The 487587-nt window shown below is 33.6% G+C and overlaps 6 protein-coding genes across 8 annotated transcripts; 1 reads left to right on the top strand and 5 right to left on the bottom strand.

Moving 5' to 3' along the window:
* The first annotated feature begins 1350 nt into the window (after positions 1-1350).
* On the top strand, positions 1351-243108 carry Rhp (GTP-Rho-binding protein rhophilin). 3 transcript variants are annotated; one of them, XM_085825895.1, is made up of 15 exons: positions 1351-1506; positions 140030-140145; positions 188935-189063; positions 193260-193335; positions 200488-200565; positions 201545-201669; positions 204901-205009; positions 209629-209778; positions 211763-211858; positions 214995-215151; positions 218396-218515; positions 227406-227600; positions 231396-231472; positions 237699-237848; positions 241916-243108. In XM_085825895.1, the coding sequence occupies exons 1-15, from the start codon at positions 1459-1461 to the stop codon at positions 242285-242287; spliced, it is 1998 nt and encodes a 665-aa protein (XP_085682021.1). In that variant the 5' UTR covers positions 1351-1458; the 3' UTR covers positions 242288-243108. The 3 variants fall into 3 exon arrangements, with proteins under 3 accessions (XP_085682021.1, XP_085682022.1, XP_035209715.1); XM_085825896.1 differs by lacking the exon at positions 1351-1506 and adding an exon at positions 61458-62041; XM_035353824.2 differs by lacking the exon at positions 1351-1506 and adding an exon at positions 92367-92550.
* Positions 243109-245058: 1950 nt separating this feature from the next.
* LOC118184186 (uncharacterized) lies at positions 245059-253743 on the bottom strand. The gene is made up of 2 exons (XM_035353825.1): positions 253503-253743; positions 245059-245570 (listed from the first exon to the last, which is right to left on the bottom strand). The coding sequence occupies exons 1-2, from the start codon at positions 253636-253638 to the stop codon at positions 245125-245127; spliced, it is 582 nt and encodes a 193-aa protein (XP_035209716.1). The 5' UTR covers positions 253639-253743; the 3' UTR covers positions 245059-245124.
* Positions 253744-276169: 22426 nt separating this feature from the next.
* Positions 276170-289162, bottom strand: LOC118179287 (uncharacterized). The gene is made up of 2 exons (XM_035348470.2): positions 289007-289162; positions 276170-276923 (listed from the first exon to the last, which is right to left on the bottom strand). The coding sequence occupies exon 2, from the start codon at positions 276921-276923 to the stop codon at positions 276285-276287; it is 639 nt and encodes a 212-aa protein (XP_035204361.1). The 5' UTR covers positions 289007-289162; the 3' UTR covers positions 276170-276284.
* A 10344-nt stretch (positions 289163-299506) lies between these two features.
* On the bottom strand, positions 299507-334378 carry LOC118179288 (techylectin-like protein). Its single transcript, XM_035348471.2, has 6 exons — positions 334118-334378; positions 326410-326570; positions 315310-315476; positions 310348-310453; positions 305110-305274; positions 299507-299879 (listed from the first exon to the last, which is right to left on the bottom strand). Coding segments are annotated over exons 1-6 (900 nt in total). The 5' UTR covers positions 334120-334378; the 3' UTR covers positions 299507-299580.
* Positions 334379-344991: 10613 nt separating this feature from the next.
* Positions 344992-376429, bottom strand: LOC118179286 (techylectin-like protein). The gene is made up of 6 exons (XM_035348468.2): positions 376273-376429; positions 370771-370931; positions 368009-368175; positions 361695-361800; positions 359316-359480; positions 344992-345509 (listed from the first exon to the last, which is right to left on the bottom strand). Coding segments are annotated over exons 1-6 (900 nt in total). The 5' UTR covers positions 376275-376429; the 3' UTR covers positions 344992-345210.
* Positions 376430-399309: 22880 nt separating this feature from the next.
* LOC146995208 (zinc finger BED domain-containing protein 5-like) lies at positions 399310-400095 on the bottom strand. Its single transcript, XM_085825168.1, has one exon. It carries the CDS (start codon positions 400093-400095, stop codon positions 399310-399312), a length of 786 nt encoding a protein of 261 aa, XP_085681294.1.
* Between the last annotated feature and the right edge of the window lie 87492 nt (positions 400096-487587).

Here is a 487587-nt window from a genome sequence, read left to right as displayed (position 1 = left end):
TCATGTGATAGATTGGGGGAATAGTCACACATCGAATGACTTATAAACGTAGAATAAAGACAGCCAAATTCAAGTTTATATTTTTTTGCATTTACTGTAAATGTAATCATCCGGATATCGGAACTCCAATAACCGGATCGCTTGTTTTTTTCCTAGACTATATAAGATTTAACTGTGTTATTGATTTATTTAGTGTTTCTTGATTTTTGTCGCTGAGTTAAATAATATAAAAACATAATGAAATACAGTTATTATTTAATTAGAATATTAATAACATAATAACATGCATTATATTTTTATTATTTTACTTCAATAAAATGTAGTATCTTAATTTAATTTGAAAAGAAACCCCGGTTATACACTTGTCTTATGCAAATAAAAAATACCCCTTCCCCCTAAAAAAACGTTGTTAAACATTCTAAAGAGGTGTTTAATGTTTTCAGCAAGCGGAAAGTGTAACAGTTTGATAAAAATGTTTGTGATGAGCCTCGTACGCAAATAATCCAATTAAATAAATGCGCAGTAATTTCTTGAATAATTAAATAATTCTGGTTATTAGACTAGTATCCATGTCTCCATACAGCACTAGCTTACGACGAACTAATATCACAGCATTTGGCTTTGCCATTTCGAAAAGCTCATTTTAAATATAAGATTTTATGTTCTACATCTTTAACTCGTAAACCTGTAAACATATCATTCGTAAATTTAGAGTAAAAAAGAGATTACCTGTTCAGATTTAGAATTTATTTAAATAAAAAATTTTTAAATGTATAAATTTTCTGTTTCTTTTCTTTTTTAAATGTATTTATTTATTTTTATTCAGTTGAAAGAAGAGTTAGTATTTTATATTTAAACAAATATAATAATATGTATATTATATTGAAACAAGTAAAAAATCATTTTATTGTTTAATTTTGTTAAAAAATTTTGTATTACGCTACTAGAAATAGAAATATTCCCCCTTTTTTAAACTGTATGATCTTTTTTGAAATAAACCACTAGAGGAAAAAAATCTTCATTTGCATTATTAAACAGATATTTTAGTCACCAGAAAAATGCAATTCACTAATCCAGTCTTTCTTAATACAGAAATATTTAATAATTAGGAGCGAGGGAAAAAGATTAAAAATTTATTGGAAATTCAAAATAAACTTAGTATTACTAAATTATCCTGATCACATTATACATTTATTCGTTAAAAGAAAACCATCTATTAAGTTTTAGTGTTTTTTCTTCACCTGTAGATGTCGCTGTTCGTATTTGTATTTCCCTCTTTTGTTGAGGTTGTATGAGTCAAGGTGATAAAAGTACGAGTGTTGGCTTTTGAATGGGAATTGGGGAAAGTTGGAATGCGTGGTGTGAATGCGCAAAAGAGGGTGCCCCGCCCCCTTTTTCCCCACCTGTTGTGCAGATGATACCGCACGACGTTAAAATTTCACTTCACCGAAACACTGAATGGAAGAACAAACGGATAATTCCTACAACTATTTCAAAAAAGTGCGAGTGAGTAATCCAATATATTTTGTTTATTTAGTTTTATAAATTGTTTTCTCGTTTTAGGAAGTTCTATAAGTGTAATTATATCTGTTTCCAAAGATCTGAAGAAATCATATGTTCTCACGTGGGTCTCCTGATAGAATTTAAAAATGTAGAGCTGTCAGTTACAGTTACAGTTTTAACCTTTTAACTGCTCATACAATTGGAATATGCAATGTCAAATTGTCTTAAAAGAACGCGAATTAGCATTTGGTTTAATATGAACAATTATTAATTTAGAACGAAAAAGAGAAACACTTCCGCATAAAAAGCTTTGTAACCATGGAAATATTCAGAGAATACTTTTAAGTAATTCTGCTTTAATTTTCTCAAATAAAAAAGAATTTAAACTTCATGCTTTTTCATTTAACCGAAGAAAAGGAGTTAAAGTCGTTTTCAAAATGTGGCAACAAAAACTATTATTCTATTGGAATTTTATATACTAAAAGGAATTAGAAAACGTTAAATAATTTCCAACTGAATTAAATTAAATAGAAATTCGTATAACTTATTGAGCATAATAATAATCATAAGCCTGAAGGAATTTTTTAAAAAATTGATTTTCTTTTCTGGAGATAAATGCGGTTAAAGGTTTATCTCTAGGAAGTGACTTTAAGAAGCGTTTTTGCTAAACAAGTGGTTCCAAAAAAGAACAACGTAAATACTGAATTTCAGAAACGATTAAAAATTCATTAAGCACTCCTTTCCTTGCAAGGAAGTGCATAAAGTATCAATCAAATTTTTGGTATTCACTTTGGAATGACTCACTGTATTTTAAAAGCATGTTTAAACTGCCTTTCAGCTATTTATTAAATTCTTTATATACTATAATAAAAGTAAGTTTGGTTATTATGAATTTGTTATTTGATTAGAAGTAAGTAACTGACTTCCTATTTTTATATAATTTCTTAAAAATTTATAGCAGTTTAACTTCCCATTCTTTATTTAGTCCGATTACTTTAATTATTATAATCTGAATGTTAAATTTAAGGGAATTTTGATAACTCAGTTGGTATTTGAAGCTCTTTGCTATAAAAAATAGTTTTAAATAAAGTAACAAAACAAGGAATTTTATTTAAAGTGTTTGCAAAGAAATTAAAGAACAATAAAGTTTACTAAGTTAGATAAAATTGCTAAATTATATAAATTTATTAATCTGTATAAAAAAGGGGCTAAACTGTACAGAAATTTTAATTTCTGGAATTAACGAGAACAATAATTGGATGTAGTGAGTTCCAGTGCCTTACGCTTAAATTTTTTATATGGGAGTAGTAAATATGGATTAACATTTTATTCTTTCCATCAAATCCTTTCATGAAGTGACTGCCCAAGTAATCCGAAATTTAAAATGTCAAAAAATAATTAAATATTATGCAGAGCTATAAATGATTTATTAAAAATTTTTTGTAACAAAAATGACTGAAATATGGGTTTAGTGCTGAAAGTTTACTATATTTTCTTTGGTGCCGTTATGTATAAAATAATCTTCGTAGGTAAAAAAACTGTTGGCTTTATAATTTAAGAAATAATAACTGTTTTGAGAAAAAGTTTGTTATATGAAAGTTGACAATTTATGTACAAATCTATTCATATTTTTGACTCTAATTAATTTCATGATTTATTGTTAAAAGAATCTGTTCAGAGTTATTATTCTGATTAACTGTGAACGAATAATATCAAACCTGACACCTAAAGAAGAAAAAGAACCACTTTAGTTGCCGTTTGCCATAAAACAATAATCTCCACCTGACGGGTCTTATGCGTGTTGATGCAGCTTCTTCGCGTAACTGAAAAATGAAAGAAGAAAAAAAAAAAAAAAGATGAGTGTTAAATTCGGAGGGGGGACAAGGTTTGGGGGGACTAAATGTTTTCACATTAAAAAAGCTATGATCATATTTTCTTACCTGATAAATATCTCTTCGATTAAAAAGCAATCATAATGTTATCTATCAAACGCATAGCAATATAGTTTATGTTATCATCACTAAAAAATTTTAAGTTCTGTACGTGAGCTATATTACATTTTATCGAAAAATGTAGCCTCTGGAATATCTATGTTAAGCCTGTGTCCCAGAAGCAACGAAAGATTAAATACTATGGCATATTTATAGAACTTTGAGGGCATTCTTCGAAATCATTTTTTCGGGTCAAATAAAACTTGGGGTTTTATTAAATTTCTGTAAGCAGTTAACTAACGTTCATTATCTACTTTTTAAATTATTATTTTTGAATCTGAAAACTCCAGATACTCAGCATAAATTTTACAAATTTGTTAGAATCCTATTTAAAGGATATATTGCATCAAGTATCTGAAAGAAATCCTCATCTGTTTTACAAATGGGACGCATTCCTTCAAATCTGTCCGCGATAATACATTGTGCAAATTGATGGGGGGCCATTTTAATCAAAGTTAGTCTCTATTATCGTATTCAAAATAATGAAATTATTTGTTACATAATTATCTTTATTGAATAAAAACTTAACACTACTTGTTCTGTTACCCAGTGTTCTATATTGTAATAATGCACGAACAGCCGTTAAACCTGAATTACTGCACGTAACGTTTGAAGAAGACTCTGCACACACACACAAAAAAAAAAAAAAAAAAAAAAATAAAAGGGATAGCTTTATATCTTCTGTTCTACTTTGCCGATTGCCGAAATTTAACTTATGCTTTACATGTCTCGAAAGCTCGACTTAGGATATATATTAGATTTATATCTAGCATTGTACTAACATAGGTATTTTGATACCAAAAATCGGACTTTCCCTGAAATGATATATGTATTTCTTTTCCCTATTTTGATTCAAAAACTCAAATTATGCCTATCTGCTAACGTTTGTAAAATTTTATGAGAAACTTGAGAGAAGTTCCAAAATTTATTTTGGCGCACTTTCTTCAGTTTGCTCCAAGAATAATTCACTCGGCGAAATTTTTAATGCCATGGTAACTATTTCTTTTTCCCTTTCATTGTGCACGAGCGGGTAAAAAAGTTCATCGTTCATTCTTTTAAGTAATTTAATTTATATTCTATTTTTTAATCGCAGTTATTTTTCGTTCCGTTAATCGGATTTGGCGTTATTATTCGTTAAAACAAAGTTGTCAAATTTCAAAACGCACTAATATATAGATTCATGTTTACCTTATGGAAATTTTCAATAAAACGCTCTTAATTTTTTGCAGGTGTGCTTAGAAATACACCTACTTTAATATGATGGTAAAAATTTTATAGGTTATAATTCGAAAACGTTTTTGAAAATTTATAAAAATTGCTAAAAAATACCAATTAAAAAAACAAATGAGAAAATATTTACGAATTTTATTTGGATTGAATCTAAATTTCGAGCTGTGAAGGAAGGAATCAAGTAAGTTTAATAATAATAATAAAAAAGATATAAATAAATATGTATACCGAATTCAATTTACATTGAGGAGATAAAATTTTGAAAGCTAATTTTTTGAAGTGCGATTTTTACAAAACTGGCAGTTTGGCCTAATTTGAGTCGTAAAGATGAAATATGGAAAAATTTCGGTATGTCATTTCAGGAAAAGCCCGATTTTTGTGTTGTTAAAATACTTGAACATTGCTGTATATAAATCTAATATATATCCTAAGTCCCGCTTTCGAGATATGAAAAAACGCAAGTTAAATTTCGGCATTCCGTCCAGTACAACGTTTAGATATAGAACTGTCCTTACCCCTCCTCCTTCTTCTTGGGTGGAAGGTGTGCATACTTTGTGCTCAGTTACTTATATTAAAAATCAGCAGATTAAAAATCCAGCTATTTAATTTCGAGGAGTATTGAGTAGACTTTTAATTCGGAGAATATTTATTTATTTTACATGAACAGTTTAGAGCATATAGGATATACTATGTAGGAGTATATGTTTTTTAGCCTTTTTCCCCCAGTGCATAATTTTTAAATATATTAAAATTCTAATGTGTTCTGCTTCTAAATAAATATGAAAAATTTCAGGTATATATTTTATTTAATCTTTTATTTTAAGGTATATATATATATTTTAGTCTTTTATAAACCTTAATAAATTAACCCATTCAAGCTATATTAATCAAGTTGTTGATCAAATTTTCTCCATTCTTTTTTTAACATTTCTTTATTTGCATAAATAACTTTTAAACTTTTATTAACAGTCACTGAATATGTAAAACATATCCTGGAGTTCAAACATTAAATGCAAATTTACAAAATGAGTATTAATTTAAAACATAAATCAGCAGTTTGTTAAAAATAGCATAGTATTCTTATCTACTACTAAACTAAAATTCCAGTGTAACACTGAATTGCAACTCAAGTATGCTGCGTTGAAAAATGATTCACTAAATAATGCATGAGAGCAATTTATCGATAATTTTTTTTTCCTTATAAAGATTTAATTAATCTGGTGCTGAGTGTAATAAGAATCATTGAAAACATGATTTTAAATGAGACCAGAATTCTGATCTCATAAAGAGAATAGTATTTTATATAAAAGATAAAGGTTTCGGATTTTAAATTACGTCCAAAGGGGCTTTTTTTTTAACACTTTGTATGTTACCTTTATTTATTAAATATGATGTTCTTCGCATTTTAAAGCATAAAATTCAGTTCAAGAGCAATATCGCAAAATAATTTTAAAATAAGCATATCTAGAATTTCCGATACACAGTCTCACGCGCGGGAGATAAAAATGTTTTTTCTGTACAACTTTGTCATGGCTCGCATTGAAATCCTTAAGTTTTACAAAATATGAAATCGATAATAAAACAAATTCCAAATTTCAAATTTGGACTTACAGATGCCCATATTCGAGTAGGATTATGTCATTTAAAATTAGGTGGCCCTAAGTACCGTTGTTTTATCTCAATGCGAGAAACATACATACATTTATGCAGATTTTTTATTATTTAATTTCTTCAACTATAATAAAGGGGGATAATATTTTGTGGCAACAGTTTGAAAAGTGAAACGGACATTTATAGTGATTCGATGCAAAATTGCAAAACGAAAACAATAGTCCCTCGGGAACAAAGCCCCTTTGGAATAACAATATCCTATTGCAAGAGACTATTGAAAATTATGTTGCAATAAAAATCTTACTAGATTGAGCAGTTTAATTTACTAAAAGTTATGAAATTTTAAAAATATGATAATAGATTAAAACAGGTAGGATGCAAATTCCATACACGATATACATGAATATAGGAGAAAAAGACACTGTATATGAAAACATAAGTACTGCCAAATTCTTTTTTACTTTCAACAGTTTTATCTGATGTATTATGTCCGAAACTTTTGCTGCAGTAATGCAAATTTCTAAATAGCTTAATTTAGAATAAACAGGGCGACTGAAATTTACGACTGTTTTTCTAGAGTCGGAAAGAATGGAAATCTGAAAATAAAAGCATATTATAATTCTTAGATGTTCCTAAAAATTTTTTACGTGCTAAAAATTCTTCTATGACGTTAAGAGATAAGGTAGTAATAAATACGCATGTATTTATTTGGTTATCATTTTAAGTAAAAGAACATTTATCACTTTGCATTGCCACTGTACTTGTTTCCGACGTTCTGCATCTTGTTGCTAAAGTTGCACTATCTTAAAATTATCGCATTAAATATCATATCTGACGCGAACGCTAAAAAGGGTGGATTTCAGAAACTAATCCAGGAAATAAATCAGGAAATAATGCTCAGTCAGACAGCGGTAATTTGACGAAAAAGAAGTGATTTGACGAAAAAGACAGGAAAGAAAGTTCCAACAGCCTTACGGTTAGATTAGTTTATTGCATATAAACTACCTCGCTTGCTAAGCACCTGATTTGAGTGAATATTGTGGCAAAAGCCAAGGCGGATAGGAGAGTTCAGTTAATCAACTATTACTAAAACTAAAGAATTGTCTCGCGAACTAATTGCCGCACTCTTTTCTGTATAAACACCAGACAAATAAAAGGTAACTTTGTAGCTAACCATATAAGTTTGGAAAGCTTAGAAAGAAAGAACTCATTCGATTGTAGAAAACTCATTCGATTTCGAGGGAATCAGACAACGATATCATTCTTATTCAAAGAGTAAAAGTATTCTTTCTTGGGAAGGTGAAACGACAAATGAATAACTGTTTTATAAGAAATTGCTCTTGACAATGACATTTTATGAAATCAACGCAAACCAAACCTTGATTTTTGCTTAATTTTATATTCGATATTTTGCAGTGTGTGTCTCTTCCTTACTCTAAATAGTTTCACCCATTCGAACAGTAGTTAGTTGTAATAATCGAATTGGAAGAGGAATACGCCAAAGAAAATTTTTAATTAGGTAAAAAGAGAAAAAAAGGACAAAATTAGACATGTATATTTTGAATAAAATTTTATCTATTTTGAGAACAATCTGATCCCTTTTCTTTAGGAGTTTAAGAAGCTCTACTCCAGTTTAAGATTGCTTTTTTTTCGGGAGGAGGGGGGTTTCCAGTTTTAAATGTGTTAATCACGTTACGCAATTTATAACTTCAGTGGACGCTGAAGGCACAGCTGTGCCTCAAATTACATACGACGTTTTGTGTTTGCAGTGAAGGATTAAAAAAAATCTGAAAGGTTTCAAATTTTAAATTACGTCCAAAGAGGCGTTTTTTTAACGTTTCGTATGTTACCTTTATTTATTAAATATCATGTTCTTTGCACTTAAAAAACCATAAAATTAAGTTCAGTAGCAATGTCGCAAAATAATTTTAAAAGGAACTTATCTTTAGAATTTCCGATACGCAGTTCTGCACCCGGAGATAAAAAGGTCCCCACCCCCACCCCGCCGTAGAGTGCTGCCATTCCTCGCTTTTAAATCGTTGAGTTTGTTCAAAAATTCGTTAAAGATTTACAAAATATGAAATCATAAAACAAATACCAAATTTCAAATTTGGTCTTCCACATGCTGATATTCGTAGGGGGATTACGCCATTCAAAATTCGATGACTCTAGGTACCGTTGTTTTATCACAATGCGAGAAATAGACATACATTTATGCAGATTTTTCATTATTTAATTTCTTCAAATATAATGCAGGACTCTAATATTTGGTGGCAACAGTTTGAAAAGTGAAACGGACATTTATAGTGAATCAACGCAAAATCGCAAAACGAAAACAATAGTCCTTGAGGGACAAAGCCCCTTTGGACTAAAAAAAAAAAAAAAAAAAAAAAAAAAAATGTCTCACGCTTAAAATTTTTCTGAGACTGTAAAAGTGTGGAAAATGTCACATTTTTTAATATGCTTCAATACAAAATCTTAATTATTAGCATTTGGTTATCTGAATCACCATCTGGATATAACGAATCGACAAACTCGCTATTTGGAGAAAAATCGGATACACTTTGCTACGCAATTTGTTTAGGAAAAAAAACTGAGTTATCGCTTCTGCACAATAATTGTGCATATGTTTTTTTTTTTTTTATATGCAGTTTTCTTACAGATTTACACTTTTACACTTCCATTTAGATCAGTTGAAAAAATATATAACATACAAAATGCATGTGAAAGCAACACAAAATGCAAATTCGGTGTCTGGGCATGGTAGCCTGTAGTTCTGTTTAAAATAAAGGAACTTACGTCAAATTTCCTCAAAATTAAAAATTTTTATTTACATGAAGGTTGATAACGCTTCATAACAGTGCATTTAGCTGAACTTTTATTTATTTATTTATTTATTTATTTTTTAATCTCAAACTCGAGCAAACTCTCACTAATATTTTTTTCTTTTAAATAAATTTCAATTTTCATTTAATAATTGATATAATGCTGCTACATTTTTCCGGAAAAAATATAAGTAGGGGAGGATACTTATTCTGAAGCAGGAAAGGCAAATAATAACGTGGATGGAATTTACTCCTTCCTTACCATATGCCATTGTGATGTAGTAGTAAGCACGTTCGGCTACCAATCGGAAGGCCTAGCATTTGAATGCAGGCGAGGGCTTTGCTTATTTTTACCCTTCCTGATCCAAAATAAACCTGATTATTCTACAAATTAAATAAACGAAAATATTTTAAAAATAGTAGAAATCTAACAGCTGGTAAAGCTTGATACTTTGCTATAGGCATTTCAAAACCATTACTGGCCTTTCTCGTTTGCAGTCGCAACTCGTTTCGTCTTCACCGCACAGCATTTAGTTTTTCCACCTCATCTGAGACTAGCTCAAAATTTTTCCAAAATTTAAAATTTAATTTCCGTGCTTCGCTAAACATGCTAAATGGAAAAAAAAAAAAAAAAAAAAAAAAAAAAATTAAGCAACTAGACCTTTTTTTCGTATGTTTACGAGTCAAATCGGGCAGCAAAAAATAACTTTGATGTTCCAGTTTTAAAGTAATAGACTGTAGCAGTAGAAAGTTTTCAGCTAACTGTTAGAATAAGCCCGCAAATTTGAGAATGAATCCCTTTGAAGTTAAAGATGTGGAACATAAAATCTTATATTTTCACAGGAGCTGTTCGAAAGGCAAAGCCATGCGTACGGTACATAATTTTTTTTTCTGCTACGCTATTTTATTTCACCATAAATTAACGGTATGGGACGACCTGCGCCCTTATTTAACTAAGGAAAGATTTAAATATCTCAAACGTCGCTTTGTTTTACTGGAACACTTGCACACAAGACTTGCAACAATTACACTCTTAAGAAGGGAAAAAAAAAGACGCATTGAGAAAGAGTTATCCGAATGGAAAGAAAATCGGTAGATGTGATGTACATGTACAGAAAAACAAATGATTACAATTTCAGAAAACTTTTTATGTAAGAGAAAGAGCTTTATAAAGTGATCAAGTTACCCCTTATGCAAGCAGTTATTCGGCTCAGCATTGTTTTGTAGAGTTGGGGGATGTCCTCCTGTGGGATATCGTGCCGGATTCTGTCTAATTGGCGCTTTAGACCGGCAAAATCCTGAGCTGGTTGGAAAACCCTGCCCATAATGCTCCAGACGTTCTCAATGAGAGAGATCTGGCGACCTTGTTGGCCAAAGTAGTGTTGGGCAAGCACGAAGCTAAGCAGTATAAACTATCGCCGTGTGCGAACGGGCATTATCTTAAAGGAATGTAAGCCCAAGATGGCGAAATATAAAAGGCAACACAACGGGGCATCGATTATCGTCAACATACCGCTGTGCTGTAAGGGTGCCGCAGATGACAACCAAAGGGGTCTTGCTATTAAATGAAACGTCACCCCAGATCATCACTCCTGGTTATCGGACCATATGGTGGGCGAGTCAGGTTGATATCCCACCGCTGTCCCAAAAGTCTCCAGACACGTCTTCATTAGTCATTGGGGCTCAATTCGAAGCGGAACTCATCATTGAAGACAATAATAGCGACATTCCAAGTCAAATGTGACCGACACCACTGCAGAAGGGCTTGTCAGTGTACAGCAATCAATAGTAGTCGGCACAAGGGGCTCCGTGAGCTCAGCCGCTTATTAATGATCCTTGAGCATCAAGCACTGAAGCACCAAGCACGTAGGATAGATGATAATGATGAATCTGGGGCTGTGAGTGCTTCTCGTTCTGTCATCCTTCTAGGCCGACCGCTTCCTTCTTGACGCTTTATTTGGCCATGGTTCACATATTCCTGCCAACATCGTCTAATAGTGGCATCACTCCTATCCCAATGTCGAGCGATTCGCCGATTAGAACAATCGACTTCCTTGAGCCCAACTACACGTCCTCTCACAAATGTTGACATTTGTGCATATTTGTTCGCGTGCCTGTATGCGAAGCATAGTTACTGTCTATTTGAATACACAGAATGAAATTCGCGAAGTATTTATGACATGGAATCTTGGATCGTGGTAGTGCAAAAGCATTTAGTCACTGTGGTCTTTAACCTTTCTTTGAAATTGCTCCTAGGCAGATGTATAGAAATATGGTATGTATAGAAAATAAGCGCAATCGTTAAACGGCGATGGAATAAGGCTGGTGAGTCACTTAAAAGGTGCAGGCAGAAAATGGCAGATGTCAGATTTCTGTGAAGCCAACTAGAGTGATTCAGAATAGATGAATTATTGACGTGGAAATTACGGCATAGGAGCGGTGTAGGATACATGTTATGTAAATACAAACAAATTGATTGATAAAATTTATAGATGGAAGATACGGACAATACAAAAATATAAAAATAAACATATTTACATAATATGCACGAAGTGGTAGTGTATGGAAAGTCCTTTTCCTGCTTTTCTAGGATTTATAAACTTTATCGCTGAAAAGCTTGGAGCAGGACTAGATAAACTAGTAAGTTGGATTATGAAAAGTCGCGTGAGGTCTCTTGAATAGTTGTTCAACTATGGGATCATAATTTGCCAATTCGGCAGTATAAGAGTAATTTGAGTTCATCACTTTGGTGAAAAAGTTGTTGGAATGTAGTCTTGAGCTTGCGGAAGGTCAAAATCATTGTGAATGCGTTAAGTTTCTCACGAACCAAGGCGATTTAGTGATGGAACGGAGAATTTTATTTTGGAAGGTCTATATTTTTTCCCCTGTAGGTTCTGGGTGCTGTGGCCCAAACTGGTGCTCCATAAAACAATATTGGGGATATCAAAAAGGGAAACGTGTAGGGTTCTCTGTACTTTTATGTGGAGTTTAAATCTTCGTCTTATCAGGCTGTACATAGCCATATATGCTGCATGTGCTTTGCTTAATGCATATACATGTTCTATGAAGTTCAGCCGTTCATCCAAAGACGATTCCTAGATATTTGGTAGAGCTTGCTGTTGGGACTAGTTGATTATCAATTTGTAAATTAAGACCGACTTGTTGATTTTTGCGATATCATCTGAAAAGTACGACATAGTATTTTCCTGCATTTAGTTTGATTTTTCACAGTTTGCACCGATTACTGTTATACTAAGTCCAAATGCCGCCCACACGGTATAATGGTTAGGGAAACCAACTGCGACAATAAAAGGCCTGGGTTGGAATCCCGGAGCAGGCATGGCTGTAACTGTTGGCTCCTTCATAGGAGGCAAAGGTGGCTCATCTATTGTGTGCCTCCATAATAAAGTGACCACTGCTTCTGGCCTTAGTAGTGGCCAACGTCTATGATGACCTGTGCCCGCCATTGGGGAAAAATTCTTAAATTCAAAGTGCAGGTTGTCAACTTCATGTTGGGAGCCTGATTGATCTGGACATGATAACTGTGTCATCTGCATATTTGGCATCTGCATATTTGGCATCTGCATACTTGTCATCTGCATATTTGGCATCTGCATACTTGTCAGCTGCATATTTATTTAGAGGCTCCGGCATATCATTTAGATATATATTGAATAATGTTGGAGCTAAGACCGAGCCTATGGTACTCTAGTACGCATGTACTTCTTTTAGAAAGCGTATCACCGACTCTTAATAGGAAAGTATGACATTTTATATATGAAATTAAATGTATCGTTTGCTTGGTAACTCGATCATAATAAGTTTGCATATGAGGCCTTCAAGCCAGGTTTTATCGAAAGCCTTCTATATATGTAAGAAAACTCTGCGACGCTGCATTTGTTTGTGAAGGCTTCGGCAATCATTTCAGCTAAATTTACAATTTGTGGGGTAGTACTGTGATATTTTCTGAAGCCAAACCGGTTATCATTGAGAACATTGTTTACAGTAAGATGTTCGCTGAGACGGATATGTATCACACGCTCGAAGATTTTTCCAAAGCAGGGAAGAAGGCTTATTAGTCTATAACTGGTTGGAATTTTCAAGTCTTTATGGTTTTCAAGTCTATAACTGGTTGGAATTTTATTTTCAAGTCTTGCCCGGTTTCATGTTTCCATTGTTGAGGAAAATCTGTTAAGCTTAAGCATTCGTTAATGATGTTTCTAAAGAGGTTTTCACACATGGCTACAGACCCTGCTAGACGGGACTTTTCTGAGAAACGAGATTTTGGTAGCACTGGTTTAAACGAGAGGATTTCTAGAAAAAAGAGCACCGCCTGAATGAAGTCCCGCCTAGCTACGCAAACAATGTTGCGGCTATGCAGGAGTTTTTCAAACCTCACCGAAAATGTCTCGGCTGGACCTTAGTCCCGGGTAGAGACAACCAATCAGACGAAAGTTCTGCTTCTGAAGCCTCACGTGATCCCAATCTGAGCGATAATCGATTAGTGTTTGGCGTTCAAGTCTTTGTAGTAAGTGAAATAGGTAACCTAGCTACATGGATTTCCTAGAATTGGGCGGGTTCTGAGAATTGTCCCTTTCGACGTCAAGTCCCGTGTAGCCGAAACATAATGTGATTGGGACTTAAGCCGGATGGAAAGTTATCTTGGAGTTTCTTTCATTGCTTTGTTGGATATGTTGTCATATGCGCGAGAATTTTTAGTGTCGAGTTATTTTGAGATTTCGCTGGGAGTTGAATACGGAATGCTGGTGGAGTCATTGTTTTGCATATATGTGAGTAGGTGATTTCGAATTTCTTCATCTTATTGTTTTTATTGTGAGCATCCCACTATGTTTGGAGCAAAGGAATCCTCTAGGATCGAATGTTTCGGCAATTTTCTCTTCTGACTGAGCAATGCTATTTGCATGCTGTACTGGTCCAGTGTGATTGGATCTTTCTGATCTTAGAGATCTTGCAGTCTTCCAGACTGTGTTGTGATCAAACACCATATTTTCCAGGAGTGCGTCCCATCTTTCTGTTCAATAATCGCTTATTAGTTGTGTTATTTCTCTCATAAGATAGTTGAGATGACGTTTATCACTGGGGGTCCGTGGTCAGTTCCTATTTTTTTCTGGCTGTGCTTTTAATTTTTTCAAGTATGTGGTCATTTGGGTTTTCTTGATTTACGTACTTGGTAGAATTATTCAGCGCTTGAATAATTTTGGCATTGAAGCTTGTAATAGCAAACTCAATGTGGCTATAGTATAAAGCTGAGGATTGCATTGTATAATTTTCTAGCTGGGCTTCAAACTAATGACCTAGAATCGAAATTTCTACTCTTTATTATCCTGCCAACTGCGCTGTAGTGTCCATGTTCCTGCATTTGCCTCCAAACTTTAAAACTTTGCATTTTCCGTCAAAACCTTGTATGTACGTATATCAATTTGTGTTCGATTTGCATTACTCCTTCTTAGTGCGTCATTTGTTTTCTCTAAGAATTTTATTTCTTTGAGGTGGCAGGACTGTCTATTTTATCTAAAAGCGAAATTCGTAAACTGAAAACAAGAAACAAGATTTACGATATATAGGTTTTTTTTTTCAAATGGCAATACTTTTTATTTTGTGAGAGCGCGAAATCGGAGAAAGAACTGAAAACAACAAACAACTTAAAGTTTTCTTCAAAGAGTGTTGTATTTCTTTTTCCCCTTTTAAACGTAAGTCAAAGAAAACAGAAGAAATCTACCGTCTGAACTGCCTACTATAATCAAACACCAAATCTGGTGTTTGATTATAGTAGCAAAAGAATTCAAAGCAAAAGAATGAGATCTGCTATCTTTAAAAATATTGGTGACCTAAAAACCTGATTCGACGAAGAAAATACGTAATCAGTCCAACGACCAAAAATTTCGTCAAAGGTTCTTTAGAAAATTTTTCGACAGAGTGCATTTAAGCATACCTTAGCCAGCGGCATTCAAAATAATTCACCAAGACTTTAAAATAACCTTCAGTGCCCCACCCATCGCCGCCTTTTCTATCTCTAAATTTAACCTACCGATATGAGAAGACAATTTCAAGCGCTTTTATGAAGCTTATTTTACGAGAAAAAATGAAAAAATATATTAAATGAAGCATGGCTCTATTTTATCGAACTGTGAAAGGGGAGAGGAAACATTTATTTTATAAATGTAGCAGAGGTAATTGCGATTTTGACAAAAGGGAAGTTTTCCGAGAAAGTTTATAGTGATAGATCTGTTGGTAAAGGTTTGCCTAAAAATTCAATCTGAAAACAAAATTTATTTTTCCACTTATTATTAAGTAACTGTCTTAAAGCAATATTTTATCATACTACTGTGCAATATTTTATCATACTATATTGCGATAATTAAAAAATATCTGGCCTTAAAATTAAGCCTGCTATACTGAACATCACGTTCAATGGACCGCTTTTACAAAACCCAGGAAATCAAATAAAAATAAAGTATTATTGCCTTTATCCGCATCCCCATTAAATTTCTGGATACTTGCAATAAATGTTTACATTTTGCGATCTTTAAGCTATGAGAATTCATGAAAAACAGATTTTTTGGGTTGTAATTCAATTTATCTAAAATTTGAATTTTAAGATAAAGGCCTTCTATTCTTGGAAAGGTCTGCGCAGTGTAGATACGGATCAAGAAAGATAGATACGGATCTAAGAAAATTCTCCACAAAGACATCCCAGTTCTTAAACAGAAGAAATTTAATGGGCAGTTCTTAAGTAAATAGCTTTCGCTTACCTTGTCGTAATTAAATAAGCAAATTATGAATGGATATGTTCGTAGTTTTCTCCTTGTATTACATGAATACAAGCAAATTTTTATAAATGTTCTCCACGAAGGCATACCATTTTTCCTTTTTAGCTGAAAAGGGACGTAATTCCGTATGGGATATTTCAAAGCATTTATAAAAATTTACTTTTGCTATATATAAATAATTTTATGATAAAGTGCAATGAATAAATATTATTATATAATAATTGTTGTTATAATTAATTGGTTAGAATCATTATACGATAATATTTGTTTATTATTGTTATTTAATTAATTATAATAATTATAGTAAATGAATTATTATGTTTCTTTTTTATCTTTGAGCTAATATCTATACGCATTATTATACATAGTTGAAGTTGAAGGGAACCTAATTTAATTTATTTTAAAAAAGAACGAAAATAGTTCTTTCGTAAAAGATCACAGTATTAGCAAATGGCACCTTAAATCAATTACGATCACGGAAGACCCCGCTTGATCAGGGAAGATACCTGTTGACATTTATTTTTTAACTACAGAAAGAATATTTCAGGTAAAAAATATTGTTTCATTATTTTTAAGGATATTATTTCTAAAAATAAGCAATGAAATATGCACTGTTCACGTAAAATTCATATGAAAAAAACGAAAAAAATGTTATGAAAAAAATGTTTCAACATTTTTGGTTCCCAGCGTCGCACATGAATGCGAATCTTCGTGTTCATGTTTGCGAATATGAAATAAAGGCGCGTAAGATAACTGACGACAGCATCACTCGATAACACAGGGACTTTCCCTCTTTCAATAGTAAATTCTTTCTGGAGAATAGCAAACTCGCCCCCCCCTCATCAGCTCCTCACCCTGCGACACGTAATTAACACCTTTTTTGGACGATCCTTAAATATTTTGGCAGAATGCTAACCAAGGTTTTGTTTAACGCGGTCGCTCTGTACCTAAAACTCATGACCGTAAATTCTCCTCCACTCCTAGCCCAACCCAGGCTGGGGTCCCCCGGGGTCTCTTCTTGGGCCCCTTTTATTCAATCAAAACACGAACGACATCCCACAGACACCACACACCACTCTTGCAATTTATGCAGATGACACTGTGATTCTCTCGCAAAATGCATCTTTCAGCTCAGCCGTTTCAACACTACAAAATCACATTCATTCACTGGAATCCTGACTAAATGCCTGGAAAATCCAAATAAATGTACAGAAATCAGATGCCATCGTATTCACAAAACGAAGAAAGGACATCAACCTGGAAGTTCAACTCCAAATGTTTGGAGAGTCAATTCCCTGGACTAAGCACACCCATTACCTAGGCGTTGTTATAGATGATCGACACACATAGTCTCCACACATTACACATATACTCTCTAAGTTCCGGGTACGTAAAAGAACACTTCACCCCTTAATTGCTCGGAACTCTGCCTTATCTCTAGAATGCAAGTTGCTGATCTTATAAAACCCTTTTGCGTTCCATGCTTCCTTATGTCTGTCCTGCCTAGGGATATGCCTGCCAAACGGCAATCAATAAGATTCAAGTTGCACAGAATGTTGCTCTTAAAGAATTGGCCAAAAGCCGCTGGTTTATTAGAAACTCGGCCATTCATCGAGAATTAAAAATGCCTGAGATTTAGGTGTACATTGCCAAATTGGCAAAAAAATTCTATGACAATATGATGTAACGTGCAGAATCCCACTATTCCCATCCTTTACTACGACCCCGTTGGTAGCGTTAACAAAAAAAGACCTCAAGCAGTGCTCAGACACCTCCCTTAAATTTGGCATATATTATAAATAACTTCTGATAAAAATATATATTTATAATCCTATTTTAGTTACTCTATTTATAGTACTGTGCATTATCTGTGTACTTACTTACTGTTGTACTCTTGTGTATTGTATGTGCTACTATTTTATGTAAACAACTAATTGTATGAATGTTATATTTGGTTAATTTGAGGCATTTCTTTTTCGCGCACTCTTCACTTCTACGCGTCACCACAGGTATAGCTATTGGACTCGTTCGGCCCACAAGACTGTTTAGGAACTTACTGCATCATTTTGCACCTGTGACATCTTGTTCATCGCTTCACCCCAAATTTTTTATGGACCTTTCTCACATATTAGAACTTTCACATGTTAGAAAATCGGCATAAATATTATCCTCGGAGTAGCGCTCCTGCGCGAGCACCTGTATTGCAAGCAAACTTGCCTCAAACGCCAATTCTCCATACTGTTTTTGATTGGTCTCTGCACAGCACTTTTTTTCCTGGTGAAATAAATTCTTAAATATTTGGAGATACTATTTTCAAAACTGATTATTCTGAAATTGAGTATTCAGTGGTAGGCGAATTGTGTTTTAACTAGAAAGTAAATGTATCAGAAGATTTTTTTTTAAAATTATAATCCTAAAAGTTTCTCGAATAGTTTGAATTTCAAATTTCTGGTATCTTGAGAATTATAATAATAAGCAAAAAGAATCTTGATAATAAAAGTTTTTAATCAAAGAAAAATCTGAAACCTGCGTTAAACGGGAACAGATTTAAGAATATAATTTTTAAAAATATATCTATATTTATTAAAAAGATTCGAACGAAATTCGATAAAACAAAATATATAACTAAAACTCTTAAATCATGAAATTCATTTTCTTAATATAATTTGATCAAAAATATTTCATTAATGTTACAGATTTTTTTAACATTTTTTTTTTTTTTAGGATCGTTTTAATTCAAAACAAATAGTGATGTTTCAGGTTCACTGAAATTGCAACATTCGCGTTCTTTTTCAAACGAACATTTCTACTGGGCTCAGTTAAATTAATATTTTCGAAATTTTGTATTAAGTGTTTGGTGGTTTTTCAGGTTAGAATCTGAAATACTCAAAAATGGCAAAAAAGGCACGAAATTTCGAATTTGTTGAGCCTGGAATCTTTTTTTTTTTTTTTTTTTCAGATTCGTGAGATTTGATTATTAAAAAGTTTCATCTCCAATTTCAATCCTTTGTATGCCTTAGTAGGTTAACTGTTTAACTTCTTTGTCTTCAGCACAAAAGTATCTGCTGAAAGGTATTTAAGTATAGTGCGTGATTTCAGTCATAAATGGAACACGGAGGGGTGTTTACGAAGTTTTCGCAAGTAGTTCTTTCTTGATAAAGTTTTTTCTTGCCAATCTCCGGCTGAAACTCGCATTCTGTCATATTCCTGTGTGTCTTCGTGATAAGAAACGGGAGATAACAGCTTTTGGGGAAAATGTCACGTGAGGTTTTCGTTGGTGACAGTATGTCGGCAAAGATATTTTTTCTGTCTTTTTCTAGTATTTCTTTTCTATCAGTTTCTTGTTTGAGTTTCTAGATTGTTATTGAAGTTTGAAGGTAGATGTGTCATTTTATCACGTACGATCACGAAGTGTATAGTAGCCATAATACAACAGCTATGAATGATGTCTTAATGGAGGTAACTTGGAATATATTAGCGAGAAATTTATTTTAAATTTATTTTTAACTAGCAGCTTCGCTGCCAGCCTTCGTCTGGATTTTAAGTGTACCAGAAAAATGGCAAAACGTTAAATTTAAAAACTGCGTAGAATTTTACTCCAACAACTTCATAAAAAAAAAGTTATTACGTATAACAAAATTACAATGAAATAAGCAATATCCCTTAATACAAATATTAATTATCCTAATAAATAAATTAACCAACTTCTCTTTGCAAAATATTAAGAACTCAAATGGTATAAAGGAGGTCAAGCACTTTCTTTCCTAAAAAAATCACTCAGAACTTTTCAATATTTTAAAAACAGTGAAATGAGCAATAAATAACATAAAAGAATACAAAAAGCAAAAAAATTCTGAAAAGCAAAGTATAATTAATGATATTTTATCTTATATTTTCAAGAGAAAAAAATTACAATGAAATAAGCTATATCCCTAAATACAAATATTAATTATCCTAATAAAAAAAATTAACCAACTTTCCGTTGAAGAAAAAAAATCATGCAAAATTTTTCAATATCTTACAAAGAGTGAAATAAGCAAAAAATAACATGAAAGCAACTCAAAAAACATAAAGTTCCGCGCAGAATTTTACTCTGCAGAACAACTTTATAAAAAAAAAATCAATAAAAATGTATTATATATATATATATTGAAAAAGGACAATGAAATATGCCAGTCTCTTAACAGTGACATACGATGAAAAATTGTTGTCAAGCCCATATTTCTAAAAGAATGAAACTATTCAAAATGATGCGATTTCATCAAAAACCTATAAACAACAATAAGACAGGAAAATTGTTTCCAAAATCACATTTTTAAAGCTGTGAGATGTGAGAAGTGTACTCGGAAGCTTCATTTAAAAAATTGTTTAAAAATACAAAATATTATCATTTTCCAATTTTTTTTTTTTTTTTTTTTTTTTTTTTTTTTTTTTTTTTTTGTAAAAGCAGTAGCAAGGATGAAAGTTTAACGTGTCCAAAAATCAAAGAAAAATAAAGTGTCCATTTTTAAAAATCCCGTTGAAAAGGTATTAAGCTCACTTTGTTAAATAAATTCGTATTGAATCGATTTATTGAAACACGAAATTTATTTTAAGTTCGTAAAATAGCTAAGTGCCTACGTTTCATGACGATGTGAAAAGAGTGTGTAGAGTAAAATCTCGCTTTCCTATAGCCCATTATGTCTCAAAATGACGCGATTTCGTCACAAAACATAAAATAAAAAAAATTCTAATTCGAATTTCGAAAAAATCGCTTCAAGGTGCACTGGCTCTTGTCTAGATGCACCTATGTACCAAATTTCTTAGCCGTGGGTCTATTAGCTTAAGCGCAGCACGAACGAAAGACGCACACACACACAGACTCTTTCTTTTATTATATGTTGAGATTTATTAAATAAAATTTACATTAAAATTTTAAATTCTCCATAGAGAGGCTACTCTTTTAATTGCTAATTTCTGAAAATTCCACTTGTTTAAATTTCTTTTTAGTAATTCACCACATTATTTTTTGGCTTTGACTTTTACCCTTATCTACATGGATGACGAAACACGAATTGAATGATTGAAGAGTTAGGTTTGGAGGCAACTTCCCCTTCATAAGTCTGTCTCCTGCCTGCTCAACAATCATTCACTTATGCATTTTTATAAATAAATTTTTTAGGATTAAATAATTTTTTGAATTTTATATTTATTCATGGGTTTTGATACTAGCGTTTGATTTACATACTCTCAGAATTTAAATGATATTGTAGATTAGTTCGCAACAATAATTAATCATTTATTTGTTTGCATTAAATTTCATTTAAATTTATTAACTTTAAATTTGCTTTTTACGAATAGAGAATGTTTGTTAAATTGAAATTTCATTCCTTGCAGCAATGGCGCGAGAGAATTATTTAAAATTAAATTTTACTTTACTTTATTTTTTTGAAGCAATATATATATGTAAGAAAAATGAAGAATATATAAAAGATTAAATTAGCAACGTAAATTTTCTTTCTCAATTCTAAAAACAGTAACCTCTATTTCTGCACTGCGTCATTTCATGTTTAATCCATGTCATATGACTCTTACATAATTCTGGTGATGTAAATGAAATTAAAACTCAAGCAGCCAATAGTAATTTCACAGCAATATTAACTATCCAATCAAAATGCATTGAGAACCAAAACTAACTCAGTCTGAATTAAGATTTCACCCTGAACATAACGCACTTGCGCTTTGGCCTAGCTGTACTGCTGTCTGTCTGCTCCTTTTTTCTTAGTAAAATGTAAACTTCCATATAAGCACAATTAATGTGTCAACTTGACTATGGCCGCAACATGTTTACTGAAAAAATGAAGATTTAATCTGCCTGCGCCTCCAATTTCCTATTCATTATGGATCAACACTTCTACGCCATTAAAATTCCTGCTGATCAGTTTACTTCTGAATTTGTTTTTATTGCGCATATATATATGTGTGTTTGGTACTGCCGACTGCAACCAAAAAGGGAGGTGCGCAACTACATGTTATAGAAGTCCCATATACAAAATTTCAACGTTCTATGATTACTCGTTTTAGAGTTATGCGAGATACATATGTACGTGCGTATGTACGTACAGATGTCACGTAAAATTTCTTTTGAGTGCATTTTAAAAATTTTTTACTATCCGTTTTGGAAATAGAGTCTTTTATTCTGTCTGTACGTGCAAATGTGACGCAAAAACATCGTTCAAATGGATTAAAGAGAGGTCAAAATGGTTATTTTCGTTGCAACATGATACGCAACATTTTTCGCGATTGCAATCGCTTCTTTACTTCGTACAAAGAAGTAAAAATATTTCTAAAACAAAATTTAATTCTTAGCATCAAGACGGCAATGAAGGAACAAATATTGCGTGCTACTATCTTTAAGTGATACTAACTTTTTCTTTATCAACTTTTATTACTTTACTTCTCAATTTTTTAGGTAAGTAGGACAATTATGTCTTCACCTGTCAGTATTACGCTTGTCAGCGACTACGAATTATTGTACAGAACTTTTCTCCAGTTCTTAATAAGTTTATCAATTATAGAGACATTAGGTATTTTTTGGAAGCAGGAGAAATGAAAAATTAACAACGCCTTCGCTGGGAATCGAACCGCGGACCTCTGGAATACCGGCCCAGTGTGCATAACCACTAGACCATGAAGGCACGCTAGGAAAGCGGGGGAATAACCTTATACCCTAATAAAATATAAAATATGTCTAAATAATTTCAGACATGTATACTGTAAAACAGTATTCAAAAATACAAATCGGTAACATAGAAGCGTTTAAATTAAACTTCTCCCAAATACAATTGGTATATCAACAAATATGTAGTTTTTTATTAAATAAGTTTTATAACTTACATAATTCTCAATTTAAGAAGAAACTTCGCATTAATATTATCATTAATCTTTTAATGAAAGCATTTAATTTTGCATAATGTCTAAAATAAAGCATTTACTGAAAGAAAAGCTGTGTTAGTTGATAATGTTAAAGCAATATCAGCGTTCCAGAAGAAGCTGAGAATTTTTGTTAACTAACAAAGCACATTAGTGCCATTCGCCCCCCTATGTGCAAGGAATGACATTCATGAAAGACTTCCTAAATTAAAAATCGACTTAGGTTAAATATGAAACTTTCCGAAGTAAACTGATTCTTTTTTACATCTTACGTGAAAAAAAGCGCTATAATAATATTCTTGTAGACAACCTGATAGTTCCTTGAAGAAATTCACTCGTAAGTTTAATTTCATTAGAATGTGTACTATATTTTTTATTATATACAGGGTGATTGTAATTAAAGTTCTACTTTCAAAACGCTGCAGAAAGGGAAACTACTGGTCAGAATGCTCTGAAATTTGACCTGACAACGTAATGAGAATTTGTTGGGCAAACAAATAAAACAAAATAGTTAAAAATTTCATCAATACACGACGATTATTTTCATAATATGCTCGTTAAAACACGTAACATGCGCACTACATATTACACTTCATAAATACACAGTACATTCCAGTTATTCTGAGTCTCAGAAGCCGTATCATGTCAGTGAACGATCGGGCTGTGCTTGTGAAGCTTTTTTTTAAAGAATGGTTATTGTGCTTCATCTGCTGTAAAGAAGTTCTGGACAATATTGGGTAAAAGACGCAATTCTGATCCAATGTCTATCAAGGGTCTGTGGAAGATGATTCGTGATTCGTATATTCGAAGAGACTAGTTTGTAAAGACATTAGGTATTTGTTGGAAGCAGGCAAGATGAAAAATTAGCAACGCCTTCGCCGGGAATCGAACCAGGGACCTCTGGAATACCGGCCCAGCGTGCAGAACCACTATTCCACGAAAGCACGCTAGGAAAGCGGGAGAAATACCTTATATACTCCCCTTTTTAAAGGGCGACTGGGACCTCAGGCCCAATTTTCAGGGGACCCAATCGCCAAATCCTGAGTGTAGAGAAACCTCATCCAACACCCTTTTAGTTCGGCCGCTATTGTAGAGACATTAAGTATGTTGTTGGAAGCAGGAAAGATGAAAAATAGCAACCGCCTTCGCCGGGAATCGAACCACGACCTCTGGAATACCGGCCCAGAGTGCAGAACCACTACACCACGAAGGCACGCTAGGAAAGTGGGAGAAATACCTTATAGCTTGACAGGAATTCTGAGCTCAGTCTATACAGAAAGATGCATATTTACCTGATCATTACTAAGCCGATCATGTGTTATGCTTCTCCGCCCTGATCTAATTAATTAAATTAAATTTAATTAATTAATTAATTAATTATCATTTATTTGTTTGCATTAAATTTCATTTAAATTTATTAACTTTAAATTTGCTTTTTACGAATAGAGAATGTTTGTTAAATTCGTATATGTATATATATACGCATTGTTACCATGCTCTGTGAGCTCAGTTTTTTTATTCTGATATTTGGTAAATTCTACATTTTTTTGCTATAAAATTGATTGCATGTGTTGTACTTATGTTCCTGTTAAGATTTTTTATGCCTTCAGTTAATCTGCATGCAATAGTTATAGAACTATCAACAATTTAAAGTCGCGCTAGGCCAAACGTGGTGCTTGTTTGTTTACATTTGAAACTCCTAACAGCATAGTGAATTAAATCAGTTAGTACACTAACTTCAGTGTCTTTTTGCCCAGTGGAAACATAAGTTAATTTTAAATTTTTTGCACCGAAAATTTCGGCTTTCTGCCTGTTTTCCTAATTGCATGATTTTGCGTAGAAACTCTAAAATATTGCAACATTTTTTTTAAAACTCTTTTAGGTTTTTCTGTATTTTACAGTTTTTAATGAAGATGCTTTGTACGTATTTTTGTCTTGTCGCGAAGTAAGAACTGAACTGATCGAATGAGAAATATATCTCTAATGAAATTCGAGTTAATAAGTTTTAATGAAGTGCAGCAAAAAATGTGTATCATTTAATAAGCAGTACAACGAAGTCATCTGGTGCCCACGTTAGATATTTTTTATTTCTTTTGTTTTTTAATTTGTATTCCTTCGATTAGTATTAAAAATGTGAAACATACAACGCTAAACAGCATTTTGTTTCTCAACAAAAGAAGGGTAATTAACAGAACTGCTATTAAATGTTTTATCAAATGTTTCCGAAACTGCTATTAAATGTTTTCAAAATATCTCAAATCATATTTATGTTTATCTATATTTACTCATTTCTGCACATTTAATATTAAAAAAAAAGTCTTTCGAATGCTTGTTATTGACCTTGAAATAAAGCATACGTTTTCCTCAAGGAAACTGATATATTATTTTTCATGCTTTCATGAGCTTGAGCCACGGTGAACTTCTGTAATTTCAAAACTTCACGGAAAAAGAGCGGATGGACATTTGAAATTGAATTGACCTTGCTACGTTGGCGGAATCTTACGGCGATTTCATGAGACATTGTTTTGCTTCTTTCCGTTTTTCATTTTTTCTAAAATTCAATCTTATCATGGCGGCTTTATGTGAAGGAAACACAGATATTCTCATATAATGATAATTCTAAAAGCTCTTCAGGGCTATTTCGACTTCCTCTTGTCTCATCTTGTCACAGTATGATAAATGTAGATTGTTACATAGATAATGAATATTTTAGAATGTTCTCAGATTTGCTGTGATCGCGCATACTGTTTTTTAACGCAATATCATGTAACTGGATGCTTTGGTTCACTAAGCATGCAGGTTCCGCCTCCTGGTGGAAGTAAAGGTGATTGAATGATTTTGGTTTTCTTTACATTTTAATCGAATGATCACACATTCTTTCTAAAGCGGGGATGATGAGAAAGATCTACAATTACCAGTAAAATGCTGTCTGTGGGTCACTTTTAACATCAGGAGCTAAAGCACGGATGCGTGAATGATTGAAATGTTCTACAGCTCCAGTAAAATACTGTCATGTGAATTGTTTTCAGATAGAAAGAAAAGGAAGGATATTTCCACATTTTCAAGTATAGTTCATATTAATAATAAGATAAGATGTTCGAGAAGCATGTAGTGGTATGTAGGTGAATTAGATCTCATAGAATCTAAACTTGGACATTGTATAAAAGTAGAGAAAACTGGACATTCTTTATTGGACAGTACAAACGAGACATTGTTCTGAGTAAAAGTAAGGATACAAGATTAAGGCAGTTTCATTAGACAGAAGAAATTCTAAAATTTTAAATCAAGTCACTCAATACTGCAGTAAGTCGAGTATATCGATTACATCATCGTATCTGCCTTTTTAGACCTTTATTTATATTCTTACTGACTGCTGTTAAAAGTACTTTTGGGGTAAAATAAGATAACGTTTGTTTAGATGATACGCATCCTTTTATTGTACTGTCATGGAAAAAATTGTAGTTATCAACACATCCTTAAACTGGTTGTTTATATTGTCTCTATTTTTTGTGCAAAAACCGTTGTAATAGAGATGTTGGATTTAATCATGAAGTACAGCTTGCATTAAAAAGACAAAAAAAAAAAGGGGGGGGACAGTTCTATATCTCTCGTTCTACTGGGCCGATTGAAGATATTAACTTGCGTTTTTCATGTCTGGAAACAAAAATTCGCAGATATTTTCTGATTTTGTTTTCAAAATTTCTAATTCTTAGTAACTTTCATAAATTTTTCGAAAATTTTTGGTATTATAACCTACAAAAATTTTACCATCACTTTAAAGTATATATATTTTTAGGAATACCTGCAAAAAATTAGTTAGTTTTTTATTCGAAATGTTGCATGCTAGACATGAATTTATATACTGGTGCGTTTTGAAATTCGGCGTATTTGTTATAAGTGATGAAACCGCCAAATGTGGTTTACTCACCTTATTAAAACTGTTTGATAGAATAATTTTAATAAGGGGAGTAAACCACACCGCTCCTGCACATTGCAAGGGAAAGGAAAATAGCTTACCATAAATTAAGAATTTCTTTGAGTGAATTATTTTTAATGCAAAATGAAAATGCTGCGCCAAGCTAAATTTTGAAATTTCTCGGTAAGTATATTTCTAGGCACGTATTCGTACCAAATATTACAAAATTTAATATGTAAGCATAATTTGAGTCGTAGAATCGAAATATGGAAAAAAAAAAAATCGGTATGCGATTTCAGAAAAAGGTCACGTATGTTAGAACAACGCTATACATAATCTAATATATATCCAAAGTCACGCTTCCGAGAGATGAAAAGCACAAATTAATTGAACGGGAGATAGAGAACTGGTCCCCCCTTTTTTTTTGTGCACAATGGATATACGAATTTTGAACGGTATTGCTCGTATACTTTTCCTTTATCCTATACCAATGTGGGTGTTACTGCGACCACAATTTTGATTACATTGCATCAGATAGGCTCTAATGCTATGTCTTAAAAAACTGAAGACCGAAAAATTTTCCAGCAGCATTTTCACTTTAAATTTAGGCGCTTCAGTTTTTGAACGACGTAATTACACACACAAAGTAACGGAAAAAAATAAATTATTATTGTAGATTTATTTTCCAACTTCCAGATGTATTTAGGAATTTTTATAAAGCTTCATTGTATTAGAAAGAAAGAACTTATTATAAAATATCGTATACGCTCGTGATATGTCCGCAAGCTTTGTTTAAACATTTCAATGTAAATTTCCAGTCTTAGACATCACATGAGTCGTTAAGTACTTGCAGTTAATTTCACAGGAGAGACCATGATAATCTTAAATAAAAAACATGTGAAACAAAAAAGGGGGAGGGAAAAAAGAAAGAAAACAAATTAAAATACCTGCTATTAAATATACTATACAAAAATGGAAAATTCCTGCCTACTTTCCTATGTAGTTTTGACTACTTTTCTTGAAAATAAACTATTAGGTATTTCTCCCACCTTCTTGGCCTTCGTGGTGTAGTGGTTCTGCACACTGGGACCGTATTCCAGAGGTTCGTGGTTCGATTCCCGAAGGCGATTGCTAATTTTTCATCTTACCTGCTTCCAAAAAAATACCTAATGTCTCTACAGTGGCTCCCGAACAGGGACCGACGAAATGCGGTTGCTAATTTTTCAATCTCTCTTGCTTCCAAAAAATCCTAATGTCTCTACAGTGGCGCCCGAACTAAAAGGATGATGGATGATGACTCTCCACACCCAGGATTTGGCGAGTGGGTCCCCTAAAAACCCCACTCGCCCTTTAAAAGGGGGAGTATATAAGGTATTTCTCCCACCTTCTTGGCGTGCCTTCGTGGTTCTGCACACTGGGCCGGTATTCCAGAGGTCCGTGGTTCGATTCTCGGAGAAGGTGATTGCTAATTTTTCATCTTACCTGTGTCCAAAAAAATACCTAACGTCGTCTACAAAACAAGAAGCATTTACATTCAGCAAAAATATTTAAATAGTATTTTTAAGTACATTTATTTAAAGCATTTTTTAGTTTTACATTATCACAAAAGCATACACGCAATCATGGAGGCTAAACGTCTTTTTTGGTGGTGGGGGGGGACATAATTAAATGCAAATATCTGATGTGCACACCACATGAATTCCTTGGAACGGCCTTTAAATTATCCACATTTTTTTTTTTTTTACTGCACTTCAATTAAACTTATTTCCTTGAATTTCATTATAGATATATTTCACATTGAATCAGTTCAGTTCTCACTTTGCGACAAGACAAAAATACATACCAACTCAAAGCATCTTCATTACAAATTGTAAAATACAGAAAAACATAAAGCACCAAATACAGTTATTTTTTTTTTTTTAGTGCAAAGGGGCTTTGTCCCTGAAGGACTATTGTTTTCGTTTTGCGATTTTGCGCGGAACCCTATAAATGGCATATTACTTTTCAAATCGTTGTCACCAAATACTATCGCCCTGCATTATATTTGAAGAAATTAAATAATGAAGAATCTGCATGAATGTATGTTTGTTTCTCGCATTGTGATAAAACAACAGTACCCAGAGGCATCCAATTTCGAATGACCTAATCCTACTGCAAATATGGGCATCTGAAAGCCCAAATTTGAAATTTGGAATTTGTTTTATGATCGATTTCATATTTTGTAAAACTTAAACGAATTTTTGATATTTTCCGACATTGCTGTTGAACGGCATTTTTTGGTTTAAGTGCAAAGAACATGATATTTAATAAGTAAAGGTAACACACAAAACGTTAAAGAACTTTGGACGTTCTTTGGACGTAATTTAAAATCTGAAACCTTTCAGATTTTTTTTGTTTCACATTAAAATTAGATTTTCTCCGCAAAAACAAGAAATTCGGCGAGCGAGTGAGAAGACTAATTTTTCGGTGCATAAGTTTGAAAGTTTGCTTTTGGCCCCACTTTGCAAAAAGACACTAAGTTGGTCAAATTATCAGGGTCAATGTTCCTTCTCTTAACCTTTTTCGGGAACATGCAAGGACCTGACTCGGAATAGAGAGCTTACTAAAGCTATGTTCAAAACTGTGGGAAGTAAACAGGATACACAAGAAGGGTATACAAAACCCTTTACTTTTCTCTATTTACAATGACTTCCGTACTTCGGAATACACCGACCCGCTACTTGGGGTCAAAACGTAAAAGTATAAAGATAAAACTAAACTCTAATTTAACTTTAGAATAATAAACGTGGAAGATTGGCCTTATAATAACAGGAAGCGTATGTAGTACAGAGAACTGTGAACACTACAATACGTTTAAAATTTATCAAGAGGATTAAAACCTCTGGCCTGGAAGGCAACAAGCAACTGCGTAACTTCTAAGGTAAGCGGCCTGCGTCGACTCACTGCTTCCTCTCTCTCGCTTGGCAAAAAGCCATAACTTAAATACTTGGCGTTCGCCAGACAAACTTTGCATAAAAACCTTAACGCTTATAATTCTGGCCGGAAGTAGAAAATAAGAAGTGATAGTAAAGATTTAAAATAAAATAAACGTTAGTAAAACTTAAGATCCTTACAAAATGACTTAACTCACTATTTTACTATGAGTTTGAAATGCAAATATACAGCAACCTCGTTCGGCTTACTACATTTAAAATTTTAAATTGTTGATAATTCTACAACTACTGCAGGCAGATTAACTAAAGGCATAGAAACCTTAACCGGAACATAAGAACAACAGAATTCAATCACATCACTTTGAAAGCAAATAAGGCACAATTTACCGACATATAAGAATAAAAAAATGAGCTGACTGAGCCGGGTGACAGAGTGGCAATATATATATGTACATTTGGTGCGGCTAATTGCAACAAAAAATGGAGGTGCACAACTACATCTTATAGCAATTCTATATGCAAAGCTTCAAAGTTCTACGACTACTTGTTTTTGAGTGATGCAAGCTATATATGTACGTAGTATGTGCGTACAGACATCACGAAATAATCTCTACTGAGTCCATTTTAAATCTATTTTACAATTTCTTTTGTAAAAAAAAAAAAAAAAAAAAAAAAAAAAAAAAATCTGATGTGTACACCACATGACTTTCTTGTAAGGAATATTAAATTATACGCATTTTTTCTTGCATTTCATTTAAACTTATTAGATTGAATTAAACCTACTTCGCCGACACCGCATAAATCACAATAGAATAAATGCATTCTTTAAAATTCACTTTGTTTACCATAGCGACACTCTGGCGCTAGGTTCACATAACAGTATTATATTTCGTTCATATTATAACTCAGACTGCACAAAATTTATATCATTTAAGGAGTTATCTAATCGTTGCCACATATTCTATTCAAATACTATAATAAAGCTAGAACTATGTATAAAAGAAATTAAGCAAACAAAACAAAAAAGAAACAGTTCTTCACAGACGATTGAATATTTCTCATTCAATTAATTCAGTTTTCTCTTCGCGACAAGGCAAAAATACATAAAAACTCAAAATATCCGTATTAAAAATTACGAAGTAAATCTTAAACTCTTATTTCCTCGAAAAAATTCCAGAAAGGATTAAGCATGATTTAAATAATAAATGAAGGCGTTATCTTTGTTGTTGCGAAGCTAAGTTTCTCTAGATTGGCAACAAATCCGCTACTCAGCTGTTTCAAATGTAAACAAGCGCAATGGCCGTCATCAAATTATACTTAGCGGCACTTAAACAATTTTAAAATTGTTGATAATTCTAAAAATATTGCATACACATTTACTAAAGGCATAAAAACCTTAACTGGAAGATAAGAACAACATAATTCAATCATTTTTAAAGCAAAAAATGTACAATTTACAAACATATAAGAGTAAAGAAAATGAGATCACTGAGCCGGGTAACAGAGTGGATATATATATGTATGTTTGGTGCGGCCGATTGCAACCAAAATACGAGGTGCACATCGACATGTTATAGCAATCCTATATACAAAATTTCAACGTTCTGAGGCTACTCGTTTTTGAGTTATGCGAGATACGTACGTAAGCACGCACGTACATACGTTCGTACAGACGGCACGAAAAATTCTCTTCAGAATTCATTTTAAAGCAGTTTTATAACTTTTTTGGAGGAAATGACTATTTTATTCTATCCTTAGATACAGATATCACGGAAATACATCGTTAAATTGCATTTGAAAGAGGTCAAAATGGGATATTTTCGTTGAAATATGCTGCCTGAAACTTTTCGCGATTACAATACTTCCTTTTTACTTCGTACAAGGAAGTAAAAAGAGTCCCTTATTTTGTCCATGCGTACAGATGTCACGCAAAAACGTCGTTAACTTGCATTCGATAGCGGTGAAAATGGATATTTTGTTGAAATATGATAGCCGAAATTTTTCGCGATTACAATACTTAGTTTACTTCGTACAAGGAAGTAAGAAAGCAAAAATGCTTCGAAAGATATAATTTTGTATTTAATAATTTTTCTCTTCCTGAAAATCAAAGTGCGAACATTATATGAGGGCAAACAAATATATTAGCATAATTGGTAAAAGGAATTTCTTTTGCAAAAACTAAAGTGAAAAATAAAATATATATATATATATATATATATATATATATATATATATAAACTTTAAATTAACGTTCCTTTGTTAGACTATTCTGTTTCGGAGAAATTTCAAGCTTTCTCTGCAATTTTTTCACTAGCTAAAGCAAAATATGGTTAATTAAATTTTGAAACAGATCGAGCAAATTATTGCAAAATTACAATATAAATTTGTTGAAAACTTAACTTTTATTCCAATTAATTTTGTGCTAAAATTTTTATGTTTTGCCACAAATTTTTGACCTCTGATCTATACAACAATTAAAAAAGAATTGAAAATCCTTGCTCCTTTTCATAAAACTGTAAAGACCTTAACACTAAATCGAGGAATCGAATCGTTATTCTCTTGATCTTAAATACATACAATACCATAAAACCACTATTAGACCTGCTTGCTACTTTCAACTGCACGTCAAAACAAGCATTTCTGGAATCTTCGCATCCAGTAAGTCTAATTGGTTGATCTTCGTGAAGACCTCCCAGAATATTCTTTCCCTTCTTTCTTATTATGAGATAGGTAGCTTGCGGGTGAAAATTTTCTTCAGCCTTGTAAAATGTACGAGGTACTCACGCGCCAAAGGATCCCTGAGTGGAACTGCTTAATCTGCAAATCTCCCTAGTGCTGGGAGAAAGTGTTTGTCCGAAAAGTTTATTTTAGTGTTGCACGTGGCTATATATTGTTCCGTTTTTCTTTTCTGACACCAGTTGTTACGTTATTTGCTTCCTTCACGCTCATACGGGATTCGTGTGGATTTGGAGTGAATAACGACGACAGCATTTGATGGAATATCGAAACACACTTTATTTACCAATATTAATCACGACAGCTCCACGTTTTACAGTCGTCGAAGATTTACTGCACGCTCGGTGGAACAATCAGCGACACAGCCTTTAGGTTATGAGGCTATAACGCTGGAGACAGCTTCACTGCAAAGCACCAGAGTACAGCTCCCGACTGTGCTCTATCGTTCTCGGAACTCCACGTACTCTCGAGACTCTCCGCGCTAGAACTCGCGATGCACTCGACGACACACAGAGCACAGCTCCCGACTCTTCGGTTCAGTCGTTCCCGGAGCTGAACACACTTTCTCGACGATGCACTAACCGCGATACACTAAGAGACTCTTCGATGCACTCGACGACCAACTCGGAGCTAGACTTCGAGACACTCGCTCAATGACTATCAGCTCGCTACACGAGGCACACACACTGACTGCGGACCAGCAGGGTTTATATAGCTTTCGGCTTATGTTCGATAACATTCTGGGCTAAAGCAATAAGAATTCGTTCCAGAAGGTTCTCCATCCGTCCATGGCATATCGCCAGTTTTGTCGCCAAATGGGATTTCTCGCCAACCCTATCTTCCCTTGCCATAAAATGGTTTCGTTTCCCTTGCCATAAATGGCAAGGGAAACGAAACCTTCTTCTTCTTCTAAACCTTCTTTGCGGGGAAGCTATCTCACCGCGCCAGTACATTTCGTAACAATATGATAATCCTATAATACGGAGAAGTTAACTATCTTCAGATAATTCCGACTTAAGAGATTTGACTTTTGATTTTATTTGACTTTTGATTTTATTTGACTTTTGATTAACTCATGTGAGTGGGTTCTTCCCTCTTAAAATTTTTGACATTAGAAATGTCTTCGTTAACGAATCTTTCCATTTCTGTGAAGCTTTGCATTACGTTAAAATTTATATTATGCTACCAGATTTGTGTAGGGAAAGTGTTTCCACTTCAACAATATTGCGCTGCTCTATACATGGTCTTTGGAAATTCGTATATCACCAGAGAGCAATAGATTGATGGCTACCGGTGGCCACGAATTTATTTTTATTTATTTTTAACATCTTATCTAAATTTATTGAATTGACTAACACTGATGATTAATGAGTTGGTGTCCGGATGATTTTATGAGTTGGATTTAAATTTTTGCTGTTGTTTCACACTGGTGACCCTCCAGTTAGCTGAATATATAGGTTGTAAGGCTTGTCCTAAGTCTTTAACAGTTAATTTTTAGTTAAGTCCTGTCGCTTCTAATTTCTGCTTTCAAATTTCCTACCAGAACGTGTTTTCAAAATCGCTATTAAATTCAAATGAATGAGGAGAAAGTATTTAAAGTTGAAGTTCTACTGATTTCGTTAGAGAGCCAGAGATTTTGACCAGCTGTTCTAACTGTGACTAAACTGTTCTACAAGGGGTAGGGCCTTCGGCCCAGGTACCCGGGTGTTCCAGAACACTGCTCTACCAGGAGGACGATTTTGACCAGCGCGCGTTCGCCTTTTAGGCTACACTCTCTCTAAGCTATTTCTACGCTCGTCCGTATTTCAGGCCCTGGATAGCTTCGCCGTTTAGTTAGCGTTAAGGGGCCAACTCCTGTAGAATTCTGATAACTTCGGCTATATCTCTTTAGTTAAGTTTAGTTAAGTTTTATTTCTTAGCATTCTTGAGTTCAAGACAAGTAGCGGCTTTTCTATACGTCCTGAGAAGGTCCCATCTGGCAACTTTATTTTGAACAATAAAGGGTAATTAACCCTTTGTACGTTTACGTTCCTATCTTTACGAACTAAGTCATTATTCACTTACCATTTCTCAAGGTTCCACACATTTAGTTGTAAATTCCAGTTTGGAACATTACAAGGTCACTAGCAAGTAACAAGCTCGATTGCCGGTGGTAGGTTTAATTTTAATTTTGATTTCAAAAATCTATCTAAAATTACTTCAAAGCTCTACACTAGTGAATTATTGGTATGGATATGATGTGTTGGCTGTCAGTCAGGTCTTTAGGTGTCCAACAGACTTAATGGACACCGGTATGCTTTTCATTAAATACTTATAGGTAAACAGTAGGTTTCTGCTTCCTTGAACATCCAATTTCTTTGAAGGCCATCAGAAGCCTTTAATTAAATTTTAACATCGAAACCTATTGCAGTTTATTGCACTACAGTATAGCAATGGCCTATGGATTGATTGAAAATCTCCATCAACCTCTATCAACAAATACACTTGACAGGCATTAAGTAAAGTTGCGGACGTCTTAGCCAAAAACATTCAAAATCTTCGCCTTTAACTAGTCCTAACTTATTTGTATCCTGGTGACGGCTAACCAAAGGAGAACTTGTAAGAATTCTAAGTTTTACTAACATTTATTTTATTTTAAAACTGTACTATCACTTCTTATTTTCTACTTCCGGTCAGAATTAAATGCTTTAACTTGTTTATGCAAATTGTCTTGATAACGCCAAGTACTTAAGTTGTGGCTTTTTGCCAAAGAGAGAGAGAGAAGGAGTTATATTAAGCAAGCCGCTTTAGTTTTACGAGTTTTCACTCTGTTGCTGGTTGCCTTTAAGGCCAGAGGTTTAGCCCTCTTGATATGCGCAGACGTATCGCAGTTTTAGCAGCTCGGCGTACTACATACGTACCTTTTTTAAATAAAGCCCAGTCTTAGTGCTAGGCATTTGTATACTAATACAAAGTTAGCTTTTAGTTAGAGTTTTAGTTATAGTTAGTAGTTTTTATATTCTTACGTTCAGACCACTAGTGGTTTGTCTCTGTATTCCTAAGTTTCGGAAATACCTGTAAAGTATTGAAAATAAAGGGTTTCGTTTATCCTTTCTGCTTGTGTTGTCTACTTCACGCCTTCCTGAACATAGCTTGAGTAAGCTCCCTGTTCCTATTCAGGACCATTCATGTTTCCAAAGCAAATAAAGAGAAACACAAGTCCTGATAAACTCATAGTACAGATTCAAGTCATACAAATGGGTTAATTAGCAACAATTACATTATACATTTTAATTTTATCTTAAAAATTTATCTAAATTTACTGCACTGCCAGACATTGTTGACCGACTGGTTGACACCAAATGACCTTCAGACTGCAACTCAGGAGTAAAAAACAAGTTTGACGGACACTAGTGCCCTTCAGTTTAATTTTAATTCAAAAAATCTATCTCAGTCCCACTGACCCGCACCGGCTATATACCAGTTGACCAAAGCTTTAACGAACATCAGTGTCCTTCGAATTAATTTCGATTTAATTTACAAATTTATGATCATAAACTATAATGCATAACAGGACTGATAATCTTCACTTTAATTTTAAATTTATTAGTCGATAGGGGCGTCAGCCCAGAAGAGCTATTAGTTTCGGAACGGCATTTTGCGTCGAATTACTAAAAACCGTTGAATCACTTTTCAGATTGTTGCCACCAAATATTATCGCCCTGTATTATATTTTACGAAAATAATGAAGAATCTGCATGAATGTGTGTATATTGCTCGCACTATGGAAAAACAACGATACTTAGAGCCATCAAATTTTGATTAGTGTTTCACCTGCAAGCTCGAATTTTCAAATTTGAATTTGTTTTATTATCTATTTCGTATTTTGTAAAACTTTAACGAATTTTTTATTGAAAAACTGGGCGATTTCAAAGTGAGCAGTGGCAACACTGTTCGGAATAAAACATTTTTATATCCAGCACTCGAGGTTGTCTATCGGATATTGTAAAGATATGCTGATTTTAAATATTTTTAGACCAAAGGCTCTCGAAACGTGCATGTGTGTGTAAAGGATAAAAACGCCCGTTTGGGCTTAATATAAAGTCCGAAAGTTTTCAAAATGTTTTTATTACTCGTATTATTGTTTAAATTTACTCTTCTTCTGCATACCAGTGATCTATGAACTGACCTCCAGTGACTATCAGTTTATAAGTCAGAAGGAATCAACAGCCAGAACATTTTAATTTAAAATACTAAGCACTTGGTACAGTGTTTTTTAAAAATATTTTCAGTCGATACATGGTATTATGTTATTATTTTTTTTTCTTATTTTATTCACGTTTCCAATATTAGCAGCAGAGAAAACTTTTGAGATATTTTATCGTTACGATCTTTGAGTTAGAAGCAAGCAGTATATTTCTTCCTTAATAGATTGTTTAAAGGCATGTATAAAAGAATTAGTTAAACGTATTTCCATTAGATCAAAACTTCCTGTATTGGTATATTCTTGAAAAGACTATGTGAAGAAAGAAAAGAAAAGGAATTTGTTTAGCTGCATGTGTTTTGTAAATAAATAAAAGAAATCGAAATATTTCAATGCTATAAACATATACGTTTCTGTATGAAAGAAAAGTCTCTGCAAGGTCTTTCAGGATGTTGAATTTTCTTAAGCTATAATGAAATGTCTTTTTCCTCAATGCTTGCCTTCATTGTGTAATTGGAAGCACGTTCAGCTAACAACTGGAAAGTGCCGAGTTCGGATTTTGGGGTCGGGCATGGCTGATTTTTCATGGTTTTAACTCAAAAAGTTCTAAATAGACTATCCAAAGTATATATAGTCTATCAAAAATGGCTCTGAATTTATCAAATTATGAGTATGATTCTCGATAGGAATTGGTTTATCTAATGTGGCTGACTTTGAGAAGGCTAGGGAGATTTTACAAGCTACAATTTGAGATTTAAGCAATGAAAAGGTTTTGAGAATCTTCCTAGAGGAAATTTTACAAATCTAATATTTTGGTAAAATAATGAGCTCATGCTATTAAGATGATTTTTATTATTAAAAATTTAAAAGATCTCTATAATATAAAATGGAGTATAAAACTACTCAAGAAATAGAAACAAAATAGATAAAAAGAAATATAACTTCCACCCCCCCCCCGAAAAATAAAACGAGAAAGAAAGGGAAGGGAGGCAAAAAGTATTCTGTAATGCTTTATTTAAAAAGCTTTATTAACCCAGATAATATTTTAACGCTATTTGTTTCAATTATGCTCTTAAAAACGTTTCAATTTAAATTAAGACAATCACTTAAAATGCTTCAATTTCTCAAAAACGAGTTTGACAACTAATTTAACATAGTAAATCAATTGAAAATTCCCAGATGAAGATCAAAATTCTGAGTCTATTTTTCATCTCAAGTACAAATTAATGTGTCTTTTTTTGCCATTATTCGTCATTAATAAAAAATAAAGGTATTAGAAGAGTAATAAGTAGTGAAGAGAGAATAACTATAATTTTATTTAATATCCAAAGATTGATGAAGATTATATTAATGTTTTAATGCAATGTTTAGATATATTCAGATGGTAAAAATAAGAGATAATAATATATTTAAAATTCATAATCTGTATTCTTCGTTTGAAGCAAATTTTTTATGATGACATGAGTGGAGTTCTGAAAGCATTCGCAATGTTGATTTTTTTTATCGCATAAGAATACTACATGTTCCATTACTTAAATCATCCAGATTTTAAGAAATTTATTGCTTGCTGTGTGAACACTTGCACTGTAGTGGTGAAATAAGAAATTACCCCAAGCTGCAGACCCAGAATGGAAAGCATATTGTAACCAAAACTTTTGTCGTAAGCTTATAAAATTCTAAAAGCTTCGATTTAAAATAAATCAAAAGCGCTAAACCCAGAAAGTGAAAAATAACCTTAAGCCATTAAGAAATTGCCTTTAGAATCCTATAGCGACCAATGCACTCACTCTTACGCCGTTCGCCAAACTTTTATTGAAATCCAGAAACCCGTCGACGTGTCACATCACTATGAATCGTCGTTTTATGCTCTGTAAGACTTCTTCACCGACTATAGCATTTCTTCACTGACTCACAAACTAGTGGCAATATTGTTTGCATCGTTCCAGCAACACTGGACGTTGGTGGGTGCAATCAACAGCTTTTAGAGAGTGGCACGACAATGTGTAATCACCTTGCAAAGGATAATCTCAAACATTATTCCGAGTTTTATGAAGCCATTTACAATTGTTGCTAAAGCTATAAATGTTTCAGTCGTGTCGATATGAATTGTAACAATATCATTTTTCCATTCCTGTTATTACTGTTTAAAACGTTGACATATTCTTTATTCAAGCGCATAAATCCCTTAATTATCCTAAGGACACAATTTAAATCCTTCATCACTCTTCAGGTCTTTGTGTCTTAACTCGGTCTTCAGATCTTTTTGCGTCCTAATTTATCTTTGAAATGTTTTTAGATCATTTTTATTACCCTGTATACTTTTCCGAGCTACTGGACATGTTCCTTTGAGTGAGGGAAAAGAGAAGTAACTGATAGAACTACAGTTTCTCTTATTTATTTAAAATAATTAAAATTTAGTAGGAAGTTTGTCTAACAGAAAAAGAGAAAAGAACTTTAAAATTTTATTACTTTTATTTATTTTTTTTTTAACTTTTAAGATTTCCGATTCTTTATAAATTTGTAGAATTTGTCTGATTTTATGAATTTAAATATCAACGAGTAATATTTTTCTCACGGAATGTAAAAGGCTTGTCAGATTATGGGTTTGGTCAAAATATATATCATCAAGTTGAAAACATCCATGAAATTGACTAAGAAGTGGTTAAAGTTGACTGAATTTGAATTTAAATTAGGGCCGAAGGCCAATCTTTTAAAGTATACAGGAATTTATACCGAAATTGTAAAGCTAAATTTGACTTTCTTAATGTTTAGGTATACTCAACGTATAACGCGCCCCCTTTTCTTTACGAAGAAACCTGAAAGAAACATGTGCGATGCTCTTATGTTTTAAAAAAATCTCTCAATCGAAGGCTTTCGAACAATGGTATATTGAACAGGCAAGCAATAACGTGTGGGTAAATGCATGAAAGAGTAAATAATTCTACAAAAAGGGTGCGTTGTATTCAGTGCAGCTGTGCACAAGAATGTTATTCTATAGTTTAGAGAAAAGGGGAGATATTATTTGAGGTAAGAACGCACGTCCAACCGGAATGTATTCGAAGAATTAAGAGAGATATTTTCTCTTTCTATAGTCATTTGAAGCCGTTATTTTGGAGTGAACATCGAAGTCAAGGTAGGATAAAGAAGCCAAATGCGTCTTGCCAGTCTATAAATAGTGTGTGAGTAGATAATAAAAGCATGGAGTGAATTTAAACCCGACATTAGTCATTTAAAATTTGTCGTATATTTAACAATTTAGATGGAACGGAAGATGATTATTTATTTATGGATCAGTGCAACAGTGACGGTCGCTGAACGGTAAAGTCGCTGAACGCTGGTAGTTCGTTCCGAAGTTCGAATCCCGCGAACGGGCTAGTTGCATGTGTGTTTTCGTGGTTTTCCCCATGTGTAACGTGTATACGAGCCAGTTTCCCTTAGAAAGTCCTCCACGAAGGCATCCCTCCCCTTAGGCAGATAGCCCTAGTGTGCTTTGCCATAATTAAATACACACCAACACTGCAACAGTGACTGTGAAGATGAAATAGAATTCGATGACGTGCCTGAAGATATAACGGAAGACAAATATGACGAACTTTTCATGTTTTTTTTTTTTTTTTTTTTTTTTTTAAGTTTATAAGAAAGACAAAGAGCATTTAGCTACATGTAGAAATATAATTTTTGCGTATCTATCATTTTTATATACGGCATTACCGCGCACCGTTCTCATATTTTGTATTAAAAGTGCACGTTATAGGTGGGAATATACGGTATATGGATACGTTTGTGTGTGTGTGTGTGTGTGTGTATAAGCATGCTTGGGTGAGTGTATGGGTGTGTTTAGTTATCAGAGGTTAAAATTATCAGTTTCTCACAACAGATCAAATGTTTAAAACTTTCTCATTTTCAGAATTACAGCATAGCTTTGTTCCTACGTTTCTGTTTCTTTCTTTACAATGGCGAAATTGCATCAGTTGCTGAAATATCTGCATAGGTAAAGTTATCAGTTATCAAGTTTCAATTTGAAAAATACATTCTCATTTGAAGATTCAAAAGAAATAAAAATTTACCAACCAGTGATTACCAAACCTGTGATTACAAATCTTCTGAGAACTGGGCAGCTAATTATACTCGTATATTTAAATTGCGAAACGTTTCAGTCCCCCCCCCCCCCGCAACAGGGACGTTAGTTACGAATGGGATATTACTCTCAAAACGGCATTTTCCTTCGAAACACTTAAATGCGTTGTATCACTTTTCAAATTGTTGTCACCAAGTATTATTTCCATGCATTACATTTAAAGAAATTAAATAATAAAGAATCTGGATGAATGTACAGTGGTGGCTAAAATTGTGGACACTTTTAGAAATTTTTATGTTTTTGAACTTTGTATGCTTATAGAAAACGTTACGTTTCACAAAATGCAAACTTGTATATATCATTTTAAAGAGAATTTATCACTGAATTCAATACAAAACACAAAATTCAATTATTTGCAATACAAAAAAAGTTAAACGATAATAGTTATCGATATACATTAGATAGTGATGATTGCAGTGAGTTATCAGTACTTAGTAGGGTACCTTTTATTTTTGATTACACCTTCACATCGACGTTTCATTGAGCTGAGAAGAGTTTTAAGCTCTTCTTTCGTTATTACATGATGCCAGGAAACAATGATAGCCTCAATTAGTTCCCTTTTATTTGATGGGCACCTCATTCGGACAAGAGTTTTCAAACGGTGCCACAAATTTTCGATAAGATTGAGGTCAGGACTGTTTCCTGGCCATGACAACAATTTAATGTTCTTTGTACGAAACCACTCCTTCGATATTTTGGCCGTGTGGCAAGGAGCAGCATCCTGCTGAAAAATAAACGAAGCATTGTTGCGAAAGAGATCTCTGATGGAAGGTAGAAGTTTTGGTTCTAGAATAGTGTCAATGTATTTTCTGGCATTCAGTGTCTCATCGATGACATGAAGGTGACCAATACCATCTGCTGTCATGCATGACCAAATCATAACATTAACTGGGTTCTTCACAGTTGCTTGAATGCAGTCAGGATGTAGCTCTTCTCCTATTCTACGTCTTACATATTTCCGCCCATTACTACCGAATAACAATATGTTAGTTTCATCACTCCATATAACTTGTGACCACTGATCATCTGTCCAATTAATGTGTTCTTTCGCCCACTTTAGTCTTTTTTTCGTTGCTGAAAATTAAGATAAGGCTTTTTTCGTGGAATTCTACCTCTCAGTCCAACATCTGTTAATCTTCTCCTGATTGTTTTTGAACTGACAGAAACACCAGCATCATTCAGGTCACTTCTGATGGCCGCTGATGACATTTTTCTATCTTGGAGACATAGTCTTTTTATTCTTCTGCCATCAATAGATGTGGTGCACCTTTTTCGGCCTTTTCCGTCTTTGTTTTTTATTGAATTTGTCTCCTGATATCGTAAACAAAACTTTCGGACTCCAGATGTAGTCACTGAACCACCCACCTGTCCTGCAATTTCAGCATAGGAAAGACCACTTTCTCGTAACACAATAATATTACATCTCTTTCTAGGTGTCCAATCTACTCTTTTATTTGATGTCATTGCTTCTTGACTAAATATTAAAAATGTTTACAAAAATTCTTACTTGTAATTGCAGTGTATAAGAAACAGGTCCTCCTTCTGCAGAAGAAAGCAAAATAATGAATTGTTTCAAGTGTAAACATGATGTCTCTACTGGCAGTTGCTAACATTTGATTGGTTCTCAGAACAAGAACAGTGATTGGCCAGGAAAGCTAGACATTACAAACCACTTCATAACTGTGTTTTTTATTTATATTAAAATACATATAACTTTTTTTGTATTGCAAATAATTAAATTTTGTGCTTTGTATTAAATTCAGTAATAAATTCTGTTTAAAATGATATATACAAGTTTGCATTTTGCGAAACGCAACATTTTCTATAAGCATACAAAGTTCAAAAACATAAAAATTTCCAAAAGTGTCCACAATTTTGTCCACCACTGTATGTATATTTCTTGCAGTGTGAAAATAACAACCATACCTAGAGCTATCAACTTCTGAATAACATAATCTTCCATCCAAATAAGGGCATTTGGAAACCCAAATTTTGAATTTGTTTCATTATCTACTTTATGTTGTGTAAATCTTTAAGGAATTTTTGACTAACAAACTCAAAAATTTCAAAGCGAGCAGTGGCAACACTGTACGGAATAAAACATTTTTATCTGTAGGGTACGAGACGGCCTATCGAAAATTCTAAAGATTTGCTGTTTTTAAATATTCTGTGATTCTGCTGTTGAATCGAATTTTATATGGGCCAATAACGTGATAGTTAATGAATAAAGTAAACATAAAAATGTTCATAATAATAAGTTTTGTAAAACCATTTTAGGAAGAAAACTGAACATTGATAATGAGGAACTGAGAAAAGACTCCGGAAAAAAAAAAAAAAAAAAGTATGCCGATACCTAATGCTGCATCAGGAATTCTAAACCTGAAGTGCTGCTTTTAAAATTTTTGTAATTTTGCTGTTGAATTGTATATGTCGCAAGATCGAAGAAATTGATGTTTAGTAATAAAGTTCAAAAGACATAAAACGTGGGTTTGTAGAAGTAAGTGTAACAGCAAACTGGTAGAGAGCGTAAATAACGTTAACAAAACCTTTTGGGCAGCTGTTAAAATCCGAAACTTTTCAGATATTTTAAATTTAATGGCACTTTATTCCTTTTTACTACCTTTCACCTGGATTTTATATTATATAGTCGGTATAAGCAGCAGTTAAAGAAGTAGACAAAATACAGTATGTATTAATAACGCGCACATTTTATACAAAAGTCACAGAGATTGTATCACACAGAGTGATGTTGTATTTTGTCATAGAAACAAAATACAGTATGTAAATATTTTGTGGGATCTGGAAGAAATTTAATAGGAAGAGAAATACACCAATGCAAAATATAAAATAATGTTATGAATTTTGTATATATGTAAATGATTTTAGTAAAATTATAATATCCTAGCTATAACGTAACATAAAAAGTCTGAAGAGACGAAGCTCTGGCGGAAAAATAAGATTATAGGGGCACATTTATTTAACATCGAGAGAAATGGCTATCTCTCTGCTCCTGTAATCTTATGTTTCCGGTGCAGCTTCATCTCTTCAGCCATAATATGTTACATTATATAAAAAGTAGTATAATTTCATATTCCGTCGTATAACGCGCACCTGTAACTTTAAACTACATTCTTTAAATTTTTAGTTATATTCGCCGTATAACGCGCACCCTTTTCGTTACGAAGAAAATGCATGTGTGATGCTGTTATTATTCAAGTAATTCACTGAAAGATTTTTCGCAGGCTTTCAAACAATGGTGTACTGAACTGTCAAGCGATAAGGGGAACATGTGAGGGGAATGCTTGAGGAAGTAAATAATTCTGCAAAAAGAGTGGGTTGTATTCAATGCAAGTGTGCACAAGAATGTTATTCTATGGTTTCGAGAAAAAGGGGAAGTAATTTGGGATACGAATATACTTCCGAATGAATTATCGGAATTGTGAGTCAGATGTTTTCTCTTTCTGTAGTCATTTGAAGTCAAGATTTGAAGTGAACATCCAAGGCATCTCATGTAAATCGCATTTGCTTTAGTTGAAATGCTTTTAGTAGTAAATATGGCTTCTGCCATAGGAAACATAGTGTTGGTTTCAAATGCAGAGTCGTTCAGTTTGCGAAAGAAAATGGAAATCGTGCTGCAGCAAGGATACTTGGTGCCGGTGATAGCTCCATGCATGAGTGGAAGAAAAACGAAATTACAATAATTAATACGAGTATAACGAATAAATGTATTTTGTGGAAAGAAGTAACGAAATGGCCTATCGTAGAAGACAATATGCGAACTGAACCCTAGAAAATCGCCAGTAACAGCATTTACGCACGACAGAAATATCATTTGTGTATGCGCGCCCCTTAAATTTAGATCTAATTTTTTGGGGGGGGGGTTATTAGATGTGCGCGTTATTTCTCGGAATGTACGGTATTTATATATGTGGAAAATTCATAACAATAAACAGTTGGCAAAAATTATTAAGTAAAATTCATTAAATTTTGAAGGCAGTATGACGTAGGTCTGTCTTCGTTAGGAAAAAGAAAACGCCTAAGAAAGGGTTTATTTTTTTAGTATCTGAGAATCAGTTATGTATTATATTTTAAGTTTTCTGATACAAGTGGAATTCAGCTTTCTCAAAGCACTTTCAACTAAGCAAGTGTAGCTGTTTAAGAATTCGTGCCATCGCGCTGATGTGGATTGAGGCAGATACAGTTAATGCTTTTTGAGGAGCTTCAGTCAGGAACGAATAATTCATTTAAAAAATTTTGTTTGCAGAAATTACCATTATTGAAGTAAATTGTGTAACTAAGACTGCCATCTGAAGAATTTCATTTCCATTAGATTCCTTTATATGCTTACAGTACAAAAATATGTTTTACTTTTGCAACTATGGCAGTTGAGAAAAGGTACGAGACTCACTCGACAAAATTCAAGTGATGAATAATCGTTGACAACATTTTAGTTCGGGCGCCATTATAGAACATTGGAAAGCTTCTGTACAGACCTTTATCCCTTTCCAAGGCAAGAAACATTTAAAAAAAATTGAAACTGTACCATTGCTAAGATTCGAAAACGGATATTACATATTGTGATGGGACTGCTATGACATCTGGTGATGCATTACTCTTTTTCCTTGCAATCCACCAAATGTGTGTATTCCTACTCTGTTACCCGGCTCGGTGAACTGTTTTTTCGTCTTATGTGTTGGTAAATAGTGCATTTTTTTGCTTTAAAAGGGATTGAGTTATGTTGTTCTTATGATCCGGTTAAGGTTTTTATACCTTTAGTTATTCTGCATACAACAGTTGTAGAATCATCAACAATTTAAAAGTTTATGTGGCGCTGGGCTTTATGAGGTCGCCGTTTATTTACATTTGAAACTCTTAGTAGACTTATTTTCATTAGGTAATCTAATAAAGCTGATTAAACAGTATAGAAAAATTAGCGTTTCCCGAAACAGAACATTCGTGAAAATGTAATCTCAAAACAAATGAAGAATTATTTTGGAGCAAATAAGCAATGCCATCCAGAATTCCTCTTTTCTAACTGATTAGTCCAGTCGATCTTCGTAACATTTGTTTATTTCAGCTTAAAAAAAAAAATCATTCTATAATATTTTGGTATCATTAACGGAATTTTTAATCGCAATAAACTGTGCATGCTTTTCTACAAAAATGGTCGGGATTTCGTCAGTTTAATAACAATATTATGAATGATAACATTAACCGAGATTACATTAAGCGGTGTCTACTGTATGACAACTTAAGATTTAAATCTTTTCCAGTTTTTTGTCACACAGATATTTGTTGAAAAATGTGAGCAAAGCATATAAGAAATGGTACCAAAGAAAAGCTATTGGAAATTAGATTTTACTCCAAAGGATATTTCATTATGAAAAGTTTAAAAAAAATTTTTATACCGATATTAATCCTATACAAAGATTTTTTTAAACTCATTCTGATTAAAGGGAGAAATGAAGAGAATTATAAATGCAATGCTAGCGTATAGAAAACGACATCTGTTTATTAATGTGATTCATATCGCAATTTGTAGTATCTTCCATTCAAATGCTAATAATACCAACCTGATAATTTTTATGATAAAGCAATTTGTCAAAAAGATTAAAACAGGAAACTTTGAGGTCGAGCAAGTAGCCTGAGGAAACAGCTTGTAAATTCACTAATTGCACATAAAAGGTATTTCTCCCGCCTTCTTAGCATGCCTTCGTGGTGTAATTAATGGTCAGCACGCTTGGCGCGTTATTCGAGAGGTCCGAAGTTCGAATTCCGGCGAGGGCATTGCACATTTTTCACGTCTCCTGCTTCGGAAAAAAAATAATGTCTGTACAGTGGCGCCCGAACTAAAAAGGGTGGTGGATGATGGTTCTCCACCACCGGGATTTGGCGATTGGGTCCACTAGTCGCCCTTTAAAAGGGGAGTATATAAGCTATTTCTCCCGCCTTCTTAGCATGCCTTCGTGGTGTAATGGCCAGCAAACTCGGTGCGTATTTGAGAGATCCGAGCTTCGAGTCCCGGCGAGGGCATTGCATATTTTCAAGTCTCCTGCTTCGAAAAGAACCTAATGTCTCTACACTTTCAGAAAAATAAAATATTCATAACTCGGGAACTTCAAATCTAGGACCAATGAAAATAAAAATAACAGGAATGCCTTATCAGAAATTGTTTTTCACGAGCTGAATTAGTTTTAATTTATTCATAAGACTCAAAATACTATAGAATACCAATTATTTGATATATTGGAAGTGGATGCTATCTCAAATATCTGCAAACGAGTATTAGACGGTTGCCTTTCGGCATAGGAGTATGTGAATTTTTTTATATGCTTTAAGAATTTTTATTTCTATATAGCCCTTGTTTCCATCTAAGGAAAGTTTAGGGATATAAAAATTTTCGTAATTAAAAAATTTACGTAAATTGTATGCCTAAGTCAATGACATTTTTCCAACATTCTACATCACTTGGCAGATGTTTAGCTATTCCACAAGTGGTGTTTTCTTGATCAGGGTTATTTTAAAAAAAATATCTCCCTTTTTAACAGAATTACGATGTCTTTTGATATAATATATATATATATATATATTTTAATATCTTGTGTCATTTATTGAACAACATTGGAAATTACGTTTCGTTTGGGAAAATAATGTTGTAATCTTCCATTCGTATTGCAGCTTTGAAGAATTACACCGTCAGTCAGTAACTGCTAATGATCTCTGACTCATTAACAGTTACTCATTAACAGTTAGAGTTAACTCATTAACAGTTAGAGTGTAATTTGTTTTTCTTTCTGATAATTTTTTTTTTTTTTTTTCCAGAAGTTTAAATTGCAGCTGAAAATGAAGAGCAAACTACAGTTTTTATTTTCTATTAGGAATTTATTAGCAAAGGACCTAGTGAAATGTTATCGAATGTAATGTGTACCTCATACTTCTCCCCCCACCTCAAGAAACAATTTTTATCTTGCTTTCGTGCTTCCAGTTCTAAATTTTAGCAGGACAGGTTTTAATTTGTTTAGTTAATTAGCTATTACATGCGTTTTTTCCCCTCAAAAATTGAGAATCAGAACAGTTATAATAACCTTCAAAAGGAAAAGATGCATCAAAAAGGGAGGGGGGGGAAGAGAAGTTCAATCTAAAAACGTCGGATTATAGTGTACCAATAAAAGAAATCTACATTAACTATTTAAAAAAATGAATAAAAAAATAAATAAGAAAAGAAAAGAAAAATAAATATTTTTTAAAAAATTTAAATGTTAAAAACTATAAAAATTTAAAAATAAATAAATAAGCGAATAAAACAAATGATTCTGTAGTTGTGTATCCTTTGAGTTAGAAACGTCTTTTATTAATTAAAATTATGCTATTAATGTTCACAAAAAGTATCAGTTGAACATATTGTAAATTATATATAATATATATATAGATAATATAATAAATATTTCTTTAGTAAATAAATTATATACTTATTGTCATGTATCTGACTGCGGTGAGCCAATCAGCTGCCTGGCAGAGCCCAGCAAGTGAGAGAGACGACAATTGCATGTTAGCCTCAGAGGAGGCAGGTGGTAGATTAACTATGTTGTGGGAGCGAGGTAGTGCTCCGAGTTTACCATTATTCTTTGAAAGTTAATTTTTAATAAATGTTTGTTTCGTTTTCTTTATGGTGCCTTATTCATCTGTAAAGCCATTACAACACGCTCTCTTTCCAGAACCAGAGCGAACGAGGGTGACTGGATTTTGAGAAAAGGTGAGAATTTTTTGTTGTAATGGCTTTACGGATGAATAAGGGCACCATAAAGAAAACGAAACAAATATTTATTAAAAATTAACGTTCAAAGAATAATGGTAAACTCGGAGCACTACCTCGCTCCTACAACATAGTTAATCTACCACCTGCCTCCTCTGAGGCTAACATGCAATTGTCGTCTCTCTCACTTGCTGGGCTCTGCCAGACAGCTGATTGGCTCACCGCAGCCAGATACATGACACTTATAATTGATAATATTAATTTATATCAATTAGATATATTATGAAAATGTAAATTAAAGATTTAAAGTATTAAGAAATGCTTTTATTTCTTATAAATCAATTATTTTTCAATGAAGAAGATACTGATACAATTTAACGTTAAACTAAAGATCTTATGCATTGTCGATGGCATCGTTCTGACAAATGGCTATGTTCATGGCACGTGAAAGATAAATTAAGAGGTCTTATGTTTCTCACAGTACCTAAACATGCGGAGTGCTTCTTCTAGATACTGAAAACTTTTCTGACCCGTCAACTTCCGAGGCAGGATTGTGTGTATGGATTTTATTTTGCCAGCATAGGGTTTTAAAGGGAAAATACTATATTCGCAATTTATACAGATGTTAATTTTACAATAAAACACGCGGTTGTGCAAATTTCGGAGGAAAGATAATTTTTTAGCAAAATGCGCGATATCCGCATGGAACATGATCCATTTGCTGAAATTTTAATTTCCAGATCTCGCAGCTACGATAATTTTGGCTGAAATTTTAGCATGATGGAATTTTCGATCTGCATCCATGAGAATCAGCGTATTTTATCAAAGAGAATCAGCACAATTTTCTGCATATATACAGTGAAATTCTGTCTAAGATGACTGTCCACTCTTTTAAATGATACTGGTATGCTTTCGAAGGTAGTCCTAAAAAAATGAGTTTCAATATTGATCGATATTTATTTTATCTTCTCAGGAATATTAGCCATTTCCAGAGGTAGAGAGAGTTCATTGTGCGTACACTTTACCTGCAGTAATTTTTAAAACTGCCAATAATATTTATTCTTATTGCTCATTTTCTGTGGCACAAAAATGACTCCGTACTGTTTAAAGTCTTAGTATTATTCCGTAAGGATATTTTGAGACATGAATTTGCAAATATAAAGAACTGTATGTTAATCTGTATATAAAAAAAACTGTATAATTTTTAAAGAAAGGAAATGTTTGTTAGAATATTCATTTATTTAGTTGTGAAACCATCAGCATTTTAATCTTAATTTTAAAAGATGTTGAAGAATCATTCATGCATTCCAAGATTTCACTTCCGTAAGCGCAGGCAATTTCGACATTTCTCCCCCTTTTTTTTCTTTTTCTTTCTTTTTTTTTTTTTTTTAGCATTATAATCCTTAAAGCGATTACTATATCGTTCTCCGCGCTTGACCAGTTCTCATCGCCATTTCTACAGCCTGCGAAGATACGTTTGCACGCTATGAAGGTCGCGACATCCAAGACCGGGATTATTGGTAGCTGATTCGCCAGATTTTGTTACTTGGGTTTCGGTTCCAGCTTCCTGGCATGAGGAAGAGCCGCTAATGAGTTAAAGAAAGCAAAGAAATGGTATTCAAAATGTGATGGGGTGGGAAAGACGTTCACTATTTTGAATATTTTTATGACTCTGCATTCCTAAAAGATATAAGTTTTTGGAAAAATAACTAATTTTTATGCGGTAAAAACACTTTTTTAAACTACTGTTGCTAATTCAGTATTAAAGGACTGTCCAAAAGTACGTAAAGGATTCCATCCCTCTGTGTTTTTTTAATTGTTTAATATTGTAAATTTTTTAATATATTTAAAATTTTTGAAAATGTGCAAATGTAGAACCTTAGCAACACCATTTAAATGCAATGTAAATTGAATGAATATAATAGGGTAACCGGAAAGTAATGTCGCTTTCTTACATTAAATTCAAACGAATACACTTTTAACAAGTTTTATTTTTAATCAATAATATAATCACTCTCGTTATCAACAACCTTTTGCCATCTAATGTGCAGATTTTCAACCCCGGACCGATAAAAAATCAATTGGTTTTTGAGTAAAATATCTCGAGAGGACATTTTGGACATCATCCAAATTTTCAAATTTTTTGTAACTAAGAAAATGTTGTAGGGCTCCGAATAAATGGAAATCCAATGCTGCGATATCGGCCGAGTATGGTGGGTGAGTATGGCAGTACCTCCCACCCCAATTCATTCATTTTTTTCCAGTGTTCGTCTTGCACAGTGTCTCCACTCATCAAATGATCAAAAAACGGTTCTATAGGATGCCGTTGAAGCAATACGTTGCATGTGATGGATAGGTTAGCTTTGTTCTTTGGAGGACTCAAACACCTGCTTTGCTTATTTTTCCATTCTGCTTTAAATGTTCTTGGATGGTCGACCAAGGTTGGTTAAGAGTGTTTGACATGGATTTGCTTCCACTTCTGCCCTTAGCATGTTGTTGTCGACATGCGCAGAAACGACATTACTTTTCGGTCCTCCTATTATTATAGCGTTTCGTATTCTTTAGAAATATACAATGTTAGAAACATTTAAAGAGGAGAAGTGAATTCTTATGTTTTGTAAGAGGCACACAGAACAACAGAGAAAGGGTGTGAATGACTCTTTATTTAACTCAAATAAAATTTAACAGATGGCAACACTCGTGTTTAGAAAATGTAGGCAGCAATTATGGCTTAAATCAATATTGAAATTTACTTAACTAAGTAAAAATAAATTAACGTCACGGCTACACATTTGAAGTAACGCGCAAGTTGGCTCTTACCTAAAGGTCGGCGTGACAAGCCTAATGGCGAGAATAACGTAACGCCACAGAAAACTACGCTTGGGAGAAACAAGATTAGCAACGTGACCTTCAACAGGGTGAATTCGCTCTGATTCTATCTTCTAAAACCTCTTTTTAAATACTTACTCCTTTCTATCTCATCTGTATATTACGCGATCTAGAAATTTACATTCTGGCAGGAAAATGAAAATGAGGAGGATAGGAAAGTTCATTAACATTAAATAACTGGTTAAAACTAAACGAGACCTTACAATATGTATCGAATAATCGTATTCACTCGTGCATGTTTCTCCTTGTGTACAGTCTACCCACCGACAGTACATCTGTTGTTAGAAGTGAGCCAGCAGAGTTCAATTCCCATTTTAGAGAAGAAAGGAAGATTTCTAAGATTTCCCCTAAGTAAAATTGCTGGTATCAAGTAAAATTGCTGGCAATTTTTATCCTGGATAAAGAAATAATCCATGAGGTATTACACAAATTTATAATCAACTCCCTTATCTGCATTATTCAAAAAGGCTGGAGCCTTTTTCAAAAGAATAAAATTGTTTATGAGATTAAGCAGATTTATTAGGAACTACGAAAGAAGCATATTTTTAATCTACATTGGATCACAGCTTCCGCTCTCCATTATGGGAATGAGAGGGCGCATGCACTAGCAAAAGATGCCGCCCGGGGGTTTGGGATCGAAAAGGTTTCTATTCAAGACTCCAAAAAGAAGACATGTACTATAATAGATGACGAACTTATTAAAGACTAGAAAAATCTGTAGGATCTCTCCCAAAGAAACAAAAAGTATCTAAGTGTCTTAAAAATCAGCAGGAAAAAAAAAAAAAAAGTATGCGAATTTTAGGAGATGTAGATGTCGATCAAATTCTCACTCCGCATGTAAGGTTCCCTGCTTATTTAAAAAGGTTCCATTTACAGGGAAATGATATAAGTAAACTTTATAATAAATTCGGAGATTCAAAGCACTTCGTCGAAGACCTTTGCCTGACTCGGAGTGTGAAGGGAAAATATAAATTTATAAATTTAGTAACTATAAATTGTTTAGAAAATTTGCAAGATATATTATGCAAATTGTAAATGAGAATAAGAAGAATATTGGTATCGAGGATACTTGAAAACAGATATAGCTGAAGTGAACTAATAAATTTAAGATGAATTTTGATAATGTAAGAAATTTTGAATAATAATAATTAAAAGTAAAATTTTTTAAAGGTTTAAAACTTAGAAAGGAATATAGAAATGGAAACGATACTTCTATTACACTGATTTCACTAAGAGTGTTTGGGATACATGTATTTGTTTTACTTGTTGTGATTATTTATTTATTTATTTATTTCTTCTTTTGAGTTTCTTATGTTCATTTTGTGTATTGTATGATCTGGTGTTTATATTAGCTTTCCAGCCTTTCCCCAGATGTTTATCAAGTTCATTATGTTCCGTTATTTGACCATTTATTATGTTTCGTTATTTAACGTTTGTTTGTTGTTATATTGGCCGGCCCCCTCGTAGCCATATGACAGGCTTCGCCTGCTAGGTGGACTGGGGGGCCAGTGCTTAAAAACGAACTAACTAACCTTATAGGTTCTTTACTTCTGCGTGTTAAACAATTTTTGGAAGCAAATTCTTACTTCATCTGAACCCCCCAAAAAGTGTTGCCTTAAATTTAATTAAGAATTTAAAAGTCTCACATATTCACTAGTCAGTATATTTCATTTCATTCTTTACATACTCTTTAGTATCATGTTACTGTAAATAAAATTGTTCGTAAAAAGTACATCGAATTCTGCTCATTCAACCATTTACCAGTCTAAGACACTTACAAGCGTAGACAGATGTCAGTATATGTTTGAATTAGCAAACATGTAATAATGGAAAATTTGAGGCAAAATCAGTGATCGAAGCAAGTCAACTGAGAGCATTTAAAGCAGCGAATACTACGCGATCTAGTACAATACAAAACAACGAAGCTTTTGGTCGAACGATTGCTATCGAGTGAATCATTTAATGCTGATTCCTAGAGGAGATTTAGATTCAGATCTATAAAATGCGCCTCGAGGGTATGCCCTTTTATCGGTTCTTTCAAATTAAACAGACTTGATTGAAATCGGTTCCACGCTAAATAAAGGCAACGATTATGTAGAAGCAGAATGTGTACTATTCCATTGTTCTCGACTCTTAACAATGATAAATGATGAAAACTTCATATGTGGATGCCTCGCAGGACTCACCGTTCGGTACGACAATCATAGACGTTTGGCTACATATAGAGAATAAAAGAAACTCTTGGAAATATTTCGAATCTGTCTTTACTCCAAAAATGTTAATGCCTACTATTATTATTATTTATGTGCTCTGCCCTTAGGCACTTAGGCACTACACATGGGAAACTCGTGTGCACATTACACATGGGAAAAACCAGGGAAACACCCAAGCAGCCAAGCCCGTTCGCGGGAATCGAACCTCAGACTTAACTACCAGTATTCAGCGATTTTAGCGCTCGGCCGCTGGTGGGCTAAGTTAATGCTTACCGTATGATTTTTTCTGTTACGTCATATATTGTAAGGATTATGCTAATTTTATTAACAGTTAAATTTTGAGTTATACTTCCTTTCCTATCGCTTCTTAATTTCAACTTACCACTTCTGGCCAGAACGTAGTTTTAGAATCACGTCTGAATGCCAATGAGGAAGAGCGGTATTTAACCGCAAAGTTCTACTGTCTTAGTGAGAGAGATACCAGATATTCTGACTGCACGCGTCCGTTTTTTTAGGCTACTCTCTCGTAAGCTATTATTATGCTCGGTCGTACTTTAGACCCTTGCAGCTTCGCAGTCAATTAGCGTTAAGGGACCAACTCCGTTAAAATCTTGATAGCTTCGGCTATATATCTTTAGTTAAAATTAGTTTAGTTTGATTCTTAGTCTCTTAAGTTCAAGCCCAAGTGTCGGCTTTATTGTACAACTCCAAATTCTGTTAAATCTTATTTGAATAATAAAGGGTCTTTTAACCCTTTCCAAGTTTATTTATTGTCTCACGAACTCAAGCGATTATTCGCTTACTAGTTCTTAAGATTCTTCACTTTTAACTGTAACTTAGAATTACACAGTGGGGAATTCTACAATATCATTTATGGTTCCACGGGAGTTAGACATAAGAACTTAGGAATACTATGCATGTAAAAGAAAAATTTAAAGTAAAAATCTGAACATTAAGTAGCCTGTTTTAGCTAGCAGGTATGGAGTTTTACTCTTCTAAAATTTCGATGTGATCACCCGTATCCCATTCCGAGTGGTGCTAAAGACACACTGCCGCAGCGAAACGGTGTCTCATTCTTCGACCTCGTGTAGCAGGTTATTATTTTTGCTTACATTTGGGCTGTTTTCTGTCGAAGAAGCCCTTTACCGATAACACATCTATTTCTCATGGAACTGAATAATATCTCTATCAAAGATGACGAATTTTTGACATTTAATTAAACTACTTGCTCTATCTATTGACGGCAGAATATTTAATGCTGCTGTAAAATACTTTTTTATTATTACGTTTGCTATTTTATTTACTGTTCACTTTTTCAGTATTTTTTTTTTTTTTTTTTGCAGCAATCTAGTTTACGGTTCATTCATTCTGGAATTGAGAATTATCGAGCAATATAATTTTAAATAGAATCCATTCATTCGAAATGAATCAATTTATTTATTAAGGGTCATGTGTTAATGGAGAGCATTATAAATAGGTCATTTTAAAGCTATTTAAATCCAATCTATTTAATGTTAAATGGAGCAGACTAAAGACTACCATACAACGATGAAAACGCAGTTGAGAGACGTACGCAATGAGAAAAATCATTCAGATTTCTGTTGCGTTTAAATCAATGCATGATGCTAAGTTTTTATATCTTCTGCATTGAGACCAGCACAGTTTTTATTCTTTAATCGAGCTTTAGATTGGGTTCTAAATCTTCACCTTAACGTAAATCACAATACCGATTAACTGCGTATTTATGCAATTTAAAAAAATATATATTATTTTATATGATTTTAGACGAAAATATATTACGCATATCGATCTAATAAATATATGATATTTTGCATAGACATCTTCAATATGTTAAACGTGTACATAGCGCAACTAAAACATTTGAGCATTACTACTTTGATGGGATATGCATACATATTATTAACTGCATTAACAGGATATTAATACACAGTCAGAACATTCCATAGCAAAGCATTTAATTTTGATCTTTATGATTAGCAATCAATATTCATACTTTCTTTAAGAAAATCGTTTCGAGATTTTGTTTTCTTTCTTGGGGGTTATGTGTCTTTTCCTTCGTATCATGCATCTTTTCCTTAGTATAATTGATTTAAGTTTTTTATGAAGAATTCCGTTATTTTATGCATGCTATTGACGTGTTAATTCATTTATATGATCCATTAAAAGTCACATACATTATCGCCATTTTTTCTTAAATTTTGTTTTCTAATACTTCAATAATTAAGATACAATAACACGTCGAACAAATATTAATTTAGAAGTCAAACAACAAAAAGCAGCGTTATATCTTCAAATTTTCAGAGGACTAGTTTCGATGGTTTTACCGAACCACCATCCTCAGCTGCAAAACTGCAAATGGCATATGTTAATAAAGAGCAGTACTTCATTTGCGCTTTTGAAGCTGAGGATGATGGTTCGGTAAAACCATCGAAACTAGTCCTGTGAAAATTTGAAAATATAACGCTGATGTTTGTTGTTTGACTTCTAAATTAATACTTTAATAATTGTTTTAATGGATTCACAATTTCTTAAGGAGGAATGCTGCAAAATAATTGTTTAGTTTTCATTTGGAATTATGTCGCTATGGTAAATGAATAGCATGAAAATACCAAGATAGCTTACAATCGTGAAGAATTTTGGCGTTGAACAATTATCTCTTGAATATATGTTATCAGGCCACCTAATCAAATTTTCTGGTTATGTTACCTTACCAGATGCGTGACGTAACCGCAAGACAGCAAGCACAGAAAATATAAAAGAAGAATTAAACAAAATTGCAACCTCAGACATTTGGATGGAATATAATTTCTTACGCTGGAAATGAGTATGTCACGCAAATAAAGAGACTGCTAGCGTGAACGGCAAGAAGTATTGCTCATCGCGTTTAGTTCTGGTAACTTCATCCTATTCGTGACAGAAGAAGCATGATTAACTTGGAAATTCTGTAAATGGGAAATCAATGATGCATCAAACTGTTTTAAAAATCACAGGGAAAATAATATTTCATTTATTACGATAAACAAAATGCTTCCAGCTTATTTTGTCCAGCATAGTATTTATGTCGGAAAAGAAACATTCTAATAATCACAACAGTAATTTCATATTTGTAAAGTAGTAATATAATCGGTTTATTTGCTGAAAATATTATAGTATTGATAGTTATAATATAGCAGCCAACACAGGGAAATTTTTCTTCTATAAATATATTTATTCTGATTTCTAAAGAAAGGCACCGATCTAATAGTATCACTTCTAAAACGTGTGAGCCTATTTTAGGTTCTTGGTGGATAAAACTCCTTAGCAATGAATTCAGATTTACTCGCGAACGATAGCACGGTGTTAATTTTTTCAGTAAAATCACTAATTTTCCCTCTAGAATCCATAAGATGTATCCTTTTGGATTGAAAAAAGTCTATGTGTACACCATATGACTTCCTTGTACGGAATATTAAATTATACGCATTTTTTTCTTGAATTTCATTTAAATTGATTGGATTGAATTAAATCTACTTGGTCGACAACGCATAAACCACAATGAATAAATGCACTCTTTAAAATTAACTATATTTGTTTACTATAACGACACTCTGAATGCACAAAATTTATATCATTTGAAGAATTATCGTTGCCACATGTTCTATTCAAATATTATAATAAAGCTAAAACGATGTATGAAAGAAATTAAGCCAACAAAACAGAAAAGAAACAGTTTTTCACAGACGATTTAGTATTTCTCATTCAATTAATTCAGTTCTCACTTCGCGACAAGGCAAAAATACATCAAAACTCAAAATATCTGCATTAAAAATTAAAGTAAATTTTAAACACTTATTTCCTCGAAAAAATTCCAGAAAGGATTAAGCATGATTTAATTCGCAATAATAAATGAAGGCGTTATTTTTGTGTTGCGAAGCTTAGCCTCTCTAGATTGGCAACAAATCTACAATTCAGCTGTTTCAAATGTAAACAAATATGACCGCCATGTTATTTAAAACTTAACCGCACTTAAACAGCTTTTAAATTGTTGATAATTGCACAAATATTGCTTCCAGAATTACGAAATGCATAAAAACCTTAACCGGAAGATAAAAACAACATAATTCAATCATTTTTAAAGCAAAAATATACAATTTACAAACATATAAGAGTAAAGAATCTGAGATTACTGAGCCGGGTTACAGAGTGGATTTATATAGAAATATATTTATATACGTTTGGCGCGGCCGATTGCAACCAAAATACGAGGTGCACATCTACATGTTATAGCAGTCCTATATACAAAATTTCACCGTTCTGAGGCTACTCGTTTTTGAGTCATGCGCGATACGTACGTACGTACATACGTTCGTACAGACGCCACGAAAAATTGTCTTCAGAATTCATTTTAAAGCAATTTTATAATTTTTTTGGAGGAAAAGAGTCTTTTATTCTGTCTTTGCGTACAGATATCACGCATAAACATCGTTAAATTGCATTCGATAGCGGTCAAAATGGATATTTTTGTTGAAATATGTTGCCTGAAACTTTTCGCGATTACAATACTTCCTTTTCACTTCGTACAAGGAAGTAAAAACATCCAGGAGAAATGTTCGTTCGAACGAAGATTAAAAGAATTAATTTATGCCTCGTAGTTATTCCCTTTAGTTGACGTAAGATTGCGATTTCATAAATCTTATTAAAATGTAAAAGTTATCTGTAAAATAAAATTCTGTACGCTGCTGACATTGGAACATCTTCTAACTCAAAAACTGTAATTCAACAAACATTTATCAAAGCACAAGTATTTTGGTGCATGCTATTAAAATCATCGATGAATAAAAAGTTTTTTTTTTTTTTTTTTTTTTTTTGTTTCAGAGGTTTAATAGAGGTTTTTTAAGAGTCAAAATATTAATATTGATAACAAAAGAACGTTCATTACTCAAAGTGGAAGTGTTTTTTTTTTTTTTTGGGGGGGGAGGGTTTCTGTAATTCACATTCCAAATATTTGTTACTGTTTTGTTTACCTATATCTAGTCTCGACTACGCTCGATAGGCTTTCTGAAAGCATGTTAAGTATGTAAACGGCAAAGTAATTTTTAATAAATAATAAGAATTTTTAATTTAATTTATTTCAGCAGCAACCGTGGAAGATCATCAACCTGTAATTTTTAAGTTTAGATTAACGAATCCATATGAGAAAACGAATCCATATCAGAAAACATGGTTTAATTTGTCGGAGGCTATAATTAAATTCTGTTAGGTTGAGGATTTTAATTACGTTTTAATATTATGTAAAAAATATTATAACTTTTTTAATATACTGCTAGTTCACATATTGCTTAACGGCTAAAGAAAGAATCATATTTGAAATTTTGGAAGCCATCAAATATACTTTCTGGGCAGAATTATTTTTATTCTATATTATTTGATGCATAAAGCTTAATTTTTCTTTGCAGTTACAGAGTTTTACAAAAGCAGAATTTTTAAAAATTCCATAATTAACCTAATTCTGTTGCATAATAAATAAAAAAATCTGATGTGTACACCACATGACTTCCTTGTACGGAATATTAAATTATACGCATTTTTCTTGCATTTCATTTAAACTTATTGGATTGAATTAAATTAATTTCATCATTACGCATAAACCACAATAGAATAAATGCACTCTTTAAAATTCACTTTATTTGTTTACCATAGCGACACTCTGGCCCTAAGTTCGCTTAACAGCGTTAAATTTCATTCATTTTTTAACTCAGGATTCACAAAATTTATATCATCTTAAGAATTATCTAATCGTTGCCACATATTCTATTCAAATACTATTATAAGTCTAAAACGATGTATAAAAGAAATTAAGCAAACAACAAACAAAAAATGTTTTTCACAGACGATTCAATATTTCTTATTCAATTAATTCAGTTTTCACTTCGCGACAAGGCAAAAAAAAAAAAAAAAAAAAAAAAAAAAATCTGTATTGAAAATTATGAAGTAAATTTTAAGCACCTATTTTCTCGAATAAATTCCAGAATGGATTAAGCATGATTTAATTCACAATAATAAATGAAGGCTTTATCTTTGTTTTTGCGAAGCTTACTTTCTCTAGATGGGCAACAAATCTACTCTTCTGCTGTTTCAAATGTAAACAAACATTGCCGCCATTGCAAAAGGGTTAGCGGCACTAAAATAACTTTTAAATTGTTAATAATAATTCTAGGTTAGGTTAGATTAGGTTATTTAATTACGGCAAAGCCTCGAGGGCTATCTGCCTAAGGGGGGGAATACCTTCGTGGAGTACTTTCTAAGGAAAACTGGCTCCTATACACGTTACACATGGGAAAAAACACGAAAACACTCATGCAGCCAGCCCGTTCGCGGGAGTCGAACCTCGGACCGAACTACCAGTGTTCAGCAACTTTACCGCTCGGCCGCTGGTGGGCTAATAATAATTCTGAAAATATCGCATGCAGATTTACTAAAGGTATAAAAACCTTAACCGGAAGATAAGAACAATATAATTCAATCATTTTTAAAGCAAAAAATGCGCAATTTACAAACATATAAAAATAAAGAAACTGAGATCACTGAGCCGAGTAACAGAGTGGATATATATATATTTATAAACCAAAATACGAGATGCACATCTACATGCTATAGAAATCCTATATACAAAATTTCAATGCTCTGAGGCTACTTGTTTTTGAGTTATACGAGATACATACGTACGTACATACGCACAAACGCCACGAAACTTTCTATTCGATAGCGTTCAAAATGGATATTTTCGTTGAAATATGATGCCTGAAGTTTTTCGCGATTACAATACTTCCTTTTTACTTTGTACACGTAAAAAGACAGGGGTTTTCCTCTCCGTCTCCAGACGCAGCTGATTCGGAATTCTGATGTCTTAAACAGAATAAATTTAAAAGCAAATCTCAAAAATCAACTAATCAATTAAATTAAATATGTTAGACTCAATTTTTTTCAGTTATCAACGAATTCCGTGTTTTTATTGCGGTATCTAAGATGGCTATCCAATTGATTTGACGTTTGGTATCTCTGGTTTTGATTATGAAACGCTCTGGTTACTTCTCTTGCGTGCGCTGCTGCGCTGCAGAGTGCTTTCCGGTTGACCGGTTCTGAGGAAAGGGTTCCTTATGGGTACCTTCGACCGCATTCTTCACCACGCCGTATGGACAATTCTTAACTCTTCCTCGTAGTCAATGCTGGATTCAAATCCTTCTCAAGAGTGTGTTGCTTTTGATTTTCTAAGTGGTGTGATTTCAGCGCGTGTGTTCATCGTGACATGATTGGAGATAATAGAACTAAATGATATGAGTAATTTTATAGTAAAATAACGCGTATACTTCTTGAGTTAATGTTTGTAGAGTTTCCCAAGCATGGATAGAGACTTATGTTGCTAACAGAGATATGCACCCTTCAGCAATTGTGTGCAAGTACTATTTATGAGAAATTAATTGTAGCTGAAATGTGATGTTTTTTGGTATGAAATAATAATTATTTCACTCGAATAAGTATATTATTTTGAAACTGCTTATAAAAGAATTAGTTATCTTTGAATTATTTTAGTTATTTTGTTGTGATTTACGTACGTGCTGAAATGCAGTACCATTCTACTAAAGTAGGAGTTGTGAAATTTTTTGACTTAAGGATTTTATAAGAGGAAGCTTCCAATTTATACATCTATTTTGTTTGGTCTCAGTTTCCAGAGTTCGTATTTTGACGGAATTTGCTATTAAAATAAAAGAGGGCGACTTGCTGTTACTTTCATTTCGAATAAATTCTTAAATTCTTAAATTGAATTCTTAAAGTTTGAATAATCACCAAAATTCAAGGATTATCTGTCATCATATATAAGAATCTCAAGAAAATGTGTCTTTCGTTTCTTCGGAAGTTATCTTCCTGATTGTAAATTTAGACTTTGTGCAATTCCGAAAAACATTATTGAATATTATTCTGCTTTTGCAACTATATTTGAGCAACGCTACTCAAAGTACATAATATACATGCATGCATGTAAACCACTTCGTAATTTTGTTTTTCTGCGCTTGTAATATCACGTGAAAATTGTTTCACGGTTTGACGAATTTATCGACAGTTGATTATGGGAAAAAAAAAAGTTTCTTTGATGATTTCTAATGCTAAACAAACTGAAGATAAAGCCTGAGAAATGAGGAAATGAGAAATGAACTGTGATTTACTGTGTCCAGCTATCATTCCATAGTTGTCAGGAAGTAATGTCAAACGATACCTGCTCCTTATATTGACTCAGGCTGTGCTCTCTCTGTATCAGAAGAAGATAATGCGCAATATTTTGTTGCACTTACACAGGTGACTCATTACTGTAGGTAGAGTCAAAGACGATGCAGGACGTAATTCCAGAAGAAGATGACGAGGTATGGTATACCTTTAATCATTAATTTTCGTTAGGAATTATATGTCGTGTTTGATAGATATGTTATTCCTTTAGATTTGCTTCATTATATTTTCCGAATGCATTTGAATACATCTTTTATTAAATTAATTATAGCTTATAATATTTTACATTAAAAATATGACTATTACATAACAGCAAAACTGTCAATTTTCCTCTTTGCTTCTCATGTGAAAATATGAAAAATAAATCATTTTGGGGACAACAGGAAAGAAAAATTTTAATAAAAGGAACGTATAAAAAGTCGCTAGCAATCAATAAATTTCGTATGGCATTTTCTTAAATTGGTTTAATTGGTTTTGTAAGGTTTTTCTTAAATTGGTTTATTTGGTTTTGTAATAGCCGTTTTACATAATCCGACTATTTATTTCATAATTTTTTAACTCCTTATACTTCTCTTTTAGATTTTTCATGTTTTACTGTTTGGTAATTTTAGATGACAACAATATACCTTTTCTATAACTGTTGTGAATCAGTGAGCCTATCACGTGTCATGTCAGCTATTTTGAGTGAAAAACTTTTCTTTTAAATTATTTCTGTTTTAAATATTACATTTACGCGTATTTCGTCTATCTACGTAATCTAGGTATTTATTTATCTACGTGTCTATCCATTTATGCATACGTATGTGATATTTCTTCAGGAAATTATTGATGGATTCGGTACAAAATATATTGCAGAGTCAGAATTATGTACAATTTAAATGAGAACAAACAAATAAAAAAGGCTAAATAAATTATATTTTGGAAGAATATTGTTATGTTAACAAATGTGTTCATCCTCTGACATGAGAAAATTGTTTAAATATATATATATATATGTGTGTGTGTGTGTGTGTGTGTGTAATTTGTAAATAAATACAAGGTGGAAAAACCTTAAAATTAAGGAATTTTAAAATTCACTTTAAAAGGATTGAAAAGAAAAATTCTGCGCTAACGCTGCTAAGACTTAAAATTTCATTTAATAGAGAATATATCATGACAAATTATCTCCTAAGAAATGTTAAGTAAAATTTAGATAATAAATGTGTACGTTTGTGAAAATTTATTCTTATTTTTTTCATTTGTTCTTATTTTTTAGTATTGTACTGAATGAATATTGCCTTTATCTATTTTTGAAATGAATTGTCGTTTGTGAATTTTTTCACATTTCTGAATTAATTTAAGATACGAATTCAGACACATTATAAAACTGGAATAGGGATTTTGTTCACAAATGCGAAAAAACGAAATGTGATCCTTATGAATTGTTGGTGACTGATTATTTGTGAGATAGCATAATACTAACCGTATTTCTGAACTGAAAAACATTTATTACAATTACGAGAAGCTCTTTACATCTATGTATAATTCATGGATAACATAGAATAATTATTGTAGTGAAGTAAAAGCATTCTGTTCAGATAGAAAAAGACTACAGAGTGAATTAGCCACGCCTCCTTAATTTTTCAGTTGTATTTTATACCCTCTAATTCGTTATATCTGGAACAAAATCAGAGGAAAACAAGATCATTGGTTCGTCAGCCCTCCCGAAATCAAGGAGCTTTGACGACAAAGTGCAAAATTCTAAAATCTCTTGAAAAGAGTGAAGTTATGTCTCTTGCACTGTCAACTGGAACGAATTATTACGTCTGCGATGTCAGATCATGTCGTCTGGCACATCATAAATGCTTGAAAACAGTGACTTGCGGGGACCGCACACACGATTTTCTCATCCCTGTGGGATTCCAATTCTCCGTGAAACTTCGGCATCTTTCTGTGGAATCAGCAATGATTTTCTTATATTAATTGCTTAGATTTATTTTTTATTAATTTTAAGCATTTTAACAGCATTTTTAAATTACGAATTTCAGTTTCATTAATAACAAATTCCAATTTTTGAACAATAGTACACACTTACTCTCTAAATTTTACTTCACATTTCCCAGAAGATAATTTTTCATTTATATATTCCCTGTCCCTGTACATATATATACATATTCTAGTCAATATCTTATTCTGTTAATGTTTGTAAGTGTATAAGGTATTTCTCCCGCCTTTCTAATCAGCCTTCGTGGTGTAGTGGTGAGCACACTGAGCCGGTATTTCAGAGGTCCGTGGTTCGATTCCCGGCGAAGGCGTTGTTAATTTTTCATCTTGCCTGTTTCTAAAAAATCCTAATGTATCTACAAGTGTTTGCTGTTAGGTTTTTTTTTAGAACACGACGACATGAAACCTAATGAAAAAAATCTGATCTCGACACCACATAGCTACCGTATACGTCCCATTAAATAATGCATATTTTTTTGCTGCATTTCATTTACACTAATTTACTCCAATTTCATTAGAGTAATATTTCTCATTCTAATAATTCTGTAGTCACGCGAAAATACATAAAAACTCAAAGTAGCTTCATTAAAAATTGTAAAATAAATAAATAAATAAAAATTAAAAAATTTTTTAAAAATCTGAAAGGTTTCAGATTTTAAATTACGTCGAAAGGGGCTTTTTTTTTTTAACGTTTTCTATGTTACCTTTATTTATTAAATATCACGTTCTTTCAACTTAAACTTAACTATAAAACTATAAACTTAACTATAAACTATAACTTAAACTATAAAATTCCGTTCAATAGCAATGTCGCAAAATAATTTTAAAATGAGCATATCTTTAGGATTTCCAATACACAGTTCCGCGCGCAGGAGATAAAAAAAAGTTTCACCCCTCCCCCCCACCGCCGTAGGGTGTTGCCATGGCTCGCTTTTAAATCCTCCAGTTTGTTAATCAAAAATTGGTTAAAGTTTTAGAAAATATGAAATCAATAATAAAACAAATTCCAAATTTTAAATTTGGGCTTCCACATGCCCCTGTTCGCAGTAGGATTACGTCATTCAAAATTCGATGGCTCTATGTACCGTTGTTTTATCACAATGCGAGAAATATACATATATTTATGTAGATTTTCATTATTTAATTTCTTCAAACATAATCCAGGACTCTTAAAATTTGGTGGCAACAGTTTGAAAAGTGAAACGGACATTTATAGTGATTCAACGCAAAATCGCGAAACGAAACAATAGTCCTTCAGAAACAAAGCCCCTTTGGAGTCAAAATAAATAAAAAATCACCAAAAATAGTTAAAAAAAAAACCAATTTTTACAATTAAATTTAGCGTTACTAAGCAAAAATAAGCAATTCGGCCAACGGACAAGAAGGCAGATTTTTCGGTCCACCTGTATGTGTTTACTTTTGCTTCCGCTCGGCAAAAACACACTGAATAAATTAAAAATCCATTTTACAATCCGTTTTGAAGAAAGAGTCCATTATTCTGTCCGTATGTGCAGATGTCACGCAAAAATATTGTTTAAATGGATTTGAGAGCGGTCAAAATGGATATTTTCGTTGAAATATGATGACCGAAATTTTTTGAGATTACAATGTTTCCTTTACTTCGTGCAAGGAAGTTAAAAAAAGATAAATATGAGTATTAACTTCAGTGTTGTCATGAGTATTGAAAATTCGGAAAATATTATTGGATTCTTCGGGTGCCATTTATTGTTTGGTTTTAATAGTTTTTTAATATATAAAAGACTGACTCAGGACGATCAAACAATGAATCATTACAATTAAATAGCAATATCTGTCATGATAAGGAAATAATATATAAACCTGCATGCACGCAAAGTAGTTTAATGAATAGAGATTAGAAACTTCCAATCTAGTAATAAGAAGAAAAATTTATAATTTAAGCATAACGTTATTAAAAAAACAATGAATGTATGCGTCTATATTTTTTAACTTTTAATAGATTAATAACCAATAACTTTTAAAAAGTCATTAAAAGTAATTATAAAAAACTTAAAAAATAATTATGATGTGGGATGGCAGTAGGATGGAAAAATAGGATTTGATAAGTTCATTAATTTTCATCAAAATACGAGGTGCACATCTACATATTATAGCAGTCCTATACACAAAATTTCAACCTTCTGAGGCTACTCGTTTTTGAGTTATGCGAGATATATACGTACATACGTACAGACACCACGAAAAATTCTCTTCAGAATTCATTTTAAAACAATTTTATAATTTTTTTGGAGGAAAAGAGTCTTTTGTTCTGTCTTTAAGCACAGATGTCACACAAAAGCGTCGTTAAATTGCATTCGATAGTGGTAAAAATGGATATTTTTGTTGAAATATACTGCCTGAAACTTTTCGCGATTACAATACTTCCTTTTTGCTTGTTACAAGAAAGTAAAAATATCGGCGAAAAGCTGTCAGTAAACGGCTAGGAATGATATTTCTTTCTTAAACAGTCCGGAACCCGCCAGCAGCAGAGAAGTAAAATCATTGAATGCTGGTAGTTCATACTTGGGCCGCTTAACCGGTAGAGTGGTTAGCGTCGCTGACTGCCGTGCCGAAGGGTCCGGGTTCGAATGCCGGAGAAGGCATGGATGTTTGTAAATGTATAGTGTCGATGCGGCATGGCGGCACACTAAATATTCGGAGAGTCGAAAGTTCTGTTATGTGGTTTGGTGGAATTGGAGAGCGGTGGGAGACCCTCAGACCCGTCCTTCCCCACCCCCGAGGTGCTCTCCATCAAAATTAGGGGCGGAACTGAGCCAAATCGCACTGTCGCCTGTTAGGTGCTCAAGGCTGTTGCCAACGGTAGGCGTAATCTAGCGTTCCTTGCCACGGGGATATTTGTGGGTTTGGGCTGACTACGTCAGACAAGTGAGCATAAGCAACAACATCAGGAACATTTCAGACTTGGGTTCGATTCCAGGCGAACGGGCTGGATGCTTGGGCGTTTTCCTGATTTTACCCATGTGCAACCTTTATACAAGCCACTTTTCCTTAGAAATTCCTCCACAAAGGCACCTCACCTCTTAGGCAGATAGTTCTAGTGTACTTTGCCAAAATCAACTAAACGAAAACAGAAAAAAGTGCCATTTCGAGACTAACATCCCGTTCTGGACCAATGTCCCTTTTGGGCTGAAAATAAAAATAGAAATAAAAATTTATCGAGGTGATATATTTATGTATTGTAATGTTTTTAATGTGAAATTCTTTGCAGTGAAATGAGGAGACTGATTATGTAATTATCATATGACCTACTTTTTTCTAAATTACATAAAAAAATTAGTTCATTTTGAAGGTCATGTAAGTAAGTCTTTGGCTAACAAACTGATTGCTGAAAATATTACCGACTGTTTCACCAAATAATAATAAAAAATTGTAATAAAGTTCAAAAGCATAAAAATATGGATATATTATAACATACTTTTTAGAAAACAATGATACAATTGAAAGCTACTGAACGAAACGCCGTAAAGCAAACACTAGATGATATATCACTCATATGTCGAAAGTTTTGTGTATTCTAACTCAAAAACAACTTGTCATGCAGTTGTAGTATATAATAATTATTTATTTACATAACGCTAAACAAAGTGCTTGGTTCACAGAAAACTGCGCTATTTAACTTAAAAATTTAAGAAGAAAAAAATGATAATAATGATTCTGGGAGCTTTTTTTATGTCCGGAAGGAGAGACTAAAGACAATGCCTATGCTTTAACGGCTACGCACGACAGACAAATATATCGTTTAAGAACCGCAATTTTCTTCTCGTAAAGTTCTCGAGTTTTCTTTTGTTTTGCTTTTTTTTTAACTAATGAAATAACGAATACCGGAAATAAGGAATTTGCTTGCGTATAATATTTTAGCGGCCGGTGTAATAGTTGAATCGAAGTTCGCACAGCTGTCGTCATCATTTTTTTCCTTCCCTCCTTATGTGCTTTTAAAAGTGAACGGTTAATGAACTTTTCTTGTTTTGTGTGCGCAGTTGTCATTCGTCTATATATATATATATGCACGTTTTCAACGAGGTTACCATGTGCAGAATGATTCACTGAAATTCTACATATTCTTTTCTGAATGTATATCGCTTTGTTTTTAGCTATTGTTTCTATTAATAGCATCTACAAGTATTTTTATGTAAAATTTAATAATTGTTATGTATTTATTTTATAAGAATTAAGAAGAAATAGTTCGAAATATGCTATTTAAATGCTTTTAATTAGATTTTGCCTGATATGGTTAATCAAAGTCCGATTAGTCAATCATTTCTACTCAAAGCAAAGGGATCAAAAATTGTTGACAAACAGAATATGGCAACTCATGTCAAAGCTTTGGAAAGACGACATCAGACATTCTCACAATGTCTGACTAATTTAGAATCTGTTACTTTAAAATAGGCATTTCAAGGTCGTGCAACTCTTCCCTCATTTACAATCGTAACGTCTATCGTCGTCATCACCACACAGAGAGATTATATCATTTTAATAAATGAGGACTAAACTATCTTCCGCAGTAGTCGTTACCGTGGTTACGATGCAAGCCAAAAGAAGGAATGACCTTGAACTGCCTATTCTAAAGTAATAGACTACAGCTGAGTACAACAGACGATTAACTCGTTCCGTATAGGTTTAACTGACAGATAGTTTAACTTACAGACAGATAGAGGGCACGTTTTTTGTATGCTAAGAAGTTAAAAGTAAATCTCAGCTGCTATAATAAAAAAAATGCAAACAGAATTCGAGGGAGCAACTTTATTTTGTGATAGCGTACTTAATTTTATCAGTGCGCCTGCATGGCTTATCAGTAGCCAAGGAATTAACACATCTGAACTGATATTTCGACGCGCACTCAAATCCCTGTGAACGAGCTGCTGCATGGATGTTTTCGAAGGTGTCCGCATATGTAGCTTAAATTCGAGGCAGCTTTCCTTAAAACATTCTGCACGAAAACATCATTCCCTTCCTCCTGGAAGATAACTCTCATGTGCTTTGGCGTATTAATAAATGATGGAGTGTGTGCCTAATTTCCAGGAATAAATAGAAGGGCTAGCTCATTTCTTTGTTCGACTCCTCGCCGACGCGAGCCTAGTGGGGGGACGTAACAGGCAATAACCTGACGTCACTGTGATGCCACCTGTCCTGATTTCCCGCGTTTAAAACAGTAGTTTCATTGAGCTGCGAGACGATTTTCTAGAGGTTACATATCCCAAATTAATTTTAATAATATATATATCTGTTTTCTAATAATGTATATATTTAAAATAATTTATATATATGTAATTTTAGTCAGTTTTTATTTTAAATTCTATAAAGTATCGTTTACGTAATATGGCTTTTTGCGCTGCAGTAACGAGCCGTAGCACTTACAGAAGTATGAAAGGATGGGATATTTTATTTCATGGGACCAAAGGATCCAAATGAGGGTTTGCTTTTGACGAAAGAATGGATGCACAAATGTCAAAGAGAAGATTCTATTAATGTGAAGAGCGGAAAAATCTGCAGCGAACATTTTTTATGCAGTGTTTATGAAGATGATATGAAAAATCGCTTGTTTGGATAGCCACAAAAAGAAACTATTGAAATGGAATGCTGTGCCGAAAGTAAATTATGATGACAATAATGAATCGAAATTGATGACGGCAATAATAAATCAAATTTTAATGATTTTGAAATAAAACTCACAAATGAAAATGTAGATCATCCTGAATGTTTAAGGATAAACAAGAATGCATTGATAATTTGAAGAACAAAATAATATCCTTAGAAAATTGTATTAAATTGTATTAAAGTATTGAAAAATAGAGAAAAGAAAAATTTTAGAATGTTTGTTCAGCGACAAAGAAGGTGGACGACATCTAGACAGAAATTGGTATCAGAAATTAAAATCTCAAATAGCGAAATTTTGGGGGGGGGGGGAGCACAAATCGGAGAATTTGGAAAAATGTCTAAAGCTTATTTTTATAAAGACGCAGATTAATGCATTACTGAAAAAAAGAAAAAAAATCAGGTGGACTAGTGAAAATATCTCATGTTGCATTGTCATAAGAGCTCTGTCATCTTAAAGCTATGATTTTTGGAAAGAAAAAAAAAATAAGAAAAAAATTGGAATATCTTTACCTAGTATTATCAAATTAAAGAAATGGTGTTTATTTTATTTTTTAGTGTTTTCTAAATGTATGTAGTCCAAGAATTCAAAGTAATGTTCTTACTCTAAAGAAGCGAATATTTGTATTCTGTAGAAAAAATATGCGTTCTCAGTTTCGACGAAATGCATATAGATTGAAAACTCTGCTAGGACTCTAAACTGAACTAAGTTGGTTCTTTTCAAAATGTGCAGTTTGTTTTAATCAGAGGTCTCATTTCGCGCTCTGCCTCAAATCAAGGGTCAAGGGAAACGAGAGACAAAAAGTTGCTCCAGAGAAAACATTATTTTCAAAAAGTACCGCAAAAGGTATACTCTACCTCACAGGAAATCAGAAAACATCTGACTTCTATGAGTTAATCGATAATATCTTCGGTATTATGAATAGTACCAAAATAGTACCAACAAGAATAATAAGTATTTAACAAACTAATTTTGTTAAGTACTTGTTAAAGTTATTCTTATTGTATCCTTTGTAACTAATTATTGATTAGACTTTGCGCTAGATTAGCATTCTAGATAAAATATAATAGTATAAAACATCAAAGTAATTGGCATAAAAAGACCTGCTTCCTTTACTCACACTTTTGAAAAATTAAATAACTGTTTTAGGTACTCTGAATAAAGCTATTTTGTCAATATTAAGGTAACAATCTTATATACATTTATTTAATTGTAATATAGAATATAAGTATAAATTACAAAATTATTTAAAAAATATCTATTATATTGAATCGGAAGAGAATTATAACAATGTAAAATTTACAATTAGGCAAAAAATCAAACGTAGGTTAGCAGAAATGTTGCCATATATGTCATATATGTTTAAACCTATGTCAGTTGTTTAAAAGTTGTTTTTTGAGTAAATTTAAATAGCTGCTATTATAGTTATCTTAGAAGCAGCATAAAAATTCTCTGTTAGCATGCAAATAAAGAAATGATTAGAAATAAACGTGTATTAAATAAAAAAAACCTGCAAATAAAAATAAAAAAAAAAAAACCACGGAACTTTATGTTAAAAGAGTAGCACATTTTATCTATTATTTTTAAATTGAGTAAGCATTATTAATTTTTTTAATGGTTCAGTCTAAAATGCATAAAGCAGTAACATTGCCTCTTCCAAATTATAGCTATCTTTCACACACAGCTCATTTTAAACGCTGGTTCAAAAACGCTAATTTCCAAGCTGTGAATTATATTGGCGCGCTCAGTGTCATCATGGCTACGTCATCACTTCTCACTTTCTGCTTCAGGGGGAAAAGCTCTATGAGCTAGCCCTTCTCTTCTAAGTCCTGCTAATTTCATAGTACTGTAGTCCACTCCCTTTTTATTCACTGTCATCATATGAATTTCTAATTGGGCACCTACTGAATGGAAATTGTGCAGCTACTGAACGTGAAGATCTTGATGAATCAAGCAGATGGAAACCATCATGGAACATCGCAAGAGAAAGCAGCGTATATTCAGGGGCTATGATTCTTCCTGGAATTTTATTGGTCTCGTAACAGGTTATTCTGCCCGGTGTCTTCCTTTTCCCGCGATTTCTGTTTGCGCGGTTGTCAAAAACGTTCCTGTTTCCGCGAAATCATCCATTACCCCCTTCCCAAAGGGGTTACATAGTGGGGTGTCAAGTGGATCTTGGCCTCTCCCGAAATGTAGAAAGGCGAAAAATTTTTAGATTTTAAAAGAAATAATCGAAAAACATTTATGATCTCAGATCTTTGCATGAATGAAGCTAATATTGTATTTAAAAGGAGAGAGAGAGATGTTCAAACTCTGCGATGATTTTGGCAATGAACTAAAAGATTTTTTCCTAAAGTAAAAAACAATATTCTTACAAACTTCTGCATAAAGGTAAGTTATAATAAAATCTTTCAGAAAACATATTCGTTCTAAAAGTACGTTCTTTCTTCTAAAACGACAGCTTCTTTGGTCTTAATTGCGCTTTTTGCAGATCTAATAAGCTACATTTTCCTTCTTTTTATTCTAAATTCGATTCTGATAACCTGTAAAAAGGCTAAAGGTTTTTCCTTTTGGTTCCAATAATGTCTAAAACATCCACATTGATTAACATAAGATGCGAAAATAACAGATAATATTGTCGCAGAATTACAAATGGAATGAAACTAAAGATTTCGAGAGGAGTCTAAACTAATACATGTCTTCAATCTAACGACGACTAACTTATTCATAAAGAAACTGCCCCGCTCTTATTAATGACTCATCGTGACATCTCCATGGAGGTAGGAAGTTCTTTCTTACCTCCATGGTAATTTACGTATTTTGTAATATAAAAAGGCAGTAAAGGCATGCTTTTTGGATACATGCTTTTTGGAAGCACATGCATAAATACCCATACATATTTCATATTTTTCATTTCTGGCATGTAGAAATCTTTAATTTCTGTGCATTCACTATATTTTTCGAGTAAAGTAATTTACACTACTTTTAAAAAGTACATGTTACAATAATATGTGGATGAGAAGAAAATTTATTTTATTTAAAACATTTTGGCGTCTGAAACATAAAATAAAAGTAGCGAATACTGTATTAAGGGTATCGAAAAATGTATACAATTTTAAAGGTACGGTGAGGTATTTTTCATTCTTTAAGCATAACGTTTTTGCTAAAATCTATATTTTTATAGTTCAACAGCTTAGAATTTTATGAAACAAATTCATAATCAAATTCGCTATTGTTACTTATCGAAAAATAACAAAGATGTGATTTTTGCGTAAATGTTGCTAAATTATACAAATTGCTATGATCCGTCATACTAGGAATGTTTTTTTTTTTTTTTTTTTTTTTTTTGTTATGCGGAAGTGTCCTGTTTTTCGATTTGTATGGAACTCCCATGTGTCGAAATACTATCAGAGCGCTGTCAAGCGAGCTTCTGAATGTAAACAAAAAACACCCCATCTGGTGACAGAAGCTTCGGAGCAGTGCTTCACTTCTAGTGCTGATTTGGCCAACTCTTTCATTTCTTACCTCCATGATGGGCATCTGAGGATCTGTGGCATGGAGGTAGGAAGTAAGCCTCCTTTCCTACCTCCATGATCTGTGGGAGGGGGACTGTACTCTCCGATTTCGCGGGAACAGGAAGAATTTTGCAAAACGCGGAAAGAGGAATCGCGGAAACAGAACTAATTCACCTTCCCCTACCGCTTATTCTTATTGCTGCAGAAACATAGGACAATGTGTAAGGTATTTTTATCCGCTTTGTGTAATTAGCAGCACTTCAGGCTAATAATCGGAAGATCCGGAGTTAGAATCCCGGCGAGGGCATTGCACATTTATCACGTCTCCTGCTCCGACCAAGCTTAAAGACTTTACAGCTGTAGTTATGATTTCAACCTTATTAGGATGGCCTGATCAGGATGATGATTTACTATGCTCTGATCAGGAGGATGAACTATTGCTTTTGTGTCTTGTCACATTTTTCTGCCAATGACAAGGTTATTTCTGTGAAGGCAGGATTAACTCCTGCACGCGGAGGAGACTCTCAATGAATGATATAAGGCTATTTACTGGTTGAAGTACGTGATTCATTCTCATAGCATACACAGGCCTAGATTATGTATTAAGAGGGATCGAAATGTTTTGGAGGTCTTGTTGTTACGTTTCCCACTGCACTCTTGAGGATTCAATTGAAATATTTCCGTTTTAGTAAAACTAGATGTGATGCTATTTATGGAAAATGCGTGGATGAAAGTAGCGTTAAAGATAATGAAAATCATAAAGAACTGCTTCTATTTCGATCAGGGCTGTGGAGTTGGTAGGAAAAATGACCGACTCCGACACCTAGAATTTTAATGATTCCGACTCTGACTTCGACTCCACTCCAACTCCTTCATATATATGTAGGTAAACATATACACATCGGTTACAGCTTATTTTTTTTAATATAAAAGAAGTAATAGATGCTACAGAAAAAATTAATGGCATAGCACATTATTTATATTAATTAGCATTTATTATGAAATGGAAAAACTGGCATTAGTTATTTCTAAGAAACAGTATAACTTCGGCAAGATTTTCTTTGTTGGAGGGCCATAGATCCCATTTGATAAACTTCAGAGCTGAGAAGAGTCTTTTCACACTAACTTGAGTAGGAGGAAGAGCTCTTACTGTTAGGGCTACTTCTTTTAACTTTTCAGGATATATTTTTGTAAGTTCTAAAAGAGGCCGTGTAGAAATCTTGTTTGTATTTTTTCATTTTTATATCTAAAGGCTCTTGTTTTTTTATTTTCATTCACTTTGCCTTAGCTTCTTCGATATTATTCAAAAATATTTCTCAAAATCTAATTCATCACTGGAAGAGGATGATAGAGACTCAGTTGCAATGTCTGCAGTTTGACTGTCCTGATTCGAATTCTCTAATTGTTCTAAGAATAATTTTATTCTTAATGAAAGTTCATAGATGACTTTCTTTGTCTTTTTAATTTGTTCGTCATCCAAGAAACTTCGGTGTTTCGGATCTCCATATATTGAACCCAGCAAGATCACATTGTCTAGCAAACTAGTTTCTCTTTTCTTCATTGAAGAAATGATTCCTTCTGAAATAAACCCTCCATTTCAGAAAGAACAACCATCCCATTCTCGCCCCCTGTCAGTTCTTCAGATTGCAGTTTTTTTGTGGCTATATAGGGTATAGAAAGAAGAATTTCTAATTTTGCAAGATTATTTCACAGTCTTTCTGTTAGTGAAACATTAGGGTTATCTATGTACATGCCCTAAAAATTTCTCAATTCTAAAAACCTCATTATCATCCAATATGCACTTCCTTATCGCGTTGCTTGATCAGTAATTGCTACTTTTCCTGCTCGCTTCCTAAGAATGGCATCAATTTTAGGAGTTTTTCCTGCTATTGCAGCTTACCTAAATTTATGAGATTTGTAACTAAATGAATCAGTTTAATCACTAATGGGAAATTTCACATCCATTCTCCTCCCTTATATTTATTTATTAATAGGCCAATAAAATAGAAAATAACTATTTATTAATATATACAGTTTATAAATAAAAGTAATAATTCAACTTGTCATTAATTTTTTTCAATTTATTTAAATTTCATTTCAAACTGTCCAACGAAAACTGGAGTCGGAGTCGACCTGTTTTTAGCGACTCCAACTCCGACTCCTTTTACCCCAAAATCTGCCCGACTCCACAGCCCTGATTTCCATCACGCTTTCTAAAATTCAAATAATTTAGTTCCTCAGCAGTTCCAAATGAGTTTTAAAGTTCTGGAGTGTAATTGCTCTATGTTACCAATAATCCATTAATTAGTAAATATTTGTTAAGAAGAAAGTAAGTTTTAATCAGTATGCAAAGTATATTACAGTATCAAATGCAATATATTGATAGAAAGTCTTTAGTTCCTAATATTACTGCTAAAAAGCTTAAATTGCTCAGGCAGTTCTTGATTTTTGAGATAAATCGTATTTGTATCCGGAGCGCACCGGAGCCCAAATAAGGGTGCTGCGGCACTTCTTTTATGTAACTGAAACACACTTTTAGCTGAAAATTGTTTTAATCTCGAAAATTTTACTTTAGAAATAAGACGAAAATAAAAATTGATTCTAACTTCTGAATGGATGCCTTGAAAACACACCCTTGACGGAAGTTGAGATTTGACGGATGAAGAAAAGCCCCCACCCAAAATCAAAGACTTATTTTTCTGGAACTGCAATGAATTTATGATAGCGGATAAATTTTTCGTTCCAACGCTAGTGTTTTCTCGCGGAAAAGAGCGCCTACAGACTTTTTGGAACGGCGTTACCGAATACGGAGCTACGAAAATATTCATTTGCTACTTTACTCTCAGTTAACTTTCGTTTTCGAAGAAAATTTTTTCTCCCTGTAACGTTCTGTTTGACTGCTAGAATTGTATTGGCAAGGAATCGTGGTCAGAAAGTTTTGGACTCTTCCTTCTTGTTTTCATATCTACACATGTCCTTTAAAATTTTCTTTCATAAGCTCATATAGTTTTTAGTATTCCCTCTATTCTAATTAGTGGTGCTTTAACCGTTTTACCCCTTTTTAATGGTGTACTGGAAAAACAATGGTCTTTGTTTCTGTCATCCTATGAAATTATTTATTATACATTCAGGGAGTCAGTTCATCCAGAACCAACACAGCAGAGCTATTTCTTACTTTTTGGGCGAAATTGTAAATCCAGTCGTAGCTGCAAATAAGAGTGGATTCATTATTTTACTTTATTTTTAACTGTTTATTATTAATTTAATAATTTATTAAATTTTTCCATTTTATTAGCCCAGAAGAGCTATTAATTTCGTTTTGGCATTTTGCGTCGAAATCTTTAAAAGTCTGAATCAGTTTTCAGATTGTTGCCACCAAAAATTATTACCCTGTATTATATTTAAAGAAATTTTAAAGAAATGAAGAATCTGCATAAGTGCTAGAAATATATATATTTCTCGCATTGTGATAAAACAACGGTACCTAGAGCCATCACATTTTGAATAACGTACGTCTCCACACGAATATGGGCATCTGGAAGCCCAAATTTGGAATTTGTTTTATTATCTATATTATATTTTGTAAAGCATGAGTTTTTGACTAAGAAACTCAAAGATTTCAAAGCGAACAATGACAACACTATACGAAAAAAAAAATTATGTCCAGCGCGGAAAACTGTGTATCGGAAAATCTAAAGATATGCTCTTTTAATATTATTTTGCGATATTGCTGTTGAATTAAATTAAAAAAAAAAAAAAAAAAAAAAAAAAAAAAACACTTTTGGGCGTTATATAAAATCTGTAAGCTTTCAGATTTTTTTCCTTTTTTATTACTAATTTTGATTACTTTATTAATTAGCTTCCATTCTAATTATTTTATTAGATAATTGATTTATATACTTTTGTGCCTCTTTCCTGACGTTTTTCCACAGGCCTCCGGCATTTAATTTTAGAAATTAAGCCCTTTGCTAATATGTACTAAAAATGTTACTTTTAAAATTCTTAAGTATACTTCGCCAATATTTCTGAAACAATTCTTGTAATGAATTGAAAAATGTGTTAAGTTTTGTTAAGTTTTATGCATTTTTAAATGCAAAAACAAAAATTTTAAACTATCATTTAAGAATATAAACTACTGAGGCTTGAGAATACTTGAGAGATTTAAATACAATTGAAGGGCGTAGAACCGCTTTGAAATCGAAGAATCCGTTTTCATCCGATTTGCGCAATTTACTTCTTATCTTAAATATTCTATTAAATGAGGATTTTTAAAGAATCTTTAAGGTTACATATGATGGAAATGGTGCAGGAGATCGCCAGTTTGCTGCTTAACGCTATTTTGATTATACCTTCTGAAAGTAAGATTCATATCACAAAAAAGTGGAATAGTAGACCAAAGGTTAAGGAATAGTGGACCTAAATATAAAATATCAGTATAGCTTTTAGTCACGGTCACATTTCTTTTACAGCTTTTTTTATAATTTAATGAGCACTTAATCTGTCTTTAAAAAATGCTAGTGTATATATATGATAAGCAGAATCAATCCTTTAATTAAGACTTGTGTTTATTGCACATTTGGATTTTTGTAAACTTTATAATTATGTATGTAATAATTATGCACTTCAGGTAAACGTTTTTGCCATATAATCTTATAATTTTAACATCTTCTGATACTGAGATGTGTTTTTATAGAATATAGTATACTGTATTTAACCCTATCGGGCTCAACACCTCAGGAGTTATATTACATAGTGTTGTTTCAGAGAACTGTTTTCATATAGTCGACCGAATTCATGTTCATTATCGTACTTTATAACCTCTTCTTACGCTGTTTTATCTGCATAGTTCTTGAATTATTGCATATTAAAAGAAAATGAAGACAATTTCAATTTTCGTTTATTGTTATGGTAAAATTACCTACTGAAATAACTAAAAATTACTATTGTAACAAATAAAAATACTTAATGGCTTAAAACGATTTCTTGTGGTAGAACAAAATGTACAAGTATTTGCGAAAGTGTGCTTGCGCCTGCAGCTCAAAAAATACTTTAAACGAGATTAAGGAGGTAGAGATTTATTCAATTCCGAATGAAGAGAAACTTTTTTTTCCTCTCCCACATTTTGACAGCTAAGCGGTGGCAACGCTACTTCGTGATGTAATGGTTAGAACATTCGGCGCGTACTCGAGAGGTCCAAGGTTCGAATTCGGCGAGGGCATTGCTCATTTTTCATCTCTCCTGCTTCGAAATAACTGAATTTCTCTACAAACTAATCAGTGAAATCTCTCTTGGAAAGTATCGGCTTTTCTCCACTTTTGTTGTGTAAGCTCTTGCAAGCTAAAAATTCATTTATGTTTTTGGGCCCACCAGCGGCCGAGCGGTAAAGTCGCTGAACACTGGTAGTTCGATCCGAGGTTCGAATCCCGCGAACAGGCTGGCTGCATGGGTGTTTTCGTGGTTTTTCCCATGTGTAATGTGTATATGAGCCAGTTTACCTTAGAAAGTCCTCCACGAACGCATTCCTCCCATTAGGCAGATAGCTCTCGACGCTTTGCCGTAATAACCTAACTTAACCTATTTATGTTTTTGAATAAGTTTACCTTATCGTTACTTTTAATGCTAAAAAACAGGGTAAGAGATAAAGAAATTTTAATGAATTAAAATTCTTCATGGAGATTATAAGAGAAGGGGAAGTTCGTATGTAAGTCTTTATACGGAATTTCATAGAGAGATTGCATTGAAGAAGATTTAAGCATGTTTACACTCATTTATATTTGAAAGACAAAACATGACCTTCGGAGGTTCATAAAAGACAATTCATAGGCCTTGTGGAAAGCAAAACAATGGCTTGTTGATTCGCTGACTCATTCGTTTGGGTTTTGAGCACACGAACCCAATTATTTTGCTGTGATTTAAAGCTAAGCTATATTTCGAGTAGTAACGCATACTTCCACCACTGTAATTTCTAGATAGAAATGCGGCTATAATCTGAGAGCATAGCACCAGTCAAATACGCTCCTCATAATATGTGGAGTTGATCTTTACATTTTTCTCTACTCTCTTTATTTCTAATTTGCCATTATATGAAAAATCAGCAACAATCATGAATCCCTTTGAAAAACTTTCTTTAGATTCTTTAAATCAAGTTTGAAGAGTTTTTTTCCTCTTTGATGATAATAAATGGCTATATTTTTATTGCAGTCGTTTAATGCACTACGATTCATCTGTTGCGGCAACATTTATCCATTTCTGTCCGGATAAGTGTTTCTTATAGAGAATTTTGCAGCGCGTTCTACGTTCTGCGATATGTCTCAGAAAAAGACTATGAGTTGAGTTTCGCTTTCAAATTGTTTGAGCTTACAAAGTTACTTTAACTACGTAAAACGTATGATCTTATAAATAAATTTTATATCATTGGAAAGCCTAAGGCGACAGAAATTGATTAATACAAGTGCCGATACAATTAAACGAACTACCTGCAAATCATTAGCTTTCAATTTTACATACTGAATGACTAAATTTTCAACAATATTCTGCAGTTGAAAGTCCGACTAACGTTTAGGTATTCTGAATTGAAATTTAGTGAAAGTTGTTGAGGATATTATGACTAATTTAAAATAGATTTATAGTTCAAAAAATTACCTTTCATCTAATACGTTTTACTAATACATCTAATATAATTTGGTTCGTTATCTAAAAATATTGAATTTAAAGACAGTTTTTACAGTATTTTCTATAAATTTTTTAATATTTGAATTCGTGGAAACCATTGTTAACAAACCTCATGCATATCATAACAAACGTCAAAGTTTGGCTTTAAGAAGAAAAATTGCTCAAAATACATATCCAAGGAAAAAACGGAATGTTTCAAAAGTTGCAAAGATAAGGTATTTAATGTTAAAAGAAAAGCCGTTAAGTCAAAGGACAGTTGCAAAATCATTAAAATGCTCAGTGTGAACTGTAAGCAAAATTTAATTAATAAATTTAACACACAAAACGTTAAAAAAAAAAAACAGAAAAATGTATGCCAACACTTAATATTTCATCGGGAATTCTAAACACATGCTACTTTTAAAATTTTTATAATTTTGCAGTTGAACTATATATATGGCGTAAGTGCGAAGAAAATGATGCTTAATAATAAAGATAAAACGACAAAAAGAAATGACTGAACAGAGGAGTCAGTGCAACAGCAGATTGGTAGACTGCGAGCTCAGCGACAGTGTAGGAAAACCTTAACAAACTCTTCTGGGCGACCATTCAAATCTGAAACCTCTCAAATTTTTGTTATTATTATTCTTATTATTAAAGATAGATTCACTTTTCCTTAAAAGTCCTAGATATTTTTATAATCTTAGCTTATTGTCCTTGCGCGAGCATTTTCAGAACAAATTTATGTTTTATTGGTGCTATTGTTCAATGCCTTCGAGCTCACAGTTATCTGACTCGACGAAATGTCTGAAAATCACCATTTTTTTAAGATATAAACAGTAAATCAATAAAAGATAGGAATACTGATAGAAGCTTCAAGGCATATTGATCTAACAATGAATAAAATTATATAGCAATTTTCTATAATGTAAAACTGGTAGAGAATATCATATGGAATTATTTTTTAAAAACGAAGGAATTTAAAGATGAATTCCAAGTTAAATTAAAACTAAAAGAGAAATTTAAAAAAAAAAAAAAAATTAAAAAAGAGGGAGAAGAAAAAAATTTAAAAAGTCTTATGAGATCATATGAATACAGTTTCTGATCTATGGATCTGTAACATATATTATTATTATTACTTATTACAGTAATAATCATTGATAATACATACATTATTATTAGAAACAAATCATTTTTTAGTGGCTTAGTCCTATCTGAGAAACAATATATACGGTCAAAAACTGTGACTGTAACCTAGAAGTGAAAAATGTTTCAAGCATGAGATGTAAACGGACTTGTAGAGACATTAGGTTAATTTTCTTATACGAGAGATGTAAAAAATGAGCAATGCCCTCGCCGGGACTCGAACCTCAGACCTCTCGAATACACGCCGAGTGTGCTGACCACTACACCATGAAGGAATGCTAAGAATGCGGTAGAAATACCTTATATACTCCCCTTTTAAAGGGCGATTAGGGATTAGATGACCTGGTGGTGGAGGAGAATCATCATCCACCACCTTTCTTAGTTCGGACGCCACTGTAGAGACATTATGTTATTTGGAAGCAGGAGACATAGAAAATGAGCTATGCCCTCGCCAGGACTCGAACCTCGGACCTCTCGAATACGCGCCGTGCGTGCTGACCCTTACACCACGAAGGCAGGAGAAATACCTTATATAGTTTAATAATATCACACTTTAAATCCGTTTTCAAATGACACTTTTTTCATCGCGTAGAAACTAACGCTTGCAAATGAACTTTAAAAAGACTTTTTATCAAAAGGCATACTTTGTGAAATAGTTAACAATTTTCTTTCTTATTACTTCTATTTTCTGCTTGTTTGAAAATCTCCTGAGGAATGCAAAAATTTTATGTTTATTTCAGTGTGAATGTACTTGATATTTTTAAAGTACATGCTGAAATAATTTACTGATAATATGGAAAAATCAAAATGCGAAAAGAAAAATAGGAGGTTATAGAATATAACAAACACGAGCCTTGCCAATGTACCCGTGCTAGGACTTATTCGCCAAATATAGTTCAAAACTCGCCAATGACCCACTTAATAGAGTTGCCGTTGGGGTTTTTCTTACCGTCTGGTCCCTGTCAATTGAGAAGAAGCAGACAACGAACTTTAACCTTGAGTACCCATTTCTGTGAATGTCATTCTTCCTGATCGTATGCCCATATGATGAACTATGATGAACTAGGGAAACACTCAGCACGCAAAAGGAAAATAAACCGCTGCGGGAGGCGCACGTCTGAAAACTTTATGAGGCGGCGGATGCTTAAGTTACGTTTATAGGGTACGGTAAACAAAAATGATGGCTTCTAAACAACGATTCTCCGTTTCGTTAAATATGATTTAAATTTTAGTTTGTATGTGAAAAATATGTTCTATAAGGTATGTGCCTACATACGAAGCACTTTTTTTAAAATATATAAAATTTTAATTAAACACACGTTTTTGAGTAAGATGGGAAATAAAACTATGAATTTAAATAGAATTTTACAGAAATTTTCATTAATTTTTTAAATATGAGCAATATTTAGAAAAATTTTAGTGAAAATTTTGGTTTACGCCACATCCCCTATAATAGATTCTAATGAATATACTACTTCAATAATCTTTATACAGTATATAAATAACGTACTTACCTGTGTTATGTAGCAAAGATTTGCTGTACTTTTAAAATTTTTTGAAATGTTCCAAACTTGGTACAAAAACTCAAAATTTAAAAAAAAAAAAAAAAAAAAAAAAAAAAAAAAAGAATCCTCTTTTCTTCAAAATACTGTTAATAAAATCAATAAATAAATACAAAGAGTTCAGATTTTGCTACAGAACACAGCTAAAGATGAATAAAACATTTTGGCAAAATTTCATTTCAATATTCTAAATACATTTTGAGAAATGAGCGTAATCACAATCAAAAGTAACGAAAAACACAGTTTCTCAGAAAACGCACTTAAAGATTTTAATACAGAACACAAAATTTTGTAGTCACTTTAGACCTTTAAAACTCGCCATATTTGTATATTAGTCCCTCTTTTGCTTCATTTTTAACTAATTTTAACTTTTAGTTTTTTTTTATAATTTTGTTGCTTTTAGAGATTGGCGTTTCGATTTCTGAATTCGCTGTTTGTCTATTCCCATGTAGCTTTCAAACACAATAGAATTAATTTCTATTTCTAGATACCTGAAAACATTTAAAAGTACTAAATATCCTAGATAAAATAATAACACAGCAATATGTGTATCTAAAAGCAATGTTTTCAGATGGACAAAAGTTTCTTTAGGTAAAATAGTCCACCAAAAGGTTATTAAAACGCTCATTATTGTTCTGAGTCTTCCCATGTAGGCATTTTATCAGCAAATTTTTGTCACACAGTGAAATATATGTTGCTTTTACAGCTTTTATATTGTTTAATAATTAGAAAATAGCTGTTTAAACTTATTAAAACATTTTTACGTTCCTTTAAATGCCAACTTCTGGCATCCTAAACTTAACTTCGGTTTATTATTTATACTATAACTTTGCTTCTAGTTATCGTAAAAGCAAAAATAAACCATTTTTGGAAACCTAAATGTGTGGCCTATAAAATGTATAAATGAAAAAAAAATTCGAAAAGTTTCACCAAAACGACGATTTTAGGGTAGACACATCCTTTTTTATCATTTTGTTCTCAAGGTAGCTAAATGATTTTTTGGGGTCATATTTTTCAAGCAAGATAATACGATTTAACCTAGAAAATAAAACCTGATTGTTTGAAATAAGCATAGTTATTTATAACTTTGAAATAAGCATAGTTATAACTTTCTTTATACCTAACAGAAAATTAAATTATATTAAATGAAAGGGGAAGAAAGGAAAAGCGTAAGAATACGAAATGGAAGACTTTGTATTTGGTTTGCTCAAGTACTTAGTACTCTTTCAATATTCGCATTTAGGCTGTATGTATAATTTCCTCCCAACCGTAAGCAACTACATTCTATAGTCGGGCACGTAAACGCGATTAGTTAGTTACTCGTCGGCCTAATGGCGAAACGCATCAATCATATTTCATTGGCTTTATACCGAGAATATTACCCGAGTGCAATGCTAGGGAACAGGCCGATACTGCACTAGCATAAAAACGACAGAGACGTAACAAACATATTTGACTTACATGGGTATCGAAGCGGTGCTTGGGAAAAATATCCCGCGAAGTATACCCAGTAAAAGAAAATCTGTGAGAAATATATTCAGAGTAAAAATATCCCTAGAAAATAAAACCTCGGAAATTTATATATATAAATCAGATCGATCTGAAGCTAAATATGAATAATTAATTTGCATATTCGCTTAAAATATTAAAAAAAAATTGTCAAAGAAATTTATTAAAACTTTTTTAAAAAAATAATTGTACCTTTCAATTAGCATCTTACTTTGTTATAAAATTTAATAGTTTCTCTTTTTTTAATTCAATTTAAAGAGTTTTTTTCAGAATGGTATATCATATATATGTATATTATAAATAAATTTGTTTTAGTCTCTTATGCCTTAGTTTATATTAAATTTGTCTTATTCCCTTTTAAAACTTCATTCTTCAATTTTAAACTGTCTTTTTTATAGATATGTGATAAAATGATTTGGAGTAAGCTGCAACGAATTAACGACGGTTCTTTTGAGTTATAATCCCGGGGGAACTTTACTGTGTAGTTAGAAAGCTGAAACTCGAAGGCGAGACTCGAAGACAGTGGCCGAATTGCATGTAATTTTTATTGGTGGATATGGACTAATTATCGAAAATATATTCTTCATCACACATGATCATGGACGTAATACGCACCCCACAGTTTTATATAGAGTATCACATTTTAGATAATGGCATAGCTAGTATAGTTCGACCGCCTCTCCGCGACGATCAACGCAAACACGCATGCGCCATTCGGGCCGAATTATTCTCAAAATAGGGTGGAAGAATGGGGATTTTCTTTCCCTCCAGCATAGCTCTTTCCGGAGAAGAGAAAACCTTTCACATCGCAGCAAGAGATACCGCCACTTTTGGACGAGTCTATGTGTTTTGGCAGAATGCCAACCAGGGTTGCGTTTGAGACGGTCGAACTATAGTCAGACCAAGAAACGGAGCGAAGCAGTATCTTGACTGCAGGAAAGCTGAAGCTAAATGTGCGTAGTTAATGCAATATGGAATCTCACCAAGAGAAGATTTTTATTTAGATTAGAAAGGTTTCAGTTCGCAAAATTTTGAATTCGGGATCCGAGTTAGCTGCCTCATCAGCGATACGCAAGCCATGCAAGATGGATTGATCTAGAAATGACGCAGTCCAGAAAAGCTATTATTATGACAAAACAATGAGGTTACCTTTGAAATAGACAGGCCAAATCCCCTTTCTAAAACGAAATGAGAACTTGTCCATTCTACCAGACTCAGACCTTTGAATCCAGCAAATGAATTTAAATTATCTGTTAGAAATAATAAAATAAATGTTTCATTCAAAACTAGGTAAATTTTATTTTCCAAATTATGCATTAAAATTTCATAATATTACAACCCAATTATGACTTAACCTGATCAAGACCTTAAATGCCAATATAAAACAATTTTATTCCGGAATTTGACCTTTTCCCAGGCTGGCTTCTTTCCTATCTTACCCTTTTCTTCTTCCCAGAGATTTTCCGTTCAAAATTTGTTGTATACCTCCCCACTAAGGCTGGAGATAAGAAGAGAGAAAAAACTCTACTCTTTGATTTTGCAGTCTGGATTAACAAGACGAAGCGTTTTATTTGATAATCTGACCCGAGGTTTCACATTACGGGTATTGCTCCTTGCATTTTCTCCTTAGGAAGGATACAAGTAGTGATGGCACACGCCCGCTGTTCCACTAGGAATACTCCTAACTTCCAAATTAAAAAAAGAAAATTTTAGGAGAGTCACTAAGATGAGAGATCTGGCTGAGTGGGAAGTGCGATCATTTCAGGCGAGGACGTTGCAAATAGAGAAGGATGAATCGGTTTACTAACTCAGTTCCTTATGGACATCTTGTATGACATTTTGTGGAAAGAGTGTTGACAGATCTCATGCTTGACGCTTTAGCAGCTACACGCTGAAACAACTGGTTTCAGCATGATGGAACGCTTGCACATTTTAGCAGCATTGTACGGGAATACCTCGATAGCACGTATCCTGATCGCTGTATTGGCAGACGTGGACTAGTAGCATGCCCACCGCGATCTCCCGACCTATGGAGATACATGAACTGCATGGTATACGAGACGAATGTAACATCGGTCATGGAATTCGTTGCCAGAACCCTGGATACGGCGGCACGTGTCCGTGACACACCTGTCCATTTTGAAGGGGTCCGTGAATCTATGCGTCGACGGTGTGAAGCATGCATTGTGCTCAGTGGCAGGAATTTTGAACATCTATGATTTAACTTTAATTTCATGTTCTTTAATAAAAGTCTTATTAATACCTCTTTTAACATCCTTTCTTTCTTCTCCTCTATGCTTGCGAACATTGCTCTCTAGCGGTCGCCGAAGCGAGGGTTATCTGTCTAAGCAAACAGATGCCTTCGTGGGGAATTTTTGAGACAATCTGCTTGTATTCTTGTTATACATGAAAAGACCACTCGAACTTTCGGGCAACCACGCCCGTTCGCTGGGATTTGCAGCCGCGTCGAACCACCAGTGTTCATTAGTCTTACTACTCGGTCATTGTGGAGCCAAGTTTCTATAGATTAATTTGTATTTATAGTTTTTACAGCAGAAAGAACTATGTTTCTCGCCAAGTCTTGGAATACTGTCCGAAAGTATTTAATTTAAATTTCAGATAAGACAAGTAGCAGTTTCAGAGTAAAATTTCGAGAAAAGGCAACATTTCCTTCCCCCTTTTCTTTTTGAGGCAGAGAAAGTTGAAAAATTTTAATTATATTTTGATGCATGACTATTTTTTAATACAACCAGAAAAACGTAGGTAATTTTTTAAAGTAATCTGAAGAATTGCTTTTCCTGTAAAATTTGTTAATTTTCTGAAGGCAAAATTAGAGTACTGTTTAAGTGTATCCTTTTTCAGTTACGAAACATAACTTTAAATAAATGCTTGCTGCTTGAATAATGAACAGAGCAAAATTCTCTGCTTCGGATTTTTTCCCTGTTGCATAAATTGCAATGCATAATTTTTTTAAACTTTTGTTGAAGTAATAATGCTCGGGAAGAAAAAATATATTTCAAAGGATTTTATGCATTGCCTTTAAAATTGTAGGATAAATGACGGTTAAGGAACATTTTCTGTATTAAATACAAAGGCTAAGAGAGTATTTATGTTTTTAATGACAAAATGAATTTATTATTAGCACTCCATTTCAGTTAAGAGTAATTTATGAAATGGCTTTTTAATGATAATGTTTAGAACGGTCAGCCTTATTATTTCAATTATTTCTTTTATTTTAACGATGCGAGTTGGCGATTTTTCGTGTTGACCTAAATATAAATTTTTATTTATATAACTAAGTGTTTTTTATTCGCACGCTTATTAATTTACTTTTGAATTGGATTGCGAAAGAGACAAAAACTTTAATCTGAAATTTTAATTGCGAAATCGTTTTGCTCTAATTGACTTAGTTTCACCATTTCCTTTTCATAATACTGTTTATTATATTTATGTGACTCGCTTTTATAGAAGTGAATAACTTTAATAAGCATAATTTAAGAACTGAAATAGCTGCTGTGTAACGTGCTTTGTTTATTACCGTGGTACGTAACAGATGGCTAACAGCGTTAACCCTGAAAGGTTGTAAAAATAGGTGTCTAAACTTTCAGCAAGGATTTTTAAGCTTTTCTTTTTATGTAGTAATTCATTTAACATACTTGTTTGAAATTTCATATTGATATTTATTTATTGTTTCTTTTGAGTATCAAGGTAATATATTCTATAATTCGTACTTTTAGTATCACTCCTTCAGAAGTGTTTCATGAAATACGTAAAATTTATCTTTTCTTGGTATAAAATATTGTTCTTTACGATTTGGTAGTTCTGCTTTCTTTACTTCCTTGTACGAAGTAAAAGAAGTATTCAAATCGCGGCAAATTTCAGGTATTATATTTCAACGAAAATATCCATTTTGACTTCTCTCGAATCAGTATTAAGGATGTTTTTGCGTGACATCTGTACGTACGGAAAGAATGAAAGGACTCTTTTTTTTCCAAAACGGATTGTAAAAGGGATTTAAAATGGATTCAGAAGACATATTTTCATGACATCTTTACGTATGTTTCTATCTGCCTCGCGTAACTCAAAAACAAATAGCTATAGAACATTAAAACGTTGTATATGAAACTGATGTAACATCTGGTTGGTACGAACAGAATGAAGGACTCTTTTTTTTTCCAAAACAGATGGATTTAAAATTGACTGAAAAAGACATATTTTCGTGACATCTGTACGTAGGTACGTATGTATCTTGCATAACTCTAGAATGGGTAGCTATAAAACTTTGAAATTTTGTACATGGGACTGCTATAACATCTAGCTGTGCACCTGCCTTTTTCGTTGTAATCGGCCATACCAAACGTACATAAATAAATATATATATACACACATATACGTAATAAAATGACTTTGAGTAAGTTGCAACGGATTAACTATGGTTCTCCTGAATGATAATCCTGAGGGAAGGGACTCTACAGCACAGTTAGAAAGAAGAAACTCAAAGGAGAGGCTTGTAGACAGGCGTGGCTGAGTTGAATATAATTTTTATTGGTGGATACGAACTAATTATCGAAAAGATATTCTTCAGGACACATGATCATGTGCGCAATACGCACCGCACAATTTTATATAGAGTATCACATTTTCGATAATGGAATAGTTAGTAGCATGGCCGAGCAAACGGAACGAAGTAGCATATTAACTGCAGGAGAGCTGAAACTAAAAGTGCGCAATCATCCAGTATGGAGGCTCACTATGAGAAGTGGTGTAGATTAGAAAGGTTTCGGTCTTCAGAATTTGACTTCAGGTTCCGAGTTAGCTATTACGCCTCCTTGTTACGCGGCTTGGTGAGCTCAGATTTTTGTTCTTAAATGTTAGTAAATGTTGCATTTTTTGCCTTAAAAGTTGATTCAGTTAAGTTACTCCTCTATTCCGGTTAAGGATTTTGAGCCTTTAGTTAATCTGCAGGCAATAGTTGTAGAATTATTAGCAACTGAAAAGTTTAAGTGGCACTAGGTCTAACGGGGTCTCCATTTGATTAATTTGTTTACATTAATAGAATATTGAATTAAGTCAATTTGTGAGCCAACTTTTTTAACAGATGGATCAAAAACAGAGTTAGGCGTAGGAAGTGCTTATTGCGTTTTCAGAAATAATAATCTTATACAAACCTGGAAAACAAAACTGAATCATACAAATTCAGTATTTCAAGCAGAACTGTTGGCTATAAGAGAAACAATAACATATGCAAAGCAATTCTCAGTAACCAGTGCTATAATTTCTGACAGTGCCTCAAGTATTCATGCAATAGCTGGTCATAGTCGCTCTCCTTTGGTTCAAGATGTACAAAATTTACTCGCGTATTTTCCAACTGGACAAAAACCTAAACTACATTGGACGCGTGCCCACGTAGGGACATTGGGCAACGAAATGGCAGATAGCTTGGCAAAAGAGGCAGCAAATGGTACTAAACAGCAATAACCTATTTACCAAATCCAATATCACTTTTAAAATCAAGACTTGAACAAGACTTGATTTCTCAATGGAAACTCATGTGGTCACAAAATAATACGAGCAGACGAACTTTTATGTTTCTACCAAAACCAACACGAAATTTAGTTACATCAAATAATGCAATAACATATCTTCTAACAGCACGCAGACCCTTCATATCTTTTTCGTTTCGTCTTGTATCATACAGACAGCTGCATATGTGGATCAACAGGAACACTAGATCATTACCTGTTTGAATGTGCAATCACTAAAGACCTCCACTTTCGTCCTTTCACAAGTGAAAATGCCCAAGGATGGTTCAAACAACTACTCAGAAGTAAATCTCTCCGCAAAAAACTTCATAATTTAATGGAATATCTCATAGAAAATTGTGATAATCTAAAGGCAGCATAAATTAAAGCATCACAATTCCACATCAGCATTATTTCGACATAAATAGCATCACTTCAAGACAGTACAACTTCATTCAATCAATAAATATGAAACTTACTTCAGACTAACTATTAACTTCAACAGATAAATAAACTTTAACAGACTTATGAGTGAATTTTAATGAATAGTGAACTATTTATGAATTATAAACTATTTATCAACTGTGAACTATTATTACATTTCAACAAATCATCAAAATCCTATTTTATTTATTATGTACATAACCAAAATTTTGTATTCTGCATTATGCATTCTATATTCTATGTACGTACCATCCAAATTTCTGTTAATATTTATATGAATTCTGTCAATGTATGTCAAGTCTATGTCAAAATTATGTATACATCAAAATCAAATTTTTATTATGTAAAATTTTAAATAAAACTGGTCCCACTGAGGGTTACGTGGTCAGAGCGGACGTGGTCTGAGCGGACAGTGGCTATAGCATACACGTGAGGGTAGCTGGGTGGGCAGAGCGGACGTTCTTGAATCTATTGTGTTGTTTACTTAAGCAGTCTCATGTCCTCTATTGTGTGGTTTCGAGCTTTGCACCTGCTATAGAGATAAGCCGATAATTTTAAGAGAAAAGGTTTTTCTCATTTTATCAGTAGATGTTTGATCCTTATGAAGTGTGTATGTCGTTTTATAGCCTCGAAAAAATTTGTGATGGAACCCATAGTCATTTCAACAAAATTACTCTCTACAAAAAAGGAAAAGCACGTTTAGTTGTAGATGATTACCCTCACCGTTTACACCGAAAAAATAAATTAGGAATGAGTTGGGTGTGCAAGACAGATCGTTGTTAAGGAAATGTAAAGACAAATTTTCAGTACGAAGTACTGAAGAAAGCTGAACATTCCTGCGTGCCCAAGAAGTTGAAAGGAAATTCGAGACTTGCAGACAAGTGTCCAAGAAGAAACATCAGTCTCCGTTCCCCAAATATTTCAAGAACTTTCAGAATTATATGAGAAAGGATAGGATTTCGTTACTAAAATACCGACATACGCCAGTGCCAAGAGTAATTCCAGTGCCTTGTAATTCGATAATCGAGTGCAAAAACAGAAACCTTCAGTAAAAAAAAAAAAAAAAAAAAAAAAAAAGTAATTCTACTTGAAAGAGATTTGCCACTTAAAATATTGTTTTAAATTATATTTGTGATTATTAAAAGTATTTATTTACTTATTTATCTGCACTCTTCATCTGTTCTAAGATGGGGAAAACATGTGTCCGCTCTGACCACGTCCGCTGCAGCCACACCACCCCCCACTGAGTGAGCAGTGAAGCTGAAAGTCTTCATGGCGGCGCAGCTGCTCACCCAGTGCTCCTCCTGTCTTTTTGCCCAGTGGAACCAAAAGATAACGTTCACCGAAAAATATATCTTCTTGCCCGCTGACCGAATTGCTTTTTTTTTGCATGGACTCTAATTTCAGTTGTTAAAAAAAAAAAAAAAAAAAAAAAAAAAAAAAAAAAACACCACTGTATTTGGTGTTTTAGGTTTTTCTGTACTTTGCAATTTGGAATATAGCTGCTTCGAGTTTTTATGAATTTTTTCCCTGCCGCGAAATGGGAACTGAATTCACTGAATGATAAATATATCTGTTAATAAATTCGAAAAAAGTTTAAATGAAGTGCAGCAAAAAATGGATATAAATTAATAGGCCGTACAAGGAAGTTATGTGGTGTCCATATTAGATATTTTTAATAACGCATTTATTTGCAAAATTAAAAAATAATCTTCCGCATTTTTTATGTAAAGGAGGGAATTTAAAAGAGATTAACCAGAATATTTCTAGTTGTCCAAATACATCCTAAATTAATTTAAAATCATAATTCCATTCAAAAAACAGAACTGCATTTTTAAAACGTTTTTGCTGCTCTATCACCGGGAAGGAAAGGTTAAATATATTTTAAACATAATTATTTTACAGGAGTGAAAATTTTAAAATGTGTTTTCATATCTGAATCAGATACTTATATAAGTGTAAACTAAAAATCTTGACACGGAATTCAATATAAAAGGCTAACCAAAAATATCAATAAGCAAAAGGAAAGAAAATATAACTATTCCAATGGAATGCTAAATCTTTATTTTAAAATTACAATCAGATTAAAATATAGAATTCGTTTTCGTATGTGACTGGGACCATAAAATTCTTATCAAATGTAGAATGTTTTTTCTTATGAATTCATTATAAAAACTGCACAAAGATATTGTAAACAACTATTGTAACCCTGCAAAACTTAATCGGTCATGTTCAGATTTTATCTTCTTCGTCTGCAGAGCGTAGGGTGTAAAAATGCGTGACACTCCATCGACGTACAAATTATTGCTATATCTTTATAAACAGTGCTAAAATTATTTAGCTAGAATACTAAACTAAGCAAACTGCGCTTCTTGGCGTTTTTGTAGCAACCCTAATTTCGAAAAGTGGACAAAGAGGTCACTGGGCCTCGCATCGGAAAGAACGGAATCGCTTGGCGTAATCTTCCCCTTTCACACGATATTACAGATGTCTTTCGTTTTCATCCCTCCTGACATCTCTCTCATCATTTCTTCTCCGAACGCTCAGAAACGAGTCCTTTGAGACCGCTTGTCTTGAAAAGCAAATACGCACGTGGTTTTACTGTCTCGTGCGATGTTGGCCACAGATAGATTTCCTATCAGCGAGAGCAAATGGAATGAAATGTGCAGGGCTAATTTGGTAAGATATAATTATTTTAATGATTACTTTGCATGTGAAAAATATATAAGTATATTTATATATATAAGCTATAGCATTTAAGCGCATAAGCTTATTTACATCAAATAACTAACCCTGCTTGAAATTTAATAATTCAGCTATAAATCCCAGCAAATGTTAAATTTTCGATCTCACATTTCATTAGTTAATCGACGAAGAGAAATGGTATTTAGAGAAAAATCGCTACTACTAACAATAGAAAAATACTAATAGCATTTTTGCAAAATTGCAAGTAATTAACTGAGTAATTAATTTACAAAAAGAAATCCGAGACCAATTTTATAAGAAGAAAATTGTTTACTGTATTAACTGGTTACTAAATAAATGCGATTTACTGTATTAACAATTACATAATGTGGTTACTAAATAAATGCGATTCTAGTAATTATTGTAACATGTTTAAAATTAGGCAAACGAGTAACCCTAGATTGGCAAAGGTTTTGATAACCTTTATCGATTTCGATTGTAGTCAAGCACAGGTCCCTCTTCTTCAGGAGCAAAAAATTTTTTGCTTAATTTTCAATTTTGTATTTTGTTATTTTATATTTAAACGTGTTTCTGTTCAATTTAGATATTAGAACATATATAGAAAGTATGGAATTTGTGAGAAAAAGTAGACTTATAGAGAAAACAGTTGTAATTTTTTCGTTTCATCCTTAACGTTAGGCCCAGCTCCAACGTTTTCAGTGCCCAAGACGGTAATGATTGTTGACACCGCGTATAAATTAAATATATTAATAAATCCAAGGAAAATCTGTTTTTATTTAGCTTTCACCTTTGATAATAATTTAGTTGGCGCCCTTCGAAAACAGCCGCTTATATTTGAAACCGGCCCTCTTCGTTTGCTCTACCAGTATTTGAACTGTTAAATCCGCGAAACACTGGTAGTTTGTCCTGGCTACGATTCTCAGTGGTAAGGATCAACCCCCCTGTGCGCGCTTCTATTAAGTGATTAGCTTAATTAACACATAGAACTAGCATTGGAAGATCCATGACTCGAATTTTTGTGAAGACACAACTGAATTCTCATGTTTCATGGCTCCGAAAAACATATGAGAAAATAAATCTCTGATAAAACACTAACTTAATTAGCAGTGGCTCTTTAAATTTCTTCTTTAAATTTTTATTTGTTCTCCCTCCTAGTCGCTATCTGCAATGCATCAAAATCATTCTTGATCAATGCACATATATGACTTGATAACGCTCATGACGTAACTAATTCGGAATATAAACCGAAACTTTCTCTTAATAAGCGACTTAAACCGAAACCTTGTCAACCTTGTCTTGGTGAGCTTCCACACTGGATAACTGCTCACTTTGCTTCTAACTCTGTTCTCGCTAAGACGACTTCTTATCATTACATATGTAATAACAAAATACGATGGCTGCTTTAAGAATAATTGGCGAGCTCAAAATTAACTATTCTAGATTTTATGCTCTCCCCATAAATTCTCTCCGTTCTCACAAATTCGAGATCTTTCCATATTACATAATAACCTAAAATTAACCAATCACAGATTAGCTGTACTTATGAATCATACTTAATAGAAATACTCTTGCCACAATTACGTCATTCCTTTACCTTGCAACGTTCACCTTGCAAAGAACTCTGTGCCGCTTATGCTATCCTGTCCAAAATGCTTATGTCATACTTTTAAAACCCGTGTACATGAAAATTAATGTGTTTTCACTATGATTAAAAAATTTCTTGTCTGAAAAAGGATGATTTTTGATATGTGCGAAAATGAAGATTGGTGATTTGTAAAAACCCAGTTACGTCATTTTCAGCCATGACGTATATCGGAAGCTGTTAAAATCTCCAGTGATTCCTTCTACGCATTAAATTATGAGGTAATATGTATATATATATATATATGTCTTTGCAGTGGGGCCTGAACTAAAATTGTGATAACAATTACTTGTCTCCACCAGGATTTGTTTGAGTAATAGGTTGAGGTAAAGAATTATCACACCCTCCGCGTGTGTGCTTCTATAGTAAGTGGATAACAGTTATCTTTGAAGAGCCATGATTCGCATCCCGGCGAAGACAGAGTTGTATTTTCAACTTTTCTTCTCCGAAAATCCTAACAATATGTAGATCGCAATTAAACAAGTTGATGTAAGGAGCTTTCCATCAAAAATCCTTGACGAATATATTTTTCAGATTTTTTTTGTTTTTTTTACACTTTTAGAGATTGTGTCCTGTTACTTGTGGTAAATCCTTGAGTAGACCAGTACGGGGCTTTTCAATGTGTCTAAGATGAAACGGAAAAGGAGAGTGTAAAAGGCACTTTCATTCAGAACTCAAAATAATTTAACAGACTGCACTTCTTGTGCTTACAAACCAGCCAGCAACTACGGCATAACTCAAGTGATGATTTCAAATTAAAACTAAACTGAGTAGTAGGTTAGCAGAAGGGTTACATAGCAATGAATAACGCGTCAGTTGACTCAAACTATATCGGTGAGACAAGCACTATTAGCAAGAATAACAAAACGCGAAGAAAGATTGCTATCGAAGAATTGCAACTAGTAACGTGGCCTTCAGCAGGCGAAACACGCTCTGATTAAATATTCTAAAACCTTTCTTTAAATGCTATCTTTTTCTACCTCATCTGAATACGCACGAACTAACAATTCTCATTCTGACAAGAAAACCGAAAAGGAGAATGACATAAAGATATTTAACGTAAAATAACGGGTTAGATATAAAAATGGATAAATCCTTACTCCTTAATCGGTTGATGTAACTCCTGGTTTCTCTGAAGCAGACACCGAAGACGCATCAGCTTTTATATATGTAGGAAAAATAAAGAATATGTAAAATAAAATCCTATTTTTAATTTATAATAGCCCCTTAAGTTTTGTATTTAATTTATTTCCCTTTTGTGTTCTAAAAACAGTAACATGCTCATAATAAATCTCTTAACTGCGTCATTTCAAAATTAATTCTTGTCATAAAATTCTTATCTGATTCTTATGATGTGCTTGCGTAATTAGTAGAAGGTCGTTTAGCCATACTATTTTTTCCTTCAAACTTAGCTGTTGTGCGTCAAATTTCAGTGCAAAAATAATTCATTTCTAAAATAGCTTTCCTTTTTTTCACGTTTTTAGCTACATGTTAGCATAGTACCTATGCGTGAAATTTCGTCTATTGCTTAAATAACATCAAAAAGTAAAAAAATTATGCCCAATAATCTTTTGTAATATGCTACTAACTGTTGCTTTCCAGCTCGACGGCCCTGTGCCCCCAGATTCTACTCATGCACTTTTCATTTGTTACATTTGCTCACATTTGAAGTCATTAACTTAGTGACGATGAATTCTCTAAATCCCAAAAATATTTTTAAAAAAATTAATGAATTATATATATATATATCTATTAAGTTACTTTTACCTATCGTAATTTCAATTAATCTGTTCTACTTGGGGTAAGGCTTTTAGCCTAGGTATCCTAGGTGGCTTGATGCACCGTTCCACTGGAGGCGAAAAATTATGCCTGGAGAAGAAAAATAAATTACACGCTATCTGTTTATGTTCAGATATTAATTTCAGAAAAATGAAACAGTGATCTTGCACTGAAAAAAGCAAACGAATATGCATGCACTGTCTCGCAAATAAAAGTACGAGCATCAAGGTTAAAAGGATAAAGACTTAAATGTAAAACTCCGTGATATTGCATTAATTACTTCAGTATAAAATGGAGAAAAGTGTTTAGATTAAAATTCAATGATTTTTATTTAAAACTTCGGAGAGGTGTTAATGATTTCAGTTAGCAATAAAACCTTTTTTCTTCATTACAAATAAAGATCAGAAATATGAGGCCACGTAGTTGCCAGTTGACAGTGCATAAGATCTTTTCGATATTATATAGAATTACATCGCTCATCGACGTAATAAATTGAACCATTTAGAGAGTTATTTTAACTACTTTCTCATTAACATTTTACGTAATATAGCATGAAGGCTGCAATCTTCTTTATATATTTCTTTTTTGAATTTTATTGAAAAATTTTAATGTATTTTTACTATAATGTTTTTAACCTCTTGTTGCGACCATTTGTGTGCGATAACCAGTATTTATGAGCACGCGAAAGAAGATCAGAGTATCTGGAATTATGTGTGGTCGACTTAGAGAGGGCATTTTGACAATTTTCTGTTGATGCCATTTTATATTTAATAAATAAATAAACTGCTAGGAACCGAGTGTTTTCTAATAAACATTGGTAGTTCGACCAAACGTTTCATTAGTTTTCCTATAAGCGACGCCGCTCCCACCAATGGCCGAGCATCAAGACTGCTGAATTCTCGTAGTTCGTCCAGGATTCGAACTCAGATGAACGGTTTGACTGCATGTTTCTTAGTTTTCTCCATATGTAACATAAATACGTGACCGTTTCACTTAGAAAATCCTCCTTGATGGCGTCTGTTCCCTTAGGCAGATTGCCAAACCTATCACTGATGCGAATACGAGCGAATTTCTATTAGAAACCCCGCCACGAAAACATCTGTTCCTTTAGGTAGGTAATGATAGTCTATGATCGAATTAAGAAACAAGAGATGCAAGCATTTAGAAATAGAAATTTGTTTAGACATGAATTTAAATTTTCGTCAATAATGAAGATTTATTATAAGTTTGCAACAGGAGATGTTATTTTATTTTTGAGCATGTAAGGTTCTAATTTTAAGCTAATTAGTTACTATGATTTTATTCTTTACTTTAACTACTACTTTCCGTACTTCTCACCAAAAAGCAAAATAGCTTGTAATGTATTTAAGCTGAGGATTTTGGTATCTTGGAGAGAGAGAAAGAGTTCCTGGCACTGGCGTAGCGTTGTTAGAATTCTGCCAGCTCTAGCTAAATATAATTACCTTGGCTTTGCATAATTTCGAAGCCGATACTTTAAATTTACGAACCAGTAAATTATTTGAGCCAGCTTAATGACTTGACTGTGTAGGCTTAGGCTACTGAATCAACATTCAAATTTATTTGACTAATTTGCATATTATGTAATTTGCATCGCTGCAAGTCATGGTTATCTGTAGGACGAACCATCCCCAATTCGCCGCCACGGGGGGGGGATGCAGTAAACTCGCTTAACAAACCCGGTTTTTAATAAACTCTCGAATATAACGGACAAACATTTTGGACCCATCCAATTTCTCATACACTTAATGTTATTTTGTATGTCTACTGTAAGGTTATTACAGTAGACGCTCGTTTTTACGAACTCGTAGGGACTACGAAAACAGTTCGTTAAATCGAGAGTTCGTAATTTAGAAAGGCATCGGAAATTGTTAGTATTTCACATTTTAATGTTTTCGAGACAGGTTAGTGATACTATTCCATGCTTTTATTTATGTATTAGGAATTATTTTTAATAGTATTACTACTTAATATATGATATCCATTCTATTAAACAAACAAGAAATATAAAATATTTGTAAAACGTACCTTTATTAAGTCATTGAGCAACAAAATAATCACTTATCTTTGTCTGTTTTAAAACAACAGATTGTACAATGCAAGACTCCATCTTCTCTATATTTGTTAGCATTTCACAATTATCACTGGCCTCAAAAAATCGTCTAAGTTCTGACAAGTATTCAGCAGCTTGTTTTAAAGTCGGTCTTGGTGTTACTTCATTTTCTTCTTCTTCTTCTGGATCTGAAAGTCTCTCATTCTCGTTGATTATGCTGCTAATAATATCGTGATCCGATATTTCCTCCGTACAGATGACATTAGAATCCACATTTAAAAAATCCTCGAATGAAAGTTCTGGCAACTGTGGATTTGTATGGCGAAGTTCATGCATGAGAACCTCATCTTCGTCGTGAGATCTATTGTCATGGATTTCTTCAGTTACGTCTGTTTCTTTAATAAAACCTGCATGTCGAAAGGCTTTAGAAATTGTTTCATCTAAAACATCATTCCATGCACTGATTGATAAATGCATTGCACCAAGAATATCAATCTGATAAGGATTACTCTTTGCAAGAGCACTGTCTTATATTTTCGCTTGAAACTATTGATTATCCCCTGATCCATTGGCTGTAAAACTGCAGTTGCATTTGGTGGGAGGTATTCCACACGGATTGCCTGAAGCCCAGTGACTTCCATGTGTGCAGTACAATTATCCACGATTAGGAGAACTTTGCGCTTCTCTGCTGAAAAACGGTTATCTAAATCTCTCAACCATTTTTCCTAGATGTTGCCAGTCATCCAGGCCTTATTATTAGCATAATATGCAGCAGGAATCTTCTGAACATTTTTGAAACACCTTGGTTTCAGATATTTTCCAATAAAGAGCAGAGGCAATTTTTGTGACCCAGTCATGTTGGCTGCAATCAAAACTGTAAGTCTCTCTTTAGCTTTATTACCCCCAACACATTTATCTCCTTTGTAAGCTAATGTTCTTTATGGCAAAATCTTAAAAAACAAAGCCGTTTCGTACGCATTAAAAACGTCATCTGCAGCGTATTCAGAAAGAAGCAATTTCAACTTTTCTTCTTTCCATTCATTTGCTGATGACGTGTCTACTGCTGCACTTTCACCACACACTTTCCGGAAACTCAAACCATTCCGAAATTTAAATTTCTGTAACCAACCATCCGATGCTTTAAAATCTTTGATGTTTAATTTGGAAGCAAAAAAGTGTGCTTGTTCTTTAAGTACATTTCCATCAATTGGAATGTTTAAGCTTCTCATCTTTCGAAACCAAACAAGCAAAGCCCTTTCCAAATTTGGGTGTTTTGATTCTCGAAAATATTTTCGAGAGGAGGGTCCACATTCATCGTTTCCGATTTTAGCTCCAAAGATCTTCTCTCTTGCCTTTAAAATCGTCGATAAACTATTTTTAGGAATTCCATATTTCTGAGCAATTTGTGTCTTGCTTAATATTTTTTCGTCAACTTCTTTTAAAATCTTCTTCTTTATTTCAACCGCTAAACAAATTCGTTTCTTCATGTGCGACATAGCTCTAAGAATCTTACTTAAAAAACTGGCCCAATCTCCCTCTCGACTAACGAGACTTCACTGATTCAGTTGTCCAGATCAAATGACTATGACATTACAAAAAGCAACAACTCTCTTTTAGAAGCAACCCAAACCCCTTTAACACGAATGGTCTCACCCCCACCCAACAACATCAGGCCGATGCTCTTCTGAGAGCCTCCCACAACAAACAACACCATAAATTTGTCATAATTCCCCCTCTTCTCTGCCCCCTCCTTCCTTACTGTACTTCTTCGAATGTTTCGTACTTGCTGCCTCAAAATAGTTGGAGATTTTATTTGACCTTCACACTTCGTCCCAATGAAACACGCAGAAGTATGAAAACTGAGTTCGCAAAAAAGAGATTTTCCTGATTTGTAGTTCGTAAATAAGAGCGCAAAATTACATTACATCTATGGGAGTGTATTCGGGACCATTCGCTAGTTCGTCAAATCGACAGTGTTCGTAAAAACGAACGTCTACTGTATTTAAATTTTATAGCAATTATTTTAATTTCAAAATTCTTTTCTACCAATTCTTGTTTCTACTTACCAGAATGAGTTTTTAGAATTGCGTTGAATGCAAATGAGTTAGAAGAAATATTTAAGGAATGTTCAACTTAATTCCATAGAAAGTGGCATCCTTAGTAGTGCATGTTTGCCTTCTGGCTAAGTCGCTCTTGAAGATGTTACGCTCGGTCGTATATTACGCGCCTTTTGATATTTGCTGGCTAATTTAAATTAGAGGGTCAACTACGTTAGATGCCTATGTTTAGTTTCGTCTAAATCTTCTTTAGTTAATTATAGTTTAGTTTCTTATTTCTGAGTTAAAGCCTGAGTAGAGGCTAATTCGTATTTGAGCGAATAAAAATCCTTTTTATTCGCTCAAATAAGAATTAACCGTTCTTTTAACCGTTCTCGAGTCTACGTTTTAGCTGTTTGAACTCAGCGATAAGTCGCTACACAGTTCATTAGGTTCCTCGACGTTCATTTTAGACAGAAGGAGTGAGGAACCCTACATACTTTATGGATATTTTGGACTGAAGCTACTTTTTACTTCCTTGTACGAAGTAAATAGGAAGTATTGTAATCGCGAAAAGTTTTAGGCAGTTCATTTCAACGCAAATATCCATTTTCACCTCTATCGAATGCAAGCAAACGATGTTTTTGCGTGATATCTGTACGTAAGGACAGAATAAAGGACTCTTTTTCCCCCCAAAAAAAATTGTAAAACTAATTTAAAATGAATTCTGAAGAGAATTTTTTGTGACATCTGTGCGTATGTACGTATACATATGTATGTACATACGTACGTAGTTATGCGAGAAACTCAAAAACGAGTAGCGTCAGAACGTTGAAATTTTGCATATAGGACTGCTATAACATATAAATGTGCACCTTGTTATTTTGGTTGCAATCGGCCGCACCAAAAGTATATATATATATATCTATATATATATTCACTCTGTTACTCGGCTTAGTGATCTCAGTTTCTTTATTCTTATATGTTTGTAAATTGCGCATTTTTTGCTTTAAAAGTGATTGAATTATGTTGTTCTTATCATCCGGTTAAGGATTTTATGCCTTTATAAATCTGTATGCAATATTTTTAGAATTATCAACAATTTAAAAGCTGCTTAAGTGACGCTAAGCCTAATAATTTTTTCCATGGCGGCCCTTGCTTGTTTACATTTGAAACAGCAGAATAGTAGATTCGTTGCCAATCTAAGAGAAAGTAAGCTTTGCAATAACAAAGATAACGCCTTCTTTTATTATTTCGAATTAAATCATGCTTAATCCATTCTGGAATTCGTGGAAATAAGAGTTTAAGATTTACTTCAGAATTTTCAGTTCAGACATCTTGAGTTTCAATATGTTTTCGCCTTGTCGTGAAGTGAGAACTGAATTAATTGAATGAGAAATACTGAATCGTCTGTGAAAAACTGTTTCTTTTTGTTGTTGTTTTTCTTTGCTTAATTTCTTTTAGACATCGTTTTAGATTTATTATAGTATTTGAATAGAACATGCGGCAACGATTAGATAATTTTAAAGATGATATAAATTTTTTGCATTCTGAGTTAAAAAATGAATGAAATGTAATGCTGTTAACTGAACCTAAGGCTTGAGAGAGTGTCGCCATTTTAAACAAATGTAGTAAATTTTAAAGAGTGCATTTTTTCTATTGTCCTCAATTCGCTATCGACGAAATAGATTTAATTCAATCCAATAAGTTTAAATGAAATGCAAGAAAAAATATATTAATATTCCGTACAAGGAAGTCATGTGGTGCACACATCAGATTTTTTTTTTTTTTTAGAACAAAGGAGTGTTGGCCCAGCAGGGCTATTTTTTTCGAAACGGCATTTTGCGTCGGTTCACTATAAACGGCGTATCATTTTTTAAATGTTGCCACCAAATATTATCGTTCTATATTACATTTAAAGAAATTAATGAAGAATCTGCACGAATGCATGTATGTTTCTCGCACAAGTGTTCAACGGTTTCTTAACCCTAGATTAAGAGAAGAGGCACAAGATACGACTGGTGAAAAAAATTCGCAGATTCGAGTTTTCGAATCTCAAACCTTTGTCGAGATTAAATGCATTTTATTCGTTAATAAGTACCTAATGCTTTAAAAGTTTTTTCTAAGCTACATCTATTGTCTGCTAAATATATTTATTGGAAAATTCTGCCTAAGATCGATACCACTCAGTTTTTAACCGGCGTAATTAAATAGATCCTATTCTCTGTAACATATATTTTTTCGGCTTTTCGTCAAGTGACAACACATGGAAGAACCTCCTCCGAAAAAGAAATAAGGGGGGGGGAGATTTTCCGTAAGTACACCCTTGACAATATCATTCTTCGCCTTATCAGTTACACGGGGATTAAAGGAATGAAATCTGGCAAGTGTCTGCAGCCTGCAAAAGAAACAGGAGTTCAAGAGTTCATTACCCCAAGAAGCCCGAGTACTTCCCTTCAGTTCTCTGATTTAAGATAGGCAGTTTTTAAAAGGTAGTTAATTTGTGTTTAGTTTTTTTGCTACTGCAATTATACTAAATTGTGGGCTACTATTATTTTACTGTGTCCCTTCTCGTGTGTTATATATCGTCCTAAGCAAATTTCTCCGGTACAATTCATATCTTTTAAATAATAACCTCAAAAGGAAAGGAACTGGAGATCGAAAATAACCAATGAGTCATCGTTAAGAAATCTTCAAAGTAAGGCGGGATCTAAGAAACAGCGGGGGTTGTATGCTAGCAGGATACAGAAGCTGAGAAGAAATACATAGATTACAATATGAATGTTAGGGTAAAAAGTTTACAGTTCCACTTTTTCCTAATGCTTAGTTTAAGTTTGGGTTTGCAAAATTTATCACAATCGACTGTTCGGCCACCTATGATGATGATAATGAAATAATACCTTGAAGCATGCTTTGCGTTTAATTACAAAACATGAAAGTGCAGGAAACGGTGACATAAATGCATATTTGAAAGAATTTAAAATGAAATTTTAAATGTATAATAATTAGTATGTATTGTTGTTATTTATCTCGAATAACAATATACATACGTAATATAAATTAGGATGTTATGACATAGAACATAATGGCAGAGTTTGTACATAAATAAACATAAGATTCATGGCCTATTTGAACATTTCTTTACTCTTGAAAAAACATTCTTGAATATAAAATACAGCTGTCGGAAAATGTGCACAGGTTCTTGAAGATAACGTTCGGACTTTTCACGCTTTTTATAATGCATTTGGAAATAAGAAAAAGAAACAGCGGGGTGTATGCTAGTAGAACACAAAAGCTGGGAAAAAAAAAAAAAAAAAAAGACAATAGATTACAATATGAATATTAGTAAAGTTACAGTTCCACTTTTTTCTAGTGCTTAGTTCAAGTTTGGGTTTGCAAAATTTATTATTATTATTGGATATAGGATTATGCAAGTACATGTGTCATGCTAAGAATTGTATGGTAGAGGTAATTTTTTAAATGACGCCCTTAAGAGAGCTATTTAACAGAAGCATACCACTATTTTTGTGATAGAAATGGAAAATAATCTAATTAAAAATGAGAATTAAGGATTCGAAATTGGGACTGTATTTTACATAAATGAAGTTGAAATGATTACATATTCTATAGCTGCATATAAATATTTCGAATAATAAATTGTAAAATTCATTGAATTCGAAAACGAGAGTTTTTCTAATACTTGCGCAATAGCTGCAAAGTAAGATAATAATAATTTATTTACTAAAGAAATATTTATTATATTATCTCCTAATATAAATTTAGTAGAATGTATCAAAATGAGGGAACTCATAAGTAGGAAGTTAAATTCCGAAAATTGTTTTTTAAAGGTACTTGAATGTAAATGAATTTAAATCATGAAATACAAAATTTCTAACATTAAAAAAGAAATTAAAAAAAAAAAAAAAAAAGTAATTATCGCTATCGATCCGAAATTAGTTGACTTTTCAAGGGGAACAAACCAACTCCCGTTCAATGAACAATAATTAATAAATGCGAAGGTGATTCGTCTTTTACTCAAGTAAGAATAAGAATGATGATGCCAAACTGGCAAATTCCTTTAGGCCAAAATTGTAGTTCCGTGAAATATATATTACAAATTAGAATGCATAAACACACATACAACATGTATGTCAACATCATTCATTAAATGGTATCTTTCAGCTTTTTTCAAAGCGAATTCTGTCATTAACATTTTCATGTTTTATTTAAGCCATATTATTTCCCGTTGAAAGTTATGTTATTCAATTTTAGTTATATTTTTAATTCACCTGTATCCACGAAAACTTTAAATTAATTTTGGTTTCGGCAAAATTCTTTTTTTTTTTCGTTAAAGAGCGAGTGCTTACAGGATATTATTAACAGTAGTCATAAACCTAAATTTTAATATGCTTCGATCAAGGTTTTATTAATAAAAAAGAACACCTTTTGAAAAACAATTTGTCTGTCTAAGAGTACGTATATTTACTTCCTTGTACCATACAAAGGAAGTACTGTAATCACGAACAATTTTGATTATCATATTTCAACGAAAAAAAAAAATCCATTTTGACCGTTCTCGAATCCATTTGAACGATGTGTTTGGGTGAAATCTGTACGTACGGACAGGAGGAAGGCCTTTTTTTTTCCAAAACATATTTTAAAATGGATTCAGAAGAGATTTTTCCGCGATGACTTTACGTACGTGCATATGTTTGTATCTTTCATAACTCAAAAATGAGTATCCTCAGAATGTTGAAATTTTATATATGGGACTGCTGTTACATGTAGTTGTGCACCTTCGTTTTTGGTTGCAATCAGCAACAAAAAACGCGTATATATATGTTGCTTGTCTTCTTTGACTTTTCTTTTAAAGATGTGTGTTGCTTTTATATCTCCCTGCTTTAAAATAATTTAAAAACATTTACAAATAGCTAAAACCATTTATATTATTGCGCGCGTATCGTTTCGTAATGGATCAAAATGTCGCCAAATGATCGCGAAGTTTGGCGACTTCTGACAGCGATAAAGATTAACGCCAATACCATCGCCAGCGTGGCGATATTTCGCCAGTTTAGCATACATGTAAATGATAGCCGTTTATCCTTATGTTAAATAGACTTGCCTTTGTAATCTTACTTTTGTGGCAGAGCTTCGTCTCTTTCAAACATTTCATGTTACGTTATACAAACTATACTACAATTTGGCACATAATTTCACTAAAATCATTTACATGTATGCAAAAGCTCGTAACAATATTGTTTCAATATAGGCAATTTCAATCAACAGAAAACAAAGCACAGTACACCATGTATATAATACATATTTTAATTTTTGACGTTTGCTAATTTTCTATGCTCGTCGCCTTTGGCAATTCTGGAGATGCTAAATATGTTACGGAGGTCCTGTTTTTTTTTTAGAATTAAATTAAAAGGAATCTGTCAAGCGCACTGAAGCAGATCTGAAGTAAAACAGATCTTTCTCGATTCAGAATTGCTTTGGTGTCCATGTTTGTTTTCGATAGAAGCATTTTCATTTGGGGAGATAGATGTAAACTTTATGATTAAAAATCTGCTGAATTTCGTATTGTTTACGCATGTGAGTATGTCATGAAATAAACTTGCAGTCGCCGAGCAATGAGCATCAATAAAGTCCTAAATTTTTGCGACCACTCATATATTGATTGGTCATATAGTTATAGAATTATATGACTTTTTCTGATTAAAAATTTACTGTTAACTCTTAAGGTTTGTAACCTGAATTTTGCTAATCAATGTATCAGGACTTGTACTTCTATCTTCTAATCTGCTTGGCGAACATGACGTACCCTGACTAGACAGTGAGTTTGACTACAAACTACGTCCTATGGAGTGTAGCAAAGAAGACGGCAAGATGAGAAGGGTTAAATTACCCTTTATTTTCCACGATATTACAGGCGCTCCCGCACTTCGGGATGCAAAGACTAACCACTTGTGGTCTGAACGTAAAAAATATAAGACTACTAACTAGCTGAAATTTAAATAAGAGCTAACTTTTAATATTTTACACAGATGACTAACACTAACCTTTTAAATTACTACATATGTAGTACGCAAACTGCGGAAAGCTACAATACGTCTTTAGCTTTTAAGAGAACCTCTGGCCTTAGGCAGACAGACAGCAACTGATTGAAGGTGGCGAGAAGTATAATCGCAAGAAAACTTACTCTCTCCCCATGTAACTATGCTCTTGGCAAAAAGGCACAACTTAAATACGTAAGCGTTAGCATAAACATATTTACGCCCGATTTAGAGATAGCTCGTAATTACTGGATGATTACGATTTTAAGACTGCGTAAACGCATTGCACGGTTGTATTACGAAGAGGCAAATTTAGTCGTTAGCGGAACTCAGAATTATTGGCAGTTCTTGCAAATGATTTAATTTAACGCTTGTTGATTAGAGCTGATGAAAGTTGTCTACTTTTACTTACTGTCTTTGTTTCAGAGCAAAAAACCGTTGGCACGCAGATATTGTCACCCAATTTACATACAGTTAGACGTAGACACTTAGATATACTGAACTATTGCCTGGCGCAATGTTGCCGGTTCCTTAAATGAAGCCCTGGGGCACATGACATAGTAAAATCTGGACAAGGATACCATCTCAGATGAGTAATCGGAGGAAAGGAAAAGGAGAGAGGTACCAAGAGAAAAAGGCCAAATTTATTTGGCAGGTGATAAAACATGGCAGAATGGAAAAAAAAAGATCCATTGACAATTCTACAAAATGACCAATGCAAGAAGAGATACAATAAATATTATACAGCAAGAGAACAATACTACAGAATAACAATACTAATTCAACCCATACAATTTATATACAACACAACATCAGTCAGTACAACATCACAATGAAAGATCCAAACAACTTAGAAAACAACACAGTTTGAATCTGATGGAATGAAAGCATGAACAGCCACCGAATGAGGAGCAAATAGAAGAACCAGTGGTCTCCTTCCATGATATTACGTGCTGCCAGTGGACGTATTGTTGCGTTTTTCTTTTCTGACACCAGTTGTTTTGTTATTTTCTTCTTTCACGTTCGTACGGGGTTCGTATGGATTTGGACACACTTTATTGGCCAGTATTGTCAGGACAGCTCCAAAACACGTTTTTACAGTCGTCGATGAACTACTATAAACGTGCTGACACGATCAGCGACACAGCCTCCATGTTATCAGGCTATCACAGTGGAGACAGCTTCACTGCAAAGCACCAGAGTACAGCTCCCGACTCTGCTTGGTCTTTCTCGGAACTCCACGTACTCTCGAGACTCTACTCGCTACAACTCGCGATGCACTCGTCGACACGCAGAGCACAGCTCCTGACTTGTTCACTCGTTCCCGGAGCTCAACACGTTCTCTCGACGATGCACTAACCGCGATACACTACGAGACTCTTTCGGTGCACTCGACGACCCACTCGGCACTCGCTGCCTGGCTGTCAACTCGATCGACTCCGCAGGATTGACTCGCTAGACGAGACACTATCTCGCATTCTATGCGAGGCACACACTCTCGCCCTCTCGACGAGGCACACTCTCGATACTAACTGACTGATTGCGGACAAGTAGGGTTTATATAGCTTTCAGCTTGTGTTCGAGAACATTCTGGGCTAAACCGGTAAGAATTCGTTCCAGAAGGTTTTCCATCAGTCCATGGCATATCGCCAATTTTGTCAACCATAAAACTGCTTTGCGGGGAAGCCATCTCACCGCGCCTTGACATTTCGTAGCAGTATATTGCGATCTTCGACGAGAATTTCGTAGTTGAAGACTTGAGAATAGTTCACAAAGTCGCACTGGACTGCTTTTGTGAAGAACTTCTCATTTGTTCTTTTAATGTATGCGGTGATGGTCTCAAGCTTAAGATCTTATATAGGATTTTTTTTTTTTCTTTTTTCTTTTCTTTTCTTTTCTTTCTTTCTTTTTTTTCGAACAGCTGCGTGCTATAAATGATGTTGATGTTGTGACTAATCTCGCTTGTCTGAAGTCAGAGCAAACCCACGAAATTCCTCGGGACACAGAGTCAAGATTGCACCTGTCGTTGGCAAGAGCTTTTGACACCATACAGCACGACCTTGCTCTGTTCTGCCCCCCCCCCCAATTTTGAAGGAGAGCGACCCGGAGATACAGGTCCGAGGGTCTTCCTTCCCCTACCAGCAACCTCTAGAGAGGACTATCGACTCCCTGCATATTTAGAGTGTCCCCATGCCGCACAAACACTACACATTTACAAACATGCATGTTTCCTCCAGGATTCAAACCAGGACACTTCGGTACGGTAGTCAAAGTTACCAACCCGGTTTGGGCGCCACTATAAATGATATTTTTAGTATCGTTTTAAACACACATTATATATATGAGTTTATATTAACTCATATATTTCTTACCTGTTGTGCATCCCCCCCGTAGTTTTTGTAGAATATAATTTAGAAACTTCTGATTTATGATAAAAATGTAAAATATGTGCACAGTAGGAATGTGTTTCGTATAAGTAAAAAGAATATTATTGAAAGTGGTAAATCGTTCGATATGCCATAATATACTAATATTAGTATTCTTTCTAATGTGCTATGCTTACCATTTCAGCCATCTGTTCAAAAATAGTATACACCAGGGATTTTTCTCCCTCCGTTTTTCAAGCGGTTACTTGTGTTTTGGTTGGGAAAGCACTCGAGAACTCGCCTAAGAAATGTATGCCGTCATGGAGGACTTTCTAAAGGGAACTGGCTCGTATACACCTTTCACATGAAGGAGAGCGACGAAAACTCCCACGCAAACAGCCTATTCGCCGAGGTTCTAATCCCGGACCCAATTAATAGTTCAAGCAGTAAAATTAGCAGGAAAAGCGGGGGATATGAGAATAAATACGGTATATGTATAAATCATGGGAAAAACGATAAATCAAATAGTCATTACTTTGAAAAAATTCTGCATAGAAAGCTTAGAGTTACAAATAAGTAAGGTAAGATTTTTAATTAGTTTATATGATTTATCATACTTAAAATGCATTTCTTGTGTCTTATACTCTGACACCGAGATCTTACTAAAATTAGAAATTGAGTAATCCGAATTTATAAAATGTGTCATTGTGAGTAATTTGCCTGATTCAGTGCATGCATGAATCAGAGTTCACCAAAAGTGCAGCGTTAGCAGAATAACACCCAGTATAACCGCAATGAACCAGCGCATCGTTCGCATACCAGTTCAAACTCCATGCGGTTACAGATTTGTTAATATCGGGTTAAAAATTTTCAAACTGCAAGCAGTCTAAATAAGCAAATTTCTTGTCATAAGTTATTTTCTGGATCTTTTTAAAAAAACGAGAAACACACAATTAAAATGTTCTCACATTTGGATAAAAATTAAAGGTTATGCATATTAAAACGCCTTTTATTTCTATTATTACCAACTTGATTCAGCGATTTACTCTCATTTATGTATTTGTAAGAAGCGATTTTTCTTTGTCATGTATCCTATTTCTTAAAAATCATTTCGAAGGGACGGACAAGAAGAAACAAATTAATTTTGTAGTAAGATACGTAATATATGGTGGTAGAAATTTTTGTTATCATAATAATGCCGAAAATTTCGATAAAAATTATTAGATAGATTAGTTTTGCTATGTCTGTAGTTTGTAAAAAATGTTATGGTAAATTAAACGGCAAATTCTGAAATTTGGCTATTTGCCAAGCAGTATAGATGATACATTAAAGGTCTTCGATTTCGCGTGATGGCAAATCTTGAGAGATCATTTGGATGATAAATGTATAGTAGCATAACGTAACAGTCCAAATTTTTTCGAAAGACTTCTCTAAATATTTTTCTATTGTAGTTCTTCAAGACATATAAAATGTGAAAATTATATTCATGCATAAAATTAATTTGAAAGAAATATGATTCTTTGTTCACCAGGGGAAAACAATCATCTTATCTTTCTAACTACAATTTTCATTTAGTAATTCCTTATTAGATATTTATTCTTTGCCGAAATACTTTTTTTTCTTCCTGAAGTTAAGCCTTTCTCCATACGTTCAAATTTTACGATATTTTCAAAAGGTGATCCATTTAAATTCTTCAGATTGATTGTCCATTTTCTAAGTATAAATATAGCTGGAAATTAAAATCTAAAAATTCTTTTAGAATTCAAGTTTTTTACTCCAAAGGGCTTACAATTACAATTCAAGTTACGAAAACAATAGTCTCTTTTACAATTTAAGTTACCAGGGGCTATTGTTTTCGTCTTGCGATTTTGCGTCGAATCACTATAAATGTTCGTTTCACTTTTCAGACTGTTGCCACCCAATATTATCGCCGTATATTATACTTGAAGAAATTAAATAATGAAGAATCTTGCATAAATGTATGTATGTTTCTTGCATTGTGATAAAACAACGGTACCTAGAGCCATCCAATTTTGAATGACATTATCTTACCGCAAATATGGGAATCTGGAAGCCCAAATTTGAAATTTGTTTTATGATCGATTTCTAGGAATTTTTGTTTAAGAAACTCAAGGATTTCAAAGCGAGCCATGGCAGCGTTGTACAGAAAAACCCTTTTTATCTCCAGCGAGTGAGACTGTGTATCGGAAATTCTAGATATGCTCATTTTAAAATTATTTTGCGATATTGCAATTTTATGGTTTAAGTGCGAAGAACATGATATTTAATAAATAAAGGTAGCACACAAAATGTTAAAAAAAATGCCGTTAATTTAAAATCTGAAATCTTTCAAATTGTCTTTTTTTTTCCTTTCTCCTCTCTTTCTATCTTTTTTTTTTTTTTTTTTTTTTCACGAGTTCTTCTTTAAAGCGTATACCTAGAGAGCAGGGTTGTTAGATTACTAAATGCATTTATGATTCCACGAAAACATTTTCTTAACTTAATGGAGCGCCATTATTAAAATTCATATCAGCGGTATTTATAAAATTGAGGAATATTCACAGAATGGTAAACATTTTCCGCGAAAAGTCCTGAGGCATTCATTGTCCTGCACAATCCGAGATGTCTGGGCTGTATTATTTGAACATATCTTTAGCACAAGATGATAAAATTATCCTTATGGAAATCAAGCGAACATGCCGACAGAAATTTCTAATTTTAAAAAATTGCCTCACAGAGGTGGTGTGGTGTGGTTTTAACAGACATTCAAAATTTCGAAAACAAGAGGAGTTTTTCTTATTTGGTTCACCGGCCTAGATAACCTTCGTTATCATGTCTTTTCTAACTGTATGCATACTACCATTCGTGGCCTTTGGACATCCAGGTGTTCTTTAAAATAAATACGACATGAAAGGTGCTCTCGAAACACCATCTGTATGAATAAATCATATTTCCGTAGATCTCACACCGGCATAAAAACCTAATTAATGGGGGCAGTTTAAAAGGCCCCGCCGTCATTTATAATAGTTACGATTAATGGTTGAATATCATTTGCAGTAGCTGAAGCGGTCCTATTTAGGTAACCCGTTTCCTCCAGTGTTAAAAACGATGGTGAGTTGAGAGTTGCTTGGTAGAGGATGGAAGTGCTGTTTCGATGGTGCCCCCGTTTTCGACTTTGTATACATTTCGTCTTTCCCTTATCATACGCGTGCTTTTGCCAAAACAGGTCGAAAGCCGGCCTTGGCATTGGCCCCAATTGATGATCTTGATCTACCATTTGAAGCTTTTGTTGCATTTAACGGTGCCATTCGAGAAACACGTTGCTAATGAGAAATCACGCCAGACGTCAATTTATTTCTTCTTTTTTTATTTTTCTTCTTAAACCTGGAGTAGTGCACGTTTTCTCGCGTTCTAATGTTCTAATTATATATTTGTTTTCTAGTAGCGTTTACTTTTCGGTTCGCCGTGAATGATAGATTTGACATGTTTGTTTTATTTCGATTTTTAGTAAGTTACGCCAAATTTTTTTTTTTTTTTTTTACATAATAATTTGCGTATTCTGTGGTGACCTGGCTGTCTTTTTACGATGTTTATGAAAAGGCATGTACTCTGATTTAATTTCTTTGACATCGTATTCTCATTCAGTAAAGCCAAAATGATTTGTACTTCAATTTCTTATTGAATGAAAAGAATAATATTAGTTTATAAAACTAAACTTTATTTTTAATTTAATTCATGCTCCATTGGAAGTGGTGTCGATGAACGTTCGCACAAGCTTGAACTCGTTTAATTTTATTTATAAACACTTTCTGCTTATCTGTTAGTGATATGTGATGAAACTGTAGAGTTATTAGTTTATTTTTGAAGCGGGCGAAATGAAAAATATGCAATACCGTCGCCGGAAGTCGAATCCTGGACCTCTTGAATATGCGTCGAGTATGCTTCCAATTAAACCACGAAGGCATGCGCAGAGAACGGAGAAAATAAGGTTATTTAGATATAGCTGAAAATTAATTTGTAGATTGTGCAGCAGAGGCAATCAGAGAATAATTCTTTCGTTTATGGGCATGTCGCAGTACGAAGTAATAGTTCCACAAAAAATTCAATCTACATCACTCAGTCAAAGTCTATAATCTAAACAATCCACAACTACGTACCCCCCAAAAAAAATTAGTAACAAAATTAACGTAATAGTTTCTTCCTAGAACTTTATTTGACAAACATTTTGAAATTTATTTAGGGAATTAATCAGGCTGTATCTCATGTCTTTCTAAGAAAATGGGTAGCTTGGTTTATTGTAAAAGGTAAAGCATGCAAGGACTGTCTACCTAAGGGAAGGGATGCCTTCGTGGCGGACTTTCTACGTCTAAGAAAATGGAACCCTGTGTCTAAGGTGAGGGATGCTTTTGTGGCGGACTTTCTACGTCTAAGAAAATGAAACCCTGTGTCTAAAGTGAGGAATGCTTTTGTGGAGGACTTTCTAAGAAAATAGAACTCTAATACTTATATCAAAGTGAAACTAAAATAACGAAGTTAAACATGAAGAAGACAGATATGTCTAGGAGTTTATTTTAACTATTCTGACATTAGTTCATATTCAGTTTATTCATTTCATTTGGAGATAACTAGGATTTAATTCAGAATTAGTGTTGGGTGTGATGCTCCAGCCATATTCATACAGAAACCATATTCATTTACCATATTTTTTTATATTTTTTAACAGAAATTATTCAACAAAGCTTTGTAGTTTATACTTAAAATAACCGACCTCGTTAAAAATGCTTTTTTCAGAATGTATATTTATGAATTTATGAGATTTTTTGTTGGATTGCACTCACACTTAAATAATCACTGCAAAAGTGATCAAAATTCATTATTTTGCGTGAAATTTGTGCAAAAAATTGAAAATTTTAGATCGAAATTAGCCAAAACATCAACCATCTCTGACAAAAAAGTAATGATGATAAAAACATATTTTGGACTTACGTTATATAATATACTAAACATAAGCATACCGTAAAGCAGAAAAATAGGAGAATGATGACTAATTAGTAATGTATGGCCAAATATGTTAGTTACATTTAAAAATTTTTAAAAAAAGTACATACTCTATTGAAGGAAAGGTGATATAATTTGAATTCTCTAAAGTTAATTTTTTAACTCCTACTCTACATCATGTATAATAAATGTACAAATTTTATGTGCAAAATTTCAAATGATTCTTTAAGTAACTTTTATCATGGTTGCTCTGAACATAAATCATAAAAAAATAATTAATCAAAAATCGCATTTAAAGTTTTCAGATTAATGCTACATGATATATATATATATATATATATATATATATATACAACTATTCACGTTGCCAAACGAAATGAAAAAAATGCATACTAAAATACTTTTTTTACTAAAATACTTTAGATTTTGCAGACATATTGAAATGCTTAAAATTACATAAATAAAAATTATCATAAAAAAAGGTTAAAACTGCAACTTTAATTTGCCCTATATACCTAGACTTCCGGTGTTGCTTCTGGTTTGTTGTCTCTCAGAAAATTAGTATATCTCCTCTTCTAATCAAAAAATCAAAAAAGAAAGGTTATTTTTGATAGCTAAAAATGTGGCCTTTAAAGATGTTAACAAAGATTGAAATTTTTAGTAAGACAAAAATTGAGATTTTTAGCTAAAATTGGAATCGTTTAAGTCTTAGTAAAGGCTTTATAGCAAGGCCGGTTAAAAATTCAACCCCGAATTCTAGTTTTAAAGTGGATTATATTAAAATAATGTCTGGAAAAATGGTATCTAATTTACTACCGTCATCAACATTACTATTACTTCCTTGATACCTATACTATACCTAACCGGCCTTAAGCAAGCAATTACATAATTAAAATAAGTATCGTAGGTGGTAATAGTATCAGAGTCTTCCATAATGATAGATAGGTTTGAATATAGCCATTGTTTCGCTTTCAGATTACTTTTCAAGGCCAGTTGTTATAATGAAGCTTTCTAACCAAATTTAATAATTCGTATGATTTTTAAAAATGTAGCATTTTTAAGCGAAATTGTCTTACAGGTTTTTGAAACTAATGAAAAAAAAAAAAAATATTTAATCGTCACTTAAAGAAATAAAATTTATGTGATCAAATAATTTTTCTCTTTAAATATAAAGCATATCAGAAAGAATGTGGCCAACTAGCTGCCGAGCGGTCAAGTCACTAAACACTGGAAAATCGGTCCGGGCTGGCTGCATCGTGCTTTCCCCTCCATGTGTATACGAGCTTCTTTTCCTAAAAAAGTCGCCCCACCAAGGCATCTCTTCCCTTAGGCAGATAGCCCTCGAGTGCTTTGCCGTAATTAAGAAAATCAAACCGGTTAGGAAGGATGTACTTTAAAGTCTTTTGCCCAATTTTAGTTTTTAGAATTACATTCATTATTCCACACTAAAAATTGAGAAGGGGTTTTCAGTAATCAGATTCAGTTGAATTTTTAGGCGCATTAGCAAAATTTCGTATTTTTGAAGATTAAGAATTACAACGATTGGAGACAGATGATTACATCAATAAATTTATATTCAATTATTTGATATGAGCATTCAAGAAAGTAAACTAAATTATTTTAAAAATACCAGAATACATGTACTATACATACAGTGTCTCACAAAAGTGATGGGACACTTGTGCTTTACAAAAGGAAACTGTAGTAAAATAAATTTAAAAAACGTGAAAATGTTTTGTGGGTATGTTTCATACTTAAATTTAGTAACAAATATTACATAACATACATTTTCTCAAAATATTAAAATATTAATTTAATAAAAATACAATTGTATAGAACGGAGCAAAAAATGGCTCACATAAGTGATGGGACACTTACTTTTCCATCAAATATTTATCCAAAAATTTTACTTTTTAAAAGGTTTTAATATTTTGTTGGATTTCCTTTTACATTTAAAACATGATTTAATCTTCTTGGGGTGGATTCGACTAATTTTTTTGTGATTTCTTCAGTGATTTTACACCATTCTTTTTGAAGCACCGATTTTAATTGTTGTCTTGAAGAAATGGTGTGTTTGCGAATTCTTGATTCCAATTCTTACCATTCTCTATGGGATTTAAGTCTGGAGATTGTGGTGGTGTTTTTATTATTTCAGGACAGTTATACAGCAGCCAGAGTGTAACGTTCAAAGCAGTGTGCTTGGGGTCATTGTCCTGGTAGAATTTAAAATCGTTATGAAGGTTCAATTTTCGTGCTGAAGATTTCAAATTTTGATTTAAAATGCCAATATACTTCTACTGATCTATTATATTGTCAATAAAAACAAGATTACCAACTCCAGCGGACGACATGCACCCCATACCATAACTCCTCCTCCACCATGTTTTACTGTTGGCACCAAGTTCTGTTTGCGAAATTCTTCCCTGGGTTTTCTCCACACCAAGATTCTACCGTCAGAACCAAATATATTAAATTTACTCTCATCAGCAAATATAACTTCATTCCAGTAATCAGAATTCTTATTTATGTTAGATTTTGCGAAAGCCAGTCGGAGTTTTCTATTCTTTTCACTTACGAAGAATTTTTTCCGGCTGCTCTACCGTGATATCCAGCAGATCGAATTACTCTTCTAATAGTCCCAGGATTAACAGTTACTCCATGTAATGCTTGTAAATCAGCAGCAACTTTAGGAGCACTCATTCTTGGTTTTTTTTTTTTTTTAATATTTCGAAAGATAATTCGCTTTATTCCATTGGATAGCTTTGATGGTCGGCCAGGTCTTTTTTTATCCTGAAACATATGATTTATTTTATATCGTTTAATGATATTGAAAACTGTTGAATGACTCAAGTTAACTGTTTCAGCAGTTTCTCTAATAGATTTTCCACGTTCAATATGTAAATTAATAACTAATTTTCGAATTTCAGGCAAAATTTCTTTTCGTTTAGCATTCATGGCTGCACAGAGCTAAAAAACACGAAAATTTCAAAGCAAACTGGAGAGAAATACTGCAGATAATTTTACAAATTATTGCCAATTGCTTTTGAGCAAAAATAAAAACCCAAAAAAATATTTTTATTGTAGTACTTAGTAGTATCTAATGGTGTCCCATCACTTATGTGAGCCATTTTTTGCTCCGTTCTAAACAATCGTATTTTTATTAAATTAATATTTTAATATTTTGAGAAAATGTATGTTATGCAATAATTGTTACTAAATTTAAGTACGAAACACACCCACAAAAAATTTTTACATGTTTTTTTTTAATTTATTTTATTACAGTTTCCTTTTGTAAAGCACAAGTGTCCCATCACTTTTGTGAGACACTGTATATTATACATCTACAATACATGCATAATCATTATCATTGTCATCCATGGCCATGACAACTTATATAGTGATGGACTAAAGAGAGCGTTCTTCCAATATGTTCTGCTGTTTATTTAGTATTTTTTTATTTTTAATGTTTGTGAGCTTAAATTACCTTCAGCGTCCTTTAACCACCTCAGTGTGGGTTTTCTATATGATCTGCTTCTCGTTGGTTTATAGTTAAAAATGATGTACGTTAAACCGTTGGTTTATAGTAAAATATGTTTCATTTTTTTTAATTAACCAGTTATTTTATGTTAATTAGCTTTTCTGTCTTTCTCACTTTCCATTTTCCTGCCAGAATGTTAATTTCTAGTTCGCGCGTATTGAAATAAGGTAGAGAAAGATAGTATTTAAACGAATGTTTTAGCCGATTTTACCGAGCCGATTGACGAAATTTAACTTCCATTATTCATGTTTCGAAAGCGCGAATGAGGAGATGCATAAGATTTATACATAGCATTGTTCTGCACATAGGTATTTTGACACAAAATCGGACTTTTTTTAAATGATGATTGATGTTTTTTTTAGTAGAATAAGAGCGTGTTCCCCCCTGCTGAAGGCCACATTAATAGTTGATTCTGGAGAGCAGTTTATCTGCGGCGATGCGTTATTCTCGCCGTTAGGCTTGTCACGACGCTATTTCGGTCTGAGACAACTTGAGCGTTTTCTGTCTGTGTAGTCATTAAATTATAAATGTAAATATCTTAGGCTTTGCTGAGTAGCAATACGTGGCTTTTAAACCACAGAGTTTGTTCATAAAAATTTTGCCAAGTTCTCGCGAAGCATAAAATTAAAAAAAAAAAAAAAAAAAAAATTGGAAATTCAAAACATCCGCTATACATATTCTGTTAGGGGCCTACATATGCGTTCACAACTTTCTGCTCTTGGCGCTGTTTACCCACAATGCGAAGAACATACATAAATAATTTCAGGCGTACATAGATACATATTTGTACAGAATTTTCATAATTTAATAACAGAGATCATGTACTTCTAGCGATTGCGCCTGTAACTGAGTGTACTTGTGGCAAACTCTTGAATAGCCATGTAAGCGATTTATCGCTGTGTCTAAGACAAAACATAACTTAAAAAGGGTGCACAAGATCCTTTTTTCTTAAGAACTCAATAATTTAACAGAAGGCACTACTTGTGCTTACAAAAAACAGCCAGCATTTACGGCATGTCTCAAAAGTAGTGAATTCAAACTAAAACCAAGTTGAAAGCCAAAGCTTACGCAGAACTGATTAATGCGTAAGTTGCCTAAAACTTATACTGTCGTAACAAGCACTACTGGAAGAATAAAACAACTCAGCAGACAGACTACTATAGTAAAATTGGTACTATTAACGTTGCCATCAGCAGGAGGAACACGCTCTTATTAAACAATCTGAAACCTTCCTTTAAATACTATTCTGTTTCTACCTGATATGAATGTAGGCGAACTGAAAAGTATCATTCTGACAGGAAAACGAAAAAGGAGAATGACAGTAAAGCTACTTAACGCAAAATAACTGGTTAGAAAACAAAAAAATTAATCCTTGACACACTCATCTATGCAAGAAGGGATTTTTCACCTGATTGTATGGGGCCTATTCTTGCGTTTGCATCCCCTATCTCGGAGTGCCGTGCTCACGACGAGGTTTGGAAAATACTTGAGTTACATTAATGCACGTTAATTAAATGAGCGGGAAAAAGTGTACAAGTACACACTTCACCTTCCCCCCCCCGTAAAAAAAGGACAATTTTATCTAATTGCTATTTTACCGAGCCGATTGACGAAATTTAACTTCCATTATTCATGTTTCGAAAGCGCGAATGAGGAGATGCATAAGATTTATACATAGCATTGTTCTGCACATAGGTATTTTGACACAAAATCGGAGTTTTTTTTAAATGATGATTGATGTTTTTCCATATTTCGATTCCACGACTCATATTATGGCCAAATATTAATTTGTAAAATTTCGTGAGAATCTTGCCGAGAAATTCAAATTTATCTTAAAATGTTTATCTTGAAATTGAATAAATTTATCTTTATTTAAATCTATCTTTATTTATTTTATTCAAATTAATTTTCTTTAAACACATTTTTCAATTTGTGTCAAGAATAATTCACTCGGGGGAAATTCTTAATTTATTCTAATCCAGTGGCTCTCAACGTTTGACTAAAGCGTGCCATCTGAACAAAAACTGAAAAACTTCAGTACCACCACTACATTTTAGAATGGTTATTTTTCAAATTCTCAATAGAAATGTTTCAAAAAATATATTTTGCTATTTGCACAATCGTTACTATTTGTATTAGATATGCAGACATAAAAAATATTAGATTAAAAATTGGTTACCATTTTAATTATCAAAATTTCAGTTATAATACTTTAATTCTAAAATTTAGTGTGAAATTTGGGCCTATTTAAGAGAGGTAATTTTTTTTATGCCTGGTCTTATTTCATTTAGTTTTAACTGTCAATCAGAATCCACTTTTAATTTTTAAAATTTCGTTCTGTATTTATTTTTCAAATATAACATGGAAGAAAATCCTTGTTTAATAATAAAAATTTAATAAGCTTTATTTGAAATTCCTTTAAATTCTTTTTTTTTTCGGTTAACAAGGCTTTATTTTTGAAATCTTCAGTTAGAGTTAAATCAAAGGAAATTGTTGTCAATTATTCTTTTTCTTCACGAGATAAAATTTCAGGTCCATTTGGATTTTTTGGTCCATTCGGGAACAATTTTCTTTCTCATAATCCTTTCTCATCGGAAAAGTACATGTTGAAATAATTTATCAATGAAAAACAATGGTGTTTAATGTCGGGTACTAATTATTCTTTTATTTGCAAATTATTTTCGGTTAGAAATCTTTTTAAAAGTGGTACAAAGCTTAAAATATTATTATCTATTTCTTTGATTATTAGCTCGTGATTTTTTATTATTCCATTTATTTTATCTCTAATGGTAAACAAATTAACACTTTGTCCCCGTAACCCTAAATTTAATTCATTTAACTTTCCAAAAATATCAGCTAAATATGCTAAACGCGCCAACTATAATTCATTAAATAATTAATTTTTATATTCAAATTTTGAATCACAGAGAAAAATTTGATTTCTGATAGAAGTTCAGAGAGACGATTTAAAACTTTGCCTCTGGATAACCACCTTACTTCGTAATGTTAACAAAAGCCTCTCATGTTCACTGCCTATCTCTTGGCATTAAATCGTAAATGTTCTTGAATTTAAAGCTTAGCTTTTAATAAAATTAATAACCTTCCCAGCGTGATTCAAAATAGTTTTCTGGTTTTCCGGGATAATTTTCACTACTAAAGCTTCACTGTGAATGGAGCAGTGAGTAAATTTAGTTTCATGTGTGACTTCCTTTATTTGAGAAATAACACTGGAATGTTTTCCTGTTACTCCGTTACTGCATACGGCAATGCACTTATTCCAAGGAATATCGTTCTTAGACATAAAATTGTCAATTACTTTGGAAAATATTATTTGCAGTTGCTCTATCATGAAGAGATTCACAAAATAAATACTCTTCGGCAATTCGTTTATCTTCTTCGAAACGTATATGAACTAATAATTGAACAAAGTTTCGTAATATGAGTACTTTTCCCCAACTGCAATGCGAAATACTCATTGTGTTTTATTTTTTGAATTAAGTATCTCTTTTTTAGAATTTGCCATTTCATGAATTCGTCGACTTATTGTATCATTTGATGATGAAATATTATTAAATTCATTAGCAGCTTTTTCGTTCAATAATGCTAAAACGATATCTTTAGTTGCTGGTAATATAAGATTTTCTTCAGTAGTGTAAGCCTGCCCAGTCTTGGCAATTCTTAGGCTTACTAGGTAACTAGCTTCCAAAGCATTTTCACTTGAAATAACAAAAACTTTTCATTACTTATGATACTTACGTAAGTCATACATTACTTATTTACTATTTCTGAACTCTGATAATTTCTTCTTAAAGTATTCTTCAGATTCATCCTTTAAATTGGCTTAGATTCAAAATGTCTTTTAAGAAACGATGGTGTCATACTTTGATTGGATAATAGTTCACCGCAAAAAACACACTGAGTTTGAGGGTCGATTTCATCTCCATTCCAAGTAAACCCAAATGATAAATAACTTTCATTGTATTTTCTATAAATATTTTTTCTTTTCTTTTCAATATTCTTACTGCTAGTAATAATCGTAACTAAAAAACTTGAACAGGATGTTGGGCTATCTAGTTTTTGAATTTAATAGTTAAAAATACTTTGTTTATTTGCGTACCACATATTTTTCTCTTGTGTACCACCTGGATGAGAATCGCTTGCTCTAATCTATTTTCTTTCTCTTTTATTCAGCACGAGCAGGAAAAAAAGGTGTATCCTTCATTTTTTTAAAAATATTTTTAACAGCTCGTAAACCGCATTTGGCATTATTTTCGCTGATAACAAATATGCCAAATTTCAAATCGCGGCTAATATATAAACTGTATATCTTGCGAAATTTTGGATAAAAAAACTCTTTATTGTTTGTAGGTATGCCTAGAAATACATTTATTTTAAGACGATGGTAAAAATTTCATAGTTTACAAAGTTTTTGAAAAATTTATAAAAATTACTAAAATGCACAAATCGTAAAAATAAATTAGAAAATATCTACGAATTTTGTTTGGACTGAACCTAAATTTCGAATTGTGAAAGAAGGAATCAAGTAAGTTTAATAATAATAATCATAAAAAGAAAGATTAATAAATACATACCAAATTCGATTCACACTGAAGAGGTAAAATTCTGAGAGTAATTTTTCGTGCGATTTTTGTAAACCTCGACACTTCGGCATAATGCGAGTCATAGAATCGAAATAGGGGAAAAAATAGGTTATTTTAGTAACCTTTTAAGATCCGTCCGTTCGAATACCTGTGTTAGAACAATGCTATATATAAATCTAATGTATATCCTAAGTCGCGCTTTCGAGACATAAAAAATGCAAGTTAAATTTCGTTAATTGGCTCAGTAAAATAGGAGATATAGAACTGTTCCCCCCTTTTTTTGTGTGCAAGGTGAACGTAGAAAAGATAAATACTAATGTTAAATAAATAATATAAAAATATGATTAAACAAACATTAAGAAGCATTATCAGTGTATAAATTAAATCCAAGCGGACTCAGCGGCTAATCACCAAAATCTCAAATGAAGTTTAACAAAAACTTGCCGCCGTAATAAATAGGCGAGTTACTTCTTTAGCGAAACGATTTTCATTACCATCGTCTGCCTCTTTATAACTGCAGGGTAAATTGGCAGTTATTATCTTTTCAGAAAATGGCGTTTGTTGTTCGCGATGAACTGTGTTAGTAGATCTGGGTCGAAACTTTCATTGCTTGCCTGGAAACGATTATTTTTATTGTGTTAAATACTGTAATCATTTCTTTCGCTGGATAAACACGCAGAAGGAGCGGCAGTTCGATTATGCCAATTGCTGTTTTGTTATTCGATCTATAAAAGACATCGAAAATTGCAGAGGTCTGAATGAACCGTTAATAAATTGCTATCTTTTTTTTAAGTTGAGGTTGGCCGTTTCATTAGTGAGTAAATAAAATTCTGCTGAGTTTTAACGGCTATGGAAATATGTTGATATGCTGTCGTAATATATTGAATTATCGATTTAAGAATGAAGAAATGGGTAAATATAAAGAAATGGGGGCTATCAAAATGTATGCATAATGTTTATTCGTTTATTATTGTTATTAGTTATTAAATAATTTTTATGTTATTTACATATGTGTAACGAACTTTTAAAAAATATTTTTGAAAGTACTTTTAAAAAATAATGTTAAAATAAGGATTTTATTTATTTATTTATGTTTAAAGTGAACAAATAAAGGTTAAGTAATTTCTTGGTTAATTTGAAAAGCTATATACTGATATATATTCGCTAATAAATCATTAATTTTAAAATATTTTATTTTCTTCATATTGTATGCTTAAACAAGCAACTCAAAAGCTATGAAGCACTGGCTTCTGCAGCCTTCAGTTTCAGTATCACACGATTAGACTTTAGCTTTTTTCCTGCTATTTCTTTACTTTTTACACATCCTTGTACGAAGTAAAGGAAGTACTGTAATCGCGAAGAATTTCGAGTATCTTCTTTCAACGAAAATATCCATTTTGACCGCTTTGGAATCCATTTGAAAGATTGTTTTTCGTGACATCTGTACCTACGGGCAGAATAAAGGACTGTTTTTTTCCAAAACGGATTGTAAACTGGATTTAAAATGAATTCAGAAAGGATTTTTTCGTGTGACACGTCTTTTCATACGTATTTACGTACCTACGTATGTATCTCGCATAACTCAAAAACGAGTAGCCATAGAGCGCTGAACTTTATATGTGGGACTGCTATAACATCTAGTTTTGCACCTCTATTTTGGGTTGCAGTCGGCTGCACCAAAGATATATATTTTGTTCTCATTTGTTGGTAAATTGTGCAGTTTTTGCTTTGAAGGTGATTGAATTATGTTATTCTTATGCTTCGGTTAAGCTTTTTATACCTTTAGTTAACCTGCATGCGATAGTTGTAGAATTATCAACAATTTAAACGGTTAAGTGGCGCGCCGCTATTATATTTGACACTCTGAGTAAAAAGTGAATTAAGTCAATTGCGCGCTGACTTCAGCGGGTTTTTTTTTTTTTTTTTTTCCTTCCCTGGTGTAGGACAAAAAGTTAACTTTCAGTTTTGTGCACCGAAAATTTGGTCTTGTCCGTTGGCCGGATGGCTTGTTTCTGTGTAGAAACTTTAATTTTAATTGCGCAAATTGTTTTTTTTTTAAACTGTTTTAACTGCATTTATTGTTTTAAGGTTTTCTTTATTTTACAATTTTTAATGAAGATGTTTTCACTGTTTATGTATTTTTACCTTGTCGCGAAGGGAGAAATCAATAAATTGAATGAGAAATGAATATATAATGGAATTCGAGGAAATAAGTTTTAGTGAAATGCAGCGAAAAAATGTGTATAATTTAATAGGCCGTACAAAAAAATCATGTGGTTTCCATATCACATGTTTTGATGTTGCACATTTTCCGACTAAATCCTAAATCTTCTTAATCTTAATGGAACGGAAAAAAGTCACCGAAATAATACAGTATATTAACTCCTGGATGACGCTCATACCTTTTTCACTGGAGGGGGAAAGAGAAATGAGAAAATATCTGTTCCCCATTTTAAGGCATATAAGGTCCCACCAGGGATATAAGGTATTTCTCCCGCCTTCTTTGTATGCCTTTGTGGTGTAATGGCCAGCACACTCGGCGCGTATTCGAGGGGTCCGTGGCTCGAGTCCCGGCGAGGGCATTGTTCATTTTTCATGTCTCCTGCTTCGAAAAAAAAAATCTAATGTCTTTACAGGGATAGCCCTCTTATCAAGGATTCACTAAATTGCACAGCTATATCATTTGCATGATTTCCCCACGATTAACTATATTATTACTGTTACTACATAGGCGTGAGTTATCGAGGATTCGAATTAAGTACATTTCCGACTTAAAGCCATTATTATGAACATATCTCGTTCATAAGGCTTGTGATTAACTCTGGGAAATTTTCTCAACAGGCTGCGTTAATTATTGAGACTTAACTAAGATTCGGTGAAAGCTTTTTTAAAATAAGATTTTTTATAGCTCACTTTATCAAAGTAAATAATCTTTAAGCAGTTATGAGCTACATTCTTGCTCTCCTCATTTAAATTATTATAACATTTTGTCGGATCTACACGTACATCTTTCACAATAGTGAAGGGGAAAAAAGGAAATTAAAAAAAGTAGTAAAAAAAATCTGAAAATTATAAAACGAACGAAACGTTTAATATGCTTGTAGAGGCATTAGGTTAACTGGAAAAGCTAGAGAGACGAAAAATGAGCAACCGCCTTCGCCGGGAATCGAACCACGGACTTCTGGAATACCGGCCCAGCATGCAGAACCACTACACTACGAAGGCACGCTAGGAAAGCGGGAGAAATACCTTATATGCTAATGAAAATGTTTTATATGTTACCCTTATTTATTAAATATCATGTCCTTCGCACTTAATTCAGTTCAACAGCAATATCACAAAGTATTTAGAAATAGCATATCTAGAATTTCCAATAGACAGTCTTGCGATTTCGAGGCACAAAAAACGCAAGTTAAATTTCGTCAATCGACCCAGTAGAATATAAGATATAGAACTGATTTTTTTTTTTTTTTTTTTTTTCTTTCTACAGAGTGTACGTTGATTACATTTGTAAACTGATGAAGGTCAAACCTTATGTTAACTTCAATTTCCTTTTTCAATTCCTATAATTATAGAACATCACTTAATTTTCATTTTGAAAATCTGTACCCTCTATAATGCTCGCTTGAAATCTGTGTAGATTCATCAGTCCATCAGGGTCATCTTTTATTCTTTTCGTCCTCGTGGAAAACGAATGATCAAGAGCAGCCATTAGGGCTAGGCATGGAAAAGACGTAGGGATGAATTTATGATTAAGGATAACAGAGTTGACCTTTTCCACGCTTTTGAAAATCACAGAGATTTTAGTTTAGCTGTTTTCTCGAAGCATATTTGAAGTCTGGTAATAAATCTTGTAAACTGAATGACGTTTTATGTGATTTATTCGCTTAATATGAATTGATTGGTGCTTCTCTATCTATCTACATTAATATCAATGTGAATGTACGTCGGAAATTCTTTTAGGAATCGTGATAATAATAGTTACGTAGAGCATAAAGTTTAGATCATAAAGGTGAGAGAGATACTACGAAGCTTCGAATGCAGTAGAAATTCATAGTACTCTGAAGTATAGCGGAGCATGTTAACTAATAGTAGATAAAGATTAATCGATGATTTTTTTGCTACGCTTCTTCTGTCCGAATTTTATTGATTGGAAATTTCAAACACAGTTTCCTTAAATTTTTTGCGGTAAATTCATGAATTTACTGGAATGTCCTCACCATTTTAGCCATTCAACGTTTCTGACAAAATTTTAATGTCAAATAAACACTTTTATTTATATATTTATTATTAGCTGAAATGAATGTTATTTTCTCTTTTCAAAAACACTCTAATCTAATAAACTAGAAATTTATTGCTAATTTATGTGGTTAATTTTTCAAACTTTCCAAATAATAACAACCCTTGCTTATTAGAATAACAGAGTGAAACGCTTTATAATGTGGACTTTTTAATATTGCTTTTTTCTAATTGATGGTATAATTTATTTTTTGTTAACGTTATGTCAATTTTATTAATATTCGGCCCACCAGAGGCCGAGCGGTAAAGTCGCTGAACACTGGCAGTTCGGTCCGCGGTTCGAAATTCCGCGAACGGGCTGGCTGCATGGGTGTTTTCGTAGTTATCCCCATGTTTAACGTGTATACGAGCCAGTTTCCCTTAGAAAGTCCTTCACGAAGGCATCCCTCCCTTTAGGCAGATAGCCCTAGTGTGCTTTGCCATAATTAACCAAACCAAATTATTAACATTCGTGCCAGCAACGTAATTAACATATTATCCTAAAGCCATGTGGTACGGATTCTCGATTGCAAAATTTTCGTTTTTTACTCGTACTTTCGCTTCTGTGTACACTCGTCTGTATTAGAAACAAACCTTAAAGATCTCAACAAATTTCTTCTTAACTTATGGATGGGTATCGCTTTCTGTAACTTTATCTTTCTTTTTCGTTCCCCCCTTCCTTTATTTAAACTCTAAAGCTGTCTTTGCTCACAAAATAGATTTGTTATTATTAAATTATCTATTTTTAGCTATTTTTACTTCCTGTACAAAGTAAAAGAAGTACTGTAATCGTGAAAAATTTCGGATATCAAATTTCAACGAAAATATCCATTTTCTTCGCTTTCAAATCCATCTGAACGAATTTTTTGCCTGACATCTGTACGTAAGGGCAGAATAAAGAATTACTTTTTTTTTCCAAAACGGATTCTAAATGAATTTAAAATTGATTCAGAAGGGATTTTCTTCGTACGTACGTGCAGACGTCATGAGTTATGCGAAATACATACCTACGTACAACTCAAAAGTGAGTAGTTATAGAACGTTCAAATTTTGTATACGGGATTGCTAATAACATTTAGTTGTGCATCTCCCTTCTTCATTGCAATCGGTTGCAGCATACACATATATATATCCCACCCTGTTACCCGGCTCGGTGAGCTCAATTTATTTTTTTATTATTATACAATGGTAAATTGTGCATTTTTTGCTTTAAAAGTAATTGACTTACGTTGTTCTGTTCCAGTTATGGTTTTTGTGCCTTTAGTTAATCTGCATGCAATAGTTGTAGAACTATTAACAGTTTAAAAGCTTAAGTGGCGCTAGACCTAACGAGGTCACTATATGTTTACATTTGAAACTTTTAGTAGAATACTGAATAAAGTCAGTTTGTGCACCAATTGCAGTATCTTTTTGCCCAATGGGACAGAAAATTAACTTTTATTTTTGGGCACCGAAAAGGTGATCTTCCTGCCCGTTGGTCGAATTGCTTGTTTTGGCGTACAGGCTCTAATTTTAATTGTAATTTTTTCATATATTGTATTTGGTGTTTTATGTTCTTCTGTATTTTACCATTTTTAATGAAAGTGTGAGTTTTTATGTATTTTTGCCTTGCCGCGAAGTGAGAACTGAATTAATTGAATGAGAAATATATCTGCAATGAAACTTGAGGAAATAAGTTTAAATGAAGGGCAGCAAAAAATGTGTTATTTTAACAGGCCGTGCAATCATGCAATGAGGTGTCCACGTCAGATATTTTAAGATTTGGTTTTATTAAAAGTGGGCTATATTTGGACGATAGCTTCCAGTTTCATCTTACAAATTACGAAATCTTTACTTTACTTATTAGTTTAAGTTCGTACATTAAGTTTATATAACCCCCCAAAATGTTGATATTATGTTAAGTATTTATCACTTCCAAAAAAATTCTATGCGCTCTTTTTTTGTCAGGATTGACACCCGTAACGACGCCAATTTGAGACATCTTTCAATCAGTTCTTTCAAAATAAAATCCGAAAGTTTAAAACTGATATTTTATTTTATTTATTTATTTATTAACATTTAAATTTGCATCGTAGTTGAATGATGCAAAGAAATAATTATTTTTGTTGGAAAGATCAGTCATTTGGTTTACATGTACATACTTGAATGTGAGAAAGCACTGCATAATGACCGGCTATAGAAGCAGCTTCGATATCTGTTTTGTATTTTTCTTGTGGTTAATATGTTCAGTGTTTAAGTCTGAAAATAGAATTTAAAATAGGTAGACGGTTGGAAAGCTACAGATGTTTTTCAGCAGATTATTTTGCTTCTGTGGATTGCGTCATGTTTTTGAAACTTGTGGTACTCTTGACTCAAATTACCTATCAAACATATCTCTCTCAGAACAATCTGTTTCGAAAATGTGCTTTGAAACTACTCAAAGTCATTTAGAAATTTCTGCTGGTTGTGTAATACTGCAGATTGGTAAAATTCTTGAAACCATAAAGCTTTCTAAATTTGATCTGAGAGAAAAAAACACGGTTACAGTGTAGAAATGTAAAATTGCGCTAGAAAGTTAATTTCATTTCAAAAGAACAGAATAAAATTTCATTAGGTGAATTCTGATAGTTAGAATGTTGTCATCCACAACAGGGAATTCTATTTAATTAGAAAATGCACAGATTATAACGGCACATCGCTCAAAATTGCAATAAAGGAAGCCACATAACTAAAATTTGCCGTTACATTTTTTACGAAATTAAGAAACTTGTAAAAACTGAGGTTATTTACGCATAAATTGATACAAAAATTTATTGAAATTCCGATCACAGCTTTAATGATTTAAGAAGAAAGTAAGGATATTGGGATCGTTTTTACTTTCTTACGAGGTAAAGGAAGTATTGTAATTGTGAAATATTTCGGGTATCATATTTCAAAGAAATATCCATTTTGACAGCTCTCGAATCCATTTGAATGATTTTTCCCCCTGGGTCTCTATACGTACGGATAGAATGAAGGACTTTTACTCCAAAATGGTTTGTAAAATAAACAGAGAAGGTTTTTTTTTTAATGTTTTTTATCGTACATACATGCGTACGTATATATTTCGCATAACTCAGATGCTATTAGCCATAGCTGAAAATTTATATATGGGACTGCTATAACACGTAGTTGTGGACCTCGCTTTTTGGTTGCAATCGGCCGCACCAACTCGTTCAGCTCCGTATTTTTGTTCTTACATGTTAGTAAACTATGCATTTTTTTGCTTATTATGTTGTTCTTATGTTCTGATTTTATGTCTTTAATCTGCATGCTGTAGTTGTAGAATTATCAACAATTTAAAAGTCTAACGAAGCTGCCATTTGTTTACATTTAAAACGCTTAATAGAATGGTAAATTAAGTCATTTAATGCATCAAATTTAATGTCTTTTTTTTTTTTTTTTTTTTTTTTTTTTTTTTCAAATTTGTCTTCCTGCCCGCTGGGCGAGTTGCTTGATTTTGCGTAGAAACTCTAAATTTAATCGTAAATTTTTTTAACTGTTTTTAACTGTATATGGTGATTCATGTTTTTCTGTATTCCACAACTTTTAATGAAGATATTTTTGCCTTGCCACAAAAGATTGAATGAGAAATATATCTCTAATGAAGTTTGAGGAAATAAGATCAAATGAAATGCAGCAAAAAATATGTATGATTTAATAGGCCGTACAAGGAAGTCATGTGGTAGCCACATCAATTTTTTTAATCCAGTATCCGTAAATTCTCTTTGATAAATATTTCTTGTGAATATTACAGTCATTTATGTAGCCATTTTTTTCTTCCTTTTCCTCTTAAATTTCCTGGTACTATAGATATCTGAAGCTTTCATCAAAAATATTTGAGAAATATTAATGAATGCATGATAATTAATGAGAATTATCCGTCATTTAGCTGTCTTATCACTTGCCCATGGTGCACCACGAGCGGTAATCCGATATTACATAAAAGGGGGAAGGATACACATGACCAACTAAGCCTCACGCAGCAGTCTTACCTGATATTAAGGGCAACTATTCTTGTTTAATTCAGTGATAACATATAATTTGAACCCAGTCTAAAAGCAAATCATCTGCATGAAACTTTACCACAGCTGCAAAGTAAAAATTTCAACTTTTCAGACCACAATTAAGTGTACGGTGAAAGGAAAAAAAATCGCTTGATTCCTAACATATAACTCTATCGATTTCCAAGGCGAACTTCCTTAGATCTTCTTCAGTAGTAGTTCACACTTGAAATCGATATTGTTCATCTAATATCAATGCCAGCATAAAATTTTGGAAGTAATTTCCCCCAACTGTAGACATAGTTTAACATGGCGCTGCATTTTCGCGTATGTTTCTGCTAGAGTACAGATAGAACAGTGACGAAGCGTTGTTCCACTTGTCAGGATACGTGAACTAATAAAGCGCACATTTATTACACAACCAGCTTGCGATCATAGAGCTGTAATGTACTAGAGAGAGAAACGGCAACCCTGAAGGGGAACAGGAATGCGAACCACGTGACATTTGGAACATTTCCCAGATCCTATTTCCCGCAGATCTTCCTTCCCATTACAGTTCTATGGAATGAATTCTATGAATGAGAAGCAAATGTTTTGCGTATACGCGCATTGTTTCGGACTTCAAAAATGGTACTTTCGTGCTCCGCATATAGATGAAATTCCAGATACGTGAAAGGTGGAGGAGTAACATTTCACAGCTGGGCTTTTTCTAATGTTTTAAACGTAATTATATAAAATGTAGAGGTTTTTTTATCCACTCTACTTGCCGTTTTCTAACAAAAAATAGATTTTCTAATTTTATATAATATATGCATACTTGAAATAACATTTAAATAAAAGTATCTTAATATATATGTATGTTTCTAATAACTGTGTTCCGAAAAAAATGTTAAAATTTTAGTAATACAATATAATTTTAATTAGTCTAGTATTCTGCTTTGGCGACATTTTTCATACGCCAACAGACTGCTTTGAATGCGTTTGTTTATATATTCTTTGTATGCGTTTGCTTATGCGGACATGTGCGAAGTAGTAATGTATGTATTTAATACTTGGTAATGTTGATGTAACACTGTGTAAGAACTGCATAAAATTATGTTTTTTTTGGGGGGGGACATGAATGACTTTATTTTATCCCCTTTTCTTGCATCCAAATATAACAAATATGTTTACTTTCAATCACGTATTTTCTTTCTTATATCATGTTTCTGGCATTTATTCCAATATTAAGAATTAAGTATTAAGAAAATAGAAATTATATAGCAGTTAAATTTCAAAACTTTAATAGTTTTAAGTTTCTTTTTAAAAATAATGAACATTATTTAAATTTTACCTTCTAAAATTATTTAAAATAAGTGCGACTACATTGTGCAACGTGCATAATATATATATATATATATATTTTTTTTTTGCTAGTAAAAGGAAGTCTTAATTTACCACCTTTTAGTTTCATAATTTAATTATTTACCACTCTCTCTCTTCCTTTTAACTTATATCTGCTATATTGACATTCATTTTTAGTTCAATTAATTTAATATCTTTCTCACTTTGATTCGCCTACTCTGTAGTTCTCTGTAATACACCGTATTAACATTAAATTTTCTTTTCGTATTAATATTAAATTTCCTTTTTGTACTATTTTCTGTTTTCACTCATTTTTCTTATGTTATCTATTTTTTTTTTATTCTGTCCTAAGTACTAAAAAACCTTCTTTTTTATTTATTTATTTTTTAGTTTGTTATTAGTTTATTATTTATTATTTAGTTTATTATTTATTATTTAGTTTGTTCTCTCCAGTTTTTATTATTTTATCTTAAATTTTGTAGACGCCGAGGAACATATTACAAAATATTATTCTACAGCATGAGAATTATTTAAATTTTAAAAATTAAAAATTTAAAATAAAGTTAAATTTTAAAATAAAGTGTCCAATTTTAGGGAAATTAATAATTTTGGCTGTTTATCGATCTAACCTCTTCTGCAAATTCAACGGCAGCTTCTGCGAAATGACGTCTTTCCAAGTCCGCATTTCGAACTAAGAGAAAAGAGAGGAAAAAATCGCCAGCCGTGGCGATAGTACGCCAAAGTCTGGGTTCAGTTCCATTTCATGCCCAAACTCCTACAGCTCATTCCTGTGCTGCTTTTTCACCCGGTTTTGAATGGCGATACTCCGTCTAGTATATAACAGGTCTATGCTTGCGATCGTCGAGGAACCCCTTCATTCACAGAAGATGGGTGTGCTCTGTGTATTATCACAACGGCGCATCATCGGGCCAATGTTGTTGACATTACTGTGACTAGTGAAGTTTATAAATCACTGTTTCATGAATTTGTGAACCATTTGGATGATGAGGAGCTGACACTTGTCTGGTAGTAGCAAGATGAAGCAACATACCACACGTATGTAGCGAGTATGACTGCCGCGGAATCATTTTTCCAGGCTTGACTACCCTTGACTTTTTCTGTGGGGTCGCCTCAAAGGTAATGTGTACAACTACAAACCACGCATCATCAATGAGTTACGTCAGCAGATCCGCCGTGAAATCCAGGCAGCGACGCCCAATACTCTGGCAGCAACATACGCGAACATGCAGCGCTGTGTTGAACTATGTGTACAGATAGGGAAAGATCACTTCCAGCACCTCTTGTAATGCACTTTCATTTCTCAAGCATAAAAGTATGTCATGTAAAAATTTGTCTTCATTATGCTTCCTCTCAACGGAGAGCGACAGCTGTGACTTAGGTTTTATTACCTGTAAAATAATGATTCTTGTGATTTAGGTTTTACTCACATTTGTTAAGATGACACTTCAAGGGAAAAAAATTATAAGAATTTGGTAGCAAGATCTTCTTCAGTTGAAGCAGCAAGATGACAGCTGCCAGGCAAGCTATCTTTAGGAAAGAATGGCAGGCCTGGTAAAGCTGAATGCAAGGAAGATAACATTAATGGACTTCGGTTTTACTACCTGTAAAATAATGATCCTTGGCATAATAAAATAATGATTCCCGTGACTTCGGTTTTACAAGTAGTAAAACCTACGTCACAGCTATTTAGAAAACACTTCAAGGGGAAAAATTATAAGAATTTCGGCAGCAAGACCTTCTTCAGCTGAAGCTTCAAGATGACAGCTGGCAGGCAAGTTATCTTTGGGAAAGAATGGCAGGCCTGGTAAAACTAAATGCAAGGAAGATAACGCAAGATTTTTAAAAGTGATGTGAGCACTCTTGAAGATAAGATAAATGCAAGACAGATAACACAAAGGATCTGAAAGAACATTTAAACAGAAAACTGTTTGCTTCTCCCAAAATTTTTTAGATCGCATTTGCTAATTCCTGAGAAAACCTTTGTAGGTTTCTAAGTAGGTACACCTGATTTAGTTGCTAAGAGTGCGCAGTTTTCGTGAGTTAATATCCCGGTAGTGTCTGAATTAGAACTTGGCAAATGTGCGTTTCTTGAAAATTCACAGCTGTCTCTTCACATACATTTTAGACTTTTTGGTGAGTTAAAATATTACATAAACCACCGAATTGTTAAAACATTTTTAATCCAGACGTGGCCGCTATACCTAACATTGTATTTAATTTAGAGGCCACTCATCAATCAAAACCTGAAAGAAAACACGTACTCTCTCTCTCATCCTCTACCGTTTTTCTAAATTACTTTTATTGCTTAACGTGGAGACCTTGCTGCATTGTCAGTTTAATTAAGCTGACGTGAGAAACGAAAGTCAGAGAAAAGGATATGCTCTTTTCGTTTATTTCAGAGCATCGTCACTGGCAGCCGCTTATCCCAGCCAAAATGCGTTGTATTCTACGTCACCGGTGGATTTATTACTTTCTCATTTCGTCTACTTCCGGAAAGGCGAAAAAAATCAAAACGCATTATTTTCTCTTTCCGTAGAGTCAAAAGCCAAGGCTAAACACTTGAATAGATTTCCCGCTTCATTCGCACGTGTTTTCGAACGTCTGCGTAGTGAAGTAACGCACGAGATTGCATGACCCGCTCATATTTTGTGGTCTCAGTAGTATAAGTTACGTTCCTTTTATGTTAACGGATAATGATGTCATAATAAAAAAGAGTGTAATGATAGTAATAATGGTTAATTAAACTTCAAATTTATGGAAGTTTCCTGTGGATGCCCATGTCCAGAAGTGAAAAATTAACTTCAGTAATTAGAGAGCTTACGAAATGTAAATTATATTGTTGTGCATATCTGGAAAAAAAAAAAAAAAAAAAATCATCTCTACTGAAACTGGTGAACGCTGTAGACATATAGCCAATTTTGTCAGCTTGATTTTTAAAAGTGATGTGAGCACACTTGAAGATGCTGGATGAAGACAGCTGTTTATTTTCAATGTTTAAGTGTTTGCAACAACAAAAGCAAAAAATCGGTCTCTGAAGTTTTCTTGCTGCATTGCCAGTTTAATTAAGCTAACGCTAATTAATTTCCTCTAAATGAGAAATTCTCGTTTTCGTCGTTGCTGAACTTTGCTTAATATATTGACCTTTCATCCGATAATATTCATGTACGTCTGCTCAGTTCTGCATTATCATATCGACAGAGTTTGCACTTTCTTCGAAAGCTTGTTTAATGAAGATATGAATATTCATGTAAAAAGTTAACAATACCCACTTAAATATTTTTCCTATTCCTTCTTCTTTTCTAGTAGTGTAAAGAATTTATATTTACCTCAAAAAACTGACCTATGTTCTGGAAAAAAAAAAGAAAAAATGTTCCTCATAAATTTCACCATTTTATGCAAATTTATTTAACAGTTGTTTTGATTAAAAGAGCACAAATCTACAGTGGAAACTATTTTTTAAGCTTATTTTCCAATTCAGATAATTTCGTGAATCTTTCTGTTGTAAGTGTAGAACTGAACTCCACTGCAGTTTGAAATCATTGTACAGTTTCGCTGAAAATCAGAAGGCATGTTTAATGTAGAATATACAGAAACTGTATAAAGAAGTTATATTTTTGTAGAATTTTTTAAAATTATCTGATAAAATCTTTGGACTTGTCCGTTTAAAACATAATAATGTCATAATAAAAAAGTTTATTTTAGAATTTCAAATGTATCTAAATTTCTTTGTAGTGTAGAGAGTAAGTTAATTTAACAACTGCTATGAACCAAAAATTGCTTTATATTTAGTACCCACAAATTCTAGAATTATACTAGTTTGGTGGTGACTATGCATGTCAAATTTTTTGTATATTTTAATTACTATCAGTTTAATATCGTTAATGAATAATTATATTCAGACTGCAGCGGTCTGAGTACAATTATTTACTACTAGAAAGCCCGGCAGTCATACGAAATGACCGCTGTTCTAGATATTATAAATTGTAATTAAAATGATTTGTGCAAAGGTGTCTGCTAATTCATACTGAATTACCCAGGGCAGGCGGCGAGGACGCCCCTTTGCTTACTGCCCCACGGGCTTTCCCCCTTCTAACTTGCTTAATTGCTTCAAGTAGAGTGCAATGAAGGAAACCACTGGCGGTACATTTCTTAGAGCCACCGCTAGCTCAATAAATAAAGGCGATTTAAATAATAAAATGTTAATTCACATGTCAAAGATCTCTTTGTACACAACATTTCTCGTGTAGATCTTTCCATCATTTTTAAGCTCGCCTTGCAGAGCACCATCGATTATTTTTAATTTTACGTTCGTTCTTTTACGAACTCTTGAACAGGCAACATAAAGTTGACCATGTAAAAATGCAGGCTCAGGTAAAAAAAATGCCAACACGCCTAACCGTTTGGCCCTGAGACTTATGGATGGTCATAGCAAAGGCAAGTTTTACAGGAAATTGTCTACGCCTCAATGAAACGGCAACCCTGTGCCATGGAAACGTCACCCCATTGGCTAGTACAGCTACGCAAGCAATCCATAAACTATCGGCGACAAACAGACACTTAAGCCGCATATAATAAAGATATTTATTTATTTCATTTTATTTGTTTTTTCATCGTTGCGCCGGTTTTTGCCGGTTGCATATTTCCGAATTCTATTATATATAGATGTTAGATTTATTTATTAAATGTTAAATGCACGTGCTTTTGTATTTTTAATTTTTCCGGCTTAGCTTTCTCATAATATTCGTCACGCGCTGCACTGCACGGGGAATAAAACAATTTACAGTTACGCAAGCAACCAATAAACTATCGGCGACAAACATTTAAGCCGCATATGTGTGCCGAGCAGGCGATGTCTGGAAAAAGATAAAATAAATTATTTTCAATCTTTCTAAATATATTTATAGAGCTTAGCGTTCTTTGCTAGCATAAACTAAGTCCAAATTCCCAACAAACTTGGGCCCACCAGCGGTCGAGCGATAAAGTCCTCCACGAAGGTATCCCTTCCCTCCGGCAGATAGCCCCCGAGTGCTTTGCCATATAACTATGTAAACCAAACCTAACAGACTTGAAGCGATAATTCACTCCAAGTCTGTTATCACTTCGTCTGAGTAAAACTATGGAGACTTAAGAAGGTATAAAAAACTTTTTTATTAAATCATAACTAATAAAATAAAACATAAATGCGCTACTAATGCTTAAAAATTAGCCAGTCAGTTATGGCGATGTAACAAAATAACAGTAAACTCAAAATTAAAACTAAGTCTAGTAACCAAAAGTGAAACTGACTCAAATTTCTCTCCGGGATCATAATTTAAATGTCGGCAAGTATAATGCAAAGCCGAAGAATGCAGTCTTAACTAAACTAGCAGAAGCCTAATAACTTGGCCACTTAGAGATCGAAACATACTCTGTTTTACCAATCCGAAAAACCTCGGCTTAAATATTGTCAAAACTGATTTGTATTCTGGAAGAGAAATGCAAACATAACTGGCAGTAAAGATCTAAATCATGAAATGACTGGTTATTCAAAATAATAATTAACCTTACATATTTTTGTTCCTTCATTCTTTTGTTTAGAAAATTTGTGTTAGTGTTATCAGCATTGTAACATATCATTTTTTAATCAAGATAATTTTCCGTACATCTTTAAAAGACAGTCACGCAAAATGTCTGAGGTTTCTCCTAATATTTCTTCAAAATATAATTGGTTCGCTCATGATCTAAAGTAAAAAAGAAGAAAAAAATGTACAGTTATAGAGATTAGTTCTATGTCTTTGTGAATTGAATTATAAATCATTACAGTTATAGAGTCAAAGAGGTGAAAAGAAGTTCAATACTCTCGCCGGGACTCGAACCCTGGACCACGCGCATGCGCGTCGAGTATGCTTCCAATTACACCACGGCATGCGAAGTGGAGGAAGAAAATACCTTATACAGTTAGACAACTGACAATTTTTAAAAGCGTAAAAAATTTCATTGAAAATTATTTGCGATCACATGTGTAATTGTCTCCTCAGTTTTAGTGCATGCGGCTGCTGAGACGTTCGGTTCGGATGACTTATTAAAAACTAATGTGGTATTTCTTGAAACTAATTGCATATATAGAAAAATGGTAAGAGGATAATAATAGTACATTTAAGGTGATCATTAGTAATGTCGTTCTATTTTTTGTGCGATTCCGAAAGTTTCATTAACCTATAAAATGTTTCTCCCGCCTCTTTAGCGTGCCTTCGAGGTGTAGTGGTCTGCATGCTGGGCGCGAATTCCAGAGGTCCGTGGTTCGATTCCCGGCGAAGGCTTTGCTCATTTTTCATGACTCTTGCTTCCAACAAATACCTAATGTGTCTACAACCCAATGTAATGGGTTTACACGATTACTATCACAGCTAGGTTTTCATTCGCTTAAAAATCTGATGTGTACACCACATGACTTTCTTGTACGGAATATTAAATTGTACGCATTTTTTCTTGCATTTCATTTAAACTTATTAGATTGAATTAAACCTACTTCGCCGAACACCGCATAAACCACAATAAAATAAATGCATTCTTTAAAATTCACTTTGTTTACCATAGCGACACTCTGGCGCTAGGTTCACTTAACAGTATTATATTTCGTTCATATTATAATTCAGAATGCACAAAATGTATATCATTTAAAGAATTATCTAATCGTTGCCACATGTTCTATTCAAATACTATAATAAAAGCTAGAACGATGTATAAAAGAAATTAAGCAAGCAAAGCAAAAAAGAAACAGTTTTCACAGACGATTGAGTATTTCTCATTCAATTAATTCAGTTTTCACTTCGCGACAAGGCAAAAATACATAAAAACTCAAAATATCCGTATTAAAAATTACGAAGTAAATACTAATTCAGAAGTCAAACAACAAAAATCAGCGTTATATTTACAAAATTTTCACAGGACTAGTTTCGATGGTTTTACCGAACCATCGAGTTTAGTTGTTGTTGTTTGACTTCTGAATTAGTATTTATTCGGCGTGTTATTGTGTCTTAATTACGAAGTAAATCTTAAACGCTTATTTCCTCGAAAAAATTCCAGAAAGGATTAAGCATGATTTAATTCGCAATAATAAATAAAGGCGTTATTTTTGTGTTGCGAAGCTTAGTCCCTCTAGATTGGCAACAAATCTACAATTCTGCTGTTTCAAATGTAAACAAATATGTCCACCATGTTATTTCAACCTTAACCGCACTTAAACAGCTTTTAAATTGTTGATAATTGTACAAATACTGCTTCCAGAATTACGAAAGACATAAAACCGTGGAAGATAAAAACAACATAATTCAATCATTTTTAAAGCAAAAAATGTACAATTTACGAACATATAAGAGTAAAGAAACTGAGATCACTGAGCCGGGTAACAGAGTGGATATATATATAAATATATTTATATACGTTTGGTGCGGCCAATTGCAACCAAAATACGAGGTGCACATCGACATGTTATAGCAGTCCTATATACAAAATTTCAACGTTCTGAGGCTACTCGTTTTTGAGTTATGCGAGATACGTACGTAAGCACGCACGTACATACGTTCGTACAGACGCCACGAAACATTCTCTTCAGAATTCATTTTAAAGCAGTTTTATAATTTTTTTTCAGGAAAAGAGTGTTTTATTCTGTCCTTACGTACAGATATTACGCAAAGACATCGTTAAATTGCATTCGATAGCGGTCAAAATGGATATTTTCGTTGAAATATGTTGCCTGAAACTTTTCGCGATTACAATACTTCCATTTTACTTCGTACAAGGAAGTAAAAAACGCTAGAAAACGCAGAGGGCGTACTGTGCTATGATGTCTTGAAAATCGTAATACGCATGTTGTGTAAGAAGATTTTCTAAATCTCTTTCCAAAATAACCATGCTAATTAGAGACATTTACTGCCGAAACTGATAAACTAGAATCTAGAAATCTATGGTAGAATCTAGAAACAGTGCGAATTTCAGTTCCTGTTGTTGTGACTAATCACGTCATCAGAACAAGCCCACGAAATTAGTCGTGGCCAGGAGCGCAAGATTTTGCCTATCGTTGGCTAGAACCTTGGGAACCATAAAGGTGGTTTACGATTTTTCCCACTTCCAACCCATATTTTGTCGGTGAGCACCCTGGGTGTGGCCCCTCGCTCCATGCCGGTTTCTAACACCAAACCACAGCTAATAGGTGATAGTCGATTTGATTCGGCTCGCCACATATTTAAAGTGTCCCCATGCCGCAAAGACACTCTACATTGATAAACACTCATGCCTTCTCCGGGAATTGAGCCCGCGGGCTTCGGTATGGTAGTCAGAGTCATTACCCACTATCCAGTTTGGGCGTCGATTTCGATACTTAATGCACAGATATTCAGAAACAGACTGAACTTGAGGAGAGTCGAAAAATTGGCGACATTTCGCAAATATTATTCGAGAGTGTTCTAAGTATTTCCTGACGTTAACAACATAATTTAAAAATTGTTTGCATATGACGTTATTCATATGCAAACAATTTTTAAATTATGTTGTTAAATAATAATTCTATACATATTTACACGTATTTACGCTAGGAAAATATAACGCTAGAGACTGGATATAAAGCTAGCGAGGGCGTTGCCTTTAGTTTTTCTCCCCAATAGACATAAATAATTACGTTTATTTTTATTTTTTATTTTTTTTTTTTTTTCTGTTTTTTAGGGCTCTGATCCACGGCTTGCAACATGTCGAGGCAAGCAGCAGAATCAGAGAGCAAAGCTCAATCAAGAAATAAACAAACAGATTATGATTCGAAATGGAGCTGAAAAACTTTACAAGTGAGTTTTTCTTTAGTATTCAGCTATAGTTCATTCGTTATTATTTATTGTGTATATTGTAGTGTTTGCATTTGGTAAAACTTTGTGTTGCTCTTTTGCAGAGGGTGAAGATATTTATGTTTCAAATTTAATCGGAAATCTCGGCGTTGAAGAAGTGTGTTGCCATTCGAAATATATTTATCTTTCGAATTTAATAAACAAACTCAATAATAAGAAGGAAATATGTTGCCACAGTCTGAATGAAATGATTTTAAATCTTCCACGCAGCAATGGCTATCGTTAAACAAAGCTTAATACATCAGGGTGTTTATAAAGCCCCGGACCCATTTTGATGTTTAATAACTCATAAAATAATAAAGATACATTAAAATTAATAACATTAATGGTTTAGATAGACTCAAAAAGCTTCATGATCCTTGTCAATGAACTTCCACATGTGCCCCCTTCTTCGCACGGAGAATATCAAGTCGATATTCAATTTTACGTTAGGTACCAGCAAGCATGTCGGCATCCACAGAGGCTATTCCCATTGTAATTCTGCCTTTAGGTTATGAATTTTCAACACTCTCCTCCTGTAAACGTTGTCCTTTACAAATACCCAAAAGAAAAATTCCAGCGGTGTTATATCAGGTGATCTGGGTGGCCAAAGAATTGGACCTCCTCGTCCAATCCATCTTCTTGTAAAATGGTCATTCAAAGAACTACGAACGATGGTACCCCAATGAGGTGGTGCACAATCTTGTTGCAAAAAGACATGTGGCTGAAGCTCTTCTAGTTGTGGAAATACGAAGTTTTCCAACATGTCTAAGTATACGACTGATGAGACCGTCTTTTCTGTAAAAAAGAAAGGCCAATGACTCGGTCGTGCATTTGTCCACACCACACATTAACCTTTGGGGTGTCCCTTTGTGCCTCCCGGTATTCATGGGGGTTTTCAGATACCCATAACATTGCAATAGTTGTCAAAAGCAAAAGAGAGAAAAATGCAATTATTAAGCAGACCATATTTAGAAAAGTACAGATATTTAGAATGGAAAATGACATTATCTGAAATTAATCACGCGCACAGACGATATTTACAAAAGCAAAGATATTCAAACCTGAAAAGGAAAATATATAAGTTATTCCATCAATAAACGCCATACGTTTGTTTATATCTTCATTATTTTATGAGTTATTAAACATCAAAATGGGTCCGTGACTTTATAAACACCCTGTATATTAAATTTTCTTTCAAATTTACTCTGTTACTAGCGGAAGTAAACGATGCCAGTAAAATATCTAAAACAACAGAGAGAACGATTCTGCTGTAATCCTTCTCTAATAACAATGCAAAAAATACGATTTATAGTCATACATGTTTCAGTCTGATGCGATGCGAAACCCACATACAAAATTTCGAGAGCAAAATAAGCTAATTCTCTCCCATTATATCAGCAACAATGGCACACAGTTTTGAATGATTTTCATCTTTCTAATCAAATAGTTATAAAAGCTCCAGTTCCATCCAATATTTCACCTATATTCAATGTTGGCAAAAAATTGATCATAATTCATCAGAAATCAATAACACGAACAAACAAACAGATATTCTTTATATATATATAGGAGATAATATAATCAATATTTCTTTAGTAAATAAATTATTATATATATATAATGATTTTGTAGAACTTACAAATTTTTGATTAACAAATTCTACGACTTGAAAGTGAACAGTAGCAACACTTTTCGAAATAAAGCATTTTTATTTCCAACGCGCGAGACTGTTGCCATTCGGAAAAATGAGTGCGAAAATTAGTGTTTTCAGAGTTTTGATTAATATCTCGGCTGATTAAAGTCGTACGAAGGTATTCTTAGTTAATAAGTGTGCCCAGGAAACCACTCTAGCGAGATTAAAATCATCTTTATATATAATAGTGTCCGTTTGTATGTACATTATGTCAATGATGCAAATCTACAGTTATAATGTATTTCTCCCGCCTACTTAGCGAGCTTTCGTGGTGCAGTGGTCTGCACGTTCAGCGCGTAATTGAGAGGTCCGCGTTGCCTATTTTTCATCTTGCCTGCTTCCAAAAAATACTTAGTATCTACACAGTTTTATTCCAATTTTGATGAAATTTTGCACAAATGAACTTCAAAATAAGAGGATGGTCACCGTCTCCATAAGTTTTCGAAAAACCACACATTGGGTCACTCAGGACATTTATATTAGAACGTCGCGCTCACGTCACCCATCCTAGGATCACTCAAAGTAAAAAATCGCACGGTGTTAGGTCAAGTGAATGTGGAGGCCAACCAAAAAGAGCGCTATCGTCTCGACCAATCCGACGATCAGGGATTTCGACGTTTAACTATTCTCGTTCAAAGAGTTTCCAATGGGAATGGGCTCCACCTTGTTGCCAAATAAAGTTTACAGGCTCATCCTGTATTGATTGGGGAAAGAGGCATTCTTGTAATATACCAAGGTAAGCCATATGAGCATTATGGATATTTAAATTCCCACTAAGATGAAAAGTTGACTTATCACTGAACACTACACGATCAAACACGCCATCTTCCCGCTCAAACATTGTACTTGCAAAGTTAAAACGTACACTAGTCATCTGGCTTTAACGCTTTGCGGCACAGTGTGTCCGGTCTGGACCCACCTAAAACTTTCCTTCACAGAAAAATTGAATGAAAAAGGATTTATAGGGTTACTATAGGTTACTCTGAATCTTCTTTATTTATAGTAGATGGCAGCTCAACACAAACCAGTCCATATATTTTAGCCATGTTTAGTTTTTTAAGACCCTCGTTTTTCAAAGAAATCTTCCAGATTTTTTTTAGGGTATAAAAGGAACACCATTTGTTGCACATGGTTGCGGCTGTGTGCAACAACAAACTATGAGTACTGGAATTTGCCAAAGCTTTTAAGGATGAATTCATAACATGCCATAAGAGCCAATTTTTAGATAACAAAAACATTTAATAACATTACAAGAGTAAAACTTAATTAGTACAGTTGACAGACAATCACGTTGGAGGAAAGCGAGCGACCAACCGCACCGACAACGAGACGTGACTGTGTGTCGCCGAAATCACCTTCGGTTACAGTTAGTGATAACGGCGCGCGGTTGGCGAGTAGAACACAAGTTTACAGAGTCGCCACACTAGGTGTGCCCAGACCGGGCTCACCGATAATCTAGGCTAACTGAGAGTCTGTATTCTTTGTTTCTCCGCATCTCGTCTGTCAGTTCATTGACAACAAGGCTCGTTTCAGCACTCCTTTCGAAGCTGTATTCAATCAGTGTGCCCACTTTGGGCACACCCACAGAATTAAAACGATAAGTGCTATCTTCACAAAATTTTACTTGTGTACTCCTCTAGGTCTAATTAGACTGCCTACCTTTTTTTTTCATCAAAACACCAACTTTAAAAGGTAGCGTGCCGGAAAGGGTTAAAGCATTAAATTAACTAAATATCATGATGCTCGTAATAAGGATACTAATACTAATTCAGAAGTCAAACAACAAAACTCAGCGTTATATTTTCTAATTTTCCCAGGACTAGTGAAAGGACTAGGACTAGTGATTAGTCCTGTGAAAATTAGAAAATATAACGCTGATTTTTATTGTTTGACTTCTGAATTAGTATTTGTTCGGCGTGTTATTGTGTCTTAAGGATACTAATGTTTGAACATCACTATTTATTTTATTGTATTATTTGATTTTTTACTTTTTACGTAACAGAATGTTTGTTAATGTAGGATATTTTCCTTGTAATACTGTTTAGGTAACGTCACAGAAAAGTTTCATAGAGAAAGAACCATTTCATATTACAAAATTCTTAACTTTTGGTCGTGAGAACGCGAACTTCTTCGCAAGACGTTGAAATCACTGAGGATGGAATAATTTATTTCATTCTTCGTGGCTGAAACAGCTCAGCAAAGGTATGACTGATGTAAGTTTTGGTGGCACGACCTTCGTAGAAGGACGTTTTAACCTACAGTTAGTGAGGCCCGTTGTTGCTCAGAAATGCATAACCGGAACCGAAACAAAAGGTTGATTTTTCCCAGGGCAATTATGATTGTATCGCTATATCATCCGCAAGCATCCATTTAAAGTGGTTATTGAATAGATAAAACAGGAAATAAATATCATGACGTTTGTTTGCTTTACCTTGAAGCTGAAGATACTTACTTTTGTTAAAGTAATAATTAAGTAAATAAAATAAATGCGAAATTCAGTTTTAGTCTTAGATTTGCTGGTTTTACCGAAAAGATTTTTGCATGTCTAGAGAATCTGAAACTAGAATTTCTTTTTTAATGAGCAACATTTTCTGGAGCGTTTTTAAAAATATTTATAATGTATCATTTGAAATTCTAACCAGTTATTTTATGTTAATATTCTATCGATCCTATATTCCTATCGATCTATATTCCTATCGATCTGATTTCCATTTTCCTCCCAGAGTATAAATTTCTAGCCTGCACGATATTCAAATAAGCTAGAAAGAAAAGCCTATTTATTAAAAAAAAAAAAAAAAAAAAAAAAATTAGAGAGAAGAATTAGAGCGTGTTCTGCCTGCTATAAGTTCACGTTGCTAAATTTTGTTCTCTCGTGATTAGTATTCTGCGGCGTTGCATTAGTCTTCCCATTGGGCATTTTACGCCGACCTTAGGTCAGAGCCAGCTTGCGCATTTATTAAAAATGGGAAGCCGATAGGCTAAACTTATTTTCATAAATTTTAGTTCATTCATCATCTTTGATTTAAACTAAAACTGTTGGCTTCTGTTAGCACTAGTTATTAAACTTTATTTGAGTTTCCGTTAAACTTTATTTGAGTTAATAAAAGGGCCTCTTACACCCTTTCCCTCTCCTAGTGGTACTTAACCAGTTAACTGTGGCGCCCTCGTTTAAGAGTGCGCACCGTTTTGTGTCGCCAGAATCGAGCCGAGTATATTCGTCAGTCACAGAATAAGTTGCGCTGGTAAGATACTGGCTGAAAAAGATTGGTTTATTTTATATAATTGAAAATTTTATTACTAATACTTACTTATTTGGTTAACATAAGCATATATTACATACATATTAAACTAAAAACGCAATCAATTAAATTAAACATTATACATATAAAAGTAAGAATTTAAATTCCTGCTGTGGAGTGATATTCAGCGAAACAGGGTACTATACACAATGGGACTTTGCAAATCGAACAGCAGTCACGCGATTCCTTCTTGATCTTACGTTTGTAGCAATGCGAACACCTTCGCGTAGGGTTTTTTTTTTTTTTTTTTTTTTTTTCGATGTTCCGTGTCTATAATCCGGAACATGATTCCCGCCTAATGGGCTTATATTAGGTCTAAATGGCCGAGTTTTGTTTCGATTAATTTCTTTCAATTGAATACGTCGCAAAAGTATCTTCAATAAATTTGCGCAAAAAGTTGATACGCGATCATGTTCCATTATTTTTTTTTATATAATATGAATGCATTCAGACACATAATGTCTAAGAAATGGAGAAATATCTTTTTGTAGTACTTTTTGAGTCGTTTTCTGTGGAGTACGCTATAATAATTCCATTGCTTATATCCACTACACCTATTTTTTTATTATAATCAGTCACTAGCTCCGGTTCCTTTGTTATTATTTTTCTTTTCTCTGTTTCTATTACGTTGTCATTATGTACAGTACTTACTAAATAAACCTCCCTCTTATATTTCCATTTCATTAACATCATATACGCATGACAAGTATACTCGTCAATGCACAAAATCGTGTCGCTTCTCCATAACGAGTATTCTCGCCAATCACAGTTAATTGCTTAAAAGACAAATTAGTTAGAGTTCTGGGTATAATTTATGTTACTAAAGAAAACCGAATTCTATAAAGTAATGATAATCTATGGAGGCAATTGTACATTTTGGTCCATTAAAGGAGAAAAATCAATCATGCCCTCACCAGGACTCTGACCACGGATCTTCAAATTGGTAGCTGGACTTTCTTTACTACATATACGACGCAGGGAGGAAATGTGAAAATTCCTTATAAATCTGAAAGCGAATTTTATCAAATTTCTAAGTTCCAGTTGTAAGAGCTTCTTTCAGTCTATCGCTGGCTATTTCACTAATGTAGAAATTATTGAAGCTAAGCAGTTTTGTAAATATGTATGATCTTTGAAACAGTCTCTTACAATTGCCATGCTGTTTGGGATATCAGTCAGCGATACTGGTTATCGTTGGGCTTGGATTCAAATTACAGAGAAAACTTGGATGTTGCTATTGCTTGGGTGGCAAGGAGCTGTTTAAAATACGGGGAGCTACGACCTTTTGAATACTTTTCAGACCTTTGGTGATAAGGGAAGAGGGATGAGAGATCTCAGATCTCTCCGCCCGAGCTTTCTTTTAAAAAATTAGGCAGAGCATTCCTCTTGTCATGAGTATGAGCCTGTCATCTCCTATGGTCCTGGGTAAAATCTTCGGTAATGAAACGGCTATCAGACTGATTGGTATTGACGATTCGCGATGCAGTAAGTTGCAAGTATTCGGCACTTACTTTGGAACAACAACACTAACAAGCTCCTAAAATTTATTGATACTTTTTATTCCTTATGTTTTTATTTTATACCCAATTTATACATGAAATTACAAGCACTTTAAGAAATAAATTTGAAGGCATCATTCTTCGTAGCAACATTTCTCTTCAGAAGGAGCAAAAGTAAAAGCTCTGAAAGTAATGGCAATTTCTTTTGCGAGTTTTTGTTTCTTCATATGCATCATTAAGTACGAAGTTCCGTTAGAGATTTTCGACGAATATAGCCTGTGCAATGGAATTTAAACACCCTTGTTATACTTCTCCAGAGTCAGTACCCAAGTTATACCTTCATCCAATACTTTAAAGTTTTCTTTATATTTCCTACATTTCCTAATATATTTCATTTTAATCTAAATTAAAATATTACCAAAGAATTTTTTTTTTTTTTTTTTTTTTTTTTGCGTGTGTGTGTGACAGGGAGGGAGGTGAAAATTCTTAAGCAATGAGAGACTGAGGTATAGTGAGATTATACACTGTGTCCCCAAAAGTCCTTATCCGGCCTTAATTTTTGCAAGCGTCGGTCGTAGATATGTACTCCTGATTACAAAATGTTTTTAAATGACGCAAAAATTCATGTTTTGTATTTTTAAATTAAAAACAAATGCATAAAAACATGCATGTTCCTCCGAACTCTATACTTATATTAAGAGAAATGTTTTGCTAATTCTAAAAAATAAAACGCAGAAGGTTTGACTCCTGTACAACAGAAACTCACCGATATATTTAATACTAAAATTGGTTATCGTATTCAGGGAATTTACACAAATTGAAGAGCGAAATGTTTGAATTTGTACATTACTAAAAATAAAACATCCTATAGAAGAAGGTTTCTGGTACTAAGAGATTACCTGACGAGCATTTCTATGCAGATTACTGTGAAAAATATCGATCGATATATTTTTTTTTTTTCCAAAATTGAGATCTTATTCATAGAATCTTATAGAATTTCGCGTTCTGGAAAAAACTGGCAGGCTAAGGTATTGGCACGTAGCCAATTCATAATATTATTTGCATTAATTAAAAATGAAAAATATTTACTTTAATGAATTCTTTTACGATGACAGATAATGATATAAAATAATAAATCTTTATTAGAATGTTAATAACGCATTTTTAGACACTTCGGAAACTTATAAATTATTTAGGTGAAAATTCCTTCGGCGTACCAAATATAATGAATTTATAAATTAAAGACACTAGCAAACCACAAAGAATAAGTAGCATTTAAGGGGGGAGGGGGAATCAACCTCGATTTATTCTAATTTATGTACTAACTGACCACTCGATGCACTGAATATGACGTCAAAAATTGTAAATTTTAAAATGAAACATTTCCTTCAGTTTTTGTGGTATAGAAGTTAAAGCTTTTGTTTTTCATTTTTTATAACGAGTATAAAATTTTCCTAAATTTCCTCATTTAAAAAAAAAATAATAATCCTGTGGATATTAACGTTGAGTTTAATTAGAAGTAATAATTTGTGTTGGAATTAATGGAGAATTTAAATTTAGTTGGGAGATTTATTTATGTTAATTAACCAGTTATTTTATGTTTTGAATCTGTACTATTACTTCTTTCCATTTTCCTACCAGAAGTCAAAGTAGCTCACGCGTATTTAAGTGAGGGTTTGAGATTGCTTAAACAAAGCGTGTTCTACCTGTTTAAGGCCACGTTGCTGGTTTGCTATTTTAAGATAAGAGTTCCTTCCTAAGAGATCTTCGGCATTGCTTTATTCTTGCCAATAGTACTTTCGCACCAGTGTAAACTTAATAGTCAACTTTTCGCTGTCGAATTACTCTGTGTAGCCTTTGCCTAATTGATATTATTATTTAGTTTCAAATTTGAAATTCTACTTTGAGTTCTCGCCGTAATTGCTGGTTGATCTGCTTTGAACTTACTTAATTTTAAAACAAAAAAGGATTATTGAGGTTTTGCCCCAAGTCACATATAGTAAAAGGCATTCTCCTTACATAGTTATTAAAATTAGCTGCTTTTCAATAACAGTATTTTTATACTGGAGTGTGATAACGAAACTAAATAAATGTAAGTTAATTTAAACTTTAGAATTTTTTTTTTTTTTTTTTTTTTCATTCACGTTTAACTTTGTAACAGAATAAGTTGTTAAAACATTTACCGCTATGTACTAATTGTTGAGTTTGGTAGGTATAATGTGAATTAACATTTATTTTCTGATAATATGTTGTTAAATTGTCAATATATACTTTAAGTATTAATAAGAACTGGTTATACAAGCTCCTTGTACATATACCACATGGTTTATTCTTCTCATTTTAAATGCCAGTTCATTACCTTGGAAAAAAGGATATTTTCTATTGTGTAGCACACAATCAAGCAGTTTCATACTACGGCGGTGTCTTTATTACTTTGTGCAACTCTTCAGATAATCAGTATTATAATGTGTAGAGAATATAAGCATTTTTTCAAGAGACACAGGACGCCGTCGGATGTAGCTTATGAACTTCGGCGATCAGAGATCGGTGACTTTTCCAAACTTCCTCTGGCTGTTGGTGTCTTTATTTAATCAACATTATCTTTTTCTCTGAAGACAATTATAAAGACTAAAGTTCAAAGCTCAACAAAAGGGGAAAATCCTCCCTTCCATTGTGGTAAATGATGCGCGATCGTTTGCAAAGTTAACCGATACGCGGATTGTATCGTTTCAAGGTTTTTATGTGATCTGAATAATCATTTTCATTATTCCTGTAAGATGTGATGATCCTTAGATTGTATACCTATCATTATTAACGTAATTTATCGTAAAGCCATAATGAATGACTGAATTCCTTCCAAGTCAAGGTGCCATTAACCTCTTTTCGGCAGTGTGTCCGCTGTGGACACACCTAAAATTTTCTTTCTGTACGCACAGAAAAATTGAATGAAAAAGAATTTATAGGCTACTATAGGTTACTCTGAATCTTTTTTATTTATAGTAGATGGCAGCTCAAAACAAATTGTCTATATATTTTAGCCATGTTTAGTTTTTTAAAACCCTCATTTTTCAAAGAAATCCTCCAGATTTGTTTTTAGGGTATAAAAGGAATTGTTTGAAAAGAAATGTCTATGTTATTTTTTGGCTGCATGCTAATCTCCTTATTCTATATTAGTTTTAAGTTTTTACCTTGAAATCTTGCTTAAAATCCAACGGCGAACCCTAAGTGTGCCCAGACCGGGCTCACCGATAATCTAATACAACTGAGAGTCTGTATTCTTTGTTCCTCCGCATCTCTTCGGTCAGTTCATTGACAACAATGCTCGTTTCGGCACTCTTTTCGCCGCTGTATTCAATCAGTGGGCACACTCACAGAATTAAAACGATAATTGCTATCTTCACAAAATGTTACTTGTGTACTCTTCTAGGCCTAATTAGACTACCTACCTACCCTTTTTTTTTTTTTTTTTTTAAATCAAAACTCCGACTTTAAAAGGTAGCGTACCGGAAAGCGTTAAAACCGTTTTAAGAATCATTTTAACAAGAAAATATCCAGTTTTTTTTTTTTTTTTTAATTAAAGGTACGTTTGTGCGTTGAAACTAGAACTGCCAGTAGCATAAGCAGTTAAACAGCTTCCATGTAGATGAGACGTTTGATTCCGGCAGCTAATGAAGATTTACAACTTACTAAAAGATCAAATACTTGAAAGGGCGGGCGGCGTGTACTTTAGTTCCAGTGTGATGACTGTCGAAAAAGAGCTTTTCATGCAGAATCATCAGCAGTTTCAGTTTGAGATGACATTGTTAATAAAGATTTAACACTGTCATTGTAATTAATCTTATAATTTCGTATGGGAACAACTTTATTTCTTTGCTATGAGGAGTATATATACATATATGAATTTAACAAACATTCTCTATTCGTAAAAAGAAAATTTAAATTAAATTTAAAATTAAAATTTTATTCCTTGCAGCAATGACGCAAGAGAATTATTTAAATTTAATATAACGTTACTATTTATTCTTTAGAAACAAATATATATATACAGAGAGAGAGACTTAAAGATTCTAAGCTTAAAAGTAAATTGGAGTCAAAGCAAGGTTATTCCTCAACAATATTAATATTAGCAAACGGGTTGTAGGGATTTATGTTTATTTTAAATAACCAATTTTATTTAATTTTAAGTTCCTTCCTATAAGCCTTTATTCTCCTAATTCTCAATGCCAGAATATTTAAATTTGGTAGCGCGCGTGAATAAATGCAAATTCTACCTTGAGGAAAAAAAGTTTAAATAGCGAATTTTATAAGGTAAGTTCGAGAGTTTTAGGCTATTGCCGTCACCTCGGTAGCGTGAGCTTCTACTTCCGCAGTTATTGCGGGTTTAGGTGGCATAACAGCTTTTACTTTGCTGCCACTAGTTTCGACGCGGTTTTAAATAACAGGAGTTTTCTGTAACGTGTTTCCTACTGCTTGTGAATATCTTCGACTTTTTATTTTAGTTCTTGTGATTTGAGTTACCGCCCAAGTGAGGCGTAGTGTGTTAGTTTCAAGTCGACGCAGGGTGAATTTTAAAGAGTTTAATAGGAGGTACTTTTAAGCTTTCTCCTGTGTAGTTTCTACAAGATCTTACTACACGTACAGCAAATGATAAAACGTAATAATTTATAATTCATCTCCTTTTACTGAAATCCCAGCTCAGAACTCATCAGGGAAAAATGAATTAAAGCTTCACAAAAGTCTGTTAATATATTTCGAAAACGTGTTTCGTTCTCCTGGTTCATTTGAGATCAAAAACTGAAAAAAGAATCTATTAACTTTTTATTTAAGGCACTAAAATTGATATAAAGCCGGAAACTCGAATCTCAAAATGTACCAGGATTTTCCCTACACGCCTTCGAAACACTTGGTAAAACGCATAAATCATAACATTATGTGCTAAACTGACTACTAAAAAAAACCACAAAATTTTACATTATGTAAAAAGATCATTCAAAAAATTCAATTGGTCTAAAATCATTATATGCAGATCCGAGGCCCACCAGCGGCCGAGCGGTAAAGTCGCTGAACACTGGTAGTTCGGTCCGAGGTTCGAATCCCGCGAACGGGCTGGCTGCATGGGCGTTTTCGTGGTTTTCCCTATGTGTAACGTGTATACGAGCCAGTTTCCCTTAGAAAGTCCTCCACGAAGGCATCCCTCCTCTTAGGCAGATAGCCCTCGAGGCTTTGCCATACTCACACACACACACACACACACACACACGCAGATCCGAAATTCAAAAGCAAATAAATATAAAGAGTAAAACCAGCATACAGGGTGATTATAATTAAAGTTTAAGTTTAAAAACGCTATAAAAAAAGAACCACTGATGAAAATGATGTGAAATTTGAAAGGAATGTTATTGAAGAAGGCGGAAAGCGTATGGCAGAAGAAAAAATTTAGTTTTGAAAGTTAGCCACAGATGGCGCTGTAAGCGGCCGAATCACGACTAGAAATGATTCGTAAAACAACGGCTAAGGTGGAAGTTACACATTAAAACGTATTGACAAATTAGAATTGTTGAATAATTTTATTTGCATGACTGTACATATCACATCGAAAGGGACAAATCGGTTTCATGAGTTTTGCGGCGACGTACCGCATAAGAACCATTCATCAAAGAAGTTCGGAACTGTCACGAGACTGGCGCAAAACATGTTCAATATGGTGTCCACCATTGTGTGCAACAAGTTGAAAGCGACAAACAGCATGTTCCACAACGGATCGCAGTGTCTCTGGGGTGATGTTCAGAATGTGTTGTGAAATGCGTGCCTTTAATTCCGCTAATTTGCAATTGGAGCACGGAACACAACATCCTTCAGATATCCCCACAGCCAGAAATCACACGGAGTAAGATCAGGCGATCGGGACGGCCAGGCTGTAGGGAAATGACGGCTGATAATTCGAGCATTTCCGAAATGGCGCCTCAGCAGCTGCTTCACGTGATGTGCAATGTGCGGAGGAGCGCCATCTTGCATAAAAATGATTTCATCCACACATCCATGCTGTTGCAGAGCTGGAATCACGTGGTTGCGCAAAAGAGACGCATACCTCTGACCAGTGACGGTTGCGGTAACAGGATCGGAAGCACCCGTCTGCTCGAAAAAATATGGTTGTAGGATGAATGATGCCGTAAAGCCACACCATACAGTGACCTTTTCAGGATGAAGTGGTACGGGGTGCTTTGCCAATGGATTTTCTGTTGCCCGTATTCGACAATTCTGGGTATTCACGTATCCTGTCAGATAGAAATGGGCTTCATCTATCCACAAAATTTTCCACGGCCATTCATTATCCATTTCCATGCGAGCCAGGAATTCTAACGCAAACATCTCCCTAGCTGTCAGGTCAGACGGAAGCAAATCCTGCACATAGCCAATTTTGTACGGATAGCATTGCAGGATGTTTCGTACAATTTTCAGCACCGTGCTCGTAGGCCTGTCCAATGTTCGGGCAATTCCTCGTGCACTGCACGGTTGCACACCACCGGCCGACCCCTCCTGTAATGCTGGGGCCACTTCTTCAACTACCGTCGAATGCACTCGTTTTCTCCTTCTACCAGATTGCACATCAAACGAACCTGTCGCTTCGAATTTTTGCATCATTTTCTTTAGACATACGGCACTCATTGGACCAATGCCTTCTTTTATACCCTTCAGTGTCCTGAATTTTTGCAGAGCTACTCTTGCACAATCATCATTCTTGTAATACAGCTTTACCAGCAGAGCGCGGTCCTGCAGTGAAACACCCATGGCGAACGTCTGAGACGCAAAATGAGGAACAGCCTGGTACCTGACGGCTTTATAACACTGAAATTTAACTAACATTTTAATTTACGTCTTCTTCCGCTTGCAGCGCCATCTGTTGCTAACTTTTGAAACTAAATTTTTTCTTCTGCCATACGCTTTCCGCCTTCTTCAATAACATTCCTTTCAAATTTGACGTCATTTTCATGAGTGGTTCTTTTTTTATAGCGTTTTGAAACTTAAACTTTAATTATAATCACCCTGTACTTTAAACCAAATTGTCTTTTGAATAACACTTAAGTATTGGATGGTCCCCGACAGGACGGATATAAAAATTTGCTGTTAATTTTAGGATCTTATTATGTTTCGTTATGTATAAAAGTAGAAAGACAATATATATTTGCATGTGTATGTATATAAATTGATGCGAAACTTAATGATTATTATTTCGTACACGAATAGGAGTATAGTTTCTAAGTAAGAACCACTATTTGAAGCTTTCAGCTAAGATTTTAGCTCTTTTAGCTCTAGAAAATGACGAATGAAGCTAACAAGAACAAGGAAGATACAAATTTTTAATCCTGTGTTAGCATAATAAATGGTTGTATGAAGACCCTTCAGCAATAGTCTGAAGGATGCAGTACAAATGCGGTAAATTTTAAAACTGACGTCAAACAGGATCTTCTGACCACAAACTGTCTTTAACCTAGTGAAGTATGCTAAAAACAATATTAGAGTTGTGGTTGGGGTGTATATTAGGGTAAGTTTCAGCCATACTCCAAACATTATAATGAAACCTTAAAACTGCAAAAGGAGGATAAAGCTCCTCCAAAATTATCAAACCCACGTCTTCAAGATTTCTTTCATTTTAATTTCAAAAGGATATAGTTGGCTATTGTGCGGTTCAAAAATACGAGTAATTAATTTTTTTTTTTTGGTGTCTTTTAAAACAGAGCTGAAAGAACATAGTAATACTTAAAAGAGGTACGTATACTTTGGGATACTGGATGAGAAACGCACCAACATAAAACTTAAAATTAAAACCTTTTGCGTTGTAATAATGTTCATATTCCACTTATTAATATGTATTTTATATTCTTTATGGCGGCTATTACAATGACAACTTTCCTTCATCGTATAATAAAAGATACGAACAAAGCATAATGAGAGCTTTTAACCAGTTAACTGTGGCGCTCTCGTTTAAGAGTGCGCACCATTTTGTGTCCCCAGAATCGAGCCATGACGAGTATACTCGTCAATAAAAAAATCGTGTCGCTTCTCCATAACGAGTATACTCGTCAATCACAGTTAACTGGCTAAGCATTTTCCTCTCCTTTTCAGATGCCTCCGTGGTGTAATTGGAAGCATACTGTACGCGTATTCGAGAGCTCCCGGGGAGAGTACTGCACATTTTTCACCTCTTTTACTTCAAAATAACTCTACAAGTGGTGCCCGAACTAAACGGTGTGGACGATAATTCGTCATCACCAGCAGTTGGCGACTGGATCCTTTAATTTCTAGTTATCCTTTAAAAGGGGGAGTATATAAGGTATATCGTCCTTCTTTTTCGCATGCCCTTGTGGTGTAATTCGAAGCATAACTCATTTTTCGAGTTTCTTCCTTAGACCAAGGATGTTAGAATAAATGGAATAAGCCTCTGCCCCCCGCATGTACCGGACAATAAAAATGAAGCCATGAAATGTCACATATGACGTCATGACTTATCATGGTCGTTGCCATAAGCCGACTTCTTGTTATTTTAATACTTAGCATGAAAGATTTTCTACGTAGTATATAGAAAAATCTCAAGGACTGCAAAATAACTGTTTCAAATTTAATCAAATCTAGGTACATGAAAATGTGTGAATGATAACTGTAACGCCTGTAACGTGAAGTACATGGTAAAACGTAGAAGATCAGTGGAAATTGTAATGGTATGTTATGTAAATTAGGACTAAAGACACTCTTCTGAATCCGGAACGTTGGTAGTTGCTCTCAAGGTCGAGGTAATTTTATTTAACAATATGTTTCATTGTTTCATCCGTACATTGTATGGCGGCCATGATAAATCGTGACGTCTCATTGCTGACATTTCTTGAACTTCACTTTTATGACGTCAGGCTTAATCCTTCTATTCTAACCTCCTTGGCTTAGACAAACCTAGTGACTCCCAAACTGAAATGCGGTGGAGATAATTCGTCGCCACCAAGATCTGGCAATTGGTTTTTCTCCTCCACTGTCTTTCTTTCTTTAAGTGGAGAAAATGTAATATACTTTCACTCACTAAGCCGCCTGCCTTCGTGGTATCACTGGGCAGCACGTCTGGCTGGCAGTCGGAAGGTCAAGAGTTCAAGTCCCGAAGAGGGCATAGTTCATTTCTCATGTTTCCCACTTAAACAAATCTAATGACTCTACAAGGTGTTGTAGGCCTAATGAAATTGCAGCAATCATGTTCTTTTGTAATAAAAACGTCTATTGGACGTCACTGAAACTTACCCAAAGGGTTGTGTTAAAAAAATCTTTGATGATTTTTCCAATTAAGATTCAAAAGATTCGAATGTTCGGCGAAGTCTCGGGCAACAATTACTATGAAGTTTCGCATGAAATTGCAGCCAAGTACCTTTCGAGGTAAACGAATTGCCAAGTGGATTCTACTGGCATAATGTAGCAGTTTATATCAGTCAAGTTAATAATCTGTTGTTTATCCTTTGTTTTTAACACATGTCATATTTCAGATAATACCGGAATGAAAAGTATAAGATTCGGAAATCCTTCTGAATGCATCTGCTCTAGTCGTTGCTTATCTTGAGACGGTGATCGCAGTGTGATTTTACTCAGCCTTTATGGCGATTTCGATTGAGATTACTGTAAAGGATGGAATTCGATTTCAGCTTCTCGAAAGGACTTCCGTAACGACGAGTTTTATGTACCTCCTAATACTAACACCCCAAAAGTCGCTGCCTTTCTAGGGTCTCCAAACTCTAAACCTTCTGCTTGGAAGTATCAATGATGATTGCCATACCAATCGAGGAGCTCTGCAGAATACTTCAACAGAATATCAGAAAAATGAGGGGTTTTATCTATGCAATACCTGAGCGACGTTTTGGTGACAAACATTTAAATATATTTATTTACTCTTGTTAAAGTGGGTTTTCATGGGTTGAAATGATCTATTCTGAACGAATCGAAGAATGAAATACTCTTAATTAAAATAATGTAAATCATATATGGGGAAATGCGTGCCATTTTAGAAAAATAGCAAAATTCGATCTCTTATTCTTCTGATATTAATTTACTTAAAGTAAGCCACGCACATTTTAAACGAAATCATGATTCTTTTTTCGAGTACATCAAAAGCATCACTAGTGTCCTATTCGAATCAGCATATGTAGCATAACTGAATTTTGATGTCGCTTCAAACTGTAATTTTTATTTTACCTCATTACTGGAGTATTTTGGTATAATACCCATTTATCACATTTCTCATTGGTTATCAATAATAAAAAACCCGTCGTTTTCCAAAATTTAAATCTTCCAGCTATTAAATAATATTTTGTCTATGTGATGTAAAGTAAGGATGTAATGAAGCTGTAAAAGTTTTGTATGCAATAAAAACAATCGACTGAACGAAATTATGCGTAACAAAAGAAGCTTTGTCATGCTAGTTTCATAAAAGAAACTTTTTCAGATTGACGATAATATTACACTTGGTATTATAGCTGTTATATGCTTGATTTTATTTATCCAAACCAGTAGGGCTTGAAACCTATGCTGGGGCATATTTTCATGTAAAATATTAGTTCTACGGTGAAATATTTTTGCCTTGAATGAGGTAAGAAAAATGAAGTGGAACTGAGTAAAATCGTACGCTTCACTGAAGTCTTTAAACAGGGATAATTGTTGATATCTACTTTAAAGTTATGTTTATAACTAGGAATGATGTAACGTTTGTTGTAACTGAACCATGTGTCTGTTATTTCGTGTATGGTTATTGATCATAATTGTCAACTGAAACGAATTGCCTGAAGTATTACATGCTTGTGTATATGATTTTATCTGAACTACTCACCTGGAAACGTAACTTTTAGACCTGTTTTCACTTGTGTTATTATCTGCATTACATGAAAAATGAGCACAAATTGGACATTTTTTCCTTGGCCCATAAATTCTTATGTTTTGAAGGTAAATATTTGTATTAAAGTTAACCTCTTCGTCGTCCGTAACGCGTCTAGCGCGTTTAAGTGAAACTTACGCAGGGCGGCCGTAACGTAACCTCAAGCGTTCTTCTTGGTACAAGTTACAAGCTTCAAGCTACATTTTAAAACTTTTAAACGTTTGAAACACTTTCTAAATGTTTACTTGTTTGTGTAACAGTTAAATATATATAAATCTTAGTTTTAAGTTGGCAATTTTTCGTGGGGTAGGCCTACTGGGATCCCCCCACGTTCAATAATAGTGACGCATCCCAGTACATAATACCTCACAGGTGATGGGGAAATCTGTGTATGACAGATTCGTCGCTGACTGGCACTCTATTTACTGACTTTAAACTTAAAAAAATTACATTAATTATCAATTCGAAATTAGACATTTCGTCCATATAAGAAGTCCAGGTTTACATTCAAATAGATACTGTGCCCAGCAAAGCGGGCGGGTATCAACTAGTGTACATATATATTGTTGCGTTTTTCTCGTCTGACATCAGTTGTTACGTTATATTCTTCCTTTACGTTAGTACGGGTTTCGTGTGGATTTGGAGTGAATAACGACGACACTTGATGAAGTATCGAAACACACTTTATTTAGCCAGTATTAATCAGGACAGCTCCAATAACACTTTTTACAGTCGTCGAAGATCTACTATAATAACGCTGGAACAATCAACAACACAGGGAACAATCAGGACTGGCAGGTTATCAGGCTATCACGGTGGAGACAGCTTTACTGCAAAGCACCAGAGTACAGCTCCCGACTCTGCTTGGTCATTTTCGGAACTCCACGTGCTCTCGAGACTCTCCACGCTACAACTCGCGATGTACTCGACGTTACGCAGAGCACAGCTTCCGACTCTTCGGTTCAGTCGTTCCCGGAACTCAACACGCTCTCTCGACGATGCACTAACCGCGATATACGAAGAGACTCTTTCGATGCACTTGACGACCCACTGGGCACTCGCTGCCGGACTGTCAACTCGATCGACTTCGCACAAAGTGAGTCGCTAGACGAGACATAGACATTCGATGTTGTTGTTGCTAATGCTTACTTGTTTTACTAATAGTCAGCCAAAGCCCACAAAATTCCTCGTGGCAAGCAGCCCAAATTTACGCCGGCCGTTGGCAGCAGACTTGAGCACCTTACAGGTGACAGTGCGATTTAGCTCACTTCCGCTCCCAATTTTTATGGAGAGCACCACGGGGGGGCGAGGTTATCCCACCCCTCTTCCCCTACCATCAATCTCTCGATAGGACTTTTGACTTGCCGCATATTTATGGCCTCATGCCGCAAGGACACTATGCATTTACAAATATCCATGTCTTCTCCGGGATTCGAACCCTGGTTCTTTGGAACGGCAGTCAGCGACACTCACCACTATACCAGTTGGCTTAGGTGTTGGTAACCCCCGGAGGTCCACGCAGAGAACTCTGTGGCTAGAATTTGTACCTAGACGGTCTCGGGCAGGGGGAGCATAAATCTTTGAGCTTGGCGGTTCCCTATGATCTGTGGGTGTTCACAGGTAAAACTGCCCTCGTTTATTTAAGTGGCCCTCAGGGTGAGGCGTAGTACTGGCTGGTCGTACTTTTTGACGGCCAGTCAAAACTCCAGGTGTGCGTCTTCCCCACCGTTGTGAAACTTGGGAACTGGAAGTAGTGACCCCTAGCACCCAGGAGGTAGTACCGGCTTTAGAGAAGTCTATGACTTCGGATTGGGACCCCGGGTGGCAGCATGATTAGAGTACATTTCAACTTTTTGATTGGCGACCCACCCCCTGCCTTATATAGGAGCCCCTCAGTTGGGGCTGGTCCCTGTAGTGCCGAACAAACGGAACACGCAAGACAAACATATTATTATTATTATGTATTGGTAAATTATGCATTGTTTGCTTTTAAAGTGATTGAATTACGGTGTTCGTATGTTCTGGTTAAGGTTTTTAATGCCTTTAGTTAATCTGCTTCCGACAGTTCTAGAATTCTCAGCAGTTTAAAAGATAAAGTGGCACTAAGCCTAACCAGGCCGCCGTTTATTTGCATTTAAAACTGTTAGTAGAATAGCGAATTAAGTCAGTTGGTGCACCATCTTAGGTGTCTTTTTGCCGAGTGGGACCAAACTTTTAGTTCTTTGCACCGAAAGTTTGGTCTTCTCGGTCGAATTGCTTGTTTTTGCGTAGAAACTCTAATTTTAATTGTAAAAATTGTTTTTTTTTAACGTTTTAACTGTATTTGATGTTTTCGGTTTTTCTATATTTTACAATTTTTAATGAAGATGTTTTGAGTTTTTATGTGTTTCTGCCTTGCCGCGAAGTAAGAACTGAATTGATTGTTATGAGAAATATATGAATTCGAGGAAGTAAGTTAAATGAAGTGCAGCGAAAAACATACGTAATTTAATAGGCCGTACAAGGAAGTCATGTGGGGTCCACATCAGATATTTTTTATTTGTGTAGTGCCGTATCTTGCTTTGACAGTAAACTGAATCTTAGTTTGTGGCAGTTGCTAGGAAGTAAATAATTCGAAGAGCGAAATAATAAATTCCATCGAGGAGAGGTCGATATGGATAATTGGGGACTCGTCCTTTCTATTTTTTTAATTAATTATTTTTCACTTTTACTTTATTTGCGTAGTGGTTATTACTGATGCAAGCCATACAAAGTTTTTTTTTTTTTATGAAATTGCCTAGTAATGCATTATTTTTCATTTAAGGCTGTTTGGGTAAAAAAGCAGTTTCACCTTTCTGAAATTCTTTCTTTCATGTTTTTGTTTGTTACGTGCTGTATGAAGAAGCTGATACATTTCAAACCAGAGTTTGGGGTTTCATAATAAGTATCTCCTCTTTTATTATTTGGTGCTGCTATTTTGAACGTCTCATTTTAAATATATGATTTCATGTTCTATATTTTGATTTCCTCTTGTAGGATTCTAATTAAAATAGTAAGCCAGTCATAATTGTTTACCATATTTTTTTTAGTTCTAAAAAAACTGGAATCCGGAAACGAAGAACAAATTGCAATTTTTTAGAAAATCGTGATTTTTAAAATTTTAAATGTTCTGCTACGTATTTGAGACTTCAGTAAGTACAACGGAATGTTAGAAAGCAAAATCAAAATTTAACATTTACGATTTAACTTTTTTCCTCTTTATAACGGTTATATTAAATTAGATTATTGGAATAACAGACATCCGGCTATATACTTTATAATGAAAAATGTTAGTTAACTTTCAGATGCGTTAGAAATTGATGCAATAAAGATGAAAAAAAATTTATCTTCCAATGACATGACTGATATCATTTATTATAGCTGAGGTATTCCGATGCTGCTGTATAGAGTTATCTTCCCCGTCTGCATTGGCCATAGACCTTTATAATTATTGTTACGATTCTCGTAACCATATGAAGCGGCCAGTAGCCATCTAAGTAATAATTTAAATTAATATTTTTATGATCGATTGTAAATATTTTATTACATTTCTGCATTTTGTTTCCTGCACTATACAAGTTTCGTAACATTTATTTATTAGTCCAAAGGGATTTGAGTCCCGAAGGACTATTACTTTCGTTTTGGCATTTTGCGTCGGACTCCTATAAATGTCGGTTCACTTTTCAAACTGTTCCCACCAAATGTCAGAGTCCTGCATTATATTTGAAGAAATTAAATAATGAAAAATCTGCTTAAATGTATGTATATTTCTCGCATTGTGATAAAACAACGGTACCTAGAGCCGTCGAATTTTGAATGACGTAATCCTGCTACGAATATGGGCATGTGGAAGACCAAATTTGAAATTTGGAATTTGTTTTATGATCGATTTCATATTTTCTAAAACTTTAACGAATTTTTGAATAACAAACTCAACGATTTAAAAGCGAGCAATGGGAACACTTTACGGGGGGGGGTACTTTTTTATTTCCAGCGCGTCGAATTGTGTATCAGAAATTCTAAAGATATGTTCCTTTTAAAATTATTTTGCGACATTGCTATTGCACTAAATTTTATGGTTTAAGTGCAAAGAACATGATATTTAATAAATAAAGGTAACACACAAAACGTTAAAAAAAACGCTTCTTGACATAATTTAAAATCTGAAACATTTCAGATTTTTTTTAAAATTATTTATTTTATAACTTCTTCGCTTCTAGACAAGTTCCAGTTATAAAAATATTTTAAATGACGTAAGTATTTACCTTTCCGTAATTTTAAATTAAAAAAAAAAAAACTATTTTATGTGAAAACACGGAATATAAATTTTTATACGGCCCCCCGGTTCCTGTAACATTTAGTAAAATTTTATATTCATTATAAAAAGCACAATGGGGAAAAAAATTTGAACGAGATATTTAACTTCAAAAATTTGCTATTTTTAACGTTATTTTCGACATGCCTTGAATTTTACTAAATAAACGAAAACGGTCAAGGTTTATTTTTTCACACATTAAATGCCGTTCAGTCCTTTAGTGATTTGCTACTATAATGATATAGCTGACAGACTAGCGAAGAAGGGTACTACCATGGCTCATGTTTATGCTGAACCCTCTGACCTACCTCTTCGAAGGATTTCGCAAACTTTAAAAAGGGATAATAATGGGCATAAAGAAGCCTATTGTAAAGTGGGGGGGAAGGCAGAAGGAAGGGTTCGTGAAAAACTTACTCTAATTCAGAAAACTTTTAACGATTCCTTATCAGCAGTACGAGATTTGGGCCTAGATTTCGCTGTAGAAACCGTATACTTTTTAAGCTTTACACTGCATTCTTGTCTTTTGGAAACTTAGGTATATGAAGTAATATTAAAATCTATCACATATATTTTTAATCATGTAAAACCTACTTTTGTACATAAAGCTCTGAGTCTTCAGATTTTAAGTACATTTAATATTGCTCTAATTCGTCATTCATAAGTAGTAATTTTAAGTATAATGATAGAAAAATTATTATTAATTTGTTGAATTTTAATTTTTACTTTTTTATGCGTTTTGTTTTATAATTGTTAAATGAGCATGGACGTAGGTAAGTTATATATAATAGCAATATATAAAAAACAGTTACATTTATAAACAGCTGATTAAATCTCTCTTAGAATAAACAGTTATTTTTTAACTGTAATTTGATCAAATTTATTCCATTGCCTATTATAGAATAATATAATGACCATTTCCCTAAGGCAACACTTTCGAAAACCGACTGGTATTTTTTAGAATATATACATTAGAACTAATATCACTTCTCTAAAACCATCATATCCCATAATTCCAAAACCCTCTAGAACCGTTCGCTTTTAAAAAGGACTCATTGTACTTTTAATAAACATGTACAAAAACATACACGTTAGTCTTAAGTATATGTTTGTTGTGTTTTTATTGTCTTTCAGAATAGTAGAACTGTAGTTCTATAGCTTTAAAAGTACGTGTAACTAAAAAAAAAAAAAAAAAAAAAAAAAAAAAAAAAAAATTGACACTTGCAACAAAATCGTAACTGGATTCAAATATACATGTTTTGATCATGCCTATAATTCATTATTTTGCAGAGATTCATCATCTAAGGGAAATATTTATATCAAATATTAAAATTCGAAATCTAAGCCAAACCAAAGCAGTAACGGCAACCTCGTCTAAACTATAAGGGCGAGTCAAATGAAAGTGAGCCAATGCGAATATATGACAAACAGAGTACTTTATTTAAAGGTAGTCTCCATGAACATTGAGACATTTATCCCATTGACAAATAAGCCGCGTGATCCCCGTCTCATAAAACTCCTTGGGTTGTCGATTCAAAAAATCTGGAACCGACTTCTTCACGGCGGCGTCCGACACGAATCTGGTACCCTTGAGATGTTTTTCAGTTTCCCGAAAATGTTAAAGTCGCATGGCGACAAATCTGGGCTGTATGGAGGATGTTGCAGCGTGTCCCACTTGAACTTTGCCAGTTGTGTCTTAACCACATCAGCGACGTGGGGACGAGCATTGTCGTGTAGCAAGATCACACCATTCGTCAATCTTCCAGGTCGTTTGTTCTTGATTGCGACACGCAGCCGATCCAGCGTTGCACAATATTGCGAACTATTGATAGTCTCTCCACGTTTAGCAAATTCAATCAGTAATGGCCCCTGACGATCGAAAAAAAAAAGTCAATAGCACCTTTCCCGAGGAAATGACAGCCTTTGCTTTCTTCGGGGGTGGTGAATTCAAATGTTTCCACTGTAAGCTTTGCCGGCGTGTTTCAGGTTAGTAGTGGTGGCACTATGATTCGTCTCCAGTCACAATTGCAGACAAGAAGTCGTCACCCTCATTGTGATACTGGATGAGATGAGTCAAAGCAGCGCCGAACCTCTCCGTCTTCTGGCGGTCGTTCAAAATCTTGGGCATCCATTGAGCACACAAAAGCCGATAACCGAGATGATCATGAATTATGGTGTGAACCGAACCGTGACTGATGTTCACACGCTCTGCCAGTTCATCGATGCTTATCCTCCGTTCTTGTCTAATCAGCTTATCAACCTGTGCAATTGTGTCGGGGGGGATTGCAAGGTGGCTTTGGCCCAGTCTTGGATCGTCTTTGCAACTTTCACGTCCTTCTCTGAACCGTTTGCTCCAACGCTTCACAGTGGCCAATGCGATGCAATGTTCACCGTACACAGCAGTCATACGGCGACTAATTTCATGTTGGGAAACACCTTCAGCTGTCAAAAACCTGACCACACCACGCTGTTCCTCTTTTGGAGCGTCCATTATGTCACGCTACCGTCTTCAACCCAGTGTAAGAGCGCCTTAAAGAACTTTAACCCCACACTTTCGCGCCACTTTCGTAAATGAAGGCTGTCTCTGTGCTACGCGCATGCGCCGCAGATGATGGACCGAACCATTCTTGCTGAGGAGGGGTTGGCTCACTTTCATTTGACTCGCCCTTATATTTTAATTGACGAAACTAGTTGTACGGTATTAGTTATTTTTCGAAGAGCGGATGATAAGTAAAATTGGCAATCGACCAATCGGACACTATTTTGAGCTAAGGAGGGAACTGCACTAAGCCGTATTCATTAAAAAATTATTTCTCCAGAAATTAAATAATATAACGTAAAAACTTATGTTAAAAATATAAGCTGTTCAAAATGACGAAACCAACTGGTAGAGGAAAAATAAATCTTACGATGATAGTATTTGATCTTAAATTTAATTTATATAGAGAAACTTAAGCCTAAGGCTGTTCACTATAAAAATGAAATGGTCATAAGAATTCATAATGCTTGTCTACAAATTTTCACATTTATTTGTCCAAAGGGGCTTTGTCCCTCAAGGACTATTGTTTTCGTTTTGCGATTTTGCGTTGTGTCACTATAAATGTCCGTTTCACTTTTCAAACTGTTCCACCAAATGTTAGTCTTGCATTATATTTGAAGAAATTAAATAATGAAAAATCTGCTTAAATGTATGTATATTTCTCGCATTGTGATAAAACAACGGTACATAGAGCCATCGAATTTTGAATGACGTAATCCTCCTACGAGTATGGGCATGTGGAAGCCCAAATTTGAAATTTGGAATTTGTTTTATTATCGATTTCATATTTTGTAAAACTTTAACGAATTTTTGGTGAACAAACTCAAGGATTTTTAAGCGAGCAATGGCAACGTTGTATAGTAAAAAACATTTTGATCTCCAGCGCGCGAGGCTCTGTTTCGGAAATTCTAAAGATAGGCTCAGTTTAAAACTATTTTGCGATATTTCTCTTGAACTGAATTTTATATTTTAAGTGCGAAGAACGTGATATTTAATAAATAAAGGTAACAGACAAAATGTTAAAAAAAACGCCCCTTTGGATGTAATTTCATATTTTCTTCTTCTTCTCCTTCATTTCTTTTAAAAAAGTATAAACTCATGGAATCATATAAGCTAGTAAAAACTATCTATATCATTGTTGCATGCGTATGGGTTCGTAATAGATAAAATGCACACAGAATTGATGATAGCTTGATAAATTAATTTTACCAAAAGGAACCCTTCACAGTTATGAAACTTTCCTCAAAAATACTCGTGCAGCTCTTCACAGTATCACAGAATACAATCAGTAGTTACACTTCAAACTACTAAAAACGTTAAACACAACGCAATGCAAAGCGCATCTAAAGAGCGAAGCTAACATGGAAACCTTGGTACTCCGAACCACACCGAACTAAACAACTACTACTCCTACACTTATGCTCTTTCTGGTCTTATACAGCCCCCCCCCAGCCGCCGAGAAATTTCTAGTGCTTCTCAAAATTCCTGGAAGGCATATGAGGGCCGGATACGGTTACAGCTACACATAGCATCAATTACAGTTATTGAATTACAATACCCATATAGTTATACAGGGGCCAAAATTTCGCCAAGTTTGGCGAAATTTGACCGCAAATTTGCTGAAAAAAAAAATGAGTGGTCAAAACCGATGCCAGCTTGGCGATATCTCGCCAGTTTAGCGATATAGGCGTTACTCATTACCCCTGGTATTCTTACTTTTCCGGCAAGCTTCGCTTCTTTAGATTTTCATGTTTTATTGTAGAAAAGTACAATAGTTTCACATATAATTTCATTAAAATTATTCATGCGTGTACAAAATTCATAACATTATCATGCAAGTTAACGAGGTCCTCTTTTTGTATTTTTATTTAGCTGTTTCAATGCAAAAAGTAATAGCTCACTTGTGTATACAACAAACATTTCCTTCCAATGATAATATTTTCAGCTTTGCAGCGAGACGAAATCGTTGAACTAGAAGCCAACAAACACTTGCATTTCTTACAGAAATTGTTTGAGAATAAGTTTTATTTATGAATAATACTGCATAAATAAGTAGAAGAATGTAAACTATGCTCTTAGTGCGTATAAAAATACTACTAAACCATTGGGCAATTGTTGTTTAAATTCAATATTTCTTAGTTCTTTTTCTACGCCCTTGTTTACAGACTTTTCTTTTTTCCTATTCTGACTGTTATATCATCCGAAAATATTCTGGATTGAAAAAGGAGTTTTCACTTTCACGCGTTATGATTACATTCTTCCACCAACTGTGAATAAACAACAACAACAACAACAAAAAAAAAAAATTCCTTAAAAAAAGTGCATACATTTACAGAACTAATCTATCTATAAATATTTTTATTTTTCTACGAAAAAAATGTGTGGCAGCAGGTCAAGCGAGTTCGTTTGTCACCCATTCATCCCGCTGTGAAGTTAAAATTGCTTCCGAGAAAGAAAGGAAAAGAAAACTGAAAATAAAGAAGCGAAAAATTGATCGTAAAAATGCATTATTGAACATTGCTGTTCATTTAAGTATTTCTAGAAGTTTATGTTACTTCTCTGTGTCTTGGGAAGACCGCCTGAAGTCGTTCTTTTGTTGAGCTATTTCTTGATTTGTTTTGCGACTGTTAAATGGTTGTTCTATTCATGCGGGAACTTATTCAGGTGGGATATAACATTATAAACACTATAGAAGGTAAATTCAGATATTTCTTTCAACTAAAGAATTTTCTATTCAAGAAAATTCTTGAATAGCTATGCAACAGAAATTATGAGGATTGTGAATGAAAACAAGACTATCATAGGAATAGGACTTTAAATATTTTATTCTTTTATTTTATTTATTTATTTATTGATTTATTTATTTATTTTTTCCTTTGTCTGCGTCGGGTGTGCTGCGTTAACCATGAGGCCGATTATTGTCGGCCAGGAAGGTTGCAGCATACTCGTAAACTAAACTAAATAAGGCTCAAATTTGTCACACATTCGATTATCTCATTTATAAGTGTTTGTGTCGCATATTTTCTAGCGACGAAGATTCGGAATGGAATTTCCATTCAGAGTGCAGATTCTCGAGCTTATTTTATTATATTGATTCTGCTTGCATTGCAATTACCGTGGAATCGGCCACCAAATATTCGGCTTATGGATGAAATAATATCGCTTTTTAGCAGCGTTTGTAAGTTGTTCAGGTATTTCTAAGACATGAAAAAAATTCGATTCAACAGTGACATTACAAATTATTTAAAAACAGCGTATCTTTAGAATTTCCGATAGACAGTTTCGCAAGCTCCAGATAAAAATGTTTTTTTTTTTTTTTTCGTACTGTGTTACCACTGCTCGTTTTGAAATCCTTGAGTTTGTTAATCAAAATTTCCTTAAATTTTTACAAAATATGAAACAGATAATAAAATTAATTCGAAATAAAAAATTCGGGCTTCGAAGTGCTGATGCTCGGATGGAGGACTACGTTATTCAAAATTGGTTCGCTCTAGGTACCGTCGTTTTTTCACAGTGCGAGGAGCATGCATACATTCATGCAGATTCTTCATTCTTTAATGTCTTCAAATATAATACAGGTCGATAATATTTGGTCGCAACAACTTGAAAAGTGATACAGCGCATTTAAATGTTTAGATGCAAAATGCCGTTTTGAGATTAATATTCCTTTTGGATAATAATAAGTAATAAAATAATAATTAATAATAATACATAATAAAACAATTGGTTAAAATAATTGAAATTACCTAAATGTTTAGAAATTTTTGTACCACCTGTTCCAAATATATTTTGAATTCTACTTGTATTTTAAGCAATTGTTTACTATAAACAAGTAAGAGATTGAAAATACGACTTATGAACGCTATTTCTAAAATTTTATGCATAAATGCAATGAAGAACTTGAACTTTTGTACTCAGAATTTATGAATCGCTCTCATACAAAATCCTGCTTCCGTAGAATTGACCTCCTAATTGCAAAATGTCTCTTTCGAACGCCTTTTTTTTGTTCCAAGATCCGCTTATCTGAAATCAGTGGGCAACCCAACAATTACAGAACGACACTCTCTTGCAACAACACTTTTCCTCCTTTTGATCTGACGTCATGGTTTTGTAGTGCATTCCTTGCCTTTTACCTGAAGTATTCTTTCAAAGTAGCTGACGTAAAATCTTTTGTTTAGTGAAATTTGATTTCATATTTCATTGCATCAAAGAAAACTTTCTTCCAAGATTGCGTTATTAGGATAACTGCCTGGTGCATCATATCTAAAGAAATAGTCACGATATTATCTGTTTTCGGTGTTGAAATTCGCCTAAAAAAATCGTAATCTTGCTTCTTTTTACAAATTTTGCCAATATTATCTGATAAACTCTGTTCATTTCGGCTAATTTTTTTGGTGTTGTATTTTTAATATCTAATATATAAGTACGATAACGTCGTTCCCAATTTTTAATCTGTTGCATTGTGCAGGTATATTTATCCTTATCGTTATCTTATCATAATACTGATAATGGGATGTAATTCGAAAATTTTTTAAGGATTCTAATGTTGCGTATTCACATTAGAACACACATGTGAAGTACACACATGTGTTTCTCCTCCCTAGCTACTTAGGTTCTTTAAGCTGTTAGAATTATTGTTTTCTTCTAGCATTTTTCTTTTTGTTTGAGCCGGAATTGTTGAAATAAATATTACTATATGTTAAGTAGTGCTTTTTCCTTCGTAATATCCATAATATCCATTTTGACCGTTCTCGAAACCACTTAAATGATATTTTTGCGTGACATCTGTATGTACGGATTTTTTTTTCTTCCCCCCCCCCAAATGTAATGTAAAATGGATTTAAAATAGTTTCAGAAGAATTTTTTTCCGTGACGTCTATCTCGTTTAACGCAAAAACGAGTAGCATTAGATCGCTGAAATTTTGTATATGGGAATGCTGTAACACGTAGCCGTGCACCTCCCTTTGCCGTTGCACTTGCATATATATATATATATATATATATTTAATGAAACTATGCTTGGATGACACGACATGAATGATTTGGTCGAGAATGCGGCACAAACTTGCCTTAAAATTTCCCATGAAACAGGACTTTTCATTGCGAACATAGCTTAACAAACTGGTGTAGAATTTTTCATAATTATAACGGGCCGAAGAATGTAAAGACAGAACACTTTTGGAGTCACTGAAATAAGAACACTGAGACGTAGATGCGTAGAAATACTAATTGCGTAGATATTTGAAGTTAAGACCGTCCATCCATTTTGAAGAATAAGCAATCCAGCTGGATTAAATTCCTTTTATTTATTTTAATCCACTACAATTCATTTGGACTTTACTCGTGCCTATTAAAGAACATTTTCAATTTTGATATTATTCCCATAGAAGCGAAAGTAGCAGCACACACATAATTGCACAAAGACGTCTAGCCAATAGGAGAGCACAAGCAAAAAGTGAGGTATCAGTTTATAGAAAGGGAGGGAGTTAATTTTGGTTTACAATTTGATTATTGGTCAAGAGGCATCTGCATTAAGGGTTACGTAAGATCGTAGGATTAATTTGAATGACGCAATTTAGACTTACAGCGCTATTTTTAAGACAGATAGATGAAGTTCCCAAATGAGATAGAAAATAAAAGAGGTTATAGTGAAATTATGAAAAAATAATGAATAGTTTGCTTTCATATTTTTTATCTTACACAACACACACACACATATATATATGTATTGCCATTCTGTTTCCCAGCTCGATGAGCTCAGTTTTTTTTGTTCTAATATATTGGTAAATTTTTCATTTTTTACTTTCGAGTGATTAAATTATGCTATTCTTATATTCCGGATAAGGTTTTTATATCTTTAGTTAATCTTCATGCAATAGTTGTAGAATTATCAACAATTTAAAAGTGTTGATACACCTAGCGAGGACATGATTTATTTACATTTGAATCTGTTAGTGAAACAGTGAATCAAGTCAGTCTCTGCACTAACTTCAATGTCTTTTTACTCAGTGTGACTGAAAGTTAACTTTCAATTTTGTGCACCGAAAATTTTGTCTTCCTGCCCGCTGTCCAAATTGCTGGTTTTTGCGTACAAATTCTAATTTTAATGGTAAAAATTGTTTTTTAATACTGTTTTTAAACTGTACGTGTTTTTTTAATGAAATTTTTTTAAAGTTTTTATGTATTTTTGCCTTTTTGCGAAGTGAGAACTTTTGAATTAGAAAATATCTAATGAAATTCGAGAAAACAGTTAAATGAAGTTCAGCAAAAACTTTGTCTACTTTAATAGACCGTACAAGGAAGCCATGTGGTGTCCTGATCAGATTTTTTCATAATTGTAATTTTCCGTAGGTTTCTTGCTTTTCTTCTATTTTTGCTATTAACCGAGTGATTAAAATCATTTCTTTGAGTTCAGAATGTTTTTTAAACTACATTAGTTTTTTAAGATTTAAGGAATTGTGTACTTTTGCTGTTCGTTTTTCTTTCTTTTTCTTTCTATTGTTAACCGAGTTGTTAAAATCATTACTTCCTATTTAGTAGTGTTTTTAACTGCATTCTTTAATAATTATTGTTTTCTTTCGGTGTTTTGATTTTCTTTTTCTTTTAATCACATTCGTTCTTTTAAATTTTAATAATTGTTATTTACTTTTGATGTTTTGGCCGTGGGTTTAAAATGATTAAGCAAAATGATTTCATCCGAGTTTAAAATGAGATTTCAGAATTGTTGTTTACTTTTGGTGTTTTGCTTTTCTTTTACTTTCTGTTGTTGGTTGAGTTCTTAAAGTCAATATTACATATTTAGGAGTATTTTGTAAACCAAATTTAATAACTATTGTTTTCCTTTGGTGCTTTGAATTCCTTTTCTTTTCGTTTTAACTGCGATGATTAAAATTGACATTACGTGTTCTTAATCAGTATCTATTCTGTAAACTTTGACAGCTTTCTATAATTAATAATGTTAATTTATTTTAGTGTTTTTCTCTTCTTTTTTTCTACTGTTATCTGAGTAATTAAAACCAACGTTGAAAGTTTAGTATTGTTTTAAGTACATTCTTTCTATTAAACTCTATTAATAATTTCTATAAACTTCATTAATTATATTTTTTGTTTTCTTTTGATGATTCTGAACGAGTGATTAAAATAATAGAACACAGTTTCATTCAGGTTTCGAATCCCTATGGAACATGGCTGCATGAATAACTTTCATAATTTTTGCTTGTGTGTATTGTTAACAAAACTTATTTACTTCTAAAAACCCTCTTTTGAGATAAATAGACATCAGTTACTTTGCCTTGATTAAAAGCATTATAAGGCATTTCTCCCGCCTTCTTAACATGCCTTCGTAGTGTAATGCTCAGCACGCTGGGCGCGTATTCTAGAAATTGGTGGTTCGATTTCCGGAGAAAGCGTTGCTCATTTTTCATGTCACCTGCTTCGGAAAAAAAACCTAGTGTCTTTACAGCATATTTGGTTTTATCCTGTCGTGTGTTGTTACCAGTTTTAATTGTCTGACAATGGCCAGCTCAAGCCCAAAGTTTTCATCGTGGCAACGAGTCAAATGCGCCTGTCGTAGACAAGAGCTTTGATCGCCATTTAAGTGGCAGCCCGAATTTAACTCTTCTGACTCCAAATCTGAGAGAATTTATATTTAAAGTAATGAATATTTTTCTGTCAATATAATTTCATACATTAGTTAGCGTTTTTGATGAATTTCTTGCGACTTACAAAGGCTTCTTTTGCACTTCCCTTGTTCGTTTTAAAACAATTAAGTGTACGATATATTAAATCTTGGTCAGCGATTGAAATTCGGGGTGTCAATGCTATTTCAAAACTTTATTGCAATTTGACACCTCAAAAAAGAATTTACCTCCAACAACAATCCTAAAAAGTTTAAGAACTAAAAATGATCTTGATGTCTGGAAATTTCAGAATTACCTAACACTTCAAACAAAGTGAGTTTATTGAACACATTTAAAAAAATGTTAGTAAAATATTATGCAAATATTTCTCTCTTTTCCTTTAAAGTAACATCTGCTGTTATTAATTTATAAACAAAATATAATTAATATTAAATTGAAGAAAAAGTTCAGATTTAAAGTCCGCGTTATTAGCTTATGCATCTCTTTTTTTGAGTTAAAAATGATAGAAATGAAAAAGTGCCAAAGTATTAAAAAAGTAATCACGAAATGAATAAAATTTAAAAGAAATATATAGTACTGGGAAAAAACTGCAATCCGTACATTGCAACGAAATGTCATCATTACCATTTTGGGTACAAATGAAGCATCAGAGTTAGAAATTTTGCAGTCTGTAACAAGTAGAGGTAGAAATATTGCAAATAATTAAGACGCAAGGAAGTAATTTTTTTTTATGGAGTAGTATTAATCGTGTTGCCAAAAAAAAAGTGTATGTACAATAGCTTTATAAATCAGTTATTTACACGGATGAAAAACGTTCTTTTATTTTATAATATCGAAGATAAATAAAACACCTAGTGCACCGTCAAATGGCAACAACATGCTGTTGTGTTATTTTTATCTTTGTGCGTAACTGATGGAGTTTTATCTCTAACTTAAAACAATAACATGTTTTCCTGGTGTTAAAAATTGTTTTCATAAACGTCCATTTCATAGCAATTCTACTTGAATAACTTGATCCGTAAAATGTGGCGAATCGCCCGTCTCTGCAGAAGAAATGAATTTTTAGAAGTATCTGTGCAATGTTTTTTTTTTAGCCCAAAGGGCGTTAGTTAATTTCGTTTTGGCACTATTAATTTCGTTTTGGCATTTTGTCGGTTAATATTTAATGTCGGTTCACTTTTCAAATTGTTGCCACCAAATATTAGAACCCTGCATTATATTTAAAGAAATTAAATAATAAAGAATCTGCATTAAATGCATATATATTTCCCGCATTGTGATAAAACAACGGTACCTAGAGCCATCAAATTTTGAATAACGTAATCTTTCACCGAATATGGCGACTGTTTCCCCTAACTGGCATAAGGAGCCCTAATTTGGAATTTGGAATGTGTTTTATTATCGATTTCATATTTTGTAACACTTTTGATTAACAAACTTAACAATTTAAAAGCGAGCATTGGTACAACTTTAGGGTGAAAAGAAAAAAAAAAAAAAAAAAAAATCTCCAGCGCGCGAGACTCTGTATGGGAAATTCTAAAGATATGTTCATTTTAAATTATTTTGCGATATTGCTGTTGAATTGAATTTTATACATATTATGTAACATCAGTTTATAAAATACATGTTCAAAATTTCAATTTATTTTAAATTAAAAAATTTTAAACCAATAATTAATTTTTTAAATAAAGATTTAAAATGCTCCTTGCGTGATAATTTTCAATTTTTTTCCCTAATTTTTCCTTTTAGTTAGTTATAAAGATTTGACAAAAGTTTTTGTGTTTTCTTTATTAAATATGATGGATCAGAAATTTTTAAATAGGATTTTTGTGAACTTAAACCCAGTTCTCGGGGGGAAAACTCACCTTTTTGTTAAACATTATTGCAAATTTAAACGTCTTAATAATCTCATATCCAAAAATGCATACACAGATCTACTGTAACATATAACAAGATGGTTTCTTCCAAATATCATTCATTTTTATCTAAAAATGAGACGCATGGACCATTTTCAAGACCTACGAACTGAGAAAACATTTGTTTCCAGAAAACCGAATTTAAAGTTTTTCTTCAAACTTACCTTTAATACATGGCCATGAGAAACAGCAAATTAACTTTAAATATGAATTTATAGACACTGGATAACATTTTTGTATCATTTAAATATTTTTAATCTCATAATATTAAATTTGAGAAAAATAAGCATATCGCAAATTGGTATGTGATTCGAAGTTAGAGGTAGAAACAATTTATGTATTGTATCCAATGAAACTTTTAAAATTCACCCGCGTCATATGTTTTACCTTCATTTGTTACATTTACATTATTTTTTAATGCTTTAAAATATTTTTTATTATTTCTGTTTTTTTCCAAGCAGGTAAAGTTCTCTTTTTGCTTTGGCTCAATCGACGTTGATCACGACGTTGATCATTTTTTTTTTTGCAACGAGTTGGCTTCCTCCTGTTCTACGCCTATAGCATTTACTTAACAAAAGTTAAATTCAGTAATAGTTGTCAATACTTTTTGACATTTCTAGCCTTTTTAAAGAAATAAACACTTCTTTTGGTCAAAGATATAAATTATAACGTCAGTAAATAACTGTTAAAATACATTTTTTTACATTTTCTCCAAAATTTAAAGGGCAAATTTTACGCTGTTTACACATTTTAAATGCTTGTAACTTGTTTAAACAGGGTTCGTAGCGGTCCTTACAAGTGCTTATAAGTCCTTATATTTGAAAATAAAATATAAAGGCCCTTATAGGTGCTTACTTTTTCTTTAAAGCCCTTATTTTTTTTTTTTTTATGAACGCGCTATTTTCCCCCGTACCAAAGCCGAAACTAAATAAACAACTTTTCTTCCTAATATGGAATGTCAGATGGTGAGTCATACTCCCGAAATAGCTTTTCCCCCTTTCTCTGCATTAACATAACCTTTGGTGTGCACGAAGAGTAGACAGGTGCCCGTTGTTCTATTGGTCAAAGAATTGCGAAAGCAGTAGAAAATTCCGCTACATTCGGCATTCTTTTCCTCCCACCCAAATACTACACACGTTTGAATTTCTATCAAGATCTTAAAAAGATTTGCATTCTCGTTCTGCTTGGTCAGTTCATATTCGTGTTTATTTTGATCGTTATGCTTATATTATGAGCATATGTATGAATGTTTATAATAACATAGTTGGAGTAACTGCTGAAGTATAGTAAACTTCTAAAAATGGTTGTGTTTTAACACAGATTAGCTTTCTAAGGAATAATATTCGAAATGGCTAAAATAAAGGGAAAGTAATCGAATAGTCAAAATAGTTTCATTTTTTTGGCCAATACATTATACACGAAGGTTGGTAGGTCTCCCCTTTTCTGCAAAATCTTGAATATTGAAACTGTTACAGTTCGCTGCAAAACAAGCAACGAACCTTTTTTTGGGGGGGTAGGGGGTCACTTTCCAATCTGGATTGAGTAGAACTAAAAGTTCTGCGGTCTATCAACCCAAGCGAAGAATGATTCTATTCCGGAAATCTAACGCCGTCTGTTGAAAATTAGAATGAAAAACACTCCAGTTATTTAGTTCTTTTTTCTCCCAATACCAGCAGTTGTTGATTCCGATTGCGTAATATCACGTAGGGAAGAAATACGGCGCACGTATTGCGCAATAACGTTTGCGATATTTTGCAGAGATAATTAATTTTGATGTTCAGTCCGAGATTTGTTTATGAGCACTTAAAAGAGTTTTACTGTGCTTGCTAAGCGGAATATTTTTTAGTTCGGTTGGTTTATTTTTATATGATGCACATATTGAAATGTCAAAAGCATTTATTTAGCGGAAAAGTCTAAAGAGCGGCTTCAGTCTAACCCCCCCCCTCCGCTCCTTCAAGTTACGCTCGACTGTCCGAATATTCGCCAATTTCCAAGTATTAGTTAAGCTTTTACTGTTAAAGATGACTGCATGAAGCAAATTTCTGTCTTCTGATTTCAGAAATGTTCCTCTTTTTTACTTAAATTACCTTGCTTGCAATATCTGTTAAGAGAAAACTGATATACAATGGAAAATTTAGAAAATGTTCAGAATTTAGATTTAAATTATTTAAATATCAATATGAGTGGAAAAATAAATTGTATTTATTATTAGGTTCAAAGCGAATACAATAAATATGCCTTATTATTATTTATTTTCTCTATTTTGAACTGAAATTTCATCATTAAATCTTGTAATGTAGTTTAGTTCTTCATAGTTTTTTTTTCTCTCATTGTAAACTAGTTCTGTAAATTGAACTATTATTTAAAATTAAAAAAAAAAAAAAAAAAAAAAAAAAAAAAGTAATTATTTTCCATGCTTGAGGTAATGCGTATTCTCTCTTAATAAGTACTTCATTTCTCATATTTTAAATGACAAGTCTAATTTTTAAGGTTATGCAGTTGTGTATGATGTAATTAGGCAGGTGCTTATTTTTTTCTTAAAATGTGCTTATAGGTGCTTATTTTTTTAACTAAAATGTGGCTATGAACCCTGTTAAAAATTAGAATATTTGAACTCTTTTTTTGCAATATGATGTAGTTACGTATGTGGAATATTATAAGAGTAAAAAAACAAATTCAATATTTTGGTTGATTTTTTAGTTAAAAGTGTACTGTCCCCTTAAAAAAAAAAAAGTCCTTTTGGGCGTAATGTAAAGTCTTAAAGCTTTCAAATTTTATTTATTTTCTGTGTGTTTTGTGTGTGAGATTGTAAAATATAATCCCTGCCATTTTTGTATAATTAAGAATTCGATAAAAAGGGTGAAAAATATAATATTAAAAGAAAAAAATTATATGCTTAATAAAGTGTTTGTCTAATGCTTGAACCAGATATAAACATTACCGTTTAGTATAATTCTGTGTGTTGTTATAATAGGTGGCGTTCATTCTCCATACGTTTCCTCAACTTATTTTTCATTTTTCATTCGGGCAGTTTATAGTTCGCTGCAAGATATTTGTTTTTTTATACTCACTGTTTAAAATTTTAACAACTGATAAAATTCAACGTTAATTTCGTGTAAATGCACGCTAGGAAAGCGGGAGAAATACCTTATATACTCCCCGTTTTAAAGTACGACTGAGGTTTTAAGGGACTCAATCGCCAAATCCTGTGTGAGGAGAATCATCATCCAACACCCTTTCAGTTCGGGCACCACTGTAGAGACATTAGGATTTTTTTGGAAGCAAGAGAGATTGAAAAATGTGCAATCGCCTTCGCCGGGAGTCGAACCACGGACCTCTGAAATACCGGCTCAGCGTGCTAGCCACAAAGGCACTCTAGGAAGGTGAGAAAAATACCTATACCTTATAGTTTTTTATTCAAAATTTCGAAAGATATGCATGAATTTCTGTATTGTAACGTTTTGAAATTTAGCATATTTTTTATAAGCGATAATAACGCTATATGTGGTTTGTTAAAATTATGTGAAAGCACGAGGGATGGAACTTTTTTCCGCTCGTGCACAGTGAAAGAGAAAGGAAGATAGGTTAGCGTAAGTTAAAGAGTTTTGCTAAGTGTAAATTGAAAAAATATGCGCCAAGAAAAATTTTAAAATTTGCCTGGTAAGTTTCTCACCAAATTGTGCAAAATATTTCGGTTTAATTTGAGTCATAGACTCGAAATATGGGAAAAAATTGTACGTCACTTCAGGCAAAGTTCAATTTTGTATTAAAACAACTACGTTAGAGAACAATACTGCACATAAATCTAATACATATCCTACTTTCGAAACATAAAAAACGCAAATTAAATTTCGTTTATCGACCCAGTAGAACGAGAGATATAGATCTGTCACATTTTTTTGTGTAGGGTGTACAAATATATGGCTACATAGGAGCGAGAATTAAAGATCGAATATAAAATTCGTTGTTGTTGGGCGAACGTTTTATAGGATTGTACAGCTCGTGTGGTATACCGCTAACAGCGATAGTATTAGTGCGAGCAACTACTCTAGTAGTATCGACAATGGGAGCGAATAAGAAATCTAAATACAGAAATATATTCTTTTTGGATTGATAATAAAAAATTTTTCTCAATGTGTGATGTACTATTTTCCTTTTACCTGGTTTCACACGTCCAAAACGGGGGTTGCAGATGGTAGGCGGGCTGTCCGCTGCTTATCCTTTTAATTTTATTTTATTTTATTTTTATTTATTTATTTATTTATTTATTTATTGTAATTAGAGGCAAATTTAAGGGTTCGGCTTATACACGTGAGAATACGCTATCTTCTGCATTTGTCATTGTGACAGTATTCTATAATAATGAAACAATTTATGTATTCTGTAAGAAATTTGAATGAAATTCAGCAAGTTCCCCATTAATAAATCCTGAACACAATCTACTTAATTTTTGCTTAGCTTTTCTGTGAAATCTGAAACAAAGTGTAAAAGACACATTTTGCTTTCCAAAGAAAGTAAAGGGAAGAATGATGGTTACATAAATTATAAAATATCCTCACTAAAATTCTCTTTTTGGTACTATTCAGTTGTTTCTTTTTTATCCTAATTTATATCTTACCTTTCCAAGGAGCAAAAACAACAGCTAATTTCTCATATGCCACTTATTATCAGGCACGTTTCCGTGAGGTGATATATGAATCACTTCTTGACGTTATGTTTAACTTAGCGTTGCCACAGGTAAAACAATCCTTGATGAAAATTCATGAACATGACCTGGGAAGTTGTTTACGTTTTTCCTTGTCCGCATCACATGGCAACTCTGATTCTAAATGGCCGTGAAACTTCTTTAGGTATGCTTAATCAACTTGGAAAATTATATATGTAATTATAGGTTATAACTCTGAAGCAGTGGTATCAAAAGTGAACTCAGCAAGTAGGTCTTCAATACTTTTTCTAAAAACAATTTGTTAAGTTATAAGTACATGTTTGTCATTTTATCAATTACTTAACACTGCTGTTGACATTATTCCACAAACTAGAAATTTATGATAATTTATGGGGTTACACGAATTATCTTTTTTTTTTTTTTTTTTCCTTTTTTTGTCTATTTCATAAGTTAAGTTTTTCTTACGAATATTTGTGCATTCAAATTACCGTACCATTTATTTTCATCTCACGTTTCTTCCAACTTCGACTACAGAATTTTGGTTTAATTGTTTAAAAATACCAAATCTCTACTCTGAAATCATGAAGAATCTGTATGTATAAATATTTGTATGTTCTTCGCATTGTGGGAAAACGGTAACACGAAGACCTATCAAATTTTGAACATACATAGCCCTCCGTAAAGCATATATATCTCAAAATCCAAATTTTGAATTTCGAATTTATTTATTAGTCCAAAGGGGCTTTGTTCCTGAGGGACTATTGTTTTCGTTTTGCGATTTTGAGTTAACTTTAAAGGGTTATATCAGTTTTCAAACTGTTGCCACCAAATGTTAGAGTCCTGCATTATATTTGAAGAAATTAAATAATGAAAAATCTGCATAAATGTATGTATATTTCTCGCATTGTGATAAAACAACGGTACATAGAGCCATCGAATTTTGAATGACGTAATCCTACTGCGAATATGGGCATCTGGAAGCCAAAATTTGGAATTTGTTTTATTACCGATTTCATATTTTGTAAAACTTTAACGAATTTTTAATTAACAAACTCAAGTATTTAGCAATGGCAACGTTGTACAGAAAAAGCATTTTTATCTTCAGCGCGTGAGACTGTGTATCGGCGCGTGAGACTGTGTATTGCGATATTGCTCTTGAACTGAATTCTATGGTTTAAGTGCGAAGGACATGGTATTTAATAAATAAAGGTAACACACAAAACGTTAAACGTCAAAGGGGCGTTTGAATTCTTTCAGATTTTTTTTTGCTACTATTTTTTATTTATTTATTTCATATTTTGTACGAATTTCAGGAACTTAAAAATTGAGCAGTTTAAACGCTTTGTATTACTATTTTGCAAAGCGTAAAATATTTATGTTTCAAATTTAAGCAGAAAATTTCGAGATAAAAGATGTGTGTTGCCACTTTGCAGAACACAATATATTTTCCTTTCGAATTTCATCACATTGTGGAAAATCGGCGACCTATATAGTCACCAAGTTTTGAACACAAGTACGTATTTTGAATTTCGAATTTGCTTCATATTTTGTGCAAATTTAAGGAACTTTTGTGTAAAAGCTTTGTGTTGTCGCTGAGCAGAGCGTAAGATATTTATGATTCAAATTTGATCAGGAAAGTCATTGATATAAAAGAGCGTTGTCACTCGGCAAAACGCAAAACATTTGTCTTTCGAATTTAATCAACAAAATCAGCGATGTGAAAGAAATGTGTTGCCACTATCCGAATGAAAATACTTTTTTTCGGCTAAGCGTCACCTAAGCTTCAGATATTTGGATTTTCTTCCAAATTTATTCTGTCATGATTTAACAAATTAAGCGATTTAAAAGCCATAAACATGGATTTATTGTCAATTATTATTAACTTCTAGTTGCAGCTGTAAAATTACATTAGCACCATTCATTGAAATCATTATATGTATATATATATATCTTTTCTTATGTATAATAATTATTTTAGGCGGCTGATTGCGCAAGCGGCTGTTGCAAAAAAATTGTTAAATACAACTCTCCATTTCTTCTTTGCGCATTTTTTTAAATTTTCATTTTTTTATTCAGATTCCAGTTTAATACCTACAGACATTAAGACAGGCCTACTGGTTTTAATTTCAATGAGCTGTTTAAATTAGAAGTACCAATACGAGAGAGACCTGCTGTTATATTATAATACTAAAATTAAAGTCTCGCGAAAATTTGCAGAGATTTTTCAGAAATAATAATAATAATAATAATAATAATTACTCAAGAAATGCAGATCTGCATTTTTTCTCCATTGAATTCCATTTACATTAGATTTGCTACAAATATTTCCCGCAAGTAAACTGGTTACAATGCCTGTTTTATGCGAAAACGAAATTCGCTGAGCATGAACAATAAAACTTGATTTTAGCTATTTGTGAAAAACTTGAAAGGGAAACCTTGAACCTGATTTCTTACAAAATACATTTAAAAATAACGTTGTTGTCAAAAATAGCAAAAACGAGCCCCTACCCCGATATAGAAATGAGCCTAGCTTGGATTATTCGACAAGACTTCGTTCCTATCAATTAGGGTAAACAAAACTATCCGAACCAAATTGTTCGAATCCGTAAGAGATGCTGGCATTGTTGTGTACTGTTGCGAAGACTAAGATGAAAAATTCTGATAACAATTTTGTAAACTCATTTTCTTTCAACTGCTTCTAGAGATCCAATCTTGAATAACGTAGTGCTCCACCCGAGCATGGCCACCTGGAAGCCCGAATTTCGAATTTGTTTTATTATCTATTTCATATTTTATAAATCTTTAACGAAATTTTGATTAACAAACTTATCAATTTCAAAGCGAGCAGTGGCAATCCAGTACGGAATAAAATATTTTTATCTCCAGTGTGCGAGACTGTCCATCGCAAATTCTAAAGATATGCCGTTTTCAAACAAATATTTTGTGATTTTGCTGTTGAATCGAATTTTATGTGGCGTAAGCGCCAAGAACGTGACATTTAATAACTAAAGTAAACACAAAACTTGAATAACGTAAAGACAAAAAAAAAAAAAAAAAAAAAAATAGTTTTGTGAGGCCATTTTAGTAAGAAAACTGCGCATTGATAAGGGAATTCTAAATGTATACCGCAATGAAATTAAAAAAAAAAAAAAAAAAAAAAAAAAAAAAAAGGTTAGTAGGTGTGAGTGTAACAGCAGACGACTGCGAACTCAGCGAGAGCGCAAAAAATCTTAACAAGCGCTTTTGGGCTACCGTTAAAATCTGAAATCTTTTATATTTTTTTTTCAATATTTCTTATAATTTATGAGAATAAGAAGTATTGGTGTGAATCAACGTCAGGGATGAGTGATAAACGTAAAATCAGTGGTAAGGGAAGCCCGAATTAAACTCATGCAGATCAAATACATTCTAATCGATTTTTGTATTCGGAAAGAGTCCTAAGAGAACTTATTTTTAATAAATGATACAATTTCTCATAATTTCGTACAATTTCTCATAATTAATTCTGTAATTATATAAGAAGAAACTACATTCTTACAGAATGAAGTATATTTACAGTATTATTATTTGGAAATATTTGCACAGTTTTGGTACGAAACAGCTTGTTTTTCTATTTATGTATATATTCACTCAGTAATCTGTTATTTAGATTATTATTAAAATGGTAGAACGCAACCTATCCGATATTCGGATATGCATCCGAAATGCAGATAAGAATAATAACGCATATAGCGTCATCTGTCGTAGCATATAAAAACTATTGAGTTAGCCATTAGGGGAATACAGGTTTTGCTTGACAATGCAGTGATAATTAAGTGGTCAGTCCTTCATGGGGCATGTCTCCCTTTCCAGAGCAAATTATGATACTACTACTAATGATATTAAAAATGAAAAATTTCAGTGGTAATTAATTATTACTAATCTAAATGTCAACGCGTGAACTTCGTGAACATGTGGTGCTGCCATCTATGAATTACTCGGTTAACTAAATAGCTGCCACGGATTTACAAATGTGACGCAGAGACAGCGACTGTCAAAGAAACTGAGGATCCCTTTCATTCGAGGCAATTTTCAGAACACTTTCTTGTTAATTTGCATGGTATTTTTATTATGTCTTCAGAATAAAGTTAAATATCGAATCAAATTTTAGTTGAAAATTGCACTTAACTTGCTCATGATTTACGTCTCTTTTCTCTGAAACTTTTGCATTGATTTTTCTATCAGTGTCCTAATCGACTCTATAGAATTAGCTTTTCTCTTTCATGCCATCTTTAGCTGTACAGATGGTACCCTGTTTAAAGTTTCCACGCTATAAGTATCAGAGCATATTTAATATTTGAATTTTAGGCTATAATTTAATTACTTACTTTACTTTAATGTCAGGTCTTAGAGTACGATGTCTAAAGTAAGGCAAAGTCTTTCACATAAAATTTTATGTTAATAAAAGTTTCTCTACCATTTATAACTCTGTATGGGTTCAAAATTCCACTGATGGATTTCTGTCAGCATTTCATTCGAATATAAAAAAGTATGCATGCTAATTTTATTCAGTATTTCCTGTTTAGATAAAATTCACTACTTCACTTTTTTATCATTTTTCTTCTCGAAATATGCATTTGTGCTTGTTTTTGCTTACTGGGGGGGGGAGGAGGGAGAAGCCTGGACTATAAAGAGTTTTTGGCTTTTACAAAGAAAGAAAAAAAAAAAAAAAAAAAAAAAAAAGCGTTTAACGTTTGCTTTAAAATCTATGCAGAAAAGTATAATTTTAATTTTGAAAGGCTGCATAGATTTACGTTGCGGCACTGCATAGCAGCTTGCATATAGAGGCATTGCATAGCAGCTTGCCGCGTGCTATTCTTTTATACAAGTATACAATTTTTCAGTACTTAAGAATGCAAATTATGTCAACCGTTAAAACAATCAGACGACTTATTGTCCCGTCTAACATTCTTACTCCAATAAAATCCACAAACCTAAGGTGAATGTTTAAAATAAACCTGTTTTATTAAATAGGTCTATTAATAATTGAATTAGCGTGAACCTGACGGTTACACAAAATTGAGATAAAACAGATACATAATGCCCGCAATTTGCGATGATTCAGAATACATGTTCCAGTTAAACTAAAATGTGGCATATAAATTAACACGCAATCCTTAATCCTAAGTATTCGCGAAATAAATGCGGCTTATCGAGGCTAACGCCATTAAATCCATTCTAACAGTATGGAGGTGTAACGTCAACAATGCTCTGAAGATCTCCCAAACTCAAATATTCAGCATTTACAATCATTTGTATTGCTTTAATTAATTTGAATACTGTTGAGAGCTGACAAAAGTAGATATTACACTGAACCCAAAATATTCAAAACGTTAAACAACTCTTTGGCAGAAAAAATTCGTGAATCTGAGCAGACAACTAAGCTATTTGAACTGGAGGTTTTAGGGACGATTTCTAAGGTTGCAAATAGAAATTTGGGAGCCCTATGGAGGACAGACGAAAATGAGTTCTCTCTTTATTATTTCTTCCAACTTAAACCACTTTTTACTTCCTTGTGCGAAGTAAAATGCTGATGTAGAGCTGTTAAGTGAACCTAGGGCCAGAGTGTCGCTATGGTAAACAAATATAGTGAATTTTAAAGAGTGCATTTATTCTATTGTGATTTATGCGCTATCAACGAAGTAGATTTAATTCAATCCAATAAGTTTAAATGAAGTGCAAGAAAAAATCCGTATAATTTAATATTCCGTACAAGTCATGTGGTGCACACATCATACTTTTTTACTTCCTTGTACGAAGTAAAAAGGAAGTATTGTAATCGCGAAAAGTTTCAGCCATCATATTTCAACGAAAATATCCATTTTCACCGCTATCGAATGCAATTTAACGATGTTTTTGCGTGACATCTGTACGTAAGGACAGAATAAAGGACTCTTTTCCCTCAAAAAAATTATAAAACTGATTTAAAGTGAATTCTGAAGAGAATTTTTCGTGGTGTCTGTACGTACGTATTTGTCTCGCAAAACTCAAAAACAAGTAGCCTCAGAACGTTGAAATTTTGTGTATAGGACTGCTATAACATGTAGATGTGCACCTCGTATTTTGTTTGCAATCGGCCTCACCAAAAGTATATAAATATATGTATATATATATATAGCCACTCTGTTACTCGACTCAGTGATCTCAGTTACTTTATTCTTATATATTTGTAAATTGTGCATTTTTTGCTTTAAAATTGATTGAATTATGTTGTTCTTATCTTCCGGTTAAGGTTTTTATGCCTTTAGTTAACCTATATGCAATAATTGAGGAATTATCAGCAATTTAAATGTTTTTTAAGTTCGGCTAAGCCTAATTTCTGATTAGTATGCCGTCCATGTTTGTTTACATTTAAAACTTACCGTAGATTTGCTGCCAATCTAGACAAACTAAGCTTCCCAACAGCAAAGTAACGTCTTCTTTTATTATTGCGAATTAAATTATGCTTAATTCACTATAGAATTAATATTTAAATTATTAGCTTATTTTTATACTGAAACTATAACGTTAATTGTAAAAATTGTTTTTAAATTGTTTTAACTTTTCAAAAAAGGCCTGTAGTGGATCAGCAGAAAGAAAGATACAATGCACTAACTCAAGGTAAATTGAGTTCAGATAATAAAAATAAAACTAAAAAAAATTGTCATCAGGATTTAATTCGCAAAGCTGGTTTCATAGACCTAGAAGTCCACGTCCCGATGATAAATATGAAAAACGAAAGACACCACAATGCTATCAGTGTGGGTCCTATCAACATTTAAGACCCCAATGTCCAAAACTTAAGAATAGTACTGTATCTCCTGCTAATCTTAACAGGATTAGGGCAAAACCAGAAGATAAATTTCTATTACTTTATACTAGTATGGGTTACGTAAATGGTCATAAAATTCCTACATTAAGGGATTCAGGTGCTAGTATTGATATAGTTTGTCGCAAATACATCACGCCGGAAATGCTGACAGGTGAAAATGTGTGTGTGCAACAGCCATTAGATTTGAATCCAACTTGTTTACTATTGGCTGTGATCGAACTAAATTGCGATCTTGGGTGAGTAATAACTAAGGCTGCCATTATTAGAAATGAACTCGACAAAGGAAGGTATTTATTAGGCAATCGAACTTTTGCACTGTTGAATAAACAAGGAAAGGAGCCTGATAGTTGTCCTCACCAGGTGAATGCTGTCTCTACTAGAGCTCAGAGGAAAAGAAAAATAGCTGAAGAGAACATCTTGGAACCGATGAAGGAAGAAAATAAAGCATCCAGAGATGTCTTTGAAGAAGAAGTTAAATCAACGGAATTAAACGTGGAAAATGTTCACGAAAATTTGAAAAACGATAAAGAAATGAATATTGAGAATCATTTTGCAATGCAGCGTTATCATCATCTTTCAGCTTTTGATTTAATATCAAAGCCGATACTAATAGACGAAGAAAACAATTGTCGAAAGCAAATGACAATTGAATATTATCCGAAAGGCATAGATGAACTAAGGAAAGGCTTTGCTGTGAATTATAGCCGAGGAACTGGTCCAACATGGAAGAGATCTAGGCGCCGTCAAGAAAAAAAAAGGAAGACTAATTTGAACACTGTCCATTTTCTTCCTATTTAAATGGTGTAAAAATATTTGTTTAAAACTTGAAAATTTTGGCCTGAAGTTTGGGAACTTATCAGAGAAGTTACCTTTTCTCTTTAAGCAAATGAGCAAGCCGAGCTTATAAAATTTCGAATTTTACAGAACTTTTCCCTTTGGAAAAAGTCTCTCCGTAGGGGAAGAGGTTGTAAAAGCTTTAAATATTATTAAAATCTTGTAGTTTAAATAATTTAAATAGATGAACATTAAGGTATTTGTGAATAGCAATATTTGAAACCAGACTCGAGTGCCACGTGCGACTCTTGCACGAAGAATGTAATTTATTTTTAAAATGTGAGAATTCATTTTTTCCCTTGTTTTTTATGTCGCCATTTGAGTGTTAAATAAAGTTTTTTTCTATGTTCAATCATTGGAGTTGCTTCATATTGCCAAAAAAGTATCACATTATGCAGCTTTTTAAGATCTTGTAAATAAGATGGAAGAGAAGAGTGTTGTCGGATGCGTCTTTTCACCATGTCCCATATATTTTCTATAGGGTTAAGATGCGAGCTATGCGGTGGCCAGGAAGGTGTTGAAACGATGTTCAACAAACCAATTTTGAAAACTTCTGGCAGGATATTTAGTTGAATTATCGTCTATGAAGGTAAAAATGCAACACTGCAAGATCCACTTGATCTGTCAGTATATCTAGGTAGCTCATGGCTGTTTGTTTACCCTCGAAGAACGCTAGGGCACCACTTCCATGCCAGCAGGACATGCCCCATATCATGATACTCCCACCAGACCCTTGCACAATGCGACTAAGGCAAGATGGCTTCATATGGTCCTCGCCAAATTCGTCATCTTCCATCAGTGCAGAATAAGCTGAAGCGTGATTCATCCAACTATATTACCAGTTTTCAATCCTCAGATGTCCAATGTTTTGTTTTCCGACAGCACTCCAAACGAATTCTTGCATGTCGGGGAGGAATGAATGGTTTTCGCACAGGCACCGGACTATGCGTTCATATCCTCAGCAATTCTCTGCGCATGGTTCGAGCTGAAATCTGCTGAGAAGAGCAATTCTTGATTGACGATCTGTGTTAACTAAAGCACAGTAGGTTTCCTATTATGCCGTACAATTCGTCGGAGACGACGCCGATCACTCTTGGAAAAATGTCCTCGAACCGCAGTTACGTCTTCTAGAGAAGGATTGTGGGTTCTGATTCCAACTTTTGAAAAACCTTTGATATGGCTGCTTTTGAGAACTCATTGAGATTTGCTGTCTTCGAAATCAAGGCCCGCTAAACGGGCACCAACGAAAAGCCCTTTTTTCGAATGTTGAATGTTGAAGGATCATCATTTTTCCCATGTTACTTCATTCATCGTTAAAAGAATACTTACACCTTACGTATACTAGCATTCTAACCAAGTGTAACCCATGTCATAAAAAAAAAAAAAAAAAAAAAAAAAAAAACTGCATACTTCATCGATAGCACGCGTTCAAATGAAAATCTCAAAGGTTTCTAATTTATTGGCCAGTGTGTGTATGTGTATATATATGCAATGGAGGAGGTGGGGAGTCCGATTGTTGCCATGTTCATGCAATTCTGAGTTTATAATTTTGCGTTTTTACTTCCTTGTACGAAGTAAAGGAAGTATTATTTAATCGTAAAAAAAAGTCGGGTATCATATTTCAACGAAAATATCCATTTTGACTGCTTTCGAATCCATTTGAGCGATGTTTTTGCGTGACGTGACACGTGTACGAATGGACAGAATAAAGGACTCCTTTTTTTCCCAAAACGGATTGTAAAATGGATTTAAAATGGACTCACAGTAGATTTTTTCGTGATGTCTGTACGTACATATGTATGTATCTCGCATAATTCTAAAACGAATAGCCGTAGAAAGATAAAATTTTGTATATGGGACTGCTATAAAAGCTAATTTTCGTTGCAGACGGCTACGCTTAATCTATATATATGTATACTTCCACTCTGTCACCCCACTTGGTGAGCTCAGTATTTTTATGCTTATATGGTGGTAAAATGTCCATTTTTTTGCTTTGAATTATGTTGTTCTTACGTTCCGATAAGGTTATTCTACGTGCAATAGTTAAGAGTTATAAACGATTTAAGTCGCGCTAGGCCTAACGTGGCCGCCATTTATTTACATTCGAAACTCTAAGTAGAGTAGTAAATTAAGTTAGTTGGTGCACCAACTTCAATGTTTTTCGCCCAGTGAGACCGAAAGTTAACTTTCAATTTTGTGCACCGAAAATTTTGTCTTCCGATCTGTTGGCCGAATTGCTTAGAAAAAACTCTTATTGTAAAAAAATTTTTAAACTGTTTTTAACTGTATTTGTTGTTTTAGGTTTTTCTATATTTTAAAATTTTTAATGAAGATGTTTTGTGTTTTTAATGTATTGCGTTTTTAATATATTTATTTATTGTGTTTTTAATGTCTTGGAAATAAGTTTAAATAATGTGCAGCAAAAAAAGTATGTGATTTAATAGACCAGTACAAGGAAGTCATGTGGTGTCCGTATCAAATATTTTGTCTGCTACTAGACTTAAATTTGAAGCGAATAATGAATTTTTGTACCCCATAAAATGATCAAACTATCTAATTCTTATAGCTTTATTTTCTTCTTTTTTTGCAGAGTTACGACGAACAAGAAGCTCCGAGAGACAGTTGCCTTGGAGTTGAGTTTTGTCAACTCCAATTTGCAGCTACTCAAGGAGCAGCTCGCAGATCTGAATAGTTCCGTCAATATTTATCAGAACAAAAGGTATTGTACTTTTCTTCTTTACCTTTGTCGCTTAAATTTCTTTATAAAGTGTGTTTGCAAGAAAAAATTATTAAATTTGAAATTATTAAGTTTAAAATGTTATTTCGAAATTAAAATGAATTCTTATTACATTTGGAATTTGACAGTGAGTTTTTAATTTGGAAAAACTCAGAATTAAAAAATACTTTGAAATGTATAAGGATATAAAAATATAAGGAAAAAAGTTTATTTCAGGAATTCCCAAGTCTTTTTTTTTAATCGACACTTTTTAGAAGAATGATTTTTTTTTCCTTCGGCCTCCTTACATTTTTTTGTTTGTAATATACAGCATACAACATCATCATATTGCAAGAAGCCACCCAACTGGGAAGCGTAATGGCAAACCGCACATTGAGTTGATCAATGTTAAACGATTTTCGCTTACTGCGCATGCCCAGAAGAGAATTTGGCGCAGTTAGGACTTTGGCGCAATCTTAAAAGAAGATAAATATGGTATATGGTTGAGATACTGTGTTATTTTTGGGGTAAACAGTTCTGGTTTTTAAAGCGTGTCAGGTTGTAAGTTGCTTCATTACTTGGAGTGTAAATATCGATTATAAACTACGCAAATTTTCGTTTAAGGATAATTACAAAACAGAAAACATTACAAGCTTCTTCTGAGAAATAATCCCTTCATATATACTTTAATTAACTAAGGATTAAATCTAGTTTAAATTACTGAATTAAAGTCAAAGAAATTATTGTAAAAAAAGGTTATATTTAATGCAACGTTTATGAACAAAATAAATCAAAATGAAATGAAATAGAAGCAAATGCAATAAACACAAATTCCCGCAGTGTTTGCAATTGTAAATGGAATCGAGCTTGTTCGAACAGGCTTGTGTAGGGTTGCTTTGTCGCCAGCATTTTCTCCCATGCCAACGTACACCATTCAGCATGCGCAGTATGCGAAATTCGTTAACATTGATCAACTCAATGTGAGATTTGCCAATAAGCAACCGGGTTAGCGACGCTGACTGCTGTATTAAAGAGCCCACGTTCGAGTGGGCGTGGAGAGAGGGCCCACGTTCGCTTTAAATTTCAGTTTAGTCTAATGGATGTTTGTAAATGTATAGTGTCTGTGGGGCATGGGGGCACTCTAAGTATGCGGCGAGCCGAAAGCCTTGTCGAGAGGTTAAAGGTCGGGAAAGAGGAGTGGGAGACCTTCGTACCCGTCCCTCATAGCGCTCAAGGCGCTTACCAACGACAGGCGCAATCTTGATACCCTTGCTACAACGAATTTCTTGGGCTTTGATATCAGAGACCTGATATGATGTTACTGTCAATCGGGTGTGATAAGCCAAAAAAAATGATGAAGAACGTAAAGGTAACAGTTAGACTAATTATTTCTGTTATTAGTTTTAATTTTATAAATATAAACAAGATTTCAGAAAAAATAATCGCAGATTCTATTTGCATGAAAATAATTTAAATAAATTTTAAATAATGTGATACTTGCGCTTGATGTACTGATGCATTTAAAAAAATATTTGGTGCATTTTTATGTTATGTTTTATTATTTATGTTGTTATTATTTTTAATTTTAACAACATAAGTAATATAATAAGTTTTCAGAAACAAAATCACAGATTCTGCTTTCACAAAATTTCGATTTTAAATAATATTTCTTGCGCTTGAGATACTGATGCAATTTTTTTTAACATTTGCAATAAAACTGCTCGATTTTTAAAGCACGTTGTTCGAAAATATTCACCTTGTTTTTCGTTTTCCGTAGTAAATTATTGACTTGAAAAAAGCCTGCTTCCACTAGGTAAGACAAGAGAAAAGTCAATAATATTGGTTGGGTAAAAGATTTTATTTTGTATGACTTTCAGAATTCAAATCTTCGCGTGTGCTTTTAAAAAACGTATGCTTGAACATTTGTTTTCGATTCAATCAACAGTTTTTGCAACATAATATCGATTTTTGATTATGTTTTCTTGTGTTCATGCACTTTACAGGGTGTTTCATATTGAATGGGACAAAAAGAATGGCAGTAAAATTATGTAACTAATTTATTAAACCGAAAAAATTAATTCTGAAACTACAATTATATAAGTTTTATATGGCAACAGCGAAAACTTTCCGATTACGAAGTACTCCTTAGAAGCACTGCTAATCAAAATGGCGCCATCCATGCAGGAGAAATGTTCTCCATGTTTTAGAATACATCAAAACATCACCGTTTATCGTCGTTCTTCGCACGAAATTTAGTAAAGAACCACTGCATCGTCATAACATCGAACGGTGGGTGAAGACGTTTCAGAACACAGAGCTGCTTGTGCAAGAAAAGCAGGATTAACAACAGCCAAAACCAAAGTGGTTGAAAAAATTCAGGAAACATTTTTACGAATTTCCGCAGAATCAACGCATCGTACGAGTTCTGGACTCAATGTGCCTCATGCAACGGTGTTGCGTGTGTTACGAGAAACGTCTGCAATTCCAGCCATACATCTTTCAGACGATGCAGGCGTTAAAACCTTTCGACAAACCATTGCGTAAATCTTTCCGTGAGAATTTACAAGATAAGTTGGAGGTAGATGCTTTCGCGAACTAACTTGCATTTACGGATGAAGCCACTTTTCACGCTTCTGGCAAAGTTAATAACCTTAATTTACTATTTGAGGGAAAGGGAAATCTGCATGATGTAACGAATCATGAGCGTGATTCTCCAAAGGTGAAAGTTTTCTGCCGCCATTTCCAAGAGTAGTGTTTTTGATCTTTTTTTTCTTCGTGGAAAAATCGATTAGCTGGTGTATTTCCCAAGATACGTTATCAGAGTGGTGGTTCTCTCAGTTTGAAGAAGCGGTTCTAGGCTTCATTTTGCAGCAAGAAGCTCCACCACATTTGGATTAAAACATACGCCAGGACCTAAACGATAGCCTACTCCATCGTTGGATTGGTCGCGTTGATTGAAACGATAGCCTACTCTATCGTTGGGTTGGTCGCGTTGATTGAAACGATAGCCTACTCCATCGTTGGATTGGTCGCGTTGATTGAAACGATAGCCTACTCCATCGTTGGATTGGTCGCGCTGATTGAAACGATATGTCATTGCTTTGTTGGTTACCAAAATCCTATATCTAGCAGCTTGTGATTTTTTCCTGTGAAGTTTTATTAAAGACAAAGTGTTCTTGCCTCCATTTTCTCAGGACTTAAACAACTGAAGTAGAGGATTACTGAAGTGCTGGAATCATTAACAAATAATATTTAATCAGGGATGTGGCAGGAACTGTTGTACTGCATAGATATTTATTTGCTGTGTCATCACAGGGGCAGACATAAAACATCTACAGAAACTAGGATAGCTATAGTTTCACTATAAATTTGATTTATGAAAACAAAGTAATTACAGTATTCACGGGTATACTTTCTTTTTGTCCCATTCGATTGGAAACACTCTGTTATATTTTATATAGCACTTACTGGATAAAATATTTATATCTTAAAAATCTTTTTAAAAAAATATTCATTAAATAATGTATCAAGTAACTTTTGTGTACGTTCCCCTTTATATTTATTTTATATGATTTTTTCCTTACTATATGATATAGTTTTATACCAATAAACAATTATCAGTTGTATTAATAAATATTTTGCGCCCAAAGGCTTTGATCTTCATTATGACACCCACCAGTGGTGGTTAGTTTCGAGCATGTCTAGAACTTAGTTGCCAGTCATAGTTATTCAGGACGCACGCATTTTCTCACAGGATTATGTTCAGAAAGTGTTACTTTTTGGAGAGTTGCAATACCGTATGTCCTTTATAGCGTGTGCAAAACTCAGATTGCACTGTAATCACAGATCTGAATTGTTCAAAATGAAGATTACAGGAAACTTTCTCCAGCTGCTTCAACATGGCCGGCGTTATATATAAACTTATTACATGTAAATCGGAAACGTTTTTTATTATGCATCTGTAACGGTAACTTGGAATTCCTTTTCCTTATCAACTGCTGCGATGAAGTCATTAAAAAAGAGCTTATGATAACTGATTTTTATATTAAATATTACACATTGGCCCATAGGTTATAAAAAATCCATGACGTTTGTTTCTAAGAATAATATTTTTGTAGTTTATTTGAAGTCAATTTGCCTTGTAATTTGTATTAAACTTATTTACTATTTTAGATGCTCAAAATTTTATTTTATTTTAGTACTCCTCAGCTTGTGCCAATGATACCCTTAGGACTCAAAGAAACAAAAGAAATCGATTTCAGAGAACCGTTCAAGGTAAAATCTGTTTGTAAATAGTTTATGATATTGTGAATTCAGATGAAATTATTTTTCTTTATATAAACGCAAATTTCTAAGAAGTATAACATAAATAAACCAATAAACCACTAAACAATATTTTGTTTTATTGCTTCTGTTCTGAATTAATACTTTATTAATCTTTATGGCATTTTCTTTCTCAATTAACCCTTGACACAATTTTATTGTACCAAAAATGTGCAGTGAGAATCATTTGTTATAACAGACTCTTTTAAGTTTTAAGAATATTATCTTTGCCTAATTTAAAAATTTATAATGACTTAAACTCAAAATCGCCTCCGAAATGTATAAAATACACTAACAAAATAACAGAGGTAAAATGTGTATATCTCAAAATATTATTAGCAAATATGAATATATGAAATCAGAGCAGAAAAATTTAAATTTTGATTTGATTGATTGAAATTTTGATTGATTTTAGGACCAACAATGTTGGGCAACAGAAGACTTCTGTGTTTCCTTTTTTCTAACATATGCCTCATGTTCCTTGACGCGAAATTTTAAGGCTCTCTTAGTTTGGCCAATGTAAATTAAACCACACTGGCAAGGAATCCTGTAAATACCCCAGAATTCATATCCGGAATGGGGTCCTTGAGTATGGAACTCGGAATTTTATTGATGGGAGAATAAACGACCCGAAAGTTAAATTTCTGCAAAAATATGTGCAACTTTATAGCTAATTGATGGAAAGAAGGGAATGACAACAGAATTTTTATAATCTTCTAAAACAAGAGTGTGCCTTTTAGTGTGTTGAGATGAGAATTTTTTAACTGCTTGATTAATAATGTTGGGTGAAATGCCCCTGTCAACAGCTATTGCTTTTAAATAATTTAGTTCTTCATCAAGGGATAGTTTGGAGGAGCAAACTTGAAGAGCACGGAAAACATAGGAATAAAATGAAGCTAACTTTTGTTTAGTCGGATGACATGATTTAAAGTGTGGTGGAAGGCAAACCGATGAAGGTTTACGGTAAACCGTAGTAATGAAGTTGAATGTGTTACGTGTGACCACAATGTCGAGAAACGGAAGAGAATTGCAAGTCTTAAGCTCAAAAGTGAGCTGAATAGCAGGATCAATAGAATTCATTGTAGAAAGAACTTTATTTAAATCATCTTTATTGCTTTCAAACAGGATAAAAGTATCGTCTACGTAGCGGAACCATACCGGGAAGTTTAAAGTTTCAAACAATTTTGATTCATAATAATGCATGTAGATATCAGCCAGGATAGGACTGAGGGGGCTTCCCATGGCTAATCCCTCATTTTGCTTATAATATTTATTTTGAATTAATGAATTTTCAATTATGAATGTAATTTGGTCTGAAATACTGCCATTGTGCCATGAAGAATAAAAATGTCAGTATGGAACGAAACGGAAGATTAAATTCTTGAACTTCCAATTTTAGGAGACAATCTTTCAATAAGATAAGATAATAAGATGAGATAAATAGTGAACTTTTCTAGTTTTCTGAACCTTCTAGTTTTCTGAACCTTCTCAACGATACTTTATGCTGTTTTTTGAAAATTATTTATCACAATAAAACTTACTCTTTCGATTAACTCATACAGAGTCCTAACAAGAAACTGATATCATCTAGTATCTTATCTTGAGCCTCATAAATGCTTTTATGGGATTGAGGTGCGGAGAAACTACAGCCTGTCTTCAGAGTAACCGCTTGAACAACTGAACTCAGATTGCCGTGATGCATTCTTTCGTGAAAATAGATCCAAGTCCAATGAGCAGCACATGTCTGCTACTGTAAGACACACGACAAATCCTTCATAATATCCTATATTAGCAGATACATAAGGCTCCAATGGCACCACAACAAGGCATCATGAAGAGGGCGCTATTCCTCTTAGCTTTTGGCAACTGCTTTCTCTCCATCGACGACGTGAGGCAGTATTTGTTTCTTTCAGTACATCATGAGTGCGTCCCATACCATAGTTAGCCGTTCTTTTCCACCTTAATAGCCACTTCCTGAGCAAAAAAATTCCTGGCAAAAAGAGCGTGTATTTCGTTTACGGAAGATGTATTCAGTACCTGGGCTCTGTATATCGGTTCATTATAGAAGATGACAGAATCTGATCGTCATTGTATCCAGAAATTATATTCGAATACTTTAAGAGATAAATTTTCGTTTGGAAGGGGCTGAGGTAACACACATTTAAATATTTCATTGGGCTCAAGTACTTTTTATGAGACAGTTGTTTATGTATGCTGTTAACTAGAATATAATATTTCTGAAGCTACTGACGAACTCAAGAGAGAGCTATCTGGCTATCATCTGTCTAACACTTTCTCTAGAAGATATCTGGATTTGAGAGTGACCTCAGTATAATTTTCTGATGGTGTTATCAGATTCTTGTAATAGTTTTAGGAACATGCTTCGATTTTTCTGAAACCTGCAGACATTAGTCACATTGATTAGCCAGCTCAGTTCTAAAATTCATGTGAACTGGTGATAAAAATAATTGTGAAAACTCATTTTAACGAACTGTGATTTCTCTGAGTATATTCAAAGCCCCTCACATAAGAGCCAAAGGAGTAGTATAAATATTGCTTTTACATTTGCATCATTAATAAAAAGCCATTTACATATCTAAGTAGATTTCGAATTCATTTAGTTTTGGAAATTAAATGTAATTGTCGGCATATAAATTTTTGCTAGTAGATATTTCGAATAATTTCAAAGGTGCTTGTCAATTTATATTTTACCAAAAGTGTACCTATAGATCATAAGAAAAGTACTATGTAAGTGTTACTATGTTTCTGTTTCTAAGAAGCAGACTGAAGATGAAGTCCATAAAATTTCGAAGAAGCATATAGAAATGATTTTATTTCTCCAGCTACTCCTGAAGTGTGTCTCATCCGAAAACTTAGAGTAAAGAAAGCTACACGTTTTAGCGCCCTTCCTAACAAGGCTATCAAAGAAACGCTGAAAAATGTCATCATTCTAATAACCAGTACTTTTAACTCATATCTTCGACATCAGTATTTCCATCAGTAGTGAAACCATGTTGCCGTCATTATTTTCTCTAAACCAGGAAAAGACCTATCAATCTTTTCCATTGCTTAGGGAAGCTTTTTGAAAGGATTATCCAACGAAGTTTCATTGAGCATAGGAAGAAATAGGATCCCATTAGTAAAACCCAATTCGGATTCCGCAGAGGGCAAAGTACATTAGTTCGTTAACGTGGTCGATAAAATAGCGAAAGTCTTCACGTGACGACACGTTCAGTTCTTCTTCAGACGTCAGTCGCGGCATGTTTTCTTGATTTTGAGAAAGCACATGATCTCGTCTGGCATCAATTGTTAATTTTCAAATTCATAAAATTTTTATTCCCTTCCAATTAAGTTAAAACTATAAATTTATACTTAACGCACAAAACTTTTCAAGTCCGTACTGAAGACGAGTTTTCAACTAGAAAGCTTATTACAGCTGGAGTTCCTCAAGGCTTGGATTTAAGTCCAGTTTTTTAAATCTGTTTGTTATCGATCTGCTAGATCCCTCTGGTAACGTATGAAGCGTAATATGCTGATGATATAACAATTTTAAGTGTTTCACGTAACCTAAATCATGCAATGGTCAAGCTCCAAAATAGTGTTTGTAGTATTTCTCCCTGATGTTCAAAATAGCGTATCAAAATCAACTCACTAAAAGCTGTGTTATTATCTTCATAACATATGAGAAAAATTCCAACATATTAAAAGATATTTTCATCAATCCTCAACACAATACTTTTAGTTATTTCAGATAGCCAACTTATTTTTAAATAGCATGTTGAATATTTATTCATTAAGGCTAACTCCGCTTGCATGTCCTTATACAGCCTGCTTGGCAGTAATTCAAAACTTCGTTTTGAGAGAAAAAGAACTCTCTATATTTTTTATAAAGCCAGCACTTACTTAGTCCGTACTAGCTTGAGCAATCGTTCTCAAATTCCAGCGCAAAGAAAATTACATCGTTTGCAGAATAAGCTACCGAGAAATATAGTCCATACTCCATGGGTTAGTGTAACAGTATAAATTTAAATGAGCTGAATACAGTTAACTCGCATGACAATATTTTAACAACTTGACATAACTTCTTTAACTTCAGAGTTTCCTGCCATTGCTGTACTTATAGCGTATCATTAAGTAACGAAATTATACTCTGATGTCTAATCATAGAGCATAAGTATTAAATAATTTTAAAAGACTAAGGACAGTGCATCTCGATTCTAAGTGGTGAAGGTTGACCTAAAGTAATGAAGTGAATATTTTTAGGACTTTTCAAGTTTTCGTGTACTATATCATTTTATCGTACATCCAGGGATTGGGAGTGATTCTTGTTAGTCATTTATATAAACGTCACTTAGTGTCTAGTGATGTCTGTTAATGATTATAATCGAATTAGGACGGTATTTAACACTTTCATCGTGGCAATGGCGCGCCTTTGTCCAACCCTCAGCGCTAAGTCTGCGCCGCTTCTCGCAGCGCTAAAATTGAAACAAAACACGAATTCTTTTAAAACTTGTTTATTTTACTTTGGAAAATGACAATCAATTGCAATCAATAAAAATTCTCACTATAATGATTTATTTGTGTTTACAGACATAAAAATAATAATAATAAAATAAAAATCCTAAATATTGCATAAATTAGAATCTCTCTGAACTGTAATATTTTTCAAAACAACGTGCTACACATAATGCTGACTTTGATGTGCATGTTTTGTACAGATAACGAGTGTCTCTCGGCGAATTACATACGACCCACTTCCGTCTTTGCGTAGCTTTACTTGAGGTTGCTATTATTATGTCCAAGTAATGTTGTACTTCCATTCGCGACATATCGGAGGATTTATGAGAGAACGAGAAACGTAATGAAAGTGAAGAAAAAACGAGAAACATAATAAAAATGAAGGAGAAACGTAATAAAAGTAAGAAGAGAGAAACGTAATAAAGAAAGAAAAAGAAAGAGAAAAAGAAAAACGAGAAACGTAATAAAAGTGAAAGAGAAAGAGAACCTACGAGAAACGTAATGAAAGTGAAAGCACTACACATTGTGCTCCTGGCGCCACCTTGTAGAAATGTTGTAAAGACAAAGTATTAGAATCCGCTATACGCTAAAATGTCGATGAAATAAGTCGCGGAACACGCTGCAATAATACACAAAAAGCTTGAGTAGATGATGAGTTATCTCGTCCCCCGCGCATAGAAAATATTCTTTGAAGACGCGTTATTTCGTCTCTCGCGTTAAAAGTGTTAATTCCAGGGACTTTTTATTGTTTATATCCTCCAGCTCGACAGTATAATTCACTCTAGCAGTGCAGCTCTGTGTGCATTGATAGATATTTTCGGCCAACTTTTTCAGAGAATATGTCCCGAGATTGAGGTAAAAACCCGCAGATGGGTATAGGCCTGAAAAAGTTTGAAGTTTCCAGATTTTTCAGTTGCTTAAGCGGATGAACTAATAGCTGCTGGATATGAACAGCTATCACAGATTCAGCGTTATCGATCCTGATACAGGATGCCATAGGCAAAATGGCGAAATAAATATCAACGCGACACTCGCCACCACCCACTTACCTCAAGTTCCTATTTCGTGTGCCAACGATTGCATAAAATGACGCAGATATTTTCGGCAATGCTCAGTGTAATCGGCCTTCTAATGTATTCTGTATTTGTATGATATACTTGCATGGTATGAAATGAAGAATTAACATTTTGTAATTTACAAAATTGTCCAATCTTCCTGAGTTTCGTTTTTCATAATGCACTTCTTTTAATTTAATTTAAAATAACACCCCGAATAATGATTATTACTTATAAATATTACGTTGATTCTTGTTGTTTGACTTTTCCAATAATCACTTCTTTTAAATTGATTAAAGACCGATTTTTCATATCCAGAATCTGAAAAGATATCCAACCTTGGAAACCAATTCGAAACAGGATTTGGACGGAATTCGAAACAGGACTCAAAACGGAACTTAAAATTATGGCTAAATTTTATTTCAAAAATTCAACTTTGTAACTGGCAGTTACTAAAAATAAAATGATATTTGTTTGTTTTGGGTAACAAATTATAAAATAGATTATTCAATATTTGTATCTTCGTAACTTACACTTTGTGATGGCTCTGTGGTTGAATAAGGCACCATTTAACAAGACAAAACAAACATTTATTTAAAAAAAAAATCCGAAACCTTTCAGATTTTAAATTACGTCCGAAGGGGCCTTTTTTTTTTTTAAGTTTTGTGTGTTACATTTATTTATTAAATATCATGTTCTTTGCACTTAAACCATAAAATTCAGTTCAATAGCAATGTCGCAATATAATTTTAAAATGAGCATACTATCTTTAGAATTTCCGATACATAGTTCCGCGGCGCTGAAGATAAAAAGGTTTTTTCTCCCCCCCCCCCGTAAATTGTTGCCATTGTTCGCTTTGAAATCCTTGAGTTTGTTAATCAAAAATTCGTAAAAGTTTTACAAACTAGGAAATCGATCATAAAACAAATTCCAAATTTCAAATTTGGTCTTCCACATGCCCATATTCGTAGGAGGATTACGTCATTCAAAATTCGATGCCTCTAGGATTTGGCGATGTGAGAAATATACACACATTTATGCAGATTTTTCATTATTTAATTTCTTCAAATATAATGCAGGACTCTAACATTTGGTGGCAACAGTTTGAAAAGTGAAACGGACATTTATAGTGATTCAACGCAAAATCGCAAAACGAAAACAATAGTCCTTCAGGGACAAAGCCTCTTTGGACTAAAAATAACATTTAAAGAATGATATTAAACTCAGAGCCGTTCGTCGCTCCTACAGCATAGCAAAGATCGAGAACCTTTGTCCTCCGAGGCTAATATGCAACTCCTAAAATACAGTAACCCTCTCTGAAGAAGAGGCTACACGCGCGCCAAGCGCGCTTGTTGATCGTCAAACAGTCACCAGATACTACACATTTTTATACGTTGTTAATTAATTTCAAATTATTAACAATATCATATTATGTAATCACCTAACTTAAATAATATTATAATATTCTTTCAATTTTCGCCAATGTTAAAACAGAAGTATTTATCTTTCTTACAAATTTTAATGTTTTCAGGATTTTATACTAGAACATTACAGTGAAGACAGCAGCAAATATGAAAATGCAATCAAAGAGTTCATGGAGATTCGACAGGTAAGTTTACAGCTGACGACCTATGTTATTCCTTTATATTTTTTAATTAAAATGTAATTAAGTACTTATTTGCATATTGCCTTTTGAAGGCAATTTCGGAAAAATATGCTTTCTAAAGTCGTACATGTAATGGGGCCCACCTCAACATCCCGACACCTGTAAGCCCGACATCCAAAATCCTGACGGCCGAAAATCCGCATGTGAAAATCCAGACGTTATTGTTGCGACAGGTTCGTGAATTTGGAGTGATTGGGATGACAACACTTGATGAGGAGTCAAAACACAATTTATTTGCCAGTATTACACAGGACAGTTCCGTTACGCGTTACAGTCGTCGAAAAACTACGACGAACACCCTGAAACAAACAACAGCACAGCCTTTAGGCTAATCAGGCTATAATGGCGAAGACAGCTTCACGGCAAAGCACTAAATTACAGCTTCTGACTTGGTCGATCGCTCTCAAGCTAACCTGTGTACTCTACTATTCTGCTGCTGAAATCAAGGTACTCTACTACACTAAATATAGGTATATATACACTAATATAGGTGCAGGCATAGGTATATACACTGGGGGGGGGAGAGATTCATTCACTCGTACATCACAAAGGTGTTCATATTCTGACCCTGATGAAAAGACTTCTTTATGTCTTTGCCGCTTGGAATAACCTTCGAGACTGCAAACGGAATCATTAACAAAGGCAGCTCATTTCAGAAGGATTTCATCTATGGACTGAAAGAGGGACCATTGCATTCTGAAATCATTCATCCTAGACAAAGAACCTCTATACGACCTTATCATAAGTAGAATCTTAAGCAGATTTACCATATTTTCATATTTGGTGATTTAAACCAAAATTTATATGTGTTAGCCTACGTTCTGTGAAGTATGAGGAAAAAAGTAAATAAGTAACTAGATTATCAAAATCTTAAACAATTTTATGATATTTTAAGATCTTGTTTATCTTTTTTCTTATTTAGGCTGTCCGGACTCCTACCAGGGACTACAATGGCGTAAAGCTCCTGTTTGGCTACTATAATTTGCTGTATTATATCGACAGGAGGTTCTTTCCACCACACCGGAATATGGGAATATTTTTCGAATGGTAACATTCATGGCATATAAAAATTTCACTTTTTTATGTTTTAAAGTTTCCAAATGTATAAATTAAACACTTCGATGCAAAAAAAAGGGTATTGAAGCCTTTTTATCTCAAGGACAGGACAAAGTGTCTCATTGGCAAAAACCGGTCATTGTATCTCAGGGCAAGGGAAAAAAAATACAATATTTGCTCACTTATCTGCCCTTTTGTTATTAATTTTGCCCTTTAATCAGACGGTCATCTTTTATTTGGCAGTTTTGCTAACCCTAAACACATTGCTCACACTTTGTTCACTCTACCTAAACAATTCATCATCAACATAATTAGTTTAGGTCATTTAAAGTTATTAACTTATAAGGTTCCACATAATGTAATGATAGATACTGATATAACTATGGATTTACGTTGTCAATCGCTCTCAAGCTAACCTGTGTACTCTACTATTCTGCTGCTGAAATCAAGGTACTCTACTACACTAAATATAGGTATATATACACTAATATAGGTGCAGGCATAGGTATATACACTGGAGGGGGAGAGATTCATTCACTCGTACATCACAAAGGTGTTCATATTCTGACCCTGATGAAAAGACTTCTTTATGTCTTTGCCGCTTGGAATAACCTTCGAGACTGCAAACGGAATCATTAACAAAGGCAGCTCATTTCAAAAGGATTTCATCTATGGACTGAAAGAGGGACCATTGCATTCTGAAATCATTCATCCTAGACAAAGAACCTCTATACGACCTTATCATAAGTAGAATCTTAAGCAGATTTACCATATTTTCATATTTGGTGATTTAAACCAAAATTTATATGTGTTAGCCTACGTTCTGTGAAATATGGGGAAAAAAAGTAAATAAGTAACTAAATTATCAAAATCTTAAACAATTTAATGATATTTTAAGATCTTGTTTATCTTTTTTCTTATTTAGGCTGTCCGGACTCCTACCAGGGACTACAATGGCGTAAAGCTTCTGTTTGGCTACTATAATTTGCTGCATTATATCGAAATATAATTAACTTATAAGGTATTTTATCTCTCCTTCCACAATGCCTTCGTGGTGTAACGGTTACACACTCGGCACGTATTCGAAAGGTCCAGGTTCGAGTTCCGGCGAGGGCATTGCTCATTTTTCATGTACTCCTGCTTCAAAAACTTAATGACTGTACAAACTGATTCTGTAATAGCATAATTAGTTTACTCATGCAGTATTGCAATATTCTTATTACTTCTTTCATATAGTAATGCAGTATCAATATATACATTTCAGCGTAAATACAACAGAGCTACCTAGCATAAATGCATAACAGAAACATTATGCACACACAATACATACAAAAGAACAGACACACAATATACGTAATACAACAGACCTACGTGATGTGAATTACAGTATTTATACAAATACATATTAGAAACATATTATGTTTTCATGTTACCACGTTACGTTATTGTGGCACGCAAAAGGTAAGGATGGAATAATTTTCATATGTGATATAGCGCAGCATTGTCTCAAATTGGTACAAAGCATTGTTCAGGCTAAATTTCTCACACACAAAATCTAACATAAACTTCACTTGAACTTTGAATACTAAAGTAGTTCAATCACGACAGTTAAACTTCAGGTAAAATAACTATACTTGAAATAACAATAAATTTAAATGGTAAAGATGAAGTGCACTGATTAAAAATAAAAAATAGAAAAAGGAAGGAATCCAATATATGAAAAGGATCTCTGTTCAAATTTGGGTTCTAAACATAAAAGGATAGGCCCGATGGCGCAGTGGCTAGCGCATCGCGCAGCAGCACGACAGGTCCGGGGTTCGATTCCCGAGCTGGGCAAGGTCGACTCAGCCTTTCATCCCTTGATTTCCATCACTTGAGTCGATAAAATGAGTACCAAGTTCGCTTGGTTACTAAACACAGGGGGTCCTGCGACAAGCTGACTACTTCCTCAGGGCATATGCTTACGCAACATGGGGGCCCATGGTCAAGAAAGCAAATTTTGGCCACTGCAGGCCTTGGCCCATTAGGGCTATTACACCACTGAGTTGAGTTTACATAAAAGGATAGGAGACAGAAACGTCAATGAAATTGACGTCAAGTTAACAAAGGTCTGAGTAGAGGATATGACCATCTCCTAAACATCATCAGTTTAAAGCAGTTAAAACAATTTTTTCACTTAAAGTTTATGCGCCAAAATGAGCAATTCGGCAAACTGGCAAGAAGACCAAGTTTTCAATTAACGAAACTGAAAGTCAACTTTTGATGCCACTGTGCTTAACAACACTGAAGTTGGTGCACCAAATGATTTAATTCACAATTCTACTCAGATTTTCAAAGGTAAACAACTGTCGGCCTCGTTAGACAAGCGCCGCTTAAACTTTTCAATTGTTGATAATTCTGAAACTATTACATCAGATTAACTAAAGACACAAAGAGCTTGACTGGGACATAAGAACAACCTAATTTCAACTACTTTTAATGCAAAAAATGCACCATTTACCAGCATACAAGTATAAAAATACTGAGTTCATCGAGCCGGCTAACAGAGTGGGAAAGAGTGAGTATATATATATATATAATCCCATCCTGTTAGCACTATATTTCCATCCCCGATTGCAGTGAAAATGGAAGATGCACAACTACATGTTATAGAAATCCCATATACAAAATTTCAACGTTCTACGGCTACTCCTTTTTGAGTTATGCAAGACATATACGTACGTACGTTCAGACGTAACGAAGAAAAAAACTTCTGAATCCATTTTAAGTCCACTTTACTGTCCGTTTTGGAAATGAGAATCCTTTATCCTATTCCTACATACAGATACCACGGAAAGAAAAAAAAAAAACCTTGACATGGATTCAATAGCGGTTAAAACGGATACTTTCGTTAAAATATGACACCCGAAATTTTTCGCGATTACAATACTTTTTTTACTTTGTACAAGGAAGCAAAACGAGTATTTAAATTTGTCCATTGTTTCCTTAAACGTATGAACTTCATTTTCCTGTTTTCAGATTTGGAATTAAGCTTTACGTTAGTTTCTTTTTTCTTTATTATTATTATTATTATTTCTTTTAATTTTACAAATTTTATTTTCATTAATTGTTATTTATTTCATTCGCGATTTGTCCATTTATAACATTTTCCCGTAACATGTTACTTTTTAAAATTTGAAACATAATTTTTTGTATTTATTACATTTTGTCTAATTTGTATAGGTTTGATTCATTGACTGGAGTGCCAAGCACACAGAAAACAATAGCTTTCGAAAAAGCAAGCGTTCTCTTTAATATAGCTGCTCTCTACACACAAATAGCTGCCAAGCAAGTATGTTTCCGAAATTCGCTATCATACAATAAATGTTAAGAATCTTATATTAAAATTTTTACTTTATCTAGAAATGCTGATACTCTGAAATTTACAGTTGGAAAACTTGTTTTAATCAATCAAAATGCTTAGTGCTTTTTAAATTTGCTTCTTATTTTGAATTCTCTTTCGATGATATAGCTGGCGAGATGTTTATATAATACAACAAAATGCATGTCGAATCTAATAATATGCGTTTCTGCAACCTAAATATCTGAGATATGAGTTAAATGTACTGAAAATACATTAAAAAATTTAATCTTTTTTTTCCTAATTGTTTTAGTTTTTCTTAACATCATAATTACTTTTTTTTTTTTTTTTTTTTTTTTTTTTAAGAAATGAAAATTTTTTGTACGAAAAATATTTCTGCAATTGATTACAATTACACATAACTAACTCATAGTGCATTTCGTAAACATCGATGACGCATATCGAAATCATAATCACTGTATGTGTGAGCATTTTGTCAGGAAAAAAACTCGAGCGAATGCAAAGCAAAATTAATTTCTCTTCGAGACTTGCATACGGAAGAAATCAGCGTATTTATAAATTTTCAAGTATATAAAATTCCTAGAAATATATAAATTAGTAATCGAAATATATAAATCAGAGTAATTAATTACATTCTTCTAACTAAATAAATTTAAAAAGGATCTTTTGGAAAGAGTGTTGAATTTTTGTTTTTGAGTTTAACAATTAAAGTCTATTTTTGTAAGGTTAAATCTAGCTTACTACTTGTAGCTTACCTACAATTATGTCATTAATATATTGGGTTGCCCGAATGAAAGTTCGTACCGATTTTTGGTAAGTGACGTAAGAGTAGGTTTGAATAGATCTGAATAGAGTAGGTCTGAATAGGTCTGAATTGAAAACAAACGACATGCATACATATCGTAAAAAACGGTACTTAGGAACATTTTGAAAAACATTTAGTTACGATACGTTAATTTTTGTTAGTTTTCTACGCCTTTGAATACGGAAGAAAGCAAAGTACATTTTAGACATTTAATGTTTTTCTTTTGCCAAAGAGGCAAAAGTGACACACAAGCTAGCTGAACGAACTGTGCAGAAGTGGTTTGCTAGGTTTAAAGTTGGTGATATAAACTTTAAAGATCAAGAACGTCGGGGTAGGCCTTCACCGCAGATGAAGGTCAGACTAAAGCTTCATGTCAAAACCTACCATCCACGAGCATTTTGTGGAGCTTAGCAACATAAACCGTTTTGATGCATGGGTTCGCCACGATTTAACGGAGAATAATCTGATGGATCGCATGCTGTATAAAAGAAACAGGGAGACACCATTTTTGAAGCAGTGAACAGGGTTGAAAAATAAATATTTTTTAATAATGTTGAGCGAAAGATTTTGGAGAAAGCGGAATGAACCACCTTTAACCACCCCAAAATCTGGTCTTCGTTTAAAAGAAGGCCTTGCTTTGTATCTGGTGGCATTAGAAAGGGATCCTGTATTATGAGCTTTTACCAAACAATGAGACAGATGAGAGGTGACGGAGGACGGGGACGCCTGATGTTTAACAGAGGTAAACAGGCATATGTCCCGCGCCCTCTCCTATCTAGTGACAGCAACTCCCAGGAGCCTCATGAGGCAACCTCGGGAGTTTATTGAAGAATTTTACGTAATTGTACATGGCCATACAGAGGCGTCTTAAGAATACATTAGTTTTGATAGATAGGCGAATGATTTGTTACGTCTTGGTTTGTCAGCTACTAATTACAGCATATACAAACACATACACTTACACTTTCACATATAAAGACTCATACAAAACACTTGTAAAACACATATATAACACATATAAAACATGTAAGCACATTATAGAATAATAGAAATTAGATACTAGTTTGCACACAATTGTACATGTAAAACATATAATGAAACATAATTAAGCTAATACGTATTATACCCTTACACTAAAGACACATATAAATCACATAAAATATATAAATAATAAACATACATAAAGCATGCAGACACACTGTAGAATATTAATTTTTTTTTATTAGATTGTAGTAATTACAGATGAAACTTTACGCTGTAGAATACATTATATCAGGTATACAATACTTATATAATTTGAATAGATATGGAGCGCATTTTATATAGACAATGCTTACAGAATTGATACACAATGTAAAAACAGATACACTATGCTTGTAAAGTATTAGATATTAGGAATTATACTGCGCACAATTGTACAAACGAAATAAGACACTATACTACTATATACAACACAGTTATGTTGTACAATTATGCAAACACAATTATACTAACGTATTAAAAGACAGAATAAAACACTATACTACCATATACATAATAAATTCGAGACGTATTGTTCCTATTCAGACAAATTAAAGACAGCAATTGAATAAAAACGTCCAGAAATAGCGAATCGAAAGGGCGTCATGTTTCATCAGGTCTATTCCCGGCCTCATGTATCTTTGATAATATGAACGAATCTACCATATTCACGAGATCTCGCGTCCTCTGATTTTCGTCTTATTTCGATCATTACAAAATTCCTTAATGGGAAAATCTGCAAGTCTTTGGTCGTGATAAGAAATGACGTAGAAAAGTTTTTCGTTAAAAAACCTGAGAGATTCTAGAAGGACGTAATTTTCAAGTTTCATGAAATATGGAGAAAGGTAGTAGAACAGAATGGCATCTGCATAATTTAATGTGTACTAAAGATTATATCTCCAGCGTTTCAACTTTCCTTCAAAATTGGCACGAACTTTCCGGACAACCCAATAGTATGCATACGCTACAATCGCGCTCCATACTTTTAACTCCGTACTTCTAAGTAGAAGGTATTGTTCAGATTAAGAAAGTATTACATTTTATATTATATAACCCTTAATAAGTAGGTGCATGATACAATTATATTTTTAAAACGCTGGTCATTTTTGCTAGGAGCAGCGTCTGGTGCAACTCATTTAACGTTTCGTGGGCAGGAGTGCCATTTTCAATTCCTCTCAAAGTTTCTTCTTTCTTCAATTTGAATCCGTCTTTATTACAGAATTAATAGATAGTTCCTGTGCCTTTATTAAGACCTTACGTATCTTCTTGTACCTTAAAAGTTCTTTATTTTCTATCGTTGCTTTCACCGTCGGTTGGTGTTTTAAAGTTATCCAGTTCTTATTTTGTTATTTTACAATGTCTTTCTCCACTAATTCTTTGATTTCTCCTTCTTCCATATCCAAAAATCCTTTGCTGCCTGTTACTTTTATAATTTGTATGATTTCCTTGGTTTCATTTTCAGTCGATGGAAATCCTTAAAAATTGTTGACAGCCTTTCGCCAGAGCTGATGCATAGCATTTGTTTGTTGATGAAATGATTTGTTCCCATGCAAGTTTAATCGTTTAATCACTGGCAGCTAGTGGTTAACTCCCGCTGGGTTGTTAACCAATTTTGCATGGATATATCTAAACCTGGGTCGGAAGCCAACTCAGCGGTATACCGCTTCTAACCAGCATACCGTCTGGACGACAGGTTATGCTGTTCTAAGTAGTTTTGACTTCTTTAATGAATGAATTTTCAAACCGATTATTAAAGAGGGCTGTTGCAATGCGGCCGACCCTCTCTAATGTACTACATATAATTGAAATTCTTACATTGAACGAATTAGTTGGAAACAATTGAGTTGAGGCGTATGTGCAAAATCGCGTTCCGCAAATCCACGTTCGGCAAGGGTTTTCTATATTTTCATCTGAAGTCGCTATACTAATGAATAAAAACGATAGTAGAGTCCAATTAAACGTTTATTCACTACGAACTTGCTGTTACAACTATTAGGCTTATAGAGCTTTTATTAGGTAGAACTAATACCTAATAAAAGGACTCGTAATTATGCTCGACCTTTAAGTGTAAACACAATCATATAACAAAAATATTTTTATGGAAAGCCAGGACAACTACCAGGAAGTTTAGGAGAGAAACAATTCTCTAGGTGCGTTGCTAAACTATTTTCCATAAATTTATACCTTCGTTCGCTATATAAATGCCATATGATTTACATTTCTCTCGTGGATGACGCAATATATAGAAGTATAGAGCAGATTAAACACAGAAAATTAACGTATTAATTAACATAACCGTATATCTTACTGTTAAAAAATTAACATAAAACTTAAAATACTTATTACATAAAAGTCTACTTAATTGATACGATGTTTAAAACAACTATTTTTTATTTATTTAAGGCCTTTTTTACATTGTTTCATTCATCTGTTCATGCTACTATATGATTTATTTTCACACGAACCAAATCAGGTACTGTAATTTTATCGCACTTTGTGTACAGAACTAGTATACAATTTCTCTGAACACTATATTTAAGTAGTTTAATTAGGAAGTACTCTCAAATGCGGTGTTCGTTTTCATGCAGGAAATTAATTAATGGCCTGGTAAAATTCTACATTTTCACCAGCACAGCTAACATGATAATAAAACGTTTTATTAAAATGTGTTGCGTATTTATATGTTTATCGTATTTTTTATTAATTAATTTATTTTTCACTAGAAGTACCTCACATATTAAAAAATTGTATTTGTAAATTTTAGGATCGGCTGAACAGTTCAGGTGTAGATGCAGCTGTCGACAATTTCTTGAGGGCTGCTGGAATGTTTCGTTACATCCGAGATAATTTTAGCAACGCTCCCAGCATGGATCTGTCGTCAGACACGTTAGATACCCTTATCCAACTTATGCTGGTATATTTTCCTGCATTCATTTGCTGAAGATGAAATGTTTTAATTAAGTACCTAATAATTCAAATGAAAGTTTATTAATTTCTTGGTTTTTGTCCGAATGACTAAAGAAAGTAATGTTATTTTTAGAAGCTATTTTGTACGGTTCCATATTACTTAAATGGTAACTCCTAAAACGGTACAGGCAGATAGATGACTTAACGTTCTGTTGTAAATTCTAAGTAGAATTACTGCAAATTCTGATGAAAGCTTAAAATAAACATTTTTTAATTAATATTATCAGGTTCAGTGTTTCTCCTTACTTGCTTGGGGAACATTCAAGAACCTGACTCGGAACAGGGAGCTTACTAAAGCTATGTTCAATAAATGTGGGAAGTAGACAAGATACACAGGAAGGGTATACGAAACCCTTTATTTTTCACTCTTTACAATAATTTCCGGACTTCGGAATACAGAGACCAACCACTTGTGGTCTGAACGTAAGAATATAAAAATATTAACTAAATTCTAACTTAACTTTGGAATAATAAACAAGGGCCTACGTGGAAGATTGGCCGTAATTTAACAGGAAGCCGTATGTAGTACAGAGAACTGTTAACACTACAATACTTTTAAAATTATAAAGAGGATTAAACCTCTGGCCTGGAAGGCAACCAGCTACCGAGTAAAAACTGCTAAGGCAAGCGGCCTGCTTCTACTAACTCCTTCCTCTCTCTTGCTTGGCAAAAAGCCACAACTTAAGTACTTGGCGTTCGCCAGACAAATTTGCATAAAAAAAAATTAAAGCTTTTAATTCTGGCCAGAAGTAGAAAATAAGAAGTGATAGTAAAGATTTAAAATAAAATAAACGTTAGTAAAACTTAAGATCCTTACAATATGTCACCCTGACGTTTACACAAAATTGACAACACTAACAGAAAATCAAATCTGAAATGGGAATTCAGAACAAAAGTTCAGATAGTTCAAATGTTCAGTTTGCATCCTAATTGGAGCTGACGAAAGTAGAAATGAAAGTAATGGCAAAATAATAAGATAACTGGGTTAGTTAATATAACTGTACTATTTCTGCGAATATGTTTAATTATACAATAGTATTAATTAATGTTTATGTACATTGCACAAGGATCAGAAATTACACATGCAAACGTCTGCCCTAATATTTATTGAAATTTCAAGTACTGCGTAAATTACTTGAATCATTTTGGTACTTTTTGTTGTCGCATTTATAAACTAATATAAACATTTAAGAGACCAACTGTAATTTCATTATCAACTTCAATTTCGTTTATTGTAAATTTTGAATTTGTTTTTGACACCAAAATGTTCTGATATTTATCAAGTTACTGCATTGTCAAATGAAAACTAGCACAAAGCCCTCAATCTATGCAGCTGTTTATCAGAGCAAGAAACATGAAGAATGGGCAATGCCGTCGCCGGGATTTAACTTCGCATTTCCCGATTGCTAGTCGCATGTGCTTTCAGTTACACCACGAAAAAAAAATCTTACAACCCAACTCCAGAAACTCTAATGCACTCGACTATTTTGCTCTCTGCTTAATTAAGTACTTAAAGTATATTTCATAATAATTAGATTCAAATAGTGTATAGGAATTCTTAATGCTATTAAAATGTTTAATACTAATGCAAGATTCCATTTGTTACTTCAAAAGGTTTCACCAAACATGTTTTTTTTTTTTTTTTTTTTTTTTTTTTTTTTTTTTTTTTTTTTTTACATATAATATCTTGAACTTAATTATTGTTACTTTAATTTCATATTACCAGAATTTATTTATTTATTTATTTACTTGATTGCTCTCTACGTGTTTTTACTATAGTATAGTTATAGGTAGGTATCTCTAATTATAGATCTTATTTTACAAAAGTGCAGAAACCATTTACTTTCATTTTATTGAAGTTTTCATTCGTGAGGAAATTCCTTCTCATTAAAATAATCTGTTCTTTTTAAAAGAAGTGATTTTTCATTTAGGCTCAGGCAAGAGAATGTCTTTTTGAAAAACTAGTGCCTGGTGTTGAAAAGCTAGGCCTCCAGACATGTTTGGAAGTTGCTCAAGAAGCACAAGAGGTAAACTATTTTGAGAACATAATTTCAACAAAATAATAGATTTATGCGTTAATTTCTGTTTAGGGTAGTTTAATTCAAACGTAAAACTAATATTTCAATCCTAATTGCAGTGAAGCAACTAAATTTAAATGGATATGGAAATACTGTAGAATTACTTTTTAAACTATCACATAAATTATTTAATTATTTGAAAATTCCTAATTGCAGCAATGACTTCATTAATCGTGTTATAAAATCATATACGGGTGGCATTAAATATCCTTTTGTAGTTAATGAAATATGAAAATGAAATTTAGAATGAAATATTGGAAATGAAGAAACAAGATACATTATAGCTACACAAAACTATAGATGCCCTTTCAAATTTTAAACATTACAAAATAGCAGAGCTCAAATTTATTACTAAATAATTAGAAGTAATCAAAATATTTAATGCAAATATATTGTTTTATAGCGATTAACGTGTACTGAGGGTTATGTATTGAACAAGAGATACACATGCTCATGACATCGCTACTATAAAATATCTCCAAAGCTGCTTAATACGTGAATCCTTTTGTTTGTCTATCTACAGGGTAGGGCCTTGAAAGGAAGTAAAATTATATCGGTGCTGCATTCCGTGGTGCTGTGATATCCTATTTCACCAGTTACTTTTCATAATTGCAATTAAATGTTATTTGGCTAACTTCCATAAAGGTATTGTTGCGTTATTTTCTGACACCAGTTGTTACGTTATTTTCGTCCTTCACGTTCGTACGAGGTTCGTGTGGATTTGGAGTGAATAACGACGACAGCACTTGATGGAGTATCGAAACATACTTTATTTATCAATATTAATCAGGACAGCTCCAAAACACTTTTACAGTCGTCGAAGATCTGCTATAAACACGCTGTAACAATCAGCGACACAGCCTTCACATGATCAGGCAATAACGGTGGAGACAGCTTCACTGCAAAGCACCAGAGTACAGCTCCCGACTCTGCTCGGTCGTTCTCGGAACTCCACGTACTCTCGAGTCTCTCCGCGCTACAACTCGCGATGCACTCGACCACACGCAGAGCACAGCACCTGACTCTTCGGTTCATTTGCTCCCGGAGCTCAACACGCTCTCTCGACGATGCACTAACCACGACACACTACGAGACTTTTTCGGTGCACTCGACGGCCCACTCAGCACTCGCTGCCCGGCTGTCAACTCGATCGACTCCTCACGTACTGACTAACTCGAGACACACTATTTCTCATTCTGACTCTCCGCGTACCAGCAGGGTTTGTATAGTTTTTGGCTTGTGTTCGAGGACATTCTGGGCTAAACCGGTAAGAATTCGTTCCAGAAGGTTCTCCATTCGTCCATTGCATATTGCCAATTTTGTTTCGCCAAATGTCGCCAAATGAGCAATTTCTTACCAAATGTGGCAACTCTGTCTTCCCTTGAAGTTCATGGCAACCCTAAAACTGCTTTGCGGGGAAGCCATCTTACTGCGCCTGTACATTTTGTAACAATATCATCCCGCGACAATGTACATTCTTATACATGCAAGGTCGTAAATTGCCTTTAAATGGAAAATTTCTAATCGCGTCAATTCTTTCATCCTTGGATCTTTCGCTGGAAAGATCTCTGAAAGGCAGACCACACCAATAAGTTGAAGAGTATTTCTGTCAAATCTTTTTATGATGCAATTAACGCTTGTCTGTCAGATGGGTATTTTTATCTAGATCCTTCGTTTCGAATGCTGCAAGTGCTTGTTTGCTACCAGATGTCGCTATTAGTGGAAACAAGTTTTTCGAACTTCATGTGTTCAATAATCGACAGACATTGTTTAACCTATAAGGTATTTCTCCCATCTTCTTAGCGACCCTTCGTGGTGTAGCGGTCTGCACGCTCAGCGCGTAATTGAGAGGTCCGCGGTTCGATTCCCGGTGAGGGCGTTGCATATTTTTCATCTTGTCTGCTTTCAAAAAAATACCTAATGTCTCTACAAACCAAGTAATTTCTCCATCTTACATATTCAGAATGCTGTACGCATGCGAAATATGCAGTTTTGGTTTTAAGCATAATAACACTTTAAAGTTGACATTACGGTAACTATAGTAATAGATGAACCCAAGATCTTCAAGACGCAATAAAGCAAAGGAAGTACGGTTAAAAATGTTATTGTCTTCCCCACCCAAACATCCAAAGTCGTGGATTTCTTCTACAAGCTCAAACTACTAATGTAGAATGCGAGATTTTTTAAAACATTCTAAAGTGTTTAAAGTGTTTTCTAAAGTTTTAAAACATTCTAAAGTGTCTAAGAGAGAAAATTCGTCTCAAGTGGCTTGAGCAGTGATAAGAAGACAATTCAGTGCTCCATTACAATAGCTTATCCGCTCTTGCAGTGTGGCCCACCAGCGACCGAATGATAAAGCCGCTGAACACTGGTAGTATGGTCCGGGCTTCGACTCCCGACGAATGGGCAGGCTGCATGGGCGTTTTCGTCGTTTTCCCCATGTGTAACCTGTACACGAGTCAGTTTCCCTAAGAAAGTCCTCCACGAAGGCATCTTTACCCTTAAGCAGATTGCCCTCGAGTAATTTGCAGTAATTATATAAATAAACCAGATCGCTCAGACAGCATTCAAAATACGTTAGTTATTAGGCTACATTTGTGAAATCATTGAATCTTAGCTTCTTTCTTCTCCAGGTCTGGCCTAGCATACTCTACGTCATTTCTCTTTCCCGAATTGAAATTCAAAGTGAACGATTGGTATTTTGGTACTGTGGAAGAAATTGAGCTAAAATCGCAGATATTGTACTATATACTGGAATCACGAGACTTCTAGGCAGCTTGAACAAGGACAGAAGCGTTGGCAACAATATTTTCAGCCCAAAAAAGGAGCTATTTCGAAGATAAAGCATGGCCAGTTTAATAACAAACGAAATTTAATAATATACGAATAAAAGAAATTTATCTTTTATTATTTAATGCGGTCTGGGAACTTTTTGATTTTTTTTCTTCGCTTTGTTAGGTTTTACTGTATAGCATTTTTGCAAGTTATTAATACAGTATACATTTTAAGCTTTGGTTAAACCTTAATGTATATAATAAATTCAATGGATATCTCCTGTTATGTAACTCATTTTCTTTTTCTCAAGGTCTCATCTGTGTACAATATAGTCCACAAAGTCATGAGCAATAGTTCTGTGAAAGATTACGTACCGTATTCATGGATCAGCCTCCTCTTGGTCAAATCTGAACATTATAAAGCTTTGGCTCATTATTATGCTGCTGTTGGCTTGCTAGAACATAATGGTAGGTGTATTTTTAAAACTTCTATAAATATAGAAAAACTTGCTCTTTCAGAATTAAAATTAAATTATTTGTAATCAAATTGGCGATCAAATGTAAAACGTTCCTCTTATAATTGATTGGCGGTAGCTATCTTAATTTACAGGCAATTTTCAATCTGTGAGCTATTTGACATTTAGCTGAGCACGATATCTTCAGTTCCCCATTCTTTTCATAATCGAACAGTTTATCTTAATATAACATTTAGCTTGCGAATGGGTAATATCAAAGCCAGGACATGGGTAAGGCACCTGGCACTTGCCTCAGGTGAATCACTAGAAAGGGCGCCAAACTGGCCATACGAATTCGAAAATTAATTAAGTTTTTAAATTTGTTAGTTACTCTTAGCGGAAATAAGCTTCCGTAAACTTAAATTAATAAAACAATAGGAAGAATTGCAAGAAAATCTGGATATTAATGCAATGTGCATTTCGATGTTATTTCTTATTTATCAAAAAGAATTTTTTAACATTTTCATTTGAAAGTTATAAATAATTAGCTATAATTTTTTTCTGAATTTATAAAGCTACGATTAAAAAATACCTTAAGAATTATGGTATAAAAATTATGATATTTTGAGTTAATACATTTACGTTTGTTTAATACAAATATAGCTATTTTGATATATATACATGTCGTTGCGGAATGTACATATATATAATATATATATATAATTGTACATTCCGCAACGACAATTAACCAGAAATTAATTAATTTCCTTTCACTAGTCAGTATAATTTCAAAATTTTAACAGACGCATTTACACTCGCAAAAGGGCTCTGCAACCACTTTCCTCCCATATTCCTTCCCATATTTTCAAAGGTTAACCGACTGTAATAATTCAAAGGGTCCCCACTGCTGCTCCACATCTCGGATTGCATACCACACTCCTTCTAAGTAAGAAAATAGACGCGAACATTTCACCGTTCTCCCATTAGAAGTTAATTAATTCATATTCTGGCCTTTTATGTATATTACATACATTTCTTTGTACCTTATTTTATAAATATCTTTCAGTTTTTTAACTTATATTTCATTAATTTTGCAAAGATTGTATTGTTTGTTATGCTTATTATGTTTATAACGATTACTTTCAATTCTATTTCATAAATATGGCAAAGATTAAATTCTGTTTATACTGTTTATAAAAGCAGCTTTGAATCGAAATGCATGAAAGCGAGGGTGTCGGGGGACACTTTTCTCAAGTAAATGATAAAAACTTTTACCACCACTTTATCCAGCAGAGAAATTTATTTACTCCTACTCAGTTTGGCAGTAATATCTCGAGATTTCTAAGAACGTTCAGTAACTTAACGGAACTGCTACATTCAAAATGAATTTTTTATAGTACTTAACTTTAATTCATCTCACTCTGATGTCACTAATTGGATTGAAACTCGACTTACAAGTTTGGCTTTAACTCAAATCGCCAGTTTGGCATTATACTTCTTACTTGAGTAAAAAGACGAAGCACCTTCGCATTTATTAACCACTTGCGCTACGACTAAACTTCACGGTTGCGGTGCGCTACAATATAACAAGCGGTAAAGTGTCTCATTTACGCCGCTCCGCGTCTGCGAGTGCAGTCTAGAGCTGTAACTCGAGAAATAAACAATCTCGTTGTTAGGCGACGTGTGGACCACGTTATTTTCATTTTTTCGATAAATGCCTATCGACGTGGTGTTCACGTCGCTCGCGGTTTGAGACAAAAGCATCTCGACGTGCGTGGCACGTCTTTTTAGCGCAAGTGGTTAATTGTTGTTAATTGAACTTGAGTTGGTTTGTTCCCCTTGAAAACCGATTTCCGATCAATGACAATAATTACTTGGTTTATTAATTTTCATTTTAAAAGTTTCCATTTCTATTTTTCATGATTTGAATTCAGGTTCCTTTAAAAATATTATCTCCAGGATTAAATTTCAATGCTTCTGGGGTACATATATAGGGGCGCGCATTTACCTTTTTGCCTCAGATGAAAAAATATCTTGGCACAGCTCTGCTTAATATCATAAAACTGTTAACAGTTTCAAACAAATGTCTATGGATACATTTTACAGATTGAAATCTCTTTAATGCAAATCTGTTCTAATTTAAAATTATCTTGTAAAATCAAATTCCGAAGTAAAGGACACTTGCAACTTAATGCAGTCGTTTGAAGTTGCGAAAATAGACGGAACTTGTCCGACCGGCGCCGCCAACCTGCACACATTTTACACGTTGGTTCTTTGTTAAGCCACTTGGCGTGCCTGCACCCTTATGAAGTTCATTTCATACCACATAGAAAGCAGCATTCATCAAGGTGGCGGGATGTTCATGTGAAGATCTAAGTAAATAGTCGCCGACTCGAATAAAAGTGCCAGCACCTGTTTGAAAGTTAACAATTGTTTTAAGAAAAAACAAGATGTACCCGCCTTATGAAGTTCAATTTATGCCACGAAGAATACAACTTCCATCAAGGTGTCAGGATGTCTATGTGAAGATCTAAATAAATAGTTGTTGACTTGTTGTGATTTATGAATCTTCGACAAGTTACGACAACAAGGTTAAGACAATGAGTTTAATACGTTTACCTTTAGTTTATCTTTTAAATGTCAGTTTTATCTGTCGATATCAGGAGAGAAGGCGTACTCGGGAAGATTCCTGAATTCTATATAATCCCATCTGTCCCTGTAAAAAATCCATCTGCCATTTAGCAGTCTCATCACCGAGAATGTCGCTAGCTGTGATGCAAGGAGCATCAGAAGAGGTGATCGTGCTATACCTGCGAGAAAGAAGTTCGGTTTAGTTTTGATGGAGGACATCTTGAAAACGGATCCGTAGATCATCCTATTTCCTTACCACAATATTCTCGAGAACTTTCGGCTCTACAGTATTTTAAGTGACTCATACCTCAAAGACCCTATACACATTTAATAAACATTTATCCCTTCTCCGCGATTCGAACCCGAGGCTATGGTATCCGACTGTACTTCCAAATAGGACGGCATTTATAGAACCATGAAGGAAAACACTTTGATTATTTATATTATTTTAATTTATTTCTGTTGTAATTTTTCTTTGCTTTTATTATAAACTTGATAAAAAAAATTTTATTTTTATTTATTTATTTATTTATTTTTTTAAATTTTATCATTTTAAAGAAGTGTCTGTTGTTTCTTTTTCTAAGAGTCATAAATTTTCTATAGAAATCTTTTGTTTATTTTTCTAGGTGAAATCAATAAAGAAACCGAAGCTTACTTAGAATTCGTACACGATATTAATGCTAATAATAGCTCCACATACATTGAGATCAAAGTGCCCAAAAATGCCGAAGAAAGGCGACAACTTGGTAAGATCATTTTACAAATCGTTTAATAAAATTAAATATTCATACGAAAAGGACTTATTAATCTAGCGCAATATTATGAAAAATAAAATATATCTAATAAAAATAGCAATTTGAGTCTTTGGTTCCTTATGAGTTTTTAATGGTAATTTCAGCTAAGACATAATAAATGTTAAATAAAATAAATGCTTCAACTGATATGAAAAATATATAGCTATTAAAGCATTCCAGTAGCAAGTCAAGTTGATATTACAGATTTTTAATGTAGCTAATGCCAATTTAATATGTTAATATAATCATTAAAGTATTTCGATAGTTAGTTTATGTATTTTTACAGCTTTTGAAATAAATACATAAACACTGTATAATAAAAAGAACAAATATTAAAAATGCTAATAATTAGGAAAAGGTTCAGCATAACATGCGTAAATTTGCAGGATTGTAGTTTCAAAAAGCATATGAGCTTTCTTCTTCAGCAACAGGGGGGAAAATGACGAAAAAGAAGCATGTGTTCGTGTGATAACAGCAAACAAAAATTCTAGAAGTTTTCAGATTATGGAAGAGAAAAAAAATCTGATGTGGATATCATATGACTTCTTTGTACGTCCTATTAAATTATACAAATTTTTTGCTGCATATCATTGAAACATATTTCCCCGATATTTCTAATAAAAATCGAGGAAAATTTATATAAATTCAGTTTTCACTTCGCGGTAAAGCAAAAATATGGAAAACACAAAACATCTTCATTAAAAGTTGTAAAATGCAGAAAAACATAAAACCCCAAATAGAGTTAAAGCAGAAAAACCAAATAAAGCAGTTAAGAAACCAATTTTTATAATTAAAATTAGGATTTCTACGTAGGAACAAGAAATTTGGCGAGCAGGGAAGAAAGCAGATTTTTTGGGGCACAAAACTGAAAGTTTACTTTTGGCCCCACTCGGCAAAAAGACATTGAACGTTTAAAAACTGACTTAATTTACTATTCTACAGAGTTTCAAATGTAAATAAATGTGTTCGTTAGGCTTAAAATTTTAAATTGTTGATAATTTTACAACAGTTGCATGCAAATTAATTAAAGGCATAAAAGCCTTAACCGGAACATAACTGCATTTATATTTTAGTAACGATTGCTGCAGCCAATTGCAACAAAAAGGGAGGTGCACAACTGCATGGTATACCAGTCCCGTATACAAAATTTCAACGCTCTACGGCTATTCGTTCTAGAGTTATGCGAGATACCTACATACGTATATGCAGACGTCAAGAAAAAAATTCCATTTTAAATCCGTTTTACTATCCTTTTTGGCAAAAAAACAACCCTTTATTCTGTCCGTACATACAGATTTCACTCAAAAACATCGTTTAAATGGTTTCGAGAGCGGTTGAAATAGATATTTTCTTTGAAATTTGATACGCCCAAAGTAGAAAATTAGCATTCTGATAAAAAATTGAAAGCGAGAAAGACAGAAAAGCTATTAACATTAAATAACAGTGAAAATAAATGAATATTCTATAAAATATGTAATTTAAAACTATTATTATTTCTCCAGCTAGCTACAATTATCAATGTGAGTTAAACTGATAGGTAATAAGAAGTTTATTCATTTTTGCTTCCTTGTACGAAGTATTATAATCCCGAAAAATTCCGGGTACCATATTTCAACGAAAATATCCATTTTAACCGCCAGCGAATGCAACTAAACGATGTTTTTGCATGACACCTATATGTAAGGACAGAATAAAGAACTATTTCCCTCCAAAAAAAATTATAAAACTGATTTAAAATTCATTCAGAAGAGATTTTTTCGCGTGTCTGTACGTACGTATATATGAATGCATCTCGCATGACTCAAAAACGAGTAGCCTCAGAACGTTGAGATTTTGTATGTAGATCTGCACCTCTCTCTCTCTTTTTTTCCCCTCAATCCACTAAAAGTATATATATATATATATATATATATATTGAATTATGTTGTTCTTATCTTCCGGTTAAAGTTTTTATGCCTTGAAGTAACCTGCATGTTATTGTTGTAAAATTAACAACAATTTAAAACTTGTTTAAGTGCGGCTAAGCCTAATTTTTTTTTACCACAGCAATCATATTTGTTTACATTTGAAACTTAGCAGAGTAGTGGATTTGTTGCCAATATAAAGAAACTAACCTTCGTAACAACAAAGTAACGTCTTCTTTTAATATTGTGAATTAAATTATGCTTAATCTATTCTGGAATTATCATTTACGTTATTAAACTATCCCTTACTTGCACCCTTACGTTGAGGTAAAATACACCCTTACGGTGGTTTACGTATTTCACCAGAGAGTTTCCACAAAAATCGATTCCTGTATCATGAGATGTAAAATTTTCATTAACACGCTCAGATGGCAGGTTTCCAGATCAATTGAACATTTACGTTATTAAACTATCCTATATATTGACTCAGCAGTTCGTCCACAACAATTTGAGTCAGTTTCTACGCCTTCAGTGTCTTTTTGCCGAGTGAGACCAAAAGCAAACTTTCAGTTTTTTGCACCGAAAAAACTGCCTTTTTGCCCGCTGGCCGAATTGCTTCGTTTTGCGTAGAAACTGTCATTTGTCATTTTAATTGTAAAATATTTTTTAAATTGTTTTAACTATATTTGGCTTTTTTTATGTTTTTTTTTTATGTCTTTCAATTTTTAATATACATATTTTGAGTTTTTATGTATTTTTGCCTTGTCGCGAAGTGAGAACTGAATTAATTGCATGAGAAATATATCTCTCATGAAATTCGAGGAAATAAGTTTAAATGAAATGCAGGAAAAAATGCGTTTAATTTAATATTCCGAACAAGGAAGTCATGTGGTGTACACATCAGATTTTTAAGGAGGCTAAAACATGCTATAATATGAAAGGATATCCAGATAACCATAACATTACAAAGTCTGCGCGTTAAAATTAAATGATGATTGTAACTATTCAAACTGATGTCATTATATAGTAGGAAAAATGGTATTTCCGAAAATAATTGGCAATTACTTGTGTATGCACGTGTTAAAATAATAAAATAGAATGTTCTTTTCTTAGTTATTATATTTCCTTTCCTACTTCCTCCTTGAAGATTTCAGCTGCCTGAAATATATAGTCATTGGTTTTAATAGCATTCATTGCATTATGGAGGAAGTGACGTTCAGAATGGGATCTTGCATAACATTTAGTAAATGCGTAAAATGTTGTAGTTCTATAAAGATTAATTAGAAAATGTGTAGTATATTTAGCTCACCGATAATATTATTAGTTTTTAATACTTGTTACAAAAAATACTTATTTGTTTCCTTGTATTTTTTTTATTGTTATAAAAATAGACATGTGAAAATAGACAGTTTCAGCGGGACGTGTTCCTTTTCACTTCCTTCCACGAAGTAAAGGAACTATTGTAATTACGGAAAATTTCGGGGATTATATTTCAGCGAATATATCCATTTTGACTGCTCTCGAATCTATTTGAACGATGTTTTTCATGGCATCTGTACGTACGAGCATAATAAAGGACTATTTTTGCCAAAACGAATTGTGAAATGGCTTTAAAACGGTTTCAGAAAACAGTTTTTCGTGATGTCTGTGCGTATCTACGTGCACCTACGTTTTGAGTATGCACCTCGCATAACTCAAAAACGAGTAGTCGTAGAACGTTGAAAATTTGTATATGGGAATGCTATAACATGCAGTTGTGCACCTCCCTTTTTCGCTGCAATATAAATATATATATTGACAGTAAATCAGTAAAAGTCGGAACGTAAATTAAATAAAAATTTGGTTCCAAAAATTGTAAAGGTATATAAGACAAAAAGTAAGAAATTTAGAACCAAATTCACAAGACACGAAAGAAATGAAATTCAAAACAATGAAATAAAAATCCAGAATTCCCTATAAATACGTGAACAATAATAACCAATTATGACCAAACCAGAAGAATTTCCGAAAAACTATAGATATATAAAATACAAAAATTATAATAAAACTAGGAAGAGGAATGCAATCAAAATCTGATTCAACGTTATCAAGAGGAGGTAGATCAGATTCAACTGAATCCTTCCCTCCACGTAGAAAAACCACTTCGCGTCTGTTCAAATATTACTTCTAAAATTCCACTTCGTTTCCAAAATTAGCTGAAGATCCATTCTAAATTATTTAATTATAACAGTTCACCCGAAAATTTTGAACTGCTCCTCGATGCAGAGGAAATCTGGAAATGAAATAAAAATATTCAAAAACATATCTATATGTAATAAACTCAGTGCCCAATAAAGTAAAAGTGTTACATTTGCAACTCTTAGTAGCACAGTGAATTAAGCCAGTTGCTGCACCGACTTCAGTGTTTTTTTGCGCTGTGAAATCAAAAGTTAACTTTCAGTTTCATGCACCGAAAATTTTGTCTTCCTACTCGGTGGCCGAATTGCTTGTTTTTGCATAGAAACTAATTTTAATAGTAAAAAGTTTTTAAACTGTATTTGATATTTTAGGTTTTCCTGTATTTTACCATTTTTAATTAGGATTGAGTGTTTATGTATTTTTGCGTTGCCACAAAGTGAAAACTGAATTGATTGAATGAGAAATACACCTCTTATGAAATTCGAGGAAATAAAGTGCAGCAAAAAATGTGTATAATTTCATAGGCCGTACAAGGAAGATATGTGGTTTCCACATCAGATAGTTTTATTAATTATAGTAATTTTTGTAATGGTTATGTAAAGCAAGATAGATGTCTTCAAGTAATCTACTAAACAGTCCGATCTTAAGTCTAGGAAAATTCCTGGACAAAATTCTTGAATTTTTCCATGATATCCTTTCTGAAACAATAAATGTTTTATTTTGGCCACTAAGACAAGAATTAACGCTCTTTCTGTTAAAATTCAATATGCTAAGCGTGCCTTCTTAGAAGAAAAAGAATATAATGTCAGGTGTTCTGCAACTAAAGCTGTAATTCGCATATAACCAAGAGGGCTTTAGATCGCATGGACACACAGTTTATGAGCACGTTCCCATTGTCAGTTAAATATCGCGTATTGAGATATGTAGTTTAATGAATAAATATCTCGTACTGAGAAGTTGTAGTAATTGAAGAGCTATTACATAAACCCTCTGTAAGGAAATTAAAGCTGATGTTCCTATTTCTGGAGACGATAGAGTAGACATCCTGGCTGTTCAAATCGTTGGAGATAGCATTCATTTGAACTCTATGTACCAAGTGAAATATTGGAAATAATACAGCACCTGTTGTTGAAGAAAGCAAACCTCAACATAATCACACTAAACACCGGGGCCCTCACTTTAAGAGGAATTTACATAGGTGACCTATAGAAATCAGATTTAACTTAAGAAGGATATAAAAGTATTTTGTACGAGAACATGTGTCAAATCATAATTACATATCGAATGTTTACTGTGAAGACATGAACGTAAGATCTCTCTAGTTGCTTAAATTGCGGGCTTTTTCATTTTGTTGAAACCTCTTAAGATTATTGTTTAATTCTATATTGGAAAGAAGTTTTTTGCTGATAACATCGCTGTGGCCTTAAACTAAGTCAAACAACAAAAATCAGCGTTATATTTTCAAATTTTCACAGGACTGGTTTCGATGGTTTGGTTTTACCGAACCATCACCCTCAGCTGCAAAAGCGCAAATGAATGACTAGTTTAACTTTCTCACTTTTTCCTGTTAGCTGAAGACACAGTAAGAAAGTTACTGTCCATGCTGAAGGAATATTTAAAGAATTATAGACATTCCAGTTTCATTCGCTGCCGCATTCAAAAATGCAAAGACTGCAAAATTGAGGAAGATGATTGAAGGTTTCCCAAGAAAATGTGCCTCCAAGAGAAGATGGACACTTTCAGTATTTAACTTAAGAATAATCATCGCTCCAATTTAGACATTTATTTTTTACAGATAAATTTTTAAATCGAACCAATGCGAATATTTAATGCAAAAAAAAACAAATATTTAAATAAAAATAATGTTCATGAGACAATTTACGCAAAAAATAATTTTCTTTATTTACTCATTGCTCATTTTTTGGTAGCTAAGTTCATATAAAGTCGTGCAGTTTTTACTCATAGTTTTCGTAGAGTCGCACCATATTAGGATACATAAACCCCTTTGAGACTCACTCTGAACGTAAGTGACTTATCGCTGCGTCCAATAAGGAGACAGAAAACATAGTGTTGCCATTGCTTGCTTTTAAATCGTTGAATTCGTCAATCAAAAATTCGTCAAAGTTTTACAAAATGTGAAATCGATAATAAAACAAATTCCAAAGGTGTAAAAGACCCTTTTATTAATCTCCAATAATTTAAAAGAAGATATTTCTTACGTTTACAAAACCAGCCAGTATTTATGGCGTAACTCAAAAGTAAGGAATTCAGATTTAAACTGTTAGCCAAAGGCTACACATGATGAATAACGCGCAAGCTAATAATAACAGGCTGCTAATTGGAGATATTCAAATAGTAATGTGGTTTTCAGAGGGCGTAACACACTCTAATTCAACAATCTTAAACCTTTCTTTAAATATTATCTTTCTCTTTCTACCTCATTTGAATACGCGCAAACTAAAATTTCTATTCTGGCAAGAAACCGAAAAAGGAGGAAAAGAGTAAAGCTATTGAACATAAAATAACTGATTAGATAAAAATAAGTAAATACCTGCATTTTTTAGTTCAAAGGGGCTTTGTCCCTGAAGGATTATTGTTTTCGTTTTGCGATTTTGTATAGGAACCCTATAAACGGCGTCTCACTTTTCAAATCGTTGCCACCAAATACACTCACTTCCAAAAGTTAAGCACGGAGAGGAAAATGCTAATTTCCGGAAGCCAACCAGAATCGAAGAGGATGCAATTCGCTGCAGAGATAGGTGGAAGTATGCAGATATGTAAGGTAACAGCCAAATCGCGCTTTCATGTCAAGAAATATGCAAAAAAGGCAGTCTTATAAGAAGCCAGCTTTATGAAGGGTTACAGAAGTTGATTGTAAGTGAAGGTGTTTAAAACTTTCGTACAATTTGTTTTCAAGACATACGTGTTTCTATGACTTCCAGAAGACGAATGGAAGATTTTGAGCGCTGGCATGCTGAAGAGCACATTGAAGCAGGACGGTCGATCACAGATGTTTCTCTTTTCTTCGGCGTTCATCATTCTGTAATTTCATGTTTATGGAAACAATTACAAACCACACAGACAGTTGTTCGAAGACCCGTAGCCGGTCGCCCAAGGGTTACAACCCCCGCGGAAGATCGATATATTGCTATTGTAGCCAAGCTGAATCGCAGAGCGACCTCCACACGTGTGACATCTATGGTAACAGCGTTCATTGGTAAGGCGATATCTGCAGATACTGTACGCCGAAGATTACATATGAGTAGACTGTACGCCCGGGTACCTCGAGTTTGTGTTTCCCTATTCGTCCAATCAAGAGGGGCACGATTATAGTGGCGCCGGGAACATGTCAATTGGAATGTGTCTGACTGGGGCAATGTCATGTTTACTGATGAGTCAAGATTTGCTCTGGAGCCAGATGACAAGCATTATAAGCATATGGCGTGAACAACAAACATGCAATCAGTCCCAAAACATCACCGAACATCACGCATTCCGAGACGGAAGCATTATGGTGTGGGCAGGGATTTCATTAGGATACCGCACTGACCTGCACATCATTAAACGGGGTTCTTTCATGGCTGTCCGGTATCGAGATGAAGTCCTAGAACCCATTGTGAGATTGTACGCTGCAGCAGTTGGGCCTACTTTTGTTTTAATGGACGATAACGCACGTCCCCATAGAGCTCACATCGTCGATGACTACCCGGAGAGTGAAGGGATTGCGCGTATGGCGTGGCCAGCATATTCGCCCGACCTTAATCCCATTGAAAATTTATGGAATGCTCAAGGCCGTTATGTATCTTCACGTTTCCCACCTCCAGCCATTCTTATTGAGCTGGAAACTGCTCTATAAGAAGAATGGCGATTGCTTAATTCTGCGGTGGTTGACCATCTAATTGAAAGCATGGTCACAAGGTGTAAACTTTGTATACACTTGAAGAAGGCTCACATACCCTATTAATGTCCTTTTTTTCATTTTGTGCTGTTTATTTTCACTTTATACATAATTCTGTATAAGTCTCCAGTATGTCATTATCTGATAACTTACAAAAAATTAATATTGTTTTCATTTCTGTATATAATTATTGATTTTGTTTTATGCATAAATATATATGCTACTTTCCTGCCGAATTCTGTGTCAATCAAAGCAGTATTTGTTGATTTTTTTGCATTTTACATCTTCGTGCTTAACTTTTGGAAGTGAGTGTACTATAGCCCTGTATTATATTTGAAGAAATTAAGTAATGAAGAATCTGCGTAAATGTATGTATGTTTCTCGCACTGTGATAAAAAAACCGTACCTACAGCCATCCAATTTGGAATGACGTAATCTTTTTGCGAATATAGGCATCTGAAAGCCGAAATTTGGAATTTGTTTTAACAACGATTTCATATTTTGTAAAACTTTAACGAACTTTTGATTAACGAACTCAACGATTTACAAGAGAGCAATGGCAATACTCTACGGGGAAGAAAACCTTTTTACCTTCTGCGCGCGGAACTGTGTATCGGAAATTCTAAAGATATGCTCATTTTAAAATTATTTTGCGACATTGCTGTTGAACTGAATTTTATGGTTTAAGTGCAAAGAACATGATAATTAATAAATAAAGGTAACACACAAAACGTTAAAAAAACGCCCCTTTGGACGTAATTTAAAATCTGAAACCTTTCAGATTTTTTTAAGGTACTTTTGTTATTTAACATTATGTTTTCTTATAAATGAAACTTTTTTTTTCTCCCGAAAATACGTCTAGGCAAAGCTCATTTGCGTGAGTCATTGCTGCTACACGAAGAAGCTCTGCGATTGCATCGGATGTGCCGGCAACTGCGACAGATCGACAACCTTCAGGAGCGTCTACGGACAGCACACGACGCTTCTCTGGACAGGTATGCCAGATATGAACAAGAGGACGACTTTCAGGAAATTCTCGATGCCCCTCCCATACAGGGTGAGACATTGATGCTGTTGAGATTTTTTCAACATTACATTTTTGTTTAAGATGCATTAACTGTAAATTTTAACACCACGAAAACTACCTCGAAATACTGTATTTGCCGGAGCATAAGACGACCTCCATTTCTGAAGCTATTTTCAAGAAAATTAAATACCATACTCACACGCGTATTTTCTTCCTTTGCTATTTTTTCCCTTTAGTTTTACCTCAAGTCGCTGAAAAATTTTAAATATTCATGTAATTTTTTTCCATTCTTAAAGACGTTCGGGACCGAAATCTGTCTTAAATTTTTAAATGGATATTTGTTCACGTAATGATTGTTTTCGTCTTACGAAATATTTTTTTTTTCCAATTGCAGATTGTGTTACAGTTTGTAACAGAGTCCATTAATCTATGCTGAGGCCAGATGTGGTGAGATTATTGAGGCACTTAATAGATGGGACACCATTGCCTCCTATGAAGGGATGGACAGTTACAACCATGCCTTGAAATCCGGATTCCGGGATTCGAACCCAGGCCCTTCGGTATCGCAGTCAGGCTTCCCTAACTACTATACCGTCTGGGCAGCTCTTACGAAATAATTTGCTCGTGGAATTTGGATGCGTGCGCTCTGACTGGTAAAACAATAATAGTGAAGAATTTCAAGAAAACGATGATAGCGAATGTATTTCTGATAGTTCTGAATATCATTGCACTTGAAATGACAGCCTGAGCAGTGATAAAGCCGATGAAAACGATCGCGATGGCAAAGACTTGCAAGCTGTAGCAGACTACTTGGTGTATACCGAAAACATCTGGAAATACATCGCGGAGAAAATAAAGCAAGGCGAAAACGTGGTCGTATAAAAACATCGAGAGGAAAAGGAAAGCAAAGAGAAAACATCGCGGTACAAAACACCGTCATCTAAAAATGAAACGGTTAAAAAATATGGCAGTATCAAAACATCGTCATAAAATATATTGCACAAAATAAAGCACCTACAAATCATCATATGACGATAACATCGCAGACATGTTTTTACAGGCTTTAAAAATTCGTATATTAGCATAATGATTTGTGAGCGCAAGAAGGAAAATAAGAAATATATTTACTTTTATATTTCATATTTTTGAATTAACTAAAAAATTTTTGATGAAGGAAAAAGATGAAAATTTAAGCATTCAAATGCTCAAAATGAATAGAAAAATAATGGTAGGTATAGCAGTTAACAGAATTTCAAATATACATAGTTAACTAATAATGGTCATTAATTAATTAATATCTTTCATAAAGTTTTATTGGTAGTTTTCCTCGAAAAGTATAGTCTGTAAAAAGATTAGAAAGAGAAAGATGAGTAACTACATGTGGTTATTCTCTATTAAAATTATTTAACTATTTATCAAATTTTTAAATCCTGTTAGCTGCGCTAAGTAGCCTTAATTTTCTACTTATTTTCAGTTTTTGAATGCTATTTTCAGTTTAAGTTCCATTTTAATTTTTCAGCGAAAATTTATCAGTTAATTCAAAATATAAAAGTAAAAGTTTTCCTTATGCCTTTTTGTGCTCAGAACTCATTTGAAAAACTCATGTAAGCAATGTTATCATGACAATTTTTAAAAGTGCGATGTTTTTGAACTGCTTTATTTTTAAAGCAGTTTACCACGATGTTTTAGAATTCCCATGTTTTCTCCTTGCTTTCTTTTCTCCCACAATGTCTTTTACGACGATGTTTTCGCCTTGCATTGTTTTCTTCACGAGACGTTTTCGTCCGCGATGTATTCGCCTGTAGTCCCGCATCGTTAGATTAGCAATGGTTTAACGGTGGACATTGTTGTCCATAACAACAAGAACAGGTGAAATTCAAGATACAAGGTAGACCTGCAGGTAGTATTAGATCAGATAGTGTAATGTAAATATTACTATGCATTCTTGTTAAAATGTAGGTTTATTTTAATTAAATAATAATATGATATTTACCGGAAGTTTATTCATGAATATTTCTTATTTATTTTGTCTTCACTGTAACCGCGTCCTTTGGAAATGAAATTAAGATAAAATTAGTGAGAAAAGGGGGGTATTGGTGTAAGTACGGCAATTTGCTTTTAAAACTGCTTTACATATATGAACTTGTTATATAGAAAATATTTAATACTTTTGTTAAGTATCTTTCATCTGTCACAAACTGAATTCTTATTTTTCTCATCAGTTTTTTTCCCCCCTTAAATTTGAATGTTATTGTTTTTTCTGAGAGAAAAGTTCAAAAATCCAGATTATCCCAATCCTTGATTGCTACTTTATTTGTTTGATCTTTTGTAGTTTATATCCATCTTCTTAGATTTTCAGGTAATTTAAATAAAATATAACAGGAACTCTACATAAAAATAACCACTGAGGAAGAGAAAAAGGAATTTTGGCAAAACGAACTGACTGAATTAAATGTTTTATGAGTTTCTTCATCAGAAATCTCCCTAAACGTTTCTTTTCAAAACAATAATAACGAAATATTAAAAAATAATTCCAGTTTTAAGAAGAGCATTGCCTTTAAGGCTAATTTTGAATAAGGAGAACAAAAGGATTATATCTGTTGTAGGCAAATTATGAAATCTGGCATTCTATAGAATACCTAGGCACTCTACAGAATGCGGAAAACTGTCTGGCAGTGTATGAAACGATTAAACATTTCACACGTTATCTAGGCATTCTGTAGAATGCCAAATGACAAACCGGCGAAGTATGAAATACACCTGCGATTTTCGTTTCAAATAACGAAATTATTTACCAGAAGTTAATGAAAAAAAGTCAAAGTGATTAGTAAGAAGAAATCACAGGACTATTGGTTGCTAAAACTCTGTGACGTGATGTTTGTGGAAAATAAAAGTAAACTCATTTATCCTGTTAAAGAAGGCGTCAGTGTTGCGTCACCGATATCACGGACGGAGTTATTTTACTACCTCATGAAACTAATATGGCTATTGGACATGAAAGACTGACAAAATGTTGAAAGAATTTTCAAGCGCAAAAACGTTGCGCGCAATTATATTGAACTGGACATCTTTGTCGGCCATGCTAAAAAAAACAAAACAAATATGCTAAAAAGAAAATAGTTGTGAAACCGCAGGACACATTTTTTTCCTGAACTTAATTCACGTTGCCAGATAGATCTTATTGATTTTCATTCTGAGTCAGATGAAGAATATAAATTTATTATGGTATACCGAGATCACCTCACTAATATTTTTACGCGTTTTGAATAAAAGCATTTTAACGGCAGTCTTTCATTAGTTTTTTTCAAAATAAAATTTGTATTTTTTGAAAAATGAACGTCTTTTGAATAACAGCCTTATCATGACTTTTTTCTTTGATACTTTGCCTAAAGAGCTTTTAGCATTCTATAGATTTCCTAGGTATTATATACAATGTCTAGGTAAAGTATATAATAATTCTCATATTTCATACTTTGCCTAAAAATGTCATGCATTCTACAAAATGCCTTGGTATTTTATAGAATGAAGGCGTTTCATACATAGCCGGTAACATATCCGTTAAATTCATGATTTCGGGTGGGAAAAATCTTGCGTAGATAAGGGAAAAAATGTGCTTAAGATGTTTATATTTTGATAATCATGGCTTTAATGCTTCAGTTTTGATTGGCCTTTGTTTAATTTTCTTTTATTGTTATTATTTCTTGGTTTCTTTCTTTTCGATATCTTTAATCGAAATGATGGAAGAAACAACAGCCGTTGACTTAAAAAGGATGTTTTAAAATTATTATTTGTTTCGAATTATTGCATTTGTTTACATCTTTGCAGCTGCTACGAAATATCAGTTGACTCTAATGACACCTGAATTCTGCGAACACAATGTAAAAGATCTTTTCCGAGATTTGGTAAGTAATTTATCTCTGGATATTATTGAAATTTATTTTTTAATATGTAGTTAGTTCATCATTACGAAATATCTATATTTCTATAGTTTAGGATGACTTTTTTAAGGAATGGATGGTTCAGTTTTTAATGCTTTGGAAGAGATTAAAAATTATTTAATGATTTTTTTCCCAGCTTGAGGAAAATCCATGTACATTTCATTGAATATAACGTTACCGATCCGATTTCAAAATACAATATTTTTTAGGATTCTTTAGTGGCATAATAACGGTATGAATTTTGTACATGTGAATACTTTTTAGTAAAACTGCATGTAAAACTTTTTTTTTTTTTTTTTTTAATGTAACATGAAAATCTGAAGAGACTAAGCTTTGCAGGAAACGTAACAATACAGGGGCAAGTCTATTTAACATTTAACATTGAATAAATGGTTATCTCGCTAAAATGGCGAAACCGCCAAACGTTGCCAAAATCGACGACCATTTGGCGGCATTTTGGTCCGGTCCCTGCATAACTGTAATGGCTGTTGTAATTGAATAAATGTAATTGATCACTATATGAAACCGTATCCAGCCCTTAGTTGTAACTTTAGCCATATATGTCTTCTAATGGTAAAAGTTTACAGTTGGGTGCCTCTTGTTTCTTGGCGATTCTTTTTTGACGCCAAGATCGGCGCCAGGAAGGCACAATTTTAAGATGGCCGCTACACAAAACCAAAATAAGAAGTCAAAGAACTGCGCAAACTCTGTGTCCGTGTATTACACATTAATCTATTTTCATTTAAATAAAATCAGGAAGCTAAAGCAAAGTTAAAACTATCATGGTAACCATTCATCGCCAAAATTAAAAAAAAAATTGTCGCTAAGCGAAGGGGCACCCAATTCTACACTAGAGCCCTTCCAGTCATTTCGAGAAATGATATTTACTAGAGATTTCTCGTCGACCGGGTGAAAACTATATATCACCGGAGAGAGTATCTGCTCTCAATTGTTAGTTCAGAGCTGAATTCGGAGTTTTGAGATATACGTGTTTGAGATACCATCTTTAAATGCGCTTTGGACTGCGTTCTGTTTAGTGTTTTAGTAGTCTGAAGTGTAATTACTGATTCTACTGTGTGATACCGAGAAGAGCTGTACGCGTACTTTTGTGGAAAGAATTGTGAAGTCCTCCTTTTGGTAGAATAAATGTTACCAAGCTATCTCAATTCTATGCGCATTCAGTCTATTACGAACCAGTATGCACGCAACAATATTACAGTACAACTCCAATTATCCGAACTTCGACTATCCGAATGGCTTTCAGAATTTTTCAGAATCTACTGAAGAAGAGAAGGAAAAGGAGGAGAAAAAAAGAAAAGAAGCTCAAGGAAAGGAAAGGGAAGAGACAGGAGAAGATGAGGATGTCGTGTTACTTGAGGAATTAAGCAACATTCTTCTGAAAATTCCTCGGTGTTCAGAAGTGAGTGCTGAGGATACAGCAGAATGGATGGTGTATGATTCGTCAGACTCTGGGTTGGAAATTCTAAATGATGATTGAAAGTGTGAGATTACAAAGTGTCGAAGAGGAGGATGACTTTAATGTCGAAGTTGAAGCAAACACGGGAGCATCGGCTAGTGAAGGGTTTACCGGTCTTGAATCTGCGTTGAAGTGAATGGAGCGTCAGCCCGAGTGTAACCACATGCAACCTACCGTTGTTCAGCGGACGCGCGACTTGGCCACATTTAAACGGATAAGACAGTCAAACAGCTTACTTTGACCGAGATATTCAGCAAACAATAAGTACTGCACAGTACGCTATATACGTAAAGGTGTTGCCTTTTCATTTTAATCAATTAAAACCTCTTTTTCTTTAAAAAAATAGTTTTTTCTCCCGTTTTCAACATATAGTACATACAGTAATTAATTAAAGTGTACGTAGATCCTTCCTTCGGAAAAAAATCCACTTATCCGAATTTTTGATTATCCGAATGGGGTCCGGTCCCAGTTGATTCGGATAATTGGAGTTCTATTATATTATTAACAATGCCAGCTAAAATTTTAATAAAAAAATAAAACCGAAAAACAGTCCTTCTTCTGAATATATTAAAGTGAAAGAGTATCAGTTTAGTAACTCTCCGATTTTGTGCAAGCGTTACTTGACAGTAGCTAAAACCCTCAAATATTTTAGCTAATCAGTCTTCTGAGGAGGGAAGACATGTTTCAGCGTAAATCTTTGGCGAAGTATGTAAAACGAAGTTAGTATGTAGAGACATTAGGTTATTTGGAAGCAGGAGATATGAAAAATGAGCAATGGCCTCGCCGGGACTCGAACCATGGACCTCTCGAATACGCGTCGAATGTGCTGACCACTACACCACGAAGGCATGCTAATAAGGTGGGAAAAATACTTTATAAGTATAGAGCCAGAACTTCCTATGAAAGATGCATTTCAGATGAATTATTAAATTTAACGATATTTAGTTTCACAGAGTAGGTAAAAGAAGTTGTCAAATGAGTTCCGAATTTCGGCAATAAAAGAGAAATGGAAAACTGAACAAAAGGAATTCTCATGATTTTTTTTTTCTTTTTTTGTTCTAGTTTAAATTCTAATTGTGATGAAAAGTTATTTGAATTTTATTATTACAAAAACAATTTTTCTGAACTGTGACCTTTAGAAACGAAACGTTATAATTATATACGGAGTATATGTTAAAAAAAATTGGCTACATATTTTATGTCTAAATGTTTCTCATAGATTTATAGTATTTATCTTAAGGTTTAAAAAAATAAAATTTGGAATTTAACGAAAACAGCCTCAGAGGTATGGATTGGGAGGCAGGTAATTTTGAAAAACAAATTTAACTTTTTATACACTTCCTGAACTATAAAAAGTTCAGTCAGCAAAATATTAATTGCATTTTATTTAAAAAAAAAAAACAAAAAGTTACATACTTGTATGTGCAAGATTTGTGGAATTATTTGAATAAGCTTTTATTAATTTAGGTAACTTTTCTGCGCCTCTTACGGAATTTAGGAATTTCAGGAACAAATTTTAGGAGCTGAAACATACGTTACCAGACCTCCCAATTAATAATTAAGCGAAGCATCGTTCTTATATTAATCCTTTTATACACGAGGAACTTACTTGTTAGGCTAAACTCTGTGTATTTTGTATATTAAAGTTTCATTTTAGTTTCCTATTTAAGCTATTTAACTTTATTTTAAAGGGACCAACTACAAAGTTATTTTTTTAAGTGGTTCAAAGAATGAGACGGTTTTCGTAAAATGTTGCACCTTATTTTAAAAATATCTGATGTGGACACCACTCGACTTCCTTGTACGGCCTGTTAAATTATACACATTTTTGGATGCACTTCATTTAAACTTATTTTCTCAAACTTCATTACAGATATAGTTCTCATTCAATCATTTTAGTTCTTACTTCGCACAAGGCAAAAATACATAAAAGTCAAAATATCTTCATTAAAAGTTGTAAAATACGAAAAAAACCTAAAACACTAAATACAGTTAAAAACAGTTAAAGGAAAACAATTTACGCAATCAAAATTAGAGTTTCTACGCTAAACCGAGCAATTCGGTTAAATTAATTAAAATTACAAATTAGAATTTCTACATATTTTTATTTTTGAAATTGAGATTGATTTTTAAAAATTTAGCATATTTATCAAGCACGTTCCAAATAATTATAAAGCATAAATATATTATGCTTTCAGGACTGGATATTTTTTTAGCTTTTCCTATGCTGTAAGGAAATTTGTAACTGCTTTTAGAAAATAATATTTTAAATCTGAACTAATAGAAAATTTCAAACAAGCAATTTTTCTCTTGTAATTTTTATGCTTTTTATTGGTGTGAATAAGTAAAAAATACTAAAATATTTAAAAACCAATTTTTGAAAGTTTTATTTGAAATTCTAAATTGTGCTGCATTTTTAAAATTATAGATGAGTAAGCAGAATTTCTAGAAAGGAATTTTATTTCAATTATATTTCATAATACATCACAGTGATAAACAATTTTGACTCCTTAATTTTTATACATTTATATCTAATATTAAAATTGTATTTAACCGTAATAATTAATTTTGCTTGTAGTTTATAGTGATTATTTTTTAAATTTGCTTTTAGTTCTGCATAAGATTTTTTTTTTACTTACTGTTAATTTAATTTATTAGTTCGAAGCAGCATTTTGCGCTGTTTCACTATAAATGTCGTGTTTCCTTGCAAATTGCTGTTACCAAATATTATCGCTCTGTATTATATTTAAAGAAATTAACTAATGAAGAATCTGCATGAATACATGTATGTTTCTCGCACTGTGACAAAAACGACAGTACCTAAAGCCATCAAAATTTGAATATTGTAATCCTCCACCCAAACATGGGCATCTGGACGGCCGAATTTCGAATTTGTTTATTTCATATTTTGTAAAACTTAACGAATTTTTGATTAACAGACTCGACGAGTTCAAAGCGAGCAATGGTAACACTGTACGGAAAATAACATTTTTATCTCCAGTGCGGAAATTCTAATGATATGCTGTTTTCAAATGTATGTGGTTTACGGGCGAAGAACATGATATTCAATAAATATAGGTAACATACAAAACGTTAAAAAAAGGTTCCTTTTGGGCGTAATATAAAATCTGAGTGCTTCTAGATTTCATTTTATCTTTTTTCCCCCTTCGTTACACTCAGAAAATTTTATGCTCCGAATCTTATAAATTACTAAAATAAATAATCCACTTTTAATGTTAATAATTTAATGATGATATAATCAAATAAGTATCGTTTTGTAATGTTATTATAGTTTTGAAAATCACTGCCTGAAAATGTTCATTAATTTAAAAAAAAATTACCAGATCTTGTTTAACTTTACCTTATTTATTTCAAAGCATCACGTACTATCAATCTTATTTAATTTTACTTTATTTTTTCGCAAAATTAAGTTCATAAATTTTGTGCTTAGAGTTTTTACCGTTTTGCCAAAGTAAAGGTGTTTGTACAAGAATTACGCGTGAAAACAATTGCGCGAAATGTAGTAAAAAGTGCTTTAATGAGATATATTAAATTCTATTTGAAAAAAACTGTGACTTTCATAATCTCATCATTATACAATGTATCGCATTTAAAAATTAAAAACAGTTATGTGATACAAACGCCATAGGTTTCAGTGTTAAAGTAAACCAGATCGTCCCTACTCTTTCTTGCGAACATGTCGGTGACTGGGTTAGTCTATCTCTTATAAGGTCCATGGGACATTATTGTTGATGTCATAGACAAGTAGTTTTCTTTCTGAAACAATCATTTATCTTTCGCATCACTGCCCATCCAAATGGTAATTCCACAGCAGTCAGCCCGTTTTCTATTTCTAAATTCTTCCGATTGTAGAGTTTTTAGCCTGCTACTAGTCATTCAAATTATACATAAGTTATTGGAATATATCTTCAAATTGTGGTGAAAGTTATTGCTGTTCATGAAAACTATAAATAATCGAACTTCCATTCCGAGATCTGTTGTTTGATGTGGTAAATTGCAACGGAAAAGGGAAGTGCACAACTGCATATTAAAGCAGTCCCATATACAAAATGGAATATATCTTATTGGAATATATCTTCAAATTGTGCTGAAAGTTATTGCTGTTCATGAAAACTATAAATAATCGAACTTCCATTCCGAGATCTGTTGTTTGATGTGGTAAATTGCAACGAAAAAGGGAAGTGCACAACTGCATATTAAAGCAGTCCCATATACAAAATGCACATGGCTTTACCTAATCCTTTAAGATGGGGATTGGTACGGACGGAAAGATTGCCATGGAATTTCTTTAACCTTACAAAGCACCTTCAAGATATTTTTCATTGTTTGGTTTTTGATGTGACTCATTTAAACCCGTGCTTGTGTAAGAAAAATTCTTCGATGAGGCGTGTTAGATCATCACTGAATGCCGATGTTTTATCTCTTCCGCCCCTTCCCCGATTTTTGTTTTGTTTGAGACTGGTCTTATATTTGCGTAATATTGCATACATTAATCGATAAATCTATAATTAGAGTACCCGAACCTAAATGTATAATAAGGTGTATTAATTTCTCATCAGGGATGTTTGCTGTTTCTCCATAATTAATCCATCGATACGAATAGCGAATAAAAACAAGGCAATAGTTTAATCTGTATAAATTGATATTGAAAACATTAATAGATGTAATAAGTTTATGTACTTGTTATTATAGGGTCCCTTGAAAGTATTCAATTCTCGGCGTCAGTGGACTGCTGCGAGATCAATACAGCTGAGCAAGGAGACAGACGGAAATTTTGGTTTCAGCGTCCGTGGAGATGCTCCTGTCATTGTAGCTGCAGTGGATGCGAGAAGTTTGGCTCAGGTGATGTGGTTACATTCTGAGTATCAGTTTGGCCTTTAACAAAAAAGTGATAAGAATGTTTCTCTCATAGTGTCAGTTTGGAATGGATATGGTGTTAATTTACATGTTAAGTAATGTTTCTTGAAAATGAATGCTGTGTTATAGTATATTTCATAAAACAACGAAATTAACTTTTAGCTTTTTACCTCAGTAAACTGCGAAATATCTAAAACGACTATTTCTTTCCAAAATATTGAGTTTAATTAACTCGAGTCGTTACACTTTTGCGATACGCAATTGTGTTTTCTAAATCACACGAATCTTTTCTCTAAAACATTTTTAACCTCAGCCATATACAGGGTGGTACCTATTACATCTACGAGCATTAAATAAAAAACAGAAAGTTTGTAATTGTTCGCAGTAACTCCATGGGTTGTGGAAGAAGAGTATATCCACAGGTAACTTAATGCAATATTTGATGCGGAGCAATAGAAACATTGAAAATATAACCAACTAAATTTCCTCCTCCTGGGTGAATGCATTGTCCGAAAATATATAGAAAAACCTCCATGAGGCGTCTTAACACGTGCGGTGGAATAGCTGATGATAATTTTCAGTTCCTCAGTCGTTCGCTAGTAATGTGCAAAAATTCTGTCATTCAAGTAATTCCAAAAGAAGTACTCTGGATATCAAAACACAACCAGAGGTAACCACTGACCTGACCTTCAGGGGGAAGGTCCTACAGTGTTTTATATCATAGCAGCAGACAATTTATAGGATCTAAGGATAAAATGCACGGTCATATAAGGCCTCATATTGATATAGACACAAGTAATATGAAATATTATTTATAGATAATGTTTGTACAAACAAAACATATACGTTCAGAGAGAGATGATGCATTGTTCAAAAGTTATTACCAGTAAACAATTGAGAATCAATGTTTTGTTTCTAAATTACGCAATATATTGTAATTTAACAAGTTATTCTAAAAACGAGACACGGTACAATCCGTTGAAACATGTTATACATTCCAACATTGCAACAAGCATTTTCTAACACAATGTAGGAAATAAATAATAAAAAAATGAATCTTTGAATGTATCAATATCCCTTCCTTAATAATCTGTGGATATATTCAAATATGGAGAGCTGAATGGCCGAGTCAAAGCGACAAATCAGATGATTTCGAATATATATCGGAGTGCACTAATGCTTGTACTTGCCGTTCTTCCGTCCCGTTGGAACTAAATTGTATTCATCAACTATCTTGCCCACAATTCTGGTGATTTTCATTGTTTTTTAACAGTACTTACTGATCGTCTATGACAGGACATAGTTATACCACGCGAGTAGTTGTGTATTCTGGCAGGGTTGTCAACTCAAATTAGTAGATACAATATGCACGCATCACCCTATACGAATACTAGCGGAAGTACCCAATGCTAGTTAAGTTAGATTAAGAGTAATGCATCTAACAACAAAGAGAATGATACAGCAGTAATCCTTCTCTAATAACGATGCACAAAATACGATTCCTAGTCATATATTTTTCAGTCTGATGTGATATGGAACCCACATAAAAAATTTCGATAGAAAAATAAACTATTCTTTTTCATTATACCAGCAACAATGCCACGCAATTTTTAATGATTTTCGTCTTTCTAATCAAGTGGTCGTAAAAGCTCAAATTCCATCCAATATTTCACCTGTATTCAATTTTAGTCGATTAAATGTGACAAAAAAAAGATCATAACTCATCAAAAATCAATAACGCAAACAAACACACAAACAGACATTCTTTGTATATATAGATTTTGTAAAACTTAAAAAAGTTTAATTCAGAAACTCTACGATTTGAAAGCGAGCAGTAGCAACACTTTTCGAAATAAAGCCTTTTTATCTCCAACGAGCGAGACTGTTGCCGCTCAGAATAATGAGTGCGAAAGTTAACTTTTTCCGAGTTTTTAATGAATTCGGCTTATTACAGTCGTACTAAGATGGGAGTAGTCGAAATGGCTTCCCACGAATTTTTGGAATCGGGAAACATGTACTTAACGTTTCGCAATGCTGTTTCTATTTCATCGTGAAACTTAGAAATGTTTTATTAACAAATTCTAGGATTTGAAAACGAGCAGTGGCAACAACTTTCGAAATGAAGCAGATTTTCATCTCCAGCTTGCGAGACTTGCCACTCGCAAAATGAGGGCGAAAATTATCGTTTTAATTAATATCTCTGATTTTAGCTACTTTTTGGGGGGGAAGTGGACGTTGACCTTTTCCAGGACCCCCAAAACAATTGTAGAAAGTTTGGTGGCGATAGCTATAGTAGTGACTTATAGTGTAAAGGTATCAGTATATATTTACGTATCCTGATGAAGGTATGTTGATTTCTAGAGATTGGTTACAAATTCAAAAATCGAGGACACAGGTTTTTGCATAAGGCATAAATATTTGGGTGTTATTTTTTTCTTTTCAACCTGTGGTATACCTTGGGCAATATTTTGGTAACCTTGGATAATGAAACGATTAAATAAGCGACATGTCTAACCGTAATTCCTGAAGAATATTTATAATAATAATAATAATATATTGTTTCCATCCTTCTCCGCGTACCGGGATGACACTGCTAACCTACGAATATTAGAAAAGTAAAAAGTCCATGGACGGATTTAGACCTACAGAGGAATGCTATTATTCTGACCCGAAGCTTAGCCTTTTCGATCCATTCTAGAGAAAAACTGTTGGCCTAATCAAACACTTCCTATAACGTGAAGTATTCGAAATGAACCGATGACTAATGAGACTGGTCCACTACTCAGCCTGTCCGGGGGATGGAAAATAGGAATGAATTCGGTTCATATTATAGTATACCCTCAAAACTAAAACTGTCAGAGTGCAGCTATAAGTCAGAACAATAAACGACCTCGGGCGGGCGTGATCTGTAGAGAAAGTCAGAAACGTGGTTTGGAAACAATAGAAAGTACGAGGGTATATTGTAGATGGCAATTGTCAGTGGTACATTAAATTTGCAACTGCATTTCTTCATTTTAAATAAGAATCTCGTGTAGATAAGATGTTGTTGAACAGGCAGCATTAAGTTACATTTGCAGCATGGGCGTTTGAAGTTCCTCATGCTCCAACTGGTTTGCTCAGTTGTTAGCAAGAATGATTGATTATGAGACCGGAGGATTGGAAGTTCACAATTTCAATGCTGTATTGTTGCCATCGATTAAAAAAATATTCATAGAAAAATTGTTGTTGTTGTTTCTCAACCCCGTGACCAGCAAAGCTAAATCAGGTCCATCAGCCCATTCAACCTGAAAGAGTCCAGTACAAAAAAGGCGGTCTTGAACCAGATCCTGTCTGGTAAGCTCCAGACAAGATCAGATGTGATCAGGAGAGGCCTGTGCGGTATAACACTTGTGCATATTTTAAAGTGTTTATCACCACCGACAAAAGTCATTGATAACAAATGGCCGCTAAGGAATCTAGTAAGTGCAGTTTGAGCTCATCTATTGCTGCTCTGAACTAAGGAGCCACCAGTACACTTACTCTGATACACTATTCATGGATGGGGTAAGGGGAAGCTTCTATGGTCAGACACCTGGAGCACCGGCGGCAGAAGACTGACTCAGCTCCGGCGCCTACAGACTTTAGCTGGACATAATGGAGTGGCCTTCACGCCTTAGGTGGCCCTACCAGGAGAATACACTCCCGACGTACTTCGCCCACTCCGTCCAGTGGCACCCCTTCGCCACGATAAGGCAGTCTGTAGGTCTTGAGGGGAACAGAAAACTTTCTTATTATTATTAGTTTAAAAGATAAGGGTAGACATTAATTTTATCCAGTTCAGTTATTTTGCTTAGATTTATGAAAGTGGAAAATAATCAGGTAGAAAAAATTTTCCGAAAAATTTATACCAGATGTATGAGATCATGTTCCATAAAAATAGTTAATACACAATCAACAAAACCCTAAAATGTGATTTTTCGAATCTATATAAATCTTAAATTCTAATAATATCATCAACCATAAGCTCATGTTTTTAGTTCCTTCTCTGAAAACTTTCTTTTTAACTCTTACAGGAAGCAGGCATGAAAGAAGGTGATTTCATAGTCCGTATTGGTGAAAAAGATGTTAAATGGCAGGGGCACGAAGAAGTTGTCCAACTGATTCGTGAATCCGGAAATAAACTGACACTCAAAGTGGTTACTCCTATTGACCACGATTATCTGCATCCAAAGAGCCATAACACGTCTTCGTCAGCAAGTAGTCCAGTTTCCAATGCCTCAACCCTGAGCTCTTCAGACTTGAATCGAATTCATATGCGGTCTACTTCAAATCCTTTTGCAAAAGACAAACGCCGCCGGGCCACCTGGAACTTCTTCCGTCGCAGCCATTCAAAAGACAGGCAGTTCGGGACATTAGGCAAAGACGATAATGTGGTTTTCAGATAAAAACATTAAAATGTAAAATTCTTCTATACTTTTATTATTAGCGATTGATTTACGAATACTTATGGAATAATAGAAAGAAAAAAATAAGGACTTCAATACATCACTGGGAAGTAATTTTAGTGCGCCATGAATTAAATTAAATTGGAATTTTCGTAAAAACTGAAAATTGGTAAGATCTGTAAAAAATTCAGATAAGATACATTTTCCTTTCTATTTTATACAATAGTGCATAGTATTATCTGATAAATATGATACTCTGCGAATGTTTTAATATATAATTGCAACGATTTCTACAGAATTGTCTTATTTGAACAACCAGTCAAAGTGTATGCATAGAAATATTCATGACTCAGTAATCATTGTTGTAGATACGTCAAAACTACTTGATTTTACATACTTCTAATACTTGCATATTGATGGTAAGAAATTTTAGGAAATGTAATACTTAAAAATCAGAATACTTCATTAAGAATAAGTGTGGTGCTTTGAAACATAACATATTATATCATGTAATTACTTTGAATGGTATGAATTGAATAAAATGTATAATATGATTACATTCTATCTGGTCATTTCAGCTAGTAGCGTGTACATAGAATTGTTTATCTGCAGCATCTAGAAAGCCAAATGTAAAGAAAGTGCGATATTTGTATATTTTAAAGTTTGAAAATTTAAAATAAAAGTAAAATATATCATGACTATGTATATTTTTTTAGATACATATATGTTCATCTTCAGTTTTTGGAAATGCTGTATAAATGTGTTGCAAAATTGTATCTAAGATTTTGTGAAAATTTGAAAATAAATTTTTTCTTTTGAAATTTTTTCTTTTTTTAAACTTTTTTCTCTCTTAACGTTGCTAAAGAATAATTTCTTTCAGATTTTGTTGGTTTACCTCAATATTTTAGCGGCGCAGCCCAACCGGAGTAGTGTTTACTCAAACTGGCTGTCGCAAATCCTGGAGAAGGCATGGATGTTTGTAAATGTATAATGTCTGAGTTAAGATTAATGGACTGGGTTACATTTGTAATTGTTCACAATCTGCCATTGGAAAAAAAAAAAAAAAAAATGTCCGTGCGGCGTGAGGGCACTCTAAATATGCGGCGAGCCGAAAGTTCTCTCTAGAGTTTGATGGTAGTGAATGAGGGGTGGGAGACCCGCGGACCCGTCTCTTGGAATATTCTCCTTCAAAACTGAGGGTGATTCAAAACTGGGAGCGGAAATGAACAAAGTCGCACTGTCACCTGGTGTCCAACGACAGGCGCAGCCACAAGAATTTTGTGAGCTTGCTCTAATATCAGAAAAGCGACTAGCGATTAATGGGTAAGTTTGGCAACGGTTATCGCCAAATGGTACAGCAAATCGTAACGAAGTAAAAAGAACTGTGAAATTGTTCGTTTCCAACAAATCTCCTTTTCCCCACAGGATTCAAAATTATTTATATTTTTATAAATAATTCGGAAGTTTCACGTGTATATATTCTTTTTCATTACGCTCTCCATTATTTAAAAGCGCTGTATTTTGAGTATAGTGCCTAAACATGGCGACGTTATTTTTTTCTTAGAGCTTTGTGCTTGATGAAACCAGCAAGTAAGTTTTCCTTTTTTAAAACATGTCAAGATTCATCTCATTAGAATTATGCCTATTGCGCCTAAAAGGGCTCCTGCTACTATAGTAAGGACGTAACAAATATGAAAATACTGTCAGTTTGGGGCAAATACTGATATAAAATTAAGATTCCGTGCCAGTCTGCTACAAAAGATATACCTACAAACAACCGTAGTGTTAAGACCGCTGACCTGTGATACATCGGTCTGGATTTAATTTCTGGTGAAAAGGTGTGCTGGATGGGTATTTCTGTAGTTTTTTGCAAGTGTAACATGAGTATGAATTGTCATATTTTCTTAGAAATAAAATAAAATTTCCACGAGAGCTCCTCTTTTAGGCTAATAGCCCTAGAATGCTTTGCCGTACTCTAATAAAGCCTACCAGTTGCCGAGCGGTAAAGTCGCTGAACACTGGTAGTTCGGTCCGAAGTTCGAATCCCGCGAACGGGCTGCCTGCATGGGTGTTTTCGTGGTTTTCCCCATGTGTAACGTGTATGCGAGCCAGATTGCCTTAGAAAGTCCTCCACGAAGGCATCCCTTCCCTTAGGCAGATAGCCTTTGTGTGCTTTGCCATAATTAAATACACCAAACCACCGTACTCTAATAAAATATTATAGTGAGTTCTGTTCCAAATTGAAGATAAAGTTCCTTGATTTGCATTGTTCAAATTTTACATAAAAATGTGGGTTTGTAAATTTGGGTTTTGGTTCGTTGAATTTTTTCAAGGTCATAATGACTGCTTCAAATTGATGTCAGCATTATTTGTAAAGAAGCATCGTTACTGGATGTCAGCAAAGAAACCCTGACCATTTTGTATGAAGTTTTTACAAGGAGTTATTGCTTTCTTTTTTTTGCTTTGAAACGCCAGTAAAGAACAACATAGGTAATTCAGTTCTTTATTCATGTAATTTTAGTAACTAAAAACAGAAGAAAATAGTTTTCTGTATGCGAATTTTGGTAATTTTTACCATTCATATTAGCTACTACAGTTTGCTCATAATGTAACCTGATCCCACTAGTGACCGAGTAGCTATGACACCTGAACACTGGTAGTTTGAGCTAGACTCGAATCTTGGTAAATAATATAACTATGTAACTTAAATATACCACTTGAAAAAAGAAAGGTGAATCGATGAGATATAGAAGTCAGTGAGGAAGCCAGAATAATATTTGTAATTAAATTTTATTTTAGAAGCATTCTGCATTTAAGTATTCTACAGAATTCAGTAATTACACCTCAAGTCCTCGGTGTAAAAGCGACAGAGGCAGGCGTTGTTCAGGGATAATTGCTCCAACTGGTGGGTTTTGAACGAGGAAAATGGTATTGGCGCTATTTTTATTGGAAAGTCCAGGCTCATTGGATTCAACTTTGGCATGATAACCATCAGCATCGGTATAATATTCCACTTTCCTGTAAATGCCAATAGGATCCACGTAACCGTAGTTGCCTCGAATATTTCCATCTTGAGTGCGGATTTCTTGTCTGTGTTGAGTAGTTCCATTTCCATCATTCATATTGTAGCCAAACTCATAAGGTTTTAGAGATTCCTGTTGTTGAATTTGTAGCATTCTGGCAATTAGTGGATTTACGACAAAATTTGATGGTGGTATTGCATTAACTTGACGCTCCAGAGGCAAAGGAATTTGGACACCATTGGTGAGATATGTGGCTCGATCTAAAAGAAAGTATTATTATAATAATTTATTTTAAATGAATTTCAGGTGCGCTGGTTAGAATATTTTACAAGCTATAGACAGTTTTTTTTAATTAAGCTGTAAGGCTTGAGTGAATTAATTAAAAAAATTCCTACCATTTGCTCCTCTTTTCAACTAAAGAAAGGAAAATGATAGTATATTTTACTTACTCCAAAAGCATGCACATTTAATCAGTATTTAAAATGATAAAGTAGGTAAGGAAGACACAGCAGCAGAGCAGTTAAATAATCAGGTGGTGTGCCAAGCTGTGTGAAGTTCCCCGACCTTCAGTACCTGAAGTTGTTTTGTCAGCAGAATTAGAATTAAACTAAGTTTGAATTAGAGAAAACTAAGTAGCTCTAATTTTCTAACTAAAATACAGCAGTTTGGGAACAGAGTTTACATGTGTAATTAATCTTTCTTCTGAATTTTTCGGAACGTTCCAGAAGAAAATAATAACCGTCATAAACTGAATTTTAAAGTTAAATTTTAGTCCTTGCCTAGGAACTTAAGTTTTTCAGTTTTTGTTCCTATCTACAAACTGCAGAATTTAATAAAAACTGAGTATTACGTTCACAAATACTCTAAGAAACGTGCCAAAGTTTAGATATTCATAAAACACTGGTTTCTGAGAGGTGTAATGTTGATCTATTTTATATTATCTTAAAACTAATTTATCGTAAAACCTTTCTACATTGTACCAACTTCGTGAAATCTAAAATATCGTGACCTCGAGAAAATTTGCCATTCTTAGGGGGCTCAACATAAATCGGCTATTTTAATTTAGCAATGATTCGGACGCAAACTAAAAAAGTGCACCTAAATTTAGAAAAGGAACGGAAATACAAGAGAAACATTGGATGCACCATTTCCTGATAGATGGCCCAGATGTTGATTCTCTAGATTCTAGATGGTCTGGTTGTACGGGAGTTTAACGATTTTCTCAAAATAAATTCGAACGCGGTTTCTTTAGATTTGGCTTCATTGAATTGCGGCAAAGCCCTCGAGGGCTATCTGCTTAAGGAAAGGTATGCCTTCGTCGAGGGCTTTCAGAGGGAAACTGGTTCGTATACACGTTACTCATGGTGAAAACCACGAATGTAGCCAGGCCGTTCGCAAGATTCGAAACCCGAAACGAACTAACAGTGTTCAGCGGCTTTACCGCTCGACCGCTGGTGAGCCGATTTTCTTAGAAAGTATTTTACGAAAGCATATGCCTTTCTCCAAAGACCGACAGTTACATGCGTTTCTTAATTAAGTGTCTGCTATTAAATAATGAAGAATCTGTATGCATGTTTGTATCTTCTTCGCATTGTGGGAAACGGTGGCACATAGCGCAATCAAATTTTGAATGCGCGTAGTCCACCACTCGAACATGTGCACCCATGCTGAAGCTCGCAAATTTAAAGTTTTTTTATTAATTTTTTCCCCTATGTTCTGCGAATTTAAGGAACTTTCATTGAAAACTTAACGATTTCAAAGCTTTCTGTTGCCACTCTGCAAAGCGTAATGAATTTATGTTTTAAATTTAATAAAAAAACTCAGCGATGTGAAAGAAGGTTGCCACTCTGTGAAACGCAATATATTGGTCTCTGGAATTTAATCGGATTGTCAAAAAACGGCGGCATCTACAGCCACCAGATATTGAACACACAGTCTAACCCAAACATATACACCTCGAAGCACGAATTATGAATTTCGAATTTGTTTTTAATTTATTTTATATTTTACACGAATTTAAGGAACTTTTGATTAAAAACTCGGAGGTATTAAGGCTTTGTGTCGCCACTCGGGAAGACGTTCATGTTAAATTAAATTAGAAAACTCGGGGATATAAAAGTGTTTTTTCACTCGATAAGAAGCAATAAGTCTTTCGAATTTTACCAATAACTCAGCTGTTTAAAATACATGTGTTGCCGCTGTCAGAACTGAAGTATTTTCATCTTCCATGCAGCAGTATGTAGTCGTTCATCAAAGCGTAAGATGTTTAATTTTCTCTCAAATCCATTTTTTATTAATAACAAACTAAACGATTTAAAAGTAATAAATGCAGATTCCTTTACATTGTCATTAATTGCCAAGCTGGATCCGTCAAATTACATTACTTAGATTCATTAAAATTATTAGACGAAAGGAGTATTAGCCCGAAAGGACTGTTAATTTCGTTTTGGAATTTTGCGTCGATTCACTTTCTGTTTTGATTCACTTTTCAAACTGTTGCCACCAAATATTACAGCTCTGTATTATATTTAAAAAAAAATTAAATAATGAAGAATCTGCATTGTATGTATGTTTCTCGCAATGTGATAAAACGACGGTTCCTAGAGTCATCAAATTTTGAATAACGTAATCCTCCACCAAATATGGGCATCTGGAAGCCCTAATTTGGAATTTGTTTTATTATCTATTTCATACTTTCTCAAACGTTAAAGAATTTTTGATTAAGAAACTCAACGATTTCAAAGCGAGCAATGGCGGGAAAAAAAACATTTTTATCTCCAGCGCGCTAGACTGTGTATCGGGAATTCTAAAGATAAGCTCCTTTTTAAATTACTTTGCGATATTGATGTTTAATTGAGTTTTATTGAAGTGCGAAGAACATGGTATTTAATAAATAAAGGTAGCACACAAAACGCTAACAAAACGCCCCTTTGGGCGTAATGTAAAATCTGAAAGCTTTCAGATTTTTATTTTATTTTTATGCAGATTTTTTTAATAATTATTATTTTAGATGGCTGTCCGAACAAGTTGCTAGTCAATTAAGCTCATTTTGACTTTACTTGGAGAATATACTTCAGTTTGAAAAATGTTTTAATATTTCGGTAACATTAACCGAAATGTTGATCACAATAAGCGATCCATTCTCCATATTTTCGTATACAAACAGGAAACGGTAACTCTATAATAGTATCCGAATGGTAACATTAACCACGATCGCATTAAATGGCTTCTACTGCATTTATTCTTTACTACATTTATATTTTTCTATTGGCACTGATGCAGATAGTTCTGCTTAGATTAATTCCAAGATACAATACTGTTAGATTAAATTAGCGTCAATGTTGCGTAATGAAAATCGGCAACAACAACAAAAATAAAAATAAAAAAGACCGCCAAACGATATTGTTATATTGGCGAGAGAGGATTCTATGTTTTTCAGATGCGAAAAGTCCTAAAATGATTTTGAAATTGCATTGTATTTGCGCTTCATTCTTTTCAGCATGTTACCTTCTTTTATAGAATATACTCCTTATAATATTGCCTAATAAGTAAGCCTGAAACTATTTAAAATTTATAAATGAGCCTCTTGTAAGTTCTTTATTTCAACACCTCGATTTAAATGTTTGTAAAGACTGTGTAGAACTCAAATGAAACACAAATAGAATACTTTGATCTGTGTTCTATTTGAGTTAAGCAAATTGTCTAACTTGTTAAATAATGATTTTATGGTTATTCTAGCTTATAATTCTTTAATAAAACTGTGCTAAATAAAGGATAGTGTACTGAAACGCCTTAACTGTGTTAAATGCACGACATATCAAATACTTTATTCGATATTTAACTGAAATAGAAAAAATAATTAATTGCAATATTTTGTCATTCTGCTATAACTAACCTGAAAAGATTGTTTAAGTATTGGATAAAAAATATTACATAATATTACATACTTCAAGGTAACCTTGAAGACTAGTTACCACAAGCGGTGTTAATGAAATAATTTCCTTTTCAAAATAAGTTAAGCAGATTTCCCTTTAAAGCTTTAAACTAAATTTTAAAAAATAAGTTCAGGAGAATTAGATTTCTAAGTTGACTTCCACGCTTAGGTAAAATTTTAGGTAATGTTTTTAATAAATAATAAACATAAATATAGAATAAAATTCAAGGTAATAGATCTTTTGACAATGCTTATTAAAACTATATTAATTAAACAAATGAAATAAGGTATTACTTTCTTTAATAGTATTTATTCGGTGAGTATATTAAGATAAAGTTTGAGTTACTTTTTAAAATTGGCACTACTCTTATATGCGCCCTAAGATCACCAAATGTGGCGATATGTGTTCTGCGCTGATTTTTGGCGCGATTACGTGCTGTGGGATGGTTTCGGGGACGATGCTGTTTGTATGGCAACACTTTTGACTTTGAAACTTAACTCTTCTGCTGCAGTGGTTTAATTGCTCGTTGGTTCGCGTTGTGCGTGTTTTTTATGTTACAATGAGAGACGTGGTGGCAAGATTTCAGTCGAGTATTTTAGATTGTGGGCAAAGTAAATTTAGTATTAAAAGGTACGATGTTGGAGTTGTTAACGAGTCTTTTGTGTCACGGGTATTATGAGAAATATTGGGTGTGTTTATGCGGATAGAAGTGCATTTTTGGAATTTCTGTGGAAGTCGGGACTTTTAAAACGGAGTTTGGCGTGTCCGAAATGCGGAGCTGATATAAGAAATCTGACGAAGAATTGTATTTCTGATAGACTTGTGTGGGTTGCAGTCAAATGGTTGCTGGTAAAGTATGTGGCTGTCAACGGAGTTTAAGGTTTGGATCGTGATTTTCGTGTAGTAAGTTAACTTTGGAGGAAGTTTTTATCGTTACTTTCGAAATTTTGAATCACAGAAAGACATGTGATATAGCAAAATCGTGGCACTTTTGTTCACAGACGTGTGACTGGCGAAATTTTATTCGCGTATGTATTATGGTAAGTGCATTTTATTTAGTAATTTTTATTTTGTAGAATGTTATGTTAATTATTTTTTACTATGAATTTCTGTTATTTGAATTTTTTGTAATTTCTTTTAGTTTATTTTGTTGATTTGTGCGCAATGCCTAGATTGTGCAATTCGTAGATTTTTTTGAAGTTTAAAGAGAATGCTGAGTACATGGTATTCTTTGAAATTTATTGTTGTTATGTTAATTTATTAAAGCGAGGTGTGTGTAGTTTGTAGATTCTTTCGCTGCCTAGATTGTGCAATTCGTTGATGTTTTCTTAAGTTAAAACATATCGCTATGTACGTGGATTCTTGTCAAATATTTTTGGTTAGAAACTTTACGTTTTTGCTATCTAAATTTTTTGTTTTTGTTTCGGATTTTTAGCTTAAATCGTGTGTTCAAAATGTGGTTTTTGCAAGTGCGAAAACCGCGTTTTTGGAGACATTTTGGGCCTAAAGTTCGAAATGTAGAAAAAAAATTTAGATAGTAATATGGCACCGTGGACGTTTGGCGAAAAATTCGGCGATCTGAGGGCGCATATAAGAGTAGTTCCTTAAAATTTCTTATCTATGTATAGATCAATTCCAGTACAATTTCGAAGAAACACTCATAAAGACAAATGTTACCTGTGCATATTGCCGTGAGAAATATTCAAAGAAAGTTTACTGAGAAAAACCTATTTTAATAATCATGCTTCCTCTTCAGACTGGTTGGGTTTTTATAAGTGCAAGGGACTTTATCTGTATTTTTGAAAAAGAATGTAACTAAGTATGGTAAGTGACTCTTACTTTTATCAAAAATGGAAAATATAACGTTGAAATTTGAATATAATGTTAAATTTTGGATACACAAGGTGATTAAAAAACACGCGGAGCAAAAATAAGCACATTTTGTAACAATGTGTGAGAAAATGGCGCGGTTAGAGTAAAGAGAAGGGTACCCCTTGTATTGCGAAGTTGGTGTTTCATTTATGGTAGCTTGAGTAGATGAATGTTATGGAAACCCTATTATGACGTAATCGGTTGCATGATTGCGGTAAATTCGTAAGGGCTTGTCGTGTGTGTTGGTTAGGAAGTACATTGTTTGTTTTTTGGTTTACACGGTAAAATGGCTGAATGTGGTAAGATTAATTTGAAGTTTATGTACTATTACGGAAAGAAAGGGTTAAAGAGCATTACTTGATTGGTGTGTAAATGAAGGTTTACTTAGTAGTCATTATTAAGTGTCCTGTTTGTAGGGAGGAAATGCGTATGGGCGAACGTCGGAAATGCGTACGATCGAACGCCGCTACCGAGGATATTTTTGATTCTTATTTTGTGAATTTATGTGGCGACGCCAGTATACAGATTCTAGTTCAAATAATTTTAGGAAGTTTTTGGATGCTGTTAAGGAATTTTGTTTGACTGAATGAAAATGTGTTAATTCGTAAATAAGGTTAAATGGATATTTCCTTTGTGTAGTGCAAAGATGAATTTTCTTTTTTATGTTATTTCATTGTTTGATTTAAAATGTAATTTGTTGAGATTATATATTTTTTTGCTGGCTGCTCCTTTGACTTCTTAAGGGAGTATAATTCGATTTGTACATGTACAAAGTCAAAGAAGTGCGCAAAGCCTAGTTTGTGCGATTCTCTGATGTTTTTTTAAGTGAAAATAGGTCGATGTGTACAGAGATAAAGTCAAGAGAGTGCGCAATGCCATTTTTGTGTAATTCTGGGATTTTTTTTAAGTGAAAATAGGTCGATGTGTACATGGATACCAAGTTTGTGCAATTCTTTGTCTTGTTATTTTGGCTTTGTGTGGCGGCGATTTTTGGCAAAAATTGCCGCTACTCAAGCCAAAATAACAAGTCAAAGAATTACACAAACTCGGTATCCATGTACCGCCAAAAATCGCCAAGTTTCGCCTAGTAACCCGTAAATATACTTTTACCAATGGCGCATTAAGGTGGTACAGAATGGCTGAATACTTGCTCCGTTTTCGTGCAGCGATACATAACGCTCGAAATCCTCATTCGGAATGACGATTTATATTAGAAGATTGCTTTTAACTACCGAAATCATCAGCCGCACTTTATCTCACTTCTTCGCGCCACTTTGACACACACGTTCTATTACAACATCTGCTTATTTCAGTCCTAGCTATATGTTTTTATATTTCTGCCAGATATTTTATAATCACTCTATGTGTAGTTTGATTCAGCGAACTTCCCGTTTGAGAGATTTATTGATTAATTAATATCATATCAGGTCCCTGTTTTAGAAATATGTGTAGGCACATAAAAAATGCGCTAGAAAAAGCTATAATATTCTTATATACTATCACATAACCAAGTATTCAAGCAATTTTAGTACTGGAGATTTTTCATATAAAATTAAAACAAATTAGAAAAATATAAAAAATAAATAAAAGAATAAATTAGAAGAAAATAAAAGTAATTAACAGAATAAAAAAACAGTGACAGAAGTAAATAAAAATATATAAAGTTTTAATCAAAGTTTAATTAAGAATTCACTTAAATAATAGTTTAGAAAAAGAAAAATATATGAAGCAGACATTTATAATGAAATTGTTTTAAAACATTTAAAAAATTGAAATTGGTAATTAAACTAGTATATTAAAAATTCTAGAGATGCCTTTAAAATATAACTTTTAAAAAATGTTCTTATTAATAAATTATTATAACAAGAAAAATGAATATTTTTAAATAACTGCTATTTTTAATTAAAAATATTAGTAATAATAGTAATGAAAAAGCAATTTTAGCTCATTAAATTATTAATTATATCTTTTAAAGAATACGTGGCTACGAAAATATGTGAAATTATTATATTTTTCGAAGAATGCTATACGTATACAATATAAAAACCCACTTCAATTTATATTAAAAACACTGCAATTAAAATCGTATTATACGTTTCATTAACTTTCTAATAAATATTCTTTTCAACAAATATATACATTTTATTTGCAATCTCTTGCAAGAAATAACATTATTAACTTTATGTGTACGGTGCTCGAGGTCATTCTAAAATGTTTAACATGCCCAATTTTGTATCTTATAAATTCATTATCTTGCCATTCAAACGTAATTAAATATACTAAAAAAATTGCTTTACGAATACAGTTAATTAGCACCAGACATTAACCATATAATACTTGACAGTAAATGAGCAAGAATAGCAAAAGAGTACTAAACCTACTTACCTTGTGCTGCGGTTTGATAGGCGAGAAATATCAGCACAGCAACCAAACAAAATGCTGAGATTTGGAAAGAAGACATGGTGAATGCAGTGCTATAGGTTGGCAATATTGTACACCAGTGACTTGCTTGCTGTCGCATCTGCTTTTTATACCCGAAGTAAATGACACTTTGAATATTTGAATAAATACTTGGCAACAATTTTTTCTATTTCGGATTCCTTTACGCCTGAAAATGGCGGACACACCTACGGCAACAAAACATTAATGCTAAGCAGATTTCTCAAGGCAGGCGAATATAATAAAGCGGAAATTTATCAGACTTTTATATCTTATATATTAAGAAACAGATTCTAAATATTAAAACTTCCTTTTTTTAAGGAACATTCCTATAGTTGCTGTCTATAGCATTTACTTTATGTGAATAGCAATGACAATGTATTTGCAATAAACTCTGTATTCCATTAGACTTCCGATCAACAAGGCTAATACCGAGGAAGACGTTCAGGATTTATCCAAAATCATAGTTAATTCGACAGCAGTTGAAAAAAAAAATTACAGGGAAGAATAATAATACAAATTGTAATGAAGAGAAAAATACTATTGGTAATTTACAGAAAATAATTATAACGGTAATAGAATAAATTTGAAGAAAATAGAAGTAAATAAATAATTGCAATGGTAATAGAATAAAATAGAAGAAAATAAAGAATTGTAAAGGTAATAGAATAAATTAGAAAAATATAAAAATAAATAAAAGAATTGTAACGGTAACATAATAAATTAGAAGAAAAAAAAATGTAATTAACAGAAAATAAAAAAACAGTGACAGAAGTAAATAAAAATATATAAAGTTTTAGTAAAAGTTTAATTAAGAGTTCACCTAAATAGTAGTTTAGAAAAAGAAAAATATATGAAGCAGACAGTTTCACATTTATAATGAAAGTGTTTTAAAACATTTAAAAAATTGAAATTGGTAAGTAAACTAGTATATTAAAAATTCTATAGATGCTTTAAAATATTATAAAATATAACTTTTAAAAAATGTTCTTTTTAATAAATTATTATAACAAGAAAAATTAATATTTTTAAATGACTGCTATTTTTAATTTAAAATATTAGTAATAATATTAATGAAAAAGTAATTTTTATCGAAATTGTTATTTATTAACACAAACGGACGATAGCCTGGGCTACCGCCCGTTTATGTTAGTCTCCAAAGTCTCCAAGGGCTACTGGTCTCCAAATGGCATTTTGCGCCGTTTAGCTATAAACCGTTGAATCACTTTTCAGATTGTTGCAACCAAATATTATCGCCCTGTATTATATTTTAAGATGTAGAGACATTAAGATTTTTTTGAAAGCAAGTGAGATGAAAAATGAGCAAACGCCTTCGCCGGGAATCGAACCACGGACATCTGAAATACCGACCCAGTGTGCAGACCACCACACCACGAAGAATCTCCAAGAAGGTGGGAGAAATACCTTATAAAGAAAATAATGACGTATGAAGAATCTGCATTAATGTGTGTGTGTTTCTCACATTATGGAAAAACAACGGTACCTAGAGCCATCAAATTTTGAATAACGTAGTTTTCCACCCGAATATGGGCACCTAGAAGCTCGAATTTTCAATTTCGAATTTGTTTTATTATATATTTCAAATTTTGTAAAACTTTAACGAACTTTTGATTAAAAAACTGGGCGATTTCAAAGTTAGCAGTGGCAACACTGTATGGAATAAAATATTTTTATATTCAGCTCTCGAGGTTGTCTATCAGAAATTCTAAAGATATGCTGTTTTTAAATATTTTTAACCCATTGGGGTGCTAGCCCAAATGTTCTCGAAACGTGCATGTGTGTGTAAATGATAAAAGCGCCCTTTTGAGCGTAATATAAAGTCTGAAAGACTTTAAGATTTTGTTTTTTATTATTGTTATTTAAATTTTCTCTTATACCGCGTACCAGTGACTTCCACTTACTATCAGTTTATAAGTCAGAAGGAATCGACAGCCAGAAAATTTTAATTTAAAATCTAAGCACTTGGTACATTTTTAAAAAAAAATATTTTCAGTCGATACATGTTATTATTTTTAATTCTTATTTTATTCACATTTTTAATATTCGCAGCATGGAACACTTTTGAGACATTTTATCATAACGATCTTTGTGTTAGAAGTAAGCAGTATATTTCTTCCGTAGCATATAGAAAACAAAAAATAATTTTATTGTTTAAAGGCGTGTATAAAACAATCAGCTAAACGTATTTCCATTTGAACAAAGCTTCCTGTATTGGTGAAACAAGGAGAAATATTTCCATAACTTTATTAAAAATACGAAAATTTAAAATTAGATTTCTTGAAAAGACTATATCAAGAAAGAAAAAAAAATTGTTCAGGATCTAGCTGCATGTGTTTTGTAAATAATTAAAGAAATTGAGAGATTTCAATGCTATAAGCATATACGATTGTTTCTGTATGAAAGAAAAGTCTCTGCAAGGTCTTTCAGGATGTTGAATTTTCTTAAGCTATAATGAAATGTCTCTTTCCTCAATGCTTGCCTTCATTGTGTAATTGGAAGCACGTTCAGCTAACAACTGGAAAATGCCAAGTTCGGATTTTGGTGACGGGCATGGCTGATTTTTCATAGTTTTTGACTCAAAAAGTTCTAAATAGACTATCGAAAGTATATATAGTCTATCAATTATAACTCTGAATTTATCAAATATATGATTCTCGATAGAAATTTGTTTATGTAATGTGTCTGGCTTTGAGAAGGCTAATGCGATTTTAAATAACATTTTAAATTGTTGCCACCAAATATTATCGCCCTCTATAATACTTAAAGAAATTAAATGGTGAAGAATTTCATGAATTGTGTGTGTTTCTCGTATTGTGAAAAAGCGACAGTACCAACAGACATAAAATTTTGAATAACGTAATCCTCCACTCGAACATGGGCACATGAATGCCGTATTTTGAATTTCGAATTTGTTTTATTATCTGTTTCATTTTTTGTAAAACTTTAAGGATTTTTTTATTAACAAACTCACCGATTTCAAAGCGGGTACTAGCAACACTGTATGGGGGGAAAAAAAAATAAATAAAAAATTGATCGAAAGCGTTTGGGACTGTCTATCGAAAATGCTAAAGAAAAGCTGTTTTTAAATATTTTTAGCTCAAAGCAACATAAGCCCAAATGCTCTCGAAACGTGCGTGTGTGTGTGTAAATGAAAAAAATGCCACTTTAGGCGTAATATAAAATCTGAAAGCTTTCAGATTTTTTTTACTTCCTTGTACGAAGTAAAGGAAGTATTGTAATCGCGAACATTTTTCCGGTGTCATATTTCAACGAAATTATCCATTTTGAACGCTACTGAATGCAATTTAACAATGTTTTTGCGTGACATCTAATAACGTAAGGATAGAATAATGTAAAAGACTCTTTTTTTTTTCAAAATGGATTGCAAAAAGGGTTTAAAATGGATTTAGAAGAGATATTTTTCGTGGCTTTTGTACGTACTTACCTATGTATGTATCTTGCATCACTCAAAAACTAGTAACCTCAGAGAGCTGAAATTTTTAACCTCAGAGAGCTGAAATTTTGTTTATAGGACTGCTTTAACATGTAGTTATGGACCTCCCTTTTGGTTCCCATCGGCCGCACCAAATGTATATAAATATATATATACGTACGTATATAAATGTATAAGATAAAAAATATGAAATCAGGCTTCTAATTTTAATTGGCTATAACCTCTTATAACCTCTAAATGAGAAATAACCAGATTATTTCTCATTTAATTTGGGCACTCTCTCTCTCTGTCTAAACTCTTTCATTCAAATTATTCATGAGATCCTACGTAACGCTTAATGCAGATACCTCTTGACCAATCACCAAATTGTAAACAAAACTTTATAAACTCGAACTGAATCTTTTTGACTCCCTCCCTTCTTCCTCTGAATTGCTGCGACACTTTCGCTTATGCTTTCCTCCTGTCAAGACTCTGCTGCGAACATATATGCGCTTATTACGACACTGAATCACTTTTCACATAAGCATAACGCACTTTTTTGCCAGACTCAGTGAGATCAGTTTTTTTATTCTTATATGTTGGTAAATTGTGGATTATTTTGCTTTAAAAATGATTGTATTATGTTGTTCTTATCTTCCGGTTAAGATTTTTATGTCTTTAGTTAATCTGCATGCAATAGTGGTAGAGTTATCAACAATTTAAGATTTGTCACAATTTAAGTGCGGCTAAGCCTAACTTTTTTACCATAGAAGCCATATTTGTTTACATTTGAAACTTAGCAACATAGTTAACTACTTTTTCTGCACCTTCAGTGTCTTTTTGCCAAGTGGGCCCAAAAGGAAACTTTTAGTTTTGTGCACCGAAAAATCTGCCTTCTTGCCTGCTGTCTGAATTGCTTGTTTTTGCATAGAAACTTATTTTAATTGTAAATTTTAAATTGTTTTAATTGTATTTGGTGTTTTATGTTTTTCTATATCTTTCAATTTTTAATAACGATGTTTTGAGTTTTTATGTATTTGTGCCTTACCCCGAAGAGAGAACTGAATTAATTGAATGAAAAATCTGTCTCTAATGAAATTCGAAGAAATAAGTGTAAATGAAATGCAGGAAAGACTGCGGATAATTTAATATTCCTTACAAAGAAGTCATGTGTGGTGTACACATCAGATTATTTATTCTTAATATGTTGGTAAATTTCATACTTTTTGCTTTAAAAATGATTGAATTATGTTGTTCTTACCTTCCGGTTAAGGTTTTATGCCTTTAGTCAATCGGTATGCAATAGTTGAAGAATTATCAACACTTTAAAAGTTGTTTAAGTGTGGCTAAGCCTACTTTTTTTTTTTTTTTTTTAATTTACCATAGCAGCCATATACGTTCGCATTTGAAACTTAGCAGAACAGTGAATTAAGCCAGTTTCTGCAACTTCAGTGTCTTTTCTTCGATTAGGACCAAAAGTAAACTTTCAGTTTTGTGCACCGAAAAATCTGCCTTCTTACTCGCTGGCCGAATTGCTTGTTTTTGCGTAGAAACTGTAACTTGAATTGTAAAACTTTTTAATTGTATTTGGTGTTTTCAATTTTTAATAAAGTTATTTTGAGCTTTTATATATTTTTAACTTGTGGCGAAGTGAGAACTGAATTAATTGAATGGGAAATATATCTCTAATGAAATTCGAGGAAATAAGTTTAAGCGAAATGCAGGAAAAATTGCGTACAATTTAATATTCCGTACAAGGAAATCAAGTGGTGTACACATCGGATTTTTTATTTATATTTTTAATCTAATAATGCGTGCATGTCTGTATTAATAAAGAAATGACGAACATTAGAAATGCAAAGGATAACATGCGCTGTTTTTAAAGCAAAAAGAAATTAATAGTAAAAAGAAAATTAAGGGGCCACATAAACTAAACTTCATATAAAAAAATGAAGTCGTTAAATATGCTATGTGAAAGTATTGTTACGAAATACTCAGCTGTGTAAGATAGCTTCTCCGCAAAGCGGGTTTATATTTACCTGAAAATGACAAGGAAATGCCCTGATTTGGTGCGAAATCGCCCATTTGGAGACAAAATCGGCGATATGCCCTAGACGGAGCGAGAAAATTCTATAATGAATTCTTACCGGTCTTCTCGAGAATGTTCTTGAAGGCAGGTCAAAAGCTGTAAATACCCTACCTATACGCAGAGTAACAGTTTATCTTGAAGAGTATCTTAAGTATGTTGAATTCACTAGTAGTGTTTTTTGAGTTCAGAGCTACCGGATAAGGTCGGGAGCTGCACTTTAGTGCTTTGTCGTGAAGCTGTTTTCACCGTTGAAGGCTATGTTGCTGATTGTTTCAGCATGTTTCTCGTAGTTTGTCAACGACTGTACACGTATCTTTATGGAATACTGACAAATAAATTGTGTTTTCGATTCTTCATCAAGTGTTGTCATCAATCACTGAAAATCCACGGATCAGTAGAACAAATACAACAGTATTAAAGAAATCTACAAAACAGCTATGTTGCTATAGGAAATAAAGTTGCTGGGTTGTTAGAATAGTTGCTAGGATTGAGGGTATGCATGGAAGGCTTTTTATCTGTAAATAACGTTAAGCAGACAGTACGCATTAGGCAATTGAGACATTGCCTAGGAACCTCAGATTCACTAATATTTTCTGCGTGTGACACTTCTTTTTTAATATCAGTGAACGAAAAACTGGCCGTTAAAAATCGTGTAGTTAAAAATAATTGATTACATTCTAACAAAGGTGACTGATTCACAGATTGACTGCTACCGTCTCCTCTCAGTCTGAACTTATTAACCAAGTAAGTTTTTTACTTCCTTGTAGGGAAGTACTGTAATCGCGAAAAATTTCGGGCATCATATTTCAACGAATCAACAACTTAAAAGTTGAAGTAGTGCTAGGCCTAGCTACCATTCGTTTACTTTGACGCCGCCATTTGTTTACAATTAAAATTCTTAGTAGAATAGTGAATGTTGGTGCACCAACTTTAGTGTCTTTTGCCCAGTGGGACCAAAAGTTAACTTTCAGTTTTGGGCACCGAAAACTTAGTATTTCTGCCCGTTGTCCGAATTGCTTGTTTTGTCTACAAACTCTAATTTTAATTGTAAATATTGTTTTTTTTTTTTTTTAAATTCCGTTGAGTATTTTATGTTTTTATGTATTTGCGAAGTGAGAACTGAATTGATTGAATGAGAAACATATCTCTAATGAAAATCGAGGAAATAAGTTTAAATGAAGTGTAGCAAAAAATGTATGAGGTACAAAGAAGTCGTGGTGTCCATATCATATTTTTGAGTCTAGGCTTGCGTGCAGCAGCCGCTATTTGCCAAGTGAGAACTCGAATGGCAGGCATCTAACATTTATCCAAACTCTCATACGTTTACGAACTATTCCTCTAACTTAATGGTAAATTTTTTTTCACTCATATCTGCGTAAACGTTGGAATAAGCAAGCCGGTGAAGAAATGATGCAATAGGAAAGGTGTAATTTAAAATGTAGTTGGTTAATGAAACTTAGGTACAAAGTTGCAATTTGAAGTAGACTACGTACGAATTCTCAAGTTGAAGCTATTCTAGCTTAAAACTGTTAATGAAAATAAGATTCCTAAGTGTGCCATTGTAGATTCAAGAGGTGCACTCTAACTCAAGTTTAAGAATTAGTTCAAAATATAACCTGGGATTTAAGTCTGTGGTAAATACCAATCTATGTTTAAATTTTAATTAGTTAGGAATGTTTATACGTATTTTTAAAATTTGATTGAAACTTCCAATAAATCTGATTTTATAAATGGCGCACTATATCAGATCACGTCAAATCAACAAATTCAGTTCAAATCAATCTATTAAGTTCAAATTGTGCGAGCATTTTTAAGTTAAACTAACTTTAGTTAGTTATCTGTTTGAATGTCTCTACTGAAACTCTAGATTGCAAGAGAAGTGAAATTGGATTGGAGTCCCAAATAGTTCTAAGTTGTTCTAATGGTAATTGACTAAGGTAGAACATTCGGGAAAAAAAGTGGTTCTCCAAGTATGCCACAAAACCGGGATTTCCCCGCAACTAAAATCTATGAGGATATTATAAATGGCGCATCCCGTCACATCACAGTCAAATCATTTCATCAAATCCGAATGATCTGATTGACTTTCTGAAGCGTCCAATATTGAAAAATGGTTGTTGGGTAAGTAGAGTTAAATTAATAAGAGTAACTGTTCTCACGGAGAAGACTCGGAATTCCAAATGCAACTGTAACTCTAGTCGTTATCACTTATTATTCAAAGAATGCATAATAGTAAGTCTACGAGACTAAATTAGATAAGAGCAGGCATGAGAAAACCAGAAAAAAAAGGTTATACCAGGCGTCGGCAAACTTTGGCACGCGGTACAGTTCTCAATGGCACTCTACACCAGTCTACAAAGTTATCAGGCAAAGGTAAAATCGTCCTGTCGCTCCTCTGCGTCGTCAGGAAAGTTTAGTTGCCAGTTTTGCCACAGCGCTTCATTTCTGTACTGAACACTGTTGTTAAAAAAGTTAATTTCATAGTGTCCAATTCTCCATTGGTACGCAGGCAATTTAAACCACTTTTAGAAGAAATGGAAAGCAAATAAAATTGGAAACTCCCCTTATACAACCATGTTTATTGGTTTAGTTGAATTAATGTCTTGAATAATTTTTCGTCATCCATGGAATGCATTAAAGTTTTTTTACTAAGAAGCATCAACATTTCCTCGAATTGAATGATAAAGAATGGTTATTGATGTTTCTGACTGATATAACTAAACATCTCAATGAACTAAGGACTGCAAGGAAAGTGACAAACAGATTTTGAACTTTTCAAATATTTAAAAGGCTTTCCTACAAAATTAAATATATTTTTCCATGATATTAATACCTATAAATACTTCCCAAATGTAAAGTGATTGCAAATATATCGACCTAAGACAAGGACAATTTTCAAACCTACTTACCTATATCGATATCGACCTAAGACAAGGACGAAGCCAGCAAGGAGAGATTTTCGAAAAGATGGACTTTGACTTGTATGCCTAAATTTTCCTTCCTAGTAAAATTTAGACTTGCATGCCTATATTTTCCTTCCTAATCAAATCAGATTTGATAGACACATTAATAATCCCATCCGATTTGTTAATTTTTGAGTGGATGGAAGCTGACAATTTTAAAATGAAACTTATTGAACTATCATCTTCAGAATTATGGAAAGCAAAATTTATGAAATTGCGAAAAAGAACCTGGAAGCTAACTCTAATGATAAATCGACAGTTACTTTAAATTGCTGGGTGTCAAAGCCAGAGATATTTAATTGTTTGCAGTAAATTGAATGTGCTCTGCCTCTTGCATTTGGTTCCACATATCTATGTGAATATATCTTTTCTCATATGAAAAATATTTTGAGTCCACAAAGAAGATGTTTAACAACTGAATAGTATCTTGTGTCAAATTGAAAGCCACAGATTATACCCTCGATATTGCGATATTAAGTAGAGCGGTACAGTGACAAGATTCACATTCAAATTTTAATTTTTTATTCAACTGAATTGAAGTAATACTTATATTTGTGTCGTTTATTTTTTTATTTTAATAAATATTTTTAAAAGATATACATAATACATTATATATGTGCAATTTAAATTTTTTGTTTATTTTGAAGGAACAATTCTATTTTATGTTGTTCAGTTTTATGTTAATAATTAGCTTCAAATGATGCATATTATAATAAAACTCTAAATCTGTTTCCTATCCTCTATTCCCTAATTCTGCATGCACTACCACGGGAATCTAATTGCTTCAAATATTTCCTACTGTGCAGCATTCTGAATCGTATTGGTGGTGATTAGTTTGGCACTACGTTTAAGTTGGAAAATGCAAAAATCCGCTAGTAGTTGTTTAGAACAGCACATTTTTAACACGAAATGAAATGTGAATTGCTTTATCGCGTAGGTTTTTAAAGTAAATAAATTATGTGACTCAAATTCAACGTAATGCCATTTGAAATTTTGATTATCAATGAATAATAATTTTTCCGCCTTTTTTGACATGATAGTGTCGGAGTCGACTTCTAAAGACTTGGACACGGATTTAAATCCCGAAGAAGGAATGGATGTTTATGTTTGCATGGTGTCTTAGAGGCCTAAGAGCACTTAAAATACTATCGAGCCAAAATTTCTTCCGTTTGGTTAATGGTAGGAGAAGAGGAGATAAGAAAGCGAGCCAAAAGTTCTTCCGTTTGGTTAATGGTAGGAGAAGAGGAAATAAGAAAGCGAGCCAAAAGTTCTTCCGTTTGGTTGATGGTAGGAGACTAGGATATAAGAAAGCATCATATCGATTCCCGATCACATTTGGGACGCAGTTTCCTTTTTCTCGAAGTTGTAATTCACTCGCTTTCGTTCCCGGTCAGTATTGGCAAACGTCCTCGTTATGAGATGACTGAAATGAACGATGAGTTCTGAACATTCCCAACGAATGCATTAGCTGCAAATGTTCGCTCATTTCAAACAACAACATTATTTTTATTTAGGTCTTTTATAGAAAAATTTCTTGAAACTATGATGTTGCAATCTTTGACTAGAAATGAAATTCAGCATTATTTTAGATTGAATTTGAATTTTTTAAAAAAAGGAATTAAAAAAACACTTGATAAATTTCAAGAAATTGTAACTTCGGATTGTCTGGATGAATTGATTGTGAAGCATTGTAAAGAGCTTTATAATTTTAGCTAAAAGCTAAATTTCATTGTTTTATCGAACAATGCTAGGCATTTTCATACCAAATTCTGGAGCTTTTCGTTTTCTTCTGGCGGCAAATCTTGCAAGTCCAAGAATTGGTGGTGCTGTTTCCTTTTCTTTAATTCCTCTTATCTCAAGCTCTTATCTCATCTCTAACTGCATGAAAATCATCTCGCGTCCATACTGACTTAAATCCAATCCAAATATCCCATTCACTGAAAATTCCTGATGGCAGAAAACAAAATGGGATGCCTTTCATTCTTATCCTCACACTGCCTATGCACTCATAATACTGAGCCTGTGCGGATATAACTTTCTTCCCTACAACTTGAAACAACTTCGTATATCATTTCTCCACCAAAAGAAGCTACTCTGCAACCTATATCCAACAACGTTGCTGACGGAATTTTAATCAAAATTACTTGCATGCGAAACAACTCCATATTTTTTAGCATCACCACACTAGCTGCATTTGGGAGGTTTTTCTACTTATTCTGGGCTGACTGACCCTTCTCATCCATAGCACTTTTTCTTAGTCCAAACGGGTAAAATTACTGTCACCTATTCTACCGGCATTTACCTTCTTAGACAACAAACAACAAAAAAAAAAAAAAAAAAAAAAAAACCACGACGCACCGAGAAGATATAAAGCAAATTGGACACAAATTGATATGCATACAGGTTTCGACGGAAAATGCAAAATTTTACATTTTGGCTGCCAATGAATAAACGGTTCTCGCTACAGCGCATCTGATCTGCTCAACAGGCAGGATATTTAAGAGGATAAATTACGATTCCAGGTCATAAATTCTTCACGAATTTCATTCCGTGTACTCTGGTAGACAGTAACTATGCATCGCATACAGGTGCGCGAACGATATACGCAGATGTCAGAATTTGAGAGAGGTCGTGTTGGGCTCAAAGAAGCCGGTTGGTCTTATCGGCGAATAGCTCGACATTTGAGCAGGAGCGTTGCCACTACTAGACGAGGTTGGCAGGAATGGGTGAACCATGGCCGCACACAGCGTCAAGATGGAAGCGGTAGGCCTAGAGAAACGATACAACGTGAAGACTGAGCAACCATTAGAGCGGCACTCACAGCCCCAGATGCATCATTATCATCGATTGTACGTGCAACTAGTGCTTCAGTGACCGTAAGGACCATTCATAGATGGCTCACAGAAAGGAGGCTGAGGACACGGCGCTCCTTGCGCCGACTACCATTCACCTCTGTACAACGTCAAGCTCGTTTGCAGTGGTGTCGGGCTCATTCGCACTGGGATGTGCATGTCACTGACTGGAGTAGGCTAGTCTTCAGTGATGAGTCCCGCTTTGAACTGAGCCCCGATGACCAGCGAAGGCGAGTCTGGAGACGCTCTGGACAGCGGTGTGATACCAACCTGACTGTCTTCCGGCAGACAAGCCAACAACCAGGAATGATGGTCTGGGTTGCCATTGTATTTCATAGTAGGACCCCTTTGTTTGTCATCCGTCGTAACCTTACAGCACAGCGGTACGTCGACGAAGTTCTAAGGCCTTTCTGTTGTTCTCTCTGTTGTTCTTCATGTCACGCCACCCCGGGCTTACATTTCAACAAGATAATGTCCGCCCCCATACTGCACATGTTTCTACTGCTTGCCTTAGTGCTTGCCGAACATTACCTTGGTCAGCAAGGTCGCCGGATCTCTCTCCTATTGAGCACGTTTGGAGCATTATGGACAGGGCCCTCCAACCAGCTCGGGTTGTAAACTATCTAAAGCGCCAGTTGGGCTTAATTTGGCACGATATCCCTCAAAAGGACATCCGCAAACTTTATCAATCGATGCCAAGCCGAATAACTGCTTGTATAAGGGTCAGAGTTGGACAAACGCGTTACGGATTTTTTCACTTTGTGAACATTTTATCACTTCAATAAATCATCCAATTTTTCTTAAACTGTAATCATTTGTTTTTCTGTACATGTACATCACTTCTACCGATTTTCGTCCCATTCGGATAACTCCTTCTTGGTGCGTCTTTTTTTTTTTTTTTTTTTTTTTTTTTTTTTTGTCTAAGAGTGTATTTTTAGTTCTGTAGTTTAGTTCTGTAGTCGCACTTTCCGTCACTCCTTCCGCCGCCAAATCAGTTACTGTACCGCATATTAAAGGTCCAGTACGCGATCAGCAACTGTATAGTACCACGTTTTTAGCATTTGCTAACATATTTTCATTTAGACGCTGTAATTCTGATTAGTGGATAGTTTATGTCGGAAAGTATATGTAGCATTTCTTTCGACTGTTTTGTGTGCTGGAGCCAAGAGAGCCTATCATCTATGAGGACACCTAATGTTTTCAGGTTTCTCCAAATCTTAATATTTTTGCAAAAGCAACATGTACTTGCCATTTCTATTGGCTTATTAACATGTTTCGTGTTTTAGATGCGGAGGTGACAAGCCTATGTGTCCTTGCTCAGCTGACAAATAGATTCACAGCACGTTGGGCTTGTGTACTCTACTAGTTTTTGTTACTTTCTTTGGCTACTATAATGAAATCGTCTGCATGGGTTAAGTTTATCAAAATTTTTGTTTCCATTTGTAGGGTTTATATTTATTTTAACTAACATTTATTTTAAGTTTAAACTATCTTTCCTGTCAAGCCTTACTTTCCCCTGGAGCTGCCAATGCCAGAATACGTAAATTTGAGTAGAACGCGCAAGGATTCAAATTATCAGCGGAAGTATTCTGATTTAAATAGAAGGAAACAAGTTCGGTGTGAGAGATTCTCTTACTTAGCGAGCGCGGAGGTAGTTAGCGAGAATTGAAGAACCCCGCGTTGCGGCCTATGTGCTTGGCGGGAAGTAGTGGTCATCGTTCCAGTGAGCTTCAAGTCTGCTGAATTAGCAGCGGTATTGTAAAACGCGGTGAGTTAGTTATTTGAGAGAGCCTCGTAGTTAGAATCTTGTCTTTATTTTCTTTTCAGGTTATTATTTTTATTTGACTGCCAAGTTGGCACCGTCTGTAAGCGTCAAGAGAACGCAATTGTAATTTATTACGTTGAATAAAAAGGGACTTAAACTCTTCACAAGCTTCTATCTTTTATACAAGTTTTCACAGTCACCTCTTGGTTGCGGGCAAGTTGGAGGCGCGCAACGTTATATTGGCGCCCGAACACTTATCGAACTGAAATGGCCGAAAACTGGATGGAAGCCGCTGGACAACACCAAGAAATGACAACGCAGTTAGAAGGATTTGGATACCTGGTCCAGACTTTGAGAGCATCAATCAAGCCAAACGTCTATTTCGACGGAAAAAATTCGGTGTCCGTATTTTTAGAAGGTATAGAAAACCACTTTCAGCTCTACCCTGTGCCTGAAAGACAAAAAGTTGCCATCGCCACATCAGCACTAAGAGGACAGGCCGCGCTATGGTGGAAAAATATAGGCAAATTTCTTCTAGGTGAATTTGGAAGCCCGATGTATACATTTGAAAATTTCAAAAAATCGTTAGTAAAGGCCTTCCCCATAGTGAAAGATCGCGCACGGCTGGAAGCCGAGCTATATAGTTTCTATCAACGGGATACAGCAGATTTGACGGACTTTATTTTACGAAAAATCAAGCTAACGGATATGCTGTATGGGAAAAAACCCGATGCGGAGATTATTGAAATAATATTACCAAGATTGTTACCCGCTGTCCAAGACTACTTTGAAATTAGAAACCCAAACACATTGCAGGAACTTTTCGAATTGGCGGTGAAGTTTCAAAATCGCAGAATAGCGGAAAAAGCGAGAGGGGAAACATATTCTCAACATACCCGAAAAAAGGAGGAAACCAGAAATGGAAATCGCTCATATGGGGGAAAGAACTATCAAGCTAACGCATCGAAACTCGAAGGTCAAGGCCCAAAAAGAAAATTTGAAAATAAGCATCCGCGTACCCAGAAGACACAGATTGAAAGGAAAGCTTTAAACGACTAGAGGGGCCTGTGAAAGGGAGGGTCCAGACCCCGGAAGTTTTAAAAAAAACCTCAAATAGACATTTAAATACAGTCATCGTAAAAAACTCACAGCTACCAATTATACAAGTCCTGGTTGGCGATGTACCAGTAGAAGCCATCATCGATACAGGAGCAGAAGGAAATTTGATGAGTGAAAAGTTCTTCAAAAAGAATTTTTATAGGATACGACTCTTTAAAACCAGAAATACGGAAATTATAGCGGCGCAAGGAAAAACATGTCACTGCATCGGGAAAGTATCCTTAAACGTACAGGTAAAAGAGGAAAATCTCAAAGTATTAATTTTTGTGGTGAAACACCTGCAACACTCTCTTATTTTAGGTATGGACTTTTTAAGGGCCGCGAGGGCCAAATTGAATTTTCAAGATAGTTCCGTGGTGCTGGAGATGGACCAGAGGGTGGTGGAACCTGTGGAGACACCTGAATTGGACCTTAGCCATTTGAATGACCAGGAAAGTAAAGCAATACAGCAAGTGGTGAGTAATTTTTCTCATTTGTTTTCAGAAAAACCAGGAAACTGTCATATCGTGACTCACAAGATTCAATTAAATGCCGAAAAACCTTGTAGGACTAAACCGTATCGCTATGATAAACAAAAAGACTTAATCATCGAAGAACATATTCAGGAGATGTTAAAGAATAAAATAATAACGCCCATAAATAGTGAGTACGCGAGTCCAGTCGTACTATGTAGGAAAAAGAACGAGTTTCCTCCTTCGGATAAAAGGGCTTGGAGGTTTGCTATCGATTACAGAAAACTAAATAGCATTACTAAATTTCCAGTTTACCCTTTGCCGGTTATAGACGAGATCATTAGACAGATCAAATCGACAAGATATATGTCTACTTTGGACTTAACGTCTGGCTACTATCAAATAGCTATGAGACCCGAAGATATACACAAAACCGCGTTTATAGCAAAATCGGGCACTTATGCATTTTTACGCATGCCCTTTGGGTTGTGTGGGGCCCCATCAACATTCCAGAGAGCTATGGACATTGTTCTAAAGCCTGTCCTAGGAAAATCAACTTTAATTTATCTAGATGATATAATTATAACGAGTAGTACGTTGGAATAACACATTAATGACCTCGAACAAGTTTTTAAATTATTAAAAGAGGCCGGTCTTACAATTAACACCTCAAAATGCAAGTTCGCAACTAAAGAACTTAAATATCTCGGTTATAAAATTTCGCAAAAGGGTATAGAAACGCAAGATTCAAAAATAAAAGCTATTAAGAATTTCCCACCGCCCAACACCGCCAAGAAACTTTCATCTTTCCTTGGATTATGTTCTTACTATCGATCTTTCATAAAAGATTTCGCTAATATTGTTGAACCACTCTTAGTAATCAAAAGAAAAAAGAGTAAATTTACGTGGACAGCGGAAGCTAACACAGCTTTTGAAAGATTAAAAGAAGCGCTTATTAATGCCCCTGTTTTAAAATTCCCTGAGGGGGACGAAAACCTGGAAATTGCGGCAGATGCGTCAGACTATGCGGTGGGTTCGGTTCTTATGCAAAATAACCATCCGCTGGCATTTTTTAGTAAAACATTGAATCAGACACAAAGAAATTATACAGCTACAGAAAGAGAAACATGAGCCGTATTAATGGCTGTACATAAATTTCGAGTTTATTTCGGCAAATCGCTAGTAACAGTCTTTTCGGATCATGCGGCTGTTGGTAGACTTTACTCGGGAAAAAACCTAACGCCCAGGTTAATAAGATGGGCTTTAAAACTCCAAGAATATAATATCACAATAAAATATAAACCGGGTAAGGAAAACAATGTAGCTGATGCACTTTCTCGTATAAAACTGGACGACGAAGGAAATGAACTTAAATGCGCTGTGTTGACTTCAAAAATTTTAGATTCTAGAGATACGGTTATTACTGAACTGAAAGCTGATCCTGAATTTGGAAATATCTATGCTTATTTGAAAGACCCCGAAAGCTTTGAGCACACAGATATCGATGCGATAAGAAATAGAGCAAAAAACTATGAAATAATAGATAATTTATTATTCTATACGAAAACAACAAACGAAAATCTTGAGTATAAGCCAGTCATCCCAGCCTCGCTTCGATTAAGCATTTTGAAGGAGTTGCACGAAAAAAAAACAGCGGGCCACCTCGGGGTCAGAAAGACTATAAAAAGGGTACGCGAGGCGGTATATATTCCCGCAATTATACAAAATAGCAACGGCGTATGTCAGGTCCTGCAATCAATGTCAGTTAATAAATGATATTAATTACAGCCCGGCCGGGTACTTAAATAGCATTCGCGCTACATTTCCGAATGAAATTTTTGGAATAGATCTCCTTGGTCCCTTCCCCCAGAGCGAGTTAAATAAAAATCGTTTTCTTTTAGTAATAGTAGATCATTTTTCAAAATGGATAGAAATTGTTCCTCTTAAACGCGCGTCAGCCAAAACAGTCGCAGATGCATTCTTACACAGATACATTTTAAAATACGGTGCACCGATAAAAGTCATTAGCGATAACGGAAAACAATTCATTAGTCAAATATTTGAAAACATATGCAATGGACTTGGTATACGCCATATCAAAATGGTTCCGTATAGACCACAGGCTAACATAGCAGAAAGAGTTAATAAAAACATAGTAAAAATAATTCGCAGTTACGTGAGCACACATCACAAGCGCTGGGATGGCTACATAAATGAATTAGCTTATGCTTTAAGAACGGCACATCATGATACTACGTGATACCTCCAGCACCTACTACGGGAAAACCTCCAGCAGAATTATTTTTAGGCAGAAAGCTAATTACGCCTTTAGATAAATTATTCTTTGTGCAACAAAGAGAGCAGGAGTTTAAACAACAAGATGTGCAAAAGTTGATTGATCAGGCGCTTAAAACCTCGGATACGGCAAGAAATAGACAAAAGTTATATTATGATAGAAAACGCCGTGAAGCAGATTTTAAAGTTGGGGATAAAGTATTGAAGCGGAAATTTTCTTTATCAAGTGCCCCAGACAATTTTATGGCAAAGTTAGCTCCAAAGTTTGAAGGCCATTATGTAATTCAGGAAATCAAAGGGGTAGTATTATATCTTAAGAACGACAGAGGGGAAATCTGTAAAGCAAGTCCCGACCAGGTGAAAAAATACTATAATCCAAATGATTTTGAAATCCTTAAAAGTTTCTTGCAGGACTCAAGTCTAAACGAAATAGAAGGGCCAGAGACTGCAACAACTATTCCACCACCCAAGAAACGGAGAACTGAAGAGAGACCTAGCACTTCTACAACCCGGACGTCGGTATCAAAAAGAAAAAATGATTTTCAAACTCCGGCGTTTAAGAAAAACAAAAATACAGATGAACCGGGTAAAGAAACCGTGGTAAAGACGAAAACACCACCTACAAAGGATGGCAGGAGAAATTACTCATCAAGGACAACGCGCACACGGCCACAGAGTCAGGTGCCAGCAAGGCCGCCGTTCCGGAAACTGAAACGCCAGCAGGAGGCACAAAAATACGACGAACAGAAGAAATTCAAGAAGGACTCCAGACCGGAGGACGTCAAGACCAGCCGTCCCAGGCAGAAACGCAAAGGCCAACAACCAGACGATTACTCCGTCAAGAGGCCAGCATGTAGAGGACGCAAAAGAAAAAGCAACGGGGACGACACTCGGAGATCAATAAGGAGAAGATTGACATCCATGAAACCTCTAACTTGGGATCAATTTTGCCAAAAACGGATGACGGAATTTCAAGCATCGAAAACTCAAAGATAAGTTAAAACCTTCTATAAATTTTTCTTTCTGTTTTGTTCCGAAATGTTATGCATAAGTACGAAGTTCTATGTTTTGACGAAAGTCAATATGTCTCGGTTGAGACTTAGTTTTGTTTTACTTTATTTAGCTAAGGCAAAAGTATTATTTTCTTTAAGTGTAAAAGCTAAAAACAAGCATTTTCTGTTGGTCGAAAGACTAATTCTGTTATGTTAAAGCCAAAATTTGGCCGAAGATAAAAATAACTTCGTATTCTTGTATTAATAAGAATTTTAGTTTCAGTGCCGCCAGCTTGGCGAAGAATGAGTAAAGTAAAAATTTATTTTCTCTTATTCATTTTATGGTAAATTGTAAAAAGCATATGTATAAAATTTTGTAAATGTAGGTAAATACTTGAAGGTTATGTAAAAGTAGAATTTAGTCTAGAAGCATAAAATTGTAGATGCTAAAAGTGAATGCTTAAAAGCAATGAAGTCAAAATTTAAGTAGTAAATTGTAGATAAAGTCATGCTTTAGAGCGAAAGCCTGCATGTTTAAAGATGAATGAGGGGGAAGTTAGAATGAATTTTTAAGACTATTAAAGTAGCTCATTGAGTTGTAGAATGTCGAGTAAGGTGTGTCTATTTGGTTGTTGAATTCTAACAAATCATGGTGGTTAGGGGAAGTGTTGTAAGACTAAAACACGAATATTCCCGTTTGACACCACACACGGTGGAGAGCCAGGGTAAAGTTAAATTAATGCTTGAAAAATTGAATGAATGTGAAGTAAGCAATAACTAAGAAAAACGAATTGTTTAAAAACAAAAATTTATTGTGCCAGAAAGATACTGATACTTATTCCTTCCAGATGCTGGAAGGAAAGACCAAGATTGATTGATGAAGTCCAGGAAAAGTTGCTGTAAGAAGAAAGCTTTGTAACGAGCAACAGAATTTTAGTATAATTGTTACATAAGATTTTTTTTTTTTTTTTTTTTTTTTTTTTGTGTAAACGAGGTTCTCGCCAGTTAGTTCAGAATTAGATAAACTTACAACAGGTCGTTTGTAGGACCTGCTTCCAAGTTTTCCAAATTCTGGCAGCGGCAAATGTAGGGTTTATATTTATTTTAACTAACATTTATTTTAAGTTTAAACTATCTTTCCTGTCAAGCCTTACTTTCCCCTGGAACTGCCAATGCCAGAATATGTAAATTTGAGTAGAACGCGCAAGGATTCAAATTATCAGCGGAAGTATTCTGATTTAAATAGAAAGAAACAAGTTCGGTGTGAGAGATTCTCTTACTTAGCGAGCGCGGAGGTAGTTAGCGAGAATTGAAGAACCCCGCGTTTCGGCCTATGTGCTTGGCGGGAAGTAGTGGTCATCGTTCCAGTGAGCTTCAAGTCTGCTGAATTAGCAGCGGTATTGTAAAACGCGGTGAGTTAGTTATTTGAGAGAGCCTCGTAGTTAGAATCTTGTCTTTATTTTCTTTTCAGGTTATTATTTTTATTTGACTGCCAAGTTGGCACCGTCTGTAAGCGTCAAGAGAACGCAATTGTAATTTATTACGTTGAATAAAAAGGGACTTAAACCCTTCACAAGCTTCTATCTTTTATACAAGTTTTCACAGTCACCTCTTGGTTGCGGGCAAGTTGGAGGCGCGCAACGTTATACATTAAAAAAATACAAAAGCTGTCATGCTCCACGTGTACGTCTTTATTTCTTGTGCTACTGAACATGTTTGTTACTGAGAAAACTAAGTATGATATTAAAGAATGCCTTAGGGTGTCCTGTGATCCGCCGCCAGTTCAGCATACCATATCACCACAAGAAGTCGAAGGCTGCCTGAATATCCATAGATACGTTAAGAGCATGCAGATTGTTCTGTTTGTTGTGTGCAAATATAGAATTTAACTTAATGACAGCAGGATCAACGAAGAAACCAGCTGCAAGCATTTGGTATTGATAAAGTAATTCAGTCTTTGTTGTACTACTCTTTTAAATACTTTACCCAAAGCAGGGAGGAGACAGATGGGTCGATATGAGATGGCTTCTGAATAGTCATGGCCGTTTTTTAAGAACAGAGCCACTTCAGTTTTCTTAATTCTTTCTGGGAAATATCTGAATGATCATCAAGCTGAGAAATGTGAAATTAAGATTGCTGGGTGACACGTATGGGCGGCTCATATGATACTGTCATCGACCTTATCTCGTCCTGGTGTTTTATTTGAGTTGAAATCTCTTTGTATGTTAACTGTCTTTTTTATAGACTGTCCTAGGCTCTCTAGATTTATTTATTTTTATCTAACCAGTTATTTTATGTTAAGTAGCTTTACTGTCAATTTCCCTTTCCGTTTTCCTACCACAATACTAATTTTTAGTTCTCGTGCGTTCAGATGAGATAGTATTTAAAGGGTTTTAGATTGTTTAATCAGAGCGTGTTTCGCCTGCTGAAGGTTCACTGTACTAGTTGCAGTTCTACTAACCAGTCAGTCTTCGGTGTTGCGTTATTCCTGACACTAGTGATAGTCACGCTGGTATAGGCTTGAGCCAACTTGTGCGTTATTTAATTCTGTGTAGCCTTTGACTAAATTAGGACTTTGTTTTAATTGAAATTCTATATTTTTGCCATAAATGCTGGCCGACTTGTAAGCAAAGAAGTGTCTTCTGTTAAATTATTTTGAATTCTGAATAAAAGGGTTTTTTTACCCCTTATTAAGTTCTGTTTCATCTTAGACAGACTTAACGATATCATTTTAGACAGACTTAACGATATCATCTTAGACTTAACGATGTCATCTTAGACAGACTTAACGATAATTCGCTTGTATGTCTAGGCAAGGATTTGCCGCACGTTACGTTTAGTTACTGGCGCAATCCCTTCAATGTGATCGAAAGAGATAATCTTTCATCAGGGCCGAGCAACTTTAAGAGGAAGCCTTTTGGGCCGGAACAGAAGTAATCTAAATACACCCAGGAGCGAAAGTAAGCCTTTTTTCTAAATGTGCCAGTCACAAATTTGAAGCAGGAAATATGTAATTATTATTTTATGTATATAGATACAAAACTGAAATAGGAATGATATATTAACCTAACGCCCACTATATTGTTTACACTTCTTTTTGTAATTTTGACTGCCACATCACCCGTATTCGGTTGACAGTTCTTTGAGTACTTACGAGGTAAAAGTATGACTGTTGATTGTTGAAAGAAGGAAAAGAAAATGATTGTTGCGACAGATAAATTCATTCCGTTGGACTAAACTGAATTATGCATCCTTCGGTAATAACTTTTCTTTCTTCCTAAAGAACCAATTTTTGAAAAATATAATCAGTGGTATCCACATCGCATTTCTTATCATTGCATTTATCAGTATTCGAATCAGAATCTGAAGATAGAACTTTGTTTATAATTATCTTTCTGGAAAATCTAGACTGTTCCTCTTCGCCACTATTCGAATTTTTGTAAGCCTCGAAAAAAGGTTTCTTCTCCACTGTTATAAGATTTTCTTTAAAAATTGCTCTTTTCGTTTAGACATTGCAAAAAATTGGAGCAACAATTTTTACACCAAAAAAAAAAAAAAAAAAAAAAAAAAAAAAAAAAAAAAAAAAAAAAAAATCAACCATTTGTCACTCTAGAAAAATTATTTGGAAAAGAAGAAAATAATTTTCGAATCTCATACCTTTTCTTAGTTACTTTGTTCTGGAGGAAAGATTTTAAACTGAATGCATGCCCCAAAATATTTCGCTTTAGATGTTCTAAAGTCCTACAGTCGGGGAGCAATTAACGCACGGCAGGAGCGTTGATGGCCTAAAGGAGATTTTCTTACAAACACGCGTGGCAAATAACGTGTTAAGTATATTTAAAATAATAAAATTTGCATGGATAAATTAATTCAATATTTAACTGCAAATATTGATAAGCTGGCATTAACTAATATTCACTAGTATAAACTAACAAAAAAGAAAAGAAAATCTGAAAGGTTTCAGATTTTAAACTACGTCCAAAGGAGCGTTTTATTAAAATTTTGTGTGTTATCATTATTTATTAAATATCAGGTTCTTCGCACTTAAAACATAAAATTTAGTTCAAGAGCAATATCGCAAAAAAATTTTAAATTGATCATATCTTTAGAATTCCCGATACACAGTCGCACGCGCTGGAGATTTTTTTTTTCTTTGTGTGTACAAGGTTGTCATTGCTCACTTTGAAATCCTTGAGTTTGTTAATCAAAAATTTTTTAAAATTTCGTAAATGTGAAATCGATAATAAAATAAATTTCAAATGTGGGCTGCCCATATTTGCAGTAGAATTACGTCGTTCAAAATTGGATAGCTCTAGGTACCGTTGTTTTATCACACTGCGAGAAACATACATACATTTATGAAGATCCTTCATTATTTAATTCTGACATTCAGAGTGATTCAACGCAAAATCGCAAAACGAAAACAATAGTCCCTCAAGGACAAAGCCCCTTTGGACTAAAAATAATGGTAATGAATTTAAATGTTTATTATTATTATTATATTTAACATTTATTTATTTTATAAGTACAGTTAGTATAAATGAAATAAATCGAATTTAATTATTTTAATTATCATATTCATTGTACATAACGATAATAATATGTCTTAAAATAAATACACAAACATACGAAGGCATTATTTTACTTGCTTTATTATTTTTAAATACGTTAACTGGAAATGATAAACAATACTATCACTACAAATCAAGAGTATATTAGAAGACATCATGTGTCAATGCATGTAATGTTACTCAAATGATAATTCAGGAATATTTTCCAAATCATTATAGACATCATCTTCATAAACTTCTCTGTCTCGAACTATTTTTAACTGTTCGCGGCGAGTTTCATTTATCACTCGCTTTTGATTATTATTTTCGGGGTCTTCTCTTATTTCTTCCACTTTATTTATTTCGGTGACTTTGGTTAGCACTAACCATCCACGACTGTGAACCGCAGTATCTGATGCAGACCAACTCTTCACTACATCAAATATCGTATTCAAAGAACTTGTATTTTCTGTCTTCGCATTCGATTGACTGGAAACATTTTCTGCATTTGTGCCATTCACTACGGAATAATTACTTGGAACGTGACCAGTTGTAGATTTCGAGCCCGTTATGGCGGAGGTGTTCAGAAGTTGTTTCTGTCCTTCAGAAGTTGAAGAATTCACGTTGGATTTATTAGAATGAAAGGAATTCTCGAAAAATCCGAGCGGATATGTTTCTGACAGTGGCGTTTCAGTTGAAACTGTGCTGTTTTCTGGTTTTGGTTTCGAAAGCTGATTGCCAGGTCCACTGTCTGGTAGAGTAAAACAGGAAGTCATTTGGAAAAATATTACAGAACTAGCAATTAGGAGAAGGAAATGTAGATGTGTTGAATACATCTGAAAAAAAAATAGATATATAATAATTATATAGAACGAACTAAAAAATTTGCCAGTGCTTCCTTTTTAAGGGAAAAAAATAATCTGAAGTAATTCTGATATAAAGATTTCAGCTGTGTTAGCTACAAATGCAACTGCCATACAGGCATCTGATTGCACAATTTTAACGATTGATTTTATTATTAATATTTTTATATGTCCTGCTGAGTACGTACGGGTTCGTAATGACTTGAATGCACACAGAACCGATGATAGCTTGATAAAATTAGTAAGGACGTTAAACACAAAAAATGCAAAGCGCATTTGAAAAGCGAAGCTCAAACGGAGATATCTCGTTACTCCGAAGTCCACTCTGAACTGAAAAAAATTGAGAGATGATGCTGTGCCCGGTCTTTTCCCGGCTGGCAAGAAATCTCTAGTATCTTCCATTTCTCAAAATACTGGAAGGCATATACGGTTAAAGTTACATATAGGGACCGGATGCGGTCACAGTTACATATAGTGATCAATTGAAGTTACTCGATTACGATACCATTACAGGTATACAAAATGTCTGCGAATGGTCACCAAGTTTGAGAACTTTTGTTGATAAAAGTTAGTTGTCAATACCTTCGCCAACTTGGCAATATCTCGCCAATTTAGCAAAATAGCCGTTTACCTCGAAGTTAAATGGACTTATCCCTATAATCAAGCAGATCTTTGTCTCTTTCAAACATTTTGTATTACATTTCATTGCGTGCTTGAATGTTGTAAAACATACTAGGGCTATCAACGTAAGAGAAGGAATGCCTTTATGGAGGACTTTCTAAGGGCCTTCTATTTACATTACATGTGGCCGAAACAATGAAAAAAATTCATGTAGTCAGCCCATTCGCCTCAATTCTTAATCATAACAAGTAAACTAAAGTACAACATAATCCACACTGCTTTAAATATCATACCATTGCGTGCATACGGATCCGTAGTAGATTGAATGCACACAGAATCGATGATAGCTTGATGAAATTTGTTTTCGAGAACACTTTACAGTCCTTTACACTTCACACAGTCCAACACTTTACAGTCCTCAAAAACATTCGTACAGCTCTTCGCGGTAGCACGGAGCACAATTAGTAGTTACACATTAAACTACTAGGAACGTTAAACACAATGCAATGCAAAACGCATCTAAAGAGCGAAGCTCAGACGAGAAATTTCATTAATCCGTAGTCCATTCTGAACTGAGAAACTGAAAGCTGATGCTTTCTCCGGTCTTGTATAGTTTTCCCCCCAGTCGCCGAGAAATCTCTAGTACCTTGCACTTCTCGAAATTACTGGAAGGCATATGAAGGCCAGATACGGTTACAGTTACACATAGGGATCTATGTGTAACTGTAACCGTATCTGGCCCTCATATGCCTTCCAGTAATTATAGTTATTCAGTTACAACATCAGTTATACAAGGACCAGAACAAAATATTGCCAAATGAGCGCTAAGTTTTCCGACTTTTGGAGATTTCTGGTAAATTTGAGGAAAGAATTAGTCGCCAAAAGCATCACTATCTTGGTGAGAATTGCTTCTGTTCTTAATTTTCCGACAGAGCTTCGTCTCTTTCAAATATTTCATGTAACACTGTACAAAAAGTACTACGATTTCATATGTAATTTCAGTAAAATCATTTACAAAATTTGTAACAAAACATATAAATCAGCGCAGTAGTGAACAGGTGTGAGTAATAAATGATAAGAAGAACGAGTTCGTTTGATTATATAACTTATAATAACAAAGATAATAGTTAAACGTTTTTCTAAAGCATTTTTTTAATCTGATAATAGTTGCAACGTTATTTTTACTGGATGAAAATGCGCAAATATAATTAATTATTGGTGGACTTTAAAGAAATTAATCAATTAAGCACGTGAAAACACGAACCACTGGAGCTGAAAACTGTTTGCACTTGCTCTCTCAGAATTACCAGATGCCAAGTTCTATTTAAGACTAAATAACTTTCTTTTATTGTTTATTACTCGTATAAACTTACTTTATCATGTGCATTATTTAAACATATAAGCGTTTTACGATATGTTAACAATTTTTAAAGTCGCAAAAAGTAGCACAAGGAAATGACAGAGTAGCAAAAATTTCGCAAAATCGCACATACATAAATTTTAGTCGCAAAGTTTTGTCAAAAGTAGAAAATTGCGAAAAACCGAGCGATCTGCAACACTGGGTTGAAGTTGTAGGACGTTTAATTAACTGTTGCAAGATCCGTGACTCGAAGCCCGACGAGAACTGCATAGAAGCTCTATGTAGCTGCTTCTATAGTTCTTGCTAAAAAGTGTAAATAGCTTATTTTTCATGGCTCTTTCAAAAAGTACATAATGGATCAACAACTTTAGGTAACAGATATTTAATGACTTCGGTCTTTGAGTAAAAATATATTTTCTGTTACACGTGTTCAATTTAATCATAAACGAAAGAACACTCCATTTAGTTATGATTTAAAATTTGGTCACATATATGTAAAAATATGACTGTAGATATGTGTGATAGAAGATCGTGATTAATCAAGTCTTTCCTTACGATGTCTAAGATTTTCAAAATCTCTTCGTATTCGTATACGTGTCGACAAAACGTATGTTATGAATTTTGTATATATGTAAATAATTTAACAAAACTATATGTGACATTGCATTATTTTTATGTACTACATGTATTTTTATGTACTGAAATATGTAGGTATTTCATATTTCGCCCATATGTAATGTAAATAGAAGGCATTTCCTTTAGAAAGTCCTTCATAAAGGCATTCCTTCTCTTACGTTGATAGCCCTAGTACATTTTACCACATTCAAGCACACAGAAGCAAAAAATGAACACTTAAGGGTGCTACTTTGGTAGACGGTTACACGGATTTTGGAGATTTTTTTTTTTTTTTTTTTTTTTTTTGGGCGAGCGATAGTACTTGTGGTAAACCCATTGCTGGACAAGTTATTTATGGTAACCGATACTTTGTTCTCATTTTGTTTAAAAAATAATGCGTTTTATTATGCATAAATTCCGTGTTTTAAATATTATTTATAGCTTCTAAATATTAAAAATCAATTTAATTTTGCATTTTTATTTGAAATAAAAATTTTACTGTTTATGATATTTTGTATAATTTATGTTGTGGTTGATGTAATCAGTGACGTCACCTTGCTTTAAATGTAATTGGTTTAATATCTATAAATTTAATCTAATGTTTTAAACATTATTTATGGCTGTTAAATATTAAAATACAATTTAATTTTGCATTTTTTAAATGATTTCATTATGTATGATTATTTAAATAATTTTAATTCTAGGCGTGATGTAATCAGCTCCCTGATTGGTTACAGAATATTTGTGCATTAACGAGCTGTAATCAGCTCCCTGATTGGTTACTGAATATTTGCGCATTACCGCGCCATTTTAAAATTTTATTATTCATCTCTTCGAATTCCTTAGATTTCATAGGAAACGGATATGTCCCTTTCAATGTTGTTATTGGTAAGTACCAAGAATTATTGGTATCGAAATAAAAAAAATGTCCTTTGAGGCCTTATTTTGTCCAACCAGGCTTTCCTAAACAAAGATTTATTTATAAATTGCTACAAGGGTCAGAGGAAATTTATTTTAAATTTTTGGAGGAAACCTCGCTAATTGCTTCTTCAATGATGTGCGAGAAATGTGGATCACAGATGTGAAGATCATTAGAAGAGCCGATTCTGAGGACGGCCGTATATGGTATTGTGGTCACGGGTGGACGAAATAACCGCTGTAACGGTAAAAGAAAGTATTAAACATTCCTTCTTTTTTACCGGCAATAAACTAATTGCTGTCATTTTAGCTCTAGTGTACGAAGCGTTCTTATTTACTTATTTTAAAGTATTTGAATTTAAGTAATATTTTAATTCTTTTAAACGTCGGTATGATGGTTTTTAATTCGATATTCAATTTAGGTAATATTTTAATCCAATTAAACGTTTTCGCAATGTTTTATTCTATTTCTGTGCTATATGAAAGTAATAATTTAATCTCACTTTAGTATTTTATACTCGTAGTAAATGTATTTATTTACATTTGCCATTTTAAAAAACTACGTTTTCAACAAAAAATTAATCCATTATTTTTAACGATATTTATTTTTTTTTAAGTTTCGGATACTTTACTATGCGTAAAATAACGTAAAAACAGCGTTTTTGAAGATGGCTGACGATTGTAAAAACCGCGCCAACAATTGCGCCAAAGTAAATCGCCAAAAATCCGTGCAACCGTCTACCAAAGTAGCACCCACTTAAGATTTTTATCTGGGGCATTTTTACAAATTAATTTCCCAGCTGTTATAACTCAGTCGCTGATATTGTACAAAGTAGCTGACATATTTATTGAAATTGCTAAAAATTTCCCTAAAAATTTGTAGAAAGGGAAACGACAATAACATTAACGGGTACTTTTCCGTTTCGCCGGCGAAAACCTCACCATTTCCGTTTCGCTAGCGCAAATCTCGCCAAGCAGACTTTATTGGCGACAGCACGCAGTATACACATAAAAAATATTAACAAATCTTAGTTGTAAGAATTTTTTTTTTTTATTTTGGAGGTATAAATATTTTAATATCGCTTAAAATTTTTTCAAATGGGTCTTTTCTGTTCTTTCGCCACATAAATTCGGCGAGGTAACTTTCAGATGATGACGTGCAGTTCCTCTGTTTCTTATTATTTGGCGCTACCCCATAGTCTTTCTTTTTTTTTGAGTGTGCGTTTCAGTTTCCGGATCTTCAAAATCGTATTTATGGCTAACTTTGAAATGTCCGAAACTTTCCTCTTTCAGTTTTTCAATGCAATATGATTTCCATGAATCGGAATACATCGTAGTTCCTTTTTCGATATTTTTCTTTATTGCCTCTAATATAATAGTCATGGATCGGTCTGGCACCTTCACAAGGAAACATTCCTTGTTTCAAGACAAACACCACCAAAGATCCACTATTAAGGTAAAAGCCGTCCGTTTTTGCGCTTCCGTGAACATACTCTCAGCCACTTCAAAGATCATACCAGGTCCTCCTATTTTGCGTTGTTGATTTTTAAGTAAAGAATCCACACAAACCTCTCGTATGTAGTTATTCCAATCCACAACTGTTCCGTGACTGATTTCCAACTGCTTTTCACACTATTTAACTTAATTCTTCACTACAACAATAAATAAATCTTACACACTTCAAGAAACTCAGTCTCAATGACTCAAACAATGTGCCATTCATTCTTTTATTGCGGCAAGTTGAAAGGTTGCAGCGCCATTGAATTTCGTCTTCGAAATATAATTTTATTTCATGATTATTATCGCAAATAGCAATGTTAGGCAAAATGCCTTTCGCTTGAAAGAATCTGACAGATTCTTCATCTGTCCTGAGCAAATCCCAAATTTTCGTTGGTTTGTCATCCATTTTTGACATATTTGTAAAAAGATGTTAACTTAAGAATTTACTATGCTTGCATGGTACAACATCTTGATTCGTCGGTTCATATCACGTGATCCCAAATGATCTCGTCTCACGTAAACTACGCTACAAAAATCTGATTCTCTCAGTAATTATCTACATTAATTTCAAGGTAAATCTTAGTATGGAATACAAGTTTAAATGCAAGAATTATTTCAATATTATAATTAAAAAGTTTTACGTAACTGCACGCCAATATTGAAAGAAACGATCAATCTGATAAGAAATAGCAGCGACTTGTTTTGAAAATGTGGCGTGAAAGGTTATCAGCGAGGATATTAGCCTTGGCATCGGTTGTACCATTTCGGCGACTTTATCGCTCTCGCCGGCCAAACGGAAAAGTACCCATTAATATATTTCTGGATATCGAGAAATATTTTAATAACATTATTTTCCAGATATCGCACTGTTAATATACTGCGACATATACTAACACCTAATTTTCGTCAAATTCTGAAAGTTGAAATTAGCCTAAACATGTTTCCTGTTTACATATTTTGTTAAATTTATGTATGGTAACTAATTATTTTTAGATTATACACAGGACATCTAAAACATAGCATCCATTGTTAGCAAAATAAAATAAAAATACTCAAAAATAAACTAAAATACATCCCCCTACTTTTTGCCTAAACTGGGGCGATATGTTTTCTTTGGCGCTTTGTTCTCCGGAAAACCGACAAATTCTGTTTCAAGTATACCTGTTCTCAACCTGGCATACACTTAAACACAAAAATGTACGTACGGGGAGGAAAAAAAAAATCTGAAAGTTTTTTTATTTTATATTACACCCAGAGGGGCGTTTTTTAACATTTTGTGTGTTGTCTTCGCACTTAAACCATAAGATCCAGTTCAACAGCAATACTAGCGTCTACATCCCAAAACGGCAGCCTATGAGAGAGGCGATTCTATTATTTTCATCGGGGTGCCTAGAATGGTTTTCTGAGGAACGCCAAAGGCAGTGTTTGCTTACATTAGGAAGTTCGGAAAATTGCAAAGGTGGATTGCCTTAGTTTCTGCGGTTACTTTCAGGGAAATATTACGCAGTTTTTTTGGTTTGCTGATAGAGGGATAGATAATTTACCTTTATAAATCCGCGTTTATCTATTTAAACTTCAGAAGATTTAAGATGAAGTGAATATATTCAACACAACAGAACACAATCTTAAGACTTGTAAATCTTTTAAAAGACAACAGCAAATTTTTAAACATTACTGTAAAAAATATCGTCTCTTTTAATTATAATAAATAATGAGATAATGCTTGGATGAATTGTTAATTATATGATAACTATGCATTTATAAAAAGTTTTTAATAATGAACTATAAATAATATTTTTAACTATCGATGTATTGTTTTTTTAAAAGATTTACAAGTCTTAAGCTTGCGTTTTGTTGTGTTAAATCTTCTGAAGTTTAAATAGATAAACGCGGATTTATAAAGGTAAATTATCTATTTGCCCTCTATCAGCAAACCGAAAAAACCGCCTAATATTTCCCTGTAAGTAACCGTAGAAACTAAGGCAATCCGCCTTAGCTATTTTTTGAACTTCCAAATGTAAGCAAACATATAGTCCACTGCCTTTGCATTCCTCAGAAAACCATTCTAACTCCCCTACTCCCCGATGAAAGTAATAGAATCGCCTCTCTCATAGGCTGCCGTTTTGGGATGTAGACGCTAGTCAACAGCAATATCGCAAAATAGTTTTAAAATGAGCATATCTTTAGAATTTTTTATATAGAGACTCACGCGCTGGAGATAAAAATGTTTTTTCTGCACAACGTTGCCATGGCTCGCTTTGAAATTTTTGAGTTTGTTAATCAAAAATTCGTTAGAGTTTTACAAAATAGGAAATCGATAATAAAATAAATTCCAAATTTCAAATTTGGTCTTCCACATGCCCATATTCGTAGGAGGATTACGTCATTTAAATTTCGATAGCTCTATGTACCGTTGTTTTATCACAATGCGAGAAATATACATATATTTATGCAGATTTTTCATTATTTAATTTCTTTAAATATAATGCAAGACTCTAACATTTTGTGGCAACAGTTCGAAAAATGAACCGACATTTATAGGAGTTTGACGCAAATACCAAAACGAAAGTAATAGTCCTTCGGGACTCAAATCCCTTTGGACTAAAAATAAGTAAGCACATCTAACACAAAATTACAAACAAACAAACAAACAAACTTAAAAAAAAAAAAAAAAAAAAAAAAAAAAAAAAAAAAAACATAATCACAAATTTACAACATAGAACACCACAGATATCTAAAAATCCATATAAATACAGAATTCAATTTTAACAGAAGATTCCTACAAGGGCCCTATTTTCATTAATAAACTTCATTAGAGCAATGGTATATGATTCAAAATCTTTAAAATTAATGGCACTTACATTCAAATCAGTAATGTTAAAAATCTGTCTAATAAGAGCTGTTAGACTAAAATCAACCACAAAATGCCACCATCAATCTGACAACTATTACATCGTTTATTTTCCTGCAGATTAAATCGGTTGAAATAGAATGGAAACCTACCATGTCCAGTTAAAAACCTGATTAACGTCAATATTGTTCATACATTTCATTTTATTCGTGATTTTAATTAATTCCATAAATCCTTTGTTTTTAGGTGAAGAGAACCACTGTATTTTCCATTTGTTAACGTAAAACTCTTTCAATCTTCGAATAGCAATTTTCTTCGAACCTGTTACTTCAATATCCATTGCATTGACATTTGAGACCGCCTGCTTGGCCAGACTGTCGGCGCTCTCATTACCGATAAAGCCTATATCGGCTTTAACTCAATGTAGCTTAATATTTAAATATGAACTCAAAGTTTCTAAATGACTCTTAATTTCGACAATTAATGGATTGACATTGTTTGGGCGGGAGAGTGCATGGAGAAGTGGCAGGCAGTCAGTGTAAATATTTACAGACGTGGGTATAAACAAGGTACTCGTATTTTTAATCCATAATAAGGCTTGTTTGAACGCTTCACTTTTTGCTTGGAAAACTGAATTATATGTATTCAACTTAAACATTCTACAAACCACCTCAATTCCATAGTAAAAAACAACAAAGGCAGCTCCTACGCTCCCTCCGACCCCAGAACCATCTGTATAAATGTCAAATACATCAAAAGTTGGATTATTTTTATCAAAAACAAAAACAAACCTATTGGAAGAATGTATTAAATGAATATTAAATTTTTCAAAAAACATTCTTTGTAACCAAATAATCTTCATACATTTTCAATTCCATTCGTCCAGTTGTAAATAAAAATTTCTCATTATAAAATTCGCATAAAATTGAGAGAGGCGGCAGCCCACCCAACACAAAGACGGTCTCGATAGGCAAACATTGGGTTAAAGCTAAACCCCAAGCTCTCTGAATACTGTCTAACTTCATACGTAACCTAACCAGTTCCCCTGCCCTGGATTCCCAGGCTCCAATTTCATACATGATGATTGGGTATCATATTTAAGTATTGGGTATCTAGGTATCGTTGTTTTTTCACAATGCGAGAAACATATTAATCCAGATTCTCCATTAGTTAACTTCTTTAAATAAAATACAGGGTTGTAATATTTGGAGGCAATAACTTGAAAAGTGGATCGCCGTTTTATAGTAAACGTACGCAAAAAGCCAAAACGAAGTTAATAGCCCTTCTGGGTAAATTGACCCTTTGGACTAATAAAATGAACAGTAAAAAAAGAGTAAAACAAATTATCTGAACAAAATACTTTGAATTATATATGAGTTGTTATTCCACATTCTGTAGCGTTTAGTCATTCAAGATGCTGAAAGACATGTTTTAGCACATCCTCGTCAAACGCTTCTGTCATCTGTCCATTGCGAAAAGCAATTCTGTTTTCTCGAACGTTGTGTAGTCATCAAAAATTTTTGAAGCACATGTTGACTGATTATGGCATCATGCGACCGACCATTATTGTGGAGGATCACCAGTCTTTTAGCCGTCAGCACTTTTCTGGCAAAGACGAATTCCAGAAACCTGTAACTGCATGTCTCAGTAGACTATTGGCAAAAGTACATGACCATGATATTTATATCTAGCTGAAGTACCCGGCGTTACCCGGGCTTTACTCAGAGTAACGAGGCTTCATTTAGGGGAGTGGAGGTAGATTTTTCAAAATCTCAGATAAAGAGCGATTTTTCTTTTATTTTGGTTCAAGGTAAATTGTGCAAAATTTCACCAATCTCGAATAAAACTGTAGAGCAGTGTTAAACTAGCCCGATTTCCATGTGGTGATTTTAGTAAGAAATGATACTAACTTTGTTATCAGTTATGTCTTTTTTCGGAAATGAGCTTTTGAAAAATCAACATACATTTAGGCCGATTTCTTCAACGTGTAGAGACATTAGGTATTTTTTGGAAGCAGGAGTCGTGAAAAATGAGCAACGTCTTCACCGGTAATCGAACCACAGACCTCTGGAATACGCGTCCAGCGTGCAGACCACCACACCACGAAGGCATGCTAGGAAGGCGGGAGAAATACCTTGTATACACACCCTTTTAAACGGCGACTGGTGTTTGTTTTAGAGGACCCAATTGCCAAATCCTGTGTGTGAAGAATCATCATCCTTTTAGTTCGGGCGCCACTGTAGAGACATTAAGTTCTTTTGGAAGCAAGAAAGATTGAAAAATTAGCAACTCCTTCGCCGGGAATCGAATCATGGGCCTCTGGAATACGCACCCAGTATGCAGATTACCACACCAGGAAGTTACGCTAAGAAGACTGGAGGAATACCTTATATACTCCTCCTTTTAAATGGCGACTGGGCTTTTCTTTAGGGGACCCAATCGCCAAATTCTGGGTGTGGAGAATCATCATCCACCACCCTTTTAGTTCGGGCACCACTGTAGAAACATTAAGTATTTATTGAAAGCAGGAAAGATGAAAAATGAGTATCGCCTTCGTCGCAAATCGAACCACGGACCTCTAGAATACGCGGCCAGCGTGCAGACCACCGCACCATGAAGACATGCTAGGAAGGCGGGAGAAATGCCTCCTAAACGTTTCCCAAATATTCGCAAAAGACTGATAAAAAGGGCACTTAAATGTTGCTTTAGGGCTTCTACACTGTTCTGTAAATTCTACACTGTTCCAAAGAGTAAACGAATAGTGCACCATCGAACGATTTTAGTAAGAATTGATAGCGGGTATGCAACAACAGCGACATGAATGTAAGATGAGTGATGTGATTTCAAAATTCAAATTCTGTAGAAATATTAATATTTATTTTTGTGAAAAACAAATATAAAATTCTTGCTTAATGCGGTATATTACTTTCATTGATAGGAGGAACGTAACGACATCGAAGTGAACATACGATGGTGACGTGAGCGTAGCATTCTAGTATAAATGTCCTGATTGTCGGCCTCGTGGAATGATATTTCGAAATCTTATGCAGGTATGGTTTTGCAAAACTTTTTTTGTCTTTTTATTATTAACGTTTTGTGTATTTACTTTACTCATTATAACACATTCTTGACTCTAACACCACATAAAATTCGATTCAACAGCAAAATCACAAAATATTTAAAACCAGCATATCTTTTATAATTTCCGATAGTTGTTTTTTCACAATGCAAGACACATGCATACATTCATGCAGATTAACTTCCTTATTTAATTTTTAAATATGACACAGAGCTATAATATGGTGTCAAAAACTTGAAAAGTGATGCGTTGTGTATAGTGATTCAACGTAAAATGCCGTTTCGAAACTAATATCCCTTTCTGCGCTAATAATCGTACCCTTATTCGAAGTCATTTTTATACGCACGAAATACTGAAACAGAACTGAAATTAAAAATCCGATTTTTAATTGTATATTTGCATTAGAGAATTACAATATAAAATTAAATATTCCTTTATGAAAATATCTCTCCTACATCAGAAGTCTCTCAGGTATTTTGATATAATACCAAAACATCAAAGAACCGATTGACTAATAAATATCTTAAATTAACATTTTCAGGAATCTTTAATCCTTCCTCCAAAACACAATGACTATAATGACACACAGCGCTTCTACAAATCCAGACTAATTTCTTTTAACGAAGTCCAGCAAACTTTCTTGGCGCTAATCAGCAACACTCGTTACTCTGGCATATCAAACTACTTTTCTTAGAAACATCGTCTGCTTTTCGGACATAATTTTCTATGCAATTAACGCAACTTTCAAAAATCTATTCCAAAAGATGAGTTCTACGGAGGAATCAAGCCAGCTGCATGAACCTGCGAAGCACTGCATAAATATTATATTTTGAAGTAAGAATGTTATATTTTCATCTTTCGAGGCATTTTAGGAGGCATTTTTACGGTCTTACGATTTTTCAAAAGCAAAGTATACACTTAAGCATCTCTAATTATATCGATATTCATATTTATATATTACTCGCCACGGTTTGATTTTTACTGTAATAGTTCTGTTTTAAGTTATCTGATTTTTTTGAATAATGTAAACTATAATAAGAAAGAACCATTGCAATAATATTTTCAAAAATTCTACTAAAAATATAGTTCGTAGAATTTTGAAGCATACTTACTTTCGCACTTTTCTCGCAGCTGTTTGTGCAATGTCAGATATCACTCTAATAAGGAAAGTCGCTTAGTTAAAAGGCTTTAAATACATGAATAAGCACATTCTTTTTTTATGATACTACCTTGACATCAAACTTGAGTGAGAGCGTTTCGATTGGCTGGATAATTTGTCATGTCATCCACCTACCTAAAAAAAAGGATGCAGCGAATTTCGCATATGTAGATTACCACTGCAATTCTGAAAATACAAAATAGGATAAATATTAGTAAATATCCGTAGTATGGTGCACACGTACACTGCCATTTTGTTATCCTAACCATTTTGACAACTTTAATTTCTCAAAAGGTACTTACCATGAGCATGGATATGATGAAAGGTGGGACGTTTAGAAAGATGATCTAATGATAAACTGTCAATGATGAATATCTTCACATAAAGTAATCCAATTTGATATCAGTAACACAGCAAAAATTTGATAATTTAGCACGTTACAAAACATATGTGTTCTGGATTCTTAAATATCGGATTATTTGACTCAACTGCATTTTTCTTCAAAACAATTTTCTTTTTAGTTAGAACAATGGAAAAAAAATGCGTGTAGTACAGATAGTCTTTACACATTTTTAAAGCGATTTCGACAAAGAATTAAAAAGAAAAACTGTTTGGAAATAAAAATTACTGACTAAAGCTTATTATATGAAATGAGAAATATTTCTCCTGCTTTTAAATTTATTCTTCTTTCAAAATGTCGCATGTAAGCAAACTGTGGATTGAAGGATAGGCTTTCGAGGTTTCCAAAGACAAATATTCCTATTCCATAATTCAAAAACATTGTGGAATGCACGGTATTAGAATTTCACAGCTCAAAATAAGCAATATTATAAATCGGAAAGGGGGAAAAAAGTCAATCATCATTTTTACATGGAAATGAGACTACAAACAAATCCCCGAAAAAGTATGTACTGTTTCGGAATATTTCTAAAGTTAAATAGTTGGCAGCAGAAAATCCGCCGATGCAGAAAGCAATTGCAAAGTCTTTAAATGCTAATGTAGCAACAATAAACAAAATAATAAAGCAAGATTTACAACTTTGGGGAAAAACTAAAAAGCAGGAGGTTTTATTGAGGTATGTGACTCAACGCAGAGCAGTTTGTAGAAACCTGTATAAAAACTATTTAACAGCAGATAAATTGAAATACATTGTTAATCTTTTTGAATCATGGGTTTACCTAATAGCTGCAGGTAAAAAAAAGAAAGAAAGAAAAATAAAACCCTGAAAAATTCGTTAAAGCTTTACAAAATATGAAATAGATAATAAAACAACTTCGAAATTTAAAATTCGGGCATCCATGTGCTTAAGTTCGGATGGAGGATTAAGTATTCAAAATTTGGTACTTTTCCGTTTTGCCGGCGCAAGCGATAAAGTCGCCAATAATGGTAAAACTGATGCCGAACGGAATATCCTCGCTGGTAACCTTTTACGCCTCAGTTTCAAAACAAATCGCAACCATTTCTTATCAGATTGATTGTTTCTTTCAATACTGGCATACAATTACATAAAATTTTTACCAGATAGTTCAATTTTATGCTCTAAGGCCATTCGAAGTAATTAAATCAATTAGGATGCAGTCACATCGCTCACCCGAAGGCGAAAATGTAGAAAAGGCAGAGTCAAGGGTTAAATTCATCCATTCTAATGAGAATGCACTAGCGAAGTAAAGCACTGCGGTTTTACATAATTTCTGAGTAAGCTATTCATAAGAATTGAAATAATTTTTGTATTTAAACTTGTACTCCAAATTAGGATATAACTTGAAATTAATGTAGATAATTACTGAATTAGATTTTTGTAGCCTAGTTTACGTGAGATGAGATCACTTAGGGTCACGTGATATAAACCTGCGAATCAGGGTGTTGAACCATGAAAGTATAGTAAATTCTTAAATTAATGTCTTTTTACAAATTCAATGTCTTTATTTATTGGCTTTTTACAAAATTTTAAGTGATATTAAAATGTCCATGCCTTCAAAATAAAAAATTCTTAGAACAAACATTTCTTAACATTTTTTAGTGTGTATACTGTATGTTGTCGCCAATAAAGTTTGCATGGCGATATTTGCGCTGGCGAAACGGAAAAGTACCCAAATTTCATATAAAATTTCATAGGTCTAGGTACTGTCATTTTTTCACAATGCGAGAAACGTGCATACATTCATGCAGATTCTTCATTATTTAATTTCTTTAAATATAATACAAGGATGTAATATTTGGCGGCAACAGTTTGAAAAAGGAAATCAACGCAGAAAGCGAATCTACGCAAAATGCCAAAACGAAATTAATAGTCCATTCTGAGCTACCGCTCCTTTGGGCTAATGATTTAATAAATAAAATCGGAAGCGAAATTTTCTCTTTCCTAATCCTGAATTGTTCTGTGTTATAATGGAATATGTTCGATTTTAGTTAGAATGTGTAAAGGTTGCTGCCCAACATGTATAGAAATTAAATTTGCAAAACCCAACTAAGTCCCCACCCTCCAGCTAGTAATAATTGATCAGGAAACGCCAACACATTTAATTGGAATGTTAGAAATGTTCGGGAAAATGGATCGATGTTTGACTTGTTCAATTTAGTGTTAACATAATTAGTGCAACCGTCTTCCAACAACGAAATGTCTAATGGTTACATAATTTAAATTTTTGTTAACGTTTTTCATTTTTAGTCCAAAGGGGCTGTGTCCCTGAAGGATGATGGTTTTCGTTTTCAGATTTTGCTTTGGTTCACTATAAACGTCCGTTTCACTTTTCAAACTGTTGCCACCAAATGTTAGAGTCCTGCTTTATATTTGAAGAAATTAAATAATGAAAAATCTGCATAAATGTATGCTTATTTCTTGCATTGTGATAAAAGACGGTACATAGAGACATCCAATTTTGAATGACGTAATCTTACCGCGAATATGGGCATGTGGAAGCCCAAATTTGAAATTTGGAATTTATTTTATTATCGATTTCATATTTTGTAAAACTTCAACGAATTTTTTATTTACAAACTCAAGGATGTCAAAGCGAGCAATAGCAACGTTGTACAGAAAAATCATTTTTATCTCCAGTGCGTGAGTCTCTGTATCGGAAATTCGAAAGCTATATTCATTTTAAAACTATTTTGCGATATTGCTGTTGAACTGAATTTTATGGTTTAAGGGCGAAGAACGTGATATTTAATAAATAAATGTAACACACAAAATGTTAAAAAAACGCCCCTTTGGACGTAATTTAAAATCTGAAACCTTACAGATTTTTTTTTTTTTTTTAGTTATTATTTGAATAAAAATATATACAAAGAATAGGGAAAAGTTTTCAGTTTTCCCCTTAAGCGGGCACTTCTTTCTAATATTAAAAATCTTAAATTAAGTTAACACGTATGACATTATTTTATCTTCAACACTGGCAAAAGTACATAGTGTTGAAGGACATCGTGTGACCTTGCATTTATAGAATATTCTTGTAAAATGATACAGCAGTAAAAATTGTCTCCTGATATGTGATGACTGAGCAGTTTTTATTTGCTGAAAACTGCAAAAAATGTATGGTAGACGAAATTCTTCAAATTTTACACCGAAGGTAAATTTTGAAGGTTTTAGTTTTCTGTGGCTGATGTTTATCCAATCATTCGTCTATGAAATTGCAAATGATGACTATGTTGTAATAAGACAATCGCATCACTGAAAACATTCTTCAGTCGTTTTACATGACGTACATCTACTCTGTATTTTATTGCTTATTTTCTATGAATTCATAATTAACACTTTATAATGTATATAATAAATTCTTATAGTTTTTCGTGTTAGTCAGAATACGCAGAGAGGATCTGTTAACTTTATTTCAGGTTCTTTTTTATTTACATTATGATTAGTTCAAGAATAATTTTTAAGTTAATTTTTGAAATCATATCTTCAACCTTCCGAATTGGCATTCAAGAGAGTAAAAAAAAAAAAAAAAAAAAAAAAAAAAAAAAATATTTTCTACCCTCTATTTTCACGCATATATGCTAATTATTACCAAGATTTAAATTTTTGTTGTAGTATTATGCCTTTCATTTAAGAAACATTTTGAATTCTCACACGTTGAATTTTTGGGTCTGTTTAATAACGGCAAAACACTAGAGGACTATCTGCCTAAGGTAAGGGATGTCTTCGTGGAGGTCTTTTTAAAGGAAACTGGGAGAAATCACAAAAACGTGCATGCATTCAGCTCGTTCACCGGATTTGGGACTGAATTACCAGTCTTCAGCAGTTTTACCCTTCAGCCATCGGTGGGCCCCGAACACACTGATCCTGGAAGGCTAAGTGGAAATGTTTCTTACTCTGAATAATTTCTGACCGAATATTTTATACGTCAGCCATGTTTGTGAAAGTTTTCTGTCTTGTGTTACATACAAAGCGACATAAAACTACCTGTAAAAATTAATTAAAAAGTCGGGAAAGGACAAAAAGTAATTTTTTTTATTCGATAAATAAATATACACAAAGGTAACGTTTTGATACTGCAGAAACTGAAAAGAAGAAAGGGTGAATAATATTTTTATTTGTAGTTATTTACAGGAAATATTCCAGTTGTCAGATATAAATGCACAATTATTTGATAGTTCGGCAACTTTCTCTAATGGAAGCTTTTACAGTACCAGTCTTGCGAAAATTATTTTCTCTATTATCATCTCCATAAGCTAAATACCGCCCAACCGTGATAGTAGTTGGTGACTCTGACTGCCGTGTCGCAGGGTGCAGGTTCGAATACCGGAGAAGGCATAGATATTTATAAATGTATAGTGCCTTTGCGGCATGGGGACACTCTAATGGCGGGCCGAAAGTCCTCTCGTGTGGTTTGGTGGTAAGAATTTTAAAAATTACCTGCGTATACTGCATGTATACTGCAAATTGCATGTATACAGCATATTGCATATGTTTTGCATTATAATTATGTATCGTTAACTAAAAGCGCTCATTGAGTAAAAATTGTATTTGCACTTACATAAGTAGTATGTAGTAAGTGCTTTATATTTTATGGAATATTATATATTGTAAGTATGTCATTCTACGAGTATATAACGTAATGATTAGATTTTATGTATGAATAGGTATTTAACTGTATATGTTTTGTGTATTTTGCACTTATACGGCGAATTGCAAATATTTAGCAAAATTTTAATTATGTATTTTAATTGCATATTCTTAACCAGAAGTGCGTATTGCAACTGTACGTGCATGTATTGTATATGGTAGGTGTACGTACTGTATTCTAGTGAAACGTATTGAATATTGTATATTGTGTGCAAGTTATTCTATACACGCAAAAATTAGGTTTTGTGTATCAATAAATATTCAGTCGTATATGGTAGGCATATATTGCATGTGTGTATTTCACGTATACTGTGGAGCGTGTGTGTAATATATTATATTATATGTGTTTTTTTTTATTATAATTGTATATTGTTGACGAGAAGTGCGCATTAAACGAAAATAGCATTTGTACCAAATCATCCTAAAAATCTGAAAACTCAGTTACACTAAATTTCATAAGTAATTAAATGCAAAAATGATTTAATAATGAATGGAGGAGGCATGGGGGATTGTTGAGTCTAAGTATTGCAAACGTAGTAAAACAAATAATTGTAATAACCGTAGCGTCTTTGGATTAGAACTTATGGTATCATATTAACTAGTACTGGATTTACTATATCAGATTCAATTCTGATTGTAAATTGTTATCAATGAAAGCCTCACTTCCTTAATCCATCTTTGCCTTCAGTCTTTAAAAAAGTTATGTTTTAGTTCTCGTTTCATCAATAGATGGCGCCAGTAGCTCAACTCATGTTCAGCCATTCTTATCTTATCTAATCACTATATCTTATCTCGTTCGTTTGCGCTTTGGCAGCTGAGGCCGATGGTTCGGTAAAACCATAGTAAGTGTTTTATTTTTTATTGAGTACTGTACATTGTATAGGTATCAAATAGGTATTTAACTCTATATGTTACGTGTTGTATGCGTATATTGCGAATTGCAGGTACTTAGTACATTGTATGTGTTCTGCCTTTTAACTGCATATTGTTAACTAGAAGCTCGTATTGAAGGTACATTACAACGGTACGTGCGTATATAGTAGACGTACTGTACTCTTTTGAAGTTTATTGTATTTATTGTATACTGTATGCATTACATGCAGTGAAACACATAGCTTTTGGCAAAAATTTATTGGTATCATCCTAAAAATCTGAAAACTCAGTTACACTAAATTTCATAAGTAATTAAATGCAAAAATGATTTAATAATGACTGGAGGAGGCATGGGGGATTGTTGAGTCTAAGTATTGCAAACGTAGTAAAACAAATAATTGTAATAACCGTAGCGTCTATGGATTAGAACTTATGGTATCATATTAACTAGTACTGGATTTACTATATCAGATTCAATTCTGATTGTAAATTGTTATCAATGAAAGCCTCACCTCCTTAATCCATCTTTGCCTTCAGTCTTTAAAAAAGTTATGTTTTAGTTCTCGTTTCATCAATAGATGGCGCCAGTAGCTCAACTCATGTTCAGCCATTCTTATCTTATCTAATCACTATATCTTATCTCGTTCGTTTGCGCTTTGGCAGCTGAGGCCGATGGTTCGGTAAAACCATCGAAACTAGTCCTGTGAAAATTTGCAAATATAACGCTGATTTGTGTTGTTTGACATCTAAATTAACCTCACCTTCCTTTTACTTCGATTTAATTTAAAAGAGTTACAACTGCTAAAATGAATTAGTCGATGCATTGTATGCAAGATGTCTTAGTTTCTCTCTCTAACTGCGCAGCAAATGACCACTGATTAAGCATATTCATCTGTCGACTCTGCTCTCTTTGGCGGTGGAGGCTGTTGGATAATAGATTTTTCACAGAGCAAACATTATTCCGTTCGGTTTAGCCTTAGTCAAAAGCCTTCTCGGTGGCGTTACGGGGTACTGTTCTCTCAAAATTGGGGTATGAGCTAAAGTTGAGCTGTCACCTATATGGTGCTCAAGGCTCTTGCCAACGACAGGCGCGTTTGACCAGCACCTCCTAGGTGAGCTAAGTTCTAGGGGGGGTTGATTTGACTCCTTGCCACAGAATGTATGGAGATAAGAATGAACTTATTTTTTACCTCCATGACGGAATGTCGGGGACTTGTGCTGATCTCCATCAGACAAACAAGAGATTGGTAAAACGACTCAAGCTAAGAACGTGTCAACCACCTTAACTTCGTGAAATCTTCTACGTTCCTGGAACGAAATGCATACTATAGCTAACGAAGACGAAAAATTGTCAAATGGCACTTGACAGTGTTCTCTAACATATTTTACCTTAATGAATAAAGACCTCCTGTAAAACCTATATTCATTAAACTAAATATCTGCTTTAGTCTTGCTCTACTTATATTTTCTCCAATTGAAGGTTTTTGTAAAGAGTTGTAAAGTTTTATCTTTATTTGACTAGTTATCTTATTAGTTTGCCTTTATTCCCCCTTCCACTTTTGTCAGTTCCCTCCAGTATGCAAATTAGTTAATGTATTTAAACATAAAGTTTTTGAGTTCGAGAGAGAGCTATTACCTTGAGCTTTATAGCATCTATACCGACCGTCTTGTTACTATTTCTCCTGACATTTGAATTACTTGAATCTGCTTTAACTTTGTTAGTAGCTATTGCTTGCGAAAGTGTATAAGGTTTATAATAACTTTTGGTATATAAATAATTATTACTTTTGGATATATTCTTTCGTATTTCTTATGGTAACTCTGATGATCTGCTGCTCAACGAGGATAGTGGTTAGTGAATTTGACTGCGTACTGAAAGACCCGGGTTCGAATCCCGGAGAAGGCATGAATTTTAAAAATGTATAGCAGTTTATCTTTTAAAATTGCTGGTCACAAGTGTTATTCAATAATTTGTTTGTTAACACACCTGAAGTTTCTAAATGCTGTAATTTGCGATCTCTCGTAAAGCAGAGAATTATTCATACATTTTGGTGACAATGCAAGCAAAGACTCTTGTATATTTGCATGTTTGTTATCTATCTTTCAAGACACTCTTTTGTAGTAATGTTTTATATAACATGTTTTAATTCAACAAAATATTGATCACTTATACCTTGTTCTTATTTTATTACAAATATCTGATGTGGACTCCACATGTCTTCATTGTACGGTTAATTAAATTGTGCACATTTTTCGGTGCATTTAAATAAAACTTTTTTCCTCGAATTTCGTCAGAGATATAGTTCTCATTCAATCAATTCAGTTCTCACTTCGCAGCAAGGCAAAAATACGTAAAACATCTTCATTAAAAATTGTGCAATACAGGGAAACGTAAAATACCAAATAGAGTTAAAAAAAAGTTAAAGAAAAACAACTTTTGCAATTAAAATTAGTTTCTACTGAAAAACAAGGAAGGCAAAATTTTTCGGTGCACAAAATTGAAAGTAAACTTTTGGTCCCACTGGGCAAAAAGACATCAGAGTTCGGTGTACCAATTGACTTAATTCACTACTCTACTAAGAGTTTCAAATGTAAACTTATGGTCGCTTCGTTAGGCCTAGCCCCACATAAACTTCTAAATTGTTGATAATTCTACAACTACTGCATGCAGATTAATTAAAGGCATAAAACCCTTAACCGGAATATAAGAACAACATAGCTCAATCACTTTCAAAGCAAAAAATGCCCAATTTGCTACATATAAGAAGCAAAAGCTGAGCTCCCCAAGCCAAGTAACAGAGTGGGAATATATAAATATACGAGGGCTATCCAGAAAGTAGATTACGTTTTGGAATAAAAAAATAAACAAAGTATAGGAAACAAATTTTATTATATACAGATGAAAGCCACACTCAAATACTACTTTTCTACATAGTCACCATACAAATTAAGGCATTTATCGTAGCGATGTACGAGCTTGGAAATTCCTTCGTCGAAAAATTCGGCCGCCTGCGCCTTCAACCACTTCGTTACCTCTTCTTGCAGCTGTGCGTCGTCATCAAAACGCTGCATAGCCAGCCACTTCTTCATTGCTGGGAATAGGTGGAAGTCGCTCGGTGCCAGGTCGGGACTGTACGGCGGATGAGGAAACAACTCCCACTTAAAAGATTCAAGAACTTTACGAGTGACATTTGCCGTGTGGGGCCGGGCGTTGTCGTGAATCAACAAGATCTTAGAGCTCAACATTCCTCTGCGCTTGTTTTGAATTGCTCTTCTGAGTTTTTGGAGAGTTTGGCAATACCTTTGAGAGTTTATTGTAGTGCCTCTTTCCAGGAAGTCCACCAAAATTACACCTTTTCTGTCCCAAAAACAGTCGCCATCATCTTCCTTGCCGACATTGTTTGCATGCATTTCTTGGGTTTTTGGGGAGAACTTGTGTGCCCCCACTGCATTGATTGCAATTTCGTTTCACAGTTCACATGTTTCACCCATGTTTCGTCATCAGTAACGATGCGATCGAGTAAAGAGTCACCATCCTTATGGTAAGCGTCCAAAAAGTTCAACGCTGCAGCCATTCGCTGATTTTTGTGGTCCTCTGTCAAGATTTTTGGAATCCATCTTGCACAAAACTTGTGGTAACCAAGCTTTTCGCTGATGATTTCGTGCAACAAACTTCGCGAAATTTGTGGAAAACTCAAAGAAAGTTCCGTTATTGTGAAATTTCGATTTTCACGGACTTTAGCATCGACTTTTTCGAGAAGTTCGGCGGTCACTATGCTGGGTCTCCCACTTCGATCTTCGTCGTGAACATTGGTTCGGCCATTTTGAAATCTTATGACCCACTGACGCACTCCACCTTCAGTGATAATGTTGTCCCCATACACTTCACGAAGCTGCCGATAGATTTCTATCGGTTTACAGTTTTTTGCAGTCAGAAACCTTATTACTGAGCGCACCTCGCGGGATTTTCAATTAACGCAGACATTTCAAACCGTCACAGTATCTGAACGGAGCACAGCACGAACCTCTCACTAGCACGGCTAGATGCAGACTGAGCTGCGCAACGCTCTGACCCCAAGATGGCCGCGCTAGCCCCGCCCCTAGCGGACACAGACGGAAACGTAATCTACTTCCTGGATGGCCCTCGTATATTAAAACGAAAACGGGAGGGGCATAAGTACATATTAGAACAATCCCGTGTATCAAATTTCAACATTCTACGGTTACTTGTTGAGTTATGCGTGATACGTACTTACTAACGCACAGACATCATAAAAGAAAATAACTTGTGAATTCATTTTACGGTACGTTTTGGAAAAAAGAATCCTTTATTTAGTCAGTGAGTACAGATGTCATCCAAAAAAATCGTTCTAATATATTCGAAAGCGATAAAAATGAGTATTTTAGTTCAAATATAATACCCGAAATTTTTCGCAATGGCAATATTTCTTTTACTTCATACAAGGAAGTAAACATGTAACGAAAAATGTTGAATAAGCATCAGGAATGTATGAATTCATTTACAGAATAATTTATTATTTAATAATTATTACATTTCTGCCTTGTTTGCTTTTTCGGAATTATTTAAATTATCGACGTAAAGGAGTTATAAGTGTTTCTTGAGTTTTTCTGAAATTTTTAGGTCTAATCTTAATCTCAGTTGTGTCCATTGACTCTTTGTAGCCTTTCCACGTCTGCCAAACAACACCGTCTGCATAACTGTCATGTTTTCCCCTCAGATACAGGCCATTAAGGTTCGAGTCGTGGCAAGCGTTATACCACCACGCACCTTTAAACTCCTGAGCGCAGCTCTGATCCTTGTTATTGTCGTTTTTCTGGTCTTTTGTAGAAAATTTCTGGTTGTTGTGTTGCACAGTTATTGAGTCCCCTGAAAAATAAAAAATGCAGTAATGTCGTTTTAAATGAAGCTGATATCATATTTAATGTACAGGGTGATTCAAAATGGTTATAGCGATTATTTTATCGATAAGAATTACACAGAATGAAGAAGGAAGTTCAAAATTTTGTTTACATATTTTATAAATGTTGTGGCTCTCTTTGGTAACACGGACAATGTCTAAGAGGTAGTCCATTTCACGCCATACGTTCTGAAGCGTATGTGGAGTCACCAAGGCAAAAACGTTAGAAATGCCCATTTTAAGTTCCGGAATTGTTTTCGTCAAAGGAAGCATATACACAAAGTCTTATTATGGGGTTATGTGAAAGACTTTGGTTAGTAGATTTGTGTATGTGATTCCTTTGCCGAAAATAATTCCAGATAATTCATCAACTGCCCTGGTACCAAAACATTTCGAGCACGCAGTTCTGTTATTTGAAAATAATAAATGGTGTATAAGTAGTGGGCCGAGCAAGCATGGATATTAAATGAATTTTATTACTTTCTATAACTACAGCATTTTTAGGATAGAGTTATTTCTAAACTGAAAAAAATCTAAATTCCCTAAAATAGAAGTTCATATTTCGTATAGATAGTCTTAGTACAAACAGTGTCTGCGTTGAGTGGAACAAAATTGTTCTATCTGTCTTTCAGACTAGTCGAATATATTTCTTTGTATGCTTTTTTGTTAATAATCAAATAAGATTCGCAAAAAAATACCTGAATTTGCATCACTGGTACATTTAACTGAATGAAAATCATTTAGCTCGTGAATTACTGAAGTCGGTATATTTCTCAAAAAATTTAACATGTGGTCTCAATTGTTTTTGGTCCAAAATGAAAAGAAATTTGAAAAAAAAAAAAAAAAAAAAAAAAAAAAAAAAAATTAATTAGAAAAAGGTTGTAAACAGAAATTCCAAACATTTTGTTGAGCGCCATTTTCAAACCGTTCTGATATAAACAAAAACGCCGGTTAGCTCTAAAATTTACTTTCTATCAGAGCACAGGCACAGTTACAAAGAAAATATAGTACATGAAAACAGAACATAACCCAAAACGGAACAACTAACGTTTAGAATTAACGTTCGAGTCACGAAGACATAATATTGCAGATCCTATCTCATCGCAGGTGGAGGTCGACTGCTGTAAGTTGATTTAGCTGCCACAAGATCATGTTCAGTTTCATCCAGATAAGTTTGTTACAAAGTTTTAATATTTTTTTAATCGATTATTAATTGTACAACCAATTTATGCTTTATTCAGCACTTCAAAAGCAATTTCAATGCTGTATTTCAAAGCATACACACACACAATAAATAAATAAATATGCACTTCGTAATAGAAAATTGACTATTATTTGCAGAGGAACTCATTAAATGGCATATAGTTCATTTATGTGGTAAAATGCTAAAAGAGAAAAAGTACAGTTAATTATTTGGATGAAACAGAAGCATGTTAAAGGCATGTTACCTTCTTTAACTATGAATGATCGAATTGAAATGCAAGTCAGTTCTGCAAGTCGAAATGACTATCGTCTCACTAAATTAGTTTTAAAATGTGTATTAAGCAGTGTAAGTATTTTTAATAGAAATATAACAATTTGAGAAATTGAATAACCATTTAAAGAACTCACTGCTCATAGCGAACCACCTCTGAAAATGGCTAAAGCTTCTGAGAATATAAATAAACGTTGGTAATGATAATATAATGTAAATCTATAATAAGATGATCAATCCCTAATTTTAAAGAGACTATCATATACATATATATGTTACCGTGAAAGACCGAAATTGCAGAATGTCGACTTTCACCGGAGAATATCAACATTCACCAAATACCTTGGTGAAAGACCGAATATTTCACTACATTCTTGTATATTCGAAAACTCACCGGTGTATGTCAACAATCACAGATATGCTCTGGTGAAAGTCGAAAAGAGAGGTCATAAAGTGCCATAATAGTTTAAGTTGTTGCAATAAATAAGATTTGAATCACATAATTTGGTAAGGTTTTTTTTTACTGTTATTTTATTTTTCTTATTTAGAACGTAATGTATAATTAAGTTTCTAACTTCTATTATTTTTCTTTCTCATTTTGAATGTATTGTGTGTTTTAGGTTCTCATGTTCTTAAGTTTTTATTTCAAGTTTCAAGTGCGTTTATTCGCGACTGAATTACGGAGAAGAAAATATAATATTGTTATATGTTCAACATTCACCATTAGTATATGGTGAATGTCGACATTGACCGGTGTAAGTCAGAAATAAGAGTATTTGGAAAATATTTCGGACATACACCAAGAGACTATGTGAATGTCGACATTCTCCAGATTTCGGTGTTTCACCGTAACATATATATTAAGACAAAAGGTATTGTATTTATTACAGTTAAATCATTAATCATGTTTTTAAGCTGTTTGTGCTAAATTTTTCCTTTCCGTTTTGCGCAGCTGATGAAGTACAAATAATGAATGTTCAAGTTAATTCATTGGTGGTTCTAAGTTAATTCATTACTGATTACAAGTTAAGTGGCTCTAATTTAATTCATTTCTGTCTTCGCCGCTGTCGCAATCGGGAACGTTTTGTTCGAAGCTGACAGCTCAAAAAATGTATGTATGTGTTTTTTATTACCTAAAAAATATCTCAAATCTTACATTTAGTTATCTGTAAAACAAAACTTAAAAGCATAAAATCAGAAATAGTTAAATTTAGATTTAAAGTTATTGAGTCACGCTTTAGCATACGTTATGCTTCTTTGGCGTACTTCGGCTGACGTCTGTTAAGCCGAGCTCCGTTGCCAAGGCAACCAGTTTGTGCTACGTCACAAAATCTGGTTTAGGGCTCGTGGCATAGGGTTAAAAGTTTTCAACTTTACGCTGAGTTTGGGATAAGCGTCGACTAATCACAGCGAAGCTAAAACGAAGCGGCGTTCTGCAGAAGATTTCGCTGTTACAAAAGAAGCAGAGCGAACGCGGGAAATCAATCGAGCAGGAGAACAGCGCGGGAACGTTGTAGACACATCCACGCATGCGCAAATTTAGCTTTTCTCATTGGCCACGGCTTACACTCCGTTCTCGCAAGTGTGAACGGAATTCCTGTATTTTATGCCCTTATGACTACGCCTTTATGCCCTTTACGCCGTCGTCTGAACGCAGCCTTACTCACTACTGGCAATGTATCATGAGATTAGCGACTAAAGACACTATGGGAGAGGAGAAGGAAATTAACAAATTTTTCAAAATAAATATCTTCATCTTATTACCGAACCTTTAGGTTTCTCAGAAACAACAATCTGCATGAAGACCTGAAGACTGATAAAGCTAACGAAAAGACTCAGCAAGCTAAACGAAAATTTCTACCTTAATGACGAAACAAATTACGTTGCAAATTTTAATGAAATCTTAAACTATGAACCCTACGCAGCACATCTGTTCAACATGTTAGATCTATACACGTAAATGTTTGTTTACATCGTCATATCTCCTGCACAAGTTTTAAATGGAGGAACATTTTCTTCTTCATGTTAAGTGTCTTCTTCATTTTGAGTGATGAGATAGCACTCGGTACTACGCTCTTATCAATGGTTTGAACTCATCTGACAGCATATTTATATTTTTCATCCTTACCCTTATAAAAGGTTACTTTTGCATCATCCAGGTTTTGTTCTGCATCATTCATCAATAATTATATTTTTATCTGCATCTGTGTCTCTACAATTAATTTTTAGAGATTCGAAATGTGTAAAGTTCTGACTCAAAACACGAACTCGAGTCCTCGTATTGGTTCAGATCTCTGAGCTTTGCTCTCTCGTCCTATGGATACACAAAGAAACTACATGTATGCAAGTGTACAGTACCGGTATATCAGTTAGTAGTATAGTTCAAATGGCGTTCGCATGCATTCTTGTAAACTTGTTTCGTTTAGCTTGCTGAGATCTCTGAGCTTTGCTCTCTCGTCCTATGGATACACAAAGAAACTACATGTATGCAAGTGTACAGTACCGGTATATCAGTTAGTAGTATAGTTCAAATGGCGTTCGCATGCATTCTTGTAAACTTGTTAAATATAAAAGCTATTACGCTGTGAAGATGACTTCTGATTATTTTACAAAGCAAATTACTTCTGTTCCTTTATAACGCACGTGCATCACGTCCGAGTCATGTCTATGCTGAGGCACACCACTCTAATATATGATCATGTGCGTAATTGTATTTAGAAGTAAGTACCTTAGTTTATTTTCTCATTTTGCAACACTGTTTAATTTGTTTCGTACTGTGAAGTGGATAGAGTAATTTCCAGTAATGTCGATTCTAATTGAAACAGAATATCAAAAAAAAAAAAAAAAAAAAAATGAAATACATTTATATAAAGAGGAACTTTTATGGTAACAGTAAATATGGTATAAGATATCAAAAAAATGAATGTGAAATAACGCTAAAATAATTGATTTTTTTCCACGTTATACAAACTTACAGCATTAATTTAAAGCAATTCAAAAACATAAACACCAGTGAAAAAAGTCAACAAAGTCTGTTTCTACAAATTCTTTTTAAGTCCCCAGTAAATAAATTCCTGTAATTGAATAACAAATCAATAATTCTTCATCCAAACAGGGCCAAATATTTTTTCCTTTGACCTACGAATGTTTGAAGCTTTATTTTTTTGCACATAGAAAGAAATTTCTGTTAAATTTCTCTTCGTTGACACAGAGGGCACATTCCTGACTATGCATAGCTAAGTCTGTATTCATCTTCAAAAGACAAAAGTTACTACGCTAAAAAAAGATGTACTGCGCATGGGTGAAGCATAAGCTTCGCTAAGGCGGAGATACTGCAGTATTGGCAAAAATGTACGGTAGATGGTTGTAGGTAGGTGTCATTAGATATATTTTTTAATAAGCAGTAACTCTTTTTTGGAGGCGAGAAAGAAAATTTATAATATAAGGTTTCTGCAATTTTTTTCAATTCCTGCATACGATCGCTTTCGGTACTTTAAATTATTATTATTTGCTTACAGTAAAGGCTCCAGCTGCCCTGTACGGCATAGTTTATATAATGGCCCATTATAATTTGTATAATGGGTTTAATGATAAAAATCCACAATTTTGGGATATTTCTACCGGAGACTGATATCGACTGGAATAGCAGGTTAATAGACTTGGAGAAGTTTCACTACATTTTATTTAAGCACATTCAAGTTGAAAAATGAAAAAAGGTCTCAAACCTGCGTCTCCACTGTAATCTGCGATATGAAGGGTGTACTTGTGGTCTTCATCATCAATCCAGAAAGTATCATACAGAGCATAGCGTTTGCTTCCCTCTACATCCGTTAAGTCAAATCGAATAGAATACAATCCTTGGTTAGTCAAAGCAAAAATGTTGTCGTTACCTAAAAATATATCATTAGAAATTAGATTTAATTTATTTCAGAAGGCGTTAGTATTTCTTTTCTCCACTATACATAAAAATAATCTCTCTTTCTTTTGATATTCTAAGCTTTAGTTTAATTAGCTATTTTTATTATTTTAGTGTCGTTTCTCTAGTTTTATCAATCCTTTCCAAAAAGTACACATTAATTGCTTATTTAACCCTTTGAGGGGCGGTATATAAAACAATTTTAACTGTGGTAAAATTTTGCATGAACTATAACTTATGGACCCTAAGGACACAAAAATTGAGACTTAAAAAAATCTAGAGCGAAATCCCGAATTTTGAGAGCCGGTATATATTTTATACCGGCGCCCCTCTAGGACATTTTTTTCCAGGTAGCTGCCAACTGTTAATCTTTGTTTTTAAAATTAATTTTGGGTACTTTTGATGTGCGTCTGTAGTGGTGAGTGCTTGAATACAGTTATGTAAGTCTAAAGACAATTTTTTAAAAAAAATTTTGGCAGAAATTTAGAATTTCAAAAATAAAATTTACGTTTTTTATGCACTTTGATGACGCAACCCAGCTGAACATACTTATGTAAAATATGGGTAAAATGCTTTTCAACTTGATTTAAATTCAATATTATTTTATAAAAAAATTTAGCAAATATAACACTGCAGTGTAAATCGTATCATGCTGTAACTGAACTAGTATAATATTACAAGCAGATGTAACTCAGCCGAAAATTAAAAAAATTGAAAAATGAAGCACTACGGCCGACTCAGCTGAGAAAGTATGTTGCATTTTTGAAGTTGTATTTTATACTTTAGATAATATGTGAAAAAACAACCATGCTTCATACTATGATACGAAGAATCGCCCCCCCCCCCCTCGACGCACACACACTTAAGATCATCAAGGACCGTAAGGGTCCCTTTTTTATTTTTTGTAAATATAGGTTGTAATGTATCTTTTTGTTCAGGAAGAAACGCCGTTAAACAATTTTATTATTTGATACACCTCAAAGGTCTTATTCTGATTTTCAACCCCTTTGGCTTCATAGGGACTCCTTTTCAACTTTTGGATAAATTTTAGTTTGCATCTAAAAACGGGCCTTAGAAATATTTTTCCTTCTTTCACCAACTGTCAAAATTTATTTCAGAAACAACCTATTTGTATCAACCAGAGCGCAGATTTCTCTCGTGTTCTCTAGTCTTTCATCTGAAATTAACAAAGAATTTCCCTAGAGAATAAAAGCATGCTTTCAAACCAGCAGTTTTTGTGATTACGCTATGAGATAGACCTTAAGTACATTTCCATTTTAAGTGAGCTTTCCCTTTGTGAGGTGTGATAAGATCACACAAAGGAAAAAGGCGCGACTCCCGAATGACAAATTAGTTGTCAATCACCTCTTTCATTTTCCTTGCATTCTAGAATTTTGGAAATCCCGAAGCAACGGGTGTCTTTTGGGGGCTAACGTGCCACATTTAACCCCCACAATTGTGTAAAGTTTTGACCCCAGATGGCAATTTTGAAATCGATGAGTCTTTCTCTTGGGAAAGAGGTAAGTGCTGAAATAAAAATTTTAGCTAAACACAGACGAATGAAACTCGAGCTGAGTACACAAAGAATAAATAAAACTAATATACTTGTATTCAGTCCTAGCGCAGGGTCGATAAACTCCCCCATTCCTCCATGAACATAATATTGAATCCTAAACAACTTATAAATTAATCATGAAAAATTATTATATCATAAACTGTTATAATAATAAAGAAATTCTGTCATGTCACAGAGTATAAAAGGAGAAGACTGGTGCTGCCATCTATTGGCGTGGTACCCTCAGTGTGGGCGCCGGCATATATTATATACCGGTATATATTATATACCGGTTTTTAAAATCGTATAAATAATCTTCTGTTAATTATCATTTCTGACAAAAAATGAAGTAAATATATAAGATTCAGCATGTGTACGTCATATATTTGCAGATTTTGAATTTTTTCTATCCCTCCAATAGAATTTATCAATCTTCCAACATGATACCTTGCAAAGAGGTATATTAATTTCATAACTGCAAAATATTGAGCATTCATAAGGTGATGCTACCATTTAGAATTGAAAGGAAACACTATACACTTAAGATTATAGCTTTTGGTGTAGAAAAATTAGCATTTTTTCGGAGGTTAAAAAATTAACAAACAACCGGTATATAATTTGTTAACATACCGGTGCCCTTCAAAGAGTTAAGTAAAAGAAGAAAAAGTGAAAGAAGCGATTTATGGACACGGCCACTATGTGGTTGATTATAATTATTCTTGGCCATCCTAGATGGTAGAGTGATTAGCGGATGTGGATTGCTAAGTACGAAACTAAGGACATGCATTCGATTCCCGTATAAGGTTTGGCTACGTATAAATAATTTCCCACCTAGTTTTCGATAATATAACATTAGGCAGTTACTATAGTACACCCTGGACATTGATCTCATTGATGAGATGGCTAAATGACGGAGGGATTCGTCTATATCCAACAAATGCATAAGAAGCAAGTATCTAGCCATGAAATAAAAAAGAAAATCTGAAAGGTTTCAGATTTTAAATTATATCCAAAAGGGTGGTTTTTTTTTTACATTTTTGTGTTACCTTTATTTATTAAATATCATGTTCTTCGTACTTAAACCGTAAAATTCACTTCAAGAACAATATCGCAAAATAATTTTAAATTGAGCGTATCTTTAGAATTTCCGATACACAGTCACACGCACTGGAGATAAAAATGTTTTTTCACTGCTCGTTTTGAAATCCTTCAGTTTGTTAATCAAAAATTCCTTTAAGGTTATACAAAATATAAAATTGATTATAAAACAAATTCCAAATTTCAAATTTAGGCTTCCAGATGCCCATATTCCCAGTAGGATTACGTCATTCAAAATTGGATGGCTCTAGGTACCGTTGTTTTATCAAAGCGAGAAACATACATACATACATTTATGCAGATTCTTCATTATTTAATTTCTTCAAATATAATACAGGTCGATAATATTTGGGGGCAACAATTTGAGAAGTGAACTGACATTCAGAATGATTCGACGCAAAATCGCAAAACGAAAAAAAAAAAAAATGTCCTTGAGGGAGAAAGTCCCTTTGGACTAAATAACCGAAAGTTTTCAGATTTTATATTACGCCCAGAGGGGCGTTTAATCATTTACATACACATACACGTTTCGAGATAATTTGGGTTAATGCTCTTTTGGAATAAAATTATTTAAAAATAGCTTGGCTTTAGAATTTCGGAAAGACAGTCTCACGCGCTGGAGATAAAAATATTTTATTCCGTACAGTGTTGCCAATGCTCGCTCTGAAACCGTTGAGTTTGTTAATCAAAAACTCGGTGAAGTTTTACAGAACGTGAAATAGATACTAAAATAAATTCGAAATTCAAAATTTGCACTCCCACGTATTCATATTCGGATGAAGGACTACGTTATTCAAAATTTGAGGGTTTAAGGTACCTTTGTTTTTTCACGACGCAAGAAACATGCATACATTCACGCTAATTCTTCATGATTTAATGTCTTCAAATATAATGCAGAGCAATGATATTTGGTGTCAACAATTTGAAAAAGGTATAAGGTATTTCTTTCACTTTCCTAGCGTGCTTTCGTGGTGTAGTGGTTCTGCACGCTGGGCTGGTATTCCAGAGGTTTGTGGTTCGATTCCCGGCGAAGACGATTGCTCATTTTTCATCTTGCCTATTTCCAAAAACTACCTAATGTCTCTACAGTGGCGCCCGAACTAAAAGGGTGCTGGATGAGGATTCTCCACAGCCAGGATTTGGTGATTGGGTCTCCTAAAAACCCCAGCCGCCCTTTAAAAAGGGGAGTATATAAGGTATTTCTCATACTTTTCCTAGCGTGCCTTCGTGGTTTAGTGGTTCTGCACGCTGGTCCGGTATTCCAGAGGTCCGTGGTTCGATTCCCGGCGAAGGTGATTGCTCATTTTTCATCTTGCCTGCTTCCAAAAAATACCTAATGTCTCTACAAATGATACTCCGTTTATTGTGATTCAACGCAAAATGTCGTCTGGAGACCGATATCCCATTCGGGACTAATGTCCTTTCTGGTCTAAAAATTGTTGTCTACAAATAGGAAAGATATCAAATTGTCATTTAAATTGACAGAAATGTTTCTTGTTGTACTGTAAAACTTAAGTGTTTCATGTAATCTCTACATATAATAAAAGAAAGAGTCTGTGTGTCTTTCGTTCGTGCTTCGCGTAAACTAATAGACCCAGGGCTAAGAAATTTGGTACATAGGTGCATCTAGACAGTGCACCTCGAAGCGATTTTTTCAAAATTCGAATCAGATTTTTTTTAATTTTACCTTTTCGATTTTATCGCATCACTTTGAATAGTTTCATTCTTTTAGAAATATGGTATTGGCAACAGTTTTTCATTAAATTGTATACTGGACGGCTGGATGTTGAAAATACGCACTGTTGCCACTTGGAAAAATGAGGGCGATCATTCTGTGCCAGTTTTTAAATTTAATGTTTCTCTTGGATACTGGACGTTTGTTGAGAGAAGGCAACGGGAAGGTTGTTAATTTATTTATTAGGATAATTAATATTTGTATTAAGGGATATTGCTTATTTCATTGTAATTTTGTTATATATATAATACTATTTTAAATTTGTGGGTTTTTTTTTTTTTTTTTTTTTTTTTTTTTTATGAAATTGCTCTGCAGAGTAAAATTCTGTGCAGTTTTTAAATTTAACGTTTGGTGTTCCTTTCAGGCATTTTTCCCGTACATTTAAAAGCCAAACGAAAGCCTGGCTGCGTAGTTGCTAGTGTAAAATATTTCCTGTTATTTCCTTTTACACCTACTTAACGTAGAAATTGAGGCTCAACATTATCTTGCACTGTTATATGAGAATTAATCTAATTACATTCTTCGTACTTTGCTAGTTTATGCTTTAATTCTGCACATCACTTTATCATTGTTCAATAAGCAATTTATGCTAAAAAGTTCTTTTATGTTAATGAAAATAAAAGCTTTAAAAAGAAGATCTCAGATCGTCCGAAACTTACCTAACCAAAAATCTCTTTCAATATCACCAAATCCATTTTTATAACTTTGCCAGTCCTTATAAAAGTAGTCGTTGGGTCTCAAAAAATTCCCTCTTCTTTGTATGACCTAAAAAAAAATTTATTGAAATATGTATGAGTATGTGGTTTTGATTCTAGATATCTAACTGTTTGAAAATTAAGAATTGTAGTTATTTTCGCTAACGAAAATCACTTGAGGAATGTAGTCGCTTAGTCGATATGATGATGATGACAGGGAAACCGCCTGTTTTAACCTTGACCTCTGATATTTTTATATTAAGACGTAAAGTAAAAATTAACTTTTTTAATTCATTTTATGGATAAAATAATTATTCTTAATTACAAACGTATTTTAGAGAGAGATAGCCATAATTCAAGGGAAAGGTCCTAATATTACAGGCGAACACATTGCGGCAAAAACATCGCGGAGAAAACAACGCAAGGCGATAACGTCATCGTAGAAAACATTGTAAAAGAAAACAAAGTAAAGAGAAAACATCGCATTTCTAAAACATTGTCATAGAAAACAAAGCTATCCAGAAACTTCGCACATCATCGTATGACGATAATATCGCATGCATTGCCTTTTAGGCTTTGAAATTTGCAAATGCATATTTGCGTAATGATTTGTGAGTGGAAAAAGAAATGAGAATTATTTTTTATATATTTTCGAATTAATTCTTCATAATTTTCTTATTAAAGTTTAATGATAAACTGACAAATAAAGTAAGTGCTAAAGATAAATCAGAATAGTTTCTTATTTAACGCTGTATTTAAGCACATGTTTATGTAGTATTATGTAGAATACTGTGGGTAAAAAAAGTATTTGCACACCTACATTTATGTTTTCAATTCATAAAAAGAAGCATTAAGAAATAAAAAATGGGTATTGCGAAATCAGAATAAGTTTAATCAACCAAACAAACAGAAAAATTACAATAATATAAATAACAATGCTTTTTTTGTAACAAAATTAAAATATCTCGTATCAAAAAAGTATTTGCACACCTGCATGAATACAAAAGAAATAAAATATATAAGCAAATTTCAAATAACTAATATTTAGTATGCATTCCTTTAGCATCTATTACTGCTTGTAATCTTGCTGGCATTGATTTAATTAAATTTTTGTAACAGTGGGGTCAGTATTCGACCACTCTTCAATAAGGGCTTGTTTAAGGGCAGATTTGCTTGAAATCTTCCTTTTTCTTATTTTTAAATCCAAAGAATTCCACAAATTGTCCAAACGATTTAAGTCTGGTGATTGTGGTGCAGTGGCAAGTTTTCTGGGTACATTATAAAGCAACCACATACGTGTTATACCGGCAGTGTGCTTGAGATCATTGTCTTGCTGAAAATAGTACGAATTACTGATACCCAATTTTATTGCACTTTGGGGCAAGTTATGGCGCAACACATCAATATAGGTTCGAGCTGTTATATTCCCATCAATGAAACACAAATTACCAACTCTTTTGCTAGCCATGCACCCCCAAATCATAACAGAACCTCCTCCATGTTTAACTGTAGGTAACACATTTTTGGTATGATAAGCAGTACAAGGTATTCTCCAAACTAATTTCCTGCCATTTGATTTAAAGATACTGAACTTACTCTCGTCGGAGAATATGACATTTTTTCAGAAATCAATTGGCTTATTGATATATTCCTTAGCGAATTCAAGTCTGTTCAGTCTATTTCGTTCACTTATGAGAGGTTATTTCCTTGGAGATCTCCCATAAATGTGTGCATCATGCAGGACATTTCGAACACTTTGGGCACAGATTTGAACTCCAGATGTTGAAGCGACATAATTCGCTAAAGTAATTGCACTAAAAAATGGATTTTTTGATGCTTCTCTTATGATTTTTCGCTTCTTCATTCGCAGTGAAAGTTTCTTTGGGCGTCCAGAGCGCAAGTTATTTGATGTAGATCCTCTTTCTTTATGACGTTTTATAACATACCGAACAGTAGAGAAGCAAGCATTTACATTTTTACCTATTTCTCGATAACTTAGGCCATTTTCACTTAGAGAAAAAAATTTTTCTCGTAACGAAATCGGCAATTCAGATTTCTTAGGTGCCATTACAATTTGAAATCGACAATCAACTGATAACGTTTCGACAACACCTCTTTTTATAGTCGTCTTACGTATGTTATATACTGTGGGATGACTGTCAAATAATAGCATAAAAATGCAAATTTGCTAAAGATGAGTTGAGTGTGCAAATACTTTTTTGACATAAGCTATTTTAATATTGTTGCAAAAAAATTTTTTTATTAATATTATTGTATTTTTTGTAATTAATTTAAATGAATAAGCTTATTCTATTTTTTAAATGCCAATTTTTGTATTTCTTAATGCATTTTCTTATAAATTGTAAACAAAAATGTATGTGTGCAAATACTTTTTTTACCCACTGTATATACACTGGACAAAAAAGAAAAATGGGACAAATTTATATCTCCTGTCCTACTGGGCCGATTGATGAAATTCAACTTGCGTTTTTCATGTCTCGAAAGCGCGACTTAGGATATATATTAGATTTATATATAGCATTGTTCTAACATATGTATTTTGACACGAAATCGGACTTTTCTGAAATGACATACTATATTTTTCTATGTAGTTCGTTTCTACAACTAAAATTATGCCAGATTGCCAAGTTTTGTAAAAATCGCACGTGTATGTAGTTTTTGAAAAATTACCTCCTCATTTTTAACTGAATTTGATATATATTTATTAGTATCTCTTTTTTTATTAAACTTACTTGATCCCTTCTTCCAGAATTCGAAATTTAGGTTCATTCCAAATAAAATTCGCCCATGTTTCAGAATTTATTTTCAAAATTTGTATTTTTAAATAATTTCTATAAGTGATTTCTATCAAGTGAATTTCGCCAAACTGAAAAAAATTCGCCAAGATAAATTGTTAAATTTCTCGCCAAAAATTTCAAAATTTAATATCTAGGCATAATTTGAGTCGTAGAATCGAAATATGGAAAAAATTGATATTTTATTTCAGAAAAGGTCCGATTTTGTGTCAAAATACCTATATTAGAATAATGTTATATATAAGTCACGCTTTTGAGACATGAAAAACGCAAGTTGAATTTCGCCAATCGGACCAGTAGAACGAGAGATACAAAACTATCCCATATTTATTTATTTATTTATTTCAAAAATAGAATTTAGCTTACTTGGAATATGTTATGGCATCTTGAATATGTGTGGAATGGATTGTATTGTACATATCAAAATGAAATTATGTTACGAAATTGAGAGAAATTTAAATTTTGTATGAAGATGTGGAAATAGCAAACAAACTTCCAGAAGAAAGAAGAATCAACATTAGTAAACAATAAATAAAAAATTTGAAAAAAAATGGAGTATTATAGTCCCAAGCAAATATAACAAATATAATTATAAATATGTTACCAAATAGCTTCAGTAAGGATAAAGCTGAGAAACAACGGAACAATTTACGACTTCATTTGTTTTGCGAATTTTTTGCTGTAACTTTATAATATATTTGTGTGAGTTATGCTCCAACCTCTTTCGTGTCGTTTTTACTTCTTTGTGCGAAGTAAAGAAAGTATCGTATTTTGACATCAGTATCGTATTGTATTTGAACGATGTTTATGTATATCTTTTATACTGTACGTACGTACAGAATAAAAGACTATTTTTTAAAAAACCGATTGTAAAATAGACTTAAAATGGAATTAGAAGAGATATTTTTCCGTGACGTTTATACGTACGTATGTATTTCTCATAACTCAAAAGCGATTAGCCGTAGAAATTTGAAATTTTGTATATGGCACTGTTATAACATCTAGTTGTGCACCACCCTTTTGTTGCAGTCGGCAGCACCAAATATATATATTTCTTATATGTTAGTAAATTGCTCATTTTCTGCTTTAAAGTGACTGAATTATGTTGTTCTTATGTCCTGGTTAAGGTTTTTATGTCTTTCGTTATTCTGCATGCAATAGTTGCAGAATTATCAATAGTATAAAAATGGTGAATAGGCCTAACGCTGAAGCTGTTTGTTTATATTTGAAACTCGTAGTAGCAGGATGAGTTAAATCAGTTGGTGCACCACTTTCAGTGACTTTTTGGCCGGTGGGATTAGAAGTTAACTTTAAATGTTTGAGAACCGAATTTTTTTTTTCTCGACTTGCTTGTTTTCCCGTGGGAACACTAGTTTGAATTGCCAAGTTTTTTTTTCTTTAACAATTTTTAACTGTATTTGGTGTTTTAGGTTTTTATGTATTTTGCTATTTTTAATTTTATGTAGCTTTGCCATGCCGCGAGATAAGAAGCGAATTGTTTGAATTAGAAATTTATCTCTAATGAAATTCTAGGAGATAAGTTTAAATGAAGTGCAGAAAAAATTGTGTATAATTTAATAGGCCGTACAAACAAATCATGTGGCGTCCACATTAAGATTATTTACTAAAGATGATGCCGTCCACAGATGAAACTTTTTTTCCTTTCTGTAATGCTTTTGTGCCCTTCAAATATTCTATACCAATGTTATTTGTTTCAAACTTTGTTTCTAAGGCTGCAAAATTCCCGGCCGGCTGTAAGCATAGGCAATATAGGCAGTCGCCTTGGGTACCGATTTTCAGAGGAAGCCATGTTAATTTTTCTCAGAAGCAACAGTTAAAAAAAGGTATATTTCATATTGAGTTGCTATTATGTTTAATTTACACCGGGTGCAAAATATACTGAGCTAGAGCTCCGAAAATATAGGATTTGGGTATAACTAAAATGTACATTCTTTAAAGTTTTTTGAACGCCTGTTCCTTTTATTTTGTTGATCTTATGTATAATATTTATTTGCAGTGTAATACAGAGCAGTCGTTTGACGGATAAAGTAGTTTGGAGTTTTATTATCTGTTTTGAAACATGGGAATCAAACTGAAAGATTAAACTTACGACCCATCCTCCACCATCAGTTGTCATATCGCAGTAAACTTCAAGCGATTTATCTTCAATCACTCTACTTCTAAGACAGATAGTGTACACACCGCTTCTCTTAAAACCAGCTCGGAAAAGCTCTGCGCAGTCCACATATCTTGAAGAATTGCCACCTATTTCCTGACCTAACGTAGTAAACATGCAACAACATCATAATACTATTCAAAAAATAATGATTGAAAAAACTGAAAGGTTTCAGATTTTAAATTACATCCAAAATGGCGTTTTTTTAACATTTTGTGTGTTACCTTTATTTATCATGTTCTTCGCACTTAAACCATAAAATTCAATTCAACAGCAATATCGCAAAATAATTTTAAAATGAGCCTATCTTTAGAATTTCCGATACACACCCTCGCACGCTGGAGATAAAAATGTTTTTTTCTGCGCAGCGTTGCCATTGCTCGTTTTGAAATCCTTGACTCTGTTAATAAAAAAATCGTCAAAGTTTTGCAAAATATGTAATCGATAATAAAATTTTAAATTTAGGCTTCCAGATGTCCCTATTCGCAGTAGGATTACGTCATTCAAAATTGAATGGCTCTAGGTACCGTTGTTTTATCGCAATGTGAGAAACATACATACATTTATGCATATTCTTCATTATTTAATTTCTTTAAATATAATACATGGTGATAATATTTGACGGGAACAATTTGAAAAGTGAAAAACGCTTGTAGTGAATCAACGCAAAAGAAAATTAATGGTGCTTCTGTGCAAATTGTCCCCTTGGATTAAAAATGTTTAAAATTTTATATCAATATTAACGTTTTTCTTTGTAGGATGTGCATTTCTTTTTATATGACACATTCAAAGGTGTATATAATAAATGTTTTTTTTAATCTCCCGTAAAACTCTTTTTTTTCGTTTGATTCATACCATTACGTAGACGAGTTTATCTTCCAATAAAACCCATTAACCCTTTCTTGTAAAATATTTAGACAAGAACTGTGAATGGTAGTAACTTAAATAAAATCTACCATTCTTAAACACGTTATTAGTGAAAGCAAAAGATAAATAGTTGTACATAAGGAACGATTTGATTGAAAATACCTGAAAAGATTCAATCTTTTAACGAATGGAATTTTAATTATGATCTGTTAAAGATAAAGACTTCTCTAAACATCAGTTCCTTTTTCTTCAATAGTCGGGCCTTGCAAAGAAAGAACTTTTAAGTATTCCTTATTAACGGTGCAACATTTTACCTAAATTTATGCAAATTTTAATTTTGCCTTTTCTGTTTGAAACTGTTGGGATTTAAGAACGTTTGTGCATCTTAATCGAATTAAACAATATGTTGTTTTTATGCAAGTACGGTAGAACTCCAATTATCCGAATCAACTGGGACTGGATCCCATTCGGTTAATCAAAAATTCGGATAATTGGATTGCTACCAATTACTAAAGGGTCTACATACGCTTTAATTAATTATTGTGTGTACTGTTTGTTGAAATGGAAGGCAAAAACTATTAAAAAAAAAAGAGAGATAATCAAAATGGAAAGACAACACTTTTACGTACATGTTATATCGCGTACTGTACAGTACTTACAAGTGCTGAAAGTCATTGCTTGCTGGACATCTCGGTCAAAGTAAGCTGTTTGACTGTCTTATCCGTTTTCGGGCAGCAATGGCTATCATCCGCTTGATAATGACAAGTTGCATATGGTCACACTCGGGCTGATGCTCCATCCACTTCAAAGCAGGCAAACGCTTCACTAGCTGATGGCCCCGTGTCTGCTTCAACTTCGACATTAAATCATCTTCTTCTTCGAAACTTTCAGTAAGTTCACCGTTATTTAGAATTTGAAACTCAGGGTCTGACGAATCACACACTATCCATTCTAAAATATCCTCAGTACTAACTTCTGAAATCCAGGAATTTTCAAAAGAATGTTTCTTAATTCCTCAAGTGATACGTCCTCCTCATCTTCTCCTCCCTCTTCCCTTCCCTTTTCCTTGAGCGTCGTTTTCCTTTTCCTACTTTTCCTTCTCTTCTTCAGTTGATTTTGAAAACTTCTGAAATTCTGAAAGCGATTCGGATGGTCGGAGTTCGAATAACTGGAGTTGCGCTGTACTCATTGGTTAAAACTAAATATAAGTGATGTCATATACAGGGCGTCCAGAGTTAAAAAACACTATTTCAAAGCTGCCTACAAGCAAAATAAGTATTCAAAAATTGTTAAATTTTGTGGTGGACTTTATGAAGAGTTGGGAACGTATTTCAGCGAAAAGAAATTAGTTACGAACAGCGTCACCAAAGGGCCTTTTGCTTTGAAAACCTGCAGTAAAAGCGTAAATCTTTGTCAATGCCACTCAGCAGCTGTTATAAACCTACAAACATTTGCGAAGATTTTGTTTTCAATATGGTTGCTGCTCACAGTGACGATAAGTTCACGAGATCGCGGTTTGTTATTAAAATTATTTTGTCAAAACAGCAATCCAGCGATAGTTGCTGTACGGAGATTTCAGACATTGAAGGGGATTCAAAAGATTCACTAAATGCTAAAAACCTTCGAAAAATGATAACAAAATTTGAAGAAACAGGATCGCCTTCTGTTCGTACTAGAAGAAAACCCTTTCTGCAGCAGCAGTGTGGAAGGTTGCACTTCAGGTTGGTAAAGGACATAGCTTCAAACTTTTTCAGGCTTGCGCCAGCATCCGGCATGTAGCAAAGGCACTGGATAGGTTACGTTCAACTGCTCATGAGATCTTGCAACATATCCTTCCATATTATCCTTAGAAACTTTCACTAGTGGCAGCGGTAGCTTCCAGATGATTTTGACGCTGAATTGCAGTTCTCAATTCAGTTTCTTGTTCGCTTTGAGATCGATTTAGAATGACCTTGGAGTACTCTCTGAACAGATGAAGGGCATTTTCCTTTGGACCAATGCAGTGAATACTCATAAGTGCCAAATTCCACTGCATTCACAAAAAGTAGCGGGAATGGTGTGGATTTTATGCATCGTTTATTCTCGGTCCGTACTTCTTCCAGGAGTTCAGTTTTACAGGCCCAGTGACATGCTCAGTCACCGAATGCTCAGTCGATGTTAGAGAACGGAACGGTTTTTCTTTGCAAACACATCAATGACCTGCACTCACAGTCTTCCTACAATATGGAGCTTCTCCACTCATTGCACTCATTGCACGTCATGAATGTTCTTAAACGTCATTTTACAGAAGAAGGTATCACCAACCGGTAATTTCCTTATGTGTGTCCTCAAACTACAATCCATACGATTTTTGGTTTTCGAGGCATTTGAAACATCTGGTAAGTGGTGACAATTCAAGACTTCACCTGATTTTAAAGCCGGCATTTCATGTCACGTGCTCAACATTTCCCAGCATGCACTTTAATCGACTGTGCTCCATGTCATTTGGGATTTCAGATGGTAGCTGAAAATGATGGCCATCATGTGAAACTTGTTTTATTGTAATAAAAATTATAAAATTACAAAACTATTGTAAAGGTGCGGCTAAATGTGTAATTTATTAATACATTGCCCTCTGGTGGCGATATATGTAAATAATTTTTTTCCGCTGAAATACATTCCCATCCGTTCATTAATTCCGCCAGAACACTTCACAATTTTCTGATGAGTGGTGTCACCGGTAAATTATATAGAAATAAGGTTCTTTTCTGGACACTCTGTACTTTTCATAAATTAAATACTAAACTTGTAAGGATCTTAAGTTTTACTAACGTTTATTTTATTTTAAATCTTTACTATCACTTCTTATCTTCTGCTTCCGGCCAGAATTATAAGCGTTAAGGTTTTTATGCAAAGTTGTCTGGCGAACGCCAAGTATTTAAGTTGTGGCTTTTTGCCAAGAGAGCGAGAGAGGAAGCAGTGAGTTCGAAGCAGGCCGCTTACCTTAGAAGTTACGCAGTTGCTTGTTGCCTTCCAGGCCAGAGGTTTTAATCCTCTTGATAAATTTAAACGTATTGTAGTGTTCTCAGTTATCTGTACTACATACGCCTTCCTGTTAATATAAGGCCAATCTTCCACGTTATTATTCTAAAGTTAAATTAGAGTTTAGTTTTATTTTTATACTTTTACGTTTTGACCCCAAGTAGCGGGTCGGTGTATTCCGAAGTACGGAAGTCATTGTAAATAGAGAAAAATAAAGGGTTTTGTATACCCTTCTTGTGTATCCTGTTTACTTCCCACAGTTTTGAACATAGCTTTAGTAAGCTCTCTGTTCCGAGTCAGGTCCTTGCATGTTCCCGAAGAAGGTTAGAAGGAACATTGAACCTGATAGTGGCGCCCAACGAAGAAGAATAACCATGGCCGAGTTTCAAGAAGAACCTGTGCTGCCTGCAGAAACGGCTCAGAATCCAGAAATGCCAGCTGCCGCCCTGGAAGGATTTGGTTACATCGTCCAGACCATGCGCGCTTCGATGAAACCAGAAACAACATTTAATGGAAACTCACCGGTAACCAGTTTTTTGGAAAAATTGGATGACCACTTCATGCTCTACCCCGTGCACGAGTTTCAAAAAGTTACCTTATCTACCAGCGCTTTGAGGGGCCAAGCGCTTAACTGGTTCAAATGTATAGGCAGAAGTCTCTTGGGTCAAGCAGGAAGTCCCACCTATACTTACGAAAATTTCAAGACTGCCCTACTAAAAGCCTTCCCTGTTGTAAGGGATCGTGCGAAATTAGAAACGGAACTTTTCAGTATATATCAACAAAGAATCGAAAACCTCTCGAGCTTTATTTTAAGAAAAATTCACGTTTTCAAACTCTTGTATGGAAACCGTCCGGATCCTTAAATAATTCAAGTGATTTTGCCGAGGTTACTGCCCCAAGTGCAAGACTTTATTGAATTAAGAAATCCGACTACACTGGAAAAGTTATTTGAGCTAGCAATCCAGTTTGAAAGTAGAAGAACGGCGGACGTCGAAAGAAGACGCCAATATCAACAGCGAAACCAATTTGGTACGCCAAGACTACAGTAAACTCAAACACACGGCTACGGAGGCAAAGCGAATCAGTGGGCAAGGAAACCCGAGCATTCAAAAACAGCCGGCGAACGTCGACAGTTCAATAGCAACCCAGGAAAAAAGTCTCAAGGCCAGTGGAAAAAGAAGGAAAGCACGGAAAGGAAAAATAATTTAAACTAAAACGGATTTCTGCTGACGAGAGGGTGCGGAAATCCGAAGGCCACGAAAACCCCTCTTCCTTCAAGTTAAATACAGTAATGGTGAAAAATTTGACTCTTCCGAAGATTGAAGTCTTGGTGAATAATATCCCAGCCACCGCACTCCTGGATACCGGCGCGCAGTGTTCCTGTGTGGCAGAAGATTTTTTTAGGAAGTATTTTTGCAAATACCACATATATAATGCGGATAATACGACAGTGTTAGCGGCGCAAGGAGAAAAATGTAAGTGCGTAGGTAAAGTACCTTTGTATATCCGTATCAAGGACGAACAAGTAAAGGTGATGTTTTTTATAGTAAAGAATCTGCAAGCACATTTAATTTTAGGAATAGATTTTCTTTCAGAAGCACAAGCTACGCTGGATTTTAATGAAGCGTCCCTTAAGCTGACAATGAAACCAGTTCGTACAGAAAACGCTGAACCGCCGATGTTAAAACTTGACCACCTCCCTAATGACGAGCAAGGAAGAATCCGACAAGTGGTAAGTAAATTTGCTTCGTTATTTAGTGATATTCCAGGATTTACTCAGGTTACTAACCATAGTATTGACACCAGAGATGCAATGCCAGTTCGTCAAAAACCATACCGGTATGATAAGAATAAGGAAAAAATTATAGAATGGCATATTACCGATATGCTACGTAAAAAGATCATAACGCCCATCTCAAGTAGTTATGCCAGCCCGGTGGTTTTATGTAAGAAAAATAATGACTATCCTTTGACGCATCCAAAAAGATGGAGATTCGCTATTGATTACCGTAAATTAAACTCCATAACTAAATATCCGGTATATCCGTTACCGATTATAGAAGAAATTCTAAGGAACATAAAATCAACCAAATTTATGACGACTTTAGACTTAACGACTGGTTATTTTCAAATAGGGGTGAGGCCTGACGACGTGCCAAAGACTGCTTTTATAACCAAGTCTGGCACTTAGGCATTTTTGCGTATGCCGTTTGGCCTTTCAGGGGCCCCGGCAACATTTCAGCGATGCATGGACATTGTGTTAAGACCTGTTCTTGGAAAGTCCACATTTATCTATTTAGACGATATCATTATTACTAGTGATAATCTCGACCAACATGTACAGGATTTAAGACAGGTGTTTTCTTTATTAAATGAGGCCAGTCTAAAAGTTAATGTCGAAAAGTGCAAATTTGTAGCCCCTGAATTAAAATATTTAGGTTACAAAATATCTCAAAAAGGGATCGAGACAGATGAATCAAAAATAATCGCTGTACAAAAGTATCCGACTCCAAACACGGCAAAGAAGCTCTCTTCTTTTCTAGGACTTTGTTCATATTATAGGTCCTTTATAAAAAATTTTGCAGCTATTGCTGAACCATTGTTAAAATTAAAAAGGAAAAAGGCAAGATTCTCGTGGACGGCCGAAGCCAATAGTGCTTTCGAAAAATTAAAACAAGCATTAACGCAAGCCCCTGTGTTGAAATTTCCTGAAAAGGATGAGAATTTAGAAATTTCAGCGGATGCTTCGGATTATGCGGTAGGAGCGGTACTTTCGCAAAATCAGCAGCCCGTGGCATTTTTTAGTCGAACTTTAAATCAAACACAAAGAAACTATTCCGCGACCGAGAGAGAGGCACTTGCAGTTCTGTTAGCAGTGCAAAAGTTCCGAGTCTATTTTGGAAAGGCGCCGATAACAGTGTACTCTGATCATGCGGCGGTAACTAGATTGTACTCAGGAAAAAATTTATCCCCAAGGTTAGTAAGATGGGCACTCAAGCTGCAAGAATATAATCTGGTAATCAAGCATTCCCCCGGAAAGGAAAATATCGTAGCAGATGCCCTATCAAGAATTAAAATAGATGAACAAGGGAATACCGTAAAGGTGGCAATGCTCACAGCATGTACAATAAATTCCCGAGAAACTGTAATAACTGAACTGGGTAAGGATCCTGAGTTTGGAAGCATTTATGAGTATTTGAAGGATCCTGAAAATTTTAGCCACCAAGATATTGTGGCGATAAGAAATAGGGCGGCCCATTACGAACTAATAGATGGTCTATTATTTTATACAAAAACTACGAATTCCAACAACGAATTTCGACCTGTTATCCCAGGTAGTCTTAGATTAAATATCCTACAGGAGTTGCATGACAGCCCTTTAGCTTCTCATGCTGGTATTCGAAAAACTATACAACGCGTACGCGAGGCAGTCTATTTTCCTGAACTGCAAAAGTTAACAAGGGCGTATGTCCAGTCCTGCCCAACATGTCAAGCAGTTAATTACATTAATTTCCGCCCGGCCGGGTTTCTAAATAGTATTAAATCCGAATTTCCAAATGAAATAATTGGCATCGATTTATTGGGCCCTTTCCCAAAAAGTCAGTTAAATAAAAGTCGCTATCTCCTTGTTATGGTTGATCATTTTAGTAAATGGACCGAAATTGTTCCCTTAAAACGAGCCTCCGCGAAATTAGTTACTGCTTCTATTTTAAATAAATATATTTTAAAATACGGGGCGCCCCTAAAAGTTATATCGGATAATGGTCCTCAATTTGTAAGTAATATATTTGAAGACATGTGCCAAAAACTGGGCATACGTCATTTAAAAATGGTCCCGTATCGGCCGCAATCAAATATAGCGGAACGGGTCAATAGAAATATAGTGAAAATTATCCATAGTTATGTTAAAAATTTTCATAAAAGCTGGGATAACTATGTCAATGAATTTGCTTTCGCCCTTAGGACCGCAAAACATGATACAACGGGCAAAACTCCTGCTGAGTTATTTCTAGGCAGAAAGATTATAACACCGTTAGATAAATTATTTTATGTGCAACAAAGAGCCCCAAAATTTAAAATGGGTGATATAGAAAAACTAATTAAGGAAGCAAAGAAGAATACGCAAGTAGCGCAAAGAAAACAGAAGCTATATTATGATTTGAAACGACGGGGAGTAACTTATAAAGTAGGGGATGAAGTTTTAAAAATTAAGCATTCACTTTCTTCAGCACCAGAAGATAAGACTGCCAAATTTTTTCCACGATTTGAAGGACCATATGTTATAGAAAAAATAACTCACGCTGTAGTAGTGTTAAAAGCCAGAAATGGCGAAACCTGCTCCGCAAACATTGATCAAATCAAGCCCTACTTCGATCGTAATAAAATGCAAATATTTTCAGATCTTTTGCAGGATCCGGCACGGCAGACACCGCAGGCACAAGCTCCAGAGATGGAAAAACGACAAGTACAAGGGCAAGCCAGTAAGAGGCAGGAGCAAGTAAAAAGAAAATTTCCCCGCGGAAAAATTGAAGGGAGCAAGAAAAAGAAGCCGTTCCACCGTCCAGAAAAGAGAGTTCACGAACACCCCCAGAATGAAGAAGGGAGAAGGACGACGTATGTGAAGAGAACCAGGAGAAATGACGGCAACTACAACCCGGCTCTAAAACGGAAGATCTACTCATCCGACAGAACTCTCCGCAGCAAAAGTCGCCGAACTGCGGAAGGGCCATCAGCGGCGGAGGAAAAAGTACAAGGAAAATTTGAACGGCCAGCAACGAGGTCCAAGCAGGAACACGACAGAAGTTTCCCGGTTCCGCCAAGACCAGCTGCCATGAAACGACCAAGACCACAAGCAGAGGAGAAAAAGAAGGTATTCAAGGGTGACCGAACTGGTGAAAAAGGAAGCTTCCAGAGGAAGGCACTGAAGGGCGAGCCCGTACAAGAAGGAGGATAAATCACACAACTATCTGCAATACCTTTAAAGACTGGGCCCAGAAAAGGATGTCCGAATATCACAAAGATAAGTAAAATTTTATGTTACTTTGCAAACTTAAGTTAATCTTTCATTCTTACTGCAAGTGGCAGATTTCAAGAAGTTTTACCTCATGCGAGGTCTACCTTTATCGCCGAAAGGGCGAGAAATCAGTTGTTACCGATTTTGATATTATGTTTTTCAATTACTAGCGCGTAAAACTAAAGTTGATGTATAATAGCGTTGTGTAAAGACTTAAATATTGTAAAAAGTTATTGTATAAATTTTATTTAAAACATTCTAGCAAGAAAGAAGTTTTAGTCTGAAAGACTTTTTGAAATGTAGTATTTCAATGTAGAAAGAATTGGCACTTGCTTTGAAAAGAATAGAAGTTAACAATGTACTACTAATGTATGTTTTCAAATGTGTAAAAGTAACGGCATGTTAATATGTTCTTATAGACAATGTGAACTGTTATTTTAAATGTTAAGAAATACCGTGATATGGTAAAAGTGAATGTTAAAATTTTTTTATTCGTGTGACTGTAAAAAGACTAAAGCATGGCGAATATGTGTTAAAGGTTGAATGATGTAGTTAGGCTCTCTGACGCTACACTTTAGAGTTAGCCACTTTTAGAATAGTACCTCAGGGTTTAGAGTTGAAATTAGGGTGTGTTAAGAGGTCTTGTTATGTTGAATTTTAACACGTTAGTGTTTTGATTGTAGGAGGAAGTGTGGAACACGTAGACAGAAACACATTCGTGTTTGGTGTTCTTTTACAACACATGTCAGAGAGCACGGGGAGACATAATTAAAATAGTCATGAATGAAATAAGAATGTTAAGAGAAGTATAATTGTATATGTTACTTGCCATTTCATTGTGTAACATTTCATTAAACTAGTTTTCCTTCCAGATCTCTGGAAGGAACCAGAATTGAATAAAAGCTCCTGTTTAGATGCAGTACAGATGAAAAAAAATTGTTGTATATCCTGGGAGATGCTATTGTAAATAAAAATAAAATAAAAAAAAAAACACACCCAAATTTCTTTCTTTTAAATTTCTAGTTTCTAGCGAAGTATGTTTGTAAAAGATTGGCCTCGCGTTAGATTCTAGAGCTAAAAGTTTTCAACAAGGTCGTTTTAGACCTCAGTTTCAAACTAATTAACTCTGGCGGGAAGTATGTAAGGATCTTAAGTTTTACTAACGTTTATTTTATTTTAAATCTTTACTATCACTTCTTATTTTCTACTTCCGGCCAGAATTATAAGCGTTAAGGTTTTTATGCAAAGTTGTCTGGCGAACGCCAAGTATTTAAGTTGTGGCTTTTTGCCAAGAGAGAGAGAGGAAGCAGTGAGTTCGAAGCAGGCCGCTCACCTTAGAAGTTACGCAGTTGCTTGTTGCCTTCCAGGCCAGAGGTTTTAATCCTCTTGATAAATTTAAACGTATTGTAGTGTTCTCAGTTATCTGTACTACATACGCCTTCCTGTTAATATAAGGCCAATCTTCCACGTTATTATTCTAAAGTTAAATTAGAGTTTAGTTTTATTTTTATACTTTTACGTGTTGACCCCAAGTAGCGGGTCGGTGTATTCCGAAGTACGGAAGTCATTGTAAATAGAGAAAAATAAAGGGTTTTGTATACCCTTCTTGTGTATCCTGTTTACTTCCCACAGTTTTGAACATAGCTTTAGTAAGCTCTCTGTTCCGAGTCAGGTCCTTGCATGTTCCCGAAGAAGGTTAGAAGGAACATTGAACCTGATAAACTAAAATCAAATTTTTACATTTGTAAATGTAAAAGAGTGACTGCTAAGTTCGAAAAAGGTTATCTCAGGCAGTATTCACACAGCGTGAAAGACTGTTTAGAAGTAAAAGTGTCTGCGCCTAAGAAGAACATGTCAGATAGCTCTCGAAGTCGTTAGGAATTTATTCAAAATCTGCACCATCCCTACGCGTCTTTCTTACCTAATTTAAAATTTTACATAATAATTACAATCTGTAAACAAAATAGTTAAAATTGAATACGTTTTGCTATAGGTTCAAAAAAAATTTTTTTTTATGCTTCTGTAAGTAGTAGTTTTCAGTAGTGCCCGATTACATTCAGCTCAGATTAACTACAATAATAAATGTTTTTCATTATTATTATTATCAACATCAAGTGGTACGACACACTTACAATTGGGATAATTCTCCTTCGCTTTTAAAATCATCTCTGTTGCTAAGTCTAAATATGAATACGACTTTTCCTTTTGTCCACACGTGAACGTGGTGTTCCTGTTGTCCTCGCCATAGACCACTGCCAAAAAAGCTAAAAGAATTCTGCAATAGTGCTTTATCCTGTGAAAAAATAAATATATCAACATATTTATATATAAACTCTGTATTTAATATGTATCGGTGAAAAAAAAACCTGTTCGAAAAGTGGGCCTTTTATCAATAATTTTCTTAACCAGTTAACTGTGGCGCTCTCGTTTAAGAGTGCGCACCGTTTTGTGTCGCCAGAATCGAGCCATGACGAATATATTCGTCCATCACAGAGTAAGTTGCGCTGATAAGATAGTGAATGAAAAAGATGGATTTATTTTATAAAATTAAAAATGTTATTACTTATATTTACTTATTTGGTTAACATAAGCATATATTACATACATATAAAACTAAAAACGAAATCAATTGAATTAAATATTATACGTATAAAAGTAAGAATTTAAATTCCTGCTGTGGAGTGATATTCAGCGAAACAGGGTACTATACACAATGGAACTTTGCAAATCGAACACCAGTAACACGATTCCTTTCTGTGGCTTATATTAGGTCTAAATGGCCGAGTTTGTGTCGATATATTTCTTTCAAATGGATACGTCGCAAAAGTGTCTTCAATAAATTTGAGCAGAAAGCTGATACGCGATAGTGTTCCATTATTTTTTTATATAATATGAATGCATTCAGACACATAATGGAGAAATATCTTTTTGTAGTACTTTTTGAGTTGTTTTCTTGTTGTGGAGTACGCTATGCTGTTTTCCATCCATTCCATCTCCACCCATTTTTTTATTATAATCAATCACTAGCACCGGTTTCTTTGTTATTATTTTTTTTTTCTATTACGTTGCTTACACTGCTTTATACGCATAACGAGTATTCTCGTCAATCATAGTTAACTGGTTAAAGATGCAAGTCGCTAATCAACAGGCTGATAAACCCCGTCCCCAAGCTGTCCAGCTACTCTGGCGACGAAGTAAAATAAAGAAAAGTTTTATATTGCTGCTTCTAATGCACAAAATATTAAATGACTTTAGGATTATATTTGGATATATTAGATTGGAGCAAAAAGATTGGACTCAAAAAAAGTACTACAAAAAGATATTTCTCCATTTCTTAGACATTATGTGTCTGAATGCATTCGTATTATATAAAAAAATAATGGAACACTATCGCGTATCAGCTTTTTGCTCAAATTTATTGAAGACACTTTTGCGACGTATCCATTTGAAAGAAATAAATCGACACAAACTCAGCCATTTAGACCTAATATTAGGCCAATTAGTCGTGAATCATGTTCCGGATTATACACCTGGAATATCAAAAAAAAAAAAAAAAAAAAAAAAAAAAAAACCCTACGCGAAGGTGTTCGCATTGCTACAAATGTAAGATCAGAAAGGAATCGTGTTACTGGTGTTCGATTTGCAAAGTTCCATTGTATATATTACCCTGTTTCGCTGAATATCCCTCCACAGCAGGAATTTAAATTCTTACTTTTATATGTACGTAGGTTTTACTTTCAAAAAGAGCACGAATATTGCATTTTTAAATGCTTTTATTTTATTAATAAGAAATAGATAAAAGTAATAAAATGTAAGTAAAATTAATGTTGCAGGATTCATGTAATGATGAGAAATTCACACACATTAATAGTTCCACAGGCATTGATAGAATACGTTATTCTGTTAAAATCCACAGCTAGCTTTAAATAGTATGATCAGCTAAAGGCACTTAAACACCAAAGAAGACCGTCTGTCTTCTTCAACTCTTGAAGACAAGCAAGCCATTCGCTCACATCTCCTACTCTCCACTCTCGACCACGTCTGGACGCTATCTCCTGTTGGTCTCGTCTGCTCCGCACTGAGGTAGGCTGCGATGACGTCACCACGCTGGTAATTCGCTAAGTCAGCATCGGTCGTCGATGATCTCCACATGTATAATATTTAATTTAATTGATTGCACTTTTAGTTTAATATGTATGTAATATATGCTTATGTTAACCAAATAAGTAAATATTAGTAATAAAATTTTCAATTTTAAAAAATAAACCAATCTTTACTAAGAATTCCGCAATAGTAATTATCTGCTTAAGAGAAGAGATGCATTTGTTGAGGACTTTTGAAGGGGAATTGGCTCGTATTAACGTACTCATTGGAAAAGCACGAAAGTTCCATACAATCAGCCTGCCCCTTCCTTCAGGATTTGAACCCAGATCTAACTTTGTTCAATGATCTTATCCTCTCGACCTTTTCATATAGACCTGAAACAATTCTGGAAGATTGCATGTGCCTTCCTATAAAGGCACGCTCCTGGAAACCTAAAATTTCTGCATTACGGTTGTCTGTAAATTAATGCCTTTATTAGTTAAAGATGTCAGCGTAAAAACCGAGAGAAATCTAAAATCTCTTGCAGTAAATTTAATAACTGAAATTCCAGGCTCTTACATTTTTAACTGCAACAGGATATTGATATACATACTAAATTTAACGAACATTCATATTTCTATTTAAATTTATTATTTATCTTAGTCATAAAATTGATGCATTGATTGCAATAGAGTAAAACAATAACACATAATTATTATTAAGATCTGCAGTTTCCTTTCTAAAAAATGCACGTGCTTTTGTAATAAGAATATTTATTAATAAATTAAAGTATACTTTCCTTAAATCATTTTAGATCTCATTCATATGAAAATGCCATGCTTAGTCATACGGTATGTCATATGGTACGTTTATTTAAAACGAAAACTTAAATCCTGGTTTAAACCTTCATACGTATTTCTCAGTTACTGATGATAAAAAAGACTTTTACATTTTTATCGTTACAATTGCAGTTATGAAATATTTCGATATTTTTGGCAGATATCGGTATTATTATGAAAAGTAGAGAAGGGTTTTTGCCTAAATAAAGATACAGTTGCGAAGGATATTTTATAAACTTTAAAGCTAACATTTCTCCTCAAAATATTTCCGCCTGCGCCGATAACCCTGTAAGGTTTCCCTTAGTTTGCATAACAAATTATTTTATTTTTGGTACCTTTCCTGAACCTCTCATTTTCCCCTCGCATTTCCTCGCCAGGATACAAATTTAAAGTTAAGTGAAGAGCGTATAAAAACAGACGAAACTATTAGTTATTCAACTTTTCCATAACCAAGCAACTCCTCAGACTAACTGAGTTTGCAGGTGCTGCTCTCGATACGAATTAAATATTGCTATCTTCGTGCTAGACATGGCGAAACTTTCAACCGCGTTTGGAATGGAAGATTTATCGCCAAACTCGTTGACCTAGGAATGGAGCGAAAGTTAATCATGTTCATCATCTTTTCCTATATCATGAACAGAACCTTTAAGGTTTTTGTTACTGATGCCTTTTCTTCACCCAAGCCTATGCTTAGTGGAACCCCAGAGGTTTCAGTTATTGGCCCTGTAAGCTACCTCTTTTACGCTGTGGATTTGCCTAAGTTTCAAGATAATTGTAACTCAATTCTAGCTGTTATGCAAATGATACTGCTTTGTCAGTAAAATCCGCTAACGTTAACCATGCCTTGAAATATCTCCAAAACTTCATGCCAAAATTTGAACAGTGGTGCAATTAAATCTCTATTACTGAACAGAAGTCCCAGCTGCTCCTCATCAGAAGACGCAAACGTAATCACCAACTCAAGAAGAATTTGTGTTGATTTAGTGAACAGAGCCCTGCGGTTTCCCGTGAGATATATATCGGCGTTATTCTTAATGACCGATTGAACTGAAAACATATCGATCACGTTCGTGATAACTCTACTGTTATCAGATGTCCAGTGCTTATTGTAGGCAAGCACTCAATCTTAGCAAAAGCGTCTAATCTGTCTTTAATAGTCAGACCAATTTTGATCTACGCATCCCCTGCCTGGGGCCGCCTCAGATAATGTCATACAAAAATTAGTAGTCATACAAAATCGATTTCTGAGAATTATTAGGAATGCTCACTACCTCGTTAGAAGTCTCCATGCCGACCTCAAGACTGACACCATGAAAACATTTCTTAGGAATACTAACAAAGTTTTTTGATAACTCCAGAAATTGTGATTTTTATGAATCATTTCAGAATTTTTCACTATGACATTCTTAATGAAGATAGACTTATACAACATTTGCAGCCTTCCTACTAAAATGAAAACCAAGATTTCTCAACCTAACTTGGTGCCTTTATTTAATATTTCAGCGTATATTTTTAGATGTCTTTAGATGTTTATTTTACAATTCTCCCTCCCCCTGAAAGTCGTTATTCTGGACCACCCATTCAAGCATTCATTCCACTTCAAGCGCTCTACGAAGCAACATACCTGTTGACAGACAGAAGCTTGCTCGCTGCAAGCTAATCGGGACGCTCAGCGTTAGTCGGAGTCGAAGTTGGAGAGTTTATTCAGAGCAGGATTTCACTAGCCAGCTCACCTTACTATTTTGCCCTTGCTGTTGTTAATCTGAGTTACTGGTGCTCCTTGTGGCCATTAATAAGTCTGGCGGAGGGTAGGTTATTGAGTCAACCTAGTTAGCTTTAATTTAAATTGTTAGTCCAGCACGACTACTCATCTTTGAGGTTATTGTTTAACTATTCTTAAGTTCCCATCGCAAGTAGACTATGTTATTTTAAGCAAGAAGCACGGCATGCATTTTTGTTAACATTTTGATGAATAATTAATGGTTTGTTTTACTCTTCATCTGTGCTGGTAATATTAGCCTGTGGGAGAAGTCACCAGGTTTTTCCAGTAAGATCATGTTAACTTTATGATAGCGAAGAGGACTAGATCTTACAACTCTTGAGTGCTTTTACCTTGACCATATAAATAAGCAGAACTGACATAATATTTACGCCACACATGCGCGGAAAGAAATGAGCAGTTAATGCGCGGAAAGAATGAGTGTCACGAGATCACAGTATAATTTCACTTGTTACCTTACTAGACTGCCAGGGGACTTTTAATCCTTTCTAACCTAGACTATGTAGTACAAGCTGATAACAACAATCGTATAAAAGCAACTAAAGTACTTATTTGAACTAGCCTGATGTTATGGCTAAAAAGACTGACAAAAGTTTCATTCCTGCTGCTTGCTGTCTGAAAATATAGTAATAGTTGAATTAATTACAAATCAACTCTTAAACCTGTCTTCCGGGTTAATGAGCCTTATTACCTACGAAAAATGAAAACTAATTGATCAACAATGAGTACAGAACTCCAAAAGGCAGAATTAGTGTTACAGGCACAGGTAGACAGGACACAAGAATTCCACTATTAATGGTGCAGGTAATCTCACCACACTAATTTTGCCCCAGTTTTGATGACAAACTTGCCGGGACACGATTTGAAGGTCTCTCACTCCTCTTTCCCTACCAACAAACTACTGAAGAGAACCCTCAGCCATAACATCAAGGCAAGTGTTTTGAATGTTCCATACCGCACAGTGTTCATATACGAACATCCATATCTTCACCAGGATTCGAAACCGGACCCACAGGTATTACAACCAGCGTCACTGTACCGATCGTGACGGAGTCACGAGTGTTACGGCGCTCCAGGCCTAAATTGCCAAAGCTGTCGTTCTAAACCTAGATTTTTGCTTGTTTTTTAAATTCAATTTAATTATTTGGTGCAGATGACGAAGCAGTAAAGATGCAGAAAAGGATTCATCGTAAGAAATAATATGTTAATTGAAATAAACTTTTATTTTAATCATATAAAATCTTTTCGTAAAGTCATACAACGCTTAAATTTTTATACATGTACACTTTGCAGAAAATTTTACTTAATAAATGATCTATTATTCTAGCAATAATCACTAATATAAAACAAAACATAAAACTAAGCTTCGTAATCCCTAAAATTGATTCTCGAAAAAAAAAAAATATTATGTAAAACTTATCCTCTGATAAAAGAGGGAACCAAACCGTGACCTCAAGAACAGTAAAAAACTAAATTATGTTAAGAAATATATTTTGAATTATAGCATAATTTTAATCGTAGGTGTATGGTTTCGTTATTATAATTTGGCCATGGGAAATACTTTTGTTATTAATATTTTTAATTACATCACCTTGTAAAGATATTAATTTCTTAAATATTTACTGAAAGATGCATCATGACACAAATTGTCACAATACGACAACATACAAATGGATCTCTTGCGAGTTAGCTTAGTTTTAATTTGAAATTTTATCTGAGTTACGCCGTTAATGCTGGCTCGTTTTGTTAGCATAAGTGCCATCTGTTTAATTATTTCAGTTCTTAATAAAAGTGTCTTTTACATCCTTCTTATATTCTCTGTTTTCCTGCGAGACATATCAGCAATTCGCTTAGTACTTCAAGAGTCTCGATTTAGTGTAAGCTACCTAAAAAGGTGAGATTCTGTAAGTTATACGTCATATTTTACAATTTTTTTTCCCAAAAAATATTCATTTTTATCATTGCTATTTACAGATCAAATATTCCGAATTTATTTTAAATAAATACATTCTTCATAAATATGTTTAAATAGATATGTATTGCTCAGTGTAAATTATTCTATAAAATAATGACTTATTTGATAAGTACCACGCTATCATGCCTCCCCATAATAACGATTTACTGCTGGCAAGACTACATACTCTGAGAAATTTTACTGTCAGACTTCTCATCTAAGCTATAATAGACTGCTCAAAAACTGACTTTGCACAATCCTCATGTATTCTACCATGCCTTCACTGACACTGATTCATAAAGGTGCCCTTCCACAACGGTCCGCTCCCTTACGCAAGATGGTCACTGTTAGAAAAGACAGAAATCTTTATAAGGGTGCCGCGGCATAGGCGAGCAAGTACAGACTGATGATCGATTTCTCGCTTAAAACTGATCGTCCGCCTTGCAACAGTCCGGCAGTTTTTTTATAAAGGTGTGCATCTGCGTTCTTTTACAGAAGTAGCCGGTCCTGCTTACTGGAAACGCACATAATGTGATGCCAAGTATAATAACATCAAGCAAATAATAAAGCATAAAACCTTTAGTACGTTTATAAGATATTTCTCCCTCCTTCTTAGCATGCCTTCGTAGTGTAGTGGTCAGCACGCTCGGCGCGTATTCAAGAGGCCCGTAGTTCGAGTTCGGCGAAGGCGTTGCTCATTTTTCATCTCTCCTGCTTACAAAAATATCCTAATAACTCTACAGTGGCGCCCGAGCTAAAAGGGTGGTGGATGATGGTTCTCCCCACCCGGATTTGGCGATTGGGTCCCCTAATCGCCAGTCGCCCTTTAAAAGGAGGAGTATATAAGGTATTTCTCACGCCTTCGTAGCATACCTTCGTAGTGTAGTAGTCAGCACGCTCGTTGCGTATTCGGAAGGCCCGTGGTTCGAGTCCCGGAGAAGGCGTTGCTCATTTTTCATCTCTCCTGCTTTCAAAAATATCCTAATGACTCTACATTTTAAGTACAAAATTTCATGTGAGAAATTTGTATACGCTAAAGGCTCTTTGTTTTAATTCAACAGTATACCTGAAACTATGAAATGCTACAAAGTAGCCTTATATAATAGCTAACAGCTTGACATCTTTACGAAAAGAGTTCAGCTAATATGAATGAAATAAGCAAATTTATAAAAGAAATTACTTACATGGTTTAGGAAGCGAGTACTATTCCTTCAGATACGAAACGACGATTAAGATGAATGCCGTATCGCTTTAAGAATTCATATTGCTCATCGATATTAACTTATATATCTCGAGGTCGGAAAGCCCAAAGATAATTTGGAAAAATTTTAAAGATTTTTAAGAGGTTTCAAGTAGAATGTTTTTACATCAAACTCAAGATAAAGCTCGCATACAAAACACTGCCTATGAAACACTTCGCTTAGACAGCAAAATGATTCCTAGTAGAGATAACAGACATACACAAGTAACAAAGAATTTCCAGTAAAGCTTTGAAAAGACGCAGTGCAAAGCTTAAAAGAAAAGTGAAAATGAAAATGATAAAATAAAATTCTGAATAACTGCAGCAAGTGGCCGTTTGGATATTAAAAAAAAAATCCCAATAACTCTTTTTATTTCCTCTCTCACATTCTATTGGTGTGTTATTAACTTGATGGAAAAAAGTGGAAAAGCGTCTACAACGCTGCTGATATCTCTACGAGTCATATACATTTAATCTAAATAAATTTAACTAGCTCTAGCCGCCTAAAAGGGTTATTATGAAACCGAATATATGTATACGAAAGTAGCAAGACAACATAAATTAGAAAGACCTAAGTGGTCAAGAATTTTGCGCATTGAGCTGCAAAATTTTTTAAATTTTATAATTAAGAGGAATGTTTAAAAGCTAATGCTAAAAAATACTTTTGACACTATAGTCCTTAGCAAAAATGTAAAATCATGTAACAACTAGAAACAATATTAAAGTAGTATAAGCTATCTCGTAAAAACTAAATGTAAAAATTACAAATCGAGATGACTTCAAAATCAAAAAGGATGAGAAAAAATTAAGAAATTTTAACGCAAAAATAATTTTAAAAAGAACTTGTATAAAATTTAAATACATTTCAAATACACAGTAAATATGTACAAAAAATTGCAATAAATGGTAAGTAGCTCGACTCGAGGTTTGAGCCGGATTTATCAAGGGAAAAGCAGCTCAAAACTCGAACCAGTTTAATACCTATAGCGCGTTTCGTCAAACGATAATAATTGAGACTATAAACGTAATTTCACTAATAGAATAATCTAAAAAAGTTTAGTAAGTCTCAATTATATCGCTTCATTTCCCGACGCGCCGTAAATTAAAATTGTAAATGTAAAACTTACTATTAAACAAGAAAAAGCTATACAAAAAAGCCTAGTTAGGCAAATGTACAATTAAACTTAAAATAGCTAATATCTATATATGCATTATAAGGTATTTTCTTCCTTTCTTCCGCATACCTTCGTGGTGTAATTGGAAGCATACTCGACGCACATTCGAGAGGTCCAGGGTTCGAGTCCTAGCAAAGGCATCGCACATTTTTCATGTCTTCTCCTTCAAAAACCCCAATGACACTACAGCATATATTTATATGTATATATATAGAGAGAAAGAATATATAAATAAAAAATTATCTCCTAGGAAATGTGAAGTAAAATTTAAGTAGTAAGTGTGTACTGTTGTTGGAATTAAAAATTGGAATATGTAATTAATTAAACAGGAATTGGTAATTAAAGTGTTTAAATTGTAGGGTTTATATTTATTTTAACTAACATTTATTTTAAGTTTAAACTATCTTTCCTGTCAATCCTTACTTTCCCCTGGAACTGCCAATGCCAGAATATGTAAATTTGAGTAGAACGCGCAAGCATTCAAATTATCAGCGGAAGTAGTATGATTTAAATAGAAGGAAACAAGTTCGGTGAGAGAGAGTTATTCTTACTTAGCGAGCGCGGAGGTAGTTATAGAGATTTGAAAACCCCGCGTTGCGGCCTATGTGCTTGGCGGGAAGTAGTTGCAATTGTTCCAGTGAGCTTCAAGTCTGCTGAATTAGCAGCCGTATTGTAAAACGCGGTGAGTTAGTTATTTGAGAGAGCCTCGTAGTTAGAATATTGTCTTTAATTTCTTTTCAGGTTTTTATTTTTATTTTGACTGCCGAGTTGGCACCGTTTGTAAGCGTCAAGAGAACGCAATTGTAAATTAGTACGTTGAATAAAAAGGGACTTAAACCCTTTATAAGACTCTGTGGTTTATACAAGCTTTCACAGTCACCTCTTGGTTGCGTGCTAGTTAGAGGCGCGCAACGTTATTTTGGCGCCGGACACTTATCGAACTGAAATGGCCGAAAACTGGATGGAAGCCGCTGGACAACACCAAGAAATGACAACGCAGTTAGAAGGATTTGGATACCTGGTCCAGACTCTGAGAGCATCAATCAAGCCAAACGTCTATTTCGACGGAAAAAATTCGGTGTCCGTATTTTTAGAAGGTATAGAAAACCACTTTCAGCTCTACCCTGTGCCCGAAAGACAAAAAGTTGCTATCGCCACATCAGCACTAAGAGGACAGGCCGCGCTATGGTGGAAAAATATAGGCAAATATCTTCTAGGTGAATTTGGAAGCCCGACGTATACTTTTGAAAATTTCAAAAAATCGTTAGTAAAGGCCTTCCCCATAGTGAAAGATCGCGCACGGCTGGAAGCCGAGCTATATAGTTTCTATCAACGGGATACAGCACAATTGACGGACTTTATTTTACGAAAAATCAAGCTAACGGATATGTTGTATGGGAAAAAAACCGATGCGGAGATTATTGAAATAATATTACCAAGATTGTTACCCGCTGTCCAAGACTACTTTGAAATTAGAAACCCAACCACATTGCAGGAACTTTTCGAATTGGCGGTGAAGTTTCAAAATCGCAGAATCGCGGAAAGAGCGAGAGGGGAAACATATTCTCAAAGTACCAGAAGGAAGGAGGAAACAAGAAATGGAAATCGCTCATATGGGGGAAAGAACTATCAAGCTAACGCATCGAAACTTGAAGGGCAAGGCCCAAAAAGAAAATTTGAAAATAAGCATCCGCGTACCCAGAAGACACAGATTGAAAGGAAAGCTTTAAACGACTAGAGGGGCCTGTGAAAGGGAGGGTCCAGACCCCGGAAGTTTTAGAAAAACCCTCAAATAGACATCTAAATACAGTCATCGTAAAAAACTCACAGCTACCAATTATACAAGTCCTGGTTGGCGATGTACCAGTAGAAGCCCTCATCGATACAGGGGCAGAAGGCAATTTCATGAGTGAAAAGTTCTTCAAAAAGAATTTTTATAGGATACGACTCTTTAAAACCAGAAATACGGAAATTATAGCGGCGCAAGGAAAAACATGTCACTGCATCGGGAAAGTAGCATTAAACGTACAGGTAAAAGAGGAAAATCTCAAAGTATTAATTTTTGTGGTGAAACACCTCCAACACTCTCTTATTTTAGGTATGGACTTTTTAAGGGCCGCGAGGGCCAAATTAAATTTTCAAGATAGTTCCGTGGTGCTGGAGATGGACCAGAGGGTGGTGGAACCGGTGGAGACACCTGAATTGGACCTTAGCCATTTGAATGACCAGGAAAGTAAAGCAATACAGCAAGTGGTGAGTAATTTTTCTCATTTGTTTTCAGAAAAGCCGGGAAACTGTCAGATTGTAACTCACAAGATTCAATTAAATGCCGAAAAACCTTGTAGGACTAAACCTTACCGCTATGACAAACAAAAAGACGTAATCATCGAAGAACATATTCAGGAGATGTTAAAGAATAAAATAATAACGCCCATAAATAGTGAATACGCGAGTCCAGTCGTACTATGTAGGAAAAAGAACGAGTTTCCTCCTTCGGATAAAAGGGCTTGGAGGTTTGCTATCGATTATAGAAAACTAAATAGCATAACTAAATTCCCAGTTTACCCTTTGCCGGTTATAGACGAGATCATTAGACAGATCAAATCGACTAGATATATGTCTACTTTGGACTTAACGTCTGGCTACTATCAAATAGCTATGACACCCGAAGATATACATAAAACCGCGTTTATAACAAAATCGGGCACTTATGCATTTTTACGCATGCCTTTTGGGTTGTGTGGGGCCCCGTCAACATTCCAGAGAGCTATGGACATTGTTCTAAAGCCTGTCCTAGGAAAATCAACTTTAATTTATCTAGATGATATAATTATAACGAGTAGTACGTTGGAACAACACATTAGTGATCTCGAACAAGTTTTTAAATTATTAAAAGAGGCCGGTCTTACAATTAACGCCTCAAAATGCAAGTTCGCAACTAAAGAACTTAAATATCTCGGTTATAAAATTTCGCAAAAGGGTATAGAAACGCAAGATTCAAAAATAAAAGCTATTAAGAATTTCCCACCGCCCAACACCGCCAAGAAACTTTCGTCTTTCCTTGGACTATGTTCTTACTATCGATCTTTCATAAAAGATTTCGCTAATATTGTTGAACCACTCTTAGTAATCAAAAGAAAAAAGAGTAAATTTACGTGGACAGCGGAAGCTAACACGGCTTTTGAAAGATTAAAAGAAGCGCTTATTAATGCCCCTGTTTTAAAATTCCCTGAGGGGGACGAAAACCTGGAAATTGCGGCAGATGCATCAGACTATGCGGTGGGCTCGGTTCTTATGCAAAATAACCATCCGCTGGCATTTTTTAGTAAAACATTGAATCAAACACAAAGGAATTATACAGCTACAGAAAGAGAAACATTAGCCGTATTAATGGCTGTACACAAATTTCGAGTTTATTTCGGCAAATCGCCAGTAACTGTCTTTTCGGATCATGCGGCTGTTGGTAGACTTTACTCGGGAAAAAACCTAACGCCCAGGTTAATAAGGTGGGCTTTAAAACTCCAAGAATATAATAAAATATAAACCGGGTAAGGAAAACAATGTAGCTGACGCACTTTCTCGTATAAAACTGGACGAGGAAGGTAATGAACTTAAATGCGCTGTGTTGACTTCAAAAATTTTAGATTCTAGAGATACGGTTATTACTGAACTGAAAGCTGATCCTGAATTTGGAAATATCTATGCTTATTTGAAAGACCCCGAAGGCTTTGAGCATACAGATATCGATGCGATAAGAAATAGAGCAAAAAACTATGAAATAATAGATAATTTATTATTCTATACGAAAACAACGAACGAAAATCTTGAGTATAAGCCAGTCATCCCAGCTTCGCTTCGATTAAGCATTTTGAGGGAGTTGCACGAAAAAAAAACAGCGGGCCACCTCGGGGTCAGAAAGACTATAAAAAGGGTACGCGAGGCGGTATATTTCCCGCAATTATACAAAATAGCAACGGCGTATGTCAGGTCCTGCAATCAATGTCAGTTAATAAATGATATTAATTACAGCCCGGCCGGGTACTTAAATAGCATTCGCGCTACATTTCCGAATGAAATTTTTGGAATAGATCTCCTTGGTCCCTTCCCCCAGAGCGAGATAAATAAAAATCGTTTTCTTTTAGTAATAGTAGATCATTTTTCAAAATGGATAGAAATTGTTCCACTTAAACGCGCGTCAGCCAAAACAGTCGCAGATGCATTCTTACACAGATACATTTTAAAATACGGTGCACCGATAAAAGTCATTGGCGATAACGGAAAACAATTCATTAGTCAAATATTTGAAAACATATGCAATGGACTTGATATACGCCATATCAAAATGGTTCCGTATAGACCACAGGCTAACATAGCAGAAAGAGTTAATAAAAACATTGTAAAAATAATTCGCAGTTACGTTAGCACACATCACAAGCGCTGGGATGGCTACATAAATGAATTAGCTTATGCTTTAAGAACGGCACATCATGATACTACGGGAAAAACTCCAGCAGAATTATTTTTAGGCAGAAAGTTAATTACGCCTTTAGATAAATTATTCTTTGTGCAACAAAGAGAGCAGGAATTCAAACAAAAGGACGTGCAAAAACTAATTGATCAGGCGCTTAAAACCTCGGATACGGCAAGAAATAGGCAGAAAATTTATTACGATAAAAAACGCCGTGAAGCAGATTTTAAAGTTGGTGATAAAGTATTGAAACGGAAATTTTCTTTATCAAGTGCCCCAGACAATTTTATGGCAAAGCTAGCTCCAAAGTTTGAAGGCCCCTATGTAATTCAGGAAATCAAAGGAGTAGTTTTATATCTTAAAAACGAGAGAGGGGAAATCTGTAAAGCAAGTCCCGACCAGGTGAAAAAATACTATAATCCCAATGATTTTGAAATCCTTAAAAGTTTCTTGCAGGACTCAAGTCTAAACGAAATAGAAGGGCCAGAGACTGCAACAACTATTCCACCACCCAAGAAACGGAGAACTGAAGAGAGACCTAGCACTTCTACAACCCGGACGTCGGTATCAAAAAGAAAAAATGATTATCAAACTCCGGCGTTTAAGAAAAACAAAAGTACAGATGAACCGGGTAAAGAAACCGTGGTAAAAAGAAAAACAAAAGTACAGATGAACCGGGTAAAGAAACCGTGGTAAAAAGAAAAACACCACCTACAAAGGATGGCAGGAGGAATTACACATCAAGAAGAACGCGCACACGGCCACAGATTCAGGTGCCAGCAAGGCCGCCGTTTCGGAAACTGAAACGCCAGCAGGAGGCACAAAAATACGACGAACAGAAGAAATTCAAGAAGGACTCCAGACCGGAGGACGTCAAGACCAGCCGTCCCAGGCAGAAACGCAAAAGCCAACAACCAGACGATTACTCCGTCAAGAGGCCAGCATGTAGAGGACGCAAAAGAAAGATCAACGGGGACGACAATTGGAGATCAACAAGGAGAAGATTGACATCCATGACACCTCTAACTTGGGATCAATTTTGTCAAAAACGGATGACGGAGTTTCAAGCATCGAAAACTCAAAGATAAGTTAAATAGTTAAAGATAAGTTAAATAACCTTCTATAAATATTTTTCTCTTTTGTTCCGAAATGTTATGCATAAGTACGAAGTTCTATGTTTTGACGAAAGTCAATATGTCTCGGTTGAGACTTAGTTTTGTTTTACTTTATTTAGCTAAGGCAAAAGTATTATTTTCTTTAAGTGTAAAAGCTAAAAACAAGCATTTTCTGTTGGTCGAAAGACTAATTCTGTTATGTTAAAGCCAAAATTTGGCCGAAGATAAAAATAACTTCGTATTCTTGTATTAATAAGAATTTTAGTTTCAGTGCCGCCAGCTTGGCGAAGAATGAGTAAAGTAAAAATTTATTTTCTCTTATTCATTTTATGGTAAATTGTAAAAAGCATATGTATAAAATTTTGTAAATGTAGGTAAATACTTGAAGGTTATGTAAAAGTAGAATTTAGTCTAGAAGCATAAAATTGTAGATGCTAAAAGTGAATGCTTAAAAGCAATGAAGTCAAAATTTAAGTATTAAACTGTAAAGTCATGCTTTAGAGCGAAAGCCTGCATGTTTAAAAGATGAATGAGGGGGAAGTTAGAATGAATGTGTTTTGTAGGGTTCTCCACCTACATTTGAATTTTTAAGAATATTAAAGTAGCTCATTGAGTTGTAGAATGTCGAGTAAGGTGTGTCTATTTGGTTGTTGAATTCTAACAAATCATGGTGGTTAGGGGAAGTGTTGTAAGACTAAAACACGAATATTCCCGTTTGACACCACACACGGTGGAGAGCCAGGGTAAAGTTAAATTAATGCTTGAAAAATTGAATGAATGTGAAGTAAGCAATAACTAAGAAAAACGAAACGTTAAAAACAAAAATTTATTGTGTCAAGAAAGTGTAAATTATAATGTATGTAGAAAGATACTGATACTTATTCCTTCCAGATGCTGGAAGGAAAGACCAAGATTGATTGATGAAGTCCAGGAAAAGTTGCTGTAAGAAGAAACCTTTGTAAAGAGTAACAGAATTTTAATTGTTACATAAGATTATTTTTGTGTAAACGAGGCTTTCGCCAGTTAGTTCAGAATTAGATAAACTTACAACAGGTCGTTTGTAGGACCTGCTTCCAAGTTTTCCAAATTCTGGCAGCGGCAAATGTAGGGTTTATATTTATTTTAACTAACATTTATTTTAAGTTTAAACTATCTTTCCTGTCAAGCCTTACTTTCCCCTGGAACTGCCAATGCCAGAATATGTAAATTTGAGTAGAACGCGCAAGCATTCAAATTATCAGCGGAAGTAGTATGATTTAAATAGAAGGAAACAAGTTCGGTGAGAGAGAGTTATTCTTACTTAGCGAGCGCGGAGGTAGTTATAGAGATTTGAAAACCCCGCGTTGCGGCCTATGTGCTTGGCGGGAAGTAGTTGCAATTGTTCCAGTGAGCTTCAAGTCTGCTGAATTAGCAGCCGTATTGTAAAACGCGGTGAGTTAGTTATTTGAGAGAGCCTCGTAGTTAGAATATTGTCTTTAATTTCTTTTCAGGTTTTTATTTTTATTTTGACTGCCGAGTTGGCACCGTTTGTAAGCGTCAAGAGAACGCAATTGTAAATTAGTACGTTGAATAAAAAGGGACTTAAACCCTTTATAAGACTCTGTGGTTTATACAAGCTTTCACAGTCACCTCTTGGTTGCGTGCTAGTTAGAGGCGCGCAACGTTATAAAATAATAAAAAGCAAATTTAAACAATTGAAATAAGAGAATCATTGTTGATTCCATAAAAAGATCCCTACATTTTAGGGGAATTGGAATCCCTCTGTACAATTACCAACAATTGATAAGGATCGCATTTCGTCTTCTATGAATTCTTTTCTGTGGGATCATCAATGTTTCAAAACAATAGTTCAGCATTTCAAAAAGAAGATAAATGATTTCAAAAAAAGTAAAAATTTCCCAAAAAAGCTAATACTTCTAAAATACTTAAGTGATCCTGAAGCACTTCTTTACTTCGAGGCTCAGAACAGAAATACTAACAGAAATGCATTCTGGGTGCATATACATATAATTTGTAAATAAATATTGTAAATTTGTAAATATATAAATAAAAATATGATATTGTAAATTTATAAATATATAAATTGTAAATAAATATTGTAAATTTGTAAATAAAAATAAGAAGAAACTTTATAATTAATTCATTTTTAAAATTTAAAAAGGAATTAAAAAGTAAAATTCTTTTCTACTGCTGCGAATATAAAATTTAATTTAATAGAAAATATATAAATGAAAATTATCTCCTATGAAAAGTGTTGTGAAATATAGATAGCAAATGTGTACTATCGTGGAACTTATTAATTGGAATTAGTAAATAATTCAAATTACATTGTTAATTAAAATGCAAAATTAAGGAATAAAACATGAGAATTATTGCTGATTCCATGCAAAGATCCCCCAAAAAAATTTCCCGTAGAAGTTTCTCAGAATATAAGTATGGGCACCGAGGGACCGTATAAAAAGTTAGATTTCATATTTTATGCAATTTTTAAAAAATTTAAAAATATTAAAACATAAATCCTTTCGCCATTTAAAACATTTGTGTAATTGGAAGTATATATCTGCCGTCAATGGTTGTGAAATTTGCGGGTAAAGTGTATAATAGTAAAAAGGCATTGTGTAGTAACGAGGCAGTGTGTATAACAATAAAAAGTAAAGTTTATGGGCACTGTGTATAATAATAAGAAAAAAAACGAAAATGGTTGCGAAATTTGTGGTTTTGTGGGTATGGTGTATAATAGTAACAAGCAAATGTTTGTAAGTAATAGTAACAAGGCATGGTGTAGCAATAGTAACAAAAGCCTGTGTATAATATTTTTTAGAGATATTTGAGATTTTTAGACTCAGATTTTAAAAAAGATAATGATTTCATATGCAACTGGTATTCTATAACTGAAAATCATAATTTTACTTAATTTACTATTAATTCTCGAATTTACTTCATTGTGAAATGTAACTGCTTGAAAATCATCCCACCAGAAGATCATTTATGCACTTCGCTGGATATGTGAGCAAGCAAAGTGACTCATTTACTATTAAATGGACTTATGGACTTATATCTTTGAGGCCTTAATTTTATAATAATTTTTTATGTAAAATATTTATGAATTTTTGAAAAATATCTAAGTGTATATAGTTCGCTCTTACTCTGTAGAGACATTAGGATTTTCTGGATGCCAGAGAGATGAAAAATTAGCAACTGCCTTCGCCGGGAATCGAACCACGAACCTCTGAAATACCGGCTCAGTGTGCTGACCGCTACACCACGAAGGCACGCTGGGAAGGTGGGAGAAATACCTTATAACTCCACTACGAAAAATCATCAAAACATTTTGAAAAATAATCGGAAACTTATTCAAAAAGAATAATTTATTATAATTTTTACAAACAAATTATAATTTATTTTAAAAATCTGAAAGGCTTCAGATTTTAATGGTCGTCCAAAAGGGTTTGCTAAGTTTTTTTACGCTCTCGCTGAGCTCGCAATGTACCAATCTGCTGTTACACTCATTCATACTAATACTATTTTTGTCTTTTTAGCTTTGTTATTAAGCGTTATTTTTTCGCACTTACGGCATATACAGTTCAACAGAAAAATTTAAAAAAATTTAAAAGCACATAGCCGTATATGTTTAGAATTCTCGATGCAGCGTTAAGCGCTGGCATACATTTTTCTGTTTTTTCAGATTTTTTTTGTCATTTTATTATTAACATTTCGTGTATTAACTTTATTTCTTTAATCTCGCGTTTTTTGCACTTACGCCACATGAAATTCGATTCGACAGCAAAATCACAAAATATTTAAAAACAGGATATCTTTAGAATTTCCGATAGACAGTCTCTCGCGCTGGAGATAAGTATTTTATTCCGTACAGTGTTGTCATTGCTCGCTTTGAAATCGTTGAGTTTGTTAATCAAAAATTCGCTAAAGTTGTACAAGATACGAGACAGATAATAAAATAAATTCTAAATTCCAAGTAACTATGCACTACGTTGTTCAAAATTTGATATCTCTTGGTATCGTTTGTTTTTCACAATGCAAGAAAACAAGCATACATTCATGCAGATGCTTCATTATTATTTAATTCCCTTAAAAATAATACAGGGCGATAATATTTGGTGACAACAATTTGAAAAGTGAAACAACGCATTTAAGTGTTTCGACGCGAAATGACATTTCGAGACTAAAATCCCATTCGGGACTGACATCCCTTTTGGGCTAATAATTCTTGCTTGTAATTACAATTTATGCTTTGTTTGGCTTTTTGTAATTATTTAAATTATCGACGCAAAGGAGTTATAGGTGTTTCCTGAGTTTTCCTGAAATTTTTAGGTCTAATCTTGATCTCAGTTGTGTCCATGGATTCTTTGTAGCCTTTCCATGACAGCCAAACTACACCGTCTGCAAAACTCTCGTGTTTTCCCCTCAAATACAGACCATTGAGGTTCGAGTGGTGGCAAGTGTTATACCACCATCCACCTTTATATACTTGAGCGCAATTCTGATCCTTCTGATTATCATTTTTCTGGTCTTTTGTAGAAAACTTCTGATTGTTGTGTTGGGCAATCATGGAATCCCCTGAATAGGTAAAAATATAGTATTATTAAATATAACTTATTATAGAATGTATTTTGATACTTAGGTAAAAATTGGATACAACGAAAATTTTAGGATTGAGGTCTGATAGAGATTTTAAGACATCAAAATTAAGTTAAAAAATGAAAAAAAAAAAAAAAAAAAGTTAAAAAATGAAATTATACATATTAAATACAACTCAGAAAAACAAAGAAATCTTTTATTTGCACTGGGAAATTTAGTAATTTTAACATTATTCTATGGAATGTTATATGCACTTACAACACAATATTCATCTGAATATTTATCCTGAACTAACGATGACTGCTGTAACTTTTTCCCTGAATGATAAATTCAGTGAAAATGTGGTTTCAGTGAATGAGAAATTCACTGAGACCCTTTGTGATGTTGCGCTTTTTAATTTCATTCAGCGTGTTACGAAGGATGACAAAACTTAGGTTATAAATGAAAGATTCCGTCTCGCAATCTAGCATCATGAAACATACAATATAAACCTTGTGATTTTCTGACACGCAAAGGGATTTACGTAAAAGGGAACGTAAAGGGATTTACGTAAAGTGGAACGCACGTATGTTCAGTACCTATGGTGATGACGTGAAGTGAAAAAGGAACATATTCACTATTTTATTAAAGAACTATGTAAGTTTGTTATTCCCTCTTAAGAATAAATTGAATTTAATTTAAAAAATTAAATTTAAATACATATTTAATTAAATATTCTTTGCGCCATTGCTGCAAGGAATGAAATTTAAATTTAAACAAATTCAAATTCTTAACAAATACGTATAAAAGTAAAAAAGCAAATTTAAATTCTAAAAAAAAAAAAAGATAAAAGCCAAAATAATTTTTAAAAAAAATTCGGCAAACATGTAAAAGATTTAATTCTCGAACTAATCTACAATATCATTTAAGTTCAGAAGCATAAGCAAATCAAGTGCAAAATCTATCCATGAAAATAAATCTACTAATTTAATAAATTAAAATTAAATTAAACAATTTTTTTTTAAATGCATATGTGAATGACCGTTGAGTAGGCAGGAGACAGACTTATCAAGGGGAAGTTGCCTCCAAACCTAACTCTCCAATCATTCAATTCGTGTCTCGTCATTCATGCAGGCAAGGGTAAAAGTCAAAACCAAAAGTAATTCCAACAAAGTGGCACCCCCAGACACTAACATTTAAGTATTAACATTTAAGAATTAAAGTTCAAAAAGGAAAATACCAATGAAATCGCCCGAGAAACAAGCAAGTAAAGTCAAGAATTAAACCTTTTCCTAAAAAATTAAATTTTTTAAAAAATCAATTTTTTATAAAATAATGAAATCTAGAAACCAATGTATTTTAGAAACCCTTGTCTACAGAAACTTCCCCTACACGAATATGCATATCAATAAAAAGAAACTATAAAAGAACCATACATAATCCATATAAACCAATAAGAAACAAAAAGAACTAATTCACAATTTTTAAAAAACAAATATATAATTAAGACACAATAACACGCCGAATAAATACTAATTCAGAAGTCAAACAACAAAAATCAGCGTTATACCTACAAAATTTTCACAGGACTAGTTTCGATGGTTTTACCGAACCATCATCTTCAGCTGCAAAACCGCAAATGAACAAGATAGGAAATAATGATTAGATAAGATAAGAAAGCCTGGACAAGAATAAGCAAGTGGCGCCATCTGTTGGCGAAACCAGAACTAAAACATAATTTCTCTAAAAAGCCGAAGGCAAATTTGGATTGGAATTAGGATCGTTAACTAGAACAGAAAGATTTTTATGAATGTGAAATGCCTCTAGAAAATCCAGTTCTCCAATGGAAGATGTTTTTTGAATAATTTTGGCAGCAGAAAAATTGAAAGTGTGATTTTCGGACCAACAATGTTGAGCAACAGAAGACCTCTGTGTTTCCTTTTTTCTAACATATGCCTCATGTTCTTTGACGCGAAATTTTAAGGCTCTCTTAGTTTGGCCAATGTAAATTAAACCACACTGGCAAGGAATCCTATAAATACCCCAGGTATTCATATCCGGAATGGGGTCCTTGAGTACAGAAGTTGGAATTTTATTGATGGGAGAAAAAACAACCCGAAAGTTAAATTTCTGCAAAATATGTGCAACTTTATAGCTAATTGATGGAAAGAAGGGAATGACAACAGAATTTTTATAATCTCCTAAAATAAGAGTGTGGCTTTTAGTGTGTTGAGATGAGAATTTTTTAACTGCTTGATTAATAATGTTGGGTGAAAAGCCCCTGTCAATAGCTATTGCTTTTAAATAATTTAGTTCTTCATCAAGGGCTAGTTTGGAGGAGCAAACTTGAAGAGCACGGAAAACATAGGAATAAAATGAAGCTAACTTTTGTTTAGTCGGATGACATGATTTAAAGTGTGGTGGAAGGCAAACCGATGCAGGTTTACGGTAAACTGTAGTAGTGAAGTTGGATGTGTTACGTGTGACCAGAATGTCGAGAAACGGAAGAGAATTGCAAGTCTCAAGTTCAAAAGTGAACTGAATAGCAGGATCAATAGAATTCATTGTTGAAAGAACTTTATTTAAATCATCTTTATTACCTTCAAACAGGGTAAAAGTATCGTCTACGTAGCGGAACCATGCCGGGAAGTTTAAAGTTTCAAACAATTTTGATTCATAATAATGCATGTAGATATCAGCCAGGATGGGACTGAGGGGACTTCCCATGGCTAATCCCTCAGTTTGCTTGTAATATTTATTTTGGAAAACAAAATGTGTTTGTTTCAAACAGAGTTGAATTAGAGAAATTAGCTCATCAATTTCGATGCAAGAGAAATGAAATTCGCGAAGTCTGGTTTCTAGACATCTTAATGCACCCTCCACTGGGACATTGGTGAATAATGATTTTACATCAAAAGAAACCATGAGTAAATTACTAGGAGAAACGTTTTTAACCTTTTTTACAAACTCTATTGAATTTTTTATGGTGTAAATGTTATTGTCTAATAGAGTGGAAAATCTAGAAACTAAATATTTAGCTAAAGGATACGAGGCAGTACCTAAATTTGATACAATAGGGCGGAAAGGAATACACTTTTATGAATTTTGGGAAGAGCATATAATCTGGCACAATTAGCAACAGATGGGATAAGCGAATGTTTTAAGTTGCTTGAAATGATTTGTGAAGATTTGATCGCAGTTTTTATTTTGGATAAGTCCGAAGGTGAAGGATCTTTAGGGATCGGATTATATGGTCCTTCGTTTAAGAGTTTAGTGACACCATCGATGTAAGTGTTCTTATCCATGACGACTATCTGGCCACCTTTGTCGGCCTTTGAAATGATAATATCCGGGTTAGAATGAATTTCGCGCATTGTAGCTCTTTCTCTCGCAGTTAGATTTGGTTTCAAAGGTTTATTATTGAATTTCACATTATGAGCGATAAGATGCCTAATCATTTCTTTCTGTGAATCTGAAACTTTACTGAACTTGAAAGCTTTTTCGATAGGAGCCAAAATCTTTGGAATCGAGGGTTTACAGGTTTGTGAGAAGTTAAAATTATATTTTAGAATTCTCTCTTGTTCTTCTGAAAGACTAACATTAGAAATATTAACTATTGGCTTGATGTTTACAATGGGAAGATTTTTTGAACTACTTGAACTGGAAGACTGTAAAAGAAGTTTTTCGAATTTAACTGCAAGGGTGTTTTTATGACGGTTAACTGCATTCTCCGTTCTAGACCAAAACTTTTGCTCAAGGCCAGTGAATTTTGGATATGATTTAGCGAGTTCCAGATGAAGCGTATAGAGTTCATGTTCAACTTTGGACAATTGTTGACGTGTATCCCTTATCACGGACCGAAGTAAGGCAAGCTTGCAATTTAACAGAATTCTTGAAACGCGACTCGATAGTTTTTGATTAGTTTTGATTTGAATAAAATTGGGGATCAATTTTTTACATTTACATTTAAGTAAAAAGTCAAGATGATTCAGGAATTTTTGCCGTTTCAGGCGTAATTTAGTGAAACGATTAACGGATGAAGGCATGATAAACAATGCAGAAAATCAAACTAAATTAACTGAGCAATAATAAAGTACACACAAAACAGCAGAAAAATCCAAATAAATGCAAAAATATTTTTGCAATTTTCAAGTTATGTTTATGTTTTGTACATTTGTATATTGTGCTTTGCTTGTCTGATTTCATGCATTTTGCTTACAAACGTTTTGTTTTCTATTCATTTCAGTGAGGGATTTTTCTGCTGTTTTGTGTGTACTTTATTATTGCTCAGTTAATTTAGTTTGATTTTCTGCATTGTTTATCATGCCTTCATCCGTTAATCGTTTCACTAAATTACGCCTGAAACGGCAAAAATTCCTGAATCATCTTGACTTTTTACTTAAATGTAAATGTAAAAAATTGATCCCCAATTTTATTCAAATCAAAACTAATCAAAAACTATCGAGTCGCGTTTCAAGAATTCTGTTAAATTGCAAGCTTGCCTTACTTCGGTCCGTGATAAGGGATACACGTCAACAATTGTCCAAAGTTGAACATGAACTCTATACGCTTCATCTGGAACTCGCTAAATCATATCCAAAATTCACTGGCCTTGAGCAAAAGTTTTGGTCTAGAACGGAGAATGCAGTTAACCGTCATAAAAACACCCTTGCAGTTAAATTCGAAAAACTTCTTTTACAGTCTTCCAGTTCAAGTAGTTCAAAAAATCTTCCCATTGTAAACATCAAGCCAATAGTTAATATTTCTAATGTTAGTCTTTCAGAAGAACAAGAGAGAATTCTAAAATATAATTTTAACTTCTCACAAACCTGTAAACCCTCGATTCCAAAGATTTTGGCTCCTATCGAAAAAGCTTTCAAGTTCAGTAAAGTTTCAGATTCACAGAAAGAAATGATTAGGCATCTTATCGCTCATAATGTGAAATTCAATAATAAACCTTTGAAACCAAATCTAACTGCGAGAGAAAGAGCTACAATGCGCGAAATTCATTCTAACCCGGATATTATCATTTCAAAGGCCGACAAAGGTGGCCAGATAGTCGTCATGGATAAGAACACTTACATCGATGGTGTCACTAAACTCTTAAACGAAGGACCATATAATCCGATCCCTAAAGATCCTTCACCTTCGGACTTATCCAAAATAAAAACTGCGATCAAATCTTCGCAAATCATTTCAAGCAACTTAAAACATTCGCTTATCCCATCTGTTGCGAATTGTGCCAGATTATATGCTCTTCCCAAAATTCATAAAAGTAGTATTCCTTTCCGCCCTATTGTATCAAATTTAGGTACTGCCTCGTATCATTTAGCTAAATATTTAGTTTCTAGATTTTCCACTCTATTAGACAATAACATTTACACCATAAAAAATTCAATAGAGTTTGTAAAAAAGGTTAAAAACGTTTCTCCTAGTAATTTACTCATGGTTTCTTTTGATGTAAAATCATTATTCACCAATGTCCCAGTGGAGGGTGCATTAAGATGTCTAGAAACCAGACTTCGCGAATTTCATTTCTCTTGCATCGAAATTGATGAGCTAATTTCTCTAACTCAACTCTGTTTGAAACAAACACATTTTGTTTTCCAAAATAAATATTACAAGCAAACTGAGGGATTAGCCATGGGAAGTCCCCTCAGTCCCATCCTGGCTGATATCTACATGCATTATTATGAATCAAAATTGTTTGAAACTTTAAACTTCCCGGCATGGTTCCGCTACGTAGACGATACTTTTACCCTGTTTGAAGGTAATAAAGATGATTTAAATAAAGTTCTTTCAACAATGAATTCTATTGATCCTGCTATTCAGTTCACTTTTGAACTTGAGACTTGCAATTCTCTTCCGTTTCTCGACATTCTGGTCACACGTAACACATCCAACTTCACTACTACAGTTTACCGTAAACCTGCATCGGTTTGCCTTCCACCACACTTTAAATCATGTCATCCGACTAAACAAAAGTTAGCTTCATTTTATTCCTATGTTTTCCGTGCTCTTCAAGTTTGCTCCTCCAAACTAGCCCTTGATGAAGAACTAAATTATTTAAAAGCAATAGCTATTGACAGGGGCTTTTCACCCAACATTATTAATCAAGCAGTTAAAAAATTCTCATCTCAACACACTAAAAGCCACACTCTTATTTTAGGAGATTATAAAAATTCTGTTGTCATTCCCTTCTTTCCATCAATTAGCTATAAAGTTGCACATATTTTGCAGAAATTTAACTTTCGGGTTGTTTTTTCTCCCATCAATAAAATTCCAACTTCTATACTCAAGGACCCCATTCCGGATATGAATACCTGGGGTATTTATAGGATTCCTTGCCAGTGTGGTTTAATTTACATTGGCCAAACTAAGAGAGCCTTAAAATTTCGCGTCAAAGAACATGAGGCATATGTTAGAAAAAAGGAAACACAGAGGTCTTCTGTTGCTCAACATTGTTGGTCCGAAAATCACACTTTCAATTTTTCTGCTGCCAAAATTATTCAAAAAACATCTTCCATTGGAGAACTGGATTTTCTAGAGGCATTTCACATTCATAAAAATCTTTCTGTTCTAGTTAACGATCCTAATTCCAATCCAAATTTGCCTTCGGCTTTTTAGAGAAATTATGTTTTAGTTCTGGTTTCGCCAACAGATGGCGCCACTTGCTTATTCTTGTCCAGGCTTTCTTTTCTTATCTAATCATTATTTCCTATCTTGTTCATTTGCGGTTTTGCAGCTGAAGATGATGGTTCAGTAAAACCATCGAAACTAGTCCTGTGAAAATTTTGTAGGTATAACGCTGATTTTTGTTGTTTCACTTCTGAAACAAATATATATTCAAAAACACAATTTCACATTTAGAAAACACCCATACACCACATAAAAAATTTAAAAAAAATACTTAAAGCAAGTAAATAGTAAGTTTTAATTCTAACTTACCTACTATATGAGTGTTGGGGTCTGCAAAAGTGTTGTGAAAGAGAAGTAAGTGTGTTCTTCAAACTATATAGATGGCGCTTATGTAGGTAAAGTTGAGTGCCAAGCTGCCATTTTTGTTATAGTAAAAAATTTTTTGTAAACATTAATATTAAAAATTAAATTAAATTAAAAATACTAAAAGTAGTAATATCAATTATTTAGGGAGTTAAGTAACGAAGCCAATCAAGAGATGCAAGTTTGCTTGACGGAAATTAAAGTGAAGTGGTATGTGAAAAAAATGAAAACTGTTTGCAACTTGAAATGCGTGCTCTGTTGAAAAACCGTGAAAATTGTTAAAAAAATTAAGTGAAAGATTTTTTGTGTGAAAATTGCAAAAAATTAAAGTAATCAAGAAAAACTGAAATGTTTTAAAGTAAAATTTCCCCAAATTTTTTTGAAATGAAGTCCTTAAAAAACCTCTAAAAATTCCCAGAAATTTCTCAAAAATTCCTTTAGGAAGTTAAATAAAACTTAAATTTGATGAAAGAAAATATTGAAAATTTAATGAACTTGATTTCAATTGGTATATCAAAACTTAACTAAATACTGGCTAAAGTATGGAAAATTAGAAGAAGAAGATTAAAATCTTCACTCAATTCGGGCTATAATTGAGACTTTTGAAAAGAGTTGGCCCTTTATTAGTAAAAGGAAAGAATCCAGTATTGATTAAATATACATATTTATAAAATATTTACAATAAAAATTTACAATAATTTCCCTACTCTTTTATATCCTTCATTACCCTCCAGCTAAGGTTTAAGGTAATGTTATCATATCCAAAAGAGCCAAAAAATTATAAAGTAAAGTCAAGGCCTGCCTTTTTAATATGTAAATTAATAAATTTTGGTGGTACTTGGTTATCAACTTGTACATTAATTAGTTTTATGATTTCTTCCTTTAAATCGTCATTTTCAGTACATATATTTTTTATTCTGATAATTTGGCTATGAAACGTGTTTTCTATTACTTTTCTAGAAATATTAAAGTTCCAATTAATTAGTTTAATAGTAGGAAAATGGAAATTCCTTCTTTTATCAAATAATTTAATTTTGCTGTGTTTAATAATTTGCAGGTCTAGGAATTCAATAGTATCTTGATTCGTATTCGTTTTATTAAGTGTTAAACTATTGGGTAAACTTTGAATTGCTCAAAAGTAGAATTATTATTGAAAGTTATAATATCATCTATGTATCTAAAAGTATGAACAAATAGCTTTAATTCATTTTTATTTAAACTGAGTTGGAATTTATATTCAAATGTAAAAAGAAATAGGTTACAAATTTGTGTAGAACTGTTTGCTCCCATAGGAATTCCTCTAACTTGCTGAAAGATCTTATTATTGTATTTAATGTAGTTATTAAATAATGCACAATTCAGATAAGTATTCCATCTTTCAATACAAAGGATGTCAAGTATGTCAGGAAAAAGTTGTGGGAGTTGCATTAAACTAGTAAAAATTTCTTCTAATGGTAGAGAAAGGGTTTTCAAAGTCATAGCAGTTAATGTTCTTGATTGTTAAACTTTTAAAACTGCTGAGAACTGGAGCATTATTATAAATAATCCAACTATAATTGTGTTGTTTGTTAACGAGATGTTGGATTAAATTACAGATTTTTTTAAGTATAATTGCAAATATGTAATCTATATTCTTTTTATAATTATTTGTACCATTAGCAATAAATCTAAATTTGAGTGGTGATTTATGAAAATTTTTGGGAGAGCATATAGATTTGGTAATCTATTGTAGTTAGATGGTTGTGAAATTTGCAGTTTCTTATGAAATGCTTTTAGCTTTTTTGCAATAACATTTTCTTGTAGATTGGTGAGCTTGTAAGTAATGGCATTATTGAGTTCAGTATTAATTAATGAGACATAAAAAAATTTTCATATTATGCTAAAGTTATTATTGGCTTTGTCAATTTTGGTAATTATGAACTTTTGTTTTAAATCCTGTAAAAGAGGTATGAGAATATTCCACTGTAAATTACTATTAAATTCATTTCTTCGAATTTTTTGCTTGAATTCTTCTAATACTGCATGTTTCCATGCCATAAAGGTAGAATTTGGAATATTTAATTTGAAACTAGTTTTAACTATAAATTCGTCTATATTTTTTACGAAACTTTTAAAACTGTGATGTTTGTTAATTTTTAGTACTGGTCTAAATTTGGTACCTTTTTCCATTAAAATTCTTAAATGTTGGTTTTGAACTATTGCTAAATTGCCTGTTATAATATGTTGATGAAATTTATCTATGAAATCTTTGTATTGAAGCTCTTTACAGTATCAATGGGCTGTAGTAGCTAATTCATGGTGGTTAATACATTCTGCACCGAAAAAGGGAGTGACAGCTCCATATCTTCCCTTCCAGTGGGACAACTGAAGAAATTTCATTTGTGCTTTTCATGCTTCTAAAGCGTGACTTAGGATGTATATTATGTTTATGTATAAAACTATTCTAACATAGGTATTTCGAAACAAAATGGTTTTTTTTTTCTGAAATGATGCACCCATTTGTTTTCCATATCTCGAATCTACGACTTAAGTTATGCCTACGCAATAAATTTTGTAAAATTTGGAGAGAAATTCAAAAATTTATCTTGGCGCACTTTTTGCAATTTTCACCAAAAATAATTCACTTGGCGAAATTGTTAATTTATACTAATTTATACTATTTTTCTCTCCCTTTCATTGTGCACGAGCAGAAAGAAAGAAGCATAGTTCATTCTTTCAAGTAATGTTTAACAAAGTGCGAAAAGCAGATTTGACGTTATTATCGCTTGTAACAAATATGCCAAATTTCAAAACTCGCCAAAATATAATTCATGTAAATATTGAGAAAATTTGAAAAAAAAAAAAATACTCTCTAATTTTCTGCAGGTTCGATGTATTTATTCCTATAAATACATAGACTTTAAGGTGATATTAAAATTAATGATATTAAAATCGGTTACAATTCAAACATTATTTCGAAAATTTATAACCATTACTAAAAATACAAATTTAAAATATAAATCAAGAAGTACCTGCTAATTTTTTTGCGATTGAACCTAAATTTTGAACTGTGAAAGAAGGAATTAAATTTAACAAAAAAAAAAAAAAAAAAAAAAAAAAAAAAAAAAAAAAAAGGTGTGATATGAATAAATATATACCGAATTCAATTAAAAGTTTTTTTTTTTTTTCGAATGGCGGGCGCAGGTTGTTAGAAGTATTGGCTACTACTATGGCCGGAAGCGGTGGTCACTTTATTATAGAGGCACCTAGGTGGGCCACTGTTGCTTCCTATGAGGAGACAGGCAATTTACATCCATGCTTTCTCTGGGAGTCGAACCCGGGCCTTTAAGTGCAACAGTCGGAGTCACTTACTACATTCCCGTCTGGGCGGTGGTTCAATTAATACTGAGGAGCTAAAATTTTAAGAGCTAATTTTCTAAAAACTACTGGTGCGATTTTTACAAAACTCGGCTCTTTGGAAAAATTTTAGTCATGGAATCGAAACATGGAAAACAAATCGGTATATTACTTGACAAAAAGTCCGACTATATGCTAAAATACCTATATTAGAACAATGCTGTATATAAATTTAATGTATTGTATTCCATAAGAGAAAACTGATTTTAATTGTTGTACAACTTATTAAATAGTATGTAGTTTATTCAGCTGATAAAATATTAAATGAGAAAAATATAAATGAGAAAGGTTGTAATTTAATTGTAGTAATAGAAAATTGACGTACACTGCAGGAAAAAAAAAGGGGAGGACAGTTCTATATCTCCCGTTCTAGTGCGCTAATTGACGAAATTCAACTTGCGTTTTCCATGCCTCGAAAGTGCCACTTAGGATACGACTTAGGATACGTAATATACGTAATTTTTTTATTACTTCTAATATAGGTAATTTTATACGTATTGTAATATTACCTATATTAGAAGAATGTATTAGCATTCTTCTAATATAGGTATTTTCACAAAAAATCAGACTTTTTCTGAAACGACATGCCAATTTTTTTTCCAAATTTTGATTCTGTGACTGAAATTATACCAAACTGCCAAGATTCGTAAAAATCGCACTAGTAGTTTTTAAAAAATTAGCTCCCAAACTTTTAGCTCTTCAATGGTAATTGAATTTGATATATATTTATTAATATATCTTTTTATTAAATTTATTTGATTCTTTCTTTCATATTTAGAAATTAAGGTTCATTCCAAATAAAATTCACCCATTTTCCATAATTTATTTTTAAAATTTGCATTTTAAAATAATTTTCATAATTTTTTTTAAAAAACTTTCTCCCTTTTTGCTCTGCCGATTGACGAAACTCAAATTGAGTTTTTCATGTCTGAAAAGCGCGACTGAAAATGGGTATGTTATTTCAGAAAAAATTCGATTTTGTGTCAAAATACCTATGTTAAAAAAATGCTGTATATAAATCTAATATATATATCCTAAGACATGAAAAACGCAATTTGAATTTCGTCAATCGGCCCAGTAGAACGGGAGATACTGGACTGTTCCCTTTTTTTATTATTTATTTTTCCCGCGGTGTACGTGCCGTTTATGGTATTGAATGTTTGATTTAAAAATGCACTGCGTTCTGTAAGTCAAAATAACAATCATTCTACAGAATTAGTATAAAAATCTTATCAAATTAGGATATTACAATAGACAAAATTTTAAACATCAATAATAATCCAATCATCCCTTTCACTATGACCGATTCTCTCTTCTCAATCTGGTGGAGGATTTCAAAGTTTCAGGAGCAGAATGCAGTCAGCTTTTGATTTATTTGTTAAATAGTTTGTTTTAATTTATGAATATAAAACTACCTTTTATTCAAATTTCGGTAGTTATCAACATTTTCTGTTCTCTTTGCTGTTTAGTAAAACCACGTTAAAAATAATCTACATAAACATATACACTGAAGTGACGAAAGTCATGGGATACCTCGTAATATTTTGTCGGTCCTCCTTTTGCCCGGCGAAGTGTAGCAACTCGACGTGGCATGGACTCAACAAGTCGTTGGAAGTCCCCTGCAGGAATATTGAGCCATGCTGCCTCTATAGACGTCCATAATTGTGAAAGTGTTGACGGTGCAGGGTTTTGGGCACGAACTGACCTCTCGATGATGTCCCATAAATCCCATAAATGTTCGATGGGATTCATGTCGGGCGATCTAGGTGGCCAGATCATTCCCTGGAATTGTCCAGAATGTTCTTCAAACCAATCGCGAACAATTGTGGCCCGGTGACATGACGCATTGTCATCCATAAAAATCCCATCGTTGTTTCAGTACGTGAAGTCCATGAATGGCTGTAAGGGATCTCCAAGTAGCTGAAGGTATTCATTTTCAGTCAATGATCGATTCAGTTGCACCAGAGGACCGAGTCCATGCCATGTAAAAACAGCCCAGATCATTATGGAACCACCACCAGCTTGAACAGTGCCTTGTTGACGACTTGGGTACATGGCTTCGTGGGGTCTGCGCCACACTCGAGCCCTACCATCAACTGAATCAACTTACCAACTGAAATCGTGATTCATCTGACCAAGCCACGGTTTTCCATTCGTTTAGGGACCAATCGATATGCTCACGAGCCCACGAGAGTCTCTGCAGGCGATGTCGTGCTGTCAGTAAAGGCACTCGAGTCGGTCTTCTGCTGGCATAGCCCAAGGAAGACAAATTTCACCGCACTGTCCTATCAGACACGTCCCTCGTACGTAGCACATTGATTTCTGCGGTTATTTGACGCAGTGTTGCTTGTCTGTGAACATTGACAACTCTACGCAGACGTCGCTGGTCTCGATCGTTAAGTGCAGGTGGTCGGCCACTGCGCTGTCCATGGTGGGATGTTATGCCTGAAATTAGATACTCTCGGCACACTCTTGACACTGTGGATCTCGGAATGTTGAATTCCCTAACGATACCCATGCGCCTAGCTCCAACTACCATTCAAAGTCTGTTAATTATCGTCGTGCGGCCATAATCACGTCAAAGCCTCTTCACATGAATAACTTGAACACGAATGAAAGCCCTGCCAAAGCACTTCGCATTTATACATTTTCTACGCAATACTACTGCCATCTGTATATTTGCATACTGTTATCCCATGACTTTTGTCACTTCAGTGTATATATTGAGTTTTTGGAAAGGCAGTGGGAGAATAATCTTCCAGCAATGCTGAAAGGGATACATGAAACAAAACAGTTTGAGAATCACTGCCTTAAATCTTATGATAAATCGACTTGAAAATAAAGGCATAAATTTAGAAAGAGGATTATAAGGTAATGAAAATGCTGCTGTTGTCTGGCAATAGGTGGTTGGCAAAAATAAAAGAATAAATTAATTGTAAGGTAATTAATTAACTTTATTTTAATGCATTAGTAAAGGAAATTATTATTTGAATAGAAAAATCAAGACATGTCAATGAAACAATTTATAACGTATTCTGTAATATTTTTTACTTCATGCGTAATAATTATTTTCAGCATTTAAAATTATTATTCGCTTAGAACATTTCAGAAAATTAAATTTAACATTTTTTCTCCTAAGCTTTTATGGCTACATTATTTGCTATTTAATTTGCGACAAACTTACTATTTTAATAGAGTAAAAATAAACCTATACGTCGGATATGCTAATAAATTAATACGCCGCATCATCTACTTTTGTATTTTTAATATATCACTTTGATTAAACCAATTTCTCTGATTGGTAATCGCTATATAATCATGTTCTCCAAGATGACCATCTGTACAGAAGACCAAAATTGGTTGGCACACTATATTCCAGCACATTTGAGTTAAGAAAAAGGTTCTAACCTGCATCTCCACTGTAATCTGCAATATGAAGGGTGTACTTGTGGTCTTCATCATCAATCCAGAAGGTGTCATATAGAGCATAACGTTTGCTGCCTTCCACATCCTTTAGGTCAAATCGGACTGAATACAACCGTTGGTTAGTCAGAGCAAAAATGTTGTCATTACCTAAAAATATATGATTAGAAATTAAGTTGAACTTAATATAGACTATCTCTTCTCATATATAGGCTGTCCAGAAGAAAGAACCCCATTTCAAAGCTATCTACATTAGAAATCACCCACAAGAAAATTGTGAAATTTTGTAGCGGACTTAACGAAAGGATAGGAAAGTCTTTCAACGAAAGCAGAAATCCTACAAATATCGCCGCCAGGGGCTTTGTATTAATGAATTACACATTTAGCCCCACTTTACAACAGTTTCTTAATTTTATAAATTTGTAAAACATGTTCTACATGATAGCCATCATTTTCAGCTGTTATCTGAAATCGCTAGATGGCATGTTCCACAGTTGACCGAAGTGCGCTCTGGGAAATGCTGAGCACGTAGCGTGATATACTGGCTTTATGATCAGGTGGAGTTCTGGAATTTTCACAACTTACCAGATGTTTCAAACGCCCCGAAAACCAAAAATCGCATGAATTGAAATCTGGGGACTGGGAAGTCCACATGTTACAAAAGTGCCTCCTGATGACAATTTCTTCTGTAAAATGACTTTTAAGAACATCCGTAACAATTCATTCTTGCAATGTATGGAGATTTAAGTTTTTGAATTTTATGGTTTAAGTGCGAAGAACATGATATTTAATGAATAAAAGTAACACAAAAAAAAAGGTCCTTTTGGGCGTAATGTAAAGTCTGAAAGCTTTCAGAATTTTTAAAATTCTAATTGTTTTACATTTTTTCTGCTGAAAGATATTTTTATTATTTCGTTATGTCCGCCACAAAATTTATTGATTTTCTGGTGACTAGTTTCGCTCATAGGCCAGCTTTAAGGGGGCTCATACACCTTAAACCCCTTATGATCTTCGAATATGTGCTGTTGTAAGAATTGGAATATTATACTTATTTCAAAAACAATTACTTCCAACTTTTTGCAGCTGACTACATAATATAGCTGCTTTGGAAATTAGTAACCAGAAAGTTTGTGTCGCCACAAATATTTTTGTAATATTATCCGCTTTGTGACAACATTTTTCGTCATGTTTCCACCTTGCGCGCATGATATTTAAAAAATGGCTATGGTACATACTTGAAATTTTATGGAATTTTTTATATGGATAGTATTTTCTAACTGAACCTAAAATTTGATGAATATTTTAATATTAAAAAATTTTATGGACGAAAATATTACAGACTTTTTTAATAAAACACATTTTATAAACTCAACTCCAAATAAAATAAAAATTTAACATGAAATTCTTAGAATTTTTGGTTGACAGTAGTTTCCAATTGTTATAAAAGAATGTTTTAAACTGTGCGCGCAAGGTGGAAACATGACGAAAAATGTTGTCACAAAGAGGATTAAATTATAAAAATATTTGTGGCAACACAAAACTTTCTGATTACTATTTCAAAAAGCAGCTATATTATGTAGTCAGCTGTAAAAGGTTGGAAGTAATTGCTTTTAAAATAAATAAGTTATCACAATTCTTGCAACAATCACATATTCGAAGGTCTTATGGTTTTTAAGGTGTATGAGTTCCCTTATAGGATTCTTTAATTATAGACATACTGTACATCTAAACCATTTTCTAACCAGTGAAAGTAAGCCTTGCACCGGAGTCGAGTTTGTACATCTTGTACAAACTCGACTCTGGTGCAAGGCTTGGCTTTATGTGTATTGTCCTTTCGCCCTCATGAAAATGTAATATCTGTGTCCGGCACTGTTATACGTTGGACACCGCTAATGTTAAATGACAAGTGATTTCGGCTGTTTTTAACGATTTCTAGTCGTTAAAAAGAGATGAGTAAAATACACTTTTCGAATCTGTTGCGGTTCAGTGAGATGAAAATCTGAGTTTGTTCCCGTCGTAAGATAAGTTTTATGAATACTTCCACTTGTTAGAAAACGTTTTAGATTTGTGAAACTCCCTCAATTTGGATAGCTCCTTAAATATGAGCAAAATGTTTTCTGCTATAGATGGACTTTCAATACCTTCTTTCATTGTATTTTCGAATTAATGGAGTTACATTACGTATTTTTCGAGCTTTTAAGTTTGCGCTTTAATTCTGAGCAGCACTAATTACTGCTCATAGCCTCCTTTAATATGCAATATATGCTCAAATATTCGTTTATCTTAATGGAAATAAAAGGTGCTCGAATATTGAAAGAAATAAAACAATGATACAATGTGATCTCAAATCACTTGAAAACTTACCTAACCAAAAATCTCTTTCAATGTCACCAAATCCTTTTTTGTAACTTTGCCAATCTTTGTAAAAGTAATCGTTTGGTCTCATGAAATTGCCTCGTCTTTGTATAACCTAAAAAAGTTGAAAGTTTTTGTTAAAAATTGCTTTTTAAAACGTTAATTGAAAAAAAGAAAAAACTCAAATCTTCTAAAGGTCAAATTTTGTTGCTCGAAATTTCATGAATGTTGCGAAATGCCTATAGAGGGCGCTGTACCTTGTCTGTTTCTTCAGTGTAGGATTAGAATTTGTATTAATGGAGATGTGCTTAACTTGCATTTGTTGTTGTGTTTTAAACTGAGTTTTTTATCACCTATTATTTATAAACCTGAACCACCAAAAGAAACGAAATTCACAATGTTGATAGTTACAACTCTATTGGATTAGCATATTTCACAATGAATGCTTATTTTTGATTCCGGATATTTAATTGTTCTTGAAAATTAAGAACTTATATCATTTTTCACTATTGAAAATGACTTCAGGAATGTAGAAACTCTATTGGTATGGTGATAGAGGAGCCGGCTTCCATGTTCTTGGATGTGGCTTCAAATTTCGGAGAAGGCAAGGACGTTTATAAGTGCAGATTGTCTTTGTGGCACAGACGCATTTAAATACTATCGAATGGAAAGTCCACTCGAAAAGAGGAATAAGCGGTAGAAGATCCTGAGATTCTTTTTTGGGGTTCCTTCGTAAAAACTGGAACGTATGTGGACAAGACGTACTGTCACCTAAGGTATACAAGGCCTAGGAAATAGATTTTTAACATTTGGCCACGATAAAATTCACGTCTGAGATTCAGAACAGGAAGACGGGTAACGACAAAAATAGCACTTCAGGAATATAGCACGCATGACTTTTGTTCATATTTTTTTTTCTTTCCATTGGCAGGCTGTAGCCTTTTATAGGCGTTGACCATTACTAAGGCCCGAAGCGGTTGTCCCTTTATTGTGGAGGCACCTAATAGGTAGGCCACCATTGTCTTCTACGAAGAGACAGACAAATTACATCTATACCTTGTCCGAGATTCGAACCCGAGCCCTTCGCTACGGTCGTCTGAGTCACTAATCACTTTCCAATCAGGGCGGCACTTTCTTCATATTCTTGACAAAGAAATTACTGTAAAGATTAACTCAGGAGCTCATTAAGATTTCAACTAATAATGCCTTGATTTCTATCATTGTTAGTGTTTCTGTTTGAAAAGGTTTAATTAGCTGAAGTTTTGATAGTTAATCTTTACAGCTCTACCCGACGAGACGGCTAATTAAACCTTTTCAAACAGAAACACTAACAATAATAGAAATCAAGGCATTATTAGTTGAAATCTTAATTTGAGGCTCAAGCGTTTTTGACCTGGAATACCTCCGTGCCCTACTTGAATAATTATTCTCAAACTGAACCATATTTTTCAACTGTTTGTCAGGACTCGTATGTCTTGTTTAGGGAATATGATGTGTCCTGAATAGGAACAGGGAGCTTACTCAAGCTATGTTCAAGTACGTGTGGAATGGACGAACACAAGCAGGAAGGGTTTACTTTACCCTTTATACTCTAGGAGATTACAGGTGTTCCCGCACTTCGGGATACAGAGACCAACCACTTGTGGTCTGAACGTAAGAATATAAAACTACTAACTAAAATTCTAATTGAGAGCTAACTTTGAATTAGTTTACAAATGCCTAACACTAAGACTGGCCTTTTAAAAGGTTACGTAGGTAGTACGCAAACTGCCGAAACTACAATACGTTTTAAATAACAAGAGGACTAAACCTCTGGCCTTAAAGGCAAGCAGCAACTAATTGAAAACTCGTACAGAATTCATTGGCAGGGCGACTCACCTTTCCTCTCTCTCTCTCTCTCTAACTCTTGGCAAAAAGCCACAACTTAAATACTTGGGCGTTAGCAAGTAGAATTTGCATAAACAAGTTAACACATTTAATTCTGGCCGGAAGTGGAAAATAAGAAGTGCTAGTGCAGTTTTAAAATAAAATAAACGTTAGTAAAACTTAAGATCCTTACATGTTGTTCTGTGTACCGAGAGTTTCTTTTTTGTTTATAAACTGTTGTATGTGGCTTATTTTTATGCTATGGTTCAGAACTTTAATAGAAACTGCTCATGAACTTAGAGAAACATAACCGATTTGTACAGTACGTGTCTTCGTCTCGGAATTTCTGAAACCAGCCACTATATGACTTTTCGTAAACTGTATCCTCTCCATATACTTGACCAATTCTCCAGCAAGCAAGTATTTTCTTTATTAAACTTATACAGTAAACAGCTTCTGAGGTGATACTTATAACTTTCGTTTAAAGCTGCAACCCATGGATTGCTCTAATATAACTCAGTGTATTTATATACTTTATCACCTCACTTTGTGTTGGTAAAAGATTTCAGTCAGTCAATATCATTTTGGATTAAGTTATTCATAAAAATTTTGCCTCTAAAAAATGAGTAGAATCGCATTTTGCACTTATCCAATACAATGCATATAATAACACAGATTTTCCTTTTTCATATTGAAAATTTCAATTAATTTCACAATTATTCCGTGTTGATTTTGAAAATACTTGATTGAAACGCATATTTAATTTGCAACAAATCTTCTTCATTAATATGGTTATTTAATTTGCAACAAATCTTCTTCATTAATATGGTTAATTAAGTTAAAACAATTCATTTCTACTCCGTACGGCTTTAACAACTACCTACTTAAGCTGACTACGTAAAACGTCTTCGCTCATTCTTTCCTTAAAAAATTTCAGCTTCATTACTTTTCCTGATGCATTACTTAAATTTTTTGATGGGAGAGAAACTGTACTGAATTTATAAAGCAATATGAATACATAATGCCCATTTCATATTGAATGCGAAATACAAATGTCATATTTTGTTTTATGCTTTTATGAAGTCTCAGGCAACTGCTGTATTTCATGTACAGTGTGAAACGTATTAAAATAATAATTTCAGATCATATTGAAACGAGTAATCGTTTCCGCTAAGAGACTTTAATTAATACAGATAACGAATATTTATGCATTCAAACATAAGAACTCGCTGATTATTGATAATCATTTAATATCTTGCTGTATATTCACAGTATAAAAGCAATTAATTTCAAAAGGATTTTTAACCCAAAGGAGCGTTAGCTAAGAATGGCTATTAATTTCGTTTTGGTATTTTGCCTAGATTCACTTTCTGCGTTGATTCACTTTTCAAACCGTTTCCAATTATTACAGCCCTGTATTATATTTAAAGACATTAAATAATGAAGAACCTGCATAAATGTATGTATATTTCTCGCATTTTCATAAACAACGGTATGTAGAGCCATCCAAGTTTGAATAACGTAATCCTCCTCCGAATATGGGCATCTGGAAACCTAAATTTGAAATTTGGAATTCGTTTTATTGCCGGTTTCATATTTTGTAACACTTAAAGAAATTTTTGATGAAGAAACTCGATGATTTCAAAGCGAGCAATGGCAACACTGTACGGTGGGGAAAAAAATCATTTTTATCTCCAGCGCGCGAGACTGTGTATCGGAAATTCTAAAGATATGCGCCCCCCCCCATTTAAAAATAATTTTGCGATATTGCTATTGAATTGAATTTTATGGTTTAAGTGCAAGGAACATGATATTTAATAAATAAAGGTAACACAGGAAACGTTAAAAAAGCGCCCTTTTGGGCGTAATATAAAATCTGAAAGGGTTCAGATTGGTTAAAGTTTTTTTAGTTATAATTGCTAATTTTTTTAGATCTAAAAGACCAAAGCTTCAGCGCGCATAGTATTGGAAAAAAATTGAGGCATTGAAATTTTATTTGTGCTGCAATTTTCTGGATGTAATTCTGCAATATATTTGCTCAGGTTTTATACTTCTTGTTTTTATTTTTTATTCATACCTACGATAACTTCTTTTCCAATGGAAGATTATTTTTAAGTTTACTTCTTTTTAGATTGGTTTCTTTCTCATAGACACCTCCTTTCATAGCAAACATAAACTTGCCAGAGATTTTACGAAAGAAATCTTGAATACTGTTAATAGCAATAAAGACCGAACTGGTACTGAGATTTAGAAGAGAAACTTGGATAATGGAAATTATTAAAAATGAACTTAACTTGCTTGTTACTGCAAGATGGAATTGAAATCTTTGTGAAAGTTACGGAACTACTTCCTGTGTCCACCAGATGGAATGGGATATGCATGTGCTTGTGTTCTGTGTTGTGATTTTATTCAGTTTACTAATTTTTTTTTTTTTTTTTTTTTTTTCCATTTTATTTGAATCCTTAAATCTGGTGGGCTCTTCAGCTTTTCAACGGAATCACTAACCATATTTATGATTTTGTTAACTTTTTTTGTTACTCGGAGCTCAGATTTGGTTCTTCTGAACCTTTAAATCTAATGCTTTTGATAATTTTTGTTTACTTTTCTTTTGGGGGTTAGCACATGTTTTATTGGTGCACTGCCGAGTCGTTATCTGCCTCGTTTGTTATTTGGACAGGTCAGTCCTTCTCTAGTTATAAGGTCGGTCTGCCAGCTAGATTGGTTAGGGTTGAGCCTTTTTTTTTTTTTTTCTTTTGGTGTGTGTGTGTGTGTGTATGAAACCTCCTTCTGCCTACAGCATCATCTTATCCAGACCTTTAAATCTATCTTTCCTCCTTTTAAGTAGATTGCAGCTTTAGTTCAACCAAGATTAAATTTCCTATTTATTTTTACTTCCTTGTACAAAGTAAAAAGGAAGTATTGTAATCGCGAAAAGTTTCAGGCAGCATATTTCAACGCAAATATCCATTATCGCTATCGAATCCGCTATCGAATGCAATTTAAGGAAGTTTTTGCATGACATCTGTACGTAAGGACAGAATAAAGAACTCTTTTCTCACAAAAAAGTTATAAAACTAATTTAAAATTAACTCTGAAAAGAATGTTTTGTGGAGTCTGTGCGTACGTACGTATCTCGTATAACTCAAAAACGAGTAGCCTCAGAACGTTGAAATTTTGTATATAGGACTGCTATAACATGTAGATGTGCACCTCGTATTTTGGTTGCAATCGGCCGCACCAAAAGTATATAAGTCTGTGTATCCACTCTGTTACTCGGCTCAGTGATATCAGTTTCTTTATTCTTATATGTTTGCAAATTGTGCATTTTTTGCTTTAAAAATGATTGAATTGTGTTGTTCTTATCTCTTGGTTAAAGTTTTTATGCCTTTAGTAAATTTGCAAGCAATATTTGTAGAATTATCAACAATTTAAAAGTTGTTTAAGTGCGGCTAAGCCTAATTATTTTTGCCATGGCAGCCGTATTTGTTTACATTTGAAACTTGACAGAATAGTGATTTGTTGCTAATCTAGAGAAAGAAAGATTCACAACAATAAAGATAACGCCTTTTTTTATTTTTGCGAATTAAATGATGCTTAATCCATTCTGGAATTTATTCGAGGAAATAAGTTTTTAAGATTTATTTCGTAATTTTTAATATATATATTTTGAGTTTTTCGTATTTCAGCCTTGTAGAGAAGTGAGCCCTTAATTAATTGAATGAGAAGTACTGAATCAACTGTAAGAAACTGTTTCTTTTTCTTTCTTTCTTTCATTTTGGGGGGAGGGATGTTTAATTTCTTTTATACATCGTTTTAGATTTATTATAATATTAGGCAACGATTAAATAATTCTTCAGGTGATATAAATTTTGTGCATTTTGAGTTATAAAATGAATGAAATGTCACGTTGTTAAGGGAACTTAGCGTAGCGTTACCATAGTGTCACTATGTGTGTGTACATAGTGTACATGTGTGTGTACATGTGTATGTACATAGTGTCACTATGGTACAAAAATGTAGTAAATTTTAATAAGTGCATTTATTCTCTTAGAGTGCACTATCGACGAAGTAGATTTAATTTAATCCAATAGGTTTAAATGAAATGCAAGAAAAATTGCATCTAATTTAATATTTCATACAAGGAAGTCATGTGGTGTACACATCAGATTTTTTACGTATTAATTTCCTAATTCTTGACTTATACATGAGAAATATATGCATTAGAAAATTTAGGTTTCTTGAATATAGTAAAGCATTCGAAGGCTACTTACTTAACGAGAGGGTGGCCTTCGTGGAGGATTATATAAGGGAAACTGGCTCGTATTATTTTGTTCATCATATACACAGTATTCATTTTCAGTATAACATAGATTAATAAGTTTATAATTAAGGTAGTTTGAAGATTTGAAATTATCTATTTTAAAACATATGGGAATTAAATAAGAATGTTAACTTACGATCCATCCGCCACCATCAGTTACCATATTGCAGTAAACGTCAAGGGACTTATCTTCGGTCACTCTGCTTTTAGGCCAGATAGTATACACACCGCTTTTGTTATAACCAGCTCGGAAAAGCTCTGCGCAGTCCATGGAGCTTGAAGAATTTCTACTTATTTCTTGACCTAATGCCGTGAACAGAAACAACAAAAGTGAAATATTATTTCAAGTGACTAACATTTTGTTTCATAATGACAATTTTTATTTAGACCATATGAACTTTTAGTCCTACACTTTATTGGGGATTAAAGAATGCAATCAAAACAGTTACATAGAGGTAAAACAACCCTTTTGTCTTCATGAATTTATTAAGTATATTAATAAAATTCAAAATTCCAATTGTTCCGCTTATAACATGCAGAACCTTCAATCAGGTTTAATGAAACTTAAAGAAAGCGGGCCAACATTGAAGAGAAATATTAAACAGAACATTAAAATTAAAACACAAAATATTTGATTACATACGAGCATTTAAAAAAAAAAAAAAAAACAAACAGTATTTAACTGATGCGCATGCTTGAAATACATATGAACTTTTTATCTTTTATATAATTTAATAATCAATTAGTCTACTCATTTTAAAGGCGGCTCAACTCTTTATTGATTTTGACATCAAACATGTGTTTTATGGTCAAGCATTTTTCACATCACTTATATAACAACAGAGACATTTTTTTGCTTATTTGCAAAATACGAGACTAGTTCTTTTACAGCAAAAGGGTGCTCGAAAAGTCAGTAAAATGGCGAGTTGTGGAACATCCCTTATCATCCAAAGGTATTTAAAAAAATTAACTACGGTAGACTAACACGATATTCACATGGACATTTTATTTTAATTGCCATCTATAATTAGCTGCCAAAATATTTTAGAAAAAGTTTAATATATTTTGCTTTCTTTAAATGGTTGTAATAAGGGCTCAATTTCTTTAAATGGTTGTAATAAGGGTAGACTAACACGATATTCACATGGACATTTTATTTTAATTGCCATCTATAATTAGCTGCCAAAATATTTTAGAAAAAGTTTAATATATTTTGCTTTCTTTAAATGGTTGTAATAAGGGCTCAATTTCTTTAAATGGTTGTAATAAGGGCTCAATTTCTTTAAATGGTTGTAATAAGGGTAGACTAACACGATATTCACATGGACATTTTATTTTAATTGCCATCTATAATTAGCTGCCAAAATATTTTAGAAAAAGTTTAATATATTTTGCTTTCTTTAAATGGTTGTAATAAGGGCTCAATTTCTTTAAATGGTTGTAATAAGGGCTCAATTTCTTTAAATGGTTGTAATAAGGGCTCAATTTCTTTAAATGGTTGTAATAAGGGCTCAATTTCTAAAATTAAAAGTGCCGGAGCCCTATGGAAAACCGTCAGCAAAGGGAAACAAAACTAAATAAATAAAACAGCTATTAAAATCACTAATAATTTAAAAATTAAGTAGTTGATAATTATCAAATTAATTCAGAATTGCTTAATTAATATTTATCCAGTATTATTTAATTAATAATTAGTGTTTAATTAAATAAAACTTAATTAATTATTATTTATTTAAATAATTAAAGATTAAGGTAATTAAAAAATTAAAATTTAATAAAATGTTGTAAGGATAATGTTAATTTTATTAACAGTTAAATTTTGAGTTAAAGTTCCTTTCCTGTCGATTCTTAACTTCAACTTACTACTTCCGGCCAGAACGTAGTTTTAGAATCACGTCTGAATACATAATGAGGAAAAGCGGTATTTAACCGCGAAGTTCTTCGGTCTTAGCGAGATACCAGGTATTCTGGCTGCACGTGTCCGCCTTTTTAAGCTACTCTCTCGTAAGCTATTATCACGTTCGGCCTCGCAGTCTATTAACGTTATGGGGCCAACTCTGTTAGAATTTTGATAGCTTCGGCTATACCTCTTTGGTTTAGATTAGTTTAGTATTATTCTTAGTCTCTTAAGTTCAAAGCTCAAGTGTCGGCTTTATTGTACACTCCAAGACGGAGTTTTGTTAACTTTTAGTTATAAGCAAAAAAATACATACGAAAATTACTCACATCACACATGCTATATTAATCCGTGACTATGTTATTATAGTCACGGATCATTTCCTCATTTCTTTCATTACAGAATGATAAAAAATACTTCTCTTCTTAATTATTCTCTGTTGGTCCCATTAATGCACTTAGGACTGAATGTTTTTTAGAAAACAAGAATTCAAGACTTATTGTTATTATTATTCAATTATTATGTGAATAAAATTTTTCAAAATGATACCACTAACGTTTGCAATAGGAAGTGTATAAGAATTGCTGAATAGTCAAAACGAAGTGGTGTTTCATATAGTACTTATACAACATGTACTCTTGGCACATCTTTGCATAACGTGAAAGCTTCTTCGTGAGTAAAATCTTTGCTCCTGATGAAGAAGGGAATATTTCTTATTGCTCTCGAAATTGTAAGAGTTTTATTCAAAGTCTATACATATCTAAGTTTGCTTTTTTGCTTAGTTTAAATTTTACGTAATAAATATGTCACATTTTTAATAAAATAAATTTAAAGAAATAAAATAGAACAGATTTCTATTCGTGCTAAAAAAAAGGTCCCGTGATACTCTTATAACTGATGTTTTCAGTAGTACCTGATATGTATAACTGAGACCAACCCAAATAATACACGTTATTCATTTTACTATTCTCGTCTTTTATGACGAAATATGGTTCACTTACATGTAGGATAGTTTTCTTTCGCTTTTGAAATCATCTCTGTTGCAACATCTAAGTAAGAATACGACTTTTCCTTTTGTCCACACATGGATGTGATATTCTTGTTGTCCTGTCCGTAAACCACTTCCAAGAAAACAAGAAGGACCGAGAAGTAGTACTTTATCCTGTAAAAGATAAGTATATCAGTACATTTTGCACCTGCGTATTAAATGTGCACCGGTGGAAGAGCTTTATATAGGTGGGTTACGTTTCGGTCAATCAGTTTATAAGGTTATTCTCCCGCTTTTCTAGCGTGCCTTCGTGGTGTAGTGGTTCTGCACACTGGGCCGGTATTTCAGAGGTCCGCGGTTCGATTCCCGGCGTTGCTAATTTTTCGTAATTTTTCGTAATTTTCGTAAATTAGCGTTGCTAATTTTTCATCTCTCCGGCTTCCAAAAAGCGTAATCTCTTTTATGAATAATATATGGAAGCACCACACAAGCAAATCGTTAACGTTGAGATATATTCTGTTTTTAAAGACACTGAGTTTTCAAAGAAATGTTTCAGGTTTTTTTTTTTTTTAATATAAAGAATATCAATAAAAAAATCTTTATAAAATTTTGTTGTTCGTATGCTAATCTGCCTATTCTATATTACTTTTACTTTTTATCTTTTAAATATTGCGTCTCTTTAGACACTGAAAATAATCGATACATATCTTGAAAACTACACTAATGGTTACTTTTAATCTCTTTTATGAATAATATGTGGAAGCACCACACAAGCAAATCATTAACGTTGACACTGAGTTTTCAAAGAAATGTTTCAGATTTTTTTTTTTTTTAATATAAAGAATATCAATGAAAAAAAATCTTTATAAAAATTTGTCGTTCGTATGCTAATCTGCCTATTCTGTATTACTTTTAATTTTTATCTTTGAAATATTGCGTATAGTGAAGTCTTCAGTGTATGGAAGTGTTCTCTTCGGACACACCCACAAAATGGAAACGGTTTGTGCAATCCTTGTAAAATTATACTTGCATACTCACCTAGGCCTAAATAGACTGCCTACATTTTTTTTGGTAAAATTCCAACTTTAAAGAGTAGCGTGCCGGAAAGTGTTAAGGAGATATTTTCTTTCCTAAATCATCTTAGTAAAAATAGTTATTTACTTTGTAAAGATATTAAGTTATTTCGACGCTAGGAGACGTGAAAAATGTGCAAAGCCCTCGTCGGGACTCGAAACACGGACCTCTCGAATACGCGCCGAGCGTGCTGACCCCTACACCACGAAGGCATGCTAAGAAGGCGGGAGAAATACCTCATAACTTATTTTTTAATTACCGTATATTCCGGAGTATAACGAGTAATCATTTCAATAAAGCGCAATCTTTGTGAAGACACCTGAAAAATAACATATGCATGTATCTTTTGAACATGTGCGTGTATCTTTTGAAACCATTCATTTGAAGATTTTTCCCAGTATTTCGAACAATGGTATAATGATATGATAAGCGATAAGTGGAACAATATGGATGTTGGGGAAAATGCTTGAGGGAGTAAATAATTCTTCAAGGAGGGTGGGTTGTATTTAATGCAGGTGTGCACAAGAGTGTTGTTCTAGCGTTTCGAAAAAAGGGGCAATGTAATTTGGGATACAAATGTACTTCCGACCGGCATGAATTCGAGGAATTATGAGTGAGATGTTTTCTCTTTCTGTAATCATTTGAAGCCGGGATTTTGAGGTGAACAGCGAAAGCTTCAGTAAATTGCATTTGCTTCAGTTGAAATACAGTTGATCTAGTGCTCCTTTTAGTAGTAAATATGGTTGTTGCCAAACGAAACAAACACAGTACTGGTTTCAAATACAATCATTCAGTTTGAGAAAGAAAATGGGAATCGTGCTGCAGCAAGGATGTTTGGTGTTGGTAAAAGCTCCATAGGTGAATGGGAGAAAAATGAAATCAAAATAATTAATATGCCAAAGAATTAAAATGGTTTGCATAAAGCAGTAACGAAGTAGCCTATCCTAGTAGAAAGTGTTGCGAAATGGTTTCTGTTAAATCGCTGTAATTGTTTAAATAGCATTTAGATACACCTCATTTTTCATGCTCATGTTTCCCTCATTTTGAAATCTATTATTTTTATATCCAAAGTGTAACGGGAATCCGTAAATTTCGTTCTTATTTTTTATATTAAAAGTATGTATTGTACACTGCACAAAAGAAAAAAAAAAAAAAAAAAAGACAGTTTTATATTGACCGATTGACGAAATTCAAATTTTCTTTTTCATGTCTCGATAGCGCGATTTAGGATATTATCTATATTCGCTATATATATATAGATCGCTACATAAACACGAGGGTGTCGGGGAACGGTTACTCGAGCATTATCAAATTTTACTGCAGAAATTGCTTTTCACTCAAACTTGAATTAGCTAAAATGCTTAATAGGAATGAGTTTTTTGGATATCAGCATTGGTTCATAGTCTCTTCTATTCACGGAAATATTTGGCCTAACTTGAATTGCCGGTTTGGCTTCGCCTTATTGCTCGAGTAAAGGACGAAACACCTTCGTATTTATTTCTTAATTATTGTTCATTGAACGGGAGTTGGTTTGTTCCCCTTGAAAAGTCGACTAATTTCCGATCAATGACAATGATTACATGCATTTAATTTAATTCTAGCCTTTAATTTATTCCTTTTACAATTGAAATTTTGTTATTCATGATTTAATTCCAGTCCCCGTTAAAACATTTTTAACAATTTACATTCAAGTCACTTCAAAACATCTTTCAAAATAGAACTTACTAAGTATGGATTCACTTTTTTAAGATAATTCTACTGTAATTAAACTTAGGAGATAATATAATCAATATTATTTAGTAAATATATATATATAGCACTGCTCTAATTGAACCTTAAACTAATTGAACCGTAAAATGAACCTTCCTTAAGTACTACTTCTAACTCATGCATTCAACACGATTCTAAAAAGTCTTTCTGGTAGGGAGTTGTAAGGGGAAACAAGAATTGATAGGAAAGCACTTTGAAATTAAAATAACTGTTATAAAATTAAAATATATCTTACAAAAAGAATAATGATTCCAACCAAATATGATAACATCAAGCAAATAATAAGGTATACTGAAGAATCAAAACTTATTTGTGTTAATTTTGCTTGAAACTTCTTTTTCAACGATAGGTAAAGTTCATTGAAATTATTTAACATTTAGAATGTCACAGGCAAATCATTATTTAAGAAAATGCGTAGATAGGCAGGAAACAAACTTACAAAGACTGTTCGCATATTTTTTAAACGATTTTGCTTTGCTATTAAAAAAAATCATATAATTGGAAGATTTCTACCTGCAGCTATGTTTTTGAAAATATAAATTACCTTCTGCTCCCTGAGAATTTTGTTTTAACGCAAAATGGTGCTTTTGGAGAAGCAATGGATAGAAGGTTAAGTTTGTGCCCTCTTCGGAAAAAAATTATTCATATCTCATTATTATTAAAAAAAAATCTGTGAAAGCCATGGTTTTTCGACAAAGTTAGGATAAATAATATTGTCAACAAAAAAAGAAAGAAACGTCAAAGATTGGTCCAAAGACAAAAATTGTTCCAAAGACATATCCAAGGGAAAAAATGAACTACTCGAATGTAAGACCTTTCATCTTAAAATAAAATCCACAAGTCAAAGGACAGCTGCAAAACTATTAAACTGGAAATAAAGTGATGAGTAGTGAATTTAATTTTAAAATGCTCAGTTTCAGCTGGAAATAAAGGGATGAGTAGTGAATTTAATTTTAAAAAGGTTAAAAAAAACATAATGGGCGTTGTCTTTCTCCACGGTACATCGCGAACGCAGAACGCGCTGAAAACTTCTTTATGAGAAATATTTATCCCGACAAAAATGGAAAAGTGTTGTCACAATAAACGAACCTTGGGTGTATTTAAGTGATTGCAATAAAAAGAGATCCATTTATTATCATAAAAGATGAGAAAAGACGTCTTAAAACATGGTTTAAAAAATATAAAGTTTTTCAAAGGGATTTATGATTGTCGCTAGTTTTCAAATAATATCAAATAAATATTAAAGAAAGGGGAAGAAAATAATCAGATTAACTCCATATATTATCAGAACGTATTTTATACCCAGCTTTCAAATATGGACCCCTTTCTGTTTATCCACAGTGTTATCAATCAGTAGAACTGCAATATGACAAAGCAAGCAGCCTCACGTCAAAATCCACTGTTCATTTCCTCAGAAAAAATTAATATCAAGGCCATATCCTTCACTCATATCTCTACTAAATCTCTTGATATGTGAAGTCTTCACCTATGGATTTTTAACCACTTAAAAGTTTCTTTTTTCCATCATATTGTGACAAAAAATAAGCATATTTTTGATAAACATTTTTATGAAGAAATTCATTATATAAACCCAAATCAGCAGTCAGAACTATTACAAGTGTTGAATTTATTGACTTATGCTAATTTTTATTTTCATCGTAAAAAGCACATTTTCCCTTAAAGTGGGCGTTTTTCGAACAAGTAAGCGAACTGAAAAGAACACTTTACAAAAATAGATGTCAGAACTTAAAATGTTTTATTGTTATTACATATCTGTTCGATTCCAAAGAAGAATTATTAATATCCAGAGAGAAGGATTATTAATATAAAGTTCACAAAAGTTCCGAATTTGCGTTAGATTATCTATAGTTTCCGTTTCTTCATCACTAGAGAAGTCACACAACAAACTGCCATTACTTCCAGAATCATTTGAAATTTCAGATTCATAGTGAAATTTCAGATTCACTATCTGAGTCAATATCAGAGTTATCTTCAGTTATAAGCTGCTCATTATCATTTATTTCTTCTTTTATTTTAGCTCCAAATTTAAAAGAAATAGTATTCGCAGTAGCCGGAACACCGAGCTAGTGAAAAGAATTCCGCGCCTTTGCTTGCGTAAAAGAATCCTAACCTTGAAACCAGTTGTTTTGCAATTCTAACTTTACTGGATTACTAGCGCCATCTGTTAGAAACATTACACACTAAACAAGTAAAAAATTCGAGCAAATCAGTGTATTACACTAGAAAACGCTCGGGCAAATAAAAAAAGTGCCATTTCCATATTAGACTAGAAAAAAAAATGTTGCCAAGTGCCATTTCCAAGTACCTGAACGGTGTTCGGGCTAAACTGGGAAGTGATTAAAAAGCGGATTGTCTAAATGTCGACTTACAAATCTCCTTGGACTTTGGAAAGCTGTTCGAAAGAAATGGCATAGAATACCTCTTCCGATACTAAAAAGGCTTTATTGTCATGAAGATTACCATGCAAAAAGAAAGTGAAGAATAAGGGTTTTCAAACAGAACGTTTAAAACAAAATTATAGATCAAATATTTCTGTAAATGCAATGTAAATCTTCTATAAACGAACAACCTCTGTACTTGACTTGCTCAGAAAAAGAATAAATCTAATATAAGGTCAAAAAAAATTTTAATTATAAAAGAAAATACTTACATGGTTTAATAAAGAAATCTGGATTCTTCGAATTCGAAGTGACGATGGATGTAAATGTCGTATCGCTTTATAAGGAACTACAGTGTTTCACATTGCTCATCGACGTTAATTTATATAACTTGAGGGTGGGAAATCCCAAAGATAAATTTGTGAAATTTCAGAGATAGCAGGTATTCAAGTTGAGTATCTTTGCATAAAAGTCGAGATAAAGTTCGCCGACGAAGTACCTGTTAAGTATTTCGCTTAGACAGAAAAATGTTTCCTGGTAGAGATAACAGACATGCGGAAGTATGTAGCAAAACATTTCCAAACATATGTTACGTGGGATTTACTGCAAAGTTCAAAAGAAAAATTAAAACGAAAGTGACGAAATAAAATACTACTCAAATTTTAAATATCTAAAATAATTGCATGAGAGGCTATTCAGAAATTCAAAAAATCCAAGTAATTGCTTTGTTTCCTCCTTTACAGGTCAGGCACGTTACTGATTTGATAGAAAATGGGCAAAAGCGTTTTTTTGCTTAATTTATGCACACAACTATAAATGTCACATACATTCATATACATGAATTTGGTAATTTCTTTTAAATATACTTGTTCTAGTTTTTCTGTGTTATTTAAAGCAAAGAAAAATTAAAGTCCCACAAATAAATTAAAAATAGGCTTAGCTTTTAGAAAAAAGAACAAGCAATCTGTGTTACTGAATAATTAGACATTCGGTAAATTGGAGTTGCAGGTATCTAGTATCCAAATGACTAGAATTTTTCCGTCCTGCTTTTTGTTAAATTTTGATAAGATAGGTTCCTTTTCCGAACATTTGATATTAAAAAAAAATTACTGCAGTCACAAAAATAATTACAGAATCGTGAATATTTTCCATTTAGTTTTTGTATTATTCTACTAAATTTACAAATTTTTCAGCTTGGAAAAGAAATATTTGAACCGCATACGAAAATAAATTACGTTTATCCTAAATAATTCTATTTATCCTAAACAGAACAATATTTCTACGATAGTTGAAAATTATTTTCAAAATAGTAATAAAATAAATGCAAAATTACTTTTTTTGCACTTTCGTGCAAATTGCTGTTGTCTGATCTATGGAACCTACATCTGTGGATGCCTTTGCAAGCTCCTGTGAATGGAAACCTTCATTAATTTAGAAGTCGAACAACAAAAATCAGCATTATATTTGCAAATTTTCACAGGTCTAGTTTTGATGGTTTTACCAAACCATCAACCTCAGCTGCCAAAGCGCAAATGAATGAGATAAGATATAGTGATTAGATAAGATAAGAATGGCTGGACAGGAGTTAAGCTCCTGGAACCATCTATTGATGAAACAATATCTAAAGGCTGAAGGTAAAGATGGATTGGAATTAGGGTCGTTAACTAGAACAGATAGATTTTTTTTAAATATGAAACGCCTTTAGAAAATCTAATTCACCAATGGACAGGGTCCGTAGCGATCCTTACAAGTGCTTATGAGTCCTTATATTTGAAAATAAAATATAAAGGCCCTTATAGGTGGTGCTTACTTTTTCTTTAAAGCCTTTTTTTTTTTTTTTTTTTTAATGCTTATTTTTTTGCTTTTAGTGCTTTTTTTTTAATCCTTTGTTTTTAATGAACGCGCATTTTTTCCCCGTACCAAAGCCGAAACTAAATAAATAACTTTTCTTCCTTATATGCAACGTCAGATGGTGAATCATACTCCCAGAAATTGCTTTCCCCCCTTCCTCTGCATTAACGTAACCTATGGTATGCGCGAGAGTACAGACGGGTACACGTCGTTCTATTGGCCAAAGAATTGAAAACGGTAGAAAATTCCGGTACATTTGGTATTCTTTTCCTCCCACCCAAATACTGCACACGTTTGAATTTTTATCAAGATTTTAATAATTTGCATTCTCGTTCCGCGTGGTCAGTTCATATTCGTGTTTATTATGATCATTATGCTTATATTATGAGCATATGTATGAATATTTATAATAATATAGTTGCAAAAACTGCTGAAGTATAGATAAATTTCCAAAAATGGGTGTGTTTTTACACAGATTAGCTTTCTAAGGAATAATATTCGGAATGGCTTAAATAAAATGAAAGTAATCGAATAGTCAAAATAATTTCATTTTCTTTGCCAATACATTATACAGTACGGAGGTTGGGAGTTTCTCCGCAAAATCTCTAATATTGAAGAAGCGGACTTTTTTTTTTTTTTGTCACTGTCCAATCTGGATTGAATAGGACTAAAAGTTTTTGCGGTCTACCCAACCCAAGCGAAGATTGATTCTATTCCGGAAATTTAATACAGTCTGTTGAAAATTAGAATCAGAAACACCCCAGATTAGTAAGTTTCTTTCTTTCTTTCTTTCTTTCTTTTTTTTTTTTTTTTTCCTCCCTTTATTTAGTTCTTTATTCTCCGAATACCGGCAGGTGTTGATTTCGATTGCGTAATATCACATATGGAAGAATTATGCCGCACGTATTGCGCAATAACGTTTGCGGTATTTTGCATTGATAATTAATTTTGATGTTCAGTCTGAGATTTGTTTATGAACACTTAAAAGAGTTTTACTGCACTTTCTAAGCAGAATATTTCTCAGTTCCGTTGGTCTATTTTTATATGATGCACATATCGAAACGTCAAAATCATTTATTTGGCCGAGAAATCTAAAGAACGGCTACAATCTCCCTCACTCCTCTTTTTCCAGTTACTATCTGGAATATTCGGGAATTTCCGAGAATGCGGGTTAGTTAAGCTTTTACTGTTAAAGGATGACTGCATGAAGCAATTTCCCGTCTTCTGATTTCAGAAATGTGCCTCTTTTTTACTTAAATTACTTTGCTTGGAATATGTGTTAAGGGAAAACTGTTATGCAATGAAAATTTAGAAAATGTTCAGAATTTTGATTTAAGTTAAATTATTTAAATATTAATATGAGTGGAAAAATAAATTGTATTTATTATTAGGTGCCAAATGAATACAATTAATATGACTTATTATTATTTATTTTCTATATTTTCAACTGAAATATCATCATTAAATCTTGTAATATAGTTTAGTTCTGCATAGTCTTTTTTTTCTCTCATTGTAAACTAATTCCGTAAATTGAACTGTCATTTAAAATTTAAAAAAAAAAAAAAAAAAAAGTTCATTGTTTTCCATTGTTGAGGTAATGCTCATTCTCTTAATAAATATTGCATTGCTCATATTTTAAATTACAAGTCTAATTTTTCTTTTTAGGTTATGCAGTTGTGTATAATGTAATTAGACAGGTGCTTATTTTTTCCTTAAAATGTGCTTGAAAAGTGCTTATAGGTGCTTACTTTTTTAACTAAAATGTGGCTATGAACCCTGAATGGAAGATGTTTTTTGAATAATTTTGGCTACAGAAAAATTGAAAGTGTGAACCTTCTTTAGAAAACCTTCATCTTAAGATGCAAGCTATTTCATGTCATGGATCGTGTCTTCCTTTTCTAATGGCTTACAGAAAAGAAATCCATGTGAACGAGAAAAGTGTGAGAAGTTTATTAAGTAAAGTGACTGTGTTTAACAAGTTCTATCTTTAGTCTTGTGTGCGTCGTCTCTTCTCACCATGTCCAGGCATCGATCAGGGATTATCAAGGGTAAGCTACTTGTGCGAATTACTGTTGCTGTGGTTGTGAAAACACAATTCACCACACAACCAATCATAACCACATAAATATACTACCACGATATCATCAGCCATTGTTTTCTTTATAGCTGAACACAAAAATGTCTGTACTGCAAGAATTGGCCTTCATTACCAAGTATTAACAGGCATTTTGTACAAGCAAGAAAGCATTTTTGTACAAAGCATAAGGATGTTATTCTAACCTTTCTGGAAGCACAGTAAGCATTTTTGTACAGTTCATAATGTCTTTTAATATTGCCAATAATATAGGCGATCTGCATATACCATGATTTCAATTAACTCCACAGTTAAGAATTTCAAAGTCTGAGGATCTGGATGGTGATTTATACTGAAAGTAATGTTTATTTACTGTGCTTTTGACAAAAGATGATACTAAAAGAGAAAAGTGATATGGGTTTGTGTTATATCTTGCGTGAATATCAAAGATCCAGAAAGCACTGAATATCCTAGCTGTGTGAGCAACTGCTACAACCTGTTGATACCACCACTTCCGACGGTGATAACCTGTGGTGTAATGAAAATTCCGTTTTATACTCCAGCACGTTTCATTGAAGCTTGGTATATTCCAGATAAGATAATTCCAGAGGAAGAAAAACACCGGGGTAAGATCTGGGGGTTTCAGAGCCATGGCTGATACATATACTTGTCCACATGACCAACAAGAAGTAGAACGAAGTTTTTTTTTTTTTTTTAATACCCTGCATAAAGTCATGGACGATTCCCTAAATATTTACAGCGTCTTGGATGAATTAAAATCAATGCAAATTTTGCGGCAAATCTGGCGATATAGACCATTTTCTGAGGCATAGCAAGCTTACTAGAAAACTGTTGGAATTTATAAGATCTGTGATATTAATAAATTTAAACTAGAAGAACTTAATAAGGTTGCAACGGAAATTATGAAGGTTATCAATACTAGTAAAGACATCATTGGCATCAATTGTTAGCATTATTTTAGTGTGAGTGTTTATGTGTTGTGTATTTGTGATGTGTAAATATTTGATTTTTCTTTATTATTTTTAATTTCGATTACTAACACTGCATTATTGTACCCTAAGTTTTGACAAATTTGTTGGAAACCCACATTTTTAAAATTCATCTTTGATGAAGCAGTATTCGTGTGTGCTCTGGAAACACATTAGTAAAATACTTCTGATATGTTTAAATCAATGTCACTTTTGACAATATCACAAAACTCTTACAAAAGTAAACTAAGTCCGACACTAGTTTATGAAGCAGTTCCAGTAGATTCTGTGAAGCCAGGTAGTAATGTTTATTGAAACCCATCTGTTTATAATGTTAACTGAAATTAATAAATTTATAAATGTAATGTGATGTTACACGAACATTCTGATCTGATCTAAACTTCAGAATAATTTGATCATCACTTCGAAGTGCTATTGCGTCTATTAACGTTTGAAAACATTCAGTTTTTTTTTTTTTTTTTTTTTTTTTTTTTTTAATGCACCTTATACATAAGAAAAGCCTCTCAGCGTCAACTTACTCCACCTCTAGAAAAATTTTTTACTGTGATATTTACATAATTTGACATGACATTACATGCGACCATAGTGAGACCGATTGCCTCTTTATATTTGAATGAGAAATAAAAATTTATAATGATACTTTCGTGAATATTAAATCTGTAAAGGAATTTAATCGATACACGTTTTCTTTATATAATTTATATGAAAATAAAAAAATTTTGAAAAGAAAATTCTGAAATCCTTTTTATAAAAATGTATTTAAAAATAACAATTGTTGAAATTATTTACATAAAGAGTCATTTCTATTTTCAGGAAACTAAGTCCGACACTAGTTTATTTAGAAAAGATAAGCTTCTCCAAAGCGTTCTCTCACTGCAGTTAGTTTGAGAAAGGTACGTGGTTCATTCTATTTCGCTTGCAAAATCAACTTTTGACTTCTATTAAACAACTATTTGTACTTCTGTAAAATGGCATCACTCCATGTTGAAAAAGGAGTTTGAAATGTTACACTCATGAGCAAAATTAAGAGAATTTGCAAATTATATCTATTTTTACGAAAAGTATTGAATCAAAGCTACTAATTTTCCCGCCAAAGAATGGTACAAATATTCTGCGTCGAATACATGAGACTAAGAGAAAAATTTTAGCCTCGAAATTGAATTCGCTGCTACTTAACGACTCTTTAAATTCCGCAATTATTTTTTATTTCTAAATGTTGCTAAGAGATGGCGCAACTAGTCCCACTTTCTTCGCAATTTTTGCAGTGAGGCTCCTTTTTCCCCTGCCTTGAATTGAAATCAAAATCATCTTGTACTTTTTGTAATTTCTCTTTTATAAGTATTATTTTTGCATCTCAAAAATTTTTGATGATAGATTCAGATTCATTCCAAGGTGAGGGAATTTAATATCTCTTAGTCGGAAGATGAAAGCTCTGATTTATCTAGCGATAATATTTATTCAGAGTCCAGTGAATCAGAAGACTATGATATGAACTCAGTAAGGGTGTGGATAGAAGAAAAAAATAGTGTATTCTGCTCCTCATCGTTTCAGTTTTACAGGAAACGCTGGAATATTGGTAAATTTTAGTAACGATAATTTGATTCAGTATTTTGAACATTTATTTCGCCTATTCTATGGTTTAATTGTGGATTTGTATTTCAATCATACAGAGCATAATAATAATAAAAAAAAAAAAAAAATACCAGCCGAACAGTGGTGTTGGTCAAATTATGAAAAATTATTTACCTTTTTCTTCAAGTTACATAGACGATATCACAATTTGAAACAATGTCTCCATTTTTCTAACAATGGAAATTATGATCTTGATACACACCCGAATCCAAAACTAATAAAATTTGGCCTATTTACTCAAAAATAAACGAACTGGGTAAAAATGCAGAAAAGGATGTATCTATTGATAAGAGTTTTCTTTTATATAAAGGTAGACTTAATTGGAAGCAGTATTTACCTTTGAAAAGAATCTGATGTGGTATAAAGATATATATGTTATGCGAGGCAAAACCTGGATATACTTGCCATCAATAATTTTTACGGGAAAAGGAACACATTTTGATGAAGAGTTTTTGAAGCTAGAATTTTCTAAATCATATGATGAACCTGACATTAATGAAGCTTTCACTACATAAGGGATACTGTATAACACTGATAATTATTCTTCATTTCAAGTTTAACTGAACTTTTGTCAAGTACAAAATTGATTCTTATATGTGACGATCAATCTCAACAGAAAAGGTGTTCCTAATTATGTGAAGACTAAAAAACTCAAGAAAGTGATCTTCCTGTGTCTGGAGAGAGCCTGGAATACAATACGATTCTTTCCTCATTAGGGAAAAGGACAATGGTAACGGTAGTGGTGGTGTAATGGTTTTGGGCAGGCATTCTGTTGGACGACCTCACGCCCCTGCATGTGTTGGACACAGGCTTCTTGACTATTATGAGATATAGAGAGGATATATTAGAATCCTATATTCGACTTTTCAGGGATGCAGTTGGTCCTGGTTTCTATTAATGGACGATAACTCTCGTCCACATAGTACTCAGAAATCACCCTATATGCGGTCAGGTTGTAAATTTAGAACCCCTTTTTTCACGGAGGTTGCTGAAAAGGAAGGGATAATCTTGCTCGTGGTCTTGAGAAAATGTGGGGGTCGTTTAAACATCTAACTTCTCTACATTCAGTTTTTATACAGAGCAAAATACAAATTGAATTCTTCGAATGAATGCAATTTTGTACAATGAAAATGTATTATTGAACTATAAACTATAAGGCAAATAACATCTTTTTTAAAGTAGGAGTAGAAAGACAGATATTTGCTACATCAATGAATTTGTAGTAAATATTGAATTTTTCATTTCGAATGCTATGTTCCATGTATGCGAAGTAGCTGAGTAACTGAGAAAATAGTCTTAACCCAAATGGCCTTCAACCTTTTCACATCTAAGGACTGTTTTTCAATTACATTGTGGTCGCTGCTTTTTGGTTAATTTTCTAATGACATATAAACATTAAATTGTTTTTTATTTGAGACTTATGAATAAAATAACGCAAATTAGACTGCAGAAAATTCTTCAGAATGAAGTTAATACTGAAAAATACATTTATCCTATAATCCAGTTTTATCCTAGAATTAGCAGTGCACTAGTTGGAAATGACAACCTAAGTGAAAATAACTATGATTTTAGCTACAGTGATGACGAATTTCTGGGATTCTAAGAAACGCTGATGTATTTGCTAATTTTTTAATGCAACAGTTCCGTTTTCGTTGTATAAAGTGTTATCATTAAAATAGGTACTTAATCCTTTTCTGTCTAAGTATTTTTCCCAAGTTTTAACCTGATAAATCACTGCGCGTCTTACAGGCCAGGAAATTGAGGTATAGTATAAATCGCCCTTCATTTCGTATCAGTGCCGACGATTTCGATGAAAAATGGTACCTTTTTAAAAACGAACTTCTTAACAATAAAAAGCCGTTTTATGAACAGCATAATGTCTAAAAATACCGTCAAATTAAAGAGTAATCTTGACTTCAATGCTTTTGTATGCATTTCTTGAATTGATTGATAAATGTAAATTTGTAATTTTAAAAAAATTATAATATTTTATTTAGTTACGTGCTAGTTATCTGTGTTATTGCTTCGTTTCTGGTATAGACCCCCCCCCCGCGTCCTCCCAGAAAAAAGCGTTTTGCTCCTCGATCGCAAAAATTTCTCGATTTTCCATTACTTAACCAGTGGAATTTCCTACTCCCCTCCAATAAAATTACAGCTCTGCGACTACAACTGAGTGAAATATTTGCAGCTATCTATACATAAATTGAATGTTTATTTAAAAATAAAATATTTCCTAATTTTTATATCCCTTTTCTAGTTTATATGAAATTTCAAAATTTAACGATATCAGTTAATGAAATACTTGCAAGTAATATAATGGTTCTGCGAAACATATTCTTGATTCCAAACCCTTCCTGCTAGGCATCAGCCCATTGCTCTTAGAATACATTATTAGTCTAAAGGGGCAATTTGCCCACAAGGATTATTAATTTCATTTTGGCATTTTGCGTTGAAAACTATAACCGGCGAATCACTTTTCAAATTGTCGCCACCAAATATTATGGCCGTGTATTATATTTAAAGAAATTAAATAATGAAGAGTCTGCATGAATGTATGTATGTTTCTCGCTTATGATAAAACGACAGTACCTAGAGCCATCAAAATTTGAATAACGTAATCTTCCATAGAATATCGGCGTGTGGAAGCCCTAATTTGAATTTAAATTTTGTTTTATTATCAATTTAATATTTTATAACACTTCAACGAATTTTTGATTAACAAACTCAGCGATTTCAAAGCAAGCAATGGCAACACTGTACGGAAAAAAAAAAAAAAACAGCGCGCGATATATATTCCTGATATACTGATACTGAATGAGACCTAAAAACACTTTTCTTTTAAAATATATCTCCCCATATGATCCCTGACACAGCCGTTTACTTTCCCTTTCCGTCAGTCTCTTGCTCTTGACCGCATTTGCAAAGCCACCGGTACTCAGTGGGTAGACGATTACTTGGAAAGTGAGGATATTCGCCGCATGGATTGGCCAGCTGAATCGTTTGACCTTAATTCTATAGAGCATGTCTGGGACGCCCTTAGGAGGACAATTTCATTTTGCCATCCTTCCCGCCAACCATCCAGGATTTGAAAACTGTCTTGCTGCAGAAGTGGGGCCGACTGCCGCAGGAACTCCTCAGTTGCCTGCCGTCACGCTGCGGGGCCTGTCTGGCTGAGAGGGGGAGGGACCATACCTTATATTAGACTCATTTGCAATTCAATATCACATCATGGATTTTGGACACCCTTACATTATGATCTCTACTGATAATAATGAGTACATAAAATTGGTACATATCTTTCTCTGTTATAAATGTATTTTCATCTAAATTTCGTTAAAACCTCTCTATTAGTTTTTCATAAATTCGACGCAATGTGCAAATTGTCTTAATTTTGCACACGAGTGTAAAAAGTAACAATTATCAAAATGAAAAAAAAATTATCATAAAATATAGCAAAAATTTTTTTGGAATTTTATAATTTCACTGGACATAGCAAAAAGTTATTCATATATTATCTTTTTCATTTAAAATGAAATCGGGCTTCTGTTTACTTTTATGAACCATACATTATTTAAATCAAAAACATAAATGAGTTAATCATGTTCTTCTAAAGTTCTTGGGCCTAATCTTGATTTCATTTGTATCTAATGATTCTTTATAACCTTTCCATGACGACTCAATAACACCATCTGCGTAACTTTCATGCTTTCCCCTCAAATATAGGCCATTGGGATTAGACAGGTGGCAGCGATTGTACCACCATCCACCTTTATATAGTTCAGCGCACTTAAAACCATCCGTACGGTTGTCGTTTTTTCGGTCTTTTGTAGAAAATTTCTGATTGTTGTGTGTCGGAATCATGGAGTCTCCTAAAAAAATGTTATTTATGTTGATTATTTTGAATGGTTAAGAGACATGCGATTATTAAGTGGAAAACATTTTCGAGGCCTATGCATATAGAAAATATAGAAATGCAATTTAAAAATTAAAATAACAAATGTTAACATGGGTGTAAAAATTAGCAGTTTTCTGTTTACATACAGTATGGGTCAAAAATCCTTGGGAATTACATTCAATTCCATTTGAATGCAGATCCAGAAATAAAAAATGTGATCTAATTTTACTTAGGAACGTGCACCTCAAATGACAGTTTAATCCTCTAAACATATAGAATTACAGAGAGACTAGAAAAAATTTAAAATACAAGTTTAGTAATGCAAGATGTTTATTAGACATAGAATTTCAGAAGAAATTCGTTTAATTCATGGCAATCCATGCATCATAAAGTCGATGCATAGACTGTTGAACATGTATAAAATACCGCGTCTATTTCAAGATTCTTACAATGAGGTCAGAGTCAGAGGTGCAGACCAGTGTTGCCAGAAATTTCTTAACTAAAGTACCAAAAGAAGTCTCAAAAACTCGCAAATGGCCCGTCAGAAATTACGTGATTTTTGTGACGTCAAAGTTGTGCATGCATGGACCTTATAAGAGATAGACTAACCCAGTGGGCGGGGCGCGCGTCACCGACATGTCGGCAAGAAAGAGTAGGGACGATCTGGTTTACTTTAACACTGAAACCTATGGCGTTTGTATCACATAACTCTTTTTAATTATTAAATGTGATACGTTGTATAGTGATGAGATTATGAAAGCCACAGTTTTTTCCAAATAGGATTTAATATGTCTCATTAAAGCACTTTTTACTGCATTTCGCGCATTTTTTTCACGCGTAATTCTTGTAAAAATATCTTTACTTTGGTAAAACGGTAAAACTCTAAGCACAAAATTTAGGAACTTAATTTTGCGTAAAAATAAAATAAAATAAAATAAGATTGATAGTACGCGATGCTTTGAAATAAATAAGGTAAAATTAAACAAGATCTGATAATTTTTTTAAAAAAATTAATGAACATTTTTAGGCAGTGATTTTCCAAACTATAATAACATTACAAAACGATCATATTATTTGATTATATGATCATTAAATTGTTAACATTAAAGTGGATTAGTTATTTTAATAATTCATATATTTCAGAGCATACAATTTTCTGAGCGTAATGAAGGGAAAGAAAAAAGATAAAATAAAATCTAGAAGCACTCAGATTTTATATTACGCCCAAAAGGAACATTTTTTAAAAGTTTTGTGTGTTACCTATATTTATTGAATATCATGTTCTTCGCCACATACATAACCACATACATTTGAAAACAGCTTATCTTTAGAATTTCCGCACTGGTGTGTGTGTGTATTTAATTATGGCAAAGCACACTAGGGCTATCTGCCTATGGGGAGGGATGCCTTCGTGGAGGACTTTCTAGGGAAACTGGCTCGTATACACGTTACACATGGGGAAAAACACGAAAACGCTCATGCAGCCAGCCCGTTCGCAGGATTCGAACCTCGGACCGAACTCCCAGTGTTCAGCGACTTTACCGCTCGGCCGCTGGTGGGCTCATTTCCGCACTGGAGATGAAACTGTTATTTTCTGTACAGTGCTCGTCCTGAACTCTTTGAGTTTGTCAATCAAAAATTCGTTAACATTTAACAAAATATTAAATAGATTAAAACAAATTCGAAATTCGGCCGTGCAGATGCCCATGTTAGGGAGGAGGATTACATTATTCAAAATTTGATGGCTCTAGATACTGTCGTTTGTGTCACTGTGCGAGAAACATACATGTATTCATGCAGATTCTTCATTATTTAATTTCTTTACGTATAATACAGGGATATTTGGTAACAACAATTTGCAAGGAGACACGGACATTTATAGTAAAACAGCGCAAAATGCCGCTTCGAAACTAACAGCATTTCTAGGCTACCGCCGCTTTGGGCTAATAAATTAAATTAACAGTTAAAAAAAAAAATCTTATGCAGAACTAAAAATAAATTTTAAAAAATAATCACTGTAAAATACAAGCAAAATTAATTATTACGGTTAAATGCAATTTTAATATTAGAATTAAATGTATAAAAATTTTTAAGGAGTCAAAAGTATTTATCACTATGATGTATTATGAAATATAATTGAAATAAAATTCCTTTATAGAAATTGTTCTATAATACTCATCTTTAATTTTAAAAATGCAGCACAATTTAGAATTTTAAACAAAACTTTCAAAAATTCGTTTTTAAATATTTTAGTACTTTTTAACTTATTTACACCAATAAAAAGCATAAAAACTGCAAGAGAAAATTGCTTGTTTGAAATTTTCTATTAGTTCAGATTTAAAATATTGTTTTCTAAAAGTAGTAGTTACAAATTTCCTTAAAGCATAGGAAAAGCTAAAATATCCAGCCCTGAAAGCATGCAATAGCTTTATAATTATTTGGAACGTTAATTATGCTTGATAAATATGCTAAATTTTTAAAAATCAATCTCAATTTCAAAAATAAAAATATGTAGAAATTCTAATTTGTAAAATGAGGCGCTACAACTAGCTTTTTTTTTTATTTATTTTTTTATTTTTTTATATAATTATACACTCTGCAATAGGCAACCAATGTTAAATTTCTGCAAGTCGTCCCTACTCTTTCGGATGTGATCAAGGTGACGGCCGGCAACGCCTCAGACGAGGAAGAAAACCCGTTTGTGTTAGTCTGTTTCTTATAAGGTCCATGTGTGCATGCTCAAACGACTTCTGACGTCATCCCAAATTTACTGTCCTTTGGTTCCGTAAGTTTACAGACTATATTCAATTCTTAGTCGTTTTAGTTACGTAGCTTAGCTTTAACGAAAGTTTTAAAGCTTGTATATTGCTCATTTTCAATTGTTTAAATAGCCATTTTTTTAATTCATTTTTAATTAATTCTATTTTTAAATTAATTTGTGCATATCCACTTAAAAGATTCCTCGCGTTTTAGCGCTCTTTTTTTATTTTATTTTATTTTATTTATTTTTTTTTTATTATTATTAAAAGAAACACAAGAAGTTCCCCATGTACCACATAGTATCACATGGGGCTTACAGAAGTAAGTACGAAACACAATACGAAATAAACAGAAGAGAAAACTGAAATAAAATTAAGGATGATTGCAAAGTTTTACAATGAATTGACAAAAAGTGTTAAAAGCACTTCTCTCGGAAATAAATTGGTAAAACTCTGGAGGCCAGTTAATATTAGAATTTTTCAGTCCCAGTTTCAAGACTTTTCTTTCGCTCTTATATTTAGGACATAGAAGAAGCACATGTTCAACATTCTCCTCGCCGCCGAGGCCACAGTCACAAACAGACTCAGGACTCAACTTAAATCTGTTAAAATAACTTTTAAAATTCCCATGTCCAGTAAGAAACTGGGTTAATTTGTAATTTGTGAAGAAATGATGACATTACAATCTCATTTTAATAGGAGGGGAAAATCTCCTAGTTAAACTCCCTTTATTTAAATTAATGAATTCGTGATTCCACGACTCCACAATGCTTTCATACATGACCTTCTTATAGAAGGAATTAGGGATATTGACAAAAGTGTCAATTTCCTGCTTAGTCGCAGTCTTAGCAAGGAAATCGGCTCGTTCGTTCCCAACAACCAGGGCCGGTGGAAGCGGGCCCGCAAGGCCTTCTTTGCAGGCGGGCGCCGACCAGCGAACGACACAGAGCTTTTTTTTTTTTTTTTTTTTAATGCAAAAGAATGTGCACTTATTGGGGAAGAAGAAAAATGTTCCTTGAATGCTTACACCATGGAGGTAGGAAAGGGAGGAGGGGCCATTCCGCGCTAGAAGTGAAGCACTGCTTTGAAGCTTGGGTCACCAGACGGGGTGTTCTTTGTTTACATTCAGAAGCTCGCTTGACAAGATTCTGATAGTATTTCGACACACGACAGTTCCATAGAAATCGAAAAAGGGACACTCTCGCTTGAAAGAAACATCCATAGTGTGATGGATAATAGCAATTTGTATAGTTTACTGACATTTACGCAAAAATCACATCTTGGTTATTTTTCGATAACTAACAACAGCGATTTTGATTATGAATTTGTTTTATAAAATTCTAAAAGTTGCACTACAAAAATATAGATTTTAAGAAATTTGCTAAAAGAGATCTGCCAAAATTTATTTTCTAGAAGATTTGAAAAGTTTGAAACTTGATGGCTAAATGTAAATATAAAATTATGTATGTTAAAATATTTGTAATTAGGCACATAGGTCAGATTAAGTTTTTATTAAATAGAGTACCGCATGCAAGGGCTATCTGCCTAAAGAGAGAGATGCCATCGTGGAGGAATTTTGAAGAAAAACTGACCTTTGAGTGGGTATTAAAAATAATACTTATAATTTTCATTCAAATTATATTCATATATATTTTTTATGTAAAACTTTCGGGTGTATGCTAAATTAGTGTAAATTACTTTACACGAAAAATATAGTGAATGCACAGAAATTAAAGATTTGCACATGCCGGAAATGATAAATAGGAAATATGTATGGGTATTTATGCATGTGCTTGCAAAAAGCATGTATCTGCCTTTGACAAAATACTTAAATATTCATTAAATTATTTATAAATGTATTTGAAATGAAGAATTTATTCACTTATAAACAACTGTGAAAGTACCGTGAAGAAATCTAATGATTAAATGTATCTAATTTATAATTATTATAAATGTTATCTAAATATGTAATAACCTTAATATTGAATTGTAAACATAAATTGAAATCTTGTTGACAAATACGTTATAAAACTATTTAAGCAAGAATTGTTCGTATTGGAAAGCAATCTGTTAAAAGGTATTGTAAAGCAAATGCTATGAGATGCGCACTTAAGAACGTAATAAAGAGTTTTGGAATATGTATTGTTGAAATGAAGGGAAAAAAAAATCTGATAAGTATAATTAAAAGAATTATTCCCTTTACATTTTATAATAACTCAGTTACAAGTTTTAAACAATACTATAAAAAAAAAAAAAAAAAACTTATTTTATTTCCTTTTAGAAATGTTCAGAGAAAGTCAAATACTATTTAACACCCATTTAATTATTAGGAATTAGCGAAATACTTATTTAAAGTATTTCGCTAATTCCTAATAATTCTCTAATTTAAAATGAACCGAACAAAGCATTAATTATAAATTGACTTACATTTTTCGATTTAAAAGAAGCCAAAAAATCATTTCATATTTAAGAAAGTATTTTAGGAAGAAGCTCTATAAATAGAAAAGAAATAATGCATAATTTTAATATTAATAATACAATAAACTTTGATCTTAATTTTTGTACCTTAACCGAATAAAATCGAATTACCTTAATTTTTTTTTCTAATGTAATTAACGAAAACTTGTGAAAATATTTCATTCAAATTAAACCATTCTTAAAAAACTGTCCTGTGAAAAAGCATTTAATTCCGTTCAGAATGAAATGTTGTTTAAAAATATGTTGTTTTCACATACTTAGGACTCTGAAGTGTTGTAGGAAAAGAAAATATATACATTTATATGTATATTTGCGACGTAATTACAAAATATTTACACCCGAACGCGTCAAATCCCATAGAACGCAATGGTAAATGATCCAATGTTTTGGTCACCACGTAGGGATCGCCGGTGCTTCAGAGCAGGGTACGGAGAAACTTGTTTAGGGCGACTCCATCTTATTCCTACCTCCATGGCTTACACAGGACAGGGACCATGGGAGTTCGCGCCCCATCTCAACATTTCCTAACAGAAGGTGTTGCCCCTCCCCACCTTTCCTCTCCAGCTCATCCATCAATGCCTTGTCACCCATCCGTCAATCGTCAGGGATAGTATCATACAAAGAAGTTCGAACTGGGAATTCACGCTGTGAGCAAGTTTAAATCTAAGTAATACCGTACTTACACCCACTACATACGCAGACGTTGTTCATTACTCACAATGACCCTTCTGCGCATCTAGTACCAGATAAATGTGTCTAGAAAGCCACGTGTTATGTATCATCTACACATTCCATTTTCGTATTTACTGAGTCACTGAGTGGTTGGCGAAGAATATTTTCGATGCACAATAACCTTACTACTATTGCAAAAGAAAAGTCCATTTGATGAAGTACGTTCTTATTTTATTTTACTTGATATAATTTCTATTTATCCTTATGTTGTTTTTATTATATATTTTTTTTAAAATGTATACAGTGAAATACGGCTTTTTTTCTTGAAAATTTCTGTGAGGGTGGGAAAGGGGGAACGGATTAGCCCTTTCTATCAGGGAAAATTTGCCATTTTGCCATATGTAAGAATGAACACAGGGACCAACTTTTCATTTTCATCACGGGAGTTGGAGGGGAGGGCAAGATTTGCATGGACGAAAATGCAAAAGTCTATAGAGCAGTGCTTCTCAACCTTTTTTAGTCCGCTGACCGGTAAAACTTACGAAAGAATTTTGCGGACCAGTGTGTTTTTTCCCTCCCCCCCAAAAAAAAAACTTTACAAAGTATTCAAAAATTACTACATAAGTTAATTGTAATTTTCTTATTACCATTTGCCTACAATGCCTTTCGTTTCCTTCTTACTCATCCTGGTTATTGATTTTTAATCTACCTATAGTTAAAGAAATAGTAGTTATAGCACAGCATTAAATTCCATGGTTATTAAAAACTTACGCTGATGTATAGTTTTCAGTTGTACAAGCATGCAGAAGAATGTAAGCAAGATAAAAAGCGAAACCTAACCTAAGACGCCTACGATAGATATTCACCGTTCAAGTAATCAGCGATATTCAAGGCAGATAGGAGCACACTAACTGGTGTACTAAGTGTACGGCACGGCAATTTATAAAAGGCGATTAGGTACCTAGTTGTCAGGTTGTTATGTTTTTCATCACCGATCATATTATTTTATAAACTTGTTATTGTAATGTGGGTGCTGTTGTAATATCGGTAATTTCCGTTTTGGACAGATAGCTGGATATTTCGCTATCTAGACACTGGTATAGAGAGTTTATTTTCTATTTCGGGGAGGGGGAGGAGGTTGCCGGTGTTTATAGTCTAAGTCCAAATTCTCAACATTTATACAATTTATTTAATGACTAGACTCCCCAATTAAGCATCTTGGTGTGTTCGCGCACGCTTTTGTACAGAAAGACAAAAGGCATATAAAAAGCCGCTTGAGGAGCTTACTCTAGACATGTCGGCTGAGATGCCCGAAGTAAAGAACTGAAGTTTTATATTCAGTTATTTTCATAAAACATTGAGAATCTTTATTAGATTTTTAATATTAAGTTGGCTTCTGGGGCTACACCCAAGGACAACTAGATATCTACAGGCCTGCTCCATCGATTTGTGACGCCACAAGCGAAGGCGATCGACACATATTTATGTCACTTTTTATTTCAAACACAAAAGTCAAGTGAAATTAATTTTTACAACTTAATATTTTGAATTTTAGGATTAATAACTTGCTATATTATATCGTAATATTTAAATACTTTTCTACCGATTTACCAAACAGAAGATAAAATAAGATTTGAGCGATATTATAAATTTAGCGAAGCAGATTTAAATAAACTGAAACGTATCTGAACTTTTATACGGAAATAAAATTTGAAAAATTAAACGGAAACATATTCACAGAAAAATATTTATAAAAATTATACAGTATGTTAATATCAATAAAAATATAACATATATAATGAGCTCAACACAAGATGACTTTCATTTCGTAATAAAAAGAAGAAAATGTATCTTAGGCTCTCCGATTAATCTATATTGCTTAAATTAAGCAGACTGATTTATACTGCTTAAATATTGAAAAACGTATATAGTATTTCGTAAAAAAATTAATATCAACATGTTAATTCTAATACAATAAAATATCGCTTTATAATTACGTTTTTCTGTGCAATAATATTGAAGAAAAAGACGCTTTTTCTTTTCTTTATTCCCTTAAAGATTTTTCAATATTCAATCCGAGATCCTAAGATGCTTTTTAATAATAAATACACAAGTGGACATTAAAGGAAATACCTAAATCGTATTAATATGTTATCCTAGTTACTAGATCTTAAGTTGAATCTACATATTCAAAAAAAAAAAAAAAAAAAAAAAAAAAAAAAAAAAAAAAAAAATCATCTTAAAGATGCTTTATAAGCAAAAACGTTATACAGTAAATCTTATAACATATCCAAAAATATATTACAAATTCTCTAAAAACAAAGCAAAATCATAACTATGCAATCAATCCCAATGAACATTACATCATGCTCTAAAACTTCTTATGAAAGAAAGTACATCTGATCAAAAAATACACTCTACATTCATTTGATGATAGAGAAGAGTAAAAAATGCCCACAACATTGCAAACATGCACAGTGGAGGAATGCCTTCGTGGAGTACTTTCTAAGGGAAATTGGCTCGTACACAAGTTACATATGGGGAAAACAACGAAAACACCCATGCAGCCAGGCCGTTCGCCGGGATTGAAATCGGTACCGAACTACCAGTGTTCAACAATTTTACCACTCAGCCACTGGCGGGCCGCAGTATGTTTCTATAGCTTAACTATGTGCAGTTTGCGGATACTTACTATATAACTTTAAATTTTAATATTCTGGAATTTATTACATCTAAATCCAGAATTATTTAATTTACATATTTTTCTTTTTTCGTCATTGGTTTCCTTTAAATTGTTATTTTTAGTCTTACAGTATTTATTCAACAATATATTACAAATACATGTAGCACAGCTTTTCAACAAATCATACAGTGATTTGCCACACACACAAATACTTTTACTCATCCCAAATAATGCTTTCTCCGTGATGAGAAACATTAATACAGAAAAAGTTGATTGTTTGATGAAATATATAACTTCTCGTACATTTTAGATATTAGGATTGTAAATATTTTGAATGCAGAGGTATTTATGAATGTCAAGAATTAGTTTTTTCCTGCAGAGATTACAATTTCAATGCTTCAATACAGATCTACAAACATATCCAGAAATGTAAATTAGACACACTATATCTTTTTCTGTAATATTAACATCATATGATTGATGCAAAACATCAATAAATTCATCATCAATAAGATGATCATGATTAAAGTCTTCAATATCATTACAAGGAAAAGGTTATAAAATAAGTGAGCCTGTAAGGTTCTTAAGTTCACTAACGTTTATTTTATTTTAAAACTTTACTGTCCTTTCTTATTTTCCACTTCCGGCCACAATTAAACGCGTTAATTTGGTTATGCAAATGGTACTTGCTAACGCCCAAGTATTTAAGTTGTGGCTTTTTGCCAACGATATAGAGGTAGCTCGTGAGAGAGAGAAGGCGAATTTGCCGGCCACCACCTGCACGCGCGTTTCAATTTACTGCTGTTTGCCTTTAGGGCCAGAGGTTTAGTCCTCTTGTAATTTAAACGTATTGTAGTTTCGGCAGTTTGCGTACTACATACGTCGCACATTTTAAAGGCCATTTTTCATCGTAAATATCCCTGTGAGTTATTCAGAGTCAGCTCTTATTTTTATTTTAATTCATAGTTTATATTTTTACGTTCAGACCACAAGTAGTTGGTCTCTGTATCCCAAAGCGTGGGAGCACCTGTGTTCAGTAGTTAGTAAAGGGAAATTTAACCCTTCTCATCTTGTCTTCTGTTCTACACTTCGTAAAGACATAGGTTATAGTCAACCTCCCAGTCCAGTCAGGACTCATTATGTTTGCGAAACACATGAAAAGAAACACAAGTCCTGATAAGCCTTTCTCAGAAGACTGCATTTTAAGCAAACTAACTAATTTTTGTTTTCTTTCCGACTCTATAATCTGCTGTAAAGATACGTGATAATTACAGCCACTCATTTGTCGAAATTGACCTCAAGGTTATCTGTCTGAAATTTTCCTTAAGATTAAAAGGTAATTTAAATCTTTTATTCTTTTAGGAAAATTCCAGACTGTATCAAACAATATAAATGCATTGTTCGATTTTCAAATGAAGATTTTAATGTAACACCGAAAAGCATTTCAAACATATTCCTGTTAATTCTATTATTGTCTGGTATAGTTATAATTCGATAGCCACAAGACTGTGTAGAGACATTAGGTTAATTGGAAAGGCCGGAGAGATGAAAAATTAGCAACCGCCTTCGCCGGGAATGGAACCACGGTCCTCTGGAATACCGGCCCAGCGTGCAGATCCACTACACCACGAAGGCACCCTAGGAAAATAGGAGACATACCTTATAACTGTACATAATCGAGTACTTGTTTGTAAACATTATAAGGTATTTCTCCCGCCTTCTTAGCATGCCTTCGTATCATAAATATTTGCATAATTCTAAAATTTAAAAAAATTACTAAATCGAAACTTATTAAATTAAAAAAAAATTAATAATTCTTAGTGACTACCTTGGGTCTGTCTTGCAGAGCAAAGTTTTTCGAAGGAAGTTAGAAATAGACACTCTCAGTTCTTTTTCTATATTTAGCTGAGATCTATATTTTGTCTTCAATGAAGCCACCGCAGAAAATCCAGTTTCACAAAGGTAGGATGTTGAAAATGGTAATAAAATGCGAAATGCCCTTGTTTTTAGTGCAGAGAACTCATCATTCACTCCTGCCCAAAATTCAAAGAGTGATTTATTACTAAATTGTCTTTTGGTTTCTCCATTTGTCTTGAAGTCTATGAAGGTTTCTTCCTCGGCAATTGAGAGCCCTTCGGGAGTATTTCGAAATGGATCTCTAACCCCCTCGTAACTTTCTATCAGTTTCTCGTCAGCAAGAAAGTAATTTTTAAATTCTTTGCCAGCATGACTAAATGATTTTCAATGGTTACAAAAACCACTTTCACATGTTGTTCTTCGGCCTTGTAAGTTTTAATACAATCATCCACATTTTTACACATTGTTAAGTTTTTTTTTTGCTTTACATTTGCTCCACCATTCCAATTTTCTACAAAAAGCATTAACTTTATCATTCGTATCCAATATATGTGTATTTGCTCCTTGGAGTTAAAGATTCAAGTTATTTACAGTCATGTCCATAAATTAAGGATAATGCAAAATCAGGCAAAGGAAGAGTTAGAAGCAAAACAAATTTGACTTATTTGTAAAGCTTATTTATTAAACAAAAGGTAAAGAGCAAAAAAAGATGCTATATATTTGATATTATTAAAAAAATTAGCGATTTTTTCTCCCTGGAGCAAATTACAAACAAAAAAAAACTTAATTCAGAAGTCAAACAACAAAAATCAGCGTTATATTTACAAAATTTTCACAGGACTAGTTTCGATGGTTTTACCGAACCACCATCTTCAGCTGATTGCTGAGATGGCGCCACTTGCTTATTCTTGTCCAGGTTTTCTTATCTTATCTAATCATTATTTCCTATCTTGTTCATTTGCGGTTTTGCAGCTGAAGATGGTGGTTCGGTAAAACCATCGAAACTGTCCTGTGAAAATTTTGTAAATATAACGCTGATTTTTGTTGTTTGACTTCTGAATTAGTATTTATTCGGCGTGTTATTGTGTCTTAATTAAAAAAAAACCTATTTACAAAAAACCAATATTACATGGTTGGTATGATTGTTAATACATTGTATGTCTCCCAGACGATGCAATACAGTCCGTACAACGCCTAGGCGTGCTGAGTATCAAATTATTGATCTGATCTTGGGGGATATTACACCACTCAAAAAGCAATGCTCTCCGAAGTTTCGGTAGACATGTAGGAGGAGGTTGACGGGCTGCAACTCGTCGGCCAAGCATGTCCCACACGTGCTCTACTGGATTCAAGTCCAGTGAGAATGCTGGCCAGTCCATACGGGTGATATCCTCCGATTGAAAGCATTCGCTTACGATGTTTGAACGGTGAGGACGGGCGTTGTCATCCATAAACACAAATTGTGCGCCCATGGCGCCCCGAAACAAACGTACATGTTGTTCCAGAATGACGTCCCGATAGATTTGGCTTGTCATGGTTCCAATTAGAACATGCAGGTCAGTTCTGGAACCCAGAATAATTCCACCCCAAACGAGCACTCCTGCACCACCGTAGCGGTGTCGTTCAATGATGTAACGGGTACCTGGAGCTCTCCATATGAAAGTCCGTCGAGAATCAGACTGCAAGCTAAACCTGGACTCGTCGGAAAACATCACACAAGCCCACTGTTGCGGTGTCCACAATGCATGCTCTCTACTCCAGGCTAACCGCAGGCGACAGTGAGTTGCAGTAAGTGGAAAGCATCTGACAGGTCTACGAGCATATAGACCAATCTGCCCTAAGCGTCTGTACACGGTCTGCCTTGAAATTGGCGTACCAGTGGCTGAAGAGAGCTGACGAGACAGGTCTGAGGCTATGCTCCGCCTGTTTCTTTTGGTAGTAACTGCCAAATACCGGTCCTCAGTCTGCGTTGTATTGTAACTCTGGGGCGACCTGTGTTGTAACGTCTACTCACATTACCATCATCTTGGAATCGTTGCCAAAGCCTGGAGATGACACTCTTGGCAATTCCAAGTTCGTCTGATACTTCCAGTTGGGTACGCCCACATTCCAGACGGCCGATAATTCTACTACGTAAAAAAATCATCCAAATGCGTCCTTTGTGTCATAACTATTCGGTTATTGCACTGAAATGCTTATAAAGCGCCTGCGAACAATTTTACTTCTTTGCATGTATTCCTTATATATCACTCTCTTACACTCTCGTCATAGTGACGTACCATCGGTGTCATCTGGTTACTTCCTGAAATTTGCATATGATTCTTGAAGATGTGTGTACTGATTTCGCAGGTGATATATTTATTTTAGAGTTCGATTTCCGCATGACTTCGAATTATCCTTAATTTATAGACATGAGTGTAATTTCTCGAATATGTCGACCAAGTAGCTGAATTTCATCACAAATAAACCATCGCCAAAAATTCTCGGCTTCTGGTCTGTTTTCCTCCTGTAGGAAAATAGCGATTTCATCTCTTAATTCATAAACACGTTGCAAAAATTTCCCACGTGATAACCATCTTGCCTCACAATAAAATATCAATGCTGAATGTGCTGCGCCCATGTCTTTACAAAGTGCGGAAAAGATTCTTGATTTCAGGGGTCTCATTTTTATATAATTTATTACGGTTACAACGGTAGTTAACACAATATTCAGACCAGGACTCATTTTTTGGAAGCTAGAGCTTCCCTGTGGATCATGCAATGTGTCCAGTTGCTCTGGCAATTTTTGCTTTACAAGTGCTTGTATACTTTGGAATCTTCCTGACATTGAACGAGCACCATCGGTGCATATTCCGACGCTATTTTTCCATTCTATATTTGCTTCGCTCATAAAATTATTTAAGATAGCAAATAATGCGTGTGCTGTTGCTTTGAGTTCTATTGGTTTGCAGAAAAGTAGTTCTTCTACTATTGACATATCATCACAAAATCGAACATAGGCAATGAAATGAGCGTCTTTATTACTATCTGTTGCCTCATCAAAATGTATTGAAAATAGTTTGTCACGCAACTTCGAGAAAAGCTGACACTGTACATCTTCAGCTATATCAGTAATTCGACGGGCAACAGCATCATTTGAAAGAGGTATGGACTGCAATTGGTTTGCAAAATTATCTCCAAACATATTTTCTACAATCTCAATTGCTGCTGGCAAAATACGCTTTTCACCAAAGGTGTGAGGCTTTTTACATCTGGCTATTTTATATGAAACTTTGCAAGAAGCAATTAATGCTTTTTCCTTCAGACAAAGTATTTTTAAAAAATGTTTTTTGCTTTTCATATGATTTTAATTTTAATTTGAAAAATTCTCTGGGTTTGTTGACGTACTCACTACGAAGTGTTTCCAAATGTCTTTGAAGTTTATTAGGTTTCATGCTGTCTGCTGCCAATATTTTTGAACAAATGATACATAATGGTCTTTGTTTTTCATTTACTTTAGTATTGGTAGATCCAAAATTTAAGTATTATTGAGAATATTTTCTTGATTTTATTTTCGGAACCACGTTCGTCTGTGTACTTGTTGATGCTTTACTATCGTCTAATGCTCGCTTAAGCCCGCTTAAAAATGTATCCATAATTTTGCATAAATCTGCCACCGTTTTAATACGGGGAATTGCAATTAACACGAAAACATATAACATAAAAATTCACGGTAGAATAGATAGCGACAGAATGATAGACTCGAATGAGACTGGCTGGAATTAAAACTGGCGCTATCGAATTTCCTCCTTCTCCCTATAGAAACATTTTATGACATCTGCGCATGCTTGAGACGGCATCTTGGGTCCGAAAACGGTAATCCTTGCGGCATGCAGCGCCATCTAGCCACGCAGCGATATGTAGACATACAGACATTCACGCAGATACTCCAGAAGGTTCGAGACAAGTCGGAACTTCTCGCGGTTTCGCGAGTATATCTGAGATGATGGACAGAACAGCAATAAAAGTGCAACAGATTCTTGTTTTGTCAATGCTGACGATCGACGTTGCCAAATATGAACCAATTTACGTATTCTTGGTAATTTTTAAGTTTAAAATTAAGGTCGTAGTTTAATTAAGTAATTAGTAATTAATATTTAGCGCCAAAAATACTCAAAATACATTATAATTGTATACACTTTATAATATGGGGGCGATGAAAATTATGGCTGAAAATTAGGCAGCGTATACTGAAAGGTTGAGAAACACTGGGTTGAGGTAAGACTTAGCTAGTGTTTTTGGAGAGAGAGGTTTGATGGTCATTGTACACAGACCCCTTGGCAAGCATTAAGTTTGACCCATCACACGGTCAAACTTTTCCTTATCTTTTGTTAGAAAGAGGCTAATACTTCCCAACCGCTCGAAAAATTTATCATAAAGTTTATTTTTTTCATTAGCTTCATTTTTTTTTTACTTTTCATCTTTATTCTATATTTAGCAGATGTTATGGCTTATTTTTAAAAGAAAGATTAGATATTTAAAATTTAGAACTGAATTTTTAAATTTCAGTGTGAAATTTTGATAACATGGAAACAAGAAATCATCCGGTGCACAGAATCGTAAACGCAAAGCTGAGAAAGATGCTGCTCTTCAGAATCAGGCAGACGCAATGCCTCATTTCATAAAGAAGATGAAAACTTCTTCCTGCGTAAATGATGCTCACACTGAATCAGCATCAGAATCAATTACAAAAGAACAGACATCATCCAGCCAAAGAACATCAGCTGCATTGGATGAAGTTATTGAAAGGACTGATGAAATTCCAAAGCAAGGGAAAGATGATCCAAACATGGAATTAAATAAATCGGAAGTTACAGATTATCCAGGTAATTCGATGGAAGAGATTGGCATAAATGAAAATTCCTTTCTTTATATTGATTTTGATGATCCTGCAAAGTGGCCAACTCTTAGCGACAAAGTGAGAATGACTTTGTCTGAAATGGGGCCTATTCAAAGGAAAGGTTTAATGTATCCGAAAAGTAATAATGGACGTAAATTTAGTGATACATATTACAACAGAAAAATGGAAAACGGAGAATTAGTTCCCCGTACATGGCTATTATATTCTATAAGTACAAATTCTGTTTTTTGCTTCTGTTGCAAGATATTTGCATAGGTTGACACTAGTAGCCTCGTAAAAGGCTATAATGATTGGCTAAATGTATCTAAAGCTTTGCATAGGCATGAGATTAGTAGAGCACATATGAAAAATTTCTTAAAATCGAAAGAGCTTGAGAAAAATTTGAAAAATAAAACAACAATTGATTCCCAAACACAAGAGATGTATGAAAATGAAAAAAAAAAAAAAAAGTATTGGTGATGTGCTGTACCAAATAGACAACGGAAATTTCTTAAAATTAGTGGAATTGTTTGCAAAATTCGACCCTGTTATGGAATTTCACATAGAAAGAGTATTACGACCTAAAGGTAGCAACAACAAAGTTCATTATCTAAGCAAAGATAGTCAAAATGAAATGCTGGAAATTATTGGCAGTAGTATAAGAGAGAAAATCTTACCTATCTCTTCGAAAAGCCAAGTATTATTCTATAATTTTAGATTGTACTCCCGATATTAGTAAAACTGAACAGATGAGTGCCGTCGTACATTTTGTCCTCTGCAGTGATAGAGTGGGAGAAATCAAGGAACATTTTTTAGGCTTTATTAAAGTTGATGATTCTACAGGTAACGGGCTATGGGAGACAGTAATTGAAATGTTGAAAATGTGAAACATTCCCCTTGATGATATGAGAGGCCAGGGGTATGACAACGACGCAAATATGAAAGGGAAGAAAAATGGTCTTCAAAATAACATCTTAAAAACAAATCCTCGTGCGTTTTATGTTCCTTGTGCCGCTCATAGCTTAAATTTGATGATTAACGATGTAGCAAAAGTGAATGCAGATACAGTTGTTTTTTTTTTCGACAATTAAAGAATTATACAATTTATTTTCTTCTTCTCCTAAGCGATGGGCAGTTCTTTTAAAAAGCATTTCCTGTTTAACCTTAAACCCCTCTCAAACACTCGATGGGAAAGCAAAATTGAAGCTATTCCACCTTTAAGATATTAACTAGGAGAAATGTATGATGCTCTCTTTGAAATATCCGAAGATGAATGCTTTTCAAACGAAGTGCAACATGAAGCACGAAGTCTGTGTACCAAAATCAAGGATTATAAATTTATTTGTTCCTTGATAGTTTGGCACGATTTGCTTAACAGTATTAATCCTGTCAGCAAACAATTGCAAGAAAAGGGTTTGAGTGTTACACTAGCCTTAAAGGCAATAAGTAACTGAAAAACATTCATTGAAGAATATTGAAGTGATATCAATTACAAAAGTATTCTTGAGAAAGCCAAAGAACTTAGTGAAGAATTGGATGGCGAGCCACAATTTAAAACTGTTGAAGAAGTCCGAAGAAGGAAAAAGAAATGTCACTTCAATTACGAACATGCTGACGAATCCCCTCAATCTCCAGAAGAGAAGTTTAGGGCAAATGTCTTTTTTAGAATTTTGGATACTGCTTGGACATCATTAAACGAAACATTTGATGCAATGAAAAATCACTGCGATAATTTTAGTTTCCTGGGTAATTTATCAGAAATCGATAACGCAAATTTGAAAATAAAATGTAATAAATTAGAAAAATTGTTACAGTGTGGTGACAATAAAGATATTAACGCAGAAGAAATCTATGACGAAATAGTAGCTTCGAAAGACATTTTTACAGCCGGTATGAATGCCCATTTGATATTTTGAACTTAATTGTGTCAAATAATTTGTGCTTCCCGAACTTGAAGATCGTACTGAGAATACTACTTAGCATTCCTGTTAGTGTTGCTAGTAGCGAAAGATCATTCTCCAAATTAAAATTGATCAAGACATATTTACGTTCAAGTATATCGCAGGAAAGACTCATAAATTTAGCTTTGATTGCCATTGAAAATGAAATTTGTCAAGAACTAGATGCAAAAGAAATTATAGAAAAATTTGTAAATATGAAATGCAGAAAAATAAATTATTATCAATAAATTGTTAAAATCAATTTCAACAAATGCTTTCTTCAAAACTTCCTTCTCCTATACAAAAATTTAGAAAAAGGGGGGAGGGCGACTTCAGCTATTTTGCAGGCGGGCGCCGGATAACCTTTCGCCGGCGCTGCCAACAACACCTGTATGACCACGAACAAATGAAAATGTAACCGAAATATTTTTATCCTTTAGATTTTTCAGTTCTTTTCGAATCTCGATAATGATATTATTAGAAGAAGAAATACATTTTAAGATCTCCAAGGATGAAAGGGAATCAGTACAAATGAGATAGTCCAAAACAGCACTGTTTTGTTTAGAGACCCATTTGACGGCGAAGTTTAAGCACAAAAGTTCAGCTATGAAAACAGTACATTCATCTCTGATTCTAAATTGAAAATGCTCAAATTCAAGACCATTTTTGAAGACAACAAATGCGAGACCAACCTTGCTATCAATTTTGCTGCCATCAGTATAGCAAGTTACAGGTGAATCATCTATGATTTTATTGCTAAACTGAATAAAATTAATAGCATTTCTTTCTGAAGGATGAGGGAGATCAGATAGAGGCAAAATACAATCATACTGAGAGACAGTAGAAGCAGAAATATTTTCCTTATAAGGCAATAGAATGAAGAATGGCAATGTCAATTGGAGGAAAGCCAGAAATTGCATAAACAGACTCATAGCTTACGGTACGATATCCACATGTGATCCGCAGAAGTATCCGCCTTTGAACACGTCGTAAATATCTATAATTTATCTTCTTCTTGAGCGATATACCCCAGACTCTAGAGCCATACATAATGAAGGGTGCAATTCCCTGTTTATAAATGAGCGAATGAACGTTGTAATTAATACCGTATGTGTTGCGTGCAATACGACTTAATGCACGCTGTAATTTATCACATTTCTCTGATACATAAGTTAAGTGTTGTTTCCAAGAAAATTTACAGTCAAGAAAAACCCCAAGATATTTCATTTGCTTTACCACAGTCAAAGGGGTGCCATCGAGAGATAACTGAAATGCATCATAACAGATGTTTCGCTTTTCAATAATCATAACCCTGGTTTTATCAGGATTAAAATCTAATTTAAAACCTTTTGACCAGTTGGAGGCGAAATTTAATGTCTCTTGTGCCTGTAAAAAAGTAGCAGAAAGGTCCCTACTCTGGAAGCAAAACAAAACATCATCCGCAAAGGCTATAGTATTGTTGTGTAGCGAATTTAATTTAATTAAGTGATTCATAAAAATCAAAATTTTAATTTGTAATTATTCAAAATTTGAGCTACGCAAGTTTGGTTATATTCTTTTTGGGCCTATTAATTCTAGTGTAATATATTTTGGCTTTCCGAGTTTACGCGAACTGCGTCTTCAATCTTGTACATGCAAACAATGGATAAGTATTTTTGTTTCTGCGTAATAAACTCAGTTTTTCATGTCAAAAATTAATTTGATTTCTTAGTATTTAATATCATTAGTTGCAGAAAAATTAGCTCTTTAATTTGGCGTAACTTTCATTTTTCTAACTTTAATTGCATTTCAGTTATGAGCTTTAATTAGTAGATTTTCTTCGTTTCGCTTGTGATTTAGTTAAAGGGGGATGAAATGCCTTCTTTCCGGTTGAAAAGTCACTTTTTGAGAGTTTTCAGCGTTCTTTCGTTGGGACCCTTGCAGGGTTGTTGAAATTCCTAATCTCCCCCGGTCGCAGGTGGCAGTTATTTGGCGAGGGTTTGGCGACTTGGATTTTCCGTTGAGGTTTCAAAATAGTGGTTTTGGCGAGTTTGATAACATGAGGGTATGCTGTGGTTGCAACTATTTCAACTTTCGGCGAAAAATGGGTTGCGCCATCTTGGCAGTCCGGCGCTCTCCCTTTTAACGGGTTGTTTTAGGGGACGAGCTGACTTTTGACACTTTTTTGCACTTTATTTCTTTTGCCCTTTGAATTGGCCGGAGGCGACAGCTGACTCCGACGAAGAAAATGGAGCTTCTCCCCGATAGGCCTACGGGCCTCTTGGCTAAGCGCTGTGAGCGCGGGCCGTAGGTATGGGCATCTATGTCTTCAAAAAAAAAAAAACAAATCGAAATTCTTTCATCAGTTTTTGTTGTGTGTGTTTGTGTATCTCAAGGAAAATATACAGAAGTAAATTTCTAGAAAAATGATGCGCACCATTGATTCGTCGCTTCACTCGAGACCAGAGTGTTAATTTACAACCGTTGTTTTTGGAACCTCATTTGCTCATCCTAAATTCTACTAGAACTTCAAGGCTACCATAATGAATAATTTAAAACCGTTGCTTTTGGAACCTCATTCGCTCATCCTAAAATCTACTAGAACTTCAAGGCTACCGTAATGAATCCATACTGTTCTACGAACATTTTTTTCCATTCAACAGGCCGCCAGCACTGTATTTCACTTATCTTGCCGTATTGGAACCTCAATTTAAAACCGTTGCTTTTGGAACCTCATTCGCTCATCCTAAAATCTACTAGAACTTCTAGGCTACAGTAATTGAATCCAAACTGTTCGACGAACATTTTTTTTTTTTCATTCAACAGGCTGCCAGCATTCCTCATGAGCTTCGATGGATTTCTTTTGTTTGATGCTCCTTAACAGATAAGTTCCTGTTTCTTTTTGGTTAATTCTTGGTTAGTTAAATATTATAGATTTCTGCAGTTAAAATGATTGAATTAACTTAATTTGTTAATTTGTTGAACCCTAAATTTTTTTTGTAGTTGATAACTTTATCCTAACTCTATAGAAATCATTTTTCTTTGGTGTATCAATCAAGTAAAAGCATTAAATGGAATAAAGATTTATAACCTTATTAAAATTATTGTAACTTAACTTAATGGTTAAGAAAATTAAGTTCTTCAGGAAATTATTTACTTGAATGTTTTTTTTTTTTTTTTTTTTTTTTTGAATTACTCATTGGTGAGGATGATTTGAAATAGTGCTTGTATTAGAGCATTCTTGTTTCTCAGGACGAACTTGTTTGTAGAATAGTAAATGTGTCATTACTTATCTTTATCCGGTTAAAACCATATTTAATTAATCTAAGAGAAAAAAAATTTGAATAATAAAAATTATTATGTGCAATAATAGTATTTAAATGATTATATTGAGTGCAATATTAAGCAATAATTTTTGTTGTATAGATGAATTCTGTGTGAAGTAGAAAGTGTAGCTTGTTAATTTTTTTTTATTATTTTCTCCCCGGGGAGGGTAGTTTTCTTAAATTTACAGTTCATTTTGGTATGTTTGACCAGATTTGCAATATTAAATTTAATAGTAATTACAAGGATGTAAAATGTGTAAAACAATAGTTCAAATTTTGTTGAATATATTTTGATATTTTTTTTTCAACTAATGGATATATATATATTTATAATTGGCATTAATAGTTAAATAAATAAGTTTTTCTAGATCATTCAAAGGTTAAATTTTTGTGTGTGTGCTCATGATTTTCACCCGTCTCATTCTCAAGTTGATTTCAGGGTTAATCCGAAAACACAACGCAAAATGTACAGGGCTTATAGATATTAGTGTATTACTGTAAAAAATTTTAAGTGTTATGTCAACAGAGTAGGAAACCATATGATTTTTCTATAACAATTATTGGTACCATGATTTTTCAACCTAACATATTGGTGCCGTGAACTTTAGAACCAAATTTTTAGCACTTAACAATTTTGTTGTGCTGTTTATTTTTGCATCACTTTTGGCTTGCGCTTATAGTGGAACTTAATTTTGACTTGAGACTGGTGATTGTCATGTGCACTATTGCATATTTATGTGAAAGTTTTCTTCCACATGTCTAGGCTTTTTACTGAAACCCTACTCGTTAGTTAGTTACAGTGACAGGCCTATACAGTGGTCGTATTACTGTGCTTATTTTATACTTATTGTTTGAGGTTGCATACCAGATATGTACTACTGATACACATTTGGACTTTAAAACTATTGTATCCAACACAAACATTTTCACGCAGTACCTGTTTAGTTAAGTATTTTGTTTTGTGCAAAATTTTGTATTGCATGTTTACATATTGATTTTGAGGATTACTGTTTCACACTTTTGCAACTGTATGTTTGCAACATAAGGTTAAAAGGCACGCGTGTTGATCACACATTGGGATACATCCCTATTTATGTGCTGGAAATTGCTAATCGCAGTTTAAAATGCCAAAGAAAGTGTCAAAACGAGCAGCCAGAGCGGCTAGTAATAGTGCAATAGACTGGGAGGAGAGTCAAGAAGTAATGGCTCTATCAGTTTTTGGTTCTGATCCTCTGGATTCTGTTCCTCTGTTCTCAGGTGCAGACAAGGGAATTAGTCTGAATGACTTCTTAGATAGGATTGATCTCATTGCCACTCATGTGGGTTGGTCAGATGAAGATAAGTTAACTGTGATCAGAGTCAAGGTGGCAGGTGAGGCGGCAGAATTAATTAGGAATAATCCTAGGTTAAAGAAAGAAGCCAGTCTTGACTATGTTGTGAAAGCGTTGAAAGAGAGGTTCAGTTCAGTGCACAATTTGCACTCTAACATCCGTGCTCTTATTCAGGCTTTTCAGAAACCACACGAGTCAGTGCGACAATTTGCAGCACGCATAGAGGCTCTTTCGTACAAAACTGTACCAGTGGAAAGAAGCAGTGATCCTGCAGCAGAAGCACAGAGACAGGATTTACTTCTGTCAGTGTTTATCGAAGGATTGCAGTTGCATTTGCGACGCTTGTTGCTGCCACAGAATCACAAAACTTTTGCATCTGCTAAACAGCATGCAATTATTGAGGAAGACATGTGGGCTAAGAGCCATGCTAGTAGCGATTTTGCAACAGCTAAGGTTAGAGCAGTGAATGCTGCTAAGGCAGCAGTCGAGAAGGCAGTTACACCGCCATCAGTAACCAACTCAGAGCTCACTACAGCTATTAAGATGCAGCAGGAAAATATAGCTCAGCTTACAAAAATGATGGGCTCTCTCCAAACACAGGTGCAGAGTTTATTATCACAAGGTACTCGTTCAAGACCCATACAGCCTCGTTGTTACAGATGCAACAGAATAGGGCATGTTAGCAGGGACTGCTATGCGAATATTGTGCCTAATCAGCATTCTAGACAGGGTCAACAGAGATTTCGAAATAACCAAACAGCCAGGAGACATTCTAATAACACCACACCAGCTGTTTCGGGTGCTCCAAATACCACAAGTGTGGCTACAAATGCTTTGAATCCCCAAGCACCAAGTTTTAATTTAAACTAATTCAGGGTGGGGAGAAACCAGTCTCCGTTTCGTCTCCTAAAACCCTTTTGGAGGTGCCATCGGTTTTTACAGTATCCACTAGTGAGGCGTCTTTGCCTATTGTTGAGGGATCTATTTTGGGGAATAAAGTAAAGTTTTTATTGGACTCGGGGGCAACTGTAAACATCATAGAAGCTAAATACATTCAATGTTTTGGAAATAAAATCTCATTGGATTCATGTAACATATATTTAAAGGGTATTGCTGCAGAAAAAGTAAAAATAAATAAGAAAATGAATTTAACAATAGAATTTCAACAACAGTATTTTGAAACAGAATTTTTAATTACTGACACACCTCTTTCATCTCAGTATGGTGCTTTATTAGGAACTAAATTTCTTGCAGACCACAATATGCATTTGGATTTCTCCACTTCTCAACTCTTAGGATCAAATGTAATTCTTAAATGGAATCTAAGTCAGCCTACTGCTATGAGTAATAAGGTTTTCTCAACTTCAGTTTCTCAGTCATTTTGTTACTCTGTAACCAAACATAAATTACCACCTTTTTCTGAAAATATCATTAAGCTCACTGCTCGTTCTGTAAATTTCACTACTGATACTGTCTTAATTGAACCTTTAATAGAACATGCTCAAAGTCAATTTTCCATAGCCAGGTCAGTTAATCAGACTTCTTCATCTAACGAATTTTATGTCAAAATTGCAAATTTTTCACCGAATACACTACATCTCAATAAAGGAATGAAATTGGCCAGTGCCCAATCTGTGAATGCCATCACACATAACTCTGAACTTGTAAACAACACCACCATAGAAACAGGGGAGGATTTCGAGTCTTGGGGTGGTGAATTTGATCTTACACATTTACCTAAGCAGCAACAACAACATCTATCACACCTTCTCAATCAGTATAGTAACATCTTTGCTGCCTCAGTCACTGAGTTAACAGGGTGTGACACCATCTTACACAACATCAACTTGCGTGATAATATTCCGGTTAGGCAAAAGCCTTACAAAGTACCTTACCATCTCAGGGATGAATTAGATAGACAGGTAGCAGAGCTGCTTGAAGCCAACATCATTCAAGAAAGTGACAGCCCTTACAGTGCTCCTGTTTTATTTGTTAAGAAAGCGGATAACACCTACCGTTTAGTCACTGACTTCCGCAAGTTGAATGAGAAAACGATAGAAGACAGTTTTCCTCTGCCTTCCATGATTGAATTGATAGAACAGTTAGGAGATTCGAATTATTTTTCCACACTTGATTTAACTTCAGGGTTTTTCCAGATGAAAATTCATCCTGATGACACCTTCAAAAGTGGTTTCTCGACTCCTTCTGGGCACTATGAGTGGTTACGAACACCTTTTGGCATGCGAAATGCTCCTAGTTCCTTTCAAAGGTTGATGTCTATAGTTTTGGCCAATCTTTCACCATTAAAAATAGGGATTTACATTGATGATATTGTCATTGCTTCTAAAACTTTTGATGAACATTTGGAAAAATTGAAGTTAGTTTTTGATAGACTAAAACAGCATAATTTAAAACTTAAACCTTCTAAATGTCATTTTCTGAAAGAACAAATTACGTATTTGGGATATAAAGTTACCAAGGGTATTATACAGCCTGATGATAAAAATTTAAAGACCATTCAGAGTTTTATTGCACCTAAAAATAGGAAAGAAGTTCGGCGATTTTTAGGCCTTATTGGCTTTTACAGAAGGTTCATTCCAAATTTTGCCCAAAAGGCACTTCCTTTAACTCAGCTCACTAAAGATAAAGTTCCATTTTATTGGTCACATGAAGCTCAGCATGCTTTTGATATTCTAAAAGCTGAACTTCTGAATGAACCCATTTTGGCTTTACCTAATTTTCTTAAACCTTTTTCCTTGTGTACAGATGCTTCTAATTATGCATTGGGTGCTGTCTTGTGTCAAGAAGATTCTAACGGTTTCCAACATCCAATTTGTTATGCTAGTAGAAAATTAAAAGGTCCTGAAACACGTTATAGTACTGTAGAGAGGGAAATTTTGGCAGTTGTTTGGGCCACAGCACATTTTAGACAATATCTTCTTGGTAAACCATTTACTGTATATTCTGATCAAGCTTCATTATCTCATGTTTTAAAACTTAAAGATCCCACTTCTCGAATTGCACGTTGGATTATGGGTTTATCCCAGTTTGATTATAAGATTGTTCACAAACCAGGTAGATTAAATTTAACAGCAGACTATTTATCTAGAGCAGTAAATGTTACACAGTTAATTCAAACTTCCATTACTCCTGAATTGTTGGATTTATTCAAAAAAGAACAAGCTTCTGATCCTTCTTGCCAACAGATTGTAACTGATCTTAAGAATAATAAGTCTCCTACACCTAATTCTCAGATATTTTTTGTAAAGGAAGATGTTTTGTATTGCAAATACAAGAAACCCAAGTCACGTTGGCAGAAACAAGATAGACTAGTTGTTCCTAAAACACTAGTATTAAGAATTTTGCAGGAGCATCATGATTCTCTTACTGCTGCACACTCAGGCTATCACAGGACACTTCATAGAGTTCAAAAGTCTTTTTTCTGGAAGGGTATGCATAAACAGGTGCACAATTACATTAAGTCCTGTCACTCCTGTATCCAGAGGAGGGGTCATAGACCTGCTCATAAGGCTCCCCTTATGAGAATGCCTATGGCTACCCGTCCCATTGGGCGAATTGCGATGGATATAGTGGGTCCCCTTCCAGTTACTACGGCAGGCAACAGATATATTTTGGTCGTAACTGACTATTTTTCGCGATGGCCTGAAGCTTATCCTTTGCAGGACACTACATCCATATCCATAATTGAGAAATTAGAACAATTTATTTCAACTCATGGTATACCTCAGCACATTGTTACAGATAAAGGTACTAATTTTATTTCTCAAGCTATAATGGAAGTTTATAAGAAATTGGGGATTACTAAACATACTACTACGAGTTATCATCCACAGTCTGATGGTGTAGTAGAAAGATTAAATGCCACCTTAATTAATTCACTTAGCCACTTAGTTTCTCAAACTCAGGAGGATTGGGATAGACATCTGCCTTTTGCCTTATTGGCACACAGAACTGGTTGTCATAGTGCACTTCAGGAATGTCCAGCTTTTATTTTATATGGCAGGGATTTGTGCTTACCAATTGATTTATTATTGCAAACCAATTTTAGAACTTATGATGACACAAACAATTATTCTAAAGATTTGGTTTTGAGATTACAAAAGGCTTTTAAATTAGTCAATCAGAATTTAACAGAGGCTGCTGATAAGCAAGAAAATTTACGTGGAAAGAATTCTCATGATAAGGACATAAAAGTGGGAGATTTGGTGTATTTATACACTCCAGTAGTTCAGCCAGGTATGGCTAGAAAACTCTCTAAATTGAATCAGGGACCTTTCAGGGTTATTGAGAAACTGACTAAAGTTAACTATAAAATTTCTTCAATTACAAATCCTGATCGGATTCAGACGATACACGTGGACGGACTCACGAAGGTACCAGAGAGAATTATTTTTCCCACACTTCAAAAGGATGACTCAATTTTGACAGATAATGTAAAGAATTCATCACACGATTCACCTTACCATCTAAGGCCTAGAGATACACATGGTTTTGTGTCGAAAAGTGAAATGAAATATTTTAAGAAATAGTGTGTTTTGTATACAATTTTGGTTAAATTATTATTTGTTTCTGGTAATTGTATTCTTGTAGTCAAATTTTATAATCAATTGGTATAGTTGTTGTAGTCTTCTTGGCTTATCATTGGTCGAGTGTGGCATTTGGATTTTACATGTTTGGCATGTGAGGTTGTGATCAAGTTGTCTTGGCTGGGAACTTTCTAGTCTCAATAGACCAGGTTTGTTTTTTTTTTTGGAGGTTTTGCTGGGCTGGTCCCCGCTTTTCCCATTTTCTTAAGTTCAAAATTTTTTTTTCTCTCTCTCTTGAAATCCCTTAGCCATGGTAGTCGGGATTTGTTTCGGTTAGAATTTTTGACTAGATAGTTTTCCAGCCAACACTTCGTGGTGATTGCTTTCTGTCTTCTTAGTGCAACTCGTTTTTAGTTTTCTTATGCCAAGAATTTATTAGTAGTTTAGTCGGCGCTGTACAGTCGCGGTGTTTACTCATTTGCCCTCTCGTATTGGTGGGGTGTCAGTTCTTAAGGAAGTGAAATTCTGTGTGTTAGGGAAACTTAGGATTTATACGGTACACTTTTTCCTTAAGCGTACTTTTGAGTTGATATTGTCACTTCAATGGGTGATTGCAAGAACTAGTTTGTTTACATTTTGTGTCAAGCGCCAGTAGCTCTTGAATTGTTTTGCTTTAAACACTCGTATACTCAGTGGTGTTTGTTTATTTACATATATTTTGTTTTACACACTTTTCACTTGATTTGCCTTTGGGGGGGGGTTTCGTGATTTTACATTTTACTTTTCACATTTTATTTTAGGGCGTGTCACGTGTTGTTTGACAACATTTTTATTTTGTTTTGATGTATGCTTGTAGTGTGCCAGGGACACTTCTTGACCCTCTTACTCGGTTCACTAATGGATTTGCTAACCATACAATTATGGTAGGATTTGGATTTGCTAACCATACAATTATGGTAGGATTGGATTTGCTAACCATACAATTATGGTAGGATTTGGATTTGCTAACCATACAATTATGGTAGGATTTGGATTTGCTAACCATTGTTTTGGTAGGATTTATATTTGCTAACCGTACAATTAAGGTAGGATTTAGATTTGCTAACCATACAATTATGGTAGGATTTGGATTTGCTAACCATTGTTTTGGTAGGATTTATATTTGCTAACCATGATTTATGGTAGGATTAATTATAAATAGATATATGTGTCCTTCTTTGTGATTAACATGTGGTACCATTATGTATTTTTTTCCTCTTCGTATTTAGTAACTTATGTAAAACTTTTCCATTGTCTGTGGGTCCTAAAATTTTTTTGGCTTCGCCAAAAAAAAATTTTCACTATCATCGGAGGGATGTTGTGTAGCGAATTTAATTTAATTAAGTGATTCATAAAAATCAAAATTTTAATTTGTAATTATTCAAAATTTGAGCTACGCAAGTTTGGTTATATTCTTTTTGGGCCTATTAATTCTAGTGTAATATATTTTGGCTTTCCGAGTTTACGCGAACTGCGTCTTCAATCTTGTACATGCAAACAATGGATAAGTATTTTTGTTTCTGCGTAATAAACTCAGTTTTTCATGTCAAAAATTAATTTGATTTCTTAGTATTTAATATCATTAGTTGCAGAAAAATTAGCTCTTTAATTTGGCGTAACTTTCATTTTTCTAACTTTAATTGCATTTCAGTTATGAGCTTTAATTAGTAGATTTTCTTCGTTTCGCTTGTGATTTAGTTAAAGGGGGATGAAATGCCTTCTTTCCGGTTGAAAAGTCACTTTTTGAGAGTTTTCAGCGTTCTTTCGTTGGGACCCTTGCAGGGTTGTTGAAATTCCTAATCTCCCCCGGTCGCAGGTGGCAGTTATTTGGCGAGGGTTTGGCGACTTGGATTTTCCGTTGAGGTTTCAAAATAGTGGTTTTGGCGAGTTTGATAACATGAGGGTATGCTGTGGTTGCAACTATTTCAACTTTCGGCGAAAAATGGGTTGCGCCATCTTGGCAGTCCGGCGCTCTCCCTTTTAACGGGTTGTTTTAGGGGACGAGCTGACTTTTGACACTTTTTTGCACTTTACATCTTTTGCCCCTTGAATTGGCCGGAGGCGACAGCTGACTCCGACGAAGAAAATGGAGCTTCTCCCCGATAGGCCTACGGGCCTCTTGGCTAAGCGCTGTGAGCGCGGGCCGTAGGTATGGGCATCTATGTCTTCAAAAAAAAAGAAAAAAAAACAAATCGAAATTCTTTCATCAGTTTTTGTTGTGTGTGTTTGTGTATCTCAAGGAAAATATACAGAAGTAAATTTCTAGAAAAATGATGCGCACCATTGATTCGTCGCTTCACTCGAGACCAGAGCGTTAATTTACAACCGTTGTGTTTGGAACCTCATTTGCTCATCCTAAATTCTACTAGAACTTCAAGGCTACCATAATGAATAATTTAAAACCGTTGCTTTTGGAACCTCATTCGCTCATCCTAAAATCTACTAGAACTTCAAGGCTACCGTAATGAATCCATACTGTTCTACGAACATTTTTTTCCATTCGACAGGCCGCCAGCACTGTATTTCACTTATCTTGCCGTATTGGAACCTCAATTGTTCATCCTAAAATCTACTAGAACTTCTAGGCTACAGTAATTGAATCCAAACTGTTCGGCGAACATTTTTTTTTTTCATTCAACAGGCTGCCAGCATTCCTCATGAGCTTCGATGGATTTCTTTTGTTTGATGCTCCTTAACAGATAAGTTCCTGTTTCTTTTTGGTTAATTCTTGGTTAGTTAAATATTATAGATTTCTGCAGTTAAAATGATTGAATTAACTTAATTTGTTAATTTGTTGAACCCTAAATTTTTTTTGTAGTTGATAACTTTATCCTAACTCTATAGAAATCATTTTTCTTTGGTGTATCAATCAAGTAAAAGCATTAAATGGAATAAAGATTTATAACCTTATTAAAATTATTGTAACTTAACTTAATGGTTAAGAAAATTAAGTTCTTCAGGAAATTATTTACTTGAATGTTTTTTTTTTTTTTTTTTTTTTTTTTGAATTACTCATTGGTGAGGATGATTTGAAATAGTGCTTGTATTAGAGCATTCTTGTTTCTCAGGACGAACTTGTTTGTAGAATAGTAAATGTGTCATTACTTATCTTTATCCGGTTAAAACCATATTTAATTAATCTAAGAGAAAAAAAATTTGAATAATAAAAATTATTATGTGCAATAATAGTATTTAAATGATTATATTGAGTGCAATATTAAGCAATAATTTTTGTTGTATAGATGAATTCTGTGTGAAGTAGAAAGTGTAGCTTGTTAATTTTTTTTTATTATTTTCTCCCCGGGGAGGGTAGTTTTCTTAAATTTACAGTTCATTTTGGTATGTTTGACCAGATTTGCAATATTAAATTTAATAGTAATTACAAGGATGTAAAATGTGTAAAACAATAGTTCAAATTTTGTTGAATATATTTTGATATTTTTTTTCAACTAATGGATATATATATATTTATAATTGGCATTAATAGTTAAATAAATAAGTTTTTCTAGATCATTCAAAGGTTAAATTTTTGTGTGTGTGCTCATGATTTTCACCCGTCTCATTCTCAAGTTGATTTCAGGGTTAATCCGAAAACACAACGCAAAATGTACAGGGCTTATAGATATTAGTATATTACTGTAAAAAATTTTAAGTGTTATGTCAACAGAGTAGGAAACCATATGATTTTTCTATAACAATTATTGGTACCATGATTTTTCAACCTAACAGTATCACAACAAGCAAGATTTTCCAGTTTTAATAGAAGATCATTAATAATAATATTCCAAAGCGTAGGTCCTGAAACAGAACCCTGAGGGCAACCCCTTTCAAGATGACGAATTGCAGAAGCAGAGCCCAATTGCAGTTTGGCCGCCAGATCATTTAAAAAGTCAGCAACAAGTGAAAAAATATTCATTGGAAGTTCCACTTTTTTTAGAAGATTGAGAATACAAGGCCACCACGCATAGTCGAAGGCGCCCCTAATATCCAAAAAGACCAAAATAGTGTGCAAGTTTTTCTTTTTTCCTCTCTGAACAATTCCATTCAAGCGTGAAAGAGCGTCTTCAGAACTTTTTTGAGGTGTAAAACCATACTGATTACCAGAAAGAAGTTCTCCATGGCGGAGATACCAGCAAATTCTGTTAATAAAAAGTTTTTCCAAGCACTTACCTAAAACAGGAAGTAAGCTTATACATCTAAGGTTATCTAGGTGAGAAATCCTAGACTCATTTCCTTTAGGAATAAGAATTACTTGAGCATATTTCCAAACATTTGGGAAAATGCCAACATTTAGGCTAACGTTAGAAAGTTTATGAAGAAATTGAGGAAACATTAAATGAAACTGTTTAATAATCTCATTCGAAATAGAGTCAGAACCAGGTGATTTATTTGGTTCCAGCATAGAAATAACTATATTATATTAACTTCATCACAAGAAAACATAGGATCTACAAAATAAGAATAAGCAGTACCCGCAGCTTGGCGGTATTCCTTATGCAAATCATCATCATTTTCCTCTAGATCCGAGGGAAAAGATTTCTGAAGCACAGCAGTAATTGTCTCTTCTAAAGAGTTGGTTGTCTCTCCAGTGGAAAGACAAATACTAGTTATTTCAATTTTTTCATGAACTCCATACGTGTAAATCTTTTTCCATACATTGTGAACATCAATGGTCGAAAGAAATGTTTTCCAAGACTGAGATTTAGCATCGGCAAGCTTTAGATTGTAAATTTTTCTATATTCAAGATATTTACTTTTATAAAGTTCTCTAAGAGGCGGATTTTTACAACGCTGAAATTTACGCCTAGAGGCATTAAGCCTCTTTCTCATACAAAAAATTTCGGCAGACCACCAAGGAACATTGTGCTTACGATGATTCCTAACAGGTATGGAAATTTGAGATGCCTGGAGAAGAACAAAACTAAAATTCTCAACAAAAGTATTTAGGCGAGAACCGTCAGTACAGTCGTTAAGAATATCAATGAAACGGGTGATGCGAGAAGAACAAAATTTTCGAAAACGATCCCAATTTGCTTTACCTGTATTGAAGATTTTAAAAGGAACATTTGAGGTCTCTCGTAAGAATGTAGAAAGACAAAATTCAAATTCAATCATCATGTGATCAGAAAGGGATTCTTTTTCAGACAGCCGCCAACTGGATACATCCTGGAGAAGATCTGAACCAATAACAGTAACATCAGTATAACTAGAACCCTGAGTTGCCTGAAACGTAGGTCCATAATCTTCATTAATAACAAATAGGTTGTTGGCAGAAATAAATTCACTCAGTTTATCTCCACGAGAGTCTGAATAGGGACTAAACCATAATTCAGATTTGCCATTAGAGTCCATACACCAAACAGTCGATTAAGATTTTTGGACAAAAAGACTTGACTAATTTTATGAAGATCTAAGTCAATGTTTCTTGAGGGTTCAAAATAGTATGAAAAAAGAGTGAGCACAGTTGAGCCAACAGTAACATCCAAGGTGACCATATTATAATCCGTATTTTTATAATCAAGAAATGTTGATAAATCACGTGATCGAATGATGTTTGCCGCCTTTACATTGTCAGAATTAGGATCACAATAAAGCCTATAAGTGCCAGGATATCCTGGAAGAAAATTCTTGTAATAATGAGGTTCCTGAACCAAAGCACAGCCAATATCATCAGCTTCCATATGTAAAATTAGCTGTTGTGTCGCAGATTTGGATTTATGAAGATTTAACTGCACACACTTTAGAACGCGTCTAGCCAATCTAGCCATAATCAATTCGAGTTTGAATGTTCTTTCTCATAAATTCATGACTAGGACAGCATTACGAAAAGGGTTTGTGATTAACATTCACTTTTTATAGCTGTTATTTGTTTTATGATTGAAGCGGATGCAATTTATACAAGCTACAGCATTCCTATTCGAACAATCCTTTGCCCTGTGTTCTCCAGAACAGTTAAAACAGGCTGTTCACTCACGACATTCATCAGCACGATGGTTGTACCCAAGACACTTAAAACATCTATTAATGATAATAAAATCGTCAATTTCACATATACTCCAATTAATTTTTAACCTGGCTTGATTCAGAATACGTTTACGAACCATGGGGTGCGTTTCAATCACAACGTGCCTCGTGAACTGGAAGGTTTTTAAAGTAAAACGAACTCTACATATACTTCCGTTTTAATCAGATTCAACAACTTCGGGATTTTGTTCAAAAATCACTTTCAGAAGATCTTCATTAGGTATTTCATTTGGCACATTTTTTACAAGTAAAACAGGATTCCTCTTTTTTGGCAAGGACGTGTTTAATTCCGGAGACTTTTCATTAATCTCGGCTTGAAGTCGATTCCGATCATTTTTTGTGAAACACTTAACCAAGACTTTATCTTTTGAACTTGACTTTTTTTAATTCATTGTTTTTTTGCTTAATTTTGAACATTTTAATTAAGGAATGTTTTTCAGTGAGTTTTCCGTTCTGCGTTCAATGGTGGGTTTATTTCATATTCTGATTATTTAAGAAAGCCTTGTTCTTTCACTGTTCAATTTATTTGTGTTGTTACTTAGAAAAATGCCATTGCTTTCATTTTTAAGTTATTTCCATTGCGTAGTTCTTAGCAATATTATAATCAGGAAAATGAATTTCACTTCTTTCTCTATTTGGGTTACCCAATATATGGCGCACAAACTGCAAGTTCTTTTGTTCAATGTTCGATTCGTTATCAACATAGAATTGTTGGGGGGGGGGACTGACTTAAAAAACAAAACACACGGAGGACGAGGAGAAGGGGAAAGTGAGAAGTCCCGTAGAATTTTTTTTTAATCTTTCTGTACCACTGTTTCCCCCTTTCCCCATACACACCTTTCTCGTTATACCAGCGTCAGGCTGTGCAACCTAGAAAAGGAAAGCTCACATATAAACAGGATTGGTAAACGCCAACTTCTGTTTAAGTCTAAATAAGCTGGTTTTTTTTTAATATAAATTATTTTTAATTGATACATTATTTCAACATGTAAGCATTTTATGATATATTATAAAAGTGTTTGAAGTCGCGAAAACTTCGCAAAATCGCAAACACTAAAATTTTAGTAGCACAAGTTTCTCAAAAGTCGCAAATTTGCGAAAAACCGCACGATCTGGCAACACTGGTGCAGAACCTCGCGCATAAGGCTCTCCAGCTTTACGGAAATTTACAGGGGATGATCCAGTACGCTTGGTGGTAAAAAAAAAGAACGCTTTCCTATTCAACCCCATCCAAGACGTCGTGTATTAATTCTTTACTATCAACCAATGCAATGTCTATCAATAACCCTTTGTAGTGGGTGAGCTTTTGAAGCTGCGTGCTTTTATGCTAAAATAATTCTTATTTATATTTAGAACTAACTTTAAAATTTGTCCAAGATCTTTTGAACTATTCTGCATATAAGAAAAGTGCGGTACCAAGTTACGAAAAATACTTGTGTGAAAGATTCTAAAACCAGTACAGTCAAGAGGGAAAGAGAATTAATAATTTGAACTTTGAAAGTGTACTGTATATTTTCATCTAAAGTACTGCAAATAAAGAAAGAAACTTCAGGAGGTCATCGCTTGGTTAGGTCCAAAGTATAAGAAAGTAATCCATATATCGTATTTAAAAACGCAAATTAAATACAGAAGACGGGAAGAAAGTTGTTGTGCTTCTCACGGTTTACGAGAATAAGTCTGGCAACAGCTTTAGTAGAAAAAATTGTGCATCGCTTGAATGGCAACAGCGGATAATATTCCATACATTTTGTTTTTAATGTAGCCGATATGAGGTGGAGCCGAATGGCGGAAGGTGTTATGTTTTGATTTAGTTTAGGCGTCGAAAAATTTCTTTTTTCGGAGTGGAAATTTGAGTATACTTGAGTAGACTTGAGTGCTTTTGACACGGAAAAGTTTTTCTTTAGGCGATAAGTATATTTGTTTATATTTTCTACGGGTTTTCCAGTATTTCGAATTGTTGAGATATTTGTAATCGCATTCTTACTGGTTAAAAGGAAGTATAGCTTTCTGTCAAGTCCGAAACATTCATTAGCTTTCAGCCAGGTCCGAGTTATTCTGAAACTAAATCCCATTCTGTATGTTAGTTTTGATTGGTTATTTATTGTGTCTTGTTTATGATTTGTTAAACCATGATCTGTTGTGAAGTTATATATATGACCTTTGTAACCACTTATCGTTTTAAAGCGGTGGTTAAAGCAGCAGAGGCTGCTAATTGCCTCCTAACCATTCAAAAGACAAGACAAGACAAGACTTATCGTTGGCTGCGGGGCTTCGTCGCATCGCTGCGGAGGTTGTTGTTGCTCGGCACTTCTCGCTGCTACTCTCGCATTCGAGCTTTGGAGTTACTGCGAGCTGGTCGCTTGGTGAAGTGTTCCTGATCGATCGTGCGCGTAAGTAGTTTTCGAGTTTGGTTTTTGATTTTCCCAAGTGTTTTCATGATGGACTTGCCTTTCCGTTAGGGACGGTAGGTTTTTTGGACTGTTGCAATGAATCCCAACTTAGAGTACATTCAGACTTTAAACTTAATTAATGATAAAAATGTTATTGAAAATCTTATTGAAAGTGGTTCAGAAGAGGAATTAGATGCTGCAAATCCAAAAAAATCTTATTGATAGTGGTCAAAAAATAGTTGATCCAGAAGTTGAAAAATTATTTCAGGTTATGGTAGCCAAACTCTTCAGTAAACGGCAATTAAAAAATGTTAAATCTTCAAAGGAAATTGATGAGATTGTAGAAATTGGTCAGATTCTGACCCAACAAAACATGAATAATGTCAATGTGCAAGACAATAACTCTCTTAAGCAGGGCGAAACTTGGATTAACCCCCCCCAAAAAAAAAAACGCACAAGCGTACTTTAAGTGATAGCAGTAACTCATCTGTTACAACAATAAAAAATAGATATTCTACCCTTAGAATAGATGACGGCATGGAAGTCAATCAAACGCCCAACACAAACCCTCAGGATATGGACCAATCAGAAGAAGGCGAATTCATAGCCCCTAGAAAAACTGCAAACCGTGTACCGCCGATTATAATATCTGATGTTACGTCTTGGAAGCCCCTTAGTGATGAAATTAAAAAATTTACCACAGCTATGGAGTGCGTACAAAAAGATGGAGACATCCACATAAAAGTCAAATCTGACGATGACTATCGCTCAGTCACAAAATTTTTGGATAATAAGGAAATACCTTATCACACATTTCCCCTACCAAGGGATAATCCCATTAGAGTAGTAATAAAGAAGCTTTCAGTGCATACTAAACCTGAAGAAATATTAGAAGAACTCCAACAATTAAAAATTCCAGTTAAAACGGTTAGACAGATAACCAAAAAGATTGACAATGAAATTGTCAAATTGCCAACTTTCCTTGTAGAAGTCCCACGGACTGTTGAAGGAAAAAAGATATTTCAGGTAACACATATCTTGGACCTTGCTGTCAAAATTACCTCTTTCCAACCAACCCCAGGACACAAATAGTGCCATAACTGTCAGAGATATGGACATAGTCGCTCCCACTGCAAGCATAAACCAAGATGCTTAAAGTGCGGATTAAACCATATCACCACTAGCTGTACAAAAGATAGAAATCTTCCAGGAAAGTGTTGCCTTTGTGGGGGACCCCACGTCAGTTCCTACAGGGGTTGCGAAATGCACCCTGACAATATTAAACGTAAGATTGCTGAAAAAGAAAATCAAAGAGATGCCTGGAGAAAGACAAGAACAAATCCTCCAGAAAACAACTTAGAGAACTTCCCCCCATTACCGAGTAGGAGAAACACTAACGAAAATGTTAATGAAGCCAGTCCCTCATCAGCCAACCAGAATGAAGCTCACGAAAGAGAACAATTAGGCTCCGCCCCGGATTTCCTGAAATGGATCAAAAATCTATTTACTCAAGGCAAAGCGCTATTTGAACGCTTTTTTAAAGCCAAGTCAATAATGGAAAAGCTCCAAATAGGGTGGGAAGCCTTTGAACTTTTAGCAAATTTAAATTATGAATGTTAATCTTGTAAATAACTATGCAAACATCCAACTTACTGCCTCCAGCAGTTTAAATTTCGCCTTCTTTAATGCCAACGGAGTTCGCGGCAAGAATACTGAGATCATAAACTTTCTTAATTGCCATGACATTGATATTTTCTTAATTAACGAGACACATCTTCGAGCTAGTGATAAATTTAACATCCAAGGTTATAGAACCTTTAGAAAAGACAGAAAAAATAACAGGGCCGGTGGCACCCTGATTCTCATCAGAAGACACTTGCAGGCCAACTACTTTAATCTCCCAAGTTCTAGTAATATTGAAACTACTGCCATCATAGCTCACTTTCGCACTAATGAACCTATTGTGATTATTTCTGCTTATAATCCCCCGGGACATAATATCAGCAACAGTGACATGAGCATCTTTAGCGGCATTATGCTTCCCACAATACTAGCCGGAGACTTAAACGTGAAGCATCACTCCTGGAACTCTCGACGTGCAAATGCAAACGGGAACTTCCTTCATAATTACGCCCTTACAAATGATTTAAGTATCTTTGGACCAACGGATCCCACCAGATACAGCCATACTGGCAGTGCTGAAGTTCTTGATATTGTTATCACAAAAAATATTGCACAAATTCCCTTCCTACAAGTTTCACACCAGCTAACTTCCGATCATCTGCCTGTCAGATTTACTTATTACGGCTTTGAAAAAAATATTCCACTTAGAAAAATCACAAACTGGGATAAATTCATTCATTCTCTGGAAAAACTACCAGCGCATCCTGCTTTAGCCGATATTACTGACATTGAGTATCAAATCACTAAGGTCAATAATTGTATAAAAAGTGCTCTTGACAAATCTACTAAATATGAAGGACATAAAAAAGAAAAACTTCCGGATAACATTATTGACAAAATTAAGGACAAAAATCGCACCGCTAAAATTTGGCGCCGTACTGCTGATCCTAATATCAAAAGAATTCTTAACAGAAAAAATAGGAATATTAAAAATCTTCTAAGTGAATACAGATCTGATAGTTGGAATAATTTATAAGACTCAATGGACTTCAACCCTGATACAGTGTGGCGTATTGGGAAAGCGCTCAGAAAAACTCATAGCGACAATATTGGACTGTTGCACCGCATATTCTGAAAAAGATATGGCAGAAGTTCTTGCAACACATCTTGAAAAAACCTTCACGACAAATAACTCACAAGATGAAGATACAGAAGAGGAAGTTTTTAATTTCATTATTCACCTTCCTGATAGAACAGATGGACAGCATATTGGTTACACCTCGCCCATTGAAATTCAAAACATTATAAAAAATCTGAAAAATAGAAAGGCCCCCGGCTACGACGGGATAACAAATAAAGTGCTCAAAATTCTCCCCAAGGGATATATTGTCCTAATTACCAACATAATTAATGCCTGCATAAGGCTTAACTATTTTCCGCAGCAGTGGAAAATGGCACATATCATTACTTTTGTTAAACCTGGCAAAGATCCAAAAAATGTTAACTCTTATCGCCCAATTAGCCTGCTTCCAAGTCTTCGCAAAGTTTTTGAGCGAGTTCTACAGAAACGGCTGACCAGACACTTGGAAGATAGAGGGATAATTCAAAATGAACAGTTTGGTTTTCGCCCACAGCATAGCACAGTACATCAACTTCTCAATGTTACTGAATTTATTGCCGATTCCTTTTCCAAAAAGAATACTATTGCAAGCTGTTTCCTAGATTTAGAAAAGGCATTTGACAAGGTGTGGCATGAGGGACTCCTCTTTAAGCTACACCTTGCTCATCTGCCTATAAATTTTATCAAACTAATGCAAAGTTATCTAAAAAATTGCAATTTTCATGTCAAAATCAATAATACTTTATCCTCAAGAAAAAGAATCAAAAGCGGCGTCGCCCAGGGAAGTGTTTTGGGGCCAATTCTCTTTAATATCTTTACTAATGATATGCCAATCCCACTAAATTCAAAACTTGTGAAATATGCAGATGACACCGCTATTTTTACAAAATCTTTAAAACCACAGTTTGCAGTAGACAAATTAGAAGAAGCAAATAATTGCTTATTACCATCTTTACCTGCAACCAAGATCTTCAAGCAAAGTTATCAATCTGTTCGCATAGAATCACATCTCCCGCAGATTTTTAAAATCTGCCCATGAATATTTTCAACGCGTTCATATTTATTATTTGCACTATCCTACACATGCCACATGCCAATGAGCCTATTAATCTTAAAATCTTTCCTCTCCGCTTTCTGCTTTAGTGTTGTATTGTGTACAAAAATTTATAAAAACCAAAAAAAGTATAAAATATTAAATACAAAAAAATTATAAAACCTAAAAGCTTATAAAAAATATTATGATTATTAAGTTTTTATTATCTCATCTCTATCCCTAAACTTTCTTGAGCCAGTGGCTCCCTCTAGTGTGCATCAAGTAACTCACTTATGCAAAATTTTTTCCCATTTCTGCTCGCTTTTATTAATTCTGATGAGGAGGTAAATGGTTTTGAACCATAGGAACTCCGTAATTTTCAAATCATTGGCATTGGCATAGAAGAAGCAAAGAATCACATCTCCCGCAGATTTTAAATCTGCCTAAGAATATTTTCATCGCGATCCCATTAATTATTTGCACTCTCCAACACAAGCCACATGCCAATGAGCCTATTAATCGTAAACTCTCTCCTATCCGCTTTTTGCTTTAGTGTTTGTACTGTGTATAAAAAATTTAAAAAAACCAAAAAAAGTATAAAATATAAAATACAAAAAAATTATAAAAACCTAAAAACTTATAAAAAAAATTATGATACTTAAGTTTTTATATTCTCATCTCTATCCCTAAACTTTCTCGAGCCTGTGGCTCCCTCTATTGAGCATCAAGTAAATCACTTATGCCAAATTTTTCCAATTTCTGCTCGCTTTTAGTAACTCTGATGTGGAGGTAAATGGTTTTGAACCATAGGCACTCCGAAATTTTTAAATCATTGGCATAGAAGAAGCAGTTAACATCATCGCACATTACCTCAAATCTTGGAAACTTTAAGTCAATCCGACTAAATGTCAAATGAAGCTCTTTAGAAGGTATAGAAAATTTACTCCAGTAAACGTAAATATAAAGATAGAAGATCAGCCACTCCCCGTAGTCAATAGTACTAAATACATGGGTGTCATTTTCGATTCACAACTCTTCTTCAAGGAACAGACTGCATATGCCTTACGGAAAGCTACATCCGCAAAAATGGCTCTGTACCCCCTCATCAAAAGAGACTCAAAATTAAACATTCAATTAAAGAAAAGAGTTTACATGATGCTGATTAGACCGACACTACTTTATGCAATTCCCATATGGGCTACAGTGTTCAAAACGTACAGACACAAGTTACAAGTCTTTCAAAACAAGATTCTAAGAGAAATAGTTAATTCTCTTTGGTTCGTTCGAAATTTGCAAATACACAAAGAATTAAAAATCAGACCAATTGCTGACCAAATTATTTCAACCTGCCACAACTTTTATAGTAAAATTGAACAGTCTCAATATGATCATATTAAGGAACTAATCAATTATGATCCAACACTTGAAAATGCTGCTAAGCGTCCTAGGAGCATTTTTCATAATCCAAGGTGGTGAAACTTGTAAATAGCTGTACATACTGTAAATATTTCCCCACTAGGGACTTTTGTGTTTTTTTTCCACTTATTTAGGACTTAAAAAAGCTCAGTGGATTATTACTTTATATCATTATTTTCAAGAATTTTATATTTTATTAGTGTTCCTATAAAAAGACTTTGTTAGGGACACACAAACTGAATTAATTATGTGTGTTTCACCATCCCGCCTTCTAAACTGTGACTTATGCTGAAATATTGTGTCTTTTAAAATTATAAGTGTTTCTTAAAAAGTGTGTTTATTCCAGAACTTTGTACAGTGTGAACTGTTTGTGAATACTGTTAATTTATATGACTTTAACATTTCTCGTACGAGAACTCTTGAAATTCACCAGAAATATGTTACTGTTGACTTATTCCTCATTTGAGCCACTCCCACCAGTATAATTACGATCCATTTCATTCTGAACCTGTTTCAAAAGCATACTTAATTTAAATTACTTAATGTTTATTTTTTCAAATGCTTTATTAAGCATACTTTTCAGCTAGTTATATCTTTTGTCACAGCTCGAACAGCTCCCAGATGCTTTTTCACTCTACATACCTTTGTATTTGCTTCAGCTTCGCCTAGTAGGCGCGGCGTTACACGCCCATTTTTCAATTATATATACTAACGCCTAAGGGCATTTTTTTTCAAAAGCGGTGGTTAAAGCAACAGAGGCTGCTAATTGCTTCCTAACCATTCAAAAGACAAAAAGACACACTTATCGTTGCTTAGTATTATTCTGCTTGTACTTATTTATCTGTTCTAGTGCTTGTATTACTCTGCTTATGCTTATCTCTGTTTGCATGTAACTCTGCGTATTACTCTGCAATATCTCAGTAATAAATATTTGTTTTGCGAACCACGGCATTTTCTATGTTTAACACGAATGTATTCTGTTTCCAGAAGAATCGTTAGGGATTATGCCTAACGAACTCAAGCGAAAAACAGATAGTGACATGGACAGTGGCAGCAATAAAGAGAGGAAAACAAATGGGAACTTTTATAGTGCAGACACAACCCCTATTGACAAGGTCAAATTAGCTCTTAAAAATGGCACAAAAGAGGTCAAAATTTTTCTGAAGGCAATTGAATCTGGTATCCCGATAGGTAAGTTGCTCAAAAAAGGTTCTATTTTAAACGAAATTACTAATAAAGAAGATAATATATACATCACGAGAGAGAAAAAAATCATCATTTCCACGAAAAGAATCAAAACAATAGAAAACGTCTGTAAAGTAAAATCCTTGGAAGGTGTAGGAGTAAAGGCCACTATAATTGAAGATACGTATACAACTAAACATATAGTTAAAAATGTTGATACACAACTTAGTTTAGAAGACATAGCAGCTGGCCTAGAAGAAAGTGAGATTAAATTTTCATGTATTATAAGATTTACTAAGCCAAGGTCGGACGAAAAGGTGCCAATAATTCTGATTAAGGAACTTGGTTCCTGTTATCGGTCTGATATCAAAATAGGTCGAATAAATTTTGCGGTAAGCAAATATATTGAAAATACCATAATATGCTACAAGTGCTGTAATATAGGCCACAAGTCGAAACTCTGCAAAAGCAAAGCAAGATGGGCGAACTGTGGTAAAAATGACTGCAACGAACCATGTAAAAATAACACCAGTTGCTTTAGATGTGGAGGTGAGCATAATGCTCTAGACAAATCTTGCCCAAAAATAAATATCAAAAAAGGGGAAGCGAACGGACAGAAGCGTGAATCTTCATCGAAAAAACTTATCCAGAATTCCAGTTATTGTTCCTGGGCAGAAGTTATCCAGAAAGAGGAAGAACAAAACTCTACTAACACCAATACAAATAAATATACTAAAGGCGTGGTATCGGAGAAACCAGGGGAAATATTTTAAGTAAGATAGTCGCAAGATTAGAAAATCTCGAAAGGAAAATTGATTCTCTTTATGTAGATAATTTAAATCTTAAGGAAGTTAATAACAAACTTAAAACAGAGAATACAAAACTTAGAAGCCTGTATGAAAACTCCCTAAAACAAATCCAAAAATACAAGGAGGATCTTGAAAAGACCTGCCTTGCATATGAAAATCTTCAAACAGAACATCTAAATTTGAATATTATTCAGGAGGTTTCTCCTCTGATATCTTGGAATAATGGGCCAGACACGCTTCAAGAAGAGGAAATTCCTCAAATTGATGATGATACTTTCTAATTTCATGTGCTTTATCTTAAGTTGGAATTGTCGAAGCTTCGAGGCGAACTTGAGTTTCTTGTCTTCTTTTGTTTCTTGGTTAAAACCTTCAGTTGTGTGTCTCCAGGAGACCTGGAGTCGGAACCCTAGGGTTCCTTTCCTCTCTGGATATAACAGTTTTTTTAAAAGAAACAATTTTCCCTAGTAAAGGCGGTGGCCTTGCCATTTTTGTGTTACAAAATTTACCTGTTTCCAAACTTCCAGATACTGGAATTAAATCTGACATGGAAGTACTAAGTATCAAAGTGCAAGCTTACGGTAAATCATTTACTATAGTAAATTGCTATAGGCCTTCCGGAAGTTTTAAACCAGAAGACTCAATGGTCTTGGATTCCTTTAAGGATCTTTTTACGATTTTGGTTGGCGATTTTAACGCTCGCCATAGAAATTTTGGAGATAGTATTAAATCGCCCAGCGGTCAAAAGTTCATGAATTGGCTAATTGACTCTAATATGATCATTCTAAATAATAAGAAACCTACTCATATTTGTCGTGGCCAAGAAGGAGGAATCCTCTACCTTTGTATGGCAAATGTCAATATCACGTCCAAGCTGTCGTTCCAGAGACTTGATGATACGGGTCAAAGTGATCATTTCCCTGTGTATCTTAAGTTTAATCAAAGTTTTAAGAAGAGACCTGGAAAAACTAAAAGCTATACAAATTGGCGAGATGTCAGTATATCTCTGTCATGTTTGCCTGTGAGCCACGCTGGTAATATGGAGGATAAAGTTAACGCTTATACCACTGTAATTAACAGTACCATCAAGACACACTCCAGAGAAATCACCTACAAGGTCGAGCCAAAAAACCCATGGTTCAGTTTGGAGTGCGCCAAATTCAAACATCTTAGAGATAAGTTGAAAAGAAGGGCACTAAGATCACTTAATCCTAGCGACTGGGTGGAGTATATGGGTGCAAACGCTAAATACAAAAGAGAGCTAATAAAAGCAAAACGAAAGTACTGGGCAAAGATTTCCTATGAAGCTTATTCTTGCAAGCAAGTCTTTAGAAATGTAAAAAACCTTAAAAACTATCTATTGGTCTCTCCCTTGGAAGCTAATTTCGTGATCACTCACTCAAACGCAGATGTATTAGACAAGGCTGCCCAGACGGATTTCTTCGTAGAATATTACAGCGCCAATGACAATACTAACCAGCCGGTTCCTATCGACCTTCCTTTGGCTAATATTGAGCCAATTTCCGCCAAAGAATTAATGAACGCACTAAAGAGTAAGAAAAACTCCTCCCCGGGTCCCGATGGAATTACTTACAAAAGTCTGAGGGTCGCCGCCAAATATACGCAGAAAGCCCTTCTTGAGATGTATAATGAAAGTTTGCAATCAAGTAATATTCCTAAAATCTGGAAAACTTCCTGGGTTGTTCCGATTTTAAAACCGAATAAAAACGGGAAACAAATTGCAAATTATAGGCCAATTTCTTTAACGTCTGTCATTGGGAAAACCCTTGAAAAAATAATCCTGCGCCGCTTAGAGTGGTGGGCTGACACAGAAAAAATTTTTCTCTCAAATATTTATGGCTTTAAAAAAGGCATTTGCGTAACTGACTGTCTTAGAGATATTTATGATTCTGTCTGGTCAGCCAGAAACAAAAATTTGGAAAATTACTTAATTTGCTTAGATATCAAAGGAGCTTACGATAACGTGCAACATGAGATTTTGATTGAAAGGCTTGAAAAGATGGGCATGAACACTACCCTGGTGCGTTGGATCTACAATTTTATTACTAATCGTACTATTTCTGTAAAGTGGAGATCTATCCTATCAACAGATAAGCTCATGTCTAAGGGCCTTCCACAAGGAGCCATTTTATCGCCTTTCCTCTACAATTGTTTTATGTTGGATCTTTGTAAACTGAATGATAGGAGCACCAAGCTTTTCATTTACGCTGATGATATCTACGTGCATGTTACTGTTAGGAAGGACAACCGGTATTCCTGCTTACAAGACACTCTCAAAAAGATCATTAGCTGGTCTGCTGAAAATAAGGTTGTTTTCTCCTTTGAGAAATCAAAACTAATTGACTTTTCAAGAGGAAGAAAGAAATACTCTTCCCCCATCAGAATAGGTAATCTCAGTATTGGATGGAAAAAAGAGCATAAAATACTTGGCGTTATTTTCGAACACAATCTCAGTTGGCGTGCACACGAAGCTTATCTAGTTAAAAGATTAAATAACACTTTAAACTTGATAAAACCCAACTCAAGGAATGAGAACAAAAAACTTACTAAAGATCATCCAGCAAATCATGATTCCTCAACTCATATACGGATGTGAAATCAGATGGGGAGAATATATCTCCTCCCAAAATAAGTACGATATTTACATCAATAAAGCGATTAGAAAAGCCTTAGGGGTAAGTCATTTGGCTCCCAACGACGTAATTAGGAGAATTGCAGCAATTCCGCATTACAATAAGATTAAAAAATGGCAAAGAATATTATCTATCATAAATAAAAGATTTCAGGGAGCCGATTATTTTTTCCCCGCCACTAGAGGCGGAAGGTTTAAGGAAGAAAGAAAGGATTTAAGAGCTGATCTTAACAGCTATGAATCTAAATGGATTTTAGATAAGAACGTTGTCCGTCAAAAGAAACGGATTCCGCCTTGGATAAACTTTAGGAAATTGTGTAACATCGATTTAAAGAATCTCCACGATTTTGTCACTGATTACGCTCCTTTTATTAAAAATTTGACTGCAGATGTTAAAGCAGAAAACGTATGGGGCTCAGACGGTTCCAAAAATTTGGACGGAACTGGTTTTGGAATAACCAATCTAAAAAATACCGTTAACAGAGCCATCAAGATTGAAAGAAATGCTTCTATATACACCGCAGAAGTTTCAGCAATTTGGTACATTTTGAAATATCTAGCTAACCTTTCCGAAGCGACGATAATTTTCACTGACAGTCTTGCGGCAGTAGAAGCTATTGCCTCCTTCGAAGATTCAAATAACAACATAATTGAGAATATTCGATATGAAATTTACAAAATGCCAAATAGTAAGATAATAATTTGTTGGATATCCGGTCACAAAGGCATTGAGATCAACGAAAGGGCAGATTTTTTTGGCTAAACAGAAGGTAAATTCACGCAATACTCCAATCCTCCCAATATATACATGGCAGGATATCAAAAAAGAAATTAGGGAAGACGGGGAGAGGGAAATTGAGACCACCTGGCAGAACACGAAGTATTATTGTTATTTAAAAAATGTTTTAAATACCAAACACTTGAATATTAATTGGCCCGACTCAAGGAAAATGGAAAGTAAAATCAACAAAATCCTCACTCGAAGTATCCTCACGAACTACCTTAAATTCAAGTTAAAGCTTTCAAGTACTCCTTTATGCATAAATTGCAAAGTACGAGATGATTTTGAGCACAGACTGAATGAGTGTAAAAAAAACATTCATCTAAGGAACTATATCGCCAAATACTGCGATAAAGAAAACATTCAATACATCCTTCCTGCAGAATTAGTTAACAATTTCAATCTAAGAATTCCGAAGTTGGGTCGTTTACTCGCCAACTTCTTCTAACTTTCCGTGCCTCACGGACTGGTTTTTACGGCGATCGCCAGAATACGAAGTAAAATTGTTATTTAAAAAAAAAAAAAAAAAAAAAAAAAAAAAGTTTTAAATTCCAAACACCTGAAGTTAAATTGGCCCGACTCAAGAAAAATGAAATGTAAAATTAACAAAATCCTCACTCGAAGTCTCCTCACGTACTACCTTAAATTCAAGTTAAAACTTTCAAGAAATCCTTTTGCGCAAATAGCTATGTACAGGGCCGGCGAAAGCGAGCCCGCAAGGCCTTCTTTGCAGGCGGGCGCCGACCAGCGAACGACACAGAGCTTTTTTTTTTTTTTTTTTTTTCTCTTTAATGCAAAAGAATGTGCACCTATCGGGAAAGAAGAAAAATGTTCCTTGAATGCTTACACAGGACAGGGACCATGGGAGTTCGCGCCCCCCTCCCAACAGAAGGTGTTAGGAGGTGTTGCCCCTCCCCACCTTTCCTCTCCAACTCATCCATCAATGCCTTGTCACCCATCCGTCAATCGTCAGTTATAGTATCATACAAAGAAGTTCGAGCTGGGAATTCACGCTGTGAGCAAGTTTAAATCTAGGTAATACCGTACTTACACCGACTACATACGCAGACGTTGTTCATTACTCACAATGACCCTTCTGTGCATTCTAGTAGCAGATAACGGTCATTTTCCATGTGTCTAGAAAGCCACGTGTTATGTATCATCTACACATTCCATTTTCGTATTTACTGAGTCACTGAGTGGTTGGCGAAGAAAATTTTTCGATGCACAATAATAACCTTACTACTATTGGAAAAGAAAAGTCCATTTGATGAAGTACGTTCTTATTTTATTTTACTTAATATAATTTCTATTTATCCTTATTTTATCGTTTTTATTATATTTTTATTTAAAATGTATACAGTGAAATACGGCTTTTTTTTCTTGAAAATTTGTGTGAGGGTGGGAAGGGGGGAACGGATACTTACTATATAACTTTAAAATTTAATATTCTGGAATTTATTACATCTAAATCCAGAATTATTTAATTTACATATTTTCCTTTTTTCGTCATTGGTTTCCTTTAAATTGTTATTTTTAGTCTTACAGTAATTATTCAACAATATATTGCAAATACATGTAGCACAGCTTTTCAGCAAATCATACAGTCATTTGCCACACACACAAATACCTTTACTCATCCCAAATAATGGCCCACCAGCGGCCGAGCGGTAAGGTCGCTGAACACTGGTAGTTCGGTCCGAGGTTCGAATCCCGCGAACGGGCTGGCTGCATGGGTGTTTTCGTGGTTTTCCCCCATGTGTAACGTGTATACGAGCCAGTTTCCCTTAGAAAGTCCTCCACGAAAGGCATCCCTTCCCTTAGGCAGATAGCCCTAGTGTGCTTTGCCATAATTAAAATACACAATACAATACACACATCCCAAATAATGCTTTCTCCGTGATGAGAAACATTAATACAGAAAAAGTTGATTGTTTGATGAAATATATAACTTCTCGTACATTTTAGATATTAGGACTGTAAATATTTTGAATGCAGAGGTATTTATGAATGTCAAGAATTAGTTTTTTCCTGCAGAGATTACAATTTCAATGCTTCAATACAGATCTACAAACATATCCATAATTGTAAATTAGACACACTATATCTTTTTCTGTAATATTAACATCATATGATTGATGCAAAACATCAATAAATTCATCATCAATAAGATGATCATGATTAAAGTCTTCAATATCATTACAAGGAAAAGGTTATAAAATAAGTGAGCCTGTAAGGTTCTTAAGTTCACTAACGTTTATTTTATTTTAAAACTTTACTGTCCTTTCTTATTTTCCACTTCCGGCCACAATTAAACGCGTTAATTTGGTTATGCAAATGGTACTTGCTAACGCCCAAGTATTTAAGTTGTGGCTTCTTGCCAACGATATTGAGGTAGCGAGCGAGAGAGAGAAGGCGAGTTTGCCGCCTACCACCTTGTTGCACGCGCGTTTTAATTTACTGCTGTTTGCCTTTAGGGCCAGAGGTTTAGTCCTCTTGTAATTTAAACGTATTGTAGTTTCGGCAGTTTGCGTACTACATATGTCGCACATTTTAAAGGCCATTTTTCATCGTAAATATCCCTGTGAGTTATTCAGAGTCAGCTCTTATTTTTATTTTAGTTCATAGTTTATATTTTTACGTTCAGACCACAAGTAGTTGGTCTCTGTATCCCAAAGCGTGGGAGCACCTGTATTTAGTAGTTAATAAAGGGAAATTTAACCCTTCTCATCTTGTCTTCTGTTCTACACTTCGTAAAGACATAGGTTGTAGTCAACCTCCCAGTCCAGTCAGGACTCACTATGTTTGCGAAACACATGAAAAAAAAAACAAAAGTCCTGATAAGCCTTTCTCAGAAGACTGCATTTTAGCAAACTAACTAATTTTTTTTCTTTCCGACTCTATAATCTTCTGTAAAGTTACGTGATAATTACAGCCACTCATTTGTCGAAATTGCCCACCAGCGGCCGAGCGGTAAAGTCGCTGAACACTGGTAGTTCGGTCCGAGGTTCGAATCCCGCGAACGGGCTGGCTGCACGGGTGTCTTCGTGGTTTTTCCCATGCGTAACGTGTATACGAGCCAGTTCCCTTAGAAAGTCCTCCACGAAAGCATCCCTCCCCTTAGGCAGATAGCCCTAGTGTGCTTTGCCATAATTAAATACACCACACCATTTGTCGAAATTGACATCAAGGTTATCTGTCTAAAATTTTCCTTAAGAATAAAAGGTAATTTAAATCTTTTATTCTTTTGGGAAAATTCCAGACTGTATCAAACAATATAAATATAGGAAGATTATGCATTGTTCGGTTTTCAAATGAAGATTTTAATGTAACACCGAAAAGCATTTCAAACATATTCCTGTTAATTCTATTATTGTCTGGAATTAGAGTTATTATTCGATAGTCACAAGACTGTGTAGAGACATTAGGTTAATTGGAAAAGCCGGAGAGATGAAAAATTAGCAACCGCCTTCGCCGGGAATGGAACCACGGTCCTCTGGAATACCGGCCCAGCGTGCAGATCCACTACACCACGAAGGCACCCTAGGAAAATAGGAGACATGCCTTATAACTGTACATAATCGAGTACTTGTTTTGTAAACATTATAAGGTATATCTCCCGCCTTCTTAGCATGCCTTCGTATCATAAATGTTTGCATAATTCTGAAATTTAAAAAAATTACTAAGTCGAAACTTATTAAATTAAAAATAATTTTAATAATTCTTAGTGACTTCCTTGGACCTGTCTTGCAGAGCAAAGTTTTTCGAAGGAAGGTTTAATATTAGAAATAGACACTCTCAGTTCTTTTTCTATATTTAGCTGAGATCTATATTTTGTCTTCAATGAAGCCACCGCAGAAAATCCAGTTTCACAAAGGTAGGATGTTGAAAATGGTAATAAAATACGAAATGCTCTTGTTTTTAGTGCAGAGAACTCATCATTCACTCCTGCCCAAAATTCAAAGAGTGATTTATTACTAAATTGTCTTTTGGTTTCTTCACTTGTCGTGAAGGCTATGAATTTTTCTTCCTCGGCAATTGAGAGCCCTTCGGGAGTATTTTGAAATGGATCTCTAACCCACTCGTAACTTTCTATCAGTTTGTCGTCAGCAAAAAATAAATCCTCGTGCGTTTTATGCTCCTTGTGCCGCTCATAGTTTAAATTTAATGATGAAAGATGCAGCAAAAGTGAATGCAGATACAGTTAGTTTTTTTTCGACAATTCAAGAATTATACAATTTATTTTCTTCTTCTCCTAAGCGATGGGCAGTTCTTTTAAAAAACATTTCATGTTTAACCTTAAAACCCCTCTCAAACACTCGATGGGAAAGCAAAATTGAAGCTATTCGACCTTTAAGATATGAACTGGGAGAAATCTATGATGCTCTCTTTGAAATATCCGAAGATGAATGCTTTTCAAACGAAGTGCAACATGAAGCACGATGTCTGTGTACCAAAATCAAGGATTATAAATTTATTTGTTCCTTGATAGTTTGGCACGATTTGCTTAACAGAATTAATCCTGTCAGCAAACAATTGCAAGAAAAGGGTTTGAGTGTTACACTAGCCTTAAAGGCAATAAGTAACTTAAAAACATTCATTGAAGAATATAGAACTGATATCAATTACAAAAGTATTCTCGAGAAAGCCAAAGAACTTAGTGAAGAATTGGATGGCGAGCCACAATTTAAAACTGTTGAAGAAGTCCGAAGAAGGAAAAAGAAATGTCACTTCAATTACGAACATGCTGACGAATCCCTTCAATCTCCAGAAGAGAAGTTTAGGGCAAATGTCTTTTTTAGAATTTTGGATACTGCTTGGACATCATTAAACGAAACATTTGATGCAATGAAAAATCACTGCGATAATTTTAGTTTCCTGGGTAATTTATCAGAAATCGATAACGCAAATTTGAAAATAAAATGTAATAAATTAGAAAAATTGTTACAGTGTGGTGACAATAAAGATATTAACGCAGAAGAAATCTATGACGAAATAGTAGCTTCGAAAGACATTTTTACAGCCGGTATGAATGCCCATTTGATATTTTGAACTTAATTGTGTCAAATAATTTGTGCTTCCCGAACTTGAAGATCGTACTGAGAATACTACTTAGCATTCCTGTTAGTGTTGCTAGTAGCGAAAGATCATTCTCCAAATTAAAATTGATCAAGACATATTTACGTTGAAGTATATCGCAAAAAAGACTCATAAATTTAGCTTTGATTGCCATTGAAAATAAAATCTGTCAAGAACTAGATGCAAAAGAAATGATAGAAAAATTTGTAAATATGAAATGCAGAAAAATAAATGATTCTCAATAAATTGTTAAAATCAATTTCAACAAATGCTTTCTTCAAAACTTTCTTCTCCTATACAAAAATTTAGAAAAAGGGAGGGGGGCGACTTCAGCTATTTTGCAGGCGGGCGGCGGATAACCTTGCGCCGGCGCTGGCTATGTACGAGAAGATTTTGAGCACAGACTGAATGAGTAGTTAAAAATTCCATTTGAAGAACTCCGAAGTTGCGTTGTTTACTCGCCAACTTCTAACTTACCGCGCCTCACGGACTGGAGGAAACGGCGTTCGCCAAAGTCCTCACCTCTTTTCTTCTTGCTCAAAAGCAAGATTGCTAAAGATTGCTACAGTTTTGCATGAAATAAAATCCGTTGCGGATATTAGATATATTTCTCAATTTTGCTGCGTTTTAGAAAATGAGGACTCCTACGTTTAAGTTGGCGGTATTTAAATTACAAAAATTTTCTCAAGTTTAGAAAAAATACGCGGGCCTTTTTCTCGAAGTACAGATAAGTGAAATTTTATGTTATTGTGGTTTTATATAATTTTCAAATATATCTGTGAATAGAATTCTTTTCAAATGCTTTCGAAAATCTGGCATGATATTAAAATTTGTAGCTGTTGCGTATATATTCTATGTCACAGCCTGTTTCAGTCAAGTGTGATTAGTAAGAATTTTTGCTCGCGACAAAAGAAAGTGGAGAGCCAGTCAGGCTTATTATATTTATGTCTAGTTTAGAAAGAATTGTATAAGTTGCATTATATTAACACACAAATAAGAATATTAATTTAAATTGGGAAAGTGCAGAATCGCCCACTGTTTGGCGCGTTTTTAAGAATTGCACATACTCGGTATCCATCGACCTATTTTCACTTAAAAAAAACATCTCAGAATTACACAAAAATGGCATTGGGCACTCCCTTGACTTTATCCATGTACATATTGACCTATTTTCACTTAAAAAAGTCAAAGAAAATTGACAAAAATTCAATTCTTCTTACTTTTGTAAAAAGCGCCAAACAAACGCCAATCAAATAAGTGGACTTCTGCACTTTACCCTTTAAATTTTTAATGAAAAGTTATTCGTTAAATCGTCTGCAATGTGGCCGTAGAAAAAGTTACGCATTAATCTGCTAACAATATATTTTGTTAAATAATAAGACTTCGTCTTGCCACTTGATATCCAGGCTAGAAACAGATATCTGTTTTCTAGATTTTAGGTTGCTCCTCAGAATCGTTGTTGAATCAGTCGAATCGATAAACAGTAAGTGATATACTTTTATTTAAATACACGCTTTGCAGATGTGTTATTGTACGTTTCATTTTTTGGTAAATGTCTGTGTTTATTTGTTTGTAATTTAGGTTATATGTATTTTATTATATAGTGCATTTACGTAATAATTTTATTGCGTATTTTGATTTAATTGAATGTGTCGTCACATAATGTAGGCGTTTTTACTTCGTTGTACGAAGTAAAAAGGAAGTATTGTAATCACGAAAAATTTCACGTATCATATTTCAACGAAAGTATCCATTTTGACCGCTATCAAATGCAATTTAACGATGCTTTTCCGTGACAAATTTTCAACCAAAAAAAATTATAAAACTGATTTAAAATGAATTCTGAAGAGAATTTTTCGTGGCGCCTGTGCGTACGTACGTACGTACGTATCTCGCATAACTCAAAAACAAGTAGCCTCAGAATGTTGAAATTTTGTATATAGGACTGCTATAACATGTAGATGTGCACCTCATATTTTGATTGCAATCGGGAGCGACGAAAGAATCTGTTACTCGGCTCAGTGATCTCAGTTTCTTTATTTTTATATGTTTGTAAATTATGCATTTTTTTGCTCTAAAAATGATTAAATTATGTTGTTCTTATTTTCCGGGTAAGGTTTTTATGCCTTTAGCAAATCTGCATGCAATATTTGTAGAATTATCAACAATTTAAAAGTTGTTTAAGTGCTGCTAAGCTTAATTATTTTTGCCATGGCGGCTATGTTTGTTTGCATTTGAAACTTAGCTGAATAGTGGATTTGTTGCCAATCTACAGAAACTAAACTTCGCAACAACATCGATAACGCCTTCTTTTATTATTGCGAATTAAATCATGCTTAATCCATTGTGGAATTTATTCGAGGAAATAAGTGTTTAAGATTTACTTCATAATTTTCAATAGACATCTTGAGTTTCAATGTATTTTTGCTTTGTCGCGAAGTGAGAACTGAATTAACTGAATGAGAAATACTGAATCGTCTGTGAAAAAACTATTTTTTTTTTCCTCGTTTTATGCTTAATTTCTTTTATACGTCGTTTTAGATTTATTATAGTATTTGAATAGAACATGTGGCAACGATTAGATAATTCTTCAGATGATATAAATTTTGTGCATTCTGAGTTATAAAATGAACGAAATGTAACTTTGTTAAGTGAACCTAGCGCCAGAGTGTCGCTATGGTAAACAAACCATAGCGACACTCTGGTGAATAGTGAATTTTAAAGTGAATTTTAAAGAATGCATTTATACTATTGTGGTTTAATTAATTTAATCTTTATAAGTAGATTTAATTCAGTCCAATAAGTTGAAATGAAATACAAGAGAAAATGCGCATAATTTAATATTTCGTACAAGGAAGTCATGTGGTGTATACATCAGATTTTTTTTCATGTATTATATATCAGACTTCTTAGTTCTAACTATATCGAAGCTTGAATTATAAAGCTAGCTCAGCCAAAACCAGCAATGTGGTCAAAAACAATCTTAACAGACATTAAAGACAACTGTTATCACCAAGTTGGCAATTTCTGGACGGTAACTTCTGAACATTCTGGAAGTTTTCATAAAATTTCTTTTTGAAGTCTTAGGAGCAATTTTTAGAAACTTCAAGAATTGTTTGGACGACTCTATAAATAATTGCACTGGAGCCGTGAGTCAATCAGACCAGGTAATCAGTTCAGAGTTATGCAACAGTACTAAGCTGTTGCTTGATTATCTCCCTTTTAGACCGTCCTCTGTAAGTGATTATGGTAATCTATGATATTCCTCGAGTGCAAAGAAAAATTTATTTTATCTTTGTTTCTCTCCTTGAGCTACTTATAGCTGTTTACTTGCTATATCAGCTGTAATTTATTTCAACAAATGGCAATTTCTTCCCGTTCGTTTAGCATAGCTATAAAGCAAATTTCAGCCAAAACGTAGAACACAACAGTAAGTTTAAATGACAAATAGTGATCAAGAAAATATTCAAGCTAAAAATTTCAATTTTACTGTTATCGTCTTTGTTGCCATGTTTTAAAATACAGGCTCAAACATATGACGGAAGACTCGATTACAGTATCTAACGATAGCAAGTGAATAGAAAGAGAAAGAATTGACTGTTTCTTTGCAAAATGGTTTAAGAGACTGGCGATATTCTAAGAATGAAATAAGAATGTGTGTATACACGTCAAATTTAATTGAAAGGAATAGACAAATCCGTCAGCTTAGATAACTAAAAAGTTCTTTTACCAGGAACTGGAAGACTATTCCAAACTTTTTGCGCTATAAAAGGGATTATGAAGTGTTTGCTTATAGACCAGCATCCTAAGTGCAACTCTTCAAGACACAATTTGCGTTTGAAAATAGGATCATCTTTTCCACCCTCAATAACACCTCAGTGACATCATTTTCACTCAGTAATATCTCAATAACATTTTTCTTCTGTCTTAAGTGTTTTGATGACTGAACAAACATTACGGGAAAAACAATAGAGGACAGTTTCCTAAAAGCAAAAGCTTAATCTAAGAAGTAGGTAAAATCTATGAAACAAGTAAAAAGAACGGCAAAGCACTGTTTTCATGGTCCATGAAGTAGTACAAACGAATAAAGAAAATTGAAAAAGTGAATAATAATAATAATAATAAAATATGCTTAATTTAGATATTTCATTCCTAGAACTTATGACTATTCCCTTGTTACTTGAGTAATATTGTCAGTTGTGAGGATAATGAGCGCTATGATAGGAGCTTTCGATGATAACGATGATGAAATAAATAGTTTAAAATGACGATGTTTTCACATCTGACAACTTCAGATTTCTTGGTACTTATTTTATTATTGGATATCGTGTTCTGAGTATTCAGAAGTGCTGAATAATTCATCCTGCTTGTTCCCATCTGCAGTGTTATTCTGAATTATGATGCAGTTTTCTTCAAAGTATTGGCTCTTTTACTTTGCAATATACGGTAACTTTTCTAAAACGTTTTCGCTTCTGAATTTACACCGTAGTAGTAAAATTCATTTTTAATTTAATAAGTTTTCCATTATTAATGAAGTGTTAAAACAATAGATTATTGGGACAATTTTGTTACAAAATGTCTGTTAGGAGCACTGAAAGCTATATTTAAGCTTCTTTTATCGACCTGTTGAACGTACAAATTCATGTAATGGATTTTGATCCATTGCACGAATATAAGGACCGTTCTAGCCACGAAATACTAGTTAGAAGTTTTACAATTTCACATTATCTTTGAACCCACCAGCGGCCGAGCGGTAAAGTCGCTGAACACTGGAATCCTGCGAACGGGCTGGCTGCATGGGTGTTTTCGTGGTTTTTCCCATGTGTAACGCGTATACGAGCCAGTTTCCCTTAGAAAGTCTTCCACGAAGGCAACCCTCCCCTTAGACAGATAGCCCTAGTGTGCTTTGCCATAATTAAGTACACCACACCTTCACATTGTCTTTAACTACTGTTATCAAACTACTGTATCATATTACAAGTTTTAATCCAACTTCACTTAATCCAAACATCAGTTTGGCTTTTCTAAATTGCATACGAGTCGTCTTTCATTTTTAATTTAACTTTTACGAACACTAAATGGCAATGACAGAAAGGGTCGATTTTAGCAGAGAAGCTGCTATGACAGGCTCCAAAACATCTGCATTAAAGAATGGCAATTCAGCATCCAATGTCTGCACTAAAAAGAGATGCAACAGATGAAATTCTGGATTTCATGAGAACTACTACCTCTGTATTGACGGAAAAAGATGATGATCCCGACAGAAATTTCTTACTGAGTATGCTACCGGATTTTAAAGAATTAAGCAAAGAGGCAAAATACAAAGCCAAAATGGGTTTTCTGAGCTTATTGCATGAGTTGGGAAAATAAATAAAATAGCTTCAACTCTTCAATGCTCATTGACTTCATTTTTTTATTTGCTACATAATATATTACTTGCGAATAGAAAATGTCTTTTTTATTCTTATAGAATATTACTAGTATGCAATAAACATATGAAATTAGCTTAAATAATACATAATTTACATACAAAAAGAAACATAAAGAAAGCAGAAAAACTAAATAAATTTATTTTGCCAGGGAACAGTTCCTTCTTCATTAAAATAATGCATGAATCTTTCTCGAATGGCAGCTGCACATTCGGTAGCATTAATGGCACCTTGTCTATCAACTGATGATAAATGGCTCTCGTCTTGCCTCCACATGCCTTCTTGAACAGATCCATCTTCAAACATAGAATCTGCGTATCCAAATGGACAGTAGCTCTTTGCAGCCTAACCCATTTCATTTCTCATCAGAAAATTATGTAAGCGGCAGCAAGCAAACACAATTCTATCTGCTCTGTCTGGCTGAACGCCGAGAGTGTTTCGAAGTACTCTCCATTGAGCTGTCAAAATTTCAAATGCATTTTCGATGCACCTCCTTGCCCTTGCCAGACGATAATTGAATATTCTTTTATTCCGAGGAAGGAGTTTCCCTGGGAATGGCCGCAACATATTTGTTTTTAAAGGAAATGCTTCATCTGCAATAAAAACAAATGGCAAAACCTTGTTACTTTCAGGAAGCAATGCTGGCTTAGGTAAAAATTTTGAGTTTTGTAACTTTTGACCTAGCGAAGAATTGGCAAAACCTCCACCATCACTAATTCGCCCAAAATTTCCAATGTCCACATACAAAAATCTATAATGAGCATCAGATGCTGCCATTAAGACAATGCTGTGGAATCCTTTACAATTGATATAGGACGATCCTGCATTTGGTGGGGCTTGTATAGCAATGTGTTTACCTATAATGAAAGGGAAAAAAACACTATCAATAAAAACATATTTTATAAGATTTCATCATTCATGAATCTTTGTGAATATGTAATAAAGATATGATAAATTACAATCTCAATTATTTTCTATTAAGAAGAAAATTTCAATGCTGAGAAAAGATTATTTTGTTCATATATCAAATTTCATTAAAACATAACACTACATTTTGTCATTTATGGTGTTTAACTAGAATACTAAATATCATTATTTGTAATGTCATAGATGTAATTATATATTCAATAGCATTTAATTAAATAATGAACTGCCAGGGTCAATACTTTATTTCAAAAATAAAAGGTATGCCACTAACCATCAACTGCACCAACACAGTTAGGAAAATGCTACTTATATGAAAAACCATCTGAAACTTCAGTCCAATGGTTTCGTGAACGTATTTCAGGCAAACACAATGGGCCTAAAGTCTGACAAATTGCTTCACAGGTCTCATGTATAATATTGCATACTGTCGATTTTCCAATTCTACAGCTAAAGGAAAGATCTGCATATGTTCCACCAGTAGCTAAAAACCTTAAAAAAAAAAAAAAAAAAAAATACATATTTATTCTGAAATAAAATATCTGAAAAATAGAGCTGGTTTGCCATTGAACACATGAAAAAAGAAAAATCTGAGGTAATATTTGTTAAACATAAGCTTGTTTTGGTAATTTTAGTTCATCAACTGTTTGTTTGAATATTTATGCGAGTCTATTTTCAGAACTTTTATTTATTTACTTTTTTTACTCAAAATGTGTTTTAAATAACTTTTTTCAAAACAAGCAGGTTTTTTAAAAAAAGAACCAATAGTATATATGATAGAAAAGTAAACTCATTTTGCTTATATTTAGTAATAGATAAATGCAACTATAACTGGAAAACACAACTTTCCAAAAACAAATATCAGCTATCGTATACTAGCACAAGATGTGCCTGATATTTCATAAGCATATTATTATAGCAAATAGAAGGGTAAAAGTATATTTACGGGTAACCATTGGTAATTTTTGGCAGTACACGCATACTGAGTTTGCGCAATTCTTTGACTTGTTATTTTGGCTTTGTGTACCTAAAATCGCCGCTACGCAAAGCCAAAATAACAAGTCAAAGAATTGCACAAACTCGGTATCCATCTAACACACATACCTTTCATACATACATCTATTTATTTTACCTTACAAAAATAAAGAAACATAATGTATACACTACAAAGTCCGTAATCCAAACTTGTTGGGACATCGGCAATTCCGGATTATAGATCATCAATTTAAATCAGGTAAGATGGCATGCAGAAATCATACAATTAAAAATATTAAACTATAATTTATGAAATAAAGAGCAATTATGATCTAAAGGATATCAAAATTTATAAAAAAAAACTTAATATTTATTTGTTTACTTTATTAAACATTTATCATTTTGTCATATCGTCACTTTTATCATAACGAACCCTTTTTCTGTTAGTCATTGCAAGTGGGGTATCGGAATTCACAAAATATTCAAAAAGTTCCTTTTTCTTTTTGCTTATGTCATATACAGTTGACTTTCCAATGTCATACTCTTCGCACAATTTTGAGACAGGTATGCATATAATTTTGAGACTTTATCCGTTTTTTGCAGCAATTCCAATTTTTGTTTGATGGACATCGAAACATGCTTTCGCTTTGTAGATCCTTTGACAGCTCCTAAATTTGAAACTCTTTTTGACATAATCAAATGTTCAAACTTACTTTTTATAAAATTGCTCTAACAGTCTGCAAAAAATAATAAGCCAGATCCAATTAGAAGATTAAGGAACAGCGCAATCTGCAACATTAACTGAAATGCCTTAGATCATTTTAGCCTAGCTTATTGTAAACACATTGTACGTTTACGCATGCACATAAAATTTGTAGCTTTGAGGTCCGGATTATGGACCTGCGGATTAGAGACTTTGCACTGTATATGCAGAGGCGCAGCTAGAGTTTCCAGCACCCTGGGGCAACTGATGAATTTGCGCCCCTTTCTGTGTGCCAATAATGGAAAACATTTCATTAAAAAATTTCGTAGCATCAATTTGACGCCCCTTTGATGCCGCGCCCGGGGACAGATGCCCCCCTTGCCACACCCTAGTTATGCCACTGTATATATGTATACACATGGAAAATATGTGTGTGTATGTGTGTACATATACTCACACACATTTTCTTTTACATAATTAATGGAAACTACAGAGGTTATTGAATTTATGAGTCTTTACTTACCTCAAACAAAGTGCCAGCTTTTCTGATGGAGAAATTGGCTTTCTTAAACGAGTCGTCTTCTTTTCAATTTTCTTTCCAATCAGGGAAAGCAGCTGATCAAAATGATTGCCCTATTATTTATGACGAACCTGCATTTATCCATGGCGGCCCGTAGAGCAATCACAAAACATCCGGTGGTTCAGTTTTTATAATACTATTTATTATCCGTTATATTTACAACTGTCCTATTGTTAGGTGGACTACCTTCACAGAAATCATGTTGCCTAATCAAACGACATTTCGTTTCTACTTACATGCGTTGCGCTACTGCCAAGCAGCGCCCTATACTTCTTTCTTTACAACACTCCCCACCTGTGAACACTTCTCAACTATACCCTCCTTCATTTGCTCTTCAATTACGGATTTATACTGCTGATAAATCTCAGGATTTCTAATAAGTCTATTTTTAAGACTTTCAAATCGTCTTAATGCTACTCCGGAATTATTTTCTAATTGCCCTGCTTCCGATTTCCATAATAAACTGACATAGTATCTATTACCTTCTACCCGTATTTCCTTTTCAAAGCTTTGAATCATTTCTCTCACCTCGTTAGAAATCGCTGAGTCATCGGTAAGGCCCATCAAATCTAAAGTCCATAACGATCTCAATGAATCAGTTACGCAAGAAGAAAGGTTTACTATTGCCGTGTTTTGAGATACTATTTCGCTCTCTTTATCTTGAAGGCCAACTGGGACACAAGCGCCTGGCCCCAGCCACCACCCTAAGCTCTTATTGGACACGACTTCTGATGTCATACAGTGACGAAAAGAATTCTCTGCAGCATTTTTGTGCGCCAAAAGCTTGAGCTCGAGATCATTTTATCGCTGAAACAGGCGAAGCAATCGAATAATTTGCCATATTTGCGAAAAAATTACAAAAATAAAAAGCAGCTTCAGAAATATATTGCTAATATACATAATATTAGAAAAAAGGTGCAATTCGATGTGCAGTCGATAACCGTTTAGCAGTATTTTGGTCATTAGACGAATATCGAAGTCATTTGACAATAAACACTTTTTATAAGATATAAAAGTTAAGAAACAAAACAATAATACATGAAAAAACAGAATGATAACTCCAATTGATAAAGTCAAATAAACGATATTATAAGTATTTTTCGATTTAAAAGTATCTTTATCACTTTATCTTATTTTTAACCATAAATGAGGAGAAATTAATGCCTAGGATTAGAAAATTAAAAATTAATCTGACTAACGAACAATTTTGATACCAAACAATCTCCATATAACAAGCAATAAATGAAAGGAAGGTTATTTAATTATCAAGCAGTTCATTTTTATAAAGAAAGAACTAAATTTTACAGTTATATCACTTTTAAAAACACTTTTCTGTAAAATAAACCGCTAATTCATGAAAACTGCGGCAGGCATTATTTACACAGTAAGAGTTAAGTGCTATTTCTTGACATTGCTGACGAAGCAAATCTTGTTTTATATGAAATCTCCTTTTATATGAAATTATAAAATACATTTCTTAAATATCAGTATAGCGCTATGAATTGCATTGAATACAGATTGCTTAGCCAAACACTATTTACGCATTATAAAGTTTTATCTATTCCATTAACATGATTAAACAATTTATATAAAAAGTGCCGATATATTTTCTTATACTGTTAGGTTCGTTTTAATTGAAAATATTCTGTTACATTGCACAAATTCACATTAACACAGGAAAGAACCAAATCCAAAGTAGTTACAAGTTCCCCTTGACATAACTCAAACGAAACAGATAATGGAATCTTTTCAGCCTGACGTCATAAACGGCAACCAATAAGAACAGGGGTGGTGGCTGAACTGGGACCCATCCAAACATAGTAGAAATCGCATAAATTTCCTTTCCTAATTGAATCTTTTCCCCCCTTACCATCTTTCAGTAATAATCCACACCTATTAGAATGCCAACGCTTCCTTTACATAAACAAGCGATTCGCAATCCGCACTCATTCATCATTTTTAGCGTTTCTTTTGACGGCGTGGTCATATGTGCAGCCGTTATGGCGTCAGTGACGAAACAGCTGATTTTTATTTTGTTCTTTTGCTTCGCATCTGAAACACAGAATTCCACAACCTTATATGTTTTAGGTACTGCGTATTTCATTCCGAAAGAATAAATAGACAATGTTTCTTCTCCAACAAATTTTAAGTTTAATTTCTTAACTACACTAATATGAACAAAACTTCGTGTAGCACCACAATCGAAAATTAAATTAGTTAACTCTGACCTTCCATCATAATGAGCTAACACTGAACAGGTTTGCAATAAAGCATTTTTATTCAATGATTTATCACAAGGAACAACAGAAAGCGTGTGTTCTTTTGGGGAGTTTTGTGTTTCATCTACTGAATTATCTCGCGAGCTTTCGCACAATTTTTTTATGTTTTGATTTGAAGCCGTTCGCGCTTTGTTACGATTTGAACTACTCGTACATAGTGATTCATGATGCGACTTAAACCCGCATCTTAAGCAGTTAGTTTTATTTCTGCACGATTTCCAAATGTGATATTTTCGAAAACAAATAAAGCATCTATTTTCAGTACGTAACTTACACAATTTTTCTTTAATGCTTTTATCACAAGAAAATGAATTATGGGACTTTTCGCAGAAGATGCATGAACGATTATCAACAGCATTGAAACTGGCAGCCGTAGGTACATTTCTGTGAATTTTTTTATAATCAGACTTAGCATGTTCGAAACGTGGAGGCAAGGTATTTCTTTTATCTCGCGTCAATAAACTCGACGCTTCACGACATTCAATTTCCCGCTTTACGAAGTCCAACAAGTCTGAAACATTAATTTCTTCATTTGGGTTTTTCCTTCGATTAAATTCCAGAACGAACTCTTCTGGAATAGCTTTTTTAACAACACAGGTATTAATAACTGACCAAATGAACCTTTCGTAACTCCTTGCGCTTCCAAATTCCGAACTGCAATTTCGATTTCATCATATAACCTACGTAAAGCTTTAATATTATTTGAATTCCTTACTGGTTCTAAATTTAACAGTTTGTTCATGAATTGACTAATTATTATTTCTTTTTTCCCGAATCTATCCTTCAAAGTTTTTATACTCTCATCGTAATTTTTTGCATTTAATTCTAATGAAGATACTACATTACTCGCGGCACCTGTAAGTAATGTTTTCAAGTATGCGAATTTTTCTATCTTACTAAGACTTTCGTTTTTGTCTATAGTGCTTTCGTAACTGTTCCAAAACTCCGTAAATTTTTCAGGATCACCTGAATATTTCTCTAAAACTAGTTTTGGAAGTTTTACCGTACTTTGTACATTTTGCAGTCTAACCATGTTTTGTTCAGGATCTTTAATACTTATTTTATCCTCTTCCAACATTCGATTAATTCGTTTAATAGCTCGAGAACATTTTTCCTGATATTCCTCAGAACTAACTACATCCGCTTCTAGAAAATCTATCTCAATTACGGAATGAATTGCCTCGTCTAATTCTTTCAAATTACTTTTCCTTTCTATTAATAATTCAAGCACTTCGCATAATTCATCTGTATCTTTCTTTGCTAAGCTATCCTCGACTTTCTTTAGTAGTTTAGATACTACCGTTCTCAATGCAGTTCTCTTTCGTTTTAATCTAACTAGTTCTGCCATTATTTCGCGTTAATACACAAATGTACCCAAGACTGCAAATTATCAAAATTCAAATCAAACACGTTCAAAATTTAATAATAATCACGCTCTTACCTAGGGCATGGTCTGGACACATACTTCCTCGTGAAGTTCACTTTAACAAATCCAAACTTTCCGTAAGATGCACCATTATGACGAACCTGCATTTATCCATGGCGGCCCGTAGGGCAATCACAAAACATCCGGTGGTTCAGTTTTTATAATACTATTTATTATCCGTTATATTTACATATTTACAACTGTCCTATTGTTAGGTGGACTACCTTCACAGAAATCATGTTGCCTAATCAAACGACATTTCGTTTCTACTTACATGCGTTGCGCTACTGCCAAGCAGCGCCCTCTACTTCTTTCTTTACATTATTTAAATATATGATTTAGGTATAAATTAAAAAAAAATTTTTAATTAAAGCTTAAACATCTGTGTATTTCATTAATTTAAATTTGTTTTATTCCAATAATATTATATACATGCATTTTTCATGAGATTAAAAAAAGGTCACTGAAATGCAATGAACATAACATTTCTGTAAGATTAACTAAAACTCATCGAATATTTAAGCTACTATTCTTGAAAGGGGAGAAAGCTTGTACAAAAGATAAAGAATAAAAATTTACATATTATTATGATGGCAGTGTGTACTTGGAATGTTTTGATCATACCTTAATAAAGAACTGCTAGGCCTTTTTAATGCCATAAAATGCTTATTAAAATTATATTCAGTATTACTTCAAGCAAGTTATTACAAAGTCTACTTATGCACACAATTACTAACCTTCGGACAACTCAGTATGGGTTAGAGCTGAATAAAAAGGGAAAATAAAGACGTATAGAATTATTAGTGTTATTCTGATCTGCATGGCTTATTTTAATTTTGCTACTACTACTATTTATCTATCATACATTCATTAATATACAATGTGCATGTGTATGAACGATTGTAAATTATTTAATTGTTATTAGACAAAATATCTATTGAGAAAATGGCAACAGCTAATTTATGGATGTCGTTCTATTTATAATTTTAAAAATATACTTTCAGATGATGTACGCTTCAAATGTTTAACGGTACGATGCAGTAAGTATGTTTGTTATGTTATGTACGTTTACGAATACGTTACGTATAGGTTAGATTTATCTTCAAATAAATGTTTGTCTTTTACAACCATTTTACGAGTGATTAATTTAACTACAAAAGGAAGTTAACATAAATCAGAAGCGGGATTATTCTGAAACCTAAGCCTAAAGCTACAAGAATTTGCTATTACGTAAATAAATTGAAAAGAATTTGAATTTCAAGGTATGTGCATTAATTGATGTAACATATTTATTATAGAATTTAATTTTGTTATTTTTTTTATCATTTTGGAAAGAGAGTTTATTTTTTTTTTTTATTATTCATTTCCTTAAATTTTGAAATATATTTAGAACGTCAAACTTATAAAATGCCAATTTATAGTAACCTGAGTAATTGAATGTTATAGAAACCCTATTAAGACATGATTGGTTGCATCATTCAGGTGAATTTGACTGATGGGGGAAAATATTTGTAAGGGCTTATTTCTGGGTTAGATGTCGATTAGTTCTTTGTTCCATTTGAGTGCCGCAATTATTGTGCAAAAAAAAAACACGATGTGTCTAAGTACATTGCGTATTTTGTGATTTGCATGGTAAAATGGCTGACAGTAGTAAACTGAGTGTTTGGTGACATTGTACACGAGAATAGAAGGTTTTTTTTTTTTTTTTTTTTTTTAAGCGGTTGAGAACAGAAGAAATTAAATTTTGTCGGATGTAATTCAACGGAATATTTTACCTGAACAATGATCATATCCAACTGCTGGAAGTCGTACAATTGGCTTTTTGATAATGGCTTCGTTCACATCTCAGTAAATCACACAGTGACATTTAAGGATTCAGAAACTGGAGCTCATCTCAAAACCATCAAAGATATGTGGAATATAATAAAAAGGGATTTTCGGAAGAAATACCACCTACAGTCCGGCACTACGTAGGATATTTTTTATTATTATTTTTGTGAATTTATGTGGCGACAGCAGTATGCATATTCTAGTTCAGATAACTTTAGAAAGTTGTTGGATGCTGTTAAGGAATTTTGTGTACCACAGATTGGAGACACGGAAATTTCTAAATAAGGTAAGTCGATATTTCCTTTTTAAAGTTATTTTTCACCGTGTGATTTAAAATGCAGTTTACGGAGCTTTGATTGGCTACAAATTTTGTTCAATTTTGGCAATGAATAACTTTGTTTAAAATTATATGACGTCATCATTCTCCTGATTTTTTTAAAGTAAAACCAGATTGATGTGTACATGGACAAAGTCAAGGCTGTGCGCAATGCCAAGATTCTGCAATTCTCTGATGTTTTTTTAAGTGAAAATATATCGATGTGTACATGGACACAGAGTTTGTGCAATTCTTAGCATTCTTCAATTAGCAAATAAGCTAAGCATTTTCATTTTACATTGCAAATCATACTTTAAAAGGAAATGACAAATAACTAATCATCCTTTACGTAAGCATTCTTTTCTTTATGCATTTTAAAATTCTCAATGTTTAAGAAAAATGCAGAAATTGCAATTTTCAATTTATTTTTTTGCAAGAAGCAGAAAATGTAATCTCCTTCATTGATTTGATGATGATTTTGATTTTGATGTTTAGCAGCCTCTTAAAAAAACATGATGAGCATGGATTGCAACAAAACTGTATATTAAAATTTGAAATTTTGGGAAATGCTACTATAACATATATTATTGTTATATTCAATGAAAATTGTACTTACCGACATCCTCGTACAATTGAAGGATAAGTCATGATAATTCTCTCGTAGATGAAGTAGCAAAGCAGAATGATGTCCATGAATTGCTCTCTGCTGGTAAATGGATTTCACCCCCTCACTTCGTGGCTTTTTGACTAAAGTCTTATACAATGCATATGCTGCAAGAAGAAAACTCCGCAACAAAATACATTTTTGTTGTTTTCTGCTCACCACACGTTTCGATCGAACCATTTTTTTAAAAAAATTCGCTCTATCGCTCGAAGATTAACGGTGGAAGACTGTCTGCTACGAAACGTAAACAAATGAAAGCGCGCGCGAACTGGCTTATTGGCTGTCGCTAGTGGACGCTTCTAGTAAGTGTGAACGAGCTAGGTTAGAGCCAAGGAGGTTAGAATAGAAGGAGGGAGGGTTCGCAGTTTCCTCCACTATGGGGGAATGAAACTCCACCGAACAAGCGGCGTCCATGTTTGTGACTTCAAAACATTGCATTACGGCAATGACATGTACGTGTTTCTAAGCTGTTCCTTGCATTTATTTTCCAGTAAAAATATGTTAAATTTATAATGAAATGCCTCGCTATTGTTGAATTTTTGTTTTAAAGTAATAAAGATGATATCCATAATTTACTATGTACAGCAAATTATTAAGAAATAGTTCGAAATCTAAATGCATGCGCATAACATTAAAGCCTTTAAAAAATGATGTTTCTGCACATTTCACGGATTTGCTTAGGTTATAAAATAAATCTTAATAAAATAAAACAGATTTATGTGAATTCAATGATTTCAGTTTATGCGCATTTCATATTTATTAATCTCAAAGAAACTGCCTTTAATTAAGTTGAATTACAGAAATACACCTATATAAGTTTTTGGATACATCTTTCCACATGTTCAATTGTGTAAATATTTTACTTACTTTTATCACTATACTGCCCAGAAATTTGTAAGTTTATGCAAAAAAATTTTAACAACAGAACAGTATATCTTAACTTAAATGAATAATAATTAATATGTAAAGAAAAGCATTGCTTTATTTAACACCTTTACAATTAATAAAAATAGTAACAATTGATTTCTTACTTTTCATGAAAGTTATAAAACGAATTAACTAAATCGTTCAAATTATACAATTGAAATCCTACCATATAGAATTGTATCTTAAGGAACGAAGATACCAACTATAAACCAAAACATTAAAATGTATTTAACATATTTTGATTATAGTTATATTACATAACCTATTTTGATTATTAAAGTTCTTTTTTTTTCACGTCTGGAAAGAAAACAACATGACATTGTGATATTTTTTGACATAGTTGTCATATTACATAAAAAAAGAAAATCAATACTTACGTGTAAAAAATAATGCCCGGAATTTTTTTCGAGAATCTATTTGAGCATCCATATGCAACACAAGCTGACATGCTTCAAAAAGAAAAGAAAAAAAAATGTTGCAATGACAGACTTCCTTGCACAAGTCACGGTGATAACAGGAAGATGGCCGCCAAGCTTCACCGTTTGAGTTGAACCTTCCCTCCTTCTATTCTAACCTCCTTGGTTAGAGCCGTGTTTCATGCGCCGGTTAGTTCCGATAGCGTCGTTGAGTATCAAATGGGCCTTTACAGTTATTTGTCATAAAATAATATATGGCCATTATTTGATTCACTGATTTGAATTTAGCAACATTTTTACTACTGGTATCTAAGAGAGTTGAAAGAAAAGCGATTGAATAAGAAATATAAATAATTTGAAATTTACTTCAAAGGATTAAAATATTTGAGTTCAGTAAGGTGAATAAGAAATATCTTCAGGCATATTATCAAATTATTTTTCATTTTCACCATGACTGTTACACTGATTCATAAATAATTAATCCTTATACTTTCCATCATTCACCAATCCTAAACATCCTTGCTGCAACACGATTTCCATTTTCTTCCGCAAAGTGAAAAAGGTTTGCTTTTGAAACCAGCACTGTATTGTTTACGGGCGGCTAAAACCCGCCGGGAACTGGAGAAATTCAACCAATCAGAGACAACCGTTGCGCCAGGAACTTTTGGCGTCATTTTTCGATCGCCAAACGCAATTTTTGTGCAAAACTGGTATACAAGAAAGCAGTTGTTAATGTTATGGTAACTTGTTCGTATTTCTTGGGTAGAAGTAGTTCATTGGTTTTGGTTATTTTGTGTTGCCCTGATATGATTTAATATTTAATTTACTGTAGAAGCGATAAGTGAAGTATGTAAATCTCAATTTCGAAAACAAATACAACTTTATATTCCACTAAATTGGCTAACTCGATACCCAATAACTTTTCTTTACTTTTAAATAAAGGGTGAAAATAATAATTGATAAAAATTACTTACTGTGAAATTTCTGGGCTCTTTGTGTATTTGAAAATGCTTGTTGATATCCAGGTTCATATTATTTCACGTACTCTAAACATCGTGAAATTCAATAAAGAAAAATATTTTAAGAATGTGTCTTTTTTTTTTTATTATTATTTAAAGTACTTCTAAAACTTTTAGAAATTTCTCTTTTGTATATTTTTCTGTAGGCAAAAATCACATTAACAAAAGCTCCTACTGAAATATAGAAAATACAATGATTATTCAGAGAATCTGTATATTAAAATGCTGATGTGGGATAACTCATAAAATAACCCAGGTAACCCAGTAACTCCCAAAAGAAAAAATAATAATTGAAAAAATTAACATGAAACTTGTTTATGCATTATTCTCCATTGAAATAATTCTGTTTCATTTCATTGTGTTATGTAAAAATAAAGATGTAATTTTTAAAGTCTTGGAACATTAGCACAATCAAGTAATTTTTATTCATGATGAATCTGTGGGGTATTTTACACTTTATGTTACACCGTATGTGTTACTATGTACATTATTTTCTTTCATTGCCAAGACTTTTCTGAATAATATGCAGTAATTTATCACCTTCATTAGTCTCCAGAGTTTGTAATTATATTTTAGGAAATCACACAGTCTTTAAGCTGCAATTTTAATTCCACTTGCTTATGATTTCAGATGTCATGTATTAATCCCTAGCAGAAATTCTGTATAAGTTTTCTTGAAATCCAAAGCATTTTCTTTTTCTGTACAAATAAAATATTCCAACAACAGCTATCACCATTGGATGCTTCTAATTTTTATTTTGTAAAGAGCAACAAATTGTATATTGTAGTCTACACATCTGCTGCCTATGTTCCTATAATTTGCTATCATTTCTGATTGTGGAATTGTGGTGAATTTTCACAATTCTGTATTATGCATATTAGAGCACGCATAAAAATATTTCAATTGGTAAGAGATTGTATAAGTGTTTTCTTTCTTTTTTTAAAAAAGTTCTGTATCAATGGCAGTAATTTATTTAATTTATTATTGCAAAGCAGGAAAACAGTATCTTCTTAAGGGTAGAAGACTTTCATGAAGTATATGTTTAAAAGAATATGACTTCTGTTCATGCGGCACAAGAGAAATATCCCATGCAGCTAGCATGTCCACCAGTGTTCAAACTATTAGTGCTTCTTAGTCTTATCCACTCAACTGCTGATGAATACTAATTATGGAAGATTAATTATTTTTCTCAGTGTGAAAATTTTGTGACCATTTTATAGAAAATTTCTCACTGTAGTCTGCTCCAGAATCTTCGGATGAAGTTATCATTACATGATATATCATAATTTATTCTTTATATTGAAACTGATTGGGGAACTTTTTTTTTTCATCTGGAATAATTGTTCTTAGTAGCAGAATAACTGCACACAAAGGACTCTGTTTATAATTGTTATTCTCCAAGCAGATTTAATAAATTAACATCATTCAGTTTATTATACCAGTGTTGTATAAGAGTCAAAAACGACTTTAAGACAAATGGGTGGTATCTGAGTATAAGTGTGCATTTAGTTACAATAACTAGTAATAATCATTTGTTGTTTTACAATGGTTTACATTAATGTTATGTTTTCCTAATATCTAACATGTTAAATAACAATTCTATTTTGCTTGGTTTAAAAGTTTTTTCCTAGGGACCAATGCTATATTTAATATGTTAAGAAATGACTGATGAAGTGTTAAATTGATAAAAACAACTTACTTATACATAGAAAACAAACACTTGAAATTTTAAATTTCAAGTTATATTTTGTGGTTATCCATATGATCCATGCGCAAAAAATATTTTAAAATATAGTATTAAAAAAGAAAATTTACAGAGTTTAAAAATTTATTAAAAAATATTCATATTATGCTACATAATCTGATATTTTTAGCAATATATATTAAATTGTAATTTATCAACCTAGATAAAATTTTGATTAAAATATCTAGTGGTGAGCTATTAAAATATTAACAAAGAGCACACATTTTATTTTATAAAATTCAAAATACCAAATTATGTTTAATTTTTACAAAAACGGAAAACAAATAGTAACTGTGCATGAAAAAAAATTAAATAAGAAATATCATGGAAATTACATAAAATAGCAAATAAATTTCATGATGTGCACAATTTGTGCCAGAAGTTGCCCCTCACTTTTCTTCTCACATCAGTTGATCATTTGTAAGGTTTTAAGAACCAGCAGAGATTTTTCAAAAATTTTCTATTCTGCTAAAGGTTTCCCCATTTAGCATTGTCTTTAAATCTAAAACTTCATGTGAGTCAAAGAAGGTCTTATTGTGGAAACACTTTTCGTTAAGCTTAAAGCCTGCTTAGCTTCACCTCTATTAATACTAATAGTCTTTATAATAACTATACCTTCCTTTACACTATTAGGAATTCCATTATGCAGTTTTCATGTTAAAACCATCTCGATGGAAATCCTAAAATAATTTATTTATATTTCATGTTTTAATGTAAAATTTAACGTATGTTAAAGTACGGTTACAACATGCAAGACGTTTTTCCCTGGAATAAGTAATAAGCAAACAAAAAGAACAAAGGACAAATTGAGCAAAGGACGCGTGCAAACTTCGTACATCTCATCACTGAAGATATCATAATGGACTTTTTGTACCCCATTTAATGTTGAAAACACCTAATATTACTGATACTAAGAATAGGCTAAATAGATTTCACTTGTATATATATCAAAGCTATATTTGCAGACATCTTTAGAAATTTCAAGACACTTTCAACTCAGCCAAGCAGGCTCATTTCCATTGTAGAACTGATGGTAATGAAAAAGCTGATTTCCTCACACAGAAAAAACAAATTTACTGAGTGCATTAGATTTCACTTTCTAAAGCTTTTGACGAATTTAATTTGTAAATTTTTCATGCAGAGTCATTTCGAGCATGTAATCGAAGAACATGGAATGCTGTTCGAACAAATCCACCTGTGGTCCCAGGTTCTCAAAAATATATAGTTGTCACAAAATTTGTCAGGTCATGAATTTCAAGATTAAAATAAATCAAGAATGCTTAGAATGATGCAGAATTTGTATAATTCTTATTAATTTTGAGTGTTATCTGATATCTGTTCTTCAAAAGGCCAGGAATAAAAACCTTTTTTCATTTTTATTGAAGAAGAGGGACCTACGTCAGTTATTTCTTAAAACTGACACAAGATTTTATGTTAAGCTGCTATTTTTGCCTTACTTTAATTTTATATGTTTTTGTCAGTTAAGTATGACTTTTATCTGCTATTGAATGTCAGAAACATTAATTTTTCTAAACCATGGGTTGTATCAAAATAAAGTACTTTGGAAGTAGATTTAAGCAAAATAAGTATGTTTCAGAGAAGACTCATAAGTATTACAGAAATATAAATTCTAATTGTATTGGAAGCCTATAACTTTAAAATACATAATTACAAATGTTTGATATGTACATATTTGGTTATATGGTACCTGTCCCCATACTGCTTGATAAGAGTACTCTAGCTGATGTATTTTGTGTAATATCTACATGACACATATATTTCACTGGCATGTCGGTTTCCGCAGCCGCAGTAATCTTGTTTGCAGATCAGACTTAATATTGGGTACAAATACTTTGTTTTTCATTTACCATTTTATACAGATCATCAGACCAGATAAGCTAAGCAAAAAGTGTCCAAATATATAATTAGGATATAAGCCTAACTATCAGTGTTCAGCAGTCTTACCATTCATGGGCTCTTTTTCAGATGATTATCAACTGCATTATATTACATTATAAAGATCTTCCCATTTTACACTCCTCATGTTATGCTAATGACAATTTTTCTAAAAATCTATTTGTTACATGCATTAATCTTCACACATCCTTCTTTTGAAATTGGGAAAGAATTCCAGATTTTATTAGATAAACAAAACAATTTAATAAAATTTCATATTAACCTTTTCAAAAATACAGTACATTTGAGATTTTTACTATCAATTTATTCAACATGCTACATTTCTTAAAAATCAAATATCACACAAAAACGTAATGCATTTTAGAAAAAGTTCAATCAAATTTTTTATTATTATTTAGGAATCTTCTAATACATATATATATATGTTCTGCATGTGGCTTTGTTGGCTAAATTTGAGTACCTAATAAATACTTATATATATATATTAAGAAAGAAAAAAGCAACACATTTTCTGCACAGGCCAAATTAATAAGCCTTTTTCATGTGCATTTTTTTCTTGATGATCAAAAAATAAATTCTTTCTGTAATTTTCAGTGCCACAAAATAAAGTGAAATGTACAATTTAGCATAAAACTTTTGGGATACAACACCGTACACCTTTTGCGGGAACAGGCTAGAAATTTTATTACACATTTCACGTGATAATGCACCGAATTTTCCGTATTCACTACATTGTCTTTTATAGCAATAAAAGTTAGAAAACTATTATAAATTGATGCGAAAAAGACGTAATCAAAAGATACGAAAAGAGGAATATGAGCGGAAAATAAATCCAAAACAAACCCTTCAATTGCTGGCATAAAAATTGGTCGCCAAAAACAGTCTCCGGCGGTAGCTGATTCTGATTGGTTGAATTTCTTCAGTTCCCGGCGGGTTTTAGCCGCCCGTGTATTGTTTCATTCGGCAGGAGTCATATTTACTACTAAAAAGAACACTGTATTTCAACTGAAGCAAATGCGATTTACTAAACCCTTCGTCGTTCACTTCAAAATCACGGTTTCAAATGACTACAGAAAGAGAAAACATCTGAATCCTAATTTTGTGATTTCGTTCGGTTCGGAAGAGCATACTTATTCCTAAATCTGTCCCCCTTTTCTCAAAACCTAGAATAAAATTCTTGTGAATATCTGCATTGAATACAACCCACTATCTTTGCAGAATTATTTACTCCCTCAAGAAGTTTCCCCTCACACGTATTGTTCTCCTTATCGCTTGTCAGTTCAGTATACCATTGTTCGGACGCGCAAGAAAAATATTTAAATAAATGACTTCAAAGGATAAGAGCATCGCGCATGTATCTTTTAAGCTTCTTCGTAAAGAAAAGGGTACGCGTTATATGCGAATAAACCTAAAAATTAATAAACATGCTCTGAAAGATTAAGTGCGCGTTGTACACTGGTGCATATTATACTCTGGAATATACGGTAATTAGAAAATAATTTCCAGCATATTATTTATATTCTTTGCATGAATTAATAAATGAATATGTTGGTCCCATCTAATGTTTCTTAAATGAACGTCAGTTATCTGGAAGTGAGATAAAACTATACAATAGTTACACGTGAAAAAAAGAATAAACATAGACCAAATAAATAAACAGATAGATAAACATATACTAAAATTACTTGTGCATATGCGAACTTTTGCCCTTGAAATGAATGGTTGATAAGCGCTAATATCGCATATTATATATTTGATAATATTTTATAATTCATTTGCTGTCAACAAGTATTTCGCTTCGCCTTAATTTGGGAAAAAGAAAGGACTTCTATGATTTCAATAAAGGCCAGATCATTATTCCATGAAGAACTGGTAAACTTTTCGGGAGAAACGCAATAATGATAAGAAGAATAACGCCACATATATAATAGTTAGAACTTATCATAGTTTCCGTTTCATTAGTGCAAGAGATCAAAATTGCTTGTCTTATCTTCCTGGCAGAGCTAAAAATCTGACATGATCTTAAGTTTCTGCTTGCGGATTAAGTTCAAGGCATTCTCCTATGATCTAAATGTTTTATTTAAATTAATCAGTTATTTTTAGTCCAAAGAGGTTTTGTCCCTGAAGGACTATTGTTTTCGTTTTGCGATTTTTTGCGTTGAATCACTATAAATGTCCGTTTCACTTTTCAAACTGTTGCCACCAAATCTTAGAGTCCTGCATTATATTTGAAAAAATTATATAATGAAAAATATGCATCAATGTATGTATAATTCTCGCACAGTGATAAAACAACGATACATAGAGCCGTCGAATTTTGAATGAAGTCATCCTCCTACGAATAGGGGCATGTGGAAGACCCAATTTGAAATTTGGAATTGGTTTTATTATCGATATCATATTTTCTAAAACTTTAACGAATTTTGGAGGTACAGACTCAACGATTTAAAAGGGAGCATTGGCAACAATCTACGAGGAAACAAAGACCTATTTATCTCCAGCGCGCGGAACTGTGTATCAGAAATTCTAAAGATGCCCCTTTGGGCATAATTTAAAATCTGAAACCTTTCAGGTTTTTTTCTTTTTTATATGAATTCTTTTTAGATTTTTTATTTTCTTCCAAAGTTTTTACTAGAATGTAAATTAGGTAAATTATTAAAGTGCAAGTAAAGTGTTCTTTTAGTTAACTTTCAGTGGCAACAGTTGCTGGTTGTTTACAAGCATTTAACCTATCCCTAAGTCTTTTCGAATTAGCTGTTGAGCTGGAGTTATTGGGTTATTCGGAAAGTAATTTCGTTTTTTTTTTTTTTTTTTTTTTTTTTTTTTTTTTTTTCCCTCCAAAGAGGGCTTAATTGTATTTTTTCTTACCCAACTTAAGCTGCATAATCATTATATATTTTGACAGCTAACATAGCAGCACTTGCTTGTGAAAGTGTTCGATTGATTCTATACAGTATTGTGGGTGCCTTTCCAGTATGGAAACTGAAAAGCACCACTTCGGCATATTTTACTTTTTTATTATCGAAAAAGTAAAAATGCTGTTCAAACCAAAAATATCCGATGTTTATGGAGAAGATGTATTGACCGAATGCCAGTGCCAAAACTGGTTTGAAAAATTTGGATCCAGCAATTTTGATCTTGAAGATACACCATGCTCTGGAAGGCCAGTTGACGCTGATGAAGACACGATAAAGGCATTAATTGATGCAAAACAGCGAATAACAACTCGTGAGATCACTGAAAGATTAAATTTCTCGAATTCGACCCTTCATGATCATTTAAAATGCCTAGATTTAATCTCAAAGCTCGATATATGTGTTTTTCATGTTCTTAAAGCTCTTCTTTAGCTTTAATAGGCGCTGTAGAAGGTATCGCATCTCCAAGATCAAAATTGCCAGATCGAAACTTTGCAAACCAATTTCTGCAGTGGCATTCGGTCAATACATCTTCTCCATACACATCGGATATTTTTGGTTTGTTTGTTTGAACAGCATTTTCACTTTTCCGAAAGTAAAAAAGTAAAGTGTGTCGAAAATGGTACTTTTTAGCTTCCATATTTGAAAGGCACCCACGAAAAACTATGGTGTAGAACAGGGACGTCAAACTCATAGGTACACTTGGGCCAAACAAACAAGGTTTAACTTTACGCGGGAAGAAAAAAAAAAAAAAAAAAAAAAAAAAACAATATTCATAGAAACGTAGATTTATTTCGAATAATACAATAATAAACATATATATATATATTTATATAGAAAAGAATAAGAAAAATTTAATGTTTACGTCCTGATACTTGACATCTCTTCTCTGCTATTATGTTTCCTATTTCGGGAGAAATTTGGTTTGCAGTGATAACTTTCAACGCTGACCCAAGGTCAGCATCATTAATACGGTTTCTAATAGGAGACTTATTACCTTTCATGACTGAAAATAACTGCTCGCACCGATAAGTGCTACCAAACAAGGAAATAATTTCATATGCGAATTTTCGAGTATTTTCAAACCTGGCTGGTAAATATTTGTAAAATTCAGGCACGCCCACTTCAATGAATGTTGCTTTCAAATCTGAGTTGCATTGAATCTCGATCACCTCCATTTGCGTATGGCTGGGTACTGAGTCAATACTTATTGAGAAAATCGGAGAAAACAAAAAACATTTGTCTTCCAGGGAACTAAAATCATTAAACATCGTTTCAAATTCAGTTGTTAAATTTGCAATTCTTTCTGCGTATTTTTGATACGAACAAGTATCATCTAAACTTGATTTATTCATGCTGCACGTCGGGAAGTGCGTCAAATCTTCATTTTTAAGTGGTTTTTCCCAAAGAACTAGTTGACATTTGAATGCTTTAATTATGTCAAACATGTTCGTAATGATCTTTTCCTTGTAACGATAAATTTAAATCGTTTAAGTGTTTGGTTATATCAACTAAGAAAGATAAATCTTTTATCCATATTGAATCGTAAAACAAACTTACGTCTTGATCTTTCGTTTTTAAAAACTGACATATTTCTTCTTTCAAATCCCAGAATTGTTTGAGAGTCTTGGAGAAAGATAACCAGCGTACCTCGTTATAGTAGGACAAACTCGAATATTCACTATCTAACTCACTTAAGAAAGCAGTGAATTGACGCTGATTTAAACCTCGAGATCTTACAAAATTTATAACTTTTTTTATATATGACAAAACATTCTCCATATCCTCAAATAATATGAACTCCCATATTTTATTTTTTAACGATCTTTCATTAACTTAATTTACGACTTCAAAGTGATGACGCTCACAGTTATCATAAAATCTTAAAAGTAAGCTCAAAATGTTATTATTGATGGAAGTAATTTTTCAAATCATTGTGCATAACCTGAGGAGCAAAACATCATTAGTGAAAACTCTGAGAGCCATAGTCTGAAGAATTTGCTTTTGATTTGTGTGACATCATTAAATAATGAAGAATCTACGTGTATATGTATGCTTGAATGTTCCTCGCTGAGTTTTATTTATTTTAAATTTTGTGCGAATTTAAGGAACTTTTCATTAAAAACTCGTAGATTTAAAAGTTTAATGTTGCCACTCAGCAAAGCATAAAATATTTATGTTTCAGATTCAATCAGAAAACTCAGTGAAATAAAAGAAGTGTGTTGCCAATCAGCAAAACGCAATATTTCCAGTTTAATCGTATTGCAGAACAACTTTTGGAACCAAATTTTAAACACTCTATAGTCAAGGCTAGATTACGGTCCAGGGAGTTTTTAATCTCTCATTGTACGAAGGTCAATTTATAGTCAAAGAATGTCTAGCAGGACAAAGGTGCATTGGCAGTCAAGGAGGTTAGAAAACATGGAGATGGTTTCTCTGCTATTAGAGTACGAAGAAAGTGAACCACGCCACGCCACGTGAGGGCAAGAAAACGTTTACCCTACCGAGCGAAGTGAAGTAAAACGCCAGCTGGTTTCAAGTTCTCAGTGTGTTTTCTGATTTTGTATGCGTAGAGCTGAAAGGCCTAAAAGGCACTGAATTGTTACAGCGAAATAATGTCTACATTTCCGACTTCATGTCCCTGTAAAAGAATGTTTTAGAACAGGGATGTCAAACTCATAGGTACACTTGGGCCAAACAAACAAGGTTTAACTTTAGGTTAACGCAAAATATAATCAATATTCATAGAAACGTAGATTTATTTCGAATAATACAGTAATAAACATATATATATATATATATATATATATATATAAGAACAAGAAAAATTTAATGTTTACGTCCTGATACTTGACAGCTCTTCTCTGCTATTATGTTTCCTATTTCAGGAGAAATTTTGTATCCAGCGATAACTTTCAACGCTGACCCAAGGTGAGCATCATTAATGCGGTTTCTAATACGAGACTTATTACCTTTCATGACTGAAAATAAGTGCTCGCACCGATAAGGGCTACCAAACATGGAAATAATTTCATATGCGAATTTTCGAGTATTTTCAAACCTGGCTGGTAAATATTTGTAAAATTCAGGCACGCCCACTTCAATGAATGTTGCTTTCAAATCTGAGTTGCATTGAATCTCGATCACCTCCATTTGCGTATGGCTGGGTACTGAGTCAATACTTATTGAGAAAATCGGAGAAAACAAAAAACATTTGTCTTCCAGGGAACTAAAATCATTAAACATCGTTTCAAATTCAGTTGTTAAATTTGCAATTCTTTCTGCGTATTTTTGATACGAACAAGTATCATCTAAACTTGATTTATTCATGCTGCACGTCGGGAAGTGCGTCAAATATTCATTTTTAAGTGGTTTTTCCCAAAGAACTAGTTGACATTTGAATGCTTTAATTATGTCAAATATGTTCGTAATGATATGATCTTTTCCTCGTAACGATAAATTTAAGTCGGTTAAGTGTTTGGTTATATCAACTAAGAAAGATAAATCTTGTATCCGTATTGGATCGTAAAACAAACTTACATCTTGATTTTTCGTTTTTAAAAACTGACATATTTCTTCTTTCAAATCCCAGAATTGTTTGAGAGTCTTGGAGCAAGATAACCAGCGTACCTCGTTATAGTAGGACAAACCCGAATATTCACTATCTAACTCACTTAAGAAAGCAGTGAATTGACGCTGACTTAAACCTCGAGATCTTACAAAATTTATAACTTTTCTATATATGACAAAATATTCTCTATATTTATTACTTTCGTGCATAGAACTTCTTGATGTATAATACAATGCATATGATGAATGTTTGAATCGTGAATTTCACTAAGTTTTTTTCTTAGTAATGCTAGGAGAAACTTTCGAAACTAGATGATTTTGCTTTGATCTGATCACTTAAATTAGCGGCTAAATCAGTAACTCTTTCCGCAACTGTATTTCGAGACAATGAAATTGATTGAAAAGCCTTCACATTTCCAGGACAAACAATTTCTCCAGCTTTCATTAGGCATTCCTTGATGAAATCACCGTCAGTAAAAGGCTTCGAATGTTTAGCTATCAAATCGGACAAGACGTAGCTTGCATGTACCGCCGCTTCACTTTCTTGCAATACTTTACTAAACATGGACTGTTGCTTTTTCACTCCTAACTTGAGCTCTTTCAACTTTTCTTCTCTCATTAATCCTTCGTATTTGTTATATTTCGATTTGCGTTGTTCGTAATGACGTTAAATATTATATAACTTTAGTACATTAATAGTATTATTACATATCAAGCAGATTATTTTATCTTTTATTTCACAGCAAAAATATTCTAATTCCCATTTTACTTGGAATATTCTATTTTCGTCAGCGATTTTTCGTTTAATTTTACTACCACTTGGTTTTGATATAGACATACTGAATACAAAGGGCTGGAATAAACACGGTTAACGTTAAAAAGTTAACAAAAATTTATTCTTTCCACAAGAGATAAATCAAAATGCTGAAATATTTCTTCAAAAATATTCTAACAATATCACATAATGTCAAACGTTTAGCAAAAATCAATTCAAAACAGAGAAACTAATTCTATCTCACAGCGAAATCGCTACAAATCAATCGCAGCATTAAGTAAACAAACAGTTCGCTAGAACTACAGCTACTACTGAGATGAGTTGTTTGTTCTCGGCTTTTATAAGCTTTATAATTAATTTCTCGGAGATACTGGAAACATCTATAAATATCTGGATTTTTGTGGATGGCAACAGCAATTACGAGATATTTATTTATTAGGTATTAAATGCACGCGCTGTTCTATTTTTAACCTTCCAACGCAGCTGTCTTTTCAAAAATCGTCTGCGTTGCTAAGGCAACATAAAGCAAATCTAATTACAATTCTAAATAAAAAAAAAAAAAAAAAAAAAAAACTAAATAAATAAATAACTATGAAATCCATAACAATATGAATTAAGTAATAATTAATAATAAAGCAAAGTGCATGCATATGCATGAACCAATATATCGTACAAAACTATGATTGGAAAACTGAGACCATGAGTTCGGCCACATTCGGCTATCGGGGGATGCGTACAAGTTCTGAGTGCACGTGTCCCCCCAAAAGCCGAAGGTAGCTGAACGCAAGCTACTCAGACGCATTTGTCATTTAAGTAGTGTGTGTGTCAGCTCGCTGTGAGTAATCTAACAACACTGAATAAATTATCGTTAATTACTTAGCAGTAAACATTTCATTTTTTTCTTTGTCGATATGTTATTTTATTATTATATATTATTATTTGCCGATATATTGGCCGGGCCGGAAAAATATTTGTTGTGGGCCGCATGCGGCTCTCGGGCCGCGAGTTTGGTATCCTTGTTTTAGAACGTGTGTTTAAATGACCTTCAAGAACGAGTTTGATTATTTTCTTTGTATACAGTACACGAAGAAACATATATAGTTCTCAGATTTACCTTTTCATAATAACACTAAGAGTGATATTCGTAATTAACATATATGTGATGGCAAAACGATAAGTAAACAAGGGGAGTGGCAAGCTGTCCATGGAAAAAGAAAAAAACAGTTTACTTTAATGTCTGATCATAATTACATTACAGGTGTGTTACCTTTTACATGTTTAACTACATTTTATTTTGTGCTCAAGAAAATATATAATAACTGGATTTGATGTATAGTCACATTTGTTGTGTGAGTTTTAAAATAACAATGTAAAATTTACATATTTCTATCATTGTTTATTCTTATTAAGTGTTTTCGAAACATAACTAATATTTATAACGTGAAAAATTTGAGAAATATATATATACTTAGAATAAATAAAGTATAATTAAATTATAGTTTGAGTACATAGTTACTGTTTTGTGTTCACAATACTTTTAACACAATACATTCATTAATTACAGGATGCAATTATATAATGTAGAAATTTACATAATGTAGAAATGAAATGAAATGGCGAGAAAAGTAAAGGAAAAAGGGCGTGAAGAATCTGCGATCCTTTACGACTACCAGGAACAAAATTGGGTTGGTTAGAGCACGTCAATCTTTCTAAGCCACGACTACTAAGGGCATGCTTCCCGCTTTTTTGGCTTCCCTTTGACTGCGTGGAGGGAATCTCCATGAGTTCTAACCTCCTTGTTGGCAGTGCTTTTCGTGAATTTCATCACTGGGTGGCGATCGCAAACCGCAATGCCTAGACTATACATTCAACATTTGTAAAATAGCTCGTTAATAACAAGATGTGTATTTCATTTAAAAATTATCGCTCTTTACTAACAGTAATACCGGGTGGTATATTGTAGCATGCCATACTGCAAAGTTTTCTTCCTTTTAACAAATTTTTTATGGTTTCATTTAAATAATTAGTCGCAACATATAACTGATGTTACATGTAATAGAGATTTAATATAAATATATAATACAGAATTTCTTTAACAAAACCCATCATCACGCAAGGTTTTAAACCTTTAAAATTGTTTTGAAATGTTCTTTTGTATATAAACAAGCTTCTTAATATGTGTATGTATGTGTGTTCAGCTCAATACTTCTCGTCTTACCGTTATTCGAGTGTGCTGTAAAAAATCTCTTTGTCAACTCCAAATTTGTTTGATAGCCAATTCATATTTAGAATTATTTTTTAATTTAGTCCATTTCATGCAAGTTAGTGTTCCCTATTTCTTGTGTACCCTCACAATGCTCATGGAATAAATGAATCTGTCAGAAACACCTTCTAAATCGCTGTAAACCTAGCTCATGTGAATTAAATCTAATTTTTTTTTTCTCAAAGAATAGAAATATTTGTGTAAATTTTTATTCTGATCCGCACTGTAAAATTCTGTGATGTGTATTTAGTTTACATTCGGATACTGAAATCTCAGAAAATGTGCATGCCTATAGTATATGAGCACTGATTATTGATTATATTGCACTAGTTATTATGTTCTTACATTACATATTTCTTCATCTTCATGTCATAAAAATGTTCTATCATACTGGACATAATCTCTGTTTTGTACAAAAATGATATTTTATCCTACTATATATATATATATATATACTTAAATCCATTTAGTGCGAATACAAGTTATTATTATTTGCGCAATTGCTGCAAAGTTAGTTAATAATAATTTATTTCCTAAACAGTATTGATTAATTGATTATATTATCTCCTAAGTTTAATTAAAGTAGAATTATTTTAAAAGTGTGCATCCATACTGGTAAGTTATATTTTGAAAGATGTTTTGAAGTAATTTGAAAGCAAAATGTTAATAATGTTTTAACGGGGACTGGAGTTAAATCATCACGAAGAATAATATTACAATTGTAAAAGTAAAAATTAAAACATGTAATTATTGTCATTGATCGGAAATTAGCTGACTTTTCAAGGGGAACAAACCAACTCCCGTTCAATGATCAATAATTGATAAAAATACGTAAATATGAAAGTGTTTCGTCTTTACTCGAGTTATAAGTTAAAGCCAAACCGGCAATTCTAGTCAGGCCAAATATTTCCGCGAATAGTTGTTACTCAAAGAACTTATTCTCATGTAGCATTTTAGTCAATTCAATTTGGAGTAAAAATCAATTACTGTAGAGAAATCCTGTAAAACTCGAGTAATCGTCCCCGACACTATCATCTTTATGTATTTGAGTACTATATTATTTGTAGAAATTAAACATTGGAAATTGTCATTATGAAATCGAAATCAAAGTAAAGTTGAAATAAACATAGAAGATTATAAAAAAGATAAATAATGCAAACTTTGTAAAAGCAAATCAAAGAGAACATAAAAATAATATAAAAATAATATAAAAATAAAATAGAAAATAATATAAATAAGATTAGTGAATGTACATGAAGATATAAAGGCCAGAAAGGTATTAAGTAACTTACATTCTTTCTAGTGGGGGAGTTGGCAATGTGTTCTCTTCGTGTCTGACTCAGAAGTGTAGGGTGTCCAAAAATTCTTAGCGGCAGTAGGGGCTTTGAATTATATCAGTCGGTAAGACTTGGGTGAAGAAATTTATGGTAGTGGGTGGGACTTGGAATTCTTGAGGAATGTATTTTGTGGAGTTCTTATCTGAGAGAGACCGTCTGTTAAGATTTTTTTAAAAATACTAGTGAATGGAAATTAATTAATTTCTGGCTAATTGTCGTGTCGCGATGATTAAGAATTTAAGAAAGGAAAAAGGCATTTTCGCTATCCAAGAGCTAGTAGATAGTCTAAAGGCAGGAAATAGGCCCATTTTTTTAGTAACAGTATAGTAACAGTATATGTCTGAACACAATTAGCTTTTTACAATATATACAATTGAGTCATTACACTATATACAAATCTTTCAACTGACAGTCATCCAACTTATACCGCCTTCTCAGGTTTAGGAATAAATTATCATATCCCTATCAGTTAAATGATTTAGAGTGAGTATTTAACGCCTGCTCTTTTAAGGCAATGGTTGATAAATTGAAAGGGAATTAGATTATTTTTGAGAATTTTGATAAGGATCAAAACTTCGCGTTGTAAATCTATTGTATCTGTGCATATAGTTTTAATTCGTTGTATTTGATTAATTATAGTATTGTTAATTACTTTTTTGGATATGTTGGAGTTCCAATTTATTAATTTGTTAGTATTGAAATTGAAGTTTCTTGTTTTGTCAAAAAGTAAAATTTTTTTGTAGTTAATGATTTGAAGATCTAGAAAGTCTATGCTATTTTGTGAATTATTAGTTTTATTAAGTTTGAGACAATTCGGATAAATGTCGGAGTTTTCAATTTTACCAAAATTATTAATTGTAATAAGGTCATCAATAAATCTGTAGGTGTGTTTGTAGTAATTTAACTCTTGTGGTTGTAGATTTTTTTGAAAGTTAAATTCTTTGACAAATAAAAAGATATTACAGATTGAGGTGCTGGAATGTAAGCCCATTGGCAATCCTCTGTCTTGTTTAAAAAGTTGATTTTGAAACTTGATATAGTTATGAAAAAGTGTGCATTTTAGGTAGGTTTTCCATTTGTCAAGAGTCATGATATTGAGTATATTAGGGAAAAGTTTTGGTAGATCAAGTAGACTGGTATAGATTTCTTCTAGAGGAAGTGAGGTATATAAGTTTTCAAAATCATAGCAGTTAATGTTTTGGATGTTAATGGTATGAATGGTATTAATGACAGGAGTGTTATTATGAATGATCCAGCAATAGTTATGATTAGTGTTACAATCATTGAAAATAAATTTACAGATTTTATTAAGTTGAATTGAAAAATAATAGTCTATATTTTTCTTGTAATTATTAGTTCCATTAGCTATAAATCTAAATTTTAATGGTGTTTTATGGAATTTGGGAATCACATAAAGATTAGTAAATCTGTTGTAGTTTGCATTGAAAGTAATATTGAGTTTCTTATGAAAAGTTTTAATCCTGTTTATTATAGATGTTTCTGTAAGGTTGGCTGATTGATAAGTAGTTGTGTTGAGAAGTTCTTTATGAATAATCTTAGTGTAGAATTGTTTTCATATAATGCTAAAGTTATTAGTTGCTTTATCTATTTTTGTAATAGTAAAAAGCTGTTTTAATTTACTAATATCAGATGTAAGTTGTGACCAGTTCAGTGTACTTTTAAATTTGAGGTGACTGTTTGATACTGTTTGAGGCATATTTATTATTTTTTTTTCCAATTGCTTTGCAATCCACTCTGAGAAGTGAATTCAATGCAATTAAAATTTAAGGATGCATATAATTTATAAGAAATGTTAATTGCATTACCTTTTTTATGGAATTTATTACTTTTTAGCTCTACTATCTTTTAACTTTGAGTCAGGTCATTTGAATAGTCTCTGTCCTATCTTCAAAATTCTCTAGTGCATAGCTCATTTTAATCAGTGTCATGTATGAGTGTGTTGAACATGTATTTGTGGTTACCTTGTTGAGTGTTTTGCGATTGTACTTGATATAATGGAAATTCATGAGGTAATATATGTAAATTAATAAAGAGAATACATTTTTATTTTCTCGAATAAGGCTTTATATTTTATTATATGCTGTCAATGATATTGAAGTACTTAGTATTCAAATTTTATATTTGATTCATTGCGGTTAATGCCATGTATGTCATTATTATATGCTGGTGATATATAAGTACTTGGTATTCAGCACTAGAAGTAAAATTTATATTCCTTCTGTCCCAAACTGGTTGCTACATTTAGGTCGAAAATATTGTCCTAAAATAAAATAGTCGTTACATTTCAAGTAGGTGGAGTCATAAATAACCTTCGATGCAATTTAGTAGATAGATCGTCATCAGTAAAATTTTACAATGTACTACAACAAATGTAACTTTGTATACTCAGTTTCCATCCTTAGTTTTTACTTTACACATTTAGCATTTATTTGGGGACAATTTTACTGAGGCAGATTTAGAGGGTTAACAGGGTTTTAAGCCACGCCCCATTTTGTAAGTAAGTACCCTTCCGCCAGTAATTCGGAACGATCACGTTTATGTGATTAAGGCAAACCTTCGACGGATGTCTGCCTGAGAAATGCCTTCATGGAGGACTTTCTAAGGGAACTGGCTCGTGTAGACGGGACACATCAATGAATTCACAGTTTCTTACCATGAAGATAGTTTGTTTGCGAATACTGATGAGGAGTCTTTACAAAATGAGGCGTGGCTTAAAGACGTGGCAACTCTGGATTTTTTAAACCAATTTGGTACTGATATGAGGAGGGAATACTTGGTAAGTAAATGTTGTTGATTGGTAACGTAACACCCTGAAATTTCTGAAAAATCTTGAAACGAAATTATAAAATCTACAGTATCAATAATCAGTACAAAAGTATTCGAATATAGCAACTAATTTGGGTCAGACGCACTATATGATTCATTGTGGTTAATGTCATTATTATATGCTGCCAGTGATATTGGAATACTTGGTATTCAGAGTTACTTTGTGATATTGGAATACTTGCTATTATTTTGAATATCTGTAATCTCTTCAGAGCTCTAAATCTGCATTATTTAAAAATTTATCATTTAATCCAACCCCCAAAAATTATTTGATAATAATTAGGAAGAAAAAAAGTCTTCAGCACTTAAAATCAAATCTCTTTTAGTAATATTTTTCTCTTATGTATTAGAAAAAGATATACAATTTTAGATCATAATTTATTAATTATATATTTAATATAGGGTAGTAAATTATTTTGTTGCCCAGGACAATTGATAGGAATATAATGAAACTTTCACGGTGAAATAGTTTATGTTCTGAAGCTTGCTAACTTCGTTCTGTATAAATAACTGAAAAGTAAAAGAGATGTTCTAAATTTACCTTAAAATTAGAATAAGTAGCTCTAATAAGTACAATTCAAAACAGCATATATCTAGATGCAAGCAGGAATTAAAATCGAGTGGGATAACTTGAAATTTCATGCTTTCTTTCTAAATAAAAATATTTTTATTTAGAAGAAATGTATAATTTCTGACTACTAGAGATTAATCGTTATTAAATTTTGCATATAACAAGAGCATACTTGTTTGTGGTATACTTCTGCTCATTGTAAATGTCGCAAATTGTAGCAGAAGTGTAGCGCCATCTCGCGGTCAGTAGAAATTTCACGGAGGCCAGCGAAAACACAAAAGAATATTTTCACACTAGCACAGGCATTGAGTATAATTTGGCCTTGACAAAACAAAATGCGCATGAATTTTCTACCGAAAGAAACGAATGAAAAAAATTTGGGAATCTGCGTTTCTAATTTTATAAAGCTGAGGAGAAAATGTAAAATATTAACCTCTATTGAAAATATAATCTCCGCGTAAGAAGTGTCAAAAACTGTTCGCGTACGAATAACTACATTATGATTAAACTGCAAATTATATATATTTGTCTGTGTTGTTTTACGCAAAGTACCCACCAGTTTAGTTATTCCATCATTAAATGTTCCTATATATATGTGTGAGATGCAAACGTACCTCTACTCGCTTCGGCAGTGCATATACTAAAATTGGAACGCTACAGAGATATACAGGTATGGATAGTGAGTGTTAAAGACGAGATAATTACCGATATGAACAATTATGTTACGGAATAATATAACGGATGATGGTACAGAACAAGTGTCGAAGAAATTATGGTTAAGATCTGGTAGCGTTCCAACATTTTTTGCTCCAGATGATAATCGGTTCGATCTTTCGAGCCTCCATTGTTTGTATACATTTACGGTTTGTTGAGAAATTCAGCCGGGGCCCTACCAAACTCTCAAATAATATGAACTCCCATATTTTATTTTTTGACGATCTGTGATTAACTTAATTTACGACTTCAAAGTGATGACGCTCACAGTTATCATAAAATCTTAAAAGTAAGCTCAAAATGTTATTATTGATGATAGTAATTTTTCAAATCATTGTGCATAACCTGAGGAGCAAAACATCATTAGTGAAAACTCTGAGAGCCATAGTCTGAAGAATTTGCTTTTGATTTGTGTGACATCATTAAATAATGAAGAATCTACGTGTATATGTATGCTTGAATGTTCCTCGCTGAGTTTTATTTATTTTAAATTTTGTGCGAATTTAAGGAACTTTTCATTAAAAATTCGTAGATTTAAAAGTTTAATGTTGCCACTCAGCAAAGCATAAAATATTTATGTTTCAGATTCAATCAGAAAACTCAGTGAAATAAAAGAAGTGTGTTCCCAATCAGCAAAACGCAATATTTCCAGTTTAATCGTATTGCAGAACAACTTTTGGAACCAAATTTTAAACACTCTATAGTTAAGGCTAGATTACGGTCCAGGGAGTTTTTAATCTCTCATTGTACGAAGGTCAATTTATAGTCAAAGAATGTCTAGCAGGACAAAGGTGCATTGGCAGTCAAGGAGGTTAGAATACATGGAGATGGTTTCTCTGCTATTAGAGTACGAAGAAAGTGAACCACGCCACGCCACGTGAGGGCAAGAAAACGTTTACCTTACCGAGCGAAGTGAGGTAAAACGCCAGCTGGTTTCAAGTTCTCAGTGTGTTTTCTGATTTTGTATGCGTAGAGCTAATCAATTAATCAATACTGTTTAGGAAATAAATTATATATATATATATATAAAAGAACAAGAAAAATTTAATGTTTACGTCCTGATACTTGACAGCTCTTCTCTGCTATTATCTTTCCTATTTCGGGAAAAATTTTGTTTGCAGTGATAACTTTCAACGCTGACCCAAGGTCAGCATCATTAATGCGGTTTCTAATAGGAGACTTATTACCTTTCATGACTGAAAACAAGTGCTCGCACCGATAAGGGCTACCAAACATGGAAATAATTTCATATGCGAATTTTCGAGTATTTTCAAACCTGGCTGGTAAATATTTGTAAAATTCAGGCACGCCCACTTCAATGAATTTTGCTTTCAAATTTGAGTTGCATTGAATCTCGATCACCTCCATTTGCGTATGGCTGGGTACTGAGTCAATACTTATTGAGAAAATCGGAGAAAACAAAAAAAATTTGTCTTCCAGGGAACTAAAATCATTAAACATCGTTTCAAATTCAGTTGTTAATTTTGCAATTTTTTCTGCGTATTTTTGATACGAACAAGTGTCATCTAAACTTGATTTATTCATGCTGCACGTCGGGAAGTGCGTCAAATCTTCATATTTAAGTGGTTTTTCCCAAAGAACTAGTTGACATTTGAATGCTTTAATTATGTCAAGCATGTTCGTAATGATATGATCTTTTCCTCGTAACGATAAATTTAAATCGGTTAAGTGTTTGGTTATATCAACTAAGAAAGATAAATCTTGTATCCGTATTGGATCGTAAAACAAACTTACATCTTGATTTTTCGTTTTTAAAAACTGACATATTTCTTCTTTCAAATCCCAGAATTGTTTGAGAATCTTTTAGCAAGATAACCAGCGTACCTCGTTATTGTAGGACAAACCCGAATATTCACTATCTAACTCACTTAAGAAAGCAGTGAATTGACGCTGATTTAAACCTCGAGATCTTACAAAATTTATAACTTTTCTATATATGACAAAATATTCTCTATATTTATTACTTTCGTGCATAGAACTTGTTGATGTATAATACAATGCATATGATGAATGTTTGAATCGTGAATTTCACTAAGTTTTTTTCTTAGTAATGCTACGAAGCCCTTGTTTTTCCCGGTCATTGATGGAGCGCCATCTGTAGCTACAGAATTTAATTTTGCCAAAGGCAGATTGTATTTCTGCAGAAGTCCAAAAACACAAGTAAATATATCTTCTCCTGTGGTAGTACCAGGCATCGGTATTAGTTCCAGTAATTCCCCAAAAATGTTAAAATTCTTGTCACAAGAACGAAGAAACACTGCTAATTGAGCTTTGCCACTAATGTCCGTTCTCTCGTCACAGGCAATGGAGAAACTTTCGAAACTAGATGATTTTGCTTTGATCTGATGACTTAAATTAGCGGCTAAATCAGTAACTCTTTCCGCAACTGTATTTCGAGACAATGAAATTGATTGAAAAGCCTTCACATTTCCAGGACAAACAATTTCTCCAGCTTTCATTAGGCATTCCTTGATGAAATCACCGTCAGTAAAAGGCTTCGAATGTTTAGCTATCAAATCGGACAAGACGTAGCTTGCATGTACCGCCGCTTCACTTTCTTGCAATACTTTACTAAACATGGACTGTTGCTTTTTCACTATTAACTTGAGCTGTTTCAACTTTTCTTCTCTCATTAATCCTTGGTAATTGTTATATTTCGATTTGTGTTGTTCGTACTGACGTTTAATATTATATATTTTTAGTACATTAATAGTATTATTACATATCAAGCAGATTATTTTATCTGTTATTTCACAGCAAAAATATTCTAATTCCCATTTTACTTGGAATATTCTATTTTCGTCAGCGATTTTTCGTTTAATTTTACTACCACTTGGTTTTGATATAGACATACTGAATACAAAGGGCTGGAATAAACACGGTTAACGTTAAAAAGTTAACAAAAATTTATTCTTTCCACAAGAGATAAATCAAAATGCTGAAATATTTCTTCAAAAATATTCTAACAATATCACATAATGTCAAACGTTTAGCAAAAATCAATTCGAAACAGAGAAACTAATTCTATCTCACAGCGAAATCGCTACAAATCAATCGCAGCATTAAGTAAACAAACAGTTCGCTAGAACTACAGCTACTACTGAGATGAGTTGTTTGTTCTCGGCTTTTATAAGCTTTATAATTAATTTCTCGGAGATACTGGAAACATCTATAAATATCTGGATTTTTGTGGATGGCAACAGCAATTACGAGATATTTATTTATTAGGTATTAAATGCACGCGCTGTTCTATTTTTAACCTTCCAACGCAGCTGTCTTTTCAAAAATCGTCTGCGTTGCTAAGGCAACATGAAGCAAATCTAATTACAATTCTAAATAAAAAAAAACTAAATAAATAAATAACTATGAAATCCATAACAATATGAATTAAGTAATAATTAATAATAAAGCAAAGTGCATGCACATGCATGAACCAATATATCGTACAAAACTATGATTGGAAAACTGAGACCATGAGTTCGGCCACATTCGGCTATCGGGGGATGCGTACAAGTTCTGAGTGCACGTGTCCCCCCAAAAGTCGAAGGTAGCTGAACGCAAGCTACTCAGACGCATTTGTCATTTAAGTAGTGTGTGTGTTAGCTCGCTGTGAGTAATCTAACAACACTGAATAAATTATCGTTAATTACTTAGCAGTAAACATTTCATTTTTTTCTTTGTCGATATGTTATTTTATTATTATATATTATTATTTGCCGATATATTGGCCGGGCCGCAAAAATATTTGTGGGCCGCGAGTTTGGTATCCTTGTTTTAGGACGTGTGTTTAAATGACCTTCAAGAACGAGTTTGATTATTTTCTTTGTATACAGTACACGAAGAAACATATATAGTTCTCAGATTTACCTTTTCATAATAACACTAAGAGTGATATTCGTAATTAACATATATGTGATGGCAAAACGATAAGTAAACAAGGGGAGTGGCAAGCTGTCCATGGAAAAAGAAAAAAACAGTTTACTTTAATGTCTGATCATAATTACATTACAGGTGTGTTACCTTTTACATGTTTAACTACATTTTATTTTGTGCTCAAGAAAATATATAATAATTGGATTTGATGTTTAGTCACATTTGTTGCGTGAGTTTTAAAATAACAACGTAAAATTTACATATTTCTATCATTGTTTATTCCAATTAAGTGTTTTCGAAACATAACTAATATTTATAACGTGAAAAATTTGAGAAATATATATATATTTAGAATAAATAAAGTATAATTAAATTATAGTTTGAGTACATAGTTACTGTTTTCTGTTCACAATACTTTTAACACAATACATTCATTAATTACAGGATGCAATTATATAATGTAGAAATGAAATGAAATGGCGAGAAAATTACAGGAAAAAGGGCGTGAAGAATCTGCGATCCTTTACGACTACCAGGAACAAAATTGGGTGTGGTTAGAGCACGTCAATCTTTCTAAACCACGACTACTAAGGGCATGCTTCCCGCTTTTTTGGCTTCCCTTTGACTGCGTGGAGGGCATCTCCATGAGTTCTAACCTCCTTGTTGGCAGTGCTTTTCGTGAATTTCATCACTGGGTGGCGATCGCAAACCGCAATGCTTAGGCTATACATTCAACATTTGTAAAATAGCTCGTTAATAACAAGATGTGTATTTCATTTAAAAATTATCGCTCTTTACTAACAGTAATACCGGGTATTATATTGTAGCATGCCATACTGCAAAGTTTTCTTCCTTTTAACAAATTTTTTATGGTTTCATTTAAATAATTAGTCGCAATATATAAGTGATGTTACATGTAATAGAGATTTAATATAAATATATAATACAGAATTTCTTTAACAAAACCCATCATCACGCAAGGTTTTAAACCTTTAAAATTGTTTTGAAATGTTCTTTTGTATATAAACAAGCTTCTTAATATTATGTATCGTATGTATGTGTATGTGTATGTATGTGTTTAACTGTATGTATGTGTGTTCGGCTCAATACTTCTCGTCTTACCGTTATTCGAGTGTGCTGTAAAAAATCTCTTTTTCAATTCCAAATTTGTTTGATAGCCAATTCATATTTAGAATTATTTTTTAATTTAGTCCATTTCATGTAAGTTAGTGTTCCCTATTTCTTGTGTACCCTCACAATGCTCATGGAATAAATGAATCTGTCAGAAACACCTTCTAAATCGCTGTAAACCTAGCTCATGTGAATTAAATCTAATTTTTTTTTTCTCAAAGAATAGAAATATTTGTGTAAATTTTTATTCTGATCTGCACTGTAAACTTCTGTGATGTGTATTTAGTTTACATTCGGATACTGAAATCTCAGAAAATGTGCATGCCTATAGTATATGAGCACTGATTATTGATTATATTGCACTAGTTATTATGTTCTTACATTACATATTTCTTCATCTTCATGTCATAAAAATGTTCTATCATACTGGACATAATCTCTTTGTACAAAAATGATATTTTAACCTACTATATATATATATATATATACTTAAATCCATTTAGTGCGAATACAAGTTATTATTACTTGCGCAATTGCTGCAAAGTTAGTTAATAATAATTTATTTCCTAAACAGTATTGATTAATTGATTATATTATCTCCTAAGTTTAATTAAAGTAGAATTAATTTAAAAGTGTGCATCCATACTGGTAAGTTATATTTTGAAAGATGTTTTGAAGTAATTTGAAAGCAAAATGTTAATAATGTGTTAACGGGGACTGGAGTTAAATCATCACGAAGAATAATATTACAATTGTAAAAGTAAAAATTAAAACATGTAATTATTGTCATTGATCGGAAATTAGCTGACTTTTCAAGGGGAACAAACCAACTCCCGTTCAATGATCAATAATTGATAAAAATACGTAAATATGAAAGTGTTTCGTCTTTACTCGAGTTATAAGTTAAAGCCAAACCGGCAATTCTAGTCAGGCCAAATATTTCCGCGAATAGTTGTTACTCAAAGAACTTATTCTCATGTAGCATTTTAGTCAATTCAATTTGGAGTAAAAATCAATTACTGTAGAGAAATCCTGTAAAACTCGAGTAATCGTCCCCGACACTATCATCTTTATGTATTTGAGTACTATATTATTTGTAGAAATTAAACATTGGAAATTGTCATTATGAAATCGAAATCAAAGTAAAGTTGAAATAAACATAGAAGATTATAAAAAAGATAAATAATGCAAACTTTGTAAAAGCAAATCAAAGAGAACATAAAAATAATATAAAAATAATATAAAAAAAATAGAAAATAATATAAATAAGATTAGTGAATGTACGTGAAGATATAAAGGCCGGAAAGGTATTAAGTAACTTACATTCTTTCTAGTGGGGGAGTTGGCAATGTGTTCTCTTCGTGTCTGACTCAGAAGTGTAGGGTGTCCAAAAATTCTTAGCGGCAGTAGGGGCTTTGAATTATATCAGTCGGTAAGACTTGGGTGAAGAAATTTATGGTAGTGGGTGGGACTTGGAATTCTTGAGGAATGTATTTTGTGGAGTTCTTATCTGAGAGAGACCGTCTGTTAAGATTTTTTTAAAAATACTAGGGAATGGAAATTAATTAATTTCTGGCTAATTGTCGTGTCGCAATGATTAAGAATTTAAGAAAGGAAAAAGGCATTTTCGCTATCCAAGAGCTAGTAGATAGTCTAAAGGCAGGAAATAGGCCCATTTTTTTAGTAACAGTATAGTAACAGTATATGTCTGAACACAATTAGCTTTTTACAATATATACAATTGAGTCATTACACTACATACAAATCTTTCAACTGACAGTCATCCAACTTATACCGCCTTCTCAGGTTTAGGAATAAATTATCATATCCCTATCAGTTAAATGATTTAGAGTGAGTATTTAACGCCTGCTCTTTTAAGGCAATGGTTGATAAATTGAAAGGGAATTAGATTATTTTTGAGAATTTTGATAAGGATCAAAATTTCGCGTTGTAAATCTATTGTATCTGTGCATATAGTTTTAATTCGTTGTATTTGATTAATTATAGTATTGTTAATTACTTTTTTGGATATGTTGGAGTTCCAATTTATTAATTTGTTAGTATTGAAATTGAAGTTTCTTGTTTTGTCAAAAAGTAAAATTTTTTTGTAGTTAATGATTTGAAGATCTAGAAAGTCTATGCTATTTTGTGAATTATTAGTTTTATTAAGTTTGAGACAATTCGGATAAATGTCGGAGTTTTCAATTTTACCAAAATTATTAATTGTAATAAGGTCATCAATAAATCTGTAGGTGTGTTTGTAGTAATTTAACTCTTGTGGTTGTAGATTTTTTTGAAAGTTAAATTCTTTGACAAATAAAAAGATATTACAGATTGAGGTGCTGGAATGTAAGCCCATTGGCAATCCTCTGTCTTGTTTAAAAAGTTGATTTTGAAACTTGATGTAGTTATGAAAAAGTGTGCATTTTAGGTAGGTTTTCCATTTGTCAAGAGTCATGATATTGAGTATATTAGGGAAAAGTTTTGGTAGATCAAGTAGACTGGTATAGATTTCTTCTAGAGGAAGTGAGGTATATAAGTTTTCAAAATCATAGCAGTTAATGTTTTGGATGTTAATGGTATGAATGGTATTAATGACAGGAGTGTTATTATGAATGATCCAGCAATAGTTATGATTAGTGTTACAATCATTGAAAATAAATTTACAGATTTTATTAAGTTGAATTGAAAAATAATAGTCTATATTTTTCTTGTAATTATTAGTTCCATTAGCTATAAATCTAAATTTTAATGGTGTTTTATGGAATTTGGGAATCGCATAAAGATTAGTAAATCTGTTGTAGTTTGCATTGAAAGTAATATTGAGTTTCTTATGAAAAGTTTTAATCCTGTTTATTATAGATGTTTCTGTAAGGTTGGCTGATTGATAAGTAGTTGCGTTGAGAAGTTCTTTATGAATAATCTTAGTGTAGAATTGTTTTCATATAATGCTAAAGTTATTAGTTGCTTTATCTATTTTTGTAATAGTAAAAAGCTGTTTTAATTTACTAATATCAGATGTAAGTTGTGACCAGTTCAGTGTACTTTTAAATTTGAGGTGACTGTTTGATACTGTTTGAGGCATATTTATTATTTTTTTTTTCCAATTGCTTTGCAATCCACTCTGAGAAGTGAATTCAATGCAATTAAAATTTAAGGATGCATATAATTTATAAGAAATGTTAATTGCATTAACTTTTTTATGGAATTTATTACTTTTTAGCTGTACTATCTTTTAACTTTGAGTCAGGTCATTTGAATAGTCTCTGTCCTATCTTCAAAATTCTCTAGTGCGTAGCTCATTTTAATCAGTGTCATGTATGAGTGTGTTGAACATGTATTTGTGGTTACCTTGTTGAGTGTTTTGCGATTGTACTTGATATAATGGAAATTCATGAGGTAATATATGTAAATTAATAAAGAGAATACATTTTTATTTTCTCGAATAAGGCTTTATATTTTATTATATGCTGTCAATGATATTGAAGTACTTAGTATTCAAATTTTATATTTGATTCATTGCGGTTAATGCCATGTATGTCATTATTATATGCTGGTGATATATAAGTACTTGGTATTCAGCACTAGAAGTAAAATTTATATTCCTTCTGTCCCAAACTGGTTGCTACATTTAGGTCGAAAATATTGTCCTAAAATAAAATAGTCGTTACATTTCAAGTAGGTGGAGTCATAAATAACCTTCGATGCAATTTAGTAGATAGATCGTCATCAGTAAAATTTTACAATGTACTACAACAAATGTAACTCTGTATACTCAGTTTCCATCCTTAGTTTTTACTTTCCACAAAAGTAGCATTTATTTGGGGACAATTTTACTGAGGCAGATTTAGAGGGTTAACAGGGTTTTAAGCCACGCCCCATTTTGTAAGTAAGTACCCTTCCGCCAGTAATTCGGAACGATCACGTTTATGTGATTAAGGCAAACCTTCGACGGATGTCTGCTTGAGAAATGCCTTCATGGAGGACTTTCTAAGGGAACTGGCTCGTATAGACGGGACACATCAATGAATTCACAGTTCCTTAGCATGAAGATAGTTTTTTTGCGAATACTGATGAGGAGTCTTTACAAAATGAGGCGTGGCTTAAAGACGTGGCAACTCTGGATTTTTTAAACCAAATTGGTACTGATATGAGGAGGGAATACTTGGTAAGTAAATGTTGTTGATTGGTAACGTAACACCCTGAAATTTCTGAAAAATCTTGAAACGAAATTATAAAATCTACAGTATCAATAATCAGTACAAAAGTATTCGAATATAGCAACTAATTTGGGTCAGACGGACTATATGATTCATTGTGGTTAATGTCATTATTATATGCTGCCAGTGATATTGGAATACTTGGTATTCAGAGTTACTTTGTGATATTGGAATACTTGCTATTATTTTGAATATCTGTAATGTTGCATTACTCTTCAGAGCTCTAAATCTGCATTATTTAAAAATTTATCATTTAATCCAACCCCCAAAAATTATTTGATAATAATTAGGAAGGAAAAAAGTCTTCAGCACTTAAAATCAAATCTCTTTTAGTAATATTTTTCTCTTATGTATTAGAAAAAGATATAAAATTTTAGATCATAATTTATTAATTATATATTTAATATACGGTAGTAAATTATTTTGTTGCCCAGGACAATTGATAGGAATATAATGAAACTTTCACGGTGAAATAGTTTATGTTCTGAAGCTTGCTAACTTCGTTCTGTATAAATAACTGAAAAGTAAAAGAGATGTTCTAAATTTACCTTAAAATTAGAATAAGTAGCTCTAATAAGTACAATTCAAAACAGCATATATCTAGATGCAAGCAGGAATTAAAATCGAGTGGGATAACTTGAAATTTCATGCTTTCTTTCTAAATAAAAATATTTCTAAATAAAAATATTTTTATTTAGAAGAAATGTATAATTTCTGACTACTAGAGATTAATCGTTATTAAATTTTGCATATAACAAGAGCATACTTGTTTGTGGTATACTTCTGCTCATTGTAAATGTCGCAAATTGTAGCAGAAGTGTAGCGCCATCTCGCGGTCAGTAGAAATTTCACGGAGGCCAGCGAAAACACAAAAGAATATTTTCACACTAGCACAGGCATTGAGTATAATTTGGCCTTGACAAAACAAAATGCGCATGAATTTTCTACCAAAAGAAACGAATGAAAAAAATTTGGGAATCTCCGTTTCTAATTTTATAAAGCTGAGGAGAAAATGTAAAATATTAACCTCTATTGAAAATATAATCTCCGCGTAAGAAGTGTCAAAAACTGTTCGCGTACGAATAACTACATTATGATTAAACTGCAAATTATATATATTTCTCTGTGTTGTTTTACGCAAAGTACCCACCAGTTTAGTTATTCCATCATTAAATGTTCCTATATATATGTGTGAGATGCAAATGTGCATCTACTCGCTTCGGCAGTGCATATACTAAAATTGGAACGCTACAGAGATATGCAGGTATGGATAGTGAGTGTTAAAGACGAGATAATTAGCGATATGAACAATTATGTTACGGAGTAATATAACGGATGATGGTACAGAACAAGTGTCGAAGAAATTATGGTTAAGATCGTGTAGCGTTCCAACATTTTTTGCTCCAGATGATAATCGGTTCGATCTTTCGAGCCTCCATTGTTTGTATACATTTACGGTTTGTTGAGAAATTCAGCCGGGGCCCTACCAAACTCTCAAATAATATGAACTCCCATATTTTATTTTTTGACGATCTGTGATTAACTTAATTTACGACTTCAAAGTGATGACGCTCACAGTTATCATAAAATCTTAAAAGTAAGCTCAAAATGTTATTATTGATGATAGTAATTTTTCAAATCATTGTGCATAACCTGAGGAGCAAAACATCATTAGTGAAAACTCTGAGAGCCATAGTCTGAAGAATTTGCTTTTGATTTGTGTGACATCATTAAATAATGAAGAATCTACGTGTATATGTATGCTTGAATGTTCCTCGCTGAGTTTTATTTATTTAAAATTTTGTGCGAATTAAAGGAACTTTTCATTAAAATCTCGTAGATTTAAAAGTTTAATGTTGCCACTCAGCAAAGCATAAAATATTTATGTTTCAGATTCAATCAGAAAACTCAGTGAAATAAAAGAAGTGTGTTGCCAATCAGCAAAACGCAATATTTCCAGTTTAATCGTATTGCAGAACAACTTTTGGAACCAAATTTTAAACACTCTATAGTTAAGGCTAGATTACGGTCCAGGGAGTTTTTAATCTCTCATTTTACGAAGGTCAATTTATAGTCAAAGAATGTCTAGCAGAACAAAGGTGCATTGGCAGTCAAGGAGGTTAGAAAACATGGAGATGGTTTCTCTGCTATTAGAGTACGAAGAAAGTGAACCACGCCACGCCACGTGAGGGCAAGAAAACGTTTACCTTACCGAGCGAAGTGAGGTAAAACGCCAGCTGGTTTCAAGTTCTCAGTGTGTTTTCTGATTTTGTATGCGTAGAGCTGAAAGGCCTAAAAGGCACTGAATTGTTCAGGGAAATAATGTCTACATTTCCGACTTCATGTCCCTGTAAAAGAATGTTTTAGAACAGGGATGTCAAACTCATAGGTACACTTGGGCCAAACAAACAAGGTTTAAATTTAGGTTAACGCAAAATATAATCAATATTCATAGAAACGTAGATTTATTTCGAATAATACAGTAATAAACATAAACATACATATATATATATATATATATATATATATATAAGAACAAGAAAAATTTAATGTTTACGTCCTGATACTTGACAGCTCTTCTCTGCTATTATCTTTCCTATTTCAGGAGAAATTCTGTTTCCAGCGATAACTTTCAACGCTGACCCAAGGTGAGCATCATTAATGCGGTTTCTAATACGAGACTTATTACCTTTCATGACTGAAAATAAGTGCTCGCACCGATAAGGGCTACCAAACATGGAAATAATTTCATATGCGAATTTTCGAGTATTTTCAAACCTGGCTGGTAAATATTTGTAAAATTCAGGCACGCCCACTTCAATGAATGTTGCTTTCAAATCTGAGTTGCATTGAATCTCGATCACCTCCATTTGCGTATGGCTGGGTACTGAGTCAATACTTATTGAGAAAATCGGAGAAAACAAAAAAAATTTGTCTTCCAGGGAACTAAAATCATTAAACATCGTTTCAAATTCAGTTGTTAAATTTGCAATTCTTTCTGCGTATTTTTGATACGAACAAGTATCATCTAAACTTGATTTATTCATGCTGCACGTCGGGAAGTGCGTCAAATATTCATTTTTAAGTGGTTTTTCCCAAAGAACTAGTTGACATTTGAATGCTTTAATTATGTCAAACATGTTCGTAATGATATGATCTTTTCCTCGTAACGATAAATTTAAGTCGGTTAAGTGTTTGGTTATATCAACTAAGAAAGATAAATCTTGTATCCGTATTGGATCGTAAAACAAACTTACATCTTGATTTTTCGTTTTTAAAAACTGACATATTTCTTCTTTCAAATCCCAGAATTGTTTGAGAGTCTTGGACCAAGATAACCAGCATACCTCGTTATAGTAGGACAAACCCGAATATTCACTATCTAACTCCTTTAAGAAAGCAGTGAATTAACGCTGATTTAAACCTCGAGATCTTACAAAATTTATAACTTTTCTATATATGACAAAATATTCTCTATATTTATTACTTTCGTGCATAGAACTTCTTGATGTATAATACAATGCATATGATGAATGTTTGAATCGTGAATTTCACTAAGTTTTTTTCTTAGTAATGCTAGGAGAAACTTTCGAAACTAGATGATTTTGCTTTGATCTGATCACTTAAATTAGCGGCTAAATCAGTAACTCTTTCCGCAACTGTATTTCGAGACAATGAAATTGATTGAAAAGCCTTCAGATTTCCAGGACAAACAATTTCTCCAGCTTTCATTAGGCATTCCTTGATGAAATCACCGTCAGTAAAAGGCTTCGAATGTTTAGCTATCAAATCGGACAAGACGTAGCTTGCATGTACCGCCGCTTCACTTTCTTGCAATACTTTACTAAACATGGACTGTTGCTTTTTCACTCCTAACTTGAGCTCTTTCAACTTTTCTTCTCTCATTAATCCTTCGTATTTGTTATATTTCGATTTGTGTTGTTCGTAATGACGTTAAATATTATATAACTTTAGTACATTAATAGTATTATTACATATCAAGCAGATTATTTTATCTTTTATTTCACAGCAAAAATATTCTAATTCCCATTTTACTTGGAATATTCTATTTTCGTCAGCGATTTTTCGTTTAATTTTACTACCACTTGGTTTTGATATAGACATACTGAATACAAAGGGCTGGAATAAACACGGTTAACGTTAAAAAGTTAACAAAAATTTATTCTTTCCACAAGAGATAAATCAAAATGCTGAAATATTTCTTCAAAAATATTCTAACAATATCACATAATGTCAAACGTTTAGCAAAAATCAATTCAAAACAGAGAAACTAATTCTATCTCACAGCGAAATCGCTACAAATCAATCGCAGCATTAAGTAAACAAACAGTTCGCTAGAACTACAGCTACTACTGAGATGAGTTGTTTGTTCTCGGCTTTTATAAGCTTTATAATTAATTTCTCGGAGATACTGGAAACATCTATAAATATCTGGATTTTTGTGGATGGCAACAGCAATTACGAGATATTTATTTATTAGGTATTAATGATTGGAAAACTGAGACTATGAGTTCGGCCACATTCGGCTATCGGGGGATGCGTACAAGTTCTGAGTGCACGTGTCCCCCCAAAAGTCGAAGGTAGCTGAACGCAAGCTACTCAGACGCATTTGTCATTTAAGTAGTGTGTGTGTTAGCTCGCTGTGAGTAATCTAACAACACTGAATAAATTATCGTTAATTACTTAGCAGTAAACATTTCATTTTTTTCTTTGTCGATATGTTATTTTATTATTATATATTATTATTTGCCGATATATTGGCCGGGCCGCAAAAATATTTGTTGTGGGCCGCATGCGGCTCGCGGGCCGCGAGTTTGGTATCCTTGTTTTAGAACGTGTGTTTAAATGACCTTCAAGAACGAGTTTGATTATTTTCTTTGTATACAGTACACGAAGAAACATATATAGTTCTCAGATTTACCTTTTCATAATAACACTAAGAGTGATATTCGTAATTAACATATATGTGATGGCAAAACGATAAGTAAACAAGGGGAGTGGCAAGCTGTCCATGGAAAAAGAAAAAAACAGTTTACTTTAATGTCTGATCATAATTACATTACAGGTGTGTTACCTTTTACATGTTTAACTACATTTTATTTTGTGCTCAAGAAAATA

The sequence above is a fragment of the Stegodyphus dumicola genome, chromosome 10 (genome assembly GCF_044657685.1).
Source record: "Stegodyphus dumicola isolate Sdum_Otavi_A_Nest chromosome 10, ASM4465768v1".
Taxonomy (NCBI): Eukaryota; Metazoa; Arthropoda; class Arachnida; order Araneae; family Eresidae; genus Stegodyphus; species Stegodyphus dumicola.
This window is presented reverse-complemented; position numbering and strand designations above follow the sequence as displayed.

Coding starts and splice junctions, on each gene's coding strand:
- Rhp (XM_035353824.2), top strand. CDS start 92,485: ATGTTGGCCACAGATAGATTTCCTATCAGCGAGAGCAAATGGAATGAA. Junction 92,551..140,029: donor AAATGTGCAGGGCTAATTTG/GTAAGATATAAT, acceptor TCTGTTTTTTAG/GGCTCTGATCCACGGCTTGC. Junction 205,010..209,628: donor CACAAATAGCTGCCAAGCAA/GTATGTTTCCGA, acceptor TGTAAATTTTAG/GATCGGCTGAACAGTTCAGG.
- LOC118184186 (XM_035353825.1), bottom strand. CDS start 253,638: ATGCGACAGCAAGCAAGTCACTGGTGTACAATATTGCCAACCTATAGC. Junction 245,571..253,502: donor CTATCAAACCGCAGCACAAG/GTAAGTAGGTTT, acceptor ACTTTCTTTTAG/ATCGAGCCACATATCTCACC.
- LOC118179287 (XM_035348470.2), bottom strand. CDS start 276,923: ATGTATTCAACACATCTACATTTCCTTCTCCTAATTGCTAGTTCTGTA.
- LOC118179288 (XM_035348471.2), bottom strand. Junction 310,454..315,309: donor CTGATGGTGGAGGATGGGTC/GTAAGTTTAATC, acceptor ATTTTTTTTTAG/GTCATACAAAGAAGAGGGAA. Junction 305,275..310,347: donor TGAAAGAGATTTTTGGTTAG/GTAAGTTTCGGA, acceptor ATATATTTTTAG/GTAACGACAACATTTTTGCT.
- LOC118179286 (XM_035348468.2), bottom strand. Junction 361,801..368,008: donor CTGATGGTGGCGGATGGATC/GTAAGTTAACAT, acceptor CAACTTTTTTAG/GTTATACAAAGACGAGGCAA. Junction 359,481..361,694: donor TGAAAGAGATTTTTGGTTAG/GTAAGTTTTCAA, acceptor ATATATTTTTAG/GTAATGACAACATTTTTGCT.
- LOC146995208 (XM_085825168.1), bottom strand. CDS start 400,095: ATGTTTGGAGATAATTTTGCAAACCAATTGCAGTCCATACCTCTTTCA.